Source organism: Vulpes vulpes, chromosome 12 (genome assembly GCF_048418805.1).
Source record: "Vulpes vulpes isolate BD-2025 chromosome 12, VulVul3, whole genome shotgun sequence".
Taxonomy (NCBI): Eukaryota; Metazoa; Chordata; class Mammalia; order Carnivora; family Canidae; genus Vulpes; species Vulpes vulpes.
The window spans coordinates 85,299,774-85,876,489 of record NC_132791.1 but is presented as its reverse complement, the minus strand read 5'-3'; the positions used below and the strand labels follow the sequence as shown (position 1 = coordinate 85,876,489).

General features: G+C 43.2%; 3 protein-coding genes, 1 long non-coding RNA gene, 1 other non-coding gene and 1 pseudogene across 8 annotated transcripts; 3 read left to right on the top strand and 3 right to left on the bottom strand.

The window, feature by feature from the left end:
* The first annotated feature begins 39,096 nt into the window (after positions 1 to 39,096).
* Positions 39,097 to 89,108, top strand: GMPR (guanosine monophosphate reductase). Its single transcript, XM_025999332.2, has 9 exons — positions 39,097 to 39,291; positions 48,064 to 48,183; positions 50,575 to 50,658; positions 53,620 to 53,793; positions 64,095 to 64,176; positions 68,565 to 68,671; positions 77,403 to 77,445; positions 81,052 to 81,211; positions 85,628 to 89,108. Exons 1-9 carry the CDS (start codon positions 39,205 to 39,207, stop codon positions 85,806 to 85,808), a joined length of 1,038 nt encoding a protein of 345 aa, XP_025855117.1. The 5' UTR covers positions 39,097 to 39,204; the 3' UTR covers positions 85,809 to 89,108.
* A 7,463-nt stretch (positions 89,109 to 96,571) lies between these two features.
* Positions 96,572 to 500,514, bottom strand: ATXN1 (ataxin 1). Of its 4 annotated transcripts, none has more exons than XM_025999331.2 (9): positions 500,241 to 500,398; positions 492,870 to 492,919; positions 492,070 to 492,187; positions 395,046 to 395,167; positions 341,285 to 341,413; positions 285,578 to 285,638; positions 247,239 to 247,365; positions 113,321 to 115,394; positions 96,572 to 97,199 (listed from the first exon to the last, which is right to left on the bottom strand). In XM_025999331.2, the coding sequence occupies exons 8-9, from the start codon at positions 115,232 to 115,234 to the stop codon at positions 96,669 to 96,671; spliced, it is 2,445 nt and encodes an 814-aa protein (XP_025855116.1). In that variant the 5' UTR covers positions 115,235 to 115,394; positions 247,239 to 247,365; positions 285,578 to 285,638; positions 341,285 to 341,413; positions 395,046 to 395,167; positions 492,070 to 492,187; positions 492,870 to 492,919; positions 500,241 to 500,398; the 3' UTR covers positions 96,572 to 96,668. The 4 variants fall into 4 exon arrangements, with proteins under 4 accessions (XP_025855116.1, XP_072585178.1, XP_025855115.1 ...); XM_072729077.1 differs by lacking the exon at positions 500,241 to 500,398 and adding an exon at positions 499,028 to 499,128; XM_025999330.2 differs by lacking the exon at positions 492,870 to 492,919 and having other exon boundaries at positions 500,241 to 500,514.
* Positions 329,175 to 329,858, bottom strand: LOC112920429 (peptidyl-prolyl cis-trans isomerase A pseudogene; annotated as a pseudogene).
* Positions 478,640 to 501,442, top strand: LOC140594843 (uncharacterized). Its single transcript, XM_072731936.1, has 4 exons — positions 478,640 to 478,716; positions 498,317 to 498,380; positions 499,102 to 500,175; positions 501,368 to 501,442. Exons 1-3 carry the CDS (start codon positions 478,640 to 478,642, stop codon positions 500,173 to 500,175), a joined length of 1,215 nt encoding a protein of 404 aa, XP_072588037.1. The 3' UTR covers positions 501,368 to 501,442.
* Positions 501,443 to 519,286: 17,844 nt separating this feature from the next.
* LOC112920568 (U6 spliceosomal RNA) lies at positions 519,287 to 519,393 on the bottom strand. Its single transcript, XR_003235092.1, has one exon. It is a non-coding gene; the product is annotated as a U6 spliceosomal RNA (small nuclear RNA).
* A 17,635-nt stretch (positions 519,394 to 537,028) lies between these two features.
* On the top strand, positions 537,029 to 556,050 carry LOC140594904 (uncharacterized). Its single transcript, XR_011996177.1, has 3 exons — positions 537,029 to 537,139; positions 554,795 to 554,888; positions 555,392 to 556,050. It is a non-coding gene; the product is annotated as an uncharacterized lncRNA (long non-coding RNA).
* Positions 556,051 to 576,716: the final 20,666 nt, after the last annotated feature.

Sequence of the window (576,716 nt, the reverse complement as noted above, 5' to 3'; positions counted from 1 at the left end):
CTGCTTGAGCTCCAGCAGGCTGCTTCTTCCATTTGTTCACAAATTCTACCTAGAGCCAGATGGGTTTTTCCACGGCTCCCGTGTCCTCCTCCCTGTCTAAGAGAATGAAAAACACTCGGTGCCATGCTTGAGCAAAAAGGTGATAAGGGAACAGATCAAACATGCTCTCTTATGTGTGGCTTTTCCAATCTAGCCACTTCTCATTGTGTGCTTTGTCCTCTTTATGCCCCCATTTAATTCATGGAAGCCAGTCCAATCACCACATAGCACTCAACTGTGAGATTACCATACCTGCCCCCCTCCCCACCTTGCACATTGACTCTTTTAACCTTCCCTGGTCAATAAGCTAGTCTCCTGCCTTAGCTGTAATATTTCTAATCTCCAGATAGCCTGAGGTTTTTCTCCACAGGAATTATTATTATTACAGCAAAAATTGCTCCCGAAATAGTCTCACTTGGGGATTTCTTTGCTAGGAATTATCTCTTAACGTGGACTCAGCCTGAAATTTTCATTCTAAGGGACAGATTTTCCAACACGTATGTAATATCAACCACATAACTTGTACCACCCTCAGAGTTCTGGCAAGGTAGAAAGGAAAAAAAAAAAAAAAAAAAAAAACCTCACAGATTAAATTTGCTTTCAATGACCTGAGTCCCTTCTAATGAGCATGATGAACAGGGAGCCACAATTCAGCTGACTGGTTGTCATGGATGAGCCACAGTGACTTCAGCTCATAGTCTAGCTAGTTCTCTAGCACCCAGGGGACAAATGGATATCATGATCACAAGTCCACTTCTCCTCTAAGTTCCTTTAAAGTATGGGTGTCCCAACATGTTTGTTGCTGCCAGGACACTGATTCTATATAAGGGAATTTTTTTTTTTTTTTTTTTTTTGGAGTGGCGCAAAGAGTGGTGATGCAGATTACTGCTTCTCGCCCAGATAAACTGAGACCTATACATTTTTCTTCATTACCCTCCATAGCTCTGTGTTCACCTTGCCACCCTTGAAAATGGAGGTATCTCATTGCAAGTCTGCAGAATAAAGATCCAGAGGCACTAAACCCCAACCACATCATAACTACCACTAAAAAAGAGCGGCCCTAACTGCCTTGCAAGTCACTTAAGGCAGGCGGATTTCAACAGCTTGCAGCACCTTTAGTCTAGAAGGTAGGGAGTGATCTTGTTCCCTCCTTGACTGGCTCAGCAAAGTCCATAGTGATCATTGGAAGAATTTGCGTGGAAATGCAAAATAATTAACTTCAGGATAATTGGCATAAACTAGAAAACTACTGGACAAATATTGGTTAGGATTTGTATCATCCTCACTTCATGATTTGCTGCTAGGAATGAGGGTGAGCACCAGGGGCCCAGGTGCTGACCACACAGAGAGGCTCCTTCCCCACCTCACTCCCTGTCTCTGCATTCAGTCCCCAGGGCTGCCATAGCATGGTGCCACAAACTGGGTGGCCTCAAACAACAAAAATGCATTCTCTCGCAGTTCTGGAGGCCATAAGTCCAAGATCAAGGTGTCAGCAGGGCTGGTTCCTTGAGTTGTCTAGAAAACATTTGTTTTCCCCTCGATCCTATTTTCTATTAGTTTCCAAGCATAAAGGAGGTGGCCAAGAAATGACAACTTACACCAGGCCTAGTTAACTCATTCATTGTTTCTGCCTGTCCCTGATATGCATGTGTTCATGACCCCTGATATAAGGGGTTGAATTCAATCCTGATAAAGAGCGAGAAACTTGACTCAGCACTACTCCATACTATTTTATGCTTGACTACTTTGTACCCTATATTGTATTAGCGATGTGAACACACATACACAATAACCTAACATGTCCAGAAGAACAGATATTTAGATTTCTCGGCAACTAAATCTTTCTGATTCTCTTTTTTTCTGAGATTTTATTTTATTTTTTTTCAGGAGAGACACACATACAGAGACAGAAACATAGGCAGAGGGAGAAGCAGGCTCTCTGCGGGGAGCCTGATGTGGGGGCTCGATCCTGGGACTCCAGGGTCATGCCCTGAGCCAAAGGCAGACTGATGCTCAACCACTAAGCCACCCAGGCATCCCTAAATCTTACTGATTCTTAACAAATGGGATCCTTTCAGTTCTTGAGAGGTAGTAGGTAAAGGGGAAAGGATTTCATGAATCAGTAGAAGCAAAGATAAAAGCAGCTTATTAGGAAAATGGCCTGTGATACCATGAGGGGGTCGGGCAGGAACCTTGTTTTGCACATGGTGTGCCTAAACCAGCTTGAGCTGAATGGTGAGGTCTTCATTCATTAACACCCGAGAGGGTTCATCAGCATCTCTGAATGTCTACAGAAGCCAGGTGCTATGTGGCTATTTGGCTGCTTTTTGTCTGAGTTTGGGGCTGTTTTTCTTACTGTCTGTTTAGCAATCGCAGCCCTGCAAAGACAAGAAGAACACAGGGCAGAAAGCGAGCTCTTGATTTAGAAAGTCTACAGAAGCTAATTATTTAAATACCCATAGGATTATGTGAGGAGTCAGGAGACCAGATTTGATTTGAGTTTGTTCCCTCTGGTCCGAAAAGGAAAAAAAAAAACCCACTTTGTTGCTTAGGGAACCCAGAATAGTTCATTGCTTGGTTTCTTACTGGGCTCTGCTTTCAGAAGAGGACCCCTTTCCTATTAAAATGATAATAAATTGAAAGCAGGATGGGGGAAAGATGAGAAAGTGTTGTAATCCTCCCTACTGCTTGCCTTCTCGCTCCTTTTTGTCCTCCAAATTGTCAGAACCTCAAAGGAATAAAAAGCAAATTAGTTGCCAGCTGTACAATAGCTGTAAGAAAAGCTTAAGTCTTCCTAGGGGGGTCTCAGCCCACCTTGTGGGTGAAGGACAAGAATGCAACTGTCCTGGTATCCAGCCACAGCAGACTTGAGAAACTAGAGCAGAGGGTCTCCTTTTGTCAGCTATGGAGAACACCAGACAAGGCTTAGAATGGGGAGAGAGAGAGTAAAGCATGAGACACACTGGTAGCTCCCTCGCCAAGACACACTTCTGCCTAAAATAGCTCTGTGGCGCTCCCAGGTTCTGTTACAAATCCCAGAGGCTCATTCTAGAAGTAAGATTACACTGGATTGTGTCTGGTTTCCGGTTTCTTCATGGCATTGGATCAAATGAATCGATAAACATGGAGTGAGATTGTCAACATCAAAAATGCATATTTAATGAGGACAGAGGCCTCCAGCGTGGGTTGGGGGGAGACACGGATTAATGCCTAACCTCTCAGGGTAAAGGTCAGTGAAGTCTGGGGAAAAAGAACAGCATGTTTCATATAAGAGGTGCCTATGTTCTATGACACTTTAATAAAGTCTCAAACCAAATCTCATGTAAAAAGGCCATTCGATTCATTAATTGGCTTTTGTATCAATGCAATGTCAAAGGTGATGGCACAGAAGAACCTTGACCAGGGAGTAATAACAAAAGTCAGGGTGTAAGCTTCTTGTACAGTCATAATTAAGAGCTAAAAATGCATTCAGAGGTTGCAAATACATGTCGGCAGAGACCAAGCAAGCAAAAGAAATGCATAAATCAGGCTGGGGGTACTACACTGGGGAGATGCAAAACCTCCCCTGAACTGGAAAAATATGTGGTCTGCCAACTGAGGACTTCTTTTCAATTATGAAAAGATGGAGAGGGGGGAAAAGAATTTGTTCCATTTATGGCGACAGCTTAGTGACTCAAGAAATATTTGCTGAGTTCTATAATTGAGACTTCTACCCTCCTGAATTGCTTCCCCTGAACTGTGCTGTGGGTTAAGCCCGCAGACAAATGTTACAGGAAAGGGTCATGCAAAATTCCTCATGTTTCCATCTCTGGGATGGCGGTCTTTAATTCCACCACACAATGTTTTTTATGTCTGAACCCTGGGTCCTGGAGCCATTCCTTCTTCTCCCACGATCTGGGCCCATAGAAATTCAAGAGCCAAACCTAGAGGATTTTTTCAGCTTCCCATGAGGAACAGGTGATGCATTTCTTGGTGAAAAATTGACCCCTGGCTTTTACATATTCTCCTAATATGATTTTCCTTTCTCTTTAATTCCCTGATCTATTTATCCTTTTGAGCAGATTTCTTTAAAATTTGGTGCATCATTTCAAATCCATCATGAGTTAAGCATAGATGAACTGCGTTGGTTGGGAACTTCTAAAACCTACATGGATGATTTCTCAGGAAATGGCCATGGCATTATGAACCGTGTTCTTCTGTAGCCCAAAGTGATGTTGCTTTAGAACTGGGTCAGGATAGGATATAGGGAATGAAATGTTTCATATCAATGAGATACATTTTTTAAAACGATTTACTGCATTTATGTTGTTTTGATGATATGTTTTATTGTGGTGAAAAACATAACAATTTTTAAGTTTAAATTCAGCAACTTATGAACATTTACAATGACTTACAACTGCTACTACTTTGTCCCCAAATTTTTCTTTATGTCCAGACCGAACTCAGTACCCCTTAAATAATAACTGCCCATTCCCCTCTCCTCCCAGCTCCTACCAACCACCATTCTCCTTTCTGTTTCTATGAATTTGTCTGTTCTAGGTTCCCTGTATAAGGGGGATCATATGTTTGTCCTTTTGTGACTGGTTTATTTTGCTTAGCACAATGTTCTCAAGGTTCATCCGTGGTGTAGCGTGCATCAGAATGTCCCTCCTTTTCAAGGCTGAAAAATATTCCATTGTGTGTATCTACCACATTTTTTTTATCCATTTGTTATGTGTATCCATCTGTTGATGGGCTTTGGGGATGTGTCCGTCTTCTGGCTGTTATGAGTAATACTATTAGGAACATTCCCAACGTATCTGTTTGGGTCTCTGCTCATGGTTCTTTTGGGTTTGTGGATGAAGGTTCAAAATGAAGTAAGCATGGCTAAAAGAGTCATTTGCAAATGGAGCTAGGGGGCCAGAAGGGAAAGGGGACTTGTGTGTATCTTCTCTCTCAAATTCTTAAAATTGTTATTCATCTCAGCTAAAAGCCAAGGCATCTGCTGCATCTTAGAAAGGACATAAGTGGACTTTCTGTCTAACACTAGCCCTGGTTAAAAAAAAAAAAAAAAAAAAACTAGCCCTGGTAATCACTTAGGTACAGATTACAGATGAGTGTAACTGTAGCTAGGCCAGCACCAGTCACATTTCCTTCAATACAACTTACACAAATTCCCTCCATCCTCTTTTTAAAATCTAATGTCCTTTTCTTTCTGGAACTTGCCTTTGATTTCAGCTGACTCATTGGCTCCCAGATGACAAACCCCCCCAAACCCCCCAAATAAAGGCACACATTTTATTTTGCAGCTTCCAGTTTGGTCTTCTGTTGGTCGACAGGGTTTATACCTGTATCTACTGGATCGTATGGTGTTTTCGATGTTTACCTTTTTGAAGAGCTACTGAACTATTTCCCTCAGCAGCCGCACCATTTTACATGTGCCCCTCCCCCACCCAGCAATATATGTGTTCCAATTTCTGGACAGCCTAACCAACATTTTCCATGTTTTAAATACGAGTCACCCTAATAGGTATGAAGTGCTCTGTCCAAGATAATTAATTAGAGGAGTCTCTCTGCCCAATTCAACATCAACTTTTGTCTTAATTTGGGACGCCCTACAAGTAAGAGTATTTGCCCAGAGAAAGCCTGAAATCAGGCAGACCTGGTTTGAGTAGCTTTTTTCTTCTTTGTTCCCCTATCTGTTGAGTGGGAATAAAAATAGGCTGTACCTCATATATATGTTTTGAAAATCAAAGGAGACAATGTACATCAAGAGTTTCATACAGGGGCAGGTAGAGATAATCACTCCAGAAAGGGAAGGGAGGGACTAGTAGCCACTCTTAATCAAATGTGACTTTCCTTCAAACTTGTATCTGACAAATGATCCTGCTGGCCCAGTCACTGTTAATCTATAAACCTTAGTGATTCAGTGGCCTTTGTCAAGTTCTGGCCCCTGGTTAATGATGGACCAGGTCATACAGATAAACCCTTCCTCTAAAAATCATGAGAAATGCCAAATTTTAAGTAACAACAATCTTGTTTGTCTAGTAGAGCTCACAAGACATCAGGAAGTTTATGAGCCAATTTTTGGATGAAAGTCAGTACCTAGAGGAGGCAGATTATCAGAGCACCAAACCTCTCATGTGCCCTGAGAGCATTGCTGACACCCTCACCTCAGCGTCAGTTTAGCACCTATTGGTGAAAGAACATAGTCAAGGCTCACCCCTACTAAGGAACACAACCTGATAAATGACCCTGCCTATGCTAAACTGGGACCCTAAAGAACCACACTCTCAGGATTAGGATGATGGGGGTCTACACACAAGTCACAACCTCCTTCCATTTCCCTGAGGAGTGCCGAGATAGCTGTTTGACCACTGAGCAGAATAGGAGGACAGAAAGGAAAAAAGAATGCAATCACTGAGACCTCCCTTAAAGCAAGTACAGTAAGATGTGCAAGTGACTCCTTTACAGGCACAACAGAGACCAGGTCACCAAAGAAAGATTTTCAATATGCCGAGGAAAATAACTGCCAAGTTAGAATTCTATACCTAGGGAAAATATCTTGCAAAAAAAATGAGGACAAAATTAAAACATGCTCAGATAAACAAAAACTGAGAGTCCATTCCTAGCAAATGCTCACTCAAGAAAATTCTAAAGAATATTCTTCAGAATAAGAGAGCCATCTGGGATAGGATTTGAAAGGCAAGAAGGAATACAGTGGTAAATATGTAAGCAAAAGTAACTAGAGGGTAACTTCAAACACACACACACACACACACCAATGATATTACTCACTGATCTGTTCGGATAAAATAAATAAATGAAAAAGACAAACTCAAAATAGTACACAAAAATAGCAGGTAAGGCAGGAATGCAATGGATGGACTTAAGTGGTTTTGAGCTCCTTGTATTATTTGAAAATGCAGTATAAAGATTTTAATAAAACATGGAGTGGTTTAAAAAAAAAAGGTTTTATTTATTCGTGAGAGACAGAGAGAGAGGCAGAGACTAGGCAGAGGGAGGAGCAGGTTCCATGCAGGAAGCCCGATGTGGGACTCAATCCCAGGACTCCAGGATCACACCCTGGGCCGAAGGCAGGCGCTAAACCACTGAGCCACCCAGGCATCCCAAAACATGGAGGTTAATAAGTTTCATTATACGTAACTGTGTAGGAACTGAATTATAGAAACAGAGTATATAACATCCATATTATCAGCAGAGGAGGGAAAAAGCAAATAGCTAAACTTTCTGAGTTGTGAGTGCTAAAATTAGTAGAAGAGGGGCACCTGGGGGCACCTGGATGGCTCAGTGGTTGAGCATCTGCCTTTGGCTCAGGGCATGATCTCGGGGTCCTGGGATCAAGTCCTGCATCAGGCTCCCTGCATGGAGCCCGTTCTCCCTCTGCTTCTCTCTCTGTGTCTCTCATGAATAAATAAATAAAATCTTAAGAAAAAAAAAGATGGGTACCTGGTTGGCTCAGTCGGAGGAGCATGCAACTCAGAGTCATGAGTTCGAGCCCCACATTGGGTGTGGAGATTACTAAAACTCATAAATAAACTTTTAAAAAGAATAGTAGAAGAAACTTCAATGACTAATGGATAGTTGTATAGCATCTAACTCTCTCACCCACATTATTTCCTGATTTCCATGTCAATTTTCACATATATCCATAAAATTTTTAACATTCCTCCTTCCAAGAGATGGAGCTAACTCCCCTCCCCTTGAGTACAGGCTGAACTCAGTCACTTGCTTCTAGCAAGTACAGCATGGAGAGGAGAAAACAGTCACTTCACAGTGAGGAAACCTGGGAGACATGTCTGCAAAGTTCACATCACCAATAACAAGTTATGTTAATATTTTGAGCGCCCTGATAGGATGCGAGGAAAGTAGTGCTTTGCCTCTGTGATGTTCTTCACACACGCACACACAAAAAAACCATAACCCAAGTCTAATATTAAGAAAACATCAGGAAACTCCAAATTGGGGAACAAGATATCTGACCAGCTCTTTTTATAAGTGCCAAGGTCATGAAAAACAAGGTGAGTCAAAGAAGCTGTCGTAGGTTGGAAGAGATTATTGAGATGCATGATGATGACTGAATGTACTACAGTGTGTAGGTTTTAATCCTGGAAGAAAATTTTTAAAAAATAGTAGAAAAACTGGAATGGTAGACAAGTGCTAGGTTTGCCCCATCATTGCCACCCCCTGCTTTCATGTCCTTTGTGCCCACCCTCCCGCTGAGTGTGGTGGGACCTAGGACCTGTTCCTATACCGTGGAGCATGGCAAAGGTGATGGAACATTAATCTCACAATTACATTTTGATAAATACAACTCCACCCTGCTAGCAGACTTGAATTGGTTCTATTGCCAACTCTGAGGAAGCATACTGTAAGGAAACAAATGGACATGTTGGAGAAGCCCGTATGGCAAGAATCTGTAGAAAGCCTCTAGCTGCTGAGGGAGGTCTCTAGCAAAAATCTGGAAGCCTCAGTTCTGCAGCTGCAGGAAATTAATTCCTACAACACTTCATGGGAGCCTAAGAGTATTTTTCCCCCCTTGAGCCTCTGATGAGACCACAGTTCTGGTTGACACCTGGACTGCAGCCTGATAGGGCTTGATGCAAAACACCCACCTAGGGGCACCTGGGTGTCTCAATGGTTGCACATCTGCCTTTGGCTCAGGTTGTGATCCTGGGGTCCTGGGACTGAGTCCTGCATCAGCAGCCTCTGTCTGTGTGTCTCTCATGAATAAATAAATAAAATCTTTAAAAAGAAAGAAAACACCCACCTAAGCCACACCCAAGCTTCTGACCTATAGAAACCATGCTTTTTAAGCTGCTTTTCTATTTTTCATGGCAATTTGTTAAATAGCAATAGAAACTGATATAACTGCTAAAATCCAAATAAAGTCTGTAGTTTAGTTAATAGCTTTGCTTTAATTTGTTAGTTGTGATAACTAACTGGATAACTATCCTGGAGTCCTGGGATCAAGTCCCACATCGAGCTCCCTGCATGGAGCCTGCTCCTCCCTCTGCCTATGTCTCTGCCTCTCTCTGTGTTTCTCATGAATAAATAAATAAAATCTTAAAAAAAGAAAAACCTCCATGGGTTTTTTATGTGATGGTCACATAGACACTAACATTAGGAGATGCTAGGTGGAGGGTATACAGAAACTTTTTATCTTCACAACCATTCTAAAAATCTAAAATAATTTCAGAATAAGGGGCACCAAGGTGGCTCAGTTGGTTAAGCATTTGCCTTCGGCTCAGGTCTTGATCCCGGGGTCCTGGGATTGAGTTCCACCTTGGGCTCCCTGTTCAGGAGAGAGCCTGCTTCTCCCTTTCTCTCTACCCATCCCTTGCTTGTGTTCTCTCCCTCTCATGCTCTTTCTTTCAAATAAATAAATAACATCTTTAAAAAAAATAATTTCAAAGTAAGAGCTTAAAAAATTCTCAGCTGTTCTAAAAGAAAGCAAGAAAAGAACCCAGAATAGGTAGACAAAGGCAGTACTAATAAGGTGAGAATTTTAATAAAAGTAAGCCAGTAACTTCCTTAAACTAGAAGAAGATTATGAAGGTAGGGGGGAAAAGCCAGCATCCAAATATATGCTATTTAAAGAGACAAATCTAAACTACAGAAATGCAAAGAAGATAAAAAGTAAAACCACAGAAAAATATGTTCACACACAATTATGGATATTTTTAAAAGCTGGTAGGGCTATGTTAATATCAAACCAAATTATTTTGAAGGCAAAAAAATATCAGTAGAGATTTTCTTTAAGTCGCTTCTTAACGATAAAAGTTAAAGGCACTAAGTGGACATTTTAATTTAAAATGTCATGTATGAAATAGCATCGCCTCAAAAAATATAAAACAAACAGTAACAGAATATGGGATCCCTGGGTGGCGCAGCGGTTTGGCGCCTGCCTTTGGCCCAGGGCGCGATCCTGGAGACCCGGGATCGAATCCCACATCAGGCTCCCGGTGCATGGAGCCTGCTTCTCCCTCCGCCTGTGTCTCTGCCTCTCTCTCTCTCTCTGTGACTATCATAAATAAATAAAAATTAAAAAGTTTAAAAAAAAAAAAAAACAAACAGTAACAGAATAGAAAGGAGAATGAGACAAATCCACATGTGTGATATGAGATTTTAACATAGTTCTCTTAGTTAAAAACTTAATAGAACAAGTTTTTTTAACCAGCAATAATATAGATTTATATAATATTCTTGATCTAATCAGCATATTGATTCATTGATTTTAAAGATTTTATTTACTTGACAGAGAGAGAGAGAGAGAAAGAGATAAAGAGAGAGCATGATAAGGGGGAGGGAAGAAGGAGAGGGAGAAGCAAGCTCCCCACTGAACAGGGAGCCTGACCCGGGATCATGACCCAAGACCCTGAGATCATGACCTGAACTGAAGGCAGACGCTTAACCAACTAAGCCACCCAGGGGCCCCTAAGCACAGTATTTAAAACATTGCACTGAAGAGCTCTAGAATTATGCATCCTTTGTCAGCAAATATTTGAGACTTGTTCCAAAATTTCAAAATCAATTATCTTCGGGACCATAAAGCAAGTTTCAACAAACTTCAAAATGTTGAAGTCAGAGTGTATTTTTTCTTTTCTTTTCTTTTCTTTTTTTCAGAGTGTATTTTCTTAACACAAAACAATTAAGCTCTGGATACATTCTTTTTTTAAGATTTTATTTTATTTATTCATGAGAGACAGACAGAGAGAGAGAGAGAGAGAGAGAGGCAGAGACACAAGCAGAGGGAGAAGCAGGCTCCATGCAAGGAACCCGACGTGGGACTCGATCTCGGGTCTCCAGGATGACACCCTGGGTCGAAGGCAGACGCTGAACCGCTGAGCCACCTGGGCTGTCTTCTGGATACATTTTTTTTTTTAACGTTTTAATCCCTATATGTTAGAAATCAAGAAATATATTTATAAATAATTCATGGGTAAGTAAATATATCATGGTAGAGCTTAGAAAATGAGAACGTTTGAACTAGAAATTAATAAGAGTAGTACGAATCAAATTTTGCGGGTTACAGATAAAGCGTTATTTGGTGGGAAATTTTTGACATTAAAAGCAAATATTTAAAAAGAAGAAAGACAAAGTTAATAAGCTAGTCAGAAGAAGAACAAAACAGGGGTACCTGGCTGGCTCAGTCCAAAAAGCTTGCAACTCCTGATTTTGGAGTCATGAGTTTGAGTTCCACATTGGTCGTAGAGATTACATTAAAAAAAAATCTTAAAAAGTAGAAAAAGAACAAAACAAGCACAAATAAAAGGACAGAGTAATGCTGATTTGGTCATCCTGTTTCCTTACCATCACATTTTGATACCTCTTGAAATAGTAACTAATTTATAGGTTGCAAATGCTTCCTGGTTCTTCTGAGCTCTTAGTAAAGGCATTATTTTGCACTACTCAGGCTTATAGAAAAGGTTGTCTGGGAAATACATATTAAAAATACAATGGGATCTCACTATCTGTATTTCAAATTATTTTTAAAAATTTAAATCTTATGGCAAGTGTTGATTAAGATATGAATGAATGGAAATGTTCATAGGTTGCTGGTAGGAGTGCCAGTTGACTTAACCACTTTGAAAAATAGTTTGACATTATCCAGCAATATACAAATAAATATATCCAGCAGTATATAAATATATATTACAGTAGACTCCCTTTATCTGTAGGGGATACATTCCAAGACCCCTAATGGATGCCTGAAACCATGGATAGTACTGAGCCCCATATATACCATGTTTTTTTCTTATTCAGACATACCTATGAGAAAGATTCATTAATAAATTAGGCACACTAAGAGATTAACCACAATAATAACAAAATAGGACAATTGTAACAACGCACTGTAATAAAAGTTAGGTGTGTGGCTTCTCTCTCAAAATGCCTTACTGTACTCACTCTTGTGATGATGTGAGATGATAAAATGCCCACGTGATGAGGTGAAGTGAGGCTAGTGACAGAGGCATGTGACCTAGTGTTAGGCTACTACTGACCTGATAACTCATCAGAAGGAAGACCATCTGCTTCCAGACCACAGTTGACCATACATAACTGAAACCACAGAAAGCAAAAACATGGATATGGGTAGACTCCTGTACCACCACACCAGTTTAATTCAAGAACTCAAGTTTGCCCTAATATTCAAAAATCAAATTAGTATAAGTCACCATCCTAACTGAAAGGAAGAGAAAAAGCATATAATCATCTTAATGAAAGCAATGCATTTGATAAAATTCTATATCCATTCAAGATAAATCTTACAGCACACAGAAACAAAATTTTCTTTTTTTTTTTTTTTTGGAAACAAAATTTTCTTAATCTGTTAAGAGTCTGTACATACATATATCAAGTCTGATATTTAATGGTGCTGTATTAAAGCCCCCCCCCCCCGAAATCAGAAACAGGACAAGAATATCCACTGTCACCTTTTTTTTTTTTTTTTTTTTTTAACATTTCCCTTGAGTTCTTGTCCCAGACCCCTGTTCAGGAATGCCGGATGCATTCTCCAGCTCCTGGAGTGCTGTCAGCAGACAACCTTCTACTATCAGCCAGCTCCGTGTGGCATTGCCTTGCTTGAAGAGAGACACCTGCCACGAAATCACACCTCCTTCCAGCAAGTTCTGCAGGCAATGACTGATCCAGGTGGAGGTATAAGAACCATTCCCCTTGCCTCATGTCTGGACACATCTGAGGGGTTATCCCCGCTTTAGAACTTTCCATAAGCTTGATGCGGTCTCTACTGAGACTGCCTGACAGCTCAGCTTCTTAGGCTTGCTGGCTTCCCTTTCCAGAGCCTCTTGCATGCTCTTCTCCAGCTTCCCAGGGACAGCTTGAGCCATGGTCGGTGCAAGAAGGAAGGAAGGAGGTGGGAAGAAGGGAGACATCATAGAAGGTTGGAAGCAAGAGGTTCTGGGCACTGTAAATACTCTCTTCTTGGTCTGGGTGTTGGTTACACAGGTGTTTGCTTTATACTATTTTAAATTGTATGGTTTAGTTTTGTGCAGTTCTTGGTATAAATGCCTTTTTTTTTTTTTTTTACAATGCATGACCATTGACTTGGCTCATCTTTGCCTTTTCACTTTATCCTGGAAACTTCTTTTAAAAAAAATTTATTTATTTATTTGAGAGAAAGTGAGAGCAAGAGTAAGAGATAGACAGAGAGAGAGAGAGAGAGAGAGAAAACAAGTAGCGGGGAGGGACAGAGGAAGAGGGAGAAGCAGACTTACCACCCAGCAGGAAGCAGGGAGCCCACGTGGGGCTGGATCCTAGGACCCTGAGATCAGGACCCGAGCCAAAGGCAGATGCTTCACCAACTGAGCCACCCAGGTGCCCCAATCCTGGAAACGTCTTATATGTTTGGCTCCGATTTAAGATGCAGTTGTCCAGTGATGATCACACATTATAAAAAGCACATTTTTAGGGCACCCATGTGGCTTAATCATTAAGATAATGTCATTATGCTTTCTGCTCAGGTCATGATCCCCGGGTCTTGGAATTGAGCCCTGCATATGGCTCGCTGCTCAGGGGGGAGTCTGCTTCTCTTGCTCCCTCTGCTGTTCCCCTCACTTTTGCTCTCTGGTTCTCTCTCTGTCAAATAAATAACATCTTTTTCAAAAATAAAAAATAAACAAAAAGCACATTTTTTATGATGATTATTAGTTGGGACACACAAAGCAAAAGAGGGGATGATTTCAGGATTTTTCTGAATTTTACTCACTTAGGACCATGTGAGGTTAAACTGAAGAGTATAGTAGAAGGAGCATTTAACCTTCAGTGCCAGAAACAGGAGTTCAAATGCCGATAGAATGTCCCTTCACTTTACTGTGCCTCAATTTCCTCACCTATACAATGGAAACAATTTTATCTTTTTTCCCCCTTAGATTTCATTTATTTATTTAGAGCACACATGAGCGCATGTGAGCAGAGGGAGGGGCAGAGGAAGAAGCAGAATCTCAAACAGACTGTCCTTTGAGAGCAGAGCCCCACAAGGGCTTGAGCTCAGGACTCAGAAATCATGATCTGAGCCAAAATCAAGAGTCAATCACCCAGGCACCCCAACAATTATATATTTATTAAAAGATAATTGAAGTTAAAGTGAGGGTTTTTGTGTGTGTGAATGCTCCTGAGTCTAGTTTATGTGTGCACAGGCAGCCTGGGTGGTTCAGTGGTTTAACGCTGCCTTCGGCCCAGAGCCTGGTTCTGGAGTCCCGGGATCGAGTCCCACGTCAGGTCCTTGCATGGAGCCTGCTTCTCCCTCTGCCTGTGTCTCTGGCCCCCGCCTCTCTCTGTCTCTCATGACTAAATAAATAAAATCATTAAAAAAATAAAAATTAATAGTTTATGTATGCAGGAAAAAAAATCTTCAAGTGACTATCCTGGTTTTATAATTAACCTATGATCTAGTAAAGTCAATAAAATTGTTTTACATCTTAAATTCTTCAGGCTTTCAAAATTTTCTACTCATATTATTCTGTTTATAAGTTTAGCGAATTTTACCATAAAGAAAACTTGAAAATATTTGGTCCTATTTATAGATTTAATTGAATTTCTTTAAACATGTTGTGCCACATATTTAAATTTAGTATATTCAATTTAATATACTAAATTTCCTTTTTAGTGCTTCAATTGTTTGAACAGATAGAATGTTCTCCTGTATTTAAATAACTCATAAATCTAATACATTTAACTTATAAATATGTTGAACTTTATGTTCTTGTGAATATTCCACCTCTGTCTACAAACTTGGTACGATTATAACTTAAAATAACAAATTATAGGGGAGAAGAACATACTTCTCCCTCTACCCTCTGAGTTCTTAGCTGAAACCCTTGTAATAAAAGTCAGATTAACAAGATAAAAACAAGTGGAAGTTTATTAACATTTATACCTCATGTAGACATAGAAGATAGCATCTGCTGTTTTCAAGTGCCTACAGCTCAAAATCGTCAGTATGCCAAGTTGGCATGGAATGTTCTAGACTCCTATGGGCATACATTGGGGTGGCACATTCTGCTACCCTTCAAAATCTAATTCAAAGACTCAAGTTCAGGGGATCCCTGGGTGGCGCAGCGGTTTGGCGCCTGCCTTTGGCCCAGGGCACGATCCTGGAGACCTGGGATCGAATCCCACATCGGGCTCCCGGTGCATGGAGCCTGCTTCTCCCTCTACCTGTGTCTCTGCCTCTCTCTCTCTCTGTGACTATCATAAATAAAAATTAAAAAAAAAAAAAAAGACTCAAGTTCATATTTTAAATTGAAGTCACCAGGTTGAGCCATTGCTCTAAGAGGTCAAATTCTCTTAAACATAAATACTTAAAATACCCAGTGTGTACAAATGCTTCAAAATAAAAATAATAGCATGGGTTTGATACTCTTAAATATTTCTGTATGTAATTCCAAATCCTTCTAGGGTGGAAAGTTGCTCATCTAATAAGAAAACTATTGTGCCATGCATTTACATGGGCTACATTCCCATATACTTTAGTGCCTCCCTTCGCAGCTTGCTAAAATGTCCTTAGAACCAGAGTTAACAGCCAGGAAATGCATGAGTCCTAGTTTGTAACCCTGAGGGAATACACTTGATCCTATATCTAGTTGCTGGGTAGGGCAAGGGAAGATCAGAAGCCCAGGTTTCTGGATGTAAGGACACCTGGGTGGCTCAGCGGTTGAGCGCCTGCCTTCCACCCAGAGAGTGATTCTCAGGTCCTGGGATCGAGTCCCACATCGGGGTCCCCACGGGGAGGCTGCTTCTCCCTCTGCCTATGTCTCTAGCTCTGTGTGTCTCTCATGAATAAATAAAAACAATTTTTAAAAAATAAAGTATATTTTAAAAAGGACTCCATGCAGATGGCTAGTAAAATAGAGTGTTTCTAGGGGCAAAAGAGATGGGCATCCATGAAATTACTTAATATCAAAAGATATTAAGAAAGAAGGCAGGAGAGGTAGGCCGAGAGACAGATTTCAAGAATGAATGTGTTCCCAGTGGAAAGTCACAATTGACTGCCCAGTTCCTAGAGCTGGGACAGTTTTCACATCCAGAATCCACCAAAGGAAAATAATGTCCCAACAAGGATGGACCTTGCAGCATCAAGGCAAGCATGTACAGGAGTGATGTCCCAGGCTTCATCCAAAGGGTTCTACAGTCATGTACTTGGATAGCAATACAGTGCGCAAAGTGGAAAACCCAGATCTTTCAAGGTCAGTTAGATACACGGTTCAAGCTGACCCTGATTCAAGTCCATCCTAGCTTCCCTAGAGGGAGTGGGGGAGGTGTAGTTAGGAATCAGCTACATCACACATCACATCCACATGGAGGCACTTAATTCAAAGAACACATAATCCAGGCTGTGGACACATTAGGGAATTGAGTATGAGAATAGAATAAGAAACGAAGGCAAAATAAGAAGGGTGGGGGTGACTGGGTGACGGGTACTGAGGTGGGCACTTGACAGGATGAGCACTGGATGTTATTCCATATGTTGGCAAATTGAACACCAATAAAAAATAAATTTATAAAAAAATAATATTGTATTCTAAAAAAATAAAATAAAACTAAAGGTGTAAAAAAAAAAAACCTGAAAGTCTAAATGATAATGATGTAGGTGTGGGAAGGTTGTATAGCAGATAAAGTTTGATACAGACACATTGGATTTGGGAGAAAGATAAAGACAGTTATTTCAGACTGTTGCAAACAATTATATTTATGTATGCATGTCAAATTTTTTACATGATAAAAATATCTTGATTTGAACTTAATTATAGTTTTAACAACCAATGCTTTTATATAGTCTCAAATGATTTTTAAAAACTCACTCTCTTCTTTCCTTCAATCTCTCAATCCCCAGACTGTCTTATAGGTGAGCATTTATTATTAGTTTCTGGTTTAGTTAATTTTGTTTTAATGTAGCCTGACTTCATTGTATTTTAGTAAGAAAGTTAATTTGATTAGATCCATTGCCATTGCTGATCTATACTGGGTTTTTAAATACTATCTTATTTTGTCTTTTTGTTTGCTGTCCTTTCCTTTTTGTAAATATATCAGAATGTGAATATGTATTCTCACATTTGCCTCGTTTTCTCAAAGATAGCATACTATACAGATTGTTTTGCACTTGGCATCTTTTCACTTTATGTGTTAAAAATTTCAAGAACAATCACCAAAGATTAGAGTTACAATCTGTAGCTTCCACACAAATGGCAAAAAAGTAGGAAGGGCCTGAGTATAGGAATATTTCCAACACAAAAATGAAAAAAAAAAAGGTCAGGAAAATGGGGGCAATGAGATTGTAAAAAACAAACCCAACATAGAAGAGTAATCCTAATATATCTAAGTAGATTAAATGTAAGAAAAATGGATCTAAAAATATGAATATTAGGGGCATCTGGGTGTCTCAGTGGTTGAGTGTCTGCCTTTGGCTCAGGTCATGATCTCAGGGTCCTGAGATGGAGTCTTACATCAGGCTCCCTGCAGGGAACCTGCTTCTCCCTCTTCCCATGTCTCTGCCTCTCTCTGTGTGTCTCTCATGAATAAATAAATAAAATCTTTTAAAAATAAAATAAAATAAACAAATTGTATTTCAAAGAAAAGTATACTTTGTATAGACAAATTTTGGTTGCTTAAAACTCAAGTAGATCCTTGCATGTTGAAATGTTGAAATACTTAGGATAAACTATCTTGATGCCTGCAATCTATTTTTAAGTGGATATTTATGTATGTGTATATATGTGTATATATGTGTTTATAGCTGATTGTGTGTGTGTGTGTGTGTGTATACTTTTCTAGGGTTTTCATAACAAAATACCACAAACTGGGTGGTTTAAACAACAGAAACTTCCTTGTTCATAGTCTGAAGTCTAGAAATCCAACATCAAGGTTGTCAGTGTTAGTTTTATTAGGGAGGAAAAATTTCACCTCAACCCTTCTTCGTTCTTTGACTGGTTTAATAATCAAGTTAACATTACAGAAGTTAACAGGAGAAGACACATTTAATTTCATACATATGGGAACCCCATACACATGACAGGCTCGAGGACAGAAAGGTAAAATGAAGTGTCTATGCCATCCTGAGCTAAGGGATGGGGGTAGGGGCCTGGGGCTTCAAAGGGGAGGAAGAAAATTCACAGGATAATAAGAGGAGCAGATACTTGGTAATTAAATGTCTTCCCCGTCAAATAAAATTCATCTCTGGTAAAAATCTTATTCTGGGAAAGACCCCCAATTTAAAGTCTTCTAGGTACTTAAAGGAGGGGGAAAAAGTTTCTCTTGAACCTGCGGGGTCTTGATTGCCTTCAGCTCAAAATAGTCCACATGTCAAAGTGGCACACTTTGGGGACACTTGTAAACTCCTTCAGTTTCTTCTGAGGCCTCTCTTTTTGGCTGGAGATGGCTGTCTTCTCTACGTGTCTTCACATCATTTTTCCTCTGTATGCATCTTTGTCTAATTTCTTCTTATAAGGACAACAGTGATATTGGCCTCATTTTAACTTGATGACTTCCTAAAAGACCCTACCCTATGCCTAAATACAATCATATTTTAAATTACCAGGGGTTAGAACTTCAACATACAAATCTTAGACACAACTCAGTCCAGAATTATATATATCAGAGATAAATAAAATAAAATCCCAAATTTAATAAGTGGTGAATTTAAGTGAAGCTTCTACAGATGCTCCCCACACTACTCTTCAATGTTGCTGCAGATTTACAACTTTTCAAAATAAAAAATAAAAATAAAACTGACAAAAGCAGAAGCATTTTGGAAAAAAAAACAAAAACCTGTACTTGTCATAGATACTATTACTCAAAAATATTCTTTGCCCCTCCCCTGAGGAAGAATTATCTTCTCTGTTCCATGGGTAGCAAGGTTGTTCACATGGATCCTGTTCTTATGGGGAGCTCTAGACCAGTGCCGTTGACAGAAAAGGCAAGAGGCAAAAAAAGCACTGTATGACACTGTTGACCTAAAAAGAGAGGTAAACCATGGCAAGCTCAAAAATGTCAAAAAAAAAAAAAAAGATGAGTTTATTAGGGAAGAGCAGGGGAATTATAATTCAGGACATGCAAGCTATAGCAAGCTGCAGGTGCATCCATTGAGGGTTTGAGGTAGGCTGTATGTATGAGTAGGGGATATAAGAAGAAAAGAATTCAGCTGGAGTCTGATAAAATAAAACACAAATGGAGACCAGCTTTGGAAATTCCTTGAGCAGACAAAACCAATCCAGTCATGCAAACAAAGCTCAATTCAGCTTATTTTGTGAAATCAATTTGACCTAAGTCATTTCTTGTTCAGGCCTCTGGAAACCAACTCCGGATCATTTCGAGAAATTTCCGGGCTTCAGATAAATGAAGCCCTCCTGCCTGTGGATACATACATAGTACGAATACAAGCACATGAACTTTAGAACAGCAGCTGCCTTTGAGAAAGAGGAAGAAGGGCAAGTGGGCTGCACAGTGGAGGGTTTTTTTTTTTCACTTCTTTAAAAAACTAACTTTCTGACACAGAGATGGCAAAATGTTAAGATTTGTTAAAGTAAAATAATTAAGCACAGATTTCTTCATAAGGTCATGTGAAATTGCCACTGCCATATGTCAACAGAAGTTGAATAACAACAATTTCATTTAGTTTGTTAATAATCTAGATGTTTTCCTGCAATGCTGAAATATTCATCATGAAAAAGCAAACCAATGATAAGTTATCAAATGCATTTAAGCAAACAAATAAATAAAACTTAAATGCAAGGATAGTGTTCCTGCCCTTTCTGGGGAAAAAAAAAAAAAAAAAAGGCATTTTATCTCCACAAAGCATCAGCACCGTGGAGGGTGGGACATTTGGATGATGCATGCTCTCAAACTCCCTGAGCAGAAGGCTGAGGAGAGTCTGAGTTCCTAAATGAAACAGTAGATGTTTTCGGACTTTCTTTTGCACTTGGGAATCTTTGCTGACCAAGGAATGGTGATCTGGAAAGAGAAGTGTCAAGTAGCCAAAATAGCACCTGCTGGGTTTCTGACTTGATGAGCTAGTGTTTAGAGTTAGAGTCTTCTGGTGGGTGCCAAGCAAATAGATTGTGCCGACGTGTGTAATAAGGGGATATTATGGTACTGTCCAGGATAGAAATACAGTTGATCCTCATTAATCACAGGTTCTGTATTTGCAAATTCAAAAAAATTTTGCAAATTTGCATAAACAAAAATTTACAAAATTTATTTGTAACCCCAGATCAATACTTGCTCCTCTCCTTGGTCATTTGGAGACATGTGCAGAGAGGTGAAAAATTTGTGTTGCCCAACTCACAAGTTCCCAACTGAGGCTGAACAAGGTGATGTGCTGGCTTCTTCTCTCAGTTCTTAAATATACAAGTGTCTTTATTTTTATGTCACATTTTTCACATTTTTTGTGTGTTTTTTGTAATTTGGTTGTTTAAAATGGCCTCAAGCGCAATGCTGCAGTGTTGTCTAGTGTCTGTAAGTGCAAGGAGGCTGCAATGTGCCTTATGGAGCAAATATGTGTGTTCCAGAAGCTTCTTTCAGGCATGAGTTATAGTGCTGTTGGTTGTGAGTTCAATGTTCATGAGTCAACAATAGGAGTTTTTAAAAAGAAATACAGATAAAGCAAGGTTATATATTGATTGCTTCTGGGACACCTGGCTGGCTCTGTCAGTAGAGCACGCAACTCTTGGTCTTGGGGTTATGAGTCAAGTCCCATGTGGGGCGTGGAGCCTACTTAAAATTAAAAAAAATATATTGGTTGCTTCATGTTGTGGCCAGAGGTTTACAGGAACCTAACCCTGTGTTTTCCCTGGGGACGGTAGCTCAGTATTTGGAAATTCAAGGTCGGAAGCAACTTTATAGAAGGTAACTACTGTGAATAACAAGAATCAACTATAATTGGAAAGAAATGCTTTGAGCAACAGGTCAGATCCAACCCCTAAGTTTCAAATGCCAAGAAGTCCTAATTTGGAAGTGATGGTGACAGTGCCCAGAGTTCTTGTGCAGGACTTGTAATAAATAGGACACTTGTAATAGATAGGGTAGTACTTGGTTTCCTAACACACAGGATCTAAATTTGGTGTAGTGAGAAAGGGGAAGGACCATGCAGAGACAGGGCTTCTTGAGTAGCATGCTATTCTGAGCCAATACTTTAAGAATGAAGATGGCCCCAGAATAAACCTGGCTGTACATAGCACTCCATTTGACCTCTTAAAAATGTATGATTCAGGGGTGCCTGGGTGGCTCAGTTGGTTAAGCAACTTAAGCTCAGGTCATGATCTCGGGCTCCTAGGATCGAGCCCTGCATAAGGTTCTCTGCTCCGTGGAGGGTCTGCTTCTCCCTCTCCCTATCCCTCTGCTTCTTCCCCTGCTCATGCTCCCTCTCTCTCTCTCTCTCAAATAAATAAATGAATTTTTTAAATGTATAGTTTACAGAGGAAAAAAAAAAAGAAGTAGTGGAATAGCATTCAGATACACAACAGCTTGTCCATTATAAAGGAAGCATGTGTCATTCACAGAGACTTGAGATCAACAATGAATCCACACTGAAAACAAGTGAAAGAAATCTGCCCTCTATTTCTTAAAATTGTCTAGTTTAGCAATTCCAAGTAAGAACACAGATGCTGGCCCATAGTGGGCATTCAGTAATACCAATAATGTGAAAGTACTACTGTCTCTCCTTTCTTTTTACTACCTTGATCACATTTTAATAAAGCACTTCTGCAGCCAGGAGGCAGTATGGCACACTGGTTAGGATATGGGTCCTGAAAGCACAGATAACTTTGCTTCCAACTTGAAACCAATTGCATAGTTGATCAACATGCCTCAACTCCCACATTTGTAAAATGGGTATAAAATAGTATATAATGCATAAGTTTGTTGTGGATTAAATAATGAATAAAGCACAAACACTTTATAGAATGCCTAGAGTGTAGTAATTGCTCAACAAAAGCTAACTAATATTATTATAAGTCTTTACAACTCTCACTGGCTTTCTCATTCAAGAATATGACATCCAGGGGCACCTGGATGGCTCAGTGGTTGAGCATCTGCCTTCAGCTCAGGGCATGGTTCCAGGGTCCCGGGATCGAGTCCCACACTGAGGTCCCTTCAAGGAGTCTGCTTCTCCCTCTGCCTATGTCTCTGCCTCTCTCTCTGTGTCTCTTATGAATAAATAAGTAAAATCTTAATAAAAAAAAAGAACGAATATGACTTCTGGCTTGTGTACAACAGTTGCTTACATTTAAAGAACTTTATAGACACTAATTCTGCTTTAAAAAATAACTATACACTCATTTGCTTTGATATGTTCAAATAGGCTAATTAGAACAGTCAGCAGGCTTAAGGTTGGTCAAAGAGCTTTTCGAAGGAACAGAATAATGACTTCCTTTTTGCTTATTTCCCTTTTTTCCCCAAGGAAAATGTACTTAAATGTCACCTCTATTAGCTGTATGTTGGTAATCTGCTACCTTGCAGCCTGATACATTTCCTAAACTACTAATTTGTCATTTGTTTTGTCTATTTTTTATTCCCTCATTTCAAGCATACATCAAAGCTCTTCATGTTTTCTTACTTAGGAAATTTTTGCAGAGCTGAAAGCAAAATCCCACCACTCTTTCTGCCTTTTGTGAAAGCCTAAACACAAGGAGGAGATTGTGTTGGGTGTCCCCGGGTGGGGGGATGGGAAAGAAGGCCTTCACTTCAGGGAGAACATGGGTGAGGAGGGGAAGGGGAGATATTCTTCTGGATTCGGGAAAAGAGAGTGTTTGTGTGTGTTTGTGTGTGTGTGTGTGTGTGTGTGTGTGTGTGTGTGTGTGAACCTATCCTTCTCTGTATCAGCACCTGGGAGATGTGGCGCAGAGACCAAGAAGGAAACCCCAGGTGAAGGGCTCCCAATCTTGGCAAAATTCCTTTGCCCACAAGTAGCAAAGAAGCATCAGAGCCACAGTACCATAAGGACCCTTGGGAATGAAGACAATAGGACCACTGGTGTGGAGTGATGGATGGAGAGCCAGCTCTCATCCTTTGCTGCTGTAAGAATTCCATGCCTGGTATAGGAGAGGCCCCAGTGACAATTGGAAATAAATCTCTGCCTTCATCTCAGCAAGATGGGGAGCTAGAAACTAAGTCCTAGTTATCTAAAAGAAAGTGAAGAACAGATTCCTGGCACATGGAGTTTGTGGCCTGAGATTTACAAAGATCTCATATCCAAAAAAGAGACAGGGAGGCCTCCTACATGGGACTATGAAGGAAACAGAAATTACCATCTGTGGGCATGTGGCTGGATTTATCTGAAAATATAATGATTTTGGTGTTATCCAATATTCAAGGTATTTGACTTTGTAAGAAACTCATCTCCAGAGGCAGAAATTACAGCAAAATCAAGAAAAGCAGAGTCAAAGTAATTTGTCGGAAAACATTATCTAGGCTGGAAACAAAATTTAGTTTAAAAAAAAGTGCTACATCAGTGAAAAATGTGCAAGAAAACATTTCCAATAAACTGGCCCGACACCAGGTTAACACGTAAAGGAAAACTCTGCAGGAAATTTTAATTTGCAGATTATTTTCTTCCCTACTACATGATGTCTGACATTGAAGATTTTAATAAAAAGAAATGAGATCACCAAGATGATGATTATGCCAGCCTAATTTTGACTCATTGTAATAATAACAGCTTTTAGAACATTATGATGAAAGATTTTAATCTCTAGTGTTATCTTAAAGATAGAATCATATCCTGCAGGCAAATCCCCTTGTTTTGGGGTTGTATCTAGTAGTCTAAATTCCGTCATGATGCCATTGGGTGGTTTAATTAAGTAAGTTAAATAAGCATGCGCACACATGTGCATACAAATTTCTCTGCCCCCAAAGACAAGCAAATTAATTTTATATTTACTTTTTCTATACAAAACAAGGCATTATTCTCAGCATATATTATCAATCAGGGTTGAGAACTTAAATGACTATATATGTGCCAGGAGGACTGACTCATTGTTTGTGCATTAGAGACCACCTGCCCCATCTCAGGGGATGACATTGATTACCTTTAGCAGATGGTATTTTTCTGATGGGATGACAGCCCAATTGGGGCAGGCTTCCCAATTTCTAAAGGTGAGCTAGTCATTCAGATTTTCAATGTAAAAAATTCTCAATTTTTAAATGTTAGCAGCTAGTTCAAAAATGTTTAAATGTTCTCTGTTGGCCAAACCAAGCACACCTTCCATGGGCTATAAGCTGTGGCCTTTGCTATGAATTATATTTTAATAATGTTATTGCCAATTCAAAAAGTTTAGATAGCAATGTGCTTCAAGAGTGTATGTGTGTCTACGGTGGGGAGGGTTGTAGTGTGTTGAAGGGTGAAGAAATGGAGAGAAGAAGACAATCAGAAGCAGTGGTTTTGCTCTTATATCCTAAGACCTTCAGAACTTATATTCACCCCTGCTCTATTTCTGCTTAGCCCCTAATCAAAGCCCCCCATGAGAAGCCCAGAACAGAGATGATATTTGGATACAGGCTCGGACGGGACCCCAGGCCTGGCCCCTGTGGAGTGTGGATCATCAACCGGTCAGGTTATGATACCAATCTCCAAAACTCTTGATAAGGAGCACAGCCTCCCAGAATCTTAGCTCCAGAAATTCCAGAGACTGTTCTGGAGGTATGTCATCCTCCTCCAGAATTCTCTTTCCTGGGAAATCAGGAAAGCTTTTTATCAGTACTTCGTGACTTGAGTTACATGATGGGGACTATGGTGAAGCAAGCAAGGCATCTAGGGTATAAAATTCAAGAGGACTAATAGAATATTATTTGGCCATAGAAAGGAATAGGGCAGTGGTGCAGGCTTCAACGTAGATGACTCCCCAAAACACGCTAAGTGAAAGAAGCCAATCACAAAAGACCACATATCGTATATTCTATTCACATGAAATGTGAAACACAGGAAAATCCATAGAGACAAAAAAATAAATTGATGGTGGTCAATGATTATAGAGGTGGAGGGTAAAGTGCAGGAATGAAGAGTGGCTGCTAATGGGTGCTGGATTTCTTTTTGGGGTGACAAATGAGTTCTAAAATGTATTGTGACGATTTTACTCTGAAGAGTAAAAATCACTGAATTGTGCACTTTAAAAAAGAGAATTGTATGGTATGTGAAGTATATCTCAATATTATGACAATAAACAAGAGAGACACAGATCCTGCTCAACTAGAAGGAGCCGTTTTGGGACCTGAGAAGGAAAATGTAAGGATAAATCACTCCTTGTGTGATCCTAAGAGAGAGGGCCCCTCAGCACCTGGCTTGTCTGGATCTCCTCTGGCCTTGAAAAATTATCTTAACCCTGAATTCAGATTCAGATTCAACTAGTGTTTACCCAAGCAACTATCATTGCTCCACCTTTGGGTTCTGTTTATTTATTTATTTATTTATTTATTTATTTATTTATTTATTTATCCTACAGACTTACACTCACTGATTCATCCTACAAAGGATCACACACTTCATGCCAGGTCTCAGCTACATGATAAAAATAAGTCATTTGACTTTGAGACACTTAAGAGCCTGAGCCAGGGGTGGGGAGGTGGTGTCAGCCTTTTTTGTTTGTTTGTTTTTGTGATATGGATACCTTTGGACTACTTCTCAGATTCTTTTTGTCAATTATGCAATAACAATTGGATACAGTAACTTAGTACAAAAATCTTAAAACAAAATAAAAGAAACAGAAAATTTCTGGGCACTTGGGTGGGTCGGTGGTTGAGCATCTGCCTTTGGCTCAGGGCGTGATCCCAGGGTCCTGGGATAGAGTCCTGTATCGGGCTCCCCATAGAGAACCTGCTTCTCACTCTGCCTGTGTCTCTGTCTCTCTCCCTGTGTCTCTTATGAATAAATAAATAAAAATTTTAAAAAAAGAAACAGAAAGTTTCCTATGGTTTGACCAAAACTGCAAACCTGAAAGTAATATTTTCAAACTCATAAAATGAAACACACAAGACTGCCAAGGAAGCTAATTATTTTGAAATACAGGTATTCAATATAAACAAATTGGGCTTCTGTAGTAATACATTAAACGACAAGATCTGACAGCGTGTTTAATAACTACAATACTTTTGAAGTAGAGCTAAAGGATCTCAATGATCACTATGAGGAAGGAAAGTATCCATGACATGATGAGAAAGTCATAGGTGGTGTTAGTAAACCATGGTCTCTTGCCCACATTCATAACTGTAGACAATGCTCAATTTCAATGGGAAGTTAGTGACAATAAAGACATAACTTTTTTCCCACTCAAGTTCACAGACCCCTTAAGCTTAGGGACCTCTTGGTTTTTGGACCCGAAGTTAAGAACCTCTAGTAGTAGGGACACTCTGTGACAAGTTGTGACACTATAGCCTGGGGGGAGCATGGCAGTGAAGAGTGAGCCTTGGGTTTGAGTGTCCATGTACCCCAGCTAGCTTTACAATCTGGGCAAGCTTTCCGAGTCTCAGTATCCTCACCTGTAGAGAGGACATAGTGATAGTGACCATTACATAGTGTCGTCTTGTGGAAGAGCTGAAAAAACCCACACACATAGAACAGTGTCTGACACGCAGAACAACTGGTGTTACATTACAAGTTTCTGGCATCCCTGTGGGCAGTTCTCAGAAATAGCCATTCGGGGATGCCTGAGTGGCTCAGTGGTTGGGCATCTGCCTTTGACTTAGGGAATGATCCCAGGATGGAGTCCCACATGGGGCTCTCCGCAGGGAGCCTGCTCCTCCCCCTGCCTATGTCTCTGCCTCTCTCTCTGTGTCTCTCATGAATGCATGAATAAAAATCTTTAAAAAAAAAAGAAAGAAAAAGAAAGAAAGAAAGAGAAAGAAAGAAGAAAGAAAGAAAGAAAGAAAGAAAGAAAGAAAGAAAGAAAGAAGAAAGAAAGCCATTCAGGTATTTTGATTTTTTTTTTAATTACTACTAAATTTAGCCAAAGCATAAATTTAAAAGCTTGTTTCTTTGTTAAAGTTACACAGTCTACTTAAAAATCATTCTATGTCTAGCAAATCCTAACAATCACCTTTAAATGGCTTTTGAATTTCACTCAGTCCCATTTACAAATTTACAAATTTAAGTCCTTTCAAATATTTTATTTTATTTTTAAAAGATTTTATTTTTTTCACTTGACAGAGAGATAGAGCACAAGCAGGGGGAGCAGCAGAGGGAGAGGGAGAAACAGGTTCCCCGCTGAGCAGGGAGCTCAATGGGGCATTCAATCCCAGGACCCTGAGATCCTGACCTGGGCTGAAGCCAGATGCTTAACTGACTGAGCCACCCAGGAGCTCCTCAAATATTTTAAACTTCACTTATAAATACAATCAATTAGATAGTCTCTGTGTGACTATCATAAATAATAAATAAAAATTTTTAAAAAATTCAGTGGACATCTAGGTCTTTTCCAAATTGGATAAAGTGCTAAAGCATTGATTATGGACATCAGTTTGTGCTTTTTACTTCTTACTGCAAAAGAACTAACGATATTCAAATCTATTGGCAAACATGCTTTGTGCTTAACTGGTTCATAAATTTGGCACCTAAAGAATCCTGCTGTGACAGTTTAAAATTGGTTACACCTTAGTTTTCACTGGGGACTAAGGTTTCTAGAGTTAAAATTCTGCTAAATGTTATTAAGACTGATGGGAACAAGGAAAGCAACTCTTGTGTAGAGAAGTAGGAGATATGTAAGAAAGATAGAAGGAATGGGAATGCATTTTTGTTGAAGGTAAAAGAAAGTAATTTTGTCCTAAATGAGACTGATTGTTTGGAAAGAAATGGCTTGGGACAAAATCTGAATGCAAAAGAAAATTGTAGGTTTGTGAAGGGATATCCTTGGAAAGGAATTTTAGGTGTGGTCAGGATGGACTAAGATTGACGTGAGTGGATTTTAAAGTACACTGGTATAAGATTGAAAGTTTGCTTTCTCTCTGTTGAAAAAGACAAGTTTTCTTGAATCGTTGGTTTGCTCTTGATAAAAAAAAAAAAAATGTAAATAGTTGTTTTCTCTTTCTCTTGCCCAGAAAAACCAGTTTCTCTGTTTCCCTTTATCGAGTCTTTAGCATCCCTAATTCTATTTAGGCCTGTGCTTTAAAACTTTCTTTTTTTTTTTTTTTTAAGATTTATTTATTTATTCATGATAGACATAGAGAGAGAGAGAGGCATAGACACAGGCAGAGGGAGAAGCAGGCTCTATGCCGGGAGCCCGACGTGGGACTTGATCCCTAGACCCCAGGATCACGCCCTGGGCCAAAGGCAGGCGCCAAACTGCTGAGCCACCCAGGGATCCCCTAAAACTTTCTAAAATTTTAACAAACTTCCCCAAGATTTAAATTATGAACAAAGTGTTGACGACTAATAAGTCCTGTTTGGCATGTGATGTTCTGGTTAAGGAAACTTTCTCTTAAGGTATCTATGACTAACAGAAATGTGATAAAGTATTCCCTTGTTAACACATTGAAGCGTTTAACTTTTCTCTCAACCTGAACCCTCTGAAATTCAAAAAGGTCTCAGGAAGTATTCTTTCTTCCATGGTAATCATGACCATTTGTGTAAGTTCAATAAGAATCTGTTCTCCTAACAGGACACCATTGGAAACATTGGTTATTTCACCAAGGCTTTGACTGGAATGTCATATTTGAAAGAGACATGCATAGACTCAGATATGACCAAACAGTCTTAAGGAATAAGGTTGACTTTATGAAATCTGGAGCCGTAAAGCCCCTGGGAAATGTTGGCCTGATACTTTACTTACAGCGTTCCTAAAGAATGTCACTTCCTGGCAGGTGCAGGAACCTCAGGATATATTGGGGACCTCGAGAAGAGGAATCCACCCACATCTACAGGTATTGCAGGCATATCTGATGGCAAGCCCTGGGCTTGGCTTCTGGCCTGGAGAGGCTACTAAAAGTTCAACCTAGAGATTCCTTATAAAAAGTTCCAGCAAAACAGATGTTTTTAAAAATCTATAATCTGGAACACCTGGGCAACTCAGTGGTTGAGCATCTGCCTTTGACTCAGGGCATGAGCCTGGAATCCTGAGATCAAGTCCCGCATCAGGCTTCCTGCATGGAGCCTGCTTCTCCCTCTGCCTGTGTCTCTGCCTCTCTCTCTGTGTCTCTCATCAATAAATAAATAAAATCTTTTAAAATTTTTTTAAAAAAATAAAGGTCTATAATATATCACTATTCTTACTGAGCTTATATAAATAATGAGGCCAAGTTTGTTAAAATTGAATTTGTTTTTCAAATAAGTTAATCTCAATTTGGCTATCTCTGGAAATGAGGGTTATTTTAGAGAGAAATATTATGTTTCGACAGCCCATCTTTGTGGATGTTGAATCCTAGCTCTAATTGTCTTTGAATGATGATTGCCTAAGCTTGACAACTTGAGGTTAACTTCAGAGAAATTGCCACAATAGCTCAGAGAGACAGTCTTCATGTTTTTTCTTCGATGAGGATAATAACAGGACCCCATGGGCATATGATGATTTAAACAACTGGGAAATGAGGTTGATTCCCCATAATTGTATAATCCAGCTAGCACCTTGACCAGTTCTGTGGAGACAGGATGACCAAATCACTCCTTAAAAGCTAGAGGGCACCCCTAGTCTGTGGGGTTAACTTTGGGTTGTGGACATAATGGATGACTCCACTTTCCTTATCATTGGATTGGATGATGCATGTGGGATGCCCTTATCTCCTGAGATAAGTCTTCTCCCACTTGCCAATGATTCCCTATAATTAAGACATTGTTAAGTCTGGACCTCAAAGAAGGCTTCTTGATGGTTTCATCCCTCATAGTCATATTTATCCTAAATTCCACCTCTATTGATGTACAATTGCAAGTAAAGGCTTTAGCCATGGGACACCTGGGTGGCTCAGTGGTTGAGCATCTGCCTTCGGCTCAGGTTGTGATCCCGGGGTCCCAGGATCGAATTCCACATCAGGCTCCCTGCGTGGAGCCTGCTTCTTCCTCTGCCTCTGTCTCTGTCTCTCTGTCTCTCATGAATAAATAAAATATTTTTTTTAAAAAAAGGCTTAAGCCAAGTATTCAGCAGCCTTCATGATAAAAGGAGCCTCAAAACTCACTACAGGACAGTCTCTGACTGTGATGACCTCACATCAGGTCCAGAGTGCCTTAGAGACCAAACCACCAATAGATGACGGAAGGCCTACTTATTAAACACCAGACTACACTTATAGATATGCCTGAAGTAATACTTGAAATCTGTCAAACTTTTCTTTTTTAAGATTTTATTTATTTATTTGAGAGAGAGTGAGAGAGAACATGAGCAGGGAGAGGGGCAGAGGAACCGGATGAGCTGAGCAGGGACTCCATCCCAGGACTCCAGGGTCATGACCTGAGCGGACGGCAGATGCCCAACTGATTGAGCCACCCAGGTGACCCAAGACCTATCAAACTTTAAACCCAACTATTCATATGCCTGGACCTGACTACTGTACTTCTATAGAGCGCAACTGTTCACAGGCTATTGATCTTGTGTATTCTAGCCAACCAGATTTAAAAGATTCCCCAATCATAAATGCAGACAAGAATTGGTATACTAATGGCAATAGTTTCATGGAAGAGGGGATAAGAAAAACTGGGTATGCACTCATGCTTTGCAATTGCCTGAGCCTTAAAAAATTAATATTTGTACTGACTCCAAATATGCTTTCCCAGTCCTTCCTACATGCCCATGGAGCAATGTGGAAGAAAAGGGGATTATTATTAAGCCATAACTCCCCAATCAAGGGGATTATTATTAAGCCATAACTCCCCAAATATAGGCCTGAAATTAGTACTTGTCTTGAGGCTGTACACCTACCTAAGGAGGTAGCTGTAATTTACCTAAAGGGACATCAGAGGATACGAACTTAGAATCTAAAGGAAACAATTCGGTAGACTGTGCAGCCAAGCAGGCGCAAAATAAACAAATACTAAGTCTTTTACCAGTCTTTGCTCCAATAAAGTCCGTAAGTCCAATCTATTCAGACCAAGAAATGCATAGGACTGGCTTATTAATAGTGAGGAAAAATCTTTTTTTTTTTTTTTTTTTTTTTTTTTTAGGAAAAATCTTTATACCCAAACATAACCAATGAAAGTTAATACAGGTTTTATACCAGGTTATTGATATAGGTGACAAAAAATTTTCCTAAAAGAAATTGTCCCTAGATTTGGGCTCCCTTGGTCCCTGGAGAGTGACAGTGGGCCATCTCTTATTACCCATTTTAAAATTTAAAATTTAATTTTAATTTTAAATTGAAATTTTAAATTTAAAATTTAAAAGATGGCCCTCCAAAATTGAATAGCCTTTGATATCTTGAAAGCAGTTAAAGGAGGCCCAGAATTAGATGACTGTCTCCTAATGGGACCCAATGGCTGTCCAGTTCTAACTGTGGCCTTGGCTTCCCCAGGCTGGATAGGCCATTGTACTCTGGGTTTTGCCTGGATGCATGGACACATTATTAAAACCGTAACCAACCCAGCCAACCTTCCAAATTTAAAACAACGGGGGACACATTCTGTTTTTCATTGGTGTGATCACCTAGCATTCGTTTTTGTTCCCTTTTTGTTCTGGAGGATGTCATTTGGCATGTTGAAGCTCTTAATAAGTATATGGTCAAGGCCCTAAATAATACCTAAAATAGTGGTTTTCTACTAAACACTGAAGTAACACAAATGCATAAAGCAGTTCTACAAAATAGAATGGGAGTAGATGTTTTAACTACTACACAAAGTGGAAAGTGTGCTATCACAGTAACAAAATACTGCATATGTGTTCCAGATTACCACAAGATATTTCTGGGTTTCTGACATGAATACTCAAATTGGCACTTTAAAGGATCTGTCTTTCCTTTAATGATTGGTTAAATTCCTGGACTGGAAGATTTTAATCAACTAACAAAGGACTCTTATCTGGGGTCCTCTGTTATTCTAATCATGTTTTGTGGGTTTTTCTCCCACAGTCTCTGGACTTGGTGCTGAGACTCCTTGGCTGCCATAACTTCAAGCCAACAGATGATCCCTTCCACTCGGGAAGATCCACACATGTGGTCTCCTTTGGATTCAGCTGCCTCTGCTTTCATAACTCCTAATCTATATAAGCCCCAACTGGCTCATGTTGACCCATAGGCAGGGACATCTCTAGCCCCTATTCAGCAGGAAGAAGTTACAAAAGATGAGACCTTCCACCCTCAGCAACTTTCAAGATTTAAGGGTCAAAATTGGTCAGGGGGGAAAGACGTGGGAAACAAAGACAGAAGAAAAATTATGCAATCTCTTTACTACCTACAGCCTATTGACAAGTCCTTGAAACAGGCAGAGTGACATTTCTCTAGGGATTCAACTGTCTCCATGTTATTACTTTGCTAAGGGCAAAAGGCAATCTTAGCCCAATCCCCAGGACTCTGTGAGTCTACTTTAACATATAAAAATCGCTTTAGAAATTTCCTTTATCTCTACCTCCCAAGACACATGTTGGCAATCATCCTCCAAGCATATGGCCCACTGATACACATCTGAAGGCTCTCATGACTCAGGTTTCATTAGGTGGTAATAAATGACCTTTCCAAGCAATAGCCAGCCCCTTCAAGGTCCTGGAAACCTTGCCTCCAAAGTTCCTTAGAGACCTACACTCTCCCTGACCCCCTCCCAACTTGAAAGTATATAACGGGCCACTCCTCATGACCCGTGCAGCTGTTCTGCCCACGGGTCCTGTCCCCGTGCTTTAATAAAACCACCATTTTGCACCAAAGACATCTCAAGAATTCTTTCTTGGCCATTGGCTTCAAAACCTAAAGTCTGTTCCTACATCATTAACTAACTGGAATGAAAAAAAAAACTTAAAAAAAAAGTGTGCTGAAACAGGAAAAAAAAAAAAACAAATTTATGTCCCCTACTTGCTCAGTAAACTGTAGCTCTTTATTTCGGATTACATGTTACCTAATGTGCCTTTTCAGCCTCAAACTAGATGCCTAACTGCCCAAAGGCAGGAGTCATACACTTTCTTACAGTTGTCTGTAGCCTCCAACCATTGTCAGTGAACTCCTAGTTGGTATGGCTGACCGGAAGGATACATCGCAATGTTCAGTGAACCCAAATGTCTGCAAATGATAAGGGCCTTACTTAGCCCATCCCACTTGCTCTCACTATCTCTGCCCCACAGGAAGTCCCTGAAGTTTCAGGGAAGGAAATGAAAATTATCAAGAAGAGAATGAAAGTAACCATAACTAGTTGGGCCAATGACATTTTTAGGACTCTTGTCAAATAGCAAGCAGATGTGCTGCTTATTCCAAAATAGTAAAAGGGAACCTGATCTCATCTTGAGTTCCTAATTAAGAATCAAAGTAAAGGGTACCTGGCTGACTCAGTCGGAGGAGCATGTGACTCTTGATCTCGGGGTTGTGAGTTCAAGCCCCACATTAGGTATAGAGATTACTTAAAAATAAAATATTTTCTTTAAAAAGTAAAAAAAAAGTAATTAATAAATAAATACCAAAGTAAAATATAATTACTGTATAGCATAGTTATTTAAAAATTATTCTCCCAGGGGCACCTGGGTGGCTCGGTGGTTAAGTGTCTGCCTTTGGCTCAGGGCATGATCCCGAGGTCTTGGGATCAAGTCCTGCATGGGGCTCCCTGTGAGGAGCCTGCTTCTCCCTTTGCCTATGTCTCTGCCTCTCTTTCTGTGTCTCTCATTATTAAATAAGTGAAATCTTTAAAAAAAAAAAAAAAAAAGAACAGGGACAGAAGCTCATTTCACATAGTCCATTCCCACTCCTTCTAGAATGTTCCATCATACCTGCTCTTTTCCCAGGCATAAAATCATACTCCTGTAAGAGTCAGCATGACTTCTTGAATCTCCCATACCAACCTAGATTCCTTTAAAGATCCTTTGCACCTCCAAGTAATCCTTCTGTACTTCTTGTTGCATTATTAATAATAATAACCAAAGTCACCTGTCAGTACAGGGATTTCATGTAAAGGCTCTAACTCCCTAGACAGAAAAATTCGTAAGAGAAATCCGGCATCCAACCTAACGTTATATTGTTTAAGGGTAGAGTGGTACCAAAAATGGCATGGGAAGATAGCCTCCAAATTTATGTAAAATAAATCCCACTTGTTCATAGCCTATAATACTTTTATATATTGATGAATTCAGTTTGCTAATGTTTTGCTTAGGATTTTTGCATATGACTTCATAAGAACACTAGCATTTCTTTTGATGTCTGTATCAGTGGTGTTCTCACAGAATGAACTGGCAAATGTTCCTTATTCTATTATCTGATAGGGATTAGTTCTTTAACTATTTAATAAGATTAACCAGTGAACTAAAATTATGTAGGCTAATACAATAATTTATTTAGTTTGTTAGTTTAGTTTATTAAGCATCCAAGCATTTCTCAAAATCCAGAAATTATTAAAATTAAGTATGAAGAAGTTGGAGGTAACTCAAAATTATAGTATTTATGTAAGGAAAAGAAAGAATTTGGGCATAATTGATATTTTGTGTATTTGAGAAAATTTGTACCCTTGGATTAACAGAACTGTGTTGTAATGCCAACTCAGAATGTATATTTGAGTAATTGATTTACACGAGTAGAAAGAGAAATATATTAAATTTATGTAAATTGTTGGAACATTTAAGAGAACATTAGTTTCACATACGCTATTTATAAAAGTTGATAAATTACTTTGCAAAGCTCAGCCAGTCAGAGTTTACTGCTTTACCACACAGGATAATTGATGGGGACCTTGTGAAATGCAGATTATGCCTCAGTAGGTCTGGAGAAGGGTTTTGCATATTTTTAACATGCATGATAATCACTAAGCACCTTATGGACAGGCAGATTTTACTGAAATAGGTTTTGGGTGGTGCTAGAGGTTTTGCATTTCTAACAAGTGCCTCCATAAAGCCAAGGTTCCAGGGACCACACTCAGAGTAGCAAAGTGGATAATCTAGTGTTTGAAAAGGAAATCTAATTGCACCGGGAGCCCGACGTGGGATTTGATCCCGGGTCTCCAGGATTGTGCCCTGGGCCAAAGGCAGGCGCCAAACCGCTGTGCCACCCAGGGATCCCTATCTGCTGAATTTAATCCTACTTATAATCCAAACAAAACTTCCAGGTTTCAGGTTACCAAAGACTTTGAGAGCTATCTTAATCATTATGCATGAAAACTTTGATGAGACAATTAACCATCATTTAAGTCATCTTGTAATTTGTTAAAATTGCAAGAGATAACATGAGCTTATTTGACCTTCAGCAAACCTCAATAGAATAAAAGTTTCATGTTGAGTGCTGATAACTTTAAAGTCATGTCTGTCTTAACTAAACCAGCAAACTTAATTCGGTATTAGTTCAAATACCCAATTATGTTCCATCTGGATCTTTCCCATTGCCAAATTTTACCTGAGACGCTGGTGGGGAAATCTGGAGTGGGCAGTGTTAAGTTCAGGAGATGCTCTTCTTGCTTCTTGACAGTGAGGGGAGAAGGAGTCATGGTGCCTGAAGCACTGAGGGAGTGCTTAGAAGCCAGTTATGCAGGCTGCACCCAAGGTGGTGCACAAACAGGAGAAAGGGGCAGGGGTGGGAGGGAGGCAAAGTGCTGCCCAAAGGCTGAGGAAGGGTACCTGGTTCTAGAGTTCATCAGCTCCAACAGAGGAGCAGATGCCTTATTTTTCCAGCAACAAGGGGGAATGGGCAGTCCATGTCTGGCCGGAGAAGGCAGGGAATTTCCCCCAAACAGAGTTTAGGCAGCTGCTCGGGAATATTCCTTAAAGTCCCTGACCCTAGATAGACTAACCACAGTTGGCTCCAATTATAGTCATTAACCCGGGAAATGAATGAGAATGTCGCATATCTATTAGGAGGAGGAACAGTGATAGAGCCAGTGCCCCCTTTGCTAGGGTGGCCTAGGATTACTTGGAGGACGCCTATTTAGATAATTAGCATCCAATACGTTAGGAGGGAGTTTACTGGTCTGATTACTACCAAAGATGTTCTGCTAGAGAACTGTAGGTCCAGGTCCTGAGGTAGAGGCCTGAAAGCCTAGAATGGACCTAGGGTACCTCCATCCACTTGCCCTGTTTCCTGCAGAAGAGACCTACTGACGATCCTACTGAGGCCATGTAGTGTTACAGGAGCTCAGCCCTTTCTTAGTTTGGCAGTCTGAGTTGTTTCCAGTGGGTTACAAAGGCACCCCAAGGGAGAGTCCTTGGGGACTGAAGAAAAGAGAGGGTCAATTCCCTGACTCCCCAGATGGTGTCCCACATGCAGGATACGTCAGATGTTCCTGGTGTCAAAGCGACTTGAGGCATCCCCCGAACAAAATCACTTATGACCACTGCTGTCGATAAAGGCCCCTATAGGAGGGATGCTCGTGTACCCCTGTTTCCCCATGGCTTCCTATGCAACAGATGGATGCCTGGCATATGAACAGAAAAACCGCCGTTTTTAACCCATGGAGAACACTAGAAAAGTTTTATAAGAGGAAATTACCAAATTTTGTAGCTTAAATAGTTAGTAGAGAACACTGATGGAAAGCAGTTAAGAGAGAAATCCATCATGATCTACGAGATGTTCCAACACTGTAGTCCTTACAGCCAACTCCCCTAGGAAATGGTCGCCAGTTGGGTTTTAATTCAATAGGGTACTGATTTTGGCTGGCTCCCAGTGGAGGTCCCAGGGCCAGAAGTGGCTTGACCAGGGATGTGAAGGGGATTGCATTAGATCAATGAGGAGGAAACCTCACATGAGAGTCTTAGGATTGGCAGCCTTCCTGGTGATTTAGGTGGCTGCCCTTGCCCAAAACAGACAATTTTGTATAAGGACAGGAATAAAGAGAAGGCATCAAGTTTTTAGGTCTTCTTATTACCATCCTGGTCAGGGTACTAACCTCCAGCCCAAAGGCAGGCTTTCTCCTCCTGGTAGAGGAGGCATGGGCTAGAGGATTACAGCCTGAGCCATCGACATGAAAGTGTTCCAATAAGACCATACTCCTTGAAGAGCCCCTGGAGGGAGAGTAAAGGAAGAGGAGAGAAAGCACCAAGTTTGCAACATGGCTCAGAGTTCAGATGAGACTCTGGACTCAAAGTCCCACGTTTGGGTGCCATATGATACTGGAAAAGGCACTTGGTTTCAAAGCCCATGGTCAAGAAAGAATTCTTGAGATGTCTTTGGTGCGAAAAGGTGGTTTTATTAAAGCATGGGGACAGGCCCCTTGGGCAGGAAGAGCTGCACGGGTCATGAGGAGTGGCCTATTATATACTTTCAAGTAGGGAGAGGGTTAGGGAGAGCATAGGTCTCTAAGGAATTTTGGAGGCAAGGTTTCTAGGACCTTAAGGGGGACTGGCTATTGTTAGGAAAAGATCATTTATTACCACCTAATGAAACCTGAGTCATGAGACCCTTCAGATGTATATTGGTGGGTCATATGCTTGGGGGATGATTGTCAATATGTATCCTGAGGGGCTTAGAAATAAAGGAAATTTCTAAGGGGATTTTTATATGTTAAAGTAGACTCACAGGGTCCTGGGGATTGAGCTAAAATTGCCTTTTGCCTTTAGCAAAGTGTTAACATGGAGACAGTTGAATCCCTAGAGGAATGTCACTCTGCCTGTTTCAAGGACTTGTCAATAGGCTGTAGGTAGTAAAGAGATTGCATAATTTTTCTCTGCCTTTGTGTCTCACACCAGTTAATATACAGTGTTATATTAGTTTCAGGAGCACAAAAGAGTGATTCAACAATTCAGGGTCTATAAATTTTGCCTAGACACACATGCATGCAGCTTAATTCTTACAAAAGCCTGGGAAACAACATTAAATCTTTTTCCTCCCTTCCTCTTAACCTATAAAAAAAACCCTGAAGTTTAAACAAATAAAGTGACTCCCCAAGGTCACTCAGCTGGAAAGTGGTGGGGTCAAGTTTTGAACCCAGGCAGAGAGAGGTGGTGGGACTTGTGCAGCTCTAGCTAAGACCGCAGTAAGTTTTAACGACTGAGCGATTTATATTTAACTTTAAAGCGAGCATGGGCAAGTCATTTCCTTAATGTGATCCTCATTTGCCTAATCTGCAAGGTGGCTCCCTCTTGGGGGGGGGGGTTGTTTTGAGTGACTGAGAAGGTGCAGGCCAAGCATTTACTCACATCTTAACGTATAATAAAGCCAAGTCAACAAGTGGATTAAAAATAAACTGACAGATAACACTCAGAGGGGATTCAGGTCCCTCAAACCCCAGGACCTGCGCTGACTATACACTTCCCTGCTTTTATCCCAACAGATACACTCCTGAAATCCAAAGGGGATACAAAAATTGCCTCATCCCCATCGTTGCCATAGATTTACCTGCCCACAGTTTTCCTTAATTCTATCTAGCCTCCCCAGGGTTTTATTCTTTGGCAGGCCAGAGGTCTGACTCAGCACTCGACCGGCGCACAGAGCTTGGAATTAGAGAAAGAAACAAAACCTCCCAGGGAGCAGCTTTTTCCCTCTGGTGAGGCGGTCACACAAGTCTCCCTGGGGGGGCGTGGACCTAGGTGTGGCCTGTGACGATATGCATCCCCCGGTCCTCCCAGTGGTGACCCCCACCCATTCGGTCAGCACAGGAAGACGAGGCTTGTAAGTGCAATCGGAGGGGCGGGGGGGGGGGTGTTAAAAATGTCAGGCTGGCTGACTTTCTGAGCCATTGGTGTCTCCCTACTCTGTCCGCATCCCCGCCCCGTCTCCCCTTCCTCCACGACTGCGGGGGAGCAGGGAGCGGAGGCCCGGGAAGGCCCCCTACGGAGCGCGGGGGCGGGCCGAGCGCAGCCACAGGACCCGCCGCCCTAGGGCGCAGCGTGCGCACCCCACTGCCCGGGACCGGCCACCCGCAGGCGCCCCGCCCTCGCCCCGCCCTCGCCCCGCCCCTCCCCAGCCGCGCTTCTCGCCCCGCCCCCTGGTCCGCCCCGCCCCTCGCCCCGCCCTCGCCCCGCCCTCCGTCCTTGCCCCGCCCCTCCCCAGCCGCGCTTCTCGCCCCGCCCCCTGGCCAGCCCCGCCCCTCGCCCCGCCCCCGCCCCGCCCCCAGCCCCCTCCGCCGCCCGGCGCCCGCGCTGCAGGAAGGAGGTGCCCGCTCTCAGCCGCGCCTGCCCCAGCGCGCCGATCCGCACCATGCCCCGCATAGATGCCGACCTCAAGCTGGACTTTAAGGATGTCCTGCTCCGACCCAAGCGGAGCAGCCTCCGGAGCCGAGCCGAGGTGGGGACCTCCGAAAGCCGCAGTGGGGGTGGGATTTGCTTTCCGGGTGGCTCAGGAGAGGACCGTGGACGGAGGTGGGATGGGCTAACCTTGCCGGCTTTTCCGTGTGTCTGTGGGTGGATGGGATGCTGACCCCCTCCCCCGCGAGCCCTCCCGGTCTGCTGAGAAAGGGGGAAGCCAGCTGGTTCCCTGCCAGGACTTGAGGTGTCTTTAAGGGACCCAGCTCCGCTGGAAAATTCTAAATACGTCCAGTTGGGTGGGCAGGGGGGAGTGTACTACAGACTAGATACAGAGGAGCGAAGATCAGGCGGCCAGCTGACTTGGAAGGAATGCGGGGGGGGGTTGGAGGGGTGCAGAGAGGAAGGAATTGACACAGTGGAGCCCAAGTGTAAAGGAAGAGCTTTGTGATTTTGGCACCGTCTCTTAGTGCGGAGAACTGCCCTTTGCTGCTTTAGTGTCAGCTCCAGCAAGGGATTTTTTTTTTTTTTTTTTGTAAATGTCTGAAAAAACAGGCAAACTCCAGGGTGTCAAAAGTTCAGGGTTTACTTTTCCACGTTTCAGTGACCTTGCTGGGAGTGAGGCTGCGGAGTCGTGCCTGGTGGCACCCTACCTACCTGACAGCTGCAGTCCAGCCCAGTTCCAGGAAAGCGGAAAGCACTGGGGCACAGGCCTGGCAGTGGGAGGCAAATAGGACATCCTGGGCAGTTTTGCTGGTTCTGTATTGATGAGATCAGAGCCCAAGGAACAGGTGGATATTGGACTGACAGTAGCCGCAGGGGAGAGGGCCAGGGACACCCCTCCTGGGGACGATGAAGAATAAACTAGTTGCCCCTGAAAGGCAGAGACCCCTGGAGTAGGGTGTGCTGAGGACCATGGCTTTGCCTGGTCCTCTGAAAGCTGGAGAAGGAGGTGGGGAAATGGCTCCATTAGGAGCTGGGGCCTCAGGAGTAAACAGGAGGAAGCCGAGCCAGCACACTCTTCCAAATGCTCCGCTCCACAAGATCATAAATAAATCCCCTTGCAAGGAACTCAGCTGCCTGTCTGTGCCCATGGCCAGGCCTCGCTGCAGTGCCTGGCGTTGCCAGCCAAGGGCTTGTTTGGATTAAGGAAGCGTCCTCTTTTAGTCAGTGACCAGAACAAGTCACCTTCTCCAACAGGAGGGGTGGCAGCTGGACCCAGAGAGGATGGGACTGGGCAGCACCCCAAGAGGCCAGAAATGATTAACCCTTATCACTCTGGTTTGGGATACTCTCTTCCTGCCCTTCATCATGTCCTTAAAGGTGCTAAAAGAGTGGGAAAATAAAAAGAAAAATAAATAGTTTGGGTGGCAGGTAGCTAGTAGTACCTAAGGCCGGACGAAGGCGAAATGCGGGGATTCTGGGCAGATGAATCGTGTGGTGGCCTCAATCTTCTTTCAGTATTTGTTCAAAATTCACTTAGGAGAGAGGAACTTAATTAAAAAAAAATTATGTGCTTTATAGAAGGATTATCATATGTACTTTCTGAGCCAGGAAAGATCTTGAGCGGATAGAACATTTATAATTTATGTGATAGAAGAAAGTATTCTTTTTCCAGAGAATAGTATGATGTCATGCATCATTCGGTTTCATGCTTTGGGCTGATTGAAACAATGTCCCAGCTTCCAGTGGCACCTTTGCAATCTCCACATACACATTGCAGTGAGAACTCTGTGCCCTTGAGAGATGTTTTCATATTTCCATTTTAGTGGGACTTTGCCAGCTCTGTGCCTGGAAACCAGAGTCAACTGGAATTGCCTTTCCAGTTCATTCCCCCGATGGTGTGGGTGCCTGGCTGGTGGCGTACCATAATCTGCCTGCTTTAGTGATGTTTGAGGGATCTCCTTAGCCATCGATCTAAGTAGGCTTCTAATCCCTTCTCAGTGTTTTCTCAGTTTGCTTGTGGATGCCTGGAAGTTCTTACAGGGAAATGATAAAAGCTTTTTATTGTGGGATCCGATCGAAGTCTGGGGTGCATGCCCCCTGCCTGACAGAGGTGATACCAGCATGCAAAGTTGAAGCTTAACGGTAGAATGACAAGTCTTTGAGCCTCACTGGAGAGCAGAGCAGAGTGGAGCTAGGAGACAGAAAACATACCCTGTAAGAGCAGATCTGGCTGGGAAGGGAGCTTTGACTCTTGACAAGATTTATCACTGCAACAGTTTTGCTGAGAGCTGCGTCTGCTGATGGATCATCAGGCAGCGGACAGGAAATGGAGAGAAAGGCAGAGTGGTTTGCCACTTAGACTCCTGTAGGGGCATTTCTGCAAGTGTCATATAAAATGAATTTGAGGTCAGCCCCCAGAGGCAAAGGGTACAGGGGAAGGTGGGCCAGGTGGCCTTGCTTTGATTGTACCAGACAGGACTGGAGGTCATCTCTCAACTTGTGCAACAAGCCCCTGGTACACAAGAATAAAGTCCCACAGGGCTGCTTGGGGACATTTGGGTAATCCTTTCAAAAGAAGTCACATGTTTGTTGATTGAACCAAGAACTTTGTCTTTATCTGATACACTGGCGTTGGTCAAGTCATTCCTTGACTCCCTGATCCGTTCACTCTTCTTCAGAACCCATTCCTGGGTCTGTTGTTCGACGTGAGCCCTTAACCTAGGGTAAGATTTAAAAACAAAACAAAACAAAACAACTTATTAACACAGCCATAACTGTGGAAGTCAGACAATGAAGACATCTGTAGCAGAAAATTGGCCACTTGTCCGAGGACAGAGAGGACAGAGAAGACAGGACGCAATGAGAATTCAGTCTTTTTAAAACTCACGAGTGGTTTTTTTCCACCAGCGGTCCAGGGAGAGGCAGACCGGATCTGGGGAAGTCTGACTGAGCCTTAGGGGTCCACGGCAGGTTGGCCCACAAGGGATCAGAGCGTGGCAGTGGAGAGAATATCCGGCTGCGAGCAAGCTGACCTGGGTTTTTTTGTTTTGTTTTGTTTTTTTCCAACATCTGTGCTATTTTAGTACCTTGGCTCTGTGTTAGTTTCATGGGGCTGCTGTAACAAAGTACCACAAACTATGTGGCTTACACAATAGAAATTTATTGTCTCACAGTCCAGGAGGCTGGGAGCCCCAGATCAAAGTGTCCAGAGGCTGGATCCTTCTGAGTGCTGGGAAAGCGAATCTGTTACATTGCTCTCTCCAACCCTCTGGTTGTTTACCCACAGCCTTTGATGTACCTTGCCTTGTAGATGCATCATTCCATATCTGCCTTCATCTTTATGACATGTTCTCCCTTTCTGTGGGTCTGTGTCCACATTGTCCCATTTTGAGAACACCAGTCATGCTGGGGTGCACCCTACCTGACTGACCTCCTCTTACCTTGATCATCAGCAAAGAGTCTTAACGGTTCACAGGTACCACCGGTTGGCATTTCAGCATCTTTTTGGAAGACGCATTTCAAACCATAGCAGCCTCTAGCAATTTTGCTCTGTAAAATTAGAGGGTTTGAGTAGCATTGTTCTTAATGAATGCTTCAGAATCACCTAGGGAGACACTCCAAAATACACATATTGTCTCCCAACACAAAGCTTCTCGCTTACTGAGTTTGGAGCGGCATGAGCATGTGTATTTTGGAAATCTTCCTACAGTGGTTCCGATGTGCACACAGATGCGCTGGGCTAGCTGCTGGAGTCTTTTCCGTTTGTGGAACCCTGTGGCTCTCTGGTAATGCACAGCTGCGCAAGCTTGTCCAGATCCTGGCAACTGGTGATGAAGCCTGCGGGGGACAGAACATGTCCAGAAAGTTAGGCTGGGACCCCACCAACCATTGCCCCGAAATACAATACCATTCTTAACCCTTGGTCAGACATTAATTTATTCCTCAACTCTGAGCTCCTAGGACTATGAAGACAAGAGGGATTATCCCTATAGACTTACCATTTACAGGTGAGACAGATGATAACGTATTTAATAAGAGAATTGCTTGCATCAGTACTCACACCGCACTTCTGCTCCCCTGTACCCTCTTCACTGGACAGGGACTAGAAGGCCCAGCTTATCCTCTAGGGCATGTTGCAGGTACTCGGGATCCTGGATTTTCTTGCCCAGAAGACTTCAGGCTAATTCCGAGGCTTGTGAGGGCTCCTTTCCAGGGTGTGTTTTTCTGGACCTGCCATGCTGCTGGTGTACTCCCCTCCAACCTCAGAGAGCGGCCATGCATCATCTGTGTGTGGGAACGGATGTGTGTGTGTATGGAGCTTGGTGTGCAGACGGGGGTGTCTGTGTGTGCACATAAGGATTTGGGTGGGATGAGAAGAGGATGTGGACCAGAGGCCAGGGTCTGGTTCTCCATATCATCGTGTCCTGGTGCTTTCTCGGTCATTAATGAAATTGTGTTTGCCAAGATGGGAGAATAGAACACAACATAGAAAGAAGGCTTATGCTTATGTAGGAGCCCGTTAGCTCGAGCGTAACGTTGAGGTACTTAGAAATGTGATGGGTGGGTTTCCATTTGTGTTTTTGGCTCCCAAATGTTGGGCTGTAGGACTTTATTCATTCATTCATTCATTCATTCATTCATTCATTCATTCATTCATTCATTCTCGAGAGACACCGAGAGAGGCAGAGACACAGGCAGAGGGAGAAGCAGGCTCCCTGCGGGGAGCCCGATGTGGGACTCGATCCCAGGATCCTGGGATCATGACCTGAGCCAAAGGCAGATGCTCAACCACTGAGCCATCCAGGCACCCCTGTAGGGCTAACTTTAGTGAGAAGGTACATTTAAAGAGCAGCAGAAACATGTACTTTTGAGGTGGAGGAGGGGTAGTTTATTCCTTTATGTTCCCTTGCAAATCAAGCTTAGCAGAGTGGGGACTTGGAGGTGCTATATTTGGCGCATTGACCAGCTGTGGCAGATTAAATGCCAAGTTTTTGTCCTGGGAGGCTGGGGTATTTAAACTGTCTCTCTCAGTGAACAAGTGGTATATTTTGTGTGTGTGTGTGTGTGTGTGTCTGTGCGCGCACGTGTGTGTGTCTTTTTGTCTGTGTGGATAAGAATGGGGAAGATAATTACAAATTTTTAAGAATTGATTTTTATTTAAAAAATTTAATTCCAGTATAGTTAACATACAATGTAATATTAGTTTCAGGTGTACACTATAGTAATTCAACAATTCCGTACGCTCCTGATGCTTATCACAGCAAGTGCCCTCCTAACTCTCCGTCACCTGTTTCACCCATCCCCCATCCCCTCCCTCTGGGAACCCTCCATGTGTTCTCTAGAGTTAAGACTCTGTTTCTTGGGGCACCTAGGGTGGCTCAGCGGTTTAGCGCCGCCTTCAGCCCAGGGTGTGATCCTGGAGGCCTGGGATCGAGTCTCACGTCAGGCTCCCTGCATGGAGCCTGCTTCTCCCTCTGCCTGTGTCTCTGCCTCTCTCTCTCTCTCTCTCTCTCTCTCTCTCTCGCTGTCTCTCATGAATAAATAAAATCATAAAATCTTAAAAAAAAAAAGACTCTGTTTCTTGGTGTGCACCCTCCACCATTTTTCTTTGTTCATTTGTTTCTTAAATTCTACATGAGTGAAATCAATTAGCATTTCTCTTTCTCTGATTTATTTCACTTAGCATTATACTCTCTACCTCCACCCATGTCATTGCAAATGGCAAGATTTCATTCTTTTTTATAGCTGAATGATATCCCATTGTTTATATACACCACATCTTCTCTGTCCATTCATCAGTCAATGGACACTTGGGCTGTTTCCATAATTTGTCTATTGTGAATAATTCTGCTATAAACATAGGGATGCATGTATCCCTTTGAATTAATGTTTTTGTATTTTGGGGGATAAATACCCAGTAGTGCAATTGCTGGATCATAGAGCAGTTCTATTTTTAAGTTTTTGAGGAACTTCCTTATTATTTTCCAGAGTGGCTATACCAGTTTGCCTTCCCACCAGCAGTACAGGAGGGTTCCTTTTTCTCTACATCCTTGCCAACATCTGTTGTTTCCTGTGTTTTTTATTTTAGCCCGTCTGACGGGAATGAGGTAGTATCTCATTGTGGTTTCATTTGATTTTCCCTGAGTGATTTTGAGTATCTTTTCCTGGGTCTGTTGGTCATTCGAGTGTCGTCTTTGGAAAATGTCTGTTCAGGTGCTCTGCCCATTTTTAATTGGATTGTTCATTTTGGGGGTGTTGAGTTGTATAAGTTCTTTATATATGGTTATATATATATATATATATATATATATATATATATATATATACTGATAGAGATACCGAGCCTTTATCAGATACATTATTTGCAAATATTTTCTCCCATTCTGTGGGTTGCTTTTGTTGATTGTTTCCTTTGCTGTGCAGAAGCTCTTTATTTTTACGTAGTCCCAATAGTTTATCCTTACTTGGAGAAGATAATTTTATTTCTCATTCTTAGAATTAAGGATTGTGTGGAATCTACCATATGAAGAATAGAAATAAGGGCGGGAGTTCACTGTCAAGGCTGACCTTTTTCCATGAAGAGCTCTGTTTTTTCCATACTGCTGATAGGGTTTTGGGGTGCCAAGAAAAACCCATCATGAGCTCAGCTGGGTGCAGAGTGTAGCAGCCCTCCCCATGCATCTTGGGAGGAGTATGAGTAATTTGAGAGCTAGGAATTCTGGTTATTTTGAGCTTGCAAAGCCAGAATGTTAGAGTGCCCTTAGCAGCACAGAAAGTTGCAACTAATAGACTCCTTCAGTTATCTTTCAGGATGCAAATCTAACTTTGCTTCACTGAAGTAGAGCCAAGAATCATAATGAAGGAAGTAGAGAAGCGAATGAGCTGCCCCACCTGCTCATGCAGTGAGAGCATCTCATTTCCCCTCATCTTTGCTGCTGCTTAAGGCCAGAGCAGACATACCTATGACATCATTCACCCAGGCAGCCTTCTGGACATGGAGTTGTATAGAGAACAAGCAAGATGTATGGGAAGGCTATATGGCCCGAGATGTCCCTTGGTGTTTTTTGACCTGTTAATTGCAAAGTGAAAGGTGTTTCAAATGAAAAGGGATCTGAGAAGGATCTAGATAGAAGGAAATGATTATTGCTGATGTACTCATGAAGCCAGGATTAATGTAGGTGGAAATTGTTTCAGAAGCTGAAGATTCATACCTGTATGTCTCTTGCTACTTCTCCTTGGGGAGGCACCCGCTTCTAGGCTGGTCTTGTCTGTCAGGGTCCAGCCAAGGGAACAAACAGTGCTAAATATGTAAAACAGAGAATTGAATACAAGATATCCGAACTCGGGTGACAGGCCAGATGAGGTATTGGGGCACCCCAGAGATTGACAGCAGTGAAAGACCACTTCCAAAGGGGAAGTGGTAATGTTACTGGAGTCCAGGTACTGGGATCACTCTGTGAAAGCTGGCCCCAAGACCGTGCAGGCCAAAGTAGAGGGGTTCTGGGGGACCTACCTTGACTCCATACAGGCCCCCCTCCCTGGTCCTACACTATCCTTAGTTTCCTGCCTATTTTCTTCATTGGCTAAACCCAGCCAGAAGTCAACCTGGGCAGTGAAGCCCATGTCAGGGGCGGGATGGGATGTGGACTTGGGATGGTAAGAGGAGGTCAGGAAGGGGTGCAGAATGGATCTGTGAGCATGCAGGCCTCAGTTCTGCCTGGGTGAAACAAGTGGTTCTGATTCTGCTAGCTCTGCTACCTCTTCCAGAGCACGCAGCTTTTGCTGAGCCCACCATCATGGTTTAGCTCTTGTTCTGGATTCCTGCCTGATAGCCGGCTTAGTCACAGATGTCCTGAAGTTGAAGTTACAATGGAATCAGAGGGCCCTCCCTCCAACATTTGCAGGTCAAAAGAGCAAGTGTTGATAGGCATAGACTATCTGGTTGCAAGGACTTCCTCTCAGGTCTTTGAAGGAGGGTATTATGCTGAGTGGAATAAGTCCATCAGAGAAGGACAAACATTATATGGTCTCATTCATTTGGGGAATATAAAAAATAGTGAAAGGGAATAAAGGGGAAAGGAGAGAAAATGAGTGGGAAATATCAGTGAGGGTGATAGAGCATGAGAGACTCCTAATTCGGAACGAACCAGGCAACCAGGCGTAGTGGGAAGGGAGGAGGTTGGGGATGGGGGGAATGGGGTAGGTGACAGGCACTGAGGGGGGCATTGATGGGATGAGCACTGGGTATTATGCTATATGCTGGCAAATTGAACTCCAATGAAAAAAATTTAAAAAAATTAAAATTAAAAAAAAAAGATGCTAAGAATCACAAAGCAGGGGAGAAGGTTGACAGGTTAAGGTATTTTATGGTTTGCTGCTCACTGCAAGGTGATTTTGGAGAGTCTGGTTCTAACAGTAAGAATGAGAGGGAGAACCATGCTTGGCAGGGGAAGGGTGGAATAAATTTTTCCAGAAGGGGAATGGTCCCTCTGGGGCTTGGAAGTGGGGTAAGGTAATATGTATGTGGGTATTGAAAGCCAGGCTGGATCAGGCTAGGGATGGTAGTGGGTTGGGAGGGGCTGCTGAAGGAGGAAGGCTTCCCATTAGGAGGTTTGGTTTGATGGCAAGACATCCAGTGCCTTGTACTGACAACTTGAGGATCTTCAAGAGGCCGGTTCAGCTTTGTCCCTGGATGACAACCTGTTACCTGGTCTCCTCGGGAGCTCTCCTATCTTTGGAACACCTGGCTCAGCCCCTAAGAGACCCAGGGGCATACACTCCCTTTTTGTTCTTTCCTTGCTCCACACTCTAGAAATCCATCACAAACCACTTAAAGAGTATAGCACTTCTCTTTCTTTTTTGCCAACAGGTGGACCTTGAGCGTACCTTCACATTTCGAAACTCAAAGCAGACCTACTCAGGGATTCCCATCATTGTGGCCAACATGGACACCGTGGGGACATTTGAAATGGCAGTGGTGATGTCACAGGTAGGATGGTGGGTACTCTTCCCTCGGCTGCTTGCCCTGGAGAGGTTGTCAGGAGCCCAGCCTGGACTTGTTCAGACACAAAGAAGAGGAGCAGATTGAGACATTTGGGGTCATCCACTGTGGCCAAGCTATTAGGCTCTGAGTCCGATGGTTGCTGGAGGTACTTCTTTCCCTACCTTTGCAGTCAGAAGATGGATGGAGTCTGGACTTTGAATTCAATGAATGCAGGTCTAGACCTGCAACCATTTCTTCCTTGAAAACACTCATGGTAGTTTTAGAAACCAGAAATATTATAACATTAGACTAGTGTCATAGTCTAGAAGAGCAACGTCGCCTTTGAAACAAATGCAGAACTGCTTCCTCTGCAGTCTGTTCAGTAATATTTATTACACAATTATGTACAAAACATTTATTGAGCACTCATGTGCCAAATAGTAGATATACTGTGTGTGATGTTATCACAGCCCCTCTGGGCGGGTTCCTTTAACAGAACTGAGGCAGAGAGAGGAGGAGGAAAGGTCAGTTGAACTCTTGAGGTAGAGACAGAGCCAAGCTTCAAGCCCAGACTAATTCTAGAGTAAGTGATTTGCCTCCCAATTCACACTGACAGGTAACAACAGGAGAAGCTCAAGGTCCCTTCTAGCCAATTACCCATCTCATTTCCTATAAAGGGAGTAGCTGGTGTCCTGGCATTGGGAGAAATGAAGGAAAAGCCCTTTGTGGGTGGGACCTTTGTCCCACGCGGCTGTGTCTGAGACACAGTGCACCTTATTCATCCTTGATGTGAAATGTTTGCTTCTGATGTGCACAGAGCTTGTGTGTCTTTTTCCATCAATGATGGCCTGCCAAGTAGAAAGAGAAATCCAATTAGTTGGAAGAGCTTCTCACTGGGCAGCGACTCAAGCCTCAGGAGGTACTAGGATTCATTATTAGCCAGTGATTAGAAGGAAGATTTTCAAACAGATTATGAATTCAAAAAATGGAATAGTGGGTGGTCCATCTGAGTCCATGATTAGTAGTATTCTCTTTCAGCCCACAGGACCCACAAAACTTTGGCCTGGAGGCGAATACATTAATCGCTGAAGAAATCTGTTTTTTTTTTTTTTTCTCCTTGTCTTGTGCTTGCTCTGCTCGTTGATACAGCCATTGCTACAAATGAATTATGTATTAGGGTAAAAGTGGGTGGGATCAGGGAACAGTAAGGAAGTATATTGGTTCATATATGGGTGTATTAGTCCATGAAACATGGAGAGCTTGCTGTGCCCTGCCCATTTTCACAGGAAAGACTCCCTGTCATTTGAGACCATGTACGTTGAAAATATAGTAAAATGGTGTCCTTTGAAACCATGCACAGGTACTATGAGTTTCCTGTTTCTAGGATCCACTGAGTTAGTGTGAGTTAATAAAGTCATGGAATTTTAATATTTTTTTTAAAACATTTTATTTATTCATGAGAGACACACAGAGAGAGGCAGAGACACAGGCAGAGGGAGAAGCAGGCTCCATGCAGGGAGCCCGATGTGGGACTCAGTCCCAGGACCCCAGGATCACGACCTGAGCCAAAGGCAAGATGCTCAACCACTGAGCCACCCAGGTGCTCCACGTTATGGAATTTTAGAACGGGAAAGTGTAGATGGGGAAATCGACCCAGAGAAGTTAGGAGAGGGGATGGAACCTGAGCTCTCTAGTCAGATTTGCGTTTGCTCTTGGCCTTTGCTCCTCTTTAGCCAAGCAATTGTTAAATTGTTAAGCTCCATTTGTGTACACAAAGCTAGCATTACCCTGCGAAGTTGCCCTGAGAAGGAAAGGACATGAAATGGTACACAAAGTGCTTGTGCAAAGTGTGGATGTTGGACTGGGTTGGTAGTCCTAGATTTGGGATTATAATTTGTAGCATTCCCTCTGTGAAGAATAGCAACTACATGTTGGGTTTAGCTTTTAGCAAGATCTGTTCAGACTGTGAACCCAAAGGAAAGCTTTCAGGTATAAGTCGAGGTCCTTCTGGGCTGGCTAAGGAGCAGATGGCCATCGAGCGCTCTTAGGGGCTGGGCACCTGCTGTCTGCTGGCCTGGGCCTGACTCAGGCTGTGGGCCAGGACAGGGCTTTGGGAACCCGTCCTTTCCCTCCCTGGCCTCTTGGCAGATCCTCCTGAGTCCTGAATGCAGTGTCGTCTGATCAGATTAGAATGGAAACCACAGTTGTGTGATTTTACCGGCTACACCTTCTTCTGTTTTTTGGCTTTCAGCATATTTAAAGCAAATTAAGCGTGAACTGGCAGGAACACCCCATTCTTTTGTGTTGTTGGGTTACCTCGGCACATTAGAGGAAGTAGAGCGGAGTCAAGTCAAGTCACTTGACTTCTTGTCCTAACAGTGCTGTTTTCTCTCCTAGCACTCCATGTTTACAGCAGTTCATAAGCACTATACCCTGGATGACTGGAAGCTCTTTGCTGCTCATCACCCAGAATGTCTGCAGGTAGGACTACACCCCAGTTATAAATCACATCTCTTGCAGGAGGGGAGAAAGACTTCAGGGTAGTCAAAAGGATTTGAATTGGCAGCAGATGGCCATGCAGAGTCCCTAGAGAGACCTGTGGAGAGTCAGTAGTGGGCCTCTGCCCTTGATCGTTGCCAGGGACTTGCCAAGAAAACTTGTGCAGGATCCTATTTTGAAAATATTAAGATTTCTCTAACAGGAATATCTGTTTTTTGTTTTTGTTTTTCCTTGAAAAATTTTGTGTTATGTCATGAGGGCCTGTGGAAGACCTGTGTTTCCTGCAAGGGGTGCATTTTGGTCTGAGCAGGCCTTTGATAGAGGAAAAACATCCAATTATAACAAGTTGTTTTGGAGTTGAATAAGCAATACGTCCACTAGGTTGGCTGTAATAAAAAAGACAGATACTAATGAGTGTTGGCGTGGATGTGAAGAAGTTGGAGCCCTTCCACATTGCTGGTGGGAATGTAAAATAGTGCAGCTGCTTTAGAGCTCAGTTTGGCAGTTACTCAGAAAGTCAGACAGCAGAGTTACCATTTGCAAACCCAGCAATACCATTTCTAGGTGTAGACCTCACAGACAGAAAAATACGTGTCCACACAGAAACTTGTACACAAATGGCATTATTATAAAGGCAGAAAGGTAGAAACAACCCAAGTGTTCATGAACTGATGAATGAATAAAGAAAATCTGGTATGTCCACAGAATGGAATACTATTCAACTGTGAAAAGGGGTAAAGTCCTCTGATTCATGCTACAACTCGGATGAACCTTGAAGACATTTTTGGTCGGTGACAAAGCCAGACACGAAAATGTTTCTGCTTATGTGAAATGCCAAAAAGTAGGCCAACCTACAGAGACAAAGGAGATGAGAGATTGGCTAAGGCTGGGGAGGGTGGGAGTTTGAGGGTACAGGCCAAAGCGTGTGGGAGTGACAAATGTTTTAAAATTGTGGTGGAGGTTGCACAATGCAGAATAGGCCAAAAGCTACTGAATTGTGCACTCTAAATGGGTGGATTTTGTGGAATGTACTGATGGTTCACTAAAGCTGTTACTAAAAAAAAAAAAAAAAAAAAGGCAGTTTGAAAATAACAAAAACTCTTATTATGCAGCACACCTGACTTGCCACCTGGCACATTTGCGTGGTTCTAAGCCAGCGCCACCAGAGAGGTTTCTTTGCATTGGAGACGCTCTCCTCTGTGATCAGATTGTGTCTGGAAAGTGACTTCATATTATACTGCTTTTGAGGTTTTACTGGCCCCTTTGTCTCCTTGGCTGTGCCGAATGTACATTTTGATTAGTGAGAAGGTGGTTTTGGAGATACAGTAATTCTGGCTCAGTACCAAGTCCTGCATTTTTTTCCATATCATGTTTGAATGAATATTAATTGCTTCACCTTTTTTCCTTCCCGTAAGAAGCTTGGAGAGTGATGATTTTTTGCAGGGGAGGGGAACGGGCCATACCTCTGACTGCTGTACAGGAGCTTTTGGCAATGTGTTGTTAATTAGAACCTTGTCCTTCATTACCGCGCGCGATCATTTGACTTACTGCTCTGCCTCTGACCAAATTAAAGGCTAATTAAAAAGAGGAAAATGTCAAAAACTTGGTAACATTGAGAGAAATGAACCAACCTTGAGTTCCACTTGCCAAACTTTAACAGAAATGGGAGGGAAAATAGGAAAGGTGACAAAGCTCTAGTGGGAGGGATGGACTGGGCCAGCACTGGGCAGACTGACAGCAGGAGGAGTGAAAACTGGTGTAAACACAGAAAACTGGAATAAACATGTATCAAGTTACCAGGCTGTTTACATTCAGTATCTGTGTTGTCAATACATTGTTGCAATTTTAGGGGCATCAGGAAGGATATTCAGATATGTCCCCCCAACTTGTGGCTCCTGGCTTAGAGAAGTGACCTAAAATACAAATATTCTTTTTATTTTTTAAGATTTTATTTATTTATTTGTGAGAGACACAGAGAGAGAGACAGACAGAGGCAGAGGGAGAAGCAGGCTTCCTGTGGGGAGCCCGATGGGGGACTCGATCCCAGGACCCTGGGATCACAACCTGAGCCAAAGGCAGACGCTCAACTGCTGAGCCACTCAGATGCCCCTAAAATATATTCTTATAAGAGGTGAGATGGCGACCCTGAGCACAACCCCAAGATTTAGTTACACTAAGGCATAAATTACTAAAAACAAATCTTCCAAAGTGCAGATTTTCACAGAAGCCAAGGGGTGGGTTGGAGAGCCCTGGTGCTGTGGTGGTTGGGGAAGAGGGTATCGCTGAGGGGGGCTGTGGTGGCTTCAGATGTAAACACAGACAGGTGCAGCTAGGAAAGATCATTTTAGGCTCGTCCGTTCTTGGACCTTTTGGACATTTTGCCCTTTTGGTAGGAGCCCTGAGTGTTGCAGTTTTTTTGTGTAGGTTATGATTTGCATGTTGTCACAGTATTGTATTGAGAGCAAAAACGCAGATAGGAAGGAGTTTTATCAGAGGAGTTTGAGACATCCTCCACTCCCTCCTGGTCCCCATGTGAGCTGCTCGGGGTGACCCACAGCTCTGGTGGGAGGAAGCTTGTGTCAACTGGCTGCCCCTCATTCTTCTGCCTCTCATCTTTTCCAAGAAGAGCAGAATTCGAACCAGCAGCTCCATGGTTCAGAGTTCCACACAGCTCGAGGAAATTGAGGAAAAGCCAAGGAGTAGGTTTCCTGAATAATTAAACATCTGATCACTGGCCAGATTCTGTGGCCGAGAGTGGATCCCCTTTTTACCTCCGCTGTTGTGTGTTTCTTGAGCGGATCCGCTGCAGGTGTATTATTTGGTCCACATAGACCTCAGAGACTCACTGCACTCTCAGAACAGCAGAATGGGTGGGGGCAGGGTCTGACTTTTGGATGCTACTCCCTCCTCACATCTGGTGCCTCTTGGTTTATTTTGGTACAGCATGTAGCCGTGAGTTCGGGCAGTGGGAAGAGCGATCTGGAAAAGATGAGTGGCATCTTGGAAGCGGTGCCGCAGGTCAAGTTTATTTGCCTGGATGTGGCCAACGGGTACTCAGAACATTTTGTGGAGTTCGTGAAGCTGGTGCGTGCCAAATTTCCAGAACATACCATCATGGTAGGTATAGTGGAACACCCTCTAGGTGGGGGGAAAGCAGAAAGAGGGCTGTTCAGCGTGTTGGGGGAGCTTCTTACTGAGATGAGTTGAGAATCATTACAAAAAGAAGAGGCGGAGGCTATGAAAGTATGCAGACTGGCTCTCCATAAAAACTAAAGTCCGGATGAGCATCACAGGGTGTTGGCTTTTTATATCCACCCACCAGCATCAGATGTTTCTTAGCATGGGATACCTTTGAACAAAGGTCTACGTCACCCCTTACTAAAGAGTTTATGTTTAAAAAAATGAAAATAGCGCAGTTGGGTTTGAGTGTAACCAGTTGGGGTCATCTGTAGCCCTCTCCTAACTTGCCAGTAGAAAACTGTCTTGTAACAGGTGAAATACCCCATGTGAACAGGAGTCCAAGTAGCCCACTATTATTTGCAAATCAGCTGTGGAGTATTGTTTTGTCAAGACCTTTATTCTTGATTTTGCCTGCCTTTTGTGTATCTTCCTAATTACGAACACCTTCACTGGTCAGAAAGTTTATTTGCTGTTGCCAGGAAAGGCGGACTTACAGACAAAGGGACTAGAAGCTCTTGGGTTAAATGTGGGTTTTCAGAAATTGTGCATTGTTATTATATGTCTCTCTACTGGTCTTAGTTAATGTGACAATTATGGACTGTCCACTAGATAATTAACCTGTGTCTCCGCTTTTGATAATTTTGCATTTTTTTTCTCCTCGAATTTCATCATCACAAGGAAGTTGGGACACAGGAATTCCTTTTATTAGTGGAGTTAAATCTTTCGTTAAGGATTCACAAGGATTTTTAAGAGAAGTATTTTTATGCTTTCCAGTCCTATGAGAAGAAAGGATTAAGAGTTGTCCCAAGGTCAACCAGCTGTATGGTATGAGAAATCGGGTGGGAGATCAAAAAAATCCTTTTATCCTCCAGAGTACTGCTGCAGTGTCATTTTTTTTTTAAACTATTTATTTATTTATTCACGAGAATACACAGAGAGGAGAGAGGGAGGGAGAGGCAGAGACACAGGCAGAGGGAGAAGCAGGCTCCATGCAGGGAGCCCGACATGGGACTCAATCCCGGGTCTCCAGGATCACACCCCAGGATGAAAGCAGGGCTAAACCGCTGGGCCACCGGGGCTGCCCACTGCAGTGTCATTTTAAAAAAGATTTTATTTGTTTATTTGACAGAGGGAGAGAGAATGCACTAACTGGGAGAGGGATAAAGGGAGAGAGAGAAGTGGACTCTTCACTGAGCATGGGGCCACATGGGGCTCAATCCCAGGACCCTGAGATCATGACCTGAGCTGAAGGCAGATGCCTGACTGACTGAGCCACCCAGGTGTCCTATGTCATTGTAGTTTTTGATAACAGTAATACTGCTTTTTGAGTACCCCCAGGCTTCAGGAGGTTCACATCTGTTCTTTCTCTTCTGCATAGTGTTTCTCTAAAGAACAGGAATTGTCCTGAATTTATCACAGATGAGGAATCTTGAGTCTAATCTGGTCTTACACTTTGGAGTGTTCACAAGGTCATATCAATACCGAACAGCGAATCGAGGATTTGAAGCCAGGCGGCGCGTATCTAGCACCTAGCATCTGGAGGCTCTTCTGCCTCCAGCCACCTGTAACTTTTTCTCACGCAGGAGGGAACAGAGAGCTGGACTCCCAGAAGAGCAGAAGCCCCCACCTGGGCCCTTCGCTGGGACCTGGTATCCCTAACCAGTATTTGGTATTGAACATAAATTCTGTGAAACACTGAGTGGCACTAGAAAGAGCATGAAAAATGTTGTGTTGACCAGGAGAGGACTCCTTTATTTATTCCTTGTGGAGAGAAGGAGATAAAGCAGGCCCAGGATTGCTGTTGATGGGTCTCCTTATCTGAATTAATATGGTCTAGATCTTTCCAGATCTTTCTAGTTCACCTCATGTGTTAATTGTGCTGGGGATAGAAGTGACTACTGATAAACTTAGAAGTTGTACTTTACCTCCACTGGCATTTAGGGGGTATAAGGGTTCATTCTGAAGGGTTAGGAATCAGAAGTGACATGGGTTTAGTAAGGCCATTCAGTGGGTCCCCTTTTTTTCCTCTGGTAATTCTTGCATTAAATTGTGAAATAGAGTGTACCTACAGACAAGTGCTTGGAATGTGGGTATTTAAAAGATAGCACTTTCCAGTGCCCTACACTCAGAAGCCCCTATTCCCACAAAAGACAAAGCCCCACCTTGACTTTAGCCATCATTTTTTTTTCCTCGCGGTGTCTTTGGTTTCACCACTGCTGATGCCTTCTTAACAGTATTTAACCGTGCCTGCTTTTGGACCTTTTATAAGTGTTAACCCTGCTGTGTATCTCCTGTCATGTTTTGACCAGTAGCATATTGAGATGCAGTCACACTTTAGGTAAGCTATGTAGTAGGTATTCCATTGCTCCTAGAACAAATCTTTATTTTTTTTAAGACTTAAAAAAAAAATTTATGTATGTATGTATGTATATGTTTATTTATTTAGAGAGTGTGAGTAGGGGGAGAGAGAGAGGGCGAATGTCAAGCAGACTCCCTGCTGAGCTCGGAACCCAACTCGGGGCTGGATCCCACGACCTTGAGGTGATGACCTGAGCCCAAATCAAGAGTCAGATGCTCAACCAACTGCGCCACTCAGGTGCCCCAGGAACAAGTCTTTAATACTGTTGCCCACCTGCCCCCACTTGTCCTTTCCCCTTGTTCTACTTTGTCGCTGGTTGTGACGCCGTTAGAATCGCTAAGTTAGTGCCTCTGAAGTTGGTGTGTGACCACATGATCCCAGTCACACTGAGCAAGTCACATAACCTTCTCATTTCCCTCACCTATGAAAAGGGGGTCAAGGATGATAATAATGGCTGGAGAATTTGGTGGGTCGGGGAGGCACGGGGATCAGATGGTGTGATGTGTGCACAGCGCAGTTTTCACAAACAATTGTTTGTTGGTTGTGCGTACTGTTGAGGACAGATGCCCAAAGCACTGATGAGAGATGGAAGGGCTGATGGAGAAGAAGAATGGAAAATGGGATGGGAGAGTATTCATTTTTGTTTTAAGAAGTTGGAGAAAACATGTACTCCTTCTCTCAAAAGAATATGTGATTGCAGAAATCAGAGTTCCAGAACTTTCTATCATATACTCCCAACAGTTGCCTGTGAGTTTCAGCTCACAGCTGGCCCTGCCGAGAGCTGAGGCAAGTTGCCCGTTGTGGAACCCAGAGAACTCAGTGTCGTTTCACCCCTCAGGGATGCAGACCAGGGAGCGGGAGCAGTGCAGGGAGGTAGGCTGGTAGTATGGGGCAAAGAGCGTTGTCACCAATGCGACCCTGGGAGTTGCCATGGGGATGAGGCTGGGAGGGAGAGATTGGCCAGAGTTCCCACGGCCCTCTGGGCAGCCGCCACCAGCAAGTGCCTCTTTAGCATCTGTTGGTTGGCTCTGGGATGTGTTTTCATTGTTCTGTTGGTTTCCCCAGCAATGAACGGGGACTCTGGCGAGCTAGGTACGTTATTCCTGAGGCGTTCTTTGCTTGCACTGACCCCTGAAATCAGGGATTCATTTTGGAAACCTTCAGTATTCTTAAAACCCTTGGTTTGGGGAAGTGTAATGTCTCTTACGGCTTATGGATGCTTTACCATTTGTCCAATGTTTTGGAACCAAAAGATATATAATATGGATGCTGAGTGTCATCATGATCGCTCCAGGACACTGAAGGAGAGGGGTGCTCAGAAATGGTCTTGGTTGGGGCACCTGGGTGGCTCAGTCCATTAAGCGTCTGCCTTTGGCTCAGGTCATGACCCCAGGGTCCTGGGATGGAGCCCCTAGTGCGGCTCCCTATTTAGTGGTGAGCCTGCTTCTCCCTCTCCCTCTGCCTTCCACTCCTCCTGCTTGTGCTCTCTTGCTCTCTCTCTGTCAAATAAATAAAATCTTAAAAAAGAACGAAAGAAAAGAAAAGAAATGGTCTTGGTTGAGTCTGGAGGTTCTGGGTGTCTACGGCAGGAGTAAGAGCTGGTTGTTCCCTGGATTCCTGTGCACACCCCATTTCCTTGCCTTTCACCCAAGGCACACTTTGCCACGTGCAAGGAGGGAAGAAGCAGCGAGTTTTAGGAAACTTTGGCAGAAAAGGGTCCTGCTGGCTGGTAGAACAGTGTAGTAGATCCTAGAGCCATTTGCCTGGTGGCTTTCAGAGAGGAAGAAGAATGACCTGTTACTGTAGGAAAAGGCACTAGCATGGGTGAGGCACTTCTAATGATCTCAAATCTTTGAGCACGGCTGGTAGCACCTACTTTGATTGAAGCGAAACTCATTTTAGGGAGCTCAGGGAACTTTCTGAGAATCACACCACCAATAAGAAGTGGGCTTGGGGTTCGGAGCCAGATCACCTGCCCCCAGGGCCTGTGATCTTCCAGTTATACCGCACTGCAGCCGGCAGCCGTGCCAACTTGTTGGGACATAGACGTCCCTATGCAGCGTCTGAGAAACTGTTTTGTGCTAGTGGCTCTTTGTGACTTGGTCCTGGGGAGGTAGGTCTGTAACACCCCAACTGTTTGGAGTAGACTAGAGGCCCAGCTCCACGCCCCTGGGAAATGCCACGTTAGTCAGTGTGGCCTGGTCCTCAGGTAGCCATGGGCACAGCCTCAGCATTTCTGTGCGTGGCCAGTGGCTCAGTCACCTGCGCTCATGATCAGAGCCACAGGGAGCCACCTTCTCCTGCTCTATCTCTCTTCCCAAGGAGGTGGACACTCTGTAGAATTGCTTGCAGGTGGGCAGCCTCACCTGTGGAGTGTGGAGCCAGCCTCGCTGAAGTCCAAGGGAGTGGTTAGCCGGACAGCGCCCTTTAGGCTGAGTTGCCTGGATTTCCTGATTTTACCCTCTTTCTGGAACTAGTGTGAACTGGAACTTGGCAGAAGCTATGAAGGGCCTCAGATCCAGGTGATGTTTATCTTTGAGAGTTCCGTAGTAAACTTAGTTTAATGCACCATAAAAGATGGGTATTACCTTGATAGCTTCTCTTACTTCCTGCTTCCACAGGCAGGTGTAGGGACATTTCTGTGTGCCTGGGAGAAGGTACTGGTAATAGCATATCAGCACTGTATGTCAGGAGTTGGCAAACTGGTCCACAGGCCAGATGCAACCTGTTGCCGTTTGCCAGCCTCTGCCTTATATCATCCTATAGAAAGGATTTTTCTTGTTAGGGGTCCTCAGTAGAGCCAATAAAAGGTGGGTAGAGAAGTTACTGTGTAATAGGTACTGAATTTCAGTTAGGGATGATGCAAAGTTTTAGAGACGGGTGGTGGTGGTGGCTGCACAGCATTGTCTGCTTAAAAATCGCTAAAAACAGTAAGTTTTATGTTCCTTGTATTTGACCACAATGAAGTAAAAAAAAAAAAAAAAGGAGGGGGAGCAGAAGAGCAATATTATAGAAACCATTCTTCTAAAGTGGAGAGACCTAACATTTCACTGAGTACAGAACTGAGAGCTGGGCTCTGTACTAGGAATTGAATAGAACTTTCTTTGTAAACCTTATCGTGACAACACAAGTGGGTGTGGCTGGTCCCAGGTCATAACAGGAGAAATGGAGACGCAGGGTTCTTTCCTAGTTGCCTGGTACGTGAAGATCTGCCAGTAGACCCCAGGTCTTTCTGAACTTAACCGTGACTTAGATGTCTGGGTCTAAAGGAAAGCTGGAAAAATTGGGGCAAAATGGTCTTGGTTTTGGTTTTGGCCCAGAGGACCCCTTTAGTCGTGTTGCTTTTTATATTCTTTTCCCTGGGCCCCTACTCTTCTCCTTGACCTTGGAGGGGCAGTGGTTGCCAGCAGAGCATAGGAGCTAGAGAAGTATCGGGGTGGGGGTATGGTTCCTTGGGACCCACCTCCTTGGAGAGTCCAGAGCTTGTGCTTTGTCACAAATGCCTGGGCAATGAGCATGTACTACAGGTGCGCCACGTTCTGGCTGTGCTATCTGCGTCACACAGGAGGTGTTTCAGGCCCAGATAGGCTGGATCCTCCCTAATCGCCCTGGCCGGCTCCATACCCCAGCATCACCCTCACGGCACCCCAAATCGCCCCTGGCACTGCTTCCTGGGCGGGGCCTGGGGCCAGGCCTGGGCCTGATCATGTCCTGCTGTCCTTCTCATGTTTGATTTTTGCCTTTCTCTTCCCGTCCCCTAGTTTTGCCTTCCTCTGGCTTCCCCTTTGATAAGGCCGCTCTTTTGCTCCTACAAATGGAAACTCACCCATCCTGCCTTTTCCTTCAGCATTCTTGTTGAGTTGTCATCATGCTGGAAGTGTTTCTTGGTCACTCTGGGTTTTTCCATACAGCAGCTTCTCTGCAGTGACTGCCTTCCAACCCCCAGGTTAAAGAGCCACACAGGTGGCCGAGGGGGGACATGGACACCTGTGCAAGCCTCCGGCCACCAGGACAGGGTCACCTTCCTCCTGCTTTTTTTTTGAAAGATTTTATTTATTTATGAGAGACACAGAGAGAGAGAGAGAGAGAGAGGCAGAGACATAGGCAGAGGGAGAAGCAGGCTCCATGCAGGGAGCCCGATGTGGGACTCAATCCCGGGTCTCCAGGATCACACCCCGGGCCGAAGGCAGCACTAAACCGCTGAGCCACCGGGGCTGCCCTTCCTCCTGCTTTTAAACTTACTTTGAATCTACGTGGTTGGCCCTGATACGTCCATCACGAACTGACTTGGATTCATTTATCTTGAATAAAGTGTAGGCCCTTTAGAACAAAATGATTTGTTGGCAGCACCAGAACAGGGTGCTATGTGGGGAGCTCAGAGTAACTTCCTCTGAATCATGTATGTATATGTGTATGTATGTATGTATGTATGTATTTTCATTTTTAGAATTGATTTTTATTTTATTTTTAAAATTTATTTATTTTTTTTATTTTTAAAATTTAAAAAAGGCTTTCTTCTTTAGTAAGACCATCAGCGAGGAAGAATTGAGAGTGTGGAGTCTTGTTTCTCAGGTTCCTATTGTTTCTTGGCTACAAAGTTTATGTTGGTCCTTGTGCTAAAACAAAACAAAACTCAAAACTCAAAGCCATCAGACTTAGTTATAAAAGTCATGCAGTTCCTGGGGCACCTGGGTGGCCCAGTCGGTTAAGCATCCAACTCTTGGTTTTGGTTCAGGTCACGACGTCAGGGTCCTGGGATCGAGCCTTGGCATTGGGCTCCATGCTCAGTCAGGAATCTGTTTGGGATTCTTTCTCCCTCTCCCTCCCCCCCCCTCCCGCTTGTGCTCACTCACTTGCTCTCTCTCTCTCTCAAATAAATCTTTAAATAAATAAAAAGTAATGAAGTTCCTACTGTAAAATCCAGAAAATTTTAAAGAAGAAAATTAATTAAAAGTTGTATAATTCTTTCATTTATACATAATTTGTTAGCTTTTTGGTGTATGTTTTCACATAGACATATACTTGCGGGTTTTTTTTTTCATTGTTGTTTTTACTTTATTTATTTAAAAAAATTTTTTTTTTTAATTTTATTTATTTGTTCCTGAGAGACACAGAGAGAGAAGCAGAGACACAGGCAGAAGGAGAAGCAGGCTCCATGCAGGGAGCCCAGTGTGGGACTCGATCCCTGGACCCCGGGATCATGCCCTGAGCTGAAGGCAGATGCTTAACCGCTGAGCCACCCAGGTGTCCCACATCATTGTTGTTTTTAACAAAATTGAGATCTTACTGTTTTCTTTTTTTTTTTTTAAATGATTTTATTTATTTATTCATGAGAGACAGAGAGAGAGAGAGAGAGAGAGAGAGAGAGAGGCAGGGACACAGGCGGAGGGAGAAGCAGGCTCCATGCAGGGAGCCCGACATGGGACTCGATCCTGGGACTCCAGGATCATGCCCTGGGCCAAAGGCAGCACTAAACCGCTGAGCCACCCAGGCTGCCTATCTTATTGTTTTCTTCTCCTTTCCCTAACATGATACTGAAAGCGATTAAGCAGTCCAATCTTAAAAACCTCATGTAGCTGAAAAACATCAGATTGTTGAACATTACCATTTTGGGTAATACATTTGCAGTTTTGTGCTGTTAGAAAGAATATACATTCTTGTAGTTAAATCTTTGAGCTCAGCTACGATTATTCCCTCTGGAGAGGATCCTGGAAGTACACTTACTAGATGAGAGAATATGTGTATTTTTGCATTTGCTCTGTATGGACAAATTGCTTTCCAGGAAAACTTGTACTACAGGAGACCTTGCACGGGCAGAGAAAAATAGTGTCTTCTTCCTCTTTGGTATTAAGTGATTGTAGGCCTTGATAATTTAAGTGAAAAGTACTACCTCAGTGATCTCTGATTTTATTTTATTTTATTTTATTTTATTTTATTTTATTTATTTTATTTTATTTTTTGATCTCTGATTTTAAGTGTGATGATTAGTGAGGGTGAACACTTTCCCTGTGTTCATTGTCTACTTTAATTCTAGTTTTAGTTTGTTCACATCCTTTGGCAGTTAATCTGAGGTGTTAACATTTCTTTTGCAGATTTGGGAGAGCTTTTATATTAGTAACCTTTGTCATAATTGCAGGACTTTTCTCCACCACATTTTCTCTTACTTTTGTTGATTGTATGTGTGTGTGTGTGTGTGTGTGTGTGTGTGTGTGTACACATCTTTTTTTCCACTTTTATGGTAATTACAAGTCTTCAGGGTAGTCTAAATATGGGGGGAGGCACAACTTTGTTATTTATTTTTATTTATTTAAATTTAATACAATTTTTAAGCTTTAATATAGCATATCATTAGTTTCAGAGAGAGAATTCAGTGATTCCTCAGTGAGAGCACAGCCTTTCATTTAACTCTTGAATCTGTGTGAAGCTAGTTTTGGGGAAAAGTATGAATGAGAATTTATTTCTTTATTTTTATTTTTTAAACGATTTTATTTGTTTATTCATGAGAGACACACAGAGAGAGGCAGAGACATAGGCAGAGGGAGAAGCAGGTTCCCCACAGGGACCCCGATGTGGGACTCATTTCCAGGACCCTGGCCCTGAGCCGAAGGCAGATGCTCAACCACTGAGCCACCCAGGTGCCCCTGAATGAGAATTTATATCTTGTTTCTGAAGATCCTTTTCCCCAGCTCTGTTGAAACCTTGTTCTCCTCTTCATCAGCCTGTGATGCTGCTCTCATCATGCATGGTATTCTCAATAAACTGGTCCTTTTCCTAAACTGTCTAGCATGTTTCCATTTTCCATTGGCTGTTGAATTAGAGTAGCTTTGAGCCTTCCTCATCAATCTTTTTAAGATACTTTCATATAGAGTTAAAAGTCACTTTGTCCAAGTTAAAATAGGAAAGTACCCACCCAAGACCCATCCTCACCAAGCCCAGGAATGAACTCAATGAAAGGACACTGGGGCTTCAAGGAAAAAAGAAAAGGGATGCATTTCCCAAATTTAGACTTCGTACTGTTGTGAGAATTCAGTCAGGCATCTTAGGAGGTACCCCATGGACCGGCTGAGGAATCCACAGGGCAATGAGTTATAATAAAACAGGCTGTTTTCATGCTCCTCGGCTCCTGCAGCTTGTCTAGTCTTCAAATCAGATGCATCCTTTCAGTTGTCAGCCTCTGCCACATTCTGGCTTCCGTGTTTGTTCTTAGGGCCACAGCCTCATGTTCTGAAATCAGAGCAAGCTTCGGTGCTGTTGTTCCCTAAAGGCTCATGTGTCCTTTGGTGTCCAGGTGGGAACCACCAACCCTGGGGTGGACACCCAGGCACTCTGTCTGTGTGATGATCGCTGGAGTTTGTAATCCTGAGCCCCTGAAGTTCCTAACAGTTCTTCAGGGGTATTAGAGTCCCTGAGACGTTTTATGCCAGACAGCGGAGATGATAATCATCTGACCAAGCGGTTCGTTGCTTATTTTCTGTATTTGGGTTCTCTGTAGGATTTTGTCCATCACGGACATGTTCAGAAGCTCTGCCCCAGCAAGTCTCTGGACTCTTGTAGTACGACAATTAGACACCTGGCATACCTTCTCCTGCTGTCAGGTCCCCCAGATGTGGTCTCAGGTGTCACATTCTGTGTTCCTAGTCAGTAGAGCAGGAAACCAGGGAAGTATCCTGACCCACCAGCTTCAGATTTGATCTAGAATTCAGACCTAGATTCAGTGAATCTAGATGCAGTCCATTGCCCACCCCACTTTTGCCCCCCAGGCCTCCTGATGGCTTCAGGATGTGTTTGACCATGTGTCCAGGTGCGTGGCTCCTCGCTCACTCATCTTTGTATCACCGGGAATAGTTTGTGACCGTGGGCTGTGTTCTTTCTGTCTCAGGCAGGGAACGTGGTAACAGGGGAGATGGTGGAAGAGCTTATTCTTTCTGGAGCGGACATAATCAAAGTGGGTGTCGGACCAGGTAAGGCTTGCTGGGAAGCACAGCGGAGGCTGTGTGGTGGGGTGCTGCGGGGGTCAGGGGGGTGCTTGGGGAGGTTGGAGATGTGGCCAGAAGGGAGCCCATGGGTGAGCCGGCCACAAGCATAAAGCCCATTTCTTTTAGAAGCATCACACCTCTTTTGGAAGTTGAGCTTCCCAAAGAAGCTCTTTTAGGACATGTCATGGGGTTGCTTTCTGATCCAGGGAACGTCTTAAAGGAGCTGGGGTGTGGGTAGAATGTGAGGTCCTGGTTTCAGAGTGCTGGAGTGGAGGAAGAGAATGCAGATTTCCTTAATGATCCCATATACCTTGAAGAAGAAAGCAAGGGGGTTGAAGAATCAAGGGGACAGTTAATGGACACAGATGACTCAAGTTTCTTTGAAGGTTTGACGGCCCCCAGACAGTGCACATAGGCAGGAAGCTGAGCCCACATTTGAATTTGACCCACGGCCCACTCGTTACCACCCCTGGATCCACACCTGATACTTACCCATTTCAGATTTTGCCCATAGCCTCTTGGGCAGCCTCTCCTAGGACCACCCATTGGCGTCTTCAGTGGAGGGACAAGCTAGGGCACTTCTTTTTCTTTCTTTTTCTTTTTTTTTTTTTTAAGACTTTATTCATGAGAGACACACAGAGAGAGGCAGAGCCATAGGCAGAGGGAGAAGCAGGTTCCCTGCGGGTGGCCCAATACGGGACTCGATCCCAGGAACCCGGGATCACGCGCTGAGCCAAAGGCAGCCACTCAACCACTGAGCCACCCAGGTGCCCCAGGCAGGGCCTTTCTGTCTTAGATTGGCCAGCTCCATTGTCTCCTGGGCCAACTTGGCATTCACCTTCCCCTTTGGTTATGCATGAGCATGAGCTTTCATGTTTTCAGATTCTTCCTTGCACATCTTTCTACTAAACAAACACTAAAGTTGGAGAGGAGGAAAGAAGATATACATTTTTCAGTTGGGAGTTTAAAAAAAAAAACACAGCAAAGATTTTTAAAATACCACCCACCCAAAAAAACACTACCAAAAAAGGAAGCAAACCATAAAGCCGTGTGAGAAGAGTGTGGGAATGGATTCTGGAGGCAGAAGACATGGTTGTGTTGTGACTCGGCACAATCATCAGCCTTGAGGGAGCAGGATGTATATATTTGAAGAGAGTCATCCCTTCTTAGGGAAGAAGTCTTGTAGGCTCACCAGCGTACTTGAGTGACCTACAGGGAAGTTCTCAGGATTGGGCTTTTGATATTGCCCCTTGAGCCAATTCATAACATATTCCAAGCAAGAGGGAAGACAGCTCTGTTTTTTTTTTTTCTTTTAAGATTTTATTTATTTATTCATGAGAGACAGAGAGAGAGGCAGAGACACAGGCAGAGGGAGAAGCAGGCTCCACGCAGGGAGCCGGATGTGGGACTTGATCCCGGGTCTCCAGGATCACACCCCGGGGCCAAAGGCAGCGCTAAACCTCTGAGCCACACAGGCTGCCCAACAGCCCTGGTTTTTACTGAGTGTTGGTCATTTTTGGAAATTCAAAGAGAGACTAAGACCCAGTTCTTACAAGGAGCTCCCCACTTAGCATGGGCTGTAATAGACTGACCTAAGAATAGAATAGGCTGTTAATAGGCCAGGAAGACTCTTCCAAAAGCAGGACACTCCCCGGGCACCTGTTTAATCAGAAATAGCAGCTGGGCGTCTACTAGCTGCCGTTGTGCTGGGTGCGTGCTGTACAGGATGTCAAGGTGTGGAGGCGGCCGCCTTGGCTCTCAGAGAGCTGTTCTTGATGCACTTGATGTAATCCTGAGCGTTCGGCTGTACTTGTTTCTCTCCTGCACATTCTCTGCGTATAAGCTGTTTCCCCAGAAGAGGTGTGGTCCTCCCATCGTTGCTGCGTGTACCACCCACCCAGCGCCCAACCTCAGCCCTGGCAGGGCTTTCTATTAGAACGGATGGGACTAAAAAGTAAGGAGCTTTTTCATAGCCACTTCTTTAAACTGATTGGAGATTACATTTAAATGTCATGAATTCGGGGCAGCCCGGGTGGCTCAGCGGTTTAGCACCGCCTTCAGCCCAGGGTGTGATCCTGGAGTCCCGGGATCGAGTCCCACGTCGGGCTCCCTGCATGGAGCTTGCTTTTCCCTCTGCCTGTGTCTCTGCCTCTCTCTCTCTCTCTGTCTCTCTCTCTCTGTCTCTCTCATGAATAAAGAAATAAAATCTTTTAAAATAAATAAATGTCATGAATTCTTCAGAGTAAAAAACACTGGGGGTTCTCTCTCTCTGAATGACAGAGTGAAGAATGGGCACCCTGCCCCTGCCCCTGGGGGAAGACGCGTATTCAGTTTTCTCCTTTTGCCGTGAGCCTTGATCAAGGCCATTCCCATGCCTTGTTTGCAAGTTCTTCCTTGGCTCTTTCCAGGGAGGGTGATCCCTGCCTTCCTGCGAGGATCTGGCTGTGGAGTGGGAGAGGAGAGAAGCCAGTTATGAACCAGAAATTAGGAAATGAGTTCAGCCTTGCACAGTGCGGGTCTGGTGGCTCTGGCAGAGGGCGCCTTGGTGGGGACAGGAGCTTGCTGGCTCCAGGGCTGTGAGCAGCACACTTAAGGATGGACATCAGGAGCTGGCTTCTCATGCCCGGCAGAGGATGGATGCAGGAGGAAAGGGGTCTCCCCCAGCCTTCTGGTTTTTCTTGTGGAATCCAGGCCTGGAATTATTATTATTTTTTAAAGATTTTATTTATTTATTTATTTATCTGTCTATCCATGATAGACCCAGAGAGAGAGGCAGAGACACAAGCAGAGGGAGAAGCGGGGAGCCCAATGCAGGACTCCCAAGATCCCTGGACTCCAAGATCACGCCCTGGGCTGAAGGCAGATGCTTAACCCCTGAGCCACCCAGGCGCCCCTCCAGACCTGGAACCCTAGACCTGGTTCTCTGTCTGGTCCTGTCCTGGAAGAGCTGGGGAGAGATCTGAGGGGGTGGGCAGGAGAGGAGGCTGGGGTTCCTTGTGCCTGGTCCTAACGGCAGTGGAGTTCAGCACCATTGATTGAGCTGGGAAACAGTGTAGCCACAGGCATGTGGTTGACTCATCTATTCTTAAGTTCACGCATTCTTTTGGTGACTATTTATAGCCCCCTGCTTATGTACAAGGCTCTATTCTCAGCACTGGATCTACAACAATGACTGTCCGTGGAGCTTACCATCCAGCAGAGAAAACAGATCCCCTGCATTCTTATACAAATAATTATTTAATGCCTCTTTTTGAAGTGAATACCTGTGGAGAACAACTCCCCCGAGGTAGTGACATTTAAGATAAAGCCTGAAAGATGAGAAGCATTGGCCAGACCAGGGGTTGGTGCATAGGGAGGGCTTAGACAGAAAGTACAGCATGTACAGAGAATCCCCTCTACCAGAGGACCTGGAAGATGGGAGAGGCTGGAGTGTGGGGAGCAGGAGGGAGAGACAGGTGGCAGAGGAAGGCGGCAGCTGGACATTCAGGAGTTTGTCCTGCGTGATGTTCGGGTACAAGGGGTCCTCATTGGCTTGGAGGGAGGGACAGGACTTGAGCCAAGGGGTCGTGTGCTGGAGATGGTGGTGCGCTGGGCGTGACTTAGCTTGGACTGAGCTGGGATGCTACTCTGTAGAGGGGTCCACCAGGACTGGGAATGACCGTGGGAAAGGCAGAGGTCAAGGAGGGGCGCAGGGGTTCAGGTGGCTGGTCCTGAAATGGAAGCTGATTCTGCAGCCCAGGCTGGATGGGGACCCTGGGCAGGGTGGCCAATCATGCAGCTGAAGAGGCTGGGGCCCATCGAGGACGGGACTGGATGGGAGAGGGTGCAGGAATGGGGTAAGTGCCGCCCCCTCCTCTCCAGGGCCTACTGGGGGTGCAGGCCCAGCAGTTTTCACCTGTGCAGCCACTTACTCTCCACCACAACCTGGTGCTGTCAGCGTTTCCATTTCCATTCCATAGGCAAGGCCGAGAGGCTCAGAGAAATTGGAAATTTGACAAAAGTTGAAGGTTAAGAGGCTGTGGGAGGAGCCTGAGGGGTCCCTTGAAGTATAGAGTGCTTGTGTGGACAAGCGAGGGACACAGGAGAAGGATGGGAGTAGTGTAAGCAGGCAGAGGAGGGGGTGATGTCACAGGTGGGTGACGGTGACGGGGCGTGGGGTAGAGGGCATCCGGGCATCAGTGGTTGACAGTGATGAGGACCAGAAGGGATGTGCTCAGATGGTGTGGTTATCACCACTTCCCCCAATCATGGAAAGAAAGATCACCCCCAGGAAATTGGGGTGAGGGTGAGTGCTGGTGGCAGGGGCTCATCTTGTGTCACCACCTGCACTTTCTCAACCATCTCTCTTTGGGTCCCCTTCTCCTGCCACCTAGGTTCCGTGTGTACCACCCGCACCAAGACGGGGGTGGGCTACCCCCAGCTCAGTGCTGTGATCGAGTGTGCGGACTCTGCCCACGGCCTGAAGGGTCACATCATCTCCGTAAGTCTCTGGTGGGGCAGGGAGCTGGCTTGGGAACCCCCGGGGCTACAGGGAGTCCCCTGCTCCTCGGCCCCGAGGAAGCCTGTTTCTTGGCTGCCCTCCATCCAGATGGCATCCCGGTGGGCCTGGCCATGACCCGGGCACCTTGGTCACGGCAGTGACATATGGCAGAGACCCAGGCCCTGCTCCCCACTTACTCTGCACCAAGGGAGGCAGGCACATTGGTCAGTAACAACTGCAGACTGTCAGCGACGTGTTGGGGGATCTGTGTGGAGCTTGGAGAGGATGGGAGGGCCACGTAAGAGTTGGCTACAGAGCACCCCGGCCTGCATGGATTGAAGAAGAGAAACCCACTGTCTCTTGGGTCTGGAGGCCGGAAGTCTGAGATCCAGGTGTCAGCAGGGTCCCCAGGGCTACGGGAAGTCTCTGTTCCCAAGCTCCAGAGCTTCTGGTGTTTCCTTGGCTGGTGGCACCATAGCTCCCATCTTCATGTGGTGTCCTCCCTGTGTGCGTGTGCTTGCATGTCCACATTTTTCCTATTTGTAAGGACACCAGTCATGTTGGATTATGGGTCACCTCCTCCAGATGACCTCATCTTTGCTTATCACATCTGCGGTGCTGTCACATGCTGCCAGCCACCGGTCATGGGTTGCCCAACTGAGAGCACATCAGTGGTGTGTTGGGGGCAGAGGTGGGATTTCTGTGGGTTGAGAAACCTATGGGAAGAGGTGAGGAGAGGCTGAGGCAGTGATCTAACAGCACTTCCACGAAGTTCTAGTACAGCAGCCTGAGACTCAGCCACTGAACATTCAGGATTGAGTGAATGAATGAATGAGTGCCAAGTTAGTATCTGTCCTCGACGTAGCCACCGTTCTGCACCACCTTTATAGATGCGACTACCATTCACAGTCAAAGGGACGTATCCTAGCTCTCCCCTTCCAGATAAAATGCTCAGAACAGGACAGAATTTGTGGGATAAATAGGACAAACTCACAACTATGGTTTCCACTTATATGTGTGTGTATATATAATATATATAATTTCTTTTCTTTTCTTTTCTTCTTTTTTTTTTTTTTTTTTTACAAATTCTGAATTCATGGTGTAATTTTAGTGGTTCTATAACAAAGTTGACTCATGGAATATATTAAAATAAATCCTCATACCTTTTCTTGGTACAGTTCCTAAGCCAGGGTCCCACGTTAAATAAATTGATAGGTGATTTCTTTTTTAAAGATTTTATTTATTTATTCATGAGAGACACACACACACAGAGAGAGAGAGAGAAGCAGAGACACAGGCAGGGGGAGAAGCAGGCTCCATGCAGGGAGCCCGATGTGGGACTCAATCCTGGGACTCCAGGATCATGTCCTGGGCCGAAGGCAGGTGCTAAACCACTGAGCCACCCAGGCATCCCAAATTGATAGGTGATTTTAAAAATTTTACAAATGCATCAAATTACATATTCCTGTGGAATGATGCCTTGGTGACTTCAGCTCAGCACTTCAGTACATTGATGTGTGATTTCTGGACTTGCTTTAAAGAGTAATAATACTCTTTAAAAAGCCCTACCTGCACCTTCCCTCACTTTGAGCCTTATTTTAGCATCTGAGTGTTGTAGCTGTTGTTTTATCACAGCTAGGGGCCTGGCCTGACCTTGCAGTCCAGTGCAGATTTCCCGTGCTCCTTCTAATGCTCCCTGCAAAGTTTTCATCCATCCATCCATTCCCTGAGCAAACTTTTATTGAGCATCTACTGCTAGAAGCAGAGGGAGAGGGGAATGACTGCAATGACTGAAGGTTTTGTGGTTGCTGAGCATTCTGAGGCCCTGTACTCATTACCCCTTCCTTGAGCTTTGCCCCAGAGCACAAATGAACACGCGTTTATTGTGTGTAAAAGGTTGAGTGCAGTGATCCAAGTCACTGCAAACAGCATCAGTCTCCAGGATGCTAGCGGCTCTCAGGTGTTCGCCGGGGCCTTGTTCTGGGCTGGCTGCATGAGCATCACTGGGGAAGCTTTCTTAAAAAGACATGCCTGGACCCCATCTTAGCAAATATGACTTTTCAGAGGGTGGCCACAAAAGTACCATACGTAATTAATCATAAATCTCTATCACAGGACAGTTTCCACCATCTGCATCAGAATTCGGACCCTGTACCATATATATTCCTTGAGTGGCCACTATTTTTCCAAATCCTCGAGCTGTCAGATGAATGGTTCTGCTGTGAACGTGTTCGTGTTCTGAGTTCCCACTTTTGTAGCCTTCTAGAAATCTCACACCTGCTTAGTTGATAGGACCATAGTTTAGGGTCGGGGGTAGGCTCTGCTTGCACCACCGGCCACTGCAAATCAGCTTGGGTTCTCTCTACACAGCACCACCTCGTTGATAAGCTTATTTTAGCAGTTCTCTCGGTGTAGTGCCCAACATCAGTATCAACTGAGAACTCGTGGGACAATCTGGGGCCTGGGCCAGACCTACAGAATCAGCAGCTCCGAAGGGGAGTCCCAGAAGTGTGTTGTCACAAGCCCTCCAGGTCATTGTGATGTGCTCTCAAGTGTGACAACTGCTGTTTTCTGTAGTGGACGCTCAGCGTACCCTGGTTGGGTCCATGTTCAGAGCCAGGTCTTACCTGCTGGCGCCCAGGGAAAGGCTTCTCTGAATTTGTCAGTTAGGGACAGTGACCGCCCAAGGTTTGTGGTCGGGTGCTCCCAGGTTCTCAGTAACAGTGAGAGATTTCCCAGAAAGGGCCAGACCTTCAGTGTGTAGCCATAAGACCCGACGAAGTTCATGGACTCACACGGGATCAGCCCTCTTGACCTGAGCTCATTCCTCCTGGCCAGCTGAGAGTCTTGGGGTTCAGAGTTGCCTTATCTTCTACTGTCCCTCTGTCTGATAGGGTTTCACAAACATATTTCTCCCGCTTGCCACTCATCCCTAAACCCACTGGAAACCCCTCCGGTATTTTGGATCTCGCTCCTCTGCCTAGTTGCCTTCCAGCTGTCTCCTATTACACTTTGGTTGCTGAATTAGCACATCCATGCTGTTGAAATTCAGAAAAAGGAAGCCACTGCAGGGGGCTGTTAGCAGGTTGAGTTGGGTTACTATTTATTGTGGCCGGCATGGGGTTCTGAGAGGCAGAGAGCTGTAAATTCAGGACACCCCCTATGTAGGTGAAGATTAAAGTGTGGCTGGTTAGTTTTGTCTCCTCATCGGCTAGGGACATCACACAAAAGAGAACTTTATTTTTTCATTTTTTTTTATTTTTTATTTTATACTTTTTAAAGATTTTATTTATTCATGAGAGACACAGAAGGAGAGAGAGGCAGAGACACAGGCAGAGGGAGAAGCAGGCTCCATACAGGGAGCCCAATGTGGGACTCGATCCCAGGTCTCCAGGATCACACCCCGGGCCGAAGGCAGTGCTAAACTGCTGAGCCACCAGGGCTCCCCACAGAAGAGAATTTTAAAGGTGGAAACAGAAGAAGGAAGGACTATTATTTATTGAGCATCTAGTACCTTCCAGGCACAATAGACTTATAATTTCTAATCCTTGGAACAACCTGCCAAACTAGCAGTTACTGTCACTTGACAGGTGTATTAGGGTTCTCTAGAAAAACAGAACCAGTAGGGTGTGTGTGTGTTGGTGGGCGGGGGGGTGGCAAGAGAGGAGATTGAGGAAGTATTTATTATAAGGAATTGGTTCACGTGATTATGGGGATTAAGAAATCCCAATATATGCAAGGTGAGTTGCCAGGCTAGGGACTTCAGGCGAGCTGATGCTGTAGTTTCAGTCCGAGTCTGGGGGCCTGAGAACCAGGAAGAGCTGATGTTTCAGTTGAAGTTAAAAGGCAGAAAAAAGCCCAGGTTCATTCAGTCAGTCGAGAAAAGTACACTCGAGGAGGGTCAGCCCTTTGGTTCCGTTCAAGCCTTCAGTTGATTAGATGGGACTCCCCCACATTGGGGAGGACGATCTGCTTTACTCAGTCTACCAATTCAAATATTAGTATCATCGAAAGAAAGAAAGGAGAAGAGAAGAGAAAAGAAACCAAGAAATCTTCCCAGAAACACCCAGACTAATGTTTGACTAGTTACCTAGGCACTCTGTGGCCCAGTCAAGTTGACACATAAAATTAGCCATCACAGCCCGCTGGGGAACCGAAGCTTCGGGATCTTCAGTGACTTGTCCAGCATCACTACTGGCAACGTTCAAACGAAGGTGTCTTCCTCTGCAGTGTTCCATGTCTTCCCTTGACTGACCCCCTCTCCCCACACACACTCATTTAGACAATGAGGAGGTCACAAAAATCGTAAAGAAGGGTTTGCTGAAATCACAGAGGATCCAGGGTTGGTACAGGACCCAGTTGGCTTGTTCCCCCACCCCAGCGCTCCTCTGTCCTTCCTCACGTGGTCCCCACTCATGTCTTCCAGTGGGGAGAGGATGGCCAGTCCCCAATGCACGATTGCAAGGGGAGGCATTTGTTCCCTTGGACTCTGGTGCTTTACAGGACCTAGAAACAAGTCTTGCGATTACGTTGAGTGGGGTCACTGTGGTCTCTTCTGGACTCAAGCTCCAGCATTTTAATCAGTGTGTTTTATAAAGATCAAGAGGCTCAGGAGGCTCTGTATTGAGAAGGGCTGGTAAGGATCCAGATGATTCAAAGTAATCCCCAACTTCGCCCCCCTCCACGCCTGGTCACTAGTGCTCGCCCAGGCCCACTAGCCCTCTGCAGAGAAGTAAAAATGGATCAGCAAATTTCTGAAAATTGTAATGATTTAATTATAGCACTTCAGAAGCAGTTAGACCATTCTTTAGTGAGATCTAAACAAAGTTATTCAGATAATTCAATTTTTTTTGAGGCCTGAAAAATTCTCCAACAAGATAGATTTAGCCTAGAAAAAGTTAGATAATACAGATAAATATAAAGATTACTGCAACCATTAGCCCCTTAAGATAACCATGGCTCATGTTTTGATAAGTATGCTTCTAGACATTTTTATGTTTTTTTAAATTTTCTTTATTTTTGCTTCTAAATATTTTTAAAATTTTTTTTTAAAGAAAAGTGGTGAGTAAAGGGTTTCTTTTAAAAAAATTTTTGTTTATTTATTCATGAGAGACATACAGAGAGAGGCAGAGACAGAGGCAGAGGGAGAAGCAGGCTCCATGCAGGGAGCCTGATGCAGGACTCGATCCCAGGATCCCGTGATCACGCCCTGGGCCGAAGGCAGACAGACGCTCTGAGCCACCCAGGCACCCTGCTTCTAGGCATTTTTAGAGCGTACTCTTAACCAAGGTTCAAATCTTGTTCTAACATTATTGCTGTGTGACCTTAGGCAAGTCACCCAACCTTTCTGAGCTCCGCTCCTTTTTCTCCCCACTTCCAAAATACCAACTTCAGGTTCTTGAGCTGTTTATTTATTTATTTTTTTAAAGATTTTATTTATTTATTCATGAGAGAGAGGCAGAGACACAGGCAGAGGGAGAAGCAGGCTCCATGCAGGGAGCCCGATGTGGGACTCGATCCTGGGACTCCAGGATCATGCCCTGGGCCAAAGGCGGCGCTAAACCACTGAGCCATCCAGGCTGCCCCTCTTGAGCTGTTTAAATAGCAAAATGAAGTTAACTACCCCTGTGCATAGTGGGTGTTTGATTTGAATTCTTTCCGCCTGTTCCCTACCTGCTTTCACCATCCTCAATTTTAAGTATTCTTAAGAAAAGCTATGCTGACGATTCACAGATCGAGTTCCCACCACTCAAGTTATGTGATGCTTTTTCTACTAAAATATAACATTAACGCTGTTGAAAAACAAAACAAGTAGCTCTTTGAATATTTGCGCATTGTTTTTTTTTTGAAACCTTCCAGCAGCTGTGATATTTATATGTGAAAGTAAATGTGTGCCTTAGATTGCAGAGATTTCCCCTCCTGCCCTTGCCTCCTGAGAACATGAAAAGGATGCTCTGAACAGCTTTTGGAAATCATCCATAAGCAGTAGTAGGGAGCAGCCTCCTTGGCCCTAAAGCATTATGCGATGTTGGAGTGTGCTCTGTTAAAGGCGCAGTCCGGCTTGGCTGCTCCGCATTGTCTATTTATAAATGCATTTCCAGGTAAAGTGAGGAGATGCCGTAAGTGTGATTTCCTCTCTGGCACATCCCAGAATCCTCTTAACGGTGGACATCGTGGCCCATCCTGGGAAGAGCAGAGCTCCTTCTCAAGGGTCCCAGTGCCTCATCACTGACTACAAGCATGTAGAATTTTCTGGGCCTCCCCACGAGACACCACCGTGGCAGTCACAGCCACTCACTCACAGCTCGCATGCAAGGGAGCACAAGATTAGGGAGCGTGTGTGTGTGTGTGTGTGTGTGTGTGTGTGTGTGTGTGTGTGTGTTGGGTGGTGTTTTTAGTCCGATAATGTCCTAATGTAATGGGGGCGTGAGTTTTTTTGTTTAATCTTTGGAAGTCATATGTTTGAAACCCTATCTAGTGTAAAACTGGTTCTGGTAGCGATAAAGCACTTAAAAAAAATGGGCAGGACGAGTGAAGGGCACATAGGGGGGCTTGGACCTTTGAGAGATAGGCTGGAGCTTGGAACCAGCCAGACGCAGCCACGAGTCCCGTCACCATCTTCACACGGTGGCTTTGGCACATAACTTATATGGAGAGACCACTTCGGAAATGACCATTCCCTAGCACCCTGTGGCCCTCGGGGCATCAGAGAAACTACAGGTGAATACAAGCACACCTCGTTTTATTGAGCTTCGCTCTACTGCACTTCAGAGATACTGTGTTTTTTGTTTTTGTTTTTGTTTTTTTTTTTGTTTTTTTTTTTTACAAATTAAAGATCTGTGGCAAACCCGCATTGGGGCAAGTCTGTTGGCACCGTTTTTGTTGTTGTTTTTAAAGATTTTATTTATTTATTCATGAGAGACAACAGAGAGAGGCAGAGACACAGAGGGAGAAGCAGGCCCCATGCAGGGAGCCCGATGCAGGACTCAATCCCAGGACCCCAGGATCAAATCCTGAGCCAAAGGCAGATGCTCAACCGCTAAGCCACCCGGGTGTCCCTAGCACCATTTTTCCAACAGTATTTGCCTGGTCGGTGTCTCTCTGCCACAATTTGGTAATTCCCACAAAATCTCAAAACTTTCTCATTCTTGTATTTGTTATGACAATCTGTGATCAATGATAACAGCTCGCCGGAAGCTCAGAGGATGATCACCATTTTTTAGCAATAAAGTATTTTTAAATTAAGCTGTGTACATTTTTTTTTTTTTTTTAGATAGTAATGCTGTTGTATGCTCGATATGCAGAATAGTGCACACATAGCTTCTGTAGGCAGTGGGAAACCAAAAAAATTCATTTGACTCACTTTATGGTGATACTCGCTTTATTGCTGTGGCCTGAAACCAAACCTGCAATATTTCTGGGGTGTGCCTGTAACAGATATGATGGAGGAAATAGTTATAGGCAGTAAATTTTCATTAAAAAAAAAAAAAAAGATTTCCAAGTTTTCACACCTACCTTTGGATTCGAACTGCCAAGAAGTAATGAAGCAGAAATTGAGTTACAGTTCCTGGAGCGATAGGCCTAAAAAGCAGGTAAAAAAGGGAATTGAGTCACAAAGAGCCATGTTCCCCATCAGAGGTGATGGAGTGGTTCATAAAGTGGTTTGTCCTGGTTCACTAGGTGCCCTCGGGCTCTGGGGGCACCCATACCTTCCTGGCAGTTGTGATGCAAGGTAGCCCGGGCGGCCTCTGTCCTCCCCAAAGGCTGATCCGACCCCAATACTGGTGGGTCCCACCTTCCGGGGACAGGCACCTGCCTCTGAGACTCCGGTGTTCCTCTCAGACCTGCTCTGAGCTCAGGGCTGTGTCACCAGGCCAGCTCTCAGCACTGACCCTCCCCCCGCCAACCGGGCCCTGGCTTCTTGGCCTCTCTCTGTGGGGTCCAGCTGCAGCTCCCGGCCACCCTCACCGTCCTCCTTGACTTCACACAGGCCACGTTGAGAACAGCAGGGTAGCAGCCCGTGTTGGTAAGGATGGCGCAGTGGGTTCTGCGTTCTAGAAACCCCACACAGCACTGCTGGTGCGTCAACATCACTTCCATGGCTGGACCGTGCTGGGCAGCCCAAGGTGACCGTCCTGCTGGGCATTAAACCAGCCCCAGGCACGTGCTCTCTAGGGTAGAGTGGGGCTCGGGAATGCATGTTTGATTTTAAGCTAACTGGGCACTTGGGTGAAGGTGAATGGGGGACACACGGAGTGGCTGCAAGCATAAAGGAATTCAGTGTCCTTTCCCTGGCTCTTAAAATAACCAAGCTCCTGGACTACATAAGCCTCACCTCAAGCCAAGCAGGCAGGGAGGGATGACTTCTGAATGAGTGATTTCGGATGGTCCTGGCCGGGCAGGCGTGTTGAGTCAGGGGCTGGCTGGGGAGTAGGCCCCGGAGCATCCTGCCTCCTCGCTTCCAGGGGCTTCGAGGGGCGTCCAGGGCACCGCAGGGTGGACAGGTGGGCAGTGGTGGCCGGGGCTGGGGTGCAGCATTCGGGGGGAGCCAATTAAGTCAGAACACAGTGACTGAGGAGCACTGGGCCAGGGCTCTGAGGGCCTCTGCTTACCCTTGGCTGGGGGTGTGTCTGGGTGTCACCTCCTGATGACCCCGAATCACCCCAGGGGAGGGGGGACAGCCTGGCCAAGCTGACGCTGACGCCTTCTCCTTGCTTTTTCCTCTTTGAAGGACGGAGGCTGCACGTGTCCAGGAGATGTCGCCAAAGCCTTTGGTAAGGGGACAGGGAGGGCGGGGCGGGAGCTCCGGCAGCTGTGTGCTGGCCTCAGCTGGGAACCTGAATGGAGAGGCGGGACGTGTTGGGAAATTCTGGGCCCGTCCTGAGTTTCCAGTCCCTGGATTCCAGCCCCAGTTGGCCAGAGTCCTGACGTTAGTTTGATTCAGCCGAGCAGGTGTCGTGCCCAGAGGATGGAGGGGGGTGGCAGCCTGCAAGGCAGCAGAGGGTGATGTCATGGCTTAGAGGGCTCAGGGTGCCTGAACAGGTGTGAAGCACAGTGACTAAGGGAGGTCTCTGGGCCCTAACTTGGGGCGATCTTCTGGGAGGGACAAGAGAGCCCCCCAGTGGCTTCTCATCGGGCAGAGGAGCCTGTGTCCCAGCAGAGGGCAGCGCTGTCCAGCTGTGATCCAGGGGGGCTTCTGGACCACCTGGCAGGCCGGCCGCAGCCCCACGTGCAGTGCCCTGTGCTTGCCACGTCACCCTGGCCAACCGCATCCTCAAGCCAGAGCCGGCTGCACATGGGGGCGCCAAACTGCCAGGTGGGAGCTGTTGTGTGCCCACCGGGTGACGGAAGAACCACTCACAGGGCCCCACTCCCTCTTCTGATGCTGAGGCCAAGTTCACTCATGATTCCCCCCCCCCCCCCGCTTTTTTTTTTCCTACAGAGGGAAACTGTCTTTTTATTTTGAAGATTTTATTTATTAGAGAGAAAGAGAACACGAGCAGGGGTGAGGGGTAGAGGGAGAAGCAGACTCCCCACCAAGCAGAGAGCCCGATGCAGGGTTCAGTCCCAGGACCCCAGGATCATGACCTGAGCCGAAGGCAGATGCTTAACCAACTGAGCCACCCAAGTGCCCCTGGAGGGGGACTTTCTGAGGGGTGCCAGGGGTCCTTCCCCTTACCTGTATTTGGCAGCTCCAGAGTTTTTTGTCCATTGCTTCAGAGACCTTCTGACCTTCCCATAGAATGTCTTAGGTGAGGCATGGGTTCCCTCCTCCACCCTCTTTCTCTTAGTGACACACAATGGTGACAAGGGAAGGGACAGTGTTCCTAGCAGTGGGGTTTTGTAGCAACCTGGGGAATGTCATGAAAATGGGCAACCTTCTTATGTAACGTATTCAGATCCTGCATCTTGGTTATGGAGGGAACACGAGGGGCGTCTTTGTAATCAAGGGTGCCTATTTTATAGTTGAGACCGAGGCCCTGAGAGGTGAGTGACAAAGTTGGGGTCCCACAGCCGGTAGAGGAGGGGGAATCAGGACCCTTGCTCCACTCGTGTGCTCACTCACTGCTAACCTGGATCATTAGCCAAAGATGTTTTTGTTACTGATTTTTGAGCTGAATCAACTTAATGCTGATGGGTGCTCCCACTTGGGCTCCCTGTACAGAGTAGGAGCTGGCACGCTTTAAAGTGACTGACTGGTCGTTAAGAAGGTGCCTCATAGGGGTGCCTGGGTGGCTCAGTCGGTTAAGCGTCTGCCTTTGGTTGGGGTCGTGATCCCAGAGTCCTGGGATTGAGCCCCATGGTGGCTCAATCGGGGGGTGGGGGGTCTGCTTCTCCCTCTCCTCTGCTTGCCACTTCCCTTGCCTGTGCTCTCTTGCTCTCTCCGCCAAACAAATAAAATCTAAAAAAACAAACACACACAAAAAAGATGCCTCGTAGATAACCGTTTTTGGATCCAGCCCTGGCATCTTTTTTCTTCACTCGTCTTGCAGTGAGTGCAGCGTTGCCTGTGCTGAAGCTCAGCAGCAGAGGAAGGAAGACTATGTCAGGAAGAGTGAATGTTGGTGAGGGCCAGGGACAGGAGAGCATTCAGAAGCAAAAATAATTGGAAGCCACTTCAAAGCATTGTTTGAGTGGATCTGTGTTCTGTGTTCCTGATGTTGACATCTGCTACTGGGGTTGTGGTCACTGGGAGGCCTGGCTGGACACCAGTTTTCCTCCCCCACCCCCGCCCTTAAAGCATGGCCCGGGGTGGGGGTGGGGGACAAGGATCCAGCATTCATGTTAGGGACCCTAGGATGAAGGACCTGCAGAGCTTGCTGCCAAGTAGAAAGGTCCCATTGTGTGCAGCTTCCTGAGTGCCAGGCCAAGGGGCCAGCCCTGCTATAATGCCAAACAGAAAGGCCAGGAAGCCTGATGCAAACCCCAGAGTCCTGTAAATATCTAAATGACCCGATGGAAGAGGTCAAGGCCACTTCTCAAGGGTTCCTCTGCCTGCCCCTCCTCCTTGTCCTTCATCCTCATTACTGAATACATCTGTACCCTGGGGTCCTGGTGTTCTAAATGCAAACCCTCAAGAGGACATAGGAGAAGTTCATAGTCCGTGGAGAGTCTAAATAATCCTCTATGAACAGGATCGAGAAAGGTGATATTTCTAGCTCTTCCCCATATACACTTTCCCTTCTTGACAACTATTCTATATTGACCATGAGTCATGTCCTGTGATAAACACTTCAGTACCATATATGTATATGGTATATATACCATGGCATGGTGAGAGAAAGAACAAACTTTTTTTTTCAAGTAAGTGTCAATTTTAGTAAGATCTTCCACACACATTTACCACTGAGAATCGAAATAGCACATGAAAAAAATTTTATTATAATTCCAATTTTTGAAAACCAGAAGATCTAGCCTTTGTACCCTGCCCTAATTATGCTGTCAACCCACCCCAATGTTCTCTGTGTATTCCTTCTACGCAGGTTCCTTGGCTTTCAATTTTGATGTTAGGTTTTATCTTAATGACTTCAGGCTTCTCACACACAGGCAACACTCAAAACCTATTAGTGCTTCCTCAGGTCAAATCAAAAAGTGGAAGTATACTGAAGTCATTCAAATGCAAACTATAAGATATGTGTGTGTGTGCGCGTGTGCGTGTGTGTGTTTATATATATATTATTATTATTTAGGTTTCTCTTTTTAATACCTAGCCTCTCGTGTAGAAGTTTTGGTCTGTTCTGGCGTTTTTCTTTTCTTTTTTTTCTAAAGATTTTATTTATTTATTCATGAGAGACACAGAGAGGCAGAGACAGAGGCAGAGGGAGAAGCAGGCTTCCTGCAGGGAGCCCGATGTGGGACTCGATCCCAGGACTCTGGGATCATGACCTGAGCCAAAGGTGGATGGACTCTCAACCACTGAGCCACTCAGGCTTCCCTCTTCTGAGTTTTTTGTGATCTACACAAGCAGAGTGTGAGGGTGCTGATAGCCTAAGGTAGACCAGATGCCTGATGGGGGCACCAGAGGAATGATCATGGAGGATGACATTGGGCAACACTCTATAGAAAATGCTGCCCAAGTCTTAATGTTTCTCTGATGATGAGACTTAGACTGTGTTTGGAAGGTGGTCATAGGTAGTCATCAGTTACCATTAAGGATTGTCCAGCGCATTAGCCACCAGCCTTCAGTAGGCTGCGTTTCTGTGTCCAGTACATGTCTCCCCATATGGCAAGCCTTCTAAACTTTTTCCAGAAAGTTTCCAGAAACTTTTTCCCTGGGAGCAGGGAGGGGTGAGTTACAGTAGCACGCAGATCCTTCCAGAGCCGACTCTCTCTCAGAGTTTTTTCTTCTGCTGCTTTTGTCCTCAACTGTTGGCGTTTAGGAGCTGGAGCAGATTTTGTCATGCTGGGCGGGATGTTTTCAGGCCACACCGAGTGTGCCGGGGAGGTGATCGAGAAGAATGGGCAGAAGCTCAAGCTCTTCTATGGGATGAGCTCCGAAACAGCAATGAAGAAGCATGCAGGAGGGGTCGCTGAATACAGGTGAGTCCCCAGCATCCCCTCTATTAATACTTAGGTACCGTGGGAAGGGGCTAGAAAACATAGCCTGCTTCTTTTTAAATAGCCCCAGTTGTTATCCAAGTAGCACCTGCTGTGTTTGGGGCCCTGAAAAGGGAGTGTAGAGCAGAAGTGTTTTGGGGCGGGACGGAAATGTGACCGGGGTGTGTGTGGGAACAGGTAGGTGACCGGGCTTTGGGGGAAGGGGGTAAGGAGGATCTTTGCCTTATCCTTCAAGAGAGCTGTCTGATGGCTCAGCGCTGGCCTTGTAATCACCATCTCTAGCCTGGAATGAGTTCAGGCGGCTAGAATTGGGTTGGAGAATGGGTCTCCCAGTGCACCTGAAACAGGTGTAGTGCGCATCACTGCACGGAGCTCAGGCCTTTCTGGAAGATGACATGTTTCCCCTGCAGCAGGACTCTCACCTGCCTCCAGGCTCTGACAGTTGGCACAGGCAGCATTTTTAGCCATTTAATTGTGTTACTCGTTGCAGAAGGGATGCTTGCTTCTGCTTCCCCCCATCTCCGCCCTCAAATCCATGATCCCCAAAGATAACCTGGCCTTTTCTGTTTCCCTTCCATTTTAATTGTCCACATGTGTGTTTTAAAACCCTTAGGACAGCACATGTCCACCCCCTGGCCCTGTTGTGTAGAAGCTGCCGTTAACTTATCAGCATCAGCCTGATGACAAATCACACAAAGGGGACAGGACAGAAGGTCTTGCTCCCTCCGAAGGAAGTCCACCAGGAGTGAGGGATTATCTTTCTCTGGGAAGCCTCAGGCACTGGGGTGGGGACTCAAGCCCTCCCTGGTGGGCACCCCCCCATTTCTCCCATTCATCCTGCACCCCAAGGCTTATGTCGAGGACATGGGATGCAGAGGTGTTGTATGAGGTTCCCATCAAGCCGGAGGTGAAATCTCAGAACCCCACTGAGATCCACAGGTGGGAGGTGTGGGGTACTCGCCAGAGTTCTGAACCTCAGTGAGTGGGGGACTGGGGGCCTGATGTCTGTTCTCACTCTCCAATCTCGTTTTCCTTTTGAGGGGGAACCTCAATAAAGATGACGCGAAGGGAAGGGTGGGGAAGGCAGGGTGGGAAAGAGGAATAGGGTGCTATGTCTAAACCTTCATCGTGGGAACTTCAAACGCTCCGAACAAGAGGACACTGCTCCCCGTGCAGCCTCGGAGGCTCTTTCTCCCATGTGGTACCCGATGGAGGAGGTTGCATGGTTTATGAGGGTGGCCAGGGCGAGGATTGCTGCCTTTGTGCCCACCTGGACCGCCAGTCCAGAAGCTTTGCACTTTACCAGCAACCACTGTCCCTACCCAAGGGCCTGTGCAGCGTCTGCTACGCGCTGCCACGTTAAACAGAACCATCGGGATTCAGTGACCTGCTAGATGCTTTGCCTGGAGTACATTTTGTGCCTCTAGCTGTTACATCTGTTGTGAGTTCTAAGAAAAGTAGGGAAGGGCAGACCAGGCTGCGCCACACTCGGAAGCCCAGGTGCCGAAGGAAAAATCCTCTCCTGTAATTTCAGCAGGGTTTAGGCAAAACAAAATAGGAGACTCTGGAAGCGGATTCAAATCTTAGACGAGAAAGGCAAGTGCTAAAAGAATTAGAGCCTCAATCTGGAGGCAGCCTGAGCCCTGCACGTAGCCTCTGTTTTTCTCTGTCTCTGCGTCTCTCTTTGTGTCTCTGTCCCCCTCCATCCCTCCCCTTTCTCAGGCAGTTTGCAGCCCCATCCCCATATATCCTCACAAGAATGGTCCTCCTTTGATGTTGTATTTATTTATTTACTTATTTTTTCTTTTTTTAAAGACTTCATTCGCTTACCCATGAGAGATGCAGAGAGAGGCAGAGACATAGTCTGAGGGAGAAGCAGGCTCCCTGCGGGAAGCCTGATGGAGGACTTGATCCCAGAACCCTGGGATCACAACATGAGCCAAAGGCAGTTGCTCAACCTCTGAGCCACCCAAGCGTCCCTGACGTTGTATTTAATTAAGGCAAAGCTATTTATGCTTTGCTGGTTCCTTCCCAGCCATTAACCATTTATTTCTCACGCTGTCCCTGGGAGATGGATCAAAGTACCTTCCTTTTACAGACGAGATGAGATGAGCCTCAGCAATAGATGGCTTGCAAAAGGGGCTGTCACCCATCAGCAAAGAGGCAATGATGAGAATCTAGATGATTTCTAGTAAGCCCCCGACGGGCCACGGGAAGCTCTTTAAAAAGTGATGTGGTGGTCATTGCGGGCACATGTGCGGAGGTGTTGGTCTCTAGATCACAGAGTGTGGTGACGTGAACTGTCCTGAGTGTGGCCAAGGATGGGCTTCAGGAGCTTGGTACTCTACACCAGCCATGAGACCAGCTCTTGGTCTAGCCAGTGGTTTAGGGAGGTAGATTTCATTGCACTTAAGTCTTGCAGGTGTGGATTCCAGTGCACAAGAGTTAATACCGTTTTGAAATTCTAGGCAGTGAGCTTCTTTCTTTCTCTTTCTTTTTTTTTTTAAGATTTTATTTTTTTTTAAGATTTTATTTATTTATTCATGAGAGACATGCAGAGAGAGGCAAAGACACAGGCAGAGGGAGAAGCAGGCTCCATGTAGGGAGCCTGATATGGGACTCCATCCCAGGACTCCAGGACCACACCCTGGGTCAAAGGCAGGCTCTAAACCGCTGAGCCATCCAGGAATCCCTAAGATTTTATGTATTTATTCATGGGAGACACACACAGAGAGGCAGAGACACAAGGCAGAGGGAGAACAGGCTCCCTGTGGGGAGCCCAATGCAGAACTCCGTCCCTGGACCTGGGATCATGCCCTGAGCCAAAGGCAGACAGACACTCACCTGCTGAGTCACCGAGTCGTCCCTAGGCAGTGAGTTTCTGATGGAGAGATGCTATTTTTTTCTAGTTGAAGAGACCAGCTAGAGAAACTCCCAGAATTTGGTTAACTATTAGATTTTCCAGATTACCCAGGCCTTAGATGAGGGCTAGAGTTTTGTACAGATTGGAGATTTCCTTCTTGGAACGCCCCACCAAAGGCAAGTCTGGACTGTATGTCCAGGCAGTCTTACTTAGTGGGGCTTGAATTGTCCATTTTACAGATCTTCCTTCCTCTACTGAACTGCAGGGCTGTATCCCGATAAACTTAACTTAGGGTGAAAATATGATAAATTGAAATGCATTTAATACATCTAACCCCCTGGACATCGTAGCTCAGCCTGGCCTACCTTAAATGTGCTCCAAACACTCACGGTAACCTACAGTTGGGCAGTCATCAAACACAAGGCCTATTTGATAATAAAGCGTTGCATGTCTCCTGTAATTTATTGAATCCTTTACTGAAAAACAGACCAGTTGTCCAGGTGCAGAGTGGTTGTCAGTGTACAGGTGGCCCCCCCCATCCCGATCCCGGGGCCGATGTTGCTCCCAGGAGGGCTAAACAGCACATTGCTAGCCTGGGAAAGGATCCAAGTTCAAAATCTGAAGTGCGTATTGCTTCTGAGTGGGTATCGCTTTCTCACCACCGTGGTGAAGTCCAGCAGTCGTTAAGTGGGTGACCATCTGTATTGATCCCTTCCTCCTCCCCTGGATCAGCGTCTTTAGGGGACACACCATGTCTAACTGGAGAGCTGGCAGGTGGGAGGGCGGAGCCCTGGGCTTCTGTTGCTGATCTGGGAGTGAGTGCGACAAGAAGAGGCGGTGGTGAGGGTTGTTCAAGAGGTGTTCTGTGAGGGCTGTTGCTCCTCTTGGGCATGTTGGCCTCTGGATCAACTGGGCGCTGGTGTAGGATTGAGGTAGCGTAGAAAGGTGGAGTTGGTTTCTCTTAGGGGCAGAGTGGAGGCACGGTGCTGAGAAGGGCACTGTGCAGGCAGGTGCAGGCCCACTTCTGCAGCGCTGCTGGGGGGGACCTGCCCCCGGGGACTGGCGCTCCAGGGAGCCAGCAGTGAGGCTGTGCATTCAGGGCAGGAGGAATGCATGCATCAGAGACGCTGGTGTGATCAGCTTGGCATTTGTAGCAATGTGGGAGGGGGGTTGGATGGTAGCATTTAGCTACCTGTGCACCTAGGGGCTGGCTAAAGTGCTAAAGCTGGGAATAAGGGGATCCCTGGGTGGCTCCACGGTTTGGTGCCTGCCTTTGGCCCAGGGCACGATCCTGGAGTCCCAGGATCGAGTCCCACGTCAGGCACCCAGCACGGAGCCTGCTTCTCCCTCTGCCTGTGTCTCTGCCTCTCTCTCTCTCTGTGTGTGTGTGTGTCTATCATGAATAAATAAATAAATCTTTAAAAAAAATAAAGCTGGGAATAATTCTGGCTGAGTTCTTAAGGGGAAAAAAAAACAACAACAAACAAAAACCAAACCAGATTAATAGAAAAACTTCCTTTTTTTTTTTCTTCCAGAGCGTCTGAGGGCAAGACTGTGGAAGTGCCTTACAAGGGGGATGTAGAAAACACTATTCTGGATATTCTTGGGGGACTGAGGTCTACCTGCACTTATGTGGGGGCCGCCAAACTCAAAGAGCTCAGCAGGAGGGCGACGTTCATCCGCGTGACCCAACAGCACAACACGGTGTTCAGCTAACCTTGAGGATGAGGTGATGTCCAGCTCGTGGAAGCTTCCACTCACACCTGCTTTCTCACCTCCCTCCTGTTACATCAGAGTTTCTGGCTGTTCTGAGTGGTGGACGACTGCCTCCTGCTCCCCTACTCACACCCTGGAGGCTCTGGGGCTCCCCTCGTGCCTTTGGGGGGCCCAGAAGAGGGCTCTGACCCAGTCAGTGGTCAGAGCCCAGCTGCCTGGAACTCATAACCTCATTGTTAAAACTAACTCACCTCTTTCTTTCTCTCTCCGTCTTTTTTTTTTTTTTTTAAAGAAAAAATGGTTTCACTTTAATATAATGCAATTATCTTAAGACTTGGTGGAGTGCTGGAGTTTGCATTTGCAGGAAACAAGTTGTCAGGGGAGCTGGGGGTTTTCTACCTTTTTCCCACGCTGGGCTCTTAGCATTCAGGGCTGGGGTGTTGGAGGAGGAGAGGGCAGGGGAGGGTCGGGCTGGCCAGAGTAACTGGCGTCCCCTCCTCCGCTTTTGGTTGCTGGAGAAGAACAAAAGCACCTGACTAGACACATGAACTTGGAGGGGCCTCACTGCAGATACTCAGAAGGTGTGGCGACCCGTTTCCAGGACCTGCGTTACACATGCCTTTGGGGAGTAGACATCTGTCACTGTGAGGTCCAGGTTGCTCTGGGGACGCTGTCCCTGTCCTGATTTTTCGTTGACTTTTATTGTGCTTCAGCTCTTTCCTCCTTGCTCCCAACCTGTCGGGCTGGCCTCTTAAAGAGATGACACGTGATTTTGAAGTTCAGTAGGACTGAACCTATTCAATAGGATAACCTTTTATTGAGAGGTTTTCCATCAAAAAATTGGCGAGTGGCATCCTTACTGAAAGACAGTAAAAACCTTGACCAGCGGCTTTCTAAAAGCCTTTGGTTTAAAAATATGAGAACTATTCCCTCGTCCAGGCCATTACTACTTTGGAGGCAGGAGCACGTGGTGTTGTATAAAATGGTCAGTTCACGGACTGGGAATGGGGGGGGGCATTTTCTTGGAGAAAGGACCCCTGGCTGGGGAGGAAGCCTGCATCTGCCCACTGCAGCCCTCGTTTCCACAGTGAACTTGGATGCATTGATGAGGACTGGCCACTTCTGAAGCGATGCTCGAGCAACACGACTGGAAAGTAAATGCAGACCAGGATGTTTTACTTTATTTTCTTTTGCACGAGGCTTAGAGAAGCAGACCCAGGAGTAAAATTTTCCTTGAGAAAGCCAACGATTACCCTGGAGTAGAGAAGGGTCATGCGGTGCTACTGTATAAGGACAAATGAATCGCCTGAGGTCCATGGTGATGGCCACCATCCGGAGAATCCATCCAAACCATAAAAGCTCCAGGAAATTACAGGTCCCTTGTGAGTTTCTTAAGAATACATCTAAAGGCCCAGCAATTTGAAATCCGTTGTAATACTTTTCCCCCTCGATCCATTAAGAATAGTTCCTGTACTTGCAGAAACATGCACTGGCCATGCTTTGGAGATGAAGGTCTGGAGGGTGTTTAACGTAGAGCAATACGTGGGGTTTTGTGGAGGCACCCCACCTTTCCTGTTGGCTTGTCTGGGGTGGGAGTCCCACAGCCCTCCCAGGGAAGATGTTTTCTACTCAAGTCCTTGTTTTAAGAGATTCCTTGTTGCAAAATAAGGGAGCTTGAAAAGAAAAGGAAAGGTCTTAAATGCATTCAAAAGGGACCAGGGGTAGTAAGGGGCCTTTGCGGGCACGCCCGTGCTTTAGCTCACCAGTGTCCCCCTCTCTCACCTCTGGGTCCTGTGCTATACACCCAGAGGGCTCTGGGGGGGGGGCGGGGGGACACCCATCGGCCCACTAGAGGCTGTGTGCTTTGCAGCCCCGTGCCTGCTTTATCCATCTTGTGTAATGATTTTGCACACTGTCCGCTCTTCGTTTCCACGAGCAGGTCCTTTGCTCACCTAAGTTCTTAGGGAAGTGAACCACTTTGAAGCAGAGATTTTGCAAAAAAGCACCCTGAAGGCTCCATTATGCTTTGCCTTATAAGTTCGTCTCTGTCTCGAACAGCTCGTGGGCCCGGGAGCCTGTACCAGAGGGTCCTCAGACCTGGTCTCACGCCAGAGGCCTGAGTGCCTGCTGCACCCTCACGCCTTCCCCTACAGGACTAGTGGGGGTAGGGGGTGGGAGGTGATGCCCTTCACCTCGGGCTGCTCCTGCCGTGCTTCTACTAGTTTCAAGGCCTGCCTCATTGCAGAATGTGGAACACAGCTTTTCCCCCTAATTTGAACAGTTGAGGGAAGTCTAGAGCCATTGGGGCCCAGACCTCTGAGAACAGTTAGCATCTGATACTAAATCAGCAGGGAAGGCGGTGACTCAGACTCGCCCACAGCATGGGGCTCCTCTGCTGGACTGCTCCAGAGGAGGAGGACCCTCGCGTGGCCACAAGGCTCTCCTGGTCCCCGATGGTGTCATGCACATTCTCTTGGCACTGACATGCACAGCGCATTGGGACTGCAACTCTGAACCCCAAGAGGAAAGTCCGGGTGCAGTACCCCCGACGTCTAAGCAGGAAGGCAGCCAAGGGAAGGAGTCATCTACGCCCCCCCCACCCCGCCCCGGTTCAATGACAATTCTGAATTTAGCACTGAGAATTCTCTTGCACCTCTGCAGAATCTTAAAGCTTGAAGGACTTTATAGCCACATGTGCAGATGGGGGCATAGGGGCTCCCCTGCATGGCTCCTGGGTGAACTGCTTTCTGGGATACCTGCTAAGAGTGGGCACAGTGCACCCCTGTGGTGCAGCGCTCTTGAGACAAGGGGGCTCTGCTGTTCGCATGCATGCCAGGAGCCCCCTGGCTTGTGGAGTTTTTTTGTTTTGTTTTTTTTTTTAAAGATTTATTTATTCATTCATGAGAGAGGCAGAGAAGAGACACAGGCAGAGGGAGAAGCAGGCTCCATGCAAGGAGCCCGATGCGGGACTCGATCCGGGGACTGCAGGATCATGCCCCAAGCTGAAGGCAGATGCTCAACCGCTGAGCCACCCAGGCGTACACCCCACCCACTTTTTTTTTTTTTTTAAGATTTTATTTATTTATTGCTTGTGGAGTTTTTATCAGGCATGAACTGAAGGAAATGCGAAGGAACTTTCCACATCAGACCACTAACCAGCGTTCAGCAACACTGTTCCAGAATGTGTCAATGATGCTACATGAGTCCCATGAAGCTGCCAAATGCTGTTTAGAAACAAATCTCTCTTGTCAACAGCATTGTTCAGATAGGAGAAATAAAACATGAACTGAATAAGTCAAATCATGGGCTGTTGAAATGTGCCTTTTATCTCAGGCCTCGTTGCAGGCATGACCACGACATCTTGCTCCCCGGCCCCCACCCCCTACCCCTGCCACCGTCCTCAAAAAAGCATTCTAGGAAAAGCATTGCCTTGTGTCACTCCCCACCACAAACCAAGCCAGTGCTCACAGAGGGGCTGGGTACGGAATTACCATCTTTTCTTCGGTCTCATCTTTTCTCCAAGGACCTGACACAGGCAAGGACACACATTTGCAATTGGCACTGTTATTTTATTAGTACGAGTATACTGAAACAATAAACTTGTACTGGTATACAGACAATTTATTTAAAACAATTTTGTTCAAATTTTGAATCAAACATTGTTTTATTATAATAATGAAATAATTTCTACCTAGAAAACCTGCAAGCACCATCAAAGAAAGGGACCATAAAATTCAATAAACAGACTCGAGTGTATCCTACAAATAGACACACCACGATTAGAAAATAGAATATGAATTCTTCCATTTTTTTTAATATTTGTTTTAAAAAAGCTAGTGCAAGTACAATATTTTACACTGGAATTACAGAGAGTATGCACGCATATGGAAAAAAGTTCTCCTGTCACAATAAAAGCTCTTAACTATGTATGCACTTAAAATTTTCTTTTCAATAAGGTGCAAAACATTCCTTCGCTAGTTCTCCTCGGTACTGGCCATGTCGGTCTGCTAGTGCCCTCAAACTTCTGGTGTCTCTTTTCCCTTGGCCGGTGGGAGGCATACAATTGGAAGTTTGGTGGGTAATGATCTGATCGTAAAACATACAAGGGTACGCGTCTCAGAGATGGCCCCGGCCAGAAGCTAGGCCGTCTTCACCCAAGGCCACCCACGAATACTGGCAGGGCTCTACGGAAACCTCCCTTCCCTGGACCCTAAATGGGTTTACAGGTGAAGACCAAGGAGGAAGAAACCACCCCAAAAGGCCAAAAGGGCAGTATTCACAGAACCGAAAGCACAGGTGTCAAGTTCCACTGACTAAGCAATTTACCCCACTCCTGGACCAGAATACTACCTTAAAGATTTGGTGGTTCGGGTTAAGAACCAGAGGAAACCTACGCACCCAACTTCTTGGTAACTGCTCTGTAAAGACCCAGCTGTAAGCCAGTGTCCATCAGCTCAGACTTGATATTCCGGAGGACAGTATGTGATCCCGGCAAGGATTACTGTAAACAGCGCTTCCAACACAGGCCTTCAGACTGGCCATGGAAAAGGAGACAGGCTCGTTGGCCATCCAGACAGCAAACGAACAAACAAACTAAAAGGGAAGAAAACTTGGGTGAAGTCTCCAATTATCTGCAGTGGAAGACTTGAGTCCTTTCAGATAAGAAAATTATGGAAAGTCTTAGAGACTGTTACCGTATAGATACTACCTATTGGCCAAATGCACTTAATTTTAATACAGCTGAACCATTTGTATGCAAGTCATGAAGGACATGAAAAGCTGAAGCTACTGTCCCCTCCTGCCATCGTACAGGTGAATGTCAGCTACCAGAAGCATTGCATTTAACGCCAAGGGAGGGGCTGAGATTCTGAATTTAAGAATTGTACGTGGGTTTGTTCTACACCCCCACGGCTGTCCAGTTTCCGCCGGCTGCCTTGATTTTGGGATTTGGGGACAAAATAGGACTCTTCTGAGAAGTTGTTCCACATTTCTTTTGGCCTCAAGATTAAAGAAAAAAAAAAAACTAAAGCAAAACGAGGCATTGAAATTGAAATTCATGTTTTATCCCCCCATTGAAATGAGGTGTGGGGGGAAAGAAGGCTGACCTTTTTTTTTTTTTTTTGTCCTCATAATGAGTTCTGCTTTACTGGTAGCTAGGATCCCTTGTTACAAACACTTCTTGTTCAGGATTATATTCTTTGGGTTTATTGGAACAGGAAGTGCTGACGATGTCAAACGTGATCTCTGAAGAAAAAAGGAATTGCGAGGGCTTGAGAGTTTAAACCAAGAAGGGAGCTCAGAGAAGTATTTTCAGCACAGGAATGAACAGTATTCTCAAATTTCAGAATACAGAGTTGCCCTCCCTCAGAAGAGGGCTCTATATAACAAAAACATAAAGGAAGCGTAGGTATAGTTTAAGAGCCTTTTACGTAGTAATTCTTCCAGGCCATAACCACACAAATCTGATTATTTTAGACATGACAAATTTCTATATACAAAAAAAAAAAAAACCCAAAACATGTAACTTTCAAACTTTATGCTTTTTTTTTTTTTACAAACAAGGTATTAAACTCATTGTTTCAACAGATCCATGTCTTTCAAACACTGAATGAATCATCTCGACATTCATTTTTCTTTTGTGCAATTTTTGAGAACATTACCTGTACTCCTCAAAGTGAGTGCTTCAAAATTTTTTCTTCTTCAGCTTCTCAAATTAGGTGTACGTTAAAAAAAAAGATAGAGAGAGAGAAAGAAAGAAAGTTCCCACAAGGTATAGTGCTACAAGAAAAGATCCTATCCCGTAAGGTAACATATTTGAAGCGAGGTCATCTATGTAAAAGAAATCTCAGCTCCGGAGTGGAGGTGTGCAAATTCTTTGGAGTTTCCCTATCAACAGAAACACAACACTGTCCGTGGAAAAAAGAGGAAACCAACCCAACACAATAGCATACGCACTTATGTGCTTTATAAAAAAGTATATTTTCTGTATATTTATTACTTGATGTGTTCCTAAATTCTCTATTTCAGAAATTCTGGGTTAAAAACACAAAGGCGGAAGCAAAGGCTTCCACTCCACTTTAAAAAATAAAAAAGCATAACTTCCTTTCCTTTTATACCCCCACCGAAGGCGCTGGATTGGGCCGCGGACACTGCCGGCCCGTCTTTCACCTGGAATCATCGTGGGTGACGAGGAAACAGAAGTGCAAAGCCTTCTGGGAGAGAACAGACCAGTTTGTTGAGCTGCTTGCGGTTCAGGAAACAGTAGCCATGACAACCAGCACAGCTCACAAAGCCTGGCCTCCCGTCCCAAGAGCTCTGCTGCTTCTCCCACATCTGAAATAGCATGGCATTAGTGTCTTCAAAAGCATTTTGAGATTTTTTTTCTGTTTTTCTCTATGAAAGAAATAGGTTTCCTTAGTAGTCACAGATGTTAAAGGGTATTCTCAATTGTTTCCTTAAAAAACAAACGAAAAAAATTCCAAAGCTACAACAACAAAAATAAATTTTGGCAACACATTTCAGTAAAGATCAAACTATGTGCAAAGAGTGAATTTTATGATTACTAGGAGCTACTGTTCATCTCGAACATGCAGCATTATATTGCAATGTATGCAGTATCTAAGGAGTAATCCACAAGATGCAGGAAATCCAAACATTCTTCAAAGTTGTACAACCCTACTCCAGAGCAGGCAAAGTGCTGCTTCTGGACACATCAGTGTACCACACACACGCCAGCCCCGTCCCTGAGTAAGAGGTGAGAAAGGTTTCGCAGAGTTCCTTGTAGGGGAGAAGAGGGATGCTGCCCCTTCCTGGTGGGGGGAAAAACCCGACACACGCACCTAACAGAAAACACGGAGGGTCACAATTCAGAGTTAGCAATGGGATCAACGGCCGCGGAAAAAAAATCAGATCCTCCCATACCAAACTGGGTGAGTCGGGGAGAACAAAAAAAATTGACTGACATAGAAGATTATCCTGAAAGTCCAAACGAAAATGCAATTTGGATTTCCACTTTACAAGGTTTGAGGTAAGTGGCATCCATCTCCATATGTCCCACCCCCCTCCCCGATGTGGCCCAAAAAAACTTGAAGTAATTCTTAAGTTAAACATTCTAAGGAACAGTCATTTTATGTATTTAGAAATCCCTATAAAGAGAGGTTCTTGTTTGTTGGTTTCTTTTTTTTTTTTCTTTTCGCCCTGACTGATTTCCTGGTGATTGTGTTCCATTGTAAACGCAAAAGGCCTGCTGTTAGTAGTTTAGGAATGGAAAATGGGAAAGAAAGAAGAACTAAAGATGGTTGTCAGTAAATATTGCAAAGTGGACACAGTACAGAGGCACATGGCTGATCCTCGTAAGCTGCACGGCACCGAAGAATGTCTACGCCTGTCGTTGTTATGTTTGCTACACGGGAGCGGTGGCAAAGGCTGCTCTGGGAGCCCTGGGCTCACCAATGTCTGCCAACAAGACGAGGTTTCCCTGTCCTTTGGATGTTCTTCCTATTTGAAGAGAAAGCTGCCACAAATGAGTGGTGACCACTGTTCCCAGGTGGCCCCTCTGTGGCCACTGGCCGCGTGCTCAGGGCGTGCACTCACACAGCAGGCCACACTTCCTGCCTGTGCTCAGAGGCACAGCTCAGACACAGACCCGAGGAGGAGCCCGGCCACTCTGGAAAACACCCTGGAGAACGCATGCGTCAACCTTGGCTCTCCTTGCTCCAGGGTCCACCTTAGAAAAGAATCCACCTACTACCTCTCCACATTCACTATTCCTCGTGGTGACAGGGGGACTGCAGCTGGTCCCCTAGCTCTCCTTCACTGGCTCTTTCTGCAACATGGTGACAGACACATGGGGCTCCCGAGATGCACCCCCCACCCCCCGTCCCAGCACTCAGCCCCGGGGTGGGGAGCTTGGTGTGGGAGGCTCTCCCCTTCCTGGTTCCTCCCGTCCAGCCCTTTTCTGGCCAGAACAGGGAAGACGGGCCCAACGGGGGAATGAGCTTTAACTATTAGAGCACATTGGTTGGACCTATTGGCACGGGAAGTATTGCACACGCTAAACAAGCAAGAGAATGAAATGGGACACTGTTTAGAAAGAACCAATTATTTTATAATTCCTATACCTGAAATAGAAGCACAAAAAATTATGGTGGTGTTCCTATTGCTCCAAACCATGTATGTTTTCCCACTTTAGTGTTGGTGTTGAGGATCCAGTTAGTTCAATACTGGAAGTTAAGCCGAAAGGTGGTGTGTGTGTGTGTGTTTCTGTGTCCACGTGAGTTTCCGTAAATAGTGGTACTAATGAGGACAAAGTCTATATGGCAGCCCCGTATTCCTCTTACCATCAAAGGTTACAAAACAAAAAGAAAAACAAAACCTAATAATTGCAAGTGCCCTGAGCAGAATATATGGAAGATTAAGCAAGTTCTCTGAGCAGAAATGTTTAAAAAAAAAAAAAAACAAAACCCAAAACAGCACTAAGTAAGCAGTATGACCGCAAGAATGGGCTCACCTAGCTCTCTGCTAGCATGCTGAGAGGGTAATGAAATCCACAGAAAGTCAAGGACCAGTTCTAGCTATTCTAAACCTATTCAAATGTTTTTGGTACACCCCAGAAAATGGTTTATAAATATCATTAGTTCTGGTGAGAGATAAATATAACGGAATACTCGATAGCCAAAATGTGGGTTGACATTAGAATTTTTTTTCAAATTTATGAAATGCAAGTACTACTTTCAGTGGTAAAAGAAAAATCCGATTATTTGTTCAGATAAATTGCAGCCATTCCAAGTAAGAATATTTAAAAATTTCTCCCTATTTATAAAACTTTATTATTATTTTTTAAAACACACACTCAAAACCCACAAACAATATTTCAGGTCTCTGGGGATGAAAGGTTTAAACTGTGAAATACCCTTTCTGGGTTTGTACCAAACATTAAAATCTCAATTTCAGATGAAAAAAAAAAAAGTCATTCTGAAAATAACATTAATATCAACAATAATAAAGTAATTGTTTTTTTAAAAAAAAAACTTGCTCACATATATAAATGTCTTTATGGAAAACTTTCTCAATGAGTCTGAAGAAAATTCTCAGAGTTGTCCTGCTAAGACTTGTTTTTTTTGTTTTTTTGTTTATTTTGTTTTTTTTGTTTTGTTTTTTTTTTGTTTGTTTTTCTTTTTTTTGTGACAGATGTGGTAGAAAGACCAAAATGAATTCTGAAAGGAACATAACCTTATAAAATGGCCTAGAGTTTAGGCAGGTTAGAAAGTAATTTTGCTACATTTATTTATGCTCGTTCAGTCCCCCAAACCTTTCCCACAATGTTATTGGATAAAAACTGCAGGAATATCACACAAATTATCAACTCAAGATGTGCAAATTGCAAGGTTCTTTAAAAGTTCATCTTAAAAAGAAAAACACTGGACAAAAATGAGTATTCTTTTTTCCATCCCTTTTCTCTCAGTTTCTCGGCCAGCTCTGCATGTGCCTTTAATTCTTTCTCAAACATCAAAGTGAAAAGTGCCTTCTGGGAGGCTGTACTTGGTGGTCATTCATTGTCACATACTAGTTCATAATTCACATTCGTCCCTTTAAACCACATTGAAACTTCCAATATCTTGCTCGTGAGAAACTCTGCAGAGCTGAAATGTAGTTACAGTGTTGAAAAAAAAAAAAAGAAAGCAACTTAGTTTTTTTTTTTTTGTTTTTGTTTTTGTTTTGTTTTGTTTTTTCTTCCCAAAGAGTTTAAAGGGAGATACAGTACTTGTTGAATGATAGACCAAGATGCTTGGTAATAAAGTGTGAACAGCATTTTAAGTGCTTAGAGATAGTAATATATATGCTTATCTTCAAAATCTAATTCCTCACGTCACACTGGAATCTGAAAAAAGTGGCACCCGAGTTGTCCATAGTCATGAACTATAAACAGTACTAGAGTTAAAAGACAAAATTTGCAAACCCAATGCGAAGAGCTTCGGCGGCTCTCAGAAGGGCAGTTTGCGTCTACCTCTTGGGAGCGAAGTCAACGTGATCCCCTGATTGGTTTTCCTAACACTGCACGGAATCCCGAGTGGGTGTCCACTCTCTGCTACCCCTGCCGCCGCCGCCCACCCCCCTCCCCCCTTGCCCACCCTGACACCCTGGAGACATCACTGCACTAAGTAAAGCAGAAACGAAATCCCACGTGTGGCAGTTGCTCTAAAAAAATATCAGTGCAGTCAGGCCCCATAGGGGGAAATATATATCTATAGGATTAAAAGTTGCTTTTATTGTAAAATATGTTGGAGGAAGGGGGAAAAAAAAGGTTCTTTTACACGGGGAGCTTTCCACGGGCTGTCTGATGCCTCTCTAGCATGCCCTGCAGCGAGCGGGGTTCCTGATGTCGGCTTTGCACGGGAGGAGGACCTCACGAGGATGCTCCCCCTGGGGCCTCCAGTCCCTGGCGGAGGGCAAGAGACAGGGGGGGCAGGGGGAGGCCGAGGGAAGGACGGAGAGCCTCGGCGGCCGTGCACCTGTGCCCCCCTCCCCGCGTGCACGCGCCCACGCGGGAGCCCACGCGCCCCCCCCCCCCCCTGCAGCTCCCCCGCCCTCCGAGCATCCTCGGGGCGAGCGGCGGGGGCTTTCTGGGCTGCCCGGCCTGGGCCCCTGCACCTGCACCTGCCGCGCTCACGGCCGGGCCAGGCCCTCGTGGGAAAGCGCGTGCACCAGTCTCCTGCGCGACACCGGCTGTAACTCTAATGACAAGGTTATAACAGAAACCTAAGGAGGGTAACATGTAAATACTGTGTTATTTAGCCTACAGTACAGTAATCTGGATACAAATGAGAAGGGGGAGCCGAGTTTCCTTGCCCCGCGCTGCCTCTACTTGCCTACGTTAGACCGGCCTTCAATGCAAATCTTAACCTCCTGAGGAATTAGAGAAGGCTTAGGAAGAGTCAAAGGTGGCTCGTCTTCCGACTTCTCCAGTTTGCGGGTCTCCGGGGCCGACCACCTCCTCTTCCTCGTTGCTGCGGGCTTGCTGGGTTCTATTTTGGTGAGCAAGGGCGCTGCAGGCAATCCGATTTTTTCCGGAAACTTGAGTTCGCCATTCTCGGCCAGCATCTGGGCACTTCCCTGGTTGATGCCGTTCTCCTGCTCGGCGTACCTGTGTCTGCTGCCTGCCAGGCCGTCGCTCTTTGAGTGCTTCAGCAGGACGCTGGCGGGATCCACGGGCGGGCCCTTCTTAACAGAGCCGTTCCTCAGGTTCTTGAGGGTCAGCGAGATGCAGACGTCCCCAACGGAGAGCTTGGAGCACGGCAGGTCGAAGAGCTGGCTGGTTCTCTCTGGACAGCAAGATGACCAGCCCTGTCCAAACACAAAAAAAGGGTACTCTACCAAAACCTCCACGCTGACCTGTGGAAACAGAGACAGAGAGGAAGGAGGATGAGGAGGATGCTTTATTCTTGTTTTATGTCTTACGCTGCCTGCCGCCTGGGCATAAGCCAAATGAGGAGGAAAAAAAAAAAAGACTTCCTTCCACAAACCTCATCCACCAACACACACAAAGGAGGCTCTTAATTTTTGGTTGCAACAGTACTTAACCGTATATGGGTGTTGGGGGGAATCCAGTAAAAGTCCACTTAGTGTTCAGAATTATCATTTCACTAACTATGGGCTCTCTAGCCGGCCTCCTTTAAGACAAATGGATCCAGGGCCACCTGGGTGGCTCAGGGGTTGAGCATCAGCCTCTCTGGCTCAGGTCGTGATCCCTGGGGTCCTGGGATCAAGTCCTACAGCAGGCTCCCAGCAGGGAGCTTGCTTCTCTCTCTGCCTATATCTGTGCCCCTCTGTCTGTGTCTCTCATGAATAAATAAATAAAATTAAAAATAAATGGATCGGTCCCCAAGGACGCCAGAACAGGTACTTGGTGTTTAGCACTAAGCTAGGCTCTGCAGGGGACTCAAGCGAGAGCACAAGATAAAAGTCTTGCACTTTTATCAGCTCGCTGGACAAATGCTATTCTTGTGTAATTAGGGATCAGAATGAGACTGTATACAAGCTCCAGAAGGCAGCCCTTTTACCTGTTTATCGCTATATCCCTGGCCCCTAAAAGGGCACCTGGCATATGGTGGAAGCTTAATAAATATTTATTGGATAAATGAGTGTGTACTCAAGAATCGAAGGGAGCGGACACAGTGAAGGCTGGAGTAAACAGAGAGGGCTTCCCTGTTTACCGGAGCTGAGGGCTGGGCAGCATTTGGAGAGGTTTGAGGGGTGGACAATGTTGGGGAGATGATAAAATTTAGGACACAGCTCAAGTAGTTGGCCCATCCAAGGTCAAGCACCAGGTACTCAAATCAGCCTGTGCATTTGTTTGAAAATAAATACCAAAAGTGGGGGAAGCTCAATATCCTCTCAATAGGTTGCTCTCTTCTCTATCATCATGTGCAACCTGTGTATTGTGCTGTGGAAATAAACCGAAAAAGACAGCCCTAGTCCTGGTCTCAAAGTAGCTCACAATCGGTGGCCAAAAGAGACACATGAACATAATTGCCAATCAACACAGTGAGTGGGGTTATAATACTTTAATACCAGTATCAGGTTGTTGGAGGGCAGAGGAAAGGCACAGACCAGTTTGAAGAAGAGGTGATTAAGGAAGTTTTCTTGGATGAGGATACACTGTGCTGAGTTTTCAAACATAACAGGGGTGGAGTACAGGTGCGGTTGCAATGGGAAGACACTCTTGGAAGTGGGGATAGGTGAGCATAGGCAAGGAGATAGTGTCCAGTGAACGTCCTACTGTTGCCATTAAATTAGGTTGAAATGCACTTGAGGTTCTAACAGTTTAATTTTCATAGAAATTTATTTTCTTCAACTTTATGCTATATAAAAAAGAAAAAAAACAATGAAGTAATTTGAAAGAGTCAACTTTCAATAGCTTTTATAGAGGTAGTAGACTATGTAATCTGGAACAATCTTCTTACTGAGGACAACTAAATACTCTGAACAAAACCCAACCAAACAAAAACTAAGGGTGAAATGTAAAAACTTATTTCTGATTGCATTAGACGGAAAAGAAGATAATGAAAAACCAACCACGTAAGGCTCAGGGAAGGGTGATAGCTGAGAGATTTAAACCTGGTGTTTGGGATTATTTTCCCCTGAAAGCATTTGCGCATTGTGACCTTGAGCAGTTTCAAAACCAAGTAGACCTCTGGTAATCTCAAGAAGGGGTGGGGGAAGGTTGCGAGGTGGGGAGAGGAGGAGAGTAGGGAATGAAATTCAGGGCACCCTTTAGGTGTATTAAGGGAGGATGCTTTCTGGTGAGCTCTACTCTTTTGGGCTGTGACCCCAAAGTGCTAAGGGCTATACTCTAGGAGTAAGATGAACCAGAAGTACACAGGTCCTCTCAGGGTCTGAAGCTCAGACTTTAATCATCTAAAGCCCTAAAATTGGGTTAAGGTCTTTATTTCCACAGTTTTTCAAATAAAACACTCAAAAAAGAGTAATGAGGTCCATGAACAGACCAGAGGACATGAACACAAACAGTGGAAACAATAGATAACAGAAACAGACCCACAGGGACTTCTGAGGTAGAGTCATCAGAAACAGACTTTAAAATGACCTATGTTTACAATATTTAAGGAGATTAAAGACAAGCTTGAGGATTTTGGTAGAGAACTAGAATATATTTTCAAAAAATCCATGAAAATTCTAGAATAAAGAAACATACATTCACTAAAATCAGGAGAATGCAATGGGTTTTCCAACCAAATAAATGAGGTTGATGAGAGAACTTGGGAACTGGATTCCTTTTTTTTTTAAGATTTTATTTATTTATTCATGAGACACACACACACACACACACACACACACACACACACAGAGGCAGACACACAGGCAGAGGGAGAAGCAGGCTCTACGCAGGGAGCCTGAAGTGGGACTCGATTCTGGGTCTCCAGGATCACACTCTGGGCTGAAGGCAGCGCTAAACCACTGAGCGACCCAGGCAGCCCAGGAACTGGATTCCTTAATTAATGCTTTGGAAGAAACTATATAGAATGAGTCCCAGAGATAAAAAGATAGTTAACACAGAGGAGAGGTGAGACACAGAAGACACATAGAGAGGATCTAACAGGCTCCTAAGTTTAATCCTACCAGGAGAAGAGGGAGATCATAGGGCAGAAGGAACATTTTTGAGGAGATAATAGCTCAGAATTTCCCAAAATTGGTATGAGACAATCATCTGCAGATTCAAGAAGGCCTAACCCCAGGCAGGAAAAATAAAAAGAAATTCTCACCTCAGCAGGGCACAGTTTAACTATTGTACACCAACGACAGGAAAAGAAAATCCTCAAAGTCTCCAGCACAAAATATACATTACCTCAAAACAGGCAACGAATAAATTCATAGTTAACGTCTCAATGCAAAGAATGGAACTATTCTAGGTATCACGTTCCTTCTCACCTGTATCAAAACTCACACTAAACAATGAGTTCCTCTTTGTCTAAGTCTTTGTGAGCTAAACAAAACCAAAAGCAAGTGCAAAGATTATACGTGGGGAAGTTCTGAAGTCTGTCCATATTCAAGTGGAGATGAGAGAAGCCTAACCAAAAGAACTAGAGACTCACGGGCAGCGACAACTGTGGATCGAGCAAAGGTTCTTTTTAGTGGGGCTATTTTGGAGATTGTGATTCTGACGTTGGAGGAGCTAAGGTGATTGGCAGTCAAAGGAATCCCAGGTGAAATTCCTTAAGTAAAAATTTACTGGTTTAAAAAATGGAAGTGTTTTGTCTAAGAAGGCAGTGGAATATCTTTAAAACACTAAAGAAAAAGAACTGCCAACCAAGAATTCTATATTGAACAAAAGGAGCCTCCAGGAATGAAGGCAAAATAAAGACATTTTTCAGACAACAGTAATTAAGAGAATTCACCACCAGGGGATCTGCACTAAAGAAAAGACTACAGAGTATTCTTTATGTAGAGAAAAAAATCATTCCAGATGGAAGTTTGTAGATGCAGGGAGGTACAAATAATAATGAAAGTGATAGATGTGGGTAAATCAAAATAATAACTATATATAATAATATGAAAAATGTTTTGTTGAATTTTATACACAGGTACATATACACAAACATGTACATAATTAAAATCCCCCCTTCCAAACCTAAAAGTAGCAAATGTCCATGTGATTTAAAAGGACTGTGGGATTTTATATGGACTGTGGTTTTCTATTTTACCGACTTTATCTTTTTTGATAACTATGATTGATCTAGTTGTACACACACTTCTTGAATGATATACTTTATTTGTTCCATAAAAGCCATAAGTAGTTTTAGAGGAGACAACTGGAGCGAATATGCAAGTTTATTACCATAATATGGTTGAGCATGAGTCCATACAAATGTGCATATTACCTGCGGGGAAAATTGTTCTGGGCTATTTTTTTAAAAAGATTTTATTTATTTATTTGAGAGAGCAAGAGAGAACAGAGGAGGTAGGGAGAGGGAGAAGCAGGCTCCTCACTGAGCAGAGAGCCCAAGGCAGGGCTGGATCCCGGGACCTTGAGAACATGACCTGAGCCGAAGGCAGACGCCTAACCGACTCAGCCACTGGACTATTTTAATAATGTAAAGAGAGCTAACAATTCTTGAGTGTCTGTACCTGTCAAACATTCAGGTACGAGCTTCACAAAAATTTATCTTGTTTATGCTCACATCAGACTAGTGAAAAAAGTACTATTGTACCAATTTTACAAATAAGGAACTATATAGTCTCAGAGAGATTAAATCATTTGCCTAACATCATAGCTATAAGCTGATGGAACAGTAATTTAATCCCAGTCTTTGGCTCTCCCAGACTCATTTTCTTTTCCTATGCTCCTATTTCTGCCCCTGTGAACAAAAATATTCCAATACCACTAAAAGAGATGAATTTAACATTACCACTACCCCCAACAGTGATAAATGTTATTTGAAGTAAATAGCACGGGCTCATGGCTTTATTTCATGGTTCAGAAAGTTGTGGAATAGTGTCTGCCTTATATATCTATGCATACAATTCTAATCTCCCTACATAAGTGGGTGATGAGGCTGATATTTAATGACAGAACTATATCGTATGTATTTGCTTATACATATGTATTTGCATATACGTATATAGAAACATACCTACAAGGTACAGTATTGGATGGGGATGCCCACCGAGTTCCAACTGGGAGGACCAACCTGGAGCTGGTTTCATAAATCCTGCTCCAAACCTCTCAGAGCCATTAACATCATACACCGAGCAGAAGGAATAAATCCTACTTCAAGTGGGGATGGTGTAGCTGCAACTGAAAATCACTTGGACAAAGTTCTCAAGTGTAAATACCTCATAAGAATTTGCTCATCTACCTAATAACACTGGTTAGAGGTAACGTGATGTTCAAAATACTACTAACCTTATTTCTAAACACAATGCCCTCTTTTTGGGCTCTGCATTTTCCTAGATGCTCCCCTGCACTTGAGTAGAGTCTGTCTCCTTGCTGACAGACAGCCTGACACCTGCTTAATGGGTAGGGTCTTGGTGTAGGTGCCATAGTACACAAACTCCTCAGAGAAGCCAGCAGCATGTCATGTTCTGAATATAACATTTCCTGCCTACTTGTAGACAAATCTAACTGAACGTCCACATGTTGCCAAGTACCTGTAGACTCATCTGAAAGAAGAAAGGTCTTTGAAGCCCTGGTGTAATAGGTAACATTACCGATCCAGATTGCTCCAAAAGCTATGATGCAGATGCATATGCTTCCCATTATATACATTACAACATTTGGGGGCATTCTGAAAGCCCTTTGTTACTCTTTCATCTCAAAACTCCCAAGACAAGTCTTAGAATTAAATGTTGTAACGTGGACTATAGCTTGAACAGCCTACCTAGAAAATGCATTAAAGGAAAGTGACGAGGAAGAGGAAAGAAGAATATTTGAGCTTTGGCCTATAAAGAGCTGATGATAATAGAATTTATTTTTAACCTGGACAGGTTGGGGAAGATCTCCTCTACTACTTCAAAGGCTTGCTTTTGGTTCCTTCTTCCTCAATTCTGGCTTTGTCTCCTCCCAGGGAACCTCTGCTATCTTGGAAAAAGATGCCACACCACACATCCTCAGCTTGGTCTACGCAAATTAGGAGCAAAAGACTATTTGGATAATCTGATCGTTGTAAGCAGTGGACCAGATAGCTGAGGCTGAATGTTATTTTTGTCCTCGCTAATTACTTATCCTCACTAATATTTATCCTAATATTTTTCTCCTCCCTAATTATGTAGACTGAATTAGCTAGATAATGCATTTTTAGGTCTGCATAGATGTGACCTAAAATAAGTTAAATACGTTTTTTTTTTTTTTGTCTCTTTCATTGGTGAAAGTCAAAGCCTTGCTGCACATTTCTCAAATAAGCACACTCAAGTGTTCATAACAAATCTATTTTTATTTCATAATTAGGCTTGTCAGAAGGACATAAACATTATTAAAGGTTAACCTATCATTAACAGTTAATGAAGAAATCACACTAAGGGATTTTTTTTTTTCTGTGAGGATATATGTGGTTGGGGGAATCTGCTTGGGATTCCCTTGGTGAGGAGCATTATCTAGCTCAAAACAAGCTGTCATCGTCAATGGGTACTGTTTTGGATGTGAAACAAAGAAGGTGGGGTTTTGTGACCTGATGCTACTCTAAACCAGGATGATGAGTCTGTGAAATGCCTGAATTCGAGACCAACGTGGGTCTTCCCTATGGTGCCAAGAGCTTCAAGATATTATTGATCAAGTATTCACGCTCCAGGGCTAGCAGTTTTAATAAAATTCAATATATAATCTTGAGCACCTGCTATGTGTCAGGGACTAGAACAAAGTATCTCTGGATGAAGATCCAGTTCTTGCCTTCAGTGAGGAAACAGAACATGCAAACAAAACAAGTAACTTCACAAGGGCGTAGATGGATAATGACAACCATGTTGTCTGATGACATCCACGTGGGTGCCTACTGGCAACCCAAACTTTATGTGTCCAAAATACCTCCTGATACGCCCTTGCCCACTGGCACCTACTCTGTTCTCCATCTCCATGAATGGCATCTGCATCCTTCTAGGGGTTCAGGTCAAGGTGCTGGGAATCATCATTTACCCGGCTCTTTCTCACACTGCACACCTCCAAATTACAAGCAAATGCTGTTGGTTCCCTCTTCCAAATATATCTAGAATGAAACCATTTCTTCCTGCCTCCACCACCACTGCCCTGGCCAAGCCACCTTCTCACTGGGAGAAAAAGCCTCCATGAACAAGCCTGATGTGGTCTGCATACCTTCATGCCACCACTCACTGCTCTGTACTGACACCGGTTTCCTCATTGAATCTTTAACTACAAAAGACACGAGCCTCTGGGTCTGTGCATCTGCTATTCCCTCCATCTGGGATCCGTCCTGCCCTGTGTACTGTTGCCTCCCATTCCCCTTTGTAGAGAGAGCTTTGCTGACGACCCTCCTGAAAGTAACGACCCACCGTCCCTAGCATCCCTAACCTTTCTAGGCTGCTTTATTTTTTCCCATAGCACTTATTATCTTTTGATGCATTGTTTTTAAAATTTGCTTACATATTTGTTTGCTTCACCTCTTCCCCCAGACTTCCCCACGACGATATGCTCCATGAGGGCAGAGATATTGGCTGTTCCGCTCATTGTTCTAACACCAGAGTGTGGAATACTTCCTGGTGTGTAGCAGGTGCTCAGTAAAAATCTGAAAGACTAGGTCCGTGGTTGTTCTCCATCCGTAAAAACACTGCAATGGCACGACTGGCCAACAGAGGTCAATGTTTAGACGCTGGAAGCCTCCAGCTGTCCTTGTTTCTTTCCACCAGCCAGGGCTAAATTGGACTCCCAGTCCTCCCCAGGGAGAGAGCAGAGCCTTCCCTGGGACTGGCTCACCCAGGAATAGGCAGCTTTCCAGGCCGAGCTGTAGCTGCCTCAACTCATCGTGATTTCACTGAATCACACTTCAGGTACTTTCTTTCCACTCCCGAGTTCCCTGTTGCGCTCTTTCAGATGCGCTAATAATCATTAATTCATTCATTAAATCATTAATTCATTCATGCCGGGGTTCACATAGTCTCTGGTTAAACCCCAATGAAAATATCTTCAGGAGGGCAGTACCAGATAAAACCAAAGATGTTATATAACTTCTGGTGGCTCGACACGGCCCATTTTCTCTTTTTTTCAACCCATAAATACATTCCTCTCCAAACACTTTGAGCAGTCTGCAGGATGAAATGTGAGCATGAACAGCCTTTGTCCTATGTCAGCTTGAGGCCCCTCTGCCTTTCATCTCTGGATGCCTTGTAGCCAGCACCTCTCCTTTTTAGGGGTGGGTTACCTCCCATCCTCTTCCACCCTTTCCTGCCCTCCTCCTGCTGTGGCAGGCACACCCGTTAGCTCACCGCTGCTTCCATGAGAAATCTGCCCACCCCGCCCTCTCTCCAGCACCCTCTCCCTGCAATCAGCTCCTCTAAAACGATCACCTCCAATTTCTATTCTGGATGGAAGAACCAAGACAGAGAGGCAACACACCCTTGCTTCCGGGCTGATGATTATTTATTCAATGTCACCTTCCTGGTCTGCCTAATGACTGGCTTTTAAGATCTTTTTTAGCTCTCCTGTGTGTGAGTTTAATAAAATTCCTTTAACTACTTAGTCAACAACTACTGTATCTAAACACTGTATGCATATCCACATATTTATGCTGTTTGGGTGTATATTTCAATCTTAGATGGGTGCTATGTCTATATACACACATATGTACATATCACCAAAAACAAGATATAAAGAAAACAAAACGTCTGTTGTTTAAATATGTCTCCCCTTTCCTCCACAAGAATCCCTGTTTTCACAAATGTGAAGGGCATCTGTTTTACAAAACATTTTTGCTTGACACTATCCCAAACGTACAAGTTATGCCCTCACCAGGGATCGGCGAGATGGTCCAGAAGCTGGGCTTCCGTGAACATGGCTTGCTTTTGGTGAAATGGTGAAGTTGGGAATTGCCAACTTTGTCTGCAAGTACAATTCTTGATCCTGTTTTATCAGTAGAAAAGAGCCAATCTGCTCTCCCTGGAGGCCAGCGTGCCTGACTATGGTTCTCAACATCAAGAAAATCAGAAAACCCAGGAGAGGCTAAGTGAGAGAACCATTTACTTCAGTGTTGAAAAATCATTAATAAAAACAGTCACAACTCTTCAGCCGAGTGTAAGAATATCTGTGAGTGTTCTATTTAAAACATTTAATCATGTTAATGCTCAACCTGACTCAGTCTTTGGTGGAAGCGTTTCAGGGTTGTTCGGTAAACCCCACACCCTAGCTCAGAGACACTCCCAAACACAAATCCCGAATGACACATTGGGTTCTCCTCGTACACTTTAGGCTGGCTCCCAGAGCCTCTACTTTGGGGAGGCCTTGTTAGGATCAGACTCAACAGGTGGCTAGAGCAGCTCTCAGGCACACAGATTCTATCCCACTTGCACTCCTCTCCCAGGGTCTTAAAAGGTGAGCCTTAGAAAAACAACATAGTCCCTGCTAAAAAGAAATGAGCTATCAAAGCCAGTGAGAGACACGGAGGAAACTTAAATGCATATTGCCAAGTGAAAGAAGCCAATCTGAAAAGGCTACATACTGCGTGATTCCAACTATATGACATTCTGGAAAAGGCAGAAGTACAGCGATGTGACTAGATGAGTGGCTGGGTTGCCAGGGCTCCGGGGAGGGGTTGGAGATGGGCAGGATGCAGAGGTGAAACATAGATTTTTTTTTTCCTTAGGGTAGTGAAACTACTCTGAATGATACAGAAACACTCAATACATGACATTAGGCATTTGTCAAACCCACAGAATGTACAGCGTGGAGAGTGAGCCTTAACGTAAGCTACGGTTAATAACCGTGTATCAATACTGACTCATCAGTTGTAACAAATGCACTACACAGAAGCAAGATTTTAATCATAGGGGTAAACTATGTCTTTGGGAATCCCTGTACGTCCTGCTCAATTTTTTGGTAAACTTAAAACTAAACAATAAAGTCTATTAATTAAAAAAACAGTTGCAAGCAATAGCGAGAGTCTGCTTCCATCATATATGCAAGATCACCTGGTTAGGGACGCTTATGTCACACATAGGCTAAAGGAGAGCATCTCTCTTTCTTTCTCCTTCCTTCCTTCCTTCCTTCCTTCCTTCCTTCCTTCCTTTTCTTTCTTCCTTCCTTTCTTCCTCCCTCTCTCCATTCCTCCCCTTTTCCCCTTCCTTCCTTCCTTCCTTCCTTCCTTCCTTCCTTCCTTCCTTCCTTCCTTCCTTCCTTCCTTCTAAAGGTACACAGAGACACAAACAGAAATGTGGTTTGATACCATTTCTTTCCCTTGGAGTCCTTCTGGCATGAGCACTGGGAGGAAGATTATCATCAGCAACTGGACCAGAGGCCCAGTGCTGGGCTTTTGCACACAGGGAGGTCACTATTTTTTGATACATTAGGATTCATTCCCACCAAGCCCCGCATGTAAAATACTGGCAAGTTGGTTTGCCTTGGCTGCTAAGGGACTATACAGACTTCTGTGTTGCTTGCATGAGAGCTTTGGCTATTTTTAGGCACCAGCTAATCCATTAAAGCATAATGCTGCCACTGATGAGTCACAGAACATAGCAGTCAAATTAGAAATAGTGGAATGAAAGAAAAGCCATTGGTAGACGTGCAGTAAGCACATCATTATAACATGCTGTACTAGCACGCATGGGTGTGCGTGTGCACACACACACACGTGCACACACACATGTGCACCCCAGGACAGCTGCACGAGGTAAACGGCACTGAATATTGAGCAGTCGCCTCGGGAGGATCTGGGAAGTGAGAGATAGCCCTAATAACATAAACAGCTCACCAGTCAGGAAAGACACAGTCCAAGGAAAGGGTCAACCCCCGAGCACTTTGCAAACAAAATGTACTACAATTCTACTGAGCAAGCTTTGTGTACTTTTCAGAAGAGCTGAGCCCGGGGAGCATGGGACAGAGGGATGGGGAGGCTGTTCAGAGGCAGAACGTGTCTGCTGGATGGAAGTCGAAGGCTCCCCGGTGGGGGGAGGGGGGGAGATCCAGTGCAGAGGCTCACCCAGTGGACACTTGGCAGAAGAAAGGTGCCTGGAACCTCCATTTCTGGGGCTCTGACCGACATGGACGGCTGGGCCACCAGCCCGTCCCCCCAGTCCAGCTCACGCTCAGAGAAACACAGCTTGCCTATATGCACACCACCTTGCAGGAGGTCATTTAGCCCCCTCTGCAGAAATAGCCATGTGGGTGCTTCGGGGCCACTCATGCGAATAATGCCATAGGAATACAGGCAGGGTGAAAATGGCTTATTGCACTTGTTGGAGAACTTTATCCTTCTTTCTGGACTTTTCCCCACTGCCTATCTGTTGACAAATTCTTTTTTAGAGCATGAAGCCTTTTGTTTATTTTTTCAGAATCTAACTTCTCTCTCTCTTTTAAAGATTTATTCGTTTATTTTAGAGAGAGAGAGAGAGAGAGAGAGAGCGCACCAACGGGAGGGGCGGAGGGAGAGAGAAGCTCAAGCAGATTCCACCTGAACGGGGAGCAGATGTGGTGCTCGATTTCACAACTCCGAGATCATGACCCGAGCCGAAACCGAAAGGCGGCTGCTTTACCGACTGCGCCACCCAGGTACTCCTAGCCTTTCTCTTCTCAGGGCCAAAGCCACCTAGGTGGAAGTAGGGAGGGCCACTGACATTGTCAAGGGCCTAGTGGGTGCTACCTATTGTGCTACTTCCTTTGAACACATTTTCTTTATTCCTTACAACAACTCTCATTCTTCTCACTACATAAGCAGACTGGGAGGCTGAGAGTGTCTGCATGATAAAGTATTTGTGCACTAATTTGTTCACAATGGGCCCAAGGTCTGGTACTATGGAGAGGTGGAAGACAGATTCCAACCTAGGTGTCTTTAGCTCCAGGTTTGGCATTTTCTTAATCAGCTAACTAGCTTCCCACTCCCGCAGAGGATGCCACACCTCCCATGGAGCTGCACTGGCTCCCACTATTGCCTGGGGATCCCCTCTGGGACTTGCCACGGACTCACAGGCTCAATCTTGGAGAAGACTATCAAGCAGACTGTATTTGGAAGTGAGGCCGCAGGGAAGTGATTCTGTTGTCCATTGGGGCTTTCAGTCAGAATCAGCACCCATGAGGGAAGCAGGGAGGCTCGCCTATACCCAGGGTGGAAGGTGCTACCTGCCTTTCAGCAGAAGAGGAAGGAGATGCAGATTTGTTAGAAAGAGTTGTCGTGGGACGCCTGGGTGGCTCAGTGGTTGGCATCTGTCTGCCTTTGGCTCAGGGTGTGATCCCGGGGTCCTGGGATCGAGTCCCGCATGGGGCTCCCCAGAGGGAGCTGCTTCTCCCTCTGCCTATGGCTCTGCCTCTCTTTCTGTCTCTCATGAATAAACAAAATCTTGAAAGAAAGAGAAAGAAAAGAAAGAAAGAAGGAAAAGAAAAAGAAAGAAGAAAGAAAGAAAGAAAAAGAAAGAAAGAAAGAAAGAAAGAAGAAAGAAAAAGAAGAAAGAAAGAAAGAAAGAAAGAAAGAAAGAAAGAAAGAAAGAAAGAAAGAAAGAAAGAAAGAAAAAGAACGTCGTGCGTTGCATTTCATGGTAACAGATCACACCTGCAATTCCCCTTCGTGCTCCCCTAGCAGCGGGCTGGGGCACGGGGTGCAAAGACATTGCCTTGTGAAGACAAATACTTCAGCTGGTGTAGCAGAGCCACAGGGACGGTGACAAATCTGCGACAGTGGTTTTTTTTTTTTTATTCTCCCACACGGCCTTGTCTGGAGCTTCAGCTGGAGACAACACTGGAGGCGTCTTTCCACAATAATAATTAGGAGTTCAGCTCCTTAAAATAATCACCAAAAGGAAAAACCCCTCAGTTTTATTCGGGATGGCTTTAGTTCCCATGAGGTCTGTGTGCTGATTATGGACATGGGGTCAGTAAAGAGTCCCTTGAATGTCCCCCCCTTTTTTTTTTTAAGATTTTATTTATTTATTCATGAGAGAGAGAGAGAGGAGAGAGAGAGAGGCAGAGGGAGAAGCGGGCTCCATGCAGGGAGCCCGATGTGGGACTCAATCCCAGGTCTCCAGGATCACACCCTGGGCTGAAGGCAGGTGCTAAACCGCTGAGCCACCCAGGGATCCCCGCTTTGGTTTTTGATAAGAGAATTGCTGGTAGCTTCTACGAGCTCCGCGCTGCGAGGCAGAAGAGCCCAGTATTACAAAAACGGAGGAGGCCTGAGATGTCACCCTGTATAAGGAATCATTTACCAGTTTTAGGGAGGAGAAAAAACTGCAGCTCTGGGGTAAGGCAACTTGTCTTGCAGCCCTCCCCCACCGGGCCACACCATGCCACGTCCGGAGGGGATGCTCACAGTAGGTTTTCTGAGGTCAAACGCATCCCTGGGGATCCCCCTCCATGCAGGACACATGCCTGGAGTCATAAAGCCATCCATCTGTTGGGTGGAAAACCATCCCTTCTCCCACAACTTCCCCAATCAGTTCTGTGATTTTGCTAATTAAGTTAAACAATTTGCACCTCCCCAAATCTCCCTGCGGGTGCAGGTGATAGTAATTTCTAACTAGTGGAGAAGACACGGCTGATTCTCCAGGCCTGGGGAGAAAAATTTCTCAGCGCTGCACTGATGAGGGAGGAAAGCTCTCAGCCCTCGGAACGTAAATGAAATCCAGATATCAGTTCTCCGGCTCCCTTCCTTTCTCTCTGATTCTCTCCTGATCCCGATCCTGTCACTCGTGGCAAACACAGCTGGTGGAGTATTTTAGCTGTGATGATGTCAGCCTGTTTCTGATAGGCTTCTGGGTAGAGCGACAGATCATTGGCTGTGTCGGGGGCCTTGCACTTTTGTTTCTCCGGCTCAAAACCCAAGCCACCTTTTTAGCAGGCTCCAGCCCTCCCCAGCATGCGGCACCACCACGTGGGGCCGCCCCGACAGACCTGCGAACGGGCCGTGACAAATACTCTTCCTTCTAATTTGCACCTTGGCTGTCAGCAGAGACTAGTGGTCTGGCTGCCCGAAGGAAATGAGACTTTGCAGGGAAGCCGATTACTCTATCATTCAAGCATCCAGGGTGCAAAGTATCGAGCAGGGGAAAGACGCAGAGATGCCCGCTCTCCAGAACTGCCGGGTGCATCTGAAACCTAAAGAGGCCTGGGAAGCTCGTGCCCACGGCCGAGGCTGCCAGGGTCCTGGAGTCCTGGAGATGTTGGCTGCAGCTGGAGCTGCAGTCTCAGGGTGGAAAGAGGTGCGGCTACGGAACCAGCAGCATTCCAAAACGACACCTCTTCCCATGCCTTCCCCTGTTCACAGGAACGCCTGAAGGATTGCAGGTGCCATGAAGAAATGCATTTTCATTCTTGTTTATTTTCCATGCTTCCCCTGGAGTCTGTTAGAAGACAATTTTGCTCAAGACAGCACTCCTACTAGTGCTCACCTCCAACCCATGTAGGCAGGAATGAGCAGCACCTACAGACCAACCGGGAGTTTGAAATAAAGATGCCACTTAAACAAGAAAAAGAATCCTGCTTTTTGCCTTTTTTTTTTTTTTTTTTTAAATTTGAACTTCAAGAAATCTTGCTTGGCTCTTACCAAAGACTGGATGCCTGTGGTGGCACCGCACCATAAAAAAAGAAATCTCTGGGAGGCTAAGAGCGCTTGGTGATGCAGGCCCTCTGACATTGTGTAAGACCCCACATCTGGCAATTCACAAGCACTTCTGGAAAACACTGGAAAATCCCATCCCCTGCAACTTGACCTCTTAAAAATATCCTCAAAGCAATTCAAACCATTCACTAGTTTTTCTTTTGTCTTTCTGAACGTCCCAAATGCCACCTCTGCCATGACCATTCTCAGCTTGAACCTGAAGGAGGCGCTGTCACTTTGGGGTTTTTCAAAATCCTCCATGGGAACATCCCCAGGAGAGCCGGGGAAGCCCCCAGCCTGGAGGCCAAACCTGTTGGAACTCCAAGCCACCTGGACAGTGAACATAAAACAGTGCTGTTTTCTATAAATGGAATAAAAAGCGTGCGTTCAAGTGATTTAAGAGACTGTGAAAAAGTGGGCTGAAAGAGACGGGGGAAATAGAGTTAATAATACTTCCAGGCTTTAACACAACTGACCTTGACTGCATCTTACCCCTTGGGTTCCTATTTACTATACACCCAGGAGGTCACCTGGGATTCCCAGATTATGTTAAGCATGCCTTTTTCTTTCTACATTGATGCTTTGGCATCTTGGAGCCTGGCTGAGCCTGGCTGACCCTGGAGGGACTGCCCCTCCCGGGGTTAGCTAATTCCTTGCCCAGGGGAGAGTTCTTCACATGCACACCAAACGCTCATATTCCCAAACCACTTCCTCCACCCAGCTCTCACCTCTGGGTCACTGTCCACCTGCCCTCACCACACCAGGTACTAGACACCAGGGACAGCCCCGATGCTCCCAGAGCTCCCTGAAACTATTCAGGCCAACCAATCCTCGGCCTGCTTACTCCCTGTCGCTCATTCCTTCTCATGGAACCACAGTACAGGTGCTTGCCCATGGTCCCTCCTGGCTCCCTCTGCCTCCTGACTGACCCTGGTGCTTCCCCGTGCGGCCCTGTATCACATGTCCTGTCTTTTTAGGATCTAAGCATAACAAGCTACCTTCTCAATGGCAGCTGTGTCCTCATCTGTTGGCCTCACCACACCTAGATAAGAAAAGCACCTACATTTTAAAACGCAGACGTTGGAATGGGATGTGGTGACTGTGACCATCGACTGTCCCCACCCTCACCAGCACGGTCTTTTCCTGACAGTTTGTAAAAAAGAGGCCCCATGACCCCTAAAAGAGCCTTGAGCCTTGTAGCATTTCTCAATTGGGGTTCCTCATTTAAACCACAGAATAAGGATCCCTGGGTGGCGCAGCGGTTTGGCGCCTGCCTTTGGCCCAGGGCGCGATCCTGGAGACCTGGGATCGAATCCCACATCGGGCTCCCGGTGCATGGAGCCTGCTTCTCCCTCTGCCTGTGTCTCTGCCTCTCTCTCTCTCTCTCTCTCTCTCTCTGTGACTATCATAAAAAAAAATAAAAAAAAAAATAAACCACAGAATAAATAAATAAATAAATATATATATCTTGAGTGGTGATTTTCTGAATGGTCCTGACTAGCCCCACCAGGAGCACAGAAGTGAGTTCATTACACACAGTGGACGCCTGGGGGCATTAGGGCTCGCCTCTCCACCGAACCTGGTTGGGAAAGAGGATGGGTCTATCGTGTGGGTATAAATGAAGACCCCGAATTCTCCCCACAGCACATTGGGGTCTGCCTCTTGGAAGACACACATCTTCCCAGGAGAAGGATGACGGCAGCACGGCGGGTGCGCCCACCTGTGCGCCGGTGGGCTGGGGGTGAACGTTACCTGTGCTCGGTGCTCCCCGACGGCAAACTGTATCACGGCCACGCCGGGGTGGTGGCTGTCCTCGATCCTCTCCACCGTGCTGGAGTCGATCTTCAGGTCGCTGCTGATCTCCGCGCTCTGGATGAAGTCTTCCGTCTTCAAGTCCTCCACCTTCTTCAGCTCCCCGTTGGCCAACTGGATGATGGAGCCTTTCATGAAGTAGGGGGGCAGCGTGGGGGGCGCCGCGGCGGGGGACGCCACTGACTGCACCACGGGCAGGTGGATCTGGGCCTGCACCATGGCGGGGTAGGCGGCCTGCGTGACCATGGCCTCCGGGCTGAAGTTCTCGCTCTTGGGAAGGGCGGTGGTGACGAACGTGTGAGGCATGGCAGCGAACTGGGGCGACGACGTGGCTATTGCGGGGGCTGCCCCGGACCCCTCCACGTCGGCGCTGCCCACCGGGATGAGCAGGGGCTGCGTGCCGGGGATCACCAGGTGCTGGGGCAGGCTGCCGGCGTAGGTGATCGCTTGCTGCTGGCTGCTCAGGTAGCCGATGACCGGCGCTTGAGTCCCCGCGTAGAAGGCGGTGGCCGGCAGTCCCATAGAGAGTGGCTCTGAAGCGCTGTGTGTGGTCTGGATGACCGTGTGGGGGGACAGCGTGGCGACGGCGGCGGCGGCCTTCACGCCTTCGGGGCCCAGAGCCTGTTGGGGTGACAGCGCGTAGGACCGGTGCCCGGGCTTCCCCAGGTGCAGGGCGCTTTTGTCGTTGAGGGTGGACGGGGAGGCCTCCCGGTGAGTGACCTGCTGCACCTCCAGGTCGGCGGCGGGTGTGTTGCTGGTGGGCAGGACCATCACAGAGGCCCGGACCCCCGAGGAGTCCCGGCTGCCGTAGTCGGGGGCGCTGGGGTGCACCACCACGTGCCGGGACTCGTAGGGGTGGGGGAGCGACTTGCTGGCCTTCACCAGGCCCAGGTCGGCGGAGCTCGGGGCGCCGTACCTCCGGCCCTTCTCCACCTCTCCGTTCAGCAGCTCCTTGGCCTGCATGGCCTGCTGCAGCCGGCCGCTCTCGGCCTTCTTGGTGGCGTCGCGCGGCACGAAGTGGCCGCCGGAGTCGGTGTATTGCACTACGACCTGGGGGGAGGGCCCCAGGGTGAGCGTGTGTGGGATCATCGTCTGGTGCGGGTGGAGGTGGACGGGGATGGCCGGAGGAGAGGCCGTGCGCCCGGCGCTCTGCGGAGAGCTGGAGATGTGCACGTACTGGTTCTGCTGGGTGGGTGGGGGCGACCCCGGGGTGATGAGCCCCGGCGTCCGGCCCAGGTGCTGCTGCTGCTGCTGCTGCTGCTGCTCAGCCTTGTGTCCTGAGGCTTGGCTCAGACTGCCCATGTTGGCCAGCAGGGTGGAATAGGCCTCCAGCTGGGAGCGCTGGGATGGAGTGGCGGCGCCCGGGCCGGAGGCCACGGCACTGGTGACGGGGCTGGCCGTTGGGGAGATCAGCTGCGAGGGGATGAACCCGGCGTAGGGCCCGCTGTACTGGGAGGACCCGATGAACTGGAAGGTGTGTGGCAGGTGCGCGTACTGCACGGGGGACACCGAGGTCCCCGACTGCGGGGGAGGGTAGGCCGCGGGCAGCGTGCTGGTCGCCGGGACAGACCGGGGCGCGCTGGGCGGGGAGTAGTCCAGCCCCGTGGACAGCGCTTTGTGTAAACCTATTCCCTGCTGTAAACCAAGCTCCACGGGAGTCCCCGCCGGGCCGTGCCTGCTGCCCCCGTGGGCGCGGCCACCAGGGTTGCCCGGGGGGAGCCATGCCACGGCCTCCGCGCGGTGGTTGTCGCTGGGCGGAGGGGCCGCCTTGTCCTCGGAAGGCCGGCTGGTGGCGGGGATCTCGCGCTTCTTGGGAGGCAGGCATTCGTTGCTCCGCTCTTGGTTGGATTTCATTTTTCGCCGTCCCCCCTCCACGGTGACTGTTTCACTGTCTGGCTGGCTCTGGTTTCAGTCTGATACATGGAAAGTCACATTTGATTTCTGTAGGGGAGCCAGGCTCTTCATGAGGAATCATCTCCCCGTGGGTGCTATCCGCCGGCGGCAGCTCTGGAATCTGGGAGAAGGAAGAGGGTGGGGACGGGGGAAGAGAGAGGCGAGGCAGGAGGAAGGGGAGGAGGAAAAGGAGATGAAAATATCAGACTGAGACTAGGCCTCTGGCTTCTCCGAGAATTCCCCCAACCTGATGACAGCCCCAGCGTGAAAGCAACATAAAGCCCTAGCCGAGTTCTAGAGCATGTCGGGAAGATGAGGGAGATAGGAAGTGATGGAGATATTGGGCAAGTCAAAACCTTACGGCAGCAGATGCCTTTTTTTTGTTTTTGTTTTTTTTTTGGTTTTCTACTTTTTTTAAAACGACGCTCCAGCCCAGCATGGAACCCACCACGGGGCTTGAACTCACCACCCTGAGATCAAGACCTGAGCTGAGAGCAAGAGCTGGATGCCTAACTGACTGAGCCACCCAGGCGCCCCGCCGCTAGATGCCTTTTTATGGCGTCGACAACTCCCCTAAGACGGTCTACATCTCCCAAGACATTGTTTCCCAATGTCCTCTTTCCCTTTCTTCTTTTCTTCTTAGAGGGTAGATGATTTCTTTCTTAAATTTTCTTTTCAGAAACGCTAGTCCCTTCCTCACCTCTTCTTTCCCTTGCAGGAAAATCAAATTAAGCCCATGGGGAGGGGGACGCCAGGAAGGGTCAGCCTCAGATGCAGGTGCTGGGAAGAAGCAGGTGAGGAGTGGGGGTCCCCAGCGGTCTTTGGGTGTAAGGTCTGAAGCCTTAGCTACCAGAGCTACTACTCGAAGGCTCTGTCTGACTCTGGGTCCATACTCAATCCACAACCATTCCTCTTCCCTAACACTACACACACACACACACACACACACACACCATACACACACACACACACAGGCAGTACACATGCCAACTCAGCAGAGGCAGCCAAAAATAATCTTGTGCTCTACAAGTTTCCAAAGAATTCCCAGTACAGCTACTCATATGGTAACAGAAAGCCAAAAGAAATCTGCGAGACAGTTAAAAAAACGAATATGGTTATGGTTAAAAACAAGAAAAAGGATGCACTAATAGGGTGGATGCATTGGAGGTCTCCTTCATGACGGTCCCACGCTCCCTTCATTCCTCTTTATTTCTTTCCAGGTAGTCTCCGAGTTTTTTCTTCACATCGTCCCCCCTTCCTTTCTCCTTGGAAAGGGCCAACCCGCTTTTAACCCTGGAGATGGCACTTCTCTCAGATCAATCAGACTCAACCCTGGATATATGAATAGTGAGGTGGGAGCCAGTTGTTACAGACGCACAGCTCAATCTCTCAGTGACTAGAGATGTGTGGGCCCATGGGTGCCCAATGGCAACAGGTGGAGGGAACATCATTGACACCAAAGGGAACCGGGCTAACAAGCATCAGGTGTGAGTGCCCCCTACAGGCAGCAGCTGCAGACACGAGCAATGCCATGTGCTGGGATCCTGGGAAGCTGCCCAGGGGCATTGGGCTTTGGGAATCCCAGGCTGCCCGGGGTGGGGGTGGGAGTGGTGGCATTTCTCCTACCCAGACCCTCTTTTCTGCGATCTGACCGTAAAGCAAACACAACAAGGCAGCAGCCTTTGGCACCCAATCCCTGTCAACGCTCAAGCAATGGTGACATCCGTGCATGAACACAGCCTCGGCTTGCACCAGCTTCTCCCCATCTCTCCTGTGTAGCCACGCTCCCCCACCCTCATCTGTAACTTCTGTTTTGGCCCATGATTTTGTGGTCTTGCTTCTTGCTGCTGCTCTTGCTTTGGCATCATTACCAAACACCGCCACAAAAGGGCGCATGACACAAAAGGTGGTCCCCCTCCTTCACGGTTGTCATCCAGGTATGTATTAGGTGGAAGTGCCTCAATTCGGTGTCTCAATGTCAAAGGTCATTTCAATAAGAACAGGATTTGTCATATGCCAAGAGAGGCACTTTAAAGACTGGGATGGAAACAAACATAAGGGAAGAGCTCTCAGATGTTAATGCTGGAGAAATATCTGTGTTGAAAGAGTAATGTCAATCATTTGCCCTCCCGACCTAGGGCTTTTAGAAGTCCAAAATAACTGTGTTCTCTGTAGCCTTCTGTCACAAACAGGGCAGCACATAATTTACACACAATATCTGCAAATCAATCAGGATGACAGTGCTAGTTTCTTTCTTTTGGTATAGTGATAAGCACTATTTTTAAAAAATTTATTTATTTGAGAGGGAGAAAGAGAAATGCCCACACATGCATGCCCACACGTGCAGGCATGAGCCAGAGAGGAAGACGGAGAGAGAGAATCTTCAAGCAGACTCCCCACGGAGTGCAGAGCCTGCCACGGAGCTCAGTCTCACGACCCTGAGATCGTGACCTGAGCTGCAATCAAGAGTTGGATGCTGAACTGACCGAGCCACCCGGGCACCCCAGTGCTATTTTCAAAACAGAGTAAAATTAAACCACAAAATTATAAAAATCAGTTGCCCCTTCTGGCTGCTTAAAAAGTACTGACAATGATCTTTTATCTTTTGATTTCAAGAGTCACTTCAGAAGGAATTGTGTAAGCTCCCACATTCCCACACCAACCAGCAAAGAAAAGTCATTTAGGGGATCTGCTCAAAGCCAGCCGGCCCGCGCGCCCCCTGCTGGTTGCACAGCAGCACTGATCCAATAAAACCCCACAGGATTTCATTAGGGATGTTCATGCAAGAGAGTATGTCAGAATCCAAAATGAGAACATTTGCATATAGTAGGCCCAGCCAGTGAGGGAATAGGTTAATTAGCCCAAGGCAGCTCGCGGGAAGAAAAAGCAGCAGCATAAAAGTCCTTTCAAAGCCAAGCAAAATGTCAAACACATTCAGAAGAGGTCCATTAGCAATGCAAATGTGAAATTGCCTGTACAACCAAATGCACAATATACAAAACTAGAAAACCCCTCTGAAGGTACTTTTTAAAGAACCCAGCTTTAGTGAATCTGAAAAGGAATGCTCCCAGCAGTGCCTTGGTTTATTTATAGCGTTCACTTGGGAGACACGGGCTTAGCTGGCCCTAAAGGTCTCTGTAGAGACTCCAGGGCTGGTGGCCTAATGGGCCACTAAGACATATTGGTCTTAATGTACAGATTCAAATGTATTCCTCTGAAAAGCGACCCATTGATAAACATCTTTTTCAGATAATACGGATGATAAAATCAGGGATCCAGAGATTAACACAGGAGCTGGAAAACCTAGGGCCAGACGGACAAAAATTTTCAACCAATCCTCCCGCTCCATTTAGAAAGATCATATCTCCTAATTTCCCAGGGCAGCTCGGAGGAGACAGGGGCTCTGTAGTTCTGGGCATGCATTCCTTCTCTATGCTCACCAGCCCAGTACTACCCGAATTCCCATCAAGGAGAAGCCCTGGGAAGGGAGGGATTGAGTCACGGTGTTTTCAGAGAACCACCAGAGGGCACCATAGTTTGCCACCAGGTCCCTCCCGGGCTGACTGATTATTTGTGGAACTAAAAGAATGGAGAGGTGTATCTTGAAGGTGGAAGAGTACAGAAGGGGAAAAAAGGAAGGGAGGGGGAAAGAGAAACAAAAAAAAAAAAAAAAAAGAGAAGAAGAAAAAAGGAGAGTAAGATTTTTGCTTTCAGGGTCTCTTTCTAGCTGCAGACAAATGGCCTCTGTGTCCCTAATTACCTACCTTCTTGGGGCTGAAACACATCAATGGTTCAGCTGGGCCCCTGGGGAGCTCACTTCTAGAGGTACAACAGAAATATTTCTTCAAAACATGGGGACGCACTATTTTACAAATGCTAAGTTACCAAAGAGCCACATATGCAGATCCCATTGTTCAAACATCATTATTAAGAAAGGTACTACCTGAATCTTAAGTGTCTTTATATAACTACATTTGTATCTCTCTCTCTTTTTTATAATTTAGCTCAGTGCCATAAGGCCCTGCTCTCCAAAGTGCAGTCCTCAGACCAGCAACACCAGTACTCCCCAGCAGCTCTAGAAATGCTGGACCTCAGGCCCCACCCAGCCATCCTGATTTCGAATCTGCATTTTAACAAGATCTCCAGATGATTCATATGCATAGGAAGGTTTCGGAACTCAGGTATGAGATTAAATTTTCTAATCATCAGCTCCTCATAAGCAAATTAAACATCTCTAGCCTCTCTTTCTGATGGAGTAGGTCCTGGGAAACCACACTGGGTGCTGCATATGTAAACACAGAGCGGATGGAGCCTCAGAGATAAGCAGCTAATATTTAGGGAATATTCAGGGGGTTTATTTTGGGGTCACTTAGACTCAATATAGGTTAAGTAACAAAAGCTCCTTTTCTTCTGGTTCTTTGTATCTTCAGAAAAATATAGGGAAATACACTTTAAAAAAGCTGTTATCATCAATTTTATACGACTCAGTCATCTCCAAGAAGAAAAACAGAATTTAACCAAAGAAGCCCCACCCTTACACGGCTGCTATAATTCAAAAAAATTTCCCCCATTAAAAGAACGGAGAGGTGTACCTTGAAGGTGGGAAAAGCACAGAAGGGAAAAAAGGAGGGGAGAGGGAAAGAGATACAAAAAAGAGAAGAAGAAAAAAGGAGAGTATGATTTTTACCCTTTGGATTTACACTCTTTCAGAAATGATAGGAAAATGAGATGCCTCTGAGCTGGAAGATGTGGGAATGGGTCCCCACTGACTCAAGCCTTGTAAATAACAACAAATTGCTTTGAGTGGGAGCCACTCCTGGCACTTGATACGTACAGTCCTAAAAATGCACTCCAAGGTCATAGCAGTAAACTGGGTTGCTCTCTGCCTAGCACGCCCAACTGTGTGTGTTTCTCGGTTTGAGTGGGATCCCATGACTGTCTGGAATGCACGGCTTTGCACACGAGAGGCATGATTTCAGTGTTAAAGAGGAAGAGATGTAGATTGATGAGCTCGGGTCAGTTCTGGAAAAGCCATATGACCATTTAGGAGATAGGGGAGGCCACCCGGGCACAGGTTCTCGAAGTCCTGGACATGCCAATCTCCAGTGTTATTCTACTGCTACACTGAAAGGTCTGCATCATGTGCTGCAGAAGGCACTTCGTTTAGGTTAAATATTAAAAGTAGACCTAACCCCATCATCCATGTGGCTACCGTGATGGAGAAAGGTGGGTCGGATGATGGCACAATTAGGTATCTTCCCAGCTGATTGGACAAGCATGCCCCAAGAGGAGTGGATCACGCAGTCAGTCGTCAAAATACTCAACTTTGTTTCTAGCAGGTAGAGTGGGCCTTAACCGTGCAGTGTCAACGGGGGAGCAAATAGTAGGCCAGAACTTTATATTTAATTCTATGCTGTTCAACATTTTATCAGCGTTTTTGCTGTCATATTTGGCGGTTAACAGAAAACTGCAAGAGACGCTTTATATATTATAGCAATCAATCTACAAATTCAGGGATCCTCCACTTTTTTGAAAGTTTCTATTACACTTTGCTTTTTTACTGAAGACGTCCATTAGTACCTGCTTTTGCAAACCAAAAGAAATCCAAAGAGGATCTTGCTTTCACAAAAAAGGGCGGAAAGCAGAAGGCGCGTTCAGCATGTTTTGCTTGCTGTAAAGGCAGGTGCACCCTGAGCAGGGGGAGGGGCGCCACCAAGCGCCTTTTCTGGGAACTACACCCAGCATCTCAGGGCTTGAACAGTGTCTTCCAACATCTGGGCTGGATCTGGATTTATTTTGTGCATCTGGTAGCAAGATGTGTCCTAAAGTATCAGAAAAGCCTAAGAGAGGTTATTTTTGGGGTCCGGGAATGCTAAAACCTTCTCCATGTAAACGAATGATAATTGCTTCTTTACTTAAAGCCCATTTTGGCGTATAAGAATTTTCATAGGAACGCTCTACTTTCAGAGAGCGGGGGAAACCTACACAGCTTCAGAAGCTGGAAGGGATGGCACGAAACTAAGAAAATGAAGATTCACAAGAACACATGTAAATGCCTGCCCTTGGTTTCAATAGCTCAATTCATTTGATAGCAGAGGTCGGAGAGATCTGGCTTAAGACTGGTTTGAACGAAGGACCCCAAGAATTTTGAGTTCGACCATACATTTAATATGAACCAACAGTTTGGTATGGGGCCTGAAAGACTAGCATAATTACAAGCTTCAATGATAAAAGAGCAATGTTCAGAATTAAGAGATAAACACTGCAACATCTTATGCTGGTAAGGCCAGGGTCCAAGGGGTCAGGGCACAGTGGAGTGGGTCCGGAGTGGAACAGTCCAGTTAGGGAGTGGTCTGGATGCAAGGCAGGCAAGTAACAGAGGAGACAACTGCCAATGTATGGCCTGGGGAAGTACAAGAGAAGCCGGAACGTACGTGCAATGCATGTCTATAAAGGGCTGTCCCTGGAAGGTGGGAAAACAGAACTGAGCCCCAAATTATATGAGTGTACAGTAAAAAATCAGAAAGTAATCAAAACTGTTAAGAATGGGCTGAGCTGCCTCCCTGTGGGAACTTGACCACTGAGACTGAGTTTGGAGACTCCAGTTGACGGTCCCAGATAAGTGGCAGAGACCCCTGTCCTGCCCAGGTGCTCATGCCACCTACTTTTGTATATATATATTTTTCATCATAAAGATTTTTGAGACTGTGATTTCACCTGCATCAAGGGAGCTTGTTTACAAGCCTACTCTAACTTTCCGATTTTCTTTCTGGTATGTCCTCAACGACAACTGCTTATTTGCTCTCTCTCTGCTCTGCTTAGCATAGAGCTTCACTGGGCAAGTCTCTTGGTCCAAAATGAGGTGGCTGCTGAACGGGACACAGGGTCCCAACCACATCTCATTAGGCCAGAGACCCCTTGCGAGGTTAGCACAACTTTGCAGAAGAGGCTAATATCCTCACCCCAACACACACAGGCCCTCCTCCTTTCTCTCCTCTGTACCTGGTGACATGGATCTTGATTTTCACAGAAGTGCAGTGAGCTTGAGGAGGAAAATCCAAGAATGACAGCTTGTCATTCACAGTCTACACAAGTGCCTAAGGACATTTAGAACACATAAATGTGCACCTTAATTTGTATCACTAATCAAACAGTGTAGTGGACTGGACAGTGGACCCCCAAAAAGTCTATCTCTCTGGAACTGATGAGTGTGACTTTGCTTGGAAAAAAGGGCATGTAACTAAGGATCTTGGGATGGGATGATCCTGGATTATCCACGTGAGCCCTAAATCCAATGACAAGTCTCCTCGTAAGGGAAAGGCAGAGAAAGATTTGAGACGCGTCAGCACACAGACACCATATGAAGATGAAGGCAGAGACAGTGGAGTTTTATGGCCCAAAGCCAAGGAACACCTGCAGCCACTGCAGCTGAAGTCTAGGACATATCCTCCCTAAGAGCCTCTGGAGGGAGCACTGTCCTGTCGATGCCTTGACTCCAGACATGTGAACCCCAGAACTGCGAGATACATTTCCAAGGTTTTATAAAACACCGCATTTGCAGTAATTTGTTGTGGCAGCCCCAGGAAATGAATACTAATGGCTTCCATTCATCCATCATCCAATATATGCCAATAACTCGATGTACACATCTTATTTACCCCCCTCCCAACAAAGTCTTGGGGTTTGTATTTTTACCTCCACGGGGACACAGGCTTGGTTAAGGCCGCACAGTCAGAGGGGGAGCTAGCATTGGAAACCACTTTTTTTTTTTTTTAAGATTTTATTTATTTGAGAGAGAGAGTGCATGCGCACAAGTGGGAGGAGGGACAGAGACAGAGGGAGAAGCAGGCTCCCGACTGAGCAGGGAGCCCAACGTGGGGCTGGATCCCAGGACCCTGAGAGCATGACCTGAGCTGAAGGCAGACACTTAACCAACTGAGCCACCCAGGTGCCCCTGGAAACCACTTTCTTGTTCTTTACAACCATTATGCTGGGCAGACCGATGGACTGGGATGCACCATGGTGATGGCAGCCCAATGGCAAAGCTCCATTTCTTCCACATGGGAAAGAGACAGGATACATAGGGGTAAGAGGGGTAAAGCTAGCCAAGGAACCTGCTCACTGGAGCCAGCGCTAATCATGGACTACAGCGAACGTGGTATTCAGTGCCATGCGCTGGGGTGACTAAGGAGAGATTAGGATCTTGTCACCTCACAGGTAAGTGAGCTGGGGATCTTCAGCCCTACCCAGCACTCAGCTCAATGCCACCCACCCAGCTCTGATAGACCCCGGAGAGGACATCCTGCCTAGGTCAGACATGCAGAACTGTGGATGCTAGCACACTCGCTCCCCATCTAGCATCACCAAAAGCAAGTTCAAGTCTGTAGTCGAAGTCCAATGCCCTCCCTCAGTGGCCACCATGCACACCACACCGCGTTTCCCTTTGAGGCAGGGCCTGGCTGTGGAGACAGGGACCTGCTATCACCACTGGCAGCTGGGATTTTAGTAAGATGAGAAAAAGGCCGAGGAAACAGTCCTGTTCTTCAGGGTAGTAGTACCATGAATCATAGTTTTGGAGGCCCTGTTTATAGATTTTTTTAAAAAGATTTTATGTATTTTTTAGAGAGAGAGACTGAGAGAGAGGGAAGGAGAAGAGGGAGAGGGCCAAGCAGACTCCATGCTGAGTGTGGAGTCTGATGTGGTCCTCGATCCCACGACCCTGAGAGCATGACCTGAGCCGGAACCAAGAGTCGAACGTTCCACCGACTGAGCCACCCAGGCGTCCCTCATCTGTAGATTTTTGTGGCAACAAGTACAGTCACTAAATATAACACAGTGATTAGAAGATATGAGTCCACTCAGAAGGACACAGTCCCATGTGGGCGCTCCCTGGCTGGGAGAGGGGGGTAGCACCTCCCAGAGATATTGTTCTGATTGAAAGGCCTGGTGGAGATGTTGGAGGGGATTCCTCAAGATGCAAGCCTGCTCCTGGCTGTTCTTCTTCTGCTAAACTCCGCCTGGCAAGTAGCTAAACCACCGTGTCCCTCACCCCTAAGTGGGGCTCCGTTCTCTGCTACTACTGTCAGCAACCCGGAGAGACAGCCTTCACCGAGTTTGGGCGAAACTTTACTCAGATTCCTGGCTGCTGCCATTACCGTTCCTAGCCAACATGATGACAGTGAGATGGGGGAGGTATTTTTAGTGGGTTTTGCCCCCCTCCATGGAAACACAAGGAAATCTGTCATGCGGATGGGGTCCACCGCATGGGGACATGACCCATGTTCTTGTGCGCTGGAGGCCAGGATGCGTGAGACAGGAGGGGAGGGGGCGAAGCCCGCAGCTGGGCTGTGCGATCCCTGGAAGTCGGCTCATGTGGAATGTCACTGCAGCATCTGGGGAGCCAGTGTCCCCTGGCAGCCTGCCCGTGCTGGAATTCCTGGAAAGGCTCAAGACGGAAAAATAATCACTTGGAGGGATAACCATCTGGATTGAAACTGGTCCCAAATGAATTGTCCAATGGAGTTGGAGTTTTTAAGAAAAGCTGGAAATGCCTTTCTGTCAAGACCTTCCCTGGCTCAGTACGTAAGCAAATATCTTTCTGCTTTCAAGTGTCCTGTGTGCCAGATTAGCTGCCCGGGGACACCCACATCTCTGTTTATTCACCACCCTGGACGAAAACTGGGAATAGTCAGTTGCACAGGCATTTTCCAGCACCTTCTACTTGGTGGTTCTCACATTGCCCTAGAGGTAACAGGACAGCGGTGGCTGGCCCCCTGCATTGCCTCATCCCTGGGACTGCTGTGACAGGTGCCAAGAACCGGCTACAGTGACACAGTGAGAGTCGGCGCTGGGAAGACAAGAATCTGTCATTTCTTTGACTCCTAATTTAATGTTCTTGGCACTACACGGGTATATCTCTCTACAGAATTCATTAGGCATTCATATCCACTGGCATATTTGGAATATCAAGATAAGTATTAATATTATATATATGAATACAGGTAAGAAGGTAACATATAGGGACGTCTGGGTGGCTCAGCGGTTGAGCATCTGCCTTCAGCCCAGGGCATGATCCTGGAGACCCGGGATCGAGTCCCATGTTGGGCTCCCTGCGTGGAGCCTGCTTCTCCCTCTGCCTGTGTCTCTGCCTCTCTCTATGTGTTTCTCATGAATAAATAAATAAAATATTTTTTTAAAAGGAAGGTAACATATAATAATATTACTATTAATATTATTAATAATAATTAAATATTATTATTACTACTACTAATAAGGAGGAAAGAGCATACTAAAAAGAATAAGCTCTGAGGCACCTGGGTGGCTCAGGGGTTGAGCATCTGCCTTTGGCTCAGGTTGTGATCCCGGGGTCTTGGGTTCGAGTTCCGCATCAGGCTCCCTGCATGGAGCCTGCTTCTCTTTCTGCCTATGTCTCTGTCTTTCTCTCTGTGTCTCTGGAATAAATAAATAAATAAAATATTTTCTTTTTTTAAAAAAAAGAATAAATAAGCTCTGGGTAGACAGAGTGCAGAGTACAGGTTCTAAACCTGGCTTCACCCCAAACTGCCTATATACTACATTTTCTCTTTTAACGTAATTTTTATCTTACTCAAATTATACACAGGCCCGGTTTAGGGAGGTGAGTGTTTCAACAATGTGTAATGTTGTAATTATTGTCTCTGCTGATTAAATGGGCACACGCACAGCGCCTGGCATAATGTACACACTCAATAAACGGCAGCCATCAGAATTATAATTCAGCCAATGCTTTCTTTTTTTTTATTCTTTTTTTTTTACATTTTTATTTATTTATGATAGTCAGAGAGAGAGAGAGAGAGGCAGAGACATAGGCAGAGGGAGAAGCAGGCTCCATGCACCGGGAGCCCGACGTGGGATTCGATCCCGGGTCTCCAGGATGGCGCCCTGAGCCAAAGGCAGGCGCTAAACCACTGCGCCACCCAGGGATCCCCAGCCAATGCTTTCTTGTGAATTCTCGGTCTTTTCCCACATCTCTGCTGTTGATCGCTCCTGGTTAGGGAACCAATAGAATCAATACACTACCTTCAAACTATCAATCCTTTTAAACATCTGGGTTTTCCCCCCCCCTCACACCTGTGATTTACACAAAAGAGAAAGTCACGGCTATCTGAAAACGTGTTTTCTTTCTCCAGTTGATCAATGGGATTAATAGTTCCCAGTGCACAGGCCCCTCAGTCACACCAAAGAGCACACAAGCAACTCATACACCAGGAGAATAAATAGAAAGGGGGATGCCAAACTCAAGCTACAGGATTTCCCGGTGAAGGGTAAGTGTTTTGGTTCCATGTTCCACTCTGCCTGCTTTTCCACAATACTTCCTGGATGAGTAATTCCCAAAAGGCATGGTGGAGAAATGCAGACTCTTCTTTCCACATCCCACAGGAACGCTGCCAGCTGTCTCCTTGCGCACACTAAGTTCTGCTACACCCCACAGAGCAAAGCACCAGGAGTAGCTAGAGGAGGCTCAGATGCTACCAGCCACCAGGGGCTGGACCTCTGGGAGCTCAGATGGTCCAAGTTTATGAGCAAAGAATGTGAAAATCTCCATCAAGTCAGAAAAATGCCTTTCTGGCACTGGGGCATTCTGGAGGGCGGAGGTCTCAAAGCATTCATTGCCCTTGATGTGGCTGGATGAAAGGAAAGTGGGCGCCTTTGGATAATCCATCAGCTAACAAGGCATTCCTCCAGGGTAGTAAATGCTGGTTTCCCTTCTCTGGTTGTTTTCCAGTCTCTGGGAGACTGTACCATTTTTCAATCCTCTTGACTACAAAGGCCCTGAGACCTCCTGGGACCCAGTCTTCCCAAGGCGAAGCAGGTATGACGGAAGTCACTGAGGCTTTCTTTGTGCAGGCTATTGTGATGCTTTCCAGACAAGTAACAACCAGGGCACGATCGTGCACATCGTAAAGACAAGAGCGCTCAGACGCAGAGCGTAAGGGACTTGCCTAAGGTTACATGGCTCGTAAATGGCGGAAACAAGACAAACATCTGGATTTATCTGATGCATGAACCTGGGTTTCAGTTCTTACATCGTGCAGTGGATCTGCTGGTACGTACTGCCGGATTAACCTTACTCCAAGACGGGTCTGGCCTCACAGCTACTGGGCCTCTGGGATGTCCTGCCTGATAGGAGTATGTCTGTTTGGTTGGGGGGTTTGGCTACAAGACAGTCTAACAATGTGATTTATTATGATGGGGTTTTGGGGCCATGTGGTATCAGTTCCAACCCCCGGAAGAACAAATTATTAAAGGTATTCACCTGACTTCTGGGAGGGGCTGGGGACATGTGGGTGGTATGCAATTAAGCTCCAATAAAAACTCTAAACACTAAGGCTGGAGTGAATTTCCCTGGGGGCAATACTCCATGAGGACACATTATGGCCTGAGGAGGTAAGACCTTCTAGCTCTGTGGGGAGGAGATGCCTGGAGACTCAAGTATCTTTGGCCCCCTCCAGAGTCTGTTCTATATACCTCTTCCCTTGGCTGATTGAAGTCTCTGTCCTTTTTCTGGGATAACCTACAACTGTCAGTATAACAGCTTTTTAGAGTTCTGTGAGTTATGGAAACCGAGGATGGTTGGGGACCCCCCAAATTTGTAACTGGTGTTAGAAGTGAGAGCAGTCTTTTAAGAACTGTTCTATCTTTGTATTTGGTCCATAAAGTCCTTTTATTTTTTAAAGATTTTATTTATTTATTCATTCATGAGAGACACACAGAGAGAGGCAGAGACATAGGCAGAGGGAGAAGCAGGCTCCCTGCAGGAAGCCTCATGTGGGATTTGATCCTAAGACCCTGGGATCACACCCTGAACTAAAGGCAGACACTCAACCACTGAGCCACCCAGATGCCCCCCCTCAACTCCTTCTTACAGCTCGTGATGATTAAATACTTAAACAGATCAAGTAATAAAAGAAACACAATAAATGAAGTCCACCATGGTTCATGGATGAGAACAAATCATGACCTGAGAACTAGATCAGTCCAAATCTGTGTAGCTCCAAATGGTGGCCAGGCAGATGAGTGGTTCAGAAAGGGGGAAGAGAACATGGTACCCCGCGTAATCCAGTCTGGGCCAGGGCCCAGTCAAGAAGGCCTCCCCATGGCAATTTTTTTAGCCAATGGCACATGCATAGAAAAGTATTGAGTGGTTCAGTTTTCTAGGACCAGAGTTCAAAGTATTGGAGCAATGGGGGCAACCCATCAACTAACTCCCTGCTGTCTCAGGATTCTCAGTCTGCTGAATGAACTGACTTGCTGGAAATCTCCCACAGTCCCTAGATACTGACCAGCCCACCAGACCAAACGGAGGGTGGGCTGGCTCTCCAGATTTTCGAGGAAGCGCTTCCTGCAGAACACAAAGCAAGTTGCCCACGACAGTAGTGGTTTCACTGTTTTTGGCTCTGCTCAACAACGGGTAGGTCAGTGGTCACAGCTCTGGGCTGAGAGATAAGAAACCCGGGAGCCTTGGTCTTGGAGCCTCACTCTCTGTACCTACAGACAAAGAAGTCAACCCTCACTGCACATTAGACTCACCTGGGGTGAAGGGAGTTTTTAAAAACAATACCAATGTCCAGACTCACTCTGGACAGCTAAATCAGAATCCCTGATGGTGGGGACCAGCACTGCCATCTTAAAAACATGCACCGGCAGCTTCTATGTGTGGCCAGAGATGAAATCACACACATGATCTTTGAGTTCCCTTCCACCTCCACCATTCCTTTGCAGAATATTTCAGTGGGGCTTAAATACAGCCTCCAATCCACTGCCCTGTTCTACCAACACAGAAACAGTGTTCTCTTGGGGCACCTGGGTGCCTCAGTAGGTTAAGCATCTGCCTTCAGCTCAGGTCATGATCCCGGGGTCCTGGGTTCAAGCCCCATGTTGGGCTGCCCGATCGGCAGAGAGTCTGCTTCTCCCTCTCCCCCTTGCTTGTGCTCTCTCTCTCTCCCTCCCTCTCTCTCTCTCTCTCTCTCCAATAAATAAAATCTTAAAAAAAAAAAAAGAACCAACCAAACAAACAAAAAATGGTGCTCTCACCTCCTTTAGCTTCACTTGGAAAATAAATTATGTCCACGGTAAGAGACTACTTACGTATCTTAAAAATAAAAAAAAAAAAAGAAAAGAAAAAGGAAGATAGCAAGCACCAGGGAAGATGTAGAGGAAGTGGAACCCCTGTGCATTGCTGGCAGGAATGTACAATGGTGCAGCCATTGTGGAAGACAATCTGGCAGTTCCTCAAAAAGTTAAGTGTAGGATTATCATGTGATCCAGCAATTCTCCTCCTCGGCGTGCATCCAAAGGAACTGCAAGTAGGGACTCAAAGGACACCGTAAGGCAGTGTCCACAGCAGCATTATTCACAATGGACAAAAGGTAGAAACAACCGTCCATCAACAGATGCATGGATAAACAAAATGTGGTATATAGCCACACAATGGGTGATTCATCACTCAGCCTTACAAAGGAAGGCGATCCTGATACATGGCTACAAGATGGGTGAATCTGGAACCATTATGCTAAGTGAAAGAAGCCAGATGCAGAAATACAAATATTGTATAATTCTCCTCACAGGAGAATAGGCAAATTCACAGAGATGGAAAGTAGAACAGAGGCTACCAGGGTGGGGGATGGGGGTTGGGAGCTACCGTATTCATGTGCACGCGGAGTGAGTTGGAGACGATGAGAGAGTTACAATAACTAACTCACATCCCAGAGTTAGTTCTGGAGACAGACAGCAGTGATGGCTGCACAAAAAGGCGAATGTGCCCAATGCTATGGAAATGTCCACTTTAAAGTGGTTAAGATGGGAAATTTCACGTTAAGTATATTTCATCACAATAAAAAAGAATTTTTCAAAATTCTAAGGCACGATTTTAAGTCTGTGGGTCAACTGCAATCTTGTCTTCAAACTTGCCCCGGCCCCAGTTCTGCCTACAGCTGCACAGCTCACCAAAACACCTGCTTAGAGACACAGCCTGCTTTCCCCAGCTGGACAAAAGGGCATCTTTAAAAGCCCTCAAAATGATGTGCACGTTTTCACATTCCCAACAGGGATGATGAACAATAAAAAGTTACGGAGTGTCAACCTCAGTTGGCATCTCCCAAATCCTCCATCTCGCTGTTACTGGCTCAGGACAGAGAGCTGGCTGGTGTCCCCCTCCTCCTCTTCTTCCCTAGACTTTATTACCAGGGTCCGCTAGCCCCACTCTCTGTATCAGGGACAACGGGCTTTGGGGACGGGCCGCCTAGGAAATATTTCCAGCTTTGCAAGCCATGTAGTTTCTGTCGCAACTCAACTCTGTCACTGCAGCGCAGAAGTGCCAGGGATATACATAAGCCAGCAGGTGCAGCTGTGTCCTGTTCTGACCCTCAAACATGCTGGGCTCCAGGCCTTTGGGTATGCATACTCCCTCTGCTCTGAGCACTTTCCACACCACCCACTGCCCCTCCACAAATGCACCCTGTTGCCTGTTTTCTAATCCAGGGTTCTCACATCTGGAGTTCCCAGATGATGCAGATGCTGGTGGTCTGGGAACCATACTCTGAGGACCACTGGTTCTCTTTCACGTGTCTCTGTATCACTTACTTGCGGCTCTTCCCACCCCAACCCCATATCCTGTGCCTCTCCTCAGTGTCCTTTAACACCCTGCCCTATTTTACCATACACACACTGTCCTACAGCTGTGTGCTCGAACATCCTCCCCATCCAGTCCCCTAGGCTAACACCGGCCACCCCCTTTCCAGGTCTTTGCCTGTAGCAGGCACCCTGACTGTTTCTTTCATAAGCATTCCTAAAATCTCAGCAAACCATGTAAGCCCACTGCAGTCTTGCCCATCCCCTCCTTCTCTGGGGCTTGCCAGCATTTACAAGAACCACCACAGTCTTAGCTCATTGTGTTCATCGTGCTATAATAATCTTGCTTTTGCATGTTCTTCTCATCAGATCGTGACACCCCCCCCCCCCCGAGCTGGGTACAGACTGAAATTTCATAACCCCTTGACATTCTAAGGTCGCTGTCCTTTCCTTGCTGGTCACTGTCCTCATCCTGTGTCTGTCTATGGCCGTCTTGTCTTTCCTAGAAGTTGGCTACCAAAAGGTAAAGCGTTTTTGGATCGTTTTCTGGGTTTCTGGATATAATGACACAGTGTTGGATCAAAAGTTGAACTCATGACAAAGAACATAAAATACTGTGCATTTGAAAAGCATCTGCGCTTCGAGATTCCATTTCAAACGCAAATTCTCATGTGAGATGATTAACCTCCGATCCTTCCTGTAGCAGGAAGGACAAGCACACCATGTGAGAGCTTGTTAAAGATGTGCGCTAGATGGGAAGGCCTTGGAAAGTCCACATCCAATTATCCCAAACTATGTCCAGATTGTTCTACCATCAATCCCAAGGAAATGCTTCTGGTCGTTTTCGGATTTACTGGAAGGAGTATGTATTTACAAAGACAACAACTTTATTGAAACCAGCCTAAATCAGGCATAGAAAGAACGGGGAGACAAGCTGTAAATCAGCCAAGATAAGAATTCTCTCTGAAATAAATGTTTGTTTTAAAATTAGGGGTATATGACTCACAGTCAATGAATGGGTGGCTGAGTTCTGACCCTCAAAAGATGAATGGTTCATTTTGAAAAGCAGACAGAGTGCGAAACCTACTTTCTACCTTCATTTATTTCAGAAGGAGGCTACATAAGTGAAACCCAAGAGGCCCTGGAGTCGTTTCCAATCACCAGCAAAATGGACAACGGGATGACTCGCTACCTGCAGCTGTTTTTAATCAAAAAGCTGAATAATTACTTCAGCTTCTCATGGGGCTCACACGTGGCCAGCGCGAAGCTGGTGGAGCACTGAGGATGCTGAATGAACCTGCCAGAAACCCTACAGAATGCGGCTGCCAAATGGCTCCTCCTCCAGGGGCTCCGCGTCATCTACTTAATCAGGTATTCATTCACTAAAAAGATTTTTTTACGCTTTCCCTGGAAGCATGCCAGTGTCCTCTAAGTGAGGCACACTGTCAAGTGGACTGCATTGAGCAGGAGATCTCGGGGACAGTTTTACATTCTTTTATTTTACTTAGGGTCAGGGGAGAATGGAACCACCCCCCTACGCAGTTGTTGGCCATGCGATGAAAGAGATGTTATAATGAGGAGCTGGTCAAAGAGAAGAAATGCTTTGCCTGGTCTTTGCTTTTAGAGACCTACAGTGCTTGGGTATTGTCCTGCTGGGCCATCCACACCTGGTCGGACTTTGGTGTCACGCGGATTTAGGCTCGACCGATGGCTTTTGGCATTTGGTGGTTGGTGACGTGATGGAAGCTATTCAACTTTCCAGGCTTTGATTTTCTCTTGAAGAAAATGGAGATAGCAATAAACCCTACCTCATGGAGTTGTTTTGGAACTGCATGGGACAATGGGGTCAGTTCCTAGCATACGGGCTGGAGTCTCTCAAAACAAGTGACTTCTAGCAATGAACCGCTTTTGAGCATCAAATGACCTCCTGGTGTGGGATTGAGAACACAGGCTTGGGATCCTTACTGCCAGACTCCTTTACCGGCCAGCTGTGCCTCTGTCCCTTTTTCTCTAAGGTGGGAATAATACCAGCACTTACCCCATAGGCTTGTTGTGAGTTCACACATTCAAAGAACTTAAGCCAGGGTCTGGCATACTGAGAGACCTATGAACGCTGGCTGTTGATATTAGGATTATCTCTTGAGAAGGGCCTCCACCCTGCCTCCTTCACTTAGGTCACATTTTCATCTGTATTACGAAAATTCTTGCCTCCCTTGAGTTCTCTTCCTGGGCTCCTCTGTGAATCACATGCACCAGTCAATTCCAGCAGAGACACGAGGTGAAGCGTCGTCTAATTAAAAGGTTCCTTGCCTCACCTCCGTTAACGAGGGAATTCAAGTCTTATCGGTTCAGAAAGTTTACCAAGTCTCTTAAACGGTCTTCTAGGAAATAATCCATGCTGGGGGAATTGATATGTTTTTCTCCCTAAACTGGACTGAAGCCTGGTCTGCAGAACAAATGCTCAATTACATCTACATTCAAAAATAAAATCCAAATGCACTCATGTTTTAAATTTGGGTTTGTCTGTATTATTTGCTATTTTTTCCTGCAGTATAAAAAGCAGCTTTTGGGCTCCTCTGAACACAGAACACAGCACACTCTTTGGGTACAAACACTCATTATAAGTTAAATCAATCTCTTTCCTGCTTAACCTCTTTAGAATACCCATCCCCTAACCGAATCTCTATAACATTATAAATGCACACACAAAAAACTGGCAGGCTATTTCAGCTCAGGCCCTAATAGCAAATGAAAGACAACAAATAACGTTGCTGTCAGCTGGAAGCACGGAAGAGAGGGCCGTACTCTAAACTGGCAATAAAATGTTTAACGGACAAATGAAATGCATCAAAGTCAGTCAGTGCCCCGTTGACAACAAAGTTCATTTTCCTTATTCACACCGCGGCCTCGGAAGATAGTTTACTTCTCTGAGCCTCTGTTTCTTCATCTGTGACATGTAGACAATAACGAGGTCTTCAAAAGATCGCTGCGCCACAGGACCACGCACGTGACAAAGCACAATGTCTATCACGAAAAGAATACGTTTTCTTACCTAGACTTCAGTCTCATACCCCTGACTGCCAGTAGGGCATTTCCACACATCTGCTCCAAGTTGCCCCCTCATGCCTCTCAAGCCAGAATCCACTTGAGTCCATACTGGTGCCAATGGTTTTGCACCATTTTTGGTGCCTTCCTACTGCTTCACTCCCATGTCCAGTTCCTCCCCTAAGTTTGCCAATCTTCCTTCAAAATGTCTCCACTACTGGGGAAAAAAGACTCCTATCTCCCACTTTTTTTCATACCCATCATGGAGTAAGAACTACCCCTTGCCCAGAGAAAGGGCTCGCCCTTGCTCTTGGCTTTGGGAGGTCATCTGTAGTAGACCTGATAGGAGCCTGTGCTTACAGGATGTAACAGAAGGCAAGTCTCTGCTTCCTCATCTTAAAATGGGGATAGATAGATCTGAAAATGTCCCACAGGAGTGGGGTGAACACTAAGGGAGGTACTAAGTATTAAGCACTTAGCACATTACCTAAGCACTGAGTATGCATACAGTTCATATTAGCTAAAATGTGCTTCTGGCATTCAGTAGAAGCTACATCAATGTTCATTTCTTTTTTCTTTATAGGGGGAAGGAGACGGTCTGAGTACACTGAGAATCCTGCCAGCACATTCAGTATTTTCATTATCTGCCACCAAGTATTTTCACCGTGAGCTTTGCTCTTGGTCTCCTGCTCAGAGATCTACCATTTTTCCTGATTGATTTTTTTAAAAGTTTTGCTTCATTCTTAAATATGTGGTATTGATAAATTTTCCTTATAATGGTATTCCAACAAAGCAAAGGGAACCCGGGGTCTTGTTTCAGTGTTTTACCTTGGGCCCATCAGCGTGCCCTGATTTTCATGGATTTCATGATTCCAGACAGAGTTCCAGATGTGTGCTGAGGGCCACCACGTTCCTGCTCTTTTACAGACTACACTTTTGATTGGGAAATGGAGGAAAAAGCCTTTACTTCAGTGTGGGATAATTTCTTAAAATAGGTTAGGCTTTTCCTATGAAAAATATCTAATATGCATATGTGTACATATATAATATGTATATAAAATATATAATTTACAGATATTATATATTATTAAATTAGACATATTTTATACATATTACACATATAAAAATAAATGTAATGCTATATAACACATTACATATGATATAAAAATATATTTTGTATAAAATATATATTATATATTACATCTTATATATAATATAGAACATATCTATTTTATATGACACATTTTTTTCATAAGCGCATGTCTCAAAAATCAGGATCTTTCTCCTTTCTATAGTTTCCAAAAATCTCTAGTTTGCTTCCATTTTGCTCTGGTTAACTCATGCAACAGTGGACGGGGTGGTAAACATCAGCAATTGGCAGTGACTGAGTCAATCAATAACATTTCCAGGGCAAGTGATAAAACAAACCCACCATAAACATATAGTAAAAAAGACACAGCGTTAGCCGCTGAGAACTTCCCAGCAAGCTCTCCACAGGGGATCAGAAGGGGCCAGCCGGGTACGTGTACGCAAACCACAAACAGCCCAGGCATGAGTAATGCACTGGACGGGTGGGTTTTGTTTCCTATTTCACAGTTGATTTGAAACCTCGCTCAAGGACAGTATGTAAGATGATGTTTTCATTAAAAGCATGGATTTATAAGCTCCCTCACCACAGCATTAAGTTTTTAGATCGCTGTTGTGTACGAGTACGTGACAGTGAAAGTTCTGCAACTGAGTCGATTATCAGAAACTCTTGTGACCTTGTGAAAATACACCTCCATAGGTTTCCAAGATGTAGCAGATCTGGGCTGGGACCTAGGAATCTATATTTTTAAAAACTCCCCTGGTGATTCTGACTGGCAGCTACATTTGGAAACCTGTGACACTTAACCGTGGCAGGATGTCAGAATCACCTGGGGACATTTTTAAAAGTCCTGCTGGTCAAGCCACACCCCAAACCAACAGGTCATAAAGCCTTGGGTGGGACCAGGCATATGGAACCTAAGCTAAGACTGAGAATCGCTGCTAAGATCCCCGAGGGACGCACATGTTCGCCTACGTAGCTCCTCCCTAGTATCTAGGACAGTGCTTGACATGTGGTAGGCACCCCGCAATAAAGCCAGGGACACTCTGTTTTTAAAGCACAGAAATGTTCCAACTATAGAGAAACACAAATGAAATACTGAGTTCCAGGCCAACCTATAAACGAACGGAGCTCCAATTTTATTTGTTGACCTGCAAGGAATTTGCTTTTACTGAACTTTGCCTTCCCCAGAAAGCAAAATCCAGTCTTTTGGCATGTGCGTGAGATGTTTAGAGCATAATTTAATTTCCTATGATGTGGGAGGGCAGGGTTCTGCAAAGAGCCCCGAGCTGCTCTTGGGCCAGCACCTAGTTCAGGGGGAAAGGGTGGCTGGTGCCTGCTGCCACGTGGACTCTTTCCCCAGTTTGTGACAGGCACAAGGAATGCTCCACATAAATGCCAGGCCTCTGGTGCTCTGATGAGCAGGAAGCTCCGTGGAAGCACAGACCAAATCCTAAGTAGAAGCTCTACGACTGGGACCTGCCAGCCCCACGCTCCTGGGTCCTGGGACTCTGGCACAACCCGAATATCCAAACCCCACTGTGCACGTCTTTCCATGGTTCTCCTTCCCTTGATAAGGACATGTATTTGTTTTAATCATGAAGACTTCTGTTATGTGCAGTGTTTAACTGTCTTTAACTCACTTCCAACAAAATAGAGAAGAAGAAAAAGAAGGTCTACAGCCCTTTTCTTTGGACTGATCAGTCTGCTGAGAGCCGAATCCAGTTGCCCACGGATGCTACTACTCTACAACCTTGTGTGCCGATCACCTAAAAAGCAGAGGTGCTAAGAAATGGTAATTCAGCCTTCTGGAAAACCGCAGTGGTGATTCACTGCCATCTTCTTTTTCCCTCAGTGGTATGAACACCTACTCTTTGCGACAGGTGACTCATCTGCCACTTTCCCCGCAGGTTCTTTTAAGTGAAAACGCAAAGAAAAGCAGTTTCTACCCTGCTGGATGAGCCTGGTGGGGAAGAGGAAACCTCATCCATGAGAAAGTCATGACTGTTCCTTTCTGTTCCCTCCCCATCCTTCAGACTGGCAACTTGAATTGCCTCCTCCTGCCTTCTCCCGTAACCACAAACACCTCCAGCTCCAAACACTGCTTCTTAAAAATAGCAGATGAAGGGCTTACTCTGGGTGTGCCATGGGTGGAGCTCATGCCTTCCTTGTCACCACTCTCCACTCTTCCTCCTGAAAGCTCTACATTGTCAACACACTGAAAGAAGCCATGAAGGCATGTTGCCTTGAACGTGTCTCTTGCTTACAGTACCTGTGTGGCTTGGATGCAAATAAGCAAATACCTGGATTTCTTATCTCCACACACGGGCAACATCCGAGTAGTGACTCCCTTCTGCCTCCTGTGGTTCCTGCCCACAGTCTGCAAAATACTTCCAGTGCTCTTTGGATGGAAGAATCAGGGACTAAGCCATTGCACAAGTCATGAATTTTCCACCTCTTCCCTGCTCATCCTATGGCTTGGAAGGCTCTACATAAAAGTTTTTCTGACGTCTTTTGACTTTTGCTAGAAAATGGCTCCACTCTTCTGTCTTATTGAGTCTCAAAGCAATGGTGAAATGAAATAGGGCTGTATTTGATTCTAAGCATCATCTCTTTGTTTCTGGCAACGTTCTGGGAATAGGAATGTACTCTGCCCTTCGATGAAGAAACTTTTCAAAACCTATAGTCAGGGCCCAAATAAGTGTTAGTATTTTCCTTCACAGTGTTTTTTTTCTCTCAATTTTCCTTGGCAGAAAACTGGCAGAGAGGTAGACTAAATGAAAATTCCTCAGTTTCTCATCTTGTATACTGCCAAGAACAGTGTGACCTGTTCTGAAACTAAATAAAATAAAATAAAATAAAATAAAATAAAATAAAATAAATATATTATAAGGACAAATCTAGTGGTATCAGGAAAGTTGCTTGAAATTCCTTGTGGGAAAACATGTCATGTATTCAGGCCACTCTGGGTTATCTGATTTTTTAAGATCCCAGCATAGTAGCTGTGTACAAACTTTTTTGGGGCCAGGTTTCTCTTCTAAATGGTAGCTCAAGGACAGTAAGCTAATTTTCAAATTAGGCATTTGTCAAACATTTTTAGGAAGATAAATAGTGAGCAACCAACATTTGGATGGTGCTCAGGAAAAAAAACATAAAAATCCCCAACCCCTCCTGTATTTGGTGTTGCTGTTTCAGAGGTCCAGATTGTAAGAGCAGTAATCATGGAATAAATCAGAACAGAGGGTCATGTGTGACAGTAAAATGGCGTGTAGCACCATCCCCTGTCATCTTTTTTTCATCAGCATTTCAGATGCTGGTTTCAGCATAAGGCCAAGAAACCCAAATCCCTAAGGAATTTATACAAATTCCACATAGGCTTTTTAATTAGTTAATAACTCCATTTATAAAATTAAATCTCTTATTTTATAGGTGGCAAAACCGAGGCCCAGAGAACTGGCTTGTATTATTAAGGTCATAGAGCTTTAGAGTGTGTTTTAATTAAAGGCAGAATCAAGACCAGGATGCTGTCTCTCCAGCTCCTACTTCACTGCCTCTTTCACACTCTGCCCCATCTCGCTACGCAGAAGGCTACAGTGAACTCCATGCAGGTTCCTAGGGTCTTGACTAACGTAGCTATGGCGAGTATAGAAAAGAGGTAAGAAGTATTAGCAAGGCTTCATGAATTCCTGGATGAAGCTAAATTTAAGCCAAAGGAATGAGAGTGCTTATAGGGGAACAAGAAGAGCATGACCATTATCAGACGAATAAAATGAAAAGGATGTTGTTCTGGAGGAGGAAAGGGTAATCCAACTCATTTTGATTTATATGGCACTAAAAAAACCATATGGAGCTCCTCTGTGAGGATGTGAAGCAGGTAAGGAGACCAACATTTCAGAAGCAGTACCGATACCCCAGGAGGGAAGTTGAGGCTGGGAGAGATACCTAAGGAGGGCAGAAAAGAGGGAGGAGAACAGACACCTAAATTTAAACTTTAACTTGAAGAGAGGGAAAGTAGTCAAGAAGATGGAAAGAAGCTACGGCCATCAACTATATTATAGATGTAGCAGAGAAACTAAGAAAGACGTGATGGAAGAAAGGCCACTGGATTAGACCACCGGTTCTCAACCTATGCTGAACAATGCAAGGCATTGGTGAGCTTCTAGAAGAACCTAACCCAGAATGTGGTTGTTAATAACCACTGGATTAAGCTGTGTGGACACAGATGACTTTAGGGGTGTTTGGGTGGTTCAGTGGGTTAAACGTCTGACTCTTGGTTCCGGCTCAGGTCGTGACCTTAGGGTCATGGGATTTACCCCAAGATCGGCTCCACTCAGCAGGGAGTCTGCTTAGAATTCTTTCTCTTCTTCTTCCTCTCCCCCAGCTTGCTCATGTGTGCTCTCTCTCTCAAATAAATAAATAAAATCTTAAAAAAAAAAAAAAAGCTGTGCGACACAGATGACTTCAAAGAGAACAGTTTTATAGTCTTACTTTAAAGTAGCAGCATGGATATACTTTGTGACATCTTAAATGTGTTTTCCATCCTCAAGATTCAATGGATAAATTTGCATTATTGATTATCTTATTTTAAAGTTACACATGTTAATGGGAAACAATGTGCTTGAATAACATTCAGCATTTGAAAATCGCATGCCTGGGATTACACGGGCTGAGCCTCCCACATCATCAAGCAAATGCTTGAATAAACAGATGGGCTTTGTACAAGTGCCCTGAAAGCCAGGAAACATGATTATGTTTCAATTTAAGGGAAGTAAACCTCTTGGAAAACATTGTGCCTGTGGTTTGCTCTCTCTTCAACTGGTTTTAAGCCTAGGGCTCGTTCATGGGAGCCCTGAAGCCAATCTAACCTCTTCTGATGGTAACATACTTGGTGAGTGAGAGGTAACGCAGATCACCTTCTTATTCCCCTTGGTGATCTAGTGAGTTTACATTTGAAAAGATACAGTGGAGACCACACACGACCACACACACACACACACACACACACACACACACACACACACACACACCCTACTCTTAGATGTCTGTCTCCATCATCCCAATACATCATCTGAGGCCTCTGCCTATATTCTGGATTCTAGAATAGCCCCGTCCATTTGTTACAGAACAACACAACAAGATAAGAAGTTTGAGTCCAGCGCATGAGAACACCTTTACTGATTCTAGATAAATGATTCCCAGGGACGAGGTAACCTTATTGCTAGCAGCTTCTTCAATGTAGTAGCACATTTACAGCATTTAACTTGTTTTAGACAATGAAAAGGCTCAACAGTTAATACTTTCGGGCCCCTGGAGAAAGCAAGTAATAATGGAATACCCAAAGACATGAGGGCAAGACCTAAAGGGCAAGCGGGCTGGTTTAGGAGGATGGCTCTGTAGAGGGACCTTGAATTCATAGCCAAAGGGTAATACTGGTTATTATAAAATCTGATGTAATAAGGTTGATGGAGGAGACAAGGAAAGAAGATAGAACTTAATGTTTCATTCAGATCTGTTTTGAAACAGGATTCAGAGAGGATATTGTACCATTTGGTATTAATTATTTTGGTTCGTGCACATGGCTAATTATTTCTACAGCATTTAAGATCCTTTTAAAACAAACATATTTTGCACATACACACCCACCTTTCAAAATATGCCTTTTATCCCCTCTTCCAGAGCTTTGAGGAAATAGCTGATGGATTGTCTTAGGGGCAGTCCTCCGGGAATAAAAGTCGATTGTATGCTAAAAATGTAACTGGCCCCTAAAACTTGTATAAACAAATTAAGGGAAAAGACATTGCAGCACTTATAAACAAAATGACTCTCAGCTCTAACCTGCAGATTAAAAAAAATGTTCAGTAATAAATTTACTCCCAGCAGATTCCACTCTCTTTCCAAACTTGTCCTCCCCCCACGTTCCCCCAATTGTCTTCATGTCAGACCCATAATTCGGTTGTCTGGTTTGAACTCATCACATGAATCATTATATTTGATTTTTCTGTGAGGCCAACCTCCAGTAAGGATCATCTGATCCTTCTAGTGCTCTGCAGAACCAGGGCAGAAACTGGAGACAAGGGATCGCTGGCTGCCTCAGCGGTTTGGCACCTGCCTTTGGCCCAGGGCGTGATCCTGGAGACCTGGGATTGAGTCCCACATCGGGCTCCTTGCATAGAGCCTGCTTCTCCCTCGGCCTGTGTCTCTGCCTCTCTGTCTCTCTCTCTTTCTCTCTCTGTGTCTCTCATGAATAAATGAATAAAATCTTTTAAAAAAAATAAAGAAAGAAACTGGAGACAATGGGGGCCATTCTTGCCTAACCCCCATGTGAACCACTTAGTGACTCTGCAGAAACAGGGCAACTAGTTCTCCTCCTGCCTGGCTGCCATTGGAGCCCGGGCTCCAAGGAGCCATTTGTAACCATCTGGAGCTTTATACCCCTAAAGCAAGAAGCTAGTTTTTGTCTTGGTACTGCAGAAAAAGGACAGGGCTGGCATCAGGGGACATTGCAGAGAAGCCACCTGGTGTCACTTGTTAGCACTGTCTGCAAATGCTCACGCTCTCGTACCGGTCCTGGCCCTCACCCTCCTCTCACCACCTTGGCTTCCATTACTGATCAGCATCACTGCTTCATTCCTGTCTGGTCCCTCTCCTGTTCTCACCTCTCCCCGCCTGAGCAAAATGAAAGGACACGTCCCCACGGATCTTCCCACTAGCAGCACCACGGAGATATCGCTGTCATTTCTTTGTACATGGAGGGTGATGTGGGGGCAGAGAGACACTTTAGAAGCCAATGTGGTTCAGGTAAGATTTCAGATCCTTTGTGTCAGAATATAATGTGAACACCTTGCTCCCACTCCTACGACACAAGGTTCTCTATTTATATGTATATATTATATGTAGTTTATGTATAGGTTTAAATTCCAGCACTTTAATCCCCTATGCACTCATTTAACAAACCTTTCTTCAATGCCTACTCTGCACTAATGACAAGAAGGAAGGATAATAACTAGTAGCTATAAAGCACTTACTACTATATGTTCATGCTTTCTTTTTTCTTTAAGGTTTATCTATTTTAGAGAGAGAAAGAGAGAGAGGGAGAGAGAGACTGTGTGAGTAGGCAGGGGGAGGAGCAGAGAAAGAGAATCTCAAGCAGACTCCCTGCCGATCATGGAGCCCAATGCAGGGCTTGATCCCGAGGCCCCGAGATCATGACCTGAGCCAAATCAAGAGACGGACGCACAACCCACCAACTGAGCCACCCAGGTGCCTTTATGTTAGGTGGTTTCTATGGCACACCTCGCTGAAGTAAGCATTCCTCCAGTTGCCACTATAATAGCCGATTGAATGAGATGATTCAGAGGTACAGAGACAGCTACAGAAGATATGTGTACTTCAGCCTTTGTGACTGTACCTCCCCCATTTCTATCTCCATTTCTGCCTGCTTTCTTCAACTCCCTTACCTCATCATTTCACCTCTAAGAGAGTTTTTCTGGGAAAGTGAATGGTTGCTAAATGTCTAGTTCACAGTGTCAGAAATACAAAGGGAGTTGGCATGGAAAGCAGCACCTATCAAGCTCTAGAGTCTCAGCTCCCCAAGGGCAAGCGTATGCCTTTCATTCTTCCCAACCCTGACACCAGCCACACGGTGCCCACCCAGTACATGCATACATGACAGACCCACATTCAATGTTACACAAATTAATTCCATAACGTGTCTTGTAATAATCCTAAATGCTTATGCATATTTGCTGACTGGGCTTCTATGGTGCCTCCATGGAAGAACCAAAACAAATCTAGAGACTGATTCAAGGTTCCACTAAGAGTAAATAAAGTATATAAATAAGCCATGGTATACATATGTCAAAGCCAGTGCTCTTTGACACGAATCGATCTGTTCAGCATAGTCAGTCTAGCCACAGAAGAAGGCAACATGTTCCTCCACTTGGGATGCGTTCCTCCTGAGATTTTTAAGATGAACCCTACTGAGGTGTGTTTCTACTCCCACTATATCAAACAAGTTGATTTTCACTGTATTCTCAAATTTTACCCGGATACTCCTCCTCTCAACCAACCTCCTCTCCATTCTGGTTTGTTTCTTGAGTTGGCCTGGAGTGGAGAGTGGATTTAGCGGTGAGTCTGGAAGCATTTCATGTTACTTAGGTGAAGGGCGGCATGATTTAGATGAGGGGTTTGCTGAGACAACTCCCAGAACCAGAGATCACCAATAAATGTTTGGGCTGTGACATCTGGTGAGATCTTTTTAAGTGATTTTGAACTATAGTCCCAACCAAAAATGGCCAAGTCAACAGGAATTTCTCGGGGCCTGAGGCAGGTCCTAGAAATCATTTTGATTATGAGACAAAGCATTTTGGCAGTAGGTGCTGGCTTTAATTTCCAAGCTCAAGACTTGAAAGTGTCTGGTTCACGAAGTTCGATAGCTAGAGTCTATTAAAAGAGGACTCTGCAGGATGACTACAGACCTCTTGGTATTTTAATTATAATAAACAATGGCACTTGGGCAGCTGGTACAACTTTGAGTCTGATGATCTGGTTTACAAAAAATAATTCCCTAAGTGAAGTGCCTATTGTTGACTAAGTGTCAACATTTTAGAAATAATTTCATGCCAAAGTTCTAGATATTTTTAGGTTGTAAGGATAAAGACGGTCTGCCTCTAATTCCCAAAGATACGTTTACCTTTCATGTTCCAGGAACCCAGGCTTTTAGACCAATCGGCCTAAGATGAATACCACACTGGCCATTAATGTAACCTGCCACTTACATCCCACTTAGGAAACTGCAAGTGAGCCATTCATTGGGATTATTCCATGAACATTGTATGGACCAGGGGAAGCATCAGGGTTGTGGGGTAGGAAGAAGAATCTGACCAGGTGCCATATCTCCTTGAAAGGACTTCCAATCAGAACAGGGGAACAGAGGGAGAACCTAGTGACTACAGTCTGAATGTGGCTTCTCCTGTCTTTCCAGCATGATGGGCACTAAGCTAAAAGCGTGCACGGTGCAATGAAAGCATAGATGTGTGTTGTCCCAATCAGAAATTTAATTTCTTTAAATTTCTTTTTCTTTCTTTCTTTTTTTTTTTATTATTTATTTATGATAGTCATACAGAGAGAGAGAGAGGCAGAGACACAGGCAGAGGGAGAAGCAGGCTCCATGCACTGGGAGCCTGACGTGGGATTCGATCCCGGGTCTCCAGGATCGCGCCCTGGGCCAAAGGCAGGCGCCAAACCACTGCGCCACCCAGGGATCCCTCTTTTTCTTTCTTTCTTTCTTTCTTTCTTTCTTTCTTTCTTTCTTTCTTTCTTCTTTCTTCTTCTTCTTTTAAAGATTTTATTTATTCTTGAGAGACGCAGAGAGAAAGGCAGAGACATAGGCAGAGGGAGAAGCAGGCTTCACGCAGGAGCCTGATGCAGGACTCAATTCCAGGACCCCGGGATCACGACCTGAGCCAAAGGCAGACGCTCAACCACTGAGCCACCCAGGTGCCCCTCTTTTAATTTGTTTCTTATTTTAATTTATTTTGAGAGAGAGCATGTGCTGGAGTAAGGGAAGAGATGGGCAGAGGGAGAGGGAGAATCTTAAGCAGGTTCCATGCCCAGCTCAGAGCCCTGTGTGGAGGGGGTTGGGGGGGTGGGGCTCGATCTCACGACCCTGAGATCATGACTTGAGACAAAATCAGCAGTTGGATGCTTAACCTACTGAGCCACCCAGGTACCCCTGATTTTTTTTTTTTAAATAGTAGAACAAGGAGGATGAAAACGGCACGACCAGTTTTCAAAGTGTTTCTATTTCCTTCTACTTTATAGTAGAGAAACATCTAAATGACATTCGGGGGCTTAACCTACATAGGCCCTAGCCTGATCTGTAAGCAGGAGACAATGGCAAAACCAAATAGAAAAATCTCTTGGAAAATTATTTCACTTTTCAACTCTTACGTCAATTGTATCCAACGCATAGCACAGATTCTAGTCCACAGAGCGTATTCAAACTCGTAAATGGTGTTGAGCTGTGTTTAGGTAAGACAATGGCAATCTTGCTGGACCCAAACAGTCTGGAGTGACCTCATAATTAACAATTTTCGTTTCTTTTCCTTCCCTTTCGTCCGCTTTAGGAACCTCCTTCTGCTTGTCTGCATTTACACGGAAGCGCTACCGTCTGCATCTAGGTGTTAACCACCTTCACTCACATATCTGCCTGTGCTGGCTCCCCGGAGAGTCCTACCTCGGCCCACTCCCCATCTATACCAGTGTGAAAAAGAAAATTATTTCCTGCTTCTTTATTTGTTCCTCCGAGTTTCAACTCATTCTGACCTTTCTCTTGGCGCCAGGGATTATGTTTATTTTTGTGGCTAAATCTTGATCAGACCAATAACCACATTTAGAGAAACAATCTCGGAAGTCCACCTTTTATTACCTACGAGGCCTTGCTGAGATATGGAAACTCTACTCTCATTGTAGAGTTCATGACATGTCTGCCTGTTAAAAACAACAATAATAACGGTTCTAACACCACCTCCACCTTCCTGACCACTTGCCCTCCCGGAGGTTAGCTGGATGCTGGCAGTTTCCTAGGAAACGACATTATATCACACAGCAATTCACATGAATTCAGAAACCGTCCCCTAGCTAAATTCTGGCTCTGGCACCTGTCAGCTGACCTCTTTGCTGCCATGAGGTGCGGAAAGGGACTTAGAATAGAACAAAAGGGACTCTCAGATTTTGTCAATTGATCAAGAAATCTCACACACTGGAACATATGTATGTGGGGAATAAAACGGGCCTAAACCTTCAAGCAACCCACGTGTAACATATTCACAAACATCCTGTAGAGACTCTGGCCCAGAATAGAAGAGTCCTAGTTTCCATTAGCTACTAAAATGGGGGACTTAAAAAAATACGAATGTGTGATCTTTTTTTCCTCTTTTACTTTCTAGAAGGATGTTATGCATAGAGCCCCCAACCAGAGGGCTGTAACTTTTAATGATTTGCTCCTCCGTTATGCCGAGGGAACATTCCCCTCCTGCTCAGCCCACACCTGTTTTAATAGACAAGCCATGCAGCGTAACGCAACAGGGCTGCAATCATTAGTAGACTTCTGTGACCCCAAGTAACCTGAGCTGGTGCAAACGACTCTTCTGGAAAGCTAGCACCCCCTTCCCGGTCACTATTAATCATAGGAAGTGTTGATAGTGCGGGGTAACATTGTGTGTGCTGACACTGGGTTTGGGGTGGGGAGGAAGAGGGCCAAGAGCAGCTATAAATTGCCGAGTGACTGTGTTTATATTCATCACACCTTGCAAAAGAGATTTCCTCTCCCTCTCCCTCTCTTGCTCTCTCTCATGCACATACACACAATCAAGCTAACAAAATTCTGATCCCAGAACTGAGGATACAACTGCAGGTTTAAATAAAAGGTACAGCTAAGGAAGTTGGAGTTGCCTGATTTGCACATACTCGGCTTACATTCAGACCTGACTGCAAGGTCACATTTCCCCAGAAATATGGGATTACGGCTTAAAAAAAAAAAGATTATATTTCTTTATTCAGAAGAAACACAGAGAGAGAGGCAGAGACATAGGCAGAGGGAGAAGCAGGCTCCCCAGAGGGAGCCCGATGTGGGACTTGATCTCGGGACCCCAGGAGCCAAAGGCAGGTGCTCAACCACTGAGCCACCCAGGTGCCCCTGGGATTATGGCTTTTTGAGCTAAATACCCAACGCTAATCATTGTTTGCCCCAATATCCATTCTCCCCATTTTCCTTGGAAATAGACACCTTGATTTTGAATTGGACACATGGCTGTGCAGGTGGAAGGTTTGATCTTCATCCCCCCTTTGCAGCTAGCTATGCTGAGCCTAAATTCTGGCCGACACTAGCTGACACGTAGTAAACAAAAGTTTTCATGGTACCTCCGGCAAGTATCCTTGAAAAGAGGTCTGGGCTCTCCTTCTCCTTTCCTTCTTCCTGCTTTCTGGAATGCTGCTGTGAAGACTGGAGCTTCAGCAGCCATTTTGTGCATGAGAAATACACTAAAGATGTCAGAACAGAACGAAAGAATTGGGTTACTGAGCCTCTGTGGCTGCCACATCTGTCCTGGAATCCTCCCTCTTTTATGTGAGAGAGAAATAAATGTTTATGCTTCTTAACTTTTACTTTTGTGTGTGTGTGTGCACGACATGGCATTGTACCTAATTCTATAACAGAGACCTCAGAGGTCATAATAGACTTCATTTCACAGATAGGGGACCTAATGATTAAAGACCAACTGTGATAAATGTCTCAATCAGGGAAGCAGAGTTGGCAAATTAATTAATTACACTTCTGTTTAATCTTCTACTTCTAAAGATAGATGATGGAGGTTCTATTTTATATGCCCATCAGTATTTGTTAAATGAATATGGTTTTATATTTTACATGCCTGTGAATTTCTGAGCCTCCAAGGTCTTCCAATTGGCACATCAAATCTCAAATCACACATTTTCAAGGAGTAAGATACTAAACAAATACAAAATGTAGGGAGGCATAGTACTGAATGGACATGAGAACTTTTCTCTCCAGCTATGTTCCTTAGCTGATACGTGTCTTAACCTGTATCCTAGTATTTAAATGTATCAAACTATGTTAATTTGCACTTATGTTTAAGGAAGCACTAACTTTTCAAATTTGAGGGATGAGTCAGTACCTGAAATGTTAAAAGTTATCTTTGCTTCAATACATATGCAAGATATCCAATATGCTACAGCCACAAAACACACCCCTAGACGTTTTCATAGAATAATCCTCTGAAACTAACAGATATCATGAAACCAACAAAACTCACTTATTAACTTCAATTAATGGGGAAAAATAAATCCGTGGTCTCTTCCTGGTGCATCCCCATTCTCCCACCCTACAATCTTCACTCCCACAAATCACTCTATGGCTATTAAAAGCAGAAGGAAGTGTTCTTCCCCTATGTTACAGTACCTCTGAATCGCCTACCTAGTCTAAAACTCCATTGTTGTTGCTTTTTAACATTCAAAATGAAAACAGTAACAGAGAGATGGGCAATATGTCATTTCCCTTATTCTGTTCTACTTCTAGCAAAATCACCATCCGTCCATGCAGATGATAAACCCAATATCCAACACGAGTTCTTCTCTTCTGCCCCCTGGTTAAGGCCCCCAGATTTGGAAGGACGATGAGCCATGGAGCAGCAGAGCCCTAATCTTACACCATGTGATCCATCTTTCACTTATTTGGTGAATGCCCGTGGATGGGGTTAACCTCTAACATTTGCATGCATCTATGGTTTCACTTTTGGCTTCTGAGCAATTACAAGCATTTAAAGATGTGCAAAAGGGCACTGTCTTCAGTGCTCCCTGCCCCCCCCCCCCCCCCGCCGCCGCATGTCTGATAATCTTCTACATCTACTTAAATGCTAGCTGCTTACCTTAACGATAAACTGCCTTTCCTTATTTCATTCCACCAGGACGGAACCCTTGACTTGAGACTATTTGCCTTAGAAAATGAGTTTTCTCTACCCCTGCAAAGGATGACTGCTGTGTATAATGGTCTCTGAAATGCTAACAGAAACCAAGAAATCACCTGTCACGAACCATGAGGCTATTAGTTATGAAGAGCAATATTGATATTTACCTTCTGACTCTTCATGCTGGAGGGCAAAGCAGAGAAAACCTGGATTTTCCTGGCTCCTGCTCCAGATAAAGAGACCATCTGCGTCTTAGCACTTCTGCCTTTTTGGGTGGGGAAATAATGCTAGTGGTGATAATAACGTCCTGATTATCATTCAAAGCACTTCCACACGCATTATTATCTGATCTGCTCCTCCCAGGGATCCTGCATGAGGTGGGTATTATGAATATTATAGTGTCCAGAAGAGGGAATTGATGCAGAAGGTTAAATGCTATGCTCCAGGCAACCAGACAGAGAGCAGCAGGGCTGCCGCGTCAGCTGTCAAGTTCACCAGGAGCCTTTCTTTTCACATTAACCCCCTGGACATATTTTAAAAATGTAACTGTTTTCCATTTGGGTCCACTCTCTTCTCCACTAATAACAATCAAAGGCCTGAAAGGTATACATGTATCAAAGACCAGAAGCTCCTGAAACCGCTCTCTCGTTGGTTTTACAAAGTCTCAAGAGCAGACATTAAGCAATGTCATGAAAGCACCCGGTAAACAAACAAGGTCTTTAGAAAAGTTGAGACACCTACAGGAGAAGAATGACAACTGTTTCTTTCCAGTGTCTAGGTGGGGATGGATGAAACAGGTGATGGGGAGTAAAGAGTACATACAGTTTGTCAGTATGGGCACTGAACAATGCATAGAATTGTTGAATCATTGTATTGTACACCTGTGACAAATGGAACACTGTGTGTTAACTATACTGGAATTAAAATAAAACACTTACTAATGTAACAACCTAAATATTTTTGCCTTTTTTGATATAAAAACAAAATGTTCTCCTATTTGGAAATACGAGAAACTTAAAAAATATACAAATTGTTCATAATCCTACCAAACTGATATAGCCACTACTTGGATTTTGCTTATTTTTGGCATATATGTTATCTATAATGTGTGTGTGTGTGTGTGTGTGTGTGTGTGTGTATATATATATATAATATATTTAAAGTTCACATATATCTCTGTGCATTTGCAAAATTGGAATAATTCTGAATATATTTTAAACTCTACTTTCACTTAATATTGTACTGCTAGAATTACAGGATGCAATCAACTATTTTTTAAAATTAGTTAAAGGAGGGATAAAATAAAACTGGATAAAACCTCCAGCACAGCTTGTAACTAATTGTCAAATTCAAAATCACTTGGCAAATGGTAAATAATTTTGGCATATAAATTAACGGAGCGAAATCTTAATCAATCCGCAAATATTGATTGAGTCCCAAGCAGCTGGAGGCTGCTTCAAGGAGGCAGGCTTGGGGCGGCAGGGAGACCGTGTCCCTGGTGCTGGGAACTTATATTCTGAAGCCTCAGAAATCAGAGAAATGCCATGTATTTCAGTAGAGCTGGACCAATTTGCTTTCACACTACCTAGAAAGATAGGTTTTACATAGCAAATGAATGGTATAAACCATAATCCAAGAATAGCATTTAATTTACTTACAAGAAGGAACCATTCTAAATACTTTAAAAATACCCAACTGCACACAAATATTTTGTTAACTAAAAATAAGCATCTTTTCAAACACCTATATGTGCTAAATATGAGCCAACAGAAGAACTAAAAATGATGTAGTTACATTCCATTTAAGTTTTAACTTTCTCTAAGCCTGTGAACGAGGATTTATTATACCAAACAAAAACTGATGATCTGCTCTGCAGATGCCAATATTTCTAATTAACACTAGCCGTATTTCAGCTGGTCAGGTAAGAGGAAAAGTGATCGCAAAAGATATGCAATATGCTAATCTGTTTTTTAACCGATATTTAAATTGAATTGATAGAAGTGTTTTAATTTGTTTAATTCCGAGTGTCTAAAGAGGTCACAGAAATTTACATATTTCTTTGACTTCTTTCCCTACTGGACTATATGATATTATAAAATTTCTGTAGTATAATGACCCTATGATTAAATCCAGGGCAGACCAGCATCCCTAAGGCAGTTTCTTCTGCATAATGTTGTTGATATACATTTTTAAAAGTCACATTAAAAAAATAAACTCAATCAGTCAAAGCATTTTGCAAATCTCACCCACTTCTCCTTTATAAAATTGGAAAGAGTATTAGAAAAACAGATAGGTGAACATCTAAAGGAATGCCAAGAAGGAGACTGTGCTTTAAAAGAAGGGTTGGCACACAGCCTACACCCTCTCAAGTCCCTGGCCTCACCAAACCAGGGCCAGACCAATGAGAAAGGAGGAAAAAAACAATTAAAAGAAACAGAAGAGGGCAGCCCAGGTGGCTCGGCAGTTTAGCGCCACCTTCAGCCCAGGGCGTGATCCTGGAGACCTGGGATCAAGTCCCGTGTCGGGCTCCCTGATTAGAGCCTGCTTCTCCCTCCGCCTGTGTCTCTACCTCTCTCTCTCTCTCTCTCTCTGTGTCTCTCATGAATAAATAAATAAAATCTTAAAAATAAATAAATAAAAGAAGCAGAAGATACAGAGAGAAACAAAAGACAAAGGAGAGAATGAAAAAGAAGCTGAGAGCGAACAGGAGAGAAGCTCACAGGTGGGATGGATGGGTGAGCTCACACTTCAAAGCCCTCAAAGCACAGAAATGAAATGCAACATGATTCCATTTAGTCCATCATATATCTGGCCCCCAAACTATCCGTTCAGATGAAGTGGATTTCATTTTGGTAATGGCTGCAGTAGCTGGCACTTCTGAAATGTGCACAATCAATGGACTCCTTTAGGACACTGGAGAATATGGCTTTAGTCAAGTGGAGGATTAGAGAGAGGAGCTTTGTGGGGCAGGAAGGGGGCCTGTGATATGAGGCAGAACAAGAGGTCCCACCAGAGAAGGCTGCAGGGCTTTGTGGGTGCTCCAGTAACTCCTCCTTCAAGGAGGCTCGGGGGATGTCCTGGGCATGCTACAGGAGCACATCTCTATTTGAGGCACATCCTATGTTATTCCTACAGGCCTGCAATCAGCACCTGCATTCTTGTATCTGTAATAGCTTCATAGTATGGGTTCCAGTTATAAATGATCTAGCCACCACTTACAAATGATGTAGTATTTCTTATTTGTGCCTTAGTTTTTCCACTGGTATATATATATATATATATTTTTTTTTTAAAGATTTTATTTATTTATTCATGAGAGACACATAGAGAGAGGCAGAGACACAGGCAGAGGAAGAAGTAGGCTCCCCATGGGGAGCCCGATGAGGGACTTGATCCCAGGACCCCGGGATCATACCCTGAGCCAAAGGCAGACGCTCAACCATTGAGCCACCCAGGTGCCCCCATTGATACAATATTTACTTATTTTATTTTCTATCTGCTTCATATATATATATATTTACAGGTAAAAGGTAATTATTAGCAATTGCCAAGGGAAAGGGAAAAGAAAAAAAAAAAAGAAAGGGAAAAGGAAGATGGGCCCTCTTGATCAATTCTACCCACGTTTCTTGATAAAGGAATCCAGGCCATTCCAGGGGGAGGTCTGGAAGTCATCCCTTTATCAGGTTAATAGCATCACTTCTAGATGAGACTCATTTATCTTCTCTACCTCCATATGCACTTTGTAGTGATCTTCCTATTGCCAATAACAACCTGGCTACAGAACAACATGAAATATCAGTGTTTTTCTATGCAAAGATACATTTTACAGGAACCACCATGACATAAACCGTATGATCACACATTGTAATGACATTCTAAAGATGTAACAGTCACTCAATGAACAAATTTTTTAGTACCTGTTACGTACCTAGAACTGCACCAGAAGCTTTACACCAGGCACATGTGCACACACACACATACATACACACACGCTTCCCCCATTACAAAGGAACTCACGATTCAGATGAGAAAATAAGGCTCACACATAACAAAATTAGAGTGCACACTGTACGGTACAGCCAATTAGCAAGCTAGAGGGTTTATGAGAAGTTACAGTGGCTTCCCCAACTTTTCTCACTCTAAAACCATAGTTTAAGCCTGCTTAAACATCAAGTCTGGTTTCCCACAACTGATTAACCTGAAAATGGTTTAGCACAACACTAATCCTTTAATTGAACAATCTATAAATGCCCTCTCTAACAAGTTCCACAGAGCCCTTTCTTGGGCTCACCATGATGAGGCACATCTAGCATATTATGCAATGTTCGTTTTAATGAGCACCTCTGGACCTTAATGAAATATCATAGGTACAAGTGAACATCAATTAAACAGAAAATGTCTCAGAAGGTACGGATGGTGATGCATCATCAGTGGCATCTTACCCTGGGCTGTTAGTGCTCAGAGGACACCCCTGTGGTTTGGAGGGGAAGGTGGCCCAACAATCAGTAGCCCTCACCTCTGCTTGGTATGAGGACAAGCTGGGGCCTGAGAGGAAAGGTGTGAAGCCCCGCACATGAATCTTATGGGGATACTGTTGAAGGAAAAACTCTGAAAGAAGGGAAAGACATCTGAATAACATATAACAACTTTGGTAAAACCTGTCCATTTTCTTATATTTTCCCAAGGAAAGAGGAGAGTCTAGCATGAGCCCCACCCCCTTTCGAAAATGTCTAATGTTGCAGACATGCAAAAAAATCTGCCCGGCTTCATGGCAGCAGGGATCCCTGCTAACTAGGCTTCAGAAGAATACTTCTCCGACCGGTAGAGGTCAGGCACCTGCTCCTGACATACCTGGCATCTCTGCAGATGTGCCGAGCAGGGAACAGGGTGAGAAGGGCAGCCCCTGGAAAAACCAAAACATTCCCGCTCCCACTCCCCCAGCAGGCAGATCCTGGATGTGCTCAGACCCCACCATCACATCAACAGAACACCAAAGAGAAAAGAAAATTCTGGGATTATCAGGAAGGCACAAGGATTTGGAAGGGATATGTTACTGCCCAGACTCGACTTCACTGATTCCCATGACTAAGCCACCTTAAACAGAAAACTCTTTTCTCAGGCACAAACAGTGAAACTTTAAGAACTATAGCCCTGGTACTTGGGATCCAAAGCAAATATCTGCAGGAGACGTGTCTCTGAGGAAACAGCTGTGGACAATTCTGAAGTTTCTTTATCTACTACAGAAGCTGATGTGTGTCCCTAGCCTACCAGATGGCCCTCTGTGCCAGGTTACAAAAGTAGGGGCATTTGCAAAATTCTTCATCCCTCCTTCTCTTATCCTGCTGATAAGTTTCTGGGGGTCAGATGGAAACTTAAAAAATATATTTATTTATTTGAGAGAGAGAGCAAGCAGGGGGAGGGGCAGTGGAAGAGAGGATCTCAAGCAGATGCCCTGCTGAGCAGGGAGCCCAGAATGGGGCTCAAGCCCAGGACCCTAAGATCATGACCTGAGCTGAAACCAAGAGTTGGACGCTCAACAGAGAGAGCCACCTTGTTGCCCCCTGGATAGAACCTTTTATCAAATTTTGGAACATGTGAAAGACTGGGCCCTATCGATTCCTTTTGATTTATAAATGGATGCTGGGGTATCCCTGGAATAATAATACTTGTGTCTTTGGTTTTTCCCTATTCATTGCCTTCCTTTGACACAAATGTAAGGGTTCTTTCTATTCCAAATTTAGCTATTTACGCCCTGTTCTGGGTTGGCATCACCTGTGGTTGACCAACGTTGCTTTGAGATTCAGAACAGTTCAACTTACTTTGGAAAATAAACTCCCCTGAGAAAGGCCCATGGTCACCGCACTGTCTTCTTCCACAACAATAAAGAACAAGGGAAGAAAAAGAGCCTGATAAAAATGGATTCTCTGTCCAATTAGCCATAGATTTTCCAGAAGAGCTTTCTTCAGATACTTGTACAATGTAATGTTATCCACAGACCCTGGGCACTGTTTCCTTGCCCTCACAGCACTGCTGCCTGCAGGATGGCACATGGTACGCTAATAGCACACTTATTATTAGATTTTCTGCATGGTTACATAAGCCTACAAAAGGGGAAAATGTAAATGATTCAGGAAGATATTCTTCATGTGGTTCTCATGAAATCTTTAATATCTTAAGACTTAGGAAGAACCCTCCTGGCAAGATACAATCAATTTCCATGCTTCATTAGGAAAAAAGTCCTTTCAGTAATGTTAAGAAAATGGCTATAGGCAAAAGAGGGAAAAATCACTCTCTGGACAGAACAAGACCCCAAGGCACTTTGGACTAAATCCTCCCTTCGTGCCCACAGCATATCTGAATGAAAAGAAATGTTCGCTTTAGGGTCTGTAGGGATTCTATTTTGACTAGGCTGTCGATCCACAGAGTTGCACTTAATCTAGCAGAACTCATTATCAGTCGGCATATGAATCTGAATGGACCGTACGTTACACCGACCACAGGGCCCACCCCTCGAACAAACACTGCCCTGGTAGGACAGGGCCAGCTGACATTGGGTGTAAGGCCTGGAAGGGGCGAGAACAGCATTGGAGACTCATCATGTATATCCCGAGGTGCTTCAAAGGTAAGAGCAAATCACACCAGCTTATTACTTGCCTTTCATTTAAAAACTATAGCTTTTTAAGATGCAGTTGCCCTTTGTTCCATAAAAGCCAAGAACACAAAAATAAATTTCTTAAGAATGCCATTTACATTATGTTTTCCGACAATTGAATAATTGGTTGGCCAACTCTGAATTCACTTTTTAAAAAAAAATCCAAATGCTGACACCAAATTCCACTGTTTGGTCTCAAAATAACCTGTCTTTAGTACTGTCCAATTTAAAAGTGTTGTCAGACTGTAGTTGTCTTCACTCAGGGAAGGTGTACTTTGTGCACAACAGATATTGTTGAATTCAGATATTGTTGAAAGGGCAGGGGCATGCAAAGAAATGCCTTCAACCACCTGGCAATCTCGTTTCAAAGTTATTTAATGAATGAACGAATGAACTAATTCATTATTTCATTCATTCATTCACACGAAGTGCTCCTATCAATTTATTTCCAGCATCCTCAAGAATTACACCTCAACAGTTCCTGCATATTTCAGTTAATAAAATCAAAACAAACTCCATGTATAATTACAAATAAAGAGCAACATATTGTTTCTGCCCAAAGCCAAAAAATATGTTGACCTCAAAGGAAGTAAGTTTGAAACTATTCCACTGGACTGAACAAGGCATCCTCTCAGAAAGCTTTGGCACACGAGTCGGCTGATTGGTCATGTGATCATGTTTCATTCTCATCATTCTCAAATTCATTTCTTTTTCTTTCTTTCATTTTTTTTTTAGATTTTATTTATTTGTTCAGGAGAGACACAGAGAGAGGCAGAGACATCGGCACAGGGAGAAGCAGGCTCCCTGCAGGGGAGCCCCATGAGGGACTAGATCTCAGGACCCTGGGATCATGACCTGAGCCAAAGGCAGATGCTCAACCACTGAGCCACACAGGTGTCCCTCAAATTCATTTCCTGACGGTAACCCAGGATACTGCTCTTCCTAGTGGCAGAGATCTGAAGGCAAAGGCCCTGCCTTTCTGTGTCAATTAAGTGCAGAATTTGAAAAGATCTTCCTTCCTCCCTCTGTCCTTCTCATCAGTGCTGATTACATGGGGTGGGAGAGGTGCTGGAGAGTCACACATGAACAGGTTATGTTCCCTGTTCTCCAGGAGCCCATCATCATGCGGGGGAGGTAGACACCAACCAAGCCAGCCCAGCATGCTGCATCAAGGCTGCTCCTGTGGCCACGGGAGACAGGGCTCTGCTCTGAGAGCCAGGAGGAAAAAGAGCACCTGTGCAGGAGCAGCAGTGACATGGGGCTGTTGTCACGAGTGTGGCACAGAGAAGACAAGGTCTAGCTGAATCTTGAAAGGGGAGCTGGACAGTTTGATAACTGGTGGGGAGTGTGTGTAAAACAAGAAGCGTAAGAGGATGCGGTGGGCTTGGGGGACGGCAAGTGATTTCCTACCTCTACCCCTGAGATGCAGCCCCGTGACAACGAAGCATCGTCATAAATCACAGCAGGTATACGTAAACAGACCAGCAATTTAACTTGCAGGAATGGAAGCTCTAGGCACCTCTCACCTAGTCCAGCATGGGTGAAGGAATCTCAGGCAGGGCTTGCCCTCCGTCCCCCTCACCCACGCACTCCTTGCCCCTTGAAAATTGTGTACAGTTCTCCGGCTATGCTCCTTCCCTCTGCCTATCCAAGACGACCTCTGCCTTCAATGCTCAGGTCAAACCTACTCCTGCATCTGTATTACTTGCTCACTTCTGCCTGCAAACTCAGAACCCTTACTACCCATACCTCTCTGCTGGCCTGTCCTGACTCAGACACTGCCTTGTGTCATAACAACACACCTGACATTTGTCCCTTACAAAGCTCACATACATCATTAGTGTTCACAGCAATTTGTAAAGATGGGCATTAGACCCATTTCTCAGAACACAAAGTGAAGTTTGGGTAGATTAAGGGAAATTCCCAAGATCACAGAATACGTAACTGGTGGTGCCAGGGTTGGGATCCTAATCTACTGAGTCTATGGGCAGTGCTCTTTCCCCGATGCCACCAGGCTGGCCCATTGACTTGTTCACTTGTTAGGGTGCCATTTGTTTTGAATTTTATAACCCAAGCTATGAGGAAGAATGCCCTACCATCAAGTGTATCACCTCGCGTCCTCCACGACCCTTCAGAACAGTGCTATGCAAGCCCTGAGTAGGGAATCCTTCATTCATTTGGTTGGTTTATCAATGACCATTATACTGACCATACAGTATGTGCAAGTTAGGCACTTGAGGGAAACAAAAAAGAATAAAATGCAGTTGAGACTCCACATCTAGTTGGGAGACAGGTGTGCACCTGAGGTCCCTAAAACACAGGGTAATAATGGCTCCAGAGGAATCCATGAAGTGCCGATGGGAACGCCAAGGCATTAACAACTCCCTCTGCCTACAAATGCACAGGAAGCCCCCAGATGGGTCATTTTGGGACATCTCCTCAACATGAGTCTTGAAGGGATATACTTAATAAATGACTGAGGAAGTAAGGGGAGAAAGAAAGAAGGGAAAGAAAGAAGAAAAGGGCCAGCGGGGATGTGCACATCTGCCTGGTGGCGACTGCAGTGGCTCTGCACCCAAGGGCATGCACTGGTTTGGCTGCAGGATTTTCCACAAGCCTGGATGAGTACTTCTCTGGCTTTACTCGGGATGGAATCCAGGCATCTGTCACTGGCTCATGAGCTCCCTGATGTGCCTGGGCCGTGTGAGCACTGCGATGAGGCACAGGGAACCATGCTCAGTGTCCCCTTTCTCAGAACAGAGAATGGGATGAATGCAGGGAGCCTTATGATCCGTGCCCAGGGGACAGAGCCTCCCGATGCTCATCAGTTCGCAGACTTCAATGATTATCTCCTGCAGGCCAAGTGGACTAAGTACAAAAATATTAGGCTTAATAATCCTTAAGTATTATGAGGCTGCAGACTCAGTGCCCTCACTCCAGGCTTACTCAGAAACTTAGTTTCTGGTTTATTCATGGTTTAGTACCCCTGGCAGGTCCCTTCGTCTAGGTCTCCGTGTTTGGGCTCTTTCAGGGAGAGAGCGTAAGGAACTGGCATCCACGTGATGTTTTTTAAAAGGTTTCTCTACCTGAAAATGCCAGACACATTTCAGATGTCAAATCTAATGTGGTGCTCAGGGTGGGTGACTGATCTACGTGAAGGCTCTGAAGTGGGTGTAGAAACCTGTCTGGCTGACTGTCTTTTTCTGCACACGCGCATTCAAATCTTCACAGGCGTGTAGGCCATAAATAGCCCTCGGGGGAGTGTGACATTGCATCACAGACTCGAGAAGGCCCTGGTACCTGAAATCAATGAATACTTGTTATTCACCTCCCCAAAAGGGGACTCTATTGAACTCAGGGCTGCTAGACTCAGCCTGAACCCCTAAACCATCACTGGTGAGGCACTGTTATGGGTTGAATTGTGTCCCACTCCTCTCAGTTCATATGTTGGAAGGGCTACCCTTTAGTATCTCAGAATGGGACAGTATTTGGGAGAGGCGTCACTGCAGAAATAATTCGTTACAATGAGGTCCTATCAGAGTAGGGTAGGGCCCTATTTCACTACACCTGGAGTCCTTACAAAAAGGGAAATTTGGACAGACACACACAAGGAAGATTCGAATCACATGGCCATGAGCCAAGGAACTACCAGAAGCCAGGAGAGAGATGGAAACGGGCCCTTGGCTAGCATCTTCAGAGGGAGCACGGCCCTGCTGACACTTTGCTTTCAACTTCTGGAATCCACAGCTGTGAAAGAAGAAATTTTGAAATTTCTCTTGTTGAAGCCACTCTGTTTGTGGTGCTTTGTTACAGCATCCCTTGCAAAACCCAGACAGGCATTGAATGCTGTTTGTGTGTGAAGAATGGCTTCATCATCTAGTGAATGGGATTCAGTGATCAGGTAATATCAACGCCACTGGATTCCTCTCAGCATATACTGTGCCCACTCCACCAAACCATGGAATTCTTACTGGAAGCCCAAGTCAGGTGCATTAGACGGTAGCCTGAGCTGCCTCTCCTCCAGAACAGACAACTCGATCTATCGGTCAGGTTACCACACTGGGCATTACAGTGCACTCCACTCTTTCTGGGGTAGGTACCAAACCTTCTGCTGGCTTGCAAAGTTCCCGATGGTCAAACGGCTATGGAGGATTATTACTCAATATTTGATCGAAGGGCCACTGACATTTCTATACTCATATATGTCTACACTTATAGCTTTTTTTTTTTTTTAAAGATTTTATTTATTTACTCATGAGAGACACAGAGACACAGGCAGAGGGAGAAGCTGGCTCCATGCAGGGAACCCAATGTGGGACTCGATCCCGGGACTCCAGGGATCATGACCTGGGCAAAAGGCAGACGCTTAACCACTGAGTCACCCAGGTGTCCCTACGCTTATAGCTTTAAAACACTGCCTTATACAGGATGGAGGCTTGCTTATTCAGGCTAGATCTAACAGCACGAATTTGGCCTTTGCTAATTGGTAGCTGGCTCTTATTAGTAATTTTCCCAACCAGGAACTAAGAATTCCCTTGAAAGCTTTTGCTTTTTTTTTTTTTCTGGAAATAGGATTAGCCAAGAAAATTAATAACGCAAAGAAGCTACGGGGAGGGGTGGGGGGGAGGACAAAGATGTTCAAACTATCATTAAGCTGTATGTATATTTTTAAGATTTTGTTTATTTGAGAGAGAGAGGAGGAGTGGGTTGGGGAAGGACGAACAGACTCCACACTGAGTGCAGAGCCAGACACGTGGCTCGATCCCACAACCCCGAGATCATGACCTGAGCCAAAATCCAGCACTGGACACTTAACCGATTGAGCCCCCTAGGCACCCCTTATTAAACTGTATATTTAAAAAAAATCCAAAACTCTTTTAAAACAGTTTTCTGATTTCCATTCTTCCATGACAGTACAGGCACTGACTTTAATGTCGGCTACTATATCTCAGGAACAGGTCGAAGCTGGGCTTCCATGGTTTGGGTCTTGTCTAAAAGAAAGATAAATCAGACACCAGGAAGAGCTGGTGTCAAGCTTTTAGGTCTTGGCCAAAGTTTTCTAGGGAGGCATGGAGAGCAGAGGTGGATGGGAGGATGGGAGGATGGGGTAGCGGGAAGCCCGTGGAGGCACTGTGTATGGAGCACATGGCCCCATACACAGAGGACTTCCTAAAAACTCTTTTTATAACTCCCTTTTTGAGTTCCATTTTGTGTGCCAGTTGCTCCCTGGCCTGCCTCCCATCTCACTCTACTCTTCTCTTAAAGGCCCCACACTGACTGCTGGTATGTCCCCCCACTCCCAATTGCCACCATATTTTCTCTTGAGGGGCAATCTGGCCTAATCTCAGCTTAGTCACTCACCTTTCTGACCTCACAACAGGTAGCAGGCCAAACAAGCACCGAACTAGTCCTCCCAACATGGTGAGGAAGGGAGAGGACTGCAAATATTTATAATTTCTAATTTTTAAAAATGTATTTATTTATTCATGAGAGACACACAGAGAGAGGCAGAGACACAGGCAGAGGGAGAAGCAGGCTCCCTGCAGAGAGCCTGATGCAGGACTTGATCCCAGGACTCCGGGATCACGACGTGAGCCAAAGGCAGACTCTCAACCACTGAGCCACCCAGGCACCCCTTATTTTTTTCTTTAATTCATGGCATAAGCTATAATAATGTAAACAGAGCTGGAGGACTTCTTTAGAAAACTTTGTCCCACAGAACTTGTTCCAACTGAGCTCTTTGCTCTACTAAATGCACTTTTAATTATATCTCCTTCCCCCCACCCCCTATAAAATTTAGCCTTTCCCTTAATGAGAGAAGCAGGAGGGCCTAGTGCTCATAGTAAATGCTCACTGTATTTCATCCATTATTGATGATCATTAATATTGGATTTATATTCAAATAATTCACCACTTATTAAAACATAATTCTTAAAATTTAAGTTTCTGCCCCTATACTTTCCTATTTATGGTCACTAGATCATTCTGCTAATAGCTCTGCCTAAACAATTTATTCATGTAACACCCAAGTGCCAAACAGTTAGCTGGTAACCTGGAGATGAAGATGGGTAAGACACCGTCATTCCTGCCCTCCATGGAGGATGGGATTGACACATGAGGAAATTAGTTGGACTAGGGGCATTCTTTCGGCCACTGACGTAAAAGCCAATGCACAAGCACATCAAGAAAAGATTAACTTGTCTTGGAGAAGGTTATGGATACACTGCCAGGTGCAGGATATTTCACTTTACTTTCACGAAATTGGGTAAATAAAGGAATTATCCATTTGAAAGGGCAACCGTGCTAATCTGTGATCAGTAAACTGGCTCGCCAGCAATTTTCAAATGGCTGGCCAAGGTTACATAAGGCATCTGGGCTGTGTTCTCTCTGTATTTTGTCTTAAATTCTACTTTGTACCTCCAGGTAATTCAAGAGATTCAGGTGCCCTACTGCAATTTATATAATGATATTTTGACACCACAGTTTGAATGTCAAGATTATTCAATCTCTTTCACTACCGGAAAGAGACTGTGCTTTGTCAAATACATGTGCCTTCCTGACTTTCTTTATGTATCCACAACAGTCACAGCTTTCGGAAATACTCTTCCACTGATCGTCTGGGACACGGACCCTATATAATCATGATAAAAGTACTGGGTATGGGGTGAACCCCCAGAAGGTTCTCTAAAAATGGCATGTGGCCTTAAAATGGATGGCCGTGAGACAGAAGCTAGAACAAATGACACAGAAGGCAAGGAGTATAAAAGGGTGATCTCTCTTCATATCCATCCAGGAAGACTTTATGCACTGAATAAGGGTTCACTGACTGCCTCTTCTGTACCAGATGCAAGAAACAGAAGAAAGACATAGCTCTTGTTTGCAAGGAGCTCGGCACCTAGTGTGCAGACACGGCCAAGAGAATAGACAGCAGAAATCCTGCATGATGAGTTTTGTGGGCAGGAAGCACAGCATGACTCAGTAGGAGGGGAGAAGTCATGGTGGACTCCTTAGAGGTGGCAGCAATGTTGAGTTTTGAAGAATAAAAAATTTTTTAAAAATTTAAAAATTAAAAAAAGAAGAAAAATAAACCAAGGAGAAAACAGCTCTAGACAGAAGAAGGAGCATGGGCAAAGGCATGCCAGGTAATACAGCACGTTTGGGGAAGTACACGCACCAAGTGTCCAGGAGGGGAGGGAGGAAGGGGGGCAGTGATCTTCCTCACCCAACTTGTCTCCTAAAAGTCATGGAGGATCCCTGAAAGGCTCAGCAGGGACATTTTCTTATTAAGAGGGTTGACTCTGGTCACAAGGTGGAGGATGGGTGGGAAGGGACCAAGTTCTACAGGCAGGGAGAAGAGCTGGCCGGATGTTGCTGCAATGCTATTGGGGTATCCTGAGATCCAGCCTGGGCAGCTGCAGGGGCAGTGTAGACAAGGAAGACATGCCATGGAGGAGAGAGATGACGCAGGCACAGGCCACGCCATGGTTAGTGAAGTGTTGGATGAGGGTGCATGAAAGAGTGGGATGGGGCTTCCGCCTGGCTAGTGCCAGTCACACAGGGAAACAGGAGAAATGGTGTAACCCAGTGCTTTAATTGCCCATTTTACCTTTCGGATAAAGCATAAGACTTTCAACTTGGTGCTGAAGCCTCTCTACAATCCACTACACACGGTACTCAATACACATCCATCGATTTGGTGACCTGGACACACAAAAATAACTTTCTCCCTCTGACAATGTATCAGCATTTTCTGAATTACTACTTTGCCTTCCTGAAAGAAGAGAAATATTTTATAGCTCTTTCAAAGAATAAAATAAGTGCCAACACTTCCCTGATACCACGCTAATCTCAAACACATTCTCTGTCCTGATAAAGGGCTCCAGTCTCTGCATCTGATTACCACCTGGTCCTATCTTGGTTAGGATCTCTGTCCTCTCCTTCACCCCGAAAGCTATTAATCTTCCTCCAAGATAAAGAATTTCTAGGTAAAGACAGACACTTGGGGTTCTAAGAGAACAGGCCGTGATTCTCAAATACAACGACACATTCTAGCCTCTACAGCAATCTGGTCTGCATTATTAGATTTTTTTTTTTTCCTAGCAACAAAGACACACTTCAGGAATCTATGCGAAACTAATTAAGGGAAGTTTGCTCCACCAAGTTCTCATCAATCACTCCTTCTTGCCATCCTGCCCTTCCTGAGATGACAACGTGTCATCTGCCTGTAAGGGCTATCTACACCGAGCTCTCCGCGCTGCTCTCGCTGCTGCTTTGTAGACTGCTAGGGAGTGGTGACAGCCCGCTCACTGTGAAAAATGGGAGTTCAGGACTGGAGGTGGCTGAGAACATTTTAACATATTTGCAAAGGCACAAGGTAGCTAGAAGAGTTCTGCTGAGATCTTAAACATTCCCTTTCAGATCAGACTGAGCCCTCCACCAAACGTCTACATCAAAGAAGTAAGGAGAAATCTGTGATAAAGCAGCACACGCATGGGGATGTTGTGCTCTTCTAGAAAGTCAAGACAGCAAGTGTGAGTGTTCCTCCAATTATTCTGACCTGCTGCACTAGGCCACTGGGCTGAGTCTCTGACATTCGTAACAGCTCCCTAGTGAAGGGGAAATACCTTTTGTAAGGAGTACAATGGAGGCAAAATTAAAAGAAATAGAGAGATGCACTTCAAGACTACAAGATGTATGTACAGGGCAATTAGCATAGCTCTTTAGGCTAACAGACTGAATGTCTCCAAATAAAAACAGAATACCTCTCCCTTATATCATTTTGCATAGATCTGTTTTCTACCCAGGGTTATTTCTTTGTGGATAAGAGCCACCTACTAGTCATTATAGTATGATGTGTCTAACAGCACCTGACATACAGTAGATGCTTAATAAATGTTAGTTTGTTAAATAAATGCATCTGGAACAAGGATCGAGCAAGTCCCTGAATTACAGATTGATATGGAAGATTAACGGCCCAATGGTGGTCATGGACAGGCACTTACACTAACCAAGAGTCCTGTTCAAGTATGTGCAAATGGATGAAGCCAAATCAAGGTCTTCCCTCCTTCAGTAAACTGCTGCTGCTCTCTGTAGGGTCATCAGAAAGCTTGGTGACAGCCCCTCTGGAGGCACACCTATGTCTGAGCACAGAACCAATAAGACAAGTTTAGAGAGATCAGAACTTCCTTCCTCCTATGCTTGGGGTCAGATCTCTCCATAGGCCGCTAGGGCAGAGCTGGTGCCATGCTACCTCAGTTCAGATCCAAACTCATGTCATATCTGCCAGCGATTCTCAGCTAAGGAGGGTGTTATCTTCCCAGGGACATCTGAAAAGGAAATGGGGGCATTCTGGATCCTCACAATAACCTGGAGGACATGACTAGAATGGAGTGGGCAGGGACAAGCCAGGTTGCTTTTTGTACCATAATGAACAAGAGAATGTGTGTAGCTCAGGACTGTCCTGGCTGTGAAACGATGGCAATCTAGACACCCTCTAGAACAGGTGGTATTGTCCTAGGGTCCTTCTGTATTTCATTCTCTCTGTATAAAATACCTAATCAGGTTCCCAGACACCCCCTGGCAGGGCCTTACATTTGAGGATATCTACAATAGTAATTCTGATAGCCAACATTTATTGAGCACTCAGCGCATGCCAAGTGGAGTACATCTCATACATAACCAAATCTCCACAATAACAAATTTGGTAGGTATTCTTTAATTCTTAGATGAAGAGACTCATTCAGAGAGAAAAGAGCAGATTATGAATAAGTGCAGGAGCCAAGATGTAAGGTTCAAGTCCTTAGACCTGAACGTTGAACAGTGATCCTGGTTTTCATGTTGGACAATACCCCCAAACTTGCTGTGCACATAAAGGCATGAAAATGCTGAGATGCTGGATGGAGACCCCTAACTAAAGAACCTGCAGCCAAGGTGAAAGGGACTATCAGTCCCCTTGCAGTGCTGTCAACTGCCATCATGGGAAGAACCCATCTGCAGCCATGGTGCATGACTCATTACATGTGTTTCACCGACTTCTTGCCCAAGTCTCTGCTACTAAAGTACAAAACTTCCCCGAGAGCAATTCTTCACATAAAAACACATGAAAGTCCTGGAAACAAGGGAGGATCCAGCAATTTTTCCTTTGAGCAGCACCAGATCATGTCCACTTCCCTAAGCTGTATGGACTCTCTCAACTCAGGTCCACGAGGCAGACTTCTCAGGTGCCGGGAAATGCTGCTACTTCAAATTACATGTACTAGACCAGGTCTAGTGTGTATCATTTAGAGGAAGTCTGCTCTTGTTACCGCTGGGAATTCCACAAGTGGCTTTTTATGGCCGTTTTATGGACCATACCGGAAAGCTGGCATGATTCAGTAGGACTAGGAAAAAAATGAGACACCAGGTAGTTGAGTTCTTACCAAAGCTCAGCTAGAGGAATGCTGCATGACCTCAAGGAATTTGGTGTACGGTTCTCATGCCTCTGCTTCTGGGTTACTAAACTTTCCTAATCTAAGATTATCTGTATTCTGTAGCAGCTACAGGTACCTCACAGGTTTATCATGAAGATAAAATGATGTAACAGTGTGGATGCAAGTAAACTTTGGAGATATGACTGTAAGAAACAGAGCAGCATCACTGTTTTGTTTTGTTTTTTAAAAAAACAAAAAAACAAAGGGATGCCTGGGTGGCTCTGTTGGTTAAGCATCGAACTCTGGATTTTGGCTTAGATCCTGGGGTCCTGGGATTGAGCCCCAAGTCGGGCTCCCTGCTCAGCGGGGAGTCTGCACCTCTCTCTCCCTCTGCCCCTCCCCCTGCTCATCCCTCCCCTTCACTCTCAAATGAATAAACAAAATCCTTTAAAAAAATTAAAGACACAGAAAACAAGAGAATTTCCACTCTCCTTGGTTTATACTGCCCACCTGACCAATGCTGCCTTCATTTGCCTCATGACCACTCACCATCCTTCTCTTTTCTGGAGCCCAATGAGCCTAGATTAAAAAGGCATTAGAATCCCTCGGTAGGACTCTGTAGAACATTTCCACATAGACATCCAACCCAGAAGCAACTGCAGGAGGAGCTCCACAGGTCAGGCAAAGCATATTACATTTACTGCAGACCCACTTCTCAGCTTCATTTAAATTCCTTCTGTCTTCAGAGCCCATAGTTTTGTTGTCCTCCTCTAGGCTGTAAAATTATGAATGAATGAAGGGGAGACAGTCGTCTTAGTTTCCAAGCTCATTGGTCATCCTTTCACTACAAGAACTACCCAGCAGATAATAAACTAGCACGTGACACACCTTCTGTTCATTTCCCTTCTGGAGAAAAAAAACACAACAGCCAAGAGAGGGTCAAGAGGAGGCACCGACCAAACATGCAGGAGTCCCATGACTAACGCGGGCACTGCATTTGCTCGATTCCGAACAAGTGGGACCAGCCCCCAGGGCCACAGGCTGATGGTGTGTCCCTTGTGCCACAACTAACTGCAGAGAATGAGGTGCCCACTCGCAATTGGGCCAATGACCCAGGATCAGCACTGAAAAGTCCTGCGTGCATTCATTTCTGGTCAACCCGCTCCTCGACTCACTATCTGAGCCACGTCCCAGCTATTGCTTTGTTGAACGTAGATTTCCTTGCTGCAAGAAATGTAGAGACTACTAATTTGCCAACTTCGTATTTTACAGACGAGGAAAGGGAGGCTTGCTCGAGGTGATGTAACAAAGCAGAGGTGTGTAATGTCTGGCTCACGTGACTCTCCCAGACTTGAAACCCGTGCTGGTCTGAACCTGCAAACTCCAGTGCACTCTCATGCTAGTCTTCTAATTAGGAGATGCTTGACCCATAATCCCAATGCAAATGCAATGCAAATCCTTATTTCTGAACTCTGGTGTTCTCATTACTATCTCTTCAGCATCTGCTGCCCTATCACCTTCCTGACTAATCTCTATTGCTCTCTAAGGCCTGAATCTTGGATTTCTCTGGGACCTTTGTACACATGCACATATACATTTCTGGGGTCCATTTCTTTGGTACGGTATGCATGCAAGTAACTCCCTCTCATGGACTAATTTGTTTTTTAGATACCCAATCTTTCACTGATTCCCAAGCTACCCAGCTCTGCAATAAATGGCCTTGGTTCCTAGTTCAGAACCTGGGCTGTTAGACGCCTTGGGTGTCCTTTAGCTACTGTCTGTTTTCAGTTTGGCTTCTCATCTCTACTTACACCCTGATCATATGTGGTAGTGGCAGTAATCCATTCTTTTTTTAAATTTTAAGTCCAAAATAATTAACAAACAGTGTTATATGAGTTTCAGGTCTATAGTATAGTGATTCAACACTTCCATACATTACTCAGTGCTCATCATGATGAGTGTCCTCTTGATCCTCTTCATCTATTTCATCCATCAGTTTGTTCTTTGCTGTTAAGCGTCTGGGTTTTTGGGTTATGTCTTTTTAATTTTGTTTGTTTTGTTTCTTAAATTTCACATGAGTGAAATCATAAAGTATTTGCTCTTCTCTGATTCACTTATTTTACTTAGCATTATACTTTCTAGGTCCATCCATGTTGTTGCAAATGGCAACAGTAATCCATTCTCGAAAAGTAAGATGACAGACTCAGGGTATCACACACACACACACACACACACACACACACACACACACACACTAACAAGCACCAAAGGTCTTACAGTAGAATGCACACTAGACAGGAGGTTGGAAGGGTGGGTTCTCATCCTGGTCCCACTCTGTAGCATCCCCTCAGATGTAAAATGGTTGTCTACCTCCCAGGAACATCGTGAAAAACATAACATGATTGTTACGAACGTCTTCTGAAAATAAGAGAATGCTATTGAGATCAAACTATTATAGCTATGTATTCCTATTATAGCTTTTTTTTTAAAGAAACTTTTCTTTGAATGACTCAAGATGCAGCTGCTGCTGCATAACCCTTCAATCAGACGTTCGTAGGCATGGCTGCCCACCAGAATCACTATCATGCTTTGTAGTAACCATAGGTTCTCATACATCTTCAATCATCTATAGAGCTTGAACTCTCTGCATTGATGCAAAGGAAATGGTATTTAAAAAGAATTCCCTCAAGAATGCTGGTCACTTAGGCTTAGAATCTACTTTTAAAAAATAATGTGTTTCTCTGTGACTGAGGAAATTTAAGTATGATTCATGAATTTGTTATCTGTTCCTTCCTGCAGAGGATATTGGCTTAAGTGTAAGCTATCTAACTGATATTACAGAGTCTAACAGAGTCTAACTCTGGAAAGAGTTTTCTGGAAGGCCCTAGAAGGTTCTGAAAAAGCGATGTGTCCCATGAACCTGCACGCAAGGAGTGTGTGCATGACAGCGGCTGACTGCAGAGCTTTACTGCTGCCTCCATGCCTCTCCCCCTCTGTAGACTCTTCTCTGCTCTCAGGGCCCAGCAGCTCAAAGGGAAGTCAGAGCCCTTCTCTTACACCTGATGTTTCACCTGGCAGCTGGTGGTCTAATATTTCCTCTACCCAGCAGTCTGGCAATTGAGTCCTAGAGTGGAAACCCTGCAGCCAGTTACCAGGATCAGTGACTCCTGCTGAATGACTTTAGCAAAAGGGACTGGGAAGGGGAAAAAGCAGAGCTTGGTAGCAGGAATCTCTGATCCCCCATAAGAAATAGGGAGTCATGGTGATAAAGAACATGCTGGAAAGTTCTGCCTGCCTGGTTGGCAGTAAAAATGACACTCACTAGCACTCACTGCCTTCTTTTCAGACAGCTGCTGTAGGGCTATGCAATTTGGGAGAAATCCCAATGTTACCAGTAGACACATGACATGTGGGGAGGATTGCAAAGAGCAAAGACAGAGCTTAGTCTCCCCAGCTGATACCCACAGACACAGAAACAGGCCAGTCCTAAAAGTCAGCTAGACCTGAGTGACCTGATGGCAGCTGCAAACTGGAAAAAAGCCATTCATAAATTAAGTGTTCCTAAAATGGCCTGACTTCCACCCTCTCCTTTAGAATCCTGATGCCTGAAGTTCTAGTCATGGTCACTCTACGTTTACTGACTTGCTAGAGATATTCTCTACCCATTCTTTATCTCTAAAATCACCAGTCGGTGGTTCTCAAAGTGTGGTCCTCAGAGCCAAGAGCATCATGAACACATGAAAACTTGTTAGAAATGCAAATTTTCAAGCGTTGCTTCAGACCTACTGAATCGGAAACTCAGGGGTGGGGTCCAGCAATCTGTGTTTTAACAAGCCCTGGAGGCGATGCTGATCCGCTCAAAATTTGAGAGCCCTTATCCTAGGAAATCACATGGCTCCTTTTAACATAAACACACCCAAAGGAAATAAGGACCATTTTTTTTTAAAGAATATTCAAAATCTTAAAACATCTTTTCTGAGTGAATTCATAAGCAAAAAACAATAACATACTGACATTTTTGTGTGATGAAGACTATTTTTTTTTAGAACTACTAAAATATCACATATTTCCCCAATACAAAAACAGCATATGACTTACAAATTATTAAATAGGAGAATCATGGTTAAGTTGTTTTATTTTACCAGGCGTGGCTCTACCGCCACATTATCTGCCTGCAAATATATATACCAAATTCATGATAGATGACCAGTGCATGAGCCAGTCATGGGTTTGCTGCATGAATGTTCTAAGACCTGCTCAGGAAAACAAAATGCAATGCTTGGCTTGCATATGTGACTGAATAGAAAAAAAAAATTTTTCCACCTACAATATAGTACTATACATTTTCAATGTGGATTCTAACATGGGACCATCCCCACCCCCACACTCTTAACCTATACTTGGCCCAAATCTCATGTATCCAGAAATTTCTTCAGTCTTCTTATACTCTTCTGCTTCAAGATAATCCCCATGCCTGAAACACCTCTAGGAGCAAGTGAATAATTCATTATCTGAAATACTGGTTTCGTTGGCTTTTAGACCTCATGATGGTTTTGGTTACAAAGGCTGCCTTTACATTTTTTCCCCTCCATTTCCAGGTAGGCTTCTCTACTTCTCCACAGTCATAGTGTGGCTGGTCGGACATGAAGCAGCCACTGTATCACCTGGTTCTGGAAAAATGTAGGTCATCAGTAGGTCCTTTTCCCAAGTGTGTTCATCACAAATGGGCTAAACTTTTAGTCTTTGTTTCCCAAAAGCCAGTTCCCCCTCGATCTGTCAGGATACCCGATACAAAAAAAAAAAAAATGTACATTTCTCTCTTTGGGAATGTTTTCTAGAATCTTGACTTAAGGACCAACCAAGAGAATAAGAGCTCCTAGAAAATACAGTTCTGTTTAAATTTTCGCTATCTTTCAAATAACTAAAAAGTTGAAACTATTTCAAATACTAACCTTAATAACTAGATCCATAAACCACAGTCATAAACCAATACTCATTTCGTTAGCCAAAGGGAAATTCAGTAGAAAACGTGGGACCAGGAACAGACGGCTCATCCAAAATCCACAGAAATAAAAATCCATTTATGGCTGCGTTTTCCATTCTGGTTTTCCAGGATGGTCCTGAACTTGCTGATTCACAAGTACAATTCTGTGCTTTCCTGTAGTAGCCAATGAGAAACAGTGGCGTGTTGGCGCCAGCTCCTACTAGCCTGCGAGAGTGGACTTAAATTTTCAAGCCTTACGTTAAACACAGTCATTATTAAAAATTATATACACTTACAGTTATACAAGTTATATTAAAAAAAAGTCATCGCTCCCTAATTATTTTGCTCTATTTTGCTATTGTCTCTTCAGTTGAGGTGAATTCCATCAACTTGCACATCGTGGTGAGCTATGATGTGCCCTTCCCAACCTCACATTCAATCATGTCATGTCAACAGTGTTGAAACTGGTCACCATAGGAGTATTCACATCACAGAAATCAGCACATGCTATAAATCAGAAGCCCTGATGTCCTCTGACGAGTAGCTAAACAACTTGTATCAGCACATTATGGCATTCATTCTCACTTTCTCTTAAGGGGGACTCGAACTTTTTCTCATGAAGGCTAGGACCAGCATTCTGGACAGCACACAGCAGGACCCAGGACCTTTCCATCACTACAAAGTACAGCATACATCACCCAACCATGTACCCCAAGTCAGTGCTGGCCTGGAGTTTCCAATTAATCTACCAATCATTTACTCTTTCCATTATCTGCTACTGAAATCAGTCTGACTCAGAAATGCAATTATGTATGCACAGTAAGAATCACACAAGAATAATATCTGCCAGAAAAAAAGGCCATTTGACATCTGTGTAATCCTTCATCAGATTCTCATAATCAGATGGATTATCTTATTGAGTTCTTATAATCACCACTGTGCTGTTTCACTATCCCCATGTAACAGATGAGGAATGTGAGGTTAGGTGACTCATCCAAGGTCATGCATCCAGTAAGGTGCTCAGCCGGGACTCAACACCCAGAAAACCAAGTCCAGGGTTTGTTAGACTCCACCACAGATTATTGCTTTTATGCTGATCTGTTTTAGAAATGAGAATTTTTCAAACCATCAACACTTGAGTTCACTTTTTTCCTTCTTCCTTTGGTTATTAGCAAGGTGGCCAACGACAGTGCACCCATGTCTACAATTATGGGGAAAGACCCCCACAGCCCTGCTCCCTTCCTGACCACACACAGAAACTGTGTATACACTGAGGCAATGTCCTGGATAAATCAGATTCAAACACACTTTGGTTTGAATTCCTGAAGATGTTGGAGGCATATGGGCACAATTAGGAAATGTTCTATGCTTTGGATCTAAATGATTCAAATCGAGGGGAAGGTCTATAGTATCCAATTTAAACTGCATTAGAATAGTCAATAAGGAAGCTAGGTTCTTACACTCAGTAGTGAAAATAGATATACGTGTGTGTGTGTGTGTGTGTGTGTGTGTTTGTGTGTGTGTGTAGTTTATCTCCCTAGCCCTAGGAAGCTATACAGCAAAAAAGAAAAAAAAAATGCTGCCCTTTATCAGATATGTACACATTTTATCCTTGCAATATGTCTAAAATGATTTTATGACTAAATCCTGGGAAAAATGTGAAGAATGCTTGGCTAGATACATGCTTTTCCAGTAAAAACACAACATTGCTTATTAACTGTAGCACTTGGAGGAGGCTTTTCGACATGATGTACATTTTTGTTTTAGCTTGAGACGAAATCCTGTTTGGATCTCAGTTTTCTTTGGCTTTCAGAGAAAGTTTAACTGATTGTACAATGGGGGACTTTGGGCCTCCAGTACAAGTTCACCACCAGAGGACAGATGAAGTGCTAGTCCATTAAAATGCCTCAGTCCCAAGATGCCAGGCAGGGTTAAAACCTTGAGATGTTTTTTTTTCAGCACATTAAACAGAAATAACTGTAACAACGGCAAAAAGTAAACCCATCTGTCCCCCTTGTCAGGACTTTTGAGATTGTTGATTGACTGACCTTGCAGCTAGAAAAGCATTTTAGAGGCTATGTAAGAAAAGTTAAGTGTGGCAGTGGATGGAAACAAAGAAATTCTTAGAGGTCATTGGTGAATTACTAATACCGGGAACCTGAGAATAGATTATGGAGTTTCCAGTTTATCTCACAATTTTGGTGGGTGTGTGGTGATGACTTAAAATGATGTTAGGTTACTGAGCCAACATTTTCTTGGAAAGCAATTTCCCTACTGTTCTACTAAAGCTGTAAGTAAAATGGGGGCTGAGGTGCTGGTCTGTGCTGAGGACACTTTACAGTAATTGAGGCTGTCAAATTGAAAGCAAACACTTTCTCAGCATTTTTGAAGACTGAAACAGTGAAAAGTGTGTTGCCTTCTAAGTATATCAGGGTTAAATCATTTCTCTGCTTCATGGTTCCAGAAGGCAGGAGGTAGATGTGTATGGTGGAGGTGAAGGGTGAAATGAAAGGGGGCACCTGCTGGGATCCAGCGGGTAGAGTCCTGGGATGGTGCCAAATATCCTACGAGGCAGGACAGCCCCTCCCCCACTTGCCACCCCACAAAGACATATCTAGTTCTAATCTCTGTAGTGCTGTCGTTGAGACATTTCTCCAAAGAAGACATACAAATAGCCAACAGACACATGAAAAGATGCTGAACATGACTCATCAGCAGGGACATGCAAATCAAAATCATAATGAGGTATCACCTCACATCTGTCAGAATGGCTGAAATCAACAACACAAGAAACAACAAGTGTTGGTGAGGATGTGGAGAAAAAGGAACTCCCATGCACTGTTGGTGGGAATGCAACTGGTGTAGCCACTGTGGAGAACATAAAAGACCATGAAAAGAAAGAAAAGAAAGAAAAGAAAAGAAAAGAAAGAAAAGAAAAGAAAAGAAAAGAAAAAAGAAAGAAAAGAAAAGGAAAGAAGAAAAGAAAAGAAAAGAAAAGAAAAGAAAGAAAAGAGAGAAAGAGAGAAAAAAGAAAGAAGAAAGAAAGAAAGAAAGAAAGAAAGAAAGAAAGAAAGAAAGAAAGACCATATGATTCAGTAATTCAACTACTGGGTATTTACCCAAAGAATATGAAAATACGAATTTGAAAAGATCTATGCACCTCTCCTTATTGCACCATTACTTACAATAGTCCAAGTGTGGAAGCAGCCCAAGTGTTCATCCATAGATGAATGGTTAAAGATGTGGTACATACACAATGGAATATTACTCAGCCATTAAAAAGAATGAAATCTTGCCATTTGCAATGACATGGATAGATCTAGAAGGTACAATCCTAAGTAAAATAAGTCGGAGAAAGACAAATACCTTACGACATCCCACATATGTGGAATTTAATAATCAAAACAAATGAGCAAAGAGGAAAAAAAAAAGACAAACAAAAAACCAGACTTAATTACAGAGAAGAAACTGGTGGTTACCAGAGGGGAGGTGGATGAGAGGATGGTGGAGATAGGTGATGGGGAGGAAGGAGGGCACTTATCACGTTGAACACAGAGTAATGTACAGAGTTGTTAAACTGCTATATTGTACAGCCGGATCTAATATAACACTGTATGTTAATTATACTGGAATTAAAAATTTAAAGATATTGGTTGTTGAGATTCCCTGCTGTAATGGGAGACAGACATAATCTGTTGCAACAGGATTTTCCATGGACATTCTCATTGGTTCCCAGGTCCCTGGGTTCTCTCAACACACATCTTCGCTTCTGTGACCTGAACACTCACTTCTCATAATGTGGTCCACAGGCCAGCAGCAGAAGCTGACAACTTGCTGGGGATGCAGAACCCCAGGTCCCACCCAGGCCAGCTGTGCCAGAATGTGCAGCTCAACAAGAACTTTGCCAGGTGACTCAGATAAAGTTTGAGAAGCACTGAGGAAGCCTCTCCTTCATCTGTCCTCCAGACCTTCTCCTTTGTTTGTCCTTCTCCTGCTCATGCAGCATCAACTTTTCCCACTCTGTTCCGATTAAGCATGTGTAGTAAGAAGCAGCTCTCCCCTTCCACAACTTTTTCTTTCTTTTTTTTAAGATTTTATGTATTTATTCATGAGAGATACAGAGAGAGAGAGAGAGAGAGAGAGAGAGAGAGAGAGAGATAGGCAGTTCTCCTTCTGCCTATCTCTCTGCCTATCTCTTCTGCCTATCTCCATGCAGGGAGCCCGACATGGGACCCATCCCTGGATCCTGGAATCATGACCTGGACCAAAGGCAGATGCTCAACCACTGAGCCACCCAGGTGCACCCCCTGCCCAACTTTTTCTCAAGCATCTTCTCCAGCACAGGCTTCTGTCTGGGCTCACTGCAGAGACCACTGTCCATCCTACATCCCTTATAAGCAAAGCCATCTCATCCCTCACAGCCCTTTGCAGGGCTCCACCACTACTTGTACCCTCATTCAAAAAATCTCTTCTCAGGGCACCTGGGGGGCTTGGTCAGTTAGGCATCCAACTCTTGATTTCAGCTCAGGTCATGATCTCAGGGTGGTGAGATTAAGCCCCACATCGAGCTCCGCAGTGGGATGTGGAACCTACTTATAATTCTCCCTCCTCCTCTACCTATGCCCCTCCCTACCCAAGAAAAACAAAACAGTAACAAAATTAAAACAACAAAAATAACAACACCACAATCCCTTATCTTTTGATTCCACGGCCTGGCCCATGATATGGCCATTTGCTAATATTTATTGCTTCAAGGTACCAGTTCTCAAGTCACCTGCAGCCTTTACAGATGTTCTGGACACCTGGCTTATGGCATTCCTATTTGGCCTCACCCCAACCATGGAATTGTTCACCGACCACATGGATGGTCTTCTTACATAAGGACTCTCGGTTCCCTGATCTTTTTTGCAACAGCAACCACTGCCTTCCCCACCTCTACTCCCACTTTAGAACATGCATCAAACATTATGGTGCGCCTCTCTTGTACCCGACTCTGTACTAAACATTTTAAAAACACCGTATCGGGGATCCCTGGGTGGCTCAGCGGTTTAGTGCCTGCCTTTGGCCCAGAGCATGATCCTGGAGTCCCAGGATCAAGTCCCACATCGGGCTCCCTGCATGGAGCCTGCTTCTCCCTCTGCTTGTGTCTCTGCCTCTCTCTCTCTCTCTCTGTGTCTCTTATGAATAAATAAATAGAAAAAAAATATAAACACCATATCATCTTTGTTATCAAAAAGCTTACAGTCTAGAAGAGGAAGGGGGAGAAAGTCTTTATTTTGGCAGTAGCAAGGAGCTTCAAGAATTATAAGCCAAAGAAAGGCTTAAAGAAGGTCATGATCTATTCTTGCTGGGGTGGGATATTTTGGCCATTTTTGTTGGCTAACACTTTCACCCAGTAGTTCCCACACACTGGTCTGAGAACCAGAGCCAATCCATGGAAACAAAGACAAATAAAGATAATATAATGAATTCATCATAACACTAAACTTCTAGGACTTCTGAAATTAAATGATCCTCCCTTTGGGGACGTCAAAAAACATTCTTAAAAATATTAGAAAAGTTACTTTAAAGGGTCCTATTAAAACCAAGATTTGACATATGCATGTCAGTTCCCCATTAATTAAAAAACAAACAAACAAACAAACAAACAAAAAACAACTCATCTTTGAAATCTAGCAGTGGCTCTCAAGTCCTGTCAACAAGAAGCTTGCTTCCATGGGGGAACGGTCCGTGTGCAGTGGGGCTAATTAGACTTGCTTTGTAGCCACATTTGCTCTTTACACAAGATGGAGAGATCACCAGTTGTTCTGACAAAAATTAGGAGAGGTCTTAAATGCCTCTAAGCCATCCCTTGATTACCACCTTTAATGAGATACGCATGTCTGTAGAGAGATTCAAGAAGTTGGTGTCTCCCTTTCCTGGGGGTGGTGGGGATCAGGGCCTTGGGGGACAGGGGCCCAAGTTTCCATGTGCAGAGTTCAGAAGTTAAAAGTCCTGAAATTATATGGCTTTTTGTTTTTTTGTGGGGGAGGAATTTTCTCTTTGGAATGCTCCTCCCTCTTGACACTGGAATGCATGCCTGGGGCTGCCTCTAAGGGGGACAATGCCTTACTCCTAGGATGGTCAGCTGGGGTGAGTCCTGCTCTTGGCTGCAGAGGGAAAGCTTCCTGTGGGCACTCTCTTCCTTGGGTTTATCTTCCCACCTCTTCTCCCAATAAGGGTGGTTCTATTCTGGAGGCAGAGATAGCAAGGGGAGCCTATGGCAAGAGCAGTCAAAGGGGTTGGATTCCGCTGAGGGCTTTAGGTCTGAGGGGCCAGAGGGAGTCCCTGCAGCTCCTCACCTGTCACATGCTCATGGCAGAGCCTTTACTGAATTTTCCCTGGCCACTCTTTATTCATCTCCCTTGCTGTTTCCTCCTATGCTAGGGTGAATGCTGTCCCTGGTCTGTAACATTCCTTGCTCCATGCTTTCTCTGGGTGGCCTCATCGATGCAGAGCATGACTACTCATCCTTGAACCGAAGGCCCACATGGCACTGACCAGATTCATAGTCCCAGCTTCTTGTGACACGCCTGGTTGTCTGTCTTTTAAAGCCCAGAAACGCTCAAAACAGCACTCAGCCGTGCTTCATTTCCTTTATTCTTGTATCTTTTTCATATTTTTAATAGCCAAGTGATAGGCCATTTGTAGAAAAAAAAAATTGAAAGCAAGATAATTACATTAAAAATATCAGATAAGCCAAAAATAATTTTTGAAAACAATGAAAAAATCAAAGCCCTCAACATCTACATTCATCTCTTTCTCTCTCTTTCTAATGTTGGACACATGAATGCATTCTCTTTTCTGAATGAGCATTCACTTTATAGAAATTTGATTTTCTAACTAGACTCTAATTTTGGAAGGTATTTTCCAAAAGCATTTCAACCCTGAGTTTCATTAGGGGCAGGCTGTGGAATAGAGAAGGGAGGAAGGGGGGGAAAGTTCTTGGATGGAGTTCTATAGTCAATGTTGACTTCTGAGCTCTCTTCCTCTACCACCTTTGCCACTTCTCATAAGAGCATTAAAAGTGGGGTAAAAAGGAAAATAACTTCTATGTTATCAGGAAAGTAAGTTTGGTTAGCTAAACAGGAAGCTTACTTCATCAGTAGCGTGCGTTTGCAAAGGGGGCTCATTTTTCTCTTTTACTAGGCATGCAAAGCATGCTGTCATTATTTGGACAATTACTATCACCATAAGTCAAGCAGATGGTGAGGATGTGGAGCTCACCCTGACAGGAGTTTAACACTTCCAAGGACAGCAGAAACGACCCGAACGCCAAGACTGCTTCTAGGATAGGCCACTGGTGTCATCATCAGAGTGGAAACTGGGAGATCTGTGGCTCAGACGATTTTATTTCATTTTAGTTTATTTTTGTTTGAGTATAGTTGACACCGAGACTCTTACTTTTGTTGGAGATGAGACGATAAAAAGAAAAGTTTGCTCACCAACAGAAACAACCAGAGCGGATTTTGCCTCTGGCAGGAAGAGCGCCCACTAGTGGAAACATTTTTGAGGCTCTTGTTTAAGAGGAAATTAATCAGAATTGACTTTTAACTGTTCAGTTGCCACCAAAGTACCATGTTGAAACGTAACTGAGGATTTATCTCCCCTAGGGCCAAGAGCTCTGCCTTAGGGGATCCCTTGATTCTGGAATGGCAGGCTGCTATATTTTCTCAATCACCAGCTGACCCAGGCGGTGGAAGAAAACAAGACCTCCCTCCCTTGTCTGTTATTTGTTTCTAGGTCCAACACTTGGTAGTCACTTATTTCCCTAGAATTTAGAGCATTCTTTCTGCATATTAATGACTGTTCCCTTTTCTTTTTATTTGTGCTTTTCATGCATTCATAAAACAGGGACGGCGTACACTGGTCAGAAAGAGTTTACAGTCCAACTTGTTTTTAGAAAAAGGGTTGAAAACAATTTAGATTGTTTTTTAAAAACAACTGGCTTATAGCAATTTTCCAGTTAACAAGACACACACAACCCGCGAGCCAAGAGCAACAGAAGAGGGGAGACAGAGAGAACATAAAACATTACTTATGAGATCCTCCCCACTGCTTAGGATCAAGTCTATACCACATGCAAGGCTTTGCTGGAACAAAGTATGAAAGCTGTTTCTCCTTTCAAGTGAGAATCATTTACATGGGCCCAGCCCTCTCCTATTCTCATTTATTCAACTTCCAGCTCTCGCTGACATTAAGCAGAGCGGAGAACATCTGATGGCAGACTGGCTCCTGCTGGGCTCTGGGGCATTCTCACTGGTGCAGAAATGAAGAGGGCAACGCAGCATGGCCAAAGGAATGGTCTCAAGAGTTTCTAAGCCTTCTATGCAATGAAACAGGAGTACCGTTTTTGCTCCCCCGCATCCAAAGATGTCTTACTTCAATAGAAAAATTCTATGAAAAAAAAAAAAAAAGAAAAATTCTATGAATACCCCCACCCTTTTTTCTTGCCAAACGACGACGGAGGTGGTTTGAGCCCAGTGTGATATCAAATTTGAAGATAAAGAATTTTTTTAAACGATTTTATTTATTTATTCATGAGAGACACATAGAGAGAGGCAGAGACACAGGCAGAGGGAGAAGCAGGTTCCCTGCAGGGGAGCCCGATACGGGACTCGATCCCAGGATCCTGGGATCACGACCTGAGCCAAAGGCAGATGCTCAATCACTGGGCCACCCAGGTGCCCTGAAGATAAAGACTTTTTAAATAACTCCATTAAAACAATGTTTTGGATTTTGAGCACCTTGTTGACTATATACATGTACACATATATGGGTGCATACATACGTGCGAATATAGCAATGTGTAGATATGAATACACACACACACACACACACAAATGTACACAAGCACAGCAGGCACACCACACACTCAGGAAAGCTGAGGCTTTAGCATGAAGTAGAACTTTGCCAGATCCCAAACCTTTGGAAGCACGCATTGCCTTCACACCAGAATCATAAACACACAGAGCATTTAGTGCTGCCTCATATGACAGCAGGCAAGAGAATGGGGTCCAGGGCCTTGGCTTCCCAGCTGAAAGATCAGGCTTCTTCCATTTTCTAAAGAAAGGAAACTGACAAGCTCTTTCAGCTAAGCTACTTTCATACCACATTTACTATGCCACTCCAGAACCTTCCAGGTCCTGAAAGAAGCACAGACATCCAGGAATGGCCAGGCTACAGCTTCTAGGGACACATATGACATTTCAGGGCTTCGTGTGCAGCCCTTGTAGTTATGTGTAAAGAAAATAACTCTCCCTAATATAGTTAAAAGAATAATGATCTTAAAAAAAAAAACCCACTTAAATATGACAACGTAGTGACACTGGAGGGAGCTCTCAACATCTTGTGATAGAAAAAAAAAATGCTGAGATGAAATACTCTAAAATTAAAAAGAGAAGTTAGTGTTTTGGAGGACAGCGTGCTAAATTCTGGCTTGTGCTGGTCACTGTGTGCGTACTTGCCCTGGATCCAGAGCAGCAGACAATTAATGATATCAATATAAATGTGTGCGTGGTGGTAGGGGCGATGGGGACAAATGAAACCATCCTTAACTTATGACTCCCTAGCCAAAAAAGGAGGCCAATTATTCTTGGCTTCTGCATGACCTCTGAAAAGCACACCTATTTCTTGGACAGTTCTTTTAAGGAGAGTATTTAAGAGACAGAGGAAAATAACAAAAGAGGGATTAGAGAAAGTGATGCTTGCTGGAACTGGGTACATTTTGCTTTCCCATTACCCAGTGGAAGGAGCTTGGGGAGGAAAGTCCTCCCCAGGCCCACTCATCCCTGCCAAATCCCCCTGTGATGAAAAGGCATCTGGCTCACATCTGCCTTCTGGTCCCAAACATGACAAACATGACAAGCTCTGACCTGACAGGGGATGCGAAATATTGGGTGAGGGGACATTTCGACTCTCTCACTCTCTGGGTCTCTCACACCAGCCCCCTGCTTGACTGTGAGGCGTGAGCTCGCTGGGGCAGGCCAGAGCTTGCCTGGCATCTCCTTTCCTTGGGTTACCATCTCTGGGTTGTGGGGTTGTGTTCAAGCTGCGTCCCCAGTCCCAACCCCTATGTGCATGTACACACACTCCAAGCAAGTGGTTTCCTGGTGCATTTCCTGTGAAATGCCGGTGTTCCTCGTAGAGTAGCTCAGCCTCCAGTCCCAGGGGGTAGGGCTCCATCCCTGGGAGGAGTGTCCAGCCTAGAAGCACACACTATATTTTGTATTCATAATGATCACTTTTCCAGTCTAGGTTTTGGTCTAGGAAACTTTCCTTCTTCATTTAATGACACTTACTGAGCACCTAAAACGTAATCCACTGTGTTAGGCTTGGAAGGTGTCCTGGTATCTGTCTAATTTCTCAGAAGCAAGACTTTCTCATTTGGGTTTCTCAGAATACCAAATGTGACCTGTCAACAAGAACTCACACTCCAACAACCCGTTCCCTGCCCTGGAGTCAGAGTGTGATCCAGGTGTGAAGCACGTTCGCCTCAAGTGCTTTTCAGCACACACACAACAGAAGAGAAATCTGCTCTGGGTTAATAAATATATCGCAGGCACACAAAACTTAATGTCAACCTCTGATTAAAGACAAGTCTCTACTCTTAAGGAGCCGTCTATTTATAGCATCCTAATAAAAGCCAAAAGTCCTAGCTGCATGCTAGAAACGACTATCCAGTCAGAGTCACATTATGCTAGTATGCTATTTTGTATTTCTATCTGAAACATCTTAATTTTAATTTCCCGACCCAGGGGTTTCAATTCCAGTTAATGCCAGCTTGACACTGTTTCTCCAATGTCCACTATGATGTCATGCACCGACTTGGTGGAAATTATCCGTGCTGTAATTCAAAATGCTCTCAGGGAGCCGGGCATAGAAATCAAGCAGACTGGTAATACAGGAAGCAATAAAACAATGTTTGTAAAGCTGAGGTTTCATAAAGCGTTAGCACTGGAATAGAAGAGATCTCCGAGATGAACGATCCCAAACTCTCTTGCTGGCGGCTGGAACGTCCAGTCCAGGGTTGTCGGTTGCCATGGTTGACTGGAGGATGGCCGGGTGCACAACCACTACTCCCGCCTTCTACTCTCACCATAAACCTCTTGGAGCACAGCCTGTGCTTGGCCTTGGCCAATAGTGATGCATACCATGTGCAAAGTCCTGCTAATGTACTTTACAGAACACTCATGAGATCAGTGCTCCTAGGAGGGCAGTACGTTTCCTGGAGGTGAAAGAAGGTGCAGAAAATGGGGAGAGGCCCTGGTAGTGGGGGTTGAAGCTGTCTCTCTGGGCTTCTGCTCCCCACTTCTTCATGAAAGGACAGGGTAGTAACTATAGCCCAGGAGGGAGCACTGGCCACGTGCCATCCATTCTGGGAGGGGAGAGCCTACACACAAGTGTTCAGGACATGTTTTCTTTTGCTTTAAATGCAGATAAAGTGGACTCTTCAGTTTGGTCTTAAAACCCCTTGCCCTCCTCACTGCCTGCCTTTTCCTTTCTTTCTTCCTTCTGCAGTTTTCCTTCACTGAATTAAAACAAGAAGACTAAAGGAGTGAGACATGTAGAGGAACAAGGAGGTAAATAGGATTTCTGGATTCCTTTTCCTGCTCTATTAATCATACCAAGAAGAACCCAAGGTAAATAATTTTTCAAGAATCCAAAGGAAACTTTTAAGCTAGCCCTCTACTGATTTACTACCAGTCAACTATTACCTGGGCCATCTTTATCTTTAAGGTCATGTGAAGACTCCGTGTGCTCAAACCTAACAAATATTCTGCATTTGGAACCTTTGAAGGCACTACCAGACCATCCCCAGGACAGACTCAGATTAGTAAACATCCACAGCAGGAGGAGGTCAGAGAGCATCTATGAAGAAGTCAAGGCTCTGAGAGATGACGTCCTGTGCCCAAGGTCACAGAGGAAGTGGCAAGAATGACAGGGAACTTGGCTAAAGTTTAAAAGATCATGTTGTACGGTGCTAGCCTTCTCCAAAAGTTTTAACTTTGGGTTCATAAAATAAGTACATTGTTAAAATGTTTTTGTTTTGTTTTTAGAAAATGCCCCCCCCCCCCACCAAGCTATGTCTTTGTGATTCAAAATAACATGGATGGAATGAATCCAGTGAGATACTTAGGAGCAAACCAAAGGTTGTTCAAATGGTGGAGACTCTTCTCCCCATAGCACAGTGAGGTCACTAAGAGATAACCTTCCATGGTCAGTCTGTTCTAAGGAGTACGTCAGCATAGATTCCTCAACAGCAGCTGTGTTGCCCTTTGGATGCTAAAGATGGTTTCCTCTGGAAGAAACTATTTATTTGTATGTCAATTCAATTCGATATTGCAAGGTGCTTAGTAAAAACCATACTTCAGATGAAGCTGAGAAGCAAGGAGATGACTAAAACGCCTGAGGGGACAGTATTGTTAGCTAGCTGTGGAAAGAAGCTAGCCACCTGTGCTCTGAAATCCCAGATCAGTAGGTTTCCATCACTGGATCATGTGTAGCTGGAAGCCCTTGGAAGCTGCATACCCATCGTGAGTCCAGGCAAGTCTGGGTGGCATGTGAGGCAGATGGATAGATGGTCTCTCTGTGTAGGAGCTATTTGATAAGGAGAAAAAAAAAAACAGTTGCCAACAGTAAACCTTCCTGGGGGAAGAACACCATATGGTATCTGAAATTCAGTCATTCTTGGACCTTCTCAGCAGCTTACATTTTAAGAAGGATCCAACCCTGAGTAGAGGGGTCAAGGTACAACAGGGAGAGATGCTGGTGGGGATGGGCAGAGTGGTGTCAATACAAAGGGATGAATAGTGGGTTTATCTACCAACCCAGCCTCTTGGGGATGAGGGTGGGAAGGGTTAGTAGGTTCATAAAGAACACAATCCAGCTGTGTGTTGTGGCCTCAAAAGAGAATTTTTAACATTGAGGAGTGGAAGGGACACGTTTCCCTATCTGTGCTTGGTCAGAGAGTAAAACAATGACTAATCACCAACCCTTCTGGACACCAAAGGGCAGAAACAGGTGTGGATGAAGGGTATCTAGAGGCCAGACCATTAACCCAGAGTGAGGGAGGGAGGAGAGGGGGCACCATTAGGCTGGGACCAGATACTGGAAGGTGCTTAAGAGGAACCTCAGTGACATCTCAGGCATGGGCAGGAGGGCACATAACTGATGGGGGTGGGCAGGAGATTGGGGAAGAAAGTATCATATTACAGGTCACTTCATGAGTATTCCTGCAACGTATCCTTAGTAAGGCACAGCCTTGAGAAACCCAACTTAGGGTCCCTTTTAAATAAATTGCAGTTAGTTTAAATAAGGGCCTCACCAAAGCCTTGAACATTTTTCTCTCTCAGGCCTAAATCTGGTTCACTCTGAAACATGTTAATAAAAAAGCTGTTGTCTTAAATGTTTTCCTTCATCGAACGGGTACCCTGAAGATGAGGAGGAAAAATATGATGATGATGGCAATAAAAGTTAGTGGTAGCTTAGGTGTTTTCATCAGTTAGACTCTGTTTAAGACCATGGCATGGATTTTGCCATTTAATTGCCATAATATCTTCTAGGGCTTCAATGTAAGGAAAATGACAATAATGTGAGGAAATAACTTGTCCAACTTCACAGAGCTAGTAGGTCACTGGTAGAATCTGAACCCAGGTGTGTCTAATCCCAACACCCAGTTCTTACCTTGGCACCCACCAGAGTGCACACAGTAGGTGCTTAATGAATACCTGCGATGGAACACATGAGCTGGCTAAAATAACACAGGGGCTTCTACCCAAATGGCCACCAAATGGTACAATGAGCTCCATTCTTCACTTAAATTGGTTAAATATACCTCAGTCATTTAACACAATAGAAACAGTCATTATAATCGAACAATGTCACTGGATCGATATTTCTGCTAAGGAATAAATGACTCTGACTCTCTTTGACATTTATTTTCCAAAAAACGAACTCAGCTTAGCCCCGACATTTACAAATCAGCAGGAGGCAGTTAGTTACCTGGAAAAGTCCTGCTCTGTTCTACAGAATTGCCTTTGCTTTTGCCCTCTCTATGCAAAGCACAACAAGCATAAAAGCAAATTAAAAAAAAAAAAAAACCAACCACATGATAATTTTGTTACTGGGTAGCTACTTTTTAAAGCCTGATTAAGAATGTGAGGGATGCCTGAATGGCTCAGTGGTTGAGGGTCTGCCTTTGGCTCAGGTCGAGATCCGCCTGCCCTGGCCTCAGAGGATCCTCGGCGCCTCCACGTGGAGGAAACCCTGAGCCGGTGGGTCCAGCCTTCCAACTACTCGGATTGGACGATGACTGGGGGGTCCAGACTCAGACGCCCCTCAACCCAGGCCGGGCCCCGGGTCCTGCTCCAGGGGGCGGGTAAGTCCAGCTCTTTCCTGTTGGACACGGGGGTGACCCACTCTGCCTTGCCTTCCTACTCGGAGGCCAGCTTCCCCTCTCCAGTAGTGGAGGTAGGAATTGATGGCACCTCCTCTATTCCACGGACCGCCCCACTCCTCTCCTGCAGCCTGGATGGTTTCCCCTCCTCACACTCCTTCCTGATCATTCCTTCCTGCCCAGCTCCTCTCCTCGGCCGGGATACCCTGCACAAACTCAAGGCCACCATTCGTCCTTCTCCCTCTCCCACACCTCTGGGACCTTCTCCCTCTCTCCATGACATTCCCTTATTCACCAACCCCCTCAACCACCAATTCCCTTTCTGTTATCCCACCCCTAACTCTTCCCTCTGCAACGTCACCCCGTCAAATGTTACCTCTCATCGCGCCCCTATCTGTGATTTCTTTTGGTGCAAGGGCACCCTTTCTAAATCCCTCAGTACCTCTGCCTCCCTCCTCTGTCTGCCTGTCTCCCCAGTTCCGCGATTACCCATCTACAGTCATGGAAGCAGTAGCCCTCCTCGCCAGCCCCCCGGAAAAGCAGAAACGAGCGGTCTTTCTCCCACTAGTTGTCGGGGTCTCCCTGGCCTCCACCCTGGTGGCCACAGGATCGGGGACGGGGGCCCTAATCCACTCCATAGATTCCTCCAGGGACCTACCTGAGAGGCTTCAAGTGGCCATCGAGGCCTCAGCAGAGTCTCCGGTTTCCCACCAATGCCAGGTGACCTCGGTGGCCCAGGTGACCTTCCAGAACCGACGCGCCTGGGACCCCCTCACCGCAGCAAGGGCAGAGCCTGCATGTTTCTCAACGAAGGAGGCTGTTACTACGTCAATGAAACAGGTGCAGCTGAGACCAATCTCCATACCCTCGCCAGAGTCTGTGAGTCTCTCCAGGCCCAGTACCACCCGGCGGCCCAACTACACCTCGATGGTGGCCGCCCCCACTAACCACATGGCTCCCCCCCCAAGCCCACTCCGAATCATCGGCATATTAGTAACGGTGGCCCCTTGTGTTCTCCGATTCATCCAGGAACGAATTCACGAAATGTCTCAAGTATCTGTCAACCAACTCCTCCTACACCCCTACAACCGCTTGCCCACTTCCGAGGGACCCCACGACGCCCCCTACTCAGCAGGAAGTAGCCAGATCTGAACCGACACCCTCTAACAACAAAAGGACCGGAATGTTGGGCCGGCAGGATCAAGGGGGATCGGCACTAACAAAATGACAGTGGACCCCCCACCTTGTGGCCCTCGCCTCAGAACTTTCCCACCACCAGCAGACCACCCAGAGACATGTCATCAGGGGGAGACAGGACCTATGCAGGAAACCTGAACCGCACCTTACCCAGACCCCATAGAAGGGCATAAGCAGTCATCACCCCATACCGATTCCACCAGTGACATACCCTAATACCTATCACCCCATACAAACACACAACCCCTTACCCCTTCCCCCCCCAAAAAAGAAAGCCCGTTTGCACTCCCCTGGGCGTGACTTCCCTGGCTTCACTCCCTTGCAGGGGCTGCAGAACCTCGCGCAAGAGCGTGTCCCATTAAAAGCCTGATTCGACCCACCTTTGCCCGGCCTCTCTATTTCATTTCACTACCGATCGGATTAAACCTGACACCTTGGTCTGTGGTTTTTAAACACCGGCCAGTTTTATGGAAGTTCCACACAACTGTACCCCTCTGCTGGCCTTCTGTGGGAGCTGCATCTGGGCGGACACTACAGTGTTGGATGAAGAGAAGTTAAAGCAAGGAACAGGTTCAAGTTGGCTCTGAAGCACGCTCTCAGCATCTGAAAGTCACCTTTCAAGAACTGAGCTTGGGTTCATGTTCTCTGGCTGCAGGGGATGACCCCCAAATCAGCAAAATTGTACACAGAGTATTAACTGAATGGTGTCTGTGAAGCAAAGGAAGACCTGGGGGTCAGCGTAGGGAGCCCTGGGGACTGGTACTGCTGCTGCCCCTGACTTGCTGTGACCCTGGGCAAGTCACAGCCTCTCACTCCCTTCCCGGCTCCTTATTACTACTTTCAATTTTGAAATACTGTGACTCCACTTTCTACTTAATTGAGGCCTCTTCCCTAAAGGAATTTATAATCTGGTTGATGATAGAAGACCTACAATCATCAGCCAATTCGAGAATCAAACAAGTGCTGAATGGCCTTTCGTGGAGGAGAACCTGAAATGACCTTTGAAGAATAAATCTGATTTTACAAAGGTGAGGTGCGGGAGGACATTCCTCACTAATGCTGGCATGGGATTTCTGACTAAGACTCACTTCACAGACTCTCTTGGGCTTCTTCTGAGGTAGCAATATTTTGGAGATTATGATTCAGCCCGTGGTTTGTCTAAACCTGTGTCAGGGGAGGCCTTCTAACATATCATTCCCTGCTTTGAGCCAAGTTTATATGCATTAAAAAATCCAAATAGAGGGATACCTGGGTGGGGAGCTCAGGTGCTAGGAGACTGACTCTTGAGCTCTGCTGGGGTCTTGATCTCAGGACCCAGAGTGGAGCCTACTTAAAAAAAAAATCCAAATATAGTAAAACTCTATGGTGTAATCCTTTGCTTTACTGAATTATTCTTTATTTTCTAAAGTCTTCATCATGAGTTTCCTTTAAATCAGGAATCTCCAATGAGTAACAATGATATTAGAATCATACAGACCGAGTTCATACACAGCACCTGCAGAATGAAATTAATTTGAGTTAAGGGTTCTCTCAGTGTAATTGTCTATTTGTTTTTGGATGAGAAAGGCCACTGTTAAAGAGGTAAAATGTTTAGAAAATGAAAGCCTAGAAGATGCTTGCTGATATTAGCTACAGCCTATGCTCCTGAAGAAAATGACATATATCATGCAAATCAATAATAATTATGCATAAATAATTTTATTGTCTTATTGATTCTGGAGTATGGCTCTTCCTGTTAATCTTACTAATACCCCATGTTACTTCAATATTGATATTGAATGGGAGTCAATGATAGATTCATAATAAATGAATAAGTAGGCAAAAAATGGGAACTTCAGGGCCCTATTTATAGGTGATGCTCAGTGAAAGCCCTTGATGGTACGGCTGTTGCTGCAATGCACAGAAAGTTTACACACAGTTGAGGCCACACAGACCTGCTAATCTCCTAGGAAGGCAGCAGGAGTCTACACACGCTTGCCCGGATTCTTCTAGCTGTCTTCTTGAAGGTAAAAATAAATCCTGCTGGCTGCATCAGTGTTTAAGAAATCAGCAGCAGTGGTGGGGGGTAAGGATGGGAGGAAGGAGGAATGAAGGCAGAGATGCAGACCACTGATGAGGTTCAAGGGTGATGAAGCTCCTGCCCATGACTGACCAGGGAGAGAAATGAATGTCATTGCGTGGTCAGGATGCTACTAGTTCATAGCGTGAAAGGAGGGGGCCTAAGTTTCCCATCATTCCAAGTCCCGGCTTAGATATATCCCATGTCTTTCTCTGATTTCCTCAGAAAGATGCCATTTCTCCGCCCTCTGAAGTCCAGTATCTCTTGATTCATAATGTATGATGCAATTCGTCCTTGTGTTTAAGTTGTTCACATATACGCCTTATCTCCCCTAAGTAGGCTGTCAGCCTTTTGAGGTTAACTTCGACATTTTCATTTCTTTCCCTACCTGCCAGTAACTTGATGAACGTTAGTTGAATACAGGACCAAGGGCATGAAATGTAGGTTTGCTGAAACCAAGGCAGTAAAAATGCTGTGGAATCTTGTATGCAGATTCTGAGATTTTTAACATCTGATTAAGTTAATAGGCATGTTGATTTCTTGAACTGTGAACTATAGAATATGAAACTCTGCCAATGACACAATACTTTTGAGAAGCCTCTCCTTCTGCTGTGCATGCTCCTAGGCATCCGGTCTAGAGCTTGCATCCAAAACCTCAAAGTTAGGAAACTGAGTTTGAAATAAGTCAGGTCTTTTTCACCATGACCCACACTATGATGATGAATACACTGCCTTAGGCAGCCTTCTGTGAGTTCTTATTCCTTAAGGCTTTGCTAATACTGTGACCCATTCCTCCTTATTTTGGAAGCCCATTAGAGCATTATAACTGGATTGCGCACACCCTTCTGTGCCCAGATCTACACTACTTTAAAATTTCCCTTTCCCAAAACAACAAAATAAAAATCCACCAAGTAGCTAAACTATATTCAGATATCCATACAATTCTATCCATGGCAACATTCTCAGGCTTTCAGAAATTTAATTTCCAGGGTCCCCCACCTCAATGGACAATAGAAGAAAATGGGCCTCACTGTCACAAATTTCAGCACCTCTCAAGGAACTAATTAAATCTCCTAGGACGCCCTCACCCACACCCTAAGAAATTTGAGGGGTGTGCAAAATCCAAACCCAATTCGACACCATTACAACAAAAGCCCTTTACTTATACAAAGCTTCATCTTGCATTTCTTTGTCTCTTTCCCCCCACAGAGTAGTAAATTTTCAAATTCCCCAAAGGTCATGAGTTTGGCAGTGGAACAATGGCATCCCGGGAGGCAGTGCCTTGGTGAGGGACTTTGCTGCCCTCTGGGCCACGCAGCAGCAGGGCTGTTGTCTCTCTTGGGAGCTGTGGGCGTCATCGGAGTGGATGCACGCTGGTCACGGTGGGGAAAGTCAGTCTCTGGGGTGGTGGGGAAACGCTGCATACCTTCCATGCAGGTTTGGAAGCACCGAACCAGACCTTCTGGCATCGAGGTGCTGCCCCCGGGGGGACTGCCCAGGAAGGAACGGCCTGCGGTTCTCCAGCATTGAGAGTGATAAGGTCTCTTCCGAAGAGGAAGGGTTATCCTAACTCCCACCCGAATCAGCTTGGAAATGAAGAAGGCGGAAAAGAAACAGTGCTTACTGAACACTTTGCTTAAATGTACCAATCGTAGGGTGCCTGGGTGGCTCAGGTGGTTAGGCGTCTGCCTTTGGCTGAGGTCATGATCTCAGGGTCCTGGGATCGAGCCCCACCTGTGTTGTGTCACGCTCTCTGCTTAGCAGGGAGTCTGCTTCTCCCTCTCTATGTCTCCCCCCACCATCCCACTGGTGCTCTTTCTCTCTCTCAAATAAGTAAGTAAAATCTTTTAAAAAAATAAATAAGTAAATAAATGTGCCAATCATTACGCTGCATGTTTTACATCTCATCTGCACACAACCCTACAGCGTAGAAAGATTACTGAATTTAAAGACAAAATAAAGCTCAAAAGGACTTCCTCGAAATGACATGCCTAGTATCATATGGACGCAAGATGCAGACACAGGCCTGTCTGGTTCGTCAGTCCCTATTCTTACCTTACACCATGCTGTGTTTCAAAAGGAAAAATCAGTTTTTAGGTGCAAAACAGAGCTTGTCCATTTTGTAGAAGGGAAGACTCGTGACTCATCCTTTCTGTTACAGCCTTGGGCTTAACACCCACTTAGTCTCAGTTTGACCCTCTTGCACTGTGGGCTCCTGGCCATAAAATGAGAGCCTAATAAGAGAAGCCTAGCTTAGCAATTCTATCAGATGCAACAAATGTCGAAGGAACGGATGAATAAATGTGTATCGGTGGTGAGAGAATAAAGGGCTTGAATGAAGCTGACAAGTCCATTCTGGGATTAATTTGGCAATCCTGGTCTTATGAAAGCAGTCCATCTTAATCACAAATACATTTTTAAAATATTTTATATATTTATTCATGAGAGATGCAGAGACATGAGCAGAAGGAGAAGCAGGCTCCACGCAGGGAGCCCGATGTGGGACTCAATCCTAGGACCCCGGGATCACGACCCGAGTCAAAGCCAGACGTTCAACCACTGAGTCACCCAGGCACACTCACAAATATGTTTTTTTAATCCATGGGACATGACATGTTGGTGTCTGGAGGAAAAGCCTGTGTGTATGACGGTGGTCTGGGCTTCCTCATGGACACAGCAGCCCACCTGGCATCATGCTAATTCCTACGAGGCCACTGAACTTAGTCTGAAGCCAAGATTTCTTCTGGAACAATATGAAAGAGGTGCTTATTTGGGCAGACTTGACATTCCTCTAACCATTTTAAAAGCGAGACGCACTCTCAAAGTCAGAAAGGAGGGAAAAATCAAGCATTGTTCCAGTTTGAGGTTTTTTGGTTTTTTCTTTTTTTAATGAGATGTTGATTGTTTATAGAGGAGATGCTTCATTTAAGGGATAAAAGTTGAACTGCTTCCTGTAGCCTAAAGGAGCTAATTAAAATGGGACCAGGCAGGGATTACATACTCGGAGGTGTCCCACGGGCCCCTTGATTCCCACGGCACAGACAGCCTCACTCCCGGCTAACACTTACACTAGGTGTCAGATTCTTGATAGAGACCTGACTTCTCTCCTCCTCCCTCTCTCACTGTTCGGGGAACCCTGGTCAATGCTGAGGCTAACCGCACACTAAATGAGGTGACGGGACACATCTAACCAGCTGACCTGTCGAAGAGTGAGGTCACAGGGCTCATCCGTCCCTGTGAAAACCCATCCGGTCCATTTGGGTAGGATCCCTGCGTTCCTAAGGCCTGGCCTTCACTCTCTCTGCTCAGAATTCACTCGAAGCTATTATAAGGCAGCCAAAGATAAAACAGCTTCTGCATAATGAAACACTAATCCCCGGAGTGTGACGCCCACAACACAAATGAATGCTAGACAGAAGATAACCAAATGTCTAGACTTATTCAAAACCCGTTTCTCACAGCTCCAACTTGCACTTGCGGCCACATCGGCTTATAAACCATAAACCGGTGTAAAGACACACAACCGAATGACAACAGCACAGAGCCGAAACCCAGCTGAACCTCTTCGTTTGGGCCTCTTTATTTGTGTTGGTTTGTGCTTATCTATCTGGCCCCCCAAGCCCATACCAGCTCCCTGGAAATAATGTACAGTTTGAAGCCTCCGCAAGTGAGGATGACATTTGCCCTTTCTTTTCATAAATATACTGGTGGGCTGGACTACTTCCTAACGAGTCCGTCATTCTGGGTCTTGAAAATTAAGTTAGTAAGACTGCACAATTTATAGGATCCGTGGATTTGTGTTCAGCACAATGAGCTGAAAGTCTGGCTCTCTGGATTCTAGAATGAGGACATCAGCTATAATTGACGAGTACAACTCAGGCATTTCACCAGGAGCCCAGAACTTGACCTCTGTGAGGTACCCATTTTCCCACCTGTGAGACTAACCGTGTCCTCTGGCAAATTACCCCATGCCTTGGTTTCTCCAATGGAAATAATTTTAAAATAGGAAGGCTTAAATAAAATAAAAAGATGGCCAACTAGTTAATACCCAGCAGCGAGACAACAGTTGCTACAAGCCTATATACCTCTAATATAAGTTGTTCATTTTTCTTTTATGTCTTTGTCAAAGTACCTCTTAAAACATCATTTCTAATAAAAGTAAAAACGGAATTCGAATTCCAAAGATCACCCTGGCAGGAGTTAGATATTGCTGTGGAGGGCCATCCTCATTTGTACCCCAGTGGAATGTACTGATGGGTGCAGGGGTTTCTTTTAACATTTACGTTTCGTTTCGTGGCTAAAAGAGGAACCCATGGATGAGTCGTGCCCAGGTCCTGAGTCCCCTACTCCAGCCTCAGGCCACCACATGGGACAATTTTAACTTACCTTTGCCTGTTTAATGAAGACAAGGTAAGTTGAATAACATTTTTCTTAATGGTGGGAAAAAAAACCCTTCAGTTATCACCCAAAGAAATGCTCAAGCCTTATCTGTTCTACTGTTATCTAGAGCTTTCCTGCTCAAGTATGGAACAAAATGGATTCTGAGAGTTCCCCCCTCCCTCTTATCGCTTTCAGAAGCAAGCATCCTCTCAAGGCAGGACAAAGAAGGAGGGAAAATTTTGAATCATTTTTTCCCTTCCCTCAAGTGAGCGAGGAGAATTGTGCTCCATGAGGGGAAAGACCACAGAAGTCAGTAACGTAAACAGGATGGTAGGTAAAATGTTTAAATTATATGCAAGAAGCAATATCAGGGTTTCCTGATCATCCATTTTGCCCATAATGGATGGTCATAATCTACTTTCTGTAGTGTTTATGGATTGGAAAAAAAAAGAAAGTCTGTCAACAATTTATATGGCTGTGAATACCTGAAGGGACACAAGGTATTTTCTTAGAAGGATCCCATAATTGAGGTCGAAGGAAGGTAATGACTTCCACTTTCTAAAATAATCTAAATTAAGAAAGATTTGGCTGGCCCGATAACTACTACTGCATTACACATCTACTTTCCTTTTCTGTCTGTGTGGACCTTTAATAGGCAAAGCTTTTGCTGTAACCACAGAGCATACACAGAGCAACATGTAAAGTATGAGAGTAATGGCCACCTTATAGGGTTGTTGTGGGGATTTAATGAGACAGTGTACAAGAAGCACTTAGAGTAGTGCCTGGTCCATAATAAGTATTCCATAAATGCCAACTATAGTTATTATTCCTCTCAGTATATAAATTCTGCTTAATAGAGAGATGTTTTCTAAAGCTATCTCCAACACTCCAAATTTTAAAGTAATCTCACTATATACAATATCTCAGACCCCTCTGAATCCCATCCCATTTGCAACCTCTTTCTTTATCGTTCCTTTCTCTTTCTCGTTGTGTCATGGCTTTGTGTGTATATGTCTGAATTCTTCCAGTAGACCTCCAGTTTTTGGAAAGCAGAAACCCTATTTCATTTACCACTGTACACTCAGTAGAATGTGGTTTAGCACCTTACGGTAGGACAGATTTTTAACAAGCATTTAATGAATAAACGAATACATGAGTGAATAAATAAATAAATAAATAAATGATAGAATAAATCTGAAGGCCCACTAACCACGAACACCATCAATATTTTAATCTCTTTGTTAACTTTTCCCCAAGTGAACATATAGTGCTCTTTCCACAAGCGTGAAATTGTTAATTTTCTAGAAAATACTTCTTTAAGAAAAGGTGGACTGTGAAAAGGAGGACATCCATCCCATCTTGATTGACTTGATACTAGTATTTGTGGTCCCATCCCCAGCTTGGTTCACAGATAACATATTTGGGACTTTTGGAAGGTTTCTGTCATGAAACACCAATAATTTCTAAGCCACAGTTCTTAAGTGAACTCAGAATGAGAAAGCATTTGATTTTAAGTCTCTTTAACAAGTAAAGGGGGTGACAACTTTTTTTTATGGCCTTCTCGGCTTTTCAGTTGATGAATACTACATCAAGCTACCAAACAATTGATGCCATTTGGGTTCAAAGAACAAATCCATGACTCTGCCCCTAAGCAGGCTAATCATATGTTATCAACAGCTCGTACTTAAAGACTATTACCACTCCATGCAACAGTACTCTGTGCACTGAGATCTGAATCAAGTAAATAAGTATGTGTTCCATAGAACAATATAGTCAAACTCTGTACAATAATATTGAACAGTACGCTGGTGATGATGATCAATTCAAGCCAAATTATATTCAGTAACAATTTACATAAATGTGTGCTTTTGGACAATTTATAGACTGTTATAGAAGGGTAGGACTACATAAATCTAGCAAGGAATAATGATTTGCAGCAATCGATTGGGGACTTCTAAATTTTAGCTTGTTATCAGGAAGAGACAAACCTGAGCAAAATGGGATATCTATGTTTAGAATATGATTCACCAGTCTTCCACTTGCCACTACCCTCATTGATCCTTTAAGACTTGGTTCAAAAATCAACTTCTCAGAAGGCCTCCATGTTAATTCCATCCTTAACCTCAGGGCTCTTGAGGTTAAAAACTATGTGAATGAATGAACGAATGAGTGAGTGAATGAAAAGATGGAGAAGTGAGAGCCAGGGCAATTAACGAGAGCATGCACTCAATCACTCTGGTTCAGCAAAAGATTCAGAAGTGAACACTATAATGAAGCTATGAAAAGATATTTGGCACATAACAAGCGCTTAAAAATGTTCATTAAATGAAGGAATTAATGAACAATTCTAGACGTAAACAGTCTAGAAGATGTAATTTCTCAAATTATTTTCATTGTCAAAGTAGATATTGTTCCCTTGTGCTATTATTTGCTTCCTCTAAACTATGAATCTCTGGTTCCTTGTAAAAAAATTTTTGTATTTGTACAGAAGTACAATTCTTTTTGGCTATACTAAGTGGTGCTTCTTTCCTTGGGCACATCAACCACTGCTTTCCACGCCCTTCCCTCCTCCCCCAGTAGAGTACAGTGGCTTTCAGAAATGCTTGGCCTTTGGAATAAAGTAGACTGTGCAGAAATCCATGCAGTACATAACATGACATAAGTCAAATCAAAGAAGAAAAAGATGCATGGGGTCACTCATAAGATTTGGATAGTTTGACTACGCAAAAATTCTAGGTTCTAATGGTAATGATTTCATAAAAATGACCAAGCAAATTTCTATGGGTTTCTTAGATATAAAGAATTAGCTTGATGTAGACATAAGTCATGGTGTGGAAGGTGGCCCACATGGTCTTATTTTAGGACATTTGGGGGCATGGAATTAATCACATGTCATCTATGTGGGAACCTCGTGTTTGTCCCCAGTTAGTCTGGGACTTTACCCTTAATATGCCGACAGACGTTTCACTGAACCAGCTCCTCCACTGACTGGCTGTGATTTTAAGTTATGTCACTTCCCACCCCAAGCCCCCACTTCCTTTTCTTTTGAATGAGGATAATATGAGTACACACACCTCACAATTGTCATGAGATTTTGATGAGCTGATGCATGTAGTTATTTTAGCGTAGCGCTTGGCACATAACAATGTGCCAATAAATGTTATCTAATATAATCATTATTATTGTAATTCATAACCAAGCCTATTCTTATGATAGTTCTATTACTATCTACTCATTTGCCCAGTAATTATCCAATTTTTGTAAGTGTATTTTGTATTTTTAAAAGTGATATTTAGAATGAATGATTTGCAATGTCCAAATGGCTTGCCATAAAAAGGACTACTCTTCTCCACTGCTGGGTGCTGTGCTGTGCAGGGGAGCAGGCCTAGGCCTCAGCAGTGCCATTCTCAGAAGGCGTGAGGCCCAGGCCAGACCACATTCTCTATCTTCCTTAGAAGAAATCACCAAAGGACCGAGGGAAGCCTTGAGGAGAAAGGGATACGAGGGAAACACGGCTGGATGTGTGTGGTGAGCAGCTGTCCAAGTCTGGCGCTGAGGTCCAAGGAGCAAATGAGGTGAGGCTGGGAGGGAAAATGAGCTGGAGACACAGTGGAAAGACTCTCAGGGCCTTCTGCCAGCATCTGGCAAAATCTACACCTCTCCTCTGATCCACCCCCATTCCCAGCAGAGGGCAACAAGCAACTGCTGCTCATCCTATTACCTACAGAGCTTTTAAAGGGTAAGAGCCCTCATTCTTTGGCCTAGTTGGCCATGACTGGAAGGCCTTTAGTTCTGGTGCAGAGAGATATAAGGCCTGAGGATGGTTTGGGGGTGGGGATCAACCCTTTTTTACAACACACATGCACACATTGCATTGCTACCTGGGAAGATACACAACCCACTGCTATTCTGCTGCAGCAGAAATGCACACTTACAATGAAAGAAAGTCACACGCTATTGCAAATTATGTAAGTCCTCATGAAATAACTTGCATCAAATGGGAATTACAACAGCACCAATGTTCCCCCATAAACACTGAATTGGAGTATTAGCTGCTGAATTTTACTTCTATGGTATGAAGGTGGCTAGAGATATGGTGGTATGACTTTCACTGTCTCAGGGGACCTTCAAGCAAATGAGCTACCTTGTGAGACCCTCCCAGAATGCCAACATCCTAAATAAGTATTAAAATGCATTCACTATTTGTATCACTTAAGAGCTTGAGGATTGGGGGGTGGAGGGGAATGATTCCAAACCCATGCATGTTTTTATTTAACAACAGCTCGGCTATTAGACAATCTGGGGTCCAGTTGACACTTGAACAATGCAGGGGATTAGGGGTGCCAACACCATCCCACCCCACAGCTGAAAATCCACATGTAACTTTGACTCCCCCAAAACCTAACTGCTAATAGCCTCCTGTAGACTGGAAGCCTTACCGATCACATAGTCAATTAACGCATATTTCATATGTTCTATGTATTATATATTGTATTATATATTCTCACAGTAAAGTAAGCTAGAGAAAAGGAAATGTTATTGAGAACATCATAAGGAAGAGAAAATACATTTACAGGGCTGTACTGTATTTATTGAAGAAATCCACGTTGGATTGTAAACCTACACAGTTCAAACCCGTGTTGTTCGAGGGTCGACTGTATTAGGAAGACCGTCCTAGAAGCTATGCTGGTGCTCTGAGTCAGTCTACACAGCATGCATAGAGGCAGACTTCCATAAATGATCTTGTTACTCTGTCCCAAAGGGATAAAACTCAGACGCAAACAATCCACGTTTAGTCGTACCCTGGAGCTGACTAATTTGTATTCACTGTGACAAGTCTTTACTCACAGACTTGAAGTAATTATTAGAAAGTGAGAAAACAGACATTACTTTTGGGAAGCTGGGACGTGGCTTTCTACTCTAAGTTGCCACCAGATAGAATGACCCATAAAAATAACTTGGAAGGCTATTACCTTACAACCAGAGCATACAAAATCCAACACTTACAGACTGTGCCCCTCTCATGTGTATTTTAATTAAAGATTTAAACTGCTAAGAGACAAAAACTGAAAACATGTACATAATCCATCTAATTTTGCATAATTTCTTGTTAGTTGCATAGCTGATTGTCACCCCGTCTGACCCTGATTTACATGTGATGTGTGCACATTTCCTGGCTTGTGGCATAAAAACCACGCTCGCTGGGTAGTCCAATTCCTTTTCTATGCGTACATGAAACCATAAGGTTTCCAGCTGGAATGCAGTAGAAGCACATTCGGACAGAGGACAAGTTGGTATTTATTTACCAAGTTTATCCAATTCAACCTGCCAGGGGAACGTGAGCTTTTTTGCCGTTGTTTCTGGTGCTCTCATTTTAAGTTTGCGTCTAATGTGTTGGGAGAGGACATCAGTTCTGGTGCCTTGAGGGTGAGATTATTCATACTAAAACCAACATAGCACGTATCATCCACATATCAATCAGTGGTGTCGTTTTAGCAGCAGCAAGGGCATAGTAGAAAACAAGATGCAAAATCACTTACTGCACTAACAGTGACATTTGCCTGCCCCACCTGGGGTAAACAAGGACTCCAATATGTAAATTTTAAATACTAGATTAATACGACTCTGAGATTAGGAGACGGAAAGCAAGGCAAAAAAATGCTCAGACTTCTTGGGCTTGAGTTTTTCCTTCTTCTCTGAATGGGCATTTTTCAGAAAGTATTTTGAATGGAAAAAACTGAAATGCTAAAATGCTGGGCTGCCTCCTATATATACAGGTTACTGTATCATATTATAATGTTATATACAGTCCCAAGGGTGAAGGTGAGCAAACACTCGCCCATGGAGGGAGGGGGCGAGTGTGCACGGGTATACACACACGTGCCTGCAGACCAAGCGGGCAGTAATCAGGACAAGCACAACTATGACAAATTAAAATCAGCCACAGTTAAGTCCCAAACTGGTGATTTTCTATGGAGATAAATAGGGTAAACAATGCAGTGCAGCCAACATTGACCTTTAAGCCCATTTCATGGCCACTGCGCATGCATTTCTTCTAGTATTCTAATCTCGACACCTGTTGCAAAGACGTGCTTAAATAGGATATTCATCCTCTGAAGTACATAACACTTAGGTTGTGTTTCTTTTTTTTTTTTTTGCTTCGGTATGCAAAAAAGAATGGCTAAATCATATTCCTATTCATTCCAAGTTGGAGCAGAACTGCCTCCGCTTGTTGCCAACCGTTATCCTTAGAGAGGGCCACACGTTTTGAGGTTTCAGAGACAGGGGGTAGACTCTGCGTCGAGAAATATCAGACACTCAAGTCCTTTGGCAACACACCAAGCGATGGTTTCTGCCAACACAGAGGCTTCAGTGGGGCTCCCGGTGGGTGAATGAGAGGGAGCCGAATGTAGTTAAGTGTGGCCATGTGATGTATGTGATGCTGCTTACACCAAAGCACAGCTTGCACTTTGTCTTCTCCACCCATCTGGTGTCATAGCTGGTGTCACTACTTGGTAGCTCCTCTGCCCCCCTTCCTCTCCTGGTATCTTTGAAATCTTTGCCTGAAACGACTGGAAGTCCAAGCCAGGTACAGCTGCACTTAGTGATATTCTTACTCTTTGACTTGCAAAGGTCTCTCTTGGAGAGACATTTGACAAAGAAGGTTTCTGAGTCTCTGTAACCCTGGCAAGACAGCACCCATAAATCCTCTTCCTACCTCTAGAGTGAACTCTAGAGGAGGAAGGTGGGTGGGTGGTGACAAATGGAGAGTGAAGCAATAGTAAGAGGTCCAGCCAGCCACCAAGCCAATCAGAACTGGAATCTACCCAACTGGGTGCACTTTCATCCTTCCTTATAAAGACCCAGTTGTGAATCCTTTCCCTCCAGGAGAGCCTCCTCAGGTGGGAAAACGCTACCCCAAATGAACACATGGCATCGATGGTTGTGTGTGTGTGGGGGGGGGAATCGGGGGTGGGGGTAGAGATGTTTCTTTGATCTACATTGCCTCTGTCCCCCTCCATTTTCCCAACTGGGACCAATGAGGTCTAATTTTGTTTTAGTTCTTTCAAATTTTTGCAAGTCAGAGGGAAGTCAGGGATATTAGAGGCTCACTATTGGAAAAAAAAATATTTCCAGTAAGGTGCTTTAATTTCATTTAATTTAAATTGTCTTAGCAATTTTGAAGTTCATAATACAGTCTTGTTGACTGTAATCACTCTGCTGTGCATTAGGTCTCTAGAACTTCTTTATCTACCCGTAGCTGCAAGTTTGTAGCCTTAAATAAACATTTCCCCCAACATTCGCCCCCTCTAGCCCCTGGTAACCACAATTCTACTCTCCATAGATCCTAACTGTTCTCACCACAGAGAAGGTATGATAATTACGTGAGGTGAAAGAAGTGTTAGCTAATTATGGTGGTAATCATACTGTGAAACATAAATGGATCAAATCAACAGGTTGCTTGCCTTAAATTGAAACGATCCGGGAATCCCTGGGTGGCTCAGCAGTTAGGCGCCTGCCTTCGGCCCAGGGTGTGATCCTGGGGTCCCAGAATCGAGTCCCACACCGGGCTCCCTGCATGGAGCTTGCTTCTCTCTCTGCCTCTCTCTGTCATGAATAAATAAAATCTTAAAAAAATATATTAAGTAAAAAAAAGAAACAATCCTATGTGTCAATTATGTCTCAATAGAAACTTCATATGACATTTGATCTGATTCAGGTTGTGAATTTTGGAGATAGAACTCTAAAATTCTTTTTTAATGAAGGGACAATTAGGGATAGGGCTGGGGGCAGGGGAGAATGCTTACAATCACACACCAAACTCTGACTGGTATTTCATTTAATTGACAAGTCTGGAAACTGAAATGGCACCTCTGATCTGAGGCTGATGGGAATATGGGTGCTCCACAACTTTTTTTTAAAGATTTTATTTATTCTGAGAGACAGAGAGAGAGGCAGAGACATAGGCAGAGGGAGAAGCAGGCTCCCTCTGGGGAGTCCAATGCAGGACTTGATCCCAGGACCCCAGGACCATGACCTGGAAAGGCAGACACACTCAACCACTGAGTCACCCAGAAGCCCCTCTTAAGGAGCCATCCAGAACTTTCAAGAGATTCAGAGCAGCTCCAGCCTGGCTGGAAGGAACCCCACCACTGCTGCTGCATTTCCTCTGAGGACTCTCCAGGACCATGGGATGGTGCCAGGTGTAGGTTGGTGGCTCTCCACTTAACTGTACACCCAGGGCCTTCTACGAACATGGATTTCTAAACGCCTTTGTAGACTCTCATAAGGTGCCCATTACATATAAAAGCAATCAACCCAGAGCAAACCAATTATCCTCACTATTGCTTTTCTTCTGTCTAAAATGCTACAGGGGGGTCTGGGTGGCTCAGTCAGTTATGTGTCCAACTCCTGATCTCAGCTCAGGTCTTGATCTCAGGGTTGTGAGCCCAAGCCCCATGGTTGGCATGGAGACTACTTAAAAAAGTAAAACTAAAAATTTTTTAAAGCACTAGATCTCCTAATTTGTTCATATTTTAAAGTGTACAGATGCTTGATTTTGGGGTTCCATGGACTAGAGCAAAAACAAATATCCTCAAGTACTTTCTGCCTTGAGATCCCTCCGTACCCACAAACTTCACATTCTGGGAAGAGGAGAACCCACCTTACCTCACCTCACTGTGCCAAACTGTTTACCAAAAGTGACCCACCAAGCACTTGCATTCCTCACTCAAGTCTATTTGTTTAAAATGCCTTTTTTTTGCACAGCAGCATTTTAACGGGGTTTACCCCCTTCACTTACTATCTAGAAATGCTCCAAATATATTACATTGGAACATGAAGTCTAGTTATCGGTCCAGCTTACCCAGTAGTATACCATAGAAAAGCCTAATTCATACCCCTTAGACGTGCCAGATTCACCATACCTCCTTCATCATCCTTCAGATTTTTCTTTTTCCTCCCCAACAGCAAATTTCAGATGTTCTTATAAAGCCTTTCTGTTATAAAATGGGTCCCCCACGCTTGAGCATGGACATCTCTCTTGTAAATACCAAGAATTTATTACTAGATTTACGTTTTGGTTCTCATGATCTCCATCCTCCTTGTGTCACTCACTTTTTTTGAAGTTTAGGAATGAGAAGTCATGTGGGAGCAGGTCGCAGGACTCGGACCCCTGCCACCCGGCCCGGTCACAGGTCCCTCCCGTACCCATCACATGCTCCCTGGCTCAACCACAAACATGGTGGCAATGTTGGGGGGGGGGCAGGCTGTGTCCAGGAGTGAAGGGTGAGTGTTCCCTTGTTTCAGCACGATGACCTTACAGTTAGACTTCAAGGCTAGCCTCGGATGCAGGCGGATCGCTATTAACCACGGTCTGCCACAAGCATATGGGGACAGACAGGCCGGAGCAGATCACTAGGGAAGACTCAGTGGCATATTTGCCCACAACACTGCTACAGTGGCATAGCTTAGAGAGGGTGAGAGGCAAGGCAGTCATCGCTATCTCACTCTGGAAAGAGGATCATTTTGGGGGAAATCTGCAAACCATGTGAGGACAGAAGGCATCACTGCTTTCAAGTTATGAGTAATGAGCCATGTTGGGTTGGGGGGGAGAAGGAAGTTGGTTCTGTCATTCATTCTGACAGGGCTTCTTAACAGAAAAGGAGGAGGAGGGTTGAGGGTGGGGGGCGGGTGGGCTGGGTGGGGAGGCGTAGAGAGAGGACAGAAGGGTAAAGCCAGCCAGGCAAAGGAGAATGAGAAATCCCAATTATGGACCTTATGGAGAAGCTGCTGGTGAGCCACCCTGGCCAAAGGAAAATGTTGATTGGACCAGTTTTCGGAGGGAAACAGACAGCCCTTCTGCAAGCAGATGGGTGACAAATCTCTGGGAGGAGGCTGTGTTGTTCATGTGTGAAATGGTCTTAGCCAAAGAGTAAAAGCGCCAAGCCATGTATGTAAGCAGGAGCCACCTGGCCTGCATGTGGTGGTGGAGTGGCGTGTGTGTGTGTGTGTGTGTGTGTGTGTGTGTGTGTGTGTGTGTTGGATGGCAAGACTTTGGCAACAAAATCACTAGCTGAAAACTCCAGACCATTAAACCAAATGGGTCTTCATTTGCACCCCCCTCCCCACCTCTTTCTCTTTCTTTTTCTTTCTTTCTCTCTCTCTTTCCCCTTTCTTCTTTCTGGCCTCCTTCTCCCTCTATCCACCCCCCTCCTGCTGCTTTAACCTTCCCCCCTTACTTCTGGATGTATTTCGTCTCATGAAACTATACAATTAAAAAATAAAAACCTCCCTGATAGTGAAAAACCCAATACAAGGCAGGATTCCAACTAAGTGAGCAGAAATAATCTGCCAGCAAAGGACAAAGTCGAACAAGCCCCTCCACACCTGCATCTGACGCCCTGCTTGCCCCACGGAGTCTATTCTCATGGACTGGGTTTACTGGGTGGGTGGAGGGAGGCAGGAAGAACAGGAGGGGTTTTTGTGGAAGTCTAGGTCCAGAGGTAGAGCTCCACGGCCTTTGATGGGGGCCATGCTCTCTTTTTGAGCAGATATGATAAATATTCCTCATCAGGGTTTCTCCACCTTGGAGTTACTGACATTTCATACTGGCTAATTCTGTTGGGGCGGGGGACTGTCCTGTGCATGACGGATGTCATGGGACGTGACATCAGAATTACTGAGATAAGCTTTATGGAGGGTTAGCTCATTCCAAATGAAAACTACTCTCTTGTTTCTCGCATGCAAGTTAAACACGCACGCATTCTCTCTCTCACACACACACCCTTGAAAAACACACTCTCACACATCTGATATTATTACAAAGACTCTAAGAAAAGTTCGTCCTCCTTCCTCATTTTTTTCCATACTTTCTCCTACCTGATCTATTGTGAATGCATCTAAAGCTCGAGCCCAGCATCAAGGGCTCCATTTTTGAAGTGACCTTAACTGCTCTGGCATTTGGGGGCATTAAGCCCTAGAAGCCTGGATGGAAACATTCAGGCAGGATACAACTCCCATTCTTTCATTCAGCTTCTGCAAAATAATGTTGCATACATATGCATGCCTTATAATCGGGCTCTGCTAACTGTCTGCACCCAAAAGAGAAAGCAGACGCATAAAGACGATTGAAAATGTATTCCACAGGGCTCTGAGGTTGTTTTGAAAGACTCTTGATTCCTCACAGATTTTCAGTGACTAGAGGGATGGGGCTGTGGGAGGGGAGACTTGCTGCACTCTGAATTATTTAGCTGACTCAAATGAACAGATTTCACATTGCTCAATGTACCTGATATTGACATTGCTGTTTATGAATTTTTTTTATGTGTAAGGTACAGTTGTGAGGGCATAAAAGCATAAACAAGTCATGGCCTGTTTTCTCTGGTGTGCTGGGACTACCAATAGCTAATATTTCTTAAGTGTGTATGCACTGTTGTAAAAGAGCTTTACGTCCATTCAACCCTCGCAAGCTTGTGAGGTAGCTCTTAAAAAAGCCAAGTTTGCAAAGGAGGAAACCAGACAGAGAGAGAGCTTAAGTACTTACCCAGAGTACAGTGCTAGCAGACGGCCGCGGGGGGCTCTGAACCCAGGCAGGCTCGCTCCAGCACATGCACATCTACCTGGCACGCTGCGGGCTGTCCTTTCCTACACAAGTAGTTACACAGCTAACTGTACTAACAGGCAGGCGGTGCTAAGTGTTCTAAATAGCAAAGAAGTACAAAAAAATACAAGGGATCTGGGAACCCAAAGGAGGCACAGGCTAGCTGGGTTTGTGGTTAGAAGGGCTTGTCGAGGCGGTGTGAGCGGGGTTCTGAAGTATGGGGAGGAGTTTGACCGGCTGGGTCAGAATAAGGGGAACATGGATGTGAATGTTTAGGGAATGTTGGAATCACGGTGGGAATCGGGCTTGACTAGAACATCATCCTTCATCCTCCGCTATGCCTATGGATTTGGGGTGGGGAGAGGGAGGAAAGGGTGAGGAGGCTGATAGAGGTCACCTTGGCGACCAGACCAGTCACTGTACCTGCTCCCTCCTCGCCGTGTGCAGACAGCTCAGGGGTTTCTGATGAGATGAGGGCACATGCTGGGTTGTGGCTATGGCGTGTCTCTCCTCCTAAGAACCCTATTTTAAACTCTGCCCTACTATTTCTTCCCCCCTAAAGAGACATCCCATCTTTTAAGCTCCTTTTTCTCCACTGACTGGGGAGACCCCACGCTTCTCACTGGCACTGCCAAACACGCAAAGAAAGCTGACAGCAGGTGCTTGAGAGATGCCGAGAGCCCTTTTAGCAGGAAAAAACAACAGCACTGGAATTTCTCTTATAATAACAGGACCCGTGTTCCTACAATTTTAATCCCGTGTGATCCACATGAGAACTGCAAGCAGGTGTTAGCATCTCCCTCTTGACAAATGGAGAAACAGAGGCAGGGACAGCTAAGTGCTTCCTTCCCCAAGATTGCACATTGTGACCGTATGCCACCCGGGCCCCACATCTAGGTCTTCGATTCCCACTGGAAGCTAATTGTACAATATCACATTTTTAAGTACACGTGCCCGAGAGGCTTGCCACTTGGGCAGGATCACAGTGAGTTCCAGAAGCGAAGCAGCCAGATTCGCCTGAAATGACACTATCGTTGTGGTAAGTTAAATGCTAACAGGGACAGAGTCTAACGATGGAAGGAAAAAAGCTCCTCAAGCTCACCCCTGAGCTGCTTGGACCACGGTTCCCATGCTCCTCAGGCTGGTGCTGGAGGCAAGTGGTCGGATCAGGGGTGAAGAAGGACATCTGCCCATTGGTACGTTTCAAAACGTGAGTCCCCCAAACCCCCATACTTCTGCTTTCATTTCCCAGATCACAGCAACTATCGAAGTAAAGCTATACAGTCCATTCAACAATAATCAAAAACGAGGAGGGAAGGAGGGAAGGAAAGATCGAACAAAACAGGAAAAGACCGTGCATTAGCGAGAGCCCAGCCTGTGGTCTGCAAAGCTGACAGTTATTATGCGTAATTAGCACAAAGCAAGGTTCTGTATACACACTATCTCCAGACATGTTTTTGAAACAAGGGCTTTGCCTTTTACCACCAATAATTTGTCTTGTTGTATGTTGTTACTTACACAGATGTTCCATAATTTTTTGCATATGGCTCAGCCAAAGAAAGCTTTTTCCCCTTCCATTTTTGGGAAAGATGCAATTGCCTGTGTGAGGGAGAAGAGAATGTCTAGTTTTTACATAATTTCTATGGTGATGATGGGTTGGGGGTGGCTGGGGCGCACGCGTGCATGCCCGCGTAGTAACCAGATTCTCCACCCAACCCTGCAACTGCATTTTCTTGGACTCCCTTTACTAAGCCATTGCTATGGGATCTAGGTACGTCCAAGGTTCATGGCACTTGCTGGGATAACACATTATCAAAAGCCTCTCTAAAAAGGGCCTGAATATTTACAGAAGGAAAAAAGAGGCGGGAGAGATGTGAATACATGGGAGAATTTTTCTCTTTCTTGGCAGTCCTTACAACTGAACACAGCAGAGCCTCCCATGTCTCCGGGACGCCCTCTGCGCAGCCCAGTATGCACATATACGGTATCAGAGGAGAGCTCTGCTGGCGCTTTCTCGGGAAGGAGGATCTGCTGTGCGGATGCAGTTTATTTGCAGGGGGGTAGGGATGCAGATATCAGAGGGCAGGGTAAGATGAAAGCCAAGCATACTGGGGTTTTTACAATAGAGAAAGCCAACAGGCTGAAGGGATTGGGGGGCGAGGGCAGATTAAAAAAATATACATCTTCTCTTTTATTGCGCTACCACCAATTGAGAGAACATTCTGTTGGGGGGATGTCTGCCAACGACTTCTAATTCAGTTTGTTCCACTCGTTTTATTTTTAAACCCAAGTGCAGATTTTATTCCTGGAATGTTATAGAATTGGTGTGGGCAGAAATGGGCAAATTTACTTCAGAGGTGTTTTATAACAACTTGGAAAAGACCCTCTAAAATCCTCCAAGTACATTTCAGGGGTGAATTTCATTTCCTTTCTCTTCTTCAGAAAGCTTTGGTTTTTATTTTTTTTTTAATTGCCTTTTTTTTTACAAAGTAAAACATGATTAACCTTGGGAAAGCATTTCAAAACAACGGTACTATCTATTAGGTATTTACTATATGCTAAGAAGTCTGGTAGTTTGCATTGAATCCTCGCAACTACCTTATTATGCCCATTTATGGGTGAGAAACCAAGGTAGGGAGGGATGACAGAGAGGAGTTCCAATCCAGGTCCTGAGGATATCAAAACCCTTCCTCGCCACTAGGCAATTGTGCTTCCACGTATCGATGTCTGGCACTACATGCTACTGATCATTAGGCTACTATCCTAACAAGACGGTGGCAAAAGCAGACTCCTTAGCCTGCTTTTCTGATGAGAGCCCCTGATGCAGCCAAAGGAGGCTTAGCACAAATCTGTCCCGTCTCTGGGCAGGAGTTCTTGGGGAGGGGGGGGAAGTGCGTGGTGGTATCAAGACAGTGGCAAAATCAGTGAGCATATATATTTATATTGGTGAGCATATATATTTATTTTGAAACACCACGGCACCGGCACCAAAAATTGCTCGTCCTACCTTGGCAACATTAAAGACTGATATAATGTCCCTCCCAATACTCCAAAAGTATTTACTTCAAAAATCGATTTCCTCTGTCACTATTTATCGCCCCGCATTTTGCTCAGTGGTTCTGAGAAACCGCATGGAAAATCACAATGTTACACTTGTTAAATTGACCCTGCAGGGCTCTAGCACTAGTACATGCATCATCCCAAGAGGTAAAAAGGCAAGTCTGCCAGGCTCACGCTGAGAATATCATCATGAAACCAACAAGGATATGCAAATCTGTCTGTTCTATAGCTCATTTGCATAGTTTTTCATTGGTTTTGCAGAACCTCTATAGTAAATGTCAATTTCCTTTTCTTTCCTAAAGCTTATTAGCTGTGTGTGATGTTTACAGCTTGAAGACCAAACAGATTTAATAGGTAAAACATTTAAACGATATAATTAAAAAGCATGTGAGGAAGGGGGGAGGAAAAAAGAGGCTCTGATGTAGATCAAACGCACAGATATACTTGTGCTGTTAAAATATGCTTTCCAAGTTTGGAAGATGCAGAGGCTTCATGCATGTCTGTGCACGCAGAAGCACCGCCACAAAATTTGCTTAACCTATTTTTTTTTTTTCTGCAACGATCTAGAAAAAGCAGAGAGATGTGCTTACAAACTACCAAGGGCTTGAACCTAGTTGCTGAGTACACATTTTACTCACAACGAAATCTGAATGGAAGTCTGCCAACGTCTGGGCCGACGTTCAAACATTCTGAGTTTCTATGTATTCCAATCTCTCAAAACTAATGTTTTAAAACTCTTTTGATATTTTCTGAAGCACTACAGAGCTAAATCCTCACCTCTCAGTTCAGAGTCACATACAACCATCGTATGCTGCTCTGAAGATGTGCAAAGGCCTTCCATTGTGCAGCGTTTAAACTTCACCTATGGCATCAATACGACAAACACGTGATGGCTTCTGAGCCAGATTATTTTCCTTTTATGCATCAGATTTAGGGACTGGGTGGAAAGGCAGGTCTGGAGAAATCTTGGAAGCTTCTATAAATATTGAAAAGATACCTAAATTGGAGGCAGTATATCTTATTTTTTGCATTTCATGTGGCAGCTGAGTACAGTACCTACTGCTATTAGTCATTAGATCAAAAGTTCTGCCAAAAGGTAGTAGTTGGTGATCTGCACCTTTGGAATACATCTTTACTGGCACTCTACTACAATTAGCTGATAACCCAAATTTCACGGGGACTGCAGGAAAAACAGCTACTCAGTATCCAATTAAATTTTACAGTTGGCTTTACGGAAGAAAAGGAAAACCAAATGCTCTTAGAAGATTTTAGAGGTGGGTAAATAACAGCAACCTGACACTACAAAGAGAGATGTCTTTGCAGGGTAAGCGTCTTCTTGCCACGTGGAGTTCAGGTAAGGCTGCCATAAAACATTACTGGCAAGTTTTAATACCTTTGGGGCTACAGGCACATTTATGTCTTGATGGAATTCAGCTGTACAGCCCCTTCCTGTCAAACACAATCCATCCTGTTTTAAGTTCTTTCTTCTGCCTAACGTGATGGGCAGCAGGATGAAACAGGTTGTATAAAATAGCACGGAAGAAAATGAAAATAAGAAAAGTTCTCAAAGTCAAGGCAGAAATGGTGATGCTCCAGCCACAGTCTTCAGACCGAGGTCTTGACAGCTCTCTGATGAATTATTTCCAAAGCTCAGGCAGGCCACAGATCAGCTCTATGCCTCTGTTTCCTCATCTGCTAAGCAGGAGTCACCACACATCCTCTAACCTCAGAGAGTTTTTGTGAAAAGGAGAGGCTTATGAAAAGTGCTGTGAACATGGATGCCAAACTATTATCTCATAATTCAATGTGCCCAAATCAGATGGAAACAAGTGAAACCCCAAATTAATTTGATACCATATGCTACGGGTTGCATTTTCCAAAAGCCTTTGGAAATTGGCATTTATAATATTTGTGGGTTCATCCCTTTCCGTGTACAGAAACATGTGCACACATCAAAACAGACCCAGTTAAATCTTAATTATCCAGCAAAGGATTATCCAAGATTCTTACTGTTTCTCCTTTTTCCTGTTGCCCATTTCTTAAATCCTCTGGCAATTCTTCCATGATTAAGGAAAAGCACGCAAATCAATCAATCCCATTCTGTATTCATTGTAATTTCAACTATCGGTGTTGCCTTAGCCTCCACTGGCACGGATAAGTGAGGACATGCTATTTGTACTCACAGCTAGATGTAAACATTTATCTGTATTACCAGGAAATGAAGCAGGGACTTAAATTATCTTAATCTCTCTTCACCTTCCAAAACTTTGCTTACTGAACGGATACTTTGCTAAGACTTATTTCTTTCATAGTTTTACATCTATGTAGCGGCCTTTGAAAACAGAATAAGAAACACATTTTAACCTTTCTTTGATGACTCAGTGTCACCAATAGCCATCTACTCATTATGGCACTATACTACACAGCACAGCCTTCATCTCAGCCTTATTTTTTCATCTAACAAATAAAATATTTGTGGATCATCTCCTATATGTCAGGCACCACGCTGCTAAAAGGTACAGATTGAGACAGGCATGGTCTCTACCCTCCTAGAGCTTACATTCTAGTTGGGGAGAAAAGATATATATGACATAATCACACAAATAAATAAGCTTATATGTGAAAATAGCTCTCAATGAAAAGCATAGGGTTATGGGGAACATTTGAAAGTGGTGTAAGAAGGTCAGGAAAATGGGGGATCCTAGAGAGAGGTGGTAGGACTAGAAGTGTGGCAGCAGAGATGGGGAGAAGTAGGTAGATTCAAAAGATATTTAAGATGTGGGATCAGTAGGACTTGGTGACAGAGGTAGAGGAAGAGAGGAACGCTTCATGGGTGACTTTTAGGCATCTGTCCTGGGAAAGTAGATGATGACGCCAGTGGCTGAGATGGAGAAGAGGAGCAAGAAGAGGTTTGGTGGGATGGACAGGGTTGTAACTTTGGCCTTGAACACATAAGGTTCAAGGTTTATTCAATAAATATACATTAATATAATATAAATTAAATATAAAATAAATTATTCAATAAACACATAATGTTTATTGAACAATTTGTTCAATAACCTTTATGATATATCTAAAGGGAGAAGACAGTTGGATATAAAGGTTCAAGTTGGTGGAGAAATTTGGCCTGAAGTTATAGATAGATGCAGGAGTCTGTGCCCCATCAAGAAGCTGGGACTTGGGATGAGATAATTTGGGGTAAAAACATAACGGGAGGAGAGAAGTGGACCAAAGACTAAGCCATGAGGAACCCTAACATGTAGGTGTGGAGAGCATACAGAGGAAGACCAGGAAAAACTGTATTAGGAAGAACAGACCAGAAAGGTAGGATGGAAATCAGAAGAGGGGTGTCTGTGGACTGTCTTCTAACGGGAGCAGTAGAGTGTAGTAGCTAAGGGTGTAGGCTCTGGATTCAGGCTATAAGGCTCATGTTCTGGCTCCCCCTTTAGCTATGAGGTTGAAAGCAAATATTGAATTTCTCTAGAGCTCAGCTTTCTCATTTGTACAATGAGGGAAATGGCACCTACCTATTTAGTTGTTGAGAGACGTAATAAAGACAAGTCACTTAGCACAGTGCCGGACACATAGTAGCTGCCCAGTACATGCTAGTCTTTTATTCTTGTCGACACTTTCTTAACCAACTAAATTTAGGTATTGAGGACCTACCTATCAGGCATTGTATTAGACTCTGCAACAGAATGGCCAACAACAACAACAACAACAGCAACAAAACAATTATCTCTCCTCATGGAAATAAGGATACAAAAAGTTTCACAATGAAATATTTTCCATTAAGTGCTGATACGTGCTAAAGAAAAAGATAAACAGAAAAGGGAGCTAGAGCAGCAGTCTAGACTACAATTTTTCAAAGTCTGTCAAGAGAGGCTTCATAGTGAGTGACATTTGAGCAAAAGCCTTGATGCAATGAAGAAAGCAACGTGGTGACTTAAGGAAGGAGTATTTCAGGTTGAAGGAACTGAAGGCACAAAGGTCCTGGGGCAGGACCCCGCCTATCATGGTGGAGAAAGAGCACGGAGGTGGAGGCTGGTGTGGCTGGGGCCCAGGCTGGCTAAGTGGGGGAAGAGGCAGGAAATGAAGGTATCCTGGGAGTGATTATAATACACACTGTAGGTCATGATAAGGTCTGTGGTTCTTACTCCGAATGAACTGTGAGGCCAATGGCAGGTTTCGATCAGAGGAATGACCAGACCTGAAATGTGTTTTACTATGTACATTCTGCAAGCTGTGTTGAGGAGATATTTTATGGCAGCAAAGGTGGAAGCAGAGAGACCAGTTAGGAGGCTGTTGGAATGCTCCGGGCAACAGGTGATTGATGGTGGTTTAGACCAGGGGAGTTGTGTAGGAGAGAAAGAGAGGAGTTGAGGTCAGCCTCAAAGCTTTGCTGGGAGCAAGTGGAGGGAGGAGCTGCCATTTCCTGATGTGGGAGGAGCAGATGGGGGGAGAGGTCAAAAGCTCATCCAAATGGGGATGTTTATGAGGCAGTTGGGGTATCCGAGCCTGACACTGAGAGAAGAGAGGCCAGGCTGGAGAAACTCCACTTTGAGACGGTTTTAAGAGATCAACAAGAAAGCCAAAGAGGTCTGAGGACTGAGCTCTGGGGCTGTCGAATGTTCAGAATCCATATGCTACTCTCACTGTTGTGCTTGTTAACAGGTGTACTGGCTACTGGTGGGAGCGTGAGCAGTACTGCCCCCGCAGAGGGCTGTGGCCGTGGCCAAGGTACATCAAATAGCACCTCCCAATATGACAGTGGCATACACATGAGAGCTGCATGGCACAGGTGCGTGGCAGATTTCAGATGTTCAGGCTCCTCGCATGCATCGTGCACTAAGCTGCCAAGCAGACAGCTGAGCCACAGGAAGTAGAGGCCAGAGATGGCTGGGAATCAAAGGGACAATTCAGAACCTCATTCACTACTCTCTGCCAAACCCCTACAGAACCAATGAGTCTCTGGGATAATTTTGTTGTACTACTTTCTAACAAGAAACACAAATAATCAAAACTACTTGTGTTTCTTCCTGTTCTCACTATAACTTAATTAACTTATGAAGTATTGGTATTTCTTTTTGCTCCAGCCCATATGCGGACATATTTCCTGTGCATTTCTTCTTAAATGGGGGAGTTGGCTTGGCTCAGAGTGGAGGAGAAGCTGGCCATCACCAAGGAAGCTAGATGGCAGATAGTGTAAGAGGAGCTTCCTGCACTGGGAAATGCATTCCCCACAGAGCCGTGTCCCGGATGGGGTGTCACATGAACTCTGGCCCTGCTGCTAAATGAGCTCAAGGAGCAGCAGCAAGCTAGCGAGAAAGGTGGTGACTGCAGTCAAGGCCTCCTCAGAGGTCATACTTAGAGGGTCTGAAATGCCTGCCAGCTGCAGAGCAAAGAAAGAAAACCATGGATGATGCTAAAAGGCCTTTAGCTGAATTAAAAAGTTCTTCTTGGGGCACATGGTGGCTCAGTTAAGGGTCTGACTGTTGATCTCAGCTCAGTTCTTGATCTCAGGGTTGTGAGTTCAAGCCCTGTGTTGGGCTCCACACTGGGTGTGGAGCCTACTTAAAAAAAAACAAAAAAAGCTCTTTATTTTGTTCTCCCTTTTATCAGATACCCGATACTCAACATAACACAGAAAGTGCTCTTCTGTCACGTTTCAAAGTTGTAAAGAGAAAGGTAAAGGGGATGTTTGATCTCTCTCCCTTGCAGATAGTTGGAATGAGTTAGTCATCTTTACAAGTTCACTGAAGAAGGCCAAGATATTTTCCCTCTGTAGACTCCCATACTTGGAGCATATATAATTATAGGACTAGTCCACTTATTGGTTATATTGTCTGTTTTATCTGAGAGTGATTTACACTTAAAAACCCAGCAAGAGGGATGCCTGGGTGGCTCAGAGGTTGAGCGTCTGCCTTTGGCTCAGGGTGTGATCCTGGAGTCCTGGGGTCAAGTCCCACATCAGGCTCCCTAGAGGGAGCTTACTTCTCCCTCTGCCTATGTCTCTACCTCTTTCTCTCTCTCTCATGAATAAAAAAATAAATAAATCTTAAAAAACAAACCAGCAAGGAGGATGCCAGAAAAATATTTATGAATAGACAAATTTATTAGCAGCCTTTCTCAGAAAGTAGGGTACCGAGCAACTCTTAAAATAATAGAATGGAGAAAAGAGGTTGGCAGTTATGTGTCTAAACCCCTTTAGCCCGGTACCTGGGAGGCACTCCATCAACCATGAATGAAGGAATGACTCGTGGAGAGGAAGAAGCAATTCAAGTTGCTATTCTAGTCTCTTATGTATGATGGGAATAAAGTTGAATAGAACCATTAATGGGATTTAATAAAGAAAGCTTCCAAAAGAGGAAAATCCAAAGTTCTCCTTTCATTACTGAATTTCTCAGATTCTCAGCGGATCTAAATTTAAACTCCACAGGAAGCAGACCCTTTGCCAAAAGGTGCCAAATGTAACATACGCTGTGAGCATGTTTGCTGATCCTGTCTTCAACGCCATGAAGGGCCTCAAAGAGTTTGAGAAAGACAAAATAGAAAAAAGCATATCGTTCTTTTTGTGTATTAATATCTAGCTATTAAAAGCCAAGAAGAAAAATGTGATCATTGATGTGACTCTGGCAACTATATTTTCAAAGTTATAATAAGTCACTTCTCAGAGGTAGGAACTTCCTGAGTTGTCAGAGAGAGAAAAGTGGGGGAGGCTGACTTATTTGCCCAGGTCATTAGAATGTGTATCAGACAGGCCCATGGGGCTTTTTCAACCACAGAACCACCATTTATTGAGAGCCCACAGTCCCAGCCCATCCTAACCTTGACATACATTGTATCTTTTGATGGATCATGAGTTGTTGACTTCATTAATTTGGAAAGCACACATGTAACAATTTCATTTCCTATACACTCACTTCAAAAACTACCAAGTTTTTGGCTAGTTTTCTCTTTAAGAGGTAATAATAGTGGTAGTTAGTGTTTCGTTTTTCAAGACACTTTACAGTTTTCCTTAATAAACAATTTACTAAAAATAAAATCGAAACCAGTTTGGAAGTGCTTTAGCTTGAATCCACAAGGATGGCATTTAGAAAACCATCTTCTCGAGCCCTGATAACACTATGAAAAGACCAAAGTGGGGATTCAGGGACATCCACGGTGTTAGAGTCCAGGTGGCAGAGTTTGTGAATCACCCAGAATCCCTGCCCACCCTCCAACAACAACAACAACGCTAACAACGAAACGGAAATTAGGATCATGAACCAAAAACCCAAGACAAAATCAGGGGACCTAGTAGCCCATAAACCTAAAAATATTAACGGGTGTGGCCAAGCCATCTACAACTATAGATAGAGCTGTAGATAGCAGTGGGCATCTGCAGGCTTTACAATAAGAAGCCTCAACCCTCCAAAGATCCTCAGTGGAAGGTAAGCAGATTGGTGAGCGATTTTGTGCCTAGCAGCATAACTGGCAAGAAGTCCTGCAGTTCATGGGGTGAGTGCAAGATACTTGGGAGGATCTAAAAAGTGCCAGAGTGGTATGGAACTGATAACTCTTGAGAACAGTAAAACTAAGCTTCCTTCCACGACTCAACTACCTTGAAGAGAAACTTTTGAGAGTAGAATCCACCTTGAGCAAGAAAGTCATAATGAGGTCCAAGAAAAGGGAGGAGGGCAGATAAAAGGTGAGGGAAGCAGAGACAGAGCAAAGACTGTGTGGACCTTGTTTTATCATTTCATAGGAACAACAGAAGAGGAAACTCTAGAGCTTAGAAGCTAGGAAAGCTTATCTGGCCCATCCCTTGCCCCTAAATTCAGTAAAATTCATTTCACTTAAGAACGAGTACCAAACAAGATTGTGGTCAAACCCAATGCACAGTTATTATGAGAAAAAACATAGGATGAAGCTCAGAATAACATCCTTACCACAGAGACATGCCCCTAAACAGATGAAAACTTCATATTAATACTTTGAAAGAACTAAAATTTGAGGAAACAAAAGAGGATATAAAGGGAACACAAATCTAATCAAAAACTTCAGAAATGAAGTGACTGGAAAAAAAGAAGTCTTTGGACAGGAAGGCAACAGAAAAGTAGCTGAAGGAAAAGAAAAAAAAATTAGAAATAAAGACTAAACAAGAAGAAACACAAGAGGGAATACATGTAACAGACAAAGCCTACGAGTATTAGAACATAGAAAGAAAAAGAGTTTGGAACATCCAAAAGAAATGAAGATAGAAATAGGAAGGATTCAAAAGAAAGCCTCTGAGAGAGAAGACAGGCAAAGAAAATCAAGCCTAACATTCCAATAAGAGTCTTCAAAAAGCAAAGCAAAGCAACGAAAACAGAATACCTAACACTGTTAACTCAAGAGCACTTTCCAGAAGTAGAAAAAGATTTGAAACTATATATTTAAAGGACACACCATGTACCTGGAAAAAGTGACCTAGAAAGAAAAGACCAAAAAACCCCCCAAAATCCTTTGCATAATCCAGGCAAAATAACCAAGTCACTCGCCTATAGGGGACAGAAAGTCAGAGAGTCAACAGACTTTTCAAAAGCCAGGCTTTATGGTAGAAGTCAAAAGCATGACACTCGGGAAAGGCAGTGGAGCCAAGGATTTTATATCCAGCCCAAATGACCTTCGAGTCAACAATAATCTGTTACACAAATATGTACAGACCCAGGGAGGGAATATGATTCTGAAAGCCCCGCTGTAATAATCCACGAGGGAGAAGGTGCAGGCAATGAGTGGTTGGCAAGCCACGGATGTAAGGATGTGGTGAGCATTAAACACATGATCAGCTGTGGGTCTAGTTCTAAAAGACAACCGAGGGGGGCAGTACTGAGATATATAGATAGATAGATAGATAGATAGATAGATAGATAGATAGATATGTCTATATCTATATATGTCTATGACAAAATGAATTATAGAGTATGGTTTCCTAGTCTGACAATGTAGGCAGTATAATGATGAAAAACAAAAGCAAAAACAAAAAACATGGCAGAGCATGCAGAAGACGGGAATAAGCTCACTGATACAGGTCTAAGTAAGAGTAAATAGCATGACTTCAAAATGGACCACAGTGAGAGGAGGGAAGAAAGGGTTAGTAGAAATTTCAATATCACTCATACACTCATAGTAGAGAACCAAAAGATAAGAACTAAAAAAAAAAAAAAAAAAAAAAAAAAAGGAGTGGGTGTCATTAAAGGTATTATGTTGAGGAGTTGATAAAATAATCATTGCAACATAAAATATAAAAACTTACCTTAATAATATCATTGCTTATATTGAAAAATGAAGGCTATATCAAAGAAATGATGATGTGTAGAGAAAGGTGAAAATGAAGTGAAGGGGCAGGAATGCAAGCCAGACTCCTGTGACTTTACCCAGTTTCATAGGTTTGATTTTCAGGAAAATGTAAGCACTTTCTCACACTTATTGAACAAAAGTAATTTTCTCAACACCTCCTTTAAAAAAGTCTCAATATAAAATCAGTGGATATCAGTGTACATCCAGCTATAAACACACACAGAGGAACTACTCCAAGTGGCCCTAATGTGTTATAATGGAAGTGCACATGGAACGAAAAGCTAAAAGAAAACTAAACAAAGAAAAATTGAAAGTTTTCAGTGAGCATATTGTTGGGGGTGTCACCGGCATTTTCATTTGGAAATTGTGCTGAGCGCAGTGGGAGATAAAGTAAGTGAGTAGACTGTGTCTGTGTGATTAAGAATTGCTATTTGTAGCTTGAGACAAAGAAAATGCTAATGTAAGATCAATGACGTGAAGAAGAGCCTTGTGGGCACATCAGTAGAAACTCGTGATGCATTTTATTTTAAAAAACACACACAGGGGGTGCCTGGGTGGCTCAGTCAGTTAAGCATCTGCCTTTGGGTCAGGTCACGATCCCAGGGTCCTGGGATCAAGCCCTGCATGGGGCTCCTTGCTCAGCAGGGAGTCTGTTTCTCCCTCTGACCCTCCTCCCTCTCGTGCTGTTGCTCTCTCACTCTCTTTCTTAAATAAGGAAATAAATAAATAGTCTTTAAACACACACACACACACACAGATCACACAATACATATACACACATACATACAAAAGAAGTTTCCTACCTCTCGCCATGCCCACTGAAAAAACTAAGAAGCAAGGACAAATCCAGCTGTAATATTCAGCCCTGGAGCCCAGACCATAGTCTCCAATGCCATCTCTCACTAAAAGGAACCAGGTTTTCCTTGGAAGAAAGCTGATCCCAGGCCTGCGGCAGGAAATGTACAAGATGAGCCTGGAACATACCGTCATCTCCGAAAAGCAAGGAAACTCTCAAACACAGCTGGTATTGTATTATAAGGACTCAGCAGCTAAGCTGAGTAGGTTTTCAATCAATGATCAAAGATTAGGCTATTCAGACATCAATAAGGATAATAATAACTATGATGATTGAAACATAGCAAGTTTGTTTAAAGCCCTAGGTTCATGGTAGTACCTTGAAGGAATAGTGACTTGGGGGGACATTAGGGAGGAACTTTATTTTGAAAACTGGTAAAGAAAGGGAAAGAATCAAGTATTAATCCTGCCTTTTATCTAAAACCTCAAACACTGAGTAAACACATAGTCGATAAGGGCAAATTTTTCTTCATGAACAATGATTCCTTCTAATAAGTGAACAAAGAAAAACAGGAGACTATCACCATTTGCAATCTCTAATAAACTTATCAGTTTGGACAAAGATCTCATTGCAAAAAGAGATACTACCCATTACCTCCTAGTGGAAACCCAATGCCAACTATGAAGTTGTCAGGCAAAGCAAAGCAGAGCAAACAATACCTCTAGAATGTCCTAGCAATTCCTAAGAAATGCAGGAGACAGAGGAACATGTTTAATAACACCATAGGGATGCAGTGATCAAAGTCCAGATGGTGGGAAACTCTACTGAACAAAAAGTCTGCTTTCCTCAACAGAAAATATGACAACATAAAAGATGGAGATGAAACCAATAGTTTAAAAGAGCCTTAAGAGACATAAATAGACTTTATTTATATCCTGATTCAAGTAAACTGTAAAAAACAAAACCAAAACCAAAAAACAATCCAAAACACAAAACCTACAGCATAACAGAAAGTTATTTATAAGATAATTAGGGAAATATAAACACTGACTGGATACTTGATGATGTTAAGGAATTGCTATTAACTATTTTTTAGGTGTGATGATGCTATCATGGTTTTGTGTACAGAATGAATCCCAATTGTTTATATAAATACTAAAATATTTATGATGTTTAGAATTTGCCTCAGAATAATCTGGGTGCAGGGATGGGGTAGATTTGTGGCTGTTGAAGTGGGGTGATGAGGGCATGAGAATTCATTTTACCATCTCTCTACTTTTGGACGTGTTTGAGATCTTCTAGAACACAGAGTTAACATGCCTTTGGGAAGTAAGCAGTGTTTGTCAAATGTGGTTTTCCACAGCTGTCCCTTAGAGTACTCATTAAAAGCCACATTTCCTATGTCCATCTACTTGGCGTACTTAATAAAACTAAAAGTATGCCCAATCCTAGATGTCTGAATCTGAACACCTGAAGTAAAGCCCAGAAAACTGCCTTTTAAATACACTATGTATGTGGGTTGTCCACACACCCCATTTTGCCTTTAATTATTTGCATAAAATAATTTCAGTTTTCAAAGGGTGTTAAATAGCCTAATCTATAAATTATTTTTTCCTACTAAAAGAACCTTACTGGGACCCAAAATATCCTTCATGCTCTATTGCTTAATTTCAACAAAATGTTTCCTCTCTCCATGTCATCTATCAATAGACAAGTGACTTTAAAAACATATTATGAGAGTAGAGCAACAAATCATACTTTCTAACGTTTGCCCAGCACTTGGGGTTAATAAACTAGAGGAAAGGACTCCATGTAAATTTGATGAAGTCACCAAAATGTACCTCTTTTATGGAAGCCAAGCAAGTGACAAAAGATAAGCAAAATGTTTATTAAGAAAAAATAAGTGATCCCGAACCTAGTTACAACATCACTCAAGAATTATCCCTAGAATCACAAGAGCTATTTTCCAAAAAGAGGGTTCACTATCCTTGACACAAAGAAAACACTTCTTTCTGATAATGGTACTTATCACTAGAAGCTGGCGGTTTGTTGAATGACTCTGTCTCTTTGGTAAGCAAATAGTCTGCCAGGATAATGAACAATGGAAAGCAGACCTTGACAGCGAAGGTACTGATAAAGCAAGGGGCACCCTAAAGGGACAGAGTCATCACTCAGTAAGCATTACTAAGGTGCTGGTTACAGTCTTAGAAGCTCAGGAGAGAAGCATAGGATTTCTAGTTTAATTTCTATTGAGGCATGGTGCTGTTATACTTGTTTCAAAACCCCATGCATTTTATCAAAGAGTTTCAGAGCATAGGCCTTTTATTTATAAGTTAAATTTCTCACTATTTAGGAAATGTGATTTTAAAAAAAAGCACTCCACATTGCACACAGTAGGATAGCACTTCAGCAGGAGCTAATGTTACCACCCAGCACAGAGCATGTGAAGTCCCAACTTCTCCTTGAAGTTGTTTTGTTTTTTTTTAAGATTTTATTTACTTTTTCATGAGAGACAGGGACATAGGCAGAAGGAGAAGCAGGCTCCCCACGGGGAGCCCGATGCAGGACTCCATCCCAGGACCCCAGGATCACGCCCTGAGCCAAAGGCAGACGCTCAACCACTGAGTCACCCAGGTGCCCCTTCTTGAGGTTTTAAGGCATAAATCAGATCCTAATGATCAACTTCCAGAAGCTTCCCACCACATTTATTGTGAATCTACAGTCCTGGTCCTTGCTAAGGCTTAGAAGGCCATAGAGGATCTGATCCCAACTGTGTGACACCTTCCTCCACCACCCTGTCTACCTCCTTCCCTTACACACACCCTGTCTACCTCCTTCTTTTGCTCTGCTCTGGCATACCAGCTTCCCTGTTCTTTTTCATGTGTCAGATATAACCCTGTACCTCCCTAAGAATGATTCTCTTCTGGCAAATCACAAAATGTCCCCTTCATTATGGTCTCTACTCAAATGTCTCTCTCTGAACCCCCTGGCTCAGAGAGCACCCTCTCTCTGGTTCTTCTTATCTGACTGTACATTTTCTCCAGAGCCTTCATCACAGCAGACCCTATACCACATATTCCTTGTTTGCTTAATGTTTGTCTCCCACCCTAGAATGACTCTTCTAGAAGGCAAGAATTTTGCTCATTGCTCCAACCCAGCACCTATAGAGTCCTTGCACAGAGAAGGCACTCACCAGGAATTGAGTGAATAAAAGTCCCCTGTATCGCTCATCGAGAATAGTATGGAAGGTTCTTTTTTATAGTGCCCTGTGCCCTAATTATCATGAACACTCAAGTTTGAAAACCACAGAACTAGACTAAAGGCACAGAGGAAATCTACAGCAGATGTGTGTGTGGGTACCCAAACCACCGCACCCTTAATGCCCAAGTGGAGAGAAATCTAAAGTGTTCTGGCTTGGGTGCAGGAGACTGGGAGTTTCCTTAATTCCATCTTGATAGTAAGTCCATCTTTAATGTTTAATTGATTTTATTGTTGTGAGGATTAAAAGAGATGATAGCAGAAGTTCTCCAGAATGAGAACCTCAGTTACTCTGGTAGTTTAACCAAACTTCCATTATGACGTGGTGGAGACTAGTAACTGGCCAATGCATGCTGTTGGGTTTCTTCAGATCTCAAAATAAGGCTTCTCCTGTCATCTCAATGCATATCTATCTATCTATCTATCTATCTCCTTTATTTATTTTTTAAAAGCTTTTATTTATTCATGAGAGAGACAGAGAGAGAGAGAGAGAGAGAGTTAGAGACACAGGCTGAGGGAGACGCAGGCTCCATGCAGGGAGCCTGATGCAGGACTCGATCCTGGAACCCTGGGATCATGACCTGAGCCAAAGGCAGACGCTCAACCACTGAGCCACCCAGGCATCCCCTATATATATCCTTTAAATAGAAACTCTGTAGCTCTACCCTCATGTGTCCTTTTTTCCCCCCACATATAAACTTAAGGTCTCCCTACTTCTACTCATCTGAAATTTTACAAGTAAGCACCTTGTGACAGCCTGGGCACGTGACAGTCGATTATTGGCTAAAGTCAGGCAACACAGCCTGAGTTCTTGTTCTCAGTAATAATAAGTAAGATACTTATACTACTAATAAGTAAATCTGTTGTATAAAAGGTGTGACAAAGTGATTTATTGGCAATGAAGTGTCAAAGGTAACACGCTTGCCGTAGGCAAATTGTCAGTGATGAAATCTGAAGTCAGGAGTGGACTCACCATGAAAAACCAGGTAAATCTGTGGCTTCTGAAATTGAACAGACAGAGATGGGCCCTCGGGCTAATAAGTTTTGTTTCTCCCCCTCCTCCTCCTTCTTCAACACCAATGAGCATCTCATTAATGTTATAATTTGAAAAGTGTTCTCTGCCTCTAATAGAACATTTCCGAGTAGCCAAGGAAGCTATCATTGGTTCCCTAAATTGCAAGGTTACCAATTAAAGAATGCAAATGGTTTCATATTGTTAATGATTTCAACTTTAAAAGAAGCCATTTCTGTTCTTCCTTTTCGTTTAAGTGAATAAGTTTTAAGTGGTTAAGTTTAAGTGAAAAAATATCCTGAGACTGCCAGGTAGCTGTTTAAAAACAAAAAACAAAAAACAAAACAAAACAAAAAACCCCTAAAATACGCTGCTCTTACTTGCAATTTCTTAGATTAGGGAACCAGGATTTTCTCAGTACCATGCAACAATATTAAAAAAAAAAAACAAACAAACAAAAAAAACCCCCACCACCAACAAAAGGGAATAAACTGGAAACTGAATTTACAGAAAAGCCTGCAGCTGTCATCTTTACACTGATTTCAAATTTCTGCGTTCATCACAAAGCCTCATTGTTCTTTCTTCCTGGTTTTAGAAGTCAGCATTATACACTGACATCTCACAGACATCATACCCACAGAATTTTCCTTTAGAAATTTTATACATTGAGTTTTCACGTAAGACTGTGAAAAAGGAGCTGATACTAAAAATATTTGTAAATCGTAAGTAAAGGCAAAGAATGATATGTGAACCTGGGGGTGAGACTGTCGCTTTATAATGCCTACATGGAGGAAAGAACAGCGAAAGAAAAAAGTGAATTCTTATGGAACTTTTCATCCACATGATAGCAAGCGCTTGGATAGAAGTCGTGTAGCAATCCACATAATCTTCACACTTGGAGTCAAGTGGCCAAAGTGCTGGAGCAATCAATCGGTGATGTGGTGGGCCTGTGTTCATCCACAAGGACAGGTTCCCAGGGAGTAGAGGGTGGGGGGGTAGGAATGGTTTCATCTGCCAGAGATCAAGTGGTCCCTGCTGTCACCCTTCCCCACTGAGTGCTCTCTGATTCAAGGAAGAGAATGTGCTGTGGTATAGAGGACATGGGTTATTACTCCGAGAGACTTAGGGTCAAAGCCAGCATGTTTATTATTAGTAGGCTAACTCTGAGCTGATTCACTTCCGGTTTGTGAAGCCTCTTTTATCTGCAACACAGAGATGGCCATACCCACCCAAGAGTTTGTTGAGATGCCTTTATAATCTCATTAAAAAAAAAAAAAAGGGGATCCCTGGGTGGCGCAGCGGTTTGGCGCCTGCCTTTGGCCCAGGGCGCGATCCTGGAGACTCGGGATTGAATCCCACGTCGGGCTCCCGGTGCATGGAGCCTGCTTCTCCCTCTGCCTGTGTCTCTGCCTTTCTCTCTCTCTCACTGTGTGCCTATCATAAATAAATAAAATAAAAATTAAAAAAAAAAAGGAATTGTACTTGCCTTTAAAAAAAAAAAAAAGAAAAAAGAAAAAAAAAGCACACACAGGTCATCTAGCTCTTTGCAAAGTGTTCAGTAAATGGCTACTCTCCTGTTCTTGGGACCTGGTAGAAATGCTGATGAGGCTGCGCCAGCTACAGGGATCACATTTTTTTCTTGGGAATGGACTTTCCAGGTGAGGGATGCAGCCAACATCATTCCTGAGCATCATGAGAGGCCCTTCCAGGGAGGCAGCCATGTGCCCCACCATAGTAGTCATCTGTGACCCATGATGACATCAGTCACTTGATCCAAGAGCAAAAAAGATATAGGACGCGAGGGAAAGGGGGCTACAGCACGGCAGCTTCCCACGAGGCCATGCAGAACAAGATGGCGGCTCCTTGAGGATTACAAGTCATGAATCTTTAGGCCGTGGTGAATTTTTCATTTGCTTAAATCACAGTCAGGCTTTTCTAAGCATTAAATGAGGGCACCATCTCTTCGCATTTAAAAGCAAGCATTTGCCACTTCAGCGGTACAAATTAGATAGGATTGAAAGTCATATATAGTTGAGAGAAATGAGGATTTTGTAATTAGAGTTGTCTCTCTTTTTTCTCCCCCTTCTCAAAGCAAACAAGAACTGAACTGTAACACGATTGTTTAAAACATTAAGATATTGTCATCCTCCGTGTTCTTAACTTTCTTTCCTTCTGTGAGATGCCAAGTATATGTCTCCTGTATGTACAGAAGATGCGATGAGCACAACACAGGCAGCAGAAGTGACAGTGTCCCTCAGCATCATGGGCACAGTCCTCTGCCCAGGGGACTAAACTAAAGCCACTTCCAGATTCCCTTTCCTCTTCTGTACAACTCATGAGCTTGTCATCTGGCTAATGAGCAGGACAGAAGTTTACTATGGTAAGAAGAGTCTGCAAACAGCATTCATTTGGATCCACGGAGGAAGGCTTGGAATTTGGCGAAAGAGAAACAAGATGCTTGGGGTACCAAGCATCAGAATTAAGAATGGGAGATTTCTGAGGCCAAGAATTATGTCTTCTTCTCCCAGCACAGGACCTGCTGCTGGCATTCAATAAGTCTTCGGAGAATTAATAAACACGGGAATGACCGTGGGATGTCCAGATACAGTTCAAAATCCATCGCTGCTCATGTATTGTTCCTTATCAGAAAATAAACCTCCCCAGTTGTAGAGAGCATAATACTAAATTCAGCTGACAAAATGGGGAAAATGTAGGGATATCTACCTCATGTCCCAGTGACTCTGCAACAGTCTTCAGGGGAAAAATTAAATCTTTCATTAAAAACAAAAAACAAACACCAAACTGTAGGAGGGTATTTTCTGAAAACTCATTTGTGAATCAAAACTAGAACAGACCGAGTGATTTAACATTCAGATAAAAGAGTAAAAAAGAAGAGATATTCCTGACTTTTTTCCCTCTCAACTGGTGTGGGATTTTAAAGGCATACTTATTTTCCTGTCGAATGGATGGCATCAAGTGAATTTAAAGTATCTACATAAACCTGTCTCTTCACATCCTTCTTGTTCTCCTCGTATATCATCTGTTCTCATCTCATTTCACCCCACCAAGTTCTATTACAGCATGTAGGTTTATGCTTTTATCATTTTATCTTTTGAAAATGTTACACACAATTAATTCACATTAAAACTCCACTACTAATTCAGAACCTCAAGATTTAGAATTTAAAGATTCTCCTTGGCATTTAGCTTAAGCCTCCTTTTAGCTGGCTCTATTTTTTTTTAAGGGTTTAGAAATGATTCCCTCGTTTAGGCATTCTTAAATTTACTTTATTGCCATCATTTGCATCAAATAGCCTGCTCATTGGAAGTGATCTAGTCTTTAAGGTGAATCTAGATGAAACTTCACTATGTTTGGTATAGATGAAAGTCTTTGAAAGAGACTTGAAGTCAGAAAATTAAAGTATCTGGGTTCAAGTTCTGTTTCTGTCATGTTATTTGTGCAATCTTACACAATCATGTCGCTTTTCTGAGCATCAGTTTGATCATTTACTCAAATGAGGCTAAAAGGAAGTACTGGTCTAAGAGGTGATCTGAGGATGACATTAGCAGGAGGCAGTAAGCTTTATGAGCTGTATGCAAATTACATCATTTTTATCATTATTATTATCATCATCATCATCACCTGGGGTTAAAAATAATCCAAATAAGCAAGGGTAAGAAAGAACCAAAAGCACCCCCTATTCTCTTCCCTGCATTATGGAATAGACATTTCCTGTGTCGTGTCACTTTAGGTCACAAGAAGAGCCCTATTATCTACATATGTATTTACATCTGTTGCATAGCAACAAATCATATTTCCTGCTCTAGAAAATGAGGTCCAGAGAAGAGTAAGTAACATGTTCAGTAACTTTAGAATTCTGGTATCTCTCATGAATTAAATCAATAAATATTTATTGAACACTTAGGTATCAAGCACCATTTTAACTGTGCACATAGAACAGTGAGCTAAGCAGACAGCGGACTCAGAAGTGAACATCACTGGCTATATATAGAAAGAATATGTATGACAGTCAGGGGGGCAGGAGAGGATGTATGAGATGGGTCCCATGTTTCCAAGAAACAGACCTTAGGTCAGGAAAACACGTGCCATGCACTGGACCGGGAGACTGCATTTACTGGGTGTGCGCTGTGTGGAAGTGGAATACTCTAGAAGGCAGATGGATCTACCAAAGAGGGAGAGCATGCCTCACTAAAGAGATGGCTCACTAAAGAAAAACTATAGATAGCACATAATCATATGAAAAGATGCTCTACATCATATGACATTAGGGAATTTAAAATTAAAACAACAATGAGACACCAGTACACAACTATCAGAATGGCCAAAATCCAAAGCACTGACAACAGTGAATGCTGGTGGGAATGTGGAGCAATAGGAACCTTCCTTTATTGCTGGCGAGACTTCAAAGGAGTACAGCCACCTTAAAGGACAATTTAGCAGATTCATGCTAAATGAAACATACTCTTACCACATGGTTCAGCCACCACACTCCTTGGTCTTTCTTGAAAGAAGGTAAAACTTATACCCACACAAAAAATTGCACTTGGGATGTTTACAGCAGCTCCATCCATAATTGCCAAAGTTTGGAAGCAACCAAGATGTCCTTCAGTAGATGAATGGATAAAAATCAGCTACTCCATGCAATGGAATATTATTTGGTAATTAAAAGAAATGAGATCTCCAGCTATGAGAAGACACGGAGGAACCTTAAATGCCTATCACTAAAGGAAAGAAGCCAATCTGGAAAGGTCACAAACTACATGAGCCCAACTTTATGACATTCTGGAAAAAGCAAAACTATGGTGACAGTAAGAAACCCAGGGCTCTGGGGGGTGGGAGGAAGGGAAGGATGACTAGATGGAACATGAGGGATTTTCAGGGCAGGGAAACTCTTTAGTGTGATACTGTAGTGGTTGCTACGTGTCATCACACATTTGTCAAAACCCACTGAATACACCCCAGAAGGAGTGAACCATACTGTAAACTGTGGACTTGAGTTAATAATAATATGTCAATATTGGTTCACACAACGGTATCGTTCTAATGCAAGATGTTAAATAACAACAGACATGGTGGGGGAAGGAAGCAGGGAATATGGGAACTCTCCGTGCTTTCCAATCAATTTTTCCATAAACCCCAAATTGCTGTATAGAAATAAAGTCTGTTAATTAAAAAAGAAAACCCTCTGCACTATCAGCTATTTGAAGGCTTTCCCCAAGAGGAGGTCCTTCCAGATACTGGCTAGAGCCAAACATAATGAATCAGAGAAGATGCCATCCAGATGACTCCCAGCCAGGGTTCAAAGGACCAGAGGTAACTGGCTAATGGGTCAAGAGCCAGGAGGACACTGAGTCCAGTGGGTGTCCGTATGGGTGTGGGTTACATATGGGTAGAATGTCCTGGAAGAGCAGTTAACAGAGCTCTGTGCTGGACAGAGAGCCAAAGGTCATACGTTAAATAAATAAAGTCACAAGGTAAATAACTGGAGGGAAAGGCTGCAGGTGCTGAACTGTGATTAGGGGTTTATTATTTTTTTTTAAGATTTTATTTATTATTGAGAGAGAGAGAGAGAGAAAGAGAGAGAGGCAGAGACACAAGCAGAGGGAGAAGCAGGCTCCATTCAGGGAGCCTGATGTGGGACTTGATCCCTGGACTCCAGGATCACGTCCTGGGCCGAAGGCAGGTTAAACCACTGAGCCACCCAGGGATCCCCTGATTAGGGATTTAAAATGGAATCTGAAAGGTGAGCAGGTCATTCCAGACAGCTGGGAAGGGCCGTAGTGGAATCAATACGATATTCAAGGGAAGGGTCTCTGCTAGGTCCAGTCTGTGCTAGAGACACAAGAGACATCCCTATCTACAGTTGAGGCCCTGCTCACCAGCCCAATGTGAGGGAAACAGAAGACACTGGTGACCTAAGGGACAGTAAAATTTCCAGGAAAAGACATGGTGAGCTGTACTAAATAAAGAAACCCAGATGGAAGAGTTATAATTTCTCAAAGTCCCAATGTGAGGAAGGAAGTCAAGAGTGGAACTCCCTATCAAGGAAGAAAAATCTCTTCTTGGCCAGATCTCTCATCTGACCACCACCACGAGGAGCAGAGCATGAGGTCTGCAATAGACACCAGCAGCAAAAGACAAAACAAGGGAGCAAGCACAACTGGCTGAGTCAGAGGACATGCCCTTTTCTATGGAGGCCCTGCAAAACTCAATAGCCATAAGCTTGTTTTAAAGATCTGAATTTATTAATAATGGGAGGATGTTCGTAACATATTATGAAGTAGGAAAAAAGGTTCTGCAAAGCTTATCGGTCACAATCCCAGTTTTTAAAGTTCACGCATATTTATTTGTATATAGATGCACACAAAATATTCTGGAAGAAAACACACCTGAAGGCTAACAGTGGTAAACACCTACGGGTAACAACAACCTGGCAGGCTTTTTATGCTCCTGCTTTGTATCTTCTTCCTAACTCCTGTTCAAGCATTGCGGAGATTAAGATTAATTTTCTAAGTGAAAGAGTTAATACTCTTTGCATCTCAGAATTCAAGTTTCTAATAGTGTTCTCCTTGTTGAGAATAGAGTAGCCAATGCTTTACATAAAAGCTTCGGATCAGTGTGGTACAGCATCTCATTACAGAAATCACTTCAATGGCCACATCTTGATGCATAAGGGAAAAGAGGAGTGGAAACTGCAAGGAACTGAAGTCCCAAAAAGTAGTGGCATGAGCAGTAAGCCCAGCAGCAAAGGAAAATGCCTCGGGAGAGAGGAAAGAGAGCCCCCCACATTCCCAGTACTTGTTTCCCTGACTCTAGAGGAGGTATCTTGATTAGTCTACTTTAAGAATCATCATTGTTGGGCAGCCCCTGTGGCTCAGTGGTTTAGTGCTGCCTTCAGCCCAGGGTGTGATCCTGGAGACCTGGGATCAAGTCCCACATCAGGCTCCCTGCATGGAGCCTGTTTCTCCTTCTGCCTGTGTCTCTGCCTCTCTCTCTCTCTCTCTCTGTGTCTCTCATGAATAAGTAAATAAATATAATCTTTTAAAAAATTAAAAATCGTTATTGTAAAAAAAAATCCTAGCTAAAAATAACAGTAATATGCACAAGATATACAGAAATGCCCCATGATGCAAATTATTTATGAAGCTACTGTAGCAGTGTGACCAGGAATTGGCATGACTCACGGCGACTCTATGACGGAGACGTGTTCCCCATCAACAAACCAGAGAATGCAGGGTCCAGTCACCAATGTCAGATTTTAATGTTTGTTCTTATCCATCAAACTGTTGCTTTAAATCCAGGGGAGGCAGGGGTGGTTCTCAGAGTGGGGAGAGGAGGTATGAAAGAACAGGTATCCCAGCAGCACTGTTTTTAAAGATAAATCTATCATCTTCCCTAAACTAACAGTGTCATCTTGAAATCTGTTACAGGAAGCACCTTTAATCAAAAGCCATCTGTTTCGAATGTTCCCTTTCTACAAGCATAATAAATTCACTATAGCTCCTTACTGTATGTAGTTCATGACTTAGGCATCCTGCTATTATCTTTCCTGTAATGTTCATTTCTATTGTGATAAAATAGAATATGAGGAAGCCAGAAAGTAAGACTTAAAACAGCTGACTTCAGACTTCCTTACGTGCTCACAACCCTGCCCGAAAGTGTAACAGGAGAAGAAGCTGAACAATTGCCTAAGACTAAAAGATTGTCTGAAGATCCCATTCATTCATGTTTTTCCTGTTCCTTATAAGACATGTTTATGCTCTTGGGAAACACATTCGACTTCTGGTTCAATCTAGTGACTACCGAAAATTTTCACTCTGTTTACCTCCCAAATAGGAAATTGTAGCAATGATGATAATCGTAGGATGGGATGACAGTGGCAATGATGATATAAATCAGAATGATAATTGGTCTTAATAGCCTTGATAGTAACATCCCTGTGAACTAATAAACTCTGAAGCTAGAGCTTAAAGTCATAATATAGTTTAGGACTAATAAATTAGTTTATAAGGTAATAACCGTTACTTTACAAAGAGGAACATACCATCAAACTGTTATCAGAGTAACTTCTGTTTTTGAGGAGTTGCTGAGGGATTAATGAACTGTCATTGAAACCAGGAAGCCAGTGTGTGTTACCCCTGGGCTATGAGTTGCTAGTATACAGAGGTACACAGTTACAAACCAACTCTGAGGAGCATATTAACGAGCCAGTCAAACCTAAGTCCTCTTTCTAAGGGAATCAATGTTTGCAACATGCTAAGTGGATGTATGCATTTATAAACTGTACATGCCTGATATTGCAAAGATTGAGGTTTAGAGCACCCAGAAGTTCTCAAGGCCGCTTGAGAATGTACACTGAACCCATTCCTCAGCAGCAAGGGGGAGAAACAGTCCATTAGAAGTCACTCTAGAAGGTAGATAAGACATAAATAGCCATCTCGTTGTCTTACTTTTGAAAAAAAAAAAAACACAAACTTACTTAGGTTGATGCTTTTTCTGGGGAGAAGCACAAAAAAACAAAACTAGATTTGTGACAGAAATCTATTTGATCCACTCATCTCAGACTGTTGTTGCACTTACAAATATAGGACTGTCGATCTGAAGATTTCTAAAATCTGCCCAACACTGCAGTGGATAAAGTTGCTCTCTGGCCACCCAAAACTTCTAGAAAGGCAGAATTTTAAGATTCAATCACAGACACTCAATAAATGCCTGATGAATGAATGAATGAAGGAAGGAAGGAAGGAATGGTTTATTTAGAGCTGTGTGTGACATTTTATTAAAGCCTGAAAGACCAACATAAAATATACAAGGATCCTGTCCTTAAGAAGCTTCTATTCTACAGAAGAGGCAAACAATAAATAAGGAACTTTAATATGGTTTGTGATACTTGCAGAAATAATGCAAGGCTATAAACAAGGAACAGATGGAGCAAGGAGCAAACAGTGAACTGAGTGGGGGCAGGGGTGGGCACACAGAGCTTCCAAGACAGGATCCGATTAAAGGAATTCACGCCAAGGTGCTAATATCTTATCTGAGGCCTCTGTCTCAGGATCATTTGCATTTTAATAGAAAACAACGGGAAGGTTTAGTCAATGCTTGAGGACTGGAACCAGGAGCATTTTGGGTATTAGGTTAAGAGACTGGCCCAGAAGCTATTTCATGTAACATTACTGAGCCGAAAGTCTACCTAGTTCCATCATAAAAAAAAGGGCTCGGGCAGCCCAGGTGGCTCAGTGGTTTAGCACCACCTTCAGCCCAGGGTATGGTCCTTGAACCCCGGGATCAAGTCCCACATCAGGCTCCTACATGGAGCCTGCTTCTCTCTCTGCCTGTGTCTCTGCCTCTCTCGGTCTCTCATGAATAAATAAATAAATAAATCTTTTTTTTTTTTTTTTTTTAAAAAGGGCTCAAATGGGTGTTATTCTATATGTTGGCAAATTGAACTCCAATAAAAAAATAAATTTATAAAAAAAAAGGGCTCAGAGAGGGTAGATGAAGGTCTGTTTCAAGCAGCTGCATTTAGCAAGTGCATAAAAGAAAGCTGGTGAAGGTCTTCAGCTGACACATGCATACACGTGTTCACAGCAGCATTAGTCACAACAGCAAAGGGTGGAAGTCACCCAAGTGTCCATCAGTGGATGAATGGATAAATGAAATGTGGCCTATCTGTACATTGGAATACTATTTAGTCTTTAAAAAGAGTGAAATTCCAACACACGCTGTGACTCAGATGAATCTTGAGAACGTTACACTCAAGGAAGTAAATCAGCCATAAAAAAAATGAATACCGTATGATTCCTCTTCCACGAGGTACGTAGAAGAGCCAAATTCATAGAGACAGAAGCCTGAGGCTTGCCTGGGGCTGGGAGGAAGAAGGATGGGGGAGTTGCTGTCTGATGGGGATAGAGGGCCAGTTTTGCAGGATGAAAAGCCTTCTGGAGATGGGTGGTGGTGATCGTTCTCACAACATTATGAATCTACTTAATGCCACTGTGCTGTACGCTTAGAAATGGTTAAGGTGGAGGCGCCTGGGTGGCTCAGTCAGTTAAGCATCTTAACTCTTGATTTCGCTCAGATCACGATCTCAGAGTCCTGAGGTCGAGCCCCATACCCGGCTCTGCACTGAGCTTGGAGCCCGCTTAAGATTCATTCTCCCTACCCCCATCCCCTTGCCCACCCTAGTCAGTCTCTCTCTCTAAAAAAAGATGATTGAGATCGTAAATTCTGTTAGGTGTATTTTATCACAACTTTTTAAATAGCGAAAAAAGAAAGTTGATGAAGGACAGCTGTGAAATTTACATGCAAAGTTAATTAAGTTATTATTAAGGTATTAGTTATTTTACAGGAAGAGGGATTGTCTAAAAGTCAGAATGGGTGGCATATGGATTGATTTCGGCGGGCAGCTGCTTGCTTCATAATATGTCGGAAAAAAATGACACCCAAAGGATTTCTTCCATGATCAGCTGAAATTCCTGCCTTCCACAAATCCAATCCTTAGATCCCCAAGCCCTTGTAGAGTGCAGTTATCCTGCCCAAGGTCCCTAGCAACTTCACACGTCTTTATCAGACTGTTTATCCACAGATCAACCATAGGACCTGAGCTGATTTGAGGCACATGGGAGAGGCAAGGTTAGGTTCAGTGACAGTTCATTAATCCCTGCTCCGAAAAGGAGAAAAGGGAGATGTGACAGTAGAAGGGACAGGCGGTAACCCCTGAAATTAGATTGTGCCTACTTGGAAATTTCTCTCACACCACAGGGGCCTTAGGCCATAGTTTTCATACAATTTCTTCTTTCTCATCCCCAAGCTCATCCTTCTGTCTGAAAGATCCCCCACCATATAAAATAAAAAATAAATAAAATAAAAAAGGCCCGACACAAAGCCTAGAGTTTTATCAGAAGATACACAACGACTTCTGCCAAACATTTTCAGCCATGGTTCCCTATTTAATCACAGAAACTAATTTGAGTTTTCAGTTTCATAAGCTGAAATACGGTAGGTAAATTTAAGATCGAGGTGGGAAAAGTCAATATACATGCCTCAGAGCTCTGCATTTCTGAGTTTGCTGCAACGAGGAGGCGAAGTTTGAAGGCTCGAGATCTGTGAATGATGTACTGATGAGACAGACAGGACAGGATGGCCTTTCAGGTCAAGACAGGTGAAAATTGCAGCTCACAGCTATCACCTTTTGCCCACGTTACAGAACGAGACTAGAGACAGCCAGCTGAATTCATCCCAACCCTCTGGGCTGCAGGGTAGTACATGGGGGGGGCATGTGTGTGTGAGTGTGTGTGTGTGTCTGTTTGTATGTTAGAAAGAGAGGAAGGGAGAGAGAAGGGCAAACCCTACTCTCATCAGGAGAGTTGACATAAAAGAAAAGTGGGAGAGAACAATACTCGAAATCGGAATGACTACCTCTGTATATTCATCAAAGCAGCAATCCAGTGTATCCTTGAAAAAAAAATTCCACTTGTTCTGTCTTCGCTGTCATTGCTAGCATTTCTAAAAAAGTAAATAACGGGAGGTGGCTTTGATCATAGTGTTGACCACCTGTGTACTCTTGTCCTCTGCGGATTGACACGGTCACATCGCTTAAAGGACCATAGAAAGCACAGGTGGGTAAGAAAACAAGCTGACAAAACCTAGCGATATAATACGCAGGTGGCAACATCCACACACCTGCATTTTCACCCCACTTTCAAAAATAAGAAGATTCTATTTTCCTCCCCTATGCCCTATATACTCCTGGGCAGACTGAATATGCATTTAGAAAGAGAAGCACATTATTCTGATTAATATAGCCTGCAGAGCCTCATAGAAGATCATGGGCACGTACAGCAAACGCATGGGTTTGGACGTTCCTTCCGTCACCTGTGCTGCTCTCTGGTCACGGGCGCTCCCCCAGGCTCTGTGCTAGAAGCCAGACCACACGGAGCACAGCAAAGCGTATCTTCCCTTTAGTATCAAATGCAATGAGTCAGTGTTTATGCAATGATCTGCTATTAAAGCAAATAGGCAGAATCAGGAATTCCAAAACATGCCATGTTTTCATTTCTGTATCACATGATGATGGAGCTCGCCAAATTTGGGCACTTTAAATTACGAGGTCTCCTATTGCACATTCCTTTTTATCAGTCCTCCACATAATTGTTTGACTAAGACTCTCAGATACAAATATCTAAAATGCTTGCTGTTTCTCAGCAGGGAAAAATTAATAAATAAATAAAATCCCTTTAGCCTTTGACCCTGCACTGGGGTTTCTCAAACCCTTTCCTGTCCTCAAAAATATGTCCTATTCAAGTAGTAGTGCCCGGCAAGAACATCTGGCCTGCACAGGAGCTCAGCCACCAGCCCCTGACGTGCAAAGCAGTACCCCTGGGGGAGGCAAAGCTACATAACCCTCCCCTTGGTGAGCGCGAGATGAAGGGCTGATGTGGCCAAGGATCTTCAGCAGATGTTGATTTAGGAGAGGTTGTCAGAACTCTTTAAATGGAGAAAGTATGGGACTCAGCTCAGAAAAATCCGCCTGCCCTCCCCGGATTATGTTAGTTCCCTACTCTTTTTATAGAAGAGACTATCATACCTTCCAAACTCACTATGCCTTTCAGTTTGACTAATACTAAAAAAAAAAAAAAAAAAAAAAAAAAAAAAATCACCTAAAATTCCTAGTTTTCCTTCTTGTCTTGTTCTAGACCTTCGAGTTCCAAGTATTCTCAGTTATATGGGTAGGGATGGTGTCCATCAAGGCAAAGGCAGCAGAAATCAGAGGCCATCTCCAGCAGCCTGCACCACCCCGTCTATGTCTTTCTGTATCTTTCTCTTTTTTTTTCTAAAAATTTAGAAAGAAAACCTGGCAAATTATTACCTACCTAATACACATTTAGGTGTTCCCCTTCCCCACTTTTTACCTATAAATGATAATTACTTTCAGCATTTGAGATATAACCTGAGGCCTGAAAAGTACCCTGCCATCCCCCCCTCCCCACCCCCGATATGGGGCAGCTCCAGTGACAACAAACTGGCCCCCCATACGTATCGACAAAAACCACAAGTTCTCACTCTCGGTGACTCGAATTAGTGAAATGAAACAGTCATTTCTATTTTTGTAGTTTTAAAGAGTTATACTTAATAGCACAGTTAAAAGGTCAGTTCTTGAAATTAATGGGTGAGTCCAGGTCCCAACTGAGGGCAGAGAAGGATTTTTTAGAGGGCCCGAGGGCCCTTGGAACACCCTGTTTGGAGGTCATGTGTTGGGCAGAAAAGAGTCTTCAGGCTGGGGTGACACTGTAATAGCACCCACCCAGAGAAGGCACTTTCCGAGACTTTCGATCAGCCATGGGCAGCTATTTGAAGTCCCCGTATGCAGTGGTCTAGCAGGATCCCAGCCACAAGGGATGTAAAGAAGCCAGCCAGATCTAGCCTCCTTCGAGGTTTGCTGAGTCCTGCGAGGATTTCCTATGGCTCAGGCTCCTGGCCTGCTCCTTTGGGTTCCCCCAGCATACCCTGGAGGACCTGTGCCCTTTGTCCTGTCTCACTACTTAGAGTCGCACTACTTAGAGAGCACACATCAAGCAGGAAGCACCTCTCAGCTATAGAATTTCTGCCTTCTCCGGGGTATCCCTGGGACATCTTTTTGGAAATGTCCCTGAATCGTCTGGGCGAACAAATGTTTTCAGGCTTTTGCCATCTAACCAGGTTTTTATATATCTTATCGATGATGTCAACATCCTGCTTAAACTTTTTCAGTAACTCTTCTGTCTTAAGATAGAATCCCAGCTCCTCAGCGGAGTTTATAAGATCTGGTGCCCTAACCTGACACGTCTCACCTGCTCTATGTTGGCCACTCTGGATGACTTACGGTTCCAGCACGCCAGGTTCTCTCTCCCCTCTGAGCTTGGCACATGTTATCCACCATGCAACCAAAGCTGGTGTTTCTACCCCCCTCCCTTCCCTTGAATCTGGGCTTATTAAGCGGCTTGCTTTGGCTAAAGGGAAATTAGCCAAGCTCTCGCCAGCAGAGGCTAAAAGGCACTTGTATGCTGGAGTCTGTCCTCCCTTGCTGCCTTGGGAACCCTGAGCTTGCAATATGAAGCAGCTGAGACTAACATACTGGGGGATGAGAGACCATGTGGAGCAGGCCCAAGCCATCCCAGCCGAAGCTCTCTTCTCCCACCAGCGTTACAACCGCTACACACAGGAGTGAGGCCATCATGGTCCATTCAGTCCCAGCCAAGTGAGCAGGACTAGAAGGCCCCAGCTGACATTCAGCATCAGAAGAAATAATTCATATTTGTTGTCTGAAGCCACTAAAAGTTGAGGTGGTTTGTTACACAGTGGAAACTGATCCACTCATTTTGCTTCCTGCGTAACACTTGCCCATCCTTCAAGTCTAAGGATGAAGGCTTCCCTGACTCCAGAAGGTGACACATTGGATTGTATGTCATCCTGTGGGTACCACTGACAGAGCATCAGCAACAGTGATGCTCTCCTCTCCCCCAGGGACTGAAGGCTGCTTTGGCCGTCGTGGATGCCTTCCTTAGAGTGCACACTCGGTACAAACTGGCTGAAAGAAGATACTGGAATATGTATGTCTGTCGCCTGGCTTTTTCTGTCCATAATTTAAAAGAATTAGACTAGGTGATTTTTACCTATCACCACCTAGACATGGTAACTACATCAAAATATATTTCAATGTTTTTCTTTTTTTAGAGTTCCACTCATATCGATAGCCTTCGGGAATCTCCCTACTTGTTTTATAGATGAGACTATCATACCTTCCAAACTCACTATGCCTTTCAGTTTGACTAATACTAAAAAAATCACCTAAAATTCCAAGGGCCCTCAGCATACATGCACATGGATAATTCTGACAAATGCTGTCACTTTCACCGTCATGATTACTATATATGTCAAAGAAGCAGAGGGTTTTAACAGTACGTAACTGATTTCACCCTCAGTGCAATGACATTGACAGTTAATGACAATTTGTATTAGGGAAGAAACCTCTTTAAAACAAAGAGACTAGCAAGTTGCAGTTGTTCACCTGTTCCTTTTAGCAACACATCGGGATAAATTTTGTTTTGTGAAGGTTATCCTAACGGCATCAGAGCTGGCACAGTTACTAGGGAGCAATCACTGTGCTAAAACTTAACACACATTGTCTCACTGAATTCCCTCAACAATCTTGCTGGGTGGATACGATCAATCCTATTTTACAGGAAAAGGGTAAAGGGAAATAAGTAGAAGTTGGGCAATTTCCCCAAGGACACACAGCTAATGAGTGGCAGGTCTGGGACTAGAACCCAAGTATGATTCTAAAAGCTTCTTATTTGGACCAATATCTTCAAATCTAACGCGATATCTCCTTTGGAAGACAAGGAAATAAGAGGCTCATGGTATCAGTGGAGCAGGAACGGGAGGAGAACCCAGATGTTCATCCTTAGCCTGATGCTCCTGCTCCTGGATCGAACCCAAGGCATCTCCAGCTTTTCCTTAGTTATTATTATTTACATTCATGCTTACCTCTGTGACTGACAACAAGTTCAAGAGAGAGATAACAGGTTCTCTCTACTCTAGATGTTCTTCCAATTACTGTGTGTCATGATCGGTGGTGAAAAGAAAAATATGGAGGTGCCTGGATGGCTCAGTGGGCTAAGTGTCTGCCTTCAGCCCAGGTCATGATCTCAGGGTCCTGTGTCGGAGCTCCGTGTCAGAGCTCCCTGTCGGAGCCCCTCCCTACTGCTTATGCTCTCAAATAAATAAACAAAATCTTAAGAAAAAATATGAAGCATGAAGTTCATGAAGCCTAATTGGATATCATCTGATTTATCCAATTTCTTTTAAAAAATGCAATCATCAAGCCTAGAGAAGGATTTTAATCTTCCAACTTTACCATAATTCACATTAGTTGTATTCATTATTCATATCAATGAGAGAACTGTCTTCATTGCCTGTGTACCATGAGGAATGATGACTATTTACCATTAAATATTGGACGAAGAGTTATGAAAAACTGCCACAACTCTACTTCTCTACAATATCACAACGCACATCATGGGTATTTATTGTTCTAGGAACGTGCAGTCTTCTACCATTTAAACCATTTCAACAACAACAACAAAAAAATGAAACAAACAAACAAAAAACCATTTCAACAACTTAAAATGACCTCTTGGGCCCAGCACACACTTGTCAAATAGAACTGATTTATTTTATTTGTGAAGAAACATCTGAAAGTATCAACAGCTACACAGGTGCTTCTTTTTTCATCCAAAAAATCATTTCTCTTAATTCCAATCTATCCTTATTCCAGATAAGGAAAAGGGAATGAGTGAGTATACAAAGTGTGCTGCTAACGTTCAGTCACACTCCAACTGGTTTCCCCGGCAGGAAGATGCAGTTCCGTGTGGATATCCTCTCAGCTAAACATGGTCATACAGTGGAGCTAATAATAAGAGGCCTCTGACAGTGCAGAGAGGTCTTTTGGTAATGAAAGGAGAGGTACTAATGATACTCTATGTCATTTGCGAGTTTCAAATGTCCTGGGGACATCCCATTTATAGGATTCTGCTCTCCATCTCTCAACAAGATTTGCAAATAGAACCTGCCTTTGGTCCTTCCTTCATGAAAAATATCCTGACATCTCCATGCTAACACAGACAGAAGTACTCCCAGAGACATGTCAGCCCAGGTCATTGGCTAGGGATCTCCATAATGAAGTGGCTATGGGATAAAGTCCCCAAGACATTCCATATCAATTGATGGCCCAATTTTAAATTTAATCTGCCAAGGCCAACTAGGTTAGGGACTTTATGATGTAATACTCAGGATTTCTACATTCTTTTGGATCCAAATCAGGAAAAGGGAGAATAATGATTTGGTGCCAATTCAATTTGATATAAAAGGAGGAACAGAGTAAGTAATTAAAAGAAGAGGACAAGGTTACTAGTGTTCGTTTTCAATGCTGGGTACATGGATCAATTACTGGAGCCCAGCAAGGAAGCTCTGGTTACACCAGACTAGAGCTGTCAACAGGAAGAGGAGCCAAGGTCGACCGTCATGGTGTTTCCCTCCATGCTCCCTCTCCTGACCTGATTCCTCCCAAACAGCCACCTTGGCCCCCAACTCTGGATGCCAGTGCTCATAAACAACCAGAACATGAACCCAATTCACAAGAAAAACTGGTACCGTCTAACGTTCTGAGATGGACTGATATCCTGGCCTGATGGTCCCTGTGTTCTGCGTGGATTATGTACTTGTTGGTGTGTTATTCGCCACGGGATGCCCTCTGTACCAGAACAATCATGTGGTCCACAATCCTGAGTAAGTGACACTCCCATGTTACTGACGTCCCTTCCTGGAGGCCTGCCCAGATGAAGGAGATGGAAAATCCTCTGTGAGCCAGGTGACTGCCAACTCCCTTCTGACCCTCTGGAGGCCACTGTCTTCCACTGCCACTCCCTTGCTCGCCATTAGGGAAGTGCCAGTCGGCAGGTTGCTAGGACAACTGGCGTCATTGCTGGGACACAGGAATAGATCACCAGCAGTGCTGGGAGCCTGGATCACAAACTCTGATGACAGCAACAAGATACCCATTGGCAGCTAATGTGCTCTGCTAAAGGGAGTGACAGACTAACATTAGCCAGTGGACAGCTCTTACCTTGACGTACTATCCTTTAATATCTACACTTGTGCTTGATGTGGTGGTGACAGAGTAGGGGCAAGAAACTCACTTAAGATAAAGGCCGAACGATTCTATTATGAATTATGTGAGCAGCAGATATGCAGGAACCAACTGACATCTGTATATCTAATTTATTAGGGTCCTGCAGGTGGCAGGGAGGGAGCTCGTTCACAAGCAGAAGCATGAGAGCCAGCAAACAGGTAGAGCAACTCAGGTTGCCAAGGGGAAGGGAAAAAAAAATCTGTCTGTACAGGCCATAGCTGTCCCCTCTCCGAACAATAACATCCTAAGCTCATGCCGCCTCTCCTTGGAGATCAAAGTAGGAAAGGCAAAGAAAACTGGAAAACTAGGGCTTGCTGTAGTGGAAGAAGGGAACAATCTTTGTGACCAATCCTCTATGTGCTGCAGAGTAAGTTTTAAAATGCTTCTAATGGGTAGCAACTCGTAGGAGCCCAGCGCATTAAGACTGCCTATTAAAGTCTTGGATTTTAGCCCTGGAGAAATTATAATTTTTCAGTTCCATGCAAGCTACAAAGTCTTGAGAAGAATAAAGGGAGATGAAATGAAGAGCAGCCTAGTGAGAATTTTAGAAAAGTACTCCAGCAAGAATGTTTTGATTTCTAGATGCTGCAACGAGGTTGGTGTCCCGAAGTCCATGAGGATGACTGTGTGCTCTCTGAAAGAGCTCAGTACTCGTGCAATGGCCCTAAGCAGGCAATTCTGGTGGCACAGTGGATAAGTCCCATTCTGGTGCCAGACACTTGAGGCTGGAAGGCAGATGGTGACAAGACATGCGTGATGAAAGGTACAGGGAAAGAGGTGGAATTTCTAGGTGGAAGAAGATGGCTCAGGGTCTAAAAAGCATGGCGACAAGACCTTGCCTGAGTTCTAGAAATGAAAGATTTCAGAAGATTGCCATTTGTATCACTCTAGTATTTCCTTGGGGCGGAGGGGGTGGGGGTTCTACTCATGCCATTTTAGGACACATGCACAAATAGAAAAAAAAAGACTGAAAAGCTGACTTCCTCCACCTTAGGTTTCAAATAGCTCATTTTACTATGTCGCCTGAAAAGCATTTTATGCTTGTTCAGAGTTACTTTTTCTGAACCATGCACATATCCTTATTTTAGTGTCTGCAAAAAGTTAAGCTAATGTTCAAGATGTATAGAAGATGAATGAATTCTTTCAAAGATTCCACCTAGCATAATTTTATTGTATAGCTATCCCTTGAAATTTAATATGAATATACATTGGGGGAGTGGTTAAATGACTTTCTGGTATTAAAAAAAAGACTATTTTACAAAAGTGAAAAATTGGGGGGAATTCAAAGAATGAAGCTATCTTTCTGTTTGTCTTTTTGTTTAACCTTCATCCCAAGGAACCATTTATTTGCTAGTAAGAAAGAACCAGCAGATTTTGTTTGGACTTTCTGGCAAAACAGTGTTATTTCATTTCTGTTTGTGCCTCACTTTTCTGTATGAAAGCAAAAGAGAAACAATAGTCTTTTAGAGGAACAATGAAAAGAGTTCAAGTCATATGGCGTGAAACAGTATATGAAAAATCACAAACATCACTAATGTTTTACTTTAATTTTTTAAAAGATTTTATTTATTTATTCATGAGAGACACACACACACACACAGAAGCAGAGACATAGGCAGAGGGAGAAGCAGGCTCCAAGCAAAGGGCCCAATGTGGGACTCTATCCTGGACCCTGGGATCATGTCCTGAGCCAAAGGCAGATACTCAACCCGAGCTACCCAGGCGTTCCACAAAACATCAGTAATATTTTAACAAAGATGAAGGATCCGATCAGCCTGAGATGTCCAAAAGCATGAGACTTACTTGCTCTCTACCTGAAAGAATTTTCAGAGCCTCACTATTTCCCTCTCGGGACAGCACCACTAACCACTCATTCTTTCTTTTGTGCACACCGGCTTCTCCACCAGTGGGCACTTCAAAGGTACACCTCTTGAGAAATACTTTCCTACATTTTGGGTGTGGTCTGCATATCGAAGTTCAAGCTGAAAGCTCTATACCTGCTTGGGTTGAATGGCATCCTTTCTTGAAGTGACCCACGTTTGTGCCTCGGCTTCTGCAACCCAATATGCAAAATGATCCTAAAGGAGAATGGTTCTCTGATGCTACAAATCCCCATTCTATGTCTCTGTTGGCTGTCCTACAACATCATCGCTGATGGAAAGAAGGTTCTGATGGAGAGGTGTCATTTGCCCAGGCTCAGGAGCAGGTCAGTAAGAGACTGGTTTTATCTACCCAACCTTCCTTGCCTTCTAAAAGCACGTGGGGGCTAACATCTATCTCGGCTTCAAGGCCTGATTCTGCTGTGCAGCTGTGCTTGAAGGCTTCCCTGAGCACCCAGCTCTGGTCACCTACCTCACTACCCGAACCAGGGCACCTGCCCCCCCACCCCGAGGGCAGTAACTATTGAGTGCGTATCACTGACACCTGGGCACCCAACAGTCTTTTAGTCAGTATATCATTTATTTAGTGAATTTTCATCTTCAAGAGAACACAAAAACTTCCACCTGGGCACTACTCCGTTAGAAGGTGGTCTCTCTAGGCTGCAGATGTTCCCATTCCCCCAGTGAACATGAATATGGTAGAAAATGCCAGAGCATTTTCCATTCCACAATCTCTGGGTGTTCTGTCTATCTCCTTCTCAGAAGGAGTAGCTCCTGCAGAGGCCCCGCCAGAGGGCCCATGGCCAGGAATTAGTGAGACTTGGTTGAAAGAAGTCTGAGATGGGCAGGGAAAAGGGGGAAGCCCCAAACCCTAAGAGATCCAAGGCCACATGAGACCACCCTGGGTACCTATAGCCGGAGCCCTGAGGACAAGCAGGCCTCCTAACAGGACCATTGAAAGCCAGTTCCTTTGTTCTAACAGCAAAATCTCCCCTTCACCCCTGCCCTGCTTATCTACTTCAGGTTTTTCTTTTTTCTTTCTTTTTTTTTTTTTTTTTTTTTTTGCCCTAGTGCTAGAGAATGTGGTGTCACAGATGGCAAATCTAAAAGGTACAAATTGCCAGACACACAGGAAATTCCCAAATCACTCTTATCAGAGTGTGTGTATGCAGTTCTCTTACTCTGGGGACTAGAAATTCAGCTGCCATTTTTTGAAGCTTATAAAGACAGCATAATGCTATATAAATAGGCACAGAGGTGTATATTCTGGTCTGCTCGTTTCTTCCCAGGAAAAGCGTAACTCCTGCACTCAGAGCAGTTCCTCTGAAAGGGGCATCAATAAACACACAAAATCCAAGACACCTTCACTTGTGCCCTCCTCAAAAGCAACGTAGGATGATGCCACCTGAAGAAAGCCTTTGTGACCTCCCCCCTCTCACACCACAGGAGACGTTGGATGGGGTTAATTTGCGTCGGCAGACCATTTCTTTGTTCCAAATTGTGCATCATCCAGAAGTAAAGACAATGCGAATGATGGTATTCAGTAAATGGTGAGTTTCTTTCCAGGTAGACAGTGCACTTCAAGCCTGGTTCCCATTTTCAAAGGCGATGAAATGATCTGATGGCGAGAGACAAAGCCATGGCCATTCACAGAAGGCCAGGGCGAGCTGCTCAGAAACAACCCATAAAGCAAACCACTCAAATGGAACAGGAGAGGAAATACACACAGTGCATGATTTAAAATAAAAAAAAAAGGGGGGGTATCAGAAAATCCCCATACTCTATTGATAGTTCTATAAAACATTCTTTTTAAACAAATTGTTTCCTTCCCCACATTTACTTCACACATCGTAGACATTTAGTATCTACTTCTAAGTAAAAGAAACTCAATGGGTCAATCTCTCCACGCCACCCCCTACCTACACCACCCCCTACCTAATCAAATGACTATCGGATTCAAGCAAGTCTCATTAGAACTGTGTTTACATTCCTTTTTCTAAAGGGTGAGTCTGCACATGGGAAGCCCAGGCATACACGAACACTTACTTTCCTTGGACATTCACTCAACTATTTGCTGAGTGCCCACTATGGGTGTTGTGGATTCAGCCGGTAATAATGGTAATGGTAATAGTAATAATAATAATAATAATAATAATAATAATAATAATGGCCCTGCTTTCATGGGGCTCACAGTCTAGTTGAGGGGATGGACAGTTAACAAATAAATATATAATATATAAGGTACTTAAAAGGAAAATGAAGTGTGCTAGCAGGTACAGAGAGATGGGATGGGTGCTAGTGTACAGAAGTCAGGAGAGGCTGCTTTGAAAAGGTAACTTGAGAAGTCCTACTCAAGGAGGCAGAGAAGCTTAAGAAAGAAATACAGATCACTGCCTCCTTGCATATATGCTAAGCAATATGTTTTTAGAGAGAAGGGGAGAGGGAAGGGGAGAGAGAGAGAGAGAGCATCTTAAATAGGCCCCAGGCCCAGGACAGAGCCCAATGTGGGGACCCTGAGATCATGATCTGAGCTGAAATCAAGAGTTGGATGCTTAACCACTGAGCCACCCAGGCGCCCCTATTCTAAGCAATATTTGAGTGTGGAGGTGGATGGTTTTTAAAAACTTAACTTCAAAAGTGGCTCATATTTTATTTTCAAAAGACCAATGGGTAGACTCTCAATTTAAATAACTAAGACTGGGACACCTGGGTGGCTCAATGGTTGAGCTTCTGCCTCAGGCTCAGTCTGTGATCACAGGGTCCTAGGATGGATCATCAGGCTTCCCACATCAGGCTTCCCACAGGGAGCCTGCTTTTCCCTCTGCCTATGTCGCTGCCTCTTTCTCTGTGTTTCTTATGAATAAATAAAATCTTTTGTAAAATGACTAAGACTATATTAGCACCTTTGAGCACCTTTGAGTTGTCATGCTATGCAGGAGGGTAGGTATCACGATGGTAACAACATGAGATAGGTTTGTTTATTTATTTATTTATTTATTTATTTATTTAGCATAAGACTGTGCTCAATAATTTAAAAGCGGTTGTAAACTGAAGTTGTGCCAAATCACTGACTTTTTAGAAGCCAAACGGGCTAAAACAAACATTCGACCTGCCTCATTCAAACTGATATATTATGCAAGGTGACCCACAGAGCCAGAAGAACCACCAGCGGTCATTTCACTCAACTTTTTCACGTTACTCCTCATAAATCGAGTCCACAAGGCCTTAGGGGTTCCAAGGTTAAGTGCAATGTCACGCAGAAAACCCAGGTCTCCTCCAACGTGTAGGTAAATTTTCATTACCACCCCTTTCATGTCCAAGATACCACATCTTTGGGCCAGGTTGAGACACTTTCAAGAGCAAAGTTCACCTGACAGAAAGATGGTAGCAGATCTGAGAGGGGGCTAATGGGGACAGGCGGAGGGGTCCTCCAGAGGCAGGCAGTTTGTGGTGCAGTCTGAAAAGAAGGCTGAGGACAGATACCCACTAATTCCAAGGGCTGCTATGGTAGTTCCTCAAAGATGGATAAATCCACATTCCTACCCCATCTATGCGCAAGCACATGTTCTTTGAGAATCTCCTGCTTTTCCTATCCTAATGGTACACCTTTTGGAGAACCAAGGACAGCAAAATATGAACTCAGTGTAAAAATGCACCAGGATCCCAAAAGATTGCTAATGACTAAGATGACTAATTTCACAACTTGCTGAGAAAATTGCAACTCTCCCCAACCCTCCCCGTCAACACCAAGCAAATGCAATTTGGAAGAGGAAGTCCTTAGCACAGAAGGAGTTCACTAGAATTTAGTATTTTCTTCCTTTCTCTCAACACACTCCGTTTACAGAAGGATTTTAAAATTACTTCAGTTGGCCATGTGGCATCTTGAAGTTTACACTTCAGAACTTCTTTGAAAACCTCATTTAATGTTTGGGGTTTGACAGGGTATCACATGAGCATTCAAAGCAATGGTTTAAAAAAAAGAACCCACCAGATTTGAAACAAAAGCTATTTTGATTACAGTATCTGCATTATTCATTTAGATGTAACCTGAAACCTAAAGCACTTTTCCATAAGACACTTGTTTCCTAGGATAAAAATGCTTTAAAAAACATCACCAGAAAAAGAGAAATCACCAGCAGTGTATTCTAATCAGCCATCTGATTCGGAAAATAATTTCTAGTAAAATATACCGATCCTCTAGGACTCAAATTATTCTTTAATATGTCATAGAAACTTTTACAACAAGAGAGATTTTTTTTTTTTTTAGTAAGTATTAAAGTGCCTACAAAATACTGTGCCTCTTATGGGTCTTCAAACCAAGAGGTCAACTGATCAAATTAACAGGTTATTTGTTGTTGCATACAGATTTACAAAATAAAAGGTAATATACAGAATTAACAAAATAGCACTTGATAGGGGTTATAATGTGTGACTTGTTCCAGATTTTCTTGACCTCAACTGTAAGACCAGGAATAGAATTCAGGTCTGGTGATTCCAGGAGCTGTATATTTCCACTGGAACCAATATGAACATATGTACAAAGTGGAAACACATTAAAATGTCAGTGTTTCCCACCATTTACACTGAGGCACTGGGAGATTTTTAATTTAATAAGCTTATTTTAATATGACTACTTAACCCTGAGGAAACAGGGGATAAAGATGCATATTTTAAATACACATTTTTAGAAAACCACGAAATAAAAAATATTCAGCGGAAATTTTTCTTTTCAGTGTTAATACTTTTTCTCCATGATATATGCCCTCATACGGCTGCACCTTGCTTTTTCAAAATCATTGTGCAACTGGAGAAATATAAGTGAAAAATGCCTGGAGAAGTTTTCCGACTGAATTGTTAAGAAGTGAAGAACTTATTATAGAAAATTTTACGTATATTTATTTTATATATTTATAAAAATATATGTGCATATATATGTTATGTACACACACATGCATTTATGTATATAATGTATGCACAAATATACAATATACATTAAGTATGTATATGTGTGCGTGTATTTACACACACACACACACACACACACACACACACAAAGTCCTAGTCAGAGCTGGTTCTTACTTTTCTAAAACTTGAAGAAAATACACTCATAGCCCATCCTGGATTTCCTGCAGCTGGATTCTTTCCTGATTAAAACCCTATAAACTCTTTTTCTTTTGGCACAATCTAACAATGAGGTGAAGACTCCAGAAAATAACAGAGCTGGTCAGATTCCTATGTTTTATGGCGGATAAGCCCCTTGAAACCCATAGTGTGCTGTATCCCCTCAACTACTTGATACTAAAGTTCCTCATGAAAAGCAACCGGCAGCTGATACTTTACTAATCCCAAAGCCCTGACCCTGCAACCTGATAAAAACCAGTAAGTCAGCCAATTCTGAATAAGAGAAGCACCCAAAACAACTGACTGTATTTGCACATCTCAGATATTTGAAAGCCAGGAAAAAACCCCAGAAACATTCATACCAAGAACCAACCAACCAACCACCACCACTACTGACAACAACAAACTTCCCATAAATAAAAATATTTGCTTGGTGGAAATTCTCCTTGCTAATCCTTAGGCCAGAGAATTTTACCCCCTACCCCCCAACCTAAAAGAACTGGGACAGCCCAGTTGCAAGAGTCTGCTCTAAACTTGACACTGTGTGATGTCCCAGGAGCAAGGGCGCTCTACCAGTGAAAGAGTCACTGTCTTCCACCCGTTTATACCAGAGGTAGATAATGAGCAGTGCCCCACGGAAAGCGGAGAGAAAGGCAAGTTCACGGCAAATAAAAACAGAACCTCTCCTCTAAAAAAAGAAATTAATTGGATGATCACTTGGAGCTCATGCTAATGCCCCTTCATCACCCTGGCTCGGTGACATGCAATGATTCACAAATCCTTGCAAGGCAAGCCACTGCAGATGCTGCTCTTGTTAACTTACGACATTCACTGCGCGCCGTTCGCAGGTAGCCCTGGCTCAGCCTTCACCATGGAGACTTCCCACAAGAAGCTGGAGCGCTCCTAGGCTCAGGCGTGTTCTTTCTTCCTTCCAGAGGAGTGAGAAATACCTAGCGCGGGAGCAGAAGAGAAGAAAAAGAAAAAGGTAAACGCCTCATCCAATCACTCCTTATCTCAACAAATGAAGTCTGATGATCAATTAGACTAATTGATCACCCACTGAAGACCATATTCCAGTACTCTCGCCTTAAAGAAGAAATTTCGTATTTTTGCTCCTGCCCCAGGAGACAAAGCGTGGCTGGGTGAGCCTTTTACCCCTGTCCCTCCCATGCCTGCCCTCCCCACAAACCCATATAAGTTGAAGCCAATTCTGGGGGACTCCTGATGTAATCCGGGCTGAGATGCCAACTTGCAACCCAGCCTCCGACCACGCCACCTGATTTTTTACTCTCTGCAAAAGGGAGGGAGCGAGGACGATCACCTCTTGCCATTTTCATACCTCACTGGGTTGTTGGGGAGATCAATAAGATCACTCTTGCAAAGTACTCACAGTTCCCGAGGAGAAAGGCACTATGTAAACGCCAAGTATTATTAGTGGTCATAAGCCTGTTACTGAGCTCTGAGCCAGAATTTAAAAGCCAGCTCTGGCTAGCCACCAACAGGCAACTCTCCCCTGGGGCACCCAAATGTGCAAAAAGTCTGCTCGGGCTGCTGTGCTAAAACCTCCTTTCCATGGAGGGGTCCTGGGGAAGCCCAGGACCAGAAACAGAGCCTTCTGGAAACTCAGGGAGAAAGAAAGTGAAGGCTTGGATCAGAGCAGGAAGCAAACGGAAGGGGGAGGGCGGTGGGGAGTGGAAGGTGGGTGACAGAGGCCTGAGCAGGGGCCTCGTAATTTGGTCCCTGCCACCCGGCTCCCCCCGATTGCTGGTTTACACTCTTTAGTGCACTGAAGCTTTGCAGGGCTGTGAAATTTTCCACTTGGCTGTCTGCCATTCCCGCCCACCGAGGATAACACTTACACACACACAGAAGTGCCACACCGATGCCCTGCTGGAGAGGACTGGGAGGATTTTGTTGTTTGTTTGTTGCTTTTAAAGAAAAGACCTATTCATAGTCTGATCCTTAATATTTTCCACACCTGGACTTCTTGATTTTTTCCCCTCCTTTAAGGCAGAGCCAAGGAACGGCTTTCCCCAGGCCAATATTATCAAGTTATTTTGACTTGTGTGTCCTGGAGGAGCAGGCTTGAGGTATAGGAACTTACGTGACAGGCCTGGGGGACAGTGAGTGAGGAACAGAGAATTCAAGTGCTAACTTTGCTAGAACCCTGTTTGCTTCCTGAACAAATCATCCCCAAGTGAGTTCCCTTTCAGAGCCGCAGCACACCGTGCAAAGGCGGGAGGCTCAGGAGTAGCGCTGTGGGCGTTGACACTGTTTTCGAGGGAAAATTGTGGTCCTTATCATAAAAGGACAACAACAACAAAAGGCAAAAATGAATAAGTGCAAATCTTCTATTTGGAATTGGTGAAACCCTGACAAGTGTCCCTCCAAATAGCTAAAAACTGGAGAGAAGAAAATTAGGACAGAAAGCAGAAAGGAGGTACCTGCCACGAATATGATTCACCAGGGCTTTTATAGTGAATACAGTGTACAAAGTGCTTTTGTCTTCTTTTTTTTTTAATTGAGACATAATTGATAGACAGCACTATATTAGTTTCAGGTGTACAATGTGCTTTCCTATTCATTCACTCGTTCATTCATTCACCGGATGGATGTTTACTTGGTGCTTACTGTATGCACCAAGTTCTAAGTTCATGATGGTGAACAAGATGAACAAGGACTATACCTTCAAGGGGCTCAGTGTCTCAGGAGGGACAGACACGACAATCAGTGTATACCCTCGCCAGTCCATGTGTGACACTTGAAAATTGGGTGGGCATTATTAAGGAAAAAGAAACACTGGGATTTGCGATCATAATTGGGAATACCTCACTTGGGAGGGGCTTCGGAAGGCTTTTCTTACAAAACCACCATTTGAGAGAAGTTAGCCAGGTAGGGGACACAGCCTCTGCATGATGGGACCGGATCGGATACATGCGACTGATGTCTGGTATTTTTTTTAAGATGTTTTATTTATTTAATAGACACACACACACACACACACAGAGAGAGAGAGGCAGAGACACAGGCAGAAGGAGAAGCAGGCTCCCTGCGGGGAGCCTGATGTGGGACTCGATCCCGGGTGTCTAGGATCACGCCCTGGGCCAAAGGCAGGCGCTAAACCGCTAAGCCACCAGGGCTGCCCAGTGTCTGGTATTTTTATCTTCTTTTTTTCTGGCCGTTTCAACGGGGCCTCCTTTGTCAAGAAACGAGCAACACAACTGTTCTCAGTACCTTGAAAGAAGAGATGATTTCTTCTTTCTGACCGCCAGGCCATCAGCACAACAAACACTAGTAATTTCTGCTAGAGGAGCACCATTCCATGCAGGTATTATACTTGATGTGACAGGAGAGGAAGCCTCCGGTTTCCTAATGCATCTCATGTCACCCTGTCACCCAGTCATCACAGTGAAATAAAAGGAAGCTCTGTTAACACCTGCATGCCACAGCTGGAGTTAAGAAAGCCCTCCCCCGCCCCCAAAAGGGCTAAAAACAGATCACATTACATGTAAACTTCTGAAAAAAATCTTCCTCATGCCTTGCATTAGGTTCCAAATTTGCTGACTTCCTCTTCACTCTTAAGATGTTTTTATCATTTTTCTCTTGGACTGCAAGCAGCACTGATGTCCACCTTCAAGAGTGTCCTGTGACCCTTCTCATTTGGTTCTCGGCTTGGTTACCTGTTTATTTACCCAGGCAAGCAGCATGATGCAAAGCAATAAAAAGCAATGGAAGTGTTATGTTCATCTGAAGTGTTTTCTAGTTCCCTATCACCCCCGATCTGGTACAACTTAATCCTTCCACTAGGGAAAATCAGCTAATTCGCTTTCTTCATCCTGCAAAATGAAGGCATCCTCAGACAGGTTCATTCATGTCCTCCCCGTGAATGAAGGGAGTTTGAAAGTCTGTTTGAAACAAATAAGCCAAACGTCTACTTGAGCCTTGTCCCATTTAAAGACATCCAGGACAAAATGTAATTTCTCCTACAAGTTTCTCATATCACCAAAACCCCCAAATTAATAATACTTCAAGTCCAAAGTCTTGAAAATACAAATCCTCACTCTGACTTAGCAGTCGTGATGAACTTTAGCAAACTGGGGGGATGGGGGGGAGAGCAGGAAAAAGCTCTTCTGGAATCCAAGCATCCAATACCTCCACCATCAGACTTGGGAAATCATGCCAGGCTGACAGTTTCCTCCTCTGGTCCAGAGAAGAAGATGACACAATGCCAATGTCTCCTTCCCGTGACTGCCCACAGCACTCACAGTCTCTACCACACATTTTGACTCCAGGTCCTTTTCAATTCAGCACTCCATTATACTGCCTTTCTATACTCTACTGGATTTACTTAAGTCTTGAAGGTTCAGAAAGTTTATAAGCTCCTTGATGAAAGAAACCTTGCCGTGCCTTTCTTTTGCAGCCTCCTCACGGTGTCTAGCAGGAGAGCTTGAATTTAAATTAAATGATCCATATCCAAAACCTGTTCTACGACTTAACCTTTACACCAAAGGAATGACTACTCTACAGATGTAATTTAAGCCCTTCCCACCGGTCTCTGTCCTCTGGGATCCCGCAGCTCCTATGATGCCTATCGTCCACATGAAAGCCCTCCATGAGCTGGAGAACAATTAAGTCACAATTTTGCCTTTCTTTTGTCTTCCAACCCATTATTATGTGTTTAGTCATTCGGGGCTTTTCAACGGTTGCCATATAGATCCTTGATTCTCACTGCTTTTCCAAAACCACTGTTAAGGATACACCCCTGGGGGGTGTATAGAGGGATGCGGACACTCTGAGTCAGTGGCTCAAGAACCTGAACCGTTATCAGAAAAACCTGGAGGTCAGGGCACCTGGGTGGCTCAGTTGGTTAAGCAACTGCCTTTGGCTCAGGTCACAATGTTGGGGTCCTGGGAGTGAGTCCCATGTTGGGCTCCCTGCTCACTGGGGAGTCTGTTTCTTTCTCTCTTCCCCTCCCCCTGCTTGTGCACACACGCACACGTGCTCTCTCTCTCTCTCAAATAAATAAATAAAACCTTACAAAAAAAAAAGAAAAGAAAAATCTGGAGGTCTTATGAAAACCTGGAGGTCACAGATACCTGGGCTCCCCCCACTCTGTCCAGTTTCTTCTCATTCATTAGACTTGGGGTGGGACCAGAGTACTTGCATTTCTAACAAGGTCCCGGGTAAGGCTGCTGGTCCACGGACCACACTTTGAGAACCACTATAGGTAAGCCTGCTGTAAAGGTAAGCCTTTCAGTCAATGATATAGCCAGACAGAGGCTAAGCATCTTTGGGGTATATTTAATCCCTAGGAGATGGGTACACTGAAAAAAGTAATACCTGTCTGTTCTAGAGAGGTGGCAAATGGCAAAAAAAGAAGAAAAAAAAACACCACACACCAAAAAGGCTCACCTACCTTATAATCTGGGGGAAATTTTTGTTGCCTTTTGGGCTCTTGTCTGCTCTCCCTCTACTGGCTTCAGGTCCTGTCAGGGTCAATTCTTCCCTTCATCTCTCCATGTCTTTTTCTTCTCTACTAGAAACTTCTCAGCCCAAGCACACACAGCCCATGCAATCCCCAGGAGACCTTCCCCAGGCTCTGCAACATTCCCCAGTGGCTGTTGCCTCTCTCTTGTTCACTAATGAACACGTGAAAGTGTGGTACAAATTCAATGCTCGTATTTTACCAGATACAGCTTCACCTGCCTCCTAAAGCAGTGGCTTTTTCCTAACTGACTTCTCTTCTACTATTTGGTTATGGCTCATCAGTAGGTTTATTTTATTTAGTGGACTCGTCTTTCTCCCCAACAGTGTCTTTCTCAAATGACTTCTCTCCCCTTCTTTCATTATCTGGGCTGGGGTGGCCTCCTGACTTGGGTGCAAAGATGGGCACATGCTTTAGTTCTGGAAGACTACAATACATATCCCTCTCACCAGGATGACTGACTTTAGGGACAGGCACATAACCAAAGCCAATCAGAAGCTTCTCTCAGACCGGCTAGAACATGAGAGTGTGGTCTCCTAAGAGCTGTACTTACTCCCTTGTGAGGAAAGCCCATTTGAGAATGAGGCTTTGCAATAGGGAGCAAAGCCGAAAGACAGAAAGTCTGAGTCCTGATGATGGTGAGGTGACTTGCATCCAGCTGTGCCAAAAGTTAAGATTTATCCCTGAATTTTTTTGCTATGTCATAACAGACAAAAATCCAAAGTGGCTCCCCAGATTGCCCTTATGTCCCTAGTACACACACACCTTCTCCTAGTTATTCAGTCAAGCACTAATTCAGGTGCCCCTGAGGGGATTTTGCACCTAAAAGTAAGGTCCCCTTACTGACCTTAAAATAGAAAGATTATCCTTAGTAGGCCTGACCTAATCAGGCAAGCACTTCCAAGGGATAGGCTCTTCTAAGAATGAGATTGAAAATGAAAGGATGGATTCCGTGGGGAGGAGGTAATATAAGGTATTACCTCTATCATTATGTGATAAGGTATCAGAGATGGACACCAGGAGCTGCGAGGTACCAGCTGACAGTGCTAGCATGGGGGCTTTAGTCCTACAACCACAAGGAAATAAGTTCTGCCAATAACCGCGTGAGCTTTAAAGAGCATAGTGGGCCCCAGATGAAAATGCAGTTCAACTAACACCTTGATTTCAGCCTTATAAAAACCTGAGTGGAGAAGCCAGCTAAGCTGTGGTATCTGCAGAAACCAAAATGGCATGGGTGTGGTTTGAAACCACTACGGTATAGTGATTTGTTATGCAACAATAGAAAACAAATATATATGAGATATAATAAATTCCTTTTTTTTTTTTTTTTTTTTTGGCTTAAGTCACCTTGAGTTTTATTTGTCTCTTGCAACCAAAATATCCTAGTACTCTTGATTTCTCCTTGACGGTACTAATCTGGTGTTCCTCACATCATTTTGTTATTCCTCTTTCTTGACTTATGTTCCTTCTTACTCCTTCTAACCTTAGGGTAGGTGTTCCCCAAGGTTACTGGCTCAGCCCTCTTCTCTTTCTATGCTAATTTCTGTTTATGGCATATAATTCTTAAATGTGTATCCTGGGCCCTGGCATCTCCCCTTTTCTTTCTTTCTTTCTTTCTTTCTTTCTTTCTTTCTTTCTTTCTTTCTTCTTTCTTTCTTTCTTTCTTTCTTTCTTTCTTTCTTTCTTTCTTTCTTTCTCCTTTCCTTCTTTCTTTTTCTTTTTTTTAAGATTTTGTTTTATTTACTAGAGAGAGCACATGAGAGAGAACAAGAGCAGGGGCAGAGGGAGAAGGAGAAGCAGACTCTCCACTGAGCAGGGAGCCCAACGTGAGGCTTGATCCCAGGACTCCAAAGGCAGGTGCTTAACTGACTGAGCCACCCAGATGCCCCCATCTCCCCCTTTCAAGTTGCTGGATCTATGCAGTATCTATAACTTATGTCTGCTTCCAAACTTCTCAATTTTGCCCTCAAACCGGTCCTCCTCTTTTATTTCTGATTCTCCTAACAGCATCACTGTCATCTTCTCTTCCTCCCAATGCCCATGGGCTGTTGAGTCTTACGGAGGCTGCTCTCCATGCCCACACTGCATGCTGGCTCAGACTCTGTTCCTCCTAGAGCAGCCTGCTCACTGGTCTTCTTGCCTTCAGTCTTCTTCCTGCAAACCATCTGACTCATCACCATTAGATAGATAATACAACTTCTCCATGCTATACCTTCACAGGTTCCTACAGCTTGCTGAAACCGTCCACTGTCTGATGGGTGAGACCCTCACAGTTGGGCCCCAGCACATTTTCCTCCTGATGCACGTCGTATTGGCCAGAACACACAGCTCCTTCATCTCTGAGAGTCCACACTTGGATGCCACGGGTCAAAATTCAAGCCACCCTTCCCAAGGCCCACTCCGATCCTACTATGCTCTCGCTGGGAAGTCCAGCAGTCCTCCCCTTGTCTGTGATTTCAGTTACCTGCAGGCAACCAAACTCCAGAAGCAGAGGATCCCCCTTCTGATGTAAGGCTACAAGGGCAACAGTAGCCTAAGGCCGCATCACCTGCCTAACCCATTCACCTCACTTCGCCTTGTCACTGAGGCAGTTCACATCTCACATCATCACATGAAGAAGATATTTCGAGAGACAGAGACCACATTCACATAACTTTTATGACAGTGCGCTGTAATTGTTCTACTTTGTGATTAGTTATTATTACTTTTTACTACTTTATCAGTTCATAAATTATAATCATGAATAAATTCATTTATAAATTTGTTAATTTATAAATTAAAATCTATCACAGCTTTGTATGTATAGGAGAAAACTATATACAGGGTTCAGTATTATCCATGGTTTGTGTCCCCTGTGGATAACGGAGTACTACTGTGCCCTTTTATTCCTGAGAATGTGAACTCTGATAGTTTCTTATGCATTTTCCTTAGGATACTAATAATTTTATTCCCCAGGAAGACTGCAGTAAACTATGAAGACAGGGTTTATATCTGCCTTCTTGCAGTGCTTTTATAAATGGTAAACACTTGATAAATACTTGTTGATTAACTGACTGAGAATGTGATATTTTACTTTCACTCTGACATGTCCTCAAGTCTCTTTACTCTGTGGTTACCAAATGGGAGAGCTCCCTTTCTGGTGACTTGGGAGAAAAATCATTACATAAGCCTCTATGGAAACTGCTCAATCAATGAAATGTTCTGCAAGAGGCTCTTTTTTTCAACTCAGAACCAAAGCTGACTCTTTGTGTTTTCGTTCTGAGGAAGAAAGACAAGCAACCAGGGCTGCTGGAAACTGCAGAGTTCAGAAATTCTTCCTCTGGAAGTAGGGCCCCCCAGCAGGGTCCAGAGCCTGTCTCTACTTTGCTCACAAAAGAGCATATAAACATGAGTCACAGAGGCCCCAAAGCTCCTCTGTATCCCAAAGGCAATGAATGTCAATGTAGAACTTTCCGGAGAGGATGAGTGTCCCATCAGATTTTAAGAAGAGACAGAGGAAGGTGAAGGTGGGATGGAGCCCAAACCGATGGACTTCTGAAGAACAGGATTTGTTCATCATATCATGGGATCCCTATTCAATCAACATTCAATGATTTCTGTGATTTATCCATTATAAATTCTTTTTCCAAACTGGTAAGCCTTGGATACCTTGCATGCATTTGAGATCTTTTCTACTGACATTAACCGGTTTGTGTTTAAGCGATAAAAACTAAAATTAGTATGTGTCTGAATAACACATAATCAGAGAGATAAATGTGCTGGGAAAAGCCCTCTGATCACACTTAGAAAAATCATAATTCATGTTGATTCATGCCACTGTTTCCTACTATTAGCAGAGCTTATCCCACAGAGGTAAGGCTTTATCCACACACATATAGGCTCGGCAGGTGTCTATATGCTGGTTACATCTCCTTACTAGTATAAAGCAAAGTTTGCTAAGAAATTTAATTATACATCCAGTGAAAAGTATGTCTGCATAGCAAGAATAAAATGAAAATACATCTGAGAAATACCTAATCTGCATCGAATAGCTGTAGAATTGACATCTCTAGGAAATTATAGTTTGTGAAACCAAGATGGCACATGCTCCTTATGGATGATTTCTTCCTGGCTTTACTGGTTTAAAACTTTGCTCATGAGGGGATGCTGAAATCCATCAGAAGGCACTTGGCCCAGGACACAAAGGAATCTTGCTCAAGACAGCACACTGAGGCTACACATTCTCTGGGTTACAAGTCCCTTTCACACAGGCCGTGAGTCATCCCACACCTTCGCCCTGAAGGAGTTTTATTCATGCCTGTTTGAGAAGGGCAGTGTTTAGTTTGGGTGTTGCAGAAGGGCTTGGTAAAGATGGGGAAGGTGGAGACAGAGTCTGCGCTTCATGTGTTGATCATCTGCAAAGCAATTACAAATCAGGAGCAGTTACATGGTCCATCTGGAGCCTTTGGGAGGAGTGTTCCGACTTTAACTGGCTTTCGATTTCTGCTCTTCTTGCTCTAGACCAAAATTTAGCAAATCAGACCAACATTTAGAGCACAATTAGTAAAAACTCTAAGAAAGAAATTTAAATATTTCCCTTTCACTCTCTTTTGATATCTACTCTTAGGGGTTATATGATAGCATCTTCGCTTATTTGGTCTGACTTCACAAAATACTAAATGATGGGTCAAAGTAAAACAGGACAGAATCCACATACCCTCCATATCTCCATGCTTTTGAACAGACACAGGCAATGGCACTCATCAAAAGTATTCAAAAGAGAACTCTGGAAGCATCCTATCAAAGCCACAGCTTCCTTTTCAATTAATAAAATACTACTGTGTAAAAGCACGGCTACAACCGGGACCTCAAATCATGCTAAAGAAGTAAGTTTGAGTATGGTTACAAGATAAAGGCTACTCAAAGATTTTTTTAAAGACAGAACTGTTTTCCCAAACTCAAGATCACCCAGCTTTTGCATAATGTTGGGATAAGAAGATGTCCTGTAATTGTATTAGGCAAATCTCATTTGTCTTCCTTTTTTTTTTTTTTTTTGATTTGTCTTCCTTTTTGTCTGCTTTATTGAACTAATAGAGCCAACAAAAATAATGACCCTATGTATTTTTTTTTTTTAAGATTTATTTATTTATTTGAGAGAGAGAGAAAGCACAAACAGGAGGCACAGAGGGAAAGGAAGAGAATCTCAAGCAGACCACACTGCGCGGGGAGCCCAACGCTGGAGCTTAACGACTCTTAAGACCATGACCTGAACTGAAACCAAGAGTCAGACACTCAACCAACTGAGCCCCCAGGCGCCCCTAATGACCTCAAATTCTAATCTCCTTTTTCATACTATTCCAGGTAGCTGCCTCCTTGTTTAAATATTACAACTTTCTGATGCAATCAGAACAAAAGTATTGTAAGACAGAGGTGCTATTGTAAACTCTCTCCTTCTGGAGGAGGCTTAATAAAACTATTCTAGCTTAAAACCGAGATTTCAACGGTCTCAGCTATAAACACCAAGTAACAGAAATGCCACTTGGCATGAAGTCTAGGGATTACCTGTTGAAACACCAAAGGCAGGTATACTTTGATGTGGGCTACCTGGTGCCAGGAAACTACCAAGAAATACAATTATTCATTTTCTATGAATCTGGAAGTGAAGACTTGATACCGTTTTTGGAGCAAAGATCCACGTTGTGGTAGTGGGGAGCACGGGGGAGGAGGTACTGGAGGGCATGGGCATGCACACAGACTCCTTGAGCCAGTTACAGGTACCACTGCCTAAAGAAATACCTCCTATTCCACTTGCTACAATGTTTTAAGCCCAAAAAAGGGAAACACCAAGTATTATTTTCTGAGCAAAGGACCCCTGCAAGATGCAGCCACAATTTACCTTCCCGGGTCCTGAAACTCGATCAAAATACCTGATGAGCATGTTTCATAAAAAAATCCCAAGGAGTTTCTTGACATAATGAGCATTCTAAAAGTTTCCTGCATTTCTTTAAAAATAAATATTAAAGAACTCCAAAGACTAGCAACATCTGTTTGTCACATGGCTGGAGAACACACATTCTCAGGGAACAGCATCCCCCCCCCTCCACTTATCAGAAAAAAGAATAAGGGGTGTTCTTTCCTCCTCCTTCATCCTCCAGGTTTAGGGGTTTATGCTCATATCATGGCTCAGGGGATTCTCACACTTAACAACTCCCAACATATCAAAAGAGGAGAAAATCTCTCGCTCCTTAATTGTTTTGTCGAATAAGCTCTCAAAAGTTCATTTTTGTTACCTTTTTTCAGGCAAAATAAGAGGCCTTTTACAAAAATTCTATTGCTAAAACAATGGAATTCTCCCGGGAATGACTTCGTTATGGAAATGAAGTGACAGCTTCTTTTATCTAGCCAGGCAGAAAGTCTGCATTTATAAAAGGCATTCAGAGCACTCAAGTGCTGTGTGTGGGCGGGCATAAAATGCTATTTTTAATTCAGATTGCAGCATTCCTCCCATACAGGTCTTTCAGATAATCATAATCATAATAATACTGATCTACAAAGAAAAAAAAGTAGATTCCCATTTCTGCTGACCCCAGCAGAAAAAGAGAGGAAGAAAAAAAAGGGGGGGAAAAATTAGGAGAATGACAAATACAGTTTCCTTCCACATGTGGACCACTCAGTAGGCTCAGATATCAATCTCTAAAGCTATCAGAGCTGACTATCTATTATCCAGAATTAAAAGCACTTAAGCTCTGTGAGTAACAGCATCACATCTCACACACAAATTTACATATTTGTACGTGTGATTTTCACTGTGAGTTTGCAGGAATACACACACCTGTGCCTGCCGGGAAATACAGGGTGAGTTCTTCCAACTGTTCTCAAGACTTAACAGTCCTTGGTGATGCTGTGACGGATGTGTCCAGCTATGTGGCAGAGCCACACTGGAAACCCGATTTCTAATTTCAAAAGCTAGAAGGCCCCTCGGGTAGGCAAGAGGCGCTTGAGTTTCCGTCTGGGCAGATTCCGAGCTTTCCAGGTCAGGTTTGGAATCTGCAGATGGAGATTGGAAAACGGCCTGCCATGTTCCCCCTAATGCCTCTGCTGGGTACCAAAGGCTGAGAGGGGTGATGGATGGAAATTCTGGTAAGGAAGAGATCAGTGTACATGACTCTGCAGAAGTAGGACACTGGAGAGAACAAAGGAGAGGGTCAGAGTGGAATTACAAGGAAAACGGATGGAATAAGACCTCTAGTAATGGCTAAGTGGTCTAAGGACACTGGAGCAGGATTAGAGATGAGACAACAGGCAGGGTCAGAGAGCTATTTTGTAATCGAAATAAAATTCACCTAACATAAAACTCATCATTTTAATCATTTTTTTAACTTGTACGATGCGGTGGTTTTTGCTGTTACCTCATTCCGGAAGATCTGCATCATCTCAAAAAGAAGTCCATATTCATTCTTCATTCCCTTCTCTTCTCTGCTCCTGCAAACCACCAACCTGCTTTCTGTCCTACGAATTCGACCATTCTGGAAGCTGCATGTAAATGGACTCATACAACATGTGGCGTTTTGTGGCTGCCTTCTTTCATTTAGTATCACGTTTTCAGGATTCACCCACTTTGAAGCCCGCATCAGCCCTGCATTCCCTTCCTGGCTGCATACACTCCAGTGTATGTATAGATCACATTTTGTTTCCCCATTCATCAACTGACAGACATTTGGGTTATTTCCATTTGGGGGCTATTACTAAGAATGCTACTTTGAACATTGTTCTTCCTATTTTTGTTTGAATGCCTGTTTTCAATTCTTTTGGGTGTACACCAAGGGGTGGAATTGCTGGATCACATGGTCATTCCATGTTTCACATTTTGAGGAATTGCCAAACCGGATTTCCACAGTGGCTGCACCATTTTGCAGAAATGTATAGTCTCCGATCCCCCCTCTTTGCCCACATCTGTTATTCTCCTTTTATTTTTCATGATGGCCATCCTAATGGGTATGAAGTGGGATCTCATTGTGGTTTGGACTGCATTTCCACAGCCATTAATGATGCTGAACATCTTATTAATGTGCTTGGTGGCCATTTATGTATCTTCTTTGGAGTAATGTCTCCCACGTCCTTTGCCCATTTAAAAATTCGGTTGTTGGTCTTTTTGTTGTTCAGTTCTAAGAGTTCTTTACGTATTCTGGAAACCAGACTCTTATCAAACACATGATTTGCAAGTATTTTCTCCCATTCTGTGGGTTGGGTTATCTTTTGACTATCTTGCTAGTGTCTTTTGAGTCACAAAAGTCTTTGATTTTGAAGAAGTCCAATTTATCTATTTTTTGTTGTTGTTGCTTGTGTTTTTGGTATCATATCTAAGAATCAATCCATCACCAAACCCAAGGTCATGAAGATGCACTCCTTTGTTTTCTTCTAAGAGCTTTTTAGGTTAGATCTTCCATTAAGCTTGTTGACTCATCTTAGTTAATCTTCTGTATATAATGTGAAGGGTCCTGCTTTCATTTTTTTTTTTTTTGCATGTATCTCACGTGATTCCCAGTTGCCCCAGCACCACTTCTTGAAAAGAGGTCAAAGAGGTTTTGCATATGGAATTATTTCAGTCTGTTCTCTTTTTTTAAAAAGGTGTGGTGGTGTGTTGTGCTTTTTTGTTTTTGTTTTTGTTTTTAATTTTTACAAATTACCTTTAACTGACTTTGTGGTTACAGTGAATACATCCCACATTTTGAAGATATAACAAATTTTCAAGGATCCTGACCGAACAGGGCCTCAGGGATAATCCTGAGCTTTCAGGGAAGGCAACCAGCTCCTAGCTGGTGCCTTTGTAAGGACTAATTTCCAAAAGCAACAAGTAGCCTGAAATTGCTGGGTTTTCTGTGCTTTAATTCCATTTGTTTCCATGTCTATACCCCTCTAGTGAACTGCTTCCCCTCCTTAGATATCGCTATACTTCTGTTCTCTACACCATCCCCAATACCCACCTATTAACTTGGCTCTTTGGAGAGAGCCTAATAATCTGATTTATAGTAAGCCAGACATAATATACTTCTAGTATGCTGTCCAAGTCCCTGCTTTACGCAAAATAAATAAATAAATAAATAAATAAAGTTTAGAACCCCAGGTATCACCCATTCATCCACTGGAAGAAGTGGAGATCCAAATCTCCCCTAAAAGAGCATCATTTTTCAAACGTGGCTATACATTGTGATCCTCTGGGGAGTTTTAAAAATCCTAATGCCTGGGATCTACCTGCAGAGATCCTCACCTAACTGGCCTGGGCTGCAGCCCAGGTGATGGGATTCTAACGTACAGCCAGAATGGAGAGCCAGATGCTCTAAGTCAGTTGTCAGAAGTGGCTGCTTATTCTCCCATCCTCCAAGCCAGCCTTTCTTGCCACCTCGCACCACTTGCAGTGTGTTAGGGATATACATTCTTCCATTTTAAGTTTGATAATTTCAAGATTTATTTTTATTTATTTATGATAGAGAGAGAGAGAGAGAGGCAGAGACACAGGCAGAGGGAGAAGCAGGCTCCATGCAGGGAGCTGACGCGGCACTCGATCCCGGGACTCCAGGATCACGCCCGGGGCCAAAGGCAGGCACGAAACCGCTGAGCCACGAAGGGATCCCCAAGTTTGATAATTTCAGATGAAAACTAACAAAAACTGAATTTCTTTTATACTCATTTAATCTCCCCCCCAACCCTGTTAGTATTCCCAATGACCAATGACAAAACAAGCTCTGAGAGATGAAGCGACAGCCTAGACCGTGAAACTTCCAAGTGGCAGAGAAATGGATTTTAATGCAATTTTTTTCAACCCCCAAGTCCATACCAAGGACTCTTGGTAATTTTAAAAGAGCCAACTGTTAGGAAGATGGTCATATAATTTGGTACCCAGGGCAGCCCGGGTGGCTTAGTGGTTTAGCGCCGCCTTCAGCCCAGGGCATGATCTGGAGACCTGGGATCGAGTCCCATGTTGGGCTCCCTGCAGGGAGACTGCTTCTCCCTCTGCCTGTGTCTCTGCCTCTCTTTCTCTCAGGATCTCTCATGAATAAATAAATAAATAAAATCTTTAAAAAAATTTAGTACAGCAATTTCACATCATCCACCCAGGACTCATTTTGTGGGATGGGGTGGAGGACTATAGACTCACTGAAGAGGATGGTGGTATGTGCTGTTCTTTCTTTCTGTTGCATGTATCCTGCGTGTGTGAGTATGTATGTGAGTGTGTGTCCATACAACGGAAGTGGGCCTCACGGATATATCTAAATTCAGGAAGATACGACATGATTCCAAAAATGCAGCTGGGTCAGGTTTTCAGAGACCGCTGAGAAGCCGTAATGTTTTCTAGTATTTTGATAAGATTGGCAACAGGCAATGGTTAACCTTTATTATGGGAGAAGAATAACAAACACTCAGGGGACTTACACTTCATTCAATTGTGAATTTAATCTGATGCCTACAGATGATTACCAAACTCCACCAGTTGAAGATGCCAAGCTAAAGGATATCAGGCAAAAATCTCCAATCCTTAAATATTCAGGTTCTCACAGTGGAGAAGGTACAACTTCCACATAATGCCATCTTGCCTGCTGAAGCAGAGGGCACGCTAACAAACCTTTACACAATAGCAGCATAAAGTCAGAATTTATGGTAAAATATATTGGCAATGGTGGTAAAAGCTGGGAACCGAGTTTTGAGTCACTTTTTCCTCCTCAAATATGTGCACTCAAGCAAACATGTGGGTCTGGGCATGTATGCTTGTGTGCACACACGTATGAGTGCATGTGCACATGCATGCACACACATGCACACACCGAAACCACATTTCAGTCCCATCATTTTTCATGGGCCTAACTTATCCTTAAGAAAAGAGGCAGTGGGTCACAATGCTATTATTCTGTTTGTGTAGTACAGAAGAAAGCTGGGAGAATTTTTGCACAACAGAACCAGATGCTAGAGAGGAGTAAGGATTTGCTGAACATTTTCTTAGGCCAGTATCAGAAATGTGATAGATGAGAAAAGTTTTCATAAGTGGGAGTTGTACCTGCTTGTCTACTAATTGTAGTGAATCTGTCAACTTTCTTTCTAGTGTATCAAGACTTTACTCTTCAAAATCATTCTCGGTGTGCTCTGAATTGCTATACTTTTAAGCTAACTACTTCTCAAAGTGCTGTTTAAAAGCTGACATCTTCAACCACATTTCAGGCTTAGAATATATCTAAATTTGCAAAGTCTCATTGGTTCTTGAGAGAGTGCTACTTTAAAAAATACACTTGACAGCCAATCTCTTGAAAATGATTTGTGCAGAAATTGTGTTCAAATTACTTTATGCCAAGACATTTAAGAGAGAATGTGGTTTTCTTTGTAATAGGCTAAAAATAATGATATCCTTTATCTTCAACTGAACATGTACATATGTTGTATAAGCTGTTGCATTTAAACAAATTGAAAAACAGTAGGATTCTGGCTCTAGTCCATAAAGAAACAAAACTTGCCCAGAATATCATTTTAAGCATTAAAAGAAATACAATTAACTGTTATTTTCTACAAAGCTCAATCCTACATACAGAATCAGAGTGTCAACCAGGTCCAAGGCATCAAATTATAAAAGTCAATGTCTCAACAACACAGGGGAAAAAGAAAAAAAAAAAACAGCTAGTGCACTCCAAGTTTTACATAGAGAGAAAGTGTAAGGGGAAAGTTCATTTATATTTCTACAAGTTGCTTTTGAATGGGCAATATGCTATTTAAATTGACCAACAGTCAATTTAATAGCAATAGTATGCAAATAAAATTCCTAAAATAATTCCCATCAGATATTTCACTGAATGTGTATCATGTGCAAAGTGATGCTAGATAAGGTACATGGTTCAGAAATGGATAAAACATATCCATTGCTTCAAATGCAGGATATCGATTTTTATTTATTTTTATTTTTTTATTTTTATTTTTATTTTTTTGGATATCGATTTTTAAAACAAAAAATGAATTATAACCAATTCTAACAGCAGTTTTTTTTCAAATGTATGATTTTGCCTGGTTTTTAGGCAGAACTCCATCTTCAAAGGAAATCTTGCATAGCAACCTAGAAGACAGTCAAAAATCCACAGATAACTTTAACTCCCCCAAAACTGGACTGCTAATTGCCTAGTGTTAACCGAAAACCTCACAAAAGAGTCAATTGACACATATTTTGTATGTGCATTATTATATGCTGTATTCTTACAATAAAGTAAGCTAGAGAAAAGAAAATGTTATTAAGAATCACAGACAAAATACATTTACAGTCCTGTACAGTAAAAAATCCATGAATAAGGGGACCTACAGTTTAAACTGTGTTGTTCAAGTTTCAGCTATACATAAAACAAATACAATTGAGGCTATTCATGTTGACTTACGTTGGTTCCCCCACCTCTCCACAGTGCATCACAACCAAGGACTTCTGAAGGAACCCCTGGTGGTGGGGTGGGTGGGGTGGGAAGCTTTGAAGACTCCTGAGACCACTGGAGAAAGTGATCTGATCTGACCTCCACTGGTCTGAGCAGTCCATACTCCTTAAACATGGCATATGGGACCTTCTTTGCTTTGCTCCTTTATTTCACAGCCTTACAAGCTCACCACCCCACCACCAGTCCCATGGTGCATCATCAGTGACGGAGTACCAACTGTTCACTGCACACACTATATACCATGTTGCTTGTTTCCTATGCTTTGTCCATGTTGTTCATCAGCAGGTGACCCCTTCATGCCCTGCACCTACATGATGAGTGCCCTGCACCCCACAACTCTTCACAGTTAGATACCCATCTTAACTCCATATATGCATTCATTTTTGCCCTATCATGCTGGGTGGTAGTTATTATTCATGTGGCCTTCACTGAAACTGACTCATGAGTAACTCAAGGATCAAGAGAATATCGTACTTATAGTTGTACTCCAGCTTTTAGCACAGGTCTTGGTACATAATACGGGATTAATAAATATTGAGTGAATGAATAAAGATGGACAGATGGGTGGATGGACTGATGGATGGATGGATGACATTTTTTCTGTGCTTTAATCAAACTGGTGGAAAACATTTATAAGTATACATATATATTAAACTTATATTTTAAAAATTGGGATAAAGTACACAGAACATAAAATTAACCATCTAAACCCTTTTTCTTTAAAAAAAAAAGATTTTATTTATTCATTCATGAGAGACACAGAGAGAGAGGCAGAGAGACACAGGCAGAGGGAGAAGGAGACTCGATCCCAGGACCCCAGGATCACGACCTGAGCCAAAGGCAGATGCTCAACCACTGAACCACCCAGGCATCCCAACATCTTAACCTTTTTTAAGTGTACAGTTCAGGGGCATTGAGTACATGCACACTGTGTACAACCATCATCACCATCCATCTCCAGAACTCTCCATTTTGCAAAACTGAAATTCTTATATAAACATACCTTCAAGAAATTTTTAATAATAGTTTAATGACCTAGGGTGTGGAATACCCAGCTTCTTCACTTCCTTTTTGCCCGCTCCTGCTTTATATTTCATGCCTTCTCATCCACACTTAGGATGTTCCTTCGTGAGAAATGTGGTCAATGTGGTTGAAGCATGTGGTCAATGAAACTCGTAGCTAGTAGTTTAGCTACTAGCTAACAGCTTAGGTGGTTCAAAATGAATTTTCTAAGCTGTTTTCCTAAGCCCTCCCTAATTCTTCATTAACTGTTAAGAGTCAGCTTTCACCCCTGGGACTGTTTTGGGCTTCATGGAAAGCACGCTTTTAAGGAGCATGTGTGTCAAAGGGCCTATATACAACACACGTAGCCTATATGTGCTATCCACGTGATTTTTTCGTATTTTGACATTTCTGAACTTAGAAGTTGCTTTACATGATGAGTGTAGAAAGAAGTGGTGGCATTTCTATTTTCTCCACCAGGAAACTAATCATTACATCTGTGATGCATCTTAAAATCAGGGCACCAGAGAAATTAGAGCAAGCTGATAAATATTTCATGTTCATACAGAAAGTTTAGTTTAAAATGTTGGCATATCACGATCACACTTTCAATCCTACACGTAGAGGAGTGTAAAGCAAAAAAGTAAAAGGGCTTGCAAGGGTGACAAGTCACTCTGGTGAATGGAGGGAGGCTAGCACTGGGCGGGTGACCCTGACACCAGGCCAGGACCCAGTACTAAATGCCATCTCATGAAAATTTCTCCACTGCTCCAGCCTCAAGTAATTTATACATGGGGAGATTAAAAGTTCAAACAGGGCTAAGCTGTCCCTCCACCAACATTTAATAACTCTGACCCTGCTCTAGAGTTTTCACCGGGAAATGAGTTGAAGGGCCAACTGGTCTCCTTTGCATGACTGGCTCTAGAAACTGTCTAGACTAGACAATGAGGAGAGCCCACCTCCTCCTGAGTTCAGCTCTCCTACTTCCACTTTTGCAGCATTGTAATTTCAGTTCTGTTTTCCAACCTGGATCATTATTACTGCTTTCTACTTCCCAGCAGCTAATTACATACTCCCTCCAGGGAACCTAGGCCAGTGTGTGACGGGCCAAGATTTAGCCAGACACAGCCTGAAGTTCTCCTTCCTAGCTGTGATCAGCCCACATGCCTAGACACACATGAGGAAGTCACTTAGTCCTTACCCACCGAAGGCATCGGTGGCCCAGATATCCACCTTCTTGACTACTGGTACACCTGTCCTGTGCCAAGTTAAACCTGCCAGCACCATCGCACCAGACCTTCCTTCACCAAGAAATAAGCCAATGGCATGAAAAAGGTCCCCGTGGTTGTGCCTAGGGTGCTGGTATCCATACTATTTTTTGAGTATTCTAACATTAGGTCAGGCTGGACATCCCAAATCTTAGAGTAAATAAGGGAAAGAACGCACGTACGCTTCATTTGAGAGGAGAAATGCAATGGCAGCATCGAAAATAGAAAGTTAAATCCAGCAATGAAATCTTGAAATTTCCCCTTGCAAAAAAAAAGGCTGGGGGGGGGGGGAAGGGTGGGATTTAATATGAACACGAGTCAGATTTGCTGAAAAAGCTGTCTTTGTTCCTCAACAAAACCGAAGCTGCCTCTTTACAGAGGACTTACATTTCCTGAAATATTGTACTACAACTGACCCGTGTACATTGCTAGGAGGCCCCTATTCCAAAAGTGTGCTCAAGGAGAACCAATGGTGTAAAGAAAACACATGATAGTTTCGGGGGCTGATTTCAGGTGATTGAGAACATCACCTATGATGGGTCTATCTTTTAAACATTTAAGTAATTTTAGCATTGCTTCACCTGCCAGACTAAATGAGTTATCAAAAAATCTCTGCCTTCTAGGGCACCTGGATGGCTCAATGGTTGAGCATCTATCTTCCGCTCGGGTCATGATCCTGGGATCCCAGGATCCAGTCCCACATGGGGCTCCCTGCATGGAGTCTGCTTCTCCCTCTGCCTATGTCTCTGCCTCCCTCTGTGTGTCTCTAATAAATAAATAAATAAATAAAATCTTCAAAAAAAAAAAAATCACTGCCTTCTGTGGGTGGGGGGATGGGTGAAATAGGTGAAGGGGATGAAGAGGACACTCAACATGATGAGCATGGAGTCACGTACAGAACTGTGGAATCGCTATATCATACACCTGGAACTAATATCACAGTGTATGCTAAGTACACCGGAATTAAAATTGAAAACTTAAAAAAAAAAAGTCTCTGTTTTGTCTTAAAAGCCTCCACCTGCCCAGAGACTGTGAATGATATTACAGTGAACAGCACACTGTCCCACTGCCTCCCGTGAGAAATAACTCCTCGGTTCCTCGGTGGTTCTCCCCTGCACTCCCTTTGTGGGACAGTGCCTTGTCCCAGGCTCTCAGAGTATCATGGTTTTGGCAGACAACTGACTGAAAATCTTGGCATACGGGTTTACTATAAGCTGAGTTTACACAGGAATAGAAGAACATCGGAAGCCCTGGAAAAATGAGAAATATTTCTAGGGTAACACAGAAGTTGGCCTTTTAGCTGGTGATTTGTTTTCATTTGTTCGCATGCTGTGACTCATCATTGGAGCAACACAAAGCCGAGAGTATCATTTTGAGTTCATCATTTTATTAAGCACCAAATCAGATAGAGGAAGAGTTTTCAGGAACATTGTCATGTGAGGGTTGTAAAATTTTTTCCTCTGGTATGGTTTTATTTAATACTTTTACACGAACAGAAGTTGGTGCTTTCCCTCTACCACCTCTTTGTTTTTTAATTTCCAGAAAATAAGGTATTCTTGAGTAGGTTGGATCACCAAGTAGTAGTTCAGAAAAGGATGACTTTAGCCTTAATTCTTCTCCTCACTCCATATTTTATGGTAGTTAAGATATTTAAATTCTCTGGAAAACCAAATCCATTTATATGCTGAGTTTAAAAATATTAATGTCTTATTCAGAAGTGTTAAAAGGATTGATGAGTTAATGTTGGTAAATCACTTGGCAATTCCCAGGTCAAAGGTGTGAAATGAACATTATCATTATTTGTTTCAGTGGAATCTCAATGATGAACTATGGTCTAGTGGGCCTAATTACGATTTTAAAAGCCCATTAACTCTGAGATAAGAAGGAGAACTTTTTGGCAGTACTCACTTTTATTTAAGTGAGTAAAGCTCATGTCAATGGTTATTAAAAACATCATCCAATACCATGTAATAAGTTGATACAGGTGCAAGTTAACCAAAGGATGGATGGATGTATGAATGGATGGATGGATGGATGGGCAGACAGTTGGTTAGACAAATGGCCAGGTGACAATCAAATACATATGCTCCTCCAATGTTTTATTAAGACTACTTCTTTAGAACCCTGTCTTCCTAATCCAAATTATCCCTGCAGTAATAAATATTAGAATGTAATGGATTTCAATTATGGAATCAAATCTCTGAGTTTGGGGTTGGGAATTTATAATATGGATTTTTCCAGTTTTTGAGATAATGTAAATCCTTTTCATTTACCATCTGTTGCTTTTCTTCCCTCTGTGGTCAAACTGATAAAACAAAGACTTTCTATTATATTGGACTTAGAAATTCTGAACTCTAAGAGGTAGTTGAAATTAATGAATAAATAAATGGATGAACAGGTAGGTAAGAGGTATCACTCAATCACAGTGTTGAAGAGCAGAAGGAACCTTAGAAGATTTCTCATACCTCTAGGAAAGACTAAACTTCAAACATGCCAGATGCATATTATTCTTAACAAACATTTATGAGAAATGGGTTTAGTCACTATATTAATGTTTAAGGACTTTTACGGTGTGGAAACTCTTCCTTACATTTGAGTGTCGAAAGTCAAGTTTATAACTTATCATGCATGCCTGATATAAAGTAAGGTTGTTCCCAAATGCACCCCTCAGAAAACAATGACTTCCCTTAATTTTTGAGTCTTTATAAAGCTTATCACATTATTTGTTGCTCAATAAATATTTTTTGAAACAGTAAAATTCTCTTTATTGAAAAAATATTCCCTTGAAACCACCTGGACCAACTGCTGGTTTTGCACGCTTATAAAAGTCAACTAACAGAATTTTTTTTTTTTTTTTTGAGGAAGAAAATAAATTTAACTAGTAGTTATTCTTGGGAGTATGACTTTACAGTCACAAACACGGGATGTCATTATAAGTTTAAAAAAGCATTTTAAAGATTGATTTCAAAAGCAGTAAGTGGAAGTTGTATAATTCATGAATAGATACTCGTTTGAAAAATGGAGAAAAAAATCTCTTAATAATATTGGTTGGGACTCATATTGTTACAGTAATAGTCCTCGATATATCATGCCTCTCTGTGTCCATGGTCACATTAACTGCGAGCTTGGCTATGTGAGTTGTTTTGGCCAGTAACCTATAAAAATATAAACCATAGATCTAGGAATGGTACTTGTGGCTGGGAATAAAATTCCTGGTGATAGTATCACACACACAGATTCAAAACACAGTGAATCTTAAATAACATAGATGGAAGTCAAGATGATATGCTTTGGAGAACTGTATGAGATGACTCACAAAGTGGTTCAAAATATGAAGAAGATACAGTATCTAGATGAAGATTTAAAATGAATTATTTCACATGATAGGAAAATAGACAAAAGGAATATTTCCAAATCTCTATATAACCTCAAATATGTTTGTGAGACTGAATAGTTTAAGTACAAATCTGATTGTTTTATCTAAAATTCCAAATCCTGGGGATCCCTGGGTGGCACAGCGGTTTGGCGCCTGCCTTTGGCCCAGGGCGCGATTCTGGAGACCCGGGATCGAATCCCACGTCGGGCTCCCGGTGCATGGAGCCTGCTTCTCCCTCTGCCTGTGCCTCTGCCTCTGCCTCTCTCTCTCTCTCTCTCTCTGTGACTATCATAAATAAATAAAAATTAAAAAAATAAAAATAAATAAAATTCCAAATCCTTAAATGTTTATAGTCAAGTTGGAATAAAAACTCATTGAAACAGAGCCTGGGTGGCTCAGTTGGTTAAATGTCAGACTCTTGATTTCGGTTCAGGGTCGTGGTATTGAGCCCCTTGCAGGGCTCACCACTCAGTAGGTAGTCTATTGAGATTCTCTCTCTCTTTTTGCCTCTCCCCTTGTTTGTGTGTGCACACACAATTTATCTCCATAGATAAATAGATAGACAGATGAATGAATGAATGAATGAATGAATGAATGAATAAATAAAATTTTTTAAAATTTTGATTAAAAAAAGATAACTAATTGAAAAGATAGAATATAGCTTAAACTTGAACTTTATGATGTATCTCGGGCCAGAACTCTTCTTGATCTCTAGACCGGAAGACTGAACAGCCTATCTGAAATACTCAAAACGATGTCTCACCACCTCACATCCATCAGGAAGGCCACCATCAAAATCAGAAAACAACAAGTGTTGGCGAGGATGTGGGGAAATCAGAACCCTTATGCACTGGTGGCGGACATATAAAAGGGTATGGCCACTTTGGGAAACAGTATGGGGGTTCTTCAAAAAATTAAAAATAGGATTACCATATGATCCAGCAAATTCTACTTCTGGGTATGTGCCCCAAAGAACTGAAAGCAGGATCTTGAAGAGGTATTTGGTATTTGTCCACCCACATTCACAGCATTATTCATAACAGCCAAAAAGTGGAAGCCGAGTGTCCATCAGTGGATAAAAGGATTCTTTCTGCCTGCAGTGTGACTCCCATTCTGTGCCTCTTGTCACACACAGTTTAATGTCATCTCCTAAGATAGCCTTTCCTTACCCATCCAGCCTAAAGTAGATCCATCTCTACCACCTTGTTTTTCTCTCATGTGTGACTCTTTCTCTCTCCTTCATTTCTAATTATATATATTTGTTTAAATGTTTATTGCCTGTTTCTTCCAGTAGAGTATGAACTCCCTGGGAGCAACATGGCACAAATAAATTTGGTGAGAATAATGTCAGATAGTGGAAAGTGTTATGAAAATAGTAAAGCAGGGTAAGAAGACGGGGTGCTATTTTGGATAGGACAGACCGAGAAGTGACGCTCAATATTCATCCAGGTCATTTTCCTGTTTGAACATGTTCAATAATAGCTCATCTGACTTTACCATTTACGGTTATTGCACAACTGCACTTTCAACCACCTAGGATTGGAATCCTGATGTCCTCCTGGGAGCTTTCTGAGCCTTCTCTCTCCTCTCCATCCTCCATTCCCCCAGTTACTAATATTCAACAAGCTATTTGCCCTATCCCTTCCTGTCTGGAAAATGACATTATTCCCTGCTCCAGTCTATCCTATATGCATGGGCCAGATTATCTTCAGTTTTAATCAATTTATCTTCTTGTTTCAAAATCTCTTGTCACCAGTTCTTCTTTGCTTCTTAAATCCAGACTTTTCATCCTAGACTTCCTGATGGTCTACAATAAGACTTCAAAGTGCCTTTCCAACTGTATCTCACACTTTCCTCACCACAGGCACATGGGCTGCTTCTTGTTTCCTGCACATACTCTTCATTTCCCAGAATCTGCACTTTGTGAGTCATTTGCCTTTGCCACACCTACCTACCCATCCCTGTCACAAACTAACCCAAATCTCAAGTCCAATTTCAAAATCGTCTTCTCTATGAAAATTTTCCTGATCTTTCCAATCAGAAGTGATCACATAAAGCATGTTTTGAATTTTATTATGCATATTATCACATTCTATCTTTTTAAAAAAGATTAGTTATTTGAGAGAAAGAGAGAGAGAGCACTCATGAGAGGGGAGGAGCAGAAGGAGAGGGAGGGAGAGAATCCTTAAGCAGACTCCCCACTGAATGTAGGGCACAGTCCCAGGACCCTGAGATCATGACCTGAGCTGAAGTCAAGAGTCTGATGTGGGGCACAGTCCCAGGACCCTGAGATCATGACCTGAGCTGAAGTCAAGAGTCAGATCCTCAGGGCAGCCCCGTGGCTCAGCGGTTTAGCGCCGCCTTCAGCCCAGGACCTGATCCTGGAAACCCCGGGATTGAGTCCCATGTCAGGCTCCCTGCATGGAGCCTGCTTCTTCCTCTGCCTGCCTGCCTCTCTCTCTCTCTCTCTCTCTGTCTCTCATGAATAAATAAATAAAATCTTAAAAAAAAAAAGAGAGATCCTCAAACGACTGAGCCACCCAGGTGACCCTATTACATTCTGTCTTAATGCCATAATTACTTTTAAACTTTTTCCAGTCCCTTTGAGGACACAGACTGTCTGCCTCCATCACCGATCACCTTGTTATTCACGTGTTACTTTGTTAGTCCAAGTGTGGTCCCTGGACCAGCAGCGCTGGTATCCTCTGGGACCTTCTTAGAAATGCAGACTCTTGGGTTCCACTTCAGACCTACAAGAATCAGAAGCACCATTTAACGAGATTCCTAAGGTGATTCCTGTGCACTTGACCGCACTCACAGGAACCACTCACTAGCCACTTAACTGGTTGAATTGACTAGAAAAACAAAGTATCAAAACCAAAACAGGATTTACATAATTCATTCAAAGATAATTGTGAGTGACTAATGCTTTCACTATATAAAACCATATCAAAGCTATATAGACAGCAGACGGTTAACGATATCAACCTTCTGAGGGAGGAAAACAAATTTTGCGTTGGCCAACTAAATAGCTCGAGAAGGTTTTGTAGTTTTATAAAGCTTGTCTATTTATGGGTAGGAAGCCAGCACAGGACTTGCCCACTACTGCCAATGGCATAATTCTCCTCCTGGAATGAATCGGTTGGCTGTGAAAATATTCACATCGAAGTTTTAGTGTCTTGTGTCACATCCAGTAGATTTATAATTCGGATGTGCTATAGTAAGATTTATCCTAATTTGACACAGCAATAGCACTGCCTTCTCTGCTCAGCCACACAGCTTGTGATTTTTTTTTTTTTTCCTATGTGGTAGACAGACCACGGTCAGGAAACACAGACCCAACCCCTGAGAAGTGGGCGCTTCCTTCCTTTAGGAATTGGGAAGCAGTGGAAGTCCAGAGCAACCTTCTAAAAGGGCCCCGTGCCGGCCACTAGAGGGCACTACAACGCGAACACAATTATCCCACAGAAGGCCTTCGGCTTGTGAATTAGCAGCACCCCCACTTCGGTCTCCCACTCCCCCTCCTAAACGAACAGGGAGCTCACAACTTCAGTGATGTGGACTTACATCCGACCTCACTTATCTTTTTTTTTAATTAAAAATTATTTTTAATTTTATTTACTTGTCATGAGAGACAGAGAGGCAGAGACACAGGCAAAGGGAGAAGCGGGCTTCTGCGGGGAACCCCATGCCGGACTCGATCCCAGGACCTCAGGATCATGACCTGAGCCGAAGGCGGATGCTCAATCGCTGAGCCACCCAGGTGCCCCCCCCCCTTTTTTTTAATTTTTAAATTTAAATTCAATTTAGGTAACATACAGTGTATTATTATTTTCAGAAGTAGAATTTAGTGATTCCTCAGTTGCACGTAACACCCAGTGCCCATCACAGGTGCCCTTCTTAATGCCCGTCACCCAAGAAGACCTACAAATGGCTAACAGACCTCTTTTATCTTTTAATATGATAGGCTCTGAAGTGAATAAGCTTGAGTCGTGGCATGAGGCAGGCCTGCGGGCTGACCCACAACCCTGCCTGCGGGTGGCTCGGTGTCTACTCTTGAGAGGTCTCCTATTCTACGACTCCTGTCTCCCTCAGAAACACCTCAGTGGCAACAGCCAACAAGCCTGCAACGTCCACCTTGTCCCCCTGACTGTTTACCGATGTTCTCAGAAGTTCCGACTGAGCTTATGTCTACTGCAAACGTGTTTTCCAGGGAGCAGGAGACAGAACAGCTCGGGCAGGAGGCCTGGAGGCAACAGTGTTCACTGTGAGGGGGAAGTGAGACGTGGGCCTGAGGCCTTCGCGGCTGCCCCACGACCAGGGGCGCCTCCAGGTAGCCTGGCTTCCTCCGGCCCTCGCGTGTGAGGACAGGCTCTGAGCTCACAGCCCATCCTTCTCTTCAGCAGACTGATCTCAGCGCAGACTCTCGGGTTTCAGGGTTGCATCGCCAGGCCGGGCGCCCTGAGGCAGCCAGGTGCTAGCTGGCAGCAGAACACAGGAGGGCCACCCTCCCCTCGGCCTCAGGGCGGCGGGGATGCCATCCCCCGCCCCCCAAAGCCAGCTCCTCAGAAGTTCTGCGCCTCACACAAAAGGCTTTACCACAGAGTTTTCATACACGCTTCTCCTTCCTCAGAAAGCACCATTTGTTTGAGGATCCGTAAATAGCTCCTGCAGAAGACACAATTTGCTCAAATGTTTTGGAGCTACGGAATGTATTATGCTCACAGAACCAGGAAATAGCTGAATGTGAAAACAGGAACATCTCGAGTCACCTCTCAACTCTAAGGAAAGTGGAGCATTTTAGATTAAAAACAAAGTGAGCCCTTTGTTTACTGTTCTCTCTCTTAGGAACCTGTGCCCCATACTCCAAGGATGACGTTAGCATACCCATTTGTCACATACTACATGGAAAAAAAAAAAAAAACCCCGTACTTCCAAGTTCTAAGCCTTTGAGAGGCACTCCCTTCTAAGATAGAAACAAGTTTAGAATACAAGCCTTTTTTTCTTTTCTTTTCTTTTTTCTCCCAATATGTCAAAAACCCAAGGAGAACCAGAATGGGCTGAGGAATGGCCCTGAGATCTGCTTTCTCAGAGTTCTGTCCACGGTGTCCAGACACCACCAGCAACAGCCAGGCCCTCCCTCCTGCAAGTCGGGGTGGGTGCCAGAGCCAGAAGCATCAGGAAAACGTACAACAGAGACTGGGAGTGTGCCTTGGACCCTCTGCCTCCCACCGCCCCCACCTCACCAGAAACAAACAACATGCATCACTTTCTAGGAACTTGTTAGTGGCTGGGATCACGTGTCCTCCTTGCACTCAGGTTTCATTTTTTTTCCTTTTTTTTTTTTTTAAAGGTTTTGTTTATTTAGTTGAGAGAGACAAAGCATGAGCCAGGGAGACAGAGGAAGCAGCAGACTCCCCGCTGAGCAGGGAGCCCAATATGGGGCTCCATCCCAGCACCCTGGGATCATGATCTGAGCAGATGTTTAACTGACTGAGCCACCCTGGCAGCCCTGCACTCAGGTCTCTTTTGACCAAGTATTTTGTAGCAAAGATGTGGTTGAGGGGCCCATCGGACTTAAGGAAAATATCTCTTCTGAATCTGGTCTTTCAGTGAAGCACGCCTCAAAAGTTCAGCCAATGGCTAGGGATATGTTTGGGGCATTCAGAGCCCCCTCTGTGCCGACAGAGCTCATCTCATGTAGGAGTTTTTCAGCTCCTGACTTGAGGAGACATATTAAAAACCCAGCAACATGTTTATCTTCATTAAACAATGAACGGCCTTTCAAACAAAACCCGACAGGACACAGATTACTGTTCGTGCTAATGCAAAGTGATCAAAAGCCCCAAGATGCTTTCGTTAGCTCACTCTGAAGCCGGTTCCTGCTTTAGTTTCTATGTGGAGCACATCAAAAGAACACACATATCACCGGAGACTCGAAATGTTTAAAGTCTCTGGGACGAATGAGAAACTACCCTTGAAACTACAGAAGATGAGGAGCAAGAATTAAAGGCGGCGCCTACCTTCCCCTGCAACACAACACAGCGCAGTCTATTAATAGGTGAGTCTCCTTGTCTAAATAGATACGTCCCCCCGAAGATGCCAGAGGCTCCTGATCATCTTGCTACTCTAAAGGAATCTTGCTTACAAATCAATCTAATGAATCGTGGTGAATTAACGGGTGCGTAGGAAGCAGCTGAAAGGATTGCGAAAGGCCAAGGATCTTCCAAGCTCAGCAGGCCCTATCCTATGCCTTGCCCGGTCTTCCATGCCCAGCAGGCCCTATCCTATGCCTTGCCTGGCCACTGCAAGGGGGAGACCCTTTGAAAGAGGCAGCAGTCACCCCATCCCACTGCCCGCCTCCCCTTCCACTACCCCCTATTCATTTCCCAGAGTTAGGAGTCTCATGTTTTGTCACCCTCTCTGATTTTTCCCACTCATTTTCTCTCCTTTCCCTATAATCCCTTTCATTATTTTTTACATTCCCCGTATGAGTGAAACCATATAATGGTTGTCCTTCTCCGATTGAGTTACTTTCCTAATACATTTCACACTGGGGATTAGGTTTCAACATGTGAGTTTGGGGGGAACACAAACATTCAGTCTCTAGCATTCACCAAACACCAAAGCTCACAAATACATGAATCAAATACCGATGTAACTGAAGACAGGGGCACCTGGATGACTCAGTCAGTTAGGCAAACAACTCTCTGGCTCTTGGTCTCAGCTCAGGTCATGATCTCAGAGCTGTGAGATCGAGGCCTGTGTTGGGCTCTACACTCAGCACAGAGTCTGCATGAGGTTCTTTCTCCTTCTCCCTTCTCCTTCTGCATCTCCTGCTTATGGCCTCTCTCTCTCTCTCAAATAAGTACATCTCAAAAAAAAGAGAGAGAGAGAGAAAGAGAATCTTGAAACCAGAAATACAGGCATACCAGAAATATTGTAGGTTTGATTCCAGATCACCACAAAAAAGCAAATCAAATAGCAAAAAATAAAAAATAAAAATAAAAATAAAAAAAGAGGCAGCAGCAGGGTAACCATGAGGGTGTGACAACAAGGGTGGCGTTAGCAAGGCCAAGGGCATGTGCAGGAGAGGGCAGCGACTTCAAAGCCCTCCTACTCTAGTGCACTGTCCACGTCTCTGGCCTCAGATGCCCACTTCACTGAGCCGCACAGGGAGCAGGAGGAAAGGCACAGTGTTAGGGGAATCCTGGTCTCCCCTGGTGGCATGTGTCTAGCTCCAGCCGACTTTCAGGGGACAGAGATGTGGGGCTGATGGGGTCCTGGAGCCCTGGGAGCCCAGGCATCATCTCCAGCTCCCGAGAGCCAAGAGGTGCTGGGTGTGGGCTGCACACACAGTGTCTCTGGGTGGTCCTCTACCATTTGAGACCTGCACCTGGCAGGGTGACATGACTCGCTCCGGCAAGGAAAATGGGATGCAGTAACCTTCCTCCTCTCTGCCATCAGACAGCATTTTTTCTCCTCGTTCTCAAATCAAAACTGGCTCTCTCGTCAGGCCAAAAGGCCCGAGAAAGTGGTGCGCGGCGGCCCTGCGAGGCTCGGAAGAACTGTGGCCTTGCAAAAATTTGACGAACCAACAGGACACTACCACTGGCTTCCCAGCGCCATGGGGAGGTTGTGTCTGATGGCAAGGCGAGCCCACAGGACAGAGACAGGTCTCACAGCGTAGACAGGGAGCCCTCTCTTAATCAGGGGCGGGATGCAGCATCACACATTGAATTTTACTTTTCTGGCCCACATTTAAACCATTTGATCTCCACTAGAGGGCCTGGGTGGAGATGAAATTTCAGCCTGACAATTGGGTTTTTGCTGCTGATTTAAGATTTTATCCTAAACCTCCGGGAGGGGAGGGCTAGGGTTAAAACATACTCAGTTACTCAAAGGGGCTTGCTTTGGTTGAAGGCTATGCCCGGAGTCTACCCGGGAAGCCCCAGCTCACAGAATGACACTGTTACTAAAATAAGCCCAAAAACTGAAGAGGAGAGGGCACCTTCTATAGACAGTGGGACTCAAAATTCTAGTTACCATCAACTCTTTCCCTTCTCTTGTTTCTTACGTCCAGATGATCACACTGCATTGGTCATCTTTTCTTTGTAGGTGCCTCCCGCATCTGTCCTGCATACTTCTCCCATATGAGCTTTTACAAATCTCATCTTATGCCTGTAATAACCTCCTCACCAGGGCCCCCGTGTCTGGTTTTCTCCCTACCATCTCATGGGCCATGAGCACACTTCCCAGACGTGGTTGGTCACATCTCTGGCTTGCTGAAAAATCTCCAGTGACCCCTGGTTCAAGACTGCCCTGGTCATATTTAGACAGTGACAGGCAGAGGGCTTAGCTCCCTCCCTCTCCACTACCCCCACCCCAAGCCAGAACAAACAAGCACTATTTTCTAGGATTTGTTAGTGGCCATGATCATGGGTCCCCCCTTGTACTCTGGTTTCTCTTGACCAATATGTAGCAAGATGTGGTCAAAAGGCCTGTTCTTTGGTTTGAAACATGGGGTATGACCCCAACCTACCTTTCCAATGCAATTTTCCACTTTCTCTCTATAGACTCTCCACTTGGTATTGAATCACACATAGGTTCCAATTTATTTTTCACATTCAGCTGCTATGCTTTGCTCAGCATATGTTTTGCTCCTGTCTGAAACCCGCCCCCTCTCCATTGATCTGGAACTAGACTCTGCCCATCCGCCAGGACCCCAGGATGTGAGGCAGTGGGTGAAGGAGTGAACCTAATATAGGAGAGAGATGGTACGGTGCGGTCAAGGACACCTGGGTTGGAATCATGGAAGCATTCCGGACAGGTTAACCTCCCCTTAATTAAGTTTCTCAATGTTTAAAATAAGGATAGTGATATATACCTTATTCAAGAAGAATAAGGCTAGAAAAGGCAGGCTGACACCAGACAACACATGGACATTGAAGTCACGCCGTGGACCATTAGACAGCAATGTGGCTAAGAGACAGGGCGAAGTGTGAGTTCAACCACCAATGGAATTGGATGTCGCCTGCCCATGTCCTTATGATGTTCCCGTTCACCATGGCTAACTAATGCTACCCATGCTCTTTTAATTTTAGTGAACATCATTGACCACGTCTGGGCTTCTGGGGCTGCCGTGCACATCATGCATGAGTGACAGTTCATGGCTATGCTCATTCATTCTTTCACCCTACCAATAGGTGCACTCCTACCAATATTGAGCACCTCCTGTGTGCTGGGTGGGAGGCAAAACCAAAAATGAGTGAGAGGGCTGGAATGGCATGAGCCGTATAAAAGGCTAGATGCAATGTCTAGGATAGAGCAGGTGGCACGTGTCCCTTCCAGGGCAAAGCTTTGAAGCATTTCATTGCTGGTGCAATTCTCCAGCTTTTCCCCTCTTGCCCTGCAATCATGAAGGAGATGTCCAGGCAACGGGACAAAAAGATAAGAACAGAGATATGCATAGAGGACAGCTGTCCTGGAGACTCACCAGATCCACAGTGGACTCCATATGAGCGAGAACTAAACTTTTATTTTGTTAAGTCACTTGTGAGAGTGTAGGGCTGGCTCTTCACGCAGCATAACCCCATCCTACCCTGACTGATAGAATAGCTCTCATTATCTCTAATGTTATCATTTGGCAAATAATCATGCGTACGAATGCTTTATGATAGTTCTCCTATTTATTGACCTTTATTTCTTTACAATTCCTTAACATGGCTTGTAATGATGCCTTGACCCTGCCACGAAGCTGGAGTCTTTCATATACTGTGAAATGATCTGGAACTAGACTCTGCTTGGTTTATATTTTTATATTGGTTTATATTTTTGGGGCTCTCCTCTTCACTCTCCAACTCACATCCTCCCCTACAACTTCCCCCAAATTTAGAAGTGAACCTTATACACAGCAACTATTTAGCTCATATGATGACTTCATATCCTCCCTCATGTTAGGAAATAATTCTCAAAATATAATGACAATTGTTGATTTTCATTAACTAATACCACTATGCTGCTATGGATCATCAGGAATGAAGCTGACTAGCTACAGTAAGACTTTAGGGATTCATGTGTGGATTTACTTGAGCTGTGGCCTCAATGTTCTATGTCAGCCATGGCTCACCACAGGTTGCTGATCATTTCTTACTCACTTATTTTGTTGATCCCAATGTCTGTGGCCCTACTAAATGAGATAGTCTGGGTCTCTGGGATTCTCATTCATTTGTCCACCAATACAATCCTTCTCTGAGAGTCAGCTGAGAATAACAGTTATGCAATCTGATTGCATTCTGTCCCCAGTTTGCTTGCCTGTAAAGCAGGAGTAAAAAATGTATCCGGGGCACCTGGGTGGCTCAGTCAGTTAAGCATCTGCCCTCAGGTCATGATCTCAGGGTCCTGGGATCGAGCCCCACATTGGATTCCCTGCTCGGCGGGAGCCTCCTTCTCCCTCTCCCTATGCCTGACGCTCCCTTTGCTAGTGCTCTCTCTCCCTGTCTCTGTCAAATAAATAACTAAAAAATATATATCTTGTAAAGTGGTTGTTAGAATCATACAAGTGAATATATATATATATATATATATATATATGCTTAGAAAGGTACTTAGAAAGTGTTTTAAAGTACTAAGACAGTGGCTCCTGGCATGCTGTAAGTACTCTGAATGCTCATATTATGATTTACAAAGCACCTACTATGTGACAAATATTAAAGAAACAAGGATGAATAAGAACAAGTGGTTGTCCAGTTCCCAAGGAGTTTACAATCTAGTTAAGGGCGTTGAATATACAAGCAAATAAGTTAACTGTAGTGTGCCAGAGCCAGAGAAAGAGAGAGAGACAGCACACACCAATCCACACACACACACTCACACAGCAGATGCAGACATACATGAACACATGGACACACTCACACACACGTGTGTGCGACCACTGGCAACGGGTGAGTTACAAACAAGAAAGTGCTCCTTCCCCTTGGAAGAAGGGAAGGCAGGAAAGGCTCAGCAGGGAACCTGATAGCTCAACCCAGTCTTACTGGGTTGGTATTTGCTGGGCAAGAGGGAGCACAAGGATGCCCAGGAGCTTAAGGAGTGTGGGAAGAGGCCTAAAACAACATTTATTCACTCAACAAATATTTATCAAGTGCTTCCCTCATACTTGGCACAGCGTTAAGTACTGGGATACAGCAGTTGACAACACTGATGGGGTTTTTGCTTTCACTGAGCTAACTTTCTCATAGAAGAGACGAACAATAAACCCAGTAAGCAAGTAATAAACCAAAGAGAAAACACAGTGGGTAGGATGGCTGGAGTGAGGCTGGGGATCGGTTGCTCGAGTAGCATGTGGAGTGTGAGAGGTGTGAGCAGAGACCAGGGGACACCATCCCCCACCTCTCTGTTATCCTTTTCCCTGAACCTCCTCTAACCCCACTGGGTAGACTTGCCCTCCCACTGTATAGACTTAACATTTTGAGCATGTTTTCCTTCCTTCCAGTGGCCCACAGACTCCGAACTCACCTGCAGGTGGATTGTTCCAGACCCAGACTGGGGATGAGGGAGTGGGAACCCCGTTCTGGGCTCTCCACCTAAGATCCAGCTTCCAACCCAGTTCACCGTTTAGCAGCCACAGAGGAGCATCTTGGCTTCCCTCTGCCTTATTACGCTTGTCTTATTTCTCGGCTGCCTCAGAACTTGGGAAGGGAAGAGAACTCTGATTATGAAGATAAAAGTTTTTATACGATAAAAACCCTCCCTCCCTCCACACACCTCAAAACTAAATTAGAAACCACTATCCTCATCTATCAAACTTGTCACCTTAATGAAAAATCTTTCAAATCTTTTACTTAATAGCTCCAAAGACATTGCTAGGGGTGTGACTTAGAAGTCTGGCCCGAATGGTATAATAAGGCAAATCCTCCAGAAGCAGTGAGTATTGGAGGATGGGACGAGGAATGGGATGAGCTTGGTGCCAGTGTCGAACCTAGAGCACACAGGTCATGGTCAGTAGCCAGAAGGAGGAAGCGTGAGGTCTTCAGACATTCTTAGCTTTTTAAAACCATGGTAGAAAAAGAATCACTTGAATTTTTCTTTGCAGAATTTAAAGGCATTTTCAACATATTTACACATTTGCTTCACAACCTCCTTATGAGGCAGGATGGGATTCTAACGTTATCGGCAAGAAATATTAATGGCCTGGTTACTATCTACGGGACTCAGCGCTGAGCATGAGGGAGATTTAAAAAAAAAAAAGACAAGACAAAGAATAAGATACATGGTCCCTGACCTTGAATGCCTTACCCTCTTATCTAGAAAGACTGCTCAGAGCCCCCAAAGCATTATGGATCAAAAAAGGAAACACAAGACACATGTCAAATAGACGGCAAAGATTTTTTAAAAATGCTCCAGGAGTCGAGGGGAGGGAACATCTGTTGAAATCAAGAGTGATTACAATGGTTTCGTGGAGGAGTTTATAGACAGGAGAACATCAGAGAAATGTTAAAAATCCCAACTACACACGCTGGAGAAACTGGCACCAGAAACCGCACTTCTGGTAGAAGCTCCTAGAAAAGAAGCCACGCGTCCCGCATCTCTTTGCACAGTCCTCCTGTGCCTGGCACCCCGGGATCGCATCCTACCGTGGCTGAGTGTCTCCTAAATCTGAGAAGGACATCAAACGCCACCCACCGCAACGCACAGGAAGCGCTCTGTCCGCCGTGCCATCCTGACTTTGCCACCGGGATGATGAGAAGCGCAGGCTCTGCACCGACTCTCCTCTGCGGAGCCAGGCAGGGCCTGCCAGCTTTGCTGGCACGATCGGGCCTGCAGAATTGTACTGCACACATTGCCAGGCCCCGAGCCTGAAGGGCACAGGAAGCCAGTGTTCAGAGCAGGGACGGTGAGTAACAATTACAAAGTCCTCACCCTCTGAAGAGGCGTAAGGCCGGCCAGGAGGAGGAAGAAATGAAAGGGGCATCTGGGCTGTGCGAGTCCTGCCCGGGATACACCGGCTGCCACAGTCATTATATTTTTTCTGGCTGCGTAGACATGTTGCTATGGAACCAATACATGCCATTGCGACTTGGCCTCTAGCAAAGAAAATCACATCACTGGCAAGAGCATTTCCCTAGATTTCCCTTAAAGGGATACCATGGAGGGAGCGCTGTTCTAGCTCAGAAACAACAGCAGTATTGTTCCAGGCTGCAGCCCCCCGCGGTCCATGAAATGGAGCCTAGCGACTCAGGTTTTATGAGGCGTTCATACATGTGGCATGTGGGCCTACACGGTACGAACCCCAAGTTTGGGGAGCAGCCTCTGAGATGCTTTTTCAGTAAGAAACGCGTGGCCTGGGCACCTGGGTGGCTCAGTCAGTTAAGCATCTGCCTTCAGCTCAGGTCATGATCCCAGGGTCCTGGGATCGAGCCCCACACTGGGCTCCCTGCTCAGTGGGGAGTCTCCTTCTCCCTCTGCCTCTCCCCGTGCTTGTGCTCACTCTCCCTCAAATAAATACATAAAATCTTTTTTAAAAAAGAAGGGAGAGAGAGAAAGAAATGCATGGCTTCAGTTTGTGTATAGTGTCCCTGCAACTGGTAAAAGCAAACAGTCTGGAATACGTGGAGGTCATGACTTGCTGCCTCCTGACTGTCAACTTCAAACTACTCATGACCCCAGCCGGAACCAAAGTCGCCCCGAGTGGCTGGCACACATCCAGGTGGCCTGGACTTTACTTCTCTTGCTTCAGGCCTCTCTAGCAGTTTCTTCTTTACTAAGTGAACAGGACGAAGCAGGACGTGAGATCTGGCCCTTCCCTCCTTGCAGAGGCCCTAAATTGTCCTTTTAGTCTTTATCAATCTCCTGATTCCAGAGGCGCTGAGCTTCTCCAGAGAGCAGGAGAGCTCACGTCCCACATCGTACTGTGGTGTGCTCTGGGAATAGATGTCTTGGGCTTTTCTTGGATAAGATGAGTAAAGGGAAACCCCAAAGCTCACCCAAACACACATTCATGCACACCACGCATTTGGGGAGGGGAGGGTCTGTATCAGAGTAGGAAGCAGCCGACCGCCGGTGACTTAGCAATCCATGGGCTCCTGGGTGGCTCAGTGGTTGAGCATCGGCCTTTGGTTCACGGAGTGATCTCCCGCAGGGAGCCTGCTTCTCCCTCTGCCTATGTCTTTGCCTCTCTCTGTGTGTGTCTTTGATGAATAAATAAATAAAATCTTTAAAAAAAAATACACTAAGTTGACAAGTGGGATAAAATAATAGACACAGGCTCTCAATACCATACTTAGACCAGCCCCAGGTGATATGAAATGTTTTGGAAATGAGTGCACTTAGCTCGCCAAACTAAATGAACATGATCCAGAGCCAGCTCTAGCACAGGCATCCTTGACAGAAACCGCAGATAAGCCCACCTTCTAGGATTCCAGCGGACGATCAGACTCTCACACTTCCCTCCTTCATGCTCTACAAATGCACTCTCATGTAAGAAGCAGTACATTTTTTTTTTTAATGAAGAAATGCTTCTCTGTAACCCTCTGTGACGGCAGGTCAAATTTGTACTGCATCATACGGAAGCTGTTAGGCATGACTCTGCAGGTGCACACAGTCCCGAGTGGGGGCGTGTGGGTCTGCAGCTGGCCAGTACACACCTGCAGGTGCGGCATGGCTTCTAGCTGCAAAACAGATGCACCACCCTGTCTGGGCATGTGACACGGCACTTGGCAAATGCAGTGGTTTGGGAAGCGCAAAGGAAAATATGCTCTCTTAGAGGAGGTCTGTAACGGAAGTGTTCTGGGTCCATCCACTCCACCCACCCCTCCTGGTAGTAGCCAAGTAGGATTACTGGAAAGTTAACTAGTTAAACAGCATCACTCTGATGCATGCCGTGGAGGGATGTTATCAGGTCAAATCATCTACAGCTCTGCATCCTGAGAAAGAAATGGGACTCAAAAGACAGCTCTGCGCAGGGTGGGGGGAGCAGGGAAGACCACCACGTGTCTGGGAGTCCAGTGCCTCTCAGCATCCCAGCTCCGCTGCTGTCAGAGAAACCCCCAGACAGGTGATACGAGGCCCTCTGGGCCTCAGCTGCCCCATCCATACAGAGGGGCTTTGCCAGATGGGCTCTTAAGTCCCATCTAGTGCTCACATCCTATTACTCTGTCATGATATTCACGAGACAGTGTGTCACAGGAGCAAAACGGATGGTTTCTCCTTGCCCATGGCTATATTTCTGTGCATCAGTCACTGAAGAAAAAGAGAAACTTTCTGTCTCATCCTCCCTGCAAGCTGGACAAGGTATGAGCAACAACAGTAATAATTCATCAGAGGCAAAAACGTGTGTATAGCAAAAAGAAACAGCAGAAAAATATAAGAGAGAAACCTTCCCTTCTGAAGGAAGAGATGTGATGGGTAGAAAGAACATTTTGGTTCCAAGTGGGAGAAAGCTACTTGAGAACGCAAGCTATTAAGCACTTTTCTTGAAGCATCACAAGAAATGGATAAAATATTGATGTGAAAATACATATATTTTATATGAAATGATATATATAAAAGACATAAAAGATAACGTAAAAAAAATAGAAGAGTCCAAGGATCACTCACCCTATGAAAACAGCAGACTGGTTTCTTTTCACCCAGAAGAAGGACTAATTTCTTTGGAAAACTGGAAGAGAAAGAGATTTTTAAATAAACAACGTGAAATCTATACTTCAGGTCAGCACAGGAAGGCAGGCCTAGCGATTATAAACAATCCCAGCTCCCGGCCACTTTGGCACTTAGTAGGTACACAGTACATGTCTGATGGATGGTTAGACTGGCAATTGCTTGGCCAACTGCATGAATTTTGAAAACAGAGCTTTGAACATTTAATATGTAGAAAGTAACCCTGTGCATGATTCTTTGATTACAAAATACAAGAACCTTATGACAAAGGAGGGTATATAGCCGGGTCTGGGAAATCATTTACCAGGTGGATCTTTCAAAATGCGTCTGCAGCCCCATGTGAGGATGCCTTAGTAAGTAACCAGCGTACCCCATGACTGCCCTGTGCCCTTTCCTCACGTTCCCCACCCCAAAATGGTACACCTACAACTCCACGCACACCCTGCTGAGGTCAGTGACCTCACAGGGATCTGTAATAGGGCTCATAGGGGAATGTGGACTTGGCAGAGAGGCACCAGGGGCCACATATCACGCCGACTGAGTAATCTCATGAGGAGCCACGGTGTTTGGGATCAAGTGTGGGAAAGAACAGAGATGATGTGAATGTTGGAAGCGGAAGCCTGAAAGACAAAGAGAGATAAGGGGGTGACAGCAACAGATTGTGTAATCTACATCACAGAAGGAACTCAGCTCAAGATCCAAGTTTTTAAAAATTTCCAGAGACTGTTTTAAAGACGCCTTTGCAGGTTTAGGAGGGGATGTGAGGCGGAGCTGGTATAGCTCCAGAGACTGGCAAATTTCACATGATCCCAGAGCATTCGGGATTAAGTCTACGCGGGCTGTAAGAAGACCACTTGATGTAGTTCTGCCTCCTGAGAAGTTCACAGTCTCACTGAAAACACTTACAGGGTAACAACACAGGAGCAAAAGACGGTACATGCTGGTACAGTCTCTGAGCACCTTCTTTTTAAAGCAACACTTTATAATCTGCGCACAGACATTAACCTTTTCATCCTAACGGCAGCAAGATGTCTACAGTAAGAACCACAAAGATCAGAAATGCTAATTTCAGACCCGAGTCTGCATCTCAGCTCAGGTGCACATCCAGTGGTGGCACTCAAGATATAAACTCTCAAAGCGCTTTCCTCAATGGCAATACGAATACCCACGTCGTATCAGTTTCACATTCTTATTTCAGGTGCTTGACCCATAGGAGAGACTTGGGGAAAGAATAAGCTCTCATGCCATGTGGCACAACATGTTTCTAGGTCTGCATGAATCCAGAATACACAGGAGAGATTTTTATAATTTCATAACTTGTGAGATTGTGAGTACCTGCATTGTCTTCTCTTTTTCCCTAACTCCTCAAAAGCAGATGAGTCAAATGAGAGCACAGCAAAACATCTACTGTGAACAATTAGATGATATACATGAGGAAGCCATCCAAAAAAGACAAGTCAGCAAACCCCACCAATAATCCCTATGAACATTTTGGTGTATATGGCTCTAGTTTCTCTCCTACAGTCAGGTACACAGAGTTTATTATTATACGTGTACTTATATAAATAAAATTGCATACATACATATAATTTATTTGTGATATACAATGATGTTACATATTGTATGTAATTCATACTGCTTTGCAGTCTGATAATATCTTATTTGTTATATTACAAACCTCTTTTAATATCAGTAAATCCATCTCCATCATCATTCTTTTCTTTTAAAGACTTTATTTTTTAAGTCATTTCTACACCCAACATGGGGTTGGAACTCACAACCCCAAGGTCAACAGTCACATGCTCTACTGAATGAGCCAGCCAGGTGCTCCTCTGTCCTAATTCTTTTTTTTTTTTTTTAATTTTTATTTGTGATAGTCACAGAGAGAGAGAGAGAGAGAGGCAGAGACACAGGCAGAGGGAGAAGCAGGCTCCATGCACCGGGAGCCCGATATGGGATTTAATCCCGGGTCTCCAGGATCGCGCCCTGGGCCAAAGGCAGGCGCCAAACCACTGCGCCACCCAGGGATCCCCTCTGTCCTAATTCTTAAAGAACTACAAGACTCCTTCATTGAAAGAATGAACCACTAAATAAACAATTGTTGAATTTACAGAGTCTACCACATGCCCCAGGTTTTTGAGAAATGACCACATGATAGCACATGGTTTTCTTTTACATTTTTGTCAAGATTGAAGAAGGCAAAGTGAAATAAATATCAGAAATCCTAACAACAACAACAAAAAACTATTGGTTTGTGTGGGTGTCCCTTAGAATACAAACTGGCATTAACACCACAGGCAGTATCACAAATGACAATATTCACTGAGCTTCCAATATACTGGAAGAGGACAACATATTAAAGCCTAGGGCTAATGGTAGCTAGAGATGCCAACACTCGAGCTATGAAGTCCTAAGTGTGAAGTTACAGGAGTGTCCTGTGTTCAGTGTGATCACGGAACAAAGTTACCTAATGATAGAAAGGTAAACTGAAAATTGTAGAGTCTTGAGCAATTTTAAAAATTATCATTGCATTACACAAACTTTAAAAAACCTAAAAAAAAAAAAATCGGGATTTGCCATATTAGAAAACATAAGAGGTAGAATGTTTGTGCAGCCTCAGTATTTCTAATCTAGTTCCCTTCTCGAAGGGAATGGTTGATTTGCTAACACATATGTGATACAGTTTTGCTTGAGTTGCACGACACAACCTTATCCTCGATTGAGAAAATCGTGCCATACCTCAAAATGTGACTGACTAGCAACATTTCAGGAAAATACCACTTTGGGGCGGGGGGGAGGGAGGCTAAGGGAGTGAACGTATCCCCACAACCTGCAAAGAGTGTGGGGCTAACTCCTCCTCCAGTTAGGAATGTAATTAACCCTTTCTAAGTATTACCAACACTGCTTGGACAAGCAGGGAGCAGCAGAGAAAGGTAGGACTTAACTGTGGCGTCAGAGAAATGCCATATCAGCTACTGACTGGAAAATCCCATAGGGACCAAAAGTGGAGAAACAATGGAGAGAAATGTTAAAAGTTTGATTTCTGAAACAGCTAAAGGACAGGTGATAACCCCTTCGCATGCTACCTTCCAACAAAAGTTCCCTGAAAATTGACCCCTTGCCCAGGGGATTCAAGTTTCAGGGGAAGTGACAGTCTGAGGAGTCACTCAGTCTCTTGGAAGAGACTTCTGCTGCTCTCTTTGGCCCACGTGGAATAGTCAGCATTAGGAGGTAAGAACACAGACCTTAAATGTTAGCACTGGGTGGAATCAGAGAAATATCTCAACAACTCACACCAGGGATCGTATGTCACAGAAACCGAACTGGGCTACTCTTCACAGATCTCCTCTGATGGTACAATTCAGGAGTGAGGGAGCTGTCCCTAGATCCGACACTGAACTTCTTATAGGAAAGGACATTTTGCTTTGCTTAAAACTCTTCTGGTGGTCAATGCTTCCTCCATGAGAAAGAACCAGATGGGCAGGCTGTGGAGTGTGCTATGCAATGTCTCTTCTATGCAAAGCCAAATGATGCACCTCTCTCTTTAAATTTGCTTTTGAAGGGTCCTTCGTATCTTCTGACAGTGCACATGGGTTGGCCTAGTACACATTCTGTATAAAAAAATAAATAAGTAAATTTGCTTTTGAAGGGTCCTTCGTATCTTCTGACAGTGCACATGGGTTGGCCCAGTACACATTCTTTATAGCAGACCTGTAGAGCCATGGAAAATTGTGGTTTAAATCCTAGCATCTCTGTCCAATGGTGTGCCCAGCCAAGATATGACCTGGCCAGGAAAACTGTGCTGACACCATATATTCCACACTTACAGTTTTTGGACTACTGACTTGGGAAATTTTTGCCTTATCATTGTATAATCGTGTAGTATCATCCTGGGTAACCGCACTGGATTCCTTAATATTAGCTACTAGCCTGTACTGAGTGGCTATTGTGTGGCAACAAGATTTCATCTGTCATCTCTTCTCCTCACAAACTCTCTGTAAAATAAGACATATTAGCCTCATTGCTCATAAGAGGAAAACAAGGTTCAAGACAAGCAACCTGACCGAAGTTGCATAACCAGTAACTGATAAAGCAAAAATTCAAAGTGAGGTTTGACTGGGTTTCACAGCCAAAGAGAAAAGAGATGAGCGCCCTGGCACCCTGCATATGGATTTTTATAAGAAAGCTGCAATACATAGCATTCTGTCAAATGCACAAAAAAAGAGCACTTGCTTTCACCAAATAAGCAGATACTCCCTTTGTAGGTTGTTGTATGGGAGTAGCAAGCAAGGATGCCCGAACAAAAGTTATCCAGGACATTCCGGGGCGAGCATGGCATTAAATCGTCCAACAGGTGCTAGGCAAGCATTCTCCAGCAGAACAGCAGGATTAAAGTGCTGACAGTTGCAACGACACAAAATGTAGCCTTGGCAAGTTGGTCTAACAATTACTTTGCATCATTCTGATTATGAGCCACAAGCATGCAATCAACAGCATAGAGACGATCTTAAATGATCTCCATCAGCATTTTACTTTACTTATCAAAGCGTGGCAGATGGAACACACTCTGATCTGACCTCAACGCAATGTTAATGACCCAAACACAAAGAATGTGCAGGAACAATAAGGATGCAAGAGCATTGGCCTTGCTGGGGATCATTGGTTACAAAAGATGCCTTTTATTTCATTCAGTTTTTCCATTTATTACTTCAGAGTAAAAAAATAATGTCTATGTGTTTCTCATCTGATAAATCTATCCATGGTCTAACTCAATTTAAAGATTTAAAGTAACTTTATAAATTCCCCAGACTTAACATCGCATGTCATACATACTTCTATAAGGAGCACTTTCCGTCTTCCGTTGTACATTTTTGTGGGTACACATTCCCCGATCGCAGCCCAGCTCTGAGAGCCTGGAATTGACATCATTTATTTCTGTCTTCCCAACCCCTAGCCCAGTGCCCAGCGTATATGGCAGACATTCAAAATATGCAGAAATGAATGAATTCTCATTGGACCGTAAATAAGAAGGCATGCTTACTGAAAGCATGAATGACCCCAAGTTGTTCTGAGAAGTCACTACTAGTACTTCAAAGAGCAGGATCTGAATTCCAAAACTTGTCTTCAAATTGGAAAGATAATGGTAAACACATACAAAAATTTAGTAGAGAACTGTTCTTAGGGAGTAAAAAATATATATAAATATTAAAAAAATACTGCCCTCATATCGACTGAATTAAATCATCTACAAAAAGACCATCCCAAGAGATCTAACCTCAACAGCAAAGTCTGTAACTGAAGAGGGAGATAGTATCTGGAGAGTGGTTTCCAAGGAGAGTAATTAAAATCACTGGAGGTTAGAGTACCAGATCTGGAAGAGAAATACTGATTATTAGATTATCGAGGGAAAAAAGAGGTCAACTTTCCTTCTCCAAAAATAAAGTAAAAGGACCATAAAATTTTCAATATATCAGCACTACTACGACCAATGCCTAGCACTTCACTGGCACATCTCAGTTGGGGCAGTGAGAGTCATGAAATGGGACAATGACTCTCTTTTGCCTTTAGATAAATATTATACCTGCGGCAAAATGTAAGCAGGTTCATCCATGATTGGGATCCTATTTGGATGATATAAAATGAGTGCTCTATGCTCTGTGTAAGAAAATCTCTTCAGGTAGATGTCACTCCTGGTTTGATGATTTCTCGGTATCTGTGAGTGTGTGTGTGTAGGATTTCCAATGGTCTCAAAGGGTGTTATCTATAATGAAATAAGGTAATATATGTTTAATATTCTTGAATAATGTTTAACTTATGTTTAATAAGTTTTGAATTGCCAAAATACACCACGTAGACTTTTCAAAGGCAATGTCCATAAACCTCAACAATCCTTCAAGCAGGCAGCATAAATTTATTGTATGAACGGCCAAAAGGCTAAACAGAAGGCGAAACAAAATCAGCAAACCGACGGTAACTCAGAATTCCAAAATTGGCAATCACTGCCTTGGCAAAGCTGCATCTCTGACTCGGAGGGAGGAGTAAGAGAAGCAGGATGCTATTTTTAGGGTAAAAGGCAGCAAGTTTTTTATGCTCCACACTTTCGGGCCATGCCCCTGCAGTACAACTCCTCTCACTGCCGTTAAAGAGCACAGCTACTTCACCGAAGTTCGGTATCAACAGGAAATAGCACAGGGGAAAGGCCAGAGTTAGGGAGTAGGGCTTTAAATGTGCAGCCTGTGCCAGACACGTCTCTCTCACATCTGGCCAGCACAGGTGGTGCTAGATGCAAAAGCTACTGCCCCCATCAAATAACAAAGGCCTAGAGGACACAATTTTGGTCGCAAAGCTGGAGTTCAATAACTACTTAAAAGCTATCATACTCGCATCTATGTGAGCTTTATAGTTCTCAAAGTGCTCACTGTAGAGCGAACAGTCGGCAGTGAACATTGTTAGATTATATATAAGAGTTTTAAAAAGGGTACCTTTTAAATGTCTACAACAGCCAAGGGCTGGCAAACTTTTTCAGGAAAGGGGCCAGATAGCAAACGTTTTAGGCTTTGTGGGCCTGATGATCTCCATCACAGGCACCCAGCTCCGCCACTGTAGCACCACGGAAGCCACAGACAGTGCTAATCGCAATGCGCATGGCTGTGTTCCAATAAAACTTTATTTTCCAAAACGGGTGGGGGTGGGGGATTTGGCCCACAGGCCAGAGTCTGTCCACCCCTGGTCCAGAATATCATTATACTGGGAAATGGTAAGATATAATCTCTGCTTCCTGCTTTTCCCCAAAACAGATTATATTTTTGTTTCTGTGAAAATTAATAAAGGAAACCTCATTAGAGTGGACTTGGGAGACTAAAAGGGGAGGCAGGAAAGGGGAGCTGCACCACTCAACATCAATCATAGGAAAATTGCCAATTATAGACCCCTAGGCAAGACTCTTCAGCAGAAAAGAATCATCAGTTATAGGTCCCAACAGGAAAAGATGTACATCACAAATTCTATAATTCCACCACCCCTGCAACTCAAGCCAGTTGAGAAACGGTCATCACCCTGAACTCTTGCTCTTCTCCAACAGATTTTCTCTCCAAACAACTCCTTTCAAATTCCTCCTTTTCCATAAAATAACATTCCTCTTCTTTGTTTGTTGGACTTGCCTGTGTTTTGCGGTAGCTTCCATGTCCTAAACAGCGGTTCTTTGCTATTCCTGAATAAACCCATTTTTGCTGAGAGATAACTGCAAGGCTTTGTTTTTTTTTAAAGACTTTATGTACTTATTCATGAGAGATACAGAGAGAGAGACAGAGACACAGGCAGAGGGAGAAGCAGGCTCCCTGCGGGGAGCCCAATGGAGGACTCGATCCCAGGACCTCGGGATCATGACCTGAGCCAAAGGCAGACGCTCAACCACTGACACTCCACCCAGGTGCCCGTTAAAGTTTTATTTTTAAGGTTAACATTAGTACAGAGTTAAGATGGTAATATCCAAAAGCAGGGAGTGACTTAGTTTTGCAGTGTCCATTAAACCTCCCCCACAACAGCAAGGGCAGATCTTTCCTTCCGACACAGAGTTTTACAGAGTGGCAAGTCTCTGTGCATTCATCTCTGCATTACGTATGTGCAAAGAGGACAGGCAGCCCCACAGAACACCAGACAAACATTCTGTGGCTTCTTGAAGTAGCGCACTGCCCAGAATCAAGAGGACACCAGTGCAACCACAAGAAACAAACCACCTGACTAAAAACTGGGCAAAGGTCTTGAATTGACATCCTTCCGAAGAAGATACACAAATGGCCAACAGGCACTTCAAAAGTTGCTCAACCTCACTCATTGTGAGCAGAATGCAAATCAAAGCCACAGTGAGATCGTTCACACCCAAGAGGATGGCTATTTGGCTATTTACAAACAACGGCAAATGCAAAACAATGAGAACAGAAAATGACACACTATGTTGGCCAGGACATGGAACCATTGCCACCCTCACGCCTGCTGGTGGGAATGCACAATGGTATGCGGCTGCTGCGGAAGAACAGCGTGGTGATCCTTCAAAAACTGAAATGTAAAATGATTATATGGTCCAGCAATTCCACTTCTGGGTATATACCCCAAAGAAGTGAAAGCAGGGAGTTCAACATACGTCTGCGTTCACCCAGGTCCCCAGTGGCACTCCGCACAAAACCCAAAAGGTGGAAGACGTAACTCAAGGGTGACTAAACGAAATATGGTAGATGGACACGATGGAATATTATTCAGCCTTAAAGAGGATGCAAGCTCAGGTACATGCTGCGGCAAACAGAGCCCTGAGGACATTTCTAAGTGAAGTAGGCCAGTCACAAAAAGACAAATACTGCATGAGTCCACCTCTTTGGGGGTACAGAGGAGGAAAATCCACAGAGAGAAAGTGGCTGCCAGAGGCTAGGGGGAGGGGTATGGGGAGTTAGTGCTTCATGAGAATGGGGTTTCAGTTTGAGAGGATGTAAAACATTTCTGGAGATGGATGGTGGTGATGGTTGCACCACCATGTGAATGTACTTAATGTCAGTGAGCTGGATACTTAAAAATAGTAAATTCTAGGAGTGCCGAGGGGAGTTCAGTCAGTTAAGCTTTAGCCTTTGGTTCAGGTTGTGATCCCCGGGTTCTGGGGTCAAGCCCCATGTAAGGCTCCCTGCTCAGCGAGGAGCCTGCTTCTCCCTCTCTATCTTCTTCTTCTTTTTTTTTTTTTTTAAGATTTTATTTATTTATTAGAGAGACACACAAACACACACACACAGAGAGAGAGAGAGAGAGAGAGAGAGAGAGAGGCAGAGACACAGGCAGAGGGAGAAACAGGCTCCGTGCAGGGAGCCTGACGTGGGACTCGATCCCGGGTCTCCAGGATCACGCCCTGGGCTGAAGGCAGCGTTAAACTGCTAAGCCACCAGGGCTGCCCTCTCCATCTGCTTCTAACTTCCATTTGTACTCTCTCTCTCTTTCTCTTTCTCAAAATATAGAAATAAAACCTTAAAGAAATAGTAACTTCTGTGTTACATACATTTTCCCACAATTAAAAAAAAAAAAAAACAGCTTTGTGAACACTTGCTCTCTGTGGGAGCTTTTCAAGTGATCTATTTGGACCAGGATATCCCAACACCATCCAAGTCACTCTTGCTTGAGATGGCTGATTTATGGGAGGCAGTTAAGGAAATGGAGGGTTCTAGGAAATCGGTTAAAATCTGAGAGCCTTCACATCTAGGAATCATTTGGACTAAAAGAGAGTAAGACTCAGAGTGAACTCTGCACAGATTGGTGATATGGCCAGGAAGCCTGCAATATTCTCTCTGAGTGCTATTTCCCCCAAGATTCCATTTGACAGTGGTTCAGGAGGAAAGTCAATTATAGGTAGGAATAAAAGTTAGGGAAGTTTACCTACCCGATAGAAGGCACAAGGAAAAGTAAAGGAAATCCCTATAATTAAGGCAGTGACTCTATCTTTTAGGATCATGGTGAAAAACTCACCATTTCTAAGTAAGAGTAAGTCTCTCTCTCCCTAACCTTGCTCTCTTTGGTCACACACACACGTGACCACCATTAGTTGACTAGCGTGAAATGTAAGCTCCTCTGAATCTAATTCTGCATAACCCTTCATACCATACAGCATACCTAAGAGGTGACCTCATGAAAACTGTCTTTCTTTAGCATTATTCCGTGGATTACTCAGGTATCATCCTTGCAAAAGTCAAGCTAATCTAGGGCTGCATTACCGACGACAAGCAGAATGATGCGGAGTCATGGTTTCTCAGCTGCAGGCAAAGGATACCACCGCTTGTCATTTATTTTTGTTAAGAAATAGGGAAGATACTTCCAAGCCAGCCCAGCCCTACGAGAGGAGAACAGTTTGAAGACTGCACAGCTGATACATGACATTGGTGATTACCTGTAGGTGATGACAGGTCTTCCCGCATGGCACCAACGAGGCAGAAGGTTGTGCCATTTCCAACTCAGTTAACCAGGATGGTCATCAGAGTGTCCATATATCCCAGTTGACTGCAATGTTTTCTGGCTATCAGAATTTTATGTTATATTTTTTAAAGGTTTTATTTATTTTTTCATGAGAAACACACACAGAGAGAGAGAGAGAGAGGCAGAGACACAGGCAGAGGGAGGAGCAGGCTCCATGTAGGGAGCCTGATGTAGGACTCGATCCCAGGTCTCCAGGATCATGGCCTGGGCCAAGGGCTGTGCTAAACCGCTGAGCCACCCGGGCTGCCCTGGCTATCAGAATTTTAATCAACATATAAGAAAGTGTAGTTTTCATTGGAGGGCACATACATCTATTATAACCATTTTTGACAGCTTTTGTCAGAGAATTCACAGTATTGAACAAAAACGTGTATATGAAAAAAAAAAAACTGCTAGAGGAAAAAAGGAAATTCAGGGGAAGAGTTTATACCACACTTTTAGACAGCTAAAGCCAGCAGCGTGCAGAAAAATGTTCAATGACTAGCTGGAGGGGAGAGAGGAGTCCTGATTTGTAGTGTTTGCAGATGTCTCTAGTATAAACATTCCCACCATGGCCGATTTCAAGCTAGCAATGATGCCAACCTGCTCTCAAAATTCCTCAAAATTGAACAGTTGGCTTGTGAGAGCCGGTGCAAGCTGGCTGCAACCCACCACTGGCCAAAACCCATCTCCCTCATCCCACCAAGATCAAGCAACTGGACCCCTCTGATTCATACCTAAGATAACCCCCCGAAGTGAAAGTCAATAGGCAATCAGGCCTCTTCCTATCCACCAGAAGGTATCTGTTCCCACTACCACATCGTATTTTTTTATTTTTATTTTTTAGTCTCGTCATCAGGAGTAAACCACACTCGAGTCCAATGTCATGTAAAAAGGCTTCTCCGGGGCTCCTGGGTGGCTCAGTGGTTGAGCGTCTGCCTTTGGCTCAGGCAGTGATCCCAGGGTTCTGGGACCGAATCCCCACAGGGAGCCTGCTTCTCCCTCTGCCTGTGTCTCTGCCTCTCTCTGTGTCTCTCATGAAAAAAATAAATAAAACCTTAAAAAAAAAAAAAAAGCCTTCCTTCTCCGACTGCTCTATTGCTAGCTCTTCTCTATGCTGAATTTCTACAGCACCCCTATATAGTCTACTGACCTCTCTTGGGATTCCAGAGGGCCGGGCTCCATGGGGGCAGGGAAGTTCTCACAGCGCTAAGCATAGGGCAGAGTCTGACCCGGCCTGAACTGGCTTGACTGGTGGGGCTGACTTCTGTCCAGGCAGCTCCAGTGAGTTCGCTCGCCAGCTGCTCACGCCTGTGCGGGCCAAACTCCCACAAAAGCAGGGTGGGAACTAATATTTGTTGGGCATCAAATTCCTGTATCCGCCCTGTGCCCAGAACTAGGTCCCTAACACCATTCCTCAAGAAAAGGAGTCAGGGCTACTTGGAGAAATGGCCCGATTCCAAGATGGGGGCAAGGGAGAGTCGAGAGGAGCACGAAGGAAATGCTCACTAACAAAGACACAACGATGGGGGAGCAGATCAGAGGGACAACAGGAGACGATACCCCTAATATTCTTGAAAGCACTGCCAGTGGCCCAAACTGGAAGTACTTGTATAACAATGTAAACAGCAATGTACTCGGGATGCCTGGTGGCTCAAGTTGTGATCCTGGGGTCCCGGGATTGAATCCCACATTGGGCTCCCCCCAGGGAGCCTGCTTCTCCCTCTGCCTGTGTCTCTGCCTCTCTCTCTGGGTCTCTCATGAATAAATACATAAAATAAAATCTTTAAAAAAAATAGCAATGCACTGGATTATAATCAAAAGTACAAAATAAATACCCACGAGTTCACACAGACATCAAGAAATGACTGTATAAATAGGTAAGTGGGGGAAGAACAGATCGATCTCCCATGTATAAGAATTCTGAATAAAAAAAAAGAATTCTGAATAATCTTAGGCCGCAGGGAGGCGGACACAGCTCCCCACTCCTTAGATGAGGGTTCTTTCCGAAGATGGGGGCGTGTGAAAGGAGTAACTGTAAAGTGTCGACAACCTGACAAACACCACCCCAGCCCGGCGATCAAGTGCGAGATAGCCAAGGGAAGTCACAGCAACAGCGTGCGCCCTCGATCCGGACAGTACGTGAGACAAATGGCAATCTCCCAACTTTGAGCAATACTCATCAGTCATCCTGTAGCATGTCCCTCCACTGGAGTTCTTCTAATCATAACAAAAACATAGGAAAAACCCCAATGGAGGGACATTCCACAAGACTGATCAGCACTCCTCAGACGTGTCAAGGGCATCAAAAACAAGTCAGAGAAACTGTCATGTGCAGAGGAGCCGAAGGAGACGTGCTGGCTTATATGATGCGGTTTCCTAAAGGGATCCGGAGAGAGAAAAGGGATGCCAGGTGAAAGCCAAAGAAATGTCAGTGAAGTAGGGACTTTAGTTACCACTACAACTACTACTAGTACTAAATTCTGCCACTCTGTTAAGTGACTTATCTATGTTATTTTGCTTTATCCCCACAATGCTGTGAAATGGCTTCATGCCCATTTTACAGATGGACACAATAGAGATCTATTTTGCCCAAGACAACAGTCCGTAACTGGTGGGATTCAAGTGGAAACTCACATTGAATTGTTCCAAGACTTTTACAAGTTTGAACTTCATTAGTCCTCACAACAACCCAAGAGAACCAAGCAGCAAGGCTATTATTCCCGGTCCTGGTGAGAAAAATGAAGGAGAGGCAGTTCGGGTGGGTTACTCAGGGTGACACACGGCTAGCAAGTGGCACAACCAGAATCTGAATTACAAGGCACTTCAATGCTGAGGACCAAAAACAACACATCTGACACCTTCGTGAAGAACCTGCCCCACAGGGGCACCTGGGTGGCTCAGGGGTTGAGCATCTGCCTTTAGCTCAGGTCATGATCCTGGGGTTCTGGGATTGAGTCCCCCATCAGGCTCCTCACAAGGAGCCTGCTTCTCCCTCTGCCTGTGACTCTGTGTCATTAATAAATAAAATTAAAAAAAAAAAAAGACTTGCTCTACAGCGCCAGTTTCACCACACAGTGTTGAAATCGTCAATAACCATAACAATAATAAACATCATAGAGTACACAGTTCATGCCAATGACTTTACAAATATTAACTCACTTAGCCTTCCCATCAAGCCAATGAGCTAGATTCTATTATTCCCCTTGTACGGATAGAAACACTGAGGCACAAAGGAGTTTAAATAATGTTAGTGAGGGCAGCCGCAGTGGCTCAGTGGTTTAGCGTCGCCTTTAGCCCGGGGTGTGATCCTGGAGACCTGGGATCGAGTCCCACGTCGAGCTCCCTGCATGGAGCCTGCTTCTCCCTCTGCCTCTCTCTCTCTCTCTCTCTCTCTCTCTCTCTCTCTGTCTCTCATGAATAAGTAAATAAAATCTTAAAAAAATAAAAATAAAATAAATAAGGTGAGTATATAGGTTTATTAACTGTATGTCTCTTTCAACTTCTCTTTTATGTTTAAAATTGTGCTTAAAAAGTACAGATGTTTTAAAAGTCTCTCGTGAACGACTGTGCATGGCCATCATGAAAAGGTTCCTCAGGAGCTGTTTATTGCACCCAAATATATAGAGATCTGATTATTTTCTGGCATCACACTTTTTAAAAATTTCCTGATTTTTCCTTTTAACATCTTTCCCCTAAAAACTTCCTCCAAACATCCCACAAAGACAGCAGTTTTGCCAGCTAATGTGTGACAATTAGGCTGTTAAGTAACAGACCTGAGGCCCATGTTTATTAATTAGCAAATCTTGTATATAATATGAGCTTTAGGCTCTGCAGAGCCTTATACTCCACATGGACCTTCCAATCACTTTGGCGCCTTGGATGGATTTCAACAGTTGTACTTATCACAGATCAAAAATACATCATTATTGCTCCAGTCAATAAACATCTCAGTTACATGGCACAGTTAAAATATATTTATTTCTTTGATAATTTTCATGAACTTGCTCATTTACCACTCTCCTTCAATTTCTACTTGGCCTCAGCTCCTATAGGGCCATTTTTTGTTTGCTTAACAAGAAGTTTTTCCTGAAATAGATGTTAATTAAATGATTTAGAAAAAAAAAAAAAGTGTCTCTTCTGATTTCAGTATCAGACTGTCATATGTTTTGTAAGAATTAAAAATCTCATTCTGAGGCAGTCCAGTGGCCCAGCGGTTTAGTGCCACCTTCAGCCGGGGTGTGATCCTGGAGACCCAGGATCAAGTTCCACGTCAGGTTCCCTGCATGGAGCCTGCTTCTCCCTCTGCCTGTGTCCCTGCATCTCTCTCTCTCTCTCTCTCTCTCAATCTGTGTATGTGTCTGTCATGAATAAATAAATAAAAATCTTTTTTTTAAATCTCATCCTGGAGCATTTTAGGGGTGCACTGTCCTGAAGTTAGATGCTTGACAAATTCATCAGCACCGGCAAATATTAAAGCCGTCCAGGGACACCTGGATGGCTCATTGGTTGAACGTCTCCTTTTGGCTCAGGTATTGATCTTGGGGGCCTAGGATCAAGTCCTGCAGCAGGCTCCCTGCAGGGAGCCTGCTTCTCCCTCTGCCTCTGTCTCTGCCTCTCTCTGTATGTGTCTCATGAATAAATAAGTAAAATCTTAAAAAAAAAAAAAAAGCCATCTAGAGGGCTATCCTGCCATCCTACTCTGCAAATCAACAGCCTCCCCAACAGCCATAGAAAACAAGTGTTTCTGTCCTGACAGGTGATGCCACCATGGGCCAGAGCTGGCTCTCTCCTTACCCTCTGACAAGGGCTCCCATGCAAGAGGAGCCATGGATTGGAAATACACACTAATCAGAACAGAGCCAGGATCCAGGCCAAAAATAGACATGCCTGGGAGAAAGAGTCTTCTCAGGAGTAATGTGCAGAGTCTGTACCACAGCCTCCCAACTTGACCATGGTGAGCTTCCCGGCAACTTGCCAGATGAGTACATTTGGTGAAAACCCTTGGGAATCGTTAAATTCCTTAGACCTGCACAAGACACATGCCCATCGAGGACAGTAATTCCCTGTTTCTCTGTCATCTCCAAGACCCTGATTCCTCATGACAGTAAAAAGGCATAGGTAGGTGGTCAGGGCACCAACTCTGGGCTGAAGATGCTGGACTTATTGCTTAAGCTCACTGTTCTCAGACACACAACTTACAGAACGATCGTGGTAAAGATTAAAGGGTTAATATGTAAAAAAAAAAAAAAAAAGAAAAGAAAAGAAAGCACTCGCAAGGGTACTGGCACAAAGTACGTACTGTATATACATACACAAGCATTTGCTATTATAGACAAACGCCAAAACAATTCATCATTACTAATGATTCCAAAGTAATGAACCCCATCCACCCCATTCCCAAACTGCCCTTCACCTGCCCGACCATCCAAAACCTGCTAATTTAAGACCTGCACATATTCCTGTGTCATGAGGCCCGGTCACCCACAGCGGCGATGTTAGCAGACAGAAACTCTTACTTGCAAGACTAACGTGTTTATCCAGATTAAATGTATGGTTAACTGTGCAGTCCACTTCTCCTTTTTCAAATAAGGGTTTTTCACATGCAGATTTTTATCACTGCGCTTACTTCCTCTCTTTTCTTGTAGTATTAAACATCTTTTCCTTTTCAGCTCCATCCCACCCTCCGGTTGAACTTGTAAAAAGGGAAAGAAGAAGGAAACCGGCCACCTAGCTCAGAGGCCCAAGTATTTTGCTCTGAACTTCACACTGACACTATCACACGCTGCCAGGGCAGTTTAACAGAGAATTGGAATCTAATGAGAAGAGATAAGAGAGGAGCACAGATAAAGGAACTCTTGAAAATCAGCCCCGATCCTGTCACCAGGCCTGGTGGCCTCGGGGCTTATTAATATAGACTGCCTCTCACTAAGGGGCAAGCAATCCTCTTGCAGTCATTTCTTTAAAACTATCAGTCACCCTCACACCGATTTACCTTTAAACAAGGACATTCTGTAACCAGGGATCCACCTATGTGGCTTAGTCATCGGATGGGCCTCAAGGTCGCCGACTTGAATAACACGATGAGAATTACCTCATTCGCCCACTATAGCACCGTTATGTCACCGATCGATACAGAGGCCTGTACACATCACCAACAAAGCCTCCTCCGGGGAGCACCCTGCATACATCAGACACAAATTGCACCCTTAAAGGCAGATGACACGTGGAACACGGGAAGATCCTTTCTGCGAAGCAGAGCCTTTGTTTGGTCTGAGAGAAGCAGCAATCTAACCTCAAAAGCAGGGAAAAAGACAGAGAGAGAGAGAGAAAGAGAGAATCCGCACAACAGAAACAGCACTGTTTGCACTCTCTCGTTGACATGACACTTCTCCCACCTTCCCTCTTGAACACAGGATGAGTCTTCTGGGGACTCACAGGGCAGGAGGGAAGACAAAAACGGAAGCATCATTGCTGGGGGCTCCGATGCTGAGGACCAAGACACAGCACATCTGGTGCCACCATCAGAACCTGCCCTACAGCGCCAATGTCACAGTGCATTGGTGGAATGATCGAGAACAGCAACAATAACAGACACTGGAGAGTGCTAACGACGTACTAATCACTGTTCTTTTTTTTTTAATTTACAAATGTTAACCCATGGAGCTCTCTCAACAACCTGCTGCAATAAATAGATTCTATTCTTCTTCTTCTTCTTCTTCCCATTGTACAGATGGGAACAGTAAGGCACGAGGAAAGGAAGTAAGGTGCCTGACATCACACGGGTAGGTGGCCGGACCTGGGATTCAAACCCAGGCAGTTAGGCTGCAGAGTCACTGCACTGAACTCTGGTTAACAGCAACACCAGCAACCGCAGTAAGAAGTCACCTCTGTGTTTTTTTGCATATGCTCTCCCCTCTTTTTGGCATAACCATCCCACGAATTGACTTAAAAACTTCTGTACCATCAGAGCCTTCCAGAGGAGAGTGGTCCGACATATGTTTGTGGGATGAAGGAATGAGTACTTGACTCGAAAAAATCCTTAAATCACTCTGTGCCATAGACTGAGGATGTACGGTGAACCTTGGCTTCCAACAAGGGAAATGAAGTTCAGGAAAAGCAAAGGACTTGCCTAGGGTCACGCTGCTTACCAGAGGTTTTTAAATTTTTCAAAGCTGTGAGATGTTTTTAAGAATACACAATCTTTCTACATGTGCTCGAAATAGAACAGAGTTAAAGGAGGAGCTGCTCTGCTAGAGACGGGCTGGGTCCAGCCCACCACCACCCCACATCTCCCTGCAGGCTCCGCGGAAAGCAGGTGGAGAACCACTGTGGCACCACACAGCGGGTGCAACCAGAACTTGGGCACGGAGCAAAGCACAGGGGCAGATGGGACTCTGCCCATAGACCCCGGAACCCCAGTAGAGGACAACCAACCATTTGGGGGTCCCTTGGCCTCCTACTCCAGGGGCAGGAACTATAGTATAGCCTTCTCTCTCCCTCCTAACCATCAGGGATCCAATTCTTCTTCCTCTTGGTAGGGGTGGGGCTCAGAGACACTCATTCTCGGCCTCCTTTCTCATGCATTTCTTTTTTGTTTCCTTCTTTGTAGTGGTTCTGTATCTGTTCCTTTTTTCTGCCCCGGGGGGTTTCCCCTACAGATACCTGGAAAGGGGGCACCTCTTATGACCTACTTTGTCATCACCAGTCAGAGCAGAAGACGGCAAAGTGTGCTCAGAGGCCTTGCCAGCTGCTCTTTAGGACCTTGGATCCGATCGGGGATTCTTCAAAATGGCAACCTGGACTCCACGGTGGTGGCCAAGTTGGTCAGGGAGAGGGAGCAGTTTTGCAAGAACAGGACTGTGGGTGAACCTGTCGCCCTGAGTCTCAGCAGGCAGAGAGCCCCAGGGGCATCACAGATTGTCAGAGCCAGCAGGGACCTCTGAGACTGCAGTCTACCCTCCTCGTTCAACAGACAGGGAAGACGTGTCCTACCAACACACGATGACTTAGCTCTGGGTTCACCACGGCATAGCTCCAACTAGGGACTTCTGACCTCCAGCCCCTGGGCACCCAGAACTGATAGGGAGCCAAAGTAGGATGTGAACTGCAGGAGGAACAAAAGGACTCTCTTGTAATGTCAAATGATGCAATATGGCAAGATGCTCAGGTCCTGGATTCATCTGGGCATCTGCGTAGAATAATCTCTGAAGGCCCTCTAGGAAAAAAAAAAAAAACAGAATCACCCAAAGGTTTGTCAAGTGTTTTAAGGTCCTCTGACGCAAAGGGCAACATTGAAAGATACCAGAACAAGACAACCCTTTCTCTGCTGCCCACATTGCTCCGGACCGGGTAATGGGTGAATGGGAGAAGTGACAGGAGAGGCACCCAGGCCTCCAACGGACTCCCTGCTTCTGCTGGAATGTGAGACACAGCCGCTCGATCATTAGCATACCCGATTTGCATTCACTCCAGATGAGATTTCATCATTGCATCATATTTATTCATCCCTTAATATAAATCTAAATTGCTCTCTTCAAATAGCAGAGAGCACTGTGCTTTGGTAAGGGGAAAGAGAAATGATCACGGTGAGAGATGCACAGCGTTTTCTTCTGCTCTCCCTCCCCCAGGCTGGATCCTTCCATGGCTCATCCCAGGGCTCAGCAAACAAGCCTCAGTCTTTGGTATCTCACAGTGGGGGGGCTCTTGGTGGAGGAAAAATATGGTAGCCCTCAACCCTCCCAAATACCGCGGGAGCCCCTGGTAAGTCCTGTTGGAGGTGAGCCCAAGCGCCTTCACAGCAGCCAAATATAACTCACTAGCAGACAAAAGACTACAGCCTTTTAAAGAAGACAATCATGTGTCTGGACCTGGAAAAGTTTGCTTGGAAATAAAGAACAATTTTTTTTTTTTTAATAGAAAGGGAGGCATTAAACTATGGCTGTCCACAAATGATCTCTGGGCTTGACAGGACACAGAGTCCAGAAAATGGATAACGGGCAAAGCACCCAGGGCCACAGCGGTTTCTGCTTGTCGCTTCCCACCGTGGCCACCACCTCATTGTGTAGGGGAAGCAGCATGTCACATGGGCACTGCTTTTCCTGAGAAGAAATTTCTGGTGCCTTTTCCTGTAAAAGGAAAATTGGTATCATCGTCTAGAAGTGTACATTCAGAAGTATTGTTTCTAATTCTTTTCGTTGGGGGACAGGACATGATCCTCCCACATCAGTGTGTATTTTTAAAATAGCAAGAGTCTTATATGAAATTCCTTTATCAGCTTGCACATATGCTAACGGAAGGTTCGCATGAGACGCCTTGCAGGAAGGCATCCTAGAGAAAAAGAATGACCAATTACCTCTAAATTGAACTCCTAACTGTGCCTTGAACGAGGGCATATGTGACAAATTTTACCCAGTTATTCTGTTTTCATGTGTCTTCACCATTATTATTTCAGCTCCTTTCTAAAGGAAGTCTAAGCACGGTCGGAGCTCGGAGGAATGTAGATGGTTTCGAGCATCACTACTCCAGTGCTTTCGGAGCTTCATGCTCAAGTTAAGGATGGGTCCTTAAAATTGAACCCTGGGCAACCCGAGTGGCTCAGAGGTTTAGCACTGCCTTCTACACAGGGCCTGATCCTGGAGACCCGGGATCAAGTCCCACTTCGGGCTCCCTGCATGGAGCCTGCTTCCCCCCTGCCTGTGTCTCTGCCTCTCTCTCTCAATCTGTGTCTCTCATGAATAAGTAAAAAATAAAATCTTAAAAATAAATAAATAAAATAAAATTGAACCCTAACTTCTGGGTCTAGGGCTAGATGCCAACGCCATCCCACAGGGTTACTGGGGATGCTGACTAGACTTGTCTTGTTCTGGGGTCACTTCAAGAACTTGAAACAAAGTAATAAAGGTTGTCACCCCAGAGCCCCAACTCAATGACAGCACATGAAAACAACAAAATACAGTGTCTCTATCAATAATCCCTTTTCACAATGGGCCTGAAATAGTCAAGATGCTCAGAGAAATATGAGGGTATTGGACCACGAGGCCTGAGCAAGTCACAGGACTTCTCTGGACCTCAGTTTTTGTTTTGTTTTGTTTTTAGATTTTATTTATTTATTCATGAGAGACACACACAAGAGAGAGAGAGGCAGAGACACAGACAGAGGGAAAAGCAGGCTTCATGCAGGGAGCCCGATGTGGGACTCGATCCTGAGATTCCAGGATCACGCCCTGGGCCGAAGGCCGATGCTCAACCACTGAGCCATTGAGGGATCCCAGGGCCTCGATTTTGAAAGCAAGGGAGCGTGTTAATGGATTTCTACTAGTCATCCGTGTTCTCTAAGCTTCTGCTTCCATGCTCCTTGTCTTTCCCTAAGGGGATACCAGCAGGGACTAAGAGTGTTAGAAAGGTTGTGCCTCCGACCCCAGAGGAATGTGACAAGGGCCTTCCTTGCATTGTTCCCACAGTAACCGGAGCCAGCTGTCCAGGCAGGCCAGCCAAGTTGCCGCGCATGATCGCACACAACCGGGGACTCTGCATGGACGACTCCACCTCCAGGCTTCCCCATTTCCTCTGGGCCCTGGTCTGCAGGTCAGCACCCCCCCTGGGAACACAAGAATGGGTCTGCGATCTTTAATAAATAACAGTTGAGGGTTTAAAATCTGGAGTGTGGCCACAATGGCCTGAGGCTCCCCTGAAGCGCAGCCAGAGGGTGCAAGGATGTCCTGGCTTCTCTGAGTCTATGGACCTGCCCCGGAGGGGAGCCATCTGGGGGCTCAGGGTGCCTAGAGATGGCAGGTCTCTTTCTAAAGCCTGTGATGATGCTAACTCCTGTTCAAAGAAGGGGACTCAAGCGAAAGTGAGAATCTAAGATGAGATTTTCATTAGAAAATCTTGGGGTGAGCCACAATCTGTAAGCTCACAGTTCTGAGCAGGGACGATGATGGAGGGTTTCCTTTTTGCCTGCAGCCTGCATCTGAGATACTAATGAGGGAAGATCACTGGAAAGCATTACCATTATTTTTAGCTTTTCTAAGGGAGGGGAGGAGTTTTTGAAAGGGCAACATGGAAAGGAATGTAGGGCAGGGGTGTGTGTGGGGAGGGAAAAGCAGAGATGAGGAAAAATAAGAACTTGCAGGACAGATAAGCAGCTCCTTCCTCCTTTCTTGATAGATGGCTGCAGCCAAAACCACATCAAGGACTTCAGGTCCAGATATCTGGAGAAAAAAAAGAAGTCCCTGGAAGGAAATCGTTCTTCTGCAAGCAGGGCAAACGTGCACTTCAGCTTTAGGAATTATATTTTTTTAACCTTCCAAACGGAGCAGATGAGGCCCTCCTAGAAGCCCTTCTTGGCAAAGAGTTTGATCATTCCTTTTGGATGTGAAAGCTGCTTCAGCGAACGCGAACCCCAAAGAGACACCCTCTCCGGAGGTACAGAGATCCTGAATGGTCCAGATGAAAAGGAGATGAATAGATTCCTCTTCAACAACCCTATGATTTTCAAATAGCCAGGTAGAGCCCAGAAGCTTCTACAGTGACCAAAATATGGACCAAGAATATAACATTTTGAGGGTGGATTTCTTTTTTTCTTCTTCGCTTTTTTTTTTTTTTTTTTTGGCACTAGATTGTAAAAAAGTCTCCTTAATGAGCTGCAAAAGCCAAGGCATGGATTCTCTTCCTCAATTCAGGGGCCTGGTAACTGCTGAAAGCACCATCCAAATGCCACCTCCGTTCATAAGGATCCTTGGAACACACAAACCGCTTCATCACAAACGATTTGCCTGATGGAATTCATAAAGCAAGGTTGCAAAATATTCAAGTAATCAACCCTGCGGCATGGTCGACACAGGCCCGGCGCTAACAAAGAACACTAGAATCCTTTTCCCACTTCCAAAATAGCACCTAACGAAGTTGGTGCTATAGGAGAAGAGTTGCTGTATTTTGTTTAATGGAACTAAATTTGTGCCCATTTAAATCACGAGCAGGTGGCACTCGGTAGCAAAGAAAGCCCCGAAAATATTCACATTTAGTGAATGCAGTTGTATGTATAATTAGCCGAAATTTATTTTAAAGTACTCTAATCTTTTGTACTGTTTTTTTTTTTTTTTTTACAATTCAAACTGGTGAGGAAAAGAGAGCAGCTTTTGAATTTATTATGAAAGCGCAGCCATCGTATTATCTGTTAAATTTTTTTTTTTTTTAAATGGGGAAGGCGTCAGAAAGTCTCTAATGGGACATATGTTAGGATCACACCAACGGAGAGGGCTTGCTTGCTTTCATGGGAGTGAGTCTGTTGTTATGGGAGCAATAAGTGAGCTAAACAATAGCATCCAGTAGAAGAGAAGATAGAAAGCATCAAAGGTATACATTTCAGGAGCACAAAATTTTCTCTTAACTGTTTCATGGAAAATTTCAAACATGCCCAGAGGACTTGCAACAGAGCACCAGACAGTCATTACCCAGCACCAATAATGATCAACTCATCGTGTGTCTAGACCTTCAAGGAAATCCCAGAAATGCCATTTACTCCCTAAATATTTCAGTGGGAAGCACAGGATTGTGAAGCGCCCTCATTTTTCTCCCCAAGATCCTGGCAAGTCAAATGCTCCCGGGCCGGAACCAGGTCCTCTTACCTGGGAGCCAAGTGTTCTTTCTTGCAAGTCTTTCCTCCACCCCCCTCTCTCTCTCTCACCCTCACAACCCCCTGGGCTGCAATAATAAGGAGCATAAAAACAAGCACTGTGCTGGTTAGAAATCACAAAATCCTACATTCTGAACTAATTTTAATTCAATTTATTTTTTTTTAAAGACTGTATTTATTTATTCATGAGAGACACAGAGAGAGAGAGGCAGAGCCATAGGCAGAGGGAGAAGCAGGCTCCCTGTGGGGAACCCAATGAGGGACTCGATCCCAGGACCCCAGGATCACAACCTGAGCTGAAGGCAGATGCTCAACCACTGAACCACCCAGGCGTCCCTAATTTTAATTTTAATTTTAATTTGCCACTTTGCTGAGTCCTAATTGTCTCAGGGATTAAGTAGAGCTATGAGATTGCCACTGAGATACAATTACTTATGACATACTTATAAAAGTTATTTTCACCTTGCAACAGTTATTTTTAATGTGTTTTCATCAATCTGGGGGTGAGGGGGAGAAGCCATGGAGTCCTGGAGACTACTGTGAGGTGAGGTCCTTGATGCTAAGACATTTTGGGGGAGGTCACACATAATTATTATGTAACCGTACCCTGAGAGCATTTCCATGACACGTTTATTTATTTTTCACATATGAATTAGAACCAACTATTTCAACATGTTGAAATGAAAGTTTCTATGAAAAACAAATGTTTCATATAATATAAATCAACATTTCCCAAAGAGGAAAGAGGCAGGCCCTCTCCCTGGGGGAATTCTAGCATCTTTCAGAGAAAGAACAGGCGAGCCCAAGGAAAGTGAAAAGAAAAAAAGAAACATTCTCTCCCTTTGTCATGGACTTGCCAAACCCCTAACTGAAGGGGACCTACAATAGAACACCAAATATTCTCAAGGAAGTGTCCAAGACTGGAAAAATAGTAAGTGAATGCAGGGTTTTGTGTAACCAATTGAAATACGCTGCTCTATTGCATTCTTTTTCCTTCTCGAAAAAACACATAAAGCTCCCATACAGGGGAGGTTATGGGAATGAGGTGGTTACGACGTTTAAAAAGCCCCATTTGAAGTCAACCCCAAACCTTGAGCTGAGGCTTTAAATGCACTTGCTTTCAAAAGCCAGACCACAGAAAATCTTGTCATTTTTTACTATACGCTGGCAGCAATTCCTTCCATGTGTAACCTCACCATAAAACCCCAAACGATCGGCCCAAGGTCACAGAGAAGCAGTTGGGTCTGGGGAAATGGCCTGCCCACCCGTGTTGGTTTTCTGGAATGGCCATAACAAACGTACCACACACTACGTGGCTCAAACAACAGACATTGGTTTCTCACAGTTCTGGAGGCTAGAAGTCTGAGGTCAGGATGTCAGCAGGGCTGGTTCCTTCTGAGGCCATGAGAGAAGGATCTGTTCCAGGCCTCTCTCTTAGCTTCTGGGGGTTTGCAGGCCATCTTTGGTATTCGTTGGCTTGTCACAGCATAACTCCCGTCTTAATGTGGCATTCTCCCAGCATCTCTATCTTGATGTCCAAATTCCCTCTTTTTCTAAGGACACCAGTTATCTTAAAGTCGGGCCCATCCTAATGACCTAATCCTAATGGGATCATCTGCAAAGACCCTATTTCCAAATAAGGGCACATTCATAGATACTAGGGGGCTGGGACTTCAACATCTTTGGGGGGGGACACAATTTAACACTGAATACTGCCTTGTACGCATCTAACTTAAGAGAGGGAAGGGAGAGATGAGCCAGCTTGCACAGGTATGCCACCAGTGTTTTAGGTTGTCCACAGCTGCTCAAAGGGAACACTCAAGAATAAGCATACTATGACTATGGATAGACCCCAGCAAACCATCATTTGGCTTTACTGTGTTATTGGGGCCCCTTCACACTGCCTTCTCTCCTGCACCCATTCTCAGCTTTGGCCAGTGGTCATCGTGCAATCTGCGTGTCAGTTTGGTCTCTTTCAACCTCAGCTTTGGACAGAAGTCATTTCTTGCCTCTGTCAACTTTGCATCCTTTTCTATGTATTCGGCTCTCCTTTATCCCTCCTTCTTTGATTCCTTTTACATTTGGGGCAAGCAAGAGTATCTCAGAAAAGGCAATCAAAATATATTTTTGACCTATTTCTATAGCCAGCAGAATGACTGGACCATGATAGTCACTGTTAAATATGCTCTTTTGTGGCTTAAAGGGTGTCTTTTAAGTATGAGAGTTGCAGAATATAATTATTCAACAATTCTAATAGGCAGTGACGACACTGGGATTCCCAGTTGACAGAGGAGGAAGGAAACTAAAGCTCAGAACAATCAGGAAATCCAGTACTGGGCACACAGCTAGTAAATCACAAAACTGACATATAGACTCATGTCTTCTGATGTCAAGTTCTATATTTTTATGCAATATGTAATATGATGTAGTTGATAGGAAATTATCAAGAAGGATTCAGAGGTTTTTTTCTTGCTTGTAAGGAGTATGGTAGCAATAATAAAGCCTTATGTTTATAATTCCACATTTGAAGGCATTTTTCAAAATGTTTTTCAATTTTGGGTTTTATTTAGGTGAGGGGAGTCTGGGTGGTTCAACTGGTTAAGCGTCTGCCTTCAGCTCAGGTTATGATCCCCAGGTCCTGGGATCCAGTCCTGCATTGAGCTCCCTGCTCAGTGGGGAATCTACTTCTCCCTCTCCCTCTGCCCCTGCCCTGCTTATGCTCTTTCTCCTTGTCAAATAAAATCTTAAAAAAAAATTAAAATAATTTTTTTTTTTTTAAAACCAGAGGAGTTACTCTTAGGCCCATTTTATGGATGAGAAGTGAAGGCAGAGATTATGTGATTTGCCCAAACAAAACCAATGGGTTGACAGTGGAGCTGGAATAAGAATTTCTGCAAATTCACCCAGAATTCAAAAATGGGTGTGACTTCACAAAGAAGATAATTCAATGTCAGGATCCCTGGAGATAGGTAAAATGGAAAGAAAATAATGTAAATTGAAGGATAAAAAGAAAAAATTGAATACATTTCCATATATTTTACTGCAGGAAGAAGCAGTACATGCATGTATCATGGGCGTCAGAAGGGATGCCTGCCTGCACTGCGAGAGAGGCCATTCTGGATTACCTCACATGTCCCATAAAATGCATAAAAGGCTATTCTCAGCAAGTCACATGAGATCTGTGACTGGAGAAGGAGAATATGCTTTCTTGATCATGACAGACCACAAGATTCCCTTTGGTCTTTCACATCCCGAATTCATGCGAGCAGGCTTCCAGAAGGAAGTGGAATGGGAGCTAACAGCTTTAGCAAAGAGAGGTGACGAGTGTGCGTGTCCCAACGTGGTCACCAGACCACTGTGGTTGGAGGTGCATGTGTGGGGAGGCGGCAGTGGGACAGGACGCGGGAAGGAAATGTGGACATCATTGTATGGAGGGTCTCAAAGACCTTTCTGAGTAACTGAGATGATCCTGTAAAATGTGAATGGTTTGAGCAGAGGGGTGACCTCGTCGGGTGCATGCTATCTGTCACCTAGAAGTGAGGGACTCTCAAACCCACAAGCCCAGCTCTGACCTCTCTTCCAAGATCCAGATATTTGGTTTTTTTTCCAGAATGCCTGCTGGGCATCTCTACATGGTTAACCTGCTGGCACTTCCAACTGGGTATGTTAGATCTCTACGGTCTTTTCCAGATCTAACGTTCTCTGATTCCACCCAAAGTTGTGGGTCTGAAAAACCTGACATTTTTCCCTGGAGGAGGCTGAAATAAACGAGGAACAGAGAAATCATGTTCAAGAGGCAGAGCAAAAAGAGCAATGTCTTTAAATTGGAAAAAAAAAATCTGTGTTAGTCATTCCTTTCTAACTTGCACTTGGGCTCTTCGCTATAGGAGGCATCTGAGCACGTGTAAGGATGCGCACACGCACATCCAGGGTGGGCGGCCTGGGGCCCTATGGTCAGGCGCCGACCAAGAACATAAGCTTTCAGTGACAGGCCAGAATGGCTTTCTTGCCAATCAGAGCTGCTACCTTGCACCTGCAGAGGCTGGCTCGAGAAACAACAATTAAAGCACAGATTAAGAATCTTGAGTTGCTAAATATTTTAAGCATCCGGTACCCCTGGGCCCCAAAGGACTCACACTCATCTCTCTAACCAACTCACTCTATTTCTAAAGAGCAAATAGCCCCTGAATTCTTATGAGGCTATTTGGAGGGACTATTCCCCCGAAAACAGGTGAAGAACGTCCACAACACCCTTTACTAGGAATAAATGTGTTCTCCTGTCAAACTTTCACTCTGCTACTTCAAAAGAAACAATACTGTGAAAACCTTTGCTTTCCCAGAGAGGAAAGGCAGCACATTAATTCACAGTGTGTTTTGAATAAAGCATCATTTATAAGGTAGAGGAATTCCGCTTCCCTTTTCCGGACATAGCTTCCAAAACACAAAAATTCAGAGCGTAGGTGGGTTGCCACTCCACACACTGAATTTAGAAAGACACTCATACTCTCCACAAGCCTACCTCCTTCAGCCCACGTTCAACATTTATCTTGGTTGTGACAGAAACCAGGGCTGTCCGCTATCCAGGATCTGATGAGAACATCGTCCCATGGGGTGGTGTCACCTTTATGCCTCATCCTGCTGCTCCCGGCTGGTGCTGTCCAAATACACTCTCAATGTCCACATGTGTCTGACATCCACTCATGCTCAGCACAGCATCTTGATCACATACTGAATTCTCACTGAGAGCAGTCTGATCTGGCTTCTCTGTCAAAAAGTGTGGTTGCTCCATGTATTCCAGACTATAGAATACTAAATTGTTAGAACAACACAGAGCAAAATGGCTCCAGCAACTTCAGAAACACTGCCTGTGGCAACTGCACATACCCCATGACCTGCAGATCTCTTCCAAAATCTTATTCCGGTTTACTCTTTCGGGCCATGGGCCTCTAGGATTTGTGCTTCTTGGACAACTGACATGGTCAAGACAGAATAAGCAAACAAACAAACAAAAAATCCCCTACAGTTTGGGTCTGAGTAGAGCACTGGCCCTATTGATGTACATCATGGTAGCCAAGCATACATCCCAGATACTGCATGACTCAAAAGGCTATTTTGATGAACTTACGAAAAGTCCATAATAAATCCACAGCAAAATCCACATTACTGGAATTTTTTTTTAGAGACAAAAACCATCGCCCCCAAACTTTCTAAGGTATATCTCAGTTCTCTTCCAGTTTAAGAAATTCTCTGGACCTTCATGGTGGCCTCCCAAGGGAGAGTCTGGTGCCCCTTCCTGATGCTTCCACTACATTCTATATATCCCTCTCGTGCTGTCTATCACAAAGCATTGCAATCGACTAGTTATTCGTTCATCTACTGTACTACAATAATTATACTGTCTAGTGTCACAGAGTAGGGACCATTTCCTTCTTATCTTGCTTTCGCATCTTCAGTCCTTAGCACCCTACTTGGTACAACAGAGGAACTTCAAAAAATATGAGCGGACTTATTGAATATAAAATCCGATGTTCTCTTTATTCATCCAGTCCATGGTAAGTACAACCATCTCTTAGGGCATTTGGCACTGACTGTGGCCCTCAATGGCCTATGGCCACAGTTAGTGCCTGTGGCCATCTTAACCAGGAGAGGATCATTTCCCCTAAATGAGACCGTGAACTTGCTCTGCTTGAAGTCAATCAGGAACTAACTGCTTTTATAGTTTTCTCCTTTGAGAGAGCCAGGAGGCTTGAAAGAATCTTTAAAAAAAAAAAAAAAAAAGGAAAGCTTTGAAAGAGAGTGTGAGCAAAGCCTACAGCATTTAGGGCTGGGAACGATTATCCCTCTGCACATAAACCATTTTTTGGTGGGAGAGAGCAACGCTGTGAGTGGCAATTTTTCATGCAGTACTGGGCTAACGCCCTTTAAATAAGATCTCTTTTATGACGTTGACACTTACAGGATATGCTGTGAGTAGATTAGGGTATGTTTATGCCACAGCACACATGGCTTCAGGTCATTTAACTGACAGGGGAAAGATAATTTGGGGGGAAATGATCAAATCCACATGAGAATAATCTATAAACTATAAAGCAAGGGCATCACGGAAAAGATGATCCTGCGCAAGCCAAGAGCTTTCGTTCACGTCCATCCAGAAGTTTTTCCTGAAAACTACTAGGAGTTCAGCCCTGCACCAGGATTTGTGGGGAATATGGATGAAATCATTGCCATGGTTCAAAGCCCATGCCCTCCTGCCAGTTTCTAAACCTGCCCCATCATCACCCACCACTGCCAGGTTTCCAAAATGTGAATGCAATTGTGCCCTCATGCTTCCAGCCACCTCCACCATAACCAGCCTCCAAGCATGACAAACAAGACCATGTTCAACCCTAGGTCTGTCAACCGCTCCCATCTCCCAGCTTGCAACTTCTCACCACTTGAGCCAGAGTCTCTTCCTCATGCTTGCCTTGGCATAAGACTCCTTGACTTCTTCAAGCCCATGCCTTTGAAAATGCTGCCCTTCTCTGCACTCTCTGGAACATGTGGGCCAGCTTATTCTTCATAACTCATCTCTCAGAGAAATCTTTCCTATGAACACCTCTCCACTCCAGTCCTGATGCGTTTCTCTGTATGAGCTTCCTCAGCAGATCCTGTGTCTCAGGGTCATGGCACTGGACATACGGAATCCTTCCTTCTTTCCCTCTGCCCATTGCTTCCTCTGGACTACAGATTAACACATAATGAGCAAGTGCTCTCTGCAAGGCCCTGTGCTGTGCTAGATGTATACAGCATCTCTAACAAATCCACACAACTCCTGAATTGTAGGCATGACTCCAGATGAGCAATTCAGCTCAGAAAGGTTTAGTAACTGGGTCAGGTTCACACAGCGCCCTCGCACAGAGCCAGATGCTTCTGCTCCAAGCTCTTGCTCTTTCCTTCTCAGCACACCACCGAGGTGAGAAGAAGGTGAGAAGACATGCTTGAGACACATGCCCAGAGCCAGTGGTTCCTGCAATGTGAAAGTCACACCCAGGGCTCTGGTGAGAGACCAGCAGGTGCTGGCCAGGGGTGTGCATGTCCTTTGAGTCGGCACACCCCAGCAGTCTGCTCGCTTCCCAGGACTTTCTCTTTTCCGCCTATCACCCAGACGATTGTACAGCGAGTCCCAAAAATCACCCATCAGTTTCTCTAATTTCTGGAGTCAGCCTAAATTCCTTTTGTTTTTAACCACAACCCACCAGCTCCGTATATTAAATGTTTCCAACAAGCATCAAAGCCTCAATTGTCACTGTCTTCTGTTTGTTTTCTAGTTCTGCTAACGTAAGGGACAGCCTGTCCTAGTATTTATTACTACGGTAATGTCAGGTTCAGGGTTAGGACATAAAATACCTCTCCAGTTTCTTTGCAAGAGATCAAAACATTGTCTTAATGGCAACATCAAAAAGAATCAACATGTAAACATGTTTCAACAGGAATTCCTTTTCCCTTCAGTGATTTCTCAATATCTGGAACTCTCTATTACTCAGTTCTGCTTACAAAAGGGAGAAGATTTCAATATTTCTGCTAAGTCTTTTCTGAAGCTCTTCTTCCTATCTGCTGACAATTCGTGTTTTGTCCCATTGTTTTGGTAATAATATTCTGGGAGGGGGGACTGACCCTCGAAATATTTTGGTTTATCATGTGGGTTGACTTGGGGGAAGGAATATCAAAAAAAGAACATTTTTTAAATCTCTTCTTTCTTCCTTTCCCTTCCTCCCTCCACTCTTCCATTTCTCCTTTAGCAAAAGCCTACTTCTTGTGGATCGGTAAATATGGTGCTACACATTCCTATAGCTCCTTAGTGTTTTCACTTGATTGGCAAAAGAAAAATAGCAGGAGATTAGGGTATAATTGCTACCTTCTTCCTTTACAGTGTGGACTTCCCACTCAAACTCCTCAGCACTGGTGAGGAAAATCAGCCTACCATTACATCACTGCAGGAGAACCTCTGCAAACAATTCAGTCAGACCCAGCACTTCCAAACTGCTCTCGGCACATTATAAAGGCCTGCAAACACCAAATGGACATTAAACATGCCTAGCCCCAAAGGCAGCCTCACTGTTAATGGGGAAACACAAGAAGCATTCCATTAACGTTAGAACTACCACCAGACTGTCCACCATCATCTGCTGTGATTTAATGCTGTTCTGGTGGAATTAGCCAATTTAATTATAAAAGAGAAAGGAAGAAGGGGTCTAAGATTGGAAAAGAGGCAGTAAAATCATTATCTGCATATGCTGCGGCTGCAAATCTGAGCGAATCAGTTGAACAACTACTGCAGACAATTAGAGAATTCCATAAGGTAATTAACAAAAGTCATATGCAGAAATCAATAGCCTTCTAAATGACAGCCAGTAAAAAGATACCCCATTTTCAGCAGCAACAAAAACATGAAACATCTAGATGATAAACTGGATGAGAAACATGCAACATCTATGAAGAAAAATTTTTAAACACTACTAAGGAACTGAGAAGGACAGGAACATCTGGAACTTTCTACCTTGTCCTTAAACAGGAAGTCACTATCATGAAAGACAGTAGTTCTTCCCAAATTAATCTATAAACTTCATACGGTGTCAAAAAATACCACGAGGAAGTTAATTCTGAAGTTCACATGGAAAAATAAAAAGGAAAGAATATCCACAGAAATGATGCAAAAAGCACTAAGAAAAGACTAGCCTGCTCGATAACAGAAATATTATAAAGTTCCAGAAGTTAGATCAGTATGTATTGGTACATGCATAACAAGTAAGATCAATAGAAAATACATAAACTCAAATACATACTGAATTCAGCACATGATAATGGGAGAAGAGACTTTCAGTAACTGGGTGGCCACCTGGAAAAAGTCAAATTAGATCCCTAGTTCATGTCCTACACTAAAATAAATTCCAGAGTGACCAAAGATTTAAATGTAAAACCTGAAAACAAAAACAAAAACAAAAAACCACTACAAAGAACTTTGAAAATATGAGGCTAAGTAGAAGCAGCAAGTCATATAAGACTGCATATTAAATGACTCCACTTACATGAAGTGTCCAGAATGGGCAAATCCATAAAGAAAGCAGATTAGTGGTTCCTGGAGGCTGGGGGGTGGCGGGGGTTGGGAGTGATGGCTAATGGATATGGGGTTTCTTTTGGGGGTGATGAAAATGTTCTGAAATTAGATGGTGGTGATGGCTGCCCAACTCTATAAATGCATTAAAACCATGAAATAGTACACATTAAAAGAGTGGATTTTATGGTATGTGGATTCTATCTCAATAAAGCTTTGATTTAAGCAATACTAAAGTAAAACTATGAGACCATTTTTTATATAACGTTTGACTGCAAAAGGCCTATGTCTATCAAAGAGTGAAAAATCAGGGGGAAAAATCTGATAAGACTACATAATTGTAAAAACAACTCCTGCATAGAAAAAAATGGGCCAAAAAACAAATGGGAAAATAAAAAAAGCACAAGACAAAAGGACAAGCTTTCTTGAGCAAGTGAGTGCTCCTAAAAATCAATTAGCTGGAGAGACCCAAAACCCAGTAAAATACAGGCAATGAATGAATGTCAACATACATTTCTTAGAAAAGCAAATAAGAATGGCTCTTAAACATGTGACAACATATTCAATCATCACTGTAATGAGAGAACTCACATTAAAGCTACTAAAAGATAGTATTTTTTCACCTCTTCGATTGGCAGAGACCACGAAGTTTAATAACGCTGTCTGCGGAGAAAAGGCGCACTCACGCAGTGCTAGTAGGAGCATACATTAGTGGAGATGCCAAATTGGAGGGCAATTTGGCAAGGTTTACCAAAATTAAAACTGCACATTCCTTTTGATCCAACAATTCCACTTGAGTAATTTCTCCTCCAGAGAGCCTTGCTGACATATAAAATGCTATTTATAGAAAGCAATTCACCCAAGCATTGTTCATAGTAGCAAAGAATTGGAAACAACCGAAAAGTCCATCCTGTGGGACTGAACAGAGTGTGGCAAAACCAGACAATGGAATACTCTTTAGATACTATAAAGTATACATACTATACACTCTATGTTCTGACAAAAAGATGGTTAGGTTGAATGAATGAATGAATGAATGAATGAATAAATAAATAAGTAAATAAATAAATAAATGGCAAAGAGCAGAACAGTTTGTATGGTGTACACATTATGGTTTTTTTTTTAAAAACATATTTCTGCTTATATAGCTTTAAAAATAATCCTGAAAGGTATTTCAGGGTAAAGTAATGGTAAGAAAAGAAAACAGTAATGGTGCTCACCTCTAGGAGTGAATTCAGATGACTTGGGAACAGAAATAAGAAACTTCCTTTTCCTTAGACATCTATCGGGCACCCTTTATACTCCCACTAATTTAAAACAAATTAGTGGATTCTTTTAGTTAAAGAAAACGAGTTGAGCACTGGGTGTTATTCTATATGTTGGCAAATTGAACACCAATAAAAAATAAGCTTACAAAAAAAAAAGAAAACGAGTATGGCAAGGACACTGAAACATGACATGAACAAAATACGGGATCTAATTTTTGAGAGGTGTGAGGGTTATTTTTAATATGGTTATATTTAAGAAAAAAATTAATAATTAAAGAAAAACCCTCACAAATGACCGTCCAGGAGACTGAGTCAACTTTTGCAAAACAGACTCATTCAATGAAGCTTCCTACCGTGGGGCTTTGGTAAGACTGTCCTCCCTCCACGCGCCCCTACACCCCCAGACTGGGCAAGACCACCCTTCAAGACCAGGTTAGGTAATCCATCTCCACAATCCATTCGAATTCAGCCAATGCAACAGCTGGACGTGTCCCAACTAAGGAGGTTTGTTTAGACTTATCCTCAGGGCACAAAAAGACCAATTTTGCCTATTTCGACTTACCTGAATTATTAAGTCCCTCATTGGCTATCAGTTAAATTTAGAACAAAAGAGCTGTAAAAATGTCCTGACAAACACTGTGGTCAATTCATCAGACATTCCCTTAATGTGCTTGTTCTAAGGGGGTGGAGAGTGGAGGGGTGAAGATAGGAGGATGGAAACCAACCTGTCCCCACCTGGCTTCTCTCCAATTCCTCTCTGAAGGAGCCCTGGGCGCTCATGCAGAACGGACCAGTTAGCAGAGGCAGGTCAGCAAAAGTAAAAGGTCTCAGACTCCAACAAAACTTAATTTTAACCCTCTTACAGAGACTGGAGCAAATCCATTTGTTTGTCACCTCTTCTGTCAAGTGGAAATTTTTGGATTTCCTTGAAGACACACATCTATCATCATAAAAGAGCTGGCAAGGCTTATTCCTCCCCCCCCCCCCATGACCTTGTTAGCCATTCTAGGTCTTTTTTCCATGGTCCACCTGGCAGGCTGGAGGCCAGAGGTGGCCGACATTCATAGGTAATCCGCAACTTTATTTTAGCCCCAAATTTCAACCTCCTCTCCTATGGATGAGAAAAATGACACCTTTGTGTTCCCTTCTCCTGGGTGCACGAAGGAGGGGATGGGAATGAGCAATGAGTGTGGTTCGTACATAACTTAGAGGAACTCCTGGAAGCAGAAAATCAAAATAATTTCAAGAAATATTCTCTCAAACTCAGGCTTCTTATCCAACTGGCTTCTAAAAAGACTCCCCTGAATATCTGGTATGTGACGTATCTGATACTGGAGGTCAGATCCACTGGTACATCTGAGGCCATGGGGTTGGGGCAATGCACAGAATTGAAGAGGAGAGACAGGTGAAGGATTTATGTCTAGATATTTTCAAAAGCAAAAAGTGATTATCATCGCTCTGCAGAAAGCTGGAGAGATGATAAGTTTTGAAGACACTGGGAAGGGAGGGACAGTGGGGGTGGGGGGCAGAATGCAGGGGACCCCAGGCTGTGCCCAGAGCAGGGAGTCCTAGAGTTTGAGATTTTCAGATTTCCACCAGTATAAAGCTTATTGGCTCAAGCTGATAAACAGACTGTAGGTGTGCAGTACCTGTGGGTCTGGCAGGAAGGAGGTGAGGTTCAGGTGAGGAGACAGAGTGGGGCAGAGAGTTAGGAAGAGCCAGGCTGGACTGGGCACCTCACTCACTCAGAGAGGGAAAGGCAGATGCCTGCTCCAAGTCCACGGGCATTCGGTAAGAGATCTTGAACCATGTTTCCTACTTTTCACAACCAAATCAGAGGAAGGCTCATGAACAGAAAGAGAATTCTCTGAGAGGTGAACAGGTGCCTGAACAGGTGGGTTAATCTCAGGATGAGGAAGGGAGCAGACAGCACTGTGATTGAGAGCTAAAGAGGTGTGAGTTCAAATCCCAGCTTCTCTCACTTCTGAGCTGAATAGCTTAGGAACCCATCTAACCCCCAGCCATGGCGTCTGGAAAGTAGGGCCGTCTGAGAAATGCTGTAACTCATACCTGATGCTTAGGAGAGAGTCTGGTGACTGGGGATTAGTAAAAAAATTAATTGAGGTTCTTATTCTTCTACAACCACCTTCTCAAGGAAAATGATTTTTTAGGACACTGAGATAGGTAAGAAGAGACAGTAGTGAAGCAAACAAATGAGAGGGGGGAAAATCATTTACTGTCTTAATTTATAACCGTTTAAAAGTCAGCTACACAGAGGGGCCCCTGGGTGGCTCAGTGGTTGAGTGCCTGCCTTCGGCTCAGGGCGTGATTCCAGGGTCCCGGGATCGAGTCCTGCATCGGGCTCCCTGCAGGGAGCCTGCTTCTCCCTCTGCCTGTCTCTGTGTGTCTCTCATGAGTGAGTGAATAAAATCTTTAGAAAAAAAAATAGCTACACAGAGAAATGAAAACACGCCGACCCAGAAGCGTATTTGGGCATGTTCACAGCAGCATAATTCGGAATAGCCAAGAAGTAGAAACAATTCAAATGGCTATCAACTCACTCACTTGTCACTTGAGTGGACAAGCAAAATGTGGTACGTCCATACAATAGAATAGTATTCAGTCATAGCAAGGAATCACTGCTGATACACGCTCTTGTGGGGATGGAGGTTGGAAACTTTATGTGAATTGAAAGGAGCCAGATACAAAAGTCCACATATTGTAGGATTCTGTTTATATGAAATGTCTACAATAGTCAAATCTATAGATAGAGAAAACAGATTGCCAGGAGCTGGGGTTCGTGAAGGATCGGGGTAACATGGGAAGTGACCATTAATGTATATATGGTTTCTTTTTGGGGTGGTGACAAATGCACAATTCTGGGCAGCACAAATGACAGACTATACACTAAAAAAAAAAAAAAAAAAAATTAGCTCTACGCTTCCTGCTTCCCATCTCCTGAATAAAGAATATTTATCTTCCCTGGGTGAAAGGTCTTGATGGGTAGAGCATACACAATGTAGAATTCCAGCAATTTCTTTAATTGTGAATATCAGAAGATATCGATCCTCTTCCCCTGGAGATGTTGTCGGGTGGGTGCCAGAGAGGTTATTTTGCTTTTTCTTTCTATCTGCTTCTTTCAGTCCTGGCTACTGCATTCGGGTTTCCCCATGAGCACAGTGGTTAAAAATCAATCTTTACTTGATCTTCACAGGCAAAAGCTTTAAAAGTGGACAGGCCTTTTCATACCCAGTTTAAAGCTTATGAAAAAAATACTGGGGGGGGGGGGCACTCTGGAACATTGGTTTTAGGCTTTTCCAAATCATGGGGACGGAGTACCTAAAAGCAATGCTTTCTCCAAACTGCTCCTCTTAATAGGCAACATGATTTTCTTTAGGGAACAAACTGCAAGGACAAAGTATTGAAAAACCACTCCCCATGGCCCATTTGATTTATCTGATAAACATGCCAATCACTGCCTATAAAGCAACCTCATAATATGACCAGTTCCAGGAAATCAACCTTTTCCACAAAAGTCAACAGTGTTTTTAAGGGAATGCTGAAGTTAAAAAATCAGAATGCCAAATTATTCATTTGCAATAATAATTAATAATCACAGTGACAAAAAAAAAAAACAGCAATTACTATTTCTGTATGACTCCAAAAAGTCTCTGGATAATGCTGGCTGTTGACCATAAAAAAGCACTGCCTGTAGTCCTCGAACATTCCAGGAATCAAATACAAAAGCATTTCTCAAAGACTTCCCACGAAAACCATTTTACTACATAGGGTTAATGTAGTTTCTTTAAATGTCAATAAAGTCTCTTCAAATGTTTCAGCGTCAATGTTCAGGACTGGAGACACAAAACAAATGATGAAGTGCCATGTTTTATGACAGGTTACTCTGGTCAGTGGCATGTCAGCTGTAAAACATAAACTTCCACTGAGATGAGCACATTCAATGACTGTCAAGTAGCCCACTGGGTTTAATGTTCGTGAAGAGGTGCCAACCCCATTTGGTGTGTATAATCTACAAATGAATCCAAGCACTATCAGTGCTGAAAACTGCATGACTCTAGCTGGCAGGCCATTGGGGGAGGTCTCCAAAAAGAGAGAGAGAGAGAAAAAAAAAGGGGGGGGTTTTCATGACATTGGAAGAGCAGATTATATAAGATTTAAGTGGAATAATAACCATAAAGCTTTCATGTATCTCCAGATATCTAGAAAGCTGTACACTCAAGCTGGTCATAAAACAGAAATCCATCAAACTTAATGATTTCTATTCTACATTCAGCATTCGTGTTTTTGCATCCAGATATAAGAAGTACGATGCACACTATTCTGCTTTTGTTTGGCTAAGGCTGAAAAATTCAGACGGTACCCTACTTCTTGTGGGGTCTTAAAGAGGTAGATTCAAGAGTTCTCCATTCCTGACTTTGGCTGACCTTTTAGAACTCTGGATTCCCCCCCAAACACTCCCTTGCCTTATTACTGGAGTAACTTGTAGCTACTCTTGAAACATTATAAGCAGTGTACTTACAGGGGAAAAAATATATAAGTTGCCTTTTATACGTTTTGACAATCAATGCTCAGCAATAACCTGACAGTATTTAATTATAATGCTTGACTTTTCTATAGTACTCCACAGTTCATAAAGGGCTTTCTTTCACACTCACGTAGGCTTCTTTGTATTAAACCACAGCTTTGCAGCTAAGTTTCTGTGAAACCCTTTCAAAGGTATTCGTCAATTAGTGATCGGTTACCATATAAAGGTGCCTGAAATCTAGGAGGATAATTTGGGAGAAAGTGATTGTAGAGACCGGGGAGGGCATCTATGAGGACATCAGAACTGTTCTCACGGTGTTGACAGCAACGAAAAACCAGCAGAAGTTCCAACAAAATACATGAACTTGAACCTAAAAGGAAAATGTCTCTAGCAGAGGCCTCCGGACTGTCTTAAACCAGAAGGGGAGGACCATGAAGCACGACTGCATTTTCACTACACGAGCATCAGAATCTGAGCCTCAAGTGCAAATCAGAGCAACCGCTGAGACCATTTTCTTACCATTGCAGGGGCGCACCCCCACGGGTGAGGGGGGACCCCTCCTCCTTTGTATCCTTTGTAATGCAGCAGCACAGCACCCTGACAATCTGTGACAAGCTTGCACCGTCCTGGGCATCCTATTTCTGCTTCCTAACAGAACAGCATCAGTCCCATTTGTGATCATATCCTGTCAGCAGCTCTGCTAACAGCAGAATTTTTCGCTCTTGTATATGGACAGCAAGTTCCCGAAGGAGGAGCCGCTCTAAAACCAAGGTTCTACCCTTTTTGCTTTACAATGTGATGCCAGCAGGAATTGCTCGGTGCCCGCATTAGGCCTATAAACAGATTCGAAATAAACAAGGCTCGTAATCTGCAAATTGGCTCCACGGAGCAAGTAACTGATTCATCAGGTATTTGTAAAAGCAAATACAAAAATCCATGAATTATGTCTCTGTGTCGACAAACTATAAATTGCTCAGAACTTTTAGGTTAACAAGGCACTTTGCTTTGATGTGTTGCGTTTTCCCCTTGTATGTGTGGAACACATACACAAAAGAGAATTATAAACTTCGGCGTTCCTTAACCTTTACAAACCAACACAGTAATTATATTGCAAGATATCTGACAACCCGGGGTAATACAAGCAAAGAATTCTTTCTCTCCCCCACTTCCTTTAAATGGTTCTCAATTTTTCTACAATTTACAGACTCCCCGCGCAAAAGGTTTTCATAGCCATGAATCGTACTGAAGATAAATTGGTAGATAAAATAAAATAGCTATTCCAATTCACGAGAATATTTGAGGCACCTCCAAAGGAAATGTTTCTCCAAACATAAAGACAGTATTAAATTTTAAGAGCAAGGCTATCATCAAAATGAATGCAAAAAAGACTAAACATAAGTTAACTTGACAAGCCCATACTGATAAAGCACAGATAAATGTTATCTCTGGGTTACAAGCCCAGGACAGGGAGTCCTCAATTTATGAATGATCTGTGCACAGAAAGTGCATTTGTAAGTCAGTTGTTTAGAACTCCAATCCCATTTTCTCAGAGAAACGACATTTATAAATAGTGCTCGGTTTTGTCAGAGGCAAACAAGAGCTATTAAGCCCATAATGTCGACAAATTCTAGTCCTGACAGCTCTCAAGTATGTTGAGTAGGGGCAGAAATCAAGAGGAGGTCAGGGAGAGGAAGGTTTCTTCTTCCCCACCTGGAACTTCCCAAGTTTTTTCTGGCGTCTGCCTGCCTCTCTTTACAGACTCTCTCTTGCCCCAACTTTTATTCCACACCAATCCCCCCATCAAAATACTGCATCCCAACTCATGGAATAGGGCACCAAATAATTTTGTAGAGCTAACCCTCAACCCCCTTCCCCAAACTCCCCTTCTTGTGCTCAGATATCTGACAATCAAAAGCTTCCAGATAGTTCAGTTCAGTAAACACTTGTTTCAGAGTCGGTGGGAGAGAAAATCTTGGGAGACTGGAATGAGGATACAACTGAACCCTGAGTACAGAACGCGGGTAATGAGACATTTGGAAGGACTGGGATAATTTGGGGGATTCCTTTGGCATTTAGTTAACAGGAAAAGGACCCAGGAAGTGGCAGTTCAAAGAACATAAGAAGCAGTTTCCTCACCAACTGGCAGTGATGAACCCCGGGATGGTGGTGGGGGTGCCATCTCCTGGTGGTGGTATTTAGAAGGTTCCTGCCTTTCCATGTGGAGCTGCACATGATTTCTTTCCTCTTTTTTCCCCACTGAAGATAACATCAGGAGATGGGTGTTCAGAGGAAGATGATCTGAAGGACCCAGAGTCCTGACACACTGACTCAGTGGGCTCCTGATTTTCCTAGGACAGAGGTGTGGTGTCCTGCAAATCACTGCGTATTCAACCAGGTATGTCCCCAGGGTGTGGCTGGGATGGAGGTAAAGGCTGACATCAGGCTTTATCAGGCAGAGGCTGGTTAGTGTTCCACAGACCAGAGTCCTTGTCCCCATGGGCATAAAGGTGGGCACATCCCATCTTCCCAGCTGTTAGGTATGTCCGTGTGACTAAATCTGGCCAAGGGCACATGAAAGATTGATGCACACCTCTCCCATTAGTAAGTCTCCAGTGAGATCTTTTACTCTCTCTCTTCCCCCCAACTGCTGGCCAAACTGCTGTAGAGGAAACTCCACGTCTCCTAGGGACCTCACAAATGGCTGAGCCATGAAATGGAAGGACTCTCGGTCTGGGCATCTCCACATGTGGATACCTCCACCCCCAACTGAGATTCCTGAAAGTTAACTCTAATGGGGGGGGGGGTACGGGGTTCTTAAAGCACCATCCTTGTTTTCTGTGCCTCCTCCTCTTTGTTGCATCTCAGAAGGTCCTTTATGTTCACCTACCCTGAATAATCCACGAGGTTGGTTTGCCTCTTAAAATGAATGGCCCCACACTGCTGAGATTTTATGATGCTTCTAATTTTTCCACTTCCTTCACTGTGGTCAATATATTTGACACTAAAAGGCCCCCTTATTCCTTTTAATCTACTTGGGGGAATTGGGTAAGTATACTCATTACATCATTAATCTTACTCTCGGTGGCCATCTCAGGGCCTCATCCACAGCATCAAGTGTAGGGCCATTCATCAGTCATTCTTCTCCTTCTTGAGAAGTCTTTTTTCCTATTATTTTGCAGATTTCATAATGAGGTTAGAGTCACAAAAGTATGTGCACTGGATAAGAAAACTAGGATTCTATGATTGTTATGACAAATTTCACAGAAGTAACATCACGTGAACATTGTTAAAAGAATTTGCTCACTTCATTCTTATTCATTCAGTATACTTTTAATGGCGAAGAGAAGAAGAGAAGATGATGGTGAAGAAGGGAAGGAGTCTGTAACCACGCCCACCTCTTGCTCTGTAAGTATCCCCCTTATTACGTTTTTGAATGTTACAAGGTACGGTACAAATTCTAAATTAAGACAGAACTTAGATCTTGCTCATTCCTAAAACTTGGCTTTCTATCCTTGCTTCTTCCACGGCAGTTTTCCGGCACTCTCCCACCCTCATCCCTTTGTTGCATTTCTGAAAGATCCACTAGGTTAAATGACCATTCACTTCCTATGTGGCATCCTAAAAAATAAAAGAATTAACCTGTAGAGGGTAGAGGGGCACCTGAGTGACTTAGCTGGTTAAGCCTTGGAGTCTCAGTCTCAGCTCAGGTCATGATCGAGCCCTGCATTGGGCTCCACGCTGGGCACAGAGCTTGCTTAAGATCCTCTCTCCCTCTGCCCCATCCCTCCCTACTCATTCTCTCTCTATCTATCTCTCTCTCTAAAAAAGAAAGAGAGAGAATTAACCTGTATAATACATTTGTATGAACTCTATGACAAAGAATCGCTGATAGGTTTCTCAGTCTCTATGGGGCTCTGCTGAAGTTTCCAAAGCAGGGATTCTGCTTGCCTTCACCTTGCAACTTTTTGAAAATAAGTCCAAAATGTTTTCCCGAAGTTCAACATATGACTCCCACTTCCACCACCAAAAGAAGAGTGGACACCCGCTGTAGGAAATGTGCTCTACTCAAACCCATCGGGCACTCTGGGAGGGCACTCTGATATGGGCTGACCGGCATATATAGCTTTGTGGAAAGAACCTTTGGACAATGTTTATATGGAACCTTTATACAGAACCATTGACTATAATTACAATTTAGAACTCTGTTCCCTAAGAACAAGACCGAAGACCATACAAAGACCATAAAAAGATTCTTTATCCTCCTACTTTGAACATATGTGCTTCCATAGAGGCCCATAGAGGGGACCTTGTGGTCACTTCATAGAGCGCCACTGATAATGTCCACGCTGCAATGCCAATGTCATTTCCTTTTACATTCTACACAAAACATCTATTTGTATTATGAAACACACTGCCATTTTAGACCAGGTTTTAAATACACCGTAGGCACTTCATATTTCATGGAGAGTTCTCATCGTTAAGAAGAGATTTGGAACTTAAGTTTACAGGTTGCAAAGGTGACACAAAATGCTTCATTCTGGACTAGAATCAGCACCACCCCAATTTCACACTTGTAAGAATACCAAGTAATTTCCATTTACAGTTAACCATGAAAGAGGTTAACTTGCTCTTCAGTTTCCTATTCTCAACAAAATGTCTATTTATTATCTATTTTTGTCTAAGCATTGATTGATATCAAAAAAGGGGGTAAGAACTCAGTTTTTAAGAAACATAACTTAAAATGTTGATTGTAAGAGGAATGGAAATCTTCAGAGAATTTCAAAGACCTTTAAACCACAAATCCAATTACCACCAGCCACAATCAAATGCGTATGTCCAAGTATGTACAAAGTGAATACACCCACTCTTCTGCCCCTACCTTGCCGGTAATCAAGCCCCAAGACTAATTCTGACTGTGTGGGATCACAGCTCATAAATGCTGATGAGGAGGCTACCAGCTTGTTGCAGAGATAAACACACACACACACACACACACACACACACACATCCCTTTATAGAGGTCTAAAGTAGAAAATTATGAAATAAATGATGAACACAAAGGAATAAAGGATACAGAAACCCTTTGCTAAGTAGCAGAGAGAAGGGACAAGCTACAGAAAAGAAGAGCACAGCCACATTTGTCCAGAAGAACATTAACGGAAGGTCTGCTCAGTGGGCCCCACTGTATAAAACAAGTTCAAAAGACATAGTGCCTAAAGATTGGGAGCTCAAAACTTCAGCACACGAACCTCTTTTTCTATTTCTTCTATAAAGTTCCTTGTGTTTTTATGTATTTTAACTTTTGTGTTTGGAGCTGTTGGGATCCAGAGATCTCGATCTTGGCAGAATTATGATTTAATAGGTTTTTTTGGTGAGTAGACTCTGAACAGTAGGCTAGACATCTTTATTAAGCATAGAGAAACGCCAACTTGAAAAAAATATCCTAACACTGCTCATGGCTGCTGTTAGGAAGAGATAAACCCCCTCAATTCCTTTCCTTCTCTTTATTTGGAGGACAGGGACCACCCATGCCCCCCAGCAGGTGGGTCTGAGCTAGTCATCTATGAAGCCATTCAGTCCAGCTCAAGCCATGGGCTTTCCTGCCCATGTTTCATAGGCAGACAGTACAGTTACATGTTTCTTCATCCTCCTTCTTTGCCTAGACTACATAATTCCTCAGTGCAGGCACTCAAGTATCTGTTGAATGAATTATTTCAATTATGGACACCCGCATCACCCGTCTGTCCTGTGAGCTTGACCCAAGAACTGTCTTTGCCTCTTCCTTCTTCATGCCCTACAACCACCCATCACTAAGTTGTAGAAGTCCACCTCTTCAGATGCTTTTAGATATGCTGGTGCTTCTTTTTCTGACTCCCCACCTCAGGCCTCTCATGACCTTAGCTTCTCATGGCCTCTTGAAATAACAGGTCTGTTGCTGTTTACTTTTTATTTCATTATCAAAAATTTAACTCTGTAATCCAGCTAGAGTTGAAGGGGAGTGAGGGAAATATGGATCCATAGAACTGCAGTGAGAACACAAAGATTATAGGACATTTTGAGCAGAGAGCGGGGGGTGATGGGATGCTCTCCTGAGCTACAGAAGGAATGGTTGGGTAGTTAAGATAAAATGCAAGTTAAATTTGTTAGATTTGTCCACAGTCAGCAATGATGATCTTTTGCTGGTCTTGCCATTCCTGGACCCAAAGAGCACCACAGCTTCCACAATATTCACACCCTCTCTCACCTTGCCAAAGACCACACGCTTTCCATCCAACCACTCAGGCTTGGCAGTACAGATGAAAAACCTGGAACCATTTGTCTTGGGTCCAGCATTTAACATGGACAAGATGCCAGGACCCGTGTGCTTCAGGATGAAATTCTCATCAGCAGCTTTCACCCCACAGATGGACCGGCTGCCACTGCCATTATGGCGAGTGAAGTCACCACCCCTGGCACAGAAATCCCAGAATAATCCTGTGAAAGCAGGAACCTTTATAACTGAATCCTTTCTCCCCAGTGCTCAGGGCAGGAAAATTCTCTGCTGTCTCTGGAACTCTGTCTGCCAACAGCTCCAAGGAGATGCAGCCCAAGGGCTCACTGTCCACTGCAATGTGGGGAAACAGTGGGACTGGCCATTGCTGGGTGGCGTCTTTGAGGCCCCATGACCTATTTCTAACTCCTAACTCACCTGCCCCCATTTTCCCAAGTCCCAGCCACCTGGATATCCTTTCACCGATTTTACATATGTGCCATCATCTCACTGTGTCACTTCCTTGAGCAAGAATTTGTAATTGTGTCAACTGCCCCATGAATTGCAAACTCCAATGCCACATTTTAATGGTCCTCTACTCTGTGCTCCCCACAGGGGCCCAGCTTCCTTTCATACTGATCTTCAGCAGCAATGCACACATCCCTTGGCCAGCCTCTCCACCTATCCCACGCAGGTCATCTGCCCCCCCCCCTCCCTTGAGCCTTCATTGCTGCTGTCCTTGCTCCTAGATCCATCCCTGTTTTGCTTTTTATTTTTAAGATTTATTTTTATTTATTTTAGAGAGAGCATGTGCACATGCGGGGGGGGGGGGAGAGGGAGAGAGAATCTCAAACAGACTCCCTGCTGAGCACAGAGTCCAACGTGGGGCTTGGTCTCACGACCCTGAGATCATGACCTGAGCCAAAGAAATCAGGAGTTGGATGCTCAACTGAGTGAGCACCCCAGGCACTCCTAGACCAACCCCTGTTTGTCCCACCTATCATCTTTATATCTCCTTTCAAGGTACTTCTCCTATGAAACTCATCCTTACATCTACACAGCCCCAGCCATCCTCCTTTCCTCTCAACACTCACTGACTCACACTTGCTCCCCTGCACACTGCAAATTCTCGGTCATATTCTGTCATATATTGCTCCATAAATGCCTCCTGGGGATTGGTATTATGTCCTCAGCTAGATTTTCATAATTTTAGATTTACAGACTGTTGCAAAGATAGTACTGGGTTGCCTTGTCCCAGCACCCGGCTTTCCTTTATGTTCAAGTCTTACATAATCATGGGACAATGATCAAAACTAGAAAGTTAAGCTTGGCCAACACTACCAACAAAATCGTGGAATTTATTAGGATTTCACCAGTTTTTCCACATGTCCTTTTTCTGCTCAGGAAGCCAATCTAGGTTTTCACAAGACATGAACACATTCTGTCCCTTTAGTCTCCTCCAATGTGTGCAGTACCTCTATCCTTCCTTATCTTTAAGACCATGACACTTTCGAAGAGAACTTGTCAGTTGGCTGTTTTCTAGAATGTTCGTCAACTTGGGTTGGCTATTTTCTCTTGATGAGAGTGGGATTACACATGAGTGGGAAGAAGAGCACAGCAACAGTGCCTCCTTCTCAGCATTTCCTATGAAGGGCCACACAATGTCAATATGCATTAATGCTAAAACTTGATCAGTCAAGGCGAGTCTGCAAGTCTATCGGGATTATCCAGATAGAGTTACATATTTCTTTTTGTAATTACTAAATATTTTAGGGGTAGATACTTTAAAATTCCACAAATATCCTGTTTCTACCTAATCTTTTGCCCACCAATTCTAGCATTCACCGGAGGAACCTTCTTGTGGCATCCACCACTATGGGTTCTAAATGATGCCTCACCACTATGGGTTCTAAATGATGCCTCTCATTTATTTATTTATTGGAATTCTTCCATAAGGAGAATTCTTTTGCCCTACTTATTCAATTATTTATGTACTTTGGACTCACGGAGATTTATTTTATTCTTTGGTATCTAATCCACTATTTTTTCATCACACAAGCTGTTCTAACCTCCAGCTAGATTTTATGCTGTGTCAGAGTTGAGATGACCGCGTCTTATACATTTTCCCACGTGTCTAAGACAATGACAGGGACACAGTAGGTGTCTGATTCATTGATTGATTGATTGACTAACTCGTCATTTGATAAATAATGTTCAAGGCCTTGTTAGGTGCCAGAGTTACTACAACAAATAAAACAATTCCTTCCTTCAAGGGGGTTTGCAGTCTAGTTAACAGAGACTCATGTGTGTATCTACAAGTCCTTGATAAAAGTATTTGGAAGAGTAGAGCGATAGCTCAAAGGGAATACAGTAAATTCTACCTGGAAAAAAGGAGAGTAGGGTGATAGGCAGAAGAAATTTTCTTAAGAAAAACAGTGGCCTATGCCCTTTTTACTCCATTGTTCTATAAAATAATAAAAATAAGTGGGCATATAAAATATCTAGAGACAAATACTGTAACACAGTTAACAGGTAGAGACTGCCTCTGCATCTTCTAAACTAATTCTTAAAATCAAACCTCAACGGCACACTTTTTAGGAAGATTTAATGTAGTAAACACAGACTCTTTATATAGTGACTATATGCTTTAGGAAGAAAATTGGAAAGAGCTAAGGTAAAAAAAATCTAAGGAGCCATTTGTCTTAATCCAGTTTCCAAATCCAATTTCATAGTTTTTATGTCTTCACAGGGAATAATGAAGAGCAAATAAGAAGCATCATCAATCAAAGATGGACTCCCCAAGTTTCTGTACCTAATTCAATTTTCTTGTACTGCTCCTACTGTATTTTCCGAACAAAGCTGTTCTTTTCTGCATGTGATAGTTCAGACCTGCAAATATCCTCAGGAATAACAAACAAACAGGGCACATTTTCTGTCACAATTTACACTCTCTAACATTCTTTATCCAAAGCATTTTGAACTCCAAGCAAGCAGAGACACATCTAAAATACAAAAATACCCTGCCATATTGCAAGAGCTGCACACAATAGAGATTTTGTATTTTTAGACAGTTCTTGACACTTAAACCTGTTAATATTTAACTCCTACTATTGTTCTAAATGATGAATAAGCAAATGCTCTCCTGCACACCCAATGTTACATCATGCACTTTGGTTGCAACAGTAAATGCTGCAGAGAGGAATTTTACTTTCCCGGTTTCCTATCACCCTTTCTAATTATTGTCAGTGTGTCCTTTTCATGTTAGGGTGTACACAACAGATGCACATATGTGTTGCGTCTGTGGCTAGCCCCACAAATGCCCACATATTCACGGTGTGCACACAAATATGCCCATATGCATGCAGATTCGTCCCCATGTTCATATCCACTTAGAAATCTAGCTTGCTGCACTGCCTGATGGGTCTGTGAATACACACGCAAACGGCATGCAATCCAGTGGATTTCCTTTTGTTACCTTTGGTAGGAGATTAAGATAGAAAGCTTTAAAAAAAAATCCAAGAAGACACTTCATGGCATCTGTGATTAGGAGACAGAAGCCAATGAGACACATGGGCTGCCGCATAAGGGGAAGTTCAGCGCGCCAGCCCACACTTTTTTTGTGAGGATTTACTAGATTTACTTCACCTTGCCTACTTGAAGACTTCATCCTTCAGCATCCTACTTATCTTCCTCTTGTTCCTAACCCACAGACTCTATCCTGTCTCTACCAAGACCTCCCGAAAGGAGGATTATTAAATGAAACAAGAGAGCATTCTGTTTTGTTAGAGTTATTCAGCACTTACTCAGAGAAAAAAAATTATATTATAAATTATATTATTACATATAATATAAATCATATTATAAAATGATGTGGTGTATAGCTCAATAGAGAGTAGACAATTCTGTTACAGAACCCACTGGGAAATTTTTGGAAAAAATCCCATACAAACAGAAGAATTTCTGGGCCAGAAAAATGAGGAGCAGAAAAAAAAATAATTCATGAATATTTTAAAATTTTTTCACAGATTTTTCCTGTCCGTGACTGATTCTCCATGGGTATGATCACAGGTGATCACTGCCCCTGACACGTTCCCACACAGTAAGCACGGTGCATATTGACAGAAATAGCAGGGAGTGGATATCAGAGTTCACGGAACATTGTTTATGCAGTACCTCACTTGATTTTTTTAAAAAAAGATTTTCTTTATTTATTTGAGAGAGAGCGAACACCTAAGTGGTAGTAGGGGTAGAGAGAGAAGCAGACAAGCAGGGGGCCTGACGTGGGGCTTGATCCCAGGATGCTGAGATCATGATCTGAGCCGAAGGCAGATGCTTAACCAAATGAGCTACTCAGGTGCCCCTCACTTGATCCTGACAACACTCTGTTAGATACAATTATCTCCATTTCGTAGATTACAGAAAAAAAAATCCCTCACATTTTAAGTGATTTGTCTGTGGTCACAGAGTCAATAAGTTGCACAACTGAAACTCCATATCAGAATTTCTGATACCAAATATAATTTTTTCCATAACGTGAATTTTATTTAATTTTGAATTCATTCATTCCATTGAATTGATTCATTCATTGAATGAATTCTTGAATTCATTCATTCCATTTTTATGGTGGTAGGCTATATAAGCTCTGCTTATTGCCTAAAGACTGTATATGCCTCTAAATGAAACTAACCCTTTAAGCCCTACATTTCTTTTTAAAGTTCTCTCTTTTCTGGTTAAACTAAAATGCCCACATTCCTTAGCACCTGCTTCCCTTTTCCCCAAAAACTCCCTTTTGAGAGATCTGATGTCCTATTATCGAATGATATGATTATGTTTATTGACAAATCTTTGCTTTTTTTAAAGATATTATTTATTTATTCATGAGAGACAGAGAGAGAGAAAGAGAGGCAGAGACACAGGTAGAAGGAGAAGCAGACTCCATGCAGGGAGCCCATGTGGGACTCGATCCCAGGATCCCGGAATCACGCCCTGAGCTGAAGGCAGATGCTCAACTGCTGAGCCAGCCAGGCATCTCAAATCTTTGCTTTTTAAAAATTATTATTCTTGCACACATTGCTCAGTAGTTTTTAATTTTAACCACTGCTACTTCCATGTTCTTTAAATATTTATTATTTACTTCAGAGAGAGAGAGAGAGAGAGATCATGAGCGGGAGAGGGCAGAGAGGATGTCAAGCGGACTCCATGCTGAACAGGGAGCCTGACGTGGGGCTTGACCCCATGACCCTGAGATCATGACCTGAGCTGAAACCAAGAGTCAGGATGCTTAACCCACTGATCCACCCAGGCGCCGTTCTTATCCTAATAGCTATCACGGTGGTTACTTCCAGTCCAGAAAAATCTGAAGAGTTCTTTATTTTTATTCAACCGCATTTGTCTAGCATGCACATTTCTTGAATTTTCCTTTCTGGTCACTGTTATTACGAAGACCCTTGAATCAAGCAGAAGGGCTGTCGGCTTTTCCTGAGCCATTCAAAAGGTGCTTTGGACGGAACCACTTCTCTGCAGAGTACATTCCGATGTCATAAATACTGAACATGATAGAATCCTACGCGGGAGGCAAAAGGAAAAAGTAGCTCTAAACAGACAGATCTATTTATGTGCCAACACGGCCTGATAATTAGACCATTAGGAAAAAGAGAGAGAGAGAGAGAGAGAGAGAGAGAGAGAGACTATCCCCAGATGACAGCTTGATGGGACATTGGGCGAGACCCCTCTTCGGCACGTGTGTAGGGGATGCTTCACTGTGGTCAGCCTAGAGCTTCTGGAACGGCAGTCCACACTCTCAACCGCAGGGATGATCAGACTCCGGGCATACCACCCCTCCCTTCCTGCCGCCCAACTCCGCTTTCCTGCTGTTTTAATTGGATTATTTTGGAATCTGCTATTTCTGTCTCGCTCCTTTCCCCAAACTGTCATATAAGTACTGCAGCTTGACTATTACTCAGCTGCCAAATTTCACTCCAGAGACAGCTGTATTTCAGTGGCAAGTGAAGTGATATTCCCTCTGCGCCATCTGAACACTAGCTTAAGGGGTTAAGCATCTGGAGAGGGGTGGGGGGAAGCCTTTACTCAGGAAACGAGTGTTTTTGTTTTATCCTGTCTTATCATCATTACTGGAGGAGCCGGTCATCAGCTCCACCTGAGCATGAAGGGGGGAACGTAGCAGGAAACACTTGACACATACACTCAAATGCACCAAGAGAGGACATAAAAGCCAACTAGGGCTTTTCCCAGGTTCCTTTCTACAGGGACTACAAAGCCTTACAAGATCTAGAATGTAAGATGATGATCATTTTGAGAAGGGCGGAAGCCTCAGAGAATAATAACCCATTCATGTTACATACATAAAACTTGGAGGCACAGAGTAAGCGGGTACTTTGTTCCAAGCCCCCCGATCCCCAGGCCGAGGGCTTTCCTCCTGAACTTGAGTTCAGCCATAGACACGCTCAGAGGATCACGTCTCTGCCCGTGGGACCAAAGACAGCCCTAGCTTCTAAAGCATGTGATACAGCATTAAATTTCTCGTTCTGTTTGGTTAACGTTCATCTGTGTTAGATACTCAGGATTTAAAGTTGATCTCTACGAGCAAGAAACCAGAGTGTAAATAGAGGGAGAAGCAGAGTAGAAATAGTAGCAGTAAACAGTGTCGGGCCAGGGAATGTGTAAGGGTTTAAATGCATATAATCCTCGCAGTGACCTGCTGTGCTCACTTGAAAGAACAAAAGAAAGAGAGATAGAGAAGACAGGATCTTTCTGAAAAGAAAAGTGCAAGGACCAAATATAACTACCAGGCCCTAGAAACTACCTTCCCAAATTTTACTAAAACATTTAATGAAAACCTAAATTGGAGGGGGTCTTGAGTTAGGGAGGCACAGAGTCTAAATGACCTTCATGTTCCCTTCCACCGCCAAATACTGCATCAGAAGCTGTGATTTCTAACATTCTACAATTTAGAAAACATAGCTAAATGCTTCATCTCATCTGATAAACTCTAAGAGGGGGAAAAAAGCATTAATTTGGAAAGGATAGCAGGATAGCAACCCTCTCCTATCTCTCCTTCTCCTCATTGCTTACACTAGGACCAGTACAGTCTGCCAACATCAAAAAGAGCATCAGTGTAGCAGAGGACACAGAAGCAATTCAGCATTGCACCTTAGGGGTTCAAAAACAAAATGTCAGGCTTCACTGTCAACTATTTTCTCATGTGTTTTCCTCCATCAGGGGACACAAGAATCTACTTTATTTTACGAGGTAAAAGAACTATGTGAATGTCTGCACACCGACACACTAAATCACATGATTTGTACGGCTTTCAAAGAATAAACTGTTTTACATGGAAGTCTGGTAAATTATTTTAGAAACTCTAATATACTCCAAAATGGTTCTGAAAAGCTATGCCTACATCTAAAACACCATGTACTCTTGAGTCTTTGTCTCTATGTTTTTCATTTTGCCATGAAACACATCATTAAGTGTTTCAAAATAAATACCTTCCCCCAAACTGGCTATGAATTATGGAGGCTTTTTTTTTCAGGAACTAGAGTGGAAAACAGAAGAACATATCTATACTGAAAGGTAAGTTTTGAGGAGATCTCTATTTTAAATACCTAATGAATAACAATAGGGTTTTCTTTAGCACAGAAATGTGTGTTGCAATGCCCAGTATATGCACTTGTTGGATGGCTGGCTGGGTTGGGTTGGGCAGTGGGATAAGCAACTTAAACTGGACATGTCAAAGACAGAAAAAGCATTTAGGTAAAGTATGTGGTAGAGGTATGAGCCCCAGAAGGAAGCAGTTGACCAGAGAAATACAAAATAAAGAAAAAGGAACCCACCAATCCAAAGCCAGGAATGCAGCTTTACCAAACCCATGCTGAAAGCCAAAGAAGACAAAAGAAATCTTTGAGTGTATTTTATTATTTCATGAATAAATGGGAAGAAGGTAAGAAGAACCATAATCCCACAAACAAGCAGAGTGTGGAATGGCACCAAAAACTGGAGAGGCCAACTTGTGACAACCAGAGAAACTACTTTGATCTGGAACTTATACCCATTTAAAGTTAACCAAGTGAAGTTAATTATGCTTTGCACAAAAGGTAGACATAATTATATACTTAATCTCCCCCAGTAACATGAACGACAGTGGATAAAGTAAGAAAAGGGATGCAGTTAATAAAAATTAGGATAAGCTAAAGAGGTCCTGGTGAAACAATCACCCCCATTCTTCTTTGGGTGGCAGCTGAACAAAGAAAGTACCACCATCTACCGTGCGCCACCCACTCTTCTATCTAGCACGTTAATATTGTCCCAGACTACAACATATTCATTTCACAATTGCTTAAAATATGGCTTGCCAATAGCAGGTGCTATTTAGATCACCTATGTGGAGAAGAATAGCCGCCAGAATGTTACTGGCCTTGACCATGTGCCTCCAAGCAGAGTTCCACACTTGTCCTCTCTCTTCACTTTCTACTCCATTCCCAATCCCATCCTGCTATCAGTAAGCACAACCTCACCGCCAATTGCCAACTGTTCTCTGGTTCTTTCTGCCTTTCAGATCAATGGGTCTTTCTCCATTGGTATCTCATTTCAGATGCATTCTCTGCCTCCTTTTAGAATGGCCCAGAATGGGGCGCCTGGGTGGCTCCGTGGTTAGCATCTGCCTTTGGCTCCAGGTATGATCCCGTGTTCCTGGGATCGAGTCCAGCCTAGGGTTCCCTGCAGGGAGCCTGCTTCTCCCTCTGCCTATGTCTCTGCCTCTCTCTCTGTGTCTCTCATGAATAAATAAAATCTTAAAACAACAACAAAGAAGGCCCCAGAGTCCAGCTTCATGTTCCTCCAAACTAAGTCATGATGCTCTCAACTGTATCTCCCTTTGAAATGTGAACTCCATTAGGGCAGGTCTTGTTCCATTCCAAATCTCTAATGCCAGAACCGTACTAGTACATAGTAGCCCCCAAAAGAGGTATTTGCTGAATGAATAAATGGGTAATACAGGGCTGAATGGAGTTAGAATTTAAAGGCATGGTCTCAGCTTCTTACGATTCAAAAGCCATGCTTTCCCTTTGCACCAGCAGAGTCCCAATCACCCCACAGGCCCCGCGGGACTCTATGAATTGACTTTTCAACAGTGGTTTTGGCCTAGTCTTACAGACAGGTTTCCTACATGATTGCAAAACTGGTTTGCTTATGGAGACAATCAAAACGTGCTGGACCACAGGTGTGAGGCCACAGCAAAGTTACATATGGTTAAATATTCCCCCACTCTTCTGCCTCCCTAGAGACACTCATTCTGGTAAGCCCTGGATAATCAACACGTCTGCATTTCTGCACACCAGCCAGTGATTTGCAGCAAGAGAACTGTTTCTTCCTCTCTGTTTGAGTTCCTATTGATTCTGTAGTTTAGGAGGAGTCCAAGTGCTATCCAAATACCAAATGTTCCATATGGTACTGTTATTACCGTTCTCACTACCATGACGTCCAGCCTTCCTACCTACACTCGTGAGGTGCCTCACTGGAGTCTGGCAGGACATTATGAACTCTTTTCCTGACCTCTATTTGCCAACACATTTGCCTTCCTCTCTCCCTTTATGAACTTACTAATTTTATCAAAATAACACATGCATGTGTATAAATATGAGTTTCATTTTCTTACTCGCTCTTCCAATCATGTATAGGGGAATAATTTATGAGCCATTACAGAGGAATTCTTAAGCTAAACTGTCTTAATTAGGAATTCAGATGTTTTTCCTTTTATTGAAAAATATAGAGCTGTTCAAATTAGACTGTAAATGTGGGCCAAACAAATGCGTGGCAACAGACACAAGGGTTGCAGAGTAGCCAGTGAAAGGCATTAGCCGAAGCCTGTCAAGTTGCCTTGTGTTTGTCTCCTTGGATGCCAAATAATCCCTTTGCCTCTTTTGCCTTCTATTTTTCAACTGTCTGATGTAGCTAAAGGATTGGGAACCTCACAATCCTACAGGTTTCCCTTCTGTGTTTATGTGGGATGAAGCATATGTTTCCTAAGAGCTGGGGGGTGGGGGTCTCTCACTCTACCTTCTCATTCATTTAATTAGGGGAAGGAGGCTTATTTATAATGGGGGAAGAGATGAGGCTGGTAGCTCATGCACAGAGCCAGACAGAGACTCTCCATGTGCAGCTCAAAGAGGCCAGCAAGCTTGCCTGACCTGAGGTGCCCACTGGAGCACAGGAGCAAGGCAGCCTGCGCTCACATAGTGACAGATGTCACGGCTCTGTGGTGAGCGGGTCTCTCTGACTTGCAGGACTGCAATGACTTCATTAATTCAAACTAACGCCATTCAGAAATATATTACATTTTGGGGAGATACCAGAGGAGCATGAAAAGAAATTGGGAAAAGAAAAAATAATTTTCAACATTTCATATATATTTTGTTGCAACAACACCCTATGAGATAGGTACCATTATTATCTAAATTTTATAATCTTAGACACTCAAGATGTAAAGTAACTTGCCCAACGTCACACCCCAAGAAAACAGCGAAGCTGGAATTTGAATCCAAGCAGTCCGGAGTCTGCAGTCTTGTCTACGGTGATCTACAGCCTCTGAATCATATGGAGCTACCATAATTATATCGAATCATGCTCCCAATGTCAGATGGGCACATATATGCATAGACATACACACACAGATATGCTTTAATTTCAGTATAATTTCAGATCCATGTTTAATGTGAGCCATCTATTAAATACTTTTATTCTTATTAAGAAATGAAAAACTGTGTTTTCCATTGCAAAGTATTGCTATCCAGTGATATCATGATTGTCTAAAAATACCTGGCTGAAAAAAGGGGGGAAAACCTAAAACTCCCTAGGACCCCTTCCCTTATTGATTTAAGTATTATTTTACAAATGTCAAAAACTAGTAAGTTTTAAGCATGCTACTGTCTATCAGAAGAAAGCTCTTTAAAATAGTATGATTTATAAATTTACAAGTAAATCGCTCCCTGCAAAAAAATAACACATAGGATACCATTTCTTATAATCAATTGGCAGAACTCTGTTTTCAAAATTTCTCAGCACTGGCAAAACTGTATGGAGACAGGTACTCTCATATACTGTGCCTCTGGAAATATAAACTGGTATGACTTTATTGGAAAGTAATTTGGCAAGAGGAAGTATCAGAAAGTCTTAATCCTTGAAAACTTTTAAACTCTCCAATTTACAGGTAAGGGATAAGTATCCCAAGGAAATCACTAGTAATGGCAGCTAATCTTAAGCTATAAGAAAATACTCATGGTAGCATAAAAGCCAAAAAATTAGAAAAACCTTAAATGGGGGGATCAATTAACATATTTTAGGATACGCATTCAATGCTCTACAAGAGGGGATCAATTAACATATTTTAGGATACGCATTCAATGCTCTACTACATATAATCATTAATAATCATGCTGTAGATATATACCTGCTGGTATGAAAAAAAGTTCATTATTACATTTTTAAGAGGAACAAAAAAGTGAGGTAATAGTATATAGTGTATTGTTTCCTACTACCATGTGATGGTAGTCTCTCTAGCTGAATTTCTGAATACCATCATTGGAATTATCTTTCTTATCAGTGCCTTATCATCCATCCTACTCAGTGATCTCAAAATAATTAGAAGCTATTTTCTTTCCCACAAAAAAATGCAAGGGTTCTATTTTTACAATACACGGAAAGAATAAATAGCTGGAGACTACGAACCTATAGATGTGTATTTATGTTGTGGGTCTGCGTGTGTGTGTGAGAATAGATACAGATACATCCCCATCACTACCTTGGGAATGTTACACTAAGTGAGAGTTATTTTTGGTTAAAGATTTTGGAGATATTTACCTGTACCATGTGCTTTCATCACAATGGAGAAACATAAGCAGTCAGTTCCTTCCCAGCGGATCTCTCCACACAGATTTTGCTTGAGTAGAAGGGGTGGCAGTAGAGAAACTCAATGTAAAATGCCTAGACCTGTAATTATAAAAACAATTTCCCACTGAGTTAGGCAGCTTTCTGTGCCCTTCATTCACATTAGCTGAAGTCACGGAAAAGAGAAACATACTTGCATAATCTCTTTCTCATAGGCACGAGCATGCACACACACACACACACACACACACACACACACACACACACAATTCTTATGGCAGATGTCAAAACCTCAGCAAGCAGACCCATAGCAGGCCCTCATCTCCACAGTGAGTGGGGTTCTGGCCAGAGTTCATACCTCATCCCATCCTAACCTCAGGGATGTTACCATCAAGATGATGTCATCATCATCAAGATGATGTCGTTCTTTCCCATCCTTTCCTAATGATGCCAAAACTTCAGAGAAATTAAAAAAAAAGTTCTCCCCCAGAAAATGTCTGAAATATTAGTGAATATGATGGTCTCTGAAGACTCCTTCCAGCCACAGAGTTAAACAAATTCAGTACCTGTTTTTACCATAACAGCCTGGCTTCCAGTTTTGCAACTATACATGCCTCTCTGTTGATGACTCAGGTACAGCCCGGTATTGGGGATAAAATTCAAAGTTATCACTAACATTTACCAAACACTTACTACGTTCTTAGCTTTATGCACGTTACCCCCACTGTACTGCACTCTGCAAGGTAGCTAGCAATCATTATTATCTCTGCTATTGACAAGAAATGAGAGAGTTCGGATAGCTAGCAGATGTTAAAGCCAGGATTTAAGCCAATATTGCTCACAGAGGCCATGCTGATAATTTTAGTACTGTACCATCTCTCCAAAATTGACCTTGCTATCAAAACGCCTGTATTCATTAAATATCAAATTGACATCATCTTATTTTTCCCCAGAATTTATATGTTATGTAGGTCTTAGCATTACTAACTCTTTTTGGATGTGGCTATCCTTTGATTTTAATTCTCAAGCTTGGGATGCCTGGGTGGCTCAGTGGTTGAGTGTCTGCCTTTGCCTCAGGTCGTGATCCCGGGATCCTGGGATGAAGTCCCACATCAGGCTTCCCACAGGGAGCCTGCTTCTCCCTCTGCCTATGCCTCTGCCTCTCTCATGAATAAATAAATAAAAAATATTAAAAAACACAATTCCCAAGCTAAATTGAACTCAACATGTTCCTATTTCAATCAAGAGTAAATTCATAGTTATTTCAGTCAATTAAAAATGCCAACTAATCCCAAATCCAGATGCCAAACCACAAAGGAAAAACCTAAAATCCAAGTCCTCTCTAAATGGTTACATTTTATTGGAAAGAAAACAGATACAAAAAGAAAAAAGAAAAGAAAACAGATTAACAAAATCTGAAGCCATATGTGAATCCCTAATTTAAGACGTGGAAGTCAAGAAAGGAATTTCTCTATATTGTAATATGTCTATGGTTTTAAAAAAATACTTAAACATATCTACCTATTTACAAATTCTATATAATACAGGTTTTAGAATCACTGCAACACAGAATAGGTGTAAGCATATCAAGGAACCAGTAAAGTTATTTATGGGTCACACACTAATTTCCCTTTTGGACATGTGTATATGTGTGTGTGTGTGTGTGTGTGTGCATTTATTTGCACTATTCTGGTTATATCTCTGTGTTGTCATGCATGCCACTTCCTTTGATTAGCATGCCTTTTTCTACTTGCCAACTAGAAAATGCCTATTCATTCCTCAAGGCCAACCTCAAACCTCAATTCCTTATAATATCCACTCCCCCCAATCTGGTGTTTTCTGGAAATCCAAGCAGTGGATCCTGCTCTCTCCTGTTTTCCTAGCTCAGCAATGGGTGCCAACATTACCCTGACATCTTCCTCTCCCTAATGATGCCCCACACCCACCCAACCGGTCATGAGTTCTACCAACAGCACACCACCCTCTACCTCTCCCCTACACCACCCCCTGCTCTAGGCCTCCAACTAGCACAACTCATCCAGACTACTACAAGGACCTCCCAAATGGTCTCCCTGCTCCTACTCCTGTCGCCCTACAGTCCATTCTCATCCTGCCCATCCTCAGCTCCTACTTATGGTAATGCAATGGTTTTCCATCAAGCTAGGTTCTTAATGTGGCCTCCAGGGTCCAGTATGGTCCAGTCCTTGTGCTATTTTTTCCAGCCTGCACTCTAGCTTTTCCAGTTCACTTTTAATTCCTAAAAAGCACTTTGCTCTCCTAGGCCTCAGGACCTTTGCATGTGATCTCCTCGTCATTAAGACTTCTCCCCAAATCACCTACCTTCCTCAAATGACATTGTATTCTTTTCTCCTTCAGATTTCATATCAGAGTCCTCTTCTCTCTGGGGGAGCCCATCCTGCTCTCTGGGGGGAGCCCATCCTGACCTCCATGGCCAGGTCACTACCTCCTACTCCATGCTTTGATGGAAGCACTTTCCCTTTTTATACTAGACACCTTTATAATTTTACCTTTTTTTTTTTTTTGCTAGATTCATTGATTAATGCTTATTTCTCCTACTAATTAGTAAGCTCCAGGAAAGCAAAACTGTGTATGTTCTTGTCCACCCTTTTAGCCTCAATATTCAACATATGCTTGGCACATGATAGACACTCTGTGGAAATCTGCTGAATGAATAAATGAGAAAAGGAAGGAGAGAAGGAAGGAAGACCATCCCTTATCATAATTTAATTAGCATTTGCTGAATTAATTTGTTGATAGCTTTTCAACACACAAAATATAAGGTCTGTATTCCCTTGGACAGCAGGTGAGGCTCCTTGAGATCTGCCCCCAGGCAGCTGTGTCACTGCTCTAGCTGCCCTGGATGCTCAGCATCTCTGAATCCCTGTGGCTTCCTTTTTTTTTTTTTTTTTAAGATTTTATTTATTTATTCATGAGAGACAGAGAGAGGCAGAAATACCGGCAGAGGGAGAAGAAGCAGGCTCCTTGCAGGGAGCTTGTTGTGGGACTCGATCTCAGGACCCCGGGATCACTCCCTGAGCCGAAGGCAGACGCTGAACCCCTGAGCCACCCAGGCGCTCCTTCCTGTGGCTTCCTGATCTGACCAACCCTGCCTCGCCTGCCCTTGCTTATCTCCACCCGCTAGTCTACTCTGTCTCCTCTACACATCATCTTTTCAAACTCCTTCTTCAAGTCTCAGAGATAGGACTCATTTCTGTAAAGACCTCTCTAATACTTCCTAGGAAGCTGGTGCCCTCTTTCCCCATTTTTCTACAACATCCAGTACTTTCCCTATTAAAGCAATTATCATGTTTTCTTGTACTTTTATCTTACATTTTGTCTTAAATGTGAGTCCCTTAAAGGCAAAGGACTGTACTATCTCCAGAGTTTAGCACAGCAGCTTATAACACACAGTCTACAATTCAATATTTGTTCAATGAACAAAAGAACATATATATACATGTATATACACACGTATATATACACATGTATATACACATGTATATATACATATATATGTATGTATATGTATATGTATATGTATATACACACATGTGTACTTGCATTTATAGACACACATATCTATTATACATATAAATTTCATATGTTCAAAGTTTCAGTTGAATATTTAAGTGTTATTAACATAGTATATTTTAATTATTATTATTTAATTATATATAATGGTTATAAATCCATCTGTAAAGTGGGCATAAGAACACCTCCTTTAACTGTGCACTTGAGGAAATTAAATAATATAAGTAAAATGTTTAGCACAGAGCTCAGCATTTTAGAAGCACTGCATAAATATTAACTGCATATTCATTATCACTATCAACATTGTCATTAGGGCAACCGAGTTGAATTTATAATCCATGCTCCAAATTTAATAGTTTTATTGGCCAACGTTTTTTCCTATTAAAACATTAATTAGCATTACCCTCTCTGTTAAGCCATAAAAATGGCTGAAGTTTACATCTAGCAAACTATGAATGAAGAAGAGTCTTACTCACTATAGCTAAAGGACAAATTATTTCAGTAATCTGTCATATATGTGTAGAAGTACGAAAGCATCAACAGAAAAGAAGCATTTCTTTATAAAAATTATCTATAAAATCTAAATGATTGAAACAACAAATATTATCATTCCAATGCTGTAAACATTTAGCTGAGATAATTAGGAATGCTTACAATAAATTATTTCTTTCACTAAAACAACAAGATAGAAATGTATATTCGTCCCTTTTAACCACTGGACAGAGTAATGTGACTTGATAAATACGTATCACATATTTGCCTTAATGAATATGCCATAAGATGCTTGAATTAACAGCAAACACATTTCATGTGTCATCTATTAGATGCCATTCTGATTTTGAATTGCTGAAATTTAAGGAAATAGACTATGCAAGACGGAAAAACAGGCAAGGTAACTTTGCAACAGTTTTTTGGAAAAAAAAAATATCGTGAGAATGAACTGTTTACTACAATTGCTACCAGTACACGCTTGAGCAGAATGAACTGGTAATAATTTATCCTTTACAAAGCAAACTTATAAGTTGGCCCTTTACTGCTCTTTCTCTTGCATACTGGCCAAATGTGCATAATTAATACTAAAGTATTTTGTACACTGTAAAGTGCTGAAATATAACATACTAGCATCATTGCATTTTATGATTTCTATTCTCAGTTTACCTTTAGCTCTGTAACACATGAAAACAAGTCAGGGGGCCCTTGGGTGGCTCAGGGGGCCCTTGGGTGGCTCAGGGATTGAGCGTCTGCCTTTGGCTCAGGTCGTGATCCCAGGGTCCTGGGATCGAGTCCCATTATCAGGTTCCCTGCAGGGAGCCTGCTTCTCTCTCTGCCTATGTGTCTGCCTCTTTCTCACTCTGTCTCTCATGAATAAATAAACAAATAAAATCTTTAATTAAAAAAGCAAGTCATATTTCTAATTGAGGTTCACCCATCTTCTGAAACGTACCAGAGTTACAGAGGGAAAATATAAAAATGCTTAATTCTTAACTTCTGTTTTACTGCTAGAGTATTAAACTAGTTTTAGAGTTATAATTCTATTCATCGGCCACAAGCACTGAGCACTTTAACATGGTGCAAACAGGTTGTTCTCTGGAACATAATTGAGACAGAAAGGTAGAACAAATTGAGCAAAAAAAAAAAAAAAGGTCTCAATTTACTCAGATCAGTGTTATCTGAATTTACTATTAATTTCATTCTTATGATGCTTGTGTTCGTGTCATAAAATCCTGTGAAATCTTAGGAACTTATGAGGCAAAATGCCTCCTTCCTTATGCTGGTGCACCACCAGTTGGGGATGTCCTTCTCACTCATTCAGATGTTACTCTTGCTTTAAGATTGAGCTCAGATATCACTTCCCCTGTGACATGTTCCCACACAGACCCTATCTGTCCTGCAATGTAATGCTCCCCTCTCTCGACTGGGAGCCCCCGAGAGTCACTGACCATCTCTCTGCATTTTCCCTAACAGCCTACACAGTTCCTGGCACATAAAATATTCTCAGTAGATACCGGCTCGATGCATCAATGAATACACCCACTTTGATACTCTCAACCCTGTGGCAAAAATGCCACTAATTGTGATCTAAAGTTAAAGGTTAAAGTAAAAAAAAAAATTTTTTTTTCCACTTTTTAGTGAAATGAAACTCTTAGCATTTTCACTTCCAGATGCATTGACATTACATAAATGATGTTGAGACTATTTTAGAAAACAGCCATGCTGCACATTTTCCTGTCTGAGAATTAGTCTGAAAAATACCACACTGCACAGGGGCCTCCGGGGGTTCTCATGACCCACGTTCAGTGGGGTATTGATTGCACACACTCATTTAATGGAAATCGAGAGTCAAGCTCCACCTCCGCAAACCAGATTGTCACACCTTTTTCTAGTTCAGCTGCTTAAGAATAAGCTGCTGATTCTCTGGAGACGGCTGTCCTCCCCTCGGGCCGGCAGGCACTTCAGGGATGATGCATCCCCGCAGCGGACAGCTCTGGTCCCCAAGCACACCACCAGCGCCGGCATACATCTTCCACTTTTATTGTAATCCTTCCTCCCACATGGACCAGTTTCTCATATATCCGCTGTTAATTCCGCAAGACTGAACCTTTGAGCTGGTGACACTTTGCCTGGCTGTGTAACAGATGACATCATCACACACATGCCAAATCCTACCTCACTCGAAAGGCCATATTTTGCTCGGGAAAGAACAGTGGGCAGCAAAAGAGCAAGTTTCTCGTAATAACCTATCCAAGCTGACTGTCCACATTTGGAACCATTCGTCACTGTGGGGGGCAATAAATATGGATTTTCCAAGAGGTCACCAAGCCTTACTTGCTGGGTCCCCTTTCCTCCTTGCCCTGAGATTTTTCTAGGCATTCGCTGGAAGGGGAGAATCTTCCCTTCCATCTGTGTCTTCCATCTCATTCCACATAGGGAATGAGATAGAAGACAGCATCATCCTATACCCCTCGGCCACCCAAATGACCCCAGGGATTTCACTGCCAGACCGCACCTTCTTTTTTTTTTTTTTTAAGATTTTATTTATTTATTCCTGAGAGACACAGAGAGAGAGGCAGAGACACAGGCAGAGGGAGAAGCAGGCTCCATGCAGGGAGCCCGATGTGGGACTCGATCCCGGGACTCCAGGATTATGACCTGAGCTGAAGGCAGCTGCTCAACCACTGAGCCACCCAGGTGTCCCCAGGCCACACCTTCCAACCACTCCTGTGTGATATCAAGACCTTGGGGACTTTACTTTGAAATGGGTAGAATGTGGAAGTTATAAGAGAAAATTCTGGGTTACCTTATTGTACATTATCACCTTGAAAATACTTGTACTTTTAAAATGTAACAGATCACATGGGGACTATAGTTAACACTGCTCTATAATATATATGAAGGTGGTTAAGAGAGTAAAACTCTGAGGTCTCTTCACAGGTAAAAATATATGTATATATATCTTTTTCTTTCTTTAATTTTTAAAATTATATCATTAGGAGATGATGGATGTTAACTGAACTTATGGTGATCATCTCATGATTACATAAGTCAAACCATTATGCTATAACTTCTAAACTTATATAAGTGCTATATGTCAATTATATCTCATAAAAATGGGAAAAAAATTTCAACCAAAAGATATATATTTGTATTATGCACAATTTGAAACCTACAAAAGAATGCATGCAAATGTGTATATAATCTATGAAGCTGGGCAGCCTGGGTGGCCCAGCGGTTTAGTGCCGCCTTCAGCTCAGGGCGTGATCCTGGAGACACGGGATCGAGTCCCACGTCGGGCTCCCTGCATAGAGCCTGCTTCTCCCTCTGCCTGTGTCTCTGCCTCTCTCTGTCTCATGAATAAATAAATAAAATCTTAAAAAATATATCTATGAAGCATATAATCTATGAGCAACAACAGAATGCTCATGAATCTACCATTTTACTTAAGATATTACTAGTGTTGCCACTATTTCCCCAAGCTCGTCCCCTGCCACTTCTCCAGAGGTGACCACAACCTTGAATTTTGTATATATCATTCCATAAAATATACAATTTAATTTTGCATTCTATAAACCATTCTACCATATTGCATATAGTCTTCTGTGGCTATTTTTTTTCATACAAGGCTAGTTCTAATATTTAACTATGGTGTTGCAAATACCTGTACTTTATTCATTTTTACTCCTGTATAATATTTCCTTATTTGAATTTTTCAATATTCTGCTTCTGATAGATTTAAGAAGCTTTTAGTTTCTAGTGTTATTTTTAATTTTTTTTCCTATTAGAAACAATGCAAGTTTCCATTAGAAACAATACACAGGGGATCCCTGGGTGGCGCAGCAGCTTAGCGCCTGCCTTTGGCCCAGGGCGCGATCCTGGAGACCCGGGATCGAATTCCACGTCGGGCTCCGGGTGCATGGAGCCTGCTTCTCCCTCTGCCTATGTCTCTGCCTCTCTCTCTCTCTGTGTGTGACTATCATAAAAAAAAAAAAAGAAACAATACACAGAAGCCAAGTTTCTCTGGGGTACTGCCTACGAATGGACTAGCTGGATCACAAGGTACGTGAACACGCAGTCTTCCACAACACTGCTGAGCTGTTTGTAAAATGGCTCTGCCAATCTACACTCCTATCAGCAGTGCACATCATCAAGAAGGAGATCTATTTAATCTAATGCTGGGTGTTTGGTTTTTTTTTTTTTTTGCATTATAGGCCCAAGTTATGAATATATTCAGAAAGAAATAAACATCTTAGACCTCACTAACTGTAACAAATGAGAGCTACTTCCTAGGATAGGTTTATTTCTCCACCTTCAAATGTGGCATTAACCAATAACTTAGACTGGATGAGGATAAATAATCTAAAGTTCCCCCTTGCTTTTTATTTCCCAATCGTTTAATTCTTAAGCATGGTGGCTGCTAAAGAGGTCATAGAATGCTCTAGAATACGTTAGGTTCCAAAGACCCAAACTGCCCACCTGGAACATGCACGTAGGAACCTCAAATACACAAAACTATGGCAAATTGAGAGAATTCTTTATTTCCTTCAATATTAGAACAAATAACCAAAAGAGAGGAAGAAGAGCCTTATTAGCTTTTAGTTTAGAATAGCAAAATTTTTAAAACCTTTGTAATTAGATTTTGACAGGTGTTGGGTTGGAAGGAGAGGTTTCTTCCCCCTCTAAAAAGACCGAGCTCAGAGCTTGAGGCTACTGACCTTTGGTCCTGGCTCAGAGCCTGAATGCCACACCCAGCCAGTTCTATGTCTTTCCCTCCTGGGAGCAACAGACCCAGCTGGGTCTGAGTGTAGAATAAGCAAATAAAGGGCATGAAGAGAAGCAAAAACAGACAATGAACAGAATCTCTTATTGCTGGAACAGACACAAGAGGCAGGATGACTCCAGAACAGACACTGATGTGAATCATGAGGGGAACTAGTCTATTTTCTACAACTAACACGAACGGAGGTACATGAAACATAGTCAGCTTTTGGCAAATATTGTCATCAATAGTTTTGATTTTCTTCCCCACAGCATCCGTTATGGGTAGTAACCACTATATGATTTTTAAGTAATCCTGACCATGTTTCTGCATTCTTTCTCCATTCTGGTCTCTTTCTTACTAGTTAACCCCAACAAGCAAGGAAATGTCTGAGAGGCAGGCAGCATGGGGGGGAAGGAAAATCAGAGGCCTTCAACTATAAATGGAAGTCCCCGAAACATTAGATGTGATAAAAAGTAAAGCAAACAACCAGATGTTATTAGGGCCTGTTAAGTCACCTATTAGAGTGGTTCCTTTTTTTTTTTTTTTGGCATCTACAGTGACGTCTTCTGCTTCTTATTATATTCTCTCACTGTTTAATTAAGTAGGGCCAAGGGGTCTTATATTAACCATACTGGTGGTGCCTTCACTTTCTAAGCCAGTAAGCTGGAGCCTAGCCAGGCAGCGTAAAAAAGAGCTAGCCTTTCCTTCCTGGTCAGGAAAGCTCTCTGACTCCCATTTATTTTCTGCTGAAAATGAACAAAGCAATCCTATTTTAGTATTTAGTATCTGCTGCTGGATGACCCAAAGATGATGGGGTTAAAAAGATGTGTCAGCAACCTCAGGTGAAACTCCCAGATTATGAGATAACCTTCAACATGGGCAAGAATGTTAAAATTACATTGTATTTTTTCATTTTTCTTTTTAAGTCATCTCTACACCCAGTGTGGGGCTCCAAATTCACAACTCCGAGATCGAGTTGCACACTTTACTGATTGAGCCCCTCAGGGGCCCTTAAAAATCACATTTTAGGGACGCCTGGGTGGCTCAGTGGTTGAGCCTTTGGCGCAGGTCGTGATCCTGGGGTCCAGGGATCCAGCCCCACGTTGGGGCTGAGCCTGCTTCTCCCTCTACCTATGTCTCTGCATCTCTGTCTCTCATAAATAAACTAAATCTTTAAAAAAAGATCACATTTTATTTATTTAAAGATCTTATTTATTTATTCATGAGAGACACAGAGAGAGAGAGAGGCAGAGACACAGGCAGAGGGAGAAGCAGGCTCCATGCAGGGAGCCTGACGTAGGACTCGATCCCAGGACCCCAGGATCACACCCTGGGCGGAAGGCGGCGCTAAACCGCTGAGCCACCCACCCGGGCTGCCCTAAAGAAAAAACAAAAACAAAAAAACAAAATCACATTTGTAAAGGATCCCTTGGTGACACCGTTATGTAAAGATGCTATGAAAACACAATCATTTCCCACAACTACAAAAAAACTCTGATTTAGAATGACTCTGTATTCCGATGTGATGTCACAACTGTGCCTGGCTTTTTATCTCACGACTAGAATACCTTTTCGGGAGAATTACTGCACGCTGTGGTTAAGTGCTTAATGACGGACTAATTAGTCCTCCTCCCAACCCCTTAAACTCCGCAGGGAAATGAGGTCAGAGCCCACTTCCAAGCCTACAGCAGCAGGTGGAGGAGGTTGCCGCAGCGGCGCAGAGGAGCCCCTTTCCCGAGGGGAAGCCCGTAGGACGGAGGACCCACCTCCAGCACGGGCTAGGCCCTTCGCAGCCAGGCACCGGGTACTAAAAAGCGAAACGTTTTTTTAAGAAAGGCTTGCAAAGGAGCTGTTCCAGGCAGCGGGACCACCCAGCCACGCGTTCCTCGAGGCTCCTCCTCCCCGGGCCTCGCGGCCACGCCCCCGCCCCCTGATTGGCTGCCCGCGCCGAGCGGGCGGGGCCTGGCCGCGGCTGCTCCGCCTCGCCCCTCCCGCCCCCAGCGCGTCCCGGCGCCCGCGGGGGAGCCCGCCTGCCAGTGGCTCCGTCCAGCTCCTCTTTCTCCAACAGGCGGCGAGCAAATGAGAGGTTATGAACACCTCCGGTGGAAGGAGGCTCTGTAAGGGACCTTCGTCAGCAGCCAGTGTCTCGAGAGTGTAGCACGGATGTGCGCACCCCCTCCCCGCAGCCCTGCTGGGCGTGCAAGGACCGCACCTTCTGCTGGTCACAATTATGGCAGCAGGGCAGGAAAAGGTTTCCTCGGGAAGGAGGCCTCTCGTGTGTATCCCCTCATAAACATAAAACTATTCCCAACATAAGGGAAAGTATATTCCTAAATGCAGTGCTGCCAAACCCACTGTGAGAGACAGGGCTGGAAGTAAAACCTTTGCAATCCCGACCCTGGTTCAAGTTTTAGTAGGAAGCCAGGAAGGCACGCATCTCTGGCCAGCACAGCAGAGAGAAGCAGCTGAGTTCTCCACAGTGCTGGAAACAGAAGCAAGTAGGCCAGGATTAAGTAAAAGCAGTGGAGTCCATCCAGGGTGATGTTTGGAGGCACCACTCTGGATGGTGAGCACAGCTTGTCACACCTTGCAGGGGCTGGTTGCCAGTGTAGCATGGTCTTAAGACCACAGCCCTCCAACAACTCCCTGTTCCTGTACCTCTGTAATTAGAATCTTTCCTTTGGCTTAAAGATGATCTTCCTCTTTAGATTTGAGAATAACAGGCTACCTTGGAAGTGGAATAAAAAAAAAAAAAAAGAACACACACATACACAGAAAGAGAACAGGTTTTGAATCAAAGCTGAATATTAATCTTACTTTTACCACTTTCCAGCTCTGTAACTTTGGGGAAGTTATTTACTAGCTTGACTCTCAAGTCCATCAGCTGTGAAATGAGACAAACACCTGTCTCAGAGAGTTGGTGCAAAGCTCAAGTTCAATTATGTATAGAAAAGTATGTGGCCCAAACCACACACAGAGCAGACATTCGGACACTGGCTTTCCTCTCCTTTTGTACAGAGCAGGTCAGAATAAGGGAGTGAGTGAGAACAGCATGACGACACTGGCTTCTGGATATGGAAATGGTGTGAAAGTCAGCAAAGATGGGGAAGGGGGCAGCGGGAAAGCAGGGGACCCCGGGGCCAGGTAACAGACTGTTTCACAAACATGGTGAGGTCAGCTCTGCTCCAGGGCACATGATAGCTGCAAGTTGACATGTATGTGCAATGCTGACTGGCTGGCAAGAATATAAATGTAGAGACCGGCCTCTGCCAAGGAGCCACACCTCACCCCTCCCAAAGCTCTCCCTTGCTTGGTGTTCTCCTGGGGCGATGAGGTGTTGGGGTGTATCTGAACATCTGTACTAGAGCATCACCTGCAAGGGAATGGAAGCAGATGAAACTTTGACCAGATGGCAGGCGGGCAAGCCAGCAGAAGATACCAAGTGCAATTTCCAACTTGCTGAAGCCCAACAATGGCAACCAGATTCTACTGACCCACAGGCCAGGTGAGTGGGGTTGGAGATCTTCCTCCTGAGTTACCAAGGACTGGCCCCACACTACACTGTGTTGCCAAAGATGGATTTCTTTTCTTGTGCGTCTACACCTTCATGCTTATGGATCATCCCTTATCTCCCACTGAAGAGCCAGCCATCACTGGCTTCCAAAGCACTAACTGAGCAATTTCACACTCACTTAGGTGAATGAACCACACAGAGAGGGCTAAAATGGTAGGAAGGGAGGACCTCTAGAGCAGGCTGATGAAATATATTTTTTTGAAGAGAAGACTTTTGAAGTCCAGAAGGCCAGTAGGCAGAAGACAAACCCTCCAAATTTCCCTTCCTTAATTACTGCCCATAAGAACAAGCTTAACCTGATTAACAAAAAGGGAAGAGGTACTTGCTAACACAAGTAGCAGTGACATTATTTAGAAATGTTAATAGGTCAAGACTCCAGCCCTTCTGTTCCCCCAAAAGACCTACCTGGAGCCCCGCTGGTGTGTACAACACAGGCCGGGGGGGGGGGGGTGTCACGGATCGGACAGTGTTTACTGCTGCTGTGTTACTGGGGTGACTTAAGCAGTTTTGCTTTAACAAAATTCCAAAATGCAAAAAGGGTAAACAATAATGGAACGGTACACAGAAATCTTGTAAGTGGTTTATTGTGCTTTGTTTTTCCCTTAGGCAATTGAAATGGTAAATGGTAAATGAAGGGCTGTTCATTTCTATTTAATAATCAAGATGAATAATCTTGAGATCATTCATTCTGTGTATTATCTGTAATAAATGTTTTAAATTCCAGTTGACCTTTCCCTAACCCCCTGGTATACTTTTGGGCTTTTCATCCTTCCTTTCTATGATGAGCTGCATGCACAAAGAATATGATACAATTCTAATACTAGTCTGAGCAAAACCACAATGGAAGGTAAATAAAAGCATCATACAATGCTTCCCAAAGCCAAGGGAAATGATTTTGGAGTATACACATCGCTGATTATATTCCATCAGTACAGATAATTAAAAGTTGACTATATAATAATATTAAACAGCAGGCACAACTTTTTGAAAATTTCTCCCTGATATTAGCAATGCAAAAACACTGACTTGAATGTTCAACGCTAATCAAATTCATCTCTTCTTAAGAGCAGTGTATAATAAATGGGTAGCCTAAAAGGAATGCTTTGAACAGAATGCTTCACTATTGTCTGATTATTCTAAATTTAAAACTCCAACAAAGGAAAGGATTATTCTTCTCAAGGTTCGAGATTCACGAGGATTTGGTAATGAAATTCCTCTAGGAGAGCAAATAAAAAAATTGCTATCTACAAGCTGCCAGTGTTTTATGTCTGTAGTGTTTTTAAATCAAAGTCACCATTCATTCAACAACAAATGTTTGTTTGAATAAATGAATGAAAGAAAAGGGCCTCCAAATACTTTACAAGTGTAATCACCTATAAGTTATGAATCAGGCAGCAACTTTCATCATCCCCAAGTGCACAGGCTGAGACAAGTTAAATATCAGCTCTCACCAAGCAGGCCAAAGCCAGACCTGGAAAGTGAAGCCATGTCCTTTGATGCTTAGAAAATGACCCAGCCGTTCGAGCCTGTTGCTTAGCTGCCTCACTGCAAACTCTTAATTCAATTTGGAATGCATGTTATCTAGGCCAGGTGAGGTAAGATTAAGGAAGCATAACAAAGCCAGGCTTGTTCCTGAAATTACACAGGTAGTCCAAAAAAAAAAAAAAAAAAAAAAACCAGGAAAAGAAAAAGAAAAAAAAGAAAAACCCCATCAAAGTGCTAAAACTGAACACTGAACACGAGATTCCTAATATTAACGTCTTCACTCTAACGAGGCACCAAGAGAAAATTGGTCAGTGCCAGCATTGATTTTATACTGAGAGGAAGAAAAAAAAATGTGCCTGCAGGATACTGGATGAGAGGTGGAATCCAAGGTTCCCCAGGGGGCTACAAGTTTATTCTTCCAGCAGCACTGCTAACACCCATCTTTTTCCATTCTGACCTTCTAACAGGAGGCAGTGGAGAGCCAGCCAGACACTTAAAAATCTATTTGTTTCAATAACTCAGAGGAGAAATACAACTAGAAGATTTTGTCCAAGTGGAATCTATTGTGCAAGCAGAAAATTCTCATGCATTTCAGAGTGAGGGCTCTCAAATAATACATAAATCTTAAAAAGTTTTCAAAACCCATGACAAGGGAATTCAAGGAATTAATATTACCCCCACAGTAAACTGTCCTTTGTGAGCTAAGCATAACCTAGAGTAACTGGCCCAACGTCTATTTTTCTGATCCCAGAGGAAGGTGAAGCAGAGCTGTCCTGACCCAAATCGTAAAGTAGGTAAAGTTTGTCTACAGGATCTTTCCCCTCTGGTCCCCTATGGTGCCTCCCCTTCAGGTCCCAGGGGTTTTTGTCCTGTGACTCCTTCCCACCCCTCCCCTGTCAACATTAACACCAGTGAAACACACTGTTTCAATAGGAATATACTCAGGTCAGTGTTTTGCCCTCTGAAAAACATGCATCCTTTAAAACTTTTGATTTTTTAAACTCTTTCCTCTCCTTTAAATTCTAGCATAGGCCAGCAGCCAACATTTTGAATTGGGAGATAAATTACAGTAACTCTCTTATTTTTAAAAGCTTATTTCCCTTCATCTTAAGGCCCACCATTACTATGGAAACATGTTGAAATCACAAGCTGGAGAACTACGACCATGGTCCTATGACCGTGGTCAAACTCTGGGAGCCATAGTTATGCATTTGTAAAGTAGGAATTGTTATAATGTAATAGGACATGAGAATTATGAGATCATGAATATAAAGTGGCTGGCATGTTGCTATCTTAAAGACTATATACACTACCCTCAGAAAGAACACTGGGGTTCCCCAGTGGAGGTGGGTGCAGCCCCGGGCTGACGCAGCCACATTGAAGGGCCATCCACCCAGAATCACTGGGAACTAAGAGCCTGGTTCTTACCAGTTTCTGAGCTTGTGGCCTCAGCCCCAGAGCCAGACGCCCCCTAAAGGCAGGTCTTGGGCTAGTCCTTCTCTCAGACCCCATTCTTTTCCTGCTGAGGGTATCTAAACTCTTCTCTACACCTCTCCTCCCTGTCCCCTTGGCCCAGGGAGATAGGATTCTAGGGATACAGCACCATTGCTCACTGTACCCCCTCCTCTTCCCAATCCCCACCCTCCATCCTGTATTAGAATTTTCAAGAGGGGGGGAGCCTCCCAACAGCCCCACAATTGAGTTTACCCAGCTTTCAGCCCCTGGCAGCCAGAACCTATTTTAAAACAAATTTCCACAAGGAAAGGCGAGTTTTGAGATGGGCGGGTGACCCAGCAGGAAGAGAGGCCCCACCCCACCATAAATGGGGTGATCTCACCAAAGCACTAGGCTTGACTCAGGCTTCCTTGGGATGTCTGTGTTGAGTTTCACAAATCAAATATAAACACTGTGGGAAAGATTTAGAGGCAGGAGAGGCCATGACCATAGGTACAGAATGGGAAGGCTTCACCAGAACAGGCAGGAGAAATAGGAGAGGCATGGAAAGCCAAGTGGGACAAACAGGATGCCAGGGGGAGGAAGTTATGATGCAAAGAAGCACCCAGGCTGGAGAAGGGATGAGGGCAGTGGAAGCACCCACAGGAAGATCCATAGCAGGCAGCATATAGGATGCTTGCAAGCAACACAGCTGTAACACTGAGGGACGCGGGTTGAGTCCCCATTGCTCCCTGTGTCTCGGCCAGTGTTTTCTAGGCTGGTCAGGAGGCAAAATCTCCCCCTAAAAGAACAGGACCTGGTGGGAAGGGCCATGGAATCCATAAACCAGGGGTCTCTTTGTCTGGTCCTCTCCTAGGATAAGACTTTATGAAGGGGAGACTTGGTAAAGGCCCTTTACCCAGATCTGAGCAATGCGGAACAGTTGCAAATGCTTCCCAAGAGCCCCTCAACACAAAGAGACAAAGACTAATGGGATAAAGGAAATGCTTCACACTTAGGTTTTGAAAGAGGAGGATATAGAGAGGCCCAACTGTTAGAAGGTGGGACCCAGGATGTCTACATGTTATATGTAAATTACACACATATACATGTATGTATCCTATTATATATCATATCAGAAGAAAGAAAACCTACTAATTATAAACATTAGTAAATGAATCGGGGGGGGTGAAAAATGATAAAAAAATTGTTTTAATTGTGTAAAAGTAATACAAATTAGTCACTTACGTAAACTGCTCTCACTAATAGCCAATTCCATGTGGCACTGTACCAGTGAATTGTATCATGAACTATGTGCTCTCCATTAACTCACTGTGTACGTTACATTTCATGACAGTGCTAAATTCTGTTTTATGTGTTCAGGCTTCCTATTTTCTGGTGCATATAACTGCAGAATCGGAGTACTAGAATGGAACTGAGGGAGATTCTTTACTCTCTTTCATTTCACAGATGTGGAAACTCAGAGAGGACATGGCCCTCCCAAACCCACAAGAGAACTAGTGGAGAATGGAGCTGGGGATATAGCTCATGATCCCTGCACTGCTTCTGGGTTTATCCTTACAATGGTATGTACCTAGATGACACTGTGGGGATATAATCCCTTCCTTCTTATTCTGTAAGACCATTTGCTCACAATTCAGGATTATTCAAGGAGCATGGGAAACAGGTATGATTTGGGAAAAGGCATAAGCACAGGAGTAGAGATGCTGGAACTCTCCATTAAGCAACTTTAGGATGACATGACCTTTGAAGAAATTTAGTCTCCTCTCTGTAAGAAAATCAATAGTCAACAGGATGCAGTAGAAAAAAATGTAGGTCATCAAGTCAGAGGCTCCAGGATGAGCCTCAAAGTTTACTAGCTATGTGGCCTAAGACAAGATACAGAAACTTTCCAAGTCTATACTCCCTTAACCATAAAACAAGCATGATGATGATACTTATTCTAATGAGTTGTGATATAAAATGAGATTATATATTAAGAACACCTAGCATAGCACATATGCTCAATCAATATTCAGTAATCAGTCAAGGCCACTAAGAAAGCCTCACCTTTAAACACGTGTGGTGGATACCTGGACGTGAAAGGTGTTTCCAAGGCCAAGTATGTGTTAATTCATGAAAACCATGGGAAGCATGTTCCAATGTGTCAGTGTTATATTCGTGTACAATTTCAAAATATATTGCCTGTCAGTGTCTAGGATGAGAAATCTAAGGGGGAGTTGTAGAAGCCAGGTGTGTTTCCATCTGACATGTCAAAACACATGAAAATGTACCCATCTGCCTCACGCAACCATGGTCTATCATTAGGGAACCACCTCTTGCTTTACATCAAAATGTGTTCACAGGAAACAAAAATACCATAAGTCAAGGGTATCCCCAAATCATTCCTTCCTGATCTGTAATGATGGCTCCTTGCTCATTTTTCACATCCAAAATCTCAAAGAAATTGATCAGAGATCCTAATGTGGTCAACTGCAGGATTGCAGCACACAGCATGTGCTTCTGGGTATCCATGAGCTGGTGTGATGTGCCCAAGGCTTCAGAGAAAAGGAAGCAGCTCATTCCATAGACAAAGGCTCCTCAACCTGTGCTGAAGGATTGGTAAAGGATTCTTCATCTCTTTTCTTACCACGTCTCCTCCCCATATGTCATTTTATCAGTAAATGAGAGATTAAAGTCTCATTGGAAAAAGTCAGGAGTTTGTATCTTAAGCTATAAATGGATCTCCAGCCAAAACAGCAATGTGCAAAATGACATTTCAGTAGGAGCCACTGATGGCCTACAAGCCACCGCCCTGAGTCCAGGTCTGTTCCACAGAGCCCCAGCATCCTGCCCTCCCTCTGTTCTAGAATTGTCTGTGACCTGGATGTTCTGGCAAGCAAGCAAACCAGCTCTACCTATGTCCTCTCCCCCTCCCTCCCTCTCTCTTTGTCTCTTCCTTCCTCCCTCGCTCTCTCTCTCTCTCTCTCTCTCTCTCTCCAAGCTCTCTTTTTCTGAGCCACCTTTGTTGACAATAATTGAAACTGGACCAGTGAAAGGCAAGAAAATGAAAGTCAATAAGTAAAGCTCCCAGATCTATTAAGCCCCTGGCCCATCCTCTGCCCCTCTGTGCTTTGCCATTTTGTTGCTTCTGACTACAATTTTGTTCAGATGTGGAAAGAATGATTTCTCCACTCTTATTCGAAGACATGGGACACTATTGTTCTTTGTTTCCTTAAAATATGTTGGCATTCTTGCTCTCCCAAGTAGGAGAGGTCCTGCAAGGATCACTGAAGCTTCTAGAGTGAAGCAATCATGTGCTAGGCTGAAAAACCAGAACTCAGCTGCCAAATGCTGCCAGGAACAGTGCAAAGGGTGAAACGAGCATCACTTTAAATCATAAACATTATCGCAGGCAAAGTGACTGGCTGCTACTTGGGTGTTCTTCTGTACCTAATTGGACCATGCAGCTTGACACTCTTGGGGACTATTACAGAGATACAGGTGTAGCTTACTATAAACAAAGACTGTGTGTCTGACAATTTACGTGTAAGCCTAACTTTCACAAATTACTTTATGTGCTGAGTGTCCTGGGGGAGTTCACTATTTAAGAGAACTTCACAAATGTTTTATAAAATTCACAGTCCTCTCCATCTGTGTTTTGGAAATTTACATCTTTGAATATCAGATTTCCTTTTTTTTTTAAGATTTTTTTTTGTAAAGAATCTCTACACCCAACAACCCAACATGGGGCTGGAACTCACAACCCTGAGATCAAGAGTCACATGCTCCACTGCTAAGCCAGCCAGGCGCCCCTAAAATATCATATTTTCAAGAAGTCTCTCCCCCTGCCCCACTCTCTCTGCCTTCAGTGCACATCATCAATCTCAACATCACTAGCAAAAGAATGTAAATATAGAAGAAAATATGCACGAGTCAGTGCTGGAAAATACAGCAGGGCACCAGCCACATGCCATCATTTTAAAGACATTTTTGCTTGATAGAACATAGAAAGCATAACATTAAAAAGGTTGATCGAGGGCACCTGGGTGGCTCAGTGGTTGAGCGTCTGCCTTTGGCTCAGGTTGTGATCCTGGGGTCCTGGGATCGAGTCCCACATCAGGCTCCCCATTAGGAGCCTGCTTCTCCCTCTGCCATGTCCCTGCCTCTCTCTGTGTCTCTCATGAATAAATACATAAAATCTTAAAAAAAAAAAAAAGAGGCTGATCCACAGATGTGACTTGTGATCCCCTTTCTTGAGAAAGCAGTCCAGCACTGTTGAGAAAAGGAGCAGTTCCTGACAGAAACCCGTAAGTACCAGTCCTCAAATGAAGGAATGAAAGCTACAGGTAACGGCTGGTGGGAAACAAAGCTACTCCCTGGGATCTGGATTGCTGGCAGTCAGAAGGCACGAGAGGAGAAGAACTTAGCATAAGCACCACCATGCCTAAGGTTACCCTACCAGATGTGAGAGGTCTCCCTACTTAGCAGGGCCCTGACACCAGATGCATTCAGTCGCCATTATGCAGGTACATGGAGTGATGGTAGAGTCTGGGAGAAATCTCTAGAACAGAAAATTCTCTCATCCAGTGGCTTCACCAAACACAAAGCAGAAGGCTTGCAAAGAAGAATGCCAACAGAAAGTATCCATAGCTCCAGCTCCCTCACAGGTTGTATGGCTGTTGGACTACACACATCACTGGGTAAATTTTGACCAAGCCTGCAGCTTCCGATGGAGAGAAGGAATCTTATCTTTTCCAGAAGGCATGGGATCTTTTAGGAACAAACTCCAGGCTGGGTTAGACTTTTAACCATTCAATGATGATAAGCCAAAACTATGCAACATTGGGCCAGTAAAGACTTGTTGACAAAGCAACATAAAACACGCAAGAAGTGAAGGAAGAAGATAATTTTGAAAAAAATTTATACTGGAAATAGATGTAAGTTTCAAACAAGATGTGATCTTTGTTTGCCAAAAAAAAAAAAAAAAAAAAAGTGAAGAAAACCCAGACTCTGGAAAAAGACTTGAAAGATTAAGGTGAGACAAGACACGTGAATGAAATCCAAAAGAAACTGACTGAAATACAAAAAAATAATTAGGAATGTTTTCAATTGTCAATTTTTGAAAGTATAATTTAAAGCTACCTTAGGGGGACTTCTGGGTGGCTCAATCTGTTAAGCGTCTGCCTTCTGCTCAGTCATGATCCCGGGGTCCTGGGATCGAGCCCTGCTTCAGGCTCCCTGTTCAGCAGGGTGTCTGCTTCTCCAGCTCCCTCTGCTCCTCCCTCTGCTCATGCTGTCGTTCTTGTTCTCTCAAATAAATAAATAAAATCTTCTTAAAAAAAAATAATAAAGCTACCTTCCTTAGGGCCAATAACAGGAAAAGACAACACTCAAAGATCAAATCAATGATATGAAGAACAAACTTCAAAAACTATACCAAATGGAGAGCAAAAAGACAAAAAGGTAGATTATAATGGATATGGAAGACAGAAAAGGAAGCCAAGATACAGGTATTTGTGGTTTCTGGAGTAATCAGAACAAATACCACAGAAACAATTATTAAATATACCATGTAAGAAAACTTTTCTGAACTGAAGAAGTACCTGGTTCCCAAAGGAAAAAAAAAAAAGCTCACTCTGTAAGAGAAAACAAAGAAATGAAAATAGACATAGATACATATATATGCACATACATGAATTAAGGAAAACTGTCTTCTACTTGCTTTCCAGTGAAACTTTTGAATTCTGAGGTCAAAATAAGATCACTAACATCACCTGAGGAAGGGAAAAAAATACAGGTATCCAGGTCACTAAGATGGAAGAAAAATCAGGCTGGCTTTAGACTTTTAGTTGACAACAGAAGAAAGAAAGCAAACTGCATAGCTCTGATGGCAAAGAATGCTGATACAAGAATTCTAACAAGGAGTACCTGGGTGGCTCAGTCGATTAAGTGTCTGCCTTCGCCTCAGGTCATGATCCCAGGTCCTGGGCTTGAGAGTCAGACTCTGCTCTGTGGGGAGTCTGCTTCTCCCTCTCTGTGTGCCCCTCCCCTTACTTATGCCCCCCTCCACTCTCAAATAAATAGATAGAATCTTTTAAAACATATGTGATCAAGTGATAGAAATGACAAACAATTGAATATAGTTAGAGAATGATACAGGTTATTCTAGATAATTCTTACAGGAAAATTTGCAAACATTTAAAAAATAATAATCAGCTGAATCAAAATACCTATATATCTGTTCTTTAAAAGGAAAGAAGAACCACAAAGGAGAAGAAAGATGTGTTAATCTCATCTTACGCAAAGAGAAGGTCTGATCAACGAACTTCTTGACACTGTTCACATACAGGTCATTTTTTTTTTTCAAATTTAAGAAGATAACCAAAAGATTAAACATTATAACTTGAAAATTGTCAGAGAATAACTCTTATCATACAAAATGGAAAGTGGTAGAAACATTAAGGAATCATAAAAGGAAAAGGAATAAAACGATGACAAAAAATAAGAACAAGTAGATCAACATTGAAGATAGGTATTAATTCTCTTTTAAAAAGCAAAAGAATCTCTGGTGGAGTCATAAATTAAGAATGACCTCTATGCTATCTGCAAGAAACTCATAATAGTGAACAGAAAGAAGATTGGAGCAAAGGAACAGGAGAAAATTACACTTTGAAAAGCAGTATGTTAGGGGTGCCTGGCGGTCTCAGTAGGTAAAGTGTGTGACTCCTGATCTTGGGGTTGTGAGTTCACCTTGGACAGACAGCTTACTTAAAAGAAATAAAGGTATAAAAAAATAAAGTGGAACTTAAAAAAAAAGAAAAACAATACATTAAAATCAGAATTAAATATTTGAAGCATTGAACAGGAGTACCAGTTTTTACTAACAAGGGGGTACATTCAAAAGAAATGTTAACACTGTATGTGTTAAGAAGCACCTGGCTCAATAACATAAATGTCTGCCCTTGGCTCAGGTCATGATCTCAGGGTCCTGGGATCAAGTTGGGCTCCATGCTCAGCAGGGAGGCTTCTCCCTCTGCCTCTGTCTGCCCCGCCTCATGCTCTCTCCCTTTCTCTCTCAAGTAAATAAAAATCTTTAGAGATACACACATACTTTGTATGTGCTGAGACAGATAACAGAGCATGGAAATATGTAAGGAAAAATTAGCAGAGACTGAGAGATATGCAATAGTTTTGTTGAAGTCTACCCCACTGCTTTTAGTCTTGCAGATGAAAAATTTAATAAAGGTCTAGAGAAGTAGTGTAAAAAAAAAAAAGGCTCATATCATGACTAGATCAACCTGATAATTACAGCATGAATCTTCTCTACAAAGACTCATGGGACATTAGCAGAAACCAAACAAATATCAGGGCACCAAGGAAACTTGACTACCTCTCAATATTCTATGATCACAATGTAATGAACTTCACATTAATAAAAAAAAGCATAAACAATCCAAATAAACTTGTACACTTACAAAGCATTCTTTGAAACAAGTTTAGAGTCTAAGAGATGCTGACTCATGCAAACTGCAGATTTAGACCATAAAGATAAGGAGTGCATTATATATTAAAAGGTAGGCAACCCACACTCAAGCAAATACCTTAAATGTTTTCATCATCAAGAAAAACTTAAAAGAGCAATCACCTCAAGAAATTAGAAAAGGGAAATAAAGCCAGGGAAAGTAAAGTGAAGGCAGAGCATGCAAAAATAATGACAGAAAAAATTCAAAGTTTTAAATGGAAAAGACTTCAAAAGGTGGCCCTTAAAAGTATTCCCAAAATAGAATAGATTTACTGCTAGTTAATTTAATGTTCTAAAGAATGAAAAACTAGACCAAATTAAAAAGGCAAAGTGGAATAAAACCAAAAACATTGAGGATATTTTTTAATTTTAAGAATATGTTAAATTTGGCTCCACATTAATAAAATTTTAAATACAGAAATGGCAGATATCCTAGAAAAATTAAAAGCTTGCATATTTATTTGAGAAGTAAAAAATCATCAGAAAAATTACTGTAGAAAAATATTGTGTGTGTTGAGCAGGGGTAGGGGATGGGCTTTCATAATACAACAACAGAAAAAGGACCTGAGTTAAATAACTCCGGGGGACAAGTAATTTCAAAGCTTCCAGGCATGGACATGATACAGAGATTACATTATGCCATTCATAGCATCACTGGTTCAATAGAAAAAGTTATCATTATTAAAGCTGCTGAAAAGACATTGTAAAAAAATTCTGTGGGGAGGGGTGTGGAGGATTGGAATAGAATACTCCTTACTTGTCACCAAAAAAGGTATCTGCCATAAATCAACAGCCAACATCACGTTAAAAGAAGTTAAAAGCTATAATTAAACTCAGGAATGAAGTCAGTGTACCTGGCTCTACCATTATTATTTAACATGGCATTGGGAAGTTCTAAAAGAAATGAAAATAAAAACATTACAAGAAGAACATTACAGAAGACAATATTTTCATTTTTAGAAATACTATTACTGGGGTGCCTGGGTGGCTCAGTCGATTAAGGGTCTGACTCTTGATTTTGGCTCAGGTCATGATCTCAGGGTTGTGAGACAGAGCCAGGCATAGACCTCCACGCTGGGCTGGACATGGAGCCGGCTTGGGATTCTCTCTCTCCCTCCCCCTCTGTCCCTCCCCACCCTAAAAAAAAAAATGCTATTTTTGCCTATTTAGACCATCTAAGGAAATTAGCTGAAACACTGCTGCAACTTTGTGAGGTCAGTAAGATGGCCAGTTATTAGAAGACGTACATCCACACATGTATACATATATTTATATACATGTTACATATATATAAACATATATTTATATACGTGTATATATAAATATATACATACACAATACACACAGAATTCCTATAAACCATCAATAAGCTAAAAATATAGGCAACATAAAGACCAAGTGCACAATTTTAACCAACACTATAAAATCTCCAAGGAAAACAACAAAAATTACTTGTATCCTATGAAAATAGACAATGCTTTACTAAGGGGCAATAGAAGTCTTAGGTAAAACTAAATACATAGATCAAAACTTGCAAAAGTGTAGACTTCAATTCTCTTCAGATTAACATGTAATCTATGACCATTACAATTTATTTTGAAAGATATAACCAAATTAGTCTTATGTTTATATAAGAATTAATGAATAAACAGGTAAAAATGGCTAAGGATTTTTGGAAAAAGAAAGTTATATGAAGGATTCTAAGATTGCACATGTTAAAAACTATGAAAGCCACCGAATCCAAACTAAAAAGATGGAGAGTGGGAAGCCTGGGTGGCTCAGTGGTTCAGCGCCAGCCTCAGCCCAGGGCCTGATCCCAGAGTCCTGGGATTGAGTCCCATGTCGGGCTCCCTGCAAGGAGCCTGCTTCTCCCTCTGCCTGTGTCTCTGCCTCTCTCTCTCTCTCTCTCTCTCTCTCTCTCTCTCTGTGTGTGTGTCCCTCATGAATAAATAAAATAAAATCTTAAAAAAAAAAAAGATGGAGAGAATAGAATAGAAAGCTCAGAATTATATCCAAGTTCATAAGAATACCTAGTACATGATAAAGGTGGCGTTTCCTATCAGTGGGATAAAACAGTATTAAATAAACGTGAAAACCAGTGAGCCATTTGGCCTGGTTCATCTGATCCTCAAGCCTGAGATCACACATCAAAATAAGCTCTAAATATAAACTATGAGACAATAAAAGAACTAGAAGAAATTACAGGTGAGCATTTATCTGATCTTAGTGCATGAAAATCTGTTTTAGGTATAAATGAAAAAATATGTTTGACTACACATACATTTTGAATATCTGTGTATCAAATTCACCATGAATAAAATTTAAAGGAAAATATCAAAGTGGGGAAAAATATTTGTAACATCATTGACAGAGTTAACAACCCTATTCAAAATGAACATATATATATGTAAAAAATATATATATCCTAATACAAAAATAAGCAGAGAACATAGTTTTTTAAAAATATATAAAAAACAGAAAACCTAAGATGAAAAAGTCCAACCTCACTCAAAACCACACACACACAAAAGGAAATTAAAACAAGATGTAATTTTCAACTTATTAAATTGACAAGGTTTTTGCTTTTCTGTTTTTTAATTACAGCACTTCAAGCTCTCCGGGAGTGCAGAGATGCAGACATACATTGCTTTCTCTGGCTGGTGAGTGCTAAAATATAATATTTTTAAAATATGTATCAAAACATTATAAAGGCTCTTACTATTTGTTTTTTTTTAAGATTTTATTTATTTATTCATGAGAAATACAGCGAGAGAGAGAGAGGCAGAGACACAGGCAGAGGGAGAAGCAGGCTCCACGCTGGGAGCCCAACATGGGACTTGATCCCAGGACTCCAGGATCACGCCCTGGGCTGAAGGCGGTGCTAAACCGCTGAGCCACCCGGGCTGCCCGGCTCTTACTATTTGAATCCACAGTTCCAGTTTTAAAAATGTATCCTAAAGGGGTGTCTGGGTGGCTCAGTCAGTTAAGCATCTGCCTTCAGCTCAGGTCATGATCTCAGGGTCCTGGGATCGAGCCTCGCATGCGGTTCCCTGCTCAGCAGGGAGCCTGCTTCTTCCTCTCCCTCTGCCTGCTGCTCCCCCTGCTTGTGCTCTCTCTCTAATAAATAAATAAAATCCTAAAATAATAATAATGATAAAAAATAAATTTAGAAAAATCAAAATGTATCCTAAAAAAACAGAGATGTCCAAAAATAGGATACATGTTTGAGGAAATCCAGCCCAGCATTACTAAGAATTGCAAAAAAACTCTAGAGAATCACATGCTCAATACATTAGATTACTTGTGTACGTTACAGTTATCTACAGGAGATGTAAAATGGTAGGGGCAATAAAATCATGCTGCCTGGGACTCAAAATAGCATGGCGACACCCTTGTAGGGGCCGGTGTTAAAGTCAGCACCCCAACAGTATACTCAGCATGATCCCAGTTAAAGAGGGTGTATGACTAGAAATACTAAAAATGGTCATGATCATCTCTCTTTTTTTTTTTTTTTAAGATTTTATCTATTTATTCATGAGAGACACAGAGATAGAGGCAGAGACATAGGCAGAGGGAGAAGCAGGCTTCCTGCAGGAAGTCTGATGTGGGACTCCATCCCAGGACCTGGGCCGAAGGCAGACATTCAACCACCGGCCATTGAAGCATCCCTGTTCATGGTTATCTTGTGGGTGATCTGCCTTTCACTTTTTTCTGTATTTCTAGTTTTCTAAAGTGAATATACACCATTTCTGTGATCAGGGAAACTATGAAACAGGCTCTGGAGTCAGATTGCTTAGATTCACATTCTAACCTCTGCAACCTTGGGCATGCTGTTTATCCACTCTGAACCTCAACTTCCTCCTCCACCAATTCAGACTAATAACAATAACTACCCTCACTGGGTTGCTGTGATGACTCAATTTTACAATGTATGTTAAGTGCATAGTATGGTATCTGGACCATAATAAGTGCTCAGTAAATATTAAGTATTATTTTGACTTTAAAGCAACAGTATCCACCTCCAAACTTTTTTTTTTTTTTTTTTTTTTTTTTTTAACGATAGGCACACAGTGAGAGAGAGAGGCAGAGATATAGGCAGAGGGAGAAGCAGGCTCCATGCACCGGGAGCCCGACGTGGGATTCGATCCCGGGTCCCCAGGATCGCGCCCTGGGCCAAAGGCAGGAGCCAAACCGCTGCGCCACCCAGGGATCCCACACCTCCAAACTTTTATACTAGAAGAGATTTTGTCTGGGCTTATTCCTATGCTGGAGGAAAAGCTGAAGTCTTCAATGGTTGTATATCCAAAATGCTTGTTATTCATATTCATCCCGTCTCTCCTGTCTCTCCCCCTCCCTCCCTCTCTTTTTCCTCCTCTCTCTCTTTGTCTGACTTCCTCCCTCTTCCTTTCTCTCTCTCTCTCTCTCTCACCCACACACACACACTCAAGATTAAGATCCTCATGTCCTAGGATTCTGACAAGTTTGAGCAATAGTTAAGATGCAGCCTCAACAGAGATCATTTGAGCAATGTGGGCAGTCCGCCGTGGTCAACCAAGGTCAAAACAGAGATGGCTTCGATAAGGAAGCCAGATGATTTAAGAGAAAGAGGCTGCTGATAATGAGTTGGCCAATGTGTGGTCCCAGAGAAGGCTTTTACTCTGCTGTGGCATAGACAGCCTTACAGCTGGGTGGGCAAAGCGCTCAGGCAAAGGAAGGAGCTGGGCTGTGGAAGGAGCCCCCGAAAGGGAGTCAGTACACCCAGGTTCTAGGACCACCACCCCCTCCACCCAGCAGCTGAGCATGTAGTCCTGCAAGACTACACTCTCCCCACTGACCACATGAGACCTCTCAGGGGCCCCACCAACACCTGAGTTTCTATTACACAGGATGACACCTTCAGCTCCTCACAATGGTTGTTTTATTTTAAATTTGGGAGCCAGTTCCAATATCTCAAAACAAGTCAAAGGAAATTATAAGAATAAATAAAGCCTCCCAGGCATCCCTAATATTTATTTCACTTTCCCCATCCATGTTATTTTAGTAGATCTAGCAGAAAGCGACAAAACCTAGAAAGTGACAAATGAGTGCAGATTACAAGGCAGCACATGTTCAGGCAAGGTCATTAGATGCCATCAGAAATGGTCTAAGGACACATGCATTTAGGAGATAACGCAGCTCAGCGGGTTATCTATAAATCGTTCTACTCTGGGTCCTGTCTGCGGCTCTCACACACCGGCTGTGGTCTCAGAGCCTAGACAATTAAACATGGCTGGAGAAGGCAATACGGACAAAAAGGAAATGTTTTTACTGAATCTGAAGCTCGGAGGAAATCTTTGCACACGCAACACCAAAATAGGCCTAAAAGGGGACATGACTGTTTTTAAGGTACATATAGGGAATGAAACGACTGATGGTTCAATCTGAAGAGAAGGAAAGATGCTCTTATGCAAAAAAAAAAAAAAAAAAAAAAAAAAAAATCACATCAGCATCAGGGACAGATGACAGAAGGCAGAAGAGGGGAGCAGTAGAAACAGGCTTTGGTGTCAGGCACTCTGGTTTTGAATTCTCGCCCTTACCTCCCACCAGCTGGGTGAATACGGGCATGTAGTTTAAGCTCTCAGAGCCTCCATTTCTAAAAGTATGCACAATGGTAGTAGCAGTGTCTATCTCAGAGATTACTGGAATGATTGAGTCAGTCATTCATTCAATGCATAATTACCGAGCCTCAAGATATGCTGGTCCAGTGCCAGATGTGGAGACAAGAGAGACAAGGAGGCACAGCCTCCACTTATATAGACTCCAAGTCTCTTAGGTTTTAGTGCAAGAAGAGAGAGAAACAAACATATGAAAGTGGTATCAGGAAAAATTAAGGCAGTTAAAGGGATGGAAAGTGTTGGGGGTGTTATTTTACAGTTAATTGACAGTTAAAGTGACATTTGAGCAAAGATCCAAAACAAGTAAGAGAGTGAGTCATGAGACCAGGGAGGGGAGGGCGATCTAGTAGAGAGGCCAGTAAGGCGAAGATACTGAGGCAGGAACAGGCTCGCATTCAATGGGACATTTGTAAGGAGCTAATATACTCAGGGCTTGCAAAGGCATGTGCTCACATGATGATGAGGATGGTTGGCGGTGGTGGTGGTCTCACAAAGACAGCCAAGCCAGCAGAATACAAGGGATGTGAGACTAGACACCGCCCTTGTTAACTAAAGTTATAAAGTGACAAAATTAGTATTGAACACAGGAAGTACTGATGAGGATCTTGACTAATTTTCATTTATTAAAAACTACAGCTCTATTTTTAGGTATATCCGTCAATCTAACATCATTCAAGAAAAGCTTCTCTGAAAATTCTATTTCAGGAATGTAAATTATTTGAAATAAAAATATTCTGTGTGCGTGATTTGTTTGTTACCCAGCCACCCTTCTGTTGGTATCTAGCCTGTTAATAGTGTGCATGTGGTATCTTAAAGGGTTACTAGGCAGGGTCCTTAGAAATTTCAGAGGAACAGTTAAGTGGCAGAAATAGCTAGTAGGTTTTCATTTCCACATATACTCTCAGAGGAAAAGGGTTTTAATCGATGCCTTTCTAGGCTTTCAGCCTTTTCTTAACTCTCTCGGGACAAAACTCTTCTTTACTTGTTTAGTTATGCATATTTTTGAATTTGATAAAGAGCCATTCATCTTGTATGAATTTTTCTTCAACCTACCTTTTTTTTTTTTTTGGCTTCGTATCAGATTGTTGAGATTTACCTGTATTGCTCTAGATAATTTTAAATCACACATTTTTGTTGGTGTACAACATTCTTTGATTACATCACAATTTGCTTATTCATTTTACTCTGAAATATTTGGGTGGTTTGGGTCTATTTTTTAAACCGATAGTAATATAAGTAAAAGCTGTGAATGGACAGCGTCCATGTTTTCTGGTACATGTGTACTGAAGTTCTTCCAGGGAACAAACTTAGAAGGAAAATTGCCGAGTCATAGGGGGTACCCATTTCTCTCTCTCTCTTTAAAGATTTTATTTATTTATTCATGAGAGACACACAGGCAGAGGGAAAAGCAAGCTCCCTGCAGGGAGCCTAATGCAGGACTCGATCCCAGGACCCCAGGATCACGCCCTGAGCCAAAGGCAGATGCTCAACCACTGAGCCACCCAGGTGCCCCTCTCTTTACTGGATAATGTTTAAGTCTTGCCTAAATGTATGTACCAAGTAACACTCTTACCTGCTGGTCACAAGCATGAAATACCATTTTTCTACCTTAGACCAAAATATGCCCTTTGCCACTGGGAATTGCAGATCTCAAATCATTCAAGTGCCAGTTCCAACTACAACCTCAGTGAATTCAAGACTGGTCTTTGAACAAATCCGGATCTGAAGAAATTTCAGTTCTGTTGGCTTTCTGGCTAACTCATCACAATCAACTTTACATGCAAACAATCCCCTCCCAAGAACAACAATCAATAATCACATCTTGCTGGAGCCACGATGCAAAATGAAGATGTTTCAATGAAAGCAGACATGCTTAAAAATATTTTGGGTATCTAAATTAATCTGGACCAAACTAAGCATAATCTAGATATCTGCCCCTAGCCTCGTGTTCCTTTTATTTCATGGCATTTTTATAGCTAGACTCGTCTAGTACAAGGCATCTTTGCATTTCTGAGAACTAAGAAAAAATTACTGGATTTGCTCTCTTCAAAAATCTTGTAGTCATGAATATACTAAAAACCAGAGAACTGTATATTTTAAAGAGGTGAATTTTATGGTATGTGAATTCTCTCTCAACAAAGCTGTTACTAAAAGTGGCATCAGCTAAGTGAAATAAACCAGTCACAAAAGGGCAAGTCCTTTATGACTCCACTTAGATGGAGAACCTAAAATAATCAAATTCATAGAGGCAGAAAGTAGGAGGTGCTTGCCAGGGGCTGGGGGGAGGACAGAATAGGGAGTTAGCATTTAATGGGGACAGTTTCAGTTTTGCAAAACCACGAGTTCCAGAGACGGGTGGTGGTGATGGTTGCACACCAATGAAAATGTACTTAATGCCACTGAACTGTACACTGGAAAATGGCAAAGATGATAAATTTTATGAGTACTTTACACTAATATGTATATTTACATTAGTGTAATATATATTCATGTAAAATAATTATATATTCCATATAAGCAACATGCAATATATACACTATATATTACACTACTACACATATATACAAAGTGTATATACATATATAATGTACACATGTCTACACAGCTCAGAAGTAGTGGTAGCTGTGTATTGTTTCAGTATTAACACGGTCATGTTCAAGCAAACACAAGATTTCTTTTTTCACGAAGTCTCATAGCTTGTGCACCACAGTCTGAGCATTTTCCCACTTTTCATATTTTTATAAGCAATACCGAATTTCAGTGCACAAATGCTACAACAGCATATACTGTGGGTGAGAAGAGGATTAAAAAACATCATGAGTCGAAAGTTACTGCTCACATTGCAACCTTGACACAACGACTCTGCAAAAACAAGGGCTTAAATTTAACAGAACACACCACGATTCAGAAAACGCTCCTAACATATGCCCAAGGGGACTGAGTCACGCTTACAGCTTAACTTAAACTCCTGAATTTTTTGACTTCTGTATGTTTAAATTCTCATCACTCTGCAGCTTCACCCTTTGTTTCTGCCACTGATCATATAATGCAGCTCTTATCTGACATCATCTCTACCATGAAATGCTTGTTTTTGAGCCGCCTGAGGTTCAGAGGACACTTTAAAAAATGTTAAACCATAAAAACTGTCAACCACTACTGGCAACGGAGGAAACAGGCAAGTCTTCTTTGATGCTGTCTTTGTGTCTAGAACAACCTTCCCACTTCTGCTCCCACGTGGACCAAGCAAGCTACAGCTTTTCCTTCTCTGTGAGCTCACCTTAATTCACTTCTCTGTGATTCTGTAATGAAGGCAGCTGTGATTACAGAAGTGAAGAAGAGAGTACTAACTACCCTGGGAGACCAGGAATGAGTGTTAATTTAGGTCCAGAGGTCCCAAAATGATAAATTGCATGGATTACATGTCTAAGGTATGTCTATGCAATAACCCATATCTGTATCCCCATCTTTAAGAATCTTCCGTGGTCCCCGATAAAGGGATGTCTGGCCACTCTGGAGGGGCCAGAGGATTTAGGGATGGCGTATCTCTTAACGTGGCACTGAGTCAGGTAGACCACGTGTGACTCACCAGGTTCCCGCTGCGAAGCCCACAATCTCCCTGGAGGGGCAAGGCATTTATCACGTGCAGGGAGCGAGTCATAATAGACAATTTTTTAATCAGCACACATTTATTCCGCAAATATTTACCGAAGATCTACTAAGTGCCAGGCACTGTGCCTGACATCAGGGACAAATATAGGACTACGATGTGGTCTCAGTAGAGAGACAGATGGGGTTCAGTATCGAACAGTTTTACCATGGAGTCTTCAGAACACTACAGCTGGTAAAAATAGCGGCTTTGCCCTCTCCAAAAAAATGCACTGAGCACACATAAGTAATCCAGTTAGCGAGTGAACATTCTGGCCATGAAAGAACATATTTGGAACGAACACAGTGATATCTTCTGAGGCTTTTCTCTTCAGAACCTTGGTTACCAGGCATTCCAGACACATGAATGCTCCAATATCCATTGAGAGGCAAATGACCAACTTTCCCTAATGCAAGTTTGCCACCATGGGACATTTGAATAAAAATGAGTGCTTCTACTAAAGATCTAGAGATGGCACCTGGACTTCCTCTTTCATAACAGACTTCACAAATCCTTTTTTTATATCTGCCTTCCCCGACAGATTCCAACCCCAAAAAAGACAGGGAATGAGTCCTCCCCATGTGCAGTTTTCCCTGGTGACTAGCACAATGCCTGGCCCCTCCTGAGCCATTAAAAACACTAACGGCAACAGCATTTTAAATTAGCTAGCTGCAAAGGATAGTAAAACTGACATCTGAAAAGCTGCTGAAAGAGACATCTAAAGACTGGATGATTAATATAATCCATAATCAGTCAATGAATGGTTTCGATTAATGACTCGAGTCTATTTACATATACTGTTATGGACTGAATTGTGTCCCCCTTCCAAATTTTTATATTGGAAGTCCCACCTCCCAGCACCCCAGAATGTGGCTGTGTTTGGAGACAGGGCCTTCGGAGAGGTAATTAAGGTCAAATGAGGTCAAGCGGGTGGGATCTCAATCCAGTACGACTGGTGTCCTTAGAAGAGGAGATCAGGACACACACAGTCAGAGGGAAGACCACGTGAGGACACAGGGAGAAGATGGGCATTCACAAGCTAAGGAGAGGGAGGGTCCCACAAACCTTAAAAGAAACCAATCCTGCGGACACCTTGATCTCAGGCTTCCAGCATCCAAAACTGTGAGCAATGCATTTCTATCAAGCCCCTCAGTCCGTGCTACTTTGCTAAGGCCGCCCTCACAGATGAGTACAGATTCTGGGCTCTGGCCTTGTAAACAATCATTTTGGAAAACTGAAATGTGAATGTTATATGGCAGAAGGAGTGCTGGGACTGGAATCAGGAGCCCCCAGACTCCCACATCTGGTGCCAGCCTGACCTCTCGGTCAAGCCCATTTTGATTTTGGGTCTGTTACCTCATTTTAAGATACAAGGGTAGATCCCGGGAGCACCCAGTTTCAGGTGCCACCACGTGGAGAAGTCAGCACTGCCTTCTCGGATCAGACGGAAATGACAGCGAGGTGTGTGGTGTTTCCTTTACTACGTTCTGCCATCACGGGAGCCTCCACAAACACTTGCCTTTCAATTCTTGAACCTTTTCATCAACATCAGCCAACCTCACTCCAAGCACACGATTGTCTCTCTGCAAGTATCCTACCACAGGGGGGATATCCATGCAACTGAGCTCCCCTGGATCACTCAGCACCTGGGGGACATCAGTTTGGGAAGTCACGTGAGAAGTGACAAGAACAACAGAGGAAGAATGGCTCTGCACGTTGCAGAGCTCTAGCATATTCTGGCTGGAAAAGCTAACGTCTTCTGAACGAAGATGTTAATGAGCCCTACAAACAGAAATTACTGCAACAGAACAATAGACATCTTAATTAATTTTTTTTCCAGCAATATTAGCACTAATGATTACAAAACCATCAACAGTAGCTCAAGTGAAGACAAAGAAACAATCACATGCCCGTGGTACAATCGCTGTAGAGACACAGAGTGGACTGTGCATCCAGCATTCATTTTCCTAAAAACTGCCTACGCACACAGGTGCAAACAGTCCTGTTCAAACTACTTGACCCAAACCCCAGACACGCTGTGGATTGTTGGTTGGGCTGGGGGCTTGTTTGCTTTGTTTTGTAGCCTGTAAGGTCAACCTGTTATCCTTCCCTAAAATCCATGAGACCCTCCCATGTGCTTGTCAAAATCCCCATTTCAAAATTCCCACTGCCTCTGATGAGTTTCCCTTACTGGCAACGAAAAGAGTTCTAATTAGTAAAACCAGATTTCAAAGACAAACAGCAAAGCAGTTAACATTAAAAAATAATAAAAACCTAAAAAAAAAAATTTTAAGGTTTATCCACGTTGCCTGCTTAGAATTTTTTTAACCTTCTAGTAGAAAAGGCAAGTGCACAGAAAAAAAACAAAAAAACAAAAAAACTGCTGACCATTTATTAAATAGTACAAAGGTTAAGATGAGGATGCTTCCCGACAGTGTGCCTGCCATGTTTTTCTTGTCCTGGAGCTAATGGGTCTTAGAACTCTTGCCTACCAGGGCAACCTCCTCCAAACTGTGGGCATCTCACGAGTTGCTCTCTCATTAATTCTTTCAAAAAGCATTTGGAGGATCTCTGTATCTTGCAACCCACTTGCGGGGGTTCAGAAGCAAACAGGAGAAAAAGCCATATATGCCATCAAGGAGAGCTCCTCCTAGGGAAGGGTACAAGCCATCCTGTTGTTAGGTTAGAGTTGCTAAGCCAACTTAGAGAAACAGACGTGTTATTTAACGATATATCTTACATACAGACAAATAAATCTAAAGGTCTATGTAGATGGATGACAGTGTGGACCAAACTTATGAACAAACTTAGGCTGAAGTGCTGGGTAAGAAGCATCAACAGATGAGGTAGGGAACAGCTCGCAGAAGCAATCACATCAAAGCAAATGATGATATCAGAGCATAAAGGTGTAATAACCTAGTTCCCCTGGGTACTCGGTACCAACCTCGTACTGTACTTATCCCAGCATTGCATGCTTGTCTATAAATCTGCATTTGAGAAAATTCTGACATTCGAGGGATGCATTATTAAAAATGTGCTTCTTGGGGCGCCTGGGGGGAGTCAGTGGATGAGCGTCTGCCTTTGGCTCAGGGTGTGATCCTGGGCTCCTGGGATCGAGTCCTGCATTGGGATCCCTGCATGGAGCCTGCTTCTCCTTCTGCCTATGTCTCTGTCTCTCTCTCTCTGTGTCTCTCATGAAAAAATAAACTCTTAAAAAAAAAAAGTGCTTCTTGGGTGGTAAACTAACAACTGAAGAGTTCATGAAATCCCAAACACTAAAATAGGAAGTAAAGATATAACGACACTTGTCAGAAGATATTAAGAAGACATGGCAATAAAAGGAATCTGTTCACAGAGAGAATGATTCTAAATACAAAATGGTCAGATTGATACTTAGAAGTGTGGCTATTAATAGAAATAATATTAGAGAGGTTTCATTATGTAAATGGCTTATATGTCTGCCAGAAATGTACCCAGTGGTAATTTGCATTTTTGCTGTAGCAGAAATTTCAAGGATTTCTTTCACTGAATTATGAGGGACCCTTTCATTGGTACACCATAGCCTTTACAATCACAATTTTTAAAACCCCACCTATGCTCTTAGTTGCTTTTAGATAATGATAATAATTAGCTACTTTTATGTGCCAGGCACTGTGCTGCCTGCTTTATGTGCAGCAGTATTGTGATCCTGTGAGATAAAATTATTCTTCCTGTTGTAGCATTCAAAGAATGGAGGCTTGAAGCAATTTGCCCAGGGTCTCACAATTAACAAAACCATGGATGCTGGCCTTGAACTTTATTATCTCTCTGACCCCAAGCCCATGCTTCCTCCCACTGCCATGAATACCAATGGTCCAAAGTCTGGTGACATCAATAAGCATAGAATTTCAGACAATGACCTGTGAGCATAGAAATGGATAGTGATCATAGAAATGGGTCTAGAAAGATGGGCACTTCTGGTCACTCCTGTTTGCAAATCTCAGTATATGTTCCCACCCAAATAGTACCCATATTTGCCACCTGAGACCCTTGGATATTGGTGCCACACTCAGCTCTTGATATGGCACAAAGGACAGGTGTCATAGGTCAAAATCCTGTATCACTCCAAAGGTAAATCCCCAAGTCCCACCATCTGCCCTACATCTACTCTGGAGGTTTCGCTGGATACTCCATGGACCTCTAACATCAGCTGCATCCCCCTACCACCACCACCTCTCATTCAGATCCTTGGCTTCATGATCCATAATTCTATGGGACTCTCTCTTCTTTAGTTCTTAGTCATTCAAATCAGCGTTTTGAAATCCCAAGGTGATTGTAAAACTCTCATGTGAGCCACAAAGCTTCATCAGAAAGGCTAGTCAATACCAGTTTTATTTCAGATCCATCTGCTTACCTCCCTTATACACCCTTTGAGGAATTTTTCCATTTTCCATAAAATAACTAAAAATCAAGCATCAGAAGCAAAGAAGAAGAGAAGCAAAAGCTCAAAAATAACCCACTCATACTTGAAAACAGAGCATGAGTTTAGTATCAGGCAGGGCTGGTCTAGAATCCTTGTTCTATGACATAGTAGCTATGACATGGTACTCATTTGTACTCATACAGCCTTTGTCTTGCATCATCTGTAAAGCAAAAGCAATAGTGTTCATTTCCTGGGCATGATGAGGTTTAAAAGGGAGGTTTTAAGTTAATGCTCCTAATGGGGGGCCCAGCACGAGGTAAAGTTCCTATCTCTTCTACTCTGGTCCAAGGGGAGTGGACTGTGAGCACTGCATCTTTTCCTATTCCTTGTTCTTCCCTCACTGCCTCTCCACATAACCCCCAGCCACTGGCCCATGTTCTATGGGCTGGAGACACTCGTTCTAGGGCAGTGAAAAGGTGCCTGACTCAGTCTTGTCACCCCCTGGGGATGAGCCTGCCAATTCTGCTCATCTATTGAAACCACCTTACAGAGCTGTTAATGAGGATTTCACATGAGGATATACAGGAGAGCCCAGCAAACTAAGACAGGGGGTAAACACTGGGTGACTATTATTTCCTTGAGATTGGTGGGCAGATAGGAAGAGAGGAAGTCCTTGCTCTCCAGAGTCCTGATCTGAATTCCTATAGGCAAGGTTTTTGGCAATGACCCAGAACCACTTAAGCTTCCTAGGAGCCAGGCAACCAAATACAGCAAGACTAGATAATGAAGCCCAGGGATGAGGGGTTGGGGAGGCTAAAGGTCCCACAGTGGGAGGTGGCACCCCCCAACTCCATGCTGCATTCAGAGAGTTCCAAAAACACAGGAGGAGCTTTAACAAAAACAAAATACAAGAGTTACCATGTCAACACTAGAGTTTCACAAACACCGACCTCTACAGACACCAGAAAATGTGAAATTGCTCCGCAATCTGAAGTTCAGAGAAAAGCACATTTTTTTTAAAAGCGGAAAACAAATGAGAAAGGTAGATGCATTGAGTACTCATTTTTAGAATCTCTTATCGATATATCATATTTTATTATAAAGAAACATTTAAAAGGCATGTAGACCTGCTAACGACTGCATAAGATTTTCTTGTTTGACAGATTTAGAGATCCAAGGCATGGCCATAAATCTTTTCTAAACAAGGAGGATTATAAACAAAGTAATTAGTTAATTAATTAATTAGACACACAAACCACTATTGACAAGCCTGGAGAAATCCCTCCCAATGCCTTTTTTGTTTCTTTTCCAGGTTTGGAGGGAAAAATCCTTGAAAAAAACATGACCTACTACACATATGATTCCTCACTTTAATGTTTTCTCCCCAAGCACCCACAAATCCAGGTCAACCCAGTTTGCTTCCATTTCTTGCCCAAGTTCAAATTTCCTACTTGATGCCTACCATCTGGAGCCCTCAAGGGGCTGCCACTGTCTAAATGTGTTTGCCAACAGATGCTGCTACATTCCTCTTCCCGAGAGGCACCTGCCGCGCTGAGCATGTAATGTGGCTGCCAGGGCAGGCAGATGTGTCAGAAAAGGCAAATATCCCAAGCTGTCCAGGGACGTTGGAGCAAATATGTCCTGAGCAGCTTCAAGTGACTGTAGACCTAAGACGTGAAGTTAATTAATGGAAGCCCAAGCAAAGATGGTGACAGCTCAAAGCAAGGGTGTGAAGCTCGTGTCATTTGGTAAAAAGAACCCAAGAAGAAATCTCCTAAGGACAGGACATTAATGCCTGCACCGTATTTCCTTTGCAAACTAAGACATTTCAGTTAGAAACATGTCTTTACACTCCGGAGGGATTTTATAAGGTGTTGACCTGCTACTAATTGCAGCAATGCCTACATGACAGCTAACAAAATAGCTCCTCACCCATTTGATTCTGATTACCTAGCTGCCATCACAGCTTCTTCCCTCCAACTGAATGAACCTGTTTGTCGTCCAGCTTCTTTATGTTCGATCCTCCCAAGCAATCATCTCTAGCTTGAAATGCCCTTTTGTCTCCGCTTCACACAATCATGACACTTGTTTTCCTACCAAACACAGTTGAAACCACTCTCCCCTAATCCCACCTGAACTAACCCCGACTAGTTCTGGCATGCATGCAACCCATAGACTCAACACTTACTTAGCACTAACAAAGATTTCTTTTAGGAAAAAGTTAATTCTACATATCCCTAACCTGTAACTTTGGCCAAGTTATTTCTCCTAAATGGGCCCAGTTTACTCATCTGTAGAAGGAGGATAATAATAATAACTCCAATCTCTCAGAGTTGTGAGAACTAAACATTTATTTTTATGCTGTGTGTATGTATGAAGACACACCCATTTAGTCCATGTAAAGAGGTTATGAGCCCGGTACTGGGTACACCATAAGTATTCAGAAAATGTCTAGTGCTTTGATTCACATTGCTATTAATATTACTCTGTGATTTGTGCTACCATTGCATTGGTCTGCATCACTTGATGACTAAATTCTGGGGATTAGGAGCTATTCTTACACATTGCCCAGAAACTTGAGGATGTGAGGATGTTCAGTGGGAACCGAACAACAAAGTATTAACCTGGCAAGGACTCGAGTACTTCTGCCTTAGCCCACTCTGCTGATTACAAAAGCTCATTCAGACGTGTGAGTTCAGGCAAAAAGAAATAATTGTATTTGATTCTTGAAGTGGGACAGCAATAAGATAAATAAATACGTCTAAATTTGCAGAGAGAAAATTTCTATTTTTTTTAGAGAGAAAATTTCAACAGGGCTTTAGAATGAGAAGGGCAACCTACTGTGGCTCATGAGCACCTCCAGAAGCTTCCTGAAGGTATGACTGAAGCAGAGGTGAGAATGTGTGAGCTGATGAGGACAAGAAGCAGCATAGCCCTGAGCACAGATACAAAGCCTCCTATGGCAGGGGAAGGGCAAGGAGCACAGGCCATGCAGGGGAAATATGGTTTTCTGAAGGGTGTAGTGCAGGTGCATATTAGTTGCCCCAGAGCTCAACCCTAACCTCAGGCAGCATGTAGTTCCCCCAGTAAAAGTCACTTGCCCATGGAGAGAGATGCACACCTGAATTTACACCAGGGGTATTTCCACCATGTGTGCTAGACCACCATTTACATACCTGCCCCCCTTCCACATGCTCTGCTTCTATTCTTACCCTTCTCATTTCCCATGTAAATCTGTTGTCTTTTAATCCTCAGATACAGAATGTCACGGTGGACAGAACCTCCAAGGATTATCCGGGCTCCTGTCCTCCTCTTACAGAGGAGGAAACTGTTCCAGAAAGGTTCATAACTTTCCAAAGGTCACAAAATTTGTGGTATAGCAAAAACCGAAACCTAGATGGTGTGGCCACCCCCCTCTCCCCAAAGCAGTCGAGTTTCTAATTCTACATCATCCCATCTGCTTGCTTTTCCCCCCTTCCTGGCCCTCCACTGTGCCTAAGTCATCAAGGTAAGTTTTATTGGCAAGCAGGCCACTGGAACAGGCCTACGTTTTCAGGTAGGACAAAGTATATTTGGCGATTTTGTACTTCATGGTCATTCTGCTCTGCACCATGCATATGGACCTTCTGCCTATGCCAACTTTCATTCCCCCTTAATGGTCTTTGACATCAGTCCACCCTTAAGATATCTGACTAATAAAAAATTTCAATGGTTAATAAATATCATTAATTTAGAAGCTTTTGGGGATCCCTGGGTGGCTCAGTGGTTTAGTGCCTGCCTCTGGCCCAGGGCATGAACCTGGGGTCCCGGGATCAGGTCCCGCATTGGGTTCCCTGCGTGGAGCCTGCTTCTCCCTCTGCCTCTCTCTCTCTCTCTCTCATGAATAAATAAATAAAATCTTTTTTAAAAATTTAGAAGCTTTTTATAGACAAATACTTCATTCTTTTTATTTTTTATTTTTTTTAACATTTTATCCATTTATTCACGAGAGACAGAGAGACAGAGACATAGGCAGAGGAAGAAGCAACCTCCGTGTGGTGAGCCTGATGTGGGACTCAATCCCGGGACCCCAGGATCACGACCTGAGCCAAAGGCAGACACTCAACCACTGAGCCACCCAGGTGCCCCCTCATTCTTCTTCTTTTTTTAAAAATGGGTTTTATTTAATTGGGGTCTTTTCTTCCCAGGCCATGGCAGTACTATTTCAGGGAAATGCCATAGCTTGAATCCCAGGTACATTTAAAAAAATAATCTAGACAAACTAGTTTTTACACCTACCAAAAAGACTGAGAACCATAAAACCACTCTTTGGAAAAGGGAGAAAGAAATTAATTTAGTATACTAGAATTCAACAGCTGTTTCTCAAACCAGAGTCACCTGTAACAAGTGGCTCCTTAGCAGGGAAAATTATTTACCTTCAGATAACCATGTCAAGCTAGGAAAAAATGTTTCAAAAATAGCCATTAAATTAATTTTTCTTTAAGTGGCATGGGGAGAAGATAAGAAGCTATATATAGTTCAACTGTACTAAACTCCTAAGAAACTCTGATACACTGTACACTGCCCCAGGCAAATGGCAAGTGGGGGAAGGGAGATTCCCAGGAATATGTGATTCATAACTGTTAGTCATCGCTTTGGGAAATTTTAGGACATAATCACTATCAGTTAAACATTATTATTTGCTAAATGTCCAAGATACAAATTTCCTTGGAAACAACTGGTGACAATATTAAAGGTTCTGCACAGCCCCTTAATTTTCCTATTTTGTGGGCTGGCAGATTTTTGGGAATTTCACAACTGAGTATGAAGAAGTAAATTTATTTAATTACCATATGCATAGGCATGGTTTATGCACACTCTTAATCAGACTGGTGGATCCAGTCTGTGGGGTCTGAAGCTTATAAAAAGTTAGTAAAGGAATAAAAGATAGTATTGGTGGGTGGGTCTTTCAGAAAGAGTTCACAAAATTAGCAACCTAGAATTTGATACCAGGTCTAAGGAGGGGACTGTGCAAGTGAGGAGCTGAAAATCTGAAGCATCACCAGCTCCAAAACAAGAGTGCCTGGTTCATGACACATTCAGATTGTACTCAAGCAACACAAAGGTGGGGATACCTGCCAATGGCCAAGATCTATGTATTTCCTTAGTCTTCTTCAACACTATACTGCAAATACTCCCATGCACATTTTTGCCCAGCTCAACTAGGTAAACGGAAATATTTACACTTGATGTTTTAAATGGGCTATTGAACTATTACGTGAATCCCAATATGTCCAGAGTAATTTATTTGGCCGCAATGCATAATCTGTGGAGACCCACTAAGGGTTCCTAAGAGAGTGTGTCAGATTAGCCATCACAGTACAGCTAAACTCAGCAATTATCCTTGGGTGTGGACAAGATGGGGAAGGGCAGTGCTGAGTGGTCTAACACAGTGCCCCTGAGATGAATGAGCTTGAGTCTAGGCTCAGTCAGAGGTGGGGAGAGGCCCTCTTACAATGTGAGTTTCTGCCTCACACCAGGTATCGCATGCAGGGAGAGCACCTCAGTACATCTTCATGATGGCAAGACAAAATGAGAAGTGAGAAAAATCTCTGAGCGCCTCAACATTAAATCAATCCATGGAGTCTTTCACCAGAAGAAAAAGATGTACCGTGACAGAAGATTCTAGAATCACAGGCGTCTGGGATTTGAGGCAAATCTCTACCCTAAGCACAGCAGAAAGTCATTACTGTTCCATTAACTTTCAGGAAGTAGATTAGACCTTTCTGGGCTTTCTTTCTTAAGGCTCTCGGAGCTCCAGGGTGCCAGTGAAGTGCAGCTTAGACCAGCAGTGGCAATTCCTAGAATAGAAATCTGAAAATAACACATTCACTCTGACACGCCAACCCACTACTTTTAATTGTGGCTCATTAAAGATGTAAATAGAAGAAGACTTATGTTCACCTCTACTACAATTTCACTGCTGCAGTCAAATCACAATGCTTCTGTTTCTATGCAGAAAGGAATACTTCTGCTTTGCGGAACATCACCGCAAGCAGAGGGCTGTGATTCACCAGTTTTCCAAGGGCAGTCATCACATGTTTCTGCCTGCTGTTGGACAGAGGCAAGTATACGGGATGATTAATTTAAAAATCAACGAAAAGAAGAATAAAAGGCAAGTCAGCCCAAAGATGGTATCTAACAAATGCCAAATTCTCCCCAGGAGGCATTACGGAAATGCAAACCTGCCTATAGGAATTCTGCAGAGGATTCAGGCTGAAAAGGGGCGAAACCGAAGCAAGGGAAGATCAACCTCAAAGATGAATGTGAAATCACCTATTAGGCATTTGAATTTTGCCTTACAAATATTTTTTCCTTCAGTGTACTAATGAAAATATTTTTTCTGTGTCTTCTGTTTACTCCTATTCCTTTGTTTAATTGCCGTATAATTAACATACAATGTTATATTAGTTTCAGGTGTGCAACATATTGATTCAACAGTTCTGTACATCAGTGCTGGCAAGGTAAGAGTAGTCACCATCTGTCACCATGCAACATTATTACCATATTATTGGCTATATTCCCTGGGCTGTACTTTTCAATCTCTGTGACTTACTTATTTTATAACTGAAATTTTGCGGCTTACTTGTATTCTTAGAGGACCTTCTTTCCTGAAGTTAGAATGAGAATTATATCTTATTGATAATTACTAATACAATGAAGTATTAAAACTGAATACATGAAAAAAGTTCACTAGAAATACTGTGTTAAAAATAAATTAAGGACCAGATGTAAAAAGACACATACTGTATAATTCCAGGTATCTGTGGTAGCTAAAATAGGCAAATTCATCATAGAAGAAAGTAGAGTAGAAGTTACTAGGAACTGCGGAGAGAAAGGAATGGGGAGTAAGTGTTTAAAGGTACAAAGTTTCTGTTTGCAATGATGAAAATCTCTGATGGTTGCACAAAATCGTGAGTGTACTTAAAGCCACTGAATTGTACTCCTATAAATGGTGACAGCAGCAAGTTTTATGTTATATGTTATATGTATTTATTGCAATTAAAAACACATATATTGGGATGCCTGGGTGGTTTAGTGGTTGAGCATCTGCCTTTGGCTCAGGTCATGATCCCGGGGTCCTGGAATCAAGTCCTACATTGGGCTCCCTGCAGGGAGCCTGTTTCTCCCTCTGCTTATGTCTCTGCCTCTCTCTCTTTCTATGCCTCTCATGAATGAATAAAATCATATATATTTAAATATTAAATATTAAATATATATTTAAATATTAAATATTTAATCATATATATATTTAAAAATCAAATTAAAGACACTTGGAAAGTGGGGTGCTGGATTGATGGCTATGTCCCCAAGACAGAGTACTGTTAGCTTGCTGACTCTCCCACGTGGCTGATGGCAGTGCCAGGCAAAGGAAGGGGTGAGACCAATGTGGATACCCACTAGGAAAAGAGAGAAAACCATATCCATTCGTGCAAAGTGGGTACAGCTGCAGGTGAGATAAGCCTCTGCTAATCAGCCCCAGCATGGTTGTCAAGAATTTACAAGTACTGATTTAAATGCATTAAGTAGATCTGATTCTCTGGAGAATCTTACTGAGGATCAATTTCATAGAGCAGAAAACTACTCCACAACTTGTCAGGTTAATACAGAGTTGGGTTAAATTTACATAATGTGTGCCTGTAGGTTCACGGGCTATGACCTTTGATAGCTGGTCCTGAACTTCCCCTTTCACTACATGTCACTGCAAATTCTAGGCAGCGTTTGGAAACACATGCTGCTCTGCCTATTGCTGAGTGGTTTTTAGTGTAATAAATTTGGTGTCAGTCAGATGGATGAAGCAAAGTGCTTCCCTTAAATATCTAGGGTTCTTGCAATGTACTCACCCCCAAACTCTGTTTTACTGTGAAGAGCAAGTTCACTCTGCATGGTACCCAACAAAGGACGCCAGGCTCTTCCAAGTGGCTAATTTGATGGGCTCCTAGAAATGGCCACCTGCCAGCAGTGTCATTTAGAAGGATGCTGGTCCTGAGGACAGTTGAAGATAATTTCTTTCCCATCAGCCTCTACAAAGTAGATTAGGTCCTTGTGGGGCTTTACTTTCTCTGAAAGCAACAGAGTGCTAGCAAAGTGGCCTTAAAGCATTGAAAAAAAAATAACCCTAGTGCATATTGGAAATCAGAAGTGGTTCAGCAGAGGTAGGAGTGAAGACGGAGTACAGGCAAGGGGTCAGGGAGTCTAGGGTTCAAATCCTAGCTTTCTTCCTACAAGCCCTGTGACAGTCTTCAGCACCAATAACCTCATCCACTATAATAACATATAATTTAAATGTAAAAGTCAGACTCATTATTTGTAAAAGTTTTTGTGAGGATCAGATGAGATGAAATATGTAGAAGCACAAAGGAATTAGTTTATTTAACCATACTCAGATCAATTAGTTTCCTCTTTAAAAGAGAAAATGTCGAAAAAGGGCCTCCTAAGTTTTGTTGAAGAAGCTTTTAAAATATACCCCAGTATTTATGGAGTATCCACCATGCTGAAGATGCAGTGCTACTCCTTGAGGGGACATAGGACGGTAGGAGACCTGTCTTTAATTTGAGGGAACTTAGAGTCTAATAGAGCAGATGAGTACATCAGTGCTAAGTCTGATCATGAACTTCTTCCATTCTACAATCTTCAATGGCTTTCTGCCGCTTGAGATAAAATTCCAACCCCTAGGATGGGATTAAACCAATTGTTTTCACCAGTCAAATGGGCTAACTAACTACTTTGTAAGATGCTGTAAGACACCACTCACAGAAGCTAGTGTAAGGTAGTCAATTAATAGTTCACACTAATTATTATATTACCATCATTATTAAAGGAATCTCGTTCCTCCCAATCCCTCACTGTTCTAACTTCATACACCTCTCACTGGACCCAGGCCAGTCCACGACGTGCCTCAAACACACACCGCCCTCTTTCTTCTCACCTTCATTCCCTTAGCCTCCTGCCATTTGGGATCTGGGCCATACTTCAACATCTAGCTCAAAACGCCCCCTCCGTATCCTCACCACGTCATAACTAGACCAATTATCTCACTCCTTTGTGTTCCCACCGCATTTTCTCACCCTCCCTGACTGGGCTCAGTCCCATATTCACCTTCCCCTCATAGAGGAAAAACTCATAAATTCAGTTTGAAGGAAGGTACCCACGAATAAAGGTTGGAAAATTTTTAGTACAAGCTGTGTAGCTGTCTAACTGACTATCACAAAAGTAACGTAACTGTAACAGCTAATTTAAAAAAAAAAAAAAAAAGCTTTATGGGCATGAACTCATGTAGGTTTTACAGCTTTGATAGATGCTGCTTTAATTTTCCTATTTCATGGGTGGATAAACTGAGACCCAAAGAGGTTAAGTAAATTTGCTCAGCGTTACACAGCTATCAAGAGGCAGATTTGTACTCAAACCCAGGAAATCTTATACTCTTCAACAATACATTACATTGTTTTCCAACCACAATATAGCGATGGATAAAAAAAAAAAAAAAAAAGCAAGCAAGCAAACAAACAAACCCAATCTATGAGGACAGTAATCAGTTTTTTCAAACTTTGAGATCCATCAAGCAATTCTGTTCTATCTTTAGATCCTTAGAGTCTCATGAAAGGTTGTCTTCCACCAAGCAGCCTTCCTCATTGAGGATACTCGTGCTTACAGACCCTTCTGCTTTAACCAGCGCCAGGCAGCCTTACATAGGCCACAGCCACAGTATCGCCACGGGGACCCATATATGTGGTCTGGGAAGGACAATTCAAGATAGCACCTACTACTATCCAGGAAGCACCCGAAGCTGTAATGAAAATTGCTTTCATTGCAGCTAAATAATGAGAATAGCTAAAGGTGAGCTGCGAATCTGCATTCGCTCCCCTTAGCCACGGTATGTATGTATGTATGTATGTATATACACAACAGAAGTGTACTTGACAATACACTGATGGCTTCAGGTATACATACTTCCTGGTGGACCTTCTATACGGCCAAATGACCAGGCTTTTAAATAAATGTGAGGCACAGGACAGAAAAATAATAAATTCAGCAAAGATTCGTCTGCAAAATAGATGTAGATCACCTTCCATGAGATGCTTCCAAGTGGTGTGGTATTTAAGACTTCCAAGTGAGGGGATCCCTGGGTGGCACAGCGGTTTGGCGCCTGCCTTTGGCCCAGGGCGCAATCCTGGAGACCCGGGATCGAATCCCACATCGGGCTCCCAGTGCATGGAGCCTGCTTCTCCCTCTGCCTGTGTCTCTGCCTCTCTCTCTCTCTCTCTCTCTCTCTCTCTCTCTGTGTGTGTGTGTGTGTGACTATCATAAATAAATAAAAATTTAAAAAAAAAGACTTCCAAGTGAACAGTCGATCAGTACATGTGGGCTGATCAATATCCATAATTCGTTACTCTAACAATGGTTCAGCTTTTGTCATAATTTCATAGGCCAGCAAACGAAGGGTGGGTAAAAATATCACACAGAACAAGTGGCAAATTTGAAACAAATGATCTATTCCAACTTAACTGACTCTAACTAAAACATTAATAGGAAAAATAGAGAAGATATGTACAATATAGATCATAAAATAATCTATACTATTAAACAGCCTTCCCCCAGTGTCAAAATATTGTTTAAAAAGATGCAAAACATGCCTCACACACTGCTCTCCATTAAATAGCATTCTGAAATTCTTGCTCACAAGTGCAAATGATGATTTTTTTAGTGGCATTTTTAACATGTGATATTAAAAAACCTCCTCCTCTTCCCTTTGAAAAGGAACTTTTGAGGATGCCAAATTAATTTTGGAGATGACTTTTCATTTTGTTTAAGCCAAGATATTTTTTTTCTCCTTTGCAATTTTAACCAAACAGAATTCTTAGAAATGAAAAAATAGTAACAAGTATATTTCTAGAGTAGAATAGCCTTTCAGAACTGAAAATGTTATATCAATCCTTTAATGTTACCCAGTCTTGGCTTTTTAAATTCCCTTAAGAAAAAAATACCACATATTCGTATTATGTTGCCAACACTGAATGTGTCATTTTGGTGGATTTCTGATTTGGCCAATATGATTTTTTCATGGCACAAAATAGTTTGAAAAGCAATTTCTAGTCACTTCGCAAATATGGCTCCTGAGAAGCTGAAGTGACTCTACCTGATGTTAGAAGTTTCAAATACCAACGATTCACCCTACAAGTTTACTTAAAGTGCTACGATGCTGAGTCCAACTGCTTTTGTAAAAATCGTTTAGCTCAACATATGAACTTTTTGTAATTTTTTTGAAAAAAAAGCTTATCCAAAACATTTGAAATCTTACCTGAAGGGTTACTTGTATATTTCTCAATGAGTTCTTTCTTTTTACCTTCCACAAATATTAAGCTATATTATGTGCAGGAATGGGTTTACTACTTAGAACACAAGGTTTAAAAATAAACCAATCTCCACCCTCACGGATCATCCACAGAGATGGCTGCATCATCAAAGAACTGCAATCCGTTGAGCTAACACAGGAAGAGGAGACATTCCCAGTAGGCATCAATGAATGAGAAGTTCACTGGGTGGAGAAACAGAATTTCATGCAGAAGAATCAACATGAAAAAAAAGGTATGGCTGCTAAAGAACACAGTATATGTAGAAAGGGAAGAAATGCCATGTGGGGAAGATGGGAGGGAGGGATGAGATCTCAATAGTGAGCTGACAATGAATTCCTAGGGATCTTGAATGTCATGCAAAGGAGTCACCATTTTATCTTGTAGGAAAATGGAAACTAACAAAATCCTTTAAATTTTTCCTTTCACTTCATCATACTCACTCATTCCTATGGAAAATACCAGAGGAGTATCATTCTTAAATCAAGTCCCAATTGATCTAATACTACAAACATCTTCATTTTTGCTTTATTTACTTCTCATCTTTGTTGACATACACATATTTTCATGATTTTGTAATCAATGTGTATTGATGTGTGATCAATTGCACACACAATTATGAAGGATGAATTTTTTCTTTTTTTTTAAGATTTTATTTATTTATTCATGAGAGACAGAGAGAGAGAGAAAGAGGCAGAGACACAGGCAGAGGAAGAAGCAGGCTCCATGCAGGGAGCCCAACATGGGACTGGATCCTAGGTCTCCGGGATCACGCCCTGGGCCGAAGGCGGGGCTAAACCACTGAGCCACCAGGGCTGCCCATAAAGGATGAATTTGAGGCTCACATTGTATTACATACTTCAAGTGCCACCGAGGGTTTTCAGGAATGGTAGTAATTCAATCAGACCCTTTCTTTGGGAAGACAACCCTCAAAATCATAGGATGAATGGAATATAGGAAAGATAGACGTAAGGCAGAAGTACTTTCTGGAAGGTGGCTGCAGTAGTCAGGCAAGTGATGCTAACAGCAGAAACAGACCAAGAGCAGGGGAATGGAGAAGAGTGGTAGACCGTGAAATACATTTGAGGCAAAACTCTAGTGTGTGGTCAAGGGGCAAAGCGTAGGAAGAGGAGGTGGTGTCCAGCATCGATGATTGGCTGGATGCTGATGCTGTTTCTCAAGACAAGGAACCCATAAAGGGGGACAGGGCAGTAACAGGAGGAGGTGTAGAGTCAAGTCAGAGGCACCTACGATAACCCAGATGGAGCCATCTGGGAGGAAGATGGAAGCCGATGATCTTAAGCTCCGAGAGGAAGAGAGAGCTATGTTCATCAGGAGAACAGAACTGGTAACGATGTCATGATGTGATGATGAGGTATTCAGGAAAAGCATGTGCAGTAAGGAGCTCCGGTGGGTTTCTTTCTGTTTTCACTCCAACCATGTGCCAATGTGGCAGTTTCATCCTGATTTCTTTTGATGCATAGCAAACACCTCCTTTCCAAGCTTTCAAACTGTCACCAAGGAAGGGTACCTTCCAAGTTAATCACCATCTGTTTTGATGATGCCTATTATAGGACCATTCACTGCATTTCCTGAACTGGTGTGGTTTCACTCAGTTATACCCAACCACACAGCTTCTCCAAAGGACTGATGTTATTAGCCTGTGACAGTATCAGCAAGAGGAGTGAGTTTTCATGTATTTCACAGAAGGCACGCTTGGTACTGTTTTACAGAACGTCATGTATGACAGTGAAGGGGATCTAACTAAGGGGATCTAACTTTCTCTAAGCGAGAAAGCCTTTAAAGAGCTTTCCAGCAATGGTCTTCGGTGGGGGGGAGGGGGTACTGATCTGCCTCTTTTCCTGTGTCTATCTGCCTCCCAAAAGCAGTGCCTAAGGTTTAGGAAGCCATTTGGAAAATCTGCAGTTTTGGAGGATGCCACATGGTAAAGAACACAAGTGATGTAGTGAAATATTTTTTTAGAACCAGCTCTTTGCTTTCCCAACAATGGATGACTATTTGTAAGGAAATATTCCATATATTTCGCCTGCTTCTCCCTCTGGCTGTGTCTCTGCCTCTCTCTGTGTCTCTCATGAGCAAATAAATAAAATCTTAAAAAAAAAAAAAGACCTTTAATGAAGGTTCAGGCACTGATGCCAACAACTGTACACTTCTCTTGCATGAGTGATAGTCTGTGCCCCTGCCTCCTGCCTCACAAAGCCAGCCCACACCAGAACCCAACTGCAAGAGGCTACACAGAGAAAACCTAATCAGGTTTCAATGAAGCACGTGTGCAAAAAAAAAAAAAAAAAAAAAGCCTCTTTTGGTCTCAATATTGCTTCGGAAATCTGTGCTCTCTTTTCTTACCTTAGCTGAGAATGAGAAGAAAAAAAAAATTTCCCAATGCATTGTTATACCTTCCTGCTCTTCAAACCTCCTGTTGACAAAATTAGATGGACACCTGGGAGAAGACACTTCCTGCTGCTGTGCCTGAAGGTGCCTTTTATTTTTTAAAATATTTTATGTATTTATTTGATGGAGAGAGAGAGAGAGAGAGAGTACAAGCCAGAGGGAGAAGCAGAGGGAGAGGGAGAGGGAGAAGCAGTCTCCCCGCTGAATAGGGAGCCCAATGTGGGGCTCGATCCCTGGACCCCAGGATCATGACTGAGCCGAAGTTAGGCAGACTCCTAACGGACCGACTAAACCATCCAGGCGCCCCCTGAATATGCCTTTTAACACAAACTTAATCCAAGATCGACACAACTTCTCTTAAATGAAACTGACTAAGCAAGAGTAAAAACAAACAAACAAACATACAAACAAACGCTGCAAAAAAAAAAAAAAAAAAGCTTCAGTGCAGTTGGAAGTGGCTGTCTTAATGGCTAATAAGTTTCCCAATTAGCTCACTGGTTCCCTTAGAGGCTGGCTAGACTTCCCGAGTTCTTCTGTTTGGTTTCTGTTAGGTCTTTTACCAGGGCTGGATCTGGCAGCAAGGGCATGAGGAATTGCACTAAAAGCAAAAACCGCCCTGCAAATCTCTTCTGGAGCGTCCAAGGCCAGGGGTGCCCTTGCTGCAGCAAGTGGAGGAGGGCAGGAGGGGGCCCCGTGTGGCCACTGCAGTCTGTTGTCATCAGATTCAAATCCTGAATCTGCTGCTGGCACTGGGGATGCTTTGATGTGTGTCCACTGCAGCTTAACTTTATCCCTTTCAGGAATGGGATCGCTCTCCTGCCACCAAAATGGGCAACCTGCGCGCCCTAACAGCTGAAAGAAACAGCGTTCAAAAGAAACTGCCAAGGGCAGCAGGCGTGGCCTTGGGATCCGAGGCTACAGTGTCTAGGTTCCTACAGCACTGCTCCCACCTCCGATCCCCTTCTGTCCTGAGATTCCGGTCCCCTTCCCCAGAGTCGACATGACTTCTGGACTGTGCGTGGGCAGGGGCCACCGCCACTAATAGGGACAGTCAGAACCACCACCAGTTGAAGAGAAGGAGACAAAAAGGTTTCCAGAACAGCCTCTGACTGAGGGGACTTGACACATTTGGACAAAACGGAGTTTCTATGGGATCAGAGAATATCTAGACTTCACATCCCCAAAAGGCTAAAAGCCACTGAAGAATGAATGCAACCCTGGTGGCTGGATGCTGCTTATTAGACCAAATATTGCCTGGGCACCTGAGACGTGCTGAGAGCTAGACCCTATGCTGCAGGTGAGGAGGCTCAGAGGCTGAGGGAGTGGACACAAGCAGCTGCTCACAAACCTCGGTGTGCAAGACTTCTCTGCGGTGAGTCTCTTAGGCTCCACATCCCCAGAAATTCTGACTCATTGCGCCCAGTGTTGCTGAATCTGCAACTTTAATACACATGCACAGGTGGCTTGGCTGCAGGAGATCCTGGGGCCAGACCACAGAAACGCTGGGTTAAGACCTGATTCCTGCCCTCAGTGAGTGTGCAACCCAGACGGGGTGATAGCAAACACCCACAAGGCAATACACAGCCCTAGATTTTTCTTTCTTTCTTTCTTTCTTTCTTTCTTTCTTTCTTTCTTTCTTTCTTTTTTATGATGCTCGTTCTAAATGTTCCAGGAGTTCAGAGGCCTGCGCATTCCAGGAAGAGGGTGAATGTGAGACAGGCTCAATGGTCAGGCAGGCAGGTCCTGCTTAGCGAGAAACAGCCCAATGGTCTACACCAAACCTCCTGATTCAGCATGACAAGGGGGCCATGGCAGATATATGCGTGAAGACAAAGCCATGAATTAGAGGACTGCCACCCAGCAGGTAAACAGGCTTCCTAGGTTGAGTACAAGGAGGACACTGTCACCAGGAGAATCATAACACTGGCATTTCCAGATAACACGATGTTCGCATTTTCATTCTGCCACATTCATGTGGTTTCCTGCACTTCATGATTTCACATTTGTAAGACAAAAAAAAAAAATGCTGTCACGAAACCCAAATAATGCACCATTCTGAGGCAGACAGCCAGCTGCTAACAAGAGTGACATCTAAGCATCATTTAAAGTGTCATTCATAGCTCTGCTCCGGAAAAGGGATGTTTAGTGAGAAAGAAAAAATAATAAATTATGTTCAATTTAAAACAAAGTTTGGGACTCCACAGGGTTCAAGTATTGGTAGAAAACCCATAAGACGCTGACAGCAAACAGAACAGAGAAGGAAGAGTTAGATCCCCGACAGGAAACTAAAGGACAAATATTATATTATATTATATTCGTATAACAATGTGCCACGTTGTCTTTAACGCCACAAGGGAATGCATTACTAACCACAGACACCACAAGGCCTGTTTGACCAAAGGGCTGGTTCACAAGATCGTAGGGAGAAGGAGGGAGAAGGGACCCCAGAGTGCCTGGCTCCTTCTCCACCACTGGTGCATCCAAAGAGCCAAAGATGACCTGCCAAGGGCTCACCATCGATTCGGCGGAGCAAGAATCAAAGGGGATGATGATTTAATTAATTTCAGCAGAGTGAACTATGGCATTTTTAGATTTGCAAGGGACCCTGGAGGTCACCAAGGCACGCACTGGAGTTTTTAGAAGTGACTCATTCCTTGAGGATGAGTAAGTTGTCTGAGGTCAACAAAGGTGGGCAGAACCAGCTTCCATTTGAGGACTGTTTCTAAGAACTACAATCAATGAGGCTGGTGAAACTTCCTTGGAAATCCACAGCATTTTTTTGGTGTCTTGTTTGGCATTTATTTATTGTTTCTTTATAGTTTAGAGGACTTAAATTCCACCTCCAGATCAAGGCTCTCATGCGGGCACCATGTGTAGTTAAAAGGTGCTCAGTAAATACGTGTTGAGTAAGACTTGGAAAATCCCAGTGCTTCTCACCTTGCCCTCATTGATACTCCACTACAGGGTAACAAATCTGCCATCAGCTTGAATCGACCGTCTCGTGTGTGATTAATCCCTTACCCTCTCAGCTAAAAGGAATGTCTGGAAGATGTAGTTGGTTGGTTGGCTGTGCGTTCAGTTGTTTGGGGGTGCTTTTTCCCTTCTTTTTGGTCTTTTCTAACCACAGATTCATTGTACTCAGATCCCGCTACTCTGCAAATTTTATTTTTTTGTTGTTTTGTTTTGTTTTGTTTTTACTCTGCAAATTTTAGAAACAAACATGCTAAGTCAATTTCATTGTTCTCTTGGCTCTCCATCACTAGAACAACATTTTCTCACACAGCCTGTTGCTTGGGTTGTAGAGAAATAGCCCTGCACTCGACTAAGATGTCCTGAGACACCAAATAAATGATGATTGATGAAATCTAGAGCTAATGAATGCCAAGTCCTTTGGATGACTTACCCACAACTATTTGTGTTTCAAGACCATCCGTGCAGGCTGAAGTCCACCCTTTCTTGCTCATGGTCCGTAGCAGCACTACTTTTGAGGCCTCAGAACAAATTCTTTCATTTTGCTCCAGTATGCTACAGGAAAAGAAAACAAAACAAGTCAGAATGAAAAATGCCACTTCAAGCAGTTAGTTGATATTCAGGGGGAAATCCCTGGCCTCTCTCAGATGTATATTTTATAACCTCAAACAAGCATGTTAATTATCAGAACGATGCTATCACACAACTGATCTACCTATGGTGCCCTGAAATAGTAGAGGGTGGGGGAGGGGAGAGGAAGAAAGAAAACAGAGCACCTGCCGGGGTAGGTAGGACATCTCGAAAATTATGATATATACCACTAGGAATGTGCCTGCAAAATTTCAAGTTTACTAGCTGAAATAAGTACCCAGAGAAGAATTCCTGATGTTGAATAATTAAAGATAACTGACATGCACTTATCAAGGGTAGAAAGTAGAGAAAGGTTTGTTTCAAATTAAAATTCATCTGATTCTGCCCATTAAGGACTCAGACTCACCGAGCTAATATTAATATCTTTAAACACAGGGCTGCTAGGATTGCACAACAAAGAAAAGATAAAGTGTTAGAGGAAATTTTCGATTTTGCGCCACAAATAGGTGATTGACGGGTTTTCACTCTGACTCGGTAAATCTCAATAAAGAACTGCCCCAGCCAAGTTGGAAGGCAGCATCTACTTTACACGCTGAAATGTGAAATGAATGGTTAAAATATGCATGCCTCCTTACCCCCACTCAGAGCAGCTGACAAAGCCTACACAGTGGAACTGTGTGGTGACAAGGTGGTGGCTCTGAAAAGTACTCCTCTGCCTTGTGAGCTTACAACATTCACTGGTCACTGGTTTGTTCTAGCTTCTCCCAGTGCTCAGTCCACTCCTCTGTTTTTTTTTTAAATTTTATTTATTTATTCATGACAGTCACACAGGGAGAGGCAGAGCCATAGGCAGAGGGAGAAACAGGCTCCTGCGGGGAGCCCAGTGAGGGACTCGATCTCAGGACCCCGGGAATCACACCCTGAGCCAAAGGCAGATGCTCAACCACTGAGCCACCCGGGTACTCCTGTTTGGATTTTTTTGACAATGGCCATTAGAACTTGGAAATGTCTTCAAAAGACGTCTGCAGACCCTTCCAGCCTCTTAGGAGCTCTTCCTCCTTTGTTCTGGAAGCACACTGCAAGAATGTCACCCAGCTCTCTCACTACGATGACCGCATCCCACTTGGCACGCCCAACTCTACGCATCTCCAAAGGTCCTGAGGCCACTGCTGGGTCATCATCCAATGACCCAGTTGTAAGACAGAAAACATACCTTTATGCCTCATTGGTGACCAGGTGAATAATCGATTCCTTGAAAGCCTTCCGAAGAAGCTATTACTTTATAGAAGACTCAACGTGTTTGAAAAGGACTTTTTGGGGGGTTGTGCCTATCTGTGGTTAAATGCGTGGAGGCACTTAGAACTTCTGAGGAGGAAGAGAAAGCTGCTCTTGGGTAATGTTTAAACAAGTGAGTTGAGTTTAAGCCCATTATATTTTCAGCTGAGTTGGAAGGCGACTGCCTGAAAATGGCAAAGTCTTTTTTATTTTCTTGATGCTATCAATACCCACCGAAAGTGGGGTTGTCACGATTTTATTAGTTTCCAGAGCAGCTTTCATGAAATGTAACTCAGCTCCCACTCAAATGTGTAACAGTAACATATTGCTACAAATCAACATAAGCCAGGAAGTTCAAAGCATGACAAACTGTCTTTATCTTACCGTTTGGGTAAAAACAGAATTTTGAAGGGAGGAGGAAGATTTCAGCGAGCCCACTGCATGTTATTGGCTGATATTAATCTTTTTTTTTTTTTTAACTAAAAATAAATTGCTGCCTTTCTTTCACTTGTTACCAGCTTTCTATCTTGAGTCTTTCAGGACTGGGAGGGTCTCCGTCGTCTAGTTCAAAATTCCTCTGCAAAGGAAGCGGCTGGCCCAGGAAGGCTGGCAGCACATGGCAGGTTCATCTGAGCCTTGAGCAGACTTAGGGTTTAATCACTCATGCCCACTGACTCACTGAACACCATGTACGGTGTTGGTTGGAAAAGTTTACCAGAAGCTCAGGACCTTCTCGGGTCACCCTTTCTCTCTTTCTTCTCTGTGTTTTGTCTAAAGGAAGACATTCATTTCTGGGTTATATTTTGTCATCCAGTGGAGCAAAATTATCTAAGAGAGGCGGAATGGCTCTCTAATTAGCTCAGGGCCCTACCCTGGCTGCCAAAGCCAGGTGTCCAGAGGAGCAAGTCACACTCTTTGTAGAGGAGAAAAAAAAAGGGGGGGGGGGACAAGGACTGATCTAAGTGACAAGATTTTCCATTCTTATCTCTGTCGACGTGAAGGAGCTGGAAGTGATTCATTTTGTGATTTATCGCAGACCCTCAATTACACATAGTGCACCAAGTATGAGATGATTTTTGTCAAAAGAAAACCAGTAAGGATTCTATACACCTCCTTTTAAAGCAGTAATTTCAAAATATTTTCCTCCTTCAGCAACTTTTCAGCAGTGCTGTTGATAACCAACAAAAACAAGTTTAATCCCCTTTGCCTACCCATTCTTGTTTGCCAGTTGAAGCTATAAATAGAGATAAGACCAAGTCTAGAAAGAAGAAAAGAACACCAGGGGACTAGAGCATTCACAGATCTGCCTAAACCCTGAACGTTATCTACATAAACAAGGATTTCAATCGAGATGTTATCCTTACAGGGTCTGGAATTCAATAAGCATTTTTGCGATAATTTTCTGAACAGTTATAAACAAATAGCAGCAGCAAAGTATACTCTATCAACATGTGTCAGAAACAGTGGCCCAAAAACCATGAGGTGTTTGTTGTTGTTTTTTTTTTATTTCTTTTCATCTCAATTTTGCCACTAACTGGATTTTTCAGTTTAAGCACCAACTCTGAAGTAGAATGTAGCTCCTTATGTATCAAATAAAGGGACGTAAGTAACTGTCTTCCGTAATTAATTCCCAATTAGAATTCAAGTTGCTTTTATATGTATTTGAGTATACCATAGCAAAAGAGACCTCTAAAAACACAACTGTTTGTCCTTAAATAATAGTGAAAGGGAATATAAAGGAAGGGAAAAGAAATGTTGGGAAATATCAGGAAGGGAGACAGAACATAAAGACTCCTAACTCTGGGAAACGAACTAGGGGTGGTGGAAGGGGAGGAGGGCAGGTGTTGGAGGGGAATGGGTGACGGGCACTGAGGCGGACACTTGACGGGATGAGCACTGGGTGTTTTTCTGTATGTTGGTAAATTGAACACCAATAAAAATTAATTAAAAAATAAATAAATAAAAAATAAAAACACAACTGTATTTCTAGGAGTTATCAGGTACATCGCTATTCTAAAATTCAACAATTAGACACAGCACAGGAAAAAGAAAAAAACAAAATAAAATCTAACACCTTCATTGTGAAATACCCCTTCAGTGGGGAATGGGTGTTCTATTCAATAAACAGTGCCAGGAAAATGAGCTCTTTATTTGGAAAGAGTCAGATCCCCATCTTACACAATTCAGAAAATAGATTCTAATTAATTAAAAAATTAAACACATAAATATGTGTTTACAGAGACATGCATATGTAGGTTTATATATATATACACATACATATACATATATACATATGTATGTATACATATATACGTATATACATATACACATACATATATACATATATACATATATATACATATATATATAATTTTATACAATTAAATACAGAAAAATAATTTTATAATCATGAGAGGCCCTGTAGGCCATTGCAGAGACTTTGACTTTTTACTCCAAGTGATACAGGAAGACACCAGAGAATTTTGAATAGAGTGAAGTGAAGTGTCTTGTGAAGAACAGACCATAAGGGGACAAGGCTACAGGCTTGTAAAACAGGCTACCGCAGACATTTAGGTGAGACATCTAACACGTAGACTATTAATGTGGTGTGACACTGGGGGAGGAGATAATAAGAAATGATGAGATTTTGGATGTACTTTGAAGGTCAAGTTGACAAGCAGTATAAGAGAAAGAAAAGAGTTGAGGAGGATCCATCTAAGTTTTTGACCAGATCATCTTTAAGAATGGAGCTGCCCATTCACCAAAATGGAAAAGATGGTGGAAGAAGAAGGTGTGTGTGTGTGGGGGGGGGCACTCCATTCTTGCATGTTAGGTCTAAAATGCCTATTAAACATCCTGGGGAGATATCAAGTAGCCAGCAGGATACGGGCGATAGCAAGTCGACAGGAGGCTATGTAAGTCTGAAATTCACAAACGTGTGGATAGAAAACACAAGTTAAAGCACAAGTAACTGTCACAGGCGGTTCCCAAGATAGACCCCAATGACCCCATCTCTTGACATTCATGCTCTTGTATAGTCCTCTCCCCTTGAGAATAGACTAGATTGAGCATTCTCTAGCAAACTGAGGGCAGCAAAGGCAATGGGATGTCATTTCCAAAATTAGGTGACAAAAAGACTGGCTTCCATCCTGCATGCTCTTGTATATTCTCTACAGGGTTACTCATAATGGGGGCAGTGGTGCTGGCTGCCAGTCTGCGAAAGCCATCCTGCGGAGAGGCCCATGTGCCCTGCTGGAGTCTGTATAAAAGTGAGCTTGGAAGCAGATCCCAACCCTCCCCCCACCCCCATCCTTTAGATGAGACTGCAGCCTGAGTTAATTAATGGCTTGACTGCAACCTTATGGAGATCCCAAGCCTGAGACAGATAAAAAAATGTGCCCTGGTTCCTAATTATAGAAACTGTGAGATAATAAGCATTTGTTGTTTTAAGCCACCAGGTAATTTGTTACACAGCAATAGGTTACTAATACAGTTATGACGGGCAAAGCACTGTTCTAGGAATTTTATATGACTTTTTACAGTTGGAGAAACTGAGTCACAAAGAAGTTACATCACTTTCCCAATACCACAAATATGTGACAGAGATGGGAATCCAACTCAGGCCATCTGACTCCTGAGCTAAGGCTCTCTATGACTGTAAGCCAAAACCCCTCAAAGATAACCTTTTCTGCCTTGGATGTGCATACTCAAAATGTGACTTTTCCCTCTAGGAAATGCTAATATCATAGACTATATGCAAACAATGGCCTGTGTGCATCTTCACCAAGCTTCTTAACCTGTCACAGAGCTCTACAATCCTATTTTCGATATCCCAAATACATACATTTCGATATCCCAAATACATTACAATATATACACACACACACACATATATATATATATATATATATATATATATACTGTCAAAGAAGATGGAAAGGTGGCCTCTTGCCATTTGAAGAGTAACCTCCTTCTGGGGTTCTTTAATTTCAGTCTGGTTCATCTAGTTGATTTAACTATGAGAGAACTGCCAGCATAGTTTGCAAATGCTCTCATATAAATTCCTGTAGACTGAATGTCCTTTTGCACATTTAAAGAGCCCTCCTTTCTAAAACTACTTAATGGTAAAAACAAACAAACAAACAAAAAACACCAAGATACTGGATAAGACAGCTACAGTATTTCTGCTTGAATTATTTAAATAATAAGGGAAAACTGATTTTCAGTTGCCAGTAGAGAGTCATTAAGGATTCAAACAATATTAAGGGGTTTTTTTAAAGATTTTATTTATTTGGGGGCACGTACATACTAGTAGGAAAGGGAAGAGGGGAGAGGGAGAAGGAGAAGCAGACTCCACCCTGAGCGGGGAGCCTGACACAGGGCTCAATCCCAGGACCCTGAGATCATGACCTGAGCTGAAGGCAGATGCTTAACTGACTGAGCCCCCTCAGGCACCACCCCCCAAAAAATATTAAGTTTCTAAGTAGGAACTGGTAAAACCAAAACATAAAAAAAAGCGTTTGAGCTACATAAAGTATAGTAACTACTGTCTCTTTAGTATTTAAAACAAATTAAGACTTTTCCATTCTTTCCTTGACACAGACGTGAAATACAGAAAGTGAAAGAAGTGATCTCTGTACTTCTGTGCTTCAGTACAAATTTAGAATGGCACTGTTGTCAGAAAGGAAACTGTTGCTGGTTATTGTACCCTCATTTTTTTAGGAAAAGAATGCCCATCAAGCAGTAGCCAGGAACATGTTCATCCATACCATGGAATCCTTTTATTGTTTTAACTAAGGAACATGTTCATCCACACCATGGAATCCTTTTATTGTTTTAACTAAGGTTATGCCCACAACCAATGGAAACCAAAGAACTGGAAAGAAAGAATCATTAAAAAAAAAAAAATACAACGAAACCCACTGCCATTTATAAATCTCTTTTTTCTTTCTTTTTTTCTGTTTTTTCATAAATCTTTCTGTTACAAGAAGTGACTGTGTTTTATAAAGGCATATGATGCATCACCACAGGTATTTTTTGCCATTTAAAAATACCAAACAGTAGTGACAGGCCTCGTGCCGAGGCTGCCAGGACTAACCTGCAATTTGGACGATTTGTATGGGGATGACATTACCCTGTCTTGTGACACAAGCAGCAGATGCTGCTGATTAACACACAAAAATGTCTAAAACAGAGTTTCACCAACACAGGAGTTTGCAGAGTAAAGACGGCTTTGATGATTAGCAGCAAAATAGTATCAAATGATGAAGGATGAGTGGTTTCCTTTTTAAAAAAGAAGAGTCAATCAAATTAACTGGTAAGCTTTCATGGACCTTCTTCTAAGTAAAGTACAAGATGTAACTGCAAGTACTTGATAAATCTTGCTTCTTGTTTTTGGGAGAGGGTAGCATATATCGTGCATTAGCCAGTGTGTTCAGTGGGATGCTATATTCCATGGCAAAACACCACGTTATGCTAAAAATGAAATGAGGACAAAAAACACTGGGATACATTTGGGAAACACTTTTGAGGGACTCTGGTGATCTGATATGTATTATAAATCTCAAAGGGGAAAAAAAGCATGCGGCTCACCCCAAAATACATTTGACCACAGAACACTTTTTCCAGAAGAAGTAAGCAACCAGTAGACATGCACTGACCAAAATGCATCCTAGCAATCAATTCACAAGGTCTGTGGTTCTTGGACTTTTTCTTCTCAAGTCCCCTTTGCATCTCTAAAATGTAGTAAGGATCCCAAAGAGTCTTTAATTAGGCAAATCATACTGAACAATACTTATTGTATTAGAAATTGAAACTGCAAAAAACTAAAATATGTTAAAATTAACTCATTTACTGTAAATAATAATATACCCATTGCACATTACATAAAACAGCATGTCTTTATGAAAAAGCAACTGTATTCTCCCAAATAAAAAAGTTCAGTGCGAAGAGTGACACTGATTTAAATTTTTGCTAATTTCTTTAATAACTGGCTTAACAGGGGGGCACGTGGTTGACTCAGTTGGTTTAGCGCCTAACTCTTGATTTCAGCTCACATCTTAATCTCAGGGTGGTGAGTTCAAGCCTTGTCTTGGGCTCTACAGTGGGCATGCAGCCTACTTTAAAAAAAATTGAAAAATAATAAAATAAAATAAAATAAAATAAAATCTTTTTAAAAATCTGGCTTAACAGAAAAAAGTTGAGTTCTCAAATGAGCCTCTGAATTCAATTTTCTGTGATACGTAGTTTGGTGAACATGTAGGCTGGCCGTATCCATGACATAAATCATGAAGAAAGGGCACGCTATTAAGAAAACATCTTGATAAGAACCTGGGAAAGGTGTACACTTTAGACTTCTTTAGCAAATGCTTTCTTTTAATAATCTAGGTTTTAATAATCTAGTAAGGATTTGTTTTAACCAAAGATGATAAACTCTTTAAATACCCTGAATGAGATTCAGAAAGTCCTGTTTCATGAAATCAGTTAACAAAGTATGTATGTAATCATAAACCATCAACTATTTATTAACAATGATTAAACAACACTGGCCATCTGGTTGTTCATGTATTCATGCAGCAATAATAATAATAGCTAATATTGTGTGTGTGGGGGGGTGTTTTTAAGGGGGGAGGGGCAGGGAGAGAGCGAGAGAGAATTTCAAGCAAACTCCACACTGAGCATGGAGCCCGACACAGGGCGCCATCTCATGACCCTGAGACCATGACCTGAGCCGAAATCAAGAGTCAGATGCTCAACCCACTGAACCACCCAGGCGCCCCGATACCTAATATTTGAGTGTTAAGCCCTCAAATTACATTATCTCCTTTTGGCCTTATAACCACTCTATGAGGTAGACACTTTCATTATTCTACCTTTAATCAATGAAGAAATGGAGGTGATTAGACCTAAGTAACACACTCAAGGTACTAAGTAACTAAGTGACAGATTCAGGACTCCAACTACTGTCTGACACCAAACATTCTCTCTTAACTCATTTCCAATTCACAGTTTAGTAATCCAGATTCTTCCTCTGGCCGTTATTCCAAGAAATAATGAAATATCTTCTTCATTTTCCTATTTCAAAGTGAGTAGCTGCTCGATGAATTAGTTTGGAGCCCACACTAATAAATGTGCATAAAATGGGAACATTCTTCTGCCTCCCAAAGCAGACTATCCACGATATTCAATGAAAAAAAAAAAAAAAAGAAGAAGTCTCTCTCAAAAGTCACATAGGCTGGATGAGATGAGCCCAATCTTCTGATTCTTAAAAAGTCATGAGGATGGAGCAATCGTAACGACGTTCTGGAAATAAAACCCAACGTACCAGTCCATATCCCCCTCTTTATTCCTCTGAAAGCACAGTCACAAAACAGGGACGAGGAAAATGCCTGTCATCTCTAAGGCACCACAATAAGGCAAGGAGAAAGCATAGGCAGACCTTGTTTTATTGCCCTGTGCTTTAGAGTGCTTATCAGATACTGTATTTCTTTTTCTTTCTTTCTTCTTTTTCTTTCTTTCTTTCTTTCTTTCTTTCTTTCTTTCTTTCTTTCTTTCTCTTTCTTTCTTTCTTTCTTTCTTTCTTTCTTTCTTTCTTTTTTTTTTTTTTTTTTTTTAACAAATTGAAGGTTGTGGTGACCCTGCCTGGAGCAAGTGTATAGCACTCTTTCTCCAACACGGCATTTGCTCACTTCATGTCCCTGTGTCACCTTTTGGAAATTCTCATAATATTTCAAACTTTTTTATTATTATTATGTTTGTTACAGTGATTAGTGATCCAATGATTACAACTCACTGAAAGCTCAGATGGTGGTTAGCATTTTTTAGCAAGACTATTTTTTAAAAAGGGTTATCCATTTATTTGAGAGAGAGAGAGAGAGAGAGAGTGCTGACAAGAAGAGGGGGAGGGGGATAAAGGGAGAGAGGGAACTCCAGAGGCAGAGAAGCAGACTCCCAGGTGAGCTCGGGGCTTGACCTCAGGACCCTGAGATCATGATCTGTGCCAAAACCAAGAGTTGGAGGCTTAACCGACTGGGCTCCCCAGGTGCCCTAGCAAGACAGTATTTTTAAATTAAGATATATATAGATGATATAGATATAGATATAGATATAGATATAGATATAGATATAGATATATATAGATATATATAGATATATATAGATATATATAGATATAGATAGATAGATACATCTACATATATATATTGTTTTTAAGACATTATGCTATTGCATACTTAGTAGTCTACAATATAGTGTAAACATGACTTTTGTTACATACTGGGAGCCCCAAAATTCATGTGATTCATTTTATGGCAATACTTGTTTTATTGTGGTGGTCTGGAACCAAACCTATCTGACTTACAACTCTGCTTCTTTTTCAAGGATTTCTAAACCCTTAGCTTCCCTGGGTCACTATACACCTGTGTCCATTATTTCTCTAACCTCAATGGCCTTCCTTCTGATACCTCAGAATCATTTAAAACATACTGAATACCTGGCAGCCCGGGTGGCTCAGCGGTTTAGCGCCGCCTTCAGGCCAGGGCTTGATCCTGAAGTTCTGGGATCGAGTCCCACATTGGGCTCCCTGCATGGAGCCTGCTTCTCCCTCTGCCTGTGTCTCTACCTCTCTCTCTCTGTGTGTCTCTCATGAATAAATAAATAAAATCTTTAAAAAAAAAAACATACTGAACACCTTCCTAGATCAGTGTTAATCATTTTCCAACACCCAGCTCAAGACAGCTGTCCTTCCAGAACTAGTCTTGCTTCCTTTGCTCGAAGCTCCTTAGTCAGGAAACCCCATCCCTATGGGCTTACTTGTCCACTTCCTGATGCAGGGTAATGCAGCTTTTCCTTCATGAGTCTCGTCTTCTACAGCTATAAGTAGATGGCGAATGTTCTCTAGAGCTCCTGGAGAAGCTCACAGCACTTCCTACGTGCCAAACACAACATAGCATGCTTGCTTGTATTTTTCTTGACTGGGCGGAGACTAAAGAACACAGGAGTGTAATTTTATGTCAATTTTATTTTTAAGCATCTTTAGATTCTTCAGTCCTAAGATTCTTCAGTCCTAAAATTAGCAATGGAATTCAGCCAGAAATTTTAGATATTTTTAAAGAGAATAGTAGTCTACAGTATAATCAATGGTGGTCACTGAAAACTCCATGCCAGTTTATTTGTGACATTCTCAGAGTAGACAGTTAGGTCAGTATACTAACTCTTGGCCAAAAAAAGGGGGTGGGGGTGGAACTGGAGTACTCCCAGAAATCCATTGACTGTATCTTACCCTTTCTAAGTGCTCAGCCATTCTTAATGATGTCCACTGAGTTCACTTCCATGTCCCATTGGAGTGTTCTGTGTATCTGTTTGCAATATGAATACCCACACTGGCATGGAGCTTTTTAATGGGTAATTACACCACAGACTAGAGACACAGAAGAATCCAACTCATTCTCTCAACACCATAATTACTCTTGGAAATAATTATGCTACATACTTTGTATAAATGGTATGACCTAGGGGTGCCTGGGTGGCTCAGTTGGTTGAGTGTCCAAGTCTTGGTTTTGGCTCAGGTCATGATCTCACGGTTCTGGGATAGAGCCCTGCATCGGGCCCCACACTCAGCACAGAGTCTGATTCTCTCTCTTCCTCTGCTCCTCCCCAGACTCACAGGCACTCTCTCCCCACCACTTAAATAAATAAATAAATAAATAAATATTTTCTAAAAATGGTATGATCTAGGGGATCCCTGGGTGGCTCAGCAGTTTAGTGCTTGCCTTCAGCCTATGGCGTGATCCCGGAGTCCCGGGATCTAGTCCCACATCGGGCTCCCTGATGGAGCCTGCTTCTCCCTTTGCCTGTGTCTCTGCCTCTGTGTGTGTGTGTGTGTCTCATGAATAAGTAAATTAAAACTTTTTAAAAAATAAAAAAAATGGTACGATCTAATATCACATAATAACAATATCCAATAATTCTTCTAGACTATGGCAAACTTACAAGGGCATTCCATTCTCCAAAACCGCCTTTCTCTCAGACCAACCAAATAAATTGGAAGCTTGTGATTTTGCAAGTGACATGGTTAGGAGCAGGCCTGTTTTGGTTTTTTGTTTTTTCCATGCCAAAGTTCTGCACAGAAGAATGGGAAGCCACTGCAATGGTTCATCTCTAATTACTGTGACAGACTATCTAACTTAAAGACTGCGTTTCCATTTGTGAGCATCATCAATGGATTCACAGAACCATGCAAATTTTGGTCTTCCTCTGAAACCTAACAGCCCTGATCTTAACCTTCTTTATCATTCTTGGTGGAAATTTTCAACAACCACAAAGGTGGGGAAAAGGGTGTGTTGCATGCTGACTTTTTAGTCATATTTCCTGATGTTGCCATTTTAGTATACTTTAAATATTTACTTATGGCAAGATTTAAGTAATTATAGTTCATGGAGCACTGTTCTCTTTTTCTGTCTCTGTAGACCCTCTCTGTGTGCTGTACCACAAAAGAAAGTTCTCTGAATCACTGCCATTATTTTGTGAAGGGCTGATGTTCTTAACTTGGTGAGCAGTTCTCCCAGAGCTCTTGAAATCTGAAGTGAGCAATCTTAGACTGGCAAATTTCTTTTTAACTGCCTTTCATATTACACTGAGACTGCTCTCAACTAACATTTCCTTTTTGTCTTCTTCCACATTCACATTGGTGATGCCCGCACACACCGCTGAGCACCTATCATCTCAGACCACCCAAATGAAGCTGAAGGAGCCACTAGCCATGACCCCAACCAAGAAGGGGTAGGTTACAGGTTCAAAAGGAAAAAGAAGTGAAGTAATGCTGGATGGTAAGAAAGATTCAGAGGTCCCTTTTAGGGATCCATCAAGCCTGTTCCTGGCACCCCAACATCACAGAGTGGCTGAAACTCAAAACTCCAGATTCAATACTCTGCCTCCCCTCACTTATTTCACAAGTGAGCTGGTTCCAAATCCTATCAATTCGACTTTCTGGTTCTACTGCTAGAGTCCTTCCCTTCCCACCACTCTGGCACCACTGCTTCTGCTCTCACCCACCTCTCTTGCCCGCCCACCTAGATTTTCGACTGCTCTCCTGGTCCTCTAACCAACTCTCCAGAGTGCCTCCAAACAGATCTGGTGACTGCATTCCCCAAACTGAAAGCCTTGGATAACTACAATATACTCTTCAAACTATCACTGAAGAGGAAGGAGCAATGTGAGCAACACGTCAGTGAATCACATGTGACCCCTACCACCCCTACCCTTTTGTTGAAAATGTACAATTGAGAAGAGATCTGAGGAACATAGATGTGGAGAATACGTAAAAGGTCAAGAACCAATGTTTCATTCACAGATTTTTTTCCCCCTGGGTTTTTTGGCTCATCTATATTTTGGGTCAGTTTTGTGTTTTGTTTTGTTTTGTTTTGTTTTTTTAAATAAAAAACAAAACTCAATTTGACTTTTAATCATTAAGAATAATCCTAGAAGCATGTCCTGTTAGGCGCTGCCAAGTTGCATTGATACGTTTCATTACTGCTTGAAAGGCCACATATTAAAAACACTACCAGAAGTCAAGTTAAAGAAAATGAAAACATAATGATCTGGGATATTTTTTTAAAGCAGTTACTAAAACAGAAACAAATGTTATTTTAAATCTCTGGCTCACTGTAAACTGACAAGATATGAATATGAATTCCACCAAGTAATGTACAACAACTGCTTCTCCTCCCCATAACCACATGCCAACAACTCCACTTTACATTTCATTTGGATGTTACATGTGGAACGGATCATCTAGATTACAAACCACCCCTCATTCAAGTAGATCCGCTCCAGCTAATTTTTGATATCATGACATCATACGTCTAAAAAGCTTAGTAAATAACTACTCTTGAATCTGATTTGACAAAAAGTCACCACAACGTTTTAAATTTCTAAAGCAAGTGAGACACAATATCTGAAAAACTAAGGTGATGCCATCATTGTCAAGTGATGTTATCAAGTCATCCACACACTTCTTTTATGGTGCTTTGTAAGGAACTTCTGCTAGGCGCTTGTCTGGAGTAGAAAAAAACATACTGGATATGGATCATGCCCTCAGGAAGTTCATACTCCTTCCGGGAAGGCAATATATACACAAATGGCACATCCTCTTCATGGTACAGTAAGAGAACAAGAGATAAACTTTGGAATTGTAGAGTGGGAAATCTCATTTTATGGAAGAAAGGGTCTCAGGGAAGGTTCCACAGGGAAGGGTTGGTGGCCTTCCGCACTGGATAGGCATTCTGAACTCATATTTCCATTCCTAAAATCAAAGTCACAGGACTGGATCAAACCAACCAGTTTGTCCCTTGAGCAAACATACTCGGAGCAACTAATATGTGTTAAGAAATTCACAAATCAACAAACTCCAAGTGATAGCCTGGCTATAACTGGTTTAGAAAGGGCTTGGAGACTCCTCAATGTTCCCAAGAGTGATAGTTCTCCTTAAATATTTGTAAGCCAAAACTGTGTTTAGATCAACATGATAATCACAATCACACAGAGAGTGTGACAGTCTTAACGAGAACAACCAAGGGTCAAAATCATTATGTATTCTGAATATAAATATGGTCTAATACAATAAGGATTTGGATCTGCCAAAAACAAATCACATGTCCCCCAATATAACTAAAGTGACCAGAATGTCAAGAACTTAATATACTGTAATACACTTAATATACTATAATAAATATATTTATTCTGTCCTCCAACATCAATATTATGCAATGATCTCATTTTGCACTGTTGTTCAAATATATATTTGATTTAAAATAGCTATTTAACTATTTTAAACTATAGTTTTTAGCTAAGTGTAAAAAATTAAGAACCTTTATTGTTGAATGCATCACAGGAGACTGGCTCGCTAAAAGTACAACCCCTGGACCCGCCTGTGACCCACTTCATCAGGCTCCTCGGGCCCAGGAATCTGTATTTTCAATGAGCTCTCTCCTTACCCCCAAGTGAGGACAGGCTGCATATTTAAGTTTTCAACCCCCTTGCCCTGTACTGTCTTCCCCGACCTGCTTCCCTCTTCTTTCCTCTATAATTGTAATATGTCTTTGCCAATTTAAAGAATTACCTCTCAACATCCTCTGCGTGTTTTCTGTGTCACTATACATTGATTAAAAGGAAAATTGCTTCTAAAACACTGAAATTATATCACTGAAAAGAGGATGTCAGTAGTCCCTCCTTATCCATGGGAGATATATGTTCTTAGACCCCCAGCAGATGCCTAAAACCACAGACCGTATCAAACCCTAAATATACTATGCTCTTTCCCATACATACATGTCTATGACTAAGCTTATTTTTAATTGAATTATAATTAACATATACTATTATGTTACTTTCAGTTATACAAAACTGTGATGCAGTATTTTTCTACATTAGGAAATTATCACCAGGACAGGTCTAGTTACCATCTGTTGCAATACAAAGTTACTACAATATTACTGACTATATTCCCTATGCTGTAAATTACATACCTGTGACTTATTTATTTTATAACTGAAAGTTTCTATTTCTTAATCCCCTTCACCTGTTTCACCCATCCCCCTCCTTCTCTCCCCTCAGGAAACCACCAGTTTGTTCTCTGTACCTGAGCCTATTTCTATTTTATTTGTTCCTTTTGGTTTTTAGATATCACATATATATAAATGAAATCATGCGAAAAAATAAGTAAGTGAAATCATACTGTATTTGTCTTTCTCTATTTCACTTAGCAGAATACCCTCTACATCCATCCATGCTGTCGCGAATAGTAAGAACCCATTCTTTTTTATGGCTGAATAATATCCCACTGTGTGTGTGTGTGTGTGGTGTGTGTGTGTGTGTGTATTTTATTTATTCATCTATTGATGGGCACTTAGGTTGTTTCCATATCTTGGCTATTATGAATAATGTTGCAGTGAATATGGGGATATATATTATTTCTTATTAGTGTTTTTATTTTCTTTGGATAAATACCCAGAAATGGAATTGCCAGAACCTATAGTTCTATTTTCCTCTTCTTTTCCTTTCTTTGGGGGGAGAGAGAGAATATTAAGCAGGCTCCACGCCGTGGAGCCTGAGGCAGGGCTCCTTCCCAGGACCCCAAGAGCATGACCTGAGCCCAAATCAAGATCAGATGCTTAACTGCCTGAGCCATCCAGGCACCCCTATTTTTCATTTTTTGAGGAACCTCCATCATATTCCCCATGGTGGATACACCAATTTACAGTCCCATCAACACTGCATGGGAGTTTCCTTTTCTCCTCATCCTTGTCATCACTTGCTACTTCTTGTGTTTTTGGTAACAGCCACACTGACAGGTGTACGGTGATACCTTGTTGTGGTTCTGATTTGCATTTCCCTGATGATGAGTGCTGTTGAACATCTTTTCATGTGACTGTGAGCCATTTCTATGTCTTCTTTGGAAAAACATGTATTTAAGTCTTCTGCCCATTTTTTAATCAGGTTGTTTACTTTTTTGTTATTGAACTATGTGATTTCTTTATATATTTTAGATATCAACCCCGTATCAGTTATATCATTTGCAAATACCTTCTCTCATTTAATAGGTTGTTTTTTGTCTTGATGATTTCCTTTACTTGCCAAAGGCTTTTATTTGATGCAGTCCCATTTGCCTATTTTTGTTTTTGCTGCCCTTGCTTAAGAAGACAGATCCAAAAAGTATTGTTAAGGCCAAAGTCAAAGAGTTTACTGCCGATGCTTTCTTCAGGAAGTTATATGATTTTAGGTTTTACATTGTTAAGTCTTTAATTCAATTCGAGCTTGTATATGGCATGGATAGTGGTCTAGTTTCATTCTCTTGCATTAACTGTCCAGTTTTCCCAATACCATTTATTCAAGAAACTGTCTTTTCCCCATTATATGTTCTTGCCTCCTTTGTTCTAGATTAATTCACCATATAAGCAGGGGTTTATTTCTGGGCTCTCTTCTGTTCCATCGGCCTATATGTCTGTTTTTGTGTCAGTACCACACTGTTGACTTCTATAGCTTTGCAGTACAGTTTGAAATCAGAGGGGTTATAATGCCTCCACTTTGTTCTTCTTTCTCAAGATGGCTTTGGTTACTTGAGGTCTTTTTTGGTTCCATACTAATTTTAAGATTATTTGTTCCCATTCTGTGAAAAGTGCCATTGGTATTTTGATAGAACCCGTATTGAATCTGTAGATTGCTTTGGGTAGTATAGATATCATAGCAATATTTGTCCTTCCAATCCACAAGTATGGAGTGTTTTTCCATTTCTTTGTGTCATCTCCAATATCTTTCATCAGTGCCTCAGAGTTTTTAGAGCACAGGTTTTGCACCTCTTTGGTTAAATTTATTTCTAGGTATTTTTAAAAATTTATTTTAAAGTTTTAATTTAAATTCTAGCTAGTTAACATATAATGCAATACTGGTTTCCGGAGTAGAATTTAGCAATTCATTGCTTACGTATAACATACAGTGTTCATCAGGTATTTTATTCTTTTTTATGTAACTAACTGGGGTTGTTTTCTTAATTCCTCTTTCTGGTAGTTCACTATTAATATACAAATGCAACAGATTTCTGAATATTAATCTTGTGTCTTGCAACTTTACTGAATTCGTGTATTAGTTCTAATAGTTTTTTGGTGGAGGCTTTAGGGTTTTCTATGTACAGTATCATGTCATCTGTAAATAGTGAGTTTTACTCACTATTTTACTTCTTCCTTTCCAACTTGGATGCCTTTTCTTTCTTTCTCTTGTCTCATTGCTGTTGACTAGGACTTCTAACACTATGTTTAATAAAAATGGCCAGGGATCCCTGGGTGGCGCAGCGGTTTGGGCCTGCCTTTGGCCCAGGGCGCTATCCTGGAGACCCGGGATTGAGTCCCACGTAGGGCTCCCAGTGCATGGAGCCTGCTTCTCCCTCTGCCTGTGTCTCTGCTTCTCTCTCTCTCTCTCTCTCTGTGTGACTATCATCAATAAATAAAAATTAAAAATAAATAAATAAATAAATAAATAAAATAAAAATGGCCAAAGCAGGCATCCTCATCTTGTTCCTATTCTTAGAAGAAAAGCTTTCAGCTTTTCACTATTGAATATAATGTTAGCTGTGGGTTTGTCATATATGGCCTTATTTTGTTGAGGTACATTCCCTCTACGCCTGCTTTATTGACCGTTTTTATCATGAAACAATGCTGAATTTTGTCAAATGCTTTTTCTACATCTATTGAGGTTATCGTATGATTTTTATTCCATGTTTTATAAATGTGGTCTATCACACTGATTGATTTGTAGGTGTTAGACCATCCTTGCATCCCTGGAGTAAATCCCATTTAGTCATGGTTACATGATCCTTTGTTCTCTTTCTGTTTCTTTAAATGTAAAGTTACATTGTGTATTTGAGATTTTTCTTATCCCTTTAGGTAGGTCTGTATGGCTATGAACATCGCTCTTAGAAACGCTTTTGTTCCACCTTGAAGATTTTGGAAGGTTCTATTTCCATTTTCATTTGTCTAAAATATTTTTTGACTTCCTCTTTCATTTCTTCATTCACCTATTGGTTGTTTAATAGCATGATGTTAATCATGTGTTCTTTTCTAGTTTTCTTATAATTAATTTCCAGTTTCATACATTGTGGTCAGAAAAGATACCTGATATAATTTTAATCTTCTTAAATTTATTGAGACTCATTTTGTGGCCTAACATGTATTCTATCCTGGAGAATGTTCCATGTGCACTTGAGAAGAATCTGTATTCTGCTGTTTTTGGATGGAATGTTCTGTATGTATATAGTAAGTGCATCCAGCTGGCATAATATATTATTCAAGGTCAATGTTTCTTTAGATTTTCTGTTCGGATGATCTGTGTATCAATGTAAGTGGGTATTAAAGTCCCCTACAATTAGTGTATTGCTATTTCTCCCATTATTTCTGTTAATATTTGCTTATTATATTTAGATGCTCCTATGCTGGGGTGCATAAAAGTTTACAAATGTTTTATCTTCTTGTTTGACACTGACCTCTTTATCATTAAGTAATGCCCTTCTTTGTCTTTTGCTATACTCTTTGTTTTAGCCTATTTTGTCTGATAAAAGTATTACTACCACAGCCTTCTTTTCATTTCCTTTTGCATGGTGTATTCATCCCTTCACTTTCAGTCTGAGTGTCTTTAGGTTTGAAGTGAGTCTTTTATAAGAAAGAGACAGAAGGGTCCTGGGTTTTTGTTTTGTTTTTTTTTTTAATTATCCATTCAGCCACACAATGTTGTTTGATTGGAGAATTTAGCCCATTCATATTTAACGTAATTACTGATAGGTATGTACTTACTGGCATTTGGTAACTTTTCTGGCTGTTTTTGTCATTCTGTTCCTTTCTTCTTCTCTTTCTCCCTTCTCTTGTGCTTTGTTTTCTTTAGTGTTACATTTAAATGCCTTTCTCTTTTTTTTTCTTTTGTGTATTTACTATAAGTTTTTCCTTTATGGGGACTCCTGGGTGGCTCAGTGGTTGAGCGTTTGCCTTCAGCTCAGGGCACGCTCCCAGAGTCCCAGGATCCAGTCCCACATCTGGCCCCCTGCATGGAGCCTGCTTCTCCCTCTGCCTATGTCTCTACCTTTCTCTCTGTGTCTCTCCTGAATAAATAAAATCTCTTAAAAAAGTTTTTTCTTTATGGTTACAGTGATGTCCACATAGAACATTTTATGTATGTAACAGTTGATAGTAAATAAAGTGTGAACACATTCCAAAGTTTTATATTTTTATCCCCCTCCACATTTTATATCTTTGATATATCTTTTATGACACATTTTATACATTTTTATTCTATATCCCTTAATTATTATTGTATTTTTAATTAATTTTGTTACTTTTGTCTTTTACCCTTCATAGTTACTTTATAAATAGTTGATCTGTTACTTTTATTCTTTATTTACCTTTTCCTATAAGATTTTTGCTGTAGTATGTTTTCGTATTACTAACTATTAATTATTGCCTTGCCTTTTTAACTCAGAGAAGTCACTTTACCATTTCTTGTAAGGCCAGTTCAGTAGTGATGAACTCCTTTAGCTTTCACTTATCTTAAAAACTCCTAATCTCTCCTTCAATTCTGAATGCTAATCCTACCAGATAGAGAATTCTTGGTTAGCAGTTTTTTTTTCCCTTTTAGCACTGAGATTATGTCACACCATTCTCTTCTGACCTGTAAAGTTTCTGCTAAAAAATCTGCTGGTAGCCTTATGGGGTTTCCTTTGTTATGTAATATGTTGCTTTTAATTCTGTTTTGAAGGTTCTCTCTTTATTCTTAACTTTTACTATTTTAATTATGATGTGTCTTGCTGTGTTTCTCTTTGTGTTCAAAGTATTTGGAACTCTCTGGGCTCTGGACCTACATGTCTGTTTCCTTCCCCATATTAGGGAAGTTTTCAGCCATTATTTCTTCAATAATTTTTCTGGATCTTTCCCTCTTTCTTCTCCTTTTGGGGCTCCTATAATGTAAATGTTATTCCATTTGCTCATGTCCCAGAAACCCCTTAAGATATCCTTTCTTTTAATTTTTTCATTTTACTACTCTACCTGGGTATTTTCCCTTACTTTGTATTCTAGCTTGCTGATCCATACCTCTAGTTCATCCATTCTATTGCTGAACACTCAAATGTATTTTTCAGTTCAGTTTGAACTTCTGTTTGGTACCTGCTTATGTTTTCTCTTTGTTGAAGTTCTTGTTGTGTTCATTCATTCTTCTTCTGAGATCAGTGAGCATCTTTATGATCATTACTTTATCATGTAGTGTGCTTACTTTTCATTAAGGTCTTTTTCTAGGGCTTTGCCTTGTTATTTGGATGGGAACATAGTCCTCTGTCTCCTCATTTTGCCTGTGTGTGTGTGTGTGTGTGTGTGTGTGTGTGTGTGTGTGTATTAGGAGAAATGACTCCCTCCCTCAGTTTTGGAGTGGTCTTGTGTAGTGGCTGTTCCATGTGGCCCACAAGCTCAATTTTCCCTGGCTACCAGAGCCAGGTGCTCAATAGTCACCCTTTATGTATACTGCATGTGCCCACTGACTATGATAGAGGATGGGTGCTGCAATGGGGAGGGTGGAGCTTGGGCCCTTGCCAGATCAACTACAGCCAACCTACTGCATTGGGAGGGCAGCACTTGGGGCATTCACCTGGCCCAACTGCAGCTGAGCCACTGTGCAGGCAGTTTGGGGGTCAAGCCATTTGCCTGTCCAGTTGTCTCTGGACTGGGTGGGCCAGACTCTAAGCGGCCATCCAGACCTATTATGGCTTGGCTGCTATGAAGAGAAAGTGGGGCTCAGAGTGCTTGCCAGCTCTATTGTGGCTCATCCACTCCGTGGAGAGGGCAGAGCTTGGGCACTTATCCCACCGGGTTTGGCTCAGCAGCTCTACAGGTTGGGTGGAGCTCAGGGTGTGAGCCTAGCCCTGGTGCAGACCCCTGTGCTGCATGGGTAGGCGCAGCATGGGGCACTCACCCAGCTTGGTTATGTTGCAGTGTGGGCAGAGCACACCCTCCAGTTCTAGCAGGCTAGAGGAAGGGTGCCAAAAACGGTACCTGTTGGCTCCTTTACCAGCAAGTTAGAATGAGATTGCAAAAATGTCCACCAGCATTTCCATCCCCCAGATAAAGTCCCTGCAGCAGCAGCAACTTTAACATTAGTAAGTCTCTTTCACTTACGGTCTAGGTGTTTTTCAACCTTTTAATTTTGTGCTAGATCTCAGGGCAAGTGGGTTTGCATATGAGCCCTTAAGGAACAGGATCTCCACTCCTTGTAGTTCTATAATTTTCCTGGTTTTAATCCCCAGGATTTTCAAAATCTGAAGCTTCGGGGGCTTGTTTCTCTGGAGCCAGCCCCCAAGGTCAGGACGCCTGATGTGGGGCATAATCCCTTCAGTCTTCAAGGGAGTGTTCACAATTTTGGGGTCCTTCTAGCTTGTATGGTCACCGTGTTCAGGTTGGAGTCCCAGCTGAGGTTGTGTCTCTGCCTCTCTTCACCTTCTCTGTGTGTCTCTTTTGTGTTTTGTTGCAGAGGTGCTGTTCATCTAGTTCTCAAGTGCTTTTTGGCAAAATATTATTCCATATGCAGCTGTAAATTGTTTATGTCCATGGGAAGAGGTCTTCCTATACTGCCATCTTAAACTTTCTCTTCTAATAAAGTTTCACTTATAAATCAGGCAGAGTAAGAATGTAATGACAATAAATAATAATAAAACAGAACTCTAACCATATACTATAAAATAAGAGTTATGTGGGCAGCCTGGGTGGCTCAGTGGTTTAGCGCCGTCTTCAGCCCAGGGTGTGATCCTGGAGACCCGGGATCGAGTCCCACATAGGGCTCCCTGCATGGAGCCTGCTCCTCCCTCTGCCTGTGTCTCTGCCTCTCTCTCTCTCTCTCTCTCTCTCTCTCTCTGTTTCTCATGAATAAATAAATAAAATCTTTAAAAAAAAAGAGTTATGTGATGTGGTCTCCCTCTCAAAATATCTTAAGGTACTGTATCCACCCTTCTTCTTGTGATCAGGTGAGATGATAGAAGGCCTGTGTGATGAGATGAAGTGAGGTGAATGGGTTGGCATTTCAACGTAGCATTAGGCTAACGCTTACCTTCTGGTTATATATCAGAAGTAGGATCATCTGTTTCTGGAACGCGGTTGACCACAAATAACTGAAACTATGGAAAACCATGGATAAAGGGAGCGACAGGGGGGACTACTCTATTTCAAACAATTCTTATAATTCCTCTTTTTACATGTACCTAGCTTGAGTTAGCAAAATGTGGTACTGGCAAATGCACTGGGTTCTGTGGCAGGCAGAGAAATGCCCTCCTCTCAAAAATGTCCACATCCTAATGCCCATAACCTATGAATGTTGCCTTCCACAGAAAAAAAAGAATTCCACAACGCGATGCAATTCAGAACCTTGCAGTGAACATCCTGGATCACATGGGTGGGCCCAGGGCAGCAGAAGAAGGAGGCAGAAGAATACAGTGAAGTGAGCAGTGACTACAGGATATGCAGTGTCACCGGCATTGAAGATGGAGAAAAGGCGACAAGCCAAGAATACAAGTGGCCTCTGGGAACCAGGAAAGGCTATGATATGGATTCACTCCATATGGGACGCAACCCTGCACACACTTTGATGTTGTCCTGGTGAGACCCGTGCTGGATTTCTGACACACACAACTGGAAGACAACAAATGCGTGTTGTCTTAAGCCAGCACGTTTATGCTACTTTGCTGTGGCAGAAGTGAAAATATGAACACAGGTTCTCTGAAGAAAAAAGAAAGGTAAACACACAGGTTGTCTCTAACACAAAAGCCATGGCTCAGTGACACACACATTTTTCAGTCTTCCCACGCACATAAAGACAGAATCCCAAATATTCCCTGGGGTGCAACCAAGATATGACCCAAAGAGATTCAAACAACACTGCCACCGACTCTGTCCACTTCTCCCCTCATCCTGCTCTTCTCACTCACCACCTGTGGCTTAGCTTCTCACCATCCGCCATGACAGACTGGTGAGTCACCTTGAAAAGAACAAAGAGGAGGGGGGGACGCCTGGGTGACTCAGTGGTTGAGCATCTGCCTTCAGCTCAGGTCGTGATCCCAGGGTCCTGGGATTGAGTTCCGTACTGGGCTCCCTGCAGGGAGTCTGCTTCCCCCTCTGCCTATCTCTCTTGGCTCTCTCTGAGTGTCTCTCATGAATAAATAAATAAAAGTAAAAAAAAAAAATAAAAGCACAAAGAGGAGAGGGTGGACGCCAGGGTTTCTCAGCTCCAGCACTATGGACATTAGGGGCCAGATAATTCTTTTGTTGTGGGGACTGCTCTGTGCACAGTAGGATACTTAGCAGTATCCCTGGCCTCTACCCACTAGATGCTGGTCACTACCCCTCTCTCCCACTTACGGCAACCAATAATGTCAGGAGACATTGTCACGTGTCCTCCGAGTAGGGGAGAGGTGGCCCCCAGCTGGGTTCCACTGGGTTCCATGAGGCATATGTCCATTCACCTAGCACTCCACTGCTCTCTCCATCAGTTCCCCCTGAAGGAGGGAGAAGCCTCCAGCATGCGTGTGTATATACTCTTATATCGTAGCTGGTCTCATTCAAACTAGTTTCCCCTGAATTCCGTCTGTTTGGCATTTTAAAACAGCTCCAAGTCAAAACTCAACCACAGGCTTTTTTAATGGCCCAGCTACACTTATTCCCAGCCACAGGCAACGGAAACATGGCTGTTCCACAATGACCCACAACCCAACCCTGCCAATGAGCTCACAATCCATTCTCCTGCTACAGAGGCGAACTAAGCCAAAGCTCACTATTTGACTGTTACAAGCAACTTTCTAAAGCCTTCTGCAACTTTGTTACCTAAACATCATTAATAAAAGTCCCTTCCATCAGAAGGTCTAACACGGCATAAATCAAATTGGAGATGACCAAAAGCCTGATGGATGACAGAACAGATGTTCTGGAATCAGATCTTGGGAAACAGCCACTGTCTGGAAATAAGGTTCTCAGTAAGTTCTCTCTAAGAAAAGGACTTAAACAAAGGCGTTAAAAGATCCTGTTTTACGCAATTCTTAATCCTGCTCAGACTTCCCTCTGGATTTCAAAATAACAAAACAGTAAATGGGAAACACAGGTCCTGTTCTTTCTGGAATCCGAAACAAAACTACCGTTTCCGAGATGGGATGTGAAATTCACAGGATCACACTTAGTCTGAGTGATGGCCACAGCCACTCTGAGCCCCGTGAGGTCTCCACGGAGGTGGCTCCCGGAGCTGCAGTGACTTTACAGAATGTCCTTCCAGGAATGTTAGCATATACACACCCCTGGTGCCTACCAGTGACCAAGGACTCTTTAACGGATCAGTTAACCACAGTCTTTGTAGATTGATCCTCCATCAACGACTGCCATGCCAATCCTAAGACTTTAGAATTTCACGTTTCTCTCTCAGAGGCCTTTCTCCAAGTACACAATATTCTTATAAAGCCTGAATATAAGATCATGTGACTCTGAAGATCTAAGAGTCAAGGTCCTAAACTAAACATCATACTCATTATGGATTCTACTCCTACTTTTTTGTAATGATACTGCCTCATGGCAGTCAACACTGGTAGCCACAGATACACTGTCAACTCATTTCAAAGATGTGAAATCCAAGCATTCATGACAAGCAGTACACAGGAGGAGGGAGGGGACAGAGTAAGAAGTTTCAGGGGACAGTGGGGATAAACATTATATGATATTTAAAACTAGGGTAGGGGAACCTGGGTGGCTCAGTGGTTGAGCATCGGCCACTCAGGGCATGGTCCCCGGGGTCCTGGGATCGAGTCCTGCATCTGGCTCCCGGCAGGGAACCTGCTTCTCCCTCTGCCTCTGTCTCTGCCTCTCCCTGTGTATCTCTCATAAATAAATAAATAAAATATTTTTAAAAAAAAAAAACTGGGATATAGCACACTGTGGGGAATGAGGAGGATGAGGTAGGAACAGGGAGAAAGAACTTGGACATCACCAGGCATTGTCTCTAATACGCAAAAATAACAAATTCCAAAGGGCGGATTATGAATGAAAACTTCAAGACAGGTTAAGACTGAGCCTCTGTCTCCAACCCAGCTACTCACATCAGGCCAGTAATGACTCCACCACAGTAGTAATAAAACAGCAAGGGTGAGTGAGTTTGCAATCCGCTGAAAACATATACAAAGCTAAGATTCTGAAAAGATTATTTACTAGCCCACACTCCCGGCTTTTATATGGCTAGTTGAGAAGAGCAGGGGAATGCTCTTAAGTGGATTGAGCTACAGGTTTTAAGTCCCTGCCAGATTTAATATCCCACAACTATAAATTTCTACTTTGAAAGTTACTCAGGTATACGACACACTTCTATAAAAATAATGTATAAAGTAGCTCCTTATTTCCAAGCCCACAATTACCAGCATATGAAACCAACTTCTTGTTGATCTTAGCACTGGTTTATATATCCTTTTAGCTGTTAGGGAAATTGAAACATCTTATTTCTTCATGCAACAGTTGCTGAGTGCCTACTTTGTGATAGACCCCAAAATACATATGAATAAAACATGGTCCCCACACCGTTCATCCAGTGGTGGGATAATAGCAGCAAAGAATGAGCCAAGGTTATAAGAGGAAAACAGCACAGGTGGAAGAATGGATATTTTTTTCTACAAAAAAGAGTATCAATTTGGCTTTCTTACCCTGATTCCCAACTCACAAATTGTATTTTCTATTGTGGATCACTCATGGTGACAAAAGAATCTCACTATGATTCTTCTGTGTTGGAAACATCTCCCTGACAAACTTAGCTATGCCATTGGCCTCTATTTCTGGAACATTCAGCTGACGAAGAAAAGTTGTACACCAGCATCAATGATTCCATCACGGTAGCTGGAATATCATGCCCAATGTCATCCTGTGTTCAAGCCCCATCTACGATATTTTGTAGGTGTAGGAGTGTAGGTGTCATTTTGCTAGTTTATTTTATTTTCACTTACTAGCTAGCAGGTTTAAAAAAAAAAAATCGATGACTAATGTCTGAGTGGCTGCCGTGAGCAAAGCACCACGGGAAATGTAAAAAGGAATCAGCGTTTGTCCTCCTCCTTAAAGAAGCTTTCCACCCTGAGCTGGGGAGGCAGATATGTAAACAAACACAATGAGGTGTGAATCAAGAGGCATGTGGTGAGTGCTGGGAAGTGACAGGCAGTGAACTTTGCAGGGAGATGGCACCAAGTTGGAATACAGGTATCCATGAAGTATGGGGCAGGGAGGAGGAGTCTTCTATTTTTAAATGCCCTCTATACTAGGATTTTTCTCCAAATCTTGTTTATTTGGCCCATTTTACTTGTATCCTGCTTCGCTCACACCAGTGAAGGTGGTCCTGTGCACTGTAGTTTCTTGAGGGTTACAACTCGGTTAAATTTAACACGAACACTTGGCCTTTCAAGCAGCTAATTCCTTTGAAGCAGCTAAAATGTTCACCTACATTTGTTTCTCCCTGGATGGGTAACTGTGAAAGGGAGCAAAAGACAACTGGTAGCAACTCGGATATAATTGTTTATCTTCTAGTACTGCTCTTCACTCATTCTATTTTCATCCGTCATCATGACCTGTTTTCCGCATTTACTGTGCCCTTAAAATTTTAAGAAATTCAATGGTTGTCAGGGAGCCTGGCTGGCTCAGTTGGAAGAGCATGTGCCTCTGGATCGCAGGGTTGTGAGTTCGAGCCCCTAGTTAGGTGGAAAGATGATGACTTCAATAAATAAAACTTAAAAAAAAATTGAATGGTCATCAGACAGTGTTTGGTGCATGACGAGATTTTTTTTTTCTTGCAACTTGTTTTTTAAGATTTTATTTATTTATTCATGAGAGACACACAGAGAGAAGCAGAGACGTAGGCAGAGGGAGAAGCAGGCTCCCTGCGGGTAGCTCAATGTGGGACTCGAACCCAGGACTCTGGGATCACGACCTGAGCCAAAGACAGATGCTCAACCACTGAGCAACCCAGGTGTCCCTTTCTTGCAACTTTTACCCATCCATGCTGTCTGCCTAAACAGACCTGCCGCTTGAACCAAAATGCTGTTTGCTTGTCCATTTTTCTAATTCTGGCAATAACGTTTGATGTATCTCTTACTTGCCATACTTCTTTGTAATCTGGCTTCTTGGGTGTTTGGTTTAATTTCTTCTGATTTTGAGAAAATGTATATGTTTGTATCACAGAGGTCTTAACCAACTACCAAATATCCTCGGGTTGTTTTGGAAAATCTTATTTTCAAATTCATATTAACAATGTACTTTTCTACTTATTCCCCATTAGTTATTATCACTTCATTCTATCTTATATTAGAAGGTGGCTCTTAAGTCAAAATGTTACTTTCTTATCTATAGGTGGTTAGAGATACTTTGCTGCACAGAGAACCTGGCTGTCTTTTGGCTGGTACTCCTTTCCAGCTAAAACTGAGAAACCAAAGACAGAAAGCCATGGAGGAACACAGACTGGGGAGTTTAGACAGACTTTTACAGAATATTTGTACTATTTTTTTTTAAGAGATCCAAATATTCAGTATACTAGTCATTTTCTGGTTTGAATATAAGTATCCACCAATCTTTCAATTTCACACACACACACACACACACACACACACACAATCTGTGGGATTTAATCCACCAAAAGGAAGAGAGGGGAGAAGGAAAGGAAAAGATGAAAAGTAGGGACAAAGGGAGGAAAAAACAGTAGAGTACCATTTTTACATGGGCGGTTAAGTTCCAAAGTTAAGCGAAAGTCATATGTAATCCAAATTGACTCTGAAAATCCCTTAACTTGCCCCTAAGATGCTGCAAACATGATTTTGGGCATACAACTTTTTACGGGAACTTTCACGTATACTAGAGTCCCGGAGCTACTGAGTTAGATGGCAGGAAGCATCACTTGATGCTCAAGACCTTCTTGTGGACCTCAAGAACTCACTTGAGGTCCACACATGAATGTCTGAACATCTAACCACCCCCTCTTGAAAATAAACAATCCATCTCTGCAATTAAATTCAGAGATTAGATGAAGGATGGTAAAGCATTAGTGCTTTCGGGCAGATTTTGCTCCATTCTGTTGTAATATTAAGCTTCTTTAGCCTTAATGCATATTAATAGACTTATGATTGTTGTAGTTAAAGGAATTGTGGCTTCATATCTTAGGTTCCTAATGCAGCAGTATCAAGAGTAACTTTAGAAACAATTTCTTTAAAAATTTTGTAATCTGGTTGCTGCGTAAAAAAGGTTAAAAATAAATCAGGTAGTAAGACTCTGACAAAATATGTAGAATTTAAATAAGTACGGGGGGACGCTGTCCTGCCTCCTTGTTCTGCACCCCAGCTTTGGGTGCAGAACACCCCATTACTCACCAGAAATGGGTGGAATGGAGGGTTCGGGAGGAGAGCTGCAGTCAGCCTTGGGTCAAGGTGGTGACCCTAACATCTATTGCTTTCAAGAGCCCCGGAAAGGCCCATTAGCCCCCCAAACATCTCTGTGTACCCCCTTCCTTTTCTTTTCACTTCCTAACCCACAGTGCGCTGAGCTCTGGAAGAAATTCTCAGCCACCCTACTTTTCCAAATCACACCTTCCTCCAGGAGAGCTAACAAGTTACGATACAAATGGCAAAACGTGTAGTACATTCACCAGATCCTCCAAGGAAGAAAAGGCCCACCACAGCTCCAACACGGGGGCAAGGGCATGTCACCCAAGAGGAGGAGGGAAGGATGACAGGGTCCCAGCAGGCATGGGACACCACTTAGTGTCTCATGCTCCAGCAACTTAAAACTTAAAAGTGAAACAAATAACACCGAGGACTGGCCATTCACTATTCTTCATAAAGATGCCTGGTGGCCCTATAACCCTAAACAGCCAGAAAGAAGTCCAAACATTACCATGAATGTGGGATGTGGAATGTGTCAAAGAACTTTTTTTTCCTTTATGAATGAACTGGCATGCGTCGTCTTTGAGAAAACACATCATAAATTATTTCTTTTAGGATGCTTTCAATTATTCCTCGTCAATGAGAGGCTAGCTTCTAGAGATTCAGTGATGTCATCAAAAACTGAGAAGTACATCAGTGATCAGGCTAAGAGACTGAGAACATGGTATGGGAAAAGACTGGGTGTGGAAGAGATGCTGGATTTAGGAGCTAATACATTCCTAGCATGACAGTGATGACTGCTATCACTCCTCCACTGGACAGTGGTCCAAGGAGACACCCCGGGGCGCGGGGCTCTTTGGGAGACTCTGTCCATGCTACGAGTCTCTACCTCCAAGCCCTCTGCTGGACATTTTGGAAGGAAAAAGTGCTGCTGAAGACAAAAGATCAAGAACCCAGAACCCATGTCGACAGCAACATACCGAGGTCAGCCACACAGTCCCACTTGTAGTCTCCAGCTGAGACTCTATCCGAAGAAACCAGGGCCAGAGTGCCGCCACGGGGGACACACGAGATGACACTGCCTCTCCAAAGCTGTCACACTCAGGAGTATTTAGAGAAAGGGGAAAAAAGTGGTAACACCCGTAACATCCGCATCAGGGAATACCACGTAAGAGCCAATTAGGCCGACCGCTTGGCATCGCAGGCTCATGCATATGAAAAGGGACACACGGCATCAATGAGCAATAATCCACGGGGTTTGTGCACACCTCCGTCTTCCTAACTCCCATTAGCTCACCCTTGTCTGGATGAAAAGAGCTCAGTGAATCAATTGCTTCTGTTGAACTGTTTATGTATTTTCCAAGTCCTGATTAGGCCATTAGTCACCAAGCATATTGCACAGCAAACGAGAGTGCCTGCAATTATGCAACTTCCCAAGAACACGCAGAGAGCATTTACAGTGAGACCACAGTGCCAGCAAAATGTGAAAGGGAGATTATTCGTCAGCAGTTTTAAGAACCGTGCACTTAAATGCCAAATGAAATATATGCATGGCAGATAGCAGGAGCTGGGGGGGGGGGGTGCGGTGTGGAGGGGAAAGAGGGAGGAGGAACGATGAAAGCACCAACATTTACTCTCCTGCGCATAGTAGAGCCCCGAAAATGAGAGCCACCCGGTGTCACAAACAACTGTCCATAAAACAGGCTCCAGTGTCTTCTCTCCACTCTGAGGGTAATGTAGGGAGGAGCCTTGATAAAACACAACCCAAAGGTAAAGAACAACTGACTCTTGTCTCCTCCTCAGTCAGCATCTCATTCTCTTGCAGATCCCCCCCCCCTCCCGCCTCCCCAACACCTGTCAACATCCGTATCCAGACGCATTAAACATAGGGTCCAATGGGAAGTATCTCCCTCTCTCCTTTCGGCTATCTGTTCTCATCTTTCACGTTCGCACACAATCAGCAGAAATTATGCAATCACATATCTGAGGGCTTCCCATTCAAAACCATAAAGAACACTTCTAGAAAAAAAAAGAAGGGAAGATGTGCGTGAGGCACTTCATGTCTTTTATCAGGACGCTGAACCACTTGCCCACACATTGCCTGGGATAAACCAGTGACAGACGTGAGTGAAGCTTTTATATTTTGTTGTTGGTTTTTTTTTTTTTTTTTTTCAAGAAAATGTGCAAGGGGTCGGCTACTCAAAACCTCCCAGCAGAGAAATGGGAAATCATGGATCATGAGAAATGGGTCAAAGCTTCTCCATTTACTGTAAAGTAATAACATAAGCAACAACCTTCTGAAGAGTGTTTTATAGTATTTTTCATGGCAAGGTTGTCACTCTTTGCTCCGTTAAGCCTCACCTTGCTACCTCTATTCATAAGCTTTATATGTATTTATTTGTTGAGTTATATATTTTAGCTGAACTTGGAATGACAGTTATTTTCGAGAGGCTGCCAACGTGGGTCAAGAGGAACCTCAGAAACCTGGCTCATAGTGGCTCTGGCATAAGGAACCCTGACAGCCAAAACCAACCAGAAAGCTGATGAGATCCAGGTTTCCAAAACACTAGTGGAAAGGCATCCTTCCCTCTGCTTTCTTCCATTAAGCTTTTGCAAAAAAATTAATAATAATAAAAATTTAAAAATTAAAAAAATTAAAAAAAAAATTATTTACCGAAGAGGACTCCTTCCTTTTGTCACACAACCAACCACTTCCTTGTGTGTTCAGAGTGCAACTCTAGAGGTCCGTGTGTCAGTCTAGCTGCAAGCAGGATGCAGCTTTCTTCACCTGGGACTGAGACAAGGTGTGAGACGGACACGGTGCCCCACCGGCCAGCACGGCAGACGCATCCGACCCAGCCGCCCACTGGATTCGCGGCCCAGAGTTTCTCCACTGACAGCCTTCCAAAACTAATTGTGGCCATTAGGATAAAGAGAGCAGTTTCTCGGCTTCAGGGCCTTTAGGGTTATTTCAGCTTTTCCACCTCCAGCTGTCCTGCAGGAACTTTTGACGTGGAGCCCACCTTACGATTCATAAAGCAGAAGTGTCCAGAAGAAAGCTTTCCTGCTCCGCATCAGAGGGCCGAAGACCTGAATGTCCTTGCTCTTCTACATTTCAGAGATTAGAGTCAACGGGTCTGGGGACTACTTGATGATGTTTATGACGGGCAGACTCTTGGATTTAGGCTTGGGACAAACAAACCTTTCACATGAGTTCTTAAAAACAGACAGTGTTCTGTTTGAATTCTTGAACCCCATTCTAGTACAAACATGCTTGGCATCTAGTGCCAGAGAGTTTTCTTCTTGGCAAACTGCTCCGCTGCCACCATGGGTATTACCACTTAGGATCCCTCCAGTCCTTCCTTTCTTCCCCTGCCCCTCGTCCCCTTTCCCCTCAGATACTATCTGTGCCTCGGCTGCAGGGGTACAGGCTACGCATCTGGGTGCGGATGAGCTGTCAGAGCCTCTGGCAAGGGGCATGGTTCACGCCACACTTCTTCTCCCCGCCCCTCCTGGGTCTGGCATGATGACAGATGGCCATTTTTTTCATCATTTGTCTGTGACTGTGACACAGACCACAGAGTCAACAAACGCAGCCCATGACTGATCCTATGAAGACCCAGAGACAGCCAGAGGTCACCCTCAGCTCCAAGGACCTGGAGTTTCCACACTTGTTCCAAATGTCTTCAAAGGAGAGATGGCAGAGAAAAATAACCTTTCCCAGCTCTCCTCTCTATGCTTTTGGAAAGACCTTAGACTTCTCTGACAGTGAATAAGTAGCAGCCCTTGGAAATGATCAAATCCATACCCCCTCTTGCATTAGAAAATATTCTTTAGGGGAGGCCCGATTTCTTATTGGATTGCTTCCTGCTGACTAAGGATGATTTTTTTTTTCCCCTAGGGATTGATTGAAACCTAAGAGTTGGAAATGTTCTTAAAGATCATTTGATTTAGTGGTCCTACAAACTGAAAATGCCTACTAGCTGCAGTAATACAGTTTCCTGGGCCTCAAGCTCCCTCTCCACCCCAAGCTCTTGACTGAATGGGAAGAGGCCAAGAGGGGGATCCAGAGCTACTTTGGTGGTGGTGCTGGTGGGGCGTTCTGAAGCCACATCTGAAAACCACTGAGAGAATCCAACTTCCTCATTTTTCCTCAGGCCCAGAGAAGTTAGGTTACTTGTCAAAGGCCATACAACAGTTAATGACGAGCCTGACTTCCACACAATTTCCATGTCGCCAGACCACTGACATTCCTCTTTGCCTGCGTTTAGTATTTAAGTAAAGTTTCAGTCATTTAAGTCTCTGCTAATACAGATCATGTCTTCCTTTGGCTATATAATTCCATTTCTTTGAATTTATTGCGTAACCTACAAATTTTTGGTCTTACACGCAAGTGTCACCTTTCTCATATTAGGAGTGTTTCCTAAAAACAAACTATGGATTCTTCATTAATTCATCTTCATATTCTAGAGGTGATAGAGGCCTCAGTGAAAACAAATAAGAAACACACTCAATGAAACTTTCTGTAGGAAAACCAAGGAAATGGCCAATAAACTAAATATTTGTTAACCTCTCCAAATAACATGCACACACACAAACGCACAACTACCCTTCAATTTCTGGCTCTAGGCACCACTTATTACCTGGGAAAGGACTTAAATGCTTTCATTGTTTATGTGCCGTGAATGTATAAGTGTGCTATAAATTTTGTTCACTACTGAACACCATTTTGATCACTAGTGTCATTTGTTCAATAGCCTGTAATATACACTGATAGTAAAATAATAAAACTGCATTTTGCACAACACTGGCCTCTCCACCCCACCATCCCCCAGCCCTGTTATTCAGAATGAGTGGGTACAGAATATTGGGTTTCCCCTTTTCTGGGGATGAACAACTGAATGAGTAACTAGTGAGGGCACCATAGGTAGTTCCCCCACCCACAGGCCCTTTTGAAAAGAAATGCACAATATCGCTGCTGCACCCATACCACACACAAAAAAAACACCACTTTTAAAGTCAACTTCTTATATAAAATCCAGCAGTACTCCCTGTAAGGAGCTGAAGAAGAAAATACTGCTTTTTGTTCATTGTAGGGTGTATGTAGCAAGGAGTTATATTTAGCTAAATCTGAGTCTAATTTATATAGCTAACATAAAATGTTTACAGGTGATAAAAAGGTTAGAATTTATATCAAAATAAAACAGGAGATAGAGGGACTGGTCATTGTTCAACCTTTAAACCATTAAAAGCTAAAACATTCGCCAAGTGTTATTAAACCCTTAAACAGAAAGATAATTTCACAAGGTAAAGGTTATCTTCTTTTACAATAAATTCTTTAAAAGCAGAAAGAATTCACTTTAGCTCTACCTATTTGTTATCTCTGTTATACATACAAACTCTTAAAAATGGAATGCTTCCCAGAATAAATACATTCATAAGTATTGGATTATTGATATAATTTTATATAAATTTTAAATATTTCTGATAATTAAAAGAATATCATAATATAGAATTTCCTTAATTGATAACTTTTTTATCTTTGAAGAATCTTCCATACATGCATGCAAATTCCCAAAATGATAAATTAAAAAAAATACTCAAAATTTGTTGACTTTTAGCTTTATGATACTATGATCTTGCAGGGCATGATGGTACAGGAAAGAACATTTTCACTAATAATTTGTTACCCAGAGTATATATAGTCATCCCAAAACATAGAACACAGAGTCTGCAATTTAAAAATCATATCAAGGGTGCCTGGGCAGCTCAGCTGGTTACAAGCCCAACTCTTGATCTCAGCTCAGGTCTTGATCTCAGGGTTGTGAGTTCAAGCCCTGTGTTGGGCTCCACACTGAGCATGGAGTCTACTTAAAAAAAATAAATTAAATTTTAAAAATAACCATACCATACTCTGATATATATGATATATCTTTGTGGACTTCCAATCTTATGCTTTTCTGAAGTAGTATGTCCAGAGGCATGAAAAACAGAGGCCATTCAAATCTGGTAACACACCATGAATTAGTGAATTATCTTAACAGTTCCTGCCCTAATTAAGACCAGTAAGAAAGGCATCCATCCAATATTCCAACAGACAGCCAAAGTTTCTGGTTGTGTAATTATTTACTTCGTAGGGGTCCACCTCAAAGGCATGAGACACACAGGTTTATAAGCATAATGCAGAAAAGAGATGTTTATGTAAAATGAATTACTTAGGACAAGTGAACTTCTCTGAAATAAAGATCCTTAGCCACTAGAACCACTCAATTTTACACTCTAGGCTAGAAACAGAAAAGATTAAATAATATATTCATACGTGGAGCCAATTTTTCCATCAATTAACAAGCAGGAGACCTTACAAGCATTTTAAGGCAAGATTTTTTTCTAAGTCCTACAAATACAAGTACAGCCTCTCCAGACTTTTTTTTAAACATAATTTATTTAAAGATGTAAACAAAGTCAACCAAATAAACAACAAATATTTACTGAGAACCTTCTATGTGGCCAAGATTATGTTTCTAAGTCCTAAGTACTTTTAGGATATTTACAAAATTATTTAACTTTATAAAGTATTTCAATAAATAATGCAGTCTTCCAAAATGTGCACAGGGCTGTAATTCCATCTAGTTTCTACAATGACACTATAAACCTTGGATGGAATTACAATCTTAATGTGAACAATCAGGGTGTGCTACTCCACATGCTTGGGGAGTCCATGATGAACTCAGTTTCTAAAATAATAACCACCAAGCCAATGGCATGTAATTACAACCAGGAAGCCAAGCTGTCTGCTGGCTAGTGTAGGAGAAATGTTCAGTTGAAAGTACCACTCACCTCACTGTAGCAAAATATATGTAATATATCTGAAAAGCTTCTTCTTTTCCAAAATTTAAACCTTTTAAACTTCTGGGATGAGAAAATTTTCCACTAGAGTCTACCGATACATGTGTTTTAGGTCAGTGCTGACAAGACCTTCTAGATACTAACAGAAAAATCTTAGAATCTCCTAATATCACCTTCATACACCTAAAATGTAAAGTCCAAAGAGTTCAATATATTAAGAAACAGGAAAAAAAAAAAAAACATGCTCATGGAGCCCTAGGAAATGACTGGCATTTCTTCTGATTCTTTGGGACTAGCCTGACATTTATTAACATAAACAGAGCAAAATGCCTTGTGTCTGTAAGAGGGAAAAAAATAAAGATTTATCTAGAGAGATTAAACTCTGGGCTGTAGAAAAATGAACTTAGAAACAGACCCAGAATTTCCCTGGGAAAACAAAAGACAATGACACTATGAATCAGCATTTTTCCTCAAGCAGCAAAGAATAAAAGAAGAAACACACACAGGATAACAAACAATACGAGGAATAAAGACAAAGATGCATACAAATTTAATCTAGATATTTGTATTTAGGACACACATGATTTCCTTGATATTTTCAACCCTTCATCATATGAAACTTTATTTGGTACTTACAGAGGTCACCAAAACTCTGTTAATCAGTATTGCCATAGCAACCAGGAGACAAAATAATAATTCTCTGCCAGAAATCTTCCCCAAACAAAATACAAGGCATAAAGAAACTATATTTTCCTATGTGGCCACTTCCAACACCATCATGCTTCTATCGCAGGGGTGTGTGACATTCCCTCGAAAACTCAGTTCACTGAGGGACCTCTTGTGGATTACGTGTCACTGGGTTCCTGTATCACTGACTTGAGAATTTTCTAATAACATTAGCTGTTCGGTTCATTTTCAAGCTCCTGGGGATTTATGTATACTGTATCAGAGTGGTTGCCTAAAGTAGAAAGTATCAAGATAGGAAGAAAAAAAAATGATGAATTTCCATGACAACGAGACATATAACTTAATGGCTTTACTGAAAAAGTCTTCTTGTTAAAAGAGGGTAGGGGGCTAACATAATGTCTGTCTCTTGGGGAGTTCATCCCTCCCTATAACTTGAGAAACACATGCTTGCTGCCAAGTAAATAAAGAAAGAATTCGTGAAACAGCTCTGAAGTCACAGACAGATTAAGTGGAGACAAGGTTCTAAGTTGATTTCCAGAGGCAAGTTGGTACACGAATACCAAGTTAACAGCCCGAGGCTTCCCTGGCTGAGGACCTCTTTATCAATGACAGGTAAACCCCCTAACTTTGGCCTCCTCCATAGAATGCCAACAAAATTCTGAAATTGTGAAGTACTGCTTAACACCGAAGGCTGAGTAATTTTTCATAAGTTGTAACATCCTCTTGGATGGAATGTCGCCAGCTGGACTCAATGTAATATGGCAAACCAAAAATATAAGGGTATTGGGGAAAAGAGGGAAATCCTTATATGTCTGCTTTCCACAAAATATTCTTGGTGACATTCAATCTGCTTTCCTCCTTCGCAGTGACAAATGGGGCTACCTACCAAAACTACCAATAAACTACTTCATAAAATTAAATCGAGTATCTTGAGATTCCCACTAATGATATCCCCAACAACCACCAGAAAGCTGGTTAGACAGCTTTCTCTTTTTCCAAGGTGCTTTGCTGAAAGGAAACGTGGGAATAGATGTGCTTAGTGATAAGTGTGTGTGTATGTGTGTGTGTGCATGTTTGTGTTGAAACATAGTACCTCCCCTCTACGCAGAGGGGATTTCCTGCCTGGCATATTTTAGGGCAAATGGAGACAATACTTTTTCTTCAGGACAGAGCCTGTGAGTCAGTCAGTGCTATGGGATTGCAACGCATGAGGTCTGCTGAAGTCATAGGAAAGCAAGTTTAGGGCCTGGGGCTGTTCTATTCCAGATGGAAAAGAATGGAAAAGGAGGTGAACTTCATTGGCAATTAAAAAAATTTTTTTAAACAAATTTCTCATGTTTCCTCATTTGGGGTTTTTACCCATTCCAAGAGAGCGAGGTGAAACAAACCAAAATGGTAAGTATTCTGGATTCCTACCAAAACATGGAAGAACCCAGCTGGTTTTTTTGTTTGTTTGTTTGTTTGTCTGTTTGTTTGTTTAAAGTATTATTTGCACTCCAACTGAATAACCTCTAGGAGGAAGAGAACAATCCTGATAAGCTTGACCATGATCTGTAATACTCCACTCTATCAGCAACTTGACTTTGTCCAGTGCCTATAGCCCAGTACCACTATGCCTCCTCCTGGAAACTAGACATATGAAGGACATTTATTTATCCACATTACCAAAGAGATTAGCTCCAAAGTTCTCTTCAACATTTTACAGCTTTCCAGCCGCTCCTCATTCTTCACAGGTAATTAACCTATTGATGGGCTTAGAGCAGCAACAGTGTTAGAAGCCACAATACATTGATGATAAGTTATAAACCAGGGGAGAGGATAATTGGAAAATAGATTTCCAGGCTCATTGGAAAATATATTTCCATTTATTGAAATAAGCACACACAACTTTTCAGGAACATGTGAATCACAGAACTGCAGCATTGGCAGGGACCTCAGAAAAGCCTTCTGTTTCAACTCCCTTTCCGAATAATGAGAAAATGGAGGTACAGAGAGAGTGACTTGTCCAGACAGATTGAACGCAACACGAATTTAGTTAGAGCTGTCTCAAGTCTGACTGGGCTACACAGTGTGGCATCCTCTTTCCCAGCTGGTCCCTTTGCAGATGGCTCAGTTCGAGCCACCCATGCCTCCTGCCCTTGGGTCACCCAATTACATGTTAGGAAAGATCTAGGAAATAATGACTCAGCTCTGAAAACTGAGAATAAGACAAAAGAATAAGAGGAGATAAGAGAGGAGGCAAAAAGACTCAAACTGCAACCTTCTTTATTATTTGCAAACACCACCTGCACCTACGAATGAGTGGTGACATAATGTGATGCACACTCCATGTGTAGTGATGAGGGTGATGTCCATGAGGAATTTCCTTGGAGGGGTTACATTATCGGCTCTTTTCATCATGGGCATCAGCAGGCAGAGTGGCAAAGCTCCCTGAGGGCAGGAACCCCGTCTGTCTTGCTCATTATTAGAGTCCCTAAACCTAGACAGTACAGGGCACAAAGTGGGTGCTCTATAAAATTCACTGAAAGAATGAATGTAAACTACCATGAGGCAAGAAGAAGAAAGACACATAGTTTGGAAGTGCCGACATAGTGCATGGTAGGAAAAAATGAAAAAAAAAAAAAAGCCTTTTTAAAATTTAAAAGTACGTTAAGGGGCGCCTGGGTGACTCACTTGGATAAGCAGCCAACTCTTGATTTCAGCTCAGGTAATGATCTCAAGGTCATGAGGTTGAGCCCCGCTTAGGGGTCTGTGCCCAGTAGGGAGTCTGCGTAAGGATTCTCTCTCCCTCCCTTTTCCCTCTGCTCCTCCCCACACTTGCGTGTGCTCCCACTCTCTCTCTCTCAAATAAACAAATCTTTTTTAAAAAAGGTGGGGAGGCGATGTTTCTAGCAGCAATGTCCACAATAGTCAAACTGTGGAAGGAGCCTCAGTGTCCATTGAAAGATGAATGGATAAAGAAGATGTGGTCTATGTATACAATGGAATATTCCTCAGGCATTAGAAATGATGAATACCCACCATTTGCTTCGACGTGGATGGAACTGGAGGGTATTATGCTGAGTGAAATAAGTCAATCGGAGAAGGACAAACACTATATGGTCTCATTCATTTGGGGAATATAAAAAATAGTGAAAGGGAATAAAGGGGAAAGGAGAAAAAAATGAGTGGAAAATATCAGAAAGGGAGACAGAACATGAGAGACTCCTAACTCTGGGAAACGAACTAGGGGTGGTGGAACGGGAGGTGAGCGGGGGGTGGGGGTGACTGGGTGACGGGCACTGAGGGGGGCACTTGATGGGATGAGCACTGGGTATTATTCTATATGTTGGCAAATTGAACACCAATAAAAATAAATGTATAAATTTAAAAACCTGCAAAAAAATAAAATAAAAAGGTGGGGAGGGATTGTATTTATTAAAAAATGAGGTATGTTAAAAGTATAAACCATCTACAAAGCAATTGCCACCAGTTACATCTATTAAGAAGGTACCACAGTTAAGCCAATAAAGTTCCTGTGTTAGCAGGAGCTTCCAGCCTGAAGCACATGGTCAAGAAAGCACTGTAAATGGTGGTAAATGGTCATTGAGAAGACACTTTGAACAAACAGGTAAAAGCCAAGCAAATGTGGTTGGAATGGAGGACAAATGGCAGCTTTAGGTGCTATGTGTTCAGACGGAATAAAAGCAGCCATTGAGTATTTTCTCATGAGTCCTATGTAGTTTATAGAAGTGACATGTAGTTTATAGAAGTGTCTGCTGGCAACTCTGGACATCGACATTGCTCCTTATGCTTTTAAGTTCAAAATTCTACTTTATCACAGTCCCAAAGAAACTATATAACGAGTCATTTGGATGATCACTTTGGGTTACTAGACAACTTGCTAGCTCTCTCATGATATGAAGTTGTAAGTGTAGACAAGTGCAGCTGGGTATAATAGTGTCAACAAATATAATGATCAGGGATCCCTGGGTGGCTCAGTGGTTGAGCACCTACCTTCGGCCCAGGACATGATCCTGGGGTCCCAGGATCGAGTCCCACGTCAGGCTCCCTGCATGAAGCCTGCTTCTCCCTCTCTCTGCCTGTGTCTCTGCCTCTCTCTCTCTCTGTGTCTCTCATGAATGAATAAATAAAATCTTTAAAAAATAAAAAATAAATTAAAAAAAACAAATATAATGATCAGATTTGCCTACTTTCAAGACTCAAAGGGCAGCCTGGGTGGCTCAGGGCAGCCCGGGTGGCTCAGCGGTTTAGCGCCTGCCTTCAGCCCAGGGTGTGATCCCGGAGACCCGGGATCAAGTCCCACATCAGGCTCCCTGCATGGAGCCTGCTTCTCCCTCTGCCTCTCTCTCTCTCTCTCTCTCTCTCTCTCTCTCTCTGTGTGTGTGTGTGTGTCTCATGAATAAATAAATAAAATTTTTTAAAAAGACTCAAGAAAAACAACACATGCCATTAATACACACACATTCACACAAGGGAGAACAAAGGTGATAGCTTCTTTAAAACTTTTAGTCTGGTTTTGGCCATTGTGAATAAATGATAATAGAAACTATTTTCAAAAAATAAAGGTTACAGAATAAGCACTGTGTTAGGTGCTTTACATGTACCTCATCTCATTCTTAGAAAGAATTTAGGTGTTCTATCTCTTTGTTTTACAGATGAAGAAACTGAGGAGCAGTAAATCTCAAAATGGCAGATCTGGGCCCAAAATCCAACATACAGGCAGAGGTCTTTACAGATTCCCACAGACCTGTCTCCTGACTGACCTCACACTGGCGAATCTGCACACTGAGTAGCAGTACGACATGGAGGAGAGAGCCTTGGCCACACAGCCCAAGCTCCTGGGTTCAAATCTCGGCTCCGCCACTCACTAGCTGCATACTCTAACCTCTCGCCATGCCTCGGGGGCCTCCTCTCTAAACATCAGAATCACAACAGTACTCAGAGAACCAATATCTACCTACTCACACGGCTTTTGGGGAGATTGCATGAGCTGATAAACATGCCACAGAGAACACAGTAAGCACTCAAAAATATTACGGTGTGCAAATGTTGAGTATCCTCTGGAATGCTAACAAAAACATTGAATTCTGGAGTCAAGTAGCCTTGGCCATCTACGTACTATGTGATCTTAGCCAAGTCACTTAAGCTTTCTGAGGTCCATCTGCATCTGTAAAAATGGGATCCCAGCTGCCACGCTTCCTTCCTGGGATTGTCGTAAGAATCAAATAATGGGAGTGCCTGGGTGGGGTAAGTGTCCAACTCTTGGTTTCAGCTCAGGTCATGATCTCAGGGTTGTGAGATCGAGCCCCGAGTTGGGCTCCCCATTCTGCGCAGAGTCTGCTTGAAGCCCCAAGTTGGGCTCCTCATTCTGCACGGAGTCTGTCTCTCCCTCTGCCTCTCCCCTTCTTGCCGCCTCTTTCTCTCTCTCTCTCTCTCAAATAAATAAATAAATCTTAAAAACAAAATGAATCAAATAACAGATGACAAGTTAGGTGAGACAGCTTTCGACACTCAAGCACACTCTATCTATACTACCATGGTCCGTGGGAATGATTATCATCAATTTTCAACCTCTCAAAACCAAAAAGATCATCCTTATCACATTCTCTCCTACCTGCGAATTTAACATTAAGCAATAGTTCCAAAGTCTTGACACCGCACTCCTTGGGATAACAGAACAAATGTCTGGTCAGCCAGGACTCAATCAGATGGAACTCTATTATCTGCCTCCTTCTGCACACCCACCGTGAGAAGGTAATTGATGTTCATCATGACCCCAAAGCACTCCAAGACTCCGAAGTACCTTCAGGGAAAGATTAAATTATATTCAGCCTCGTTTATTATAACGTGTATTTAATTATACTCAGATTCTTTGAAAACTGGTGACCTAGGAAAAGCACAGACAGAAAGTCACAGGTGCTCTCTGCTAACTGGAAGCTTCTCCTCACTGTCCCACCTCCAAACACCCTTTATCAGAGTTTACTGTAAAACACAGCCCACCCAGGGGTAGGAAAAACTGGGAATCCAGCACACTAATTATACAAGTCAAAAGAACCTTGCCCTACATAATCCTCAAGGACCACTAATGTGCAGAAATATTAATGTCAAAATCTTGAAACGATGAAAAATTTAAACTATGTAAGATCCCTACATGTTTCAAATAGGATTTTTGTTTTGCTGATAATGAGTTTAGACACTTGAACAAGCAATAACGTACATATACCACTATATATGTATATTATCAGTGCTCGGAAGTGTAAAAACAGATCAATAATGGTGAACATTATGCTCTTTAGAGTGGGAAATAACATTTTGTTTGTTAGTTAAGTGTTGCTCCTTGTTTTAAAGAAATTAGGTGTAGGCTAATGAGGAACTTAATACAAAAATCAAGTTATACTTATTGGAGTTGTTAAATTATGGCTGTTTGCCCTTGTTAAAATTATTTCAATGCAGTTAACATTATATTTTCCAATTAAAAGCTAAGATGCACATGTGAGTCTTATTTATTTATTTTTAATTTATTTTTAATTTTTAAATTTTTTGCAAATGTGAGCCTTAAATGTCGTATTTCGGTGTTGGGAGAAAAAGGACCGGTTGTACACTATTACACTCCATCCAATATACGGCTCCTTTCTGGAGAATTCCTCAGGAGAGTGGCCTCCCACCTCTGCCCAAACATCTTAGGTGACACAGATTTCATTACCTCATCAACCAGCTTGTTCTATTTTTAGGCCATCTTGATGTTAGAATGTTCTTCCTCCAGTGGAAGAACTCTTAAAACTCCTAACCTTAAACTTCCCTTTTGTTCAGATTTATTTGGGTCCTCGGGAACCACTTCAGTAAGTGATTTCACTTCCCATCCGGCCCTCTGCTAGCCTCGCTCATTTTACCAGTTAAATAACAGCCTGCCTGTACACATTTTTCACTGTTCCTCTGTAGGCCATGGCGCCATTCCTCATAACCATGGGCCAGACCAGCTGAAGGGTCTTTGGCACCAAGGGTCCATGGGAGACTACAACAGGCAGGGTTGTAAGGACATTATGGGACTTGGTAGGCTTTCATGGGATCCAGGGATAGCACACACTGTTTCTATGAAAGAAATACTCAGAGTTCCAAAGGTCGGTTTATAATCTTCCCAAAAAGAATCAATTTATAGATCACTGCTTCTCCTTTGGGGGGAAATGTTTCTCTCTCACACACATACAGAGCATAATTTATCACTTGGTCTTCTTAGTCACGTGATGAAGCCAGTGGGTGTGTTGGTGGATGCATCAGTCCCCCAGCTCCTCCCCTCTCAGCTGAAAGAAGCTGACAAGAAGCAAGAGTGGTAGAGCCAACAAAGCCATGCTATTCAGATTGCCACCTCTCCTCTGCTTCCTGGAATAAGAGAGCTGAAGAGAGCGGCCACGAGCATGGATTTCTCTGTTCCCAGGAGTTCCTACCCAAGTACTTGGACAATGCCAGCCAGGCACATGGGACAGCCCGTGTGGTAATGAGATGGCCCCTGAAGCTCCTGGTTGACAGCAAACAGGTCTCCCATTCTTCCTTGTTATAGGAAACAATGAAGTCCTATACAAATGTCTTATTATAGATTCATCTAGAACCATGAGTGGTTGAAGCAGAGAAGGGACCTTATTTATTTTTATTACTTTTATCCAGTACCCATTTGGGCTGTCATTAAATTAAAAATGGCATGCACATAGGCAGCCCCTTACTTTATAGATTAACATCCTATTTTGCCTGGTACAGTCCTCTTTGGCTGGCTCAGCCTCCACCACCCAGAACATGGCCGTGACTGCCTTGGCCAAGCTGGCCAGGTGGAGATGGCAAGGGGTTTGGATTAAGGTAGACAATTCAGGCTAGTGATTTTTATAAGCTTGGTTATCTGGTTTCCCTTAAGTTTACAACAGATGACACCGAGGCAAAGAAGAGGAGCTGTTAAAAAAAAAAAAAAAAAAAAAAAAAAGAAGAGGAGCTGTTAAGACATGGCAGCCAAGAAAAGTGAATGAGACAGAGGCCACGACATCAAGAAGAATTACAAGCTTCTGGGGCATCATAACTGTCCTCTATCAGTGTAATCACTTCAGAGAAATGACAATAAATCTCCAAGAAAAAGGATAAATTAATGTTCGCCCTCCCACACTCTATTTAGGAAACTGTTTACGGCATTTTACGATAACTTCTTCCTGAAAATGTTGAGGTTTTTTTTTTTTTTTCCTTCCTTCTAATAATGTCAGCACTTGATGCCTTTAAATATGCTGACTAAAACATACTATCTGAAAGCAGTTAATTCCAGGAGTATACAAAATTAAATATTTAATACGAAACAAAAGTGAATAATCATTAAGGAACTTCAAAGAATGAGTTTTATACTCTTTTGTGCAGAGGAACATTTGAATGAAAGAAATTGACTTTCTAACCTCCTGGTCAGAGCTCTGGCTGTCAAGTATAAAGGACAAAATAATTCGAAGTACAAGGACGTCACCAACTGCTATAATCTCCCCCTTGGACTTCCTTAAGACCCCTCCCGGCCTTCCATTCTCCTCAGATCCCAGTTATTGCAACATTAATATTTAGAATATTGTTGTTTAATAGCATTTACTCCACTCTTTTCTTGTTCCTTTGCACTTAAATTTTTTTTTTCGATTTTTTTTTGTGGTCTCTGAAGAGCTAAGCCTAATTTTCCCTCTTTCTCTTAAACCCCTTCTTTCTGTGTTATTTTTCCCCATAGCAGTCCCCAACTCCCCAAATCTCTCATAAAAGAGGCTAACCTCCCACTAGGCTTAATCCTCAAATGTTTTCAATTTACTCACGGAAGAAAAAAAAGCCACCTCAACATTTTCAGGAAGACATTATCGTAAAATGCGGTATAAAGTTTCCTAAATAGACTGCCCATAGTGAGTAAATGACCAACCTGCCTTTCCAAAAGGGACCAAACATTTCTGCCTTCTGACTTTCTAATATACTCCTAACAAAGCCAAACGGGGATGAAACAATAATAAAATTGGTCTCTTCAAAACACCTAAGGACAAATAAATAATCGAGTCCTTATAGGCAATGGGTACTGTTCCCACCAAGCAAAAGCCACAGTGCTCCTGCACCCCACCTACTAGGAGGAGGAGACCCACTAGGCCCTGGGGAGCCCTGCCCAAGGGGGATACAAGGAGATCCCTTCCCGAGTATCTACTGCCAGTCCTGGAGACACACCTCACCCTCCTCCGTGCCTTCCTATGGCTAAGAATACAGGAGAGTGTTTGCCCATTCCTATCATCTCTTCCCAGGACACACAAAGAGATACTGTCACAGAGATTAATAAAGGCAAAAAAAGTGGGGGGGGACCATTTCCACTGGGAGTGATTAACTTTTCACCTGCATTGCAAATAGACAGTGTCCATCCTTTATTTGAACAGCACCTGGAAACTCCAAATCTAAACACATCACTCGGTCATTAGTGACTTGCACTGAAGAAAGGCTTCATGGATACATAACTTGAGCAACCCATGAGGGAGAACAAGAATGTGTCTGAGCTGCACAGGACCAGCCCCTCTCTATCTCTCCACTCTGCCTCCCAAGACCTTGGAGGTGGCATTTTCTTTTCTTCATCCACACTGAACACAATGCTGGGCTTTTCTTTACCAAATAAACCTTTTTCTAAATAAGGTTGAAACTTCTAGGTAGTCAAAGCACACTGATGGGCATTAAAGACTGTGTGGCATATGTACATACACGGTCCATGCTGTATGGTAATGAGATTTCATGGAGGAAAGTTGTTTATTTCTTGTTCTTCTTGAAAGATGAGAACAAATTACATTGAAACTATAAATTTTCAAAACTAAGCCAATTTGAAGTTAATCCCAATAATAGAAAAAGATCCCAACTGAAGCTAAAATGTTATGCCCAAAGAAGAAAAAACACTGAGCTAGGAATCTCTGGAGAGCTGTTTTTTCAGCCTCAGCCCTTATACAAACGAGCTGTGTGTTGTAGGGCTGGTCACTTAACGTCACTACGCCTCGGATTTCTCTCTGTAAAATTAGAACATTCGGTAAGATTTAAAGACCTTCCACCAACTCTAAAATTCTGATTCTATGACTATCCTTCCAATTCAATAAAATGAAATACAGTGTTCAATGCTGCTTTCTTCTTCAACTAAGCTCATTTTTTTTGAAAGGCAGACAAGCTCCAATATGCCAAGAAAATCTAACCAGAGAGGATCTTTTTTTTAATCTCACTCGTGCAACCAAGGTCTGTCCAGAAATTAATACCTGATCTTGACTTCCAGAAAAAAAAAGTCTCTTTTTTTGTTTTCTTCTGTGCAATGCTCAGTTCCCCACTAGACAAGACATATTATGTGCCTGTAGAAGTTCATGTGTATTTGCTGCTCTGCTGTGTTCAAGGGTTCAGCAGCTCTAAGGTAGAAAGCAACTTCTCTATTCTTCACTGTTTACACTGCGTTTAAAAGAGCAACAGAAACGGCTCCGAAATACCCAGCCAAATCTTGCTGTCCTCTGTCTGAACGGTTACAAGCTACAGGCTAATCTCAGAATCTGTGACCTCACCACCCAACGCTTTACAAACTGAGTAACTACTTCCCCCGTCCGTTACTACTCAAATGACAAAAGTGAAAATAAAAGGGAACTGCAGGTTAGGAGTGAGTAAGGATGCCGAGGGAGAATAATCAGGTCTCCCTGAATCCAGAGGCACATTCCAAGTGGGCTTCGGGGCTGAATCATTTGTTTATCGATGGTTTTATCCCCGTGGCTCCTCACTGTGCAGCCTCAGAACTGCTTGTGGGTCATCGTAAGAGGGTTCTTAAGCACAATGTGACTTCCAGGGAGAGAGCTAAGCCAGACCACACGGGGCGAGCCAGCAGGACAGATACTAAAAAGCGATAAGGAGAAAAAGAGGCACTTGTTTTCATTAATGCGAGACCTCACCAACTTCCTTAGACTTCCCCAAGTGAAATGTCAGACTCACGTGATTTTGAAGAGGAATCAACTTTTTTTTTTCTTTGCCTCTTAGAAGAGAAACACATTCAAAAGTCAGGACTTGACCACATAGAGTTTGTTCATCAACATGAAAGAAAAGAAAAGAAAAAAAAGAAAAGAATGGAAAAGAAAAGAAGAAAAAGAAAAAAAGAAAGGAAAAGGAAAAGAAAAAGAAAAAGAGAAAAAGAAAAAGAAAAAGAAAGGTTTCCCAGTAGGAAGCAACACAGTCCGGAGTTTAAAAAATAAAACTCATCTGCTCAGGATGAAACAAACACACTACTCAAAATAAACTGAATGACACCTAAAATGATCTGCTGAATGAAAAGAAACGCTGTTCTAAGCCCTCCCCCTCCCAAAAAAATAAGCGACTACGAAGCAATGGGAGCTTACTCTGTCTTCCTCAATTACAGTTTCACGGAACACATGTGGCAGGCAGCTGGTGCAGATCGGCTCCCCTAGATCCCGATTCCGGGGTCTTCTCGGACTTTCCTGTGGCCGCCCCTTCCTGCCAGCCACCCTGGGAACTTGGGCCAGCCCTTGGGAGCGAGGTGCCCAATCCTTGAAGAACTAAGCTCCGGCAAGGATGTGGGAACGTCCTTCTTTCTCTGGATCTGGGGTACAGATGGGAAAACACCGCCTGTTCTGCCTGTGTGGTTATTCTGTTTCTGCTGGGGGCACATCTCCCCATGTTCTGGACTCTCTCCCCCTCCCTCCCCAGGGCCATTCCTGGATGATCGGGGTGGGGGGGGGCGGGGGCGGCTGGGGTGGGGGGGTGGGGGGGTCAAGTGTAACCTTACCAGGAGATCGAGTTGTCTGGTGCCGAGCTGGAGTCCCAAGATAACGGCGTAATCGTGGCCATTTAGAGAGAAGCACAAGGCTACTCCTGTTCCTTTTACTGTCGCGGTTGCCATGGCCGACCCAAACAATATACCCAGCCCAGCTCCTCCGTCCTCCCCCTCCTCCTCCCCCCTGACCACCTCCCACAGACCTCCAATGTGGCCAGGAGGAGGTGACAAGTGCTCTGCTCGCAGATGGGCACAGAGAGGCTGCACAGGCTGCACAGGCTGCAGAGGAGACCGAATGGGCAGGGCAGCCCCGAGGGCACGAAATGGGCAGAGCAGACACACTGTTTTTAGCTGCCGGGCTCCCCTGCCCCGCGTTTCTGCCTCATTTTCCCGAGTGGGAAACAGCTCTCAAGAAGGACAAGCAACCGGCGGGAACCCCAACTTGAGAAAACAGCGATCACCTTTAAACCTTGGTTGTACTACAATCAGCAAAACGAATGGGGGAGGGGGAGAAGGCAGGGAGATCCTGGGGGCAGTGGCATCGGGACACAGGCAGGACCGCCCTGAAGGTCGCATGTCGGCGTCTGGGTCACATGTAATTAACAAGGCTGTGATCTTCTTGTTTAAGGCAAATTCCTGTTTGAAGACGCCATTTAAAAAAATCCAGACACAGAAACCACACAAAGAAAGAAAGGGAGAGAGATTTACCCTAAAAATAAACCACCAATGAATTTTTTATAATACGTTTTGAAACTAAAGACTGACGAGCGCAGGGCATCGGTCTCCGGGGATGGAGCACCTGGACGGGACTCAGCTCCGCAAGCTGCTGTCCCTCCCGGCTATTCATCTCTCAATCTGGAAAAGGGGGGAATGGAGCGAAGGGTCTTTAACCTCCCCTGCAACTCTGAAATCCACCTCACAACCTCCACGAACCGTGCTGCCACTAGGTCTGCACAAGATCACATGGACAAGAACCAGGACGTGGGACACCACCATCTGCACTCTAACAGGTGCTGCGCCGGGCTGTGGGGTCAGGGTGACGCTTCCCCGCTTCCCTGGGCGCTGACTTGAGGGAAACTCACACCTAACCTAAAACACTGCCACTCTAGGACAGTCGTGGCATACATCACTGTGAATGGACTTAATGTCATGGAACCCCACTTAAAGATGCTTATTAACATGGCAAGTTTTACATTGTGTATTTTTAGTACAATAAAAAAAGAACATCCGTATGAAAGAGGGGAAACTGTGATGTGGCCCACACTGCAGGAATGCTCTGAAGTGGGCACTGCATTAAAAACGAAAAAAAGAGGGGGCACCTGGGTGGCTCAGTGGTTGAGCATCTGCTTGGGGTCCCGGGATCGAGTCCCGCATTGGGCTCCCTGCAGGGAGCCTGCTTCTCCCTCTGCCTATGTCTCTGCCTCTCTCTGTGAGTCTCTCATGAACAAATAAATAAAATCTTAAAAAAAAAAAAAGTGTTCATTTCCTATCTATTTTAATTTGGTCCCTAGGGTCTGCTGAGCACGGTTTCCACTTCCACCCAGGCAGGAGAGAAATGGCTCGTGCGCTGTTTCACAGAGGACTGTGTCTTCCCTGCCCACTCCCCTTCCCCACAAAAACTCATCCTACCGCCTCTGTCAAGAGCTACAGATCCCTCCTAAAAGCTCTGTGAGACACTCCCTCGAAGAATCTGCAGAGATCAAAATCTCAAGTGCTTGCTTGCCGAGGGACTGCTGTAATTTGAGGTGTTGCTTCCTTTTAAAGAATAAAAAGCAGATGCTCTAAGCTGATGAAAGTAAATGTCCTTTCAACACGTCTCTTTCTCTCGCACTTGAAACTCTTACCAGCGAGAAGTGCTTCTCACACTCAGGCAGGTCATTTCTGCACTTTTTACTTTTTCTTTGAAGGCTCAGAGCAGTGTGACTCCACACCTGGGGTAAACGATTCCTGACGGGGAGCCTCCTGAGGGCACCCCACACAAGGGCGTGCGTGCAGACAGCTGCCTGAATCCACGCATGGCACCAAGGGCATCGTCCCCCTACGGCAGAGCTGAAGGCATCCAAAGCTTCTCGATGATCTTGCCACCAAGTCTCAAAGCCACACACACAGGCTTAGTCATTTCCAGACTTCTGCACAGATACATACCTAAGAAATCACCCTACAAGGACCCCAGTGTAAGGGAGGGGGAGGGGAGGCAGTGCCAAAGGGTCTACTGAATTAGATCTAATCTCGGCCCCGCTAGAATTTTGGAAACCTCACGACCTGCCACTAGGCGTCTTCACTCTGTAAAATGTACACAGTGGACCCAAACCATCCTTAAAGCCCTATAAGCTGGAGCACTCCATGAGCACGTGTGATCTGAATATGGTACAACTGCCCCAGGCCATTTACACAGCAGGCCGAAGTCAAGGTGGACTGGAGGGGCTAGGGGGAAGCAGCAATCAGCACAGAGTGAAGCCAGTGCCACTGGCTCCCAGCTCCACCTAAAACAATCAGAAACCCAACTGTGTTGCCCAGCCCCACACGAGGTTCTGGGGAGATGCAGAAGGCACTCTGGTCCTCAGTGAAGCAACTGCCAGAGGAGGTCACTGAAATTCAATCATGGAACTGACTAAAATCACGTAAGTTAAACATCTAGTACAATTCTTTGATGTAGCAAACACATAAGCTGCAGAGGCCCCCCTCTGAGGTCTAGAGCTGTTTATCCAAATACATGCTGGACACCTCCACCAGGAGGCCCTCCTTAGTTCTTCTGCTGGGTTCCCCAATGTAATGAGTGGTATCACTGTTCACCCACTTATCCAAAGCAGAAACCCCATCCTCTCACTCACCTTCAAGTCCTTAGATCCTGCCTCATTAACAGCCCTCCAATCTGCTGTCTCCAGCCTGGTCCTGTCATTTCCACTGTCACTCCAAGCTCCCCGAAAACAAGGGGGCTGAGTCTCCTGGTCCGTGCGGGATCCTCAGCACACAGACCAATGATTAGCATGAAGCAGGTGCTCCACGGTGGTTAAACAAACATTCCTCTGTCACCACCTGAATTTCTCTGTTTCCTCTCTGGTCTCCCTGCCCACCACCTGGTCCCTTTTTATGCCACCTGCACCGCACTAGAAAAAATGAGGTTTTTAAAACACACACCTGACTTCTCATATCCCTGCCTCACATCCTTCAGTGGGTTTGGGGTTTGCTTCACATTCCAGGTAAAAGCCAGGTTCCTGGGTTTGGCACAAGAGGCCCCTTCCTGATCCAGGCTTGAAGCTTTCCAGTGCCATCAGGCCTGCCTCCCTGACCTGCTCATTGCTCTTCTGTGTGCCCATGCATGCGCCATTCTGCACTTGTTTTTGTCTCTCCTTGCACCTGCTTGTCTAAACTACTCCTCATTCCCAAAAGCTCAGTTTGAAGGACATGCATTCTGCAAGCCTCCCCTGACTTCCTTTATCCCCAAGTCATTCTGATTTAGAGGCCCTTCTCTGTGATTCTGTATTCTGTGCAGGCATTCATGAAATATTTGTCAAATTAATGAAGAATGCAGGGAGGGAAGGAAGGAAGGAGGAAGCGGGAGGGGGTTGAAGAGAGACAGTGAAGCTCAAAAGAAAGAGAAGCCCCTGAAAGGATTAAGTGTTTCTTAAAAGGTTAAGAAAACCAGTTAGTGTCAGGACTGGGACAAGAATCCAGGCCTCCTAATTTTCTCGGATGGATCTTCTTCCAAATCCAACCTATAAATGTTTTCTCAGGGATCTCTTCTCTTTCATTCTCTGTTGAGTCCTGTTGAAAGACCTCCTACAGTTTTACTGACTATTCCCAAATCTTTGTCTCCTATCAACTCTAGAAGTATATACCCAATTATCTGCTACCTAGATGTTCCCATCAGCAATCCAAGTTTAAGATGACAAGGAATAAAATAAAATAATTACATGATCCCCTGCTCTGCAATGCAAAAACAACGAAAACATTTCTTTGTCCTGGATCACCTGCCGCGTTCTACGCCCATTCATACCGTCATCTGAGACAGAAATGTGGAAATCAGCATTCAGTTTATTTTATGTTTTATTTTTTAGATTTTTTAATTTATTTGTTCATGACAGATACATAAAGAGAGTCAAAGACACAGGCAGAGGGAGAAGCAGGCTCCATGCAGGAAGCCGGATCTCAGGTCTCCAGGATCACGCCCTGAGCCGAAGGCAGATGCTTAACCGCTGAGCCACGCAGGTGTCCCAGCATTCAGTTTTTTATTTTTTATTTATTTTATTTTATTTTTTTTTATTTATTTATGATAGGCACACAGTGAGAGAGAGAGAGGCAGAGACACAGGCAGAGGGAGAAGCAGGCTCCATGCACCGGGAGCCCGACGTGGGATTCGATCCCGAGTCTCCAGGATCGCGCCCTGGGCCAAAGGCAGGCGCCAAACCGCTGCGCCACCCAGGGATCCCGCATTCAGTTTTTTAAATGATCACTTCCGTACCAGGATATGTCATGTATTTTACATGTTTTACCTCGTTTAACCCTGCCAACAAATACCTTCAGCAGAAATAGGATAACTGGAATTTGGAAAAGAACAGAGCAAAAAAAGTAAAGAAATGTAATATATTTACCACTCATGCTTAGAGTCATTGACTTCTCTTTCTCTTACACTCCTCAACTACAAAACACCCTGAGACTAACAATGACCCCCCCATCCTTTCACTGGACAGCCACTATACTAAACTCTTCTGCGCTACTGCAACAGGCCCCTGGAGGTATCTCTGCCTCCAGCATCACCCCAATCAATTCTACCCTCCACTTTGCCAGAAGCATGAACTTTCTAAAAGATCAAGTCCCTTCTGGTTCCATATAAGATGGGGCCGTTGCACAGGCTGCAGACTGATGCTCATCTCAGAGTTATGCCCATTAACCAACACAAGTATTCAGGGAAACTCTTGGAGAAACTCAGGGGAAGAGTGTTAGAAACAGGAGAGGTCTAATGGTTATGAGGTGGAGAGGAATTTAGGGAACAATGAAATCATTGGTTAGTCTTAGGGGAAGCTAAGTTTAGGTTAAGAAAAAGGAAAGCACTATAAGAATAATATAAAATGTATTCTTTTTATATCAGGAAGGGAGACAGAACATAAAGACTCCTAACTCGGGGAAACGAACTAGGGGTGGTGGAAGGGGAGGAGGGCGGGTGTTGGAGGGGAATGGGTGACGGGCACTGAGGTGGACACTTGACGGGATGAGCACTGGGTGTTTTTCTGAATGTTGGTAAATTGAACACCAATAAAAATTAATTTTAAAAAAAATAAAAAAAAATAAAATGTATTCTTTTTAAACTACCCAAACAAAGTCCAATCTATCTAAAGGATGGAAGGAATGGGGGGTGAGGGGAGGAGAAGCAAAAATGAATGGCAAGTAGAAAACATTAGAAAAAGCTAAAAAGTCTTAATGAAAATAATAACAATTGGGTATAAAGTCACTAATCAAATAACAGAGACTAGTAGGGGTGCCTGGGTGGCTCAGTGGGTTGAGCGCCCAACTCCTAATTTTGGCTCAGGCCATGATCTCAGGGTCATAAGATCGAACCTCACAAGCCTGTTTAGGATTCTCTCTCCCTCTCTCCCAGTCCCTCCCCACCACTTTCGCTCCTTCTCTAAAAAAATTAAATAAAAATAAAAAATAACAGAGAGTAGTATTGCACTTCAGCTATACATAATATGTGGGGGGGGGGGGGGAACCGTGATCCTTTTAAAATGAAGTATAAAACAAAGACGAAAATGAACTAAAAATTATGGATGAAATAAAAACAAAATCCAGGATAGTACTTTTATTATCAAATAAATGTTATATAAGGTAAAAAGCATCCGGAGACACTATACACTGGCAAAAGGAACAACCAATAAAGAAGACTGTATGATCATGATATATATGCATCTAACAAAATGGCCCCAAAATATTTAAAGCAATATTTAAAGTAAAATATTTAAAATATTATCCCTATGGGAAAAATCGGATAAATCAAAAAAATTAAAAATGCAGTTAGCAACAACAACAACAAACCTTAAAAACTCCCCATATCCCTGGAAATTAAAAATACTTACTATTAAATAACCCTGAAGGAAACAAAATGGAAGTAATAAAATACAGATACTCCTTGAATTACAATGGGGTTACACTGTACAACTCATAAAGCCACTGTAGGATGAAAATATCTCAATTCAAAAATGCACGCAATAGCCATACCCGACCAAACATCACAGCTCAGCCTAGCCTACCTAAATGGACTCAGAACACCTGTATACTTATGTACTTTACTGAAAGTGAAAAACAGAAGGGTTGTACAAGTACAGAATAGTTGTCAGTGTTGGGGTTGTGTACCCTTGTGATCCGTGGCTGACAGAGCTGCCGCTGTCCTGCATCATCAGAGATGATTGCACTGCATTTCCTAGCCTGAGAAAAGACTAAAATACAAAATTCGAAGTGTGGTTTCTATAAATGCATATTGCTTTTGCTCCATCATAAAGTCAAAAATCGTAAGTCAAACCACCTTAAGCTGGGGACAGTCTCTACTGAATTATATAACAATACAAGTATTTATTATATATCAAAATCTGCGCCATGTGGCAAAAATGTGAGGGTTCACCGCAAGTCAGTAACTGACATCTGAACACCCTACAGCTATTATGGCCACAGCCAGATCAACAGACTTGTAGACGAGGAGAATTACCAGAGCTAAAGGACCACTTTATAATAATTAAAGAGTATATATATTCATTAGGAGGGTATGATAATCCCAAAAGTGTATGCACCTGTTAACAGAAAAGAAACATTTCAAATCAATGATCTAGAAAACGGAGAATAAACTAAAGCCAAAGTAAGGACAAAGAAGGAAATAATAAAGATAAAATCAGAAATCAATGAAACAGAAAACAAGCAGCAGTTCATTCCTGGAAAGTTTAATAAAATTGATTACCTCCTAGCAAGACTAATCACAAAAATAAAAAGAAAAAACAAAATAACCAATATGAGAAGTGAAAAGGGGGATAATTTTGGAGATCCTACAGACATTCAACAGATAATAAGGAAATATTATAAGCAGTTTATGCCAATAAATTTGACAACTCAGATGAAAGAAATAATTTCTTGAAAAATAGAAAACATAATTTACCAAAATATAATGAAGAAAAAATTAAAAATGTGAATACTCTGCTCTCTGTTATGAAATTAAATTACCACAATCTTTGGCACACCATGATTCAATTGTTATGTATCCTAACTGTGGTGGTAGCTATTTAGCTCTATATATGTATTAAAACTCGGAGAACTGTATACCGAAAGAAAAAGAGGATACTTTACTATGTATTTTTAATCATACTGTAATACTTCTAGAACCTTTGCATAAAGAAAAATCTAGGCCCAATGGTTTCACTACCGAATTTTACCAATTTTTTTAAAGGAATAAAATCTTGCAAAAATTCTTTCAGAAAACAGTAAAGACAGCAATATTCCACCACACATTTTATGAGACTAACATAACATCAACACCAAAACCTAGTAAATACCACACCATGGAAGAAAATTAGAGACAAATATTCTTAATGGACGCAGTTGTAAAAATACTTAATAAAATATTAAAAGAATAGATAAGAATAGTGACAACTTCATAATGATAACTTTTTCTTATCCCAGAAACTCAGGGTTAGTTAAATATTTAAAATAAATCAATGTAATTCACCAGGTAGAGGAAAAAAGCTACATCTTATTAGATGCAGAAAAAAAAACCACAGGAAATTCAAAATCCTTTGCTGATAACAAACATCCTCTGAAAATCAGGAATAGAAGGAAATCTCTTGAAGCCAATAGAGGACAACCATGAGAAACTTAAGGGTTAACATCACAGTTAATAGTGAAAGTGTGAATGCTTTCCTCCTAAGATAAGGAACATTGTTATGTGCCTACACTAGTAAGCAAATTTAACAGTCCATAAGACAACGTCAATAAACAAAAATCAATTGTATTTTCTTATCTAAACATTAAATAATTTGAAAATAAGAGTCTAAGAAACTAAATTTATTATAGTATCAAAAAAATACGATTATTTTACAAAAAAAAGGGGGGAAACACAAAATACCTCTGCAAAAACAGGAAAATGTTATTGAGAAAAATTAGTAAATAAAAGGACAGGGAGATACAGTATGTTTTTTGATTGGAAATCTCAAAGTTGTTATGTTGTAAATTGCCCTTAAATTGATTTATTGTAATTCAATGTAATCCAAACAAAATTCTAAAAAGCTTTGTTTTCAGCTGTACAATTTGTTTTATTTATTTTATTTTGTCTGCTGTTAAGCTTTTGTTTTAGTTAACATACAGTGTTATACCTTAGTGCTCATCACAACAAATGCATTTAAAAGGCTTTTTTAAAAATTGCAACTCAATGCTAAAATTTATAGGGAATTCTAAAGAGCTAGAACACCCAAAACAATCTTAAAAAAAGAGGTACAAAGTTAGAGGATTCATACTACCAGACTTACCATAAAGCTATTTTAATCAAGTTAGTAGGATATTAACATTAGTATAGCGTGCAGATCAATGGAATAAAAATGAGTCTTGAAACAGTAAAAATACAGTCACTTGATTTCTAACAGAGACAATAAGGCAATTTGATGAGGAAAGAAAATCTTTTCCATAATTGTTTTATACATCTCAATAAATGCCTGACAAAAATTTTGAACCTTGACTTTAACTTCACACCATGCATTAAAACTAATTTGAGATGGGTCACAGATTTAAATAGTAAGGCTAAATTTAAAAGTAGAATAGCTTAGTAACCAAAGGATAAATAAAAGTTTATAAAGACAGAAAAAATATTTATCATAAAAATTATAAATTAGATTTCATTAAAATTAATAACTGCTTATTCAAAAACACAGTTAAGAAATGAAAAGATAGGGGTGCCTCGGTGGCTTGTTCAGTTAAGCGTCTGACTCTTGGTCTCAGCTCTGGTCTTGATCTCAGGGTCATGAGTTTGAGCCCCATGCTGAGCTCCACACTCGGTGTGGAGCCTACTTAAAAAAAAAATTAAAAGGTAAGTCAAAACACTGGGGTGAAATGTGATAATACAGATATCTGACGAAGGACTTCTATCTAGGATATACAAAGAACTCTTATACATCCAAAAGAGGCAACGAACCCAATTTTTTAAATGGTCAAAGGACTGGAACAGACACTGAACAAATGGCCAAAAGCACATCAAAAGGGTGCTTGACATCATTAGTCATCAGGAAATGCAATTAAAATCATGTGATATTTCATTTAACCACTAGAATTGCTAAAATTAAAAAGAGCGAGAACACTAAATATCGGTGAAGATTTAAAGTGACTAGAACTTTCACACACTCCTAGAGGGAGCATACAATGCTACTACCACTTGCTTTTTATAAGCAGTTTCTTATAAAGTTACACACCTACCCTGTGTCCCACTTAATCCACTCCAAAAAGAAATAAAACATATGTCCACAAAAAGAATTGTACAAGAGTGTTTATAGCTGCTTTCTTCATAATAGTTAAAACGTAAAAACTCAAACGTCTGTGAGCAAGTGAATGGATAAACTATAGCATACATACACAGTGGAATACTGGCCAGCATTTTTTAAAAAGATTTATTTATTTATTTGAGAGAGAGAGAGAAGAGCACATGAGTGGGAGGAGGGGCAGAGGGAGAGCATCTCAAGCAGACTCCCGCTGAGTGCAGTTATCACGGGCTTAATCCTACCACCCATGAGATCATGACCTGAGCCAAAACCAAAAGTCAGATGCTTAACTCACTGAGCCACCCAGACACCCCTATACTGGCCAGCATTTTAAAAAATAATGAAGTCTTGGCGGTGCATGGGTGGCTCAGTCAGTTAAGCAGCCAACTCTTGGATTCTTTGGCTCAGGTCATGATCTCAGGGTCCTGGGATCCATCCGTGAGCTGGGCTCCACGCTCAATGTAGAGTTTGCTTAGGATTCTCTCTCTCTCTCCCTCTCCCTCTGCTCCTATCCCCACTCGCGCATGTGTGCATTCTCTCTCAAATAAATAAATAAATCTTCAAAAATAATTAAAAATGAAGTTCTGATACCTGCAACAATGAGGGTAAATTGCAAAAATATGTTCAACAAAAGAAAGCAGATACAACAAAGGTATATACTGATGATTCCACTTGTATGGGGTCCAAGAACAGACAAACTCATTAGGATAAAGGAGATCACAGCAGTGGTTGAATGTGGGGTGATAGGAATTAACAGGAAGTAGGAATAAAGACCCTCTCTGGGGTGATGGAAATGTCCTCTCTCCAGATCAGGGTGCTGACAGCAGAGAGGCACCCATTTATCAAACCTCATTGAACTGCATAGCTAAGATATAAGTTGTATTTCACTGTATGTGAATTCTTCCTGAATCAAAATGAATGTATTCATTAAAAGAAGGGGATACCTTCCATCTGGAGAATCTGCCTGGGAGAAATACTGAACAGAGACATGCTTCAATGAAAAAGGCCATACAAGGGAGCGGGTTAAGTGAGAAAAGCCAAAGGCAGAGGAAGAACCGTGGTCTGGCATAGTAAGAAGAGAAACAGAGAAAACTGAGTCAGAAGGGGAAGGTACAAGCCAAACAGGAAGACACAAGTGAACTGAGCCTAAGAAGTAGAAACTACTTTTTGTGTTTCAAAATAATCCAGCTACCACGTTAAACCCCAACTAGAATCCCAGGCAATTTTATTTGGAAAATTGTCCTCTTCTTCCCTCAATACCTCTGTTAATCGAATCAGAAGCAAGAGGAGGGGCATTCAGTGGAGGTCTGAACCTGAACTCATCCCTTTCCTTTTTTTTTTTTTTTAAAGTCAACCCCCTAGAATAGGATACCCCTCCCAGGGCTAATATCCTGCCTGTGGCATCTGATCATTGATAAACATCCCCAATTCCCTGCAGTTTGCCATTTATATATTTACGTATACAAGCTACACTAATGAGATTCACAATCTATTCACTCCCTTAGTAAGTGAATGAAACTACAATCACGAGTCCCTCGAGGGAGTATCCTAGTTAGTGAAGCCCAAGCTGGCCTCAGGAACCAGAGATAACATTTCCCCTCCTTCCAGTTGAATTAATAAGACTAGCACGAGATGACTCACACACACAGTTGATGAAGCAATTAATGCCAAATCTCCCCCGCTTACTCATCCCCTCTAGTGCAAGAATCACGTAGAAGTATTAACCCCGTCTGAAAAAGTAGATGCATGTGAGCAAATTAAACTTTACCATACAACAGAGCCATAAGGGATGAGTAGGAGGGTTCCTGTCCCAACCCTCTGAATCTAGGAGGGATGGCTACATGATTAAGTTTCAATAAGATTGCGCTAATCAGCACCGCTTCCTCTATTTCAACTTAACAATGCTAGGTTTACAGGAATAGCTTTCTGAGACATTCCTATAAAATTAGCTTACTCACTGCATTTTTAAAAAGGAGAACGGAGCCAAAAGACATCAGTGGCCTCTGGTGTGCACACATGTGTGAATAAGCATCTTGGAGTTCTAGCTGCGGCTGGGTAATAATAATTTGTCGGTGTGACTTAGGGTTACTTAGGTGAGAACCGCTTCATCCACAAGTCACTTGGTGTTTCTACTGGCTGAGAGATCAAGAGAGAATCAAAAATTCAGGAAAGGGGAAGAATCTCAAAAAACATCTAGTCTGGGTGACTCTGGTGTGTGCATGAGAGGAGATGGTGAATATTAAACTCAACTGCATGCCTTTTCCCACTGCCTGCTGACCACCTGCCTGCTGACCACCCTCACTCTTCATGTATGGTGCCTGGGACAGCCACACCAGTGTCCTGGAGGAATGGGTTAGAAATGCATACTCCCAGGCCCCACCCTATTAAGTCAGAAACCCTGGGAGTGGGGCCCAGGAATCTGGGCTTCAGGTAATTCTGATGTCTATTCAGTTTGAGGACCACGTGCCCTCGCTCGGGTATGCTCCTCTGACCCACTATCTCTGAACCCCACATCTCTGTGTTGGGCGGACAAAAAGCTAAGATTTAATTGCCTTACTTTTATAGTGCTGGGGTCCAGAGAGCTTATGTCACTTGCCCATAACCACAAAGCTGAAGAACGGCCAAGCCAGCATTGAAACCAACTCATATGCATGGTATGTTATAATCTGTTCAAAATGGATTTCCAAAACAACCCTGTGAGGTGGTCAGAACTGTTCTGATTATTCCTCATTCACACACAAGGAAGCTGGGCTCAGGGAAGCTAATGACCTTAGTCAAGTCAACTACAGAACCAAGTGACAGAGCTGAGACTCTGATTTCTGGACCCTGATTCTTGCTGCTCGTGGTGAACGTTTGGCACCTCTACAGCGTATGCCCGGGCCTATGTGCAAACACCCACACGTGTGAGAATTCGCAGATTGAGAAAGGATGGTAAATAACAAAAATCGTATATCTTAGCCTGGACTCTAATGTCACATTAAAAATAATTCAATAAAATATAATAGTCAAATTTTCACTGGCCCCATCAGCACGTACCACTGCTACTCTAATTTCTCACTCCCACCCACCTTTATGAGCTAGCCCCCATATCGCTAGATATAGAACACCATCTGACTGAATTGAAACACAGTTGGGAGGCACCCACTACCGCGAGCATTTGTAAACAGCTACTCAAAAAGACAGGAATGGCACATTCCTTAAGCCTTTCTGATCCGTTCCTTTCTGTTGTTGGTTTCCTTTTCAGTGCTTATTAAACATACATATATTCATTTTGGAAAATACAGAAATGACAAAGAAGGAAACAAAACTCTCTCAGATGACACTTAACACTTATGCCGTCTGACTTTTTCTAAGCATGGATGTGTAAATATTTAATGATATGTAAACTTTACTTAATTTTTTAAAAATTGGAACATGCCACACATTGTCTTGTACACATTTCTTTGAAAGCTCTAAGTATGGGTACAGGCTGTTGCAGGGTTATCCTAAGTCATGAGGAAACAACATACTTACATTCTAATTCTAGTTTCAACATGTCCCAGGGAGGAGCTATTAATTCATTAAACTAATAAAATAAATTTACCCTAGGTGAATTCTTATCTAGATCAATTCCAGGAATTAGGAGCCATGGAACTTGCCAGATAAGTCACACCACACAGTGCCAGGAAGCCTTGCTAGGAGGTTTAACTAAATTCTAGTCTCTGCCTGGTCCCTCATTTTGGGCGTGAGCAGAACTCGGATTCATTTGCTGTATCATTGCTGGAGGTGGATGTACTCTCCATGCCCCCTACCCTGCCCTAATCCAGGTCCCCATGACTTCTCACTTAGATAACAAAAGGTCTTATGATTCCTCCCTTTGAACTCATCCTCCACACTGGGTCAGACCTAAGACAGACACATCCGCATGTAGCAAGAATAATAAGAATAGCTTATGTCATCGAGCACATCTCATGTGCTCAGTGCCATGCTACAAGATTTTCATACATTATTACATCTTTATAACAATCCTAAAAGGCAAATGTTACTGATTTGCCCTTAGAGGTAAGAACTCTAAAGCTTGGAGGGATTACATAACTTGCTCAGAGTCACACAGCCAAGAAAATGTGGAGCAGCTTGACCCTGGAACTGGAACCATTTTCTAATTCAAAAAATTTCATGACTATCATATTGAACAGTAGCTCCCAATATTACTTTTTAATCAAAAATGTTGCAGACTTCGGGCAATGGATATTTAATGCAGTATCTGTTGATCAAGAAGATATACAAGGAGCAAAAAAAGAAAGAAACTATTAATTTATAACACTTCAAATGAATTTTTGGTTGATGAATCACAGTATCAGCCAGCTACCTATATTTGAGAGAAAGCTCCAATATGTGTGTTTGTGATATTATTATTAAATCTATAGACGATGCTCAATGTCCATATGAACATGTAAGAACTGTGGTCTCCTATGTGTTCTGGAATCTAAAGGTCAGAAACGTCCAGAACGTAAACTAAAAGTCCTTATTGTGAAATGCCATGGTCCCAATCTATCTTTACAACTCTCTAGCCCTGGTCAAGCATTCCCAAACTTCATGCCTAGCAGGACCCAGGACATTTCTGCTGCCATTCTCTGCCTGAAGGACTCCATCTCTTTTTTGAGACACAGCTCAAATATCTCCAATTCTGTGGAGCCACTTCTGACAACACCACTACCTCCTCAAGGCTGAATTAATACATCCTTCCTTTACGTGATCACAGCCTCCTATTATGACATTTAACACACTGAAAAAAAGGATGTGCAAACTATCTGGCTGGCCACTCCTCTCATTCAAACTTCCTGACGGTAAGGGCATTATTTACTCATCCATGTCCCTAGCCCTGACCTCCATTCCTAGATCAAGCAGGTGTTATTTGTGAGATTAATAAATGAGCATTGATGCTAATCTGGCTGGTGATTTTATCTTGGGAAGTCAGTACGGAAGACAGCACCTGCTATTGGAGAAGTTTTATTTCATTATGCTGTAATGGCTGAGTGCCTGTAAACCATAAAACTCACAATGTTTCTCCTCCAAAAGTAGGAGACAAAGACTCACACCAGGAACTGGAAGATCTGGATTCAGGTTCTACATCTCCCTCTAGCCAGCTCTGTGACCTTCAGGCAAGTCACATTCTTTCTCTGAACCTCCATTTGTTCACCGAATGCGGGGGAGGGGAGTGAAGGGGCCAACAGGGCGGTGGGGGGGGGCGGGGCGGCTTCTAGGTCTTACTTGCAGCAATTATGACTTGCAAATTCTCCAGACCAGGGCTGGCAAACACTTTCTGAAAAGGACCCAAAAGTAAGTATTTCAGGCTGTGCTGCCCTACAATCTCTTTCGCAACTACTCAACTCCATTTTGTGGTTGTGAAACCACCCGTAGACGTTAGACAAATGAATGGGCATGCTGTGTTCCAATAAAACTTTATTTACAAAAACAGCTGGCAGGCTGGATTTGGCCAGCAGGCCATAGTTCATCAACTCCTAGCCTGGACGAATGCCTCCATGCTGCTGTGCCACTCACAATGCTTAGTCTAAAGGTATAGTTAGTTCACGGAATGTTTCTTCTAAAGTCACCAAGGGACTTATGAAAAGTACAACGAGATACATGCCACCACTTTCCCACCAAGAGCTTGGAAATAGGCCTACCCAGAGGTTTATAGTAAGAACAAGATGTGACTTTCAACACAAAGTCAACTGAAAAAAGAAAAATATCACCACCACTACCACCACCCTTGGCCCTGGCCAGCAGCTATGAAAAGGCTGTGTCTTCAAAAGGGAAGTGTAGTCACTAAAGCTAATGTTGGCAGGGCCAAGGCTGTTGAGGAGAGGGAGTTGGCTTCACTGGCAAGGCCACCTTACTGAGATGGGCCCTGGGGTTGTAGCTGACACCTGAAGTATTTCTGATCCCACTAGAAAAACCATGCTTCTCCTGAGATGAGCAGAGCAGCAGGCTATGTTAGTTTGGAGCCACTGACCAGTAAGTCACTCTACTTTCTCATTCTGACTCCTTGCTCACCAAGCAACCACTGGACTCCATATGCTCCGGGACTACTGTCGCTACCTGCACCCAGGGAGCAATTTCTCAAGATGAATCAATAAAACAGCTTCCACCTATGATCTACATTCCTATGTAGCCTGACAAAGAGACAGAATGTGCTGATCAAGTGGGACCTGAGAATATGTAAATGACACCTTGCATTGTGAACTGACTTGCAGGCGTAATCGTGCCAACTCCAGCTCCTGTTACACTGCTTCCTGAGTCAGCGTGGCGAAGGCCTGGACACAGACCTGAAACCATCTCTGGTCTCAGGGGCTGGGGCAGCCAGTGTGAGGAGATCCAGCCTGCCCACAGCTAACACACCACTTCCAGCTCTCCTTGTTTTCAACTGATTCCCACAATACTTACTTGGACAACAAAGCCAAAGAACTCAATGCATCAGGACAAAGTTTATGTCTGCATCCCTACGCATATGGAGATTGGAAACTGGCACCAGATTTAAGTAAGTAATCTGAAAACCAGAGCAAAACAACTAAGAGCAACAGCCAAATGCCCATAGTACCAATCAGCCACCAGGACAGCTGCCCCAATAGGTGTAATAAAGTTTATGTACAGTTTTCTTTTAAAAAAAACCCTAAATCATAGGGGCACCTGGGTGGCTCCATGGTTGAGCCTTTGGCTCAGGTCATGATCATGGGGTCCTGGGACCGAGTCCCGCATCGGACTCTCCACAAGGAGCCTGCTTCTCCCTCTGCCTGTGCTTCTGCCTCTCTCTCTTTCTCAATCTCTGTCTCTTATGAATAAATAAATAAATAAAATCTTAAAAAAAAAAAAAAAACCTAAATCATGAAGGATCAATTGATGTCCAGAAAATGCTAGAGCTTTTTTGCCCTATTAAGCTGAAAAACAAAAGCTGAGTACCAGAACTGGACAAGTTACAGCCACAAAAATGTAACAATGAATTTTTTCTATTAATATGCCTGGGGCAAAATGAGAGAGAGGGCACCAGAAGGTCAGTACCTGCTTCCCTAAACCACGCCAGGATATGTGAGGCCAAACACTCCCAGCCCAAGAAGGGCAAGCAGAGCTAACTGCAAAGGAGCAATAGTACCAAGCACCTCCTTTCCTGTTAACTGTGACGGGATCTGTTTTCCTCCCTCTGTTCCAGAACTTCTAACCTAGAGGTCACGCTCATACCCATGGAAGAACCGATGGAGTAAGTGAGCTGCTAGTTCTCAAGGAAAATGCTAACTTTCACGTTTCACATGGTTTCACTGGAAATGGCTGTGTTTGGTTGCACAATCCAACCAGGAATTAAATATTATATGCTCGTTGGTAAAGTATCCAAATGTAAGCCAACAGCTACAGCAGAGACCATCTGAACTGCCAAGAATTTTAACACTGTGATTTTGGTGAGAAAGTACATGTCCCCCTCCTGTCTAGCCTTCAGCTGGGTTTGTCCTTGACTATAACATGCTCACATATGCGTGCATGTGATGCATATAAAAAATAAGAGTGCACTTTTGTTTGCGGTTTTTCACTTGGGATTTCCAGGGAGGATCTTCTTAAGTATATATATATGTAGCAAGACAAAATTCCCATTTTATTTTTTTCTTTTAGATTTTATTTATTTATTCATGAAAGACAGAGAGAGAGAGAGAGAGAGAGAGAGAGAGAGAGTCAGAGACATAGGCAGAGGGAAAAGCAGGCTTCCTGCCAGGAGCCAGATGTGGGATTCGATCCCAGGACCCCGGGATCACGCCCTGAGCCAAAGACAGACGCTCAACCACTTAGCCACCCAGGCGTCCCAAATTCTCATTTTCTAAGTATCTCTAGTCATCATCATTTTAGAAGAGGCTTCTTATCGCCTCCCCCCAGTCCATTCTACTCCTTGAGGACTGTGTATAATTTCCCATCCCATTTAGCGCAGTCCCTGGCACCCAATCAGTACAAATGCTGAATGGCTGACCTCACATTATCAATTCCAATTAAGAGAAATCCAGCCCTTCAAGTGAATTTCTGACATAAGCAAAATGCTACAGAACAGAAATTTTAGTGCTCTGCAGCTATCTTCTTATGGAGAAAATTATTAAGTTATTTCTACACCAAAAACTCCCCACGGCAGAGTAAACATGCATATTTTTCTAGATTCCCCCAAAACACAAGATAAAAGAGCAACTTTACTCCATTTGTGTAAATTGAGAGATCACCTTTTGAATTCCTGCTAAATAGCTAAATGTAGTAGCGGGCTGTCAAAAACTGTCAAGCAAAATAATTATTGATTGGAGCACTGAAATTAAAAATGAATGTAGGTTAATAGATGAGGATGGCTTTAAGAAAAAGCATATAATCCAAAACTAGAAAAATCAGTGCATCTGCCAATCAGGCCTGCTGGGCTCAGAGTGAAAGATTTACAAGAAAACGATGGTACTTAGGAAGTAAAACTTCATCACACATGGCCTTTGTGACAGCCCATCAGAGCTGAGCCAGGTTCTCCTCATAGCTGCATCCTCCTTGCTTCCCTTCTTCTTCTGGCCCTGATGGAAATGTCAGGGGTTGGGGTGAGAGATTGAAATTGGGGATCATCAGTTTGTGATGTTTATACCCATGGACTGTGTCATAGTCTCCACTTCACGAAAACCCTCTCCTTAGGTAGGTACGTCCAGTCTGTGGCCTTCGACACTGTCCAGCTCCACGTGGACAAAGCTCAAGCTTACGTCTACAATGAACTACAGATACTTAGGTCTAAATACATCTCCATTGCCCACAGATCACACGCACAAAACAGAACTCTGGATGTTACCACCGCTGCTCTGGCCTGGTCCTAAACCAGTTTTCCCCTTCCCAGTGAAGAAAACCACCCTCCTGCATCTTTCTCGTTCCTTCCTCGCTACTTGGCCTCCATCAACAAACCCTATCTGTGTGATCTGCGATGCTGCCTGAAATCTACCCATTTCTCTCCATCGCCAAGCCCACCTGGACCACTGTGACAGCCTGCCAGATGGTCGTCCTGAGGGATTCTTCGTTGCCTGCAACCATCCCCCCCATAACACGAGAGCCATCTTTTCAAAACACAGTGGATGCCATCACTCCTGCTTAAACACTCTCAGTGGTTCTTGTAATGGGAACCCTTATTCTCAGCAGTTTCTGAAAGGTGGGCCACGGAAAGACATCCTGCAACTTGTGGATGGGATCTTACAATGGAAGAAGTGTTTTTGCAGATGGAATAAGGTTAAGGATCTCGAGATGAGATCATCCTGGATTAGCTGCGTGGGCCCTAGGTCCAACGATCAGTGTCCTTAAAAAAAGGCAGAAAAAAAAACAGGGCACAGACCTAGAGGTGGAGGCTGTGTGAAGACAGGCTAAAACTAGAGTGATAGCCCCACCAGCCAAGCAATGCCCACAGTCACCAGAAGCTGGGCCAGGCAAGAAAAAACTCTCCCCTGGAGACTTCAGAGGGAGTACAGCCCTGTGGACATCCTGATTTCAGACTTCGGCCCTCTGGAACTGTCAGAGAACAAATTCTGTTTTAAGTCACCAAGTGTGGCAACTTATTGGGGCTGCCCAACAAAACAAATTCTCCCATCATATTTAGAATCAAATCCAAGACCTCTGCCTCTAGCTCCTGACTCAAAGGCTCCCTCTGACCTCAGGGCCTTTGCTTGGCCATTCTTTCTACCAGCAATGCTCTTCTCCTGATTCTCTTATCTCACCCCTTCCCCTTCACCATCCCACTCTTCCAGTGCTGGGTCCTTCCCATCATGAGCCACAGCTTCTGAACAAAGGTCACATCCTACCCAAATAACCCCCTTCACTGCCACCATCATTCGCTTTCCCCTAACATACCCTGTTCTATTTTTTCCCCCCTGGAAATACAGAGTACACTCGTGGGTTTACTTAGAGGTCTGTCTCTCCTATAAGAAGGTAAGCTGTCTGAGGGCAGGAACCTTATACAACATTCGTTCCATATTATATCCACAGTGCACACAACTGCACCCGGAACAGAGTGGAGTCAGTCAATAAATATCTGGTGGTATGAGAATGAATGAGCTATTTCTCTTTCCTTCCACTAAGTTATAAAAGCCCAATTTGATAACACCACCAAGACACATTAGCTTGAGCTTTTCTCTCTGTTACAACCAAGAATGCTACTATTATTTTTTAGAGTATCTGAGGGTTGCAACCATGCTCCACTTCTCTTCTCTGAAAGCTCTGCTGATCAAAATGTGACCTTTCCACTTTCATTATCTGGATCAAGATAAAGCATAGCATAAAGGTGAAGCCCAAATGCTCTCTCTGCCAGCCATGTGATCCTAGGTAAGTAATTGCCCTCTCTGAGTCTGTAGAAAGGAATGCTAAACCTCACTGTGTCTAGATCCACAGGACTGCTATGAGAACCAACTGAGGCAATTTATCTAACAAAATATTTCTGCAGATATGGTGCAGGCCAGGTAGGGTGCCAGCATGGTGATACAGCTAGAAACCAGACAAGGAACATCTGCCCTCCTCAAGTGTACACCTAAGTTCAGCTTTGCAAGTTGCAAAGTGTTGTACAAATATAAAAGTATATGAGATTTGTGCTTGAGGCACTGAGCAGATAACAGCATCCTCATATCCACACCATTCACGCTTTCCTGCTCTGCATAGTTTTTTATACAAATGTAAACTAGAAGATGGTTCTCTAAAGATAGCTATTATAGTCTTCACCCAATCATTCACACATTTTCCCAAATGTTCCTCATTTATCTCATGCTGGGCAATTTCTAACACAGGAAAAACCCAGAGCTACCAAGAACAAGGGTCATCATCTAGTCAGCTCTAGTACAATGCAGATGCTATGAACCCAGAGACACTGACTTTTTTCATCATTTCAAAACAGACAAACTGGTTTAACATATGTATTTGGGTATGTCTGCGATGTCAACTTAATGCACTTCGGATGTGGCCATGTCATGGTCATTTTTAATAGAATAAAAAAAAGGTAGCACAGTCTTAATATTCTTTCCTCAAAGGTATGCATATCTCTTCATTCTAAATTAGTGGCTCTTATGGACCTTTTGAGGGGCAGGGAATCCTTTGGAGACTTGACAAAAGCTGCATCCCCTCTCCCCAGAAAAACACACGTCCATATAATGTCATGCTGTGTTGTAATACAGTGACCGAGGAGCCATGGGAATTCTGGAAGAGTTCAGTGAGCAGAAGTGAAGAATCCCAACCACCTTAGTGTGGTGTCAGCAAATGAGTTCCCTCATATAGCCTCCTCCTTTCTGGTCACTCCAGAAACCACACAGCATTGGCTGAGGTGGAGGCAATACAAGAGGGGTGGTAATGATTCCAAGCACATTAAGGTTTCTTCCAACTGTCTGTCACAGTCCACAAACTGGCAATAGGAGGAGGCTCCTAAATCATGGCTGTCCAGTATCCACATGGGCCCAGCCTCCAACCAACGGGAATGACTGAGAAATGCACAAGAAAAAAGAATCTTGAACTCTTAATTTTACTAAAATGTCTCGTTCTCTTTTAAATCTCAAATGCACTTTTATGCCTGGCATGTATGAAGTTAGGAGGAAAAAAAATAAATTTAAATAGTTAAAAGCCAAAGGAGAGTCTAATTAGAAGCAAGGGTTGTTTTTTTTTTTTCTTTTTGTTCAACAAAATGGATTCCGTACACTGAGCCATCTAACTATTGCTTTTCTTGGCTATGTGGATGCTGAACCCATAGTAAATAATGAAAAAAAAATCCAAAATAACAGGAAAACTCTAAAGTTACAAAGAGAAAATACGTCAAATTATAAGGCCTCTGAGTCATTGTAGTCACCACACCTGATTCCATATCAGCTTCACCAAACCCTATTAATATTTTCTGCTGAAAGAATAGGTTTTATCACTCAACTTCTTTAGTAAGTTAAAACATCTAACTTGCTAAAGCTGAACATACATTGTTGCTTCCCTCATTCTCTGTACACAGTGTAACAATACTAGTTTCCTACTCTGCTCCAAAGACTGGTTATGGTCAAGAGTTTACAAAAACAACAACAACAAAACAAACAACAAAAACCAAAAAGCAACGATGTAAGGTTTTTCTTCCAAAGAAAGTACAAAGCATTTTTACCTAAAAACTTTAAATGCACATTGTCACGCAAAAAGGTTGTCTCTCAGGAATGTCAGCATACTACATTTAAAATATGTAAGGCTATGTTCATATAAACATTTATGTAGGCTTCCTAAAAATTCTACAAAGGATGAAAAGTGCCATGATTTATAATGATTGCAACTAAGAATTCTTAACTTTGAATTCTTTAAATCACTTTTCAACAGAAGGGGTCATTCCTCCTTCAAGAGACAGAACAGCACACTTGTATCATCTTTCTTCCCCCCTTCAAGATCTCACATGTGCTGTCTCTGGGGACATTTTCACTTTATAAAAAGGATACCTTCCTGTGATTCTGTAAAAGGCAGTCTACCCTTATGCAGCTAAAATGAGTTCAATTACCCACAGTCAGTTTACAAAAAACATATTGCTCTAAAGCAACCACAAAAGGTAAGCCACAACTAATACTTAATCCTAAAAGAAGGATCAAGAGACAAAACTCAAAGGCAATCTTTTACAGATAAAATAAATTTATGTTATGTATCATCCCTCTAGTCGAACCTTTTATTTATAAATCTAGCAAATTTTCCTGCGTAGGCTAAATTTCCTTAAGCTTTTCTGGACAAATTCCCTGCATTCAACAGAATAAGTTCCAATGTTTAGTCAGAAAAGAGGCTCTGGAGCATTAAGATAATTACACAATTTTAACTTCCAAGTATATACATATACATATTTTTAAATTAATAACATAGTGTACTTCCTTGCTTAGAAGGAAATTTAAATTACAAAGAATCCAGCTTTAAAATTCCTGAACCCAAAATCCATTCTAAAAAAAAAAAAAAACAGCCCATGAGTCAAGCAGCTCCACTAAATATTTATTACAGTATTAACATCTCAAGTATGAAAGTTGCTGGCTATCGTGTAATTTCAAAATTTGTGTCCATTTTTACTCCACTGTGTTTTCAAGCACAAAACTAAAGCATGTCGATTCTGGTACAAATTATAAAAAAGACTATGAGGAAAGTTCAAAGTAACCTCAAGCATGATGACTTCATGTTCAAACGATTTTTCTCATGTTAATAACATTTAAATCTTTGCCTCTGCCTGACTCCCATGCCTCAGACTAGAAGTTAAGCCACATCAGCTCTTCCAGGCAGGTGAGGAAAGAGCTTCATTGTCTTAAAAGCACAAAACAAACAGCCCTCCCTTTTAACTGGTTAGACGAAAATATGGACAAACTCCATGAGAAACTGAAAACGAGGAAGCAGGAGAAACATTTCCAGCCCCAACTCCCCAGTAGGAATCTAGAGAAAATTCATGAAATCTTAGCATGTTGTCTTTTTGATTAATAGGAAATCCAAAGCCCCAAGGTTTGCAGATTCTGTGGTCATCAAAGTTTTCCTCCAAGTTAAGTATGATGATGAAGAGCCATGGTATCTCTCCTGACAGTGGCCTCTTACAATATCAAGTGATGGTGCTGCGAGGCTCTAGAATTTACTCCATCCACACAATTGGAGCAAGCAGTCCCATTAATTGGGGTGAGGGGGAAGTAGCCACTGGAGTTCTCTACTTACTACCTGGCTCTGATCTAAAAATCCCAATGGGACAATGGATGGGACAGACAAGGATGATAGACAGATATGCAATACTCGGCTCTGGGAAGCACTCTGTCTTGTCTCCAGGCTGTGCTGATTCAAGTCTTTCCCACCCAGGTCTAGGCCCAGGCGCTATTCCCAGTTTCACCAAAGAAAGACAGGAAATGGAGAAGTCCAGGCCAAGGTGGGGTTTTCAAGCAAATACGACTCATTTCATCAAGACAAACGCGTTAACTAACTTAAGAGTCCAGAGGAGGGAAGGAAGGTCAGACAACTAAAAATAATAATTACTTATTAAGTTTTGAAAAATAAAAGTGGCTGTATGGGCTTACGCCACAATCTCGGATAATTAAGATGAAGAGCACATTCTTGTGGGCTTTTGTGGGGGTTCTGTGTTGTTTTTTTGTTTTGTTTTGTTTTGTTTTGCTTTAAATGATGTATCTTGCTTGTATCTGTTGGACACTGGACTCCTATTCTGGAGCCTTCTTCAGTATGAAAGCTGAGTTTTCTGTTTATTCAGATTCCCAGATCTGCTCCTTATTACTTTGCTACTGCATGTTTTCATTCCAGAGAGTGTGATTGTTAATTTGTTATTGTGAGTTTCTTAAGGAGTCAAAACATCCAGAGCAAAGCACGAACTACACACGGCAGGCAGTAAAGGCTAACGAATGTCTTAACAGCATGGAAATGACTCACTGCCTGAAGATAGAGAGGCTTAAGAAACACTCTTCCCCTCCTCAATTCATGGCAAATTTGTTCAGATGAAACAAAACACAGCTCAGTCCAGTTTTCAAATCAGAATCTGAATTCTGAAAAACATCTTGGTTGAAATATCCGGTGAAAAATACTTTTAAACTATTTTTCTTCCTCTCTCCAGTGAGTGAGGTCAATTATCACTTGCACTCAGTGTACATATTTGGCCTGTACCTACTCCCACATTCTCTCTTCCAACAATATTTATGCCCAGATAAGGGAGAGAACCATCTTCATACAAATTGCCTACATTTATTCCAGCATTTTTCTGCACCATTTTAAAAGAACCGGGGGAAAAAAGAAAAAGAAAAGGAAAAAAAAAAACCATCAAAATGAAGCCTAAGCATTTCTCAGAGAACAGCCCCAATAAACACAGGCCTTCTTTTTTATCAGTTTAGATCCGAGGACCCAAGGAACGAATGCAAATGATTGATACATATCTGGAAAATACATATCTGATATTTCTCTACCCTCCTGACCTCCCGCCCTCCAAGTGCTCTTCCCTACAAGAGCCACATACATTTTTTTCCTCTGGTCATAACCTAAAACTCAATCACTGGATTAAGATGACACACTAGAAGAAATTTCTTATACTCTATGCACCCTAAAAAGTTGGCAGGGGAGGAGGTCCCACTAATATTAAAAAATATTTTATTCAACTGCTGATCACATGGATCCCTTTTTTAAAATAAAAGGTTTTAATATATATTTTAGTGTTGCTGCTACACTGAATCAGAAAGCAACTAAGTTTGTGGAACTTGTCTTTGAGGGAAATGCCAATTATCATTCCAAAATGCAAATTCCTAAGACCTCCTGAACCTGATTATGTATGACATAGAATAATTTCTTAACAGGGTCCTATTTCAGGTGGATCTTCCAAGAGTTCAAGCCATATGGAGCCTAATTAGACAGTGAACATGCTCCCTCCTTGGTCTGAACTAGTGTAACAAATAATATTTCAAAAGCTATTTCTTCCGGGAAGTAGTAACAGTTTGAAAAAAAATAGTGGTTTATTCCCCCAAATTTTTCTCAATTACTAAGCCAGTGCTCTGATGTTGTAATATGTACAAAGATGGTTACAAACATAAGTAGGTGGCCAAATTCTGCTCTCCGTGTAGCTCTCTCTGTTTCTCTCTCCTCGCCTCCCCCCCCCCCCCCACCATCCTTTCCTAATAAATTAAGATCAGGAAGGTCAAAATCTTTCACAATTGTTTAAAATTTTCAGACATCTGTAACACCATAAAGTAAACAGTCACTTTAAATATGGTAAGGAGGAGTAAGCAATTTTAGATCTGGATGTAGATATTAGGGAAAAGAAAGAAATAAAATGTGCATATCATTCCAAAGCTAGACAGGACGCTGAAAATACTGACTAACCCATAAATCAATTCCCCTAACATACCAAAAAATAATGAGCTCAGTACATTGGGTTCAGACGAGTCACCCAACATGAATGAGAAAACAAGTCCAAACTATGAACTTTTAAAAAGAAATATAATTTTAAGTCTTTTAAGTACTTTTAAGAAAACTTTGACATGACCAGTGAAGTAATGAATAGACTATGAGAGCTTAAATATTTATATTGTACAATTATATATTATATGTAGTGTAATATACAAAATATAACACATGCCAATAAAAAGTCTTAAAGTGATTTCTTAGGTACTCTTTTTCCATTCTTATGTATCTTAACATTTATTAGTCTGTGATATTCTCTGTGCTACTTCTGAGCACAGAAAGTCTGTTTTCGTAGACAAATTCCTATATTAAACTCAGACATGGTTACAAATTCAGACTATAAAAAGATTAACAAAATCTCTGTCCAATGAAAGTGAAAAGTGCCATCATACAGACCATTTCCTCCATTCACCAAGCAGAGATGCTACTGGGTATAAAAATAACTCTGGCCCTAACGGAGCAGCCTGAGCAAGTACACCCGTTCATTTATTCGACACGTATTCACCATTTACTACTCTAAAATGATGAAGGGGGAAATCCAGAGGCGTAGACCCTGATGGTACCTGAGCGGGCTCTGAGGATCAGGGACCAAAGACCTGGGGCATGATGAGCATATTGGAGAGAAGAGAGTGTGCCCCCTCCGCCCCTGCTTCTTGTTCTTTCTGCCTCACCGCCCTGGATGTTGAGAGGTGCCAAGAGCCTCCAGTCACATGGGAAGCAAGACATCTGAGTAACCAAGCAAAGCAGTAAGTGCCATGATAAAGCCGAGGGCGGTGGGGAGGCTCATGCCAGACATTCGTGGTGGAGCAGAATGCGGCTAGGTGAAGGCGGAGGGCTCAGGGAATAATGCGAGCAAGCCTGGAGGTCAGAAATAAACATACATGGGACGCCTGGGTGGCTCAGTGGCTGAGTGTGTGCCTTGGGCTCAGGGCATGATCCCAGGGTCCTGGGATCGAGTCCCACCTGGGGATCCCCGCAGGGAGCCTGCTTCTCCCTCTGCCTGTGTCTCTACCTCTCTCTCTGTTTCTCTCATGAACAAATACACAAAATCTTAAAGAAAGAAGAAAGAAAAGAAAAAAGAAAAAAGAAAAGAAAAAAAGGAAAGGAAAGGAAAGAAAGAAAGAAAAGAAAAGAAGAAAAAGAAAAGAAAAGAAAGAAAAGAAAAGAAAAAGAAAGAAAGAAAGAAGAAAGAAAGAAGAAAGAAAGAAAGAAAGAAAGAAAGAAAGAAAGAAAGAAAGAAAGAAAGAAAGAAAGAAACTTACAGGCAAAGTCTGAGATGAGACCTGGGAAGACACCAGGACTTGCCCACACTCTCTGCAACCCCCAGGCTGCCTCCCACCAGCCCTACTTTGCCCACCTCCTGTACCCTCAGTATCTTGCCCGAAATGCTACACAAATTAGAAGACTCCAAAGGAAAACAATAATCTAATAATTGCCGGTAAAGCATCGACAGCATTCACCAGGTGCCATACACTGCATATACGGATTTATGTAATCCCCGCCCAGATTCCAATCCGTTTCCCAGATGAAAAACACAGGGGCACAGAGGAGGTGAGCAGGCCAAGCTAGTAAACGGCGGGGCTTGTATTCGAATCACAGGAAGATGGCAAAATTCTGGCAGACCCAACTACCGCTGACCACAGGGCATAAGCCCCCCCAACAGGTCTGGAGAGCAGCTTCAGAATAGCTTGGCACCCCAGTCCCCACCACCCAGCTCCTATTCCTTCTGGTCCTCTGACAATTCAGTACTAATTGCTAAGGACTCTGAAGGCTGCTGTCACCCGTCCTGGGCCACTTCCAGAAGTCAGGAAGAGCTGATCCAAATGGACGGCTCCTCAGGCACCTCTGACAATCCAAACATGGTGCACATCCGGGACACCCAGAGAGACAAGCCCGTCCACAGAGTGATGGCTGCCATCTGGCAACTCAGAATGGATTTTAAAAACATCCTCCCTCGCTGTACAAAGTATCTGGTCACAGGGTTTGTTATCAGCAGAACCAGGATTAAAAGTTGTGACCTCTGTCTCTTCCCTCTCTCTCACCCTTATTCTTCCAAGGTGTATATTTATATTTTTTTGCAGAGCAGCCAAAGGAAAACATAAAAGGAACTTTCCTGTGGGGTTAGCAGTAAATGAAAAACGGCTGGACAGAGAGAAGCAAAGAGAAAGTGAGTCACGGGGCCGTGTTAAATCTATAAGCTTGCTCTGAAATGTCTTTTCCTTTACCCTGGGAGCTGTGGGCCCTATATTTACTCACCCCAAAACACCATCTCAGACTCCAGAGTCAGACTCCTAGGAACGTTGGAAGCTCCTAGTTTTGCCTTCAAGTTTTAAGCACTTTAATTTCTAGGGCCTAAGTCCTTACAACAACATCACTTAAATGAAGCAGTAACTACAATGGCTTGACCAGGGAGATGTGGTTTAGCGCTGTTGTGCAATCTCGCTACCCGATGCTGGGGACGCCTGTGAGCAGAGGGCACCTCCGGACTACTGCTCTGCTGAGATCCCACAGCCTCATGTGACCATGTGATGCTCTGGGTACCACCAGCCCAAAGAACACCTCCTTTGGATTATCAATCGCCATGGTTACATTTTATTTTCTCCTCTGGATCTGGGCCCTTCCAAGACCAGGCAGGGAAAACAGGCCCTTTGAATATAAATCACATGGGACACCTAAGGACCGAGTGCTTCTTAGCAGCACGTTTGACACATACAGGGACTCCATCAATCGTGGACTACTTTTCTTCCTTTCTTACCCAGATGAAAAACCACTTAGATGATCTCAGGAGAGTAACAGACTAAAAAGAAATGAACTTTTAAAATGAAGAGTAACTGAGAATTTCTTTGAACAAATAAAATCAAATATCTGGGTGAGTAAATGAAATCTGTGACTGCTTGATTACTGTCTGAATTACAACGTGGTAAATAAAAATCCCCTTTACAGGTAGCACTTGCAGAAAAAGAGGTATGAACACAAAGCCTTCTGCCGGGAAAGGGTAAAATAATGTGTCTACCTATTTTTTCATTCTACAAAATACAGGAAGAGAATGATAAGGAACCCCCTACCTTCCTCAGGAGCTGTGTGTACCAAGACTTTTTATTAACAGCACCCTGCATGAGGCTTACATTCATGCCCACTTCTCTTTTCTAAAAAAAAAATCTCCTCCACTTTCTCCTTTTGTTGTGAACATCAGTGACTGCCTCCCCCCTGGCTATGCACAACCACACATATCTTTCAGGAGCTAATTGAAGCATAGAGAAGTTAAACATGATGTATTCAAGGTCAAATCTCAAGTCAGTGGAAAAGCCATAAATACAGCCTCTCTGCTGCTGAGCGTTCTGGGTGCTGGGCCATACTGCCTGGTGAAGTTTTGACTTTGGATTGCTGTTTTCAAAATGCCCTTCAGTGTTTAAAAGCAGCTCATGTTGACAAGATAGAAGGAAGAAGCTTTTACAAATTTCATTAACATTGCACAATCTCACATTCCTGGACCTATCACACAGGCCAATTAGTGTTTTACATACACATTTAAAATTCCCTTGAAAACGCTGGATAACTGACTCAAAGACACACGAATGGAAGAGGGTTTAGGAGCCTACAATATACCCGATTTTTTTCCCATTAGATGCAGCTGAATCACAATGCATGGTAGGCATTCTGTGCAAGAAAAAAACACTGTGCATTTAAGAGCCACGCTACACTGTCTGAGACCCCTTTTTGAGATAAGACTCGCAGAAGCAGAGCGCCTGGGAAGGGTGAGCAGTGGGCTCTGGAGTGTAAGATGCGTTCAGGGAGAAAACATCACAAGTACTGAGCTGCGCTGAGAAATGAGGGTGCCAAAGCTATCATAAAAAACATTCACAAGCATGTGCAGATTAAACAGATAACAAGGGAGTGTTCTTTTTTTTTTTTTTTTTTTTTTTTTTTTTATAAAAAGGGAGGTCATTCCTCTTGCTTTTAGGACCCGGTGAAAGCAGCCTCGAGCATGATTCTGTGTCTTAAAATCAGGAGAAATCTAATCTCAGGGGGTTGTTTTGCTTTTTGCTACCATACTCAAAGACTCCTTGATCGAGCAAATGAGTTTTTCTTTTTTTTTTTCCCCTCAGTATCTCTCTATCATGAAAAGCTCATTTGCCATTTAATTTTTATCTAATCATGCTGGCTGGGTTTTGCCTGTCTCTCTCCCATCTACCCCCACCCCACCTACACTGGCATTCTCTGTGGTCAAAGAATCTGTTTCAGTATTAGTGTTCAATATAACAAATGTCAAGTAAACACTCTACACATTTCCTGTGCTATTTAAAGCATCTTAAGCAATTATTTGCTCTAAAGTATTAAACTGTAAATTTTCTTAGCTGGTGCCAATTCCTACAGTAATAGCTGTCACAGAACAGTACTTAGAACACTCAAATGCAGCTTTTAAATCAGCTACACTCTTAGGCTACATTCGCCAAGATTTTTCTACTTTCCATATTTTTAAGGCATGTTTTTGAGACAATGTACAGAACTGCAACAAAGTGTCACATGTAGCTGTTTTACTTCATACTGAAGCTTATTAATAGGTACATACGTATCTTTCAACATAGATTTGTCTCTAAGCAAAATGATAAGTGACAGATTAGACACATACTCACACTTCAACCTCATTACTCTAAGTGCTTATTATTACAAGCCAAAAGCATGACCACTGAAAGTATCACTACATAGGATAAAGCTCCAAGCCATATAGTTGGCTCATAAAAGGCTCCCCTAACAATAGTTCTATAAAGGGCGCATACTACATTTATACCTATACATGCAGGCAGCCCTAGAAAAAATATTAATACAATACATACATATATAAATGTGTATGTGCAAATAATTATATCCAGATATTCACACATGCCTTTAGAAGTATTTTTATGTTGGACTAGATGTGATTCTCTTTCAATCTTTTTAAATTCATTACATATTTTTGTGATTACCCAAGAGTAACTTAAAAGTAACATAATTCTAAAATCCTTAATAGCTAAGACTGCATTAAATTGCCACCTCCTCCTACAGAATTGCATAGTCCTTGGAAAAATTTTCATGCAACAGAGTACAATTTACAAACAAACAAAGAAACCCCTCCTTGCTTATTCTTTTTAAGGTAGTTAATTGTTAGACTCTATTTTCCAACCGATGAAAGAATTATATTATTCCCACCAGGCCAGAACCCATTCTGATTTTTACATACTGTACCAGGTAGTACCACTTGCTGAAAGATTGCATTAAAGCATTAAAGGACAACAAGGTTAGATTATCTTAACATGTTCCACTCAATAGTTTTTGATTGTGTTATGAAGTGCCCTCACATTGGTTACCAAAAATGTCCTGCTATTTTAAGAGTCACACCATCAAGTAACCACATGTCTTTAAAGCTAATATTTGTGAATTATAACCCGAGAAGCATTTTAGAGGTCTGCCAGGAGAGTCAGATTCAATCATCCCTTCTGGTGGTGAGGTGGTGTGTTTGGTATAGTCAGTCCCTCATAGCATACCTTGCTTAGGAGGAGATGTGTCACATGGGTGCACCAAAGAAATGATCCGGTCAACAAGAACCCCCAATATGGCACCCAGGTCTGGATATCCCAGCAGAGAACACTCCCTAACCTTTCCTGCAGGTCTGACTCCACTCCACTTGATCCTCCACGATGGCAAGAGAAAAAAGGAAGAAGGGAGAGCAATGACATGGCAGGGAAGAGAGACAAGAGAAAGGAAGACAAAATAATCACCTGGCATGGGTTGGGTTCTTGCGCACTTTTGTTAGAAATATTTTAAAATACCATTTTCCTAGAGTGAATATTTTCTGAGGTGGGAGGGAAGGTGACAGGATGGGGGAGAGGCCTGTATGGAGCTCATCAAATTCATGGTAGTTTTCAAACTCAGGTGGAGAGTTACCTGAGCCTCACTGAATCCTTTTTTAATGATTTACCTTGATATTGTGCCTCTGCTTTCATATATGCTCAATATTTATAAAAATGATTTTGTAAGTCCCACAATGACATGGGGTGGGGGGTGGGGGAGTAAAGAATAAAAAAAAAAGCAGTTAAGAGCATAAGGTCTGCAGTTTAAATGATGTGAGTTGAATCCCAGTCCTACCACTTATTAGTTCTATGACCTTGGGCAAGCTACTAACCCAGTTACCTTATCTGTAAACTGGAGATAATAGCCACCCATCCAGGTTTGCTATGAGGATTAAGTGATTAGCACAGTGACTAACACATCCTAAATCCTCAATATGCCAGAGAGCCATTATTATTATCCTTAAAAGAATCAGTTCTCTGCATGATGACCATCATAGAGGGTGTGCACTGTTTCTTTCATGTGTTTTCAATCATGATCTGGTAAATAAATATTTGTTCACTGAATGATTTACTTACTTGCTTATTTATTTACAATTCATTGATAGCAGCAATCAAATGTAAGTTTTTTTTTTTTAATTTGAATTCCACACACTTGTCTAGAAGATGCCCAAATGAAAGACAGAAACAAATTTAGCAGTCCCACAAGACATGTGTGAGCAACTTGAGTATCCAGGCTCTGTTTTGGAAGAATCGAATTAACAGTGTTAGCCAAATCAGAAAAGAAAAGACCAATCCAGCATTAACTTTAAAGTTTAAAAACATCAACCATTCACCTTTTATGTATATTTGGAATTCACAAAGTAAGTTAAGACCTAGTATCTTACAGTGACAAAGAATAACAATTAGCAAGATCCATTTATGATCTCTTTAAAAGCTGTCCCTTCCAAGTAATACTGAAAAGGAAATCAAAGATTAATTTGTTTGAAGCCACAGGCCACAACTTAACCAACTTTACTGAAGACATTCCTCCTTCCTTAATTTCAATTAACGTGAGCACGATCAAACCACAGCTGTCAATTCTATTATCACGGTATTAAGAATATGCCAAGGCTCTAAGTTTCTAGAAGCATAAAGAAATCGGTGACTTGGAGAAATATGTCTGTTTCCGAGCCAAAGGAGTGACATTAAGACATTTCCTTTTCTTAACTTTTAGTAATTTCTAATCTCCCATTGGTGTATTTTTTTATGCATCAGTTCTTACTTAATACAAGTGGCTCTCCTGGGAGAAAAAAAAAAATCAACCTAAAAATAAGAGTTTTCCAGGAATAAAAAGAGATAGTTGCAATAGAAAAATACCAGAGGGAAACAGTCTTTACATTACACAGCAATTAAAACTTTCTAAACACACACACAAAAAAATCTATTTTTTAAGGCATATCATAGATGTAGAACTGGCCAAAACTCAACATGTTTAATGAGATTCAGATTAGTGGTGAGAACAAAGGAAAATCCAAGTTCAAGGGTTAAATTACTTTCAAAATCAGTCACTCAAACGTCTGTACCTATGTCAGAAAGTGTTTATGAGTTTGATGTATACTCTAGGCATAAATCCCCTTCCAGAGAACAGAAACTCTTAATCTGGCACATTCCAAAATGAAATAGATTCATGTACAGCACTGTACATATCTAAGAATAGCTCCTAAAAGTCCTTAGCAAAGATTCTTTGTGAGTAGAGAAATCAAAAGACAAGAATCAAAAGGCACAAAGATTTCAAAGTCAAAATGTAATGCTCTCCAATTTTCTGAGTCACGTGCTAAGAGAAAAACTTTAAAAAGGAAAATGAGACCATTCCTCCTTCACAGAAACCAGCAAATTAAAAAAAAAAAAAAATGAATGCACAAAACACCTGGATGTGCTTTCCTGCTTCTTGCCAGTGACATACATACATATTTATGTATATATGTATAGGACCTAACAAACAAATCTTCAGAGTGATGAATTACACACAGTCACACAGATACACTCTCACACACAAGAGAGCAAAGCTGATGCTATTTAAACATCATGAAATATTTTCCTAACTGTGCACAGATGGAAGTACAGACTTTTCTGCCAACTGCCTGGTTCAGAAACTTTGCTCTATTTTTAATTATTTGGTTCAGAGGACCCGTTTGTGATTAACTTCTGTGCTGGATGGCAAAGCAAGTCAAGTTCCTGACCCACAGCAAAGAACACTGAGAGAAGCTTAATTATTTTTAAACAGCTTGTGTAATATTGTAAACCGTGTGTAGGAACAATTAATTTGTCAAAGACCTGTTCATGGGTGCCGTAGCTGGAGGCTGCAGAGTGTGTGTTAGTAAAACAGAAAAATTCAGGAGGCATTTAAGGAAATGACACCGACATGAAGTTCCTGATGACAAAGAAATTTTCATCTTAGAGAAGTAACAATGGAATAAGAAACAGAGAGGAAGAAATTAATAGTGTTGCAAGGACTAATCTTATTAGCCCTGGAAGTTTCAGTTTTGACTACGAGGACAGTGAATGGAATGCCAAAGCTTTAAACACAGGAAATGAACTCAGATGCAAGGAGGAGGTGGTCAGGAAACTTCAACCATAGAATTCAGAATCATACACTAGAAGTGCTGAGCAAGATCAAATCCCAGAAGAGGAGGAGAAAGAGAAGCAGTGGTCTAGCAGGAAGAAAGTAATGAAAGCCGAGGTAAGAATGAGCAGGTTGGAATGGTTTTATACTTCTAAGAACTGTGCATTTAAAAAAAAAAAAAAAAGCTGTTTCCTAATAGAAGATGAACCCAAATAGCAAATTAGTACAAACACAGAAAGGAAACAAAATATAAAGCATCTAGTTAAGAACCGTGAAGACAGAACGGGGTTCAGGCCTAAAAATCTTGTATTCTTGGAGAAGCCTTCTTTTGATCAATACCCCTACAACTAACTGTAAGACATTCTATATTTAAGTCTTTGATGTACTTGGGAAAACACCAGATTCTACAGAACTGTAGGCCACAGAGAGCCAAAATATTTCAGGACTTAATAGTTATTGCTAAAAATTACATTTATAATGAGTCCAGGATCAATGCCAGACTGGTCTGGGAATTGAAAAAACAAAACAAAACACCAAGCACTTAATTTCTCTTTGAGAAGGTGTAGAAATGGGGAATTTTTTTTAAAAAAGGAGCATCCTTAGCAGGAATGGGGGTCCTAATTCAGCTTCTTAAACCATTAACACTGGCCACTAGCTTTCAGCTGGGTTGGATGACAGAGAAAGACCCTCAGAAGAACACATCCATAGTTGTGAGGATTGGGACATTTCAATAATTAAAAAAAATTCATCTCAAGGAGAAGAAAAAAAGGTGATCTGTTCTAGAAAGTCCAAAATAAACTTCTATTAATATGTATTCATATTCTTCTTCTCCTATGCAAAGTATATGTATGGGTATATGTGTTGGCAAGCAACGAGAATTTTTTTTCAAAAAACAATTTTTTAAAAAGAGTACATCTATGACTGAATTATTTATAGTTGCAAATGGTTTCATAATATCAACCCAGTATTATTACAGGCCATGGCTTAGAAATGTTTTATCTCACTCAGAAATATTTCTGTTTGCCGTAACAATAGCCACTGTGCTGAGATGGGATTTGACCTGTGTCTTTGTCCATAAAACAATCCTATAAAATATGTAAACATGAATTCAATTTTCTTTAAGTCAAGAAAAGCAAAAATATGGTTGTCAGAACAAGAACAGCTTTCTGTGGGATATTCTAGTTAAATGAAAGCTATTCAACTTGAATCAATTGCTGTATCCATTCTCCAATACACAGCAGATTCATATTTCAGAAGGTTTTTGACAGAGAACAAAATGTTACTGAACTATCTCTTCCATTCCTTTTGTCCTACAGAACATTCCACGGGCTGAACTCCCAACAAGGGGCATATACTTGTCAGCTTCTGTGTGCACTGGTTCTATTCTCGTTTGTCTTTGTTGCAAATTTTCAGTTTTGACCCTTTCCTGGCAAAACATTAATATACACCTTTGGGTTGTGTTACAATTTTAAAAAAATTTTTAAGCTTACATTTTTATTCTGTACCATCTTTAAGTGCCTCTAACTCATTTAAAAAGGCCCTGCTATTTAAACCCATGATAGAACCTTTCTTTCTATCTGCTTCTGTAAACACTAGAAATCCAGGGAGAAAATTCTTCCAATCCAACAATCCACACATTTCTACACAAAACCAATCACTTGAGTATTTAAAAGCTAGAGAGACAGACTAGAGCTAGCACGAACACGTCGGTGAAAGATGAATTTATCCTCCGCTGCTGCCTCAATTCCAGGTCATCCCAGGACTGTGCCTGTGGGGAAACGCCAAGATGGAAAGAATGGATTGGTGCCTGTTTCTGAGCATTATCTGTGTCAAGACTCAACGAAAGCGACAAAAGGTGTGTGGCTGCAAGGTGATCAGGAAAAGCATTCAACATTGTCCTAGGCATTTAATGACTAAGCCTGAGCCAGCTCAAAACCAGTCGGAAACAGATTTCAGACAATGGAAGAGCTAAAACACTGGTTCTCAGGAATGATGTCCGAGAGGAGGTCTCTGGAGCTGGGTGTCATCCTTTAGGGTGGCCCAGAATAAAATGGTGACGCATTATGCCTCCTGGCGAGCTCATAGCTACTTTGAACGGCAAAGACACCAAGTCCCGTGGACTTCCAACGAAGATCTTAAGGCAAGGAGAGATGTCCACCAGCACTCTCTGTGACCTGTTAGAGAGAAACATTCTTAGCTACTCCATCACCAAGCAAAACTCCCCCGCCAGGCTATATGGTCTTGACTCCTAGGAAAAAGCTGTAAAGAGATTGAGTGGGGGAAACGCCTAAAAGAGAGACGCCCTTTGTCATGACTGAAGAATTTCTAATGAGGATTCTGCATATAAAATCTAGCTTCAGTAAAGTCTCCAAGTGAATCAGACTCCAGGTATTTCTGAAGCCAACAGCATGATCGTCAGCCACCAAATTACTTCTGCAAAGAAAGAAAAGGCTTCATCACAGTGATTATATACGCTCCTGGCATCAAGAGATGGGAGGATGATTTTTACTGATTAACCTCTAGTTGTCATGGGGCAGTAGATACTTGTCATGGAAGTAACTCAACACCCTGTGCTGGTTTTGTCCAGCCCAGGAAGTATAAATCCGATTCATACACGGCTACATGAGCTTCCTCAACCCTCTCTGTGATATCCAGCAGAGAGACAGTAGGCACCTGCAGTCTGGAAATGACCCGATCATAATGCCTTCCCGTCCATTCTCTGAGAAGATGGCATCAGATTTCAAGATTCCACATATGAGAGAAGTTTGATTTCCTGATGTTTCTAGCCTTGCTGACACCGATGCATTAAGGGAAACCCAGCTCTAAAAGCTCAACTTTAAAGGTACAGGGACTGCAAAAGGAAAAACACCATCTTAAAACACCAGCTTAACACCATTAAGCTTTGTAGGCACTATGCACACATCTCGCTAAATTTATGATGAAATATTTTTGGGTAACAAGGCTTGCGTATATATCCAAGGGGCTGTACTCTCGCACCTTCCCAGCTCTATCTCAAGACTGCTCCATCGAACCATATCAGCTAAGCCAAGTTATGTCTTTTCAGTCTACAAATTAAAAGACACAACTGCCTAATTCCTGGGGTGACAGCAAAGAGAGCCGAACTCCAAGTCAGAAAAGCCAAGGTCACAGCACAGACCATGTAGGCTCTGGCCACTGGAACCCAGAACATTGGTCAACCTCTTACGTTCTGCTTCCTCCCCAGGAACGTGAGGAAGATACTCTCCAGACAAGAAGTCATTATGATTATCCAGGGAAACAATTTATCCAAAGCACCCCAAATTCTGTGATACACTATTATCAGCTGCAGCAGACCCATGACCCACTAGCCACTGCACGTGGTCTAAGTGTGCTTTTTAAGGCCGTATTTACTAAGTCAAAGGATGAGGCTGCAAAACATCCCCAGAAAAAAAGGATAGTTTTGGGACACCTGAGTGGCTCAGTGGATTAGAGTCTGCCTTTGGCTCAAGTCGTGATCCCGGGGTCTTGGGATCGAGTCTCCCATCAGGCTCCCTACAGGGAGCCTGTTTCTCCTTCTGCCTATGTCTCTGCCTCTCTCTGTGTGTCTCTCAGGAATAAATAAATAAAATTTTTAAAAAAAAGGAAAGAAAGAAAAGAAGAGGATAATTTTGACCAGTCCTACAAGAGAAACAAACAAACAACAACAAAAAAAAAAAATAGGACTTATCAGCCCAGTGAAGTCTTTGAAGACCCTGCACATTTAAAATGGAAAAGTTCATAAAAAAAAATTTTTTTAAGGAAATCATTTCCTGAGACTTCAGGGCAAAGAGTAAAAAGTGCACTATTTAGAAACAGAAACCCTGAGATTAGTCAGTCCACCAAATGTTCTCTGCATAGCAGAATAGCAAACAGCTAGTGTTTGTTCATTTCCATAGATTAACAGCCCTCTCTCCAGGACCTGAAGATGAAATGAACTGGAGGGTTCTGTTTGGAGAAGCTTCCTCTACTGCTGGTAAGACCCACGTTTCAAAGTCGCATTCTAAAAGACTCCCTTATTTTAACATTGCTTCTTCCTCCCGTTGGCCTATTCTGATCTCTGGATGACGAAACTGGATCTAGAGCTTGCAGGGAGAGGGAAAAAAAAGTCTCCCTTCCTTTTTATCGATTTACACAGAGTTCTTTTTTTTTTTTTTTAAGATGTTATTTATGTATTCATGAGAGATGCACAGAGAGAGGCAGAGGGAGAAGCAGGCTCCCTGCAGGGAGCCCAGTGTGAGACTCGATCCCAGGACCCCGGGGATCGCGACCTGTGATCAACCACAGACGCTCAACCACTGAGCCACCCAGGTGTCCCTACACAGATTTCTTAAATAGTACTGTTCATCTGGAGAACACCAAGATGGGAAACAAAAAAAATCACAACCTGTTCCTCCTGAAAAGTAGACAGAGGTACATAGGGTTACAGAGGCTTCATTAGAACAGGAAAGCCAAAATAAAACAGCAATATTTGGGCTTAGATGCCATCACCATATTTCCTTCAAACTCAAAAGAAAGCCAGGTTTTATGGAAGAAGATTTTTCTGAATAAATAACCAGAGCATCTTTTCTCCTGTCAATAAAATAATAAACTTATCTTATGGTCCTATGACCTCTTATGAAAGAAAAAAAAAAAAAAAAACAAAACTGCTAATCTTATGAAAAGTGTCAGATCAGGGCACCAGAAGCAGCAGAGGGAAGCAATCTTTTCCCAGCTCCTTATATAAAAGCTGTCTCTTCTCCCCTCCGCCCCCCAAAAAAGCTGCAGCTTGAGGTCACACTTCACAATGGCCTACGTTCCAATGTCCAAGGATGCAAGAGAGAGGAGGTGGATGGCCACCTGGCCAGCCAACTCCAAGAGGCACAGAGATATCATGGGTGGACTGCCCTTCCACCCCATCATGGGTGGGTTACACAGAGGAGGGTGCATAGTTCCCCAATCCTTGTGGGGCTTTACCTCAATTGGACCAACCTTGCTTAGGACTCTGGAACTACTCTCTTCCAGATAAAATGATCTCCTTGGGGTAATTCCTTCACCAGGAACTTTCACCCGAGTTGGAGACTGGGGTCCCAAGGGTGCTTAAAAGCTGGAGAATAGGGGTTAGGGAGGCAACTCTAAATTCATTCATTCATTCATTCAACGTGCTAGCTGTGTTCCTACATAAGAATCTTATGTAATCAGGGCAGCCCTGGTGGCACAGTGGTTTAGCACCACCTGCAGCCCGGGGTGTGATCCTGGGGACCCCGGATCGAGTCCCACATTGGGGTCCTTGCATGGAGCCTGCTTCTCCCTCTGCCTGTGTCTCTGCCTCTCTGTCTGCCTCTCTCTCTTTCCCCCTCCAAATAAATAAAAAATAAATAAAAAATAAAAGAATCTTATGTAATCGAAACTCAGTAGGAATTTTTTCAATATCAAGAAAGACAGTTTTAGACATTAAAAAACAAAGCAATCTTTTCCTGCATTGAATTTCTATAATAATAGTGTTCTGTGGGTTATAAGTGTAGTACTATGAAATTTAAATATCCCTGAGCGAATCCAGCATTCTATTCCACACAGTCTTTGCTCTGGAAAAGTCATCTTTGGGCCTTTCTTCATTCTCTCTGTCTCCTTAGCACAGCCTTCTTACACATTTTTATCACCTTTATCACCCCTTGTTTCGACACACAAAGCCACTCAAACAAACTTCTTCCACCACTGTGGTCCACGAGGCCCCATTCTGGTTCCAGACCACAATGACGTAAATCATGATCTATCTAAATAGATGGAATCACATCCAATTTGTATCCGGAAAAAGTCACATTATAGGGGAAATGATTGTGCTCACTGCAGGCCTACTAGATGCCAAATGCCAAGAATGGGGGATGTCACTGAGCTAAGGAAAAGGATGACAAAGTGTTATGAAAGGGGGAGAGAAGAGGGTGCTGGGAGCCCAACAGGCAGCACATAACCTCGTTCCGGGGCTCCCTGGGGAAAAGACTCTGTTGAGATTTTAAGAATGAGGCAAAGTCAGCCAGAAAGATAGGAATAAGTAGGTAGGTGTCAAGGAAGGCAGCAGCAAGATTCAAAGCTGGGACACGAGTTGCTTCTAAGGAGGAAATGCTTCTGTGGGTGAAGTGAAGCAAGTAAGGGGCAGCAGATGAGGGAGAGGGCCAGAGAGATAAGCAAGGTCCCCGGCCTGCTGTGTCAGGTTACAGATTCTGGACTTCATCCCCAGTACCATGAAAAACCAGGGCAGGAGTGAGGGAAAACAGATGCAAACAGATCTCGAGTCAGAAGAAACGTGCATTTGGGCTTCAGAGAGGAAAACTGGTTGGACCAGCACAAGAGGACACGCAGGGAGGCCATTTAGGGAATATATCACATCCCCATCCACCCCGCCCTGCTGAGCCACTGGCCCAAGTTCAGACTTTGAGACCAGATGTCCCCAAAGCTCAACACCTAGACAAGTGCTCACCACCATCTGCTCCAAGGGCTCCCTCCAGGGAAGAGTGGAAACAAGAAAGAAGCAGGGTGGCAGTGAGCCTCTCTGGTCTACTGTAAATGAAAACCAGACCCAAGGAGGCCCCTCCTCAGCATGGTGGCCTGTAGGCTAAATGAGCAAAAGGTGTGAAGACCGCAAGCTAGGATCTCTGAGAACAGCTCAATTTCGCCAGGCCTGAAACTCCTGACCGACTGCTCAGGCCCGAGGAAAGGAGGCTGCTAGGCAGCCAGCACGGGTCCCATGGCAGGGCCCCCTAACAGGAACACGGGTCAGCAGGAGAGGGTGGAGAACCCCAAATGTGGGGAGAGGAGACTAGGAAACTGGCCCAGATTGTCTCTCTCTCTCTCTCTCTCTCTCTCTCTCTCTCTCTCTCTCCCCGTCTGTGTGTGTGTGTGTGTCTCTCTCTCATGAATAAATAAATAAAATCTTTAAAATTAATTAATTAATTAATTAAAGTATCCAAAAAGGAATAGGTCCCACAGTCAATCAGGTTGGAGCAAGGCACATTCATTCATATAGCACTAGTAATAATCAAAATAGATACAACAAGCCTTTTATTTTTTCTTTTAAAATTTTTATTTATTTATTCATGAGGCATAGAGAGAGGCAGAGAAATAGGCTAGAGGGAGAAGCAGGCTCCCTATGGGGAGCCTGATGTGGGACTCGATCCCAGGACCCCAGGATCACAACCTGAGCTGAAGGCAGATGCTCAACCACTGAGCCACCCAGGTGTCCCATGGTACAAGACTTTTAGAAAACAATTTAGAGTTGCTCCCCCCACCATGGTAGTTTACCTAGGCTTTCTACTGTGACTGTATCCTTTTTTTGTTTAATTAATTTATTTATTTATGATAGAGAGAGACAGAGAGAGAGAGAGGCAGAGACACAGGCAGAGGGAGAAGCAGGCTCCATGCACCGGGAGCCCGATGTGGGACTCAATCCCGGGTCTCCAGGATCGCGCCCTGGGCCAAAGGCAGGCGCCAAACCGCTGCGCCGCACCCAGGGATCCCCTACTGTGACTGTATCCTAAGTAAATACTTAAGTGTACAAAGATATTCACTACTGCTTTATAACAGTAAATAAGTAGGGGCACCTGGGTGGCTCAGTCGGCTAAGCACCCAACTCTTGATTTTGGCTCAGGTCATGATCTCAGGGTCATGGGATGGAGAACAGCATTCACCTCTGCACTCAGTGGAGAGTCCGCCTGAGATTCTCTTCCTCTCCCTCTGCCCCTCACACTGCCCGCGCTCTCTCTCTCTCTCTCTCTCTCTCTCTCTCTCTCCCTCCCTCCAATAAATCTTAAAAAAAAAGTAAAAAAAAATGTTTTAAACAATAAAAATTTAAAAATAACAGTAAATAACTAGAAACAACGAAAATGTCCAGATATTAACACAAAACTTAAGTTAAAACAACTTGATAGAATACCTAATCCTTGCAAATGATAGTTGTAAAGTCTAGGTTACAAATGAGAATTTTTATGCTAAATGGAAAAAAGCAAAACTGAAAAAAGTTCTGTGTTAAATTACCAAGAACTAGAGGACAACTCATAGAGGTAAACATGATTTATGGACTGGGATGATGGGATAAAAGGGAACTTTTGCTTTTATTGGTTTTCGTTTATTGTTGTGATGTATAGGCAACAGATGTTTAAAATGTAGTATTTCTATCAATAACACAGTGGCAAATAGCCTCTTCTGTATAGCAGATCAACCCTTCCTGCCTAGATCAGTGAAGGGTGCTTGGGCCTTCCCAAGGTACAAAGGCCCACCTGAGATTCAAACCCTGACCGGAAGGGGCTCCCAAGTACCTGCAAACATGCAGCTCTTTGCTTTCATTTTTTCCCCCAGTTCTTTTTTTTTTTTTTTTAAGATTTTATTTATTTATTCATGAGAGACAGGGAGAGAGAGAGAGAGAGAGAGGCAGAGACACAGGCAGAGGGATAAGCAGGCTCCATGAAGGGAGCCCGACATGGGACTCAATCCCAGGTCTCCAGGATCAGGCCCTGGGCCAAAGGTGGCACTAAACCACTGAGCCACCCGGGCTGCCCCCAGTTCTTAAATTCTATGTCTTTTCCTTCTTTTTAAAATTATGTGTTGAGATCATACCATAAGCAATATATGTGGTAGATGCTCATTTGATCCTTCCAAAAATTCTGTAAGATAGAGGTTGGCATCTGCCCATTTTACAGATGACGACACTGAGAGTCACAGATTCAAGAAATATGGCCTAGGTCACACACCTAAGGGGCCAGAGCGAGAATTCAAATCTCAACCTCCCCATCTTCAAAGCCCTCACTTGCAACCGCCATGAGAACTGCTTCTTCCCTTCCCCTCTGCCTACAAAACAAATAAAACAATAGAACTTTCTTACTTGTCACCTCTTCTGTTTGCACAAGCTGCCTAAAGAAATTAACCAAACTATAATGAATCAAGAGACATCACATGAACTGCTTATAAATTAACCCATAAGGTAAGGTAATGTTGCACACATGGATGGGAAAAGTTGAGGCATAACAGAAAAGGAATTACCTCAAGAGTCCATCCTGGATGTGAAAGTAAAATCAAATGACATCCAAAGGATTTCTACTTGCAAATTAAAAGCAGAATTTGACCCTTGATGCTACTGCAGGAGGGCAGAGCTTTTGCAGTCTTCCTTGCAAAAACCAATTCCACAATTAGCTGAAAGATTCTTCCCAGTTATAACAAATCCACTCCAGAAATGGGAGTTGTTTGGGGCATGGTAGCAAGAATGGTAAAAAGGCACAGAAAAAGTATTATGCTAGGAAACTAATATAGATAGGGTGATAAATGATTGTAGGCACCGCTTGTGGCATACTCTATAAATAATGACATGGTAATAGCTAAAAATGTAAATTCTAATTAAATGCAAAACCTAACAAAGTCAAACAACAGCAAATGATGTTTGACAGACCAAAGGTCTTAGGGGAGCCAAGAAGAAAAATCACAAGAAAATCTGTTCATGGAACTGCACAGTGTTAGCAAAGAGGCCCAAGCCATCAGATCCTTCACCATCTGGTTCACTGCAGTTGGGGAAACTGAGGCCCCGCAGGGTAGAATGAGCATCCCAAGTCAACTTGCAGCAGGTCAGGAAACAGAAAGTCGGTTCCCAAACTCACGGTCACCTGCGAGTTCTCCCCACCACCACATTCACCCTGCCTTGCACTGGAAAGCTACTCTATTTTAAATCATATTTTTAAAAGAGCATTAAGCATTCTATAAATATTAAATTCCTTTTTAATAATTTTCAAATGCACAGGGGCACATTTTAAAAAGAGGCCTGGTTCGGATTTCTTTGGGAAAATTGCACACCGCTCAGTGTTTAACCTCGTATTGAGTGAAATATTAACAGGCCATATAATGGTTTCAGTGTTCCTTCAGTAAAGCTAAACAGAATTCGAAAAACATATCCCCCAGGCCTACAGTGGAGTTTCTGGAGCACACATTAAACTCCACGCTCTGCTCTACGAGCCCATCACTGTTAAGTAACTCATCAGAAAATAAAGAGGGAATTACCAAAGGGGAATTGCCAAGCAATTAGTTCTCTGAAGCAGATGACATACAAACTGCTGTAGGGAGGAGCTTCCCGGTTAGTCATATGTCAGAGGCAGAGCCTCCTAATCTGTAAATAAAAATGCATCACATATGATTACAGCTGGGATGTAGGCTGGGGCTGCCAGGCTAGTGCACAGATAGTAAATCCCAAGTCCTCATGTGTTCTGTGCGTCTATGAAGCGAGAGACGTTGCCTCTCAAGGCACTTTTTTTTTTTCTTCTTAAATCCTGTGATTTTCATTCAACCTAAGGAAGACAGACTGATCGCCCCCAAAGCAGGCTAAGGGAAAAGCGATCTTTATCCTTTCTCTATCTGTCTGACGCCAGGAGGTTAAAGATTCATCCAGGGATCCAGAGGAGGAGAGAAAATGAGAGACAGGGGAGGGACAGGAGGGTGCAGGCGACCCTGGCTTCCCCATGGCCACCACGTCCAAAGCCCGTCCTTCTTTCGCGGCACGTTTTGTTCCTGGAGCGGGCATCCCGTGCCAGCCCACCACCTAACAAACCAGGGCGATGAATAGTTTGTATCTGCCAAATCTTGCAAGCTGAGCAATGACCCGGAGGAGCCCTTGGGGGAGTCAAAAGTTCATCATCTCACTGGGACTTTTGATGCCGAACCTCATCAAGCTGGAGCCCAACTTAAGCCAATCCTTGGAAACACAGATAAGCAGAGTGCCACTGTCATCACTTTCTTCAATTAATAATTATTGAAAGTGCGTAGGACTCTCGGAGGCAGGAGGAAGAGGGAGAGGAAGGATGGTAACCCCTCGAGGACAGCCTGCATGCGACTGAGCAGACAGGGCAAGCTCCCAAATGGAAGGCTCAGCGCCCACAAACCCCTCCCTGCTCTGGACCTGCCAGAGGATGTCGCATCTCTACTGTGATTCTGTAACTAATGACTCCTGGGCAGGCCCTGCCTTTTCGACTCAACTGTAGGCTTCTTACAGGCAGCGCTCAGGGCTTGAGAGATAAGGCATGGCCCCAGTGAAGAGTACAGGGTGGGATCCAAGCATGACTTTCCCATTTAACAGCTGATCAACCTGGGGCAGGTTGCTTCTCCTCTCTGTGCAGGATGGATAATAACAGTGCCTACCTCCAAGGACTGCAGGAAGGATTAAATGAGTTAATGCACAGTAAGTGTGAATGACTGACCATCTCCACAAATCCTTGAGGGCCTAGCTGGCATAATGCCTCTCACACGGGAGATGCTCAGTAAACATGTGCTGACAGAAGGATCTGCCCCTGGCTGTGTTTTCTCCATCCCTCTGGCTCCTGTCCTAACCTTGCCTCTTACAGTAGGCATGGAAGCCACTGCCTTGTTCTGAGCTAGTCTGGGGAATAAAGGCAACCCAGCTGAATAACTCGGGTCCAAAAAAAAAAAAATCTTAAATAATCTGCAGACTTTCTCTAATTATATTAAAACAGACTGCCCACCAACAGACATGTAACCAGATCATTCCCAGCCTTCCCTTTCACTTTGAGCCATGGAGTCTTAGAATCTTTTCCTCCCAGAGTCAAGGCTCACTAATTCTGTATTTCTTTATTTTCTATAAAGTATAAACAGAAAGCCAAAACGCTCAGAAAGCTGTGTCGTGTGTGTGTTTGTGTGTGTGTATGTGTGTGTGTGTTGTAAGTTGTCACATTTTTAAGAGTCCACATTAAGCCTCCAGGAAAGCCTTTAGAATTACCAAATATGCCCATATTAATGTGCTTTATCAAAGTACAGTAAATGAATTGCCACAAATGAACAACTGCTCCGGAGTCAAGTAGATGGCACAATGTGATTTACGCCTATCACACAAGATGAATAAACCGACGGTGGAAAAGATCAAACGAAATGCTGGAATTGTTGTTAATATGCACAGGGCTTCAGTGAAAATCTTAATAAAACTGTTTAGATGAAAATAGAGGGATCATTTATTGAAATGAAAAGAGATACTGCATGCACCGAATTTCAAAAGCAGCATTCATTTTCATACACACACATATTAGATTTAGCTAAAATTAGCCCAGGTTTCTTTTCTTCTTTCTTTTCTTTCTTTCTTTCTTTTTTATTTTTAAGGTCTTAAAGGAATAAAGGTTTCAACATGATTTCACTGAGCTGCAGTTCGGCGCTGAGCTTCCAGGGAGAAGACCCAGCTCCCCACCCAGCCGCTCTCCCAGCCTGGCACCACCTTCCCTGCCCCTCGCTCTCCGAGGACCAAGCTGCACCTGCACCTATGCTCTGGCTCCTCTCCCGGCCTCTACCCTCCCCTCCACGTACTCCATGCCCGCTGATGTCAGTCCTGACATACAGGCACCCCCCACACACACCACCACCACCACCACTGCTGGCCTAGCACACTTTCTGCCAATGCAGCAAGAACCCAAAGCCCAATTCCAAAGACCACTTTTATGCCAAAGACTCCTCCAAATTGATCTCCAGACCTGAGCTCTTAGTAATCTTCTTCCCACCCCATGTACAAGTCAGATGCCCACCAGCACCTTGCTGCAGCCAGAGTGGCTTTGTGGGTTAGATCCCAGGCGCTCGCTTGCTGCGTCCCAGCCACTTCCTCGGTCCTCCCCGGGCTCCATCCATCTCTTCCCACAGAAATGCTAACCAGCCTTCAGAGCTGAACTCAGATGATCCCTCCTCCTCAGAGTCTTTCCTCACCATCCCACTCAGCGTCATTCTGAATTCCTTCAGTGTCAGAATTTACCCCAGTAAGGACAACCCACCCCATTCTGCTTTGTATTAGTTCTTCCCGGGCATTTCTTCTTGCCCCTACCTGACCACGAAAAATGCAACCTCCTTCTGGGAGCTCTTACTCACTTTCATTCCCACAGCCGTGTAGTAGTTTAAAAAAGACACGGTGAATAAATGAATGAATCATTTCTTTACACAGATCGTGCCTTTGAACAAGCTAGGTCATAACTTTGCTACAGCCATTTCCTATTTACGAAATAAGTAGAAGCAGAAAGACTTGTAACCTAGGTTTTAATTAAAAAAAAAAACCAAAAACCTTAATGAACATATAAAAGAGTACAGCATGAATGATGCTATTTCCTTGCTCACATTTAACCATCGATTGTGAGCACTATAAGGAGGCTATTATTTATGCAAAATGTTTAGATAATGCTTATAAGCTTCCTTTCAATGCAATCACAGAAAATGTCAGCTGCTTAGAATTCAAGGTGACTCTGCACTACTTTGTCGGTAATACAATACGTATTCATAAGACACTCAGACTTGCTTAATATACTATAAAAATCTCGGTGTCTTCTCAGTAAGCTGCACATACTGGCCAAGAGACAGGACTTTTTGATGCTTGTGTTTTCACAATAAAATTCTCTTTCAAACAAGCCAGGTGAAAAAATGTGCAAACCACATATGCAATGAAACCACGTCCCCAGAAACTTCAATGTGAGGATTCTCTGCTTAACATATGAAATGATAACATCCCTAAGAGATAAAGCAGCAGTAAGGCATCTCACCCCTTCCCAGTCAGCTGACACTTGCAGACCCTAAGAAGCTTACCTGTGCATGTAACTCTGGGGTTATTCTATTTCCTTTTAAACAACACCTCCCTGACCCACTGCCAATAAAATGTAAAGGACCCAGGTCCATACTTCACAAGGCTATAATGTCTGGGATAACTTCCTGCCCCATTCTCCAACGGGACTTTCCCGAAACATTGCACTTCAGTTACTCCAGTTTTTGTTTCTTTTCACTCAGACCACAAATAATTTCATTTGTGCACCCAACTTACCAGTTTGCCTTACAACAATAGAAAAACACGACGTATGCATCCTGGCGCAGTAAGAGAAACGAACTAACACAAAATTCAGAAAAATAAATAGAAGGTTCATTTGCTTTGCAGAGCTGCAAATGTCTACAGTGTCAGTCCAAAGACCAAGGTACAAGTGCTATTTACTGGCTCCTAGTCATGTATGGTCCAGGAGCAACCATCACAAAACAAGAACATTATAATCATCCTGTCAAGAGATAAGTTACGTGATCACAAAGATAACTTATGTTCACAGATCACAAACCATATGCTAGGTACCATCCTACTCCGTACACACGTATCATTTCATTGCATTCTCACAGCAGCCCTAGAGGAAAGTTCTAATCTTATCTCCACCTTGCTCAGCAAGAAACTGAGGCGCAGAAAGCCAACAGGACTCCCCAGGACACAGGGGCAGCTCCAGATATGAATTGCAGACAGGCTGGTTCCAGACCCCCATGCTCTTAGCTCAGATGCCATGGAATTCATGTGTAACTTAAAAATTCGATCTTAGGTATAGAGGGGGAGCCCTTTATTTAAGAAACACTGGTGAATCATTTTTAAATTGAACATTTCGGTAAAGCAAATATCCACCTCGTAACAAATTAGTTGCAAATCCAGATTTTTATAGAGGAGGTGCGGAAACAGTAGACTGTGTGTCTCGCCAAGTAAGGAAATAGAACATGACTTGAAAAGGGCTGCCCAGAGACCACCCAATCTAGCAGTTCCCAAACCTATAGAGCATCAGTATGATTCCAAGAGACCATTAAAGGTTCGTTTTGATTCAGGAGGTGGAGCCACAAATCCTTTCTCTCTCTCTTTCTCTTTAAGCTCTCCAGGTGATTCTGTTGCCCAGCCAGGCTTGGGAACCTCTGAAGGAGTCCATTTCCACAACTTCCAGTAGGATCACTCCCAAGGTAAATAGAAAGAGGGGATCTATTTCACAATCCCCTTTGGTTGCATACACCAGGGCTCCCAAGCCCTCTTGCCTCAACTTCGAACTTCCATGTCTCCCGATTTCATTTAGGCAGAATCCTGTTATCCTCTCTTCAATACAGAACCATGAGTCATCAACACTGCATACACCCTGTGTCTGCATGACTCTCCAGGCCAGAAAAATTTACTGTACGTGAGGCAATCAGGAAGTTGTAAAATCCAAACAGACACAAAGAAATTCAAGATTCGACAAATACTGGTTGCCACTGAACAAACAGGCCTCTGTCTCCCTACGCTTGATTCATTCTACAACAAAAACTTAAAACATGAAAACTGTGACTTATGGGAAGAGTTTGGCAGCACAACGGTCTCATGGAGTTAAGTAAAGATGGCAATGAAGACGACCAGGCCTAAGCCTAACACACAATAGCCCATCACCACCAAGTCCAACACAGACTTCTTGATTAACCACTTTCTTCTAAATTAAACCACAAAGAGAGACCATTTAAGCCAAGTTTAAAAACAAACAAACAAAAAAAAACAAAAACAAAAACAAAAAACCTCTCTTGGCCCTTTCTCAATTTCTCTCGGAATGTAGTTTGCAAAGGCAGTCACAGCCACCAGTGCACAATGTGCGAGAGCATGGGTATAACTAGGTGACGTTCCGAACAGGTAGGACTTTATCCTCTGATGGAGACTAGACACGCATAGCAGAACTCTCACCTGATTTCTGATGCACTTCCCTGGAGTGGCCGTGGAGGAGGAGATTGTCTTAGAGTGATGGCAAACAAATCCGCAGCTTGAACGGACCACCCTGGGGACTGGCTGCTGCACGATGCTCCTGCAGTGGTGGGGAGGGGGCGGGGGGATGTAGGAAAAGAAACCCAAAGTGAAAACCAGAACAAATAACTTCAAAAAATAATTCCACCTTAGCGCATCTGTACACTGAAATCTAAACTTTAAGGACAACCGATTTTGCGTTTTGCTTTATGAGAATTAGAGATACCAGCCAGCTCAGAAGGCAGCTCTGGTTTGGGGCAACAGGGCTCAGAGGAAAGCCAACGCAGAAAAAGGTCATCCCTTCAATCAAATTAAGAGCTCGGTCTCCCCATTTTGAGCCAGGGACTGTCATTCTCTTCTCTAATGATTCTAACCCATCATCTGATAAACACATGCCGGTAATCACAGGGATATCAGGTGAAATGGGCATGGATTGAATAGGAATTGAGCCAAAGTCTAATTTTCATATGGCATATATTACTATCAACATGCAACTTGGTGATTAGCATACCAGTCTAATGGGATAGAAAAATGTATCAAATGCAGAAAAAACTGTAGAAGTGTGCACAAGTCCACTAGACTTCCCACTAGATTTTAAATTATGTCGGTATCGAATGTATGTCTACTTCATTTTCATTTTGCCGCAATGCCTTGCAAATGGTAAAGTAAAAATTATCCACCGTATAATGAATGAGTGAATGTGTGAATGGATGGACAAGAGAATGAATGAATCTTCCATATACCTTTCCATCAGGGAGCTTGGTGCTTGTAGTAGTTTTTGTGAGGTAAAGACCTATGCACAGAAATGGAAGAAGTTGAAGACTTGACCTGCTAACAAGAGTTTTCAGCCCTATTAAAATAATATTTTTAAATACTGGTCATTCCCAACTGTCCATGTTAAATAAAGAATCAGTAGCACAGTTATAAGCTAACCCCCAAACTTGTCATTGCTGGGCGGATTTTCCGTCTTTGATTACTGGCGCTGATCTGTATATTTGTTTGGGCTGATTTTAAATTTAGTTTGGGTTTCCTAAGCCCACGCCAGGTAACAGTAGGAAGGAGGAGGCCCAGGATCACACTGGATGTCAGAAAGAAACTATTCTGGAGTTATGAATACGATCTCCAATGTGAATAATCCGTAAACAGGTAAGTGAGCCAATTATCCTTGGGTACATGGCAACACATCTCGGTAGTCATGATTATTTTCATCCATACACACTCACTATTTTTAAGAGCACAGCCCAGCTGGAAAGGAAAATAATTTCGATTGCTTTCCAACACTTTTCAAAGTCATGAATAGTAGCCAAAGCATTCTTACTTCTAACGAATCCATTCACCAAGTATATACAGAAGCATCTACTGCATGCCTGGGACTGATAGGCAAAAGGAGTGTGTTTTGTAATCCTTGGTTTCTCCGCATGTAATCTGTGAGTACAGAGAAAGTAGGGAAGCTGTTCCAGACTGTAACGTCTTTGAAGTCCTTGGAAGACTCCACTAAGTCTATCCTTCCACGAGGAAGCTCGTTGAGTTACAAATGTAAATGGTGGCCAAGTTAGAGAAGCTCACAAAATTCTATTTGCCCTTACACGGTGGCTGTTTTCCTATTTTGATCTAGTAATTTCTCAGAGGAAGCATCCAAATACAGGATAATCATTTCTGAACAAGGTGCAGGTACCGTGGATTTGCAGACAGCACTTGCTTTATGAGCTAACAGTTGAGTGTTTGCTTGTATATCTATGTGTGCACACAGTGCTATTTACATATCACCTGGCAGATAAGGTTTTACAGAGTCCAAATTACAGTCTCCTCCTATTCTGCTGAAGTGTACAGAACAGTCAAACATGATGCAAATGCTGTAAAATATTAATTTACTTTCACACTGGTATGCCTACTTATTTCAAAAGTATTTGTGTTGCTACACCAATTACAGTAATTAAGAGAGTTAACATAACTTACTGTTCCATCAGAGGGAAGAAACACAAGAGTAAAAGGAAGGCAGAGTGGAAGCATTGCAAAAACATGCAAACAAAATACAAAAAAGAAAAAAAAACCCACAAAAAAACCCCATTGTAGCCTATAGAATGTTGTCTACAACATATACACTAAAAATAGAATACTTAATATTTTAAAAGCACAGTGAACTACATAACACAATTCCATTTATAGCGGAAGATTACTAACATAGATGGTCTAAGTAACACCGATGTGGTAGTAAAGAGGAAATAATATATAAATAAATACAGTAGATAATATAAATAACTCGAGGAGAGTAGGCCAAAGCTAAGGGTGCAGTAAAAGCCACTGTGCCAAACACAGTGACAGAAGAATACATTTTCTTCGCATGTTAGAAGATAAATTGCTGATAGGTTAGCAGCTAAGACGATGATTACTAAAAACTTCTGCTAAATAACTCCCTCAAAGTGTGTCATGTGGAAAAAAAAAAAAAAGAGTTCCTCTTAGCCTGAATCAAAACAGCATAATCAGGGGAACCTCTGCCCCCTTAAGTTAATTCTGATTACACTACAATGAATTTTCTGAAAAGTTCATTTTCAGGTAGGATACCATTTTTGCTTACATTATGGCAATTACCATTGCATTTTCATTACTCCACAAATGGTATGCATTAAAAGTCATAGAAAAATCAATGAGACATTTCTGCTAACATCAAACATATCAAATAAAATATAACGCGTGTTGCTTTTTTGTCTGTAATGGTTCTAAACGTGTTTCAGTACATTCGGGATGGTAACATGTACTACAAACATTTATAGCACACTAGCGTGGAAAGTTCGTATGCATAAGGATTACAAAATATATCACTACACTGATGAAGACAGAATACATAAATTATGAAATAGGAAAAAAAGATGCTTAAAACCATCTCCGCAAATAAAGATGATTCACCTAAATCTTATTACGCCTATAATTTTAAGCATTTATATATATTTTTTTCAGAACCTTGATCCACTTACAACTCTCTCAGCCAACATTTAAAAATATTCTCTAAAACAGCATTCAGTTATGCTCATTATTATATCATCTCTTAAAGACATGTTGAATGAGTATTTTATTAAACTGAATTAAATGAAACTAAAATTTGAACAGCATAATTGAAAACTATAAGATTCATTCTTAAACAGGGGCAGTCCTGTTAGGAATGCCCTAGGCCAGAAATTATTATCTCTACCAAGATTTCTACAATGTATTATTCTCAATGCTTTTACAAAATAAGGAGGGCCTGCTTCTGGTAACTTTGGAAGCGTAACCAGAACTAAATCTGTTCTTTGAAGTAGTTAGGCTTGTACCTATCTAAATCGCTCACGCAAGTCAATCATTCAAATTACTGAATAATTCCAAAAATAAAAAGTCATGGAAATCAAATTATTTATGTCCACCCTGAAAATGATGTCCACCCTGCAACGACATCTCTTGCACCATGTCACATTAGTAAGCAAGCATTTGTTTCAGAGTCTAAGCTGTGTGTTACTGCCCACAACTAGAGTTGAAAGAATTAACATTCACTCCTACACTAATTTCCAGGGTTTTGATAAAATATGTTTATTGACTAACTTCTAATAGGAAACAAAATGAGCCGCTGTCATCATGTGTTAGTCATCAGAAACTGTCACTCAAGGTAAGTGGCAAAAGTAAAATCCACTTGACATTTCACAATGGAAAAAAAAATAAAGGCATGCTACATAAAAGGAATGTGAGTCTGTAATGACAACAAATACAGAAGTCACAGAAATGTGTTTACTAATGTTAATAATCTCTTAAGGCTGGCCTTTCCCAGGACTCACAGACAATGAAATGTAAGGCCATCTACAGGCACTCGACATAATCTGATGGCTAAAGAGTTTTTCTTGAATTTCTCCCTAAAAGACAATTTAGAAGCTCTGGAGCCTAGTTATAATATTCCTGACAAGGCATCACTTCCGTAACCCAAACCCTCGTAAAACGAAATTCGGAGGGGAAAATACTGACTTTCACAGTTTCCAATCAAGTACATTTTTCATACTCATTTTAGTATCCAAAAATACATATTCATGTCTTACTGCAAGAAATTTTCTGTATGTTGCACAATATAATCCGGGACCTCCAAAATGTGTAAAACTTAAACTTCTCTGCCTTATTTCATACCCTTGCCTCCCATCTATTTACCTCCTAGGAAAAAAAAAAAAAAAAAGCTTCTCTTAACCACAGCAGCACTAGATCTGAACAGGCCACAATCAAGTTACCAACCACATAAACTAAATGGTAGAAAGTCATAAACCCCCTGTGGGGAAGGAATCCTAGTCCCAGGGCAAGAAAGGATTTACCAATTTAGCTCTGGGGCTGTAAAAACTGAAAACTGACAGGCAGGATCACAACCAAATCAAGACATTATTATTCTCAATTACTTTCTCTTGCAAATATCAGGGTTATTAAAATACTCCCCCTCAGGTGGATCCCTGTGCAACACAAAGCTTCAGCAAACGAAGCTACCCACTTTTCTCTCCTTGCTATTTTTTTGGCAACAATATTATTTTTCTTCGCCTGGTGGCTTTAAAGAGGTGGTGTCCTAACGCAAAGAGTAGACTGCTCCCGGCTCTACAAATTATTAAGTGCTCATTAAATTACATCTCAAAATACAGTACAAGTTGTTTATTGTGTAAAAGCACCACTCACTGTCAGTCTACTAGCTATAGGCCTCTACCACCTCTCACCTGAGAGAAAAATCTTTGAACTTACTACTAACAGATGAGGATCAGGAATGGCCAAGAGGTCCAAATTAAAAATGTACACATGCAGAGTGGCTCCTCCAGTCCGTCCTATTTTTCGTTGTAAGAATGCCTATTGTAACGGTACAGTTTTGAAATGTGGCAATGGGGACAGGCTTCCTAAATAAATCACTTCCACCACCCAGTGAACGCTTTAGAAAACCGGCCCTTGACTACTGGCAACACAGGTTCTCAGGGATGGGTGCTTTCGCCCTTGAAGGGGTTAAGCGTCCGCCAGGCCAAAGGCCCCAGACTGCAAAAGAAATGTTGCTTTCCTAAGCTCAAAGGTTTCTAACAAGTACCAAATACTTGTTGATCTGTTCACCACCAACATCAGCAGGATTGCCAGGCTCCGCTCACTGTGTGGGGAGAGAGGCATTTACCCGCTGCATCCAGCAAGAACCGCTGGCTGGTCTCCTTTAGAAAAGTTTAGTAGCTTGGAAGTGTCATTGGGCATCCTCTCCACCCTCCCCTATCCACCCTCCCCCTTTCCCCTCAATCCCCTCCCCACCCCCACCCCCATGATTGAAAGGAGACACAACCCAAGGAGTGAACTCTCTCCTCTGGCTTGAGCAGCACAAATACTGTGCATAAAACACTTGGAGTAGTCCAGGCACAAGACAAACCCACCTGAATGGACGGAGGAACACTGTCTGTTGCCATGGCAGCCTGATCTAATTACAGGAGTGATCAGGGCCAGAGTAAGTGCAGGGAAAGCCTACACCACTGACACTATCTACAGGATGAGAAGGACAGGCAGCCAGGAGGGTTCGGGGGAGCCCTCCACCCACTGCTGTCCATGGAAGGTGGCTTCCAAGCCCGTTTGTCTGTGAAGCTGCTAAAATACTGACTGAGGCACGCACACTTGGAGGACAATCAGAGGAGATTAAATGCCACGGCGTTAGCTGTTATGGTGCAATCCCTTTCTAAGAGTTCATGTGCAGGATTTTCTCAACCTTCTCTTTGGTGGTGGTTTCCTCAGGCACAGGCTTCACTCCACCAAAAAAAAAAAAAAAAAAAAAAAAAAGTCCAAGTATCAAACTACAAATAAACCACAGGGTGGGCTCACAGGGGCTTCTAGGAAGGAACAGCAGGGCTCCTCAGAAACCCAAACAGAAATGGCTTAGCTAACTAACACTATTGAAAAAGTAACTGGCTCTGCCTAAAAATAACCATCAAGTAACTACCCACTGCTCTGTGCGATATGTACCGACAATGTTTAAATATTAAGAGCAGGCTGCATTACAAAACACAAATGTCATTGAGATGTGACTACTCGATTGCCAAAGGAGAGCTTATTTGCATATACACATTCCCGTGCCTGCACCAAGGGACACGCAGGGAGCCTGCCACTCTAGGGCGGTAGTTTTTATTCTGCGGGTGCAAGGGGGTCGTCTAATTCTACTGATCGTACCCTGCGGATCTCGCAGGGAAGCTAAGAATCTCTTCGGGGACAGAACCAGTTTGGAGGAGTCCCTTACTGCACAGCATACGGTAAACAAAATAAAAATAGCTTGCCGTTCTCGTTAGCCACATCGCGCATTATATAACCAGCTTCCGACTGGCTCTTTTTTTTTTCCCCCCCTTACTACTCTTCAGCAATTTCCCAATCTCCCGAAGTATTTATGTTACCCTCTTATCTGCAGGATTATATACTAAGAAAGCACAACAAAACAGAACAGCCACAGGGCTGAACCGAACCCCAGGGTCCCTGGAAACTGATTTTTTTGTTGTTGTTGCTGCTGCTGCTGCTGTGTTCTGGCAAGATCTCCACCACCACCCTACTTCCACCCCCCACGGAGGTCCTTTTGCTCGGTCTCCCTAGAAAACCTGAATTGCTGCACCGCTTCCAGGCAGCCCCCTACGTGGTCTGAAATAAAATGAAAGCACAAGCCCCGGAGTTTCGGAAGGCGGCGGGAGGGCGGGGGGCCCGGGAGGGGTCGGGGCGCCGCGGAGTCAGCCAAGGGGCCGGCGAGGGCCGCTGCCCCCCGCGCCCGCCCCGGCGCCCCCCGCCCCGCGCGCGCGCACACACGCGCACACACACACACACACACAGGCGCGCGCACACACACACACGCGCACACACACACACACACGCACACGCGCGCGCTCACTCACTCACACTCACGCCGCCGCCTCACCTCTCGCTCCGCCCGGCCGGCCCCTTCCCTGCCCCCGGCGGGACCGGCCTGCTCGCGGCGCTGGGACCACGTAGGAGGCGGCGGCCGCGGGAGTGGCGGAGTCTCCGGCCCGGCCCAGAGTGAGCGAGCAGCGGGGCTCCAGGGCGCATCCCAGTCCCCGCAGCGCCTCCTCCGCCGCCGCCGCCTCCTCCTTCCCCTCCTCCTGGCTTCATTCACCCTCCCAGCAGCCGCGCAGCCGCTCACTCCCGGCGCCGCTCCTCCGCTGCCGCCGCGGGCGCTGGCGGGGGCGCCGGCCCGGGCTGGGGCGCTCGCGGGCTCCGGGCTCCGGGCGGCGGCGGCTGCACATGATCAGGAAGCGGCCGCACCAACAGGGCGGCGGTGGCGGCGGCGGCGGCGGCGGCGGCGGAGGAGGAGGAGGAGCAGGCGGCAGCAGGGCCGCCGCCGCCGCCGCTCCAGCCGCGCTCCCGGCACCCGCACGCCGGCGCCCCCCGCGCCCACCCCCCGCGCCCCCCGCGCTCCCACCGCCCGGCGCCCGGCTGCGCGCAGAGTCCCGGGCCGCAGCCACACGCCCGGCGAGGCCGGCCTCCGCGGGGGGACCCCCGCCCCGGGCTCAGAGGCCGGCGGCCCCCCGCGGGGGGCGGGGGGAGGCCCGGCCCCCTCCGGACCCACTGGCTCCGCCGCCCTCCCGGGGGACCGGGCTGCGCAGGGGGCGGCGGGACGCGAGGGCAGCGCGACCCCCGGCCGCCGCCGCCGCCGCCGCCGCCGCCGCCTCCAGGGAGGGGGCCACGGGTCCCCGCACTCGCGGCCGCCCCGGCAGCCCCGCCGCTCCCCCCGCCCGCTCCCGCACCCCCAGCCCGGGCGCGCCCCCTCGCCTGGCGGGCGCCCACCGGCCCGCAGCCCCCCTGCCGTCCGTCCCTGCGCCCCGAGCGGGGGTGGCGGCCCGGGAGGCTGGAGCGGGAGAAGGTTGTATGTACACACGCACACACACACGCACACACACACACACACACACACAACACGACGCGTCGCTTTCCTTCGCTCCTCTTCCAGCTGTTTTCTGTGCCGGCGACTGGGGTTTGGGGTTTGTTTGCTGGTTGTTGCTTTTGCCCCTCTCTGGAGAGCGGGGGCAGGGGCCAATTTTAATCTAGGTAAGGGGCGAAGGGGATGGGGGAGGGGGAGGAGAGAATCAGAGGAGAAAAAAATAGCCACTTACTGTAAAGTGTAAATGGATCTGGGGTTGCGTGGGGAAGGGGGGGCAGAGGGAGAGAAACAGTGTCTTGCGGCTGCTGTAGCTCCGGCGGCTGCTCCGCGGGGCTTGTTTTGTGGTCCCCCTGCAGTGAAACAGGTCCTGGACGGCTCCGCCACTGTAGTAGAAATGATGTCTGCGGTATACTCCGCTCTCTCCTCCTCCTCCTCCTCCCCGTCCTCCTCCTCCTCCTCCTCGTCCTCCTCCTCCTCCTCCTCGTCCTCCTCCTCCTCCTACCCCCCCGCTCCCCTCCCCTCCCTCCTCCCTCCGCCCGCCCGCCCGCCCTCCCTCGCGCTCTCTCGCGCTCGCTCGCTCGCTCGCTCGCTCCAGTATGTAAATGTGTAATAGAAGCCAAATATGGAGCAGTTGGCTGCCGCCGCCGCAGCTCAAGGATCCGACTTGGGGGTGGGGGGGCCCGCGGCGGGCGGCGGGCGGCGGGCGGCGGGCGGCGGGCGGCTCGGAGCAGCGCGAGCGCACGGCGCGGCGGCCGGCCCGGCCCGCGCCCTTAACCCTTGGCTGCGCGCGGCCCGGGGAGGCGGCCCCCGGGAGGCGGCGCGCGGCCCGCGACCGGCTGGCGAGCGGGGGGCGGGGGGGGCGGGGGGGGCGCCTCCGGCCCGAGGGACGCTTCTTCCAGGTTTGGGAAAGGGGCGGGGAGCTGAAGCGATGAGGTAATTTCAGCGGTGACCGGTCGGTCCTCGCGCGCCTCCCCGGGTCCCTGCACCTAGTTGGAGGGGGACAGGGCGAGGACGGCGGGGTGCAGCTCGGGGCGGCCTGCAGGACGCTCCGGGGGGCGTCGCGCTCCGGCTCGCGGCTCGCAGGCGGCCGGAGACCCCCCGGCGGAGGGGAGGGGGCCCGGGGGTGATCCCGACGTGCCCTCGGCCCGGGGCGCGCCGAGAATCGTCTAAGGGGGCTGACTCGGATCGCCGTGCAGCGGCTTCAGCTCCTGACCCGGGCCCGCGGGGCTGCGGGATCGCCTCTGCGTGCGACTCTGGAAAGTTTGCAGGGTCCCCGCGCCCGCACGTGCACCGGCACCTTTCCTGCCTGCCGGAGCGGGTGCCCCCTCCTCCCCCCCCACCCCGTTTCGCTTTCTGCAGGTCTGGAAATCCGCTCGGGAGCACCCAGCCCCAGCCTCGGAAGACGACCCGCGCTCTGCTCTCGCGGCTCATTCGGATCATTAATTTAATCGGAAATGAGGTAACCGGTGCAGGAGACACGGAAAGCAAACCCAGCATCAAATGGCAGTTCTCGGGGATCCACGCTGGGGAACTTCCTCCGCGCTCGGCCCCTCGGCGCGGCCCCCCGCGGCCCCCCGCCCCGCCCCGCCCCCTCCGCGCGTGCCGCCGCCAGGTGTTAGCTGGGTGGCGAGGAGCCTTCTGTCGAGGGGTGCACCTTGCCAACAGGTGTGGCACCTGGAGGAAGCGCAGTGACATCCGTGCTGGAGGGAGCTCAGCGCGGCGGGCGGGCGTGCTTGCTGCAGATGATTCTGGAAGACCAGTAGGTGTCGGGGCAGCGTTTGACCCGTTTCAGGTGCTTCGAACCGAGTGTCTGGAAACATGATCTCTGCCCATAAGTTTCTCTCTGGAAGCCACCACTCCTGACTGTAAGCCGTATGGGGAGAAACCTTTGGCTGAGTTTACTTATGACCTAACGGTTAGTCACCAACCGAAGCAGGATACAGAATCACCAAGAGAAATGTGTCAGCTTCTAAACAACTGGATTGTAGAGCCAACGTGCTGCAGAAATAAAAATAAGCGTGCTCACAGCTAGGAAGGTGTAGAGCCCCGGAAATAATCTTTTTTCCTCACATTTTGAAATACCATGCACATGCATACGTGGCTATTTAAATCAAACTACTACTGTTCACTCTTACTCGTTCCTACAACTTTTTTTTTCTTTTTTCTTTCTTTCTTTTTTTTTTTTTTTTTTTTTTTTTTTTTCATTTAAAACGCAATGATTGTTACGGTTTAAATCCCAGGTTGCTCTAGAGTGACATTGTTGGTCTCATTACAGCCTCTAGTGGACAGTTAGAATCAGTTTCCTGAAAAGGCTCTTCCTGGTGTTTTGTTGTTGACAGGCATTATCAAGGTGAAGGCTAATATCTCAGAGCAGAACCCCGGTCCTGGCTCCTCCCCCTGCTCGCCAGAAAGGATCAGAGGCAGGCCTTTGGGCACCCAGAAGGCCTACGCTTTGCGCTGCAGGCATTATTATTATTATTATTATCACTGGCCTGCGAATGTTAATCAGAGAGCTTCTGCTCTTCATTTCAGTTTCAGACAGCCTTCACGAAAACTAACTTCATCTAAAATATTTTTGCAAGGGAGAATATTGGTGGCCATGTTTTTGGCTTAACTGCAATGTTTTTACTCTGCAGACTGCCCAATCCACCTCCACTCTATTTTTAGAGATTTTTACATTGAGAGAATTTCCAGCCAAAAACAGCTAATATTTTAATTATTACACTGACACAGGCAGTTAAGTTATTTTAACAACCTTAACCAAATTAAAACACATAATTCAGATTAGAGTGAGTCGATTAATTTAAATGTTCCCTTAAGGAAGCTAAATATGTATATTACCCAAAGAGTAAAAAACAATTAATAAGAAATGTGTCATTTACTTTCTTAGCCGTTAAGATTAAAGCCATAAAGCGCCATTAAAGCCTGTAACTATTCCTTCCTGCAAGGTCTCACGTAAACAGTATTCTCGTGATACAGTTTCATTACTTTTAGTACAGAGATGTCTTATTTTCAGATGGCAAAATATTAAATGTACAAATAACTGACACCGATCCTTTAAAAACAGGGCTTTCTCATGCAGATCAAAACTCAGTGAAAGGGCAGGGCTTTCGAAGAAGCCAGTAGGTAAATATGTAGTACTACCAGTCCTATTCATAAACCTGATATTGTATTCTTATGAGCATAAGGCAAATTTTAAAATGAAAGGAAATTGAGAAATAAGGCCTGCCTAGCCTTACTCCTAGTCTGTGTTCTGCATTGCTCAAACGCCACGGAAAATCATTTTTATCCTTTATATCTACCTCATTGTTTTGATAGTATCTAGTTTTGAGGGCTTAAAGTTGGCTATCAAGTATATATGATATCATATCTTTATGTATTACATCTTGCTTCTAAAAGCTTTATCTCCAGAGCAGCAGCAGCAGCAGCTGGGAGCTTTTTAGAAATTCAGAATGAGAGTTCCACTCCACACCTAGTGAATCACAATCTGCCTTTTAACCAGCACCCCTGGTGATTCCTGAGCACGCTGTAGTATGAAGAATGCAGTCCATACTACAGCGCTCTGCCTAGGTGAATTCGCCCACAGATGCAGAGCTTAATTTTTCTATGCATTCCCTTTTTATTCCCTCTCCCTTTAATTAATTTGTACTTTTTAATGAAACATGATTACGTTTTATGCTTTGGTCAGATAGTACGGTCTTTCAGAAGAGCCCTGATTTCATGTACAAATCTGCATCTTCTTTGCCAAGTGGACACTCAGAGGAATGTCCTGGGGTCTTGAACGTGAAGGTTTTCTTCACGGCAGCAGAGGGAGCACAAGAGTGCTTAATAAAACAAGCGTACAAGCCCTCCAAATGGTAAGGGATTTTAAATTGTAGTCTGTGTTTTCACTGGAAGTAGCCTCTTACATAGTTCAAGACAAAACAAAGCAAAAACAAGCAGACACAAACAGCTTACCAGGTTATAAGAACTAAATAATTGAACAGATTGGAAGTTAAGTAAAATACAGATATACTTATTCAGAGTTTTAGACTTCATTTATTTTTAAAGTGGACTTCAAAAGTCATACTTGGAAACGATATTTTCTCCAGTCGAAAATAAAGAAAACAACATTTCACAATAGATGCAAATCAAACCATCATGCCGTATGCCTTAAACTTACACAGTGATGTATGCCAATTACTTTTCAGTAAAACTGGGGTGAAAAAAAGAACTCAAGATGGAATAAGGTCATTCTAAGAGTATCTCCTGTTTATCTTTAAAACATTGGGGTCAGTCAACCCAATGCATCAGATAAATCAGGTTGATTTGGAGTCAAATATGTTGGAGAAAGAATGTATACTTTTTACCAGGTTTTACTTTCACAGTAATGGGGGGGGGGTGGCTTAACCTTAATATTTACAGTGGTGAGCATTTACATTTCAATTATATCTACATAGCATTTCACACTTTTCAGAGCCTTCTGTATAGCATCTTCAAACACTCCCAAGAGATGGGGAAGGCAATGGGGAGCCAAGCCTCAAAAAAGTTTTGCAACCGGCTGTGCTTTCATAGCATTGGGTCATTTAATTGCTATAATAATCCACTGAGATATTCAAAAATAAGGGATGGCATAGACATTAAAGATACAGTTGCATGTTGCTTACAGTTTCAAAGATTTTCCCAAGGTACTAGATAGTGATTATTTACTAAGTGAATACTTAAATAAGAGACTTATGAATAGAGACTATGTCTTAATTCTCAAGCTGCTCTTTTATGTGTTTATCATTCATTTGCCAGGAGTTGAGTATTGTACATCTACAATAACTAGGCCCTGAGAATATAGGCGAGTAAGAAATCTCTATCTGCAGGGAATTCCCGCCAGAACAAATCTTATCTTTTTAAACCGTCCATGTTTACCATGATGGAACATAAAGACTCACAGTCAAGTGATCCAGCACCTCCCCAAATCATTATACTCATCAGACACAGGACCATGAGAATCCAATACTAGAATCATTGAAAATTTGGCAGGTAGGAGGGCAATTGTAGAAATCGCTGGCAAAATTTGACTTACAAGCCAATACTGATATTTCACATTTGTAAAACAAACAAAATGTAAAGATGTGCATTTTATCTGAATGCCTTTCCTATCAAAAGAATCACGAGTAAGTTTAAGTGGTAAACACTTATTTATTTTTTTCCTTTTTAAAAATTGTTAAAAAAAAGATTTCCTCCTACGTTATAGAAAGACTTGCCAAGTTTCTGCCTGGAGTCATTTGTTATGGCTATGTAATAAATCCTGGAAAGCTCGAATTTTTAATGGAAACACTGACAGACCTTTAACCGTGCTATTATAGGAAGGGTGTTATCCTACATGTGTCATTTTAAAATCTGAGCAAATCAGAGCGTAGTGGCAAAACAAATAGACCTTCCTTAGCTTGCGCTCCCAAATAAAGCTGGGGAGGCCAGAAAAGTAAAATAAAATACAAAACAAAAGGGCAGATTGCTCACATAATAGACTCTGAGGTCAGCTCACCACACCCAAACTAAAGTCACTGGGCTCTATGCATAGCAGAGACTCTTAAAAATCCTGAATCATCTTTTTTGACCCTCCACCAAACTGTAACAAGACTGGCTTTTGGGCAATGAAAATGACATCACCAATAGTCAGGAGTGAAATTAAAGTCACTGTAGTCTACCAACAGTTTAGGATTTAACAGTACACACTTTGGGCAATTTTAAATAGGATTCTGTCTACAATTAGGAATCAAAACGAGTGCTCTAGGAGAGGTGGGCACTGTCCAATGAGGCTATTCAGCACTTGAACTGTGGTTAGTTCAAGCTGACATATGTTGTAAATCTAAAATATACCTTGGGTTTTAAAAACTTAGTACATCCATGTACATACATAACTACACATACTTATCCCTCAATACTTTCATATTGATAAAATGTTGAAATGAAAATATTCCCCCCAGATTACGTAAAATGTATTATTGTTCACATTAACTTTACATGTTTCCTTTCACTTCTTAATGTGGTTACTATAAAATTTTAAATTACGCATGCGGAAGGGCTGTGGGTTGTATTTCCAATGGACAACACTGGTAGAGATAACGGGGCTGGAGAGATACAGAAATCAGTTCTAACAACCCGCAATTGGAGATGCGGATCCTGGCATGGCTCTCTGTAGGAGTGTAGTAGATAACTTAATTATTTTCTACCTTCTAGAGGTTTCTCCTTTGCACTCTATAATATAACCCGGACCTTATCCCTGGTTAAAACGACCCCTGAGAGTGAGCCGAAATCTCACCGGTGGAACTAGTATGGGCCTGCAAAGCAAAAATTTCTTAGGCTCATCTGTAACTAGGTCTTTTTTGAGAGATTCTCAGGTACTTTGCCACCCTGGGAAGCTGTTAGAAAACTTACACTCTGTTTTAGAAAGTGCAAGCATTCTAGAGTTACAGCTGGTTTTGCTGCTTGCAGCTAAATGGTTTGGAGTTGATACCTTCTAGTGACAGACGAGCATTGATAATGAAAATTATATAATCGCCGCTTAACTAGAAAACAAATCAAGGCCATCAAAAGGAAATCTGTGTTTTACAAAACACTTTCTAATATGTGCAGTACAATGGGGTGTGTCAAAAGGAAATGAGATGACTTTCAGCCATTATGATTTATTCTGCAAGCAAAACCTAGATAAATTTCCATCAGTGTAACTGTGACCAAGACTGAATGTAGTGCAGTGAACTATGAAGTATCAGAATTTACCGTCTTCATCATCTAAAGAACATAGCTCTTGTAACATGAGAAGAAAACAAACATTTTGAGGTTCAGAATGAGTTGAACTTTGCTAGCTATTGGCTGGGAGCATTTGGAAATCTATTAAAGGCATTTCATTAGCAACTTGGCATTTTGTTTCCTCAAAAGAAATACATTTTCCAAATTAAAATCAAAGCCCAGAGCCACCACTGTTTGAACTTAACGGTAGTGGCAATTAACGGGTTGTACATGTTAACCTTATGGTGCCTTCAAAATAAGATCAGAGGCAGCAGCAGGCTAAGAAAATAAACATCAAATCATGGGAGTTCTTTGTTATTCCAGCACCATGACATTAAGATACATAGCTATAAGCTCTCTCACTTACTTTATTTCTCTTGAGCCAATATCGGCCAGGAGAAGCTGACCCAAATGAAAAGGGGTGGGGAGTGGTTAAGAAAATTAGTTGATGAGGAATTTACCAAGTTTACCCCCACCCCAAAAGTCAGGGTTAGAGAAAAATGCATTGGCAAACTTTGCTTTTTTGACCTAAATAACTGGGGTTCACGGAGGACACTGGCCGAGTGGGGATTTCAGGGAGGGCTGTCTGTGATCTGCAGAAAGCATCCCTTGCTGCCAGGGCCCTTGCGACTTTCACTGCTGGCAGACTTGGGGGAGGTCTCAAGACTGGCGCCTGAACATGCAGATTTGCTTGGTGTCTGTGGCACAGACACGGGGACAAAAGCTACTGCCACAGATGCTTTCTGACAGAGCAGAATAATAGCACTCAGACTTAAACTGTAAATTACAAACAATCCCTTTTTAAGTACAAAACGAATGCACAGAATGGAAGACCCTGTCAGCCAGAGTGCGAGTAAATCAAGTAGAAGAAGACAAATTGTTCACTCCTAGCACTACAGCCAGATTTTTATTCTGCTAACCGTACTGTCACCAGAGAGCTTGTTTCCTTTGTCAGATCTAAAGAGAAATTAATACGTTGTGATTCTCATAAATATGCCCAGGCTTCCGAAGCATCCTCCCAAAGCCAATCACGTTGTGTGTGATCTTGTTTCCCAGCCCCCACCCCTCCCCCTGGTTTAAAAGTTGTAGCCTAAACACCAAGAGTAAGAACATGTGACCCCGTCACTCCCGAGCGAGCTTTGCTCTGCAGTCAATTTCATAATTACATCGCTCCGCCTCTCGGCTCAGCACTTCCTTCCCCCTCACTGGCCTCTCTCCCCCACCCCCAGCAGTGAATCATCGTGCGTTTAGAGAGACTTCGATGACCCAGTGTGAACTTTACTGGCATCCTGTACGGTCTTATGCCAAAAAGGGGGAGTCGTTCTATGAACGAATCCTGGCCAGATCCTGATGCAGATGTCAGAGGCAACAAGCTCGGGTGCTTATCTGGAGAGATCCGTGAGGAGTTCGTTTTCCTAGATCGTGGTGGTGATTCAGAATTGCCTATCTCAGTTCACCATCAGGTTTTTCAGAACCCAGCTCAGTCCTTTATGCAGAAAGGAATATATCAGAGGAAAAATGCTGGCGGTGCTCCTTATGCAATCAGGGCAGAGGAATTTATACCACATTCAGCCCTTTGATTTCTCCAGATCTGGCTGAGGGTGGGGTTTCCATATTTGTGCTTTGGCAAGTGTGTCCAGCAATTAACTCCTCCCTCTATAGGCTTCTAGTGTTCTTCCAGGTTATCGGGTGTTCATTTGTGCATTTATTAAAACCAGAAACACTTCCCTCTTCGTTTTTTAAAACTGTTTCTGAGTAATGCAGATGGAGCAGACAATATCAGCCTTGCCTTTAAAGGCTTTTCACCCTGCTTAGGGAGGTAGTTTAATGACCAAAATTACCATTGCACTTCTGCATGTGCTTCTCTGCCCGTATGGGAAGCCCTGGCTCCTCCCGGCACCCCTTCCTTGCATGGCGCCTCATCTTCATACTCTGAGATCTTGCTCAAGCATCAACACTTCTGTGAAGTCTTTCCTGATTATCACAAGAGTCTGTGCTCTGCCCAATGTGTGAGTCAGAGAAGTGCTATTTTCTTATTCTTTTTATTTATACAATATTTTTTTAAAGCTCTGACAGAAAAAAAAAAAAATCAGGGCCATAAGCACAGATGGAAAGAGTATCCTAAGTGAGAGCGTCTCTTATCGGAACACTTCCTGTTACTCCCCGAACCATCTGACCTCTGCTGATGATTTCAGCGTGCAACTGCTTCCCTTTTGTTCATTATTCTACTACGTGACCTGCCCCAAGGGTCATTTCTTCATGTGAGTTCCCATTGCCCTCTGTCGTAGATTGAATGGTGTCCCCACCAAAGATGTGCTGAAGTCCTAACCCCAATAACTGCGAGTTGGGGACTTTATTTGCAAATAGGGTCATTGCAGATGTAACTAGTTAAAATGAGATCTTCCTGGGTTAGGGTGGTCTCTAGATCCAATATGACTGCTGTCCTCTTAAGAAGAAGAGGAGGGACACAGAGACCCAGAGTAGAGGTAGAGAAGAAGGCCAAGCCAAGACAGAGGCAGAGATGGGTATCATACTACATAAGCCAAGGAAAGGCATGAATTGCCAGTGACCACAGGAAGCTAGAAGAGGCGAGAAAAGAATCTTCCCGAGAGCCCCAGGGGGAACACGGCCCTGCTGACACCTTGAGTTTAGACATCTAGCTTCTAGAACCGTAAAAGAATAAATTTCTCTTGTTTCAAGCCACCCAGTTTGTGGTTATTTTTACAACAGCCCCGAGAAACTGATATGCCCCCTTTATAGATCCGTGACCCCAGATCTGTTGCATTATTCTTTTTTGCTCTTTATTTACCTATATGGTCTGATCTCTTTCCTCTATAGATACACCGAAGTAATCAGTTCAGGATGTGTGGTTGGTCTTTTATTTATGACAGTACCAATACACGAAAGGTCCAATGGAATAGGACAGTTGTCAAGAGAGTTCCAGAACCACCTCCCCATTATGCCAGAGAAGGCTGGCTTTTGGCACCAGGCGCAGAGGGAGGCCTCAGAGGTCTGAGGTACTCCCTGCTGGGCCTCAGCTCAAAAGTCCTCAGCTCCCTCTGCCAGACTCCAGAATGTACCAGCAGCATCCCTCTTCAGAAGTGGTATTTCAGTGTGGAATAGGGTGAAGAAAAAGGCTAAAAAGCCAAGTTAATTGTTTGGCATTAAGTAAATACAACCAAAGCACTGCTGCTTGTTGTTTTTTTCTTTTTTTAACTGTTCATTTGAGTGTTATAAAAGTGCTTATGCAAACCTCAGTCTTTCTGATTTACACTCAACCCAGAATCCCGAGGTATCTATTCTCAGACTCACCATGGGCTGTATACTACAGTTCTTGCATATAAACCTCAGTAAGTGGTTAACTCCATTGTTCTAACTGTTTGGGTCAAAAACTATCTTGGGTCAACTGTTTGGGTCAAAAAGTATCTTGACTCCTCTCTTTCTTACATTGCCCACATCCAATCTGCCCCCCAAATCCAACTGACTCTACCTTCAAAATATATCCAAAATCTAACCATTTTCCACCACCTGGACTGCTATCATTGAAACTAAAGCACTACCACCCTTCATTAGGATGATTATACCAGTCTTCTAAATTGTCCTTCTGCTTCTACCATTACCACCCTGCACCACAGCTGACTGCATCAGGTGATGCCACAACTCTGCTCAGAAGCATCCAATGGCTCTACTCCCCTTGGAGCCAAAGTCAAAGTCCTCTCGTGGCCCACAAAGCCCCACGCAATCAGGACGCCCTCAATCTTTCAGATCCCATATTCTATCACTCCCTCTCTTTGCTCCCAGGGCTCCTGCCTCACTGTCGTGTTTGCTGGTCCTCAAACAAGCCAGGCACTCTCTTGCCTCAGGGCCTTTCTACTTGCTGGTCCCTCTGCTTGGAATGCTTTTCCTTGAAAATCCACAGTTCACTCCTTTACCTTCTTCAGTCTTTTTTTTTTTTTTTTCTAAAAGACACAACCTCTCCAAGAAGCCTAATGTGACTATTTAAAATTATACCCTCTGACTTTCCTGATCCACCTTGCCATGCTCTATTATTCCATAAATGCATTACCTTAAAACATTCTGTGTCGAGGCACCTGGGTGGCTCAATGGTTGAGCCTCTGCCTTCAGCTCAGGTTGTGATCTCAGGGTCCTGGATCGAGTCCTGCATCAGGTTCCCCGCAGGGAGCCTGCTTCTCCCCTTGCCTATGTCTCTGCCTCTCCGTGTGTGTCTCTCATGAACAAATAAATAAGATCTTTAAGAAAAGAAAAACAAAACATAATGTCATTTCCTTTTTGTTTGTTTGTTTGTTTATTGTCAGGAGGGCAGGGATTTTTGTCCGCCTTATTCACCGATAAACCCCAAGTGCCTAGAACAGTCCCTGGCACATGATAGATACCCATTAAAGATGCACTGACCGATAAATGAATTAGTGAATCAATATTTTTCAAGACCTACTATGTACAAAGCCTTATAAGGCCCAACACAAAAATTATCTCATGAGAAGCTAATCCAAATCAAATGCATCTTGTCCAACACATGGTAATATTCTATTTACTTGATCTTGCGCTTAACTACATCTGGTATAACCAATAAAGCTGAGTCAGAATGAGCTGAATTTCCCAATCAGGCTTAGATTCATGAAGAACTTTTAAAACACAAAATTGAGAAGCAGGGTGCCTGGGCGGCTCAGTGGTTGAGGTCTGCCTTTGACTCGGGTCGTGATCCTGGGATCCTGAGATCGAGTCCTGCATCAGGGTCCCCGCAGGGAGCCTGCTTCTCCCTCTGCCTGTGTCTCTGCCTCTCTCTGTGTGTGTCTCTCTCTCATGAATAAATAAATAAAATATTTTTTAAAAATTCAAAAACATTATTGAAGAGAATGTATGAACCTGAACAGCAAGTTTTGATAAAAATAGTAGCATAGCTACAGTTTCTAATAATCATAATCAAAGCTACCATTTATCTAGCACTTATTCTATGCCAGGCAACCTGATAAGAATTTTGTAAATTTTGTCTCCTCTAATCCCACAAGAATACACTGAGGTAAAGATCATGATCCCCTTTCTCAGGTGATTAAGCTGAGGCTTAGAGTTTAAAGGTCCTACCCAGTATCCCAGGTCACCCAGGACTGATTTCCAGGTGAAGTTATCCACCCTGCAGCCTGAGAATGGTTAACAAATCATTACCTGAGTGAAATAGGTCAGTCAGAGTCATAACACCACATAGCAATATTTTGGCTAAGGCAACACTTTTAATACCAACCTCTGTTTATTAGATTTTTCTTTGGAGCAAATGTGTATATCTCAGAAATTCAAGCTAGTGAGTTTTGTTGAGAACTGAGCATTCCTACATCAACCAAAAGGCTTCAAGTCAACCTAATTAATTGACAAAGCTCTACTTTTTCTCAACTAGCAAAGCTGTACTCCAGCTTATGAGTTTTATGTATACTATCTATCACATGGTTGCAAATGGCTTTCACTTGAAGTCCAGGCTCACATCCCTCAGACCCTTTCCTATTAGAAATTTTGCCTCCCATCTGGCATGTCCCATCATGATAAGGATTAAGTAGACTGTAAAGGGCTAATATGAATTTCCAAGCTTCGTTTAAAGACTTAACTTCCTTTCACTTAGCCTGTGCTTGACTTCTCTTGTTTCCCCCTGGAGCTTCCTAGAGTACTCTGTGCCCAAAGCTCAAGTGTAGGATCTGAAAGTAACCTGGCCATAAAAAATGTGCAAGACGCTACAACCTCTTCACAGACTCATTCCACTTTATATGTGAAGGAAATGATCCGAGAACCTGAAATCATCCCAGAGTGAGCACTCTGGGGGAATTTGAAAGAGGGGGAGAAGGAAAAAAAAAAAAAGCCCTGCGTTTCCAATGATGTGAAGAGAGAACTCTGCTCTCTGAGCATGGAAGGAAGTAAGAAGACCCAATTTGTGGCTGCAGTAGAGAAAAAGAAAAAAGCCCCGCAAGGAAACTACCAACAGATGGTAAATACATTTTTAATTCTTCTGTCATACTGTGTGGACTTGTGCACATTTGTCCTGCTGTGTTAGGCTCCCGAAATAGCTAGCCATGGAATTGCAGAACAGTTCTGTTGCAATCTGAGATTTAGGAAACCATGCTGGCTGACAAAACAGGAAGGGCTCCTAGTAGGATGGAGTGGATTTGCTCCCCATTTGCAGCAACTCATGGCGGCATCCGCTCTCATTCCGAGTGCGGGAAAATTCTCTCCCATGTTAGGTCTCACGGATGATGCTGTAAAACTTACTATTTCAAATTGTCCTCCGAGCTCTAGTTACAATTATTAAATGTTGGCGCTACCCCGATGATAGCTCTCCAAGGCTAGAAGGAGTGAGACACTTTGATCTACAGATCCTCAGTCCTCCAGGGAGCCACCCAAACATATATGTCAGCCCAGAGTTCCACACCTAGCCTTAATTTTCACTTCAATATTATTGTGTTCCCATAGAACATCATGGGGATTCCAATGCCCAGAAAAGGACCAGTTATGATAATGGATTGCTCTAAAAGGAACCTACAGAGATGAGATGCACATGCAGTTGACCGTGCATCTGAGAAGTGACCCCAGACGGGTACCAGCAATGAGTTGGGTTTCCAATCCCAACACTTGTCTCTCAGTGTGTCTCCAAGAGCGAAAAAGTTTTGATGAACCCAACTGGCTGTGGAATAATGAGGAGAAACTGGTCTATTACTTAATCATAGTCTAGAAATATAACTTATACAATACCATATTATTAGAACTGGAAGGATACTTACAGAATCTAGTTCAATTTTTTCATTTTATAGACAGGAATCTGGGCCAAAGAATTGCAGGAAATTGGCAAAGATTATACAACTAGTTGGTGGCAAATTCAGTACTGGAACCTGAGATATCTATTTCTCAGTTCAATCCTTGTTCTACTTGAGCACCCACAGAAGGTGGACATTTCTGTGACAAGCAAAATCCAATTCTAAAAAAGGCCTTTCTCATGGTAATCCTCACTCTCGGGTCTTTAAAAAAGCAAGATGATGGGATCTCTGGCCTACGAATGTTTGGGAAACTAGTTGATATTCTTTCTAGGTAAAGTTTCAAACTGAAATATATTTGTTAATTTCTGTCCTAAACCCCTGTGGATTGTGTCGAGATTATATAGCTATCACACGATTTGGCACAGCTGGGATCCTCTTTTTATGAAATAGCAGGGAAGATTGGTAGATAGGGATTAAAAAGCATTGGCAAAAGAGAACAATAACTTTCCACCCAGTGTCTTCCTGGTCTAAGAGTTTCTCCTAGCCTCCTTTGAGGAAAGGGGTGGAAGGTGGGGGAGGGGAGAGGGTAGGAGAGGGGATTTTTTTATCTCCTCAGTGATAAAGGATAAAAAGCACTTTAGCACTGTTCAATTTAATGAAATCTTGGTTTCACATAGTTTAAATCTCTACAAAATTAACTGTATCCTTATTAAAAATGACTTATACGTTCATAGGTATTTTTTCCAATGGGTACATAAGCAATTCATTAATAAAAACGATTCTTAATAGCTACTTAAGACATGTTATCCTTTCCTTTTTTTTTTTTAAGAAAGTTAATCAGTAAACTCTTCAATAGCTAGATTAGCAATGACGTCTCCTAAATTTTGCAATTCTATTCAGTATTTTTGACATGTTGCTTCGCACATGATTTCAGCTATGTTTTATTCTTGTGGTGGGAAAAATTTTTTACTTTGTTGTGTTTTAACATGGCATTCTTTGCTTTGAGAATCAATTTGATCATTTTGAGTATTCATGCTGAATTTACCGGCTAGGTCCATGGTCTACCAACAGATTTTGGGGGTGCAGGAGCAGAATTATCTTGAGTGAATTATGTTGAGGAGAACAGTGATGAAGGCACATTTTAGGTGGTTTCATTCCTGTGATCTAAATTTGATTATCTAGCTAATATCACTAGGGAGATTTTAAGCTTTAATAATTATATCTCAAGGCCTAAAGAAAAAATGAAGAAGAAAAATTATGTTTACTACTCATTCCCACACAATAATTCACAGAGTTACCATCAGAGAGCTTATTTGGCTGCTTTAAAAAAATACATTGATATCAAGATTCTGTTTTAAGAGTTCAAGCTCAGCTGACACTTTGTTCTTAAAAAAAAGAAGAAGAAGAAGAAGAAAGAAAAGAAAAAGAAAAAGAAAAAAAGAAAAAAAAATCCTGGAAGCTAGATTTAAGCAATTGTTTTTCTAGAAGGATTTAGCATTCTTATGTGAAAGAGTAAAATAAATAAATAAATAAAAATTTTAAAAAATATATATATATATATTGATTTTACCTTTCCTTTTGGAGGACTGGTTTAGGGTTTTTTTTTCCCCTAGAAAGTTTTGAGGCTACAATTCATGCTAAAAGTGCCGTGTTCCATTATGTACCAACACAGCTTTGAAGTTGTCCCTGCTTCTAGGTCAAGGGCTCTCCCTGTGGCCACATGCCAGTTTCATCCTTGGATTCTCATGATTCTCGGAAATAAATCAACTTTCCAGTAAAATCCTGTGACAGCTCTATTTTACATAAAAGTGTGCAGCCTGGGGATGTGATACTGTTTTGAATTTTAGGTGGACTAGAAGGGAGAGAAAACATCCATTCTCATGAAAAGATGATTCTAAGAGAAGTCATTACTGCAGAAACCAGAGGGCAGGTCACAAGTATCCCACTCATTCTCCCTATAGTTTTTCAAACCCCAAAGCTTATTATTTGTGTGAAAACAACAAAAATACAAATGACCAAAAATGCTCTAATGCAAGTATGGCTCTAGTCAGTAATATATTCCATGAGTTGAAAACGTGTTGAGCAGTTCAGCTCCTTTAGTCAGTATCTCTGTCTTCTGTCAAGAAAAGGAGAAGAAATGAGCAAGTTACTATTACACATCCCAACATGGATGAATCTCACATTAACAGAAAATAAAAATGAAGCTAGGCACAAAATAATGTATACTGGATAGTTCCATTTGTATAACATTCAAAAACACACGAAACTCATCTGTTGTTTTGGAACTAAGCATGATGGTTTACCTTTGATGAGAAGGAGTGTGATCAGAAGGAGGCCTGAAGATGGCTTCAGGGGTGCTAGAAAGGTCTCTCCCTTGACCTGGGTGGTAGATAGAGGTATGTTCACTCTGTGACAATTCATTAAGCCACATAGTTGTGATCTGTGTGCTTTTTCTCCAAGCGATTTACTTCTATTTAAGATTTTAAAAATAATATTCCCATTGGGAAAGGTAATGTTAAGAAATATTAGAATAGCACTTTGCCTAATTAAACCATTTCATCTAATTAAAGGTATATAGATATGTATTATAGAGGAAAAATGGAAAATTCAGATAAGCTGAAGGAAAAAATTACATAAAAAACTCCAGGGTAGGGCAACAGGAACTCTCATACACTGCTACAGGGAACATCAGCTGCTATGGCTGTTCTTGGATAACTGGCATTATCCACAAAAGTTAAGGATATGCATATCCAGTGACCCAGATTTCTACCCTTAGGTATACACCCAGTAGTAATATGTGCATGTGAACTCCAGAAGAATAGCAACTCTCTATTCATGACAGCTCTAAACTGGAAACAAGCCAAACTGTCCATTGACAGTAGAGTGGACAAAGAAAATGTGTATATCCAACCTTAGAATATCAAACAGCATTGAAAATTGATGAACCATAGTACCCTCAGCAACAGGGATGAAACTGAGAAATCTAATGTTGATAGAAGCCACAGGAAAGAAAAAATGTGTGCTTTCATTTACTCAAAGTTCAAAAAAACAGTAAAAGATATAGTAATATAACTTTATAGCATTTATAGTGTTTAGTGACATAGACTTAGGCAGTAAAATTAAAGACAAAAAGGATTATCATAAATGTAAGGGCAACGGTGACCTCTTGGCGAGAGGGTGGGTTGAGATTGGAAAGAGATGGGTAGAGGGTTTCCAAGTCATGGTTTGTTTGGTTTTTGGTTGATTTTTTAAAAAGATTTTGTTCATTTATGAGAGGGGGAGAGAGAGGGAGCAGGAGCAGAGGTGGAGAGTCAAAGGGAGGGGGAGAAGCAGACGCTATACCGGGCCCATGCTGTGGGCTGATGCCAGGCTCGATTCCAGGACCCCAAGATTGTGACCTGAGCAGAAGTCAGGCACTTAACAGACTGAGCCACCCAGACACCCTGGCCATGTTCTACTTCTTAACTTGGATAGCAGTTATGTGAGTGTTCACTTTACAAGAGTTTATTAAATGAAACTTTTATATATCATGCGCTTTCCCAAATGTGTTGTATTTCACAATAAAAAATATATAAAAGTCACATGAAGCCCAATTACTCAGAAATAGTTAATAATTTAATACCTTGATATGTGTTCTGCCAAAATTCCTTTAACGCAATATATATGGTTTTTCCCCCATTGCTTTGCAGGCTTTAATTTTTTTTTCTTTAATGATACGACCTTCCAGAAGAATTCTTCTTCGGGGTTTTTGTTTTGGGGTTTTTTGTTTTGCTTTGGGTATTTTTGCCATTTCCATTTAATTTTAACTAAAAGTAAATATCATACAAGCTTTCCGCCCCTCTGGAAGCCTAAAGCCATGGAGTGGCTTTCAGGAAATTAGGTTGCTTTAGCCTAAGCTACATTGATTCATAAACCAATCTGCAGGATTTTGCTCTAGCTCATGGGAGACTTTTCTTTCTCTGTTAATAATGCTGCTGCTTCAAAAGAGAAAAGCCTCTTTCCACCTCTTCAGAGTGCTATCTTTTCAAAAGGAAAGTCCAGGCAGTGAGGGGGGGTAAGGCCAGCAAGGGAGTGGTCAGGCAGCTTGAAGCAGAGGAGGGGGTCATCCTAAAACTCATCACAAAACCACATGATGCTGAGCCCACACTGAGCCAGGGCTAGGCAACATTAGGAAGGAGATTTTCAAAATGATCTAGGGTATTTTTTTTAACCCCAAAGTAGTCCCATTATTTTTTTTCTTGCCCCTGGGGGCAGTTCAAATGTCCTACCCTGTTTCTGGGACATGCTTTCCTTCCTCTGTGCCCCATCTTCAGGCCTCCTCCCCAGCTCCTCACCCTTCTCATCATGTTAACTATTCCACCACTAAAGAGCCATCTGGGACCATCAGAACCCTGGCGGGGGCCCCACAAGAGCTTATGGCCCCCCAGACTTACCACCTCACGGCTGGCATTCATCACCCTGTTTTGAAATTGCTTCTTTTCTTGTTTGCAGATTCTGTGTTTATCTATAAGCTTCATGCATGCATACAAGGACAATGTCGCTTTCACCATCATGACTCTGGGCCCTAATGCCTATTGGCCCTCAATCAATACATGGCCCTCATCGAATACATGGACAATGGTGTGTGATGAGATGGGACACGGGAGAGGGGCAGTGCTATAAATGAGGGTTTCCCAGCTAACTCCCTTTACCTGTTGAGCACAAAGGACTCCTGTGGTGCCATCATACTAACAAGAGCAAGCACAAAGTTGTAAAATCTGTAACTGCTCATTTTCAAATACTTACCAGTAATGGCAATTTGCATTTGCACGGTGTTCAATTGTTCATGAAGCACTTTCACAGATGACCTTGTACAATTCCAACAGCCATTCCTCCTGGGTGAGCTGGGCAGCTACTGATATCACCATTTTGCAGGTGGAAACTAAACTCAGAGATCTTGGGTAACCAGTCCTACAGCATAGTTTTCAGCGTCAGCCAGGAGCTAGCGACCTGTTACTGCTGTAAGGGAAATCACATTCAGGGTATACTATGTACAGATACATGGTCAGAGAATAGGATATAAAATAAATATGTGAGATCATTCTGATTTTTTAAAAAAATCTTAGTAGCTATTTCCCTTTTTTCAAAGCATTTGGGGGCTTTTTTGGCTCATTTTTCTTCACAAAACTAGTACATATTTGGTGTAAAAAATCAAAAGAGCAGGTCTGGGTGGCTCAGTTGGTTAAGCATCTGCCTTCTATTCAGGTTATGATCCCAAGGTCCTGGGATCAAACCCCACGTTGGGCTCCCTGCTCAGCAGGGAGTCTGCTTCTCCCTCTCTCTCTGCCTCCTCCTTGTGCTTGTGCTCTCTTGCTATCTCTCTGTCAAATGAATAAGTAAAATCTTAAAAAAATAAGAAGAGCCCAAATAAAATCAAAATCACTTAGGATCACGTTAAATAGAGCTAGCTACTATTACACCATCTTAATAATTGACTGCATATGAAGTCTTAAGCTGTTGTGGAGTGAAAACTCCCCTCTCACACCCAATTCCTCTCCCCCACCCCCACTATATTCTTTACCTGCAAAATTTTCTTAGCTATTCTTGGCCATTTGCTTTCTTAAAGTTTTTTATTTAGGTTTGCTAAAACTCTTTTGAGGTTTCTATTAGATTTGGGTTGTTTTTATAGATGAATTTGGGTAGAATTAACATTTTTCCTACATTGTTGTCTTTCTTTCATAAGCATGGTATAATTCTCCTTAATTTGTGTCCATTTTGATGACTTTTTAAAAAGATGGCACGCTTCAGGAATTTGTGTGTCAACTTTATGCAGGGCCCGTGATACTCCTCTCTATATTGTTCTGATTTTAGTGTATGGGCTGTCAAAGTGAGCACTCAGAAGATATTTCTTCATCATTGGAGGACATTGGGGGGGAAGAGGTCACATGTTCTTTACGCTCTATAGAAAACAGTAACTGAAAAAGACATGAATCTGGATTAATTGTGTCTATCACATAAAAGCATGTAGTTGTGTGCTAACAATGGGAAAACTCTTTTTGGCTTTTGTTATCTTGGCCCTTTCATTATCTGAACAAAAGAACAGGTTGGGAGGATGGGCAGGAGGAAAGGGAAGGAAAGGAGAAGATGGTCAGACTTGACCGTGAGGAGGGGTGAGGAGGTAGGATGTGTTGCTGGGGCAAGAGAAGCAGGTGGAGGGGCACCTAGATGGCTCAGTGGTTGAGCATCTGCCTTTGGCTCAGGTCATGATCCCAGGGTCCTGGGATCCAGACCTGCATCGGGAATCCCTGCTCAGCAGGGGGTCTGCTTTTCCCTCTGCCTCTCCCCTTGCTCATGCTCTCTCTCAAATAAACAAATAAAATCTTAAGAAAAATTTTAAAAAAGGAGAAGCAGGGGGACAGCAGTGGCAGGTAGAGAAGGGAATAACAGCGAGTTTGGATTCTCTCGAGTTTTGCTACTCCAGCACACCAGCAGCACCACTTAGGATCTTGTCAGAAATTCAGACTATTGGCCCAGTCACACCTATCCAATCAGAATCTGCATTTTAACAATATCCCAGGTAATTCTTACCCACATGAAAGTTCTAGAAGCTCTTAGTACCCCCCCCCCAACCAGTTAGAGCCAGTCCTGATCAGTGTCATCAGCTTGAGACCTATTAATAGATGGAATGGGTTTGGTTGCCTAGAGACCTGGAAATCTGGTTCCTGGTATAGACTCGGAGTCTCAGGGTTCTTTTATCACTACGGCCAGAGCCTTGTGACCTCAGTCGGCCTCAGTTTCTCTGCTATGCATTTTAGTTCTCTGCAGCGGCTGGATCCTTGCCCAGGACCCCTGCTTCTTCTGCTCAGGTCCTGATGCTCTGCCAAACTCTGGCTCTCCCCCTTCCCTTCAGAAGCAGGATGTGATTTCCTACTCTCTTTTCAGTTTCTGGCAGGGGGCCTGCTGTGACTGGACCGATCACCTGGAACTGTGCCTGATTTTGAATATTGTCACCTGGACTTCTTCCAGAACTGTGTTCTGCTGGCAGAGAGGACTCACTCTGATATTCAAATAGCCTGGCCCAATCTGACTAGTCATGCCCTTTGACCACCGTGCACTGGCCTGCCTGGCTGCCTCCTGGGAATGGGCCAGCTTCTGAGGACAGGCTCTGGCCCCTGTTCCCCACTAGATCTTGGCTACTTCCTCCTTCCCATGGTCTGTGCTGATGTGGTCACAGAATGTCATGCACTCAGTTGTCTCTTCCAATAGAGGAGGTGGCCAACAGAGACCAAGAGAAGCAGGCTTCAGTTCCTTCTCTCTCCTAGCATTTATGACTCTGGGCTCCATCGGCCTGCTTCTGAGTGGACCTTGAAATTCCAAACAGTGCCCTTGGAGCCTGTTAGGTAATAGGTATTCCAAAAGTCCTAGAAGACTATTGAGTACAAACAGGCTCAGTGGTTTTGTATAACTTGCACTCCTGGCCCTTTCTCCAAAGTGGAGAAAAATCTTCTTTGCTGCCTGACTCACTTTATAAAAAGAGGCCAAGCCCTATAGAAGCTCAATAATCTCTCTGGTTACCATATAACCATTTCACTTTGAGGGCATTATACCTCCTGCCATGCTCAATTTATGGTGGAACATTATACAATGTGTATCACATCTGCCACTATGTTTTAAAACAGCACAAAATGTCTTGAATGTCATGAAGTTCAAAACAATCATGTTGACTGTCTGTTACAGAGGACAATTTTTCAAAAAAGCATTACTCTTCGTTAATTGATAACAGAGCAATGGCTGTATCTTTAAGACTGCTGCATCATCTCTATTCCAAAGAACTATTCTTATGGTGATTTTAAAAAGGAGAAGAAGGCAAAGAAAGAAAACAGGAAGAAAAAAATGTGTGGCAGCACCCACAGGAGCTAAGAAATGGTGTGGGTGTTGTTTCCATTATTTACGTACACAACGCTTTCACCAGAATCCAAATGGCTTACAAAGAAAATACAATACAAATTGCAACAAAAATGCACTAACACAGTAAGACATTAAAAAAAAAAAAAAACAAGCAAACAAAAAAAATTTACCTAAAGGACGGTTTAAATTTGTCATAAATTTTATGTGCAGAGAGAATGGATAAGTGTCTACTGACTCCATTTCCACATGCAAAGGTAAGCAGGTACCTGGTGGCATTCGCCATACTCAGAAAAGAAGTTACATGTAAAATAACAGTAAAAGTAGTCACAAAAAATGTCTAAAACCATTTTGAGTAAGAAACACCTGCTGTTTAATGAAGTCACTCCAAGTCTCTAAAGTTGCATCACAAGCTCGTGAAATTAGCCAGGATGGGTAAATATATGATTTTCTGCAAGGCACCCTTGGCCAAGTAAAAATCAGAGGTCTGAGGAAGAAGTTACTCAAGACCAGAAAAAATATGGCACCTGGGTGGCTCAGGCAGATGCCTTCAGGTCAGGTCATGATCTCAGGGCCCTGGGATCAAGCCCTGCCATCAGGCTCCCTGTTCAGTGGGGAGTCTGCTTCTCCCTCTACCCCTCCGCTTCCTTGTGTGCTTTCTCTCTCTCTCTCTCTCTCTCAAATAAATAAAAATCTTTTTAAAACAAGACTAGAAAAAACTAAATGGATAGGAAATAAAATATATATAAACATTCACCACTCATTGCATCTTTCTAAAGGTCCACACTTTCTCAGGATAGATTTTAGTTGATAAACCATGAAGAAACTGTATTTGAAGTTTGTGCAAAAGACCACAACAACCCAGTTTTGATAGATATCATGAAGTTGCTTTCATTTGCGAGTCTGCTATAACATCATTTTTTGAGCAAGGTTCTCAGCAACTACTTGAACTTTCTGAGAAAGGAACATCCGATACAGGGGGAAGTCTACTCCTAGGAAGAATTTCTAAAATGTTGCAGAGGCTTAAAAATTGATGATTTCATAGAACAACACATCACTACTAGGGTTGTTACAGCCTTAGTACGCGTAGTTATAGTCAAACCACTGAGAATTACAATGTCATTTGTCTTCTTTTACCTCTTTTGTTTTCACAAGTCACATGGCAAAATCAACAAATACTACATCATCCTGCTCACGATTCAGCTATGGAAAAAGCATCCGCTCGCTCATCTCAAGGGTAGCTATTATTAGCTCGCATCGATTCTCCCATACGATATATACCCATGCTTAATAAGCTGTTTGTATGCTTCCTTTGTTATATTCCTCCATGAATCTGACTATTGCTATGCAGTGAAACCCAGAGGTACTATTTCTATAGGCCTTCCAAAATTAATGCAATCCCTCCATTAAAAAAAACCAACAAAACAACAATACCATTATTGGGGGGAAAATATGCCACATCATATATACATTGACATTGAACCTTTCTAAAGAAAATGTTACAGTACTGATCCTGGATTATATAGTGTCCTTCCAAATCTACAGCCACCCAGAACCTGTGAATGTGACCTTATTTGGAAATAGGGTCCTTGCGGACAGCATCAGGTTACAATGATGGTGTAGTGGGTTAGGGTGGTCCCTAAATCCAATGACCGATGCCCTTATAAGAAGGGCATACATACACGTAGACATACAGGGAGATTGTCATGTGAACATAGAGAGAAATTAAAGTGAGACTGCCACTAGCCAAAGATTGCCAGAAACCACCAGAAGCTAAGGGAGAGACTTAGGACAGATTCTAGCTCAGAGCCTTTGGAGGGTTGTGGCCCTGCTGACGCTTTCATTTCACACTGTAACCTCCAGGACTGTGACATATCAATTGCTGTTGCTTACACACACACACACACACACACACACCCTCCCCCCATTTGTGGTATTTTGTCATGGCAGCCCTGGGAAACTCATACGGTGCCCAGTCTCCAGAATATGAGAGTAAGTACTTTAAATTACACAAAAGCACATATTAACTTTCTCTTAGATAATGAAATGAAGGGAGGAAAAGGCTACTTGTCACAGTGACATGGCAAATATAGACCAGAGACTGGATTAGAGATTGGTCATTCTAACATTGCAAGGCAGGCATAACTATAAAAGGATGAAAGTTTCAACCAAGGCACTGAGATTGATATCACATTTTATTTTATTTTTAAAGATTTCATTTATTTGACGTAGAGAGAGAATCAGAAAGCACAAGTGAGGGGAACAGCAGAGGGAGCAGGAGAAGCAGACTCCCTGCTCAGCAGGGAGCCTGATGATGCATCTAGATCTCAGGACCCTGAGATCATGACCTGAGCCAAAGGCAGACACTTGAGGACTGAGCCACCCAGGTGCCACTGATATCACATTTCAAAGTGAGTTATGTGACCTTCATTTGCAAAATGTGCAAGAGAGGTTGTCAACATCTGATTACATGACTTTTCAACTTTTTACATCAGTGAAAAAGTACATTAAAAATGAGAAGTAGGGATGCAAGGAGAGGATAATTTTGTACAGACTAGTCTGTGGCTGGATTTCTCCCCCTGGCCTTTCTAAGTCTTCCGGGGTAAAGAAAATATGAGTGGCTCCCTTGGATGAGACGTGGACCACCCACAAAAGAAAGCAGGCACGAAGGTTATCTTGTGCCTTTTCTAAGAGGGTCATCTGGATGGGTGACCAGATGAACAAAAAGGCTGGAGCTGGTGCCAGATTCCCACAGTCTGAGGGAAGACTAAGCGATCAGCCATATTAAGACATATCCATCTGTCGACAGGGAAAGGCAGTGAGAGAAGCTCTACCCTGTGGTGTCTTGAAAAACCAACTAGAGAGACAACTTGGAATAGCTGTCAAGGCCAGAGAACACTGATACTAGATCTTCCCAAGACTACCAGACAAGTAAGAACTTTCCTGTTTTGTTTTTTTAAGATTTCATTTACTTATTCATGAGAGACACACACAGAGAGAGGCAGAGACGTAGGCAGAAGGAGAAGTAGGCTCTATGCAGGGGCCTGATGTGGGACTCGATTCCAGGACCCTGGGATCATGACCTGAGCCAAAGGCAGATGCTAAAGCACTGAGCCACCGAGGTGTCCCAGAACTCTCCTGTTCTGCTTTCTTCATTGTTCTCCCACTATACCAACCAGAAAGAAGTGTGAAATCCCCGTTAAAAGATGAAGGGGGCAGGATGGGCAAAAGTGAGGCCATGGGCTGCTCTCCTAACTGGATTGCAGCCTTTTGTAGGAGGCTGAGCTGGGGAGAGGAGAAGCCTAAGTGCAAAACCAGATCGATGTTTTTACCATGACATGGCTTTCGACACGTTAATTACTGACCAGTGGACAATTTATTACGTGGAAGCCACCAAAGAATAAAAAGTCGCTCTAAATTTCACCCAAGAGCAGAGAAAGTGTTAACTCTGTGGAATAAATTTGAAGTGTTGCTTTATGATTGATTATATCCTCTGAGTCATGCTTGTTCAATGTAGTAGTTACATAACCATTGCTAAATGCAATCAAAGAGAGGAGTTTCTTAGTGCTTTCTATGTAGTTTTCCCCTATGAAGTCACTGCATCTCCGTCTGAACTTTGGAAAATGATATACCAAATTGTCTTCACAGAGAATTGGGTCCTCTTAACTTATTGTTTATCAGCACTTGTGAAATGTCTAAACTGAAAAGAATTATGTGCTTGTCACACATAAGGTGCTCAGTAAACGTTGAATGAATGAAAAAAAATGAATGGGCAGTGAAAAGAAACCCTGATCACCCAGGGTCTTTGTACCAGCCTAGCCTCAAATTCTCTTCTGGTAGAGCAAGAAGGATCCCAAGTTCATGATTTTTGAAAAAAATTCCAACCAGACATTTACAGTCTCCGTATAAGAAATTATAAACCTCTAGCATTAGAAGGAAATTTAGGAGATGATTTAGTGCTACCTCTTCATTTTACAGACAAAGGCCCAAAGATAAGTGAAATAATTTGATTCTTGTCACTTTTTCCAGTAGAGTCAATGACGGCCCTGGAAAGTCTGATAGCTGACTCATTGATAGTGACATTCTTTGATTTTTGGGCTTCTTGTGAGCTTAGCTTTGCTTGAGTGAGAGCTTATGCTCTCTTTGGTGGTTTTCTTGTCAATAAAAGAAGTTGCACCAAATTGCTTTCACCTAATAAACAAACACGAAGTACCTGTTTGCGCTCAGAACTGCACCATAGACTTGGCATCGAGTGAGGAGTTAGGAGGACCTGCTGCCCTTGAGGAGTTTACAGGCAAGAGGGAGAGACAGACAGGTGAAAAACAACTCTTACAATGCTGGCTAAGTGCTGTGATAGAGGTAAACACACTGTGGAACTGTGGTGACATTTAGGAAAAGCTCCTAATCCAACCTAACAGTCATGGAAGGCTTCCTAGAGGAGGTGACATCTAAGCTGAGGCTTGAGAATGTGGAAAATTTAATAAGCAAGTGTGTTCACAGACCCCTAAGGGCTGTACTCTGGTGTTATCACTGAGTACAAGGGGGAAGAGAGAGTGGTTAGGCCAGAGAGATAAACCAGCGCCCAAACGTGGAAGGATTTCTATGCCACTCAGAGCCTATATAGACTTAACAGAAAGTCTATCAGAAACTACTAAAGTATCTTTTGCAAGGGACTGGCCTTGGCCTGATCTCTGACTCAAAAAAAAAAAAAAAATCAGTCTCCCTGCAGTATGAGGAATGATTTTGAAGGAGATAATAGGCAAAGAGGCCAGTTAAGAAACTTTTGAAATAATCCAGGTAAGAAAAAAAAATGGCAGAGATGGGAAAGGTAGATTTTCAGAGCAATGTGCTACAGACTGAATTGTGTACCCTTCCCCACAATGGACCCATTGAAGCCCTAAGGCCCAATATGATGATGTTTAGAGGCGGGGCCTTGGAAGATAATTAGGCTTAGATGAGGTCAGGTGAGTGGAGCCCTTTGATGAGATTAGTGTCCTTAGAAGACAGACACCAGAGTCCTTAGGCTCTATCTCCACCAGGTGAATATGCAGTAAGAAAGCAGCCCTCTCCAGGCCTGGAAGGTTTGGAAGGTCACCAGAAAGTGACCATGCCTGATTCTAGACTTCTCACCTTCAGAGTTGGATGAAAATAAATTTCTGTGTTTAAGCCCCCCATGTGTGATAGTTTGTTGTGGCAGCCAGGGCCAGCTAATACACCGTAGCAGTGGGATGAAGGATGTGGGGATGTATTCTTCATAGGGAATAAGGAGAGGGAGGAGTCAAGGGTCAGATGTGCATCCAGACTAGTGTTTAAAGAGAGCACAGAAGTGGGCCTGAAACGGAGCACTGAGAGAGAAGGGAGAGACTTACTAGAGACCAGTGAGTAACCAGAGAGATAAAGGGAAAGGAAAAAAAGAGGCCAAGAGAAGGGGATTTTTTTTTTTTTTTGAAAAGAAGACATATGTTCAATTGTGCAAATACTATAAAGAAGTCAAGTAAGATAAGGTTGAGAGGTGTCCGCTGGCTTCCGCAATAAAAAGCCTTTGGAGATCTTGGCAAGAATTGTTTAAACATCGTGAGGACAAGGACCAGACTGCAATTGGTTGAGGAGAGAATGGGATGGCAGGAAGTATAGACAGCCAGCATAGAAAACACATTCAAGAATCCTGGCTTTGAAGTGAGGAAGAGAGGTGGAGAGGTAATGAGAAGGGAAGCAAGAGATCTCTCTCTCTCTCTCTTTATGCTCAAAGACAAGCTTTTTAGGAGTGATGGCATAAGGAAGAACTAGTGGAGAGGCAATGATTGATGAGTCTGGTTACTGAGCATGTAGGCAGTGATGAACTACAAGCTCGGATGCTGGTACTGACTTCCCAAGGAGGGACTTCCTCCTCCATCGCGGGAAGGTAGTAGGGATGGGCACAGATGTGTGCCAGATTGTAGGTGTGGAGTCAGTCCTTCCTGGTGGCTTCTGTTTTCTCCGTGAAGTAGAAGGTGAGAGTGAGGTAGGTGGGGACATATCAGGACAGGTGATCGGAGGTGGCTTCAGAACCTGCCGTGGGGAAGGGGAAACAGAGACAGAGATCTGATAGAAGGAAATTGGGTAGAGCAAAGTGTCTTTATTGTTTTATTTACAAATGGTGTGAAGTCAACTTGGGGGAATCAGGAGTCAGTGTGGGCCATCCAAACGTGGAGTGGTTCCTGGGTCCACTTCTTTACCATTGTCCCATGGTAGTGGATTTCTCAGGGAAGTCTACCTTTTATGAGGGCAGTTGAATTCTGGGGTCCATACCAGGAGTCATAACACGGCTGGGCCTCCTCAGTTTGTGTAAACCTGCATTCCAGTCATGCACATGACTTCCTTCCGTGTCTTGGATCCTGAGTATTACTGTTGGCATGGCCTGCCTAACCATCCTCATATACATAGAAGAACTGTGTGTTGGGACACCTGGGAGGGCTCAGTCTGTTGAGCATTCGACTCTGGATTTCAGCTCAGAGCATGATCTCAGGGTCATGAGATCAAGCCCCTAGTCGGGCTCCATGCTCACTGTGGAGTCTGCTTGTACCTCTCCCTCTACTCCAACCCCTCCTTGCTCTCTCTCTCTCTAGAATGAATGAATGAATGAAATCTTTTAAAAAAAGAAAGAAAAAGAAAAACTGTGTGCAGACATGGTTCAGACATGGAGAACATCCAGATATTCCCATGCTTTTGTAGGTCTTTAGATGTCACCACTTCACAAAGTGCTTTACAATGTAGATTGTGACTCTGCAGGAACCTTATAGCTTTTCCAACAAGTAGTGCTGGAGCAATTGGATACTTGTAGACAAAAAAAAAGTGAACCTTTAACTTATGAAGTAATTAATTCAAAATGGAAATACAGATAGTAACAAAATAAAACGCAAACCTATATATTTCTTGGGGAAGGGGAGAACATCTTTGAAATTTAAAGCTGGGCAAAGAAGCCCTAGACGTGATACCAAAGGTATGATCCACAAAAGGAAAAAACTGATAAATTAGACTTTATCAACTTTTATTTAATTTTTAAAAGATTTTATTTATTTATTCATGAGAGACACAGAGAGAGGCAGAGACACAGGCAGAGGGAGAAGCAGGCTCCCTGAGGGGACCCCGATGTGGGACTCGATCCCAGGACCCTGGGATCATGACCTGAGCCAAAGGCAGATGCTCAACCACTGAGCCACCTGGGTGCCCCAGACATCATCAACTTTTAAAACTTTTGCTTTATGGGACGCCTGGGTGGCTCAGGGGTTGAGCAGCTGCCTTTGGCTCAGGGCATGATCCTGGATTCCTGGGATCATGTCCCACATCAGGCTTCTTGCATGGAGCCTGCCTCTCCTCCCTCTCTGCCTGTGTCTTTGCTTCTCTTCCTGTGCCTCGCATGAATAAATGAAATCTTAAAAAAAATAAAACTTTTGCTTTGTAAAGACCCTATTAGGAAGATGAAAAGACATGATTCAGACAATGAGAAAATATTTGCAATCCACATCTCCAACAAAAGACTAGTATCTAGAATTTATAAAGAACTCTAAGAACTCAAGAGTAACAAACAAACAATTCAATTAGGAAAAAGGGCAAAAGGCATGAATGGACATTTCACCAAAGAGCATATAGAGATGGCAAGTAAGCATATAAAAATAAGTTCAGCACCATTAGCCATTGGAAAAATACAAATTAAAGCCATGAGATATCATTACACATGCATTAGAATAAAAATGATGACACTACCAAATGCTGCTGAGGATGTGGGGATCACTTACACATTTGATAACCCCAAAGCAGTCTAGAAAACAGTTTGTGTTTGCTTTAAACAATTAATATACAATGACCACAGGACCCAGATATTGCCGTCTTGAGCTTTTATCCCAGAGAAATGAAAACCTCTGTTCACACAAAAATCTGTCGGCTAATGTTTATGATAACTTTCTTTGAAATAGCTCCAAATGGAAAGCAACCTGGATGTCCTTCAATGGGTGAATAGCTAAACAAAACCATAGTTCATCCATACCACAGAACCCTACTCAGCCATAATAAGAATGAACTATTGATGTAGGTAACAGTCTGGATGAATGTCCAGAGAACTATGCTGACTTAGAAGAGCCAATCCCAAAAGGTTACACCCTGGATGAACACTATTTATATAATATATCTAAAATGACAAAATTATAGAAATGGAGAAACAATTAGTTATTGCTAATAGGGTCAAGGAAGAGAGGGAGGTAGAGAGAAGCTGGTGTGGTTATGAGGGGTGAAGACCAGGGATCCTTGTGGTGATGGAAATATTCTGAGGCTTGATTGTATCAATGTTAAAATCCTGGTTATAAAAAAAATAAAATAAAATAAAATAAAATAAAATCCTGGTTGTGACAGCACGGTATTGTCTTGCAAAATGTTACCATAGGAGTGAACTGGGCAAAAGGTACATGGTTTCTCTACTATTTCTTACAACCGAATGTGAATTTACAATTATCTCCAAATAAACATCATTAAGTTTTAAAAGTCAGGTGCTGCACAGATCATCCCGGATAGATATTGAATCACCAGGACCATGGCAAGACTTGGATTGAACCAGAAGCCCTACCCGGGAGTCATCTCTTACATACTGTCTGTGAGCTAGTACTGCTTTCCAAACTGCGTAGGGCACTGAACCCAAGGCTGGAGTTCTCCTAAAGACCTGCAGTCACCTTGATACTCTACCCCAGGGAAACATCTCCTGGTCCTCTCGTCCTTTGAATTTCTATTATCTGAATGACCTGAAGTCCCCAAATGGCCTAGGTTGGGGAAGAAGAGGCCTTTATGGTTGAAGATCTCAGACAACGGTCACATGCTATTGGGTAGGTACCAGCATACCACCCTCAGAATGTCAGGCTGCACCAGTTGCAGCTTTGTGGTCACCAATGTGCAAAGTGGACTTCACACTATCTTCCAGAAGACTTCTAGCAACAGGCCAGAGGACATTTCTCTTCTGCCATTAGAACCTTGTGCATCCTCCACAGGACTTACTTACAGAGTCTGAGTCAGCCCACAGGAACAGGGAGTTGAAATTTGAAATGACAGTTTTTGAACTTCAAGGAGACTAAACTGGTAGAGACTGAGACATCGTTATGTAAAACGTCTAGGTTGGGGCAGCCTGGGTAGCTCAGCAGTTTAGCGCCGCCTTCGGCCCAGGGCATGATCCTGGGGTCCTGGGATGGAGCCCCATGTCGGGCTCCCTGCATGGAGCCTGCTTCTCCCTCTGCCTGTGTCTCTGGCTCTTGCTCTCTCTCTGTCTCTCTCTCTCTCTCTGTGTCTCTCATGAATAAATAAATAAAATCTTTAAAAAGAAAAAGTCTATCTTTTCTGTTTCTATTGGCCGGTGCAGTGGGACAGGTGGCTTATGAGGTCACTTATAAGCAAATAAGCTACCTTTACTAAGCACATCTTGGTGAAGACGGAGCACCTCTGCCACCCTGCAACATTCCTGACTACACCTGCTATAATGACTGCCTTGTCCAATTTTCTACCTTCATCATGATGTCCTCGCCATCGGCGGGGGGAAAAAAAGCAATGAATTGGCAGTTCTTCCACCATTAAATACATACACCTCCCCGAGGAGGCCTGAGCCTGTTTTCTTATATGTAAAATGAGAGACACAGGTATTTGAAAAACCTGTAAGTATTCTTCGAGGTCTTAGAATTCCTGACACTAGGAATGTCCTCATTTTCCAGTGCTGCCTTGCAAAACTGGCACTGCAGCCAGGTAAAAATAAAACTATATCCACCAGAGTTTTTCCTGGAAGGGGTAAAAACAAGTCTTTCTGTAAGAAAATAGTAGACCAATGGATTGTTTTGTTGGGTAAAGCAGGCCCCGACCCTTAGTTTAAAGGAAGAGTGCAGGGCAGCTCTGGTGGCTCAGCGGTTTAGTGCCACCTTTGGTCTGGGGCTGATCCTGGAGACCCGGGATCGAGTCCCACATCAGGCTCCCTGCATGGAGCCTGCTTCTCCCTCTGCCTGTGTCTCTGCCTCTCTCTCTCTCTGTGTCTCTCGTGAATAAATAAATAAAATCTTTAAAAAAAAAATAAAGGAAGAGTGCAGAATAAAACATAGGATGAATTACTGTGTTAAGGGATGCCTGGGTGGCTCAGTAGTTTAGTGCCTCCTTTAGGCCCAGGGAGTAATCCTGGGGTCCCAGGATCAAGTCCCACATGGGGCTCCTTGCATGGAGCCTCCTTCTCCCTTTGTCTATGTCTCTGCCTCTCTCTCTGTCTCTCTCTGTCTCTCATGAATGAATAAATAAAGTCTTTTTTAAAAATTACTGTGTTAAGCAATGAAAGGAATTTGTTTTTTGTTTTTTTTTTTGCCTTCCTCCCCAAAGAAGAAAAGAGGTGCAAAAAAAGAGAATGAGAGGACAATAACACAGGGCATGAAGGAGTTTTAAAACCAAAGATGATTGGGGTGCCCGGGTGGCTCAGTGGTTGAACATCTGCCTTCGGCTCAGGGCATGATCCCGGGGTCCTGGGATCAAGTCCCATGCTGGGGTCCCCGCAGGGAGCCTGCTTCTCCCTCTGCCTATATCTTTGCCTCTCTCTGTGTGTCTCTCATGAGTACATAAATAAAATCTTTTTTTAAAAAAAGAAAACAAGGATGACTAATGTTCAGTTTCAAGATATATACAGACATTACTGGGCTGTCGCCCCTGTCTCTCCAACACCTCCATGATAACAGCATCTCACAGAGGCTTGGTGTAAGCACTCTGTAGTGGAAATCAAGAAAAGAAGGGTAGTTTCAGTGGAAGGAACAAAAGAATGGTGAAAGAGGCAGTGTGGAGGCAGGAGGCCATGGTGCAGAGGGCCAAATCTGGAGGCTGGAGTCAGGATGTGGGCCAGTCTGACCAACATAGCAGCAGGGGGAACCCAGCTGACATCTGGCTTACTTACCCTTTTCCATTTACCACTTTCTCTACAAACCTTTGCTGAGCCTTTTCAAATGGCAATCTCCCCCCCCACCCCCGCTCCACATTTTTACCAACTTTGGTAAGACACTTAGCCCACTCTGTCCTGATTTATAGTTATTTGTATATCTGCCTGACATAGCTCACTCACTGGGCCGCACACCCTGTAGGGATTTGAGCCTCCTAGTGCCAAACATAGTAAGAGCTCAATAGTAATTTATTGAATGGAATTTGCTTCTTAGCCTTTCTCCTTTATTCCCCTGGGGTCTTTTGGTTGGAATGAACCATACTGTTGAGACACAGCAAATAGTAATAATGACAATGAATGTGAACATAAAAGGTATTTCTCATTTAAAAAAAATTTTTTTTCCCGGAGTGCTTACAAGCAGGAAATCATATATATATGTGATTGGGGTAGGGTGAGGGAGTGAGCCCTAGTATTGAACACTAGCTCTTTTTTTTTTTTTTTAAGATTTTATTTATTCATGAGAGACACAGAGAGAGAGAGAGGCAGAGACACAGGCAGAAGGAGAAGCAGGCTCCATGCAGGGGGCCTGACGTGGGACTTGATCCTGGGTCTCCAGGATCACGCCCTGGGCCAAAGGCGCTAAACCGCCGGGCAACCCAGGCGTCCCTGAACCACTAGCTCTTCAACCACATTTTCAATTGACAAAGATCTGCATGGAATATACATTCATCCCCCATATAAAATTGTACAGATGTTTCAGAGAAAATTGCAAGAACAAACTTTAACCTCATGACTTCCATTATTTTGTAATAAAAGGCTTAAAGCACAATGTGAGCTTTTTTTAGATGCTACGTTCCAAGTGAGTAGTGTGTTGTTAATTTTTATATTAATGCAGGGTGCCAGCAGAACTCCGTGCAGAATCTAAAGAAGAAAATCACTTTCCCACAGCTCTGATACCTGGTGACCGACTTTAGCTTATTTTATTTTATTTTTTGTCATCTCCTAGATGAAATGAACATCCTTTCCACAGCGATGCAGTATAGACATTTCCAACACAAGGACCCTTTTCCCTATTGACAAGAGAGTTCCTTGCTAAATCATAGTTCTGTCACCAGCACATGTGAGTCCCTACTAAGCATTAATTGGTATTTATACTCTCAACACCTGCTTCTCTTTGAGAAAGAGACCTTTTAACATTGGTTTTTTTTTTTTTTTCTTATTTCTAGGCATTGGGTACAGCTTCCTACCTTCCCTTGTGCATCTTCCTGAGAGCTGGAGATGACGAGATCCTCTACTTGTATTCCCCAGTGAAAAGCTGACAACACTCTATTGTCTGCCTACTAATGAGCTTTCTTGTATGGAAGATGATAAAGCAAAATCTAATCACAGCTATGTCCCCAAACACACTTCAGGTTTGTTCACCTAGATCTTTGGAAGGCTTCAAAAAATTTTCACCCCAGATACTAAACTAGAATCCTCTCCTTCCTCATCACGATGTTTCTCTCCCCCTAGACTTAATGGGATGTTCTTTCCCAAGTCCTGCTCTTGCCCGAACACTACCATCTCTACTATATCTTTTTTTTTTTTCATCTCTACTATATCTACTGACAACATCTGCTTTCCTCCTATGTCTGTCTTTTGAATCTTATGGATTCAACATGGTTCTTTAAATAGGTGATTGTAGGATGGAGAGGAAGAAAGAGGAGAAGAGAGGTAGAGTCACTGCATAGGCCAGACCACCTGGACACCAGAGGGGATGGCAGCAGGCCATTTGTGAACTTCCAGCTCTATGACCTCTCCTTGAAAATTTGAAAAACCTCAGGAAATAGAAGCTCAGGAATTTTCAGCAGAGGGTGAGTTGTCTCTTCGTCAGGCAGAGGATGGCTACACCACCTGAAATGCTCCAGGATCTTACGGTTTCTCCAAGGATCCGAATCTTCACCCCTTTACCCTTCCCCCTTCCTCTTTATATTCATTATTCTTGTGGCTGATCTAGTGAAAGCTAAATAGCACTTCTAAATAGAAGCATTTGCAAAACTTCACAGGAGAAAGGAGGAGGAAGATGTGGCACTACTACAAGGGCGTGAAGACACGTTTTAGCCTTTGTGTCTCCATAGTCCTTTAGGGCTGTCCCACGCTTGAGTGACAGATCACATAGCATTGTGCACATCCAGGTGTTTCCTAAGGAATGAGTATTAGTTAACAGGGAGAGAGAACTCCTGAAGCCTGAAACATTTTTCTTGGTCTGTGAAATTAAAGCAGAAGCCACTTTCAACTCATTCAGGGGAAAAAAATATGGATGTGTCTACTCGATCACATTAGGCTTGTCCATCCCATGTGTCTCAGCTGCCTATGGAGCCCAGTCCCCATCATTATGACAGTCCTCCAGCTTCAGACACTAACAGACATGTGGCCTCCTGACTCTGTCATCCTTTCTCCTGTGGGCCCTCCTCTCTTTGGCTCACATTTGGCTCAGCATTTGGCTCCTTGGCTCTCCTCCTGCATCCAAGAGGCCATTCTTGGCCTGGGGCTGGTCCCCTAACACACATACCTATCTCCCAGCCAGAGGAGTGCGGGTCTTTTTTGCCTGGCAACCATCGAGTCTCAGACACAGAAACCTTCATTCAGCATTTTAAATTAAAACCTGCTGCCAGGGTAAGGCTTGTGTGAGTGTTCCTGCTGATATAAATTGTCAGCTCCACTGTAGCTTCTATTCTTACATCTGTCAGGCAAAAGGCCCCAAGGAGTTAGATTGAAGAAAGAGACAATAGGTTGCCATAGATAATGTAAGGATCTGGCCTGGTCCATATGGTGGGTACAGTCAGTAACTGTTGTGCGCCAAAGTCGTGTTGGAATTCTATCATTTTCCCCTCTTTCTCATTTCCCCCATGCAACCTGTCCGCCAAACCAGTGGCAGGGGGCAGAAGCAGCAACGGGGAGTCCTGCTATAATTCATGGAAGAGATTCAGGATAGACTTCAGGATAGGTACAAGATTTGCTCATCTTTTCCTGTTTTAAAACCCTTAGAGCACATTTTGCCAACATTTACCAACGTGCTACCAACTGTGAATTTATGTGAAGAATCATGCATAGCATTTCAGGGTGATAATTCCATACTTAACATTTTTGCTAGGTCTTTCTCTCAGGAAAGTTTTGCGAGTCTTCGATTGATTGTATTCCATAAACTAAGGGCTGAAAAGGATGGGAATGCTGGGATGAGAGTGGAGGTGATGGGTTTCACAGGGGGCCCTGGCAACTGAGAAGACTTCAGAGTGGAGAATCATGCGGGAAAGAAGGTCCTTATGGTTTTAAAAATTCCAAAGAAACAAGGAGAGAAGCAGCTCAGAACCTCTGAGCTGCAGGTCAGAATTGTTATATGTACAGCTGATCCTTGAACAAAGCAGGTTTGAACTGTGTGGGTCCACTCAGATGCGGATTTTTAATACTATAACACTGTAAATGTATTTTCTCTTACGATTCTCTTAACATTTTCTTTTCTCCAGCTTACCTATAACACACCAAATACATGCTAATTGACTGCTCATGTTAAGGGTAAGGCTTCTGGTGAAACTGTTCATGTTATGGGTAAGACTTCTGGTGACCAGTAGGCTATTAGCTAAGTTTTGAGGGAGTCGAAAGTCACAGAAGGATTTTCAGCTTCATAGGGGTCAGTGCCCCACACCCCCAGCCCTTCCCCATTGCTGAAGGGTCAACTGTATATAACTTCAAATCGAGGTTGCAGACAAATACTGAATACCCCACTTTAAGTTCAAATATCAGAGCTAACGTAGAATTTCTCACTTCATATTTGATAACAGCCCAAGTGGATTCAGCACAAATAAAATTATCGCGCTGTAAGGATCCCGAGGGAAAAGTTGATAAGCCAGATCCCATTCCCTCCACATGTGTCCCAACAAATACATCATCTTAAGAAGAATCTTATCAGATGGTAAGCACTTGGAATCTACCTATTGTGAATTCAGGGCAGCTGCCTTGGAACAGAAAAAGTCATTTATTTATTTATTTTAAATTTTTTATATTATTATTATTATTTGAAAAAGTCATTTTTTAAGCTGATTTACAAGTGCTGATAATTCCCCCTAGATTCAGAGCTGGCTTCCTTTTTTTTTTTTTTGGTAGGCAGTCCTGAAGACAGGGATGGGGACAAAGGGATAACCTAAAGTCATCATCCCCCTTAAAGTGGTGGAGGCAGGTAATCGCCAACATCTCGTTCCCTCCCCCCTGGTTTTCCTCCTTTTCCCACGCCCCAGAGCCAACCACGTTGGTTACAAAAGCCAGATACTCCGAGAAGAATGAGCCCGGGCGGAAGGGAGGCTTAGCCAGGGCTCCACGTGGGGGCCAAGGGCAGGCCTCGGGAGCCCCCCCCCCCCCGCCCGCCCCGCCGCGATCTGTGACTCAGCCCGGAGTCTCCGGGCTCCTCCCGGCTTCGCCCCGTTGGGAACACGCACCCCGCGGGCTGCACGGAGCTCGGGCAGGACCCGGCGCCGCAGCCCCTCGCTCCCCGCGCGGCCTGAGGCAGGAGACAGGCAGGGCCTGCTCTGATTGGCTGCCTCTCTCTGACGTAGGCACCAGGCTCGGCCAATCAGCAGCCCGCACTCCCAGAGCAGAAAGATGAATTGTAACAGCCAAGGCCCTGGGAATTAAAAAAAAGAGAGAGCCCAGGCCCCCCACCCGCCCCAAGCCCGGCACAGGGCTCTCCCCCGACCCCCGAGAGAGCCTCCTGTCGTCGGCCGGGAGCCCTCGGGCCAGGCCTGCGTGCACCCCGACTCCTTGGCGCTCGGCCGAGCTCACACCACTTCCGAAGTAGGTCAGCCCGGGCGGTGGGAGGCCGCGAGGAGGCCCGGGGGTCGGGGGCCTGGGGGGGCCTGGGGGGGCCTGGGGGGCCTGGGCGCTCCCCCCGCGGACGCGGCCCCCGCGAGGTGCTCTCTCGCTCTCGGTCTTGCTCACACAGCAGCCAGACAGGCTTTTGCTTTCAAACGACCCCCCTCTCTCCGGCCGCGTACAATTGGTCCGGGACTAACACTCTGGGCAAACCTCTAGCAGGACTTAAACGTCAACGTGAATGAAAACTCACTAGGAGACGGATGATGTCATCTTGATTCAGCTCTTTGTTCCTCGTGCTGTGGAAATTCATTGTTACTTATTAGGCTGGTGAGTTGTGTCTAAGAAGCACGCTGGTTCCCCCCCCCCCCCACTCCAACCCCCCCCCCACACACACACCAAGAATGCAAGTAAAAATAAATAGATGCCCGCGAAATTGTCCTAAATAACATATTGAGGAATGTGCATATGAAACAAATGGATGTGTCCTCAAAAACATAAACCTCATCCACATTCTTGAACACACAGAACCCGTAGGCTGCTGCTATTCACGCAGATATTGGTAGAAAGCTCAACTGCGCTTTCCCGAGCGGGGACATGCGTAGACACGTGTCAAATAACGTTGAGAAGGGGACTGTCTTCTTTAAGCATGACCTGCCTTCAAGTATCATCTAGAAGTTTCCATTGCTCTCTGTTTCCCCAGCTAGCAAAACCAGCCCCCCTCCTCTTCTGGCAAAACCTACGACCCTCGAAGCCCCTTCTCACATTCCCCCCTCTTTAGGAAATCTCTGCCTCCTGACTTTCAGTGATTATTTCTCTCCATCCAGAACCCTTGCAGCAATAAAGGACGCCGATAGCACCCACCTAGGCATAGCTCTGGTCTGTCGCGGCGTCTAATTGTTTATTACACCATAACTCCTGGAAAGCCCTGGCCAGTGTGTCATATTTCAATGGTACATCATATGGACTGAGCACACATATTGCTCTAAGGACAAAGGGAGAAAACTAACGTTTACTGAAAGTCTAGGAGGTGCCAGTCGCTGCACTAAGGTTTTCTATCAATTTTTTTAAATTCTCATTTAAAGCTCATAACAGCCTTAGAGTAGAAGATTTGCTTTCCACCATTTTAAAGATAAGGAAGCAGAGGCTTAGAACAGTTACATAACTTACCCAAGATCAAAGAGCCAATAAGCAGAGGAGCCAAGATTCAAACACAGCTATCAGACTCCCTGCTCTTTCTGCTACTCCCTGATTCTCAGTCTTGGCTGATTAGCTTCTAGAAATTTCAGATGCCTAGGCAGGCCCCGACTCTGAAGATTTTGATTTCAATTTCTAATCCCGGGAGAGCAGGGAGTGTTTATTTCTTTCACTGCTCTGTTGCCAGCAATGCCTTGCCTATAGCAGCCACCAGAACATGTTTGTTAAATGAGTAAGTGAATTCAAACCATCTAGAAGAGTGGTTCTCAGGCCTGGGCTATATATTAGAAATCACCCGGAGAGCTGATGAAGGAATGCCTCTCTCTAGGCCCTACCCCCAGAGATTCTGATGCAATTGGGCTGGGGTGGGGCCGCCTGGCAGGGATCCTGGTTTTCAAAACCTCCCTGGGGCGATTCACATGTGCAACCCCGGCTGAGAACCATGGATCTAGAGTGAGGTCATGGGATCTGCAAACTTTTCAAAGCCGCACAGGTAATTTTGATCCGCAGCCAGAGTTGAGAACTACTGCCTACACATTCAGCAGCCTCTCTCTGGGTTTTATAAATGGGAAAGCATTACTTTCTAAAAATAATTCTGTCAACAAGTATGGGCATGCTCACCCATGCACAAAAGCGTCCCCATTTGGGGTACATTACAGAAAAAACAATGGGGCCTGCTGTCAACTGACTTCTAATCTGTTACCAGTTCAGTGCTAACTTGTTCTTTGATCTTTATCTGTCATGGACTAGTTGGAGAATGATTTATGAAACTGACAGACTGGAAATCTTGTTTTGTAGCTAGGAGAAGGAGAATGAATATCTTGTCTACCGAGCTAAAGGATAACTTTTAACCTCCATGAGCCTTGATGACCAATCTGCATGAGTGTTCATACACTGATGTGTATATTTTTCACTTATAAATATATAGGGAGAGTATGGGGACGAAAAAAATCTTAAAATGCACAGTGTTCTGCAAGTTGGCATATGGACACGAGGAAAAAAAAATAAAGACTCTGACTGTATGTGAACTCCAGATATGATTAGTAATGCTTCTAATCACCTGGAAATCAAGGAAAATGATGTGCCATGGGTTTATGTGTCGTTAACATTAAGCTTTTCTTAAAGGGCATTATCCAGAACATATCAGAAAACAATTTACTATTAGGGAGAGATCTTATTACTTGGTGTAATAAGCCCGACCAAACCCTGATGCATTAAACATTTCTGTAAAAGTCATATTGCCGTTGTATAATTATTATGAGCACATAAACAACAGCTACTGTTAAGAACCAAGAAATGGGAACATCTTAAAGAGCAAATTATTTTACAGTTGGGGAAAGCAACTCCTCGTACACACCATGAAATTTGTATGCAATTAGTAATAGGTGACATTCATTGAGCACTTAACAGTGCCCAACAGTCTTTGACAAGCTTTTAATGTATTCTCATGTAATCGCACAACAAAGAGATGAGCAAGGCACTGCTCTAATCTCTTTTCACAGTTAAGAAAACTGAAGCACAGAGAGGCTAAGTAACTTGTTCAAGGACCCACAGCAAGTAAACTGGGATTCAAATTCCTACAGTCTGATTTCGTAGCGGATGGTTTTAACCGGTATCCATGAGAAATACCTTTTTCTCCATGCTGATATTATGTGGTTTTAAGCAATTGCATCTTTTTTTCATTTTCTGTGACCCTGACATAGAGTAATCAGAGAAAATAGATTTTCAGAAAGAAGCGACTATAGCTTAGTCCCAAATTTAATTCCATACTCCCTCCTTTAATTTTTACTACTATACACAATTTCCAAAACACCATTCTCACAGAATTGAAATGCAGTTCAATAAATATGTTAAGCATCAATTCCGTGTAAGGTTACCCCACAGGATTAGAAAATGGGCAAAATACAGCCCTTGTCTTTAAGAATCTTTTAGAAATGCAGACAGATCCTGCATCCCATTTAAAATCCTTTTTTTTCCCCTTCATATGATTCCAAATCTCCAATCTAACCTTAGAAATTTGGCTTGATTTGGTCCCTCCGCATTTTCCAGCTCCACATCTCTTTCCTTACCCTCATGGGCATGAGCTTCAAACTTGTGGGGCTTCTCTTGGAACTTCTGATGATCCATATCCATGTCCTTTCCAGTGTCAGGGTCTCCGCGGCACCATTCCCACCATCCCCCCCGTGCCCACTCTTGTAGCTGGAAACTCTCCTGCATCCTGCAGATCTCAGATGCTTGAACATCACTTTCTCAGAAAAGCCTTTCCTGATGGTGGGAGCCAGGTCCCATCTCGGCTCAAGTATCTCATAGCCTCCTCCACTTTTCATTCATAGAACTCACCCACTGTCTGTGATACTAATTTGTGTAGTCATTTGCTGAGTGTCTGTGTCTCCCACCTGCTTGTAAAGTCCCATGAGGAGGGAGGAGAGCATGTAGTACTCTATCCTCTGCAGCCGGCACCCTGCGTTCTACTACATGGTGGGATCCAAATATTTGTTCTAAGATATGTTCTTCCATTTAAATATCATGTGTCCCTTTGGTCCTAGTGGTGGTGCTGGCTGTAATGGGTCCCAGGATTCTATGCAATCTATCTTTTGTTTTTTTCCCACACCCTGCATACACCTTCTCAAATTATCCCAAAGTTAAGATGTCACTTGCTTCCTGCTGGGACCCTAATATAGGTAAGAATTAGATGGGCCTCTCCCCCCAAAGAACAAAAAACAACACCCAACAAAAAAAAATAGTGGATCACATAAATTCATAGAGAAAATTAAATACTTTTAAAAACTATTCAAATATTTTCATCTAGGGGCACCTGGGTGGCTCAGTGATTGAGTGTATGCCTTTGCTCAGATCTTGATCCTGGGGTCCTGGGAGCGAGTCCCACATCTGGCTCCCTGCAGGAAGCCTGCTTCTCCCTCTGCCTGTGTCTCTGCTTCTGTCTCTGTGTTTCTCATGAATAAATAAATAAAACTTTAAATAAATAAATAAATAAATCTAAAAATCTAAATACTACAGTAGCTAAGCACTTACCTGAAAACTAGATGCATATTTGAAGAACAAAGTCAGGATAGTGTGTATTAGGGAATAAAAAGCACGACTGAGTCAGTTCATGAAAAACATGCTCCTGGGCAGCCCCAGTGGCCCAGTGGTTTGGTGCCGCCTTTGGCCTGGGATGTGATCCTGGAGACCCGGAATCGAGTTCTACGTCCGGCTCCCTGTGTGGAGCCTGCTTCTCTCCCTCTCCCTCCACCTGTGTCTCTGCCTCTCTCTCTGTCATGAATAAATAAATTTAAAAAACAACAAAACAAGTGAGTTTCAACCAGGGGAGGCGCTCCAGATGCCCAACTGTGTCCCAGCTGCTCCTTCGAGGCAAGGACAACTGGGGATTGGGATGGGGGGGGGGGTGCTTTTTAAAAATTGTAAAGTAAATACAAGTTTTGCTTTGTTCTGTTTTGCAAGACACATTTATTCTTTCATCCTTCTCAGGGGTTAGAAATCTGAAATCAAGGTGTCAGCAGGGCCATCCTCCCTTTGAAGGCTCTAGGTAAGAGCCCATCCTCATCTTTTCCAGCTTCTGGTGGTCACAGGCAATCCTCGGCCTTCCTTGATTCATAATTCTCTCCACCGTCCCATGGCCTCTTCCATCCGTGTGTGTCTTCACCTATACTCTTAACTGGAATATATCTTCAAAGCCCTGATTCCCAAGTAAGTTCACATTCACAGGTTCTGGAGCCTAGGACTTCTTGAGGGAGAACACAATTCAACCCACAATACTTAAGTGTGTGCAACCAATATTTTTTCCTCCTTTCTTTTTTTTTTAATTTTTATTATTATTTATTTATGATAGTCATATATATAGAGAGAGGCAGAGACAAGGCAGAGATAAAGGCAGAGGGAGAAGCAGGCTCCATGCACCGGGAGCCCGACATGGGATTCGATCCCGGGTCTCCAGGATCGCGCCCTGGGCCAAAGGCAGGCGCCAAACCGCTGCGCCACCCAGGGATCCCTCCTTTCTTTTTCCTATTTTATATAGAGAATGTTGGTGGTTGTTTGAGTCTTCTGTCTTTTTTGTACTGGTCACTCTAGCTATAGGTCTGTCAGTTTTGCTGGTGGTTAACTTTACAACTTAGTCTTTTTTAAAAAGATTTTATTTATTTACTCATGAGAGACACACAGAGAGAGGCAGAGATGTAGGCAGAGGGAGAAGCAGGCTCCCTGAGGGGACCCCGATGCGGGACTCCATCCCAGAACCCTGGGATCATGCCCTGAGCTGAAGGCTCAACCACTGAGCCACCCAGGTGCCCCTACAATTTAGTCTTTTGATAATAGAATATAATGATTAGGACTGTGGCTGAAACTGGATATTACTTCTAGAAGCAGAATTAATATCTCCCAGATGTAACTATGGTAGTGGAAATGATTTTGCACTTTCTCTTTTTAGGAAGAAGGTGAGGGTGTCTTCATCTTAATAAGAATAGTTGCATGCTGCTAGGCAGATGCATGATGTTGCTACTACTCTGATTATATGGTCAAAGGGTGAGGATGGTGCCTGGTGGCCAAGAAAGTACACCATTCTGATTATTTGTGGGAGATTAACTAAAGAGAGAAGAAGCTATTTTTTTGTGTGTGTCTTGCTTCTAATGAAGCTTCTGGGAGCCTATTGGGGCAGGGCAGTTCCAGCAACTGTAGAGACAGAGTGTACCCTGTCCTCACGGAGCTCTGATTTGGGCAGTGGTGGTGACAATGGTAGGTGACTCTGGGCTGCTGCATCTTCAGTGTGAGTATGGGCTCTTGGCTTATTTCATCTATTCCTTCTCTGATGCTTTTCCTTGCTTTATTCAGTTCCAAGTTTCTGACCTGGATCATTTTCAGTCTTTCTGAAGGATGTCTCATAACATTTCTTGCAAGGCAGGTCTACTTGTGACAAATTTCCTTAATTTTTATTTGTCTCAGAAAGTCATTGCTTCTTCCCTTTTGAAGGATCTTATCATTGGATAGAGAATCCTAGGTTGGTAGATTTTTCTCTCAACATTTTAAGTATTTTGCTCCTCTCTCCTCTTGCATGGGTTCTAAAAAAGAAATCTGATATAATTCTTGTCCTTACTCCTCTATAGGTAGGTTTTTTAAAAAGTTTCTGGCTTCTTCCAAGATTTCCTCTTTGTTTTCGATTTTCTGCTGTTTGAATATGATATACATTAGGCATAGATTTTTTGGTATTTATCTCGCTTAGTGTTCTCTCATCTCCTTACATCTACGATTTGGGGTCTGTTATTAATTTTGGAAAATTATCAAGTTGTTATTACTTAATTTTTTTTTCCTGTTACTTTCTTTCTTCTCCTTCTGGTATTCCCCCTTCATGCATGTTAAACCTTTTGTAATTGTCACACAGCTCTTGGGTAGTCTGTTCTGTCTTTTTAATTTTTTTCTCTTTGCATTACGGCTTTGGAAGTTTTTACTGACATATCTTCAAGCTCACGGATTCTTTCCTTAGCCATGTCCAGTTTCCTGACGAGCCCATCAAAGACATTCTTCATTTTTATTATGGTGTTTTTTATTTCTAGCACTTACTCTTGCTTCTTTCTTCGAGTTTTCATCTCTCTGTTTACATCACCCATCTGTTCTTTTCATGTTTTCTTCTTTTCCTGTTAGAGCCCTTCACATATTAATCACAGTTATTTTTAAATCCCTATTCCGATCATCCTCAACTCTCTGGCATGCCAGAGTCTGGTTCTGATGCTTGCTTGGTCTCTTCAGACCCTGGTTTTTCCCTTAAACTATGTAATTTTTTTGTCAAAAGCTGAACACGGGGCACATGGCTGGCTCAGTGGTTGAGCATCTGCCTTTGGCTCAGGACGTGTTCCCGGGGTCCTGGGATAGAGTCCGACATCGGGCTCTCTGCAGGGAACCTGCTTCTCCCTCTGCCTATGTTTCTGCCTCTCTCTGTATGTCTCTCATGAATAAATAAATAAAATCTTAAAAGAAAAAGAAAGAAAGCTGTACATGCTCTATGGGGTGAAAGAAACTGGGATGGCTAGACTTTTAACATGAGGTTTTATGGGCATCTGGCCAGCAGTTAGGCTATGTTTGCTCTTTGCTGTAGGTGTGGTGTGAAGTTTCCTCTGGTGTCTTTATTTTGTCTGCCCTGCTGTCTTTGGGATTTCCTAGAGACTCCTTAAATAGGGTCTGAGGCTTGCAGGTCTTTTAGTTGTCATCACCCGTTATTATACAGAAGCCCTAACTGATGTGGTGGTAAGGTGTGGGGGCAGGGGAAGTGCTCTGCAGTCCTGTCATTAGGTCTGCCTTCCAGGGAGCCTGAGATGGGTATTTCCCTTCCCCCATGTCAAAAGCTAGAGGGGCCAGGAGTTGGGTATTTCCCTCCAGGGGGCGGGGGGGGGGGGGGGGGGATGGTTATGTTCTGTAAAGCACCTGTTGGTTACATTTGGTTAAATAGTTTCTCTTGAGGGCAGGCTTTTTGGAGGAGAACAGAATGCTTTGGGTTTATTTCAAAATGTTTACTCCTCCCACCCCCAACCCCCAGCCAGAAGCTAGAAGGGAATTTCCACCCATCTTCACAATGTGACCCTGGTAGGGCTCCTGGAGTTTAAAATTCAGGGAAGTGTTAGGAGGACCTCTAGGATGAGACTCCTTAGACATTCTTAGCTCTCAAGCTAGGATACACTGAGCCTCAAGTATTCCTACAAGTATTCCTTTCAACTATTCCTACAGATACTGGCTCCAGCTGGAGATTTCTCTTCCATGTCAGCTGTGATGCTCTGTATCTGCCCATCTGTCTCTCCAGTTTGGGGAGGGCAGCAGTTTGCTCTGTGACCTCAATTCTCTGGTGGATCTCAGAAGAGTCAGTGAATTTTAGCTTGATCCACTTCTTTTTTGTCGTGAGGACAGGGGGGACAACTTTCAAGCTCTTTACAGGTTGGCCTGGCAACTGGAAGTTCAAATACAACTTTTTTTTTTTTTAATTTTTTTTTTAATTTTTTTTATTTATTTATTTATGATAGTCACAGAGAGAGAGAGAGAGGCAGAGACACAGGCGGAGGGAGAAGCAGGCTCCATGCACCGGGAGCCCGACGTGGGACTCGATCCCGGGTCCCCAGGATCGCGCCCTGAGCCAAAGGCAGGCGCCAAACCGCTGCGCCACCCAGGGATCCCCAAATACAACTTTTTAAAATTGATCTTAGAAAATCTGAAAAATGCAGAAAATTATTAAGTAGAATAAAAATCACCAATAATTTTACCACACAGAGATACTCACTGTTATCTATGGATGTATATATTTTTTCTATGCCTATGATGTATATGCATGTATTATATATGTAATATAATTTTTAGAATTATGTCACCCCATACATAGTTTTACAGCTTTGTTGGCTTACAAAATAGTAGGTTATACACTTCCCCATGTCAGCAAATGTTCTACATTTAATTGTTTATTACTTGCAAATATTGCAAAATATTTAGTTGTATTTAATTGGAGGTAACAGAGCAGAGAGGTTAAGGTCGTAAATTCTGGGATTGGATTGCCTGGCCTAAACCCTAGTCCCTCTGTTTGTGAGCTTAATGATCTTGGGTAAGTTATTTAACAACTCTATGCGTCACGTTTTCTCACCTGTTAAATAGAAACGACAATCCTCACTGTTGGTGAGATTCAGCTGGATAATAAGGATTGTTAGAACAATCACTCAGAACAGTCACTTCGAGAATCGTTTATTACATGTCAACGGCAAAATTAATTTTAAAATAATATATTTTGTATCTTGTTTGGGTGTAAAAATGCAAAATATTTTAACACATGCTGCAGTGTACTTGCCTTGTAGTAATTTTCCCTGGAGGCAAGAGGGCCTATTAGTGTATGGAGCTGGCCTCCCAGCTTTGGTTGCTTCTCCTTCGTTTGTCCACCTGATGTGCTATTACTGCATCTTTTCCATTATCTTTCTTTTTTTTTTTTTAAATATTTTATTTATTTATTCATGAGAGAGAGAGAATGAGAGAGAGAAAGAGGCAGAGACACAGGCAGAAGGAGAAGCAGCCTCCATGCAGGGAGCCTGACATGGGACTCAATCCCGGGTCTCCAGGATCACACCCTGGGCTGAAGGCGATGCTAAACCACTGAGCCACCCGGGCTGCCCCTGCATATTTTCCATTTTAAGGTCAATGTCTTAGGCAAACAAAGTTGCATGTGAAAAACACTAAACACCCCCCCCCAAATGACCCACACAAAGCAAACAAATATAACCTTAAACAAAATATAACTTCAAACTCTCAAAACCACATTTCTGCAAAAGCTCAACATTCTTTTGGTCATTTTGATTTTCTTTGGTAGTTAATAACTCAGAGCCATGTAAAAGTCTGTAGACACTAAGAATCCTTTTGCTTGTGGGTTTTATTATAGAGCCTTCATGATTATCCAAATGCAGCTTGTTGGAAGTTCACTCATCTTTTGCAACCACTGCTTGTTTGTATGGCACAGATTAGAGTGTCTGTAAGCATAAAGACCACTGCCCATTGGGTAGCACCAATCTAATAAAAAACCTGAGTCTTGTTTTCATGCCCTCCCCTTTACGTGTCACCTCCCACATGCAATTAACTGTCAAGTTCCTGTTCCTGCAGGTTCCTCTTCCTCTGTGCTCTCTTCCAAATCCATCTCTTCCTGTTCTAACCATCTTAGAACAAGCCCCCATTCCTTGCCGCTTAGTGTATTATAATAGCCTTGCTTCCAGATTTTCCTTGGTCAAAACCTCCCTCCACAGCATTTTGGCCTCCCCCAAATACTAATCTGACCATGGAACTCTCCTGGTTACAGATAAAGTCCAAATACTTTTGTGTATCATTCAAAGGTTGCTTACATTCCTATTCACATTTCCAGCCACCTCTTAGGGCAATTATCCCCCCTCCCACCTCACCCTCCAGACCACCCTGCTCCATGCTCCAACCCTACTCTTTTTCTCTACTTTATCCTTTAAAGCCTGGTTCCATGTCACTTTCTCTGGAAAGAATTCTTTTTCTCTTTCCTTTTTGGGCAGAATTAATTGCTCTATCCTTTGGGGGCTTCATATAAGTGGATCCACTTGGTACCATATTACAGAGGAGATGTGCATATGCTGTCTCCCCTGCTGTGTCTGAGGTCTGAGGACAGGGACCACACTGTTTTCACCTTTGTTATTCCCCTTCACTTCCCAAACCCAAGTAAATAATATGTGATCAATGAAGGTTTTTGAACAACCAGCATTCATTCAAGCCCAACTTGAGATGCTGTATTTCCTTTTTTTTCTTTAAGATTTATTTATTAATTTTAGAGAGATGACAGAGAGAATGCACTAGCAGGAGGAGAAACAGAGAGAGAAGAGAATCCACAAGCAGAGTCCTCGCTGAATGGGGAGCCCAATCTGGGGCTCCATCCCAGGACCCTGAAATCATGACCTGAGCTGAAACCAAGAGTCAGATGCTTAACTGACTGAGCCACTTGGGCACCCCAGAGATGCTGTATATTCTTTTTTTTTTTTTACGATTTTATTTATTTATTCATGAGAGACACAGAGACAGAAGCAGAACATAGGCAAAGGGAGAAGCAGGCTTCTTGTAGGGACCCTGATGCGGGACTCGATCTCAGGACCCTGGGATCACGACCTAAGCCAAAGACAGATGCACAACCACTGAGCAACCCAGCATCCCTGCTGTATATTTTTAAAGGCAGACATAGAACTAATTTTGAAATTTAATATATATATGTATATATATATATGTATTTTTTTTGTCATTAAACTTCTAAGAGTTTCAGGAATGAAAAACTGTGTTTCACTGGGGCAGGATCATCAAATTAGTACAAAGTACTCTTACTGGCTTGAAAAAGGGGTAGTTTAGGGGTTTTTTGTTTTGTTTTGTTTTTTCCTTGAAGGCTACAAATACACGCATTAAAGATAGTAAACACTGGGAGGGCCCCTAGAGACAAGTGGGCTCCATAGTCTCTGGTTTTAAAACAAATGAGGAAACAGACCTGGAGAGGTTAGTGGTCTTGGCCAAAGTGAATGGAAAGGGAACTAGAATAGAGAACTCATTCTAATTCAGACTCCTTTTCATTAAATCAGAGCTTAAAAAAAAAAAAAAGCTGTGATTAAGACTTTTGCTAAATCAAGTTAGTTTTTTCCCTAAGTAAGCTGAATTAAGGAGCTATAGGTATAGCTTTTTTTAAACTTCTGAAATTTTTATTAGAAAGTGCTGACCCACATATATTCAGGTGAATGTAGATCTTATTATCCTTTCTCACCACCTATCACCAAAGGATGCTGGTAAAGCAAAGTGAAGTGTCCCCTTGAACTTGAAAATATTGACAATTGACATGACAACACTCAAAATCTGTACAAAATTGATAGAGCCAACAGTAGGAATCACTTAAAAAAAGAAAGTCTGGGGGCACCTGGGTGGCTCAGTCGGTTAAGCATCTGCCTTCAGCTCAGGTTGTGATCCTGGGGTCCTGGGATTGAGCCCCACATCAGCGTCCCTGCCTAGTGGGGAGTCTGCTTCTCTCTCTCCTTCTGCCCCTCCCCTGCTTGTACACACTCTCTCTGTGTGTCAAATAAATAAACAAAATATTTTTTTTAAAAAGAAAGAAAGTTCTGAAAAACCATTGATATCACTTAAAATGATTTGATCATAATTTCAGGACAGGACTAGAGTGTGATTTTACTAAGCTGATATGTTATATTGTCCATAAAATATGGCCTACTTAGATTTTTTAGAAGTGGAAGTTAGAGGGTAAAAATTGTATTTATTTAGTTATCCAAAGACTGAGACACTGGATCTCGGAGTTATGAGCATCATGATCACTACAGAGGAATACTCTGTGGTAAGGCAAGGATAGTCCATCCATGGCCTAGTTAAAGTATTTCTAAAGACAATCCAGCCATCCCTTTTTGTTCTGATTCTGTGCTCCTAAACAATCTTCTGGATCCAAACGGACATTTCTGACATTGAGAAATGGGTGATCTAGATGATAAACTTTAAATTTTCAGCCATAAGAAAAAAATAGCTTCCATTAAAAACTTTTAAAATTGATGTCATGGTTTATGCATCAGTCTCTTATGAGGTTGGTTCTTGTGAACCAGACCTCCTGCATCTAGGTATTTGAAAAAAATAAAATAAATTGTCCAGATCTTCAAAGCTGAAGACCAGACTTTGGAATGTCGTGATGACTATAAGAAACTGCCAGTTGTAGCCAGTGACAATTTTGTGTCTCCTCTCTCTAACTTGATTAGTATATATTTTACTATATTTTGCCCAAGATTAGTATATATTTTAAGTTGAAAGGAGTCATTAAAACATGATAACGACAGAGATTATTGATAGTATTTCCAATACTAACTTGCATTGTAATGAGACATTTACATGTTTGTCCTCTATTCCTTCCTCCTCGGGGGCCCAAATTTGCAGTTGCCTTCCAGTGTACCAGGAACGGGTTATAGGACCACCAGGAAAATTAGTCTCTTCATTGTAAATAAGTCAGTCTGAGAAAGACAAATGCCATAATGATTTCACTCATAATGTGGAATTTAAGAAACAAAACGAAAAACAACAATAAAAGAGAGACAAACAGAAAGATCAGACTCTTAACCAACAGAGAACAAACTGGTGGTTAACAGAGGGGAGGCAGGTGAGGGTCTGGGGTAAACAGGTGAAGGGAATCAAGAGTACATTTATGAAGATGAGCACTGAGTCATATAAAGAATTGCTGAATCATTGTATTGTACACTATGTTAATTACACTGGAATTTAATAAATGAAAAATAAAATAAAATAAAATAAATAAAATAAAATAAAATAAAATAAAATAAGTCTCTTTTAGCCATTGTGAATGGGAGGAGGAAAGGACTAAGCTCTTTGAACTAGTACCTCTACTCTAGGGACTGCATACATATTCCCCAGGGTCCTTATTCAAATATTGTTTGCCATGTGTTATGAGGTGACAAGAGATCAAGAGGCACTCATAACGAATCTTAATTCACGAGAGAAGGGAAAGCACCAACACCGCATGGTGAGTCGCCTGGCCATAGCAATCCCCAGAGGAGCTGGGCAGATGGCACCATTTTTCTCTTGAATACCTATTGGCTTAAGGCCCAAAACCCAAGGTTGGGCCTTCATGCTGCTGCCTCCTACTGCGACAGTGTCTGTGTTTAGCTTACGTTTCCAACATCGTTAATTAAACCCCCACTCCCAGAGAAGGAAGAGAAAGCTATGGTGCCAAATCGTGTTTTTCCCACCAGGAGCCACTGACCTCTGGGTCTCTCAACTTTGTGCAAAGAGCCTGTGGTGTATCACATGCCAAGACCGACAGGGCACATTTGTTCCTCGGCACATACACCAAGGACCATGGGACAGGACGATTTCAATATATACCTCCCTGGTGTTATCTTCTGGTTTTTTATTATGTCTTTCAGAAATAGGGTTGGATAACTAAATAAACACACAAATAAATAAATAAATGGAAATCTCCTGGGTATTGAAATATGTTACGCAAATTCCACAATGTTTTTATTAGACAAAATACAGTTCTGTGGCTGAGGTACCCAAGTTTGTTCCAATAGCTAAGCAGGACTGGAAGAAAGCCATCTTTTGGGCAAAAATTAGACTATGACCAATCACATAGAAAAATTCTCCCTTGAAAAGGGTTCACTTTTTAATTTTTTTAAGCTCTCCATAAATAGAGCTTTATGAGGAGAATACCCAGAAGTCTTAGTAAAATTATAGGAACAAATTAGAACCATATAACCCAACATTGGATAATCATAAAACATGAAAAAGATACCTTTTTTTCCCCTCTTTAGGGTATTTTCCTTTTTCCTTTTCTAATTTGGATTATGTATCACCATCATCTATCTACACTAAATACCATAAGTATTTTGTTTTATGTGCAATTTACCAAATGTAGAGCATACTAAATTTTATGTGTAGCATAGAATTACAGCAGTGATTATTCTCTTTCTGGATAATATCAGGGCTTAAATGCTTGTATTTCAGCCCAGAGTAGAAACACAGAAACTCACACACAGCTAATTGTGTCTCCAAATAATCAGAAAGGTTTACTCGATGTTACATATACAACCATTGAGAACAATCCCAAAATGAGGTGCTCCTGAAAAAAATACTACAATGTCTCTGTATTTGTACCACTTCTAAGATCATAGATGCAGAACCATAGTAAACTCATAGAAGAAGGAAGGAAAAGCATTGAAGCCATAAAAGGTTGATGCACCTGGTACAGGGAAAGGCCATTTGAAGTGAGACTATGATCCCATCACTTCCACGTATGAGCTCTCTCTTTATTGGGCATGCAACTCTGGACCATTCATTAAAACTCTCATCTTGGTGAGTAAAACAGTATTGAGACAAAGGTTTCATGGCACTCAAAGATAGGAGTGTTCTAAAAGTATTTTGTAAACCATGACTGGTAGGCATTGTTTAACTTTAAAAAAAGAAGAAAGGGGGGGGGGGCTAGGTGGCTCAGTGGTTGGGCACCTGCTTTCAGCTCAGAGTGTGATCCCAGGGTCCTAGAATCGAGTCCCACATCGGGCTCCCCACAGGGAGCCTGCTTCTCCCTCTGCCTGTGTCTCTGCCTCTCTGTATCTCTCATGAATAAATAAATTTTTAAAAATCTTTTTTAAAAAAAAAGAGGAAGAAAGAAAACCAACTCTACAGTTTTACTGAGCATCTACTACATGCTCTGTATTTTATCAGGTGCTTTGCGTGCTTCTGTTCCTTCCAACAACCCCATGAGGTAGAGATTCTCATTCACATGTCAGGGCAGAGTTGTCGTCCACATTTCCCCAGCCTTTCCCTTCTTCTTGTCACTGGGTGATCTCATCTCGGTTCTCTGGTTTCAGCTCTGGGGCTGTTGGCTTGCTCAGAAGAAACACCAGGCACCTTGCACTTGACTCTATCCCTCCACTCTGTAGCACGGTGAGTGTAGCAGCTTGGCACAGCCACAGGGAGAAAAGGTTGAGCTAATCTTTAACTTTTTTTTTCTTCCTCTTTTCTCAAATGTGCCAGACAAGTGAAAATAGACCGTGACCTTTTGGGGAAAGAAAGCAAAGCCTGAAATGATGACACCATCCTCTGAAGCAGTGACCTGTAGTGTTGCAAGGACTTTGGGTGTCTTCAACCTCTGACCTGTCCCTCCTGGCCCTTCTCTGCAGCCGTTTCTGTGTCTCAGGGCTCGCCGTCTTCTTGCAGAACCTGCTCCTAATGTGTCAGTGTGGGGCTTGGTTGGTTAGCCCACGCTCTGAAATATAGCAGCCTACTCGAAACATAGAATAGAGTTTGTTCTCGGTGTTCTCCTGTCTATATCGATTGGATCAAAGGGAGATCCATCTGGAATCTACTTAGAGTCCTTCCAGATGGTGAGCTTGCTTCCAGATGGTACATTTAATAGGAGAGAAAGAAATCACTGAACATAAACATCATAGCACCAGGGAAGGCCCTGTGACCTTATTTCTTTCAGGATTCTTCAGGAATCAGAACAATTGTGCCTGCCTTAGATTTTTGCAGAAAATTGCTCTTCTTCCTGAATTTCAGACTGAAATTAGGAGCCTTCAGGGAGTGATGATGTTATTTATATCCAAACACTAACCATCCGTAACCACAATTATGGATTGTGGCTTGATTCATCGTATTTTAAAAGTTTACGTGGCTTTAAAAAGCCATTATCAAATTCCACAAGGAGTTCAGGGGCTTTCATTATCCAAGTGCCACCTACTGGATGCAAGCTAATATTTGGCTGATCCTAAAAAGTGGATGACTTTCAGCAAACCTGCCTGCCCCTGGTGTACCACCAGCTTAAAAAAATTATAATTTCCACTTGCAAGGTAAGAGACCCCTAAAAAAAGATCATAGGGTTGCATCTCAGAAGAGCCATCGTGGTGGGCTCTCCTTTAAGCAAGGGGTGGACCCTGGACATTTAGGACCTGGGCCCCAAGGCAAGCAATTTCAGAAAGGAGGCATACTGTCTCATTATCTCTGCTGCTACTATCGTAAATGTGCTTTGTCCCAGACTTTCCCACACATAACTTTGTGTGGCCTGGAAACTTCTATTCATTCAACCAAGAAACAAATATTTATTCATTCGTTTATTTGTTTTCTTGAGGGCAACAGGGGTCTGGGCTTGGAGTGAGGGTCACAAGATCGTGACAGTCAGCAATCTTCTGGTGGAGCCTGGATGGTCCCTGCTCTCGCTGGCCAGACACCTGTCCTATCTTGATTCTTGGCTGAACTTCTTTTCAGTGTGCATTGGCCAGCCCCGCCATACCACCTTCTTCCCCAGCACACAGCCCTGGGACGGGAGGTTGCTTCATTGGCCTTTACCCCTCTGCTTTGAACCTGTCCTTGTTCCCTATAAACCTCAGTCCGATCAATACAGAGGTCACCCCCATGAATGGGCAACTTCCATTGAAGGGATAAACTACGTGAGCTCAATCACAGCCCCTTGGCTTTCAACCGACCTCCCACCGAAAGTTCTGGACCTTGACTAAAGTCCTCATGGGCCTGGATCCAAACACGGGCTAGTAGGTCACTTAACTTTATTTGCTTTTTCTCCTAGCTAGTCAGAGATTGCAAGCTTTTATACGTAACCTGGCTGCCAAACATGCACTGTGGTCAGGGTGGAGTGGCAAGGGAAAGATCCCTCTGTGTACCAACACCTGCTCCCCGAAAGGCCCAGGGCTGAGACTTCAGCCCTCCTGTGAATCTGCATGGCAGTCTGGGGCCCTGGACATTAGGGATGCAGATTCCATAAATTCGAAGCTGTGTGATTTAGATAGGAAATATTTAGATTCAGATTTGTAGTATCTATGAAGACAGGGCTTGCTAAGCAAATGAAAGGAGTTCCTATCTTCTTTTTTACACCTAACTAAAAAGTAAAACAACACCACCCTCAGGATCCAGGCCAGGGACTGCAGACAAAAATTTACATTAAGAGAATAAATAGTTTTCGAGTACCCTACAACTCTCTGTAAACACCCCCCCAGGTACAAGCAACTATAAATAATTTTTATCTGTTACTAAGCAAACGTGTCATAGGAACATTTGGTTATTCTACATCCATTTTTTAATATTATTTCTAAAAGGCCTGGATTTGACAGACCGATTGCAATAAAGTCTATTTCTTCAGTAATTCAGATGGGCTTCGACCCCCACGCCTGCCACATTTATTCTGAAATCGGTGAGGGTGTATTGTAGTCATAGAGAATCAGTTAGAAGGTGCTTTGAGGTCAGTTAGCCTCCAGGCAGAGCTATTCTAGAACTATTTTAGACCTACAGTGGCTTATATCATTATCCTGATACCGGTATAACCATTATTGTTAAGTGATGCTGCCCTATGACAATCATGTTTCATTTTTGCCAAGTACTTTAACCTGGATTTTCATTTTTCCCCAGATGATCTTAAAATTGTTATCTCCTGTTCTCCAATGGGGAAACTGAGGCAGAGGAAGAAGCTCTGTGTGGCTTCAGACCTCAGAACCTGCTCATGGTAAGCCAGGAGTAGAACCCTTGTCTTTTGTAAACCAGCTAAGCGTGGAAAGCACGGGACACGTCTCTCCAGTCTTTGCTGCTTGTTCAAGTGTGCTTCAGAGTGTGCCCCTTCTCACTAATTTGAACACTTGGGAGTATGTTCTCCAGCTTCCAGCGGATGTCCTGGTTCCTAAAAGTGTTCAGAGCACTGCCACTACTTCCTGTAGATGTGCAAACCAGCAGGTGGTGAGGGAAAGAGCAGGAAGGAAGTTGGGTAAAGATGGGAGGGTAGTAGGAAGTACCCCCTCTCAGGCTCCTCCTTTCCTAGGCAGCGACTGTCTGTTCAAAACCACAGCAAGGCTGCCCATAGCGATGTCTTCAACAGGAGGGAGGTGTTGGTCCAGAAACAGTAAAGCTAATCTTTGTTGAGGGCTTGTTAATGAGACAACATGCTGAGCATCATCTTGTATCATCTTCACCTTAACCACAGAAGACACTAACATCACTGTCTCCTTTCTGCAGGTGAGGAGCTCAAAGCATAAAGAGAGGAAGTCACTTGTTTCAGCTCTCAGGGTCCAGGAGCCTGTCTGACTCCAGAGGGGACTCATGCCTGGGCTTCCTGTCTCCAGGGAATCTGGACAGAGCGGTGGAAATTTCAGGTCTCACACTCCTTGGGCTTGGGGTTGCCCAGCAAAAGGGGATGCCCTCCATTTGTGCCACATTTAAGTCCATAATGGACAATCAGATAAAGCTTTAAGAATGTCAGCTCCAGGGGGATTGCTAGAGTCTGGGTCATTATCATCTCTCCTTCCTCTCTCCCTCCTCCTCCTCCTTCTCCTTCTTCTTCTTTGGGATGTAACACTTATTTGTGGAGAGCCTGAACCCCTTAGATGGATATGGTATCTTATTCCCCGAAACTCTTTTGTCATATCTGTTGGCAGAACTTAGAAGTGTGCATTTCACTGTCCTAAGAGATGTGCCAAAGCCCAACGTTTTAAAAAAGAAAAAAAGAAAAATGGGTCCCTCTGGAGTTTTCATTCATTTACTCAGAAATAATCAGAATGTGAGCAACAAGGATGTAGTGGGCACGATGCTGAACAGTAGGACATAGAGGTGAATATGATGGGTTTGGTTTCTCTCTCTTGCAGTTTATAGCTTGGGACAGGGGCTGGCAAACTCTAGCTGTGGGCCAACGGCTGCCTGTTTTTATAAATAAAGTTTTATTGGAACATAGCCACACTCATCCATTCACAATTTGCCTGTGGCTACCTTTGCACTAAAACAGTGGAGTTGAGTCATTGCAGCAGAGACAAGATGACCTGAAAAGTGTGGAATCTTTACTATCTGGCCCTTTCTGGAAAAAGTTTGCCAACCCCTATCCTAGGATAACATTTATTTTTCAAGCCCGGAAATTTTTCTTTCAGATGAACGTGTGTATTTATCCTCAAACTGGCTATCCATTAGGACCAGGCAGTTGGCTTCCTAAAGGAAACGGTCATCACTGGAGGACTCAGCAATGCTGAGAAAAACAAAATTATGACAATAAAGTAACCACCAGCATTTCCTGAGTGTTTGCTACTAGCCAAGCAGAGCTCTAAGCATGGGTTACCTTGCTCAGTTCTCACAGTTCCTCTCTGCAGGCAGCACTGTTATTACTCCCATTTTACAGATGGGGGCTGGATAAATAACCAGATTTTGGAGCTAGAAGGAGCCGGCCGGGCACACGCTCTTCCCTTTTGCTCTGCATTGGAAGAGGTAGTGGGGTGCGGGGTCCTATCCAAGCAGGCTGGAGAGATGGAGATCCACACCGCCCCCCCCCCCCCCCAGCCCCAGAAGTGGCCAAATAGTGCTGGGCCTATTTTTAGGCCTGAAGAAAATCCTCATACAAGAGAGGATAAGTCTCTCCCTTGCCCTCTGTACACAGACACACTCTCTGATTGGAGGGGGATGCAATTGCGACACCACGCTCTGAGCTTCTCAGATGTGGGTGTGTCTAATGACTCTGCTAATGCTGATCCGTGGGGGATGCTTTGGAATTCAGTGGGAAAAAAATAGAGGCATTGATTCATTCTGTCAGAAAGAAGAAATAGAAGGAGCTCCTTTAGAGTTTATTTCTCTATCCCTTTCTTCGGGAATTCCCAAGACCCTAATGGCCATGCTCTTCCTTTGCTTCTGACACCCCCTGAATTCCTTCTCCCCATCTCCAGAATATCATTGCCCTTGCCACAACAAGCTTTTCCGAAAACATGAAGGCCTCTCCTGGGTTTTTTTTTTTTTAATATTTATTTATTTATGATAGACCTAGAGAGAGAGAGAAAGAGGCAGAGACACAGGAGGAGGGAGAAGCAGGCTCCACGCCAGGAGCCCAACGTAGGACTCGATCCTGGTACCCCAGGATCACGCCCTGGGCCAAAGGCAGGCGCTAAACTACTGAGCCACCCAGGGATCCCCTCTCCTGGGATTCTTAAAATGTAATAGTAGGACCACAAAAATGATACTGGGGCAACTCCCATGTCTGAGTAGGGGAGGGTACTTTACCAAGTTCAGGAACAGAGTAGAGAGGTCTCCATTCCTTGTATGTCTTTCCAGTTATCAAGAAGACATAACCCTGGGGCGCCTGGGTGGCTCAACCGTTGAGTGTCTGCCTTTGGCTCAGGGCATGATCCTGGAGTCCTGGGATCGAGTCCCACGTCGGCAGGGAGCCTGCTTCTCCCTCTGCCTGTGTTTCTGCCTTTCTCTCTCTGTGTTTCCCATGAATAAATAAATGCATAAAATCTTTTTTTTTTTTAAATGAAGACATAAACCTAAGGCTACTCAAACTTTCTTTCTGAACGTGGCATTAGTTGATGACAGCCCGGGAAGCTTTGCTTCTGTTATGGTTGTTCAGAAACAATCACTGGCCCTATTCTCAGGAACTTGTACAGATGTAGCTTGCCACAAGAACAGGTAGGGGAAAAAAAAAAAAAAAAAAAAAGAACAGGTAGGGGAACATTTCTTTGTCTCCCATGCACTGGGGCCATTAGAACACGGATTGATACAGGAAGTCTGAACCACTCCCTGGAGGCCTCCCCCTGTTTGAGAGTTTACAGTGTCCTAGCTCCATGGTGCCTGAATGTGGGTATTTGCACCCACTACCCCTTGTTTCTGAAGGCCCTGTGCTATAGATATATCTGACAGGACGCTCACCGAATGTGCTTTCTAAGTTACTCATTTCAGACAGAAGCCTGAGTCCTGTCTTAACCTTGATAGAGCCATAAGTAGAACGAGCAAATGTATATAGTCTCTAAAATATGCATGGAATTACAAAAAAGTAAAAGGTACCTACTTTTAGGTCTGACAAGCTCTTCACTCCATAGAATTATGCACCACAGTCCCCACCGTTCTGTAAAATCTTCGGGAGGCCTTGCATTTCATATGCAAGCAGTACCAGCATGGCATTCCTAGAACATTTAAATAGGCTGTCTCTATAGAATTAGCTAGACAGCCAGCATTGGAGGAGTTAGGAGATAATTATGTCTTCCATAAAATGAAGTTCTGTTCTAAGGAGGAAACGTGGCCAAGATGCCAGGTACGTTTTTCGTTTTCTTTGTATCTTGGCCGTCTCAAGCCAAGACACATTCCAAGCCACCCGTTTGCTCATGTTTCTTTCGTGAAATGACTCTATTTTCTCAGGGCTCACGAGTAACTATCACAGTGAGGATATAGATTTCATTTTCCTCCAAGATTTTATTTAGGACACACTTTGGGGATCTTGCATAACCTCTCTGAAAAGAAGTTTGCAAAATAAAACGATCTTGTCATCTGCTTCTTTCTTTCTTTCTTTCTTTCTTTCTTTCTTTCTTTCTTTCTTTCTTTTTCTTTCTTTCTTTCTTTCTTCTTTAACAGAATTAAATTAACAGAAAAGATCCAAGCTTTCTAGTTTAAATTTATGCCAAATTGATTCAAAGTTAACATATTTTTGAAAGGGTTATCTAATAGAATTTCAAATGGCTCTTGCTAATGCTTAGTCTTATTTCTGATCCCAGCTCCCCTGTCTTTGAGAACCTAAGGAACCAGTTAGTAAGAAGGTAAGGGAAATGACAGGAAAAGCGAATTAGAAGATAGATTACATTCATGTCCTCTGTGTGGTGTCTTTAACATAATAGTCCTTGAAGGAAAAAAAAAAAGAGACAAGATTTGGAAGAAATATAGGGCTACCCCCAATGATATCTCTTGATATCATACTTATCATGTGGGGCCGCCATGCATAGTTGTTCACTTTGAGACTGCACAACCCAAGGGGGGCACCCTTCCTATCATAATCTATGTGTATAGACCTGATAGTGGACATTCTCTGGCACTGAACCCTGGCTCCCTCCCTCTCTCCCTAGCTGAGATGGATATTCAGTCCTCTTTTAGAAACTCTACTTGTCATCCCAATCTGGCACAGTCAGCTTCCAGAAGATTCATCTACACAAGCAACTCCTCCTTAGGTTTGTCCCACTCTGGACACAGAAACTTGGACACTTGCTATGTTCCTGGCTGTGCCTAGTGACTTTTCAGTGTGGCCTTGGCTCCCTACCAAGACTCAGCTTCTTGGGACATCAATGAATCTATTGCTTCTGCTTTTATTTTTGGTAGTGTCCACACCCCCAGGCCCTTGGCTTTCCTGTCAGTTAGTCTACTTTGTCCCAGGTTTGTCTGGAAACAGGGAGATTTCCATAATTCTTCTCTACTGAGAAGGTAGGGGTAGAGAAAAGAGGAAATAAGAAGAGAATGCCAAACTTAACTCAAAAAGACCCAAGCCTGTCCCATTCTGGCCCACCTTGTCTGATTCTGCTCTGGCGTTTAGCATAGTTTTCATTATGGAAAATGCAGACAGTGAAAGTCTTTTAGTTTTATATAAAAGTGTTTTGAAATGGTCCTTGCATTAAAACTATTTATCAATAGAGAGATATCAAGTGCTACTTGTCTATATATTTGATTCAGCTATAAATATTCCATGGCCACCTCTAGAAGCCTTGCTTTGTCCTGCAGAGCATTAGCTGGCTTGCTCTTCACAACATCAGCCTTTTCTAGTCTTTTCCTCCCTCCTTCTTCTCTTTCTTTTCTCTCTCTCTCCCCTCCCTCCCTCCCTCCTCCTTCTTTCTCTGTTTCTCTCTTTCTCCTTTTCTTTTTCAAGGACCCAATCATTTTCTCTAGTGCTGAAATGTACTTTAAGGAGTCATCTAACCCAGTACCTTGCATTAAGGTAAATAAGATAGTAGTGTCTCAGTTTTATAGAAGAGGTAACAAGCCCAGAGAGAAGAGGCTTCAAGCTATGCAAATTGATAAAAGCCAAAAGCCAACATTCTTAACCTTGGCTATGAATGAAAATCATCAGGGGAAGAAGCTTCTAGAGCCATCAATATCTGTAAGGATGGTGTTTCTTGAGCCTAACCTGCTCAGAATTCATTTCAGAATCTGAGTGTTGGTGAAAATACAAATTGCTGGGCCTCTCCTGATCAGGGGGTCTGGGTGGGCCTGAGAATGTGTGTGTACAACCCATTCTAGGACAGATGATACTGGGCTGGGCATGCAGGATTTCGACCATGCAAACCATCGGCAGTGGAAAATGCCTTTACTGGTGAGTTAGCAAAAGGGATTCTGGGTTGGAGTTGAGTCAGTGATCCCTGGCCCACTTCAAAATGCTCTGAGTCCCTGGTCAGTGACCCAGGAACTGTGGTCCACGGGAGGAACTGCATATTCTCAAACGCTTGACAGACAGGAAATGTGCTGGACTGGAGGACCTTCTGTCTCCTTTAGCCCCTTCTTACCAGCGTTGGGTTTCAGCACTACCCTTCATCTCATGCCCTTTTCCCCATACTTCTGACCTCCAGGTTGCTGTGCATCCGAGGACCCTCCCTCAGACCCTTAGGCTGTGTACTGTCCTGTGCATGCTTCCCAGTAAGGTCCCAATGGCCCAGCGCCCTTGGTGCGGGCTCATGTCAGTCTCTCAGCCCTGTCCCAGCCTTCTTGCCCTGTGCTGTTTGTTGACCATACTCACTGGCCGGCTGCTAGGCTTCTTTTTGCCTTTTGCATATTTCCCTGGTAAGCCCAGCCTAACCGTCTATTACTGCTTCAAACATCCACATTCCTAATGGTTCACTAACTGGGTTTCTGATTTGGGTCTGAGACGTATCTCTTTTGTCAGTCCCTTTGCTGAGCAGCACTGATTAGCATACTTAATTCATTCATCCATTTGCTGAACATTGATTGAGTACCCAATGTGACTAGCACTGGCCTACATTTAAAGATAAGGAGAGAAATAAGACACATTTCCTTCCCCCAAGGAGTAGTAGGGGAGATACGCTTGTAATAACAAATTCCAGCTCCCTGTGATGGGTGCAAAAATAGAATCAAGGGCCAGATGCGATGGTATGATATGGGGAGGGAGGGTGCAGCTAAACTCCAAGCCCGGCCTGAGGTCACCAAGCCCCTTGTTTCCCCTGGACTCAGGCCTACAGGTTTCCAATCATCACTGTCTGGCAATACCAGATGGATGTATATATGCAGGAATGATAGCATGGGCCGGAGGGCAGAGGATGATTTCTTGGCGTCAGTGTCCCATGGAGAGCAACAGAAAATCTGCACATCGGAATGGGTTTCAAATGGAATATAAAGGGTTAAGTGAGAATGGGTGAAATGAATGGAAAGAGGCAGTGCTCACCACTGATGGGGGCGGGCAGTTCTGTTAAGTAAGGGAAGAGCTTAGAAGCTGGAATCACCCTTCCTTTGCTCAGCCCCCCCCCCCCATGTGGTTTCACCCCTACACCATTATGCATTTTCCATGATGACTTGCATGAAAAAACAGAAAATGTGCACAGGCACCCTGCCGAGGACCCCCACCTGGAAAGATGACCCTCAGGGTGGTAACAGCCCCTCGGAAAAGGCTCCAGCATCTAAAAGCTCCTTTGGGCAGTTGAAGGGGATGTCAGAAACAAGGCGGCCATCCAGCCCTTTACAAGGACACCCTGGGAAGAAATGCCAAGTGCCCAGGACAGAGGGAAGTGCTGGCCCGAGAGGTGGATTTCACTGAAGCCTCCATCCATGGGTGCTTGCCGAGTGGTGACAAATTAGACAAAAATCCTGAGATGCATGTGGACGAAGGCAAAGGGATGAGAATCTTTTCATTGCGTTCAACAATTTGAAGATCCTCTCTGGAATACAAGGTGCTTCATGCTCTGCTATGGAGGTGATTAAGTAGAATTTTTGTAAATAGAATACTATGTCCAGGGGAGTTGCTATTTAAAGGCAAAAGACAGCCAATCTTAATCTAAAGGAGGATTTTTTTGGCAAAATGAATAATCACATCCCACTTTACCTGTCTCTAAGGAGTGAATTAAAACAAAAAAAAATTTTTTAAAGAGTGGGATAATCCTTCAGCAAAGTTGTTTAGTGGACAAAATCTTTCTTGCATGCTGCTTAGCTTTCTCTAGCTTCCGGAGAGAACTCTAGGTCCTCATGAGCTTTCTAATTGCACAGGATGCCTATTTGTGGGGCCTCCAATCTTATTCTTACTCACCTTCCCTATTCACAATCTAGACAGGCACCTTGTGATCTGTACAGGCTAACTGTGCTGGATGTCATTCCTTCTGTATGTTACTCTTTGCAAATATGGTGAGTGTCGGTGGATTAAATTCTTAGGGGAATATTTGGCGAAAGATTCATGGGAGCTAGTACTTTAACCCACCTTATAGAATGGGTTTACAGAATTGGCATTATAGAATGGCCTTATAGAGTTGAAAGAGGTATTCTGAGCTTAGGAAGTTTTATGTTATTCCACAAACACCCCCACCCACCAGCTCCCCAAATTCTAAGCCCAAATGTATTTTATTTACTCTAAGGTCTACCAGGGAAGAGGTTCAGAGAAGAGTAATAGCCCTTCACAGTGGGAAAATAATTTAAGAGAAAAAGTCAAAAGAATCGAGACTCTCTAGGGTGGGGAAGAGAATATTAGAGAGAAAGATTAACAGTAGCTTAAAATAGGGCTGGCACAGTGCTGTTCAATGGAAATATATGTGAGTTGCATAAGTAATTTTAAATTTCCTGTCATCACACTAAACAAAGTAAAAAAAAAAAGTAAAAATCATTTTAATAATGTATTTTATTTAACTCAGTGTATCTGAAATACTATTGCAACATGTCATCAATTTAAAATTATTTTAGGGGCCCCAGGATGGCTCAGATGGTTAAGCGTCCAACTCTTGGTTTCAGCTCAGGTTGTGATCTCAGGGTTGTGGGATCAAGCCCCACACCAGGCTCTATACTCAGCTCAGAGTCTGCTGGACATTCTCTCCCTCTCTCTGTTTCTACTCCACACACACACACACACACAAGTGCAAATGTGCGAGCACTCTTTCTCTCTCTCTCAAAATAGATAAATAAAATCTTGAACAACAACAAAAATATTTTAATCCGAGATTTTATATTCTTCACACTAAGTCTCAAAAACCCAGTGTGTTTTTTCCAATCAAGCATTTCATCTTGGACAAAGCCCCCTTTCCCGGCTCCTGTGGCCCATGTGGCTAAGTGACTGTGTAATGCGCAGTACAGGTCTAGGGTGATGAGTGTCTTGAGTGACTGTTCTGAGTATCTGAGAGGAGCAAATGCGGTGGAGCAGCTTTAAAAATCTGGAGGCCTGGGTATCACCACCTTAGAGGTTCCAGCTTAATTGGTCCAGGCATCAGTCTGGGCATTATTAGCTTTTAAAAGCTCCCCAGGCAATTCTAATATGTAGCCAGGGCTGAGACCCACTGGGTGAGAAGAACGTGCACAATGTGAGGGCACTTACACATTTAAATGAAAGCTTTTGTGGGGAAGGGGTTTCCGTCATCTTTTGTGTCCAAGTTTAAGATCCAGAAGGAAACTTCAAATATCATGGAGGCTGACTTGTTTTACAAATGATGCAAGGCCAGCCTTGGGTATTACAGTTTGGTGGTTATTGATGATTTGTCTTGCTAGCTTAGTTGTTTACATCCTCAAAACCTCTTTCACTCTTTTTCTTAACTTACAAGATATTTTCAAACTCGTTTCTGTTTCACTTGAACCTGGGGATATGTGCTGATGATTCTCAAAGCCCCAACCCATTCTGAATGGCTGTGGGTTGTCCTCTTGTAGGTGGCATCCAGGTACCTTGACATTGGACAGAGCCACTGGGTACCCAGGATGAGGAGCTCTGGACTCTGCTGGGCCCTCATCCTTATCACTGCTCAGGGGAGGAACTCTGTCCATTCCGTTTGCCACCCTTCTCTCCATTTTTTCAAGGCAGAGGTGGGTATGATTTATGACCCACATTTGCAGGGCTATTGCAATTTCACGAGTTCCTGCTAACATAATGGGCAATTTCTGCCAGCAAGTTAAATATTTAGAAATAAGAGACATACTCTACTGCCAAATACGAGTAGTTTTAATGAAGGTCTTATTTGGGGTCTGATGTTAGACAAAGCCCTGTGTGGAGTTCATGCATAAATGTCACAGTGCGGAGAGACGAGGGTGCGTGGAATTTTGCAGCCCCCCGAGAAGGTGACAGGCTCTGTGCTGAAATCCAACTTTTTCAGGATCTCAGATAACAGCTTTCTCGCTCACGATATCTAGACTCCTTCAATTCCTCTTTGATACAGCAGTAAATCACTCTCTTGCTCGCTCTTATTTTAAAAGTGGGTCACCCTTCAGTGCTTGCCTTTCAGTTTCTGGGAAACATCTACTGTCTTCTATCCTCTTGTTTAGCAGCTCAGGCCAAAGAGAATGAAAGAGACAGAGCCTCGCCACTTAGGTCATCAAAAGAGTAAGCTGGGATTGTGTCCTTTGCTCCTTCAGGCTTTGAAACCGAATTGTAGGAGACCTGGTTTGTACCAGAGAGGCATAGGCTTAGCCTATTATTTAGCGTGTTAGTTGCCAGTCGTAATAGGTCTATAAACTAAGATTCTCATGAATCTTCTCCATATCCTTTAAAAACCCCAAATGCATGGTAACAGCTTCTCTGGGCCCCTCTGGGAGGCTCCCAAGGGAGCCTCGCTGGTGATGAATGCTGGAACCCCCGGAACAGAACAAATTGGTCTCATAAGCAGGGAGTGACAGCCTTTCTGAATACAGCTGCTTTCTTCATTAGAAAACTAAAAATAGCCCCAATCATTGGAGGCTGGTTTCACTTTAAGCCTTCTGCACATCCATTCGTCTGCTCCATTCAGGGTTTCTGCGTGGCTATGACACCGTGATACTATTTCAGACGAAAAGTGCATTGAAGAAATGTTCCTTTCCCTCCCCCATGTTCACTCCAGATGTCCTCAACTGTCCAACACGGCTTCATATTGGGGGAACTCATGGGAATCTGCCGGCATCCTTACCATCCCCATCTGCTTCACCCTATTTTGGAAAAATAAACACCATCCACACTGAGAGCAAGAATTTACAATTATTAGGATTTTTTTTTTTTTGCTTCAAGGAAATGTTCATTACATGTGTGATTTTCTATGGATAGCTCATGAAACCTTGAGTACAACTACCCTTTCCAGCTGATCCAGGATTTTACTAGATTCTCTACTCAGATTTAGTTTGAGGAGACATTTTTTTTTTTCCTCCCGGAGCTGGCTGACTGTGACCTCTGGCAGAGCCAATTTCCTTCCCAGCTTTAAAAAGTGATCCGGAAACACATTGTGGAGGCAGCCTGTGTGAGTAGGTCAGTCCAGGGGAATCCGGGAGAACCTATACTTAGTCCTGGCCACTCTCTGTCTTGGCTCCCAGAGGAAGCTGGATCTGCATTATGTGGGGAGGCAGGGGGGGTGGCACCACGATTACAGTAAGGTGGGCTTCTGGTGTAGCTTATAGCAGTCGGGCTCTGATAGGTTGCATCCCCTTGGCATCCCAGTTATTGAAGGAGTGTAATATAAAAAGAGGGAAAAACGAGGCAAAGAACAAAAGACGTCAACCTGCCGCTTAATAGTATCCCTTTACAAAAGGTGCACTCTCAAACTAGGCATATGGGTCCATAACAAAAATCATTTAGAATTAAAATGCGGAAAACAAGCCTCCACCTTAACTCTGACCACACTGTATATATATTTGATGTATACACAAAAGTATGATTTTAATGGCTTTAATAGAACTGAAAATCCTAAAGATGAGAGTTCATGTTGCTATGGAAACTTTTACATGTCTTGACTACAGAACTCCTAGTTTAAATTTGCAAACTTAGTATCACATGAGATTTTTTTTTCACATTGGATTTCTGGTTGGTCTTTTAAGAAGATAAAAGGAGAAAAACTGCATGTCATACTAGTACTTCTTGTTATACTCATAGCCAGAGGAGAAGTGGCTTATGATCATTTGACACAATTTTTTCTTTCTTTTTTGTCTGCACAGGAAAAGAGCTTACATAAGGGCTATGTGGGGTGAAGATTTTATAGTGAGGCATGATTAATTCAGTTCCAAAATGTTCAAAATTCGAATGATTTCCTTTTCTCATAGAATTAGGCCTCCAAAGGATGAATCAATATAAATCAGGGTGTTCGTGGATTTAAAAACCCAAGAGTTACAGAACTCAAAGCCCTTTAAAGAGTAGAGGAAGTTCTGGAACACAGCACTTAAAGGCATGATGATGCCCGAAGCCTGCACTCACTTGCAGTCAATGTGCACTGCACTCTGAAATTGGACCCCACGTGAGTAAGAGCAATGTGGAAAGAGTGCCAGTTGAAGAATTGTGGAGGAATAAGTCAGAAAGCTTGAGGATCCCTTCTCCGCTCTCCCTCCATCACCTCCTCCCTTACTGTTAGCCGTAGGGACTCATCAGTAGGTTTGGCAAACTGGAAGCTTTGTAAGCTTTAGAGTCAGGTGGAACTGGACGTAAAAGTAATAAAGGTAGCCCCACCAGGGGCAGATCATTTCACTTCTCTGAGCCTCATGTCCTCACTAAATGGAGATAATAGTGCTAATGCCACATGGATGTAAGAAATGATTGAGGGGCACCTGGGTGGCTCAGTCGGTGGCTGATTCAGTTCAGGTTGTGATCTTAGTGTCGTGAGATCAAGACTGGAGCATCAGGGTGTACGCTTAGCTCAGGGTCTGCTTGGGACACTCTCTCCCTCTCCCTCTGTCCCTTCCCCCACTCTCTCTCTCTCTAAAACAAATAAATCCCTTTTTAAAAAGGAAATGATTGAGATAACATATGTGAAATACTGAGTACTTTCTCTGAAGCATAGCAAGTCCTCAATAGATATGTTTTCCTCCAGTTTCTGAAGTGTGCTCATCGCTGGTGCCTTTGGGGGCATGCAGGAGCAAGCTAGATCCAGATTGTATCTACTGAGACCCTGTGGAGTGGGCATAGACTCCCTCCTCTTCTCCCATCCCCACTATTACATATTTTGATGGTTCTTACCTAAATTATACAAATAATCTATTTATGAAACTCATTCACTGTGCTGTGACAGCCTTGTCTTGTTCCCTACCTAATACACTCAGTGTCCAGCATAAAACCCAGCAAAATAAATACTTGTTGGGTGCAAGAGTGAGATGTGGGGTGTGATATACATACAATTAGGAGAGACAGATGGCTCTATTTTAAAAAGTAAAAATATATGAATACAGAATCAGGTTCCAGGCTTAGGAAAGGGCCCATGCAAGTGTGTGCATCCTAAAGCTATAGCTGTGTGAGCTTCCCAGGAAATCTGCCTTGGAGTGAACATGGTTCACCTGCCTTTTTGCGACCTGCTCTGTGTTGTCACTTTGTTTCAGTCCTATGACAATTTAGTTTAGGTCTGTTACTTGAGATATAGCCTAATGAGGGGAAATCATTATACCTACGAAGTAGGTTGAGGTGTCTTGTAGATGGCCCCTTACTCACTGTGTCTTCATATGTCCTTTCTTCTGGGAATTCTCAGAGGTGGGGGTGGGGGGTAGACAGAGACAGAACTCTTTCTTTTCTGTAAGACCACGAGTCCTATTGGATTAGGGTCCCAACCTTATGACCTCACTGAACTTTGTCTCCTAAAAATGTTATTTGCAAATACAGTCACGCTGGGGGTTAGGGCTTCAACTTTGGAATTTTGTGGGGAACACAATTCAACCCATAGCCCCTAGAAGGCCAACTTCTGGTTTCACCTTGGCTCTCATTGGAGGACTGACCTCTTTGGGCTCTGATACACTCATCATATATGGCGATAATAGCAGAGCAAGGTGAGGGAGGATAAATACCTCAAGGAGATAGAACCAAAATGGCACCTTGCATAGAGCAGCAACCACAGCTGGCATTTTGAGACCTCGTAGGGTTTTGAAAGAAGATACCAGGCCAGTAATAGGGAAATAATTTCCCTGGCCCCTGATGAAACTATGCTTCCTTCTCTTTGTCTTTCATATTTTACTGTTTTTTTCTTCCTTTCTTCCTCTTTTCTTTTGTTCCTTTCTCCTTCCATTTTCAATAGTATTGTCAGACACAGTGAAGAACCACTCTTGGCACTTTTAGTGATGGTAATCTGCTTTTGATTCCCACCAAATGAAAGCGTTGACTGATGCATAAGGAGCAGGAGACCAGAAAGGACAGAGTAGATAGGGGTGGGGTTTGGTGGGTGAGTGGGAGGTCAGGTGGTATGAGTCTAAGATGAGAGGAACAAGGGTGTCACTCTGTGGTAGGAAGGGAAGAGGAATGACGGTGTGAGGCTCAAGGGGGTAGGTGCCAACACAGGGCAAGAAATTTCACAAGTGATAATTCTGGGTCTCAATTTTCTCATTAGTTAAAAAAAAAAAAAAAGCTGGAGTAGAAAATCCCCGAGGTGCCCTCAAACTCTAATATTCTGTACCTCTGTACTCTTTCTACCTTCCCCTGTGGAGTGGAATTGATAAGCAAAACCCTTTGTGTGCCTTATAAGAAAATCATTATGCAAATTCAAAGTATTGCTCAAATTAATTCTAATGAGGTTCAAGGGGAAAAACAAGTAACAACCAAAACTCTTTAATAAAGTGTTCTAAAAAGAAAAAAAGAATTATCGCCCACTTCTGCACTTCCTGCTTTTGGCAGGGACTAGAAGTGGAAATCTGAAAACACTGTGAGACAGTCTGTTCTCATGGTATTTCTAGCTGAGAACAGGAAGGAGGGGAAATCTCATATGAGTGAGAGAGCCTGTTTTTTTCAGTGATTAGCAGGCCAAAGAAGTTTCACTGGGCAATCAAGCTTGACAGCACCTCTTAAAAGTTTTACCTTTATTTGGTCAGCATAGCAGATTTTGCCAGTAGCACCATCACAGTCACCGAGATACAACCATCACTGGTCACCATTACCGGGTGCCTACTCTCCCTGTGGCTGGGTGTAAGGTGCTGGAGACCCAGACGGAAGCAATGTGGCCCCTACCCTTCTGGAGCATATAACGAAGTTGGAAGGCTGAGGCATCTATAAATGAAAAATAATTACAATTCTAAGCAGCATATGCTGCGTGCTAGCTCAGCCATGCAGACAATGCTGAGAAGGAGCCATCCGCACACTGAACGAAATACCTCATTAGCTTGCATTGCTCTCTACCTCACCAGTGAGGTCTCATCGCTCATCACTGGAGTATTCAGCACCTTTAGGCAAAAAAAAAGGGGGGGGGATGTTTCTTAATTCCTTAAACTCTCTTGCCTGTCTCGAGACACAACAGACTGTCCTGTGTGTGATGCCAATGAGTCACTGAAGCTGAATCATGTTAACAATAAGCATGTAATGATGAATGCATATCGATTGGCTCAGTGTGCTGGAACCAGAAAAGTCCCAGTCTAGACCAGTTGCATTGTCCCTAATTACCTGCCAGAGAGTCACATGCACGAATGTCTAAACCTGCTACAGACCTTCCAAGAAACGGGCTTGGTCACTGTGACACTGATTGGGTCTCATAAATCTCCTAAGGTGTGTGTTAAATGCATCTTTACCAACAGGGCCACTCAAGGGCTCAGGTAGAGTGATGGGCACTCCCTCCCCCCCCACCCCCCACCCCCCACCACCCCCCACTCCGGTAAAGAACACAGAACCGCTGGTGTGAAAGCATTTCTCTCACTTCCTGAGAGGGACCAGTCCTGGAAAAAGATTTTAAAAAGACTTGATTCCTCTTTGAAATAATGTAGTGATGAGGATTATGTTCTGAACAAGGGACTAATTCTCAGGGTTTTATTGAAATGGCCACCAATACCATGTTTCATCAACTATTTATTTAAACTTGAGTGATGTGCCTCTACAGTAAATAGTAAAATGCTTATGAAAGTATATGTAAATTAGACGGACACAGGTGGAGCCCATCACATTGTGTTTCCTATGATGTTTAAACCTAAGTGACTGTTGTGTGCCCCATACCAGAAGAGAGGATGGAGGCCATGTTCCATGGTGGCATAGAATTCAAGATTTCCCCAGGTTAATTTTGTCTGGATCTTTGAGAAAACACAGGATAGTTTTGCGAACTTTTCTGTATTTCCTGTTGGGAACATGAAAATGAACTAGACATACACTCAAAAGAGCATCCAACCTAGTGAGACAATCCAACAACACGAAGTGGGCAAGGAGAGTGTTGGGTGGGATCTTTGCAGAATGGGAGTCCAGTGTAGAACGTGATCATCTTCAACATCACAAATTGAAACCCTGTCATCCTTTTTTAAAATCTTATTTTTTTGATCGCAAGTTCACCATAGGCAATTTATAAAATAGAGAAAGGAGCAAAGATGGAAGTAAAAACTCCTCTAATTATTGCCCAGTGATAACCACGGTAAAACGCTGTTGTGTAACACTCTGGTCAGACTTCAATGCATACCTGGGAATTTTATAAACAACAGTAGAATCACTTTGGATACTGTTTTACAAACTGTTCATTTAACACTATGCTGTGGGATATGCTGTGATTATTTACCCCCCCCCCCCCCCCCAACAATTTTGTGTATTCCTACTCGGTGATTTTGGATGGTTTTGTAATGTTTTGTCCTTTGGTTTCCAAACACCACATTTAGTGTATCCACTCTCCTAGAGTAGGATATAACATTGCTTTCAGTGTTTCACTAATATAAGCGATGCTATGATGAGTATCTTTGTGTATCTGTGCATCTTGCTGATTATTTCCTCAGGATAAAATCCCTAAACACAGAATTGTCAGATTATAGGTCTGAAAATCCAAGCCCAGCTTCATGGCTGATTCTGTGATTGCAAAAGGCAAGCTGAGAAATTGACCCCACATTTCAGTGATGCTTGTGTTTTTGTTTTATGATTCCTTTATATTGTATAAACATTGATCCTAGAGATAAAAATGGTCATTCTGGGCCTGCCAGCAGAACGCTCTCCTAGATTTTGGCTGCCATTTTATCAACACTAGCAACTTTACTCTGAATTTAGCTGACACGACTTATTTTACCACCTTTAAAATGCATGAACAGACCCTTACCTACCTTATATTTGCTCTCTTCTGATTCCTTACTGCATTATCACTTCAAAGGGTCAAAAAAAATCACAATTCTGGCTGATATGCGGTCAAACTCAAGAACAAACAGTGGAGCTTGATAATACATCCACAGTGTTAAAAGCAACAAAGTTTTATCTCAGCTATATGGATGATGCATTAATTTTAAAAAGCTGTTACCACTTCCACTAGAGCACTCCGTGTTAGTGGTCATACTCAGGGTGGAAACATCACATCTGACTAGAGGCTAATGACACTCATATTTTCACAGACGGGAAGATATGCCTGTGAAATGAGGTGGCCAAAGGCGCCTCACGCATACTGTCTCAGAGGTCTGCTTTCAGAATTGTGGGTTGATGAGAGCCGTAAGTCATCTTGTATTTCCACTTCACTTCAGGGTTTCAGGACTCTCATTTGCTCACTTGTTTGTTCAGCCACTCATTTTGCTGCTTCAAGAGCTATTGTTTGTGCCTGCAACATGACCCAGCAGCTGCCCTCACAAGCTCACAGTCTTGTGTAGCAATGGTTAGGTAAAAAAAAGCTTTCATAATACAGTGTCATAATTGTTAGGACAGGAATAAATGTACTGTTGGGTCCCCTGCCACCTTTTTCACTTTCTCCTATTTGAGTCTTCTGTTGAGTGCCTCAGTATTTCTAGGAAAGTCCTGGACTGGGCTTGACATGTAGGGCAGGATGGCGGCTGAGGGGTTCTGTAGGGCCAGCCAGAGCCAGGGGACGAGGGACCACACGCTACAGCAGGCTCCCTGGTGCAAACCTGTCCCACACATTTGGGGAGCCTGGGGGCCAGAGCACAGATGGAGGCCACTTTCCATCTGTGGCAGTACAGAAAAGTTGTAAATCGAGTTAATAAGCTCTTAACTAAAATATAGCTTCAGATGGACAGAACCGAAAAAAATATGTGTAAAGCTATGGTTTTATATGATAGAAAGTTGGAAGACTGTAAAGCAGTTGGATTCGATTATTACTGTTCATATATGGATGTTCTGTTGTTGGGCTGGTGATGTTGGGAGAAGTAAGAAAGGATAGATATGTTCCTAGGGACAACAGTGGTTGTGTCTGGAGATTGGGACTAGTGGTGTGAAGAGGGACATTTTACTTCTTGATTTAGGTAACTTTTCAAAGACATGATGAGATTCTGGGTAACTTTATTTTCTTTTTCTCTGCTTTTCTCTATTTTTCAAATTTCTAAAATAATCACATGTTGCTTATATCATTGGGAAAAAGATTAAAAAGAAAGAAAAATCAAGACTAGGAAACCATTCTAGGGATGCCTGGTTGGCTCAGTGGTTGAGTGGTGTCTGCCTGCAGCACAGGGCGTGATCCCGGGGTCCTGGAATGGAGTCCCGTATCAGGCTCCTTGCAAGGAATCTGCTTCTCCTTCTGCCTGTCTCTGCCTCTGCCTCCCTTTCTGTGTTTCTCATGCATGAATAAATAAAACCTTAAAAAAAAGAAAAGAAAACCATTCTAGGATGGGAAAGTGTCTCATTAAGTTGAATTTCTAGAAAAAGGTGTGTTTCAGCTCTTAGGCTTATGTGATTTAAATAATTAGCTAAAGTTAATCCCAGAAACACCAGACAGTTTTCTTTAAGAGGCCATGAGGGGAATTGGAGAGAGATGCTCAACTATCAAAAAATGGCAGAGAATCTATATTTTTAAAAAAGAACATGTACAGCCATAGAACTTATTGTCTGACCTTTCTAAGCATATTATTTTTTATGAATAACCTATTTATTTTTCAATGACCCCAGACCTTTCAGAGTCTGGATTATTTTTATAATGAGATATTGCATTTACTCAGAGATTTCAACTTTTCAAAGTGCTTCATGTCAATCCTCTCATTTTGGCCTTACAATAACCCCAGGAGGCTGAAAGATGTTATCTCCCTTTTCTGGGAAAGAAATTGAGGCTCAAAGAATTGAGATTGAGTACACATGTCACCAGAGTTCCTGGTGGGACAAGGACAGAACATAGTTCTCTTCAACCCGCGTCCAATTCTCTTGCCACTGCTGTTGATAAACTTACACGTTGAGTTTCTAAATGTACATGTGTTTCTCAGAAATTTTTGTATATGTTCCCCTTGTTTGCTTCTTTTAAAATGGAAATTATCTTTAAAAGGCAGCTAAGGGATCCCTGGGTGGCGCAGCGGTTTGGCGCCTGCCTTTGGCCCAGGGCGCGATCCTGGAGACCCGGGATCGAATCCCACATCAGGCTCCCGGTGCATGGAGCCTGCTTCTCCCTCCGCCTGTGTCTCTGCCTCTCTCTCTCTCTCTCTGTGACTATCATAAATAAATAAAAATAAAAAAAAATTTAAAAAAAAGGCAGCTAAAATTTCTGTATGAGCTACTAAAGAATATTAAGCATACTTTTAAGACATGCCTGACTCCCTGTAATTCCACAAGTAAAGATCTTTATAGAAACTGCTAATTGGCCCTAAGACCTTTAGAGATGCTTTATAGGCTAATGTCCAAAGATGTGCTCTGTGTGTATGTGTGTGTGTGTGTGTGTGTGTATGTGTGTGTATGGGGAAGGGCAGGTTATAATAAAGTTCCTTTAGGGACTCGGCTGATTTTCTATGATGGCTAGAGACCATAAGATTATTTTACTCAGTGCTTAAAATATACATAAATACTATGTTAGTATTATTACACGATAAACAGTATCCCGTTTACTGAATCTATTTCTTCAACTGGGATCATTTTGGAATAGCCAGCATTTTACACATTTCTAGAAGAAATATACTTTTAAAAGATAACTTGAGTGAAATGGGTGAAATATATCAAAAGGTAGGAAATTCCAGCTGTAAATAAATAAGTCCTGTGGATGAAATATACAGCATGGTGACCATGGTTAATAATACCATATTGCATATTTAAAAGTTGCTAAGAGCATATATCTTAAAAATTCTCATTACAATAATAAAGAGTTTTTTTGTAACTATGATAGATGTCAACTGGACTTATTGTGGTGATCTTTTTGCAACATAATATTGATTCATTATATCTGTGATATAATATCCAATACAAATATCAAATCATTGTGTTGCACTGATATGTTATATGTCAATTATACTTAATAAATGCTTAGGTGGTTTATAAGGTTAATAAATATATGGTATTACAGAAAAAAATAATTTGAGGGGCGCCGGGGTGGCTTAATCGGTTAAGTGTCTGCCTTTGGCTCAGGTCATTATCCTAGGGTCCTGGGATGGAGAGAGTCTTCTCCTCCCCACCTCCAGCTCATGCTCTCTCACTACTTCTCTCTCTTAAATAAATAAATAAATAAAATCTTAAAAATAAAAGATAATCTGGTTTTTGTAATACATGTTTTTGTAAATTAATTTTTTAAATTTCAGATTATTATAGCTCAGAATGGTTATAACTCAACTTATACCTAATTTGTCATGATTTTAGTGAGATGTATATAGAGCAAAAGTCAAAAGGACTACTGCCACACCACACCACACCACATCACACAGATCAATAGCCATAATTAACTGAAGCTGTTGGTCATGATAATTTAAAAAAATTCTTTTCACCAAAAAAAATCTACAAAACCTAACCAAAACTCTCATACAAATTTATTTTATTTTATTTCAAAATCTTAAAGTAAATCTGGAACTTCATATAAAAGACTATCACTTGGAGAACCTGGTTAGCTCAGTTGGTTAAGTGCTCGACTCTTGATTTCTGCTCAGGTCATGATCTCCAGACCCAGGGATGGAGACCCACCGACGTCAGGCCTTATGCTCCATGTGGAGTCTGCTTGACTCTCTCTGCTCCTCCCCCTGCTCACACTCTCTCTCTTAAATAAATAAATAAATAAATAAATAAGCAAACAAACAAATCTCTAGAAATAAATACATAATAAATAAAAAAGATAGAAGGCTATTACTCAATCAAAACACAACAAAACCAACAAACAATAGTAAGCCCTCTATTTCCAGAATATGGAGAGAAATAGTGAAATCCCCATGTAATGGAACCAGAGTCCTACCAGGAAGAGAGGCCTGTGCTTACTCCAACCAGTGGATCCGTCACAGAACTACTTTGTAGCTCATAAAACAGAACGATCTAGAGAATAAAGGGTGTAATTTCAGTCTTGTAAAGAAGTCTCGGAAGTCTTTAATAATTCCACAGACAACCCCGGTTTTAAGGTTCAAAGACTCTCCAGTCATGGTGGAATCATGAGTCAGCAAGAACCGATGCTCCCTGGCTTAGCTGCTTCAGGAGACAGTGATGTGTACTTCCAAGAGGAGTATAAAGCCCAACTCCCCACATCAAATCACAGAGTGCCTCTGTACTTTGGAGTTCAACTCACTGTCCATTGCTCCCTCTTTAATTTGTGGTCTAAGGTTGCTGAGTCAGAAGGAAGAGGAAAGCCAGTCATAGAAGGACAAATGCTACATGATTCCACTTGTCTGAGGTATCTGAAATAAACTCGGAGAAGCAGAGATCGGAATTGTGGTTGCCCGGGGTAAGGTGGAGTAAGAAAGAGAGAGTTGATCATCAATGGGCATGAAGCCTCAGTAATGCAGGATGAATGAGGTCTGGAGATCCGCTATACGACATGGTGCCTAACAGTTAATAAGTCGGTCTTGCATACTTAAAAATCTGTTCAGAGGATAGATCTCATGTTGCGTATTTTTATCACAATAAAGTAAAAATTAAAATTAAAAAAAAAGGGAAGAGAAATCAGAGCAAAGAGCAAAAATGTCAGGAAGAGAAGTGAAAAAGGGAGTATAAAAAGGTCCAAGGCAGGTGGTGTGTGCCACCAGGGCATTGCCTGAACTTAGTGACTCCTCCAGAGAGCTGGAATCACTTGACTTAAGTCATCAAGGTGATTTACAAGATGGTGTACTCTTCCAGCAGGCAGACGTTTGCTTGCCTTTGTTTGTAATGCTTGGCAAGAGAAAGGGCATCCTGAGTTACTCCCTAGAAGCAGCCAACTGTACAATCTGGCCATACTCTTCAAGTGCTGTGTGGCTGCCTCACAATGGGGCATTGGTCAGGCACTTAGAGGATGAGTAGAGAAGAATAGAGAAGAACTGGAGAAGCTTGTGCTTTTAAAACCCTACTAGTGACCTTAACGCTATCACTCTGACCTTTCCTGCCAACACGGATGCTCCCCTGGTAGAAATATTCTGGGACATACGTGACTTTTCTGCTTGTCTATCTGAAGGGGAATGGCATTTTAACTGCAACAGTATGATCATTGCTTCTGACAGAATGGAGATAAAAAATCACTAAACATAAACACCAGACTTCTTTTCCCCTAGGGCAGAACTCAACAGTTACATAGGCAAATACATTTTATTCCTGTACATTCATTTTATTCACATCCTTATCATAATTATTTTGGCACATTAGTATAATTAATCTGTCCTATTGGAGAATTTAACAGAAGCCTCACAA

Excerpts from the sequence above, each read along its gene's own strand:
- GMPR (XM_025999332.2), top strand. The coding sequence starts at position 39,205 with ATGCCCCGCATAGATGCCGACCTCAAGCTGGACTTTAAGGATGTCCTG. Across the intron at positions 50,659-53,619 it reads ATCACCCAGAATGTCTGCAG|CATGTAGCCGTGAGTTCGGG; the intron begins GTAGGACTACAC and ends ATTTTGGTACAG. Across the intron at positions 68,672-77,402 it reads TGAAGGGTCACATCATCTCC|GACGGAGGCTGCACGTGTCC; the intron begins GTAAGTCTCTGG and ends TCCTCTTTGAAG.
- ATXN1 (XM_025999330.2), bottom strand. The coding sequence starts at position 115,234 with ATGAAATCCAACCAAGAGCGGAGCAACGAATGCCTGCCTCCCAAGAAG. Across the intron at positions 97,200-113,320 it reads TCGGGGAGCACCGAGCACAG|GTCAGCGTGGAGGTTTTGGT; the intron begins GTAACGTTCACC and ends CTGTTTCCACAG.
- LOC140594843 (XM_072731936.1), top strand. The coding sequence starts at position 478,640 with ATGCCTCCTGGCGAGCTCATAGCTACTTTGAACGGCAAAGACACCAAG. Across the intron at positions 478,717-498,316 it reads CTTCCAACGAAGATCTTAAG|GGAAGCTAAGAATCTCTTCG; the intron begins GCAAGGAGAGAT and ends CGGATCTCGCAG. Across the intron at positions 498,381-499,101 it reads CCCTTACTGCACAGCATACG|GAGGCGGCGGCCGCGGGAGT; the intron begins GTAAACAAAATA and ends GGGACCACGTAG.